Raw genomic sequence first — 416,372 nt, forward strand, 5'->3', positions numbered from 1 at the left:
TGAGGTTCTCAGCCACTGAGGTTGGAAAGGAAAGGTGATTCATACTTTGAGCCAAATGTTTTCTGAACTGAACTTATGAAAATCAAATATCCTTGCTGAAAATAGTCTCTTGTTGAAGACTAACTGTCTCTTACAATTCCAGGCACCTCCCAGTTTGGGGTCTGACAACAGGAAGGTTTTCTCAGATGTTCACCTAGCAACCAAGACTGACACCAGTACCATCTCGGACTCGTCCATCAGCAATGCTTCCTATCCACTCGCTCAGGCCGCCCAGAAGCAGCGGCGCCTGAGCTCGGCGAGCAACCTGTGGCGTTCCCGCTTCGCAGGGCCTTACTTTGGTCTGCTCTCTGGGACGGCGGACCCTACCAGCAAGACTAATCTCAATCCCACCCAGAGCTCCCAACCAGAGCCCAACTCTGTCTCTTCTTCCTGCATCCAGGCTGCCATTGAGAGCAACCAGGCAACAAAAAGGCGTGATTTCACAGGGGAGGGCGATCACATAAATGTACCAGTGTTTGCCATCTCTGAGGAAGAGGACCGACAACCTCTGGTCTCAGCTGAGCACCTAGGCCAAACCACTGGCACCATCATTCAGAATGGACTGGTTCAGGAAACATTTGACAGCAGAAGACCTACCGGTGTCACCTACAGCCTCAGCCCTCAGAATGAGAGGGTCAGACTGGAGTGGCGGCCATGGGGGAGTCAGGTGTCGGGTGGGGTGTATCCATTCCCTTCCAATACATCTACTACCATGACAGAACCAAACACCATCAATGACTGCCAGTTGCCACACAGCCAGCCTGCTGTGTTGTGCAGTGTGGCCAATCACATGTGACCTTGAAAATGCTGAAAAGACTGGTGGGCCAGTGAAGTATTCCTAAACCATCATTTGTGTCCTTTCTTTTGTATGTAACCTACTTTAATGAAAGAAATCAATTTGTGCAAATTGATTGCTACTTTATGGAATATATTGTTTTTTTTTCCTGAATGCTGCTCAATAGATGTTGAGGTCCTTATTAAGGTTTAAAAAAAAAAATGCTTGTTTCTAAAAATCCCAACTTTTAGGAGCACTTTTAAAAGCAGATTCCTGTCAGTTTTATGCATTTTGATGAATTATTACACCCATCACACTTCAATAGATTTCAATAACTCATTCAGTGTGGATTTTGTATTATGTAAAGTCATCGTCATAAAAGTCTTAGTCTTCCCCCTCCCCAATACTCATTTCCCAAAAATGTTCCACAAAGTATAGTTGTAAGTATTATTGCTTGCAAACATACAGTGTATGCTTTTACTGGATTATAAAAGGGAAATCAAAATACTGTAAAATACATATACATCAGTAGACAAATCTTGTGGAAAAAAATAGCAATCACTATCGTATTTATAAAACTTTCACATGTGAAAAGAATATGAAGTTTTAATAAAGGTTGTCATTCTCATGTGGAAATGTTTGGTGATAGTGTGTATTGAAGACACATATTGCAAAAATGACAGGATCAAGTCAGTTTGTCAGTATATATTTTTTAATTCTATGTTAAAAGGAAGAATTTCAACCATCTGAAAAACAATCTGAGCTATGCCAACACAGTACAACACAAGGGACTGATGCTAAAAAGTTGTCTCGTATTCTATCAGCATCTAACCGGGGCTTCACGGTACGGTAAAGTCCGACAGCTCAAATATTAAAGTTACTGAGACTCTTTTGTTATCGAGTGAAGGCATCTAAAATGCCCGTCCAGTCAAGTCATTCCTGGGCGCTGCTCTATGAGGTACAGTGAGCAATGGCTCTTCCATCTAACTACAGTAGGTAAAAAAAACTTTCTACACTGTGAGTAAACATTTTCGCTAGTTTACAATATACCTCCTGCTTTGGGGCAACTGCAAAGTACTATTCCAAAGCCTCTTTAATACCAATTCCTGATTGGAGCGGCTTGGTTGTCTTTGTTGGCTTAAGAGTGCCCAGATCACCGGTGGGGAATAATTAAAACTCAGCCCTTCTGTCAGGGGATCGACTGGACTTGTGCAGAGGGTCTGAGCTGCTATGGAATGCTCGAATGAACCATACACCATGACTAAGGGGGTAAAATAAACAAAACTAAATCTTAACGCCTTGACTAATTTAAATCCTGTGGCCGAAGAAAATGTGCATTCAAAATAAGTTCACACGCCGGATCAAGGATGTTAATATTGTCACCTGAAGGTTAAAAATGCACACCAATTATTGGTTACACCTGAATGAAAATGATGCAGGATATTATAACTGCCCAATTTATGGGTCCATGTAAGATACATTATTTAGAAAAAAAAATGTGTGCTTTTTGTATTTATGTTTGAGGACAGCGTACAAAATAAAGTTGCATGAATGAAAGAATTTGTGCAAATCTGCTCCAAGTTTCATTCTAAACACCAAATGTGACTTTTTCCTGGTCAACTAATACAAACATAAGGTGATTAAAATTGACTGGATGCCAGCTAGACTGTTTTAACAGTTTCTTCTCACTTTTCCACATGTTCACCTGGACTTTACACAAAAACAAATGTGGGAAGAAAACCACATATTTTCTTTATTCCTTAACATTTAAGGCCTTTTAAATCTATTACTTGTCCTTTCTCTAATAAGAACAACAACCTGGTGGTGACTAGTAAAGTTACAATATTCAGAAACATTTTATAATGATGATGCATTTTTTGCATAATGTGGAGCTACTTGAAACTGCCTTCTGGCTGAGAAGTATAGATAATTTGTCACAAACACGATGTATATTTTCTAGTTACTAAACAAGAAAGGCAGTATATACTTTGCAGCAGCATCATCAACCTGAGAAACAAGATAACATTTAAACTATCACAATCTTTCCCATAAACCAAACGTATCAATCTCAAACAAAACCTCTGATGAACAGAACTTGCATTATAAGCAATGTGAAGAAACTGCATCTGGTAAACAGAACATATTTCTATTTAGAATAGACATAGTTTCTGCTGATTATGCTTTTTTTGTCCAGAGAGAACCAAACTATTGTCAAAGTAATCAACTTCAGCCTAACGCCAGCCTCAGCATGATGCAGCACTCCTGGCTACTTGCAGCTTAGCCTTTATTACATGGCAACCTTGTGTGTACTTATGCAGCAACACGCTGATGCACATTAATCACTGCCCATGGCAGTTTGCGTCTTGCACAAAATAAACCCAAAGAGCAGCACTTTTACTGTCGTGTTATGTCATGAACTACACTATGATGGTAGCTGTACTCTGATAATATGCATAAAAGCTGTGTCTTACATCATTTTTGCAATGTGTGTGCAGAATTTGAAGCCAGGCCCTTCATGTGACATTTGACGGTAACGTCACAAACGATACATAATACAGTAGGTTTACATCAGGACTAGAAGATAAAACACACATTTGCCCATAATCTAAGCTAAAGTGTTTGCTGGTTTACTCCTAGATTCAAAACAAATGTACTAGCCACTAGTGACTAAAGTCGAGATATATATATTTTTTTCCATGCTTAAAATGTAATGTGCATGACACTTCTTCACATAGCTGTATGTTAGATAAGACTCCATTTTGAATGGGTAATGTTTTTTTTGTGTGCATTATAAAGGTCAAATCCAGTAGGCAGAAAGCTACCAGATGAGACGAGTCTCCATTCTGCTGCAAGTTGAATACCAGTTTGTTCGCTCAGCTCTTGAAGCGGGTCTGCTCACATATGTGGTTGAATTTCCTGAGATCAAGATAAATGATGAACATGATTATGAACATAACATGAAAATACATAATGTATTTTGGCCACAATTTCAACAGTGACTAAAAGAAGCATTTTGTCCAGGCTTGTCCATTTGGTGGGTAAGACCCACATTAATACAAGCACCCCCTCTAGTGGTACACTGGATAAAAGGCAAGGATTCGAATTAGTTCGCACATCACCCATGCAAAATGCTTAAGGTAATAATAATGCAACATGTGTCATGTCAGGGGAGCAGAAAGGACATATGTTATAAATGACTTACATTGCATGATGGGCTTTCACTTGTGTACGACAGTTACGTCCCCAGTAGCAGTTGGGACGAGACAATACAGCAGCTGGAGGGAGATTTTTCATTTCAAGAGGTTTACAATTTATATGCATCAACATAAACATACTAAAAAGCTCTCCGAAGCCCAAACCATCTAAGGTAACATTTTGTTAAGGTTCCGATGAAAATGCATTTGCATTTAGGATTATATTTGTGGTGTCCTCTTGTATGTCTGAGGATTTCAGTAATGTGTCCTCATAATGTAAACACACAAAAATCTCAGCCCATCTGACCTGGTAGTTCAGACGGAGGAATATTTTGTCTGTACTTGTACGCCAACTCCTTGAAGACCATCAGGCCGCAGCACACGCACAGGACTGTATTTGCAGAAATGTGGTGATCTAAGGAGATGGTGACATGTGGATGACTTTTCTTGACAGATCATGTCAAAAATAGAGCATAATTCAAAGGCTCACCTGAAAGGCACAATTTACCCTGTTGCAAGTCATGGAGAGCCTCTTTGAGTAGATCCTTCCATGTCTCACCTCGGGAGGACAAGTAGTTCTGGCGCAAGGATGAAGGCACACATTAGCAATTACAATTATGGATTTCATAACAAGATGTTGTAATTCACTAAGTCTTATAGCATTACATGAAGCAACTTTCTATTCATAAAATGACTCCGGTAAACTATGAACTACCATAACTCAAAAATAAACTCGAAAGGGGAACACTAGCGACCTCTTGTAACAATTTGATGCAAGTCTCCGGAGTCCACTTCAAAGTGCGTAAAAATGATTTGTGCTTCTTTCACATCGACATAAAGTTGCATTGTATTGCTCATGTAATGGTACAACAGGAAGCATTGACTCCACCCGCAGTAAGGTTTGGGAAATCAATTGACATGAGTAAATGTCACCTTTAGGATCTCTGATTCATAGTTGTTGTTGTTCAGCACACCATCCAGACATTTGTCAGTCAGATTGAGCTCTGCAAGAAACGTAAGAGTCCAATACTTCTGGTTAGTCCATACAGGTGATTGAAAGTTGTGCATTTTATTTTTCCATTATTATTATATTTTTTTTAATCAACTTTAAGCTCCCCACCTGATAATATAATCTTAATATTGTAAAAATATACAGCATGTACAATGCAGTACAATGATGTTCTAAGCAGGTGTTGTATACTGTAACATTAGACATTTAAGAAGTAAATGGACTTAAGGTTTTTTTTTTTTGCATGTTTTTATGAAAGGTCTCGGCATATGGCAAATATATGTCGTCAAAAACAAATACATACCACTGAATCGAGCCAGGCAGCCTTGACAGCCAATCCTCTGGCAACCCCAATAAATGTGACAAAAAGGACGCTGGCACCGCAAACCTGCCAACAAACAACACATCATACCTGCACGCTGGACAGAACAATAAATTTATACACAAAAAATGGCTCGCTACCATTGTATTAAACAGCATTATACGGTGATTATGGCAAAAGAAAAAAATCTTAAAATTGAAAAAAGAAAAACTGCCTGTTCTGTTGGAATCATTCACTCATTTCCTGTTCACTCAACATAGATTTTTATATAGCGGATGGCAATGAATCCCTGCATATTCTGCTCAGCATTTGCAAATTCACGTTTGCCTTTTTTTGTTTTTGGACAATTTGCTCCGTCATTCACTGAAAAACTCAACAGTTGGTTGTTTTTGTGTTCAATGCAACACAATCAATATATATTGATTTGCATCCATTTTGTGGCAACTTGGAGGGACATGATAACATTAGTCACTTACCAATTTTGCATAGACTCCCAAATATCAGACAATTCCTATTCACAAACAGCCTTGTGTAAATTTTAGTCTTCCATGCTTGAGAGCAAAAATGCTCCTGCACCACCCACACTTAAGTGACGTTATATGCAAAAGTACACAATGGCCCGTTTAATATCCAAGCCATTAAAACTCTTAGCTTTTCATGTATTGTACATACTGTTGCAATACACTACTTACATTGCTGCTGGCTGTTCAACTCGGCCCGTCTGTCTGGCATTGGCTGCAGGCAGCAGGTACAAAAAAGATGACAGCCTTGAGGTTGACAGCGGTACTCGAGAGGAGCTGCAGACCGTGACAGAGATATGACCTTTTTTTTCCCCCCCCAAAGGTTGGAGGAAATTATCTTCGCCAATACCTGCTGGGTTATCAGATGACGTTGAGGGCTCGTCTCCTATAGACTTTGCAGAAGTGTCATTTCCAGCTGGTGTGACTGGAGGTGGAAGAGATGGAGGCACAGAAGGCGGGATCGGCAGACCCGGAAGCCAGTAGTTTGAGCCTGTGGCAAACAGCATCTGACCGACCTCTTTCCTATAGCCTGGACATTGTCTGCACATTATTAGAGGCTGACTGAAAAACAAACAAGAAATCGTTGCACTCTGTCACTGTCATTTTTTTCGACTACATTTTGCGAGGATATTTACACATTTAGCGATTGTCATTTCTCCTTTGGTGTTAAAATGTAGGTGACATTTAAAGAGAATTTACAAATCAAATATAAAGCTGATGAATACCCAAAACCTATACCTAATGTCTGAGGTGTCGCTGTCATTGTCAGAGAATTCAAACAGGTAATCCGAGCTGCCCTCCTCATCAGATAAACAATGCTCAACTTTTGGCTGCAAAATGTCCTTAGTGATCTTGTTGCAGCTGTCCATGTTCTTCAGGTCCTCTTCGCTCCGACACTTTTCTGTAAAACAGATAATCACACTCTCTTTGTACTAAATTAAACTCAATGGAAAGAAAAAAAAGACACGTTCCATACATTAATCTGCATTTTGAATATATAAATAACAGACAGACACCACACAGTTGAAAAATGTGCCTTTAAAACTAAAAGGGTGGTTAAATTGCAGGTACTCATCAATGTTGTTAAAGTACTTAAGTATTCAATTTAATTCACTGCATTCCAAGACGTTGTACAACCACATTTTGATTGGGACTTTCTTTCAGCCATTGTACATTTGTGTTACTTTGAGTTCATTTTGTTGTGTGCCCTCTATATAATACTGTACTTTAAAAATAAAGGAGAAAAATAATAGAAATGTGTCATTAATATTATGTACTTTATAGGGGACCAAAAAAGAGGTTATATTTTTAAAATTAAAATTGGCCGCTTGCTCTGTAATGTGTATTCCCCCCCCTCTTCCAAATATAGGCATCAGCCTCAGAAAATTCCATATCAGTCGGGCTTTAATACGACAAGCAACTGTGCAGTATATTAGTTGTTCTTGATACTAACCTGGGTGTTGGATGAGGTAGGCCTCCACCAGGTTGTTGAGGATATGGTTCTTACGGATCCTTTCCACTGGGCAGCGGCACGTAGGACAAAGAGAAGACCGCTCCATCCAGCCAGAGTAGCAGGCAGCACAGAACGTGTGCATGCAGGGTTGCAGGCTAACGGAAGCAATTGTTTTTTCAGCACATACGGAAATATGCACAAACCGTAATTCAGGTTTTACCTGACACAGTCATAGAGAAGGTCTTGGCAAATAATACAAGTCAGAGATTCCTCCATCCTATCTGTCTTGGTCTCTTCCACTGGTGCTTGGACTGTAAGACTTCCACTTGATGACAAAGTTGTAATGGCTGAAGGTGCTATCTCTGGAAATAAAAGAAAGCAATCAATATGCAAAACATGTTGCCTTCTAAAAAAAAAAAAAAAAAAGTTATAAATGCAGCTTGTTTGTAATGGTCACCAGATCAACAAACTATACAGATATACACACACACAGTTGAATCAAGTCAGTATGCATAATTAATGAATCTATTTTTCATTGAACTGTGTGCGTGCGTGCGTGCACACTGATAAAGGCTAGCAACGAACACACCGTTTTTTCGCTTCTTGCATTTTGGCTCCAAATCGTTGAGGGCTCGCTCTTGTGTTTGGACAACATCACTAGAGTGCTTACCTGTTGAGACAGAATTTCAAAAAGATATTAACAGACTTCATCCTTGCATTAAACAGTTTTACCAGCTTGCTAAATTGTGTTTAGGGTGGATTTACACGAGACTTTTTTGAGCCCACTGAGGATACAAGACATCAGAATCAGGCGTCAGATTTCATGTGCTCTATAGGCTCACATAATCTGAGCTGCTCTCATCATAAACAGTAAAGGTAATGTACATTTGAGTGACACAATGCGTGCAATGAAAGCATGAAACACCAACATGTGGCGACAGTCAACCCCACAGCATAGAGAGGCAAACATTCACCACTATAGGCGAGGTAGTCTTCAATTAATCCAACATGGTTGTTTTAGAACACGGGAGTACGCTGAAGCAGTATTTTAGTAAAACCCACCAGAGTTAAGACACGCTCTGGCTGATGGAGGTTCGGGTGCAAAAGGTTGCTGAAAACAGAGGTGGGATGTAGAAGTGGATGGCTGAGGTTCTTCATGATTGAGATCCCGAGGCGCTTTTGTGAGCATGACAGGTTCCACGGACAGCGTCATCTCAGAAGAAGTTAGGGAAGAAGGACTCTGGGCTGACATGTCTGATGTTCAGATGCAGATCGGAAAGTTACTTCAAAGTATTCTTGGGAATGTTATAAGATACAGTATGTCACACCGGGACTTTACTTACTGTGAAGATCTTGAAAAACGACATGCTCTGTTTTGATTGTGTGATAAACATACGCAATATCTGCAAGAAGATATCAGTTTTTGATTCGTATTCATCAAAAATCGAGAATAACAAGAAAATAAGGAGAACAATGAGAAGAAAAAGAAAAAAAAAACCTTACTTTGTTCAGGCTCATTTTTCCTGTATACAAAGTAGATGACGTCACCATTTTGAAGACTGCAAGTTTGTTTTTTGACCAGTTTGGCCATGTTGATCACTGTACCATTGGTGCTAATGGGAAGGCAATATATGTATGTCATTGAACAATATAAATGTCTTACCTTTGACATGATCAAAGGTTGGTTAGTCAAACAGCTTGCTAGTTTTTCTCAGAAATTCCTTATTGGAAATATAATAATACTTACTTTTAATTGACACTGTCAGTAATATATTAATATCACTATTTATCATTGTCGTTATATATATATATTGTACTTTTCTGTATAGCTCATCTCAGTTGTTGAGGGCACGCTGGAGCCCATCTTAGCTGACTTTGCGCAACAGGCAGGGTACACCCTGAATTGAGCCAATCACAGGACATAAACAAGGACACCTTTTATGGTTATTTTATCACAAACAATTTAATTTTAGGTTACATTACCTGTCATGTTTCGGCATGTACTTTCGCCTTCATCAGAGTGTTATCGGCTGCATAACGTCCTGTTCTTTTGCGCTATGGTCTGGCTGTCTGCTATTAGCACGCTTGCTCCATTTTGCTGCTCTTATTTGTCTATTTATTTATTTATTTATTCATTTATTTATTCATTTATTCATTTATTTATTTATTTATTTATTTATTTATTTATTTATTTATTTATTTATGGTTTATTTATTTGGGTTATTTGCTTATTACTTATTCATTGCTCTTGTCTGTTCGTTTTGATTGTACGTGTTGTGTACTGTGTCTAGTCACCGTGGGGCGGTGGGAAACGTAATTTCGATCTCTTTGTGTCTTAACATGTGAAGAAATTGACAATAAAGCGGACTTTGACTTTTTGACTTCTGATGAAGGTGGAAGTACATGCCGAAACATGTCAGGTAATGTAACCTCAAATTAAATTGTTTGTGATAAAAGAACCAAAAAAGTGATTGACAAGGGAAACAAAATGAACTTAGCACAACTATAAACAAGGACAATTTAGAGTCTTCAATTAACATTAAATGCATATTTGGGAAGAAACAGGGGTACCTGCAGAAAATCCACAAAGGGATGCTGACAACAGGCAAACTTCAAAATGCATTGTATTGAAAGCAAATATTATCCGATATTAGTTAGGCAAAAAGGAAATAGGACAGGCGCCAATTTTCTTATGTTGTAAAATATGAATGCTTGACTATTCATCATACCTCATGTCTTCAAGCAACACCTGCCCTGAGTTTTCATCTTGCACAATCTTGCAGTGCTCCCCTGAGACCAGTTTATTGGTAGGAAAGGCCAGATCACATCCTGCCACAGAGACAACACATCACAAAAATACATGGAATAAAATCTATTGTAAATGGTCCCACAAAAGAGACAGTCACTATCAAAAGCTTTATAAGTTATTCTGACTGAATCTCTTTAATTAAGTACAACAAAATAATTGTGGGGTCCCCCCCCCCCCCCCCCCCAAACTTGAGCTGTCAAGTCATTGTAACTCATGTCTAGACTGGCAGGCTCTCCAATTAAGGGTAGACATTTTGCATTGCAAAAAGCACAGACCCCCCCAAACTGGTCAACAACAAAGCAATGAAATACAGGCCCATACAAAAAATGCCTACTTAAAATTCTGCACACGTGTTCTCAATGGATGCCTTTTGTTATAGCAACAACAGGCTGTCTTAAGTTTGCTTTGTTTCTTGAGATGGGGGGTCAAACACTGACAGAGATGTCTGTTTTACAGACAGTTATCTTTAGGTAACAATTGGCAAATTCAATGCAAAACACACACACACACAAAAAAAAAACACTGGAGTTGTACAGTTTTCGAAGCAAATCTGTTATTTGACATAAAGCTCGTACCCTTTTTCCGGCCTATGGTGCATTCTCTGTTGAAAAGCAGCACTTCAGATGCACTGGAATCCACTTTGACCAGCTTCCCCCATGGTGTACGCCTTCTAATGTCCATCTCCCGATACTTGGAACTAAAAAAGCGGTTACGTGGATCATTGTTAGTTTAAATCAGAGTTTAAGTTCAAGTTTAAATGCGACAATAATTCAATAACACAGTTGAATCAATTCACCGCAACAATCGAAAACATTTCTAAATACTAGTTCTATAAGTTATGCTTTCGAAACACTGCAAGTTTCCCTGAAGTGACTTTCTAATAAAAACGTTACACGACAAGATGGAGGAACAAACATGATCCCAAAACCGAAAGTCTTTGCATTTGTGTCGCAATTACAAATGCATCAGTGAGCACAAACTCCGTCCACAGAGAAAACACTACGGTGTTTGCTAACGTTAGCACCCATTTGTGTCGTTTCACATATCGGGGACCGAACGTAACGTAACGTTCGGGAGATACGTATTCTGAAACTGTTACTGTACCGTCAAAAGATGAGCTTCTTGTCCCAACAGTTTTGTCGACAATTTTAACTTGTCAAGCACTACTTCCTGTAAAACGGTGTTGACATTTGTTACCGTTATCGTTCGTGGAGGCGTGGTGCTTGGGATTTGTAGTCCAAATACTAGCTCCATTACGTTATGGAGTTTTACCAATTTCTACGCAATTTTAATTTGCGTTGTAATTTCTAGCCATAACGTTAATGTAGAAAAAGTCCACTTTTTTTGCTGACCTAACCCGTAATTCAATATTACTGAACATATGATTACATTCCATATTACAATTTTTGCATCATTGTTATCGTTATTTAGAAAACCTGATGTGCTAGAAAAAAAGACTGCAGATTGGGAATCAGCGCAGAAAAATAATCTAGAAAGGTTCGCAGTACTTGCATCTTTTCATTAAAAAAAATTACAGATTATGTATTTTTTCAGATGGTCATAATATTTCGGATGATCAGTTCAGGGTCTGGTAGCAAGTATTTCTAACCCGGGCCCGGTTATTCAAAAGTAAACTGTACTGATTTTGGACAATGGATTGGATCAGTTCTTCAAAATGTGTTGTTCAAAACCAAAAACTGATTTTGACATTGAATTATGTCACGTAATCCAAGTTTGCTTTTAATATGAATCAAACCCGCATTTTGCATTGTTCAAAACGTTTTAGTAGGAGTGGGATATCTTTGTGGCAAAAAATCACGATAATTTTTATCCCACTACTTTGTTGTACTAATTTCGGTAAAAAATTATTTTTCTTTCTTTCTTTCTTTCTTTCTTTCTTTCTTTCTTTCTTTCTTTCTTTCTTTCTTTCTTTCTTTCTTTCTTTCTTTCATTGAACCACTTATCCTAATTGAGCAAATAACATTCACAATGCAGAAAATGTCCACTTATTAATGTTTTGATTTTCAAACTATACTAATTGAAATTATAGACAACTTCATACCACTCAACCCAGATCAACTTTATTTATAGAACAATATAAAAACAACCATAGGTGCATACAAAGTGCTGTTCAAAAGTAAAAATCAGAGATATAAAAACAGACAGTTAAATCAATAAATTAAAAAAGTGATGATAAAAATATATTTTAAGAAGATTTTTAAAGATGGACAGAGAGGAAGCTTGCCTAACATTCAACAGAAAGCCATTTGCAAGTGAGGGACAGGCAACGGAAGAAGCTCACCCTCATCTGAGGCTTGCTTCTTACTTCTCGGTACTTCCAGTTGTGTCTGGTTCACTGGGCTGAGACCATTTAAAGATGAATAAAATAATCAAAATGAATGCAAAAATTAACAGGGAGCCAGTGAAGAGAAGTTGTGTGTTCTCTCACTGGATCAGCCTGATCTAGTCCAAGTTGCCTTTAGCAAACCAGATCAACGGACCTACTGTACTTGCAATCTGAACTATTTTAAGTGTCAGCATTGTTTTGCTTAGCACGAAACAAAACTTTTTAATCTTGAACTACCTCAATAATTTAAAGTTTATTGTCTTGTTTGTTATAGCATGACTAAAATACTTTAGATATAAAGCATTGTAGGATAACCAAGTTTACAATAAATCACAGACCTAGTTTTTGGGATGGTCCAGCATTTTATCATATAGCTGGCTGATCTTTCACATGAACCAACTTGCAACTAGATGTAAACAGTCCCTTAATGCAGGACTAATCAGAGCAACCACCCCTTGTCTACTTTCTGTGCAATATTTATGAACTGTGTGGTTTATAAAAGGGTCTTGCTCATTATTTGTCTAGTGGACATTCACATGCACACGCTATAAGCTCTCACACACTCGCACAGTCTCTTACATATACACAAAGACGAGCCATTTATTCAGAATGCATTCTTCAGGAAAATTATATTTTCACTTGGCATTCAGTGTTGTATAGTAAAGCCATTATTCAACCTCTGATACGGTAACCACTGCAAATTGAATGGAGATTCTTGAATCCCCACACCCAAAATGTCAATCAGCATTTCATAATTGAATCAAAGTTAGGCGGTGGTGGCTGTATAGAATATCAAACAAGTAATTAGATGGAATAATGAGGAAAATGAACCTTAATGCAGCCAAGCGGGAATGGAAGCATGCCGAGGAATCACTCTACTGTGCTCTCCGAAATGATCTTTCTCCAGTGCAGGCTAATTGCTGGAGGATGTCCTCTTAACTGAGTGTGAAAAGCTCTGTCTAATTACTGCAACATTAATCAGGCATTAGCTTGTTATCACAAGGTTAACTTAACAGGAGGGGCCCAGAAGCAGCTGGAGGTTCCATCTCCACACACTGCACTGGCCCAAAAGAGCCACAAGAGGTAGTGCTTGTACTTCCTATGAATCTTGCTGCCTCTCTGATTGAAATATGGAATGCTAAGGATCAATACACACATTTCATGCTCAATGGGAAGCCCAGAGAGCAACTTAGTCGTTGAAGGCTTCACATCTGTTAACGTCTCACTGGGAAAATGTAACCGTTAATATGTGATAGATTGTACAGAAATACATTTGAGTTGGTAATAAACTGTGAATGAATCGTTACCACATTCTTAAAAAACATCCATCCATCCATTTTCTGTACCGCTTTGTCCCCCCCCAGCCATCATCGGGGGACACCCTAAACCGGTTGCCAGCCAATCGCAGGGCACACAGAGACGAACAACTATTTGCACTTGCACTCACTCTCACACCTAGGGACAATTTGGAGTGCTCAGTTGTCGTCAACAGAATTAATTTGTGTATTTACTAATCATCCTGAACTGATGTGGACTTATTCCACAAACAACATGACTGTGAACAGAGGGGAGACAGTTTACAAAAGCAGTCAGTGTTGCCAGAGATGTCAATATGAGCAGAATTGTTTTCACATCGTTTTCCGTATGACAAAGCGAGAGGTGGGAGGTCATGACAGAGTGCATTGCGCTGAACATTACCAAAGTCAAACCCATTTATACACTGCAAAAGCAGAGATCTATCAATCTGTTTGAAACGTTCACAAGCAGCACATAAGTTCCCGAGGTTGTCTTGCGTCACATGTGCAACTGTACATAAGAAAAGTGTGTCAAAGAGCAGGAAATGCTTTATGCATGCCCTTTCAACAAAATGATAGGACATAATACTTTATAACAAAGGATTTTGCCGATTCCCAAGTTACATCTTATGGACCCCGTGTGATCCGGGGACCCTAGCTTGAGAACCACCGTTTTACACTACGTCTTAACCTATTTGGAGTCACCGACAGAGAAGCTAGACACTATATCCCAGTTAATCTGTGACTATTTGGAGCTGGGAAGGTCCAAAGAGACATAATTCAGTTCTGATTGTACTGTGGTCTGTGAAGCTCCAACACAAAGGTAGTGTTTAAAGTTTGAAACTCATTTCAGAGTTTGAATCTACGCTCTGGTTCTTCCTGTGTAGTTTTTAATAATCTCACCAGTTTTTTTCCCCACATTGCAAACAACGCATATTTTAGGCTAGTCAAACACAAAATTGCCGCTGTGAATGGTGTGACAGATATCCAGCTCAGGGTGTATACCAAATGTAGGTTGTTTGAACTAGATATGTGCAAATTGACCCTCTTTTCTGGTTACAGAATGATTGTGTGCACTGACTTCTTCACCAAGAGATGCAGTTAAGTCTCATCAGAATTCCGTAGCAGGGCAGAGAAGAAGTTCCACTTGCATTCCTGCCAAAGGCGCTCATTTGTCAGAGAGGTATAGAGATCAGAGGCTGACAAATGTCCCACATCTCCCAGACTGTCAAGCTCCGCCTGCATATCAAAGACAAAAGAACACGCAGTGCAAGAGAGCAGAGCAGCCATTCAATTTATACAAGGGCCATTTAAACCCTCCTGAGCTTGCCCTTTGAAAATGCCTATTAGCCTGGGTGAGAGAGATTACAAGCAAATAAAATTACATTCATTGTGATATTTGATTTCATAATAGCACCGGAATTATAATTACACCGCACTCATAATTTTCATTTAAAAAACATTTGATGGCAACAAAGAATCAGAGATGGGAATGAGCAGGTTATGTAGCTACTGATTGAATGCACATTATCTGGCCTGTTTCACCAGAAGTTACAATAATGGCAGAATAATAATGGCATGAATAGGAATGTAATCAGGTGAGAGTAGAGGATTTAATGATGTTGGGAAAGGAGGCTTTATTTCATCCCAATGACATTCCTTATAGTGAACCGTGTGGTGGAGAGATATTTTTTTTCTTCCGTAGTTTAGCAATTTACAGCTTCAATATGGAGGGAAATGTAATTGTAAAAAGGTTTTCCTTTGGGTTTTTAAACATCTTATACACATGACAACACTGACAACATGAACCCTGTTCACATGGACCAAAAATGGTGTAAAACGCACAATGTCAAGAGATACTGGGCGACTAAGTAACAAACATTTCACCTTTTACTTTTCCATGCATCCTTTTTGATTTATTCATAGTAACGGCCACCTTCGTGGTGCAGTTCACTGAGACGTGTTATGAAATGTTACATGAATGCTATGATAGACCTTTGCTGTTCACGTATGCTTAGATTGAACACTGGGTGTTGAAAGCACAATTTTCAGTGGTTACACAAACAAAGTCGTTTTGGGACAGTTGAACAATTACGGGCTCCAAGATGCGGTGTAAATAAATGGCCAGAATTCTGATGTATTTTCCCTTTGAGAATAGTGTTACATAAACAGCCCTTAGCTACAATCTTCTGTATCTGTAAGGGTGAAACAAAAAGCACAATGGTGCATCACGTGGGGAAATAGCGCATATGCCTTAGGGCCTAAAGTGACAAGCAGAAGGGAAGCGATAAGAGACATTCTCACAAACGAGTTTTGAGAAGGGCCAGCTTGATAGCAGTACTTGTTGTTCTCATGTGTTAAATAGCTGGTCTTCAACACCCTCGATCAATCGCTGAGTGAGCCACTGTGTAGCGAAAGGTTGTGCTAGATAGCCAGATGGCTCAAGTTTATGGAACTCTGCCTACTCTCATGCGTCTGTCACAAACGTCATGATCATGAATGTGGACACACTTAACTGCACGTTCCTCTCAGGATGTTTTCCCAATTTGATTTGTTGGAATAAATGTTTCCGGAATGAAACGCTGATTAAAGTTCTGTGCTAAACAGCAACAAATTATAGTTAGCCTCAGGTTGTTTTTGTTTTGGCTTGTACAACAGGATGACGTGACAAGAACTACTGTCGACCATACCGTGCACAATGTTGCATACCAACCAGTGTATGATAATTTTTTGACTTGAAGCAGGCAATTCACCAATGTATGCAACAAAACAGCAAGGCTAGAATTTCCTGAGGCTGATGTTGACTAATCTGCAAACAATCCGCTCCGCAAGCTCCCATTGCAAGTGGAAGAACAAGCCCCCAAAGCTCTGATATTAACAAACACAACAAGATAAGACGGGGATTGTTATCTCGGAGCATGGAACTTAGCTGCGATAGGAGATAAGCCTTTCAAAGCATGTTTGCTGTCAGACACGTTTCCAAAGGAGCTTGGGAGGTAGTCCAAGCCTGGAATGGAATGCTGAGAAGCCAGTCAGGATATGATCTTCCTGACCTTTACCATCTTATTATAGCCACCTTTGGCGCATAATGTTTACAAATGCGATGATAAGGATCCACCTAAAGCCAGACTCTGGAACATATGGAACCTCCGGTACCATAATTACTTCTACAAATACAATATTCATCTGTATAAATAAATAATGCCAAATACATATATGCCATGTCTATATCCTCCAGAGTCGGTGACTCTTTTAATGATATTATGGACTGTGATGGAGTTCTTACATTTCTTGCAATTGTGCACAGACACACATTTTTAAAAGGTTGCATATGTTCCCAAAATGGTGAACCTCATCCAATCCTTGCTCTTGAACACGAGCCTCTGGGGCATACTCTTGATATTTATGTATGTTTGCTGTACCTAACTCGAGTATTCCATATGGCCTCTGTTTTCCACATTGCAAACTTGTTTCAAGCACGTAAGAGCTTCCTTTAACATCACATGCCATCTACTCTCTCTCTCATTTCTATAGAATGGGAGAGTGTAAGGCTCCATCAAAAGGTCGAAAAATGATAATGGTAAATGTACTGCGACAATAGAAAACTCCTGGTTTTCCATCTCTAAACCTTTTTGTTCCATATTAGGCCTTTGAGGTGATGACATAAGACAGTCAGGGTATTTGTCATACATCCAAAGGTGCAAAGACATTACACAGTCACAGTACTTTGTCACCACTCACTAGGGTTTGAAATTCAAACCATTTGACGCTTTCCAAGTCTGCTCCTTAACTGCTGACTGGTCTGGTTTCTGTCAGCTGCCTTGATGTTGACGATGCGGTCTAAAAAAAGGTGGCAATATGGGTGCGTGAACACTGATGGCCTTTTTAGGTTGTCCGATCGATGAGAGTGTTGTGACAGGGATATGCTGCCAAGGCCCTTGACTTAGTCCTCACTCCCTTGGTTCCCAGTTGAGATATAGTTTAGTGCTTTGGATTAGCTTTTATCGGCGACTGTGAAGCCCCGCAATGACATGGACGTCAACTCAAGCAGCGCCACCAATTTCCCTAATCACCAACCCCAGAAGAGTATCCTAATGTGATCTTTGCATCTTATTATCAATCTGCATTTGAAAACAGCCCTCATGTGGGAACTAATACACTGGCAGCTGTTTGGGATGCACTACATTGCAGTACAGGAGGCTTTCATCTGCTGGGAGAAAGTGAGAGGAGGGAGTGGAAAAAGAGCTTGGACTCAACCATTCATTTACTGCCCATTTTATTAGCTTGGCATTGTGTTATTAGCTGCTATTGTGCACCACAAAAGCTCCTTAGGCCTGTTCCGCTGTTTGCTGAATCTGAGCTTTGTGCCAAGAGCTTTTTGAAGGTATTTGAGAGCATAAAAATTCAATCCTCAACCAAAAGCATTGAGGTTTCTGACAGATAAATGAAAAGGATTAGTAAGACAATAAGACAATGTCTTAACTGATTTATAGTTTATATTGCACAGCTGTTTCATAAAATCCACCAGCACAATCGAGACTAAATACATCATCAAGAAAAAAATACATAGTCATAGCGGACTATCACGGATGCCGTATTGAGTATCCGCTCCAATTGATTTTATTTGAAGTCTCTGGCATTGGTCGCAATGCTTGTACCTCTGAAATCATCATTTTTCAGCCGACCCCAAAAACTTTGTCCATCCATTGTCATTGCCTCATCAAAGAGAGCATTCTCAACACTTTAGATTGGTGAATAATTTGTATAACTAACACCCACAAGGATAGACTGACCAGTATAGATTTGTGAACGGACACACGGACTTGTGCTATAGAAGGTTTTGGCCAGAGGCCAGCAAAATGTTGAATGTACCATCTTTGACAATATAGGAAAAAATACCTTTTGCACCATTGTAAAGAATACTCATAACTGCCGAACCATACCAAACAATGTAGAGCCAAGATACGTATCAATGTTACATATCCCGTGACACCAAAAGTTCTAAAAATTCACTTAAAGAAATATATCAAATGAGGAAGTTGTGGAGGAAAGCAGGATTTAGATCTTCAAGCCCCGACACAAGGAAGAAACTAAAGAGCTACAATAAGGGCTGACAGCTGCCGACGGCGCAATAACCCGTCTGGGTTTGGACATCCTAGGTAATGTGTGGATTGATTCCCTTCTGATGATGGACTGTGTGCTGAAATAAATTGACCTTGCCAGATGATGAATGAAACTGATGGAGCTTTTCATCTCCAGAGGGTCTAATCCACACTGTGAAACGGATAGAGCACAAGATAGTGATTGAGGCAGCCCAAATGGAAGGTGCGTCTTTTTTGTGTCCACCAGCGCGCTTGGTAAATAATGCTTACAGGAAAAATCAGTAAGCAGTAACAAGTACGAGGGTTAAGTGCCCGATTCTGACGAGATGATTAGGACCAGAAGCACATAGTAGTAAAGTGAAGCTGTCTGCGGACAGATGCTACCCATCTAAGCAATACATGGCTCGATTTCTGGAAGCCTAAATTGAAAGCAATAGTCATTTAAGCCTCCCCAATACACTGGCCCAATCCTTTCATTGTGGTTGCAACAAGCCTTTTAAAAAAAAAAACTCAGCTCAAGTGTGTGGAACACAGAGGTGCCATGGATTTTCAATAACATCCCCTAATGACCTGGCCCCAGTTTGATCCCACGCTGTCATTATGTGCTGATACCATGGGATAGGATCGCTGGATCTCACGGCACACAGCAGTGAGATGAGTAGCGGGGGCATTATCGGGATGAATTGGCTGTCCCCGGACAGGAGGCGAGTGTAGCCAAGGTCTTGTCGATAAAAAGACAGGGCACCTCGGGGCTCCCTTCGCAGCCACTCCACTGCATCTTGGGGCCTCATTAGAAAGGCAGATGAGAGGTTGCGCATTAGGAGAGAGCCTCTCACCCACCAATAGCCTGCCTCGAAGGCATTGTTCCTTTTAATGAGCCCAGACTGTGGGTCAATATGCTGCTGGGCTGCCAGTCAATACTGGTTACCTGAAACACAAACACTCAAAACCTGCTTTCATACAAAATCAATGACCTATTTTTCCCCACCAGATTGCCAGGCCACTATCTCATCGATCCCACTGAACAGCTCCGCATCAAATGTTTGACAAATTATGGTCAGACGATCGGATGGTGAGGCTTCTCGGTAAAAATACGGTATCATTAAGGTTGCAAAGTAATAAACCGATGAGCAAATACTGATCTCCCAAAAGCCACCGATTAATGGTAAAAACTACAAATATCACATTAACATTGCGCAGGTGCAGTTCACAGTATGTGATAAAAGGACAGGCAGAAAACATGTGACATTAGGTCCAAACTTTATTTCATACATTTTAAACCATGAATGTTCATTTTTTTTTTTTTTTACTTTGCACGCCTAAAACTCTACTGCTTTTGTATACAAGAATCTAAGAAAAACAACTGCACATAACCACAAGTTTGACAGAGAAAGTCTTTTTTGTTGCCCACTTTAAAGTGTCCTTCTTTTCTGTCTGGCTCGGGCCCAGTTTATGACATGGAAGTCTTTAAATAATACCATTGTTCTATCATTGGCATAGTTTACCCAAGACTCTTGGTGTCACCAGTACAGTACGCTGCCTCCAGGAGATCTAGCTAGGGTGCCATTGCTGCTTTGCATAGATAGCAGATGATCCTCCTAGGCTCCCTTCCGGCACCTAAAGTCACTTTACATCCATTGGCATGGCTTGTCTGTTGTCTTGATATTCAAGCAGGATGAATTCCACATATTGGACTCAATTGTGTTTTTTTTCCTTTTCTTTTTTTTTTTTTTTTTTAAAGAAATGGTTAAAAAGCCTAGTAAATTTACACCGTCGTTTTGCAGCAAAGGAATATTAACAGGTTATATACATCAGCTTTCTGTACAGAGACTGAACAAAGACCTCATTATATATATTTGTCTGCATATCTCAGAGGCAAAACAAATTGGTTATATAACACTGTACATTGCCATTTTGAGGATATCCTGGTACCATGAGGTTAAATTACCCAAGGGTAATCCAAATCTAGTCTTTTCAGTCATAATGGATAGAACACACAATCAATGGGGATAAATATTGTAAAAGGTGTGACAAACACACAAATTACATCAAATTAATAGAAATGATATTTATACATTAAACAAGGATAGCAAATATACAAACCACTTCGGAGCCTAGTTTTCCACTTACAGCTGAAAAAAGTCATTTGATTAATATATTAATAATTATCAAATATTTAAGGTGGCTATAAACATAGTACGTGTATTTGTGTTGTCTTGACTCAAACCCTCATTCATCAAAAAAGAGTCATGGCATGTGCTCAATCAGATACTGTACAATCATACTTTCCCTCGGGGAAGTCTGCTCTTCTCTGTGGAAGAGGAGTGCGTTTTGTTCAAAGGGACAATTTCTGATTGGGAAAGTGGAGCTTGTGAGTGCATTTTTTTCATCCAAGAAGCTACCGTGCCTCAACCTCTTTGGGGTTGCGAGATGGGGAATAGTCCCGTGGGTCCTGGGTGGTCGTGAGGGGTGTAGTCCTCCTGGGGGAGGCTGGCCTGGCACTGCCAGCTGGCACAAGTGGCGGGGGGGCGCTGAGAGCAGCAGTAGGGGGGGTTCTGTTCAGAAGGCCGTTGTGCCCAGTGGAGGGGCTGAGTCTGGGGTAGGGCATTCCACCAAGGTGGGGCATAAACGAAGGCATGTGCGGTAGGTGGCCTTCCATGGGCGATTGGTGCAGCTGATGGAGCCGCGCTCGGTCCAGCTCTTCCCGCAGGTGGAGGCGCTCTCGCTCCTCCGCCTGCTGCCGCATCCTCTCGTGCTCCCTGCGTACTTCCAAAAGGTGCTCGTGGTGAGCGTAGTCGTGAGCTTCTCGCTCACGGTAGGCTCGCTCCTGTTCGTACACGCTGGGGAAGCGATGCCCTTGTTCGGCCCTGAGTTGGAAGTCCATGCGCCTCTGCAGGTCCAGGTTGCGGTAGGCCTCTCGAAGAGGGTCCCAAGGAAATGCCGGGTGGGGGAGACGTTCTCTTCCTGCCAGCGGGCTGACTCCCATGAAAGGAGCCATGCGTGCCCGGTCCAGAACATTTAGGCTGCCCATTTGGGGCATGGCACTCATGGAAAGGGGTAGTGAGTGTGCCATGGGGACAGCATGCAAACCCGCTCCTGGAATGTCACTGCCACGCGGGGAGGGAAGATGAGGATGCTGAGACAGCGGAGGGTGGTGGTGGTGTGGATTTCCAGGCTGACTAATAAGAGCTGGCTGCACTTGTGCAGGTGGCTGGTTAGCTGGCTCAGAACTCACCACCATAACTTCCTGCTCCTCTTTCCTCTCCTCCTTGATCTTCATGTCATCATTTTTTACCTTGTGGAACTGCTCCCCGCATGGAGGCTCTTTCCTCTCACTGTCTTTGAGTATAGGCCCACCCGCCATCTTCATGCTCTGCTCATTGGTCACTGCCTTGGAGTACGGAGAAGGAGAACGCTGAACTGGCTTGATAGAGTCTTCTGAAGATCTTCTCTCAAGCATCTCCTTGCCAGGAGAACGGCTTTCCTTTATCTTAATGTCGACTAGGGCGGAGGAGTCTCTATGGCGCTCTAGTAGCTCTTTGTCTGTTTCGCGCACCCGATCCACGCTGCCGCTGTGATGCCGGACTGGATCGCTATTCTGGCTGGTGGAGCGTATCAAGTTGCTGATCTGGTAGCTGACTGGTGCAGAAGCTGGAGATGACCGGTTGGAGTGGCGGTTGCGTTCTACCGAATCTCTGTGATGATAAGAAAATCAGGTTGGTTGTTTTGGCTATGTGTGACCTGCAAATGGCATGCAGCTTGAATAAGCACAAGACCCAAATAAGGGTAAATGCTTTTAGAAAATGGGTGGATGGATAAACCTCCTACCCTGACTATGTACTATCCAGTCCAAAACTATCCTATTTGTTTTTTTACCATTATTGAGGATAAAGTATGCACCAAAAAGTGGGTGTAAAAAGTTGAAAAGAAAAAAAAAACACCCAGGTGGAGTAATTTATACAGTATTTTTCGGACGATAAGCCATTTTGAACTGTCTAGTACGGCTTATCTATGGATTTGTATGATATTTGAAACTGTTTATTCTTGGACCTTGCTTGTTGATTATACTGTAAATAATTGCACTTGAGTGAATGCCTGTCTACTAGTAATCAAAGAACAAAAAAAAGCTCACCGGTCTTTATCCTTTTCTTCTTTTCCGATAGATGAGTCTCTCTTCTCTCTTTCTCTCTCCCGTTCTCGCTCATGGCTGTTGGCGGAGCTGCTCCTCTCGGCATCTGCAGTTTTAGGCCACTGCGGCGGGGTAGGGAAATATGGCGGCGTGCGTCGCAGCCTGTTCCAGGTGTCATGTTGTGGGCTACTAAAAGGGGGCAGTCCTCCGGGTCCCTCCTTGGGGCCAAACATACTGTTGGACCCTGGAAGGAAGGCGGAGACAGACATTTGACCTGCTGTGAGCTCATTTTACACACTTTGGGGGACCAACAAAATAGAAACGACTCAGCATTAAAAGTTTTCTTTTCCATTTTCTCTGGATGCTCACTCAGGCATTAATGGCATTCCCCCAGGATACAAATAATAATAACTTTCCGTTGGATTAAAGGGTGTGCTTTCTGACGATTCATTTACCCCCCTGTAGCTGAGGGCTGTGAACATTCAGGGGGATACTTAAGCATTCCAAAGCATGTCTATTCCAGTCACATCCATTTTCTCAACAGAACGACTAATTTGGCAGTTAAAAAATGGAACGATGAAAGGAAAGACAGCCAAAACTCCATGATGGTGCAGAAGGGGCTTGTCAAATAATTAATATTTGAATCGCCACCAACAGAGGACCTGGGAGAATCCGTTGGCAGTGACTTCTCGAGATTAAACCCCAGCTGTTGGGGGGGGCAGTTGGTAGATGAAATGGCAGCAAGAAGGTCTGCTGCGGTGTGTTGCACAGCCCCATTGAGCTTCCCCTGGCCAGGGCTGCTTTGACACGGAAACTAGAGCTAAGTGTCTTGAATTTTCTCCTCCCCCTGCTGACTCTCCCTGTGGTCTAATGCTTTCCCTACTCTGTTATGTTACTGGCCACAGGGGCCAGATTTAAGAGGGAAGCGTTGGAGGAGCAGAGGGGGCCAGCGCTTACCAAGCGAGGGGTTGCCTAATCCTCCGAAGGCACTGCTTGAAAGGTTGCCGAGGCCGCCAAAGGAACTGGAGCGACTGAAAGGATCTGCAAAATGCCAAACAGGGATTAGCAAAAACGGGGGGTAGGGTGGGGCACTGGCGAACAGTGATCACCACCACACCGACCCGTTCCACTCGGCTTTTTTCTTACAAGCGAGCTGTTTTGTTTAGCGCTGACACCCTAGCTCAAGGCCTCAGGATACTGCTGTGGCCAGCACTCCTAACTGGAGTGGCTTGTCACTCTTGGATTAGGACAACAACACCACTTTATGCAAAAGAGGTCTTGGGAATGAACAGAAAGTGCCTGTAGAAAGGCTGAGGGAACATGGAGTTGAAGGGTGTGTTCATTTTCCTGGACCAAATCTGAACAAGATTTGATGCAGGCACACCTTAACCATCAAATCAAGTTTCCCTCCAAAAAGCATTTTGGAGTTGGGGAATTATTAACGCTTAGATGGAGATAGTTGATACTATTTATCAACAAACATACAAGGAACATATATGGGTAACAAAGGGCCCTTTGTCACCTCCAGTTGTTTTCCTTTTCAATGATCCAAACACCCAAATAAGGGTTGACTTGAGGTTACTTGGTCAATACAGGATATGATACCAGGTAGGATGCACCATGTGAGAGTGATGGAAAAGAAGGCAATTATAACATGGAGTTACTTACACTTACCTGCCAAATGGCTAGGAGGCAGGAAACCACTGGGGTGGGGAGCTGGACCATATGGAGAGGGAGCTGGGTGGCCTGAGCCTAGCAGAGAAGAGGACATGGGGATTATTAGTTTCCAATCAGACACTCCATGGCTTGATAATTACTTCAGGTAGTGGTGCACAAATTAAAGTTCAAGTTTTCAAAGTGGATTTTTGCTTTAATCAATGACTGTATAGCAAATCCATGAAATGGTATCTCTCATTCCACTGCATGATTAACAGAGAGTTTCCCCCTCGGTGTAGGACAAAACACAATTACTTAAATGAAATCTGATGTTGGACACAGAGCCGGCCCATGCCCCGAAGCAAAATTCCATATTGACACTCACATTTTCTGCCAATAATAAAAATGAATGATCATTCATACACCTACTAGGAACTCATTGCTTCTCACCGCCGTGCAGACAGGTTGTTACGCATACATGTTTTGGATAAGGACAAATACGAACACCCTGGACTTAAATTCTTCTTGAACTTCATCGTGCAACTTACAGATGACATTTTTTGTTAATTTTGTAAATTTCTTTTGTTAATTATTGCATTGATTTTTTTATGTATGTGGTCTTTTGTCTCTCTTTTTTTGTTTGCTTTGTGTACAGTGGTTGTGTTTTGTTTTATTTTGGATTTTTAATTGTAAGGATGTTGTTCTTGATTTTTGTTGTAACATGTTAATGTTTGTAATAAAAAAAAGGAAAGGAAGAAAGGAACAAACAAAACAAAAGAAAAACAAGAACAATGACTATGAGATATCTATTCAGTAATGCAATTTTCAAGTTTCTGAATGATCCAAGTCCTCCAGAGTCATGTCATATCAAATACTCCAAAACTCCTTTCAACTCTACATTTCTGTCTCTACAGGTTTTCTGGTTTTGCATCGATAAAACATGTTTGAGACACAGGCTTGTAAAAGTTTCAAGTGAAGGCGAGATAGAACTGCTCGCTGTACCTGGAGCAGAAGAGGATTGAATTGCTATGAAACTCTGGACCAGTTCAGTCAAACAAAACCTAGCTTTTATGTGACTGCAGGCTTCCCAAAAACGGATTCATTTATTTTCTGTCACTTAGTAATATGTTTGCTTGCCTCTTTCACAAACACTTTCAAATCCATCCCTTCACATCACAAACTTTATTTTGCAATTGCAAACCAAAAAATTGTTTGGACATACAAGCTCTGTCTGTACCAGAAGCAACAAAGCTATTCATGGATGTCAGTCACAATTTTTCAAATGATGTCTCTTGATAGATATTATTCCTCCATGTATTTTGCTCCTGAGGGACCCCACTGACCTGAAGAGAAGAGAGGTCGGGCCAGGTCGTGAGGATATGGGAATCCTGGGAAGACACCTGGGACGGGGGGTCGGCTGAACAGATCCAGCTTCCCATTCATGTCTAGTTTGTGGGGGTCCAGCTGCATTTGCTAGATTAGAGCAAAGCACAAACAGAGAGAGGAGAAAATGTGGTTGCTAGGCAACAAATAACTACATCGCCAATGATGAAGCATCATCTTACAACAAAGGTTTTGACACGTCACCAGCAGCGCAGGGGTCTTAATGATCCCACATATTTCAGTGACGTCCCTAATTTGTTAGATTTATTCAATATTGTGATGGTTACTGATGATTTCTCTTCAGAGCATAAAAGCACCTGCATTTGGTTTCAATATTCAATAACATAATTCCAGATTTTAACATCGAGACTTAACTGTATGACCTTTTTTGTGTGTGATTTGTTTCATTTACACGTCTAGTTTTTGTGACAGCAAAAACTGTTTCCATCTCACGCACCTTCATTTTCTGCTGGTGGTGGTAGATCTGCCACGCGATCTGGACATGCACCGCACACCACTTGCCAGGTTTCTACATATTTAAAGAGAAACCAATGTTAGCCAGCTGGCCTTTATAGGCAAAGTTAAAATTGGATGTCGGTATTGAGAATTTCTGGCCAAACTACAAAGTGGGAAGTCATCGTGGCTTTCAACAAAGCAATGACTAACACAATCTAACCCCCGACGACAATAACCCAGAGCGACCTCAATGCTATCCTTAAATGCAGCAGCTTGTATTTTCTAGGTCAACCACTATTGTGGAATGTTTGACTTTGTGGCCTGGCCAGAGACATGAAACTTTATAACGGGAAGAGACGAGAAAGTTGCAACTTACTCGAACATTGGTCCTGAATGGGTCCGTTATCTGTGTGGAGAAGCAGACAATACTTGTCATCTAAGCTTTATGAAGAACAAATAAGTGGAGCTGTTGAACACCTCGTGGTATTAATGTTAGTTTCATATGGATACATGTCCGGTGGGTTAGAAGTAGCCTTAACCCTAAATACAAAGACATTTCTTAAACACACGTGGATCTCATTTGCTTCATTCAACATTTCCATTCTATCCGTCCGTCCATCCATCTCTATATGGTGTATCCTCGCTGAACTGGTTGCCAGGCAATAATAGTGTCCATTGACACAAGCAACCATTCAAGCTCACATTCACAGAATTTAGAGCCTTAAATTAACCTTAGTTGACCGTATTTGTTGACCGTTTGTGGGAAGGAGCCAGAGAACCAGGGGAAAACACATACAAGCACAAGGAGAACATTCAAACGCCACTCTGTAAGGCTAGAGTGCAAATTTGAACCCAAAACTTCATAACTATGCACCAGCTTTGCCAACTACTCGTCCTTCCATGGATGGCTTGATGCTTACCCGTGGATCTTTCTGAAGAAGTGCGTGAGGTACCGCTCCGGGACGTGCTGCTACATCGATGGGATTGGATGCCTGAGAATGAGAGAGATCACACATTAGCAGTAAAAGTTGACCGGAAAAGCGTACTAGTGAAGGGTAAGAAACAACAATCAAAGGTGCAGTATGTTTTTTTTGACTGTATGTACTGTTAGTATGTCTGCAAAAAGTAAGTGCACAAACGCATTCTATTTCCAATCGAATGGAAAACGATTCCATTTATCATTTTCAACTCTCTAATCTTTAGCTACTGCTGTGTCAAAGCTGATGATGGTGAGTACAAGTGCAATGAAGCTGTTGACCCACGGCAAGGCTAACACATCTCGGATCTTTCTGATCTTCTTTTCATGTCATCAGAGTGCCTGGATCAGCCGTATTAATCCACCCTTAAATCACGGATGGGGAAATTCCTGCAGGTTGACCTAAGTCATCGGTTTTCCCCAGCACGCAAACATCCAAACACACACACGTATTCCAACCCCGAGCTCCTCACGCAGAATGCTTCTCAGAGGATTTCCACATATAAAAGTGTTCCGTGACCCATCTGGAGGGGCCTTTCACAAAAGGGCCTCTTTCATGACAGAACCCACCGGGAATAAGGCCAGGGGATTTGGGCCAGCTTTGATTGGTGCTTACACTGGGTCAGAGCCTTTGGGCATCTGCCAGACACAACCACACCCTCCTCCCACATCTTCTTACCCCCCCCCCCCCCCCTGCAGCCTTTGGAGGCTTGTCTCGCCTAGACAGACAGATGTTATCTTATGCTCTCAGCTGTTGCCTGTCATGGCTCAGGTCAATGCTCAGCTCTGGCTGCCGTATACTCAGACAACACATTTTGCATCGACTGTAACTAATAAATGAATAGAATATTACAAATTTCATGTGAAATATGATCATTTCATCATTTTCTCCCACAAAATTTATTTTGGTGGTTTTGAATACACAACTCTTTTGACTGCACAATAGCTGGTGGTTGCAGGTTATTTTGTGTGGAAATTATTATTTTTTTTTCAGATCATGGATGCGATTTGACTAAAAGACTGACCTTAGGTTGGAAGGCTCCTTGCAGTGAGCTAAAGGGTCCTGAGTGAGGGAGCAGCGGGGGCATACCTGGCATGGTAGGGGGGTAGGAGGGGAAGAACTGAGGGGGAAAGGGGAGGGAGAAAACAAAATGATCCTCGGACGACACAACAAACAGGTCAAATATTGACCCTTCAAAATGCCAATAAGTGATTCAAAATACAATGACTTACATTTGAATGATGTCTGATGAACGGATTATCCAGTTTTGGAGTATATTTGTCAAACTGAAAGAGAAAAACAACAGAAAACACAAAACTGGATTAGACGTGATCAATTTAACTCAGTCCAACATATTGTATAACACTTTCATCATTACATCTTGTGATATTTAAGGAAGAAAACAAGACATATGATCAACATCTGCAAAACAGCAAAGAGCAGGATTTGATTCAGACTATTAAATCCTAAAGTGAAGCAGCTGGCTTTCACCAGTCATGGGGTTATTTAGATTGAATTGTCAGATAAGGCAGTAAAATTATTATTAACAGGACAAAATCAAATTATCCAACTGAGCATACAAGGCGAGGGTGGCGGTGGTTGGGTGGAGTGGGGCGTGTTCATCATGGGAATTATATCATTATATACCAAACCACTGGAGAATTTATGTGAAACGAATAGTTTTTACTAAGGATTTTCAAAAGAGGCCCTGCAGCTTGCAGCATGAAAACAAAGTTGTTTGTCAGCAACCCAGACTTTAAAAACGGTGATTTAAGCCAGGGAAAAATCCAATCTTTGTGAATAATAGAAAAAAAAAGAAAAGAAAGACAAGAGTCTACCGTCTGTCTTTTAGGATTTGATGCGAGTGGAGCAGACAGCGTTAGCAATGGTTAGGAGCTGATTCAGGACAGATCAGCATGTAACTGATACACCGAAAAAACACTCTATAAACGCTAAAGTGATGTGGTGAAAGCTTTTTAGCAGGGGAGCTCTGGTCTAGGGGAATAGCCACATCAGTAATTTGCCATTCAACAACTGTGTTGTTGTTTTTGATCATGCCCTCGACGCACAAGGAACTTATCACGAAGCTGAGACGAACGGGGAGAAGACAGCGAAAACGTTCTCGAGCCAATACAGGCTCGAAAATTTTAAACACACTAATTACAAGTGACAGTTACTTATTCCCCTCCACAAATACACAAACCATTTGCAGGTGCTTTTGGCGAGTGTTTTTATAAACTCTGGGCACTATTTTAGTTTACGTAAAACTTAGTGGGTAGTCGGGACATATATTGCAATGTGTGCTGCAAGGCGGGTGGGTGGTTGAGCTGTTGGCTAAACTCCTTGTGAGGACACAGCTTTGGACTTGGAAGCCCTCTGGTGTGGCAGGGACATTCACATCTGCACAAAAATAGCAGCAGCGGCGGCAGTGTTCGTTCGTGGGTCCTAATGAGCCCAAATCAAAGACAGACAGCCAACTGAGAGGAAACCTCGAGCCAGCTTTCGAGCTCATTAAATGCCTCCTCTGCATTACTGAAGTGCCGGCCTGCTTAATTCTTAACGCTAGAAGTGTCGCTTTATGGCCTTGTAAAGGGAAAAGGGGGGAAATTCACCCCTGGAATTTACGGTGCCTGTCGATTTTATTCCAAACAGCTTATCTTTCATCGATATTTCTTGCTCACATACGTTGCAAGGAGGGGGGGGAGTGGCAGTGTGGGTCAATGCTGCCATTTGGTAAGCCACCTGCTTGAGGCCACTGAACAATAAACAAATATTGATGCTGTGTAATTTCATTAATTACTGTCATTAGCCAAGGAGTGTAACTGCTGAAATTATACAAGAGCCAACAGGAGGAGTGTGGAGAAGACAGGAGAGGGAAGCTGAGCTAAACCACCTGACAACACAGCAACAACAACTACATCATTAATCCCGCGGCTCTCGGCATGCATCCAAAGAGAAGAATCATTGTTAGGAACATGGAGGGGTGAGGAAAACACATTAAGATGAAAGACAGAAAAAAGAAAAAACTGAAGATGTTGGACTGTGAGCAAGTCTCTTCATCATGAAAGCAGAGACTGTGTACTGTATGGAATTCCTGACATGTCACAGATAACCAACATACCAAATGGCAAATAATTGAACTGAAAATCACTCAGTAATTATCTGAGACCATGCCGGAGCTTTGATTTTTAAGCCACAGGATAGAGGGAATTTTAAAGTGAGCTACTAATGGGACCAGCATGCTCTTAATCAGAGGTCGGGAGATGACGGATGACATCTATTACACTTGTGCCATGAGAGGAAAATTGTGATTCCCGGCATAAATTGCTGGATGTGAGGAATGATGAATGAATAGTGATCAACTCTCTTCCTCAGTACTAGTCTGGGAAATACAGATTAACCCTCCCCTATAAACTGCCATGCTAAACTTAATGGCAATCTGTTAGCAGCAGCAACAGCAGCAATCCGACCACAGGATCAAAATAGCATCTAAACTGTCTTTCATCGCCAATGACGGCATTCTATAAACTGTGACGTCCGGATTGTGCCTCTGTGTACACCTATCTGATAATTTGTTATTACTTTGAACATGCCAATGAGAGCTTCCACAATTTCAAAACAGAATCATGTCAACACAAAGTCTACCTTAATATAATGTACATTATTGGACTGACATTTCATATCAAACTTGGGGTCCTGTTTAGCCGACCCAACACTTTGAAACGCAACGCATGGTAAATAATGTGATGAAAATGAACAAAAGCAAGCGTAACACAAATTTGTATACACACATTTGACCTCCAATGTATTCTTGTGCATGGTTGCGTGTGTGAATCAAATAAGAGGGAAGCAGTGTGGATTTGATCACAAATCTAAACTGATCATTTTAGGGGATTATTTTATTGGAGGGAGGGATTCCTACCGCAACGGGACGTAATGGGTCAATTATGGGGTGAATAAATAGCAGGAGCTAATTAAGAAGGGGACTGGGACTGGTGGCAAGGGAAGTAACTTTTAAATTTGATTTAATTATTTTTGTTTTTTACTTATCCTCACATTTCTGGCTTGGTTACGCACCATGGGAGGTGCGGTGGGCGGGGTGAGGATGGCGGCCGGGGGCAGACTGGTGGGGAAGGGCGTGAAGGTGTGCTGGTGGGTGTGTTGGTGCTGGTGCATGTGCTGATGTTGGTGAAACTCTGCCCTCAGGAGCGACACGGGGGCCAGCGGCGAGGCGGGTGGCCCCCGGCCTCGCTCTGAACTCTGAACCAGGAATCGGTTGTTCAGCTCCTGCCGCAGTAGATCATGCTCTGCAAGAAAGGAGAGCGAGGAAAACCCCCCCAAAAAAAGGACAGAAAAGGGGGGCAGGGAGAGGGGGAAAGGTGGGAACACAAGAAAAAAAAAAGGCACGGGCGCCCAGTCAGTCTTCACAACAAGGGTAGAAGAGAAAGAAAATAGTCACCTGGCATTCTCTGTTTCTCCAGCTCATGCTGTGAGGATTTTCTACGTGGGGACTCATTGGTGGTGGTAACAGAGTTGCCTGTGACAATGTGCCAATCAGAATCCCCGAATGAGGCTGGCAATACATGATAGGTTGGTTGAATGATATCAACAGGCTGGTATCTAAAGACAGGAAAGAACCAAGAGTCATCCCAGCAGAAAGCACACACACTCGCCGTCGAATGGAATGCACGGTGAGGCAGAATTTACGGACAAGCATCGTCGCTGGAGACGACTGTCTCTGTCCTTGCTTTCTTCAAAGCATTTAAGGAAAGAATTACAACCACCAATCACTAGCGAGATTAAATATTGTGGTTGCATTAGGTTGCTGATAGAGCGCAGCATTTTCAGCATGTGTGTTTTAAGCGCTGTTTTTCTCCAGCTTGGATGATTGTCCAGTTTCAGTGATAATTTTGCACCCTGGAAATGTGCCATTACCACCCATATAAAATGCCCTTTGCATATAACACAGTGTGTGATTTTGAATGTTGTGATCCACAGCATATTTTTAACAACTCAACGGGTATTAGAGCTGTCCACAAAATTAGATTGGTACAGCTATATTTTTTACATACTTTTCCATCTGTGTAAAGTAGTAGACTACTTTCCTACTTATTATGACTTGGTTATCAGCACAGCAGCTACATAAAACATATTATTCAAAGTAGTACATTTATAAACGAGAAGAACCAAATAATTTACTGAATTAACCACTGTGTGATACACAGCAGTAGTACAGTAATCCCTCGTTTATCGCAAATCATTGGTTCCAAGACCACCTGTAATATGTGAAAATCCGCAAAGTAGTATCATCCTTTTTTTAAACATACATACATTTTGTGTGTGTCACTAAGTGTATGTTAAACCATATATGTGCATATATTATCATTTGATTATTATTTATTTATGAAATAATGGTTTCAAACATGTAAATATTATATTAATATGTAGTATAAATGACATACAGAAAATAATGTTTAAATAATATAAATATGATACGTGTGTGTGTGTGTGTAACATATGTGGATGTAGCTAACGTATACATACTGTAAATATGTTTTTGGAACGCTTTTATTACGACTTTTATATAACAAGGCACAAGTGTACATACTGTAAATATGTTTTTAGAACTATTTTATTATTACAACAGTTTTTTTTACAACAAGGTACAATACTGTAAATATGTTTTTAGAACTCTCATTATTATAACAACTTTTTTTAAATAAAAAGGTAGAAGTGTACGTACTGCAATTGTGTGGGCACTCCCTGCCTTCTGCTTGCGTGTGGTCAACTTTCGTGCCATAATTCCTCAATTTAGAAATTTATTTTGATTTTTTGGAATTTTTGATTTTTTTCTTAATTTGGAAAAAAAAATCCGTAATGTACTGATAAATGAACCGCGATGTAGCGAGGGATGACTGTATTTGTTTTGTTTTACTTTTTTCCTGATAGTCATCATCACACCAACTGTTACAGCTTTCACACTTCTGAGAAGACTGGAGATGATGTCAGAGTACGTCTGTAGGCCAATGTTTCCATTCATCCACAAAGGCATTTTCAGATGTTTTCGCTCATCTTGAATATGTTTGATGAGTTTATGGTAAGGGTTCTTTCACTACATCCACTCATACGTTATGAATATGTTTACGCGCTGGAGCAAAAAAAGAGCCATAAATTATTTCTCCAAAGTTGAAATCATATAAATCAAATGTCTTGGTAGATCGAGGCTCTAAATCCATTTCACATTACTTTTTTGTTTATATATATTTTTGTCTTTTTCATGAGTTAGAATTAATTTGGATTTTTTTGCTACTTACTTTGCAACTCACCTCCAACTAATCCAAGTCATGGATAATAGAATAGCATAGAGACATTGTTCAACTTTATTGTCCAGGTATTTATAGAACTTGTGTTTATGCTTAGGCCTGACAAAGAAAGGCTGTGGTTGTTACACGTAAAAGAATAAATCTTGATGATTTTTGATGAGAACTACTCTCCTACCTTAAACTTAAATTAGGAATTTGTCTAAATGCTGAAGGTTTTAGGAGCCATGTTAGCCATGGAGCCTAAAACAGTAATCCACAAACTGGATGGTGGTAATTGACTTACGACTGATTGGTCAGAATGACATTTAGGCATACTGTACTGTAACCACCCACCTTCCATTTTCAGTGGCGTTTTTGTTGTTGCTAAATGTACTTTTTTTTTTCTTCCTTTTACAATTTGATGAAGATTGCCGAAAAATTGCAATCAAAATCTACACATGCATTATTCGATTTTATTTTAGAAATATTTGCATGGCCTCAAAGCCCCAAAAAGTCAAAGTCATAACTTAACAGGGCACTGTTGTCAGTATTCAATGTAGTGGGATTATGTTGAAATATACTAACTAACACCCCAAAGTAAACAGTATTTTTATCTGTTGTGAGGCGTTTGCAATATTACCTGGGTAGGGGGTACCCGCAGGGTGCCCGGGCACCACTAAACTGTTGGTAGGTAAGGTTGGTGGTGGAGGCAGTGTGGCTGGGGTTGCAAACATGGCCGAATGGCGATGTGCCGGGCTCCGTAGGGAGGAATAGTGTGAGGTAGAGAGGTTGGCTATGGACAGAGGCAAGGTGGGGGCCGAGGAGGGCAGCCCACTGAGTGGGTGATGTTGAGATGGAGTGAGGTGGTGTTTAGGCAGAACAGGACTGCTCTGGTGGCTGAAGATAAAGATGACAGAATACAAAGATTCAAGTTCAAGTGTTTGATTAAATGACTTTACATTCAAATTAGTGGCATGATGCACTTGTGTGGAAATCGATAACATTTTCAATCAAATGATAATAGTGAGTTGACAAGAAAGCTAATGCAATAAAGTCTCTTCCAGAGGTGAGGGAAGACGGCGCTGACATTTAAAAGGAGGAAACGGTTAAATGAAAAACAGTAAATCTTGCACGGGTGGCTGAAAATCAATTTTGATGTGAAAAGTCAATATTGTGTGGTGAATGTGATTTTACAGTATCTCGCCGCTACAATACACGACTTTGGAAAATGTTATGGTTTTACTGCATTGCATGTAGCATTTACGAGGACAAAGAGAGAAAATGAGGCTGTAATGCACAGGAAGTATAATGGAATAAGCTCATGTTTCATACTGAGGGTGAAGAACTCCACTAAATACATGTTGCAGTTATTGTGTAATAATTTTCTCAGGTCATAAATGGAGGATAAGAGCTTCTTGTCTTTGACACAGCTCTGTAACCAATTTACACCTCATTAACACCTACCTGATGTCGTGGAGGTTGTACTGCAGCGGATGGTGCACTTGATGGCTTATGATTGGCCGGGCGTGGTGGGGATGTGGGGGTGGATGGACGCAGGGCTCCTGCTGTGAGTGTAGGTGAGGAGGGTAGAACTGGGGTGGTGCCCTCAGCAGGCAAGGGGAAGGGACAGGGGGTGGACCTTGCGGCTCCCTCTTGACGCCGAGAGGAGACGAGGTCAGGAGGCGAGATCGAGGAGGTTCCGGGGGCGCCGCAGCTGCAGCGGGGGCCGGAGAGCCCGTTGGCGCTGACGCCGGGGTAGGGCTGGGCAGCGGGGGTGCAAACGGCACCTCAATATTGTTCTTTTCCCGATTGCGCTGAAGACCAGACGCTTTGGTTGAGCTACAACTCTTAGACTCAAGACTCTCATTCGCTGGCACACCTGAGAAGAGACACAAAACCACTGTGAGAATAAAATGCATGACAAAAATGTAGACACATACTCGACTGATTATGGGCCAAAGGGCTGCAGCTGATGATGGTTTGGAGATATTTGCCAAGTCAGAGGTCAACAATGTACAATGAGAACTAACTCTGATTGTTGCTAGACGTTTTTGTTACAATGTGGATGCAGAGAACCACACTGACGATGAGCAAAACTTAGTAATTTTGCTGATGCCCTAATGTCTCCTTTTCCAGATTCCTCATGACTCCCTCCTCTTTGGTTCTGTTAAGTGTTTAATCAGGTCATTTTCATGCTTGACTATAATCAGATGATCCAATTTCTCCTTGCTATCCAGTCAGCATGAATAAATCACAGCTAATTAAAGTTAAATGTCGGCCCCCTATTCGTAGCTTTGCTGAGCACACAATCAGGCATGAAATTATTATGTTTCGATTGCGCTGTAAAGAGACACCGTGGCTTCACTGTCCACGTTTCTTCGTGCACCCGGATATGATCTTTCAGAAGATTTTGGAAATGCCATTAGAGGACTATGGGAACTGCCTGAGAACTACTCCAACGTGTTTTCACTCTTCACTACTGGCTCTTCAGCGAGCCTTTATAATTAGCACTCCAACAAATTATCTTTCTTAAAAAAAAACAATCGAACATTGGAATTATCTACAATTCCAGCATGGGAAACATCCCATGTCTATACACCTTTCACTTTCTTATCATTACTAAGCCCTTGAATCATAATGAAACATATGTGGCAGTCTGATTAACCCAAAACAGAAGCCAAGTTTGAGACCGTAACATCAAAATTCAAATTTGAATTTGTTTTAAGCACAGGAACAAACTTGTTTCTTTGAAAAACACAGCAAAACATCACGAGAAACAGACACGGATAGAGAATACGACTTTTCGCCTTGCTTATCCTCAGAAATGCTGCAGTTCTTTTCTCATTAAGGGACTCGATTAAAATACTGCGCAAGTACTTTCAGTGAGTATAACGGCGCTAAATAGATAATTACAAAGGCAGTTCAGTACTTAGATTTTTTTTATTAAGTCATTCCACCCCCTCTCTTGCTCCTTACTATTAAAATAATGCAGAACTAAGACGACCTAAATTGTGACCATCTCAATATAAATTCCTAGATCCAGGCTTACATTGACCCGCATGTTGAATAGGATATGGGGTTTGGAATAAAAGTAAGCAAAAAAAAAAAAAAAGAGAGACATAATATGGCACATAAGAGGCAAAAAAGCAATTATTCTTGGTCAAAATGTCTTCATTGGGAGATGTTGCCATGGCAATGTGATCTTTCAGACACAATGCAACAAGGCGAGTATTAGAAAAGTAAGTCTCACCAGAAAGAAAGAGCTCTAATACGAATGTGAAGCCACAATGAGCAATGCAATATCGTAACGATGATTCTAATAGGGTCTAATAGGGGGAAGGAGGTACGTATCTACTTCGACCAATATAACCCTCATTAAAATCACTCTGCAAGTCAAGACACCCATAAATAGGCGGAGACAAAATTGAGTACAGACAAAAATGAGGCTACAATTGTAACTTTGCTCAACAATGCTCATGCGCATTGGCATAGAGCTTATAGGCACCGTAAGCTACATTATTACTGTTAATATCAAGCATCATTTCAAATATGGATAAAATTGTCATGGAACAAATTAACTGTTACATTTTCTAATAACTCACTGCTAAACCATCTGTCAAATAGCACTCATAGGCTTTCACCAAAGTAGTAAATTTGGCATTGTTCCGTTTATCTGTTTCTCTGGACAAGCACCTTCCTTGAGGTCATGTACTGATAAAACAGCAAGCGTATTGCAGCCGACAGTTGTGCGTTACAAATGCTGAATGAATTCTCTGTAAACCTAAGCAGCTAGCAGCTGGTAGGAGTGGCTAAAACAGAATGCCCCCGTCACAGTCACCTAAAGCCCTCCAGTGAACTGGGCTAACGCATTGAGGGGACAACGAAAAGTCCCTTGGGGAATGTTGCAAGCCTGCCCACCAGATGACTTTTCATGCTAGTATTGATCTTTTCATAGTTTTGCCAGGGCTGTGCACTTGGGAATTGGGCCTTTGCCCTATGTGCACGTGCCTTTTTTTGGAAGAGTACAGCATAGGGGGTTGAAAGGGTGGGAAGATTAGGGGGACAAATGAAAGGAGCAGACGGACAACAGGGCATTGAGCTTCCCTAGAAATGACTAATGTGTCCAGCGGGAGACGTGAGCCCCGTGTTGCTTCACAGCTGTTCCAGCCTTCCACACCCTTCACTTGTGACCCTCTCTTATCCCTGCGGTACAGATGCACAAGCTTGCACAAATACAGAACAATGTTGTCTTTGCCAAAGAAAATTTTCTATCTCGAACGATTGCGAAAGTCCTGCGCCTCAGTTAGACTACAATAAGCCAGTAGCCATCATCAAGACTAGATCAATTTAAAGGCGTGCTGCCACATTCCATTTCAAGAACAAAAGGTCAAAGCCCCGAAGGGCAGTACTACATACGAATATTCACCTGGCTTTGAATACAAAAATGGTTGCCTTTGAAAAGCATTCCTTTTGAAGCAATTTTCAATTTATTTCTAACACACGCATTACTAACTACAAAATGGACCCAACAACCTTATGAATAAAGCTGCAGGAGAATAATTATGTACCTCTGAATGAAAACTTTTACAAACAAAGCTGAGCATGCAAATAAGTGTATTCCATAAATCACTTGTCCACGGTTGAGACCACGTTGTCTCATACAAAAGACAGGGAAACACAACCTATATGCAAATAGCTTCCCCCCCATCCCCGATTAGAAACGGCCATATGGAAATTATTCCTTTTGAAAAGAGAGGGTGAGAACACCGAGAGTCAAAAGAGGCTTAAGGCCACCGGGCGCTCTCATTTAGTAGGCAAACAGGTGGTTGACTCCATTCATGGCAGCACTGATGAGACGAGGCCATGAGCGGACAGATATTTAAATAAACAGGGATATCGGCTTAAAGATGTTGCTGAATAGTATGTGAGAACTCATGCTGCCTTGATCCCTACCCTGCCTGCTCTGGTTGGCAGAATATTTCAATGCTCCTTGATGGAGGAGCGCTTGATGACTTGGTTTATGCTCCTCTCTTGGCAAGGAAACTTCACAGAGCTCAGTTCCTAGAGTAGAAAAAGGCACGGAACTTCCCAGTCAACGCTAAATGCTAAAAGACAGTCATATGAAAGATGTGAGTGTGTTCAACCAAAGAATTTAACATTACACGAACAGAAGGGCTGAGCAAAATTGAATGGCCATAATGCCAATATTAATATCATTAGAGAACTGTGTAATGGCCTGCTTTCCTTCACACTATTTAATCTTCCTAAAGTGTCCCCAGGCTGATAACAAGTTGCACCAAGACAATGTTTTTTTTTTTTTTTCAAATTACATTAATAGGACAATGGACAAGGAGGACTCTGGCCAAGATAGCTAAAGACAAGGGACAGCTGGGACATTTCAATTATTCCGCTGTCTTTCCACAGCAACTGACAAAAGGATACACTCCTTTTGTCATTTGGCAGCAGAATGGAGATGGGTGTTAAGCTGTAACACGTTTACAGTCAAAGCCCAGGCATACATTAAGAATCCAATGTTCATTTTAGTGAGCTGGCAGCACAAGCTGGGCTGAATCCACTTCTCAGGCTCATATCAGATCCCAGTTCTAACTGTGACCATATGGTGTGCAACACAGATGCCATCCACCTCTCATAGTGCATTCGTGGGAGAGGGCGGGGAATAGAGAGAGAGCGAGAGAGAGCGAGAGAAACAAGAAGAGGGGCGGAGATGTTAACCGTCCAAATCATTTTAGATCATACACAGTCCAGTGGGTTTAAAAGCAAAGTTAAACCTTCATTAACCCTTGCTATGAAGTGTTACAGACAAGCAATAAACCTTCACACTCCACTTGCCGGCTCAACCCTTAATCGCTGTCTTCCCCTCCCCCCGAAGGACAGTTTCAAGCAATGTTCACGTGTTCCAGGGACATCGGCATCAGTTTCAGCTTCCTATGAACATAGTCAGGTCGTCTGAGGTCAGTGGCACTATGCTCGCCTAAATAATAGGGGTACATCCTCCAACTTTTAACAGAAAAGCACGGTTGGATGGTTGTTCAGCATGGCCCACCCTGCCAGCAAGGAATTTGACCCTATTGACTGTCACTGACCCCAGTGATCCCTCTTACCTAGAGGCTTCTGTGGGTTAATCGCCAAAGGCCAGGGAGAGTGATGCCTGCTGAACCTTGGGGATAGGTTTGTTTTGAAAAGAAGGGGAGTTTTCAGGAGTTATTTGTTAAATGCTAAAAACACTAGCTTATCATTTGATTAATTTGCATGACACGGCAGCCCAGTAGACTTGAACGCCGTGGCGACAGCTGTCTGAATTGATTATGACAATGGACATGGTGCTACAATTATGAAGGTGACTGGAGACAGCGCATGCCGCTTCTGATAAAGGACTTAACTAGAGCCTCCTGTGTCATGGGACACCGGTGGGAGGACAGTGGCAGTCTCCCTGTGTCTCCTATTCATTTAAAGACCTTTTCAGAATCTCTCCACAGGCTATTGCGGAGCACCGTGTGGGCTGTAGTTCTTCAGCAACGTGTCAGCTTTGCTTAAGCTTTCATAACGCCTTAGCAGGATCACTTTGGTCCTCCACAGGAAAGCATCCACTATTAGCCCACCAACCGGCTCACAATCTGCAAAACGCAGTAGGAAAAATGATAGCAAGGACAGGAAGAAGAAAGAATGACACGTAAAAGCTACAAAAAAGGGAGTGTTTACCTACAAGTCCAAGCAAAGGTGGAGAGGATGAGTGCTCAGCTATGTAAACAAATGTTGCTTTTCAGTCTTCCTTCGTGTATGAACATGTATAAAGCCTATATGGCACTAAGTGGATATAATATTATCTTTCAGTGCCATACTGATTACTTATCAATGGAAGGGAAATGGTTGGCTGAAAATCCATCAACAAATCCTAAGTGGCATGACAGTGGGCTGAAAGAGCCTGCATGTTTTTCTTTTCCTCCTCCCACGTCTCCATTTTCACTCCATAGTCTGAAAGCAACGCAACAATTGGGAGCTGACAGCTCCGCACCATTCACTATATCTCGCTCATTGTTTTGACATAAGCAGGCATTGCAATTTAGTGCCAAAAGGAAGAGTGGAGCAGGATAAATAGCGTTACGGACTTAGTGTTGAGTATCACAAGCTGTGCCTGGGCTACTTCTGTTTTTTGATGACTTTTGAAAGCGAGGAATGTAGACGTTACCATCGTTTTCAATAGCGTGTTTTTTTTCGTGGGTATTAACTAATTGAAGAAGGCAGCTAGTACTCGTGATGACTGATGTCTATTGCACAATACATTGACCATGGACATAACCTAAGGTACGTATGTCACAGTATATTTCAATTCGGTGCAAAAACAGGCTCACAATGAGCGGGACTCTCTTATCACACTGATGATTTTATATATATATATATATACAGCTCTGCGTTATCCCACATAACCGCCACTTTGGGATTTTAATGTTTTAGTGGGGTGCAAAATATGAATTTGGACTCACAAATTGAGATGCGAAAGTGCTTATTTCAAGGCTTGCTGCATAATGTGTCAGGGTTGTAGAAATTTGTAAGGCGCCATTCTCCAGCTTGATTGGCAAAAGAGAGAATGACAGAAACACTGTAAAGGAGAAAGAGCTACAGGGACATGAATTAATCCAGCGAAATGGTGGGGCAGAGGGTGGTGTCAGGTAAATGAACAGAAACAAGAGCCAAACGTTCAACTCTGAAAACCAAGTCACATCAGTTGATTAATTTCAAGGGCACCGTATTTCACTGTGATGTTCCAAGTGTGAATCTAAGTGAAGAATTGATTTGTGTGTTGGCATGCCAGTATGAAGAAATGTGTGAACATACGTGTGAGTATGGTCAAAGAGGGCAGGGTGCAAAGAAAAACAGAAGAACCCATTTCTGTGCAAGATGAAACATGATGCCAAAAGAAAAAAAAAAACACTCACACACGAACACATAGTGTTTCTGACAAATGTCAAACCAGGCAAAACGATGCCAAAACAAAAATAAAAAAACAAGACAAAACAAATTCGCTTGACATATTTCAGACAGCAGGAGACAAAACAACACTGAAAGCATTAGAGGGATTCAAATGAAACCCTAGAGCGTGTGACTCACTTCATGAAACTGTGTCGAAGCGGAGATGCCACACCACATCAAACCTTGTAAACTCTTGTCAAAGCCACCATTCTCTGTTTTGCTGCCAGCTCTTAGATTATTGTGAAGGTACGTGATGGGAGTGTCACACTTGAGAGTGTGTTTTAAGTACCATAAACTATCGAGACCCAGGTGGCCCATTCTGTCTGAAAAACAACACTGCACTTCTGAGACTCCAGTGACACCTGCTACTGGGATTAGGTCAGCAATAGGCCAACCTGCCAGCAAATGATGCGGTAAGGAACCTATGGACTCTTTGGCAGTTGCTGAGGGGTCAACATCCATACATGGGAGATGTGATACCTTAAATGTTTTTGGAAAGTCCAGGATATTATGGTTTTCATGGTTTAACTTCATGGTACACCTGGAAATACAAGCTAGGAGCAATGAAAGAAAATATGGCATCGGCCATCCTTTGCAGAAACAATTACTTTCTCTCCTCTGGGAAGTTGATGCACATGATTTCAAGTGTCTACTCAGCCAGAAGAACATTTGTATGGTCAGAGGTCACTGATGTTGGATGAGAGGCCCTGGCTTTCAATATCCAATGTACACATTCACTGCATTTAGAGTTTGTTCCCCAAATTGTTCCCTCGAAGAGAGTCATCTTGACTGAATAACAGATTAATATACAAAGCTACATGCACAAAGTAAGAAAGAGGGAAGACGAAAGGAAACTGAGAGAGTGGGAGCCATTTTGGATCAAACCCTCTGCTTCTGATTTCCGTGATTCCTCTTTGCTTCCCAAAGCAAACAGCCTTATAATCACACTCTTGCAGCACAAATCCGACCCCCATGGAGGTTGGACCCTATGCTCTGTTGACTGGGGTATTACAGTTAGTCCGAAGCCATAAGGGGCCCCTCCACCAAGGCCCAGAGCGGGGAATTTAACGGTAGCCAAAAACAACACTAAAACAGATGACTGTTTGATTATTGTAGGAGACCACACGGTGCATGCTTTTTGAAAGCCTTCCCTGAACTGGCCAAAATGGAGGCCCCTGTGTCTGAACGAATTACAACCTAACCTACTTAACAAACACAAGGATGATTAATTATGCATTTGCCAAGTGAAATATGGACGTAATATAAGCTCTTTCTCCACGAGTTAAGTTCAGGCCTCTGGCTGGGCTCTGCAATAGTAAACCTTCCCTAACCTCCCCCCGCTCCCAAACATACAGTTTAAGTCCAAGCCTGTGGTATTGCTTTCAGACTGAGTGGCTCTGATAGCCTACTGACAGAAACGTGAATGTTAATGTTACAACTGTAAAGGTGTAATGCTAGGCGCTAGGGAATACTAAATAAACAGTGAACAACAACCATCCATCTGGAGGTACTTGGAAAGTAAATTATGGACAGGCTGGTGGTATGTCTTTTTGATTAGGGATCTGCTCGCTGGGTTCCACTCCTTTTCTGACGCCTCTTTGTCACTGACTTCTAACGTATGGGTTTCGTCATAAAATCGAAAGAAATGTATACCCTCTCTGTTCAAACCAATGCTTTTCTAATCTGAGAATAGCGGATTAACATTTTCATATCACCACAAGTATGTCTTGGCTGACACCCGTCCCTTTTCCAATGATTGAACATCATCCAAGCACTGTGTTTGGCCACCATTTCCCACCATCTGTCTACATAAATGGGTGTTGAGGCTTCATCTGCAAATAACAGTGGTTCTGTACCACTTAACAAAACTGATTTTAAAATGTGCACAGCAGAAAATACGAGGTGAAAGTAATGTGTAGGGAAATCCCCATTTTATGGAGTGGAGTTGTATAATCAAGACAAAACACTAAAGCGATCACAGGCAACAATTTACATGTAATGCCTGACAGCAGTGATAAGACAGATACTGGTCATGTATTCTTCCAAGTAAACAATGAATGCTTTCTCTACTGTAGTTGGCTGAGTTTCAACTGAGGAGTAGAAGGAGAAAGAGGATTAAGATGTGAAAGATGATGTGCAGAGAGCTTGTGCTCTCTGCAGCTATCTTTTCTCAATTCTCCTCTATCTTTGCATACAATCCTCCAAAAGAAGCAGTGTTCTATTCATTTTAGAAGGAGGCACTTGTGTGTTTACATGAAGTCCTTTCTTTCATAGCAATGGAGCATCAACTCCATGAACAAGCCTGATGTCTCTGCATGGATGGATTTAAGCAGCGGGGAAACAAATAGAAAAAATACATATATTGTTTTTTTTTGTTGTTGCAACAATTCATTGTTGCTTCACACAAGTTAATCAGTTTCAATCCCGAGTTTCATTAAACAACCAGAAGAGGTAATAACCTGGACTGATCACCTGTTAATCAAAAATCAGATACAGTGGCGCCTTGACAGGAATGAGCCCATCTATGATTTTTTCAAGAAACAATGCTGCTGTTTTTTTTTATGCACGAGCATAAAGCAAGACTAGAGATAAGTGAGCTCGTTTCCTTCCGAGACGCAAAAAGTCTAAAGATTTGCACAATGTTATGTTAAGACAATTACAGGTAACGACTTCTCAATTTCAAAACCTGTCGATAAATTTGATAATCAATTAGTTGTCGATGAATTAATTGTTCCACCACTAATCTCAAGGCACCGTTGTTCTGTATGTAGAGCAATGTAGCTAGATTATTTTCTTCACACTGGTCACAACCGCTACAAGTTTGCCTAAATATGTTCATGGCTCGTTAATGTGTAATTGCGCTTTCTCCACAGCTAAATGTGGATCTATATAACAATCGATAAACACACCGCCACACAGAGGCCTAATCATTTTCCCTTTTTGTCACCCATTTCTGTCACAACAGCTGATCACAGGTTTAGATGGAGGACAAAGACTGATAGGAGTAACTGACGGATGTCAAGTATTCTGACGTGTAATACCTAACAGCCACTGAAATAGATTGACCTGACCCAGTATACTGAGCAGGGGTTAAGTTAATAACTCATGCACACAACTGCAACGTCTCTAGTACAGTATATCAGAATAGGATAAGTAAGTAAGTAAGTAAGTAAGTAAGTAAGTAAGTAAGTAAGTAAGTAAGTAAGTAAGTAAGTAAGTAAGTAAGTAAGTAAGTAAGTAAGTAAGTAAGTAAGTAAGTAAATAAATCAATAAATACATTAATTAATTAATAAGGAGAATGCATTTGAATAATGTACTGTCGCCAACCTGCTGGTGGATTTTTGCAAGACTGCGACAGCTTTTTTACTTTGTGACCCTGAAGGTATTCGTGACTGATTAGATGAGTGCATCGGGAGGTTCAGGAAGAAGAGTATTGCCGTGTACCTGCTGGAGGCAGCTTGACGGTAGAGAGAAATGCAAGTCGGATATTTTTGTTCTGTTCTGACAATAGGAAGAAGAACTATTCCACCCTTTTCTAGGAAGATTTGATTTGAAGGTTTTTGAATGACACTCGTAAATCCCTAAGATATTGTGGGTTGACCTAGAGTCTAAAGCCACTGTGGTGAGGAATCCATAGAGGAGGGTGAGCCCATAGATTAGCTTTAAGCACTTGCCTTCAACTGAGTTTAACTTTGGACACCTCACCTCCTCTACCAGTTCATGCTGGAAGATGAAACACCAAAGCCTGCATTACAACGCCAGTTTTGAGCTGGCAAAAGGAGATGGACAGCCATTTAAAAATGGCCAATGGAGCAAATACTACCAATGACCTCTTCCTGATAAATTATTATCAGTTTTCAGAATGCATCAGTTTGTCTATGTTAAAACACTGGTGAGTTTGTTTGCCCAACATGTCTGCTCTGAAGTAATCTTGCCCATCGGCCCACACTTTCTATCTACCTTTGCTCTATTCTAACTGGATGAGGCAATATAAAAATGGATTAGTTGGTCAAGAGGTCATCTTCCATTCAGTCTTTAATAGATGAGAGGCAGCAAAAGGTGAATCATGACCACTGAGGTTAGTGAAACATTACACTGACCTGGCCAGGGGAGAGCTGCTCCTACGAATACAAACATGCTCTCTCATCTACTTCAATATGCCTGAGTTGCTCTCAATCCCCCTGCACCTGACCTTGCTGCTCCCTTTTTACTATCCCTACTCTGTTCACTGACATTCACAATCCAGACGGTGCAAATGGCGTTTCATTTTCCTGAAAGCTTGAGCTGCAAAGAAAGGAGGAAACAGATGAGTGGGGGAGACCATAACACTTTTATTGACATGCAGCAAACGTTTATGTTCGAACAAAGGCCATATACCTGCCGATAGGCAGTAGATTCGATACAGAGACTATGGATTTGCCTTTTTTTTCTCCGTTGTAAATACAGAAGAAAATAAAAGCTTTGCCAGTTTTCAGAACCAACTGGTTTTCATTTTTAAAACTGTTCTTAGAAGTACCCTACCCTCCTCTCTAAAAATGTTATTTTCTCTCCATAGTCTTTGGTCTATGAGACAAAGTGACGTCTTCCTATGTGCACGTAAATAATAGGCTACGTGAGGAAGAAAAGAATGCCTTGCACAATTTTTTGAATCGAGGTATGTCAGTTAAACAAATGGACATCTGTCACACTGACAAGCATGAAATCTGAAATGAGTCCTCATACACAGCAGTTACTCAGCTTTCAACTCTCATGTGCCCTCTGGAAGATGTCAGCTGAGTCAGATGTGCATGATGGCATTTGTGTGCATCTCCCTCACCTCTCTCTTCTTTGTCCCATTCTTCTAATCCAGTATGTGTGGGCCGGTAAGTTTAATGGAAACAATTTATTAAGTCCGGCTTAAAATGCCATCTGCAGTTAAGCCTCCCAAAGCCGCTAAGCTCCCGGTTTCACCCCAGAGCTTGCTGTGTTCACGCTTACTGTAATGCTCTGTTTAAAATGAGCACAACGGGTCAAAATTAATCAGGATTACAAGGCCACAAATCCACTTCAGAGATAAGTTTTCTACCAATCTTTCTCCACCACTATCCCAAGATGCCCTCGGTTTTATTGTTGTCGTGACCATGTGTAGCATGTGCAATAACGGATACATGCGAGCGTTAACATTATCACTGATGCTATTCCCCGATGTTTCTCAGGACGTCTGCTGGTGATGAAGACATGGTTTAAAAAAAACAAAAAAACAAAAAAACATCACAAGATTCCATGAATCCCACAAAAAACGGCACTTAGCCTCATTGTTAGCAAAGCATTTCGTGGGGCCCGCGAAGCTGCTGCTTCTCATTTATGTTCCACCACCAAAGCAAACAACATTCAACATGGTCAGAAAAAATTCCAAGTGTTCCTTTCAAATTTTTGGCCACTATATGGTAGGTGATAACTTCCTATCACTTCCAAAGGCACACCCTTGCAAAATGTTAGGTCTTGAAGTGAAGTGCATACTGTATGTATGTATGTATGTACGTATGTATGTATGTATGTATGTATGTATGTATGTATGTATGTATGTATGTACGTACGTACGTACGTACGTACGTACGTACGTACGTACGTACGTACGTACGTATGTATGTATGTATGTATGTATGTATGTATGTATGTACGTACGTATGTATGGAGCCTTGTACTTACTCTCAAGTACGTTTTGCTTCTCATTCACCTTCGAGCAAGTGAAAACAGTCAATTGAAATACAATACAATAACAATAGCCCCTTGTTCCATTAGACTTTAAGTATAGCTTACTCCTAAAATCCATATTTGACCATCAGTTAAAGACAGGAAGGTAAAGAAAAACACCAGTTAATTGTACTTGGCTTCTGCGTCACCATAATGAAGAGACAAAATCTAGAAGATAATGTGTAAGCCTTTGGGTAACAACACTCCCAGAGAATGGTTTGCTTGTTCTATTAGTTTTCCACTGCAGCATGTTGTCAAAAGACTAACAGCAGAAATGATAAAAAGTCAATAATATGAGAGACTGAAGGCTATGATGTCCGGCCCCCAAACCAGCATCTTTGAGCGTAAATACGGGGTTTTGCGGCCAATGATTACAATGTTGGTCTGTCTCATTAGTCAAACAGAATATGGACTTTGGAACAGTTCAGGTTGATCCCTGTTGTTTGCACGCATTGCTCGGAACAAAAATAAAGTTCACACAATTCAGAGAAACAAGCAAAGCAAAGCAAAGCAAGTCATTACCTTGGAAACTGTTAGATAAACATCACATCATTAAATATGCATTTACTGTATGCCATGTTTAGGATATATATATATGTACGTACACACGTGTGTGCATGTAGTTCTCAGCAACAAATACTCGCTTAAGCAAATACATTTCTCATTTGTGTTTTCATTGTGAAAGCTTGGGTCACAAAGAAAAAAGTTGCAGTGAATCATCTAAATTAAAATTACAGTATGTTTTACCTTTTGATAAGGAGTTTGACTTGCCTGCTGTTAATAAAAACAAACAGTGACATGCAAATGAAATCGGTTTCTCGTGGAGCCATTTCATTGCTTCAGACGAGAAACCAACATCTCTCGTGGAAAACAATGACTTTCATTGTTAATGGGCTTTTTGGAGCCAAGGTATGAACGTTCTCCATAACATTACATTACAAGGATGGTGCTAACAAAGCTGTGAGTGCGCTCCGGCACTTTTATCAATGTACAGTTTAAATAGAGTTTTGCTCAAGGTTAAGATGCAAAAAATGACAATATATTATTTTGTTTGGTTTATTATGACCTCGCCTCACAATGTAGGTTTGCTCAAGTGTAACAAGACACAAGTAATCCTTTTAATCCAGATATGATTCCTTAAGGTTGAAGGAAAAGAAAAAAATAGGGATCATTATTGCAAAGAACACGCCTTACTAACATCAGATCGAAAATCCAAACATTTTGATCAGACATCCCTAGTCTTTAACTATTTAAAACCTCACTCAAACTTGATATCTACGATTGAAATTTGTATTTTGTGCATTGCAGTGGCAAAGCACGTACTGGCAAATACACACAGCCTGAGCGTCTGACAGAGCTCTCGTTTCCTTTGGCATCCATTATGGCTCAGGCCTGCTGTCGGAGAGCTTGTATTGCCTGAGGGGAAGTTCCCATTTGAGGGAGCATGTGGCAGAGAGGCTCTAAATCCCCTCTAATGAACCAATATGTAAGAGGGCTAAGCCTCTGGCAGTGTCAGCAAGGAAACACCACTCCTCACCCTGGCAAAAAAACCAAGGCATTTGCATTTGCTCAGCTCTGTTTATGCTCCTATTTAAATCTGAATGTTAGCTGTGGGATTTCATAGGGGAGAAGGATTTACATGATTTAGACAGTGACGTAAACCCAGGAGGGGGAACAGACAAAGGAGTGGGCTCCTACCTTTGGGTGTGGTGGGAGAAAAGAGCTTCTCTGATCCTACGTCAGACACCTGCAAAAAGAAGAGGCAAGTGCTTTAGCAGATTAGTTCACTCAGATGAATCAGTGGCAAACCTCAGTCAACCCTCACTTCGATAATTAGTTTATTCATCAAAACCCTAATCCTGAGTCTTATTCAGGCACAAATATGGTTTAAGTGGTCAGAATTTTCCAAAGAATCCTCCCTGTGTACCTGAGGGTCCCTGACTTGCTTTTGGTGAGGTAACATTAGGTGGCACTGTTGAGCCACCTGGAAAAAAAGTAATGCTATAGTCAGATAGGCAGCTATGCTGCATCATGATGGTTGAAATGCAGGAAGCTGCTCATAAATCTTTCGTTTTGCACATGACTGGATATATCCAGTAATTAAATTTTATGCAACAGATCATGCAATCCAATATCAATCACAACATCCCGGACTATCACACAATCTGTTAGCATATCTTCACGTTGCAGTCAGTCAAATGCATGGTGTCAAAAAAAAAGCAAAATCATCTAACTATGACTTAATATTCAAAGTGTGAAGACAATATTCATCTCAAGTTGACATTGAACTACAATGTTTCATAAACGGTCCTGTGCATCAAATAAATTGATTATACAAAATTCAGACACATCTTCCATGCCAATTTAACAAATAAACAAAAATAAATAAAACAAAACAAAGTAAATAAAAAAAATATATCCCAGCTGATTTTGTCATTATATTCATTGACTTTGTTTGACTCTCTTTACACAAACACTCCTCTCAAATCGCTGCATATGTAAAAGGTAGCATATGTTCCACTCATCGGTTGCAAGTGTCCTCAACTGCTGTGCTTGTATTTTACATACTAGCACAAAGGGAAACATATGTAACAAATGAGCAGTGAATCAGAGTACTAGAGGGACAGACACAGAGAGGGGAAGCTAATAATTTTGTAAACACAGATGGCTGGCTGTCCTTGGCATCCCTGTTAGTTTTTCACAAATGTTTTGAGGGTGTCCTCTTCTCTTCAACAATTCCCAATTTCTCCTACACTGTCACTTGTGTTGCGTTTCTCCACAGTGTTTGTCTCTGTATGTGTTTTGTCTCAGTGCTAACCACCACAGTACCCAAAATAAAGCTGTGTGAAAGCAACACTTTGTTTTGCTCCATTTAACAGGAAATGTTAACAGAGGGCGACAACACAGTTTTCAGTTAAATTACTGCCTTACTTAGTCATATCACAAAGCCAAGTTTAAATATTTCCAACTGGAAGAAAAGGGAAACAAAAATAAATTACAATGGCGACAATGACATTTACAATTTTCATGATTTGAGGGCGCGTGTCTAAAATTTGACATTCAAACCTGTTTCTCAGTGTGGTCAGAGACTACGGAGGGAAAAAAAAAAAATGTTACGCATTGCCTGCTTTCATTCTTCCAGAACCAGGGTGCCAGGTTACAACACAAGCTCTTTGTTAACTTTGGATGACGTTAAACATACCAGTACTGAGGATCAGCACTAAAGTAGCAACTTCAACCCTGAATCATGGACCCGGAGGATCCTGGCAGGAAAAATATGGGCTCAGATTGGAATGAAGGTTGTCAAATGGACAAAGGTTGTCAAATGGACAAAGGGGCTGGCCAAGAGACATGCTAAAGGTAGGGGAATGCCAGAATTGACAAGAGTTAAAACAAATGTTTTGACTGCAGCGGCTATCTTGAGAGCACTACAGACATGACAAGTAACTGTGACAAAGTTAACCGTACTGTGCACGAGTTTGCAGTTACTTGTTTTTTTAACTGTAAATAGATTGTAAACAACATCATCAACCACCACTTTGACTTTATTACTTTGCTTTGAACTTGCCAAGACTACATGAGTCACTTGTACTATAATTCACAATTACAAGGTCGGCTTACAAAAGCGTGTTTAAAAAGGCATGTCAAAACACAGCCTTCATTTGGCCCGCTGCTGTTTTTGGAAATATCTGCGTGTCAAGTTGACTTTTTCTCCAAGCTGATAATTGAAGCAGCTTGCGGTTGTGGTGAACAGGGTTAATGTATAACAAATTCTTCTCACTCTCTTTGTTGCCATTAAAAACACAGAGGGTTGGGGTAGATGGCAGATTTTGGTATTGGGAAAAGGAGACATAAATAGTTCAGCTTTTTTTTTTGGGGTAGGGAAGGTAATTTACCCATTTAAAAACACTAATGGGGAATATTTAAGTCACATTGCCTGGGAGCCAAAAGTCTTTGGAGTTGGCTGTGGGAAGCCTGACCTTTTTGTAGGCCGTCTGCTATTTAGGCCCGGGGCTTCAGGGGTCTGGCCTCCTCTCTCGAGGGCCGTCAGCAGGCTTCAGCTTTCCTTCCCCGTTCTATTCATTAGCTGTGCTTTATGATTCAGCTTCCTCTGAGCCACACAAGAGCTCCCTGAGGAAAGAGACTGCTGGAGAGGGATGAAGCTGAGGGAGGGGAGCAAAAAAGCAAGAAGGAGGTCATAGGGCCCAGCCGAGGCCCAGCTCTCAGCAGCTGTGAAAGCCTCCTGTTTCCTCAGCAGGCGTGAAAGGAAAAAAAGTTGGGGGGGCAGCAGCACGGGAACTGGGCCAGAAAAGCGAGCATAAGAGCGCTAACTTGTCTAAGTGCCACATGCTGAACTATAATTCCAAGATTTAGTGATTGCCAAATTACATTGCCGCTTGTTTCTAAAAATCCCCCAACTTCTCAGAATACCTCTGACTTATTGACAGCATAAATGTCTTGATAATAGCAGTTAACAGAGGTTACATTTTACTAGCCATCTGCTGACAAGAAGCAAGTGGTGGTACGAGTGGAGGGGCTGGAGGGGGGGGTGGGTGACTTGATAACGTGTATTGAAAAACATTGCAAGCTAATCAATTTCGACAATCTGACACATGCCTAATTGCTTTTTGGAAGTATTAAACCACTTCCATTCAGCATTATTGCGCAGAGAGCTGACTGAGCCAGGCAAGGCAGACATTGAGGGAAGGCGGTATAATCACTTGAATGACCTTCAAGGCATGAATTTATGAAAGACATTGATCAGTTAAGCCTGTGATTTCTCCAAGACAGGAAGGTCAGCAATTACCCAGATTCAATTAACCCCATTTCATAAACACTGCTGAGAGACTCATTTCTCTCTACACCGAAACCCCATCTTGCTTTATATTACATGATACTGAGGATTTCCATCTATTTTGCAAGCACAGCATGTATTGGAGCTGTGATTATTACCTCCAAAAGGAAGCTACTGTGCAGCCAGAGTTTGGATAAAAGTAGACTAAATAAAACCAAGCATGTACACCTTTTGCCCTCCCTCTCAACTCAAGACACAATTTGTACTCGCAATCTGGCAGAGTGATAGCCACAGCTGGCATGGAAAACAAAGAAACGTCTTTGGTTTAGTCGTGTTAATGCCTACAGTGACCATAGTTTACACTCATTTGACACATGTAGAGTATCCCTGACTTCAATAAAGTCCGATTGATCTGATTAAAGTGTGAGTTCTTGTTGGGAAAAGGGAGCAATGGTGTGTAGTTTGGTCGATATCTGGTGTCCCCGTTTTAGTGTCTAGTCTTATATTTGCCAAAATAACCTCCCTCTCTACTGTTTAATACTATGTTGGAACGGGTGTGGTCATGATGTTGACAGGGACGTCACTTTCACCCACCACCTAATATTGAGTGGATTGCTTTCCTAAGGGTGGAAATCTTTTTTTTTTTTTTCCACTCTGTGACTTTAATAAGCCGCCATATGAGAGAAAAAGTCCACTGTATGCCAGGCAACGCTGCCGCAGCACCTGCTGCCTCATTCGGCTCGAGATGTACCCAAAATCCACACGGCCCGGGCAGTAGACAACAGTTGTTCTCCCAATTTTGCAGCGTCTGTCTGGAATGCCGAGTTTGATTACAAGTATATACGTCTGTCTGTTCTATCTGTTAGTGACCGTTCTAGCGACTGATAGTAAAAGCACATACTATCAGTAAAAGTAGCAGAGGCCTTATTTTCTGTGTTCTTGTGGGTATATATCAGTGTTTCAGTAAACACTTATCAGCACCCACTCAGAGCACCCTGTCATCTTTAATCCCAGACATTCACTATATATATATATATATATATTTTTTTTTAGCAATAAACACCTCATTAGCCCACAGCTCCAGGGCAGCAATGGAAGACACCAAATTAATTATCTCGCTTGCATTTGTCCTCTCCACTGCTCCAGAAAACTGAATGACCTCCCAAGCGATTGTTTATTATACATTTCAGCAGGTCTTTACATTCCCAGGGTAGGGCAGCGAGCATCGGCCTTACATGCAATTTCAAGCCGGCATCAACAATTTCATCACGGTTGCCTGTGTGCCAGAGCAGATGTGGGCTAGCAAGACGGCAACCCCCCAGCAAGTAGGATAGGATGTAGAACATAAAGAGCAAAAAGACAAGAATCTCCCACGCAACTGTCAGCCAATGGATACTCGCCTCAAGTGTAGCATCATTAAGATGATAATGAATTCCATAGTGATCATGGACAATACACTGGTTTCCCTCTGCAGACATAAACGTCTTTACGCTTAGCTAAAGGTGGCATTTTTACAGCCACCTATTATAGTGTGTGCAGAACAGCAGAGCAGACAAATAGTCTTCGCTTTTGCCCTAGCAACAGACTGAGTAAAATGAATGGTGTGAAAGAAGCTGGTAGTCAGGGGGCAGGGGCTTGGTTTTTTTTTTGTAAAATACTACACAGCCTCTTGCTCACCTTCTTCTCTCCCCGGGCCTTGCAGTAGTTGCTAGCGCTTATCAAGGTCGCCTGTCGGTTTTGTATACAAATTAGCGGTCTATCAGGGGAACACAGAGGCCTGTTTCATCTTGCTGCGCTGGACAGAGAGGGTCACAAATCAAAACTGCAGAAGGCCCACAGCCAGCACTAACCAGATAAGAAATGAAGGAAATAGGACAAGATCTATTACACTGAAGAGGATCCCGACCAGGGGAAACTATGTGCAAACGTGTCTGCATGCACACACATGCAAGTGTGCTGCTGTTGGGCAGATAAATATATGATTTTTATTGCATGTTGTACAGTCATGAAAAACATGAAATTAGGAGACACAAATACAGTCAAACCTCTACATACAAATTTAATTTGTTCCGGGACCTACTTCTTATGCTGAAATAGTCGTGTGTTGGATCAAATATTCCCATAAGAATAAACTATAATTCATTTAATTTGTTCCACAGCCCCCAAAAAAATGAGAACTCCTTAATAATTATAATTACAGAGAGCAATAAAACAAATTACATCAGAGATGTAAAAAACAAAAATACAAAGAAATAATCAATAAAAGGTTTTTTATTGTCACTGTACCTTAGAGACGCTGAGAGGTTTGACTGTATTAACATGAAAAGTGGACTTTTTGTTTTTCCTGCTACATAGTACTATTGGACTGTAGTAGGTTAGAGCTGTGCGATACCTGAGATTTTGGTATCGATAGACACCAAGTGAATACTGACACCTTTAAATATCATGCTTTGCGCAAATTAAACTTTCTCTTCTTTCTTGAGTTCTTAACCATGCGTGCCATACTATCTTCAATGTTGTTTGAAGTTCCAATGTAGAAAGTAGTAGTAATCTGCATATTCTTAGTCCCCCACTTTCTTAAAATTCCTATTGTCCAGACAACACCTCCTAGCTTGTTTAGATTCCATTCGTTAAATAAGCTAATCAGTGCAACCTTATTTAGCATTGTTTTGGTTTTATTTCTGCTGGCCTTGGACTGCCAATCAGAGATAACACGAGGAGAAATTGTGCACTGTGCAGTTGCGTTTAACTTCAAGCTATTCTCACTCTGTCAGTATATTTTATGTTTTGCCACAATAATAAACACCTGGTAGATGGAAAAGCTCAAACATAGCATAAAATGACTATTAACATTTAGAATACACCCTGTAAAAATAATTATTTGAAAATAACTGAAATTATACAAATGAATGTAAAGGTTCGATACTAGCTGTTTAGTTCAATGCGATACTGATTCTCACATTAGTATCGATTCGATTCTATGGATATTTGGATCGATCTGCACAACCCCAGTGTAGGTCGTACATCTTACATTATTGACATTTCAGTTTTACGCTGGCCAGTATTTCTACTACTTATTTGTACGTTCTTTGCAAAAAAAAAATCTTAAGTAGGACAACAACAATTTGTAATATCTCATGAACATAATGAAAATTTTTATTTAATTTATATACTGGATTGACATTGTCATTAGATCTCCAACACTCTTAATTGAGTCATCGGGTTGACTGACTAACACAATCTGAACCTTGCCCTCAGTTACTAACAACTAAGGTTTGCAAGATTTTAAGGCCAGCAAGCTCCCACTGTCCTGGAAAGTGAACCTGATCATGTTAATGAACAATCTTAGTATTACATGAAAATGTATACAAGTTTTAACGCACCAAAACAAGTGTCATGTTGACCTGTAACCATCAGGCAGCTTCATCCAATTGGAAGTCCTTCCCGGGAATTGAAAAAATATACATTATATAAAGTTTATCAAAGACCACAACTTACATATTTTTATCAATATTGCGCCTCTTGGCATACCAGAGTTCTCTGTGGAATGTGTGTGTCTTTTCTTTCTAATATCGTAAATATGTGCAAGCAATGATAAGAACCACAGGATATCTCCCTAGGGAATCAAGGAACCGTCTGGCATCATTCTCAGGCTCTGAAAAAAAAAAAAAAAGAAGCGATAGCTTGCCTGGCTTGCCAGTCCAGGTTTCTCAGCAGCTGAGATAGCAGATAGCGCATCACCGGTCCTGACTGGCTGGTAAAACAGCTCCACCACCAAATCACGGCTCAATTGGGGCAGCTGCAGGGAGCTGGGATTGCATAGGTCACACTGTCCTAATATCCAAATCATCCACTTGTTGTAAAACCTTTCCCCTCCGTTGTCAGTGTGGTTGACAGACAAGCCTTTTTGGGTGGTTATTGTCTGAGAAGCAGGATAACAATACGGGGAAAATTATTTACAAAGCCAGCTTTCTTTGGTGCACTTACAGTGGAGCCAGTGTTGTTGCTCCGGAGAGGATTACGGAGGAGATAATATTTCCAGTCGGAGCCATAGCCACAGTAGAGCTGCCTTTTAACAGAGAGATACACATCATTCTGACTCGCCCACTGTGACATAATCACCCTGCGGAGAGCTGCAGGCAAGCTTGGTAGGCAAACCACCTCTCACTGCAGCTTGTTAAGAGAAAGGTGTCTTTAAGCAGCGCTCAATAGAAACTCTCAACTATTTTTCTCCCACTCCATGTGAACAATGTCGAGGTGAGTCATCGACCACCTTGGGCGATGTAAGTTACATTTTCCTTTTCTTGCTCTCTTTTTTTTTTAAATCACTCTGCACTTTTGACTTGGATGAATTTGCCATCAGGGCAAAGAAAACAAACTCAGCGGGATGTTAAATAATGCAAGGATAAAAAGCGGTGACCCTTTCCCTTACCTCGGCCCACACACAGTCAAATTGCCTACAGTACAACAGCGCAAAAAAAAAAAAAGGCAAAGCCAGCGTTGCATAGAATTGTGCCATGTACCACAAATAGAGTTTTCTCGGCTGGGCATGGACATCTCAAATGAGAGAAAAATAGTTAGGTGGAAGCAGATCCTTCCTGTAGCATGCCGGCAATTTGAGCGATATGACTCACATAAATACATAAATACTATAAAAATGATACCAGGCAGCACAAGATTGATTTAATGTCCGAGACAGTCCTTCTCCCAACACTGTGCACGCAGACATCTGATCTCTCGACTTGGCTCACGAGTGAGGTTACAGTTAGCTAGTGCAGCGTGAAACTGTTGATGCTGGTTTAGAGCCATCGTCTCTCTTTAACCACAAGAGCAGCTGGAATGAATCTTTGGGGATTTAGGAATTCTCCTGCTCATATGTCAGTTGCGAGCATGAACCTCCACCAAGCAGGAGGATCAATACAGCCACTTGTCCTGTGGGGGAATGAAGGGAGGGCAGGGAGTGCAAGTGGGGGAGTGGAAAACTGGAAATGGGGCAGGATAAGACTGGCATCCAAAGCCAAATGTCCTCTTCATTTAACACCCCCCTCCCCCCCAAAGGCACATGATGCACAAACAAACAAATTATGTACTATATAAAGGAGACTGAAACCTCCAAAGCCTCGGGGTCATATTTGAAAGGGATGTGGCACGTTAAGTGGAATTTACTTTTGATGTACACATCAGGCTTCAGGTTTCTGGTGAGTGTAACCCAAGCTGCTCCCTGCAGGATTGAACTGAACTTCTATCGCAGAGCCAGTCTCGACTAGAAATACGTACCTTCACAGCTCAGTTGCCTATCCAAGGGTCCATTTTCAGTTTAAGCACCTCTTTTACACTGACTGGAATTCCTTTACATACATCCTTATATATCGACAAAGTTTTAAAATGGGCCATTCATTGAAGGTGCGCCTTATAAGCCGTTGCGCCTTATAGTGCAGAAAATACGGTACTTGTGAGAGAGTTTGTGGCTTTGGACTTTATACTTAATACTCAGCAACACCCAGACTACAACAATACTGTAACAATTACAATACTGTCATGGGTTTCAATTACATAAAATATTTACTTTACATTTTAAATGTGCAAGTGCTAAGACATGCTCAATGGACTCTGTAGCACTCAGGTATAGTGATATAAACAGACATTCAAACTTGTGGATAATGTTTCTACCAGACATGATTAAACAGTGACCTACTTTTACTGAATTTGCGTGTAAAAATAACTGGACATATGTTGTACGCTGCGATTGGCTGGCGTCCAGTTCAGGGTTACCTCGCTTACCACCCAAAGACTGCTGGGATAGGCTCCAGCAACCCTCGTGAGGGTTTTGCAGTTTGTAAGATGAATGAATATGTTGTACGCTTACTTGGAGGTACCTTAGCTTTATCAATACAACATAACCCCGCCGATTGTGTCATCGCAACCATGTCGCACCAGTACACGAATTTCTAAACACTTAGGAGGGAAGGACAAGTAACATTCAGCAATCATGGCAAGGACAACAAGGGAAATGTTGCCGTCCTTGCCAAAAGTATGCAGAGCATCAATTGCTTATTATATTGAAATGAAATTATAATGAAGTAAGTGAACGCAACTTTGTCTTACACACAACTCATTGAATTATGCAAGTGAAAGAAAAAACAACAACAAGCAAAGGATATTCCCTGGAGCAATTATACGCTTTTCGAGGGCTTGTCTGTGTTAGCAAGAATGAATATCTTAGCACTTTGTGATTGTTTGCAGTATCTGCATACGAGCACACTACGTGAACAAAAAGGATGTCAAGCCATATACAGTACTGAGAAGAGTTGTTTCCTTTTCTGGTTTGCCGGTTCCAGTGAAGTTACCGAAGTGTGTATGCATAATGCATTGCATGAGATTTTAATAGAGTGAGGGAAAAGCATAGTTAAACTCTTAATTGCCACTGTTCAGCAAAACAAACCAGTCCTCTGTTAATAAAGCACCCTCAAAAATGACAATTACAAGCTGCGTAGTCTGTTTGCATTGTTTCACATGCTCTCGCAGTGTGTTTAAGCCAGGCAGGAAAATGGTTTTAATTACCTCTAATGTGAAAAATCTAGTTTGTTTTTGTATAGTGATTCTATGGCAGGGGGCCAACTTAATTCTAATGTCTGCACATTGAGGAATAGTCAGCATAGCTCAGATAGTTCCTGTCTATATTTGAATAAGAGTTGTGCAAACATTTGAAGTCAAGGCAGCAGCTTGTGTGCTCAAGAAGTCTTTTCTCATATTTAAGAGAATCCTTGGATTAGTAGTTGTTTTAGGCCCCAGGGCCTCAAATCTGTAGAGCATGTGACTCATTCAGAACAGAGAGAAGCAGTGTGTTTGCATTTTATATCTGCCAGTGTTAAAGAAGCATATGGAAGGATGAAGGAAGTCTTTGAAAACATACGGTAAGTTCCACATGATAAGATTGACCGTCCCAGCCAAAAGGACCGTATAGACTCATTTTCCACTGGAAAATGAATTTTCTGTTTCCACGCCTTGTATGTGAGAAGACATCTCATGAACAAATATATTGCAATTGTAGAGTAGGACGGTGAAGGGGGTTAACTCTACTTACACCTTACTCAAAGAGTTCTTGTTTATCCATAACACAGACAATGAGCGACGAGATAATTTTCCAGCTTCATTTAAGACTTTAGCTCTAAGTGTTTTATACACACGCTTGAGTGGATTCCAGCTTGGATCGCCCTGTTGATATTGTGAATCTGTGTGGCATTCACCCCAAGCCACCCATTTGCATGAACTGAAAACAGTATGCTTTGCTCCAGACCTAAAATGACTAAGTATTCAGATCTCTGGCCATGCTGTCAGCCGTGATGACAGAAGCCTGGTGGGATGCCAGTGTCAGGCAGCAGACTTAGTACAATCCAGCTACTCTCATACATATTAAGGGTGGAATCAGTTTTGAGAAGTGTCAAAACCGTTAAGTTCGACAGTTTCAGTTCGGTTCGTCTGCGTTCTGTTTGGTCCGCTTGCATATCTCTTGTAAAAATGAAGACATAGAATTACAACTTGCTAAAAATGTTCATGATGTTCATGACTGAGGTGTTTTGATCATCACAGATACTTAGTTTAACCTGTGTATTATGGTCGTATCACACTGACTGGCGAATGCTTGCATGTGTTTGCACACGTAGTGGAAAAAAAAATCCGCTAATGTTACTCAGTGTGAAATCTGGTCTCGTTTAGTTGAACACAAAGCTGATATGATTGGAGTGAGCCATGACTTATTCTACGGGATGAATGTAACTACCTACCGGCCTGCCTAACTACCTACCTACCGACCTACCTACCTTACTACTAGTACGTAGCCTGCTAGGAACAGTAATGATGTTTCTGCTTTGTAAAGCAGTAGTTGCAAACTGGTTGACGTTTTTCTGTATTAGTAGACTTCCTGTATTTGACTTCCGATATTCAGACTAAAAAGAAAGCTTTTGTGGGAATGAAGGAAAGCCAAGGGAAGAAGCAGAGAACTAATTTCATGAAAATGCTCATGTAAGCACAAATGACAAGTGTTGTTTAGGGTCATCGCTGCTTGGGGCTTGAGAGGCTAAAAGTAATGCATCTCCTGAATGATGTTTTTCACCAACATGGCTGGGTGAAATGGGGATGTGTCTGATTTGTGTCATAGTCAAGAGTGAGAGCAGCCCAATTATATACCCTGTGCCTCCAGAAGCGTCCACCCCCCACCCATAGAAGAAGGCCTTTGCTATCTCTCCTTACTGACAGCCCTGTAGAGCCTTGGTCCAATTCTCTGGTATACGTTGCAGAGCTTTACTACCCACCTATTCATTTGTCTTTACTTGGCAATACAGCACATGGACATTTTTCACATTGTTACCATCACATCATCCTAATTTCCCTGTACAGTCAATGAATTGCGGTTGATGATGGCAGCCAAGCTCTCGAATGTGATTTGAGGGGCAAGAAAAAAAAAAAAAGAATGTCTTGTCACAGTCAGCACATCCTAGGTTAGCAGAAATTTAACAAGTTCCCTGGGCTCTTTACATTGATGGAGCAAGACATGGCCTGCAGACACCTCTGCGTATGTCACTGTCACTGACACTTGGTGGGCCAGAAGGAGAAGCAAACAAGGCTCAATACTGAAAGACCCAGGGAGTGACACTGGCCCATAAGCTTCTTTTTCCTCAAAGCCCTACCTTATAATACAGCATAGACACATATCCACATGAACATGTCTCTGCCTGATAGATATAGCCAAAACCGCAAGGATAAAAATGGCCAAATAAATGCCATGGAACACATTAAGCATAATCAAGTCAAGTTTACGTATTTGTATAGCCCTAAATCACAAGCAGTCTCAAAGGGCTTCACATAGACAAACAATTGACATAATCATAAAGAAGCAAAAACAATTGAATGCTTAATTTATTTGCCACATTTAATTTGGCAAGTCAAATGCCGCCTACTTAAACTACAGGCAATGGCTTCGAACGGCTTGGTCAGTTCCTCCCAAATGACTGTAAATGTTGCATGAATAGACCAACATACTGTTCATTTAGTTCAAAGCTGTGGTTTATATTCAAGCATAGTCATGATATTCTATTTCTAAGATATTCAAAAACAACATTTTGTCATGTATATTTTCAGATGCTGTATTGCACACACAGCATTCATTTGTGTTGGATATCGTCAATGATTTTGTCCTGCTATTCTGCAAAGTAATTGGGGCTATGTTTGGCCACTGGAGAGAAGTTGAATAAGGTCTGAGCGAGGTTCTCTATGAATCACCCGCGTAGTCGTGCACCACTCGCAGAGTCTCTTTTGACTCGCCGCTGTTGCCACAGTGCTAAATTGCACAGCTGTTCGACAATCTGTGGCGGTGTTAATTACCCAAATGTGAGCAGCGGCTCTTGAGTTCCTTACTAACGAAGGGGACTGCTTTCCAGCGAGAGTGCCGTATGTTTGGTATGTAGGCCCATTTCCACCTAACGCTCCCCAGGCAGCATACGGACCATCACACACATCGGCATCCTGGAAAAGATGCATCTAATTAAAGCCCCTGACTCAAATCTGCTTACTAAGGGGGAAAATAACACGAGAGCCAGATTAAAAGCCGATGAAGGAGGTAGGGTAGGATGGAAGGCTTTAATGTGCCGCGGGTGAAAGAGCTTAGAAGGAAATATGAGAGCTCTCAATAGTAAGATCCCAGGCAAGGCTGGAAAGAAACGCTGAACGTGAGACGATCCGTCAGCGTTTGTCAGTGTGATCCTTTAGGTCTTTCAAAGCCTTCAAGCAGTGACAGACAGACAAGGCAGGTTGGTTTCTGGAAAAGTGGCTTCTTAGTTCTCTGGCTTGTAGTACATCACTTTTCCACTACTGCTGGATGTGATTCTATCCAAAAGCGATTCAAGCTAAATTGAAAACAAACCATGATGTGTAACTTTGCCTAATGATTTGCAGCAGCTCCAGAGAAGAGTGCCTTTTATCCCTCTAACAGTACAACGTAAACGGCAATGAAGCCTCTCCAGTGAGACACTGTAAACTGTTAATGCACTCCATTACGCAGTACATCACCCCACTTCTTGCATGCAATGCTGAAAACAAAGATGTTAAGAACTCCCCTCATGAATCATACTTGATGGCTAAAAGCCTCGCTGCTGTGCACCACCCACCTCCGCTTACACATGAACAACACGGCCTGAAGTAGCTCTGGGAGATTATATAATGAATGCATGAAGCTCTGTGTCACCGGGCCTTGTACGGTGCACAAAACGATGGGGCAATTAGGCCCACACGACACCTCGGGATGGCGTGATGAAGGACTCCCGGGCTTGTCTCCTCCGCCTCTGTTCCTCTATCATTAAGGTCTGAGCAGACACATCTGGCTAATGGCACGTCTGGGGTTCCAGCTCAAACACTGTGCCATGCCGCGCACATTTAATTACGCCTCATAAAGGTAACAAAAGACATGGACCGCTCCTGGGGAAGCACCGTTTGGAAATCGGAAGGGGAGACAGCAACAAGACAAAGGCAAGGAGCCGGAGAGCTGCCAGGTTTACAGGTTGACCTCTGCGAGGAGCTTCAAAAGAGGCCAAATTTGTCAACACATGTCCTTGAGACCGGGGCCAATGAGCAAGGAGCAGCTCTGTACCTGAGAATCAAAGGACCTCGAGTTGTCTTCTATTATACCGCAAAGGGCCGACTGCCGATAATGGCGAACAGCAGAAGCGCTGGCAGGATAAAAGGCATAGCTGTTTTCAAGCAAGTACCAGATTGTTTGAAGAAAAGAAGGACTTTGTTACGGGGACAGCAACAACAACGACAACAACAGCAGCACAGGAAAAGGATTGTAAAGTTGCCTGGCGGTGCGACTTGCTCCACTTCCTCTGTGCCTCAAAGCAGCCAATGCAGCGAGCTCATCACACTCAGCCAAGAGCATGAAACACACATTACCCACCGACTGAGTGAGCGGCTGACCTATGACATCAGTAGCACCTGGAGGTATTCAAAAGACCTTGGACGGTTGACATTTTCAGCTGAGGGAAAATTAAGAAAAAACACGGGCCTATGGGGACGATACACATGTTTAGGAAATACCAATGCACGAGTAGAGATGACAGACGAAAGAACTGTGTTTCATTGTCACGGTATGTCCCATTGTCTGACGGTTTGGGGGCTGCCAAATGCAGCAGAAAATACTGCTGGTCACTTCCATTTGGACCATCACATGAATCCCCTGCTGTCCGGTCCAGTTGATAACGCAGTCAGGTTGGAGGGAACTGTCATGCAATATAAAAAGTGAGGGTGGGGGGAAAAAAGTATTTTGTTTCGCCAACACCTCCATTTCCCTTTACAGCTGCTTGCCTTGAGCATCTCTTTGCGTTATTTATAACCTTAAATGTTAAAAACAGAGACGTCTCTGCAGTGTGCGTTAAAAGAAAGCCTGCCAAATGCTTCCTCCTCTCCTTCTGGGTGTAGGGGGAGTGTTTTATGGCAAGTCCCTTGTCAGGCCTGAGATGTAGATCCAAGTGCCACAGGGACGAGCATAAATTCTCCATCTCCCGCTGTGGACCACAAAATGGTGGAGCTCAGGGAGTGTCCTTGAAGTATCACATCACTTGCTTGGTGTCATCTGTTATATCGTAATGACATGTCCTCTGAAGAATCCATGTCTCTCGTGGCCCATTAAAGTCTTTCTGAATGACAAAACGAATGGCCTCCCTGTCAGATGATTGTGTAAAAAAAAAAGTATAAATAACAAACTTATAGAGTTAATGGTTTGTTCTAGTTTTAGGAACAATCTGCTGGAACCAACAACTTCAAGTTGAATGTAAAGCGCATTGTGAAAGGTTGGATCAAAATCAGATTGTGAAGAAGCCAATCTAGTGTGAGAAACAATGTGAAGATGTTCCAGTAGCCTACTCCTGGCCCCAAAAGACCTGCAGAATGTTAGGAGTGTTGTTTTTCAGTTCTCAAGCACAACCCCCCTTTCATAATTCTTGAAACCTCTCTCACAGGGCATCTTAAGTCTCAGCGTTTAAGCCAATTTGGCTTAAGCTCCACATTTTAAACAGGTCCAATTGGGATTTACAATATATTTGGGCTGTCACAACCTATGCAAAGTTTGAACGACATTTTTAACAAAATACATTTTGTTTCAATGTATTTTATCACGACTGTAATCCTTGCGGCTCGCAAGTGCAGTGTTTTTTTAACCTCTCTTGTTTATTCCTGGCTTGCAGTCACGCACAAAATAAATCTCCATTTCTTCCTCTATCTGGTAACCAGACTTGAGGTGGCACAAGGTATTAGTCTCATGATGCTGGGTTTGTCATGTCTTCCCCAGCTGTGATCTGCCCCAACTCTTCCCTTACAAATAGCTGGAGGATTTTTCACCCTCTTATCACATTTGCCAAGCAGGCCTGTTTCTTATCAGCTTTTCCCTACAGATAAATGGCTTTTTGAAGACGGGAATAAGAGAGGTTTTTGCAAACTAATTCCAGAGTCCCATCTGTGAAAGATTACAGATAGGTGCTGGAAGGCAGAGAAATATATAAATCTTTTAATATGTAGGTGCTAGGAGTATCAGGTTAATGAATATTTCAGTGTAACAATGTCATTTCCTCGTAATGCCTAAGAGCTAACAGGTAATAAGAAGTGTTAATGGAGTGAGAACATTACATATGTGGTGACTTTTGTTATTGACCACATCGGTTACACTTTCTCTTTTACGCAGGTCCGCATGATCGAAATTGACATCGACAACATAACTAGCGAGTGAAACTCTCACAAAAAAGTCATTCTTTATGCATGGAAAATAAACATCTGGAAAGGATAATTCTGAATGAAAAAATGAAAGCAAAGTTTAACAGCGTACAATAGCAATGTTTTTAACAAAAAAAATCACAAAGCAAATACATTTTCTAAAGTAATAGCGCCATTCAGACACACACGCACACGCACACACACACACGCACGCACGCACACACGCACACACACACACACACACACACACACACACACACACACACACCCCCACACACACACAAAAACCCTTTAACACAAATGGTGTTCAATGAAATGCATTTGTTGAAATATTTCAATTCCTTTTTTTTTCCAATTTTTTTGGGGGATGGCTAAAAAACAAGCAATTTTGTCAGTGGACCAAAACCATGCTCTTTTAATATTAAAATTCTACATGCTTATATGGGGAGATAAAAAGCTGATATAATGTCATATAATATAATAGACAAAAACCTGCATGACTGGAGGCAAATATGAGCATTTAAAAAAGTAAACCTATGAGGTTGTGATTCACAAATAAAGCAGTTATGGTTTGCATTTTAGGTGTATAACGCATCATTATAATCTGCATTATATGATGAACTCTGATGATGGTTTAAAATATAACACAATACGTAATGAAACTGCTAAAGTGATGTTAAAAACCAAGAAGAAACAAAAACGCACAAAGCATTTTTTTTTAGTATTTCATTTTACGCAAACGGTAAGTTGCAACTTATTTACATGTCCTTGATGTACGGCCAAGAGTGCTGAAGAGCAGCCCTCTTGAGGATGAATTAAAATTATTTATTTACAACCAGAAACGGAACAGGAAAATCATTTATTGAAAAAAAAAAAACAGGAGAGTGAAGCTCCCGTAAGTGATTTTTGCGAATATATCCTATCAGCACATATTTTTGCTCGCCTTGAAAAGCAGCGTTGACTAAAATGTGCGCCCGCCACCAACGGAGACAGCGTAAAAAGGACAACAATCACCACTATGTACAAATCATGAAGATTAATTTATGGGAGCGAAAAAATACCTCGGCAGTCTATTAGATATTTACAACGTCGGACGGTTTGTTAACAAATAATACAAAACCTTACCGAGTCTCGTGCGCTGAGAGTGGTAGTGAAGGATATCCAAACCCAGACTGCAGGCAACACGAACGCGCAGACATGAAGAGATTCACGCAAACAGATGCATTAATCCAATTTGGACCAAAATAGGATGACTAATTGAAGGTCGGACGATGCAGAAAACTATCACATGAATAAAGTGATGGCAGCGCTTTCGTCCGTCTCTCAAAAACTGAAAGAGATCGTTGACAATAGAAAAATCACAATTCCTTTTTTTTTCTTTTTTACTTGACGAAAGTTCTGCTAGACTATGGTCTGAGAAAACACCGTGGATCTGGTCCTGCTTCTTGATCTTCTGTGTAGGACTATCCAGTCGGGATAGGCAAACACGCCGATGACAGATAGTCCGCAAATAGACTCCCCAAGTCGGTCTCAATCAGACATTATGACGCAGTGTACATCCAATAGCCAAATAAATGCCATTATGGTCATAGCGAGTGTCATTGGACCGGTATCCAGAAGGTCCAGCCGCCATGGAACACACATGAAGTCCCGAAAATTTTGCAGACTGCGCTCGCCCACCAAATTCAGCTCAACGACGGTGAAAGACTGACTACGGACGGCTGAGCGTCAGAACTGACGCTGTTTGCGCGTGACCGCGCGCTGGCTGGAGCTAGAGAGCGAGAGCGGCAGAGAGAGCGAGAGAGCGACAGAGCAAGAGAGAGAGAGAGAGAGAGAAAGAGAGAAAGAGCGAAAGAGAGAGAAAGAGAGAGAGAGAAGCAGCTGTTGCACGACAAGACCAGAGCAACCAATGCCTGAGCACTTGATCACAAATATGGAGGCTTTTTTTAATTTCTAAAAATCTAGGTATCCAGTCATGTAACAATTTTGTTTGACTGAATTATTTTCACTATTCTTTAGTCTTGTTAACAATGAAATAACATGAGTTTTATTATATACTATGCGTGCAGCATAAGTATGTGTGTAGTTTGCATGTTCTCCCCGTCCTGCGTGGGTTTCTTCCCACATTCCAAAAATATGGATGGTAGGACCATTGACCTCTCCAAATTGTCCATAGGTGTGATTTGTGAGCGTGGATGGTTTGTCTATGTGTGCCCTGCAATTGGCTGGTAACCAGTTAAGTGCGTACTCCGCCTGCAGCCTTATGACAGCTGGGATAGGCTCCGGCATGCCCACGACCCTCTTGAGGATAAAACAGAAGCGACGCGCTACGGTTGCGCGTTCGGCGGTGCGCTGCAGTTGAGCGATCAGACAAAATTAAACTTCCTGAGCACTGTCTACTTAAATTTTGGAACGTACATCAGGACTTTGAAAATATTTTCTAAATTTCAGCGGCCGCTCTGTCACAATAATGCGACCAGCGCGGTGCAGTTGTGCGGTCGGCGACGCGCTACGGTTGCACGTTCGGCAGTGCGCTGTAGTTGCGCGATCGGACAAAATTAAGCTCCCTGCGCACTGAGATCCGTTTAAATTTTGTAAAGTACATCAGGACTTTCAAAATATTTTCTAAATTTCAGCGACGGCTCTGTCACAATAATGCGACCAGCGCGGTGCAGTTGCGCGGTCGGCGACGCGCTAGGGTTGCGCGTTCGGCGGCGCGCTGCAGTTGCGCGATCGGACAAAATTAAGCTCCCCGCCCACTGAGGTCCGTTTAAATTTTGTAAAGTACATCAGGACTTAAAAAATATTTTCTAAATTTCAGCGACGGCTCTGTCACAATAATGCGACCAGCGCGGTGCAGTTGCGCGGTCGGCGACGCGCTACGGTTGCGCGTTCGGCGGTGTGCTGCAGTTGCGCGACCGGACCAAATTAAACTTCCTGCGCACTGAGGTCTACTTAAATTTTGGACCGTACATCAGGACTTTAAAACTATTTTCTAAATTTCAGCAGCCGCTCTGTCACAATAATGCGACCAGCGCAACTGCGGTCGGCGATGCGCTATGCTTGTGCGTTCGGCGGTGCGCTGCAGTTGCGCGATCGGACAAAAATGTGCAAATGAAAAAATGACGTTTTTTTTTTTTTGCTTGGAACGGATTAAGTTTTTTTTCCATTATTTGTCATTGGAAAACATGACTCGGAATTCGAACAATTCACTTCTCGAACAGTCTACTGGAACGTATTGTGTTCGAAAACCGAGGCTCCACTGTATACATATGTATGTACTCGCGTGAATTCCTGATTGGTTTAATGTTATGCTCATTGAAAAAAATGGTGATTCTATTTAAAAAAATAAGGACATTTCTAAGTGACCCCAAACTTTTGAATGGTAGTGTATATTTAAGTTATTTGACAGCTGATGGCATGGAAAAAATGTTATAGCAAGTCTAAAGCTAAGTTGAGAATGAAAACAAAATTTTGCTTCTCCCCACAGTTCTCACGTGGATTTGATCGCAGGATACAAAAGTAGCTTCTTTATATGCAAACTTCATTAGTCAATCAGGTGGCCAGTGACTGTTATAAAATCTTGTCTGACGCCAAATAGGCTATTATTTCTATCTTGGTTAACGGTACGGCATCTGTTTATTATGAGTAACTCCTATGGTGAAAGCTCATCCAGTACCTCTATACCCAGCTGGGGTTAGGGCTTGAGTGTATTTTGTGTCCCAGCTTTCCGCTTCACATCCATTCAGTATTGACACTGATGCTACCGTTCTCATTCAGGAGAACACCTAATCTCACATAAGACTGTGCTTACTGAGTTGATCTTGAGGCCTGATCCAAATATGAGCCTTGTGGAAATAGCATCTGCCATAGTACACCTCCTTTCCTCAGCAGTGTCCGAAAATAGAAGCCTGAACACTAGCAAGTGGAGACAAGTATCTCAACCCAAATGAATGATAATAGGAAACGTTAAATTATATCAATATTATTTGCAGTGTGTAGCTGTTACTACTTACAGCAATCAAACTGTCCCATCAAATGTTAAGAGTATTGCCCCATATTGCTTCAGATAATATTATGACAAGTTCAACTTACTTTAAAGTAAAGCTTCGGCCTTCCAGTGGAGAGCTTGCACGTTCTCCCCGAGCCTGCATGGGTTTCCTCTGGGTACTCCCAAATTCCAAAAACACGCATGGCATGCCGATTGATCACGACAAATTGTTGCTGTGAGTGGGAAAGGCTGTTTGTCTATGTGTGCCCTTTGATTGCCCGATGACCAGTTCAGGGTGTGTACCCCACCTACTGCCCTACGATAGGCTCCAGCATGCCTGCAAACCTTGTGAGGATAAGCGGTTTGGAAAATGAATGAATGAATAAGAGTAAAAATTGCCTTGGAGACTTTACAATGGCTCAAAGAAAAAGTAAGACTTGACAAATCTTAGAAAAGTTCTAATCTGACCAGTTTTGTGTACACTATATATATTTTTTAAGGCCAGGCAAGATACATATTTTATCATTCCATCCAACGGGGCATTCAAGTGCTAGAAACCTTACATTTTAACCCCCGCTATTTCCCCTTTCAACCCTAACTATTTTAAGTAATGAGGGTGGAGAGGAACAACATAGATGTCACTACGGGAACCAAACAGTCATGTTTTATTCCATTTCACCAGCTGTATGTTGTAAATTCTATCTGGAAAGGGCCTTCCAGAATCCATGATTTATTCATTACAGGGGCTCAAGTAGCCTCGTCCAATGATGTGAGAATGAGCACCTTTTCAATGAATACCATTCTCCAATATGGACAATACTGTATTTGAAGGCCATCCATTGACGCGCTGGCATACTTCAGAATACAAGTAGTGCCACTGCGAACAAAGACCAAGGATTTCAGACACTGTGGCAGACTCAAGAGATGAAAGCGAAATTTCCGATACTTTCTGAAAACATTGCAGTGGCTGGGTGAATAAGTAGGTTTTCTTTTATTCTGCAGGCATATTTCCAAACACATTGCATATAAAAGGTACCGAGGCAGGTCGTTCAGAACCTTTGTGGAAGTAGTGCTCATCAAAGCCCTCCCAACAAATGTTTCTGAAGGTTCCTGTTCGACATGAAAAGTCGTCCTGATTGATCGAGGCTATGTAGAACAAAAAACACCCTCCGCCAGGCACATTAAAAATGAATTTTCTCAGCGATTCAAAGGGCTGCACTGCTGGGGCAGAGGGAGATGAGAGCTGCTAACATGCTAGTTTGCCTCAGGAGCGCCTCTAGCATCGCGTCCCAGATGATCCATCCATCAGCCTTCAAGCTTGCAGAGGTGAGTGACTGTTTGAAGGCTCTCCTGGCTACTTTATCCAGAGGCTCACCAATCCAATATTGGTTGTTGCCGAAGATAATTACTCTCCATTGATGCTAGGGCTACCCTGGGCTAGCTGCAAACATTTGCATCGCCCAACGCCACTGATCGATGAGGGACGAAAAGCAGTCGGGAGCTGATAACAGTGTATAAATTGACCAGCATTTGTAGGAGGGATGTTATGCTTTCTCTGGCTTTTATTCTCAGACCCCCTCATCCACACCTGCCTTCCCCTCACCCATCCCTTACATTCAGTGAACAAGCTAAAGAATGGCTTCCACTGATAGAATCAGCAAGGACATTGCTGTCTTTATTCTTCCACCAAAAGCATGGATGTGTCACCTTGACATTCTTTATCTTGCTCGCAGCAAAGACGAGACAAAATGTGCAAACGAGATCCTGCATTTGATACACAATTATTTATGGACCTATGGATTTTATTTCATGTTTAGCAGATTGACAGAAGCAAAAGCTACAGTTTGCCATTCTTGTGGAGTAAACATACAAACAGATACCACATCCTTGCTTGGCATTTTATCTGATGTGTATCCATAGGGGTGTAATTTACACAGAGATATAAAAAGATGTAAATTGGAGATTGGGATGTAAAAAGGTGGATCTTAGAGTAATTTATGGGCACTTAGCAGCGTGCCTGTAATAACAAGCTGATATGCCTCATTGTAAGGTTGCTTTCATCAGGGACGGACTTGTCACTTGCATCAAAGTTCCGGAGATATGCAGGTCAAACAAAGCATGGCGATAAATAAGAGAAAACTCCAAGCAATATTCTGAGCCATCTCGCATCTCACTCCCTGCTTAAGATGTGAAACATAAAATGAAAAACAAGTGACATTTTCCCCCTGTAATAAAATTCCCATTCCTTTAACAAGATAAAAGTGAATTGTGCTGGTACTCAGAGAGTGTGAAAGACGTTTGGAGATGAATTTTTCATGCACATTGATAATTCAGTACAGACTGGCACCGGTTTATTAACATTCTATGACTTGCTCTCTGAGAATAATAACTCTATAATCTGAGGCTCTTTGGAAGAAATCGCTGTAACTGTCAGGGTGTTTAAGTTCATAAAAAAGCCCATTAGGATACGGAAATTTCTGATGAAAATAAAGATAAACTGGGCACATGGTAGAAACGGTTAATGTCTGAACCTGTAGTAAGCCACCAGAAAATGAACAATGCTAACCATAAGATAGCTGTAAATGAGAGCAACTGCTAACATCTAACAAGTCCTAAATATCAAGATGACAACTCCTAGGAAATCCCTCGATTCTTCTTGTATGACAGAGAAAAGTATGATCAAGAGAAAACAAATGCACTTCAGTAGCAAAGGTTGAACCATGGTCTTAATATTTCCTGCCAAGAGAAAAGACGGTGTTTCTAGCAGAGTGAGCTCGGGGTTATCACCACAAAGACTTAATCCGCTAAGAGACACATGCAGGGTCTCCAAAGTGCATTTGTTGCACGGCCCGAGGTTTAACAACTGACATTATAACTCCATATCTCATCATTACCCCACAGTATGACAACACTGCTAAAAAAAGGGTCAGCTTAGGAGGGTATAGTGCTGAAAGGAAGCGCAACGGTTGAACGCATACATGCTACATGCAATCGACGAGTATTTCCTAGTTGTGCTTATGGCATGAAAACAGCAATTTATAATCTGCTGTGAAGGTCTGAATGTGAATACAAGAGCTCACAGGAGTACGTCAGACTAGAGTCAGGCATGGAAATGCACCTGCGTTCATGAATGGTACAAGGTTTGCTCTTTAGCCCCAGTCATCACAGTATATATAAGAATGCAAGAGGCAGATGCTTTGATAGATTTATCGTAGCTGGGGGAGGGGCTCTTGGTTCCCCACTGCATTGTACGCTAACTCTCTCCCGTGTTAGGGAAGAGTATAATAAGACCTCTTGAGAAAAAGTGTTGGAGGGGGGGGAAGAACCAACCAGGCTTGAAAAAATGACAAAAACAACGACATCTGATTGCACCGGTACCTTATTAACATATCTATTCAGCAGCAGAGGATGCCACTGGTTCCAATTCAGCCAGACACAGCTGCTGGGATTTTCATTATGACTTTATGATTCAATCAATTATGGCTCTAAAAACTATAGCTTAATTAACTGCATGCACCAGTGGTGGCTTTTCACAGAATCCATTCAGGAGTACCAGACAAACAAAATGGCTGCTGTCTCACAGTTAAAATACACGTGGGATGGTGGTGGATAGATTAACCATGCCCTATGCAATTTTATTGATTCATGTTAGTCTCCTAAGGGATTTAGAACAGATATATTGTGCTCTTTGTTGTTTGTGTGTATATGGCATTTATTTCTCGTTGAAATGCTGCAGCTGTCTCTGGACCTGGTTTGACATTCGCCCATTTTGAAACCAAATGAATTAAGTTAAGTAATAAGTAATGTAAGTAATGGATTAAGCAAGGGTTTTAAACTTTAAATTTACATAGACTGTCGTGAGGAAAGTGAGTAATTATGCTTTTGAGCTCCAGGGTTGGGCTCCAGTTGCTAAATGTGACACACAACACAAATAGAAATTAGGTAATCTAATAGTATCAAGTCAGGAGTGGAATCAAGACATCATTTGGCATTCGTTGAAAAATACAAATCCAAAATCAAATGAGTTGAAACTGAATTAAGAATGCAATATTACCATCTTCAAATACAATTTTCACCAGTTAGATTTTTTAAAATGTAATTATGTGAAAGACGCCAGGCTGGTACCACAGTCACATGGTCTATCAGGAAAATTAGAGGAAAACAACCTACATGTCTGTAACTGTAAATGCAGTCAGTTGAAGTAAGAAGCCTGCGAAGCCAAGTGTCAAAGATAAAATGAATACACGCCATAGTTGGCAGGCTGGAATTTCATGGTGATTAAATAAGCAATGAGCGTCAAAAACCGCCCAATGAAGTTATTCACTGTAGTCAACGTATAAGCGGAATTTTGTGAATCACTCTTTTCATTCCGTCACTTTATGAGCACCCACGTTTGGTATATTACTGAAGAAATCTTCATTCATGCTAAATGCATCAAATACAAAATTTTATATATTCAGAGACCAAAATGGCAAAGACAATATTTACGTGTCAACATGCAATTGCCAGTATTTATTATCCCCATAATATTTCTGTGTATTTGGACACCAAGCATATACTGTAGATCTATATAGACTGCATAAACAGTGAATTTAACGAAATAATCCAATTAATTCCACTTTTAAAACGAAGCATGTGGTGAACCATGATGTGGCGGACCATTTCAGCATGACATGTTTAAAAGATTTTTTTTTTTTTTTTTACATGAAATGCACAAACTACAATGAACTACTTCTACTATTATATATTTGTATTTTGTTTCTTGCAAATTATTTCAGGAAATAACAGCAAGGGACATCATGTTTAACTTCCAGCCTAGTTATTAAACAAAGTCTGGAAAGAGTCACCTAAAATTAGTTACGACATTAACACCAGTCACATGGTTTCCATTTTAGCCCATAGCAGTGTGTGTCGCTTCCTTAAATCCAATATTCTTAGCCAGAGGACCCTTGCCCCCTAAACTAATGGCTTCAACACAAGGGGTTACGGTTCTCCTCACCCTGCATATATTAACCTACAAAGAACCTGAAAAGAAAATGTTCACTCAGCATATTCTTCTAAAACTCCACTTTTTTTGTAGACTCTTAAATTTTCATGAATTTGAATTAATTTTGATCGTGACGTCTGCTTATCTTTAGAGTCTTTGTGCACGTCATACGGATTAGGTACTTTAGCTCAGGCAGCCCATCCATGATGCCCGGAAAAGCTTATTCTCATCACATTCATCTGGCCACAAGCCTGCCATGACTTCTGACCCCGTCCTCTCATGGGATATCAACATCACTCCTCCCATTACCCAAAGTGGTCTGCCCCGACCCTCCATTTCCAGAGCCAGGAAAGATTTGTGTATCCTCAATGCTAATCATAACAGTATATCCCAGAGACAGAAGCTGACTCTCTTAAACATTACTTATACAGTGGAGCCTCGGTTTTCGAACGTCCCGGTTCTCGAACAAATCGGTATTCAAACAAAAAATTCGAGATTTGCGCAAATGAAAAAAGCTTAAAAAAGCCTTTTTTTTTTCTTGTAACGGATAAATTTTTTGCCATTCTTTATAATGGGAAAACATGATTCGGAATTCGAACAATTCACTTCTCGAATAGCCTACTGGAACGGATTGTGGTCGAAAACCGAGGCTCCACTGGAGATTGATAATGTCTTCTGTCATCGAATTTCACTTCTCTGGGCCCTGTACACTGAATATAGAGTCACTTAGCTTTATTTGATGGACTAAAAAGATTGTGACGCAAACAGTCCTAAACTTAGAATAAGACAATATGGCCCGTGTGTTCAAATGTGAGATGATTGTAATCCAATTGAGTTTATTACTTGTTTCCCTCTCCTCAAAGACAAAATGGCACAAAGCGCTCTCCCCATTAGAAAATTATCTAAATTAAATAACGCAGAAATGGCTGAATTTAGTGCATGCTGCATTGCATTAGACTTAAGTGGAACAGAAAAGGAGGGGAAATACAGACAAACATGATATGCTGTAAAAGAAGAAGAACATATTTGGCCCAATATGGAAAACATAGCAATTGCATTCCACTGTAAACATTCACGGACTAATCAGTAAAAGTGTAGGCGAGGATATTTTGAATTGTAATTAAAAATGAGTGAAATCGTTCCATGGTGAGATTTGGTTGGACCTTGGTTGAAAAGGTATTGAGAATATGTGAGACTGCTTACTTCCTGACTTTCTCAGTGATTAGAAGTCTACAGTAACTTCGAGACACAGAATGGGAAGCAGGGTTAAGGTTGACTAAGGAAAGGAGAAACATCAACAAACACTACTGGATCCCTGACTTTCATAAGTACCTCTGTGATTTCCCCTTCAGCGGGGCTCTGGAAACAGTAAATCCACTGTCAAGGAATGGGCTCTCTATAGCTGTGGCGACCCACCAACTGGTTGTCCTCATTGAGCCTCTCCATCTGTGATCTTTACCAATCGAGCTCAAGAGGCTATGCTCCCCTGGCCCCGAGCTGCCACCAAGGCGAGCCTCTCGGCTAATGCCTTCAACGCTAATCGGCCTGGAAGCCCCCTGTCAACCATTCAGTCTTCAGGTCACATATGGAAGTGACTAGACCTGTTCTAAATCACCAGGGGAGCTTCATAAATCTTTTGGCTATTTCCTAAGATAGTGATTCGGGAAAACCATCTCTCATTCCATGTTGCGTCTGACACTAGTGACACCAATTTTCTCTGTTTCCCTCTCCCTGCCTAACGGGAAGTAGATATCCTTGATAATAGTGGTAACAAAATTGCTCTCTAAACAGCCCCAGGCTTTGGTCCCGGGGAGATTTCATTGAGGGAAACGTTGCTACTGAGTTCTAGAAAAGGTCGACCAACACTGCATGCAGCGGTTCAGCGGTGGATGTCAAAACAGAGCTCCTTGCACTACGCTTGACTTGACAGACAACATAAACATACCAGTGGTCAAACTTTATGTACATTAACTGAATCTCTCCCAAGTGTCTTGCCTGTTTTTATCGGTTGAGGGTGGAATCCAGGAGACAGATTGTGAAGACAGTAAATCCGATATGTTCCTACAAAAGAACAAACATCCCTTTATACGGACGGTTTACAAGTCCATATGTATTTTCGATTCAGAATTTATTTAGTGAGGAGGTCCATAACACTCCAGAGGGAACCGTATGCCTCGGTTCCCCCTCTCCACCTCTAAGACTAGATTTATGTTGGACAAAACCAGATACGAAACTCATGTTTATCCCACAGGACCCTGGCCGTGAATCTTACAAGATTCAATCCAAGTGCATGATGTGAAACTGAAAGATGGGAAGGGAAAAACAAGATAACCAAAATCACACTGCCAAAGACAATATAACCGAAGTGCTAAAATCTGTGAGCAATTACAGAATTTGCGGCAAGGCTTTTGGCAGTGACACATGTAAGACAGTCCATAATCTTCAGGAGAAGAAACACAATTGAGGGGCTAAGGCCAAGGGAGGCCAAGAGGAATTGATGGTGCAAAGCTTAGGCACTTGTCCAGGCTGAAGACACATGGAGCTCCACAGTGAATACTGAGCTCCAGCCCGGGCTCACATACGACATGATCTGGGCTTAACATAGTCAATACATTCCATCCATTCTGAAATTGTCTTGTCTGACATGTTGAGGGATGTGAGGAAGTTGGGTGCAGACAAAGGCCTCTCCCGGCTGACCCATTAGCTGAGGAGAGCGATGTCCAGAGCATTGGAGCATGTCCCCTGCTCTGGGGTTGGGGCTGTTTTATTAATGAGCCAATCCAATGAGTGCAAGCCTGGGCTGCTAGGGAGCACCTTGGGCGGCAAGCCCGGTGAGTGAATGTGGCTGGGAGTCATTCTTGCTGGGACCGCAGTCAGTGCTGTACTCCCTGGTGAGCCATGGTGGAGGCATTTTTGACAAATGGACTACTTTAGCAGGGCTGTGCCTGGGGATCTGGGCTCACGTGTTAGCTCATGGATGGTTTACCTGCTCACTTATTCATCTACGTACACTGCCTCCTCTGTGCACAGACAGCGACTGATAATGAGGCCCCGTACAGATGAATTGATGGACCAGGCACCCAAAGACACACAAATGTGCAAGCACTGTGCCTAAGACGGGTGATGCTGGGGGGCTGAGGCGGATGGTAGATGGAATTGTGCCATTGGAATCGCTATTGTGATAGATTAGAAGGGCAACATTGGCAAGGCTCAACCTTCACAATCTTCTCCTGTGCAAACGGTGACATGTAGATTTCTTAAAAGATATAAGCTTCGGTCATGTGGGTGAATTTTATTCAGCACATCAAAACAAGACAGAAATTCAACAAGAAACATTGGCTTCCTCTCGTATAGCCTGTGTTTCTAGCTGAATTTTTTAAACTTCAAAATGTCAAATATTTCTTTTCTGAAGGACCACAAATCCTTTATTATAGTGAGGTGGCAAATACCAAGGTAAGAGACAAGCTTTGCAACAAATCTGTGAGTGTACACAGGGAGCTGAGTGCATTTATGTTTTTATTTTTATTTTTTTACGTGATGCAGGATTGTGACAAATTCCAAAGCAAGTCTCTCACGAGTGGCACTGCTTTGGTGTCAACACCGAGCGGCTGTCTACATGTGATGGAGCCAAGTTTTGCTGAGCACCACAGCCTCCCGTGGGACATGTGCTGAACAAGATGTTGCCTGTCAAGCGGAGAACATTTGAAAATAAATAACATCAATGATGATTTCAGTTTACTTCTCTGGAACAAGTGTGCTTTGAGAAGTGATGCCATCACTCTGCTGGGACGCAATTGCTCCTCTTCACCCCCCTTTCTGTTTTCGTGGTGGTGGGGGGATGGGGGGGGGGCATAGGGAGCCGCTACTCTGTTTTCGCTTGAAATCCGACATCAAAGGCTTTGAATATCTATCCTAATAGATTGCTCAGTGAGACTTGCCCGTTAAGGTCAACGTAATAATGGTAGATTATTCAGTCTCATGCTAACATTAACAAATTCTGTATCTGCTCTAAAATGCCACTTTACTGGCAGCATAATGGAAAACAAAGGCCAAAATAGAACTGCAATGATGGTGAAACAACTTAAAAAAAATAATCTAAAATTATAGAGCAAAGGTAAGCTTCTCACATGTTTTGGGGATTACGTAGTGAAACACTTTTCTTTTGCGCAAATTGTACCCAGCCTCTTGCCCAAAGCCAGCAGGGATAGGCTCTAGCATGTTTAGCGAATGAATGAAATATGTTTCTGATTTCTATTTGTCATGGGGAACATTAGTTTGACAATCCGAAAAAGAGAGATAATTTATGATCCAACAATCTCCCAGAAGGAATTGTGCTTGAGTTCTAAGGTCCCACTATAAGTCTACTTCAGGCTCAATCCTCTTTAAAGTTATTTTATTGGATTTTATAGTCCTAAGGCAGCAATATGAGATGTCAAACAGCAATACTTCAACAAGAACAATTTGTCAGCTTGACCTGGAACTAAAAAAAAAAAAAACCTCAAGCACGAAGACAGGTAAAAGCATTAATCAGCTATGCGTGCATGCATGCCAATGCCGTTATTTTGGCCCCAACCAGCCTGAACTGATCAAATAGGTCCAAAGAGCATTTGTTACACAAAGAGTTTCATCTTTGCTCCTTAAGAAGAAACATCTGTTCTATCTGACCACATCTCCAGTCAATCTTAGGTCAAGAGTCGAGAACAAATGTGTGGTGAGCACATGTGTCTGTCTGCCATTAATCCTGCCAGAGATTACATATCAGAATGTTCTTTTGGCAGTACCCCAAAAAGAAAAAGGGAAGGCGTAAGGAAAAAAACATCTTCCAAGTATGGAGGCTTGATCCAAGGCATCATAAATTGCTTGCAGTGTATTCATCTCTTGAAGACTGAGGGCAATCTCAAGTGTATGGAAGTTGTGATTAGGCGCAAGAAGTGTATTAAATACAGTGAGTGCTTGATATGATGATGTGTTGATGTGTGGAAAGGGATTGGGCTTGGTGATTGTGTAGATGCAACCTGTTTGAAAGCATAATAGTAATAATAATAGATCGGTTTTATATAGCGCTTTTCTAGGTACTCAAACCCGCTTTACATAGAAAGTTTCATGCATAATTCCGCGCACACGCACACGCGCACACACACACACACACACACACACACACACACACACACACACACACACACACACACACACACACACGATGAATTAGGTGTCATATGCAGAGTTGGAAGAGGTGGGTCTTGAGATGACATTTGAATGAGTGCAGAGGGATATTGTTGAGGGATCGTGTGTTGAAGAGGGCGATTTTCAGGGGCTTTTGTTTTGAAGCCGTTGGGGAGGTGGTTGGGATTGTCAGGAGGTTGAAAAGGTTTACAGAGGACGAGTTCTGATGATGTAGGGAGGAAGTGTGGGAGCTGTGGTCAGTCCATAGTGTTGGAATACAGTTTTTGGTGTTTAAAGTCCAGATGAATTTTCGGCGAGATCCGCAATGGATGTAGTGTGGTCGGCATAGAAGGACAAAAGTGTGTTGACCAGCTCGCCGAAAGGAGGAAGTGTGGGAACGAGCCAGCGAAGCTCGGCCGGCGTGTGATGGAGAACCATGACAGATGCTGAGAAGTGGCAGATCCCAGAGATGAGTGGAGGCATTTGCCGCAGCCGAAGGTCAGATGGTGAAGAAGGGTGAGCAGCAACAGCGGTGTGCCGGGTCCAGCCCCGGGAGCACGCAGCCGCGGAAGGGCCGGCAATGCAGGGCCGCCAAGGCGCCCACCCGCGTCCAGGTAGCGCTGTTAGCTCCCATGCCGAACCCCACGACACCGGCAAAGTCCAGCCAGCACACGCAGAACACGTAAGGGTTTCTGAAGCTGTAGCCTAGGTGGGTGAAGGTCGGAGCAGCGGCAGCCAAGGTGCGCCAGCGTCCTCACGCATGTTCCATAAAGTATGGCCTGCTATAATCTATTTATCTTGGAACACTAGGGCAAGACAAATGTATAAATTCATTTACGGTATACCTGTGAGCATGATTGTTTGTGCCACAGCCTTTAACCATCCCAAGACATCCTTTCCATTTTTATACTATTCCCCAGCCGTCCATCTTATGGCGAATCAACCTCTTGCTGTGCACTACACAGCCACATGCTGTCAATGCCTCCATGCTTCCTTCTCACTCACTCGTAGCGGATCTGGCTTTGATTGGAGACTAGTCTGCAGGACAATCGATGGCCATTTAAAGGCCCCTAATCAAGGGCAGAGTGTATGAAGGAAAACATCTCCATAATGGCTTTTGGCTACTGTCTTGCAAGTTTATCCCTCTTATTCTGCCTTTGCCCTCTCACTCAAAAGATCAGGTTTCATTAAAACACATAATAAGGATCTTTGTGGGTCACCTATTGGCCAGCGAGACAATCCTCTAATATGGGACCTATATATATATATTAAAAAAAAACAACAGTTCAGCTGCTGCTTTACAGAACTTCCCAATTCACAACAATCACAGAACACCCCAGATCTGAGAAAACCAACCTTGAAGTACAATACATGACAGAGTAAAGTGGGTAAGGGCGTGTATTACATTATCCTGAGTATCAACGCCAGAAAGCAAAGCACCCTCGCGTCATTTATAGCTGGGCTAAGCTTTTTATAATATGCCCTCTCCGTTGGAGTCATGTCGTGAGAAGGTGGGTTAATGAGCGCCAGTGACTGCTATCGTCCCCAACGGTGCCCAGGCCCCCGGCCTTTATAAAAGAATCATATCCTTTCCTCCTAATTAAAAGGCAATGCTTTTACCTGGCGGTTGACCCTTCTGAACCTGCTTCCCAGCTCCTTCTAACAATCAAGCCACTACTCATCAATTCACATTCTGTCCGTCTGATGACTTCTTTCCTCTCACTTGAGCTCCCAAAAGATATTGGGCAAAGAAAACCCCTAAAAGCCATGTCCGCTTCAGAAATTAGGAAATATTCTGTCATAAGACACAAGGTAAACTAGTGACATCCTTTCTTATCTCTCTTATGGCTATGTTCAATTGATTTATTTTCACTGAATGAGATATTCATTGTTCTGCTAGGTTCACTATTAATATGGACGCTTTACTTGCATGATGACAGCAGCCCCCCCACCACCACCACCACCACGGAGTGTGCCTCCATCCCTTGCATTACCTTCCCTTTGAAGGAAGATACACCAGAATAGCCACAGCAAACATTATTAATGAATTTGTGAAGGGCTATTTTTTTTATTTATGTGGAGCTCAGCAACTTTACAGTCCTATTACTGACCTCCGATTATGGCATTCCTCTCCCTTTCATTGTAAAACAGAAAAAATCTCAGTGCTTCGCTTGCATCCCAATCTTCTCGTGGCAGGATTGCAACAGGGAGGGGAATGGAGGTTTGATGATGGGAGGTGGTGCTGGTTTGTAATTTGTGCAGGGGATTTAGACATTACAGAGGAAAAAGGGCTCTCTTGGGACTAGGCAGTTGATCAGCCATGGCCCCGGTGGAGCAAGCTAGACAAATAACAAATGACAGCTCTGTGATTAAATCAAACCTTCTCCTTTAAGTGTTGAAGTATCTGCCTGTCACTAACAATCTAGGGCTTGTTAAAGCCCCCTTCCCCCTCCTCCCCCACTTAAGTGCCCTGCCTCCTCTCCCGCTGCGGTGTCCCATCAAGCTCTTGTCCCCTCCTCATCCTCGACCCTCCCTCCTCTATTTTCCTCTACTACCCCCAAAACACATCAATCAAACAGCTCCCTCTGGACAACCTCCCACCTCCTCCCTCCATACTCCTGGCTAGCCATCGATTCTCAGGAGAATTATTATAGCACACATACACAGACACGGACACATGCTCGATGCAATAAATTAAGTTGTTTTGCATAGCGTTTAGAAATTCATGCAATAATAATCTGAGACCTAATGCAGTGATACAAACGCATATATAGCAAGCTTAACTGCACCGGGGTGACATCAAATCTAAATCTAAACAGTGCTCTTGTAGTTCAAAAAACACGTATGAGCCGATCTAGTTTTTCTCCTCCTTCTGACAAACCAATAAAAATAGCAATATACCAAAGGTATGTGCTCGTTGGGGAGAAAGATCTGCTGACCTGCCACAAATTTTATTGTGTGATAGGGCAAATGGTCTATGGGTGGGTCCATATATACTCTTCACAATGAAACCAACAGTCCCAGGGATACAAGCATTTATAGCAAGCACCATGATCGTCAGAACAAATGACAAACAGGAGGAGCGAGAAGTGAGCTGACCTTATAAAATGTCTGGCTGCTCTGCTGCCTGTTGGCCAAGCTGTTGATGTCTGCACAGAGCTATGATTTAAGGCTAAATTAGTATTCATCACAGCAGTCACAAGCCATTAATCTAATATCTCCAACATGAAATGATATGCAAATTGCTGCCATTGTAATGCCACATCATGCCTCGGTGCTTCAAAATGGCCACTGCCTCAAAATGTATCTTCAAGCTTGAAGCATGGAAAATAAACGTAGGCATTATGTTACATATATATATGAAAAAATGCCTCATACGGAATACAATGTGATTTGAAAACGAGACATAGTAACTTTCCACTAGCATCAACAATGAATGGGGCTCTATCATTCTTTAATTGAGTAATTTTACTTTTTTTTGTTTAATCTAATAGTGATATAGTGTGATACATCTTGCAATGTAAGTGAGCGTGGCAGTGTATGTGCAGTCAAATGGATCAACAGAACATTGACACGGTATTGGACTGGACTGTAAGTCGTCACTCATTCTTAACTACTGGAAAAAAAATGCATGAAAGTCCACCATTGGATTTACATGCACATGAAAATAACACAACAGTAAGGGATGACTTCCTGAAATGACATGATATGCATGTACATATTAGGCTTGTCTTAGACCAAAATAATTTTAGGAGACAGAAAGAGAATAAATTATAGGCTTGACAGGATGGATATAAAATATGAACATTGCATTTTTAGCAAGGAAGAGAGGAAATTTGGGAGTTCTAAAATATCAGTAACTACAGGCCTGAATCATAATCAAGAAACAACATGCATACATAATGTATGCAAGGCACCAGAGGGCACACCTTTCTGAGGTTGAAATCAAGGTCTGCGATCGTATCAGGTGCTCAGGAGAGACGGACCACAGCGAAGGTCCAGGGAGAGCAATTAACACAAACGAAGCGGCCGTGTCATTAGCTAGTCTTTATTAGCCCCGGTGATCGGTTCAGAGGCCATTAGTCTCCTGTGATCAGACATGTCCCTGGTCGACTCGAGCCATTACTGCAGTTCATGATGTCGGCTGTCTAGTAACTCAAAGTCAATGCTCGGCTCCAATATTTATTAACATCACAATAGTAAAGTAATGAGGATTTCTACTTGATGCAGTAAAGAGGTGCAAACCTTTGCTTATTATTGTACACGTTTGCTGCCTTCATTTCCAACTTCAAAACGTGTCCTACTGGGTTTTTTTTTTGTATAATTTTACCACCCGAGAAACACAAAGAAACAAGTGACCTTGCCTAAAGTAATTAGCTTCTAAATACATTAAAACCACTTTTCGTGTTTTCTCTAATTAACTGCTAAATGAGAATGGTACCCTTTCTAATTTGTTTCTGCTTTGTGTTCTTTATCATAAGACATATTTGAAGAGCAGCGTCTACACAAATACGTCTTTTGTCCTGGGAATTGTAGTATACAATGTCTTGCTCATTGTGTAACATTTTGCGGCTGGAGGGGGTGGGGGGCATTTTGTTGTACACTTTGCTTTTGTATCCTGCGTTGCATGCTGGGAAAGAGACACCTTGCGTGTTGTTCCTTTTCCTTGCTTGGGCCCTATGAGACTTTCCTGCTAATGTTCCCCTCCTGTTTTACAGCAGTGTTTCCTGGAACAGCCCCCTACCAGTCATCAGATGCTACATTAAGGCAGCACTCTGAAGTCTTCCTTCACCACTAAGGGCCACTGATAAATAACTTATGGGAGAGAGGATTCAAAACATCTCTCCTATTACTTGTCTTGATTCATTTTTTACAGTCCCTAGAGCCCCCCCTCCATCTGTCCTGCACTTCAAACACATCTGAATGCTCTGAGATACTTTCCGTATTCTATCCTATGGGATCCATGTGAAGGCAGAGAGAGAGAGGGGGGGGGGGGGGGGGGCTGAGACGGGTATGGAGGCTGTGCAAAAGAAAAGAAATGACAGCAGCAGTAGCTTTGAGTGGCACAATGTGCCAAAAGCATGTCTCCCGTCACCTTTCTTTTTGACTATTCTCCATGGAGAGAAGAAAGGAATCAAATTATGGCAGAGAGGAAGAAGGTGGGAGGGATTGTTGGAGGGAGAAATGTGTTGTGGAGGAGTCAAGGTCCCGAGCAAAGCGGTAACCTGTCAGTCAAATTACAGCACGTCCAACAACTCTAAATTTTCTCAATCGCAATTACAAATGAGTCCATTAGGCTGCCGTCTGCCTCTGAGTGTAGTATGAGGAGAGTAAATGGGAGGGGATGTTTCTTAGGTGGGAGATGGCAGTTTTCACGTCACATAATGAGCCAAACAAACAAACCAACACTTGTAATTTGATGTGACGTCGACAGTAATTGCGTTTGATGCTGCAGGGAGGCGTGAAGGTGGAATTGGGCTGGGGCGGCTCAGCTTGGAAGTGATAGTTATGGAAACTAAATTGGCCTTGCCTATTTTCTGAAGAAAGAAAATAACACTGCCCGCTTTGGGTTAGGCCATCACAATGTGTTTAAGGCAACACCCTATGAGTTTAAATTGATTTTGAATTAGAAGTGGGAGCAGGCCGAACAACACTTCCCAGTTGGGAAGAGCACAATCTGCAAATGTGTAACGTGCATTTTGATGGCTTTCCCTGATCCATATTATTGAGATGATGTACCCTTGGCTTTGCGATTGCAACTAGTCACATTTAAAGCAAATTGAATGTGTGTATTAGGTGGCAGATGATCAATCTAGCCAAAGGTAAAACGACAGTTGGTGGGCGACGCCCTGAACTGGTTGCCAGACAATCGCAGGGCACACAGAGATGAACAATCATCCGCACTCACACCTACGGGCAATCTGGAGTGCTCAATTGGCCTACCAAGCATGTTTTTGGGATGTGGGAGGAAACCGGAGGACCTGGAGAAAACCCACACAGGCAGGGGGACAACATGCAAACTCCACACAGGGAGGGCCGGAGGTGGAATCGAACCCGCACCCTCTAAACTGTGAGGTGGATGTGCTAACCAGTGCAGCACCGTGCCTTATTATCCTAATCATTATTATTATTACTATTATTATTATTATTTAAACCTGTCCTGTTCAGCTGCCTGGTCATGCAGAATGTACTTTTGGTGGTAGTTTGTGCAACAGGGTCGTTTGAAATCTTCTCTCTGTGGTTGTTTGTATTGTGATATTTATCTGAGATGCAGTCATAAAGAACAAACAGAGGACAATAATGAACAAAAAGCAGAACAATACAAGTATATAATTATTATAACATTACACATTCATGTGTAACATTACGCAGTCATCTGTGAAGGAAAACAAAATGCATTGCCACACCCAGGAAGAAACACAACATGTATGTAGCAAGTAGGACAGACAGATGCTTAAATTCTGTAGGCTAGGGATGGGTAACCTTAAAGATGGGGGGGGGGGGGGCGGCACACTCTTTTGCCAGCACAACCAGGGGGCCACATAGGAATTGACACGAACAAAAATTTTATTTTAAATAAAACTAAAACAGTATTGTAATATTGTTCATACTAAAATCCATGTGTGAAAGATCTACTCTTCATCAACAAAGTGTGAATTAAACAAATTAACTTTTTTTTTTTTTCTAATCAGTGCAAAGGGCTCTTGTGCTTCATAATTCCCACTCAAAGCACAAAACCGCTGCATAGAAAACCAACATTAAGCACACAAACTCATTCAGTGCATTTTTTTTTCCCACAAAAATCTACTCACTCAACGGTTTCAAAAATCCTCAAATGAATAGCCCTACTCACTCACTTGCATAATACAATGCAGAACGGGGCAGTGGTTGACTCCACGTTGTTGAAGGAGTCCTGGCACGACACAGCTCCATCCATAACAACAGACGATCATATGCTTTAACAAGACTATTTATGTCTTTGAATATGTCTGTGTTTCAAGAGTACATACATTTGATTAACTCCTTCTGGACATCAATGGTTCTTGTGAAAATCAGCAGCAAGCTGTCATCTATCACGTGTACTTTCATACAAGGTTAGGGAGAATACTTCCAGTGATGAATAACCTATTTAATTTTCCCTACACGTGTCATGGTGCAGGGTTTGCTTGGTCAAATGAGGAGACAAGACAAGAGAAGCAAGGCAGGAACTCAGGTTGTAATTAGCAGAAAAAAAAAATCCCCAAATAAAAACGATATCTAGGGTCCTGGGGTCTGTTTTATAAAGCAGGTTCAACAAACTCTGAGTTGAATCCTAAACTGTGAATTGATCTTCTCTGAGAGAAAACTTTGAGTTTTCCGGGTTCAGAACAGCTGGTTTGAATCAGTTTATAAAAAAGGCAGCTTCAATGAAGCCCTGAATTGGCGATCGCCATGGCAACAGGGAAAAGGAGGGCTGCATTTTTCACCCCACTAGAACTGGAAATAATAATGCGTTCAAAGTTTGGAAAAAATTCAGAAAGAAGTGCAACACAGCTGCTAAGGACAGGGAGAACATTCCTTTTTTTAGGTTGAAATTTGGACGTTTCGAATGGCACAGCACTTTGAGTAGTATTTTTTATGTATGAAAAGTGCTATATAAATAAAATGTGATTGATTGACAGCATAGGAGAACACTGATGCTTGGGACAATGCGTAAGTTTAAATGTAGTCCTTTGAAATCACAATAATATAACGGGAAAACTGCTTGAATGGAAGTAGACATCTTATTTCATTAAGATGTAATTCCGTGGGGGAGAAGCGCACTTAGCAATAGCTGAAGACGAATTGGCATAATTTGATGGGGGTACGTCATTTTTATCACGCTTTACATTTTACGGTTAATATTAACTGGCTGTGGCCATCTCCCGACAAATATTCAATTATCTGTGCAGTAATGCCGCACCTTCATCCATGGGATCATTATCTAAAGGGTGTGTTTGTCTTTACCTATGCCTAATGGACTTCTCATATACTGACTCAGGATTCTTTTTTTTTAAATGATCGAGGGCAGAACTATGCTATGCCAAAACTTGCCTGCTGACTGAATGAATGAAGAAATGGAGTATGTAGCTCTAAAAGAGGGCGGATATAGAGAAAAACTCAAGGTTCATAAAGTCTGTTTGTGCACGCAAGCACACACACACCCAAATCCAGATGCATGAATTTGTGCATACGCATGAGTCCAAGAACATTTCTTTCATACATCTCAAATGCGGAATAGATTAAGTTCCAGATTCCTCCCTCTCTACGCCCCCATAAATATATGCAAATTGGTATAAAAAATGGCTTGCCGCTGGGAATGATCACGATGCTGATCAAGCCATAATTCACAAATGAAAAATGTTGAACTTAACAAAATTTATGAACGAGAGATACTTGTAAACAAAGTCAATTGCGTGTGTTGTGGTGTTCAGCAAGAGTTTTAGTGATTATTCATGTTGCATAGAAGTGAACATTTTCAAACTGAATTTTTTATGGAGGATGTGAGAGGTATTGGCAGTACTGGGACCAAGCCACACCCTCAATTTACAATCATTGCAGCCACTGCCCGGAGCAACAGCCAAACTCAAATCCAATCTCCCCCCCGAGACAAACAAGCACCCACCTGCCAATGGGGCCCAACCAGCACCCCAGAGGCAACTGGCAAACCAGTAACCAATGACAGCTGGAAAAGAGGACAAGTGGGGTGGGGGGCACAAGAGAGGAGACGGGCCCCGCAAGGGCTGCCACGGGGAAGGAGTTTAGGGAGCCCAAACACCTACCCAGCTGTCCAAACAGAGGGGGCCAGTCCTGCCATGTGCCCAGGAAGCTAATTAATTGTTCAATTCCTTCCATTTTCATGAACTAGTTCAATCTCTATAAAGTTTATGTAGTTCTTGTATTGTAGTAAAAGTCATTTATAAAGCCCATAGATAATATCCTAAAAGAGAACTCATTAGCATAGTATTTACAGACATTTTCTTGTGGGGCCTATTGAATAAATTAAAACTTCAACTTGGTAGTGAGTTCACACTAAGTACTGTATAACTGGGTCTCCTCTCTGGTCATTACTGGAGCAAGTTATGAAGTGTCAAGAGCCACATTGTCTTTCTTTGAATTGCTTGTACAGCACCCAAATGGAAAACAACCATTTTTTTTATTTTTTTATTAATTAGGCCAACCTCGTCTGACTTGGAGAGCAAAACTAAAAATTAATCAATGTAATTTGAAGACTAAGCTTTGATTTGAGTTGTATGGGTACCATTTTCACCCAGCTGCTCTTAAAAAGCATAAAAAACAATAGAGCAGAAAGCATTCTAAAGACAACCCTAATGTGGAGGTTTGATGAAGCCTGGGTGAACTTAACAGACATGAATCTTTGAGATTTAAAGGTGCAGATAAAAATTTATAGAGGCATGCTTGGAAGGTGGCCATAGTGAACAGCTTGGCGAGCAGAGCAATATCACAGTGGGATGCCTAATAAGCCCTGTGCAATTTTTCACCCTGTATTTTAGCAATAAAAAAAAAAACTGTTTAAACAGCCTCCCCCAGAACCACAGCCGCTGCCTTGCTTGCCATCTGGAGCCCGCTTTCATTTTATAATCCAACTGTCATTAAAATGCTTCTTGGCAGTTTACAGCTCGTTCCCCCTGTGCAGATGTGGAAACGATCTTCAGACGGGGGCCCTCTGATCAAAGTGCTCGCTGCTGTCAGGCACAACACTTACCACCCTCAGGCTACCTTCCAGTCTTACCCGGACTGAATACTCACAATATTCATTTATTTATTAATTTATTTATTTGTACACCTCTTGCCTCAAAACTCAGGTCAACTCCAAAGTTAGAAAACTTACTATGTGCACAAGGAGGTCTGGGGTTAGCAGTGTTGCCAAGCATGAAAATGATTAGTTATTTTGATTTTGGTAGCAGACAGAAAAGTAAATGGAGAATAATAATAACTAAACTGTAAGAAAGAAGCAAAAAGGCCAAGTCAAGACTGACCCAGTTTTTCTTTTATTGTCTATTCAGTTTCCTCTCAATAAACAGCACTACATTGAAGCAAATCAAGGTCCTTATCTCTTAGTTTTGAATACGGTTGGATCACTTTGGCATGTGATTGCAGCTGGATCACTAAGTTTATTGAAGTGCAGATTTTATAATTAAAGTGCACACAGCACCCATGATGTATTTCCAAAAATACAAATGTTCCCAAATAGTAATTGCAGAAGCCTTACATACAGCTTTATCTACACCATATATTGCCCAAAATGTTAAAATGCCCGACATTCAACCAGTTGAAAATGTATTAATATATTGCAAATGTGTTAATAGTTTGCTGCCATTATGTTCTAACTATGGGTTGTTGTTTTTTCAAGTCCCAAATGGCTTACCTGAAATAGAATATCACTTTGCATTGTGGCCAACGGTAGAAACACCAAATGTTAGGCTGTGCGATCGAAGATCATCAAGCTCATGGAGATGAACTATTCACTCTCACATCCACACCGTCACTGAATGGAAACTGAAGCCATACTGTCTGCACCCGGTTTTGGCGTGTGCACCATGCTCCACCATCAGTGACTCACCCATTCTAAGATGTAGAATTCAAATCCTACAACTAGCAAGAGCATCTACAAAATGACATTTCATTTTGAATGATAAGTAATAGTTCTGATCGAATATCGCACAGGCACGCAACTGCTTTACCAGACAAATTCAGTCCTTGTAACTTAATAACATAAGGGTTTCTGGCAGCAGATACAAAGGTGATGGCAGTGTCTCTGTGTCATATCACTTTGCCACATTCACTGTGTGTTGTCACATGATTTATAGTCCGTCCGTTGACCTCAGGCCTTCTCACTGATGTGTCATAGCGTGCATGGCATTAAAGCGCCGACTGCGTGTTGACTGAGCTCCCCTAAAGCCAGTGACGCATGTTCCCTTCCTTTGGCACATGTCCCAGCATAACAACTGGGGCCATATTCAGTCTGTCAGTGCCATGTGTTTGCTCTCCTCACATCACAGCGCCGGATGTCACTCAAAACATTGCATCCCTACTTCCTTCCTCCTGGCATCTCCTGTGGGCATCCCAAGCTTAGCAGGTCTGCACTAATGAAGTCAAATTAATTTAATGGCTGTCGATGCCGCCTGTGTTAGTCGTGCTGCTCTGACTGCCACTTCAGTCCTCATTGAGAAGAGTTGCAGAAGCCCAGGCTGACAAGCATATCTGCTTTGGTTACACAGATGTCCCCCTGAATGATGCAGACGTGATCAACTAGGCCTATTCCGACTAGTACTGTTAGGAGGTCAGTGGGACCTCTGTGGCATGTACCGTATTTTCCGGACTATAAGGCACATCTAAAAACCTACAATTTTCTCAAAAGCCGCCTTATAGTCAAATGCGCCTTATATATGGACCAAGTTCTGGCCCACGGGCCGGATTTGGCCGTCTAAATAACAACAGCATGCATTCTTATAAGTACACGTTTATTTAATGCTCTTTTGATTTTAATTTTTAAAGACGTAAATGCACTTGTTTTTTATTTTTAGGAATATGAACATTTCTCTTATGATCCCTGAAAAAATAGGTTTTGTCACTCCCCTACATGTGACTGAGCAAAATAGTATGACTTCAATTACAACTTGCTTAAAATAAGTAAGGACTTGACTCGTCTTGCCTGAAATCTGGAGGAGACTCGACTCTTTCTTCCTACAGTACTTTGGTGTTTGAAACTTGAAGGATACGACTTGGGCTTGCTTAAGTGTGGCACATATGTGACTTACTCCCACCTCTGCTCCCCAGTAACTTGTTCATACTTAAGGAGACATTATTTTACTAATCTTCTGAGCCATGTACTTTTTTCAAGTTGGTTCAGATCAAAGCAGCATGGTTATGCGCATAAGTGAGCGTATCGATCGAGGATTTGGGCTTAATTGAAGGCAGCTGCCTCTGAGCATGCTATCTCACTTTCTCGGATTTCCACTTTTCATAGAAGTTCAACCGCATAATATGCCCTCCAGAGTCCACTAGGCCTTGCATGATTTTAGGTCTGGCACTCATCTCTAAAGTAAACGGATATGCAGTTTGATGCGATTTGGTGCTAATTGACTCTGCACATGTGACAGTTTGGAAAGCTATTTGCTGTTTACCGCAGTCCAACATTGAAGGCATCCCAAAAAACAACATTTTCGCTGGAGACCTAACACTAGTCAACCGCAAATTTTAATCAGAGATGCATGTGTCCTTAAACATGTTTTTGATGCAGATTTAAAAGATGTACCGTATTTTCCGGACTATAAGTCGCAGTTTTTTCATATTTTGGCTGGGGGTGCGACTTATACTCAGGAGTGACTTATGTGCGAAATTATTAACACATTATGATATAATATCACATTATTTTCACACTAAACCGCAAGAGGGCACTCTAGGCCTGTGTGTCAGGATTCAGAAAGGCCGGAATAATCGGAACTGCGTCTAAGTCTGATTTATGCAACGTAGAAGAGGAAATGCCGCATCTTCTACTTCCGGAGTTAGCGGAGTTGTTTAAAGGTAACACAGAGGATGAAGATTTCATTGGATTTAGTGATTAGGAATGACACAAGACACAAATAAACATTACAAACAGCTAAAGCACAAAGAAGACCTTGTATCCATTTTAATGTGGTAGTATTGAATTCCGAACACAATTTTGGGCTACGCAGCAGTCAGTTTGTCGGAATGTTCCTAACTCCGATATTTATGAGTAGGGTACCATGCATGCAGATCGTTCTCTCTTGTACAACAAACAGGATACCCACCAGGCCGCTGTCAACCTCTGACAGTTTTTATATGGATGGGAAAAATGGGCCTTCTTAATGTTTCGACACAAGTGATCATCCGTCCTCATCTCTTTAATGAAATTAGATTAAGTTCACCTGGGAAAAAGCTGAGAAAGCAGAAAGCCTCACCACCTCCTTTAATCTAAAACCAATTTGCCAGTAATATTCCTTTGCCCGCATCTTGGGATTTGCCGGCCCTGATTCAAAATGGAGGAGGAACGAGATGAGACCCGAGCTGCCTGGTTGCATTCAGCTCCCCACAGGCTCTGAGAAATTAGAACTGACACCAGCAACACAGGCCTTAATATGGAGATGTCATTTTTTTTCTCTTCTTGATGTGAACTTTGAGGCACACTCAGCCTTTGGTCTATTTCTTCGTATTCCTTCTTTTACATTTATTAACTCAACGATAAAAAGCCAAGTAAGACAAATTACTGTATGAAAGATTAAATACACCCCCCCCCCCCCCCCCAGCCTTAAGGGTGATTTAGTCTGCTTAAGATAATGTTTGGAGTTGGGTACTTCATTAATTCGGAACAGCAAGGTCAAAAGGAGTTTGGTTACTAGTCAACTATACCTTTGGGCATGAATGAAGATTTGCATCAGGTGTTGCTCTGACATTATTCACAATAAGAATATATATTGTATATATTGTACATCTGCTATGCATTTAGAGTGTATCTAGGAAGTGAACAGAGAGGAAATGTGTTTCTGAAATCAAGATGGCAGGAATATTGCACAGCCAGTGGTGTGATGTGTGCCCGTATTTGTGGCTCTTAGTCAAAGGGCATGCTCAACAGTGAAACCTGGCCCCAAAGCAAGTCAAGAGGGGGAGGCATGATGACAGTGAAAGACTTGTAGCTTCTGTAGGGTCATGTAGCAGACAAAGCCAAGTGACATCAGCAAAGACGGCTTGTCACTAGCAATGTCTTTCATGAAGCAATACAGAGACAAGCAGCAGCACCACTGATGTGGCACCCACAGCCTGTCTGTGGAACTCGCCTGAAGGTTAGCATTATAAAGCATGTAGATTATACAAGATGTCAGCAAAAACAGTCCTAAGTGTGGCTTCTTTCCGATGCTTACACATAATCATAATATACATAACTGGTCTGCAAAGATATTATGCTGCAGCAGACATGGTACACACAACCCAGATTTGGACAACGCCTGGCCAGATATAAAGTTGGACATTTTGCCTGAGCAGTCCATGTTAGAAAATGTATGTGGAAGCAAGTCTTTCAGCTTTTGGCCCGATTGGGACGTCGTGATCGACATTGTATTTAGCATTGTGTTCACAGATCTGAAAACTAACTGAAAAGTGAGCTTCCTTCCTTGACTTGATGGTGAAGTTTAAATATAATTTACACTTTTACTGACTTTATCAGGATGTACAGTGGTTACTCGCTTTTGTTTCGAAATGTAAAATTCTGAATCAAGACTTAAAGTAACAAGGGCTTAAACCACAGTACACTTATTAATTTTCAGCGATGTCAGTATTGCCAGGTAAACAAAAATGGTGCCGAGAAAAACATTAAATATTATTGTTAAACATGTACTTCCAATAAAATGGAAAACAACAGTTGCCATTTGTATGTTGAAGCAGACTTGTCACTAGCTGCTGAAGGTAACTAAAGCAGTAACTTGTAATCTAACATAAGTACTTTTAAAATTATAACCAGTAAAGTAAGTCCCTTTTCAAATTAAATAATCGGTAAAGAGACAAAGTTACTTTCCAAGGTAACTGTGGCAACACTGCTGGGTGTGGTAACAAAATATATGTCTTTTTTTAATTCGATATGATGCAAACCTCTATGAAGCGATTGTGAATTTTGTTGTCTATATAGGCTGTCAGTAAAAACAATCACTGTAAGTTCAAGTATTAAACAAACACAACTCAAATTATCCATGTGCTACACTTGAAATCATGCAGTTTCGATTTGTCCGCAATAAAACGTTCACGCAACACGCATCCAGTGAAGCAGTGTGAGTGTGGTTAAACAAGCAACTCAACAGACAAAACTCGTGTGGTGTGCCTACAGTGTCTTAAAGTGACATGACACCATGTTCTTATTTTAAGTGGCGTATTGAATAACAACACTGTATACATTTTTCCACGTGAGTAATACAACCAAAATTGACTCAATATTGACTGCAGATGTTCTGTACCAAGTAGGGAAAAAAACACAAATGGTTTTGTGTGCATTGATGTAAGATTTGAGTGTTTCTGACCGTGCATAAACATAACACTTAAGTGGAGTTTTATTCAATAAACATGGATGGACAGTAATGACTTACACATTTCTTCTGGCTGGATATGCAAGACTCTGTGCGTGTGTGTGTGTTAAGCGCTGGCACTCCATGGCTTTTCCCGACATGACTTGGCTGAGGCGGGCTCCCTAATACAGGAGGGTTTTATTTTCCTTCACAAAATGGCATGTGCAATTGTGGCTAAATATAGAAGTCCCTGTTGTCATTAGAGTTAAAATTTCCTTGAAGAAACATTACATCCCCTTTGGCATGGAATTGATCTCAGCCTAAATCCGCTGTGGCCTTTAAATGAATATTCAGAGAGACTACATTTCTTTCTTAGACAAAGCGGCCAGTGAGCAAAGAGCTCTCTCTATAAGTCATGTTATGTAGACTGTAAGGCAGACTAGAAGTGAGGCCAAACACTGGTCGAGTGTGTCAAAAATAGGCGTCTTTGGAGTGTGCATGGCAGTGAGGTGAAGTCTAAAGGTGGACAGCTTCAGAAAATGATTTCAACTGGTTTAGCTTGAGTACTTCAAATTACAAATGAGAGGCTTTATCATCCATTGAGTGGAATCCATTGTTTCACTCTTCATTTTTTTTCCATGTGTGCTGGTCTCAGTAATGTCACCCATACCCTACATTTCATAGCAATTTTCAGTGAATGGGTCATGGTTTTCATTGCTGTTATTGTACTATAGTAATATCTGTTTTTGATGAAATGAAAAGGCCACTACTGGTTTAACCTTTACCCAGATCTTGTTTCACTTTCTTTCACACATAAACCCTGGACTGCCGTATTAATATTTGTATTAAAACTTAAAAGTCACATTAATTCTTATCACTGTACTAAAGGAATATAAGAGTTTGATCTTAAAGTAGTTCATTAGACATCTTGTGTATGAGAGTATGAATCTGTAAAGTGCTGAGTGTGTGACGATGGAGACAAAACAAGATATGTGGGCAAGGATGTGCACGAATGAAATGTTCCAGATTAAACAATGACGCAGGAGCAGCAAGGAGTACAAGATGACCCAGGGACAGCGGGGAGATAACAACTAGGGGACCCGGTGTGGAAAACTACAACCAGGAGGAGCGAGCAAATGATTCTGCAGAAGAAGAAAGACCAATAAGAGCAAGCTAAAGTTAAATGCAGTGTACACATAGCCAATAGAATAATGACAGAATGCCTTTGTTGATGTGCCATTTGCATATTGTGTAGTATAACTAATGGCTGGGCAACTCGGAAGTAGAGTACGTCTGCTGGTGGCAACAGAGGCGTACAGAGGTGTACTGAGAGGGACCCGAGACCCAGAGGATGTATTAGATTTGGTTGTTAGGAATAAATCCACTCGTGTGTGAAAATACCAGCTTCCTGATACCTTTCTATTGCAGAACGAGCGCGCATATTGTTGGATGAGTGGCAGTTGGGTAAGGTCACAAATTGGAGTCAGATTAGTAACTCGCGTTCAAGTTAAATTCCAACAATTTATGGTGACCCCGACGTGATGCAAGAGAGGTAAAAGAGTCTGGGACTCTAAGGAAGTCTGGGACTTCGGTAACCACAAGAGTCTGGGACTCGGGGTCTGGGACCCACGTCCACACCGGGTGACGACCTGATAAAGACGCCACACGTCCGACCGTCTTTCCTCTTGGGCCCACAGTGAGACAAGGTAAGCAGATTCCTTTTCAAATTCTGCATATTGACAACGCTAAATTATAAGAGGAAGGATGAGCGGAACAGTGAAAGTGTGTAGTAGGGTATAAAATCTGGGATTTACCTACTAGAATAGTTTGGAACTATTTGCGGTTACTATACGGTTTAAAATCTGGGATTTACGTATTAGTACAAGTGTGGACTTAGTAGGGTATAAAATCTGGGATTTACCTACTAGAATAGTTTGGAACTATTCGTGGTTACGATACGGTTTAAAATCTGGGATTTACGTATCAGTGTGAGTGTGAGTGTGAGTGTGGAAACTAAAATTGTTCTGTGTGAAAAGTGGTGAGAGGTAAAAGAGTCTGGGACTCTAAAGAAGTCTGGGACGTCGGTAACCACAAGAGTCTGGGACTCGGGGTCTGGGACCCATGTCCACACCAGGTGACGGCCTGATAAAGACGCCACACGTCCGACCGTCTTTCCTCTTGGGCCCACAGTGAGATAAGATAAGCAGATTCCTTTTCAAATTCTGCACATTGACAACGCTAAATTACAAGAGGAAGGATGAGCGGAACAGTGAAAGTGTGTAGTAGGGTATAAAATCTGGGATTTACCTACTAGAATAGTTTGGAACTATTTGCGGTTACTATACGGTTTAAAATCTGGGATTTACGTATCAGTACAAGTGTGGACTTAGTAGGGTATAAAATCTGGGATTTACCTACTAGAATAGTTTGGAACTATTCGTGGTTACGATACGGTTTAAAATCTGGGATTTACGTATCAGTGTGAGTGTGAGTGTGAGTGTGAGTGTGGAAACTAAAGTTGTTCTGCGTAAAAAGTGGTTGGGAGACACGCGAGTGGATTTAAAGATGGCGGATAAGAGGAAGTGGGAGAAGGGTCTCGGGTCCCTTCAAATTAAGGGTCCCTTCAAAGTAAGAAATAAGTGAAAGGCAGGATCCTGATCGAAATAAAAATCTAGATAAACGGATCAAACCCATGTAACAGAATGGGAACCTGGCTGAGAAAAAAAAAAAAAGAAGAAACGGAAATTATCTTAAATGTACAGGAGATATTCGCGTTAAAGGAAAAAGTAAGAGAGAAACACTGAAGTTAAAATTTGCAAAATAAAAGGAAAAGAATTACAAAAAGCGTCTAAAAGTAAAATAGAGAATAAATCAGACAAGTAAGATGAGCAAAAAGGTGTTCTTAGTGTGGTCTTTGTGGTCTTTTATGTTGTGCGCCAAACGTGTGTGTAGGGTGTGTGCGTGCGTGTGTATGTGTGGGTGTGTGAGATGTGTGTCCTATGGAAGAAATTAGTCATGGAGAATGTTCAGGAGCCTGTTGAGCGATAATAGGGAAGTTGAGAAGTAGACGATGAGTATGTTTAAGTTGGTTGGAGAAACTAAGATGATCGAGGTGTGGCAGTAGAGAAAATAAGATGTGTGGCAGTAGAGACTATAAAGTGTGTGACAGAAAGTGACTAGAAAGGTGGCCTGATAGGATGAGAATAATAGACAACAAATGTTGTGTAGAAGACAGTGAAAGATGTTGAATGTGAACATGATGAAGGGGAACAGTAAAGTAGGCCTGCCCTTTGAGAGGGTGAGATTGAGGAGCGTGCCTGCGCTTGCGCGTAGTCATGGGTCTGTGCTATGCTCGTGTGTGTGTGTGGTGGGCCGGCATCATGATTGTTGCAGGAAAAGGCCAGCCTGTGGGCAATCAACATTGATGCCACGTCCCCCCTCACACGGGTCACAAGTCATTTTTCAGTAAATAAGGGTTCAAGGGTTTTCTTATTCAGCTCTTCAGAAACAAAAAAGGAGAAGAGTTTTCTGGGTTACATGTTTAAACATTTGCTTGGTAAAAGCAGTGAATGAAATAATTAGGGGGTTATTTTTACACAGAGGAGTAAATGTTTCCAAACGACTTAAATAAATTAAAAATGGCAGCTGATCAATGAAAGTGCTCAAGCCAAACAATGGAATATTAAAATGTGAATTTTCCCAAATTCACGCCAGGTAAAAAAAAAAAAAAAAGCAGCTTGTTATAACATTAATATATTTATTTAGATATCTGGTGTATCATGTCCACTTTTTGCTATGGCTGCGGGTGAGGCAGAGAAAGTGTGAGTTTTTCAGAGAAGGTTTGAAGAAGAGTGATGCACATTTGCATAAAGGATAAAAGGCACTGATGAGAAAATATAACCAAAACGTCATCCTCTATGACGTTAGCGCAGCATTATTTGTTTTTATTGTTTGTGAGCTGTGTCTTTGCTGTTTTTTGTGTTGTCTGTGTGCTGTCAGTGTTATGTGTTAAAAGGATGAAATTGGCTAAAATAGGTAAATAAAAAGAATTTATTAGACTGTAGTCTATCTGATTTGCAACGCAAAACAAAAGCAATTTGGAAAGATGTGTCAAATTAAATGATAATGTAATCGTATGTAGTAATACGTTATTGCATGTTAGGTGGCCATCAGGGTTGCGGTTTTGTTAACTTTAACAATATGGTATTTGTGAGAAGAGATGAGAGATTAGTTGGCAATTTATATAGAACACTCCCAAAATTATGCTGCATTGTGTTGATTTAAAAAGATCTATTTGGCCTTTGCAGGTGAGCTACTGTGTTGCATGCATCTGGCCATGGAGAAAGTATGTTGTTTATTTGTGTACTTTGTCAACAACCAATGTAGATGTTAAAGAATGAAATTAATATCTTTAAAATGAATGTGGATTGAGACCACAGGTAAACACCCAGGCAACTACCCTGAAGCTAAGATGATGTTCAGGACGGCGATGCTGAACGGCCTCCCAAATGAGGTGCAAGCGATCATGAGAGTTGATCTGGACATTTGGTCTGTCCGGAACCGAGATTCAAGAGGCATTTGATACACCATTGCCGCATCTACATGGAAAAAGCAAATAAAGATCAAAAGGAAACTGACGCTCTGGCGACTAGTTTGGTTAAATTACAGTTGGCAAAGTTGCATGGTGAGGCAAAACAAGAAAAGGTTAAACAAAAACAGATGTATCAGACTCCAGTGGGAGCTGGACGGGGCTGAGGCCAAGGGTTCCGTGGTGGATACAGAGGGCGAGGTTAAGGCGCCCTCCCAGGACTGGGGCGGAATTGGTTCGCTCCAGGGACTTGCTTCAATTGGGGCCCCTGATCACTGGGCACGAGATTGTAATGGCAACCCACCACCACCAGGGGCGGAGCAGCAGAACCAGCAAGCAGGGCCACCACACCAAAGTGGACCACAGCAGCCCCGCCCATGGCCACAGCCGAATCCACATGGGCAGTATTACCAAGCCGACCCGTGGTACGGCCCGGACGAATAGTGGGGCCTGGGAAGCTCGGGAAGCACTGGCCAGGCAGAGCCAATGCTTTGGTTGACAGTGGCAGACACTCCGGTCCAGATGTTGATGGACACTGGAGCAACACAGTCATCGATCAACATGCAACTGCCAAGTACAGCGTTGTCGAAACGAGTTACAACGTTGGTCGGCTTCTCGGGACGTCCTCAGACTCTGCCCTTCACTCGACCATTGAAAACGGAAATCACAAACACCGGACAGAAACTATATCATTCATATGTTCATGCAATGGACACACCCATCAACTTGATGGGCAGAGACATGTCAGCATTGAGAGCCCAGATTCTGTGCGGCGAGAAGGGACTTACAGTGACATTTCCTGACGGACAGGTTCTGGAATGCTCCCAGCCTGTGACACCTCAGGGTCAGTGGTTGATGGCACCACTCCCCACAGTACCAGAAACGGCACGAATCTACTGGGCGAGATTGAATCCTGAGACTCCGTTTGGGAGAGGTGTCTACTCCACGTACCTCCTGTGGAAACCATGGATCCAGGCATTGGCACCGTACCACCCCCCAGTGGATCCATTGCATTGCACTCTATATTATGATAGAGAATCAGATGAGATATATAGAGATGCATTTGAAGAAATTGAGGGAGATGATTGGACATTACAATCACCATGCATCTTTGTGGGCCCCGAGGGGGTGGCAGCATATGTATAGTTGTCGCCGAACCAAGAGCAATGGTATCGAATGAGTAAGGAAGGTTTGCCGCACGTGTCACTGGCTGTGTCGCCAGGCCATGAGCCCCGCCAATTGGGGCCCATGGTGAAACAATTAACACAACAACATGACTGGATGATGACTGAGATTTCAGGTGTGTGGCATTCGGCCGCAACCAAAAGTTACAGAATAATGGCAAAAATGGTAGATGAGTCAGACCTTGAATTGGTCTTCCTGGCCCGCCATCATGGGCGGGAACAGACGGACCATGAGTCTGCACAGGCGATGCTGGATCAAATGCCACAGACCTTGTGGTCACAGGGTCCATTCGATGTTGGTTTTTGTCATACGGTTCAGCCGATCCAATTGGAAGTTGATTGCTCCAGTCCGGTCCGCCGTCCTCAATATCGATGGCCGAAGGAAGCAGCCAAAGGTATGGAGGACACAGGGGCACAGTGCCTGCCAATGGTGGGCTTAAAGATTGACCGCCCGAACAGGCAGGTCAAGAGAGGGAATGTGACAATGGCGAGAATTGGATCCAAGTCGGACTCGAAAGTGTCTGAACAACGACGACGACGATGCAAATGTTTAAGTTTATTGACTATTTTCAGAAGTGATGGAGCGAAAGAAGAACGAGTGATGGTGTATCAGTCCTGCAATGGAACGGTATGGTAAGAAGCAGAGCAAGATGGTGGTAAGACGCTGACACAGACACAACAACTACTGCTAAATCTGAAGTGTAAACAACTGACACAGGTGAAAGCTTGGGTGACAATTTTCAACTGGACTCAACAATGGCTTGATTTGTTAGATAAATTGGACAATTATCAACCACGGTACAAGGACTGGCCCTGGGATTGGAAATATCCAGGAGTCATGGTGTAATGAAAATGTGTCTTTGCCAGCAGGAATCCCTCTCGCTCGTGCTGATGTTTGGCTGTGGTGTGGAGCAAAAGTGTTGTACGATAGGCTTCCCTCCAATGCCTCAGGTAAGTGCGCCCTAGTAACGCTGATCATGCCAATTAGTGTGACAGCATTAGACGTGTCCAGAATAAATTGGGAAGGCGTTGGACGGTGGGGAAGAATCCCCTTCCTTGTGAGGAGGAAAAAGGACATGCAAGAATGGTTGAATGCAGGAGACCCCACGTACATAGATGCAATTGGAGTTCCGAGAGGGGTCCCTGATGAATACAAATTGGTGAATCAAGTGGCGGCAGGATGGGAGAGTATTTTCCTGCTCATTACAGTAAACAAAAATGTGGACCGGATTAATTATGTCCACTACAATGTCCAACGATTGGCGAACTTCACCACCTCGGCACTCCAGGCAGTGCATGAGCAATTAGCAGCCACGTCTCTTATGGCATTCCAAAATAGAATAGGTTTAGATATGGTGTTAGCGGAAAGAGGAGGAGTCTGTGGTATTTTTGGGGATCAGTGCTGTACTCTGATTCCCAACAATACGTCTCCTGACGGTCGGCTCACTAAGGCATTGGAGGGTCTGCGCACGCTAAGTAACAAAATGAAGGAGCACTCAGGTGTGGACACCAGTTGGTACTCTGACTGGTTAAACGTCTTTGGCAAATATAAAAGCTTGATTGCATCAGTACTGATTTCTATCGCTGTGTTTGCTGCTATTATGGTGTTATGCGGATGTTGCTGTATTCCATGTATCAGATCATTAACTGTTAAGACAATTGAACGCACGTTGGGGCCACTCCCTCCGGGTGGCCAGTACATGATGATCCCTCAGAAGGACCCCCAGGAGGCGGAGACAGCTGTGGCCCTCCGGGATGTGAGTATGTGAAGGTGGCCTCAGGGACCTGAGGCCATGAGGAGGGTATGAAATTTTGTGTTTAACAATAAAACAAGGTATTCGAGTGATGACCTCAGTGGTCTGAGGTCATGAGAGGGATTAAAGGAATATAAGAGTTTGATCTTAAAGTAGTTCATTAGACATCTTGTGTATGAGAGTATGAATCTGTAAAGTGCTGAGTGTGTGACGATGGAGACAAAACAAGATATGTGGGCAAGGATGTGCACGAATGAAATGTTCCAGATTAAACAATGACGCAGGAGCAGCAAGGAGTACAAGATGACCCAGGGACAGCGGGGAGATAACAACTAGGGGACCCGGTGTGGAAAACTACAACCAGGAGGAGCGAGCAAATGATTCTGCAGAAGAAGAAAGACCAATAAGAGCAAGCTAAAGTTAAATGCAGTGTACACATAGCCAATAGAATAATGACAGAATGCCTTTGTTGATGTGCCATTTGCATATTGTGTAGTATAACTAATGGCTGGGCAACTCGGAAGTAGAGTACGTCTGCTGGTGGCAACAGAGGCGTACAGAGGTGTACTGAGAGGGACCCGAGACCCAGAGGATGTATTAGATTTGGTTGTTAGGAATAAATCCACTCGTGTGTGAAAATACCAGCTTCCTGATACCTTTCTATTGCAGAACGAGCGCGCATATTGTTGGATGAGTGGCAGTTGGGTAAGGTCACAAATTGGAGTCAGATTAGTAACTCGCGTTCAAGTTAAATTCCAACAGTACCAACAAGTCACAGCGCTATTGATCCATGTAATCACTTAACTCTCGCAAGAAATTATTTTATAAGCTACTTTGACAATAATATTCTGGCTATTAAAGCCTACAATAAATCACTGTTCTATATTTACAGCATTTATCAAATTTATCAATCTATCTTATTCCCATTCCCAACTAGAATGCATTAAAAAAAATTTACAAGCACAAGTGAACGTGCTACATGCTTGGCGGCAGAGGTGGCCAAATATTGAACTGCATCCCAGTCTGTTTACTAAACAGAATGGGGCCCAAAAGTCAAACTTAGCTAAATGAGAGGCAATGGAGGGTATAGGCCTTTTCCACTCAGGCCACACACAAAAAATACGTGACATATGGGCAATTTTGCAGTGCTCCCCATGTCCCCAAATTTCTGTCATCTTTGAGATCAGTTGTGCTGTCCCAAGTCTGAAACACACGGCTTTTATTTGGTTATTGCCTTCCCAAGAAATATCAGAATGATTTATATATCTCAGTAAAATGCTTGTTTATCTTTCCTAACTCTTCCGATTCCATCGCTTCAAATTTCATTTTGTGCTTACGGCACACTTCCAAATGTTCCATTGTTGCAACTTAAAGCAGTCAGCAGTCTTCACCACTTTTACACTTGTTGCCAACAGCACAATCTGTTACAGCAAGCGAGCAGGCAATTTAGCACCCACCAATTGGGATCTTAGTAAAAGATCACAATCTTAGAAAGTGGTGAACACTTTCACCGACAGGGCACTGTTTGTTGGAGTGAAAACTAGGACTGTGACAAGGGACGGTATCGGTATAAACATTCTTGATGATACCGCTTATCGACGTCACATCATTAACACTGCTTTTTTTTTTTTTTTTTTTTTTTAAATCGTGCAGGTGGAAAATAAAAACGGACAAACAACAGTTTAAAGAAAAAGACATGGTTTGTCTATTATACAGCCAGCCCTGTGGCCAGCTAGCTGTCACTAGTACTTCAAAAGTTGATAATTGTATTGATTTTTCCATCAATTACTAATTGGATGAAACAATATTTCACATTAAAATGTATTATGTTCCCAATTATGCTTATGATAGTTGTTTATTTTGCATTGTTTAATGAGGAAAAAAAATCAACTGAACAACAACTCAGAAATATTACACAAGAGGGAGGGATGTAATCACCATTTTTGAAACGGAGAGCTTCTTGGACATTGATTTATGTGAAGGGCTACATGTTTGATATATGCTTCAGATTAAACTGTCTATAATTTTTTCAATAATTTCATTATGATTCATTTACTGGTTTGGCCCATAACAAGTCAGAAAACAGGGAAAAACTTTGATCATTGTTTTCTAAAGTAAAAGCAGATGTTTCATAAAATCTTGTTTTAAATAAATGCAGAAGACTACAAGTGTGCTTTCATGAAGGATTGAAAAATAAAATCAGAGAATATCAATTTATGAGAGGAGGAAATCAAAGGAATTTTAACTAATTCAAATGATGGCTCCTAATTGCTTGAGTAATTTTGACACTTGATGTAGTTCCCACTTTCTAATGATAAATAGAAGTGGCATTAGGGTAAAAACAAAACAAAACAAAACACTCAGAGCCTCCTTCTTGCATTACTTTTTTTTTGTTCAACCCCTGCAGTGATGCCAGGGAGGTGCATGATGACTGACAGGCTTGTGTTGTGACTGTGTTGCATCAGCTCTCTTACGGCCTTGCTATTTTCTTGCTTCAAAAAAGAGATAAAAGAATATTGACACACCGAACTACACATATTGTAAATTGGGCCAGCAATCAATTATTATTTATAGGGAACTCTGTAGACAGTGCTACAGAACTGGGAGCAAAGCTTACAGGAGATTAGGCATGCTATCTCATTCATTTACCCGGGAGTAATTTTCTAAATGGTAAAGGAATTAGAATGTAGTGAGCTTCCCTAAAGACATTGCATCTTGTAAACAGGTGGCTTCCACCAACCAACCATTACCGAGTCTGTGCTAAACAAATACATCAACGCTTGAGTGACTGACTACAGATGTCAAATGTCAAAGAGTTGACAATGTGACAACAGACATTTGATTGGATATTTACATAGCATACCCGAGTTTTCCCAGGTATCTGAAAATAAGGATTACTGCACTAGGGGATAAACAAATCAGATGTTGTTTTTGTTTGATGTGATTTCATCACGAGTCATTTGTATGTGTGAATGTTTGTGTCTAAATGTCAACAGTGTTTAGTAGAGCAACCTGTTACCTTTTCTTATGTGCAAGGCGCAGGTATTCGTTTTAGTTATTATAAAGTTAATGTACAATTTTGGAGAGAAGACACATTGTTGATGACATAAAACATTTTAACGAAATGCTAAATCTTGGGGCCCAAATTTGCTTTGAGTAGGAAAGGCTAAAGAATAAAAACAATGTTTCATCTAAATATTGCAGCACACTTTTGAAATCGAACATTACAACTTGCTAAGAATCTTATGTTGATGATAAAGGTTTATGCCTTGGTGATGGTCAGCACTCTTATACATACATATACTTAAAACTATATTTAAAAACTAAGTGTATACAAAATACAAAGTGTTGTACATAAAGTAAAAGACAGTTCTTTAGTAGCGTCTGGTCTGCTGACTTGAGGCACTGCAGGTATGTAGAGGTATGAGGCGCTCAGAGAGGCAAAGACAAAGAATAGTGTCATAAAAGCAACTCTTTAATTTACAGAGAGCCAGGTTAGGGAGGTCAGAATTGGAGTTACGTGCTTTCTCCTACGAGCTCCAGATTGGAGGCAAGCAGTAGCATTTTTGACCAATTGGAAATTCTCGCGCAAGAACTGGCTGACTCCAAAATAAAAAACATGACAGTAATCCAGCCAAGATGTAATGAAGGGATGGATTACTGGTTCTAAATGCTGTTGCCCAAGACTGAAAGAATTAACATAAATTTGACAACATCAATTTGCCAGTCCAATTTAAAACGCAAATTTGAGACTGTTGGCTTCAGATAAGACGCTGGGGGCCCAAGTCAACATGGTCTGACTAAAAGTCAACACCTTCTGTTTTCTTTTTGTTGAAGTTCAACAAGTTTAATGTCACCCAGGCTTTGATTTCCTCCAAACAGGACAAAGGTGGCCTTAAGGACAAATGTTCCTTTTGTTTAGCAGGACGTGGGTCTGACTGTCACCTGCATAGCACTGAAACGATATACATGCCACATCTTCCTACAATAGAACCCAGGGCCAGCAAATTCAATGAAAAACAGAAAGGGCCACACTTTGAACCTTGCGGAACACCATATCACAGTGGGCAGAAGTGTGATTTAGGTAATCACAAAATAGTCCTGCCTGTCAAATAGGGTGTAAATCATTTTAGTGCTTTCACTTGCCCACCTGGCACCACGTGTTCACCACGTGTACACAATATGTTCTTACAATAATATTAGAAGATCAAATTGAGTCATTGAATTAGGAATGAGGTTAACATCTTAAGTGAAGAAATACAAACTATTCTTCATAAGTTATTTAGGGACGTGTGACCTAAAAAGCAACAAATTCCATATTGTTCTACACACGGACATGCTAATCCCAAAAACAGCCCTGCATTTTTCACATCAGAGTCTTGTAAATTTATCAGCAGTGGTACGACTGACAGAATGCCTATTCCTTCTCATCTTTTTTTCATCAAAACTATGAATTCCTTCCTCTCTTCACTTCTAGATGACTTTTTGTCAGTTGCATAAACACAGGAAAAGCAGCCTTACCTTGCTGTCAATGTCACTCTCACCGTCACACTATAAGACAAAAGAAACAGACACAGGATATATAAGGAATTATTCATTAGGCTCCCCATGCAGCTCATAATCAATGCGGATGTTATTTTTGTGTACAACCTTTCATTTGCTGACAGCTTTCAGAACAAAAGACAGGTTGAACGGAGATAGAAAAGTGTTGTAGTCTCTGAGAGGTTTTCAAGTATCAAAAGCAACATAGCCGTACAGAGCGATTCTGATGTTTTTGTAACACATTCAATGTTGTACTGTATACATATAAAAGATAAAGAAAAGGGAATCATTCAACACAGTTCTTGTATAAAGAGCCCGTTCAATGACTTCACTTCTCACTGTGCTTTGATATTGGACGACAATATCTCAAGGACACAGAGCCTTGACTGTTGGTGTCCTTAGAGCCTATTAAATGTGGTATTTACTAATCAACCTTGCAACAAACACCAGCCTTTAAGTTGTATTCGCATCTCAAAAATGCTAAAGGAACTTAATAACAGGGCTGCTTTCAAAAATATGCATTGTCTGGCAAGGTCAAAGGACAATTTGTCTTCCATTTACTTTGTAATTGAAAGAGGTAGTCTGGCTGGTGTACCTGAGGTCTTCAGTGCAGTGATGAAAAATATTATATTTTGAAAAAAAATAGGATATTTTAGAGTGAATCTGAAATAAAGTATAAAGTGAAGTGAGGGCTTCCATTTAGAAGAGAAAAAGAGTAAAATTCTCAAGTTTAATCAAATTAAACCACTTCCTTACTTTCATTCATCATATTTGTCACTGATGGATCTTTGCTGTTTAACTCTGTGAGCCGCTTTCAAACAGCTTTGTGCGAGTAACTTGTGCAGTGAGCTGCTGGCCTGTCACACTCACAGGCTACATGAGAATCAGCACAATTTGCACAAAAAGAAGGGGGGATGTGAAAAAACACCTTCAATCTGTCAATTTAGTCCCTTTGGAAAAATATTTAAGTGGACCCTCTTTATTTTGTTTCATTGCCTTCATGAGTTGGGATCTGAAGGAGGGAGCTGGGTCAGTGGAAGCACAGCAGCCTTTTGTGGCCAATGTGGTGGGTCCAAATGTATAATTAAGTAACAAGAGTAATCAGTGCAAGGGCTCAGTGGCCAAGATCTCTCAAAAGTGGAGTGGTGAAGCAGAGAGCCTCTGTGCCTTGTGAGGCATTCAATTTTGAAAAGAAAAGGAATGGTGCTTGCTTTACTGGAATTTAGTGTATATACGTATATATACATGAAAAAATTAATACTGCGCAGGTAATTTACAACATGGGATAAAATCGCATGCTAGAATTACAGACTGACAGACTGTTTACGCGTTTTGGTGAATGCTGTTGTTTTTAGTGTACAGAGAATGTCAGAGTCACTGTTATGTTATTGAAAAAAAATCCTATTCCAAGCTCATTCTTATTTTGGTGTACGGGTTCTTACAAAAGGTTTCTACTCTGACTGAAAAGTTTTCTGTGCAAAACAAAACCCAAAAATCTTTATACTGTTGCTTTGTCAAAAGATCTTTACAAAGACGATTGAGCATCCAAGAGCATAATTGCCTCAGGTCTCTTCAATTGATTCTCCATTCAGACTAGTTTGTGGGCAAATTAATTGCCAGATTTTTCTACACAATTTAAGGGATGGAATCAGAATTATAAATCACTTTTTTTTTAAATCTCCAATTATTCGCTGGTGTTTATTCATAACTCTCTTAAGCAACACATTCAAAATTTTGTACTTGAGCAAATTTCCTTCTGAGTCCCAAGGACATAATGTACATGAGTTGATGCATCTTCCATTGCCCACTAAGTCTAAACTAACCTCCACTACTGAAGACAAGTTGAACCCTTAGTGAGGTATGTATGGTATTCACTCGGTGAAAGACCGATCCCAACAGGGGTTAGAGACATGTAGCGGGGAAACACAACACTGATAAGAACAGGCAAGGAGGGTGCAGTAGAGATGAAGGGATGATTGTGTGGAAGTGGTGTTTGAGTTGTTTTCTCATCTCTTTGTGCAATTGCCTTGTAGAGTTAACTATTTGCCATGGATGAGAACAACAGAATAAGCCCCAAACACATTTGATTGCCCCCCACTTGAGTGGCAGATGGGAAGCACAGTTTACCAAAGACATTCATAAACATGTCCAAGAGCAATGTCATGGGCAGGGTGGACATTGTTCAAATAGGCCTTTTATTGTTGGTGGCACGTTAATTGTGCAAGTGTACAATGTCACAGTGTACAGATTCATAAATACATACAATTTGCACATCCTGTGTATACTGGGACCAGATTCAGTGGATTTCTCATTAAACCATCTTGCTCACACATTCCCACAGATTCACTCTCCCATCACCCAGTACATCAGACAGATGCATTTAATATTTGCACAACTTTGAACACTTTGCAAACAGGAGATTTATTACACCACTAAGTCTGATTATAATCATTTCTTGACCTAGGCAGGCCCTGATCCCAATCTCTGGATAGTTTTTCTGCCATGTTCTGACAGACGTGTAGAGTGACGACAATAAGCGTTGCGCATCCCAGAACACATTAAAGCGACTGGTTCAAATTAATCACACAGTTCCACTTGTCACAGTCTGAGGAAAGTCAGCCATCAGCTGTGCCACAGGGACAGACAGAGAGAACTCAGGAAGAGCAACAATTTCTGAATAGTGGCAGCAACATTTGTCAGCCTGAATACTGATTGCAACACTTGTGACATGAACCCAGACCACGCCAGAGGTGTTACTGTTAAGTCAATCATAAGGATAAATAAAGGGAATATAAGTAGTGAATTCAGAAGTGTATTATTTGTTTTATGAATTAATCGTAACAGCGTCACGCCTGTCATTTTCATCAACTCCTGTTAAATCCACAAATACAAGTGTTTTGACAATGTCTTCATGAAATGCGAACTGTTTCCTCATTTCCAACTGTCTTGTATTCAGACCACTCACCAACCAACCAATCGACCCGACCTACCAACCAACCAACCAACCAACCAACCAACCAACCAACCAACCAACCAACCAACCAACCAACCAACCAACCAACCAACCAACCAACCAACCAACCAACCAACCAACCAACCAACCAACCAACCAACCAACCAACTATCAAACAAACGAATCCCATAAAATTATTCTGGCCGGAGAATGAATGCTACAAATCACAAACAAAATGTGAAGCAAAAAGAAACAAAAAGAAAAATATGCATAATAGAAAGTTAGAACTGACAGCAAATGTCTTACTGATCATTGGGTGTTGAGAATATGGTAAAAAGCCACTATTGTTCACACGAGGTAAACAGGCAAAAAACAAATGCAAATCAGCGTGATAACTGGTGCCAACGTATAATCCACAAAATGAGAGGGGACACCTCAAAACAACCCTCAAAACAAACGCAACAAAAAATTATCACGACATATTAGGGATGGGAGGCGACAACTCCCACAAGACAAGATGTCTCTAATTATTGGAGAAATCCATCTGTTTTCTTTAACTCAATAATATATTTGTTTGCCTCTTCCACTAACACTTCCAATTCCATAATTTCAAACAACGGTTGCAATGCTCTTTCAATTGTTTCATGGTTACAAAACATCAGCGCTGCTAAAGCACAAAGGCTTCTTTTAAGTATGGCAGTCTCCATCACTTTTACAGTTGTTGGCAACAATCTGCAATATGTAAAATATTTTACTCAAAGATTACAAACTTACTACATAATTACGCATCATGCACATCAACAGCAAGTTCAATATTCTGGACCAGGAATATCAAACTCATTTTTGTCACGAGCTGCTTCGTAGTCATAGTTTCCTTCGGAGGGCCACTATGACTTTCAACCCAAATAAATGTATGAACGTCTCATATTAAATACAGTATAGGCTACACCACAAACTGATGACTAACTAGTTTTGAAATCAGATACTCCTAAAAACTGTTCCCATTTTTAAAAAGATGAGTGGAAATAAAATAAACTAGCAACATCTCTATTTTTTAAAAGTGAAGACAATTTGCAATTGTAGTGTTGACACAGAATCGATGCAGAATTTGCGGCCCAAACATAATTACACACCAAATTCGCCTGTTATAGGGCAGACATGCAATTTACCACCCACTATTTGGGATCTTAGTAAATAAGGGCAAATGTCAACAATTAGAAGACATATGTCCAGGTCCATAAATAACAGTATTTCTGTTTGTAAGGGAGAGCATCCCAACAAGCCCAGACCTCCCTGAGTGACTGCAGACTGAGGAGATAATAGTCCATTTGGAGGAAGGGTCTGGTTTCGGGAGAGCAACAATTTGCTACAGCAATTTCCCACCTGTGGACACAGAAATGCAGACAACTTGGCTTTGGCCACTGAGAGGTGTCTCTGTAAAGTCCAAAAAATCTGACTGAGAAGTTGGATCCATGTGAGAGAGAATGTTTGAAAGGAATGTATTATAACAGCAATAACAGTAAGACATCTTAAAATGAGCAAAGCAACTATGATTGTCCACAGGTCACATAGTAGGTGCTCAAAGTAAAACAGAATTCAAAATCAAGTGGTTGCACTTGACTCCATTAGTTGTGAAAGCACAAGTAAGCAATGAGACTTGCAAACAGTATCAGAGCTGTCTCAGCCATTTGACCTTTGACCTCATTGGTAAACTGCATAGAAAGCAATGGTTAAAGTATAGCAGCTCCTAGATTTAGAAAATATTGATGCCGGTAAGGAGAAAAAACTGAGCAATATTTAGCACATCCTCCGCCTCACAGTTTAGAGGCGCAAAGTTTGATTCCAGATCTGGCTTTCACGTGTGAGCTAATGAAGGATAAAGACGTTTCCAATATAGACATTATTTTAAAGTGCAGAATACAACTCAGTATCCTCTTCAGAATCCATATTTGATCAGGGGACCTCAGACTGGCTCTGCAAACAGAGCAATGACTTCAAACAAAGACATATTACCCAGACACACATTGGCCTCTGATTTGAAGCTGACAAACTAAAGGCAAGTATCAGTGGGGGCCATGTAAATCAAGTCAATTGGGAATAGATATAGTCCTGACCTGGGGCCAAACAAACAGACATTAACATTACCCAGAGTCCCTGTAAACAGGTCTGAGATCTGGTAGCAATCTGCTTGACGTCCGTGCAAAATATGTGGTCAGGAGGCAGGAGAGTGTACGCATGGACTGACAAGAATAGTGGCCGAGCTAAACGTGAACGTCTTACTTTCTTTCGCTTACTCAACTTAAGTAAAACACTGTCTTTTCATTTCCAAGATAAAATCCCTGAGCACTCACTGCGGTGGAGTGGGAACACCGGCTGGGCTGCAGGTGTGATCCTTAGAGGAGTTTAACAAAAGAAAAAAACAGACTGTAATAGCAGATGTATGAGGGAGCTGGGAAAATCTTTTTCACTCAGAGACAGGGGAAAATGGCAAGAATCTCTGAAGGCAAGGGAATTCGGAAGCGTACAATGAATAAAGCTGAGGATAGAGGGAAAAGAATGCAAGTAAGAAGGAAGAAAAAGAAAATGGTGATTTATGTGTTTTGTATGTATTTGTATCTGGCTGTACGACAGCAGCTTTGTCCTCTTCAGATGTGAACGCTCTCACAGTTGCACATGTGCTAGCCTTAGCAGCTCCCACTGTTTTGACATGGCCCCAGGCCTACTGCTGTAGCCAGACACCGGGCATTGGAAATTTAAGTCGGGCATAGGAGAAATTAGGCGAGGAGGCAAGGAAATGGGATGTTGACTTGAACTGGCCCTGGGGGCAGCTGAGAGAGTGTCCCTGCGCAGCTTCGCTGGATGCCTGACAGTTTGATGGAGTGAGTGGAGGGTACCCTGCGGCCCAAGCTGCCGTCTACAGCTCAGATGTAGCCCAGCAAGAAACATATTGAGCCTCCGGGCATCGCTCTGTACTGCTACAACCCTCATTGCTCTCTTTCTCACTCTGTGCTACTTCAACCAGCTCTCTCTTTCTCAATGATTATGTGATGCCAATGTAGGCAGAGAAGTGAGCTCACAATTAAAATCACATTTTCACCAAGCAGTACACTTCAGTTAATCCCTATCCTGATATGGTTCGGTTTCCACCACAGGGTGAGTACAGGTAGTGTGATAGTTGTTTTAAGATCTATAAATAGTGTAACGTCACACCAAAACAAAAGTATAATCTTCCAATGAATTCCGTAACGATGAGGTACAGTTTTTATACCATAAAACCTGGGCATTGAATATTACAGTGGCCAGCAAAAAGAAGTGCATCCCAACAGATTTGTTGTTAACCAATTTTTGTCAAATATTACCACAAATTAGGCTCTAGCGCACCCACGATCCTCATGAGGATAAGCGGTTTGGACAATGGATGGAGATTCGGGCAAACAGGCGTCAATGGGCACTACAGTCAATGAAACTACAGAGTGGAATTTCTTTTTTTAGATCAAAATTTACAAGAATTCAACCACAGGGGACTTTTTACAAAATTGGTTTTCTATATTAGAAAGATTTTAACAAAGCTTCGTTTTTAAGGGAGGTGCACTCATTTATGGTATACATTGCACTATATGTACTCAATAAGCTTTTCTACACAATTTCTTTTGTCACAAGCAAATTATGATTTGAGTTCCAGCCTTTTGTTACTGTACCACCATCGTTGCCAATATAGTGGTTAAAGTTTTTCTGTACGCTTATCGTCAATGAAACACAGAGAAAGAGCACACTCTTAAAATGAATCAAATGGTACATGTACATGATGATAGGTAACTATCTGTACATGATGATAGGTAACTATCAATACATGCACATACAAACACTCTCTTCTGTAAAAAGTGTACAAAATCAACCATCCACATTAAACGTTTTGATCCACAAAAATGTATGCTTCTTTATTCCTCCCCTTTTTGTTCGTAAAATGATGAGCACTACAGATGCTGTGTGCTGAGCTAGGCCAGCACATGGGAGGAAAGCAAGAGGAGAGGGAGGTGTTGGGAGGCAGAAGGGGAGTCAGGCGGTTGGCAGGCTGCAGTCGTAATGAAAGGAATCTGGCGGTGGCCCACTGCGCGCTGGTCATGAGAAGCATGTGTCGCCGGGGGGGCTCTACCGCTAATTTAAGGGGGCAGCCAAGCATTTCACGCTAGGCTTGTCATCAGGCCAGAGGGGGCCTCATACTGGGCGACAGCAATTGTGAGGGTATGTAGGTAGTTTGGGGAGTTGGTTTGAGGAAACCAGCAGAAAAGTCCACTTACCAGCACCCCCTCCGTTGTACCTCCTGCCTGCACTCGGCAATGATCAAACACCATCGTGGGGATGGTGGGGAATTACAAATGAATAACCTGTGGCAATGGTGACGGACTCATCTTGCCTTCCTGTTCACTTCTCTCCAAAGATTGCTCTGTACTCATTTTCAAGCAAGACTTGATTTGAGTTAACATGGAATCACTATCGTGAATATTTGTTGATATATGTATTATCAAGTCAACTGGGCTAGGCAACAGCTTCCCGTGAACCCGCATAGTGTGTTGTATGAAGAATGGATGGATATATTCAAATAAAACCACATTTGAGCATTCTAAACTATTTGAACATCAGGAGAAATAAATGATTAGGTATAAAAACTCCCAAGTGATGCCATGAATTTTGCCACATAGCTAAATGTGGTTCCTCTAACAAGCTATGTAATAAGAATATTTAAAAAAAGGTCAATATAATATTTTGTAATTATCTGAATAACATTGTTGATACAGTTAAAAAAAAAGACATCTTAATATGGTACATATCTCATTAATTGTAAGCAGGCCCAAACATGGAATTATTATATTCAAGCATAATGTTCATAACGTGAATGATAGTGATCTACAAGCACGATTTTATCAATAAGTCCCTGGCAGCTTCTCTGAAAGGTCTTTTAAAAAAGTCAGGCACATGTATGGCCAGCACCACTGGAAATCAGACACTATTTATATTTTATTAGTTAGTAAAAAGGTGGAAATGTTCCTGGAAATCTTGTGGAAGAAGAACTGCTACTTTCTAAGAAATAGAGTTACTGTTTTGAATTAAACAGGAAACTTGAAGATGCATGTGAGACCAGACAAAGAGTGAGTGAGAGGAGGAGTTTGAGGGATGAAGGCAGTGTTGAAAAGTGAATGGTGGTTGGTAGATGAGGGGGAGATTAACACACTGTGTGAGGAGTTTGTTGCCTCTGGAACAAGCCTCCACATGACACAAACTGGAAATGATATGAAGCAGAGCGAGGAAGACAGAGAGCTCTGTAGAGCCAAAGAGGAGAGAGGCAGCCACAATGCACATCTTCAGGCTGTGAATAATTTAGAGGAGCACTGGGGAGATGAGATGAAGATGAACAGAAAACACTGGCAGCGTTTGACCTGGAGCTGGAGCTACATCAGTGCACATCACAGAGTGGAAAGCTTTCTCCGTCTTCTTCCCTTAGTGTGCATCCCTTTTTTGGGGGGTTCCTCTTCATCTGCCTTCCTTTGTGGCAGCGAGGAAACAGCTGAATGCTATTCTAGTTTCACCTCACATTCGATGAAACTCAACAGGATCGTTGACAACTCTTTCCTCAAAGTTCTCTTTTTTTTTTTCCTTCCTGCTCTGGACATGGCAAAACATTGTCCTCTTGCACAAAACATATTCAGTATATGAAGGGACAGAAAGCAGTTTAGGTAAAGATTATTCTGGCTCAAACTAATTAAAAAAATTCAAATCAAATCAAAATGTTTTGCTTTGCTGTCTGCAGCCATGTCCACTAATATTGAGACATGCAGGATCCACACTGAACACCTAATAATTTCTCAAAATCATTGAAAATGAATGAAAATGAATGAAAATGGGGAAAAAGTGCCTGTATGAAAATTGTAAAGGTTATGTTAAGGGAAATGAGTGATGTTAACGTAATTTCTTGTAGTATTACATAATTTACACAATTGGAAAACCATTTACATAATTTACCATTGGAAAACAGAAAGCAAAAAAAACGAATTAAGTTGTTTTTAGACCCAACTTCCTGGATGAGTCCAATATTTAACCCAACATTTTTAATGGTGTAATGCAAGTTCTATTGGACCACTACTATGACTGAAAACCACAACTTATTACTGTGGTTGGAGAGCTGATCACCACTTAAGGAGCGCTTTTTATTAGTGTAAAAATAATTTTAGGAATAAACATGGGATGAGCCTTAATGTCTACAGCAATGTTTCCTAACCACTGTGCCGTGAGAGATATTCAGCTGTACTGTAGGAAATTGTCCAAAATTAATTAAGGAGAGCATTGTAAATAGGATCACCAAACCACTGGTCACTTAGCGCAAGGCCTGGTCAGCCACTTGCTAATCGCGCATGCGTGGCTAATCGGAGAATCCTGACATTTCATGTTGTGTTGGTCTGATTGTGCTGCATCACTTTTGATAACAGTGACGCTCTGATGGCCGTGGTGCGTTTGCGGACTGACGGATCCCAGCATGTAGTTCAACCGGAGAACCTGGATTGTTCAATTCCACCAATTATAAAATACACAGTCAAGTCGTGACACCTTGAATGGGATCACCACTCAGCTGCTGCCAGAACAGCACAGCGTTTTCAAACATGACTTTGTTCTTATTGTCGCAATATTTATGAAGCTAGTCTAAAACAGTCATGTTGATTATTTTGGATTTTAATTACAATCACTTTCAATTGTTTATTTTGAACACTGTCTAAAGTCTTTTTAAAACACTGTCACTTTTATTAAAAAAAAATATATATATATAGAAAATTCATTTATTTCTATTCAATTATTTCACTCTCTCCATTTATGTACATACGTATGTAGGAAATACAGCACGTTCACAATGTCTTTTGATGTAATATAACACATTTTAATATAGAAGCCGGTGTAACACCAAACTGATTTTTGTTGGCGGTGTGCCTCGAGATTTTTTTCCAAGGAAAAGGTGTGCACTGGTCTACAGTAACAAATAAGCATGTTGTTTGGTAGGAAATTTGGGAAGAGCAGGTTTGTGATCAAAGTGAATCTGCCAACCCATCTTTGCTCCACCATTCTCTCACTCCTTTTGCTCAGTCTGTGTGGCTCATATTATTGGGATGTTCCTTGTTTGTAAATGTGCCAAGTTGTGTGCACCAGTGCGGGCTGTCTATTATAAGCGGGCCTTTGGGGGCAGCCTTTCCATATGGCGCCACATATGGCACTCAGCAGCATCAATTAATGTTGTTATGATAGTGAGTTTTATGAGCTATGCTTTCACTGCATTGCTGTCTTGTCCTTACTGTTTCTTCTTTTTACCACTGCAGGTTCTTCAAGCTGCTTTTCTTTCCTTTCCTCAGATGCTCAACAATTTAGCCCTTGAACAATAAGGAATGTAAAAATGCCTAAATCTGAATTTAGATTTAGAAGGCCTAGCCTTCCTTTTATAACACCAAATTCACATTCAAACAATTGTCAAACTATTGCTTTTTTATAGCTTTTCTCTGTAACACATTTTCAAGGTGTCACATGGATCTGATTTCTAAAGACTTAGTTCGCCACATTGTTTGAAGACTTTATTTGGTCATATTAGGCCAGCGCATGGTGTCGACATTAGGTGAGATAAGATTCAGAATCAGTGAGTTTTCCCCCACCGTGCCTTTGGTGGGAGATCTGACAAGAAACTTAGCAAAAAGCTCAGTTTAAAAAGCTCCCAGGCACACTAGACTTGTCAACGACACCTCAATTAGAGACCAGATCACTGGCGGTTAGCGGCGAGAAACAGTGAGCAACTCTTTCGTTTGAGGAACACACTCAAAGCAAGGTTTTAAAATGATTTCAGATTTCTCATCACTCTCAGGATAAAAGGTCTTGGTGTGTACGTTTGTATCCGCATAGGGAGTTTCCCTTGCCATTTCTCTGTTTCAGATTTTTATTGGGTTTTTTTCCCTTTTCTTTCCAGCAGGCAGGCAAGCTGGCAGGCAGCACTGTTTGAAGGTGCAGTCAGAAGCGAGTGTGGGCCTGATGCTTTGTAGTAATATTTCCAGCAGCACAATCTCATTACTCTTTGACGTGGGAGATGCATGCAGGGGCGGATTGTCATTTCATGCTGTCAAAAGTTCCGTGAGGGGAACTGGCAATGGGAATAGAACTTCAATGACCTGCATGTTTCGTGCTCATTGAGACTGAATATATTAGGCCAAATACCACACATAGAATGCAATGGACCTGATCCTTGAGAATGCTTGTAAAATTAGTATTCAGTCCCTCAAGAATGAGGGATTTCTCTCATCTGGTAACTCAGACAATGGATCTATTTCACCGCCTCCTGAACTTGTTTGTGTAGCTTTGGGCCTAATTAACACAAATGGGAGTGAGTCATACATTTGCGAGTCTCAAGTAAGTCTCAAGTTATTGAAGTTCAAGGTTGCAAATGTTTGCAATGTTTGTGATTGAAGGAAATTTCGAACACTCCTGGTGAATATTTGTGACTTTCAACGAACCCTGACGGGAACACATTTACTGCCTTCAAAACCTCACAATTGTTTGCCGCTCAGTGGGATAGCAGCCTACTTATAAACAACTGGCACATATCAAATCCAGAGTCCTAGAATTGTCGTATGACAACATCTCTTACTGACAGTCCACAGTCTAATTAGGCTTTAGGCCACAACACAGCACGTAGACAACTGTGAGTCAGGTGACTTGTTAAATCTGCACAAGCTTTAATTAGGTCAGCTAAAACTCTGCAAAGTGTCTTACCACATTTATGCAGATGACACTCAAATCTAGGTGCAATTGATGGCAGATGAACATGAGCCTGAGGAATCACTCTGTTAGTGTATCAAACAGATCAGTTTTGGGATGCAGAAAACCATTTTGTCCAGCTAAACTCAGACAAAATTGAAAAATCATTGTATGTGACCAACAGAATCAAAGCAAAAATTATATCAATTGCTTTGAAACTACTTCTCTCAAAATGGACAATTGTTAGATTAGGTCTCTTAATAATTAGATAAAGGACTTGAGGTAGGCCGTTCTGTCAGTGTGACCTTTTCTCCTGGCTTGGCATCTTATCAATTACACCCTCAGCACACTTGTTAGTTGATTTCAGTTAAGGTCGTCCGTCCGTCCGTCCGTCCGTCCGTCCGTCCGTCCGTCCGTCCGTCCATCCATTTCTTTACATAAGGTTTGAGTGATTGACAGGCTAGTCCTGTAATTATCATTGTTATTCCCAGATTGACAGGCAAATGCTCAAATCATTCCCAGCGTGCACATCATCTCTCATCGATCTCATAGGTATATATATTTTTCAACACAAACATAAAATGAACAATGACCAAGTCATGCAAGTCATTATGTCTCAAGTCAAGACTGCAGGCTTTAATTCCCAAAGTCCGATTTTAGCCTCAAGTGTTTCACTTTTTGTCAAGTCACAAGTTATCAAAACAGTGCCTGGAATTAACTTGCGTCCAAATCACAATGTCTTAAGACCACATTACAGTGTGTCAATTTTGCCTATTAACAGGGAGCAAATACAGGTAGCTATGTTTTGAGAAGCGTAAAAAAAAAAAAAAAAAACATCCACTTGGGATAACTGGTAGTCTCCCCGCCAATGAAAAAACAACTTGTGGTGTCCTTTGAGCTGGATTTCACCGAGTTTATTTAATGCAATAAAAGCTGTGCCCTGTTTAAGAAACTGCCAAGCACTAACTGAAGGGCCTGGTTACCATGCAAACCCCAGTCTGTTGCTGGGGTGACTATCCCAAAGTGCTTCCTGGGTAATTTTCAAGGTCACTGGTTTGTGCACGCCTATGTGGTGCAGATGGGTCCACCCTCATTTAGAGCCCAGCAGGAGCTCTTTCATTATACCCGGTGAATGGCCTCATTCATCCACTTCACCTCCATTGGTCACACTGAGTCTCTTTAGAGCGCCTAGGACAAACTTTTCCCTCATTCTACCTCCTGATCTTCTGCGCAACACTCACCTCAGTCATGTTTAATCTTAGTTCTCGAGCATGTGCTGGTTGAAACTTTGGCATAAACCTTTGACAGCAAACCATTATTAGTTGATGATTACATGACAGCATTTTTTAGGCAAGAATACTGCATATGTTTGGTTTTGAGGGTGAGAATTACTGTTCAGTTGGTTTGGATATAACAATAGAAAATGTTCTCAGTTAATTAATCTTATTTAATCTAAATTATCCATTTTAGTAACACATTAAAAAAAATCAAACATTATGGGAAAGGTTTTCAGCATGTTGGTTGAGAGAAAACTTGTGAGCCTTGACCTCAACCCCATCAAACATCTTTAGGATGGAGGTGAAGGCACTTTAATTCCCACAGGGAAATTAGATGTGGTTAAAAAAACAAAACTTGCAGTGTTCCTTAGAAAAAAAATCTCAATTTTGTTCTAAGAAACTTGACAACAAATATTTTGTTGGGGAGGAAACTGAGAAGCCAGAATTTTTTTTATAAAAAAACACAGTGTTACACCTAATTCACATTGACTGTGGAACGGATGTGTTGTGGCCTCCTTACAGACCCCGTGAGAGAAAGAAACCATCTTGGCTAGGCGACCGCACCTTATCTTGGAGTCATCCAGTCCTCCCTCAAGCGTCTCCAATCAAAATCTAAAATGCTGCCGCTTGCCTCCTAACTGGAGCTCGTAAGAGGGAGCACAAAAAAACCCAATTCTGGCCACACTGGCTCCCAATAAATTTTAAAGTTCATTTTAAGGTACTTCTATTTGTTTTCAAATCATTAAATGGCCTCACCTCAGGTAACCTCTCCGAGCTCCTCCACCCCTGCGCATCTAAGACAAAATACGAGTTTGGTGCAAATATCCAGACACTGCCGTCAGTGTGCATTGCTGTCCGTACGAATTCCGTATCGACACCACAACACATCTGTTGTGTAGTCAGCGTCAATTACGCGTTATGGGGAGAATATGCAAACAAACACTACGCAAAAAAAGAAACCTGGAAGTTGGGCATTCAGATGTATACCAACAAAACAGCAAAATGACAAAGAATGAGTACTTATAACAGCTGCTCTCTTGTGGCTGTTTTGCAATTAAGGACGATGAATTATTGGAAATTGAAATTGCCATTAATTTATTGCAATTTTAAGAATATTTGTTGCACCGAGATACATATGTCTTCCTTTAAAATTATGTCAAGGTTTTTTGGGGGAAGCATTTTTGTAACGAAAGTGCTAGTGTATCAGTACTTGGTATTGATTCAACTCAACAATTCAGTACAAATACTGGCAATCGGTCTGAAACAAAAAGGTATTAGACATTCCAAATTGAAAGGCTCAAACATATTTCATTAAAACGTTTCTAGGGGTCACTGATTAACCCTGAAATGTTTAGCAACATGTTTCAGTGTTATGATGAGGGTGACTAGTCCATATACTACTATGTAGTTTCTATTCAAATTATTCTCTTTGTGTCTTTGACTTGCTCTAAAGGCATCAAGCAATTATTCCAGTTGAATTGTGCATCATTCTCCCCCTAAGGTACTGTAACTGCAGCACTTAGCAAAGCCTGTGGGTCCACTACATTTTCCTTGCCTTGAAGTGAGTCCCAAGTTTGAGATGGTGCAAAGTGACTAATTGTCCTGGGTTGTTCATGTGCCAGGGATGAGAACTACTCTAACTGGTGACAGGGCTCAGAGTTTTCTCACACTCACCTCCTGGCTCACTATCTTTCTCCTCCTTGCAGGAGATTTACCCACACTGCTTCTCAAACTACTGAGCTGTAAAATTGAGTTGAGGCTAGGCAAGATTCAAAATGAAACTTGGCATTGTGGACGCACTAACCTTGAGGAGGGTCACTGCGTCTGGCGGCACCTAAAGAGATGGAAACAGAATATCAGCCATTTTGGACGGAACGGAAGGTAAAGATGAGGACGGAGGGAAGATCATAGTTGAAGAAAAAAAAAGAAAATGACAGCCTGACCAAGCCCATCTATATAAGCATGTGCACACACATCTACAAATGTGTGACCATAACAAGAAAAGTAAATCGAATCATTATGTTTTCAAATACGATCCACTCTCAAATGTAAACTCCCATTGTTATTCACTTAAAAAATTCTAGCCCAAGACTCGCAATTAAAACAAGAATTGTAATGAAATAACAAAAACTAATATTTGCTGATGAAATGTACAGTACATAGTATTTTACTAAAATGGTGTACTGTCATCACAGCACAGCCCCAATAAAACTAGCCACTGTAATGAAATAGAAGTGTGTACTGACCCTTGAATATAATGTGAACAATCAATTACTAGGAATCACAGACAGAGCTAAGGATTAGATGGTCTCAAATGGAGCATCAGTCCCACACACTATCATTTGCAGGAAAATTACTTCAGTAATGAAGAATCTAGGCCCATAAATCCTTGTGGCCTCACCTTCCTTCGCCGCCCAAGTCCCATTGGGGAGCTAGTAAAAAAAAACCTTTTAAAAAATTCATAGCGCAATTTTGCTCAAATCCCTCCCAGCAAGCACAATTATGGAACTTTCATCTCAATTGATTTATGTCCCCGGCTAGGAGCGGGAGGTGCATGGCTTAGAGACAGGTGGGGCTCGAAAAAGGGAAGGGAAAAACAAGTGGTAAATCATTGTTTTTAAAAGGGAGGGACCAAGGTATTTGTCACTTTGAATGTGTGTGTGTTGCATCCTGAATGACAGAGGTGTTTGCATGAAAGAGAAAGAGGGTAGGGAAGAGAGCGATTGGAAAGAGAGAGGGGCTGAACACCCGAGCCGAGAGGGAGATGGTAAGCGGAATTCCATTTGATTAATAACACTAATCAAATTATACAGTGTTCCTCTGTGTCCTGAAATCTGGGGCCATAATGTCCTCTAATGGCGAGGTTCATGGAGCTAAACTTCAGAGGGAAAACACGGTGCTGACTGCTGCACGCTTTAATGAAGGCAGTAAAACATCCATTTCCAGAAGCATGAAATGAAAGGCAAGATTGTAGATGTGCACCCAGTGGCTCAGCAACTGAACAAAAATGGAAAGCTGTTAACACAAAAGACAGTGTGAGACAAGGGGAGGGGAGGGGGGGGGGGGGGGCAAAGTCCTTGTAAAAAAATGAAGAAAAGAGAAAAGGGGAAAGAACGCCAACAATAAAGGATTAGAACCAGAAAAATGATAAAGTGAGGTGCAGAAGGCAAGTTTGCTAGATTTAGTCGGATAGCTGATTAAAGATGAACTGTCTGGTACACTTAGTGCAAGAGAAATGCATAACTATTTAGTCGCAGATGCACCTAACCTCAACGTTGTCCTCATACATCACAATTCCACTCCACATCCCTTTGTGTTATCCCGTCTGTCTTTCTGTTCATCCGTGCATCCAGCCATCCCTTCATCCCTCCATCCATCATCTGTCTGGCGATGGGCTGTACACAGAAGAAACCGCTGTCGGTTTTCTTTTGCTCACCCATCTATCATAATATTCAGTGAGCAAATTTGATTCTACCATGAATGAGGTGACATACAATAGTTCCCTGACCTCGGCAAATGGCAATCTGTAGCAGGTTTTCTTAACATTTCCAGGCATTACACTCAGATGCACTACGAATCCAGTAGGGCCAGGCCTGTATGTTTTTTTTTTTCATGTGTAAGGTAAGTGCCTTGGCTCCACAAGTTGGAAATCCCTGATCTAATTATCACTCTCCCAAATAAACACTTAAGTTATTAAGTGAGTCTACTATGTTGTAAGATGTGTCATATTTGTTGAATTTCTTTTGGGTATAGTTTTTTTTCTACTTCCAGCAATTCAAATTTCAATTGCAATTCTTCTCCTTATTTGTCACGGCAATTTAAAAACTAAATTGGAATGTAGAGTTCATTCTTAATTCAATTCTGAATTTTATACAACCCTGCAGGTCTAAACAAAACAAAATCATAATAATCCAACAACTGGTTCAGATTGATGCTGCTGGAGTTCTTATTCACTGGACTACATCACACTAGTCCTAAAACCCTCCCTTCATATACTATGAATACATTTTAAAATGTTACTGTTCATCTACAAATGTCTGAATGGTATTGGACCAACATGTATTCAAGGCATTTTTATTGCCTATGACTCTTCAAGGTTGTTGCATGCAGCCTTATTGAATGTTTCCAGAAGCAAAACCAACCAAAGTGAAGTAGCATTTTCTTTCTATGTTCCTCAACTTTGGAACACGCATATAAATCGATTGTTCACTGCTGGATGGTCATCATTTTAATACATCATTATTTTTTTTATCTCTATATGCAACCTACTTTCAGGTTGGGATGTTATTTTGATGTTTCTTGTTTTTAACCAACCCACACAGTAGGTTAGCCTTGCATTTGAATGTGCTCGCTATACAAAGAAAGTTGCCTTGCCTCGAATTGAAACATCTTTTGATTGTAAGCAATAAAAAAAAATGCCATTTGGGGAAAACAACAGAAAACACATTTCATCCTTATATGGGTGTCGTCCTTATTACAACTGCATGGATCAAGATCCAAACAGCCTCCATCCGAGTTGGATATAAAAGTTTTTTCACTTTTTTTTGAGTAAGAAAAACTCACATTTGGTGGGCCTACCCAAAAAAATTTAATCAGACACAATTACAGAGCCATCACAAAGAAATGTAATTGAATTGAAAGCTGACACAAGATATAACTACATTACAGCAGAGACATAGGGGGGTGGGAGGCACTCCTCTGGGACACGGCCTGTGGGGAGCTCATTACCGCCCAGCTTTGAATTATTGAGTGCTAAGGCAGTGACATTGATGAATAGAGGTAGGTGTCTAGCTGTAACACCTCAGCAAGTGTTTATCTCAACTTACAGCAACCTAAGACGTCTGAAAGAGGGATATGCCGCGGCATGAATATTGCACAGGAAGAAGTTGTAATGGTTCATAATTGAAAGGGTTCAGGCCACGGTTAAAGTCTCAAAGAGTGGATCCTTCTTGCCCCTTCCACCTTTGCATTTCACAGAGGCAAAATACAGTGCTCTCTGTTTTTTTCCATTAAAACAACACCATGTACATCTCCAAACCAGTCAGTGGAGCTTTGGTGGTTCTACCCCTGCACATTGAAAGTGTGCATCAAAAGCACACTTTTTGCGAAAATGTTTACATTCAAGCTTTGCCTTGATGAAAATGTACGCACAAATTTAGTCTGTCATCATCTCATTTTAGTCGCAGCAGCAGCAGCAGCAGCAGCAGCAGCAGCAGCAGGAAAGTGTGCGCAATTAAAAAAAACTTTGGCAAGTGAGATATTTGGCAGGCTCATATATACATCTAGTATACAAACCTTGGCATAGAATTGAAGTGCCTAGAAGTGTATCTAATGGTTCTTTTGCTCAGCTACATGCAAAGTAGAAAATGCAGTTATAAAATGGATTCAGTGTTGACAACTTGGCGACCACCTCTATTTGCAAGCAATAGACCTACAAATCTTTCCTGAAGAACAAAATGATGACAGTTTTGAGTATGAGTGTATACATTTAGTCATGTCACAGAGACCACCGTCCAAAAAGAAAATGGTAATTGCCAACTCCCGAGAAAGCTACACCTCCATAGCTTCTGCCACCAATCTCTATTATTCTTTTAACGCACTTGTCTCTTTTCACAACCCTCCTGTTCGCTTTCTCACAAAACATGAGAACTCAATTAAGTCAGGCAAAATGAGGACGTGGGGGGGGGGGGGGGGGGGTGAAGAGCTTGGAGACAAAGGGAATAGAAGCGAAGGTAGCCTGAACGAGCTGCGTCGATCAACGGCCTGGAAGCAGAGCACAGGGGTGACTGTGCAAGTGCATTCTTGACCCATTTTAATCCTGTCTGCAGTTTAAATACTGAAGATGAACGAAGGGCTCGCCATTACAGAGGGGGGTGTTGGGTAAACAGACAGGTCAGAAGTGGGGGGAAAAACAAATACAATAAAGGGAAAAGAAGTCAAGGAGAAGATAATTTAAAAACATGCTGACTCTCAGTCTTCAGCAAATTTACTACATAGACACGGGTAGGGTTTCAAACATTTGTTTTACACGGTTGGAAAAATAATCAATGATTAGTCAATTTAAAACAAACCTTATCCAGATTTACACAACTCAATCTATAAAACTGTCAGAGTTTTCCCAGACATAGACTTTAAAATCTATATAAGAATCACTGACAGAAGTGTAATCCCTGACAAAGTTCTTTTCTAAACGGTTACTGGTAGCCTGAAAAAATCCATCTGTGCTGCTTTGACCTCTGACCTTAACTCCTTTCTCAGATGTAATTCAAAATGAAATAGTTTGTTGGGCAGTTGCAGGACAATAATGCCTGGGAATTTGAATTGTGACCTCATAAGCACTCGGTTACAATGAGTTAAGTCAATGAATTACAATGAACACCGAACAAGGCCAAATTGTAGTAGCAGTCATTCGTAATGAATTGTCTCTTACGGCTAAACAGACCTAATTCAGATCAGCAAGTTTGTTTTTTTCACTGACACCCTCCTTCTTTTTTGTATTTGCATTTCAAATGCTGAAGGGAAGACGATGCTTGTATTTCCAAATCATGGTTGTGACCTCTGATGTCACATTTTGGCATGAGCGAATGTGCAGCTGAGACAACTGCCATCAGTCTTATGTGAGCTAAATCATGCTGCCTCATCCTTGCTACATTAGGTGGCGATGAGCCCACACAGCTCAGCTCAGTTTGTGATAACCTTGCAGTAAAACTGGCAGATAACCATCACTTTGCAAGGCATGCGTCACCTCGTTAGAGGTCGGCGGTTTAGACAAGCACACATTCAAAAATACGAGGTGATTTAAGGGCAGAATTGCTGTATTTCTTCAACTACGGAGGCTAAAAAGGTTACAAACACATTTCTAGTACAGCTGTTTTGTTCCAAATTTATGTTACGTTACAAAACTGCGTCACTGTGGAAAAGTGAATTCAAGAAAAAACTGCAATCCAACCCTCATTGTTTGAATAACAGTAAAACACGACATAACCCAAAGCGACATATTACTTACTCTTGATGACTTCAATAGCTAGCCTTCCAGAAGATTCAGGGGCTTTAAAAATTGGTTAACCTGTCCCTTCATCTGACTTGCCGTCTGAACCAAATCAGCCGACTAAAAGCACAAGACTGTTGAGCAAAGTACGTCAAGTCAGTCATAAGACACCCTTGGTCAATGGATGATAGTGTTCCTCGCATTAACCAAAATTAAAATTAGATCAATCTTTAACAAACTAATAAAAAACAGATGACACTTTCCCTCATTTATGCCGACTATCTTCACAAAAACCCCAGTGAAGAGTAAATTGCTCGTTATTCATGGAGTTAGCAAAAAGACGTTTTAAATGATGTGCCAGTATCTTTTTCATTTATGAAATGTGTCACAGTCAGAGATTTTATTTGTTTTTTTGCATATCTAGTATGTCCAATCGAATTTGAGTGTGAAGACAGCAGATAGTCTTGGTAATGATACTGATAAAATCTGAGGCAGTACAGGCATGGAAATGAATCAACCACACAATTTATTGCTTGATGATGAATACATGTATTTGTCTTTCTTCTACACATCAGCTGACATGATTGCCATTTAAAGCCTGGGGATAAGAAACTAATAAAAGACGTCTAAGTCTAGTGTTTGGCACAAGTTTTTTTCTAATAAAGTTTTTCTTTTTCCTGATAACAAGCCTTACATAACGGGACAACAAATATCATGGCTATTTTAGCCCCCACCCCTTGCAACTCCATGCATCTGGTCAATAATCCAAAAGAGTACGACAAGAGTACAACAAGAACAGGGATGACAATGGACATTTTTGACGTGCCTGCTATCCTGAATGCAGTCAACATTATAGCTTCAACGTTAGCTATCTGTCCTGTCTTTCGACCGACACAAATTAGTAAGCCATGAGAACCTTCAATCCTTCAGTACCTCGGTGTTCCTGATTAAATTCAAATTTGGTCAATGACAACATCCGAAATTGCACAGACAACAAAATTCATTCGTCATTATTTATGAAACTTAAATAATGACTGAAATAACTATTTGGCTCATGGTAGAATTGGAGAGCAACAGAATTGCTGTCAATCTTGATATAAAATAATCAAAATAAACATGTAAGAAATCATCCAGATTAATTAGTTTTTATTAATTAATCCAGTTGTCAATCTTATTGCTTACCGACCTCTCGAGAGTGGTCCATATTGTGGAGCTATGCTGGCCTCTTAGCATTTTGGAAAAAACGGCCCTGACCACCACTTGTGAGTAATGAAGTCTTGCTGGCAAACGGCCAAGTGGAAACGTTACTGACATCAATTTGTATTCTTCACATGTATCTTATATTATAAATATACACACCTAAATCCCCAGACTCCTGCGAGATGTATCCTTTGACCTGAACATAAACCAGAACAACTGAAAACACAAAAATGTGCCTTTCATAATTCTCCTGGGGCCTTGTGTTAGAAAATTTACCCCGGTGTTCCCTTTAATCCCTTGAGAATGAAACAGACAGACTTGTAGTTCAACCAGCATAGAAACTATATGCTATTTTGGAATTCTCTCATGGGTATGTCACATTCTCCTGATATATATCCATCTAATTACCATTACATTTAGGGCCCTACAATCATAGATTGGCGCCTGTGTGATCAGCGTAAAAATGGTGGTACTCTCATTTCTGTGCCAGCGCAAGTCTTGTCCAGGTGTTTGGGGCCGTATTGCACCTCTCTGGGCTTTCCGGTGCAAGGTGTTGCCTCATACCGGCTCAGCCTACAATTTGGTAACAGAAGCTAGTCTGCGCTTGTCCCAAAAATGGGCCTGCCATTTTTGTTCAACGTAATGATCTAGTTTGGTGTGCTTGTGAATTTGGTAGACACCCTTCGGGTCACCGGGCGTTACTTCCACACGCCTGGACATATCTCACAATCATGGTAACAAAACAAGACTACCGTATTTTCCAGACTATAAGGCGCATCTTCAATGAATGGCCCATTTTAAAACTTTGTCCTTATATAAGGTGCACCGGACTATAAGGCGCAACATTATTATTATTAATTTGAATCATTTAAATTAATCCATTGAGCAAATTATCCTTATCATCATTTAAAAAATATTTTTAGAGCACAACGGTCACTATATGGGGGCGGGAGTTGCCGGTCACATGCGGACGTAAAGTCATGCAGGTGCATCGCAGTCTCCAATTGTCCACGTCACATGGATGGCCAACTACATTATCCCCAAGGGGAGATCTTACAATTTACTGCCAATGTCATGCAGAGGCTCCAGCAAGTCTGTTTCTGTTTCCGTGAGGTCAAGCATGGCGAACGTGAGTTCACTGCACTGCAACCACCTAGATTTGAATGTAAATGAGGGATGTTGACGCAATTGTCTGGGAAAAGGCTAATTTTATCCTACGACAGCGCAAACGCCCCATTCCGCCCAATTGTACCTGTGCAAAATCTGGCAGAATACCAAAAGAGAACTCCACCCATGCGCACAGTTAGACTGCGCTCCATGCTAGACTTGCACCAGGAATGAAAATAAGGCCCTCATCATCAACTTATTCAGTTTCGCAAAGTTGCAGACTGCTTATTGGCTTTTGTAGAATAGATGGTGTATTTATAGAAGCAGAAAACAATAGTTGATTCCAACTACTAATCACGTGATTTTGTAGCTGATCCTTCTGTTTAGAAAACAAAGAAAAAAAATAAAAGCATTTGAGAACACTCTTTGGTGGACAATTACAAATGTTTTTTCTTGAATCTGCACAATAATTCAAGGATCAACATATTTAGTCACACAAATGCACAATCATCTTCAAGAAGAGATCATGCAGTTTTGAAACCTACTTTGCGCTTGCCAAATTCTTGTAAGAACCCCAGCCAATTAATTGTTGTTTTGCCAAAGTCAAGGACTACCGTATTGGCCCGAATATAAGACGACCCTGATTATAAGAACCTCGTTTGCAAGACTCACGTTTGAAAAAAGACTTTTTGAACGCAGAATTAAATTTTTATATAGAAAATAATTACAGGACATCTGAAACAAACGATTATAACAATATATATTCGAGAGAAAAAGTACGTTATTTGCCTCATTCAAATCATGCAAGAACTGTCCATCACATCTTAATATCTGATCATTTAAATATGTAAACTAAAGTGCAATCACATTTGTAAAGGAATGGCTTCTGGTTTTTGAAATGTAAATAAACCAATCTACTGTGATAAAACAACAAAATTGAAATAAGTGCATTAATCATCAAAGTGAAGTCTAACTGTAACTGTAGTCTTGAAACAAATCTGAATAAGGAAAAACATTGCAATAAAATAATGCAAACTGCTACCGCTATTTTTATTTTTATTCTTCGTGACAGGGGTTCGCTTTGGCCTGAGGAGTTAAGTTCAGTATTCGCTTTAAAGATATCTGACACCATCTAGCGTTGTGAATGGGTATCATGTCTAGACCCCGAATGTAAGACGACCGTCTTATTTCGATGCAAAAACACCGACTTATATTCGGGCCAATACGGTATTGCACGTCTTGACTTTGATTAAACATAAGTAAGCTGTTTTACATATCAGAATGGCAAAAAGAATGATGGGATGGATTATCGATCAAATTTGATTTAACCTATTGTCAATCCGATCACAATATGAAACAATATGTGAACAGTATTTAAATAACGTATTCACTGTATATCTTTATGTACTGTTTGGTAAGCATCAACAAAAGGTTTCTCAATCATTTTCAGCTTTAGTCTACTCTCATCGGTTTTCAAGGCCAAAGGACAAAAACATACTTCATTTGCACAAATTCAAATACAAAAGGCCAACTCATGATCAAGTGCAATGCGTGGCAATTAGCGGCCGGAGAGGAGAAATGTTGGATTAATTACAGCATTTTAAAGTGTTGAGGAGATAACGAGTTAGCGCCTGGTGACGGCGACAACTCTTCTTTTAATGAGCGCCATGGAAATTTATGAAACTTGAGATCAGGGACAATGAGGCGTTACGGGCTTGTCAGAAGCACTCCTGCTCACCCGCCTTTTGTCCTAATGAAGGCAGATACTTGTTTCTCTCTTTTCTTTCCTCCTTATGCAGATATTTTGTGACTCTTGTAGTGATTGATGGTCAAAGGTAAACGTAATAAAATTGGAATTCTCTAAAAATAAAAAAAAATAAAACCACATTTGCATCTATAATGCATTTACCATTCAAAATTAACATAATAAGTGATCACTTTTTAACATGTTTGGCTTTCAAATTTGAATAAGGGAGGAGTCCTTTACCTGGGAGCGATGTTAACTAGTAATACTGTAAAAAGAAAAGAAGAAACGCAAATACCTACACTAGGCTCCAATAGTCACCTAAAAGTAAGTACTACAAGAACAGTGATTCCTTGTTTTTCACGGGGAATGCGTTCTAGGACCACCCGCGAAAAACAAAAATCTGCAAAGTAGAAACGGTATATACATTGTTTAGAAATTTAAACATCATTTTGTTGAAATTTCATACATTTAGTGTTTCTTGTTGGCCGCTAGATAGCATGGGTGTATTATAAGTTAATTAGAAATAGTTACCTCGCATAGCAATGCAGTGTCCACCTTGAGAATTACCGCACTACCCTAACCCGGGGGACATGCACAGTGAAGCCAAAGTGACTCACGGTTGCACATAAATCTTCTATTGGATTGTGGTCCAGTACACAATATTAAAGCTTTTTTAATCCTCGCCAATACGTTTACGCTATATAAGTCTTTCCCATTCCCTTAATAACAATGTCCCACACTGTTCTGTGCTTGTATTGTACCTTTACAGTAAATAAAAGAACAAACCGACTCCATCTGCATCAGTCAGTGCCGCATTTTGCATTTCCTAAACAATGCTTTTTGCACGCTTGTCCGCAGTGACGCACATTACTCAGAGGCACGCCCCTTGCTATCAGCATGAATTCAAACGCCGTTCACCTGTCATTTATAAACTCATGAAGTAGCACATTTACAAAAGGTGAAGCACGAAGTGGTGAGGGATCAGTGTAAACTAGGGTTGGGAAGATTCACCTATATGCATCGGAAAATCGATACGACCTGTAAGATGCGGTTGCAGTGTATCGTATGGCACTGGATCGCATTGCTTTAAAAGTAAATCGTATTGGATTGCACCGTATCGCAGGCGATGGGAGAATCTTATCGCATCTTATCATTGGCAATTCCATGATTTGTGAATGCACCGAATCGTTGGCAGTGTATCGAGATGTGTATCATATCGCTTTGATGGTGAAGATTCCCATCCCTAGTATACACACTGTACTAGGGTTGGGAAGATTCACCGATATGCATCGGAAAATCGATACGACCTGTAAGATGCAGTTGCATCATATCGTATAAGATTCCCATCCCTAGTGTAATCGCTTAATTTTGTGACTGAATATAGAAGCCAAAACATCATGTTTTAACATGATGACCTATCACATTAAAATAAGTGCTTCATCAGTGGTGGGCACTTCCATTCTTGTCCGTCCGTCCTCTTTTTATAACAATTATCCTTCCGTCCATTTATCATTATCATTTATCATATATCCATCACTGATCCATCTGTCCATCCATCGTCAGTTGTGGAACAAAATCAAAAAGCCATCCATTCCTGCTTGCTGCGTAATCGTAGTCAGGGAACGGAGAGTAATGTTTCTCCAAGGCCAGAGTTGCCTACAGGGTTACGATTGTCGCACATCTTGAACAGGGGAAGCCCAGCGGGCCAACAACACACACCACAGGGAGACAGAGGTTACACTGCAGTCTTAGTTTATTTAGCACTCTTTCTCCTCCAGTACGTTTACTGAATTCCGGAGTAGTCATTGATATCGATACCAAGCACCAATACCACTAGTACTTTGATACATAATAATTTCCCCTCAAAAAACAATGACATCATTTTAAAGACCTACATATCCCAATATAGCAGAATACCTTAAAATCGCATGACGATACAATTTTCTATCCTTTTACTATCTTATAAAATCTTGTCTTATTAATTACATAAATTTTTGTTTTCTGATTTGAAAATGGTCACAAAAAGGTAGCAGTATTATTCTATTATATTATTTTATAACATTAATTTCTGTTACCTGATTGGAAAATGGTCACAAAAAGGTAGCACGTACTAATACCTAGAAATGAGGTTGGTATTGGCAGAGATACCTTGGTATTCAGCTTGCCCACCCCTAATTTAAAATTGGCAAAACACATTTCTTAGATAGCGTCATACGTCTGTAACATGTTCAAGCACTCTTGACCCATTTGAGTTGGATTGTTTCACAAGTAGCGTGAGTGCTCTTTATCGCACTCACAAACCGTATACTTTGAAAACCCTTGTTAATTTGGAAGGGGAGTAGTTTGGCACGGGATATTGTCACTTGTGTAACTGCATGTATACACAGTGTAGACAGTAGAGTATAATTGATCCCTCACCTCCTGCTGTCTTGTAATCTTCTTATGGATGCAGCTCAATTAAACCACCATCTGAACATAATTAAATGAAACACAGCAGACTCTATATTTGCCATAAAGTGTGAGAGTTGTTATGATGTTGCCTTCGATTCATCTCGACTATGCTGGCATCAAGACCTTGGAGACAGACGTATATTGTGTCGCATTGTGACAGAAACAAACAGTTAATCATGTTTGGGTTCAGTTGAATACAAAGCTGTGTCAGCCTATGATGGACTGAATAGGGAAGATAACCATACATTTTATTGTATAGGAAAAATAAAGAAATAAAATACAGAAAACAGATCTAAGTTAATATAATAGCAACTGACCCTAGAGTGACTGTACACTCAGTCTGACCAGAAAAGGCAATGGCCAAAATATTTGTATTATTTTAGTAGGGGTGGAACAGTTATGTGCTCACGGTTTTGGGTTAGGTCAATCAATTATGTTTGGTATAGTTAGGTTAAAAGTGAAAGTATATGTACAACATTGTTATTAATTACCATTATTTTCATGATGTTGATGATTGTTAATATTTTGTTGTTTTAGTTACGCAGGCATAAAAAATAATTGATCTTCGATGGGATGGCACAATCAACCTGTGTATCCACTTGGTGGCATTCACACAACAGAATAAAAAACATTCAACCCTGATATTTTACAATGTATTACATCAAATGTTGGCCACAGTGGGTATATCATGTCCACAATCTACAAGAATATTGTTATTCCAATTCCTGCTCACACATCTGGTCCATATTACATGCTAATCACACATCTAACAAGATATAATTTATGGAATGTTTTAAGATTCTTGAATTACAATCGAGACATAGCTCTATAATGTATGTTCAAAAGAATCTTACTTTTACCATTCCTTTAGTGGCTGTGAAAACACTTTCCTCACACTTTAAGATCTACTGTATGAGAAATAGTCTGCCATGTTTATAATTATTGTAAAGGTATTGACTAGCCCCTGAATCTCCACATCAAGGCTGCTGACCTCTTACCCATTTGTGGTGGGAAAACCAGTCATTTGTGTTGACTGCAAAAGCCTACTGGCGTGAGCAAAAGAGGATCTTAACACCAAAGAAGATGAAGCCCTTAGGATGGTGTTCTTGTCAATAAAAACAGGTGTTAACCAGCTTAGCTAAGACGTTAAGAGCTTGGATAATCCTAGCCCGAATCCAAGCAAAATTGAGCTCTTGAATACTAATGCAGAAGATGCACAGTTAAATCACCAGGTTGATTAGAAGGTTGGCTTTGAGCTGTGCTGCTCTTATAGGACATCAAAGCTCACTTTGAAATTGTGCAGAATTAAAATTTGATCAACTTGGATGTTCTGAGGGTGTTTTCCCAACTACATGTTCAGAAGGTTAAAAAGCTTTCCTAAAGTGCACAGATAACAAAAAAAGCTGACAGTAACTCACCTATGGACTAGTACCACCAATACACATCCATCCAGACTAGTACCACCAATACACATCCATCCATCCATCCATCCATCCATCCATCCATCCATCCATCCATCCATCCATCAGTCTGTCCGTTCATCCGTCTGTCCGTCCGTCCATCCATCCTCTATAGCTCCATCACTGGCGTCACTCGAATGCTGTCTTTGGGGGCAAGAGTAATGAGAACAAAAATGCTAAATAGCTCAGTCGCAAAGCACAAATGTGTAGCAGGCCCCTTGTTAATCGGACACCAATTGACGGCAAAATCACGTAGTCCAAGGAGATCACTCATAAGACTATTTATTGATATACGTCAGAGCATATCTCATCCATACCATTGTGCAATTAGATTTCTATTGACTCCTGCAGTCCTAGTGTGTCCTATATTAGATTTCCATTGGGGTGTTGTAGGGCGTGGATACATATTCACTGTTCAGTTTCCCTGCATTTAACACTAAGCGTGTAGGTGTACTGTAGCATGAAAGACCAGACATAACCTTCAAGTTCCTCGTGTCTTGCCTTTTGATGAATGTCAACAAAATAGAGAGAAAAGGAGAGAAGGGGTGGGTGGGGTGTTTGGAGGGCTGGCTGGGTGGGGAGAGAACACAATTATAAAAGCCTCATTTCTTCAGAGAACCATAAAGTCTCGTCCCGGAAGGGCAGCTGAGCACAAATCAATTTCTTTCAGTCGATTACAAGGAGTGAGGTTCTAACCTTCATTTGTGAGTCTAATACTCCAACAGTTATGTAGAACACATACCAATTAAGCAATTCTGCTAGAATAAGAGGGCCGTGAACTGATGCGATTATGGAGGACGAGCCGCTGGGGAGGTTGGGTTATGGGCTCAGGAGCAAAGAGAATGAGGGGAGCAAGGAAGGAGAGAATGGGGAGAAGGCTGTCAAAGAGAGAAGAGTGATAGAGGCAAAAGTCATTTATTAAGCCTAATACTCTGTGAAACGTTCCCTTGGTAAGAAGGAACTGTGAGTGCACTAATATCTAGGAGTCATGCAGAAAGGTCACACAATATCTGCACTGCCCATAAGGGTCATGCCAGCGGGTGTTGCTCAAACACATCAGATAATGCTCCCAGCGACATCGCATCGTGCCCGAGGTGAAGAGGATGGGAGATTGGGAGAGGATGCCATTTGTGAAGATTGCCGAGATGGACCGTCGTGGTCAGAGATAATTCCTTGACGTGCACACAGCTGCATGATGGCTAAATGCAATGAGTGTGATGACAGTCAGTCAAAGATTATCCAGCAAAAACGTAGTAGTTTTTTGTGTATTGTTTCCCACTAAGTTTGGGTTTACGACCATTCATCTCAACAGTGAAATAAATACACAGAAGAAGGAAACAGCCCGCCTCAGCCACTTTTCAGTATTTGTGAGCATGCATGAAAGGAAAACACATTAGAGCCATTTTGTTGTTTTCTATTGTCACAAGCAAAATCTGAAGGCAATTTCTGTGTCTGCAGATATTTGAAGACCAACACATTGTCATTCACTACTGAGGTGCACCTTAACCACCGCCAGAAGATTTATGGTAATTCCTGATAGCATGTGATAGGATGCAACCCATAAACACTTGTGATGTGTGCGTTTCCATGGCAACCGCTCCCACTAGTCACCAGCCTTGATGTTTGACTTTTTCCCTCCCTACATTGTACGGCGGTATTTGGATGCCAGCCGTAAGAATGAGATGCAGATTTGAGGCACAGTCGAGAGACATGTTTCTCATTGGCTTTTAATTTTGTACTCCTTCAGTGGCTGGTGAGAAAACCTTACTCTTCTGAATGATAATGTCTGTAACAAACATTTTAATAATGCAAAACGTTATGGCTATTAAGAACGTCAAATCAAACAGTCGGTGCTGTCGCTTCAATACATGTTGCGTGGCTTGAATGTTTGTAGGACGTACATGTTACTTGCAATCATGTGAAATCAAAATATGCGTTGTTGTATTGTGTAAAAATTTCTTAATTATATTGCGTATAGTATGGCATAACCCTGACATAAAGCAATAAAAAAAAGCAAACAGCAGTGAAGCCCTTGGAATGACGGATATTGTTTCCTCCTCTTTTCAACAAGTCAAACATTGACATCGACCATATATCAAGAGGTCTATGGGTTTATTGACACAAAGGGTTTATTAGGGTTATTATCGCAACGATAAATGCAGATATTTTGACTTTGTGTGATATCAGAAAAACAACTATTTGCATGACAAGGATCTCTCATATTACTCCCTGGCGAGCTTTATCACAAGAGGATATTTCAAATGCTATCAAATGCCTAACACATTTACTTTGATAATTCCATCAGATGGCACCCTGGGTTTAATAATAGAAGCAATTTTGGAGCACTGAAGCTCGAGCCTAGAGCAAAGACAGTAATGGTAGGTAGAAACATGAGAAAGTCATGAATAGATTGTCCTTGAAATGTTCATAAATAACGCACAGAAATTGTTGCCTATTTAACTATGCATGCCTCTTCATGGTTTTGTGCAAGCCTGGAAACAACCACAGCATGTATTGGGGGGGGGGGGTCAACAGGATAGCATAGGAGAACAATGTTGGGCTCAATCCCTCCACTCAGAATCGGCCACTTGCAGACTATAACGAAGAACGAAACTCTCCTAACTGTGAGGTGGACGTGCTAACCAGTGAGCTACCCTCTTATTATTATATTATTAATAGTTGTCAGAGTGGAGGGACGGGCTTGATTTTGAAGGCTCATTTTATATTCCTCATGATTTTTTTTAAACCATTAAAATAAAGCGGGCTTTTTAACCACACTTTTCTCTGTGGCGTTCTAAATTTACGTGGCATTTTTAATTTCCATTTTACAAGGACTTTAATATTACATCATTTAACAAGTTAGTCTCATGAAAGTATTACCCAAACACCATTATTTTGCCCCTGAGAAATGACCAGGATCTTAATTTTCAAATAAGTTCCTCCAAAAGTTTTTACTATGTCTGTGAAGGTAAAGTTAAAAACTTAAATTACCTTTGCCTTGTCTGGTTTGAGACTTAATAGGCCTTGGACTGTAAATCTCAGTTGAGAGTATTGAGTAGAATGGAGAAAACTATCAGGACCCTGCTCCCTTCCATCCCAGCATGACCAGAGCCCAACACATCTTGGACCAATCCGACATTCTCCCCACCATGGACTTTCCATACTAAACTCTGGCAGGAGGTTCCGTAGTCTCCGCAGCAGGACGTTTAGATTCAGTTACTTTTCCCTGGCCAAAAGAATGCTCAACACCAGTACATTATAAGTACTGTAAGAGCCACCACTTGCTATTCCCCACTCCTTCACGAGATTGCCATTGAGCTACACGTTAATAATTAGTGCTGTATTCTTGCTTAAACTGTTTATAATGCAGTACAATCAAGAATAACATGTTTTTATTTAGTTTTATCTTCTAACTCAACTAACTAAATCTCATTCTAACCATTGCATTCATTGATATTGTGCACTGACCGTGTTTGTTGAATGACAATTAAGTGAGTCTAAATTGCAGCGGTGATAAAAGACCCAAGCAGGGTCCCTATCTAAAGTGAAGCCACCAGGCTAAAGGGACAAGGTACAGAAAGGATAATGCTGGACCTGCTTGAAATCATGAAAAATCTTAATACTGTGAGGTAACACACACATGTTGATGTCCAATGTGCACCACATCAGAGAGAAGAAACAAAATGTTACTCTACATCGATGACATGATTATCATCTTTCATCTATCATTTCATATTTCACAATAGTGAGACATGTATGTACATGTAATAGTGAGACATGTACTTGTGTGCTCAGAGTTTAGTTCCATTATGCAAGAAGTAGCACAGTTTGGGCTCACACAGGCTAAACTTCTTGGACCCAAAGGACAAGACTATGACTAAGCAAGACTATCAGTTTTATCTTTCCATGTTTCTCCAAGACAGATTTGAGGCTATAGCTGGAAAATTGACAATGGGATTAGGCTCTAATCCAGGTTCGGAGCCTTCATAATGTGGTATCTGTGTGTGAGTGAGCGATTGATTCTGAGGCGCTGGGATCCCTTGAGCCTAAAACCCTCTAACTACAACCATCTGCCGTTGATCCCTAGATTGTTTGTGTCAAACACAGCAATAAAAAAATCAGTATTTCCCTCATGAAAATGCATATGGTTTGGCCGAATCACAGAGTTGAATGATTTGTACGTATATCGTGTTATTTGCTGGACTTGGATTACAAAAATATTATTTGAATACAATTTACATTGATGTCAAATGGTTCTTTAATTATTCAACCACCTGTCAAACAGGGATTACATTGAATGCTCTTCAAGTGCTCCAAAGTAGGAGCCCCTATTGTAAATGACATTTGGATTTATAGTTTTAAATGAAGCTGCATGGTACAGCTGTGTTCCATTTGAGCATGGCTGGACCAATAAAGGTCACAAAATACCTTGCAAAATTCAGCAGCTCCTGTTACTTATTACAAGTCTCCGGTGAACCAAATAACCAGAGGCTTTTTTTCTTTTTTGTTCCGCCAAACTCGTGGACAAGGCCTGGCTCTTGTTTATTTAAAAGGTGAATGGAGGAAAGATATGTAATGGTTATTGGTCATATCTTCACAGAGTTGACCTCAAATGATGATGCTCTATCTAGTTTGTACAGACAATAAATATTAGATGTTTCTACAAGATCTTATTGTCATGTAAAAACTTTTTTCCACATTTCGATGAATTCGTGCAGTAAAGCAAAGCAAACTCATTGTAGCTGTGGTGATGTCTGGCTTCACTGCGACGTTAAAAGAAGAAATGATAGAAAGGGAAACCTTGCACTATAATCAACAGAGTAAGAAGGTCAGACTCATTCTTCTGGACTCCTTTCAGGAAAAAAAGGAATTTGAGAGAGATGAGCGCTCACCATCATCCCTCATGCCCCTCTTCAACAATGTCATTTCATTTTGTTGTTGCTTTTTCATTGGGCTGTGTCAACCGTAATGAATTTCAAAATGTTAAGATTAGCATTTCAATTTGGTAACCTCCCTCTCAAAGTCCCTAACCCCGAACCAGCCTCTAAATCACATTAAGCATATGGCATATCTTTTGTAAGACCCAGCTCCAATGTCACAGCAGCTCCCCCTCCTCATCATCATTATGCCTGTTGCTTTTTACAAGCTAAATAAATAGCCGCACAAAACATCTGGAGCCACAAAAGGGACCTGAAGTGGGCCTCTTAAAAAGCAGTGACAACTGCCAACAGCTGATGATGGCCTGTTTTAACACTTCTTGCAATGCTCCAACCCAAGTAACTTCGGGTAATGTGGCTAATTTGCAGACTAAGATCATCAGAAGTGACTTTTCTCCCAATTTTTCACGTCATGTACTTGTTTACCTACTAATTTGCTGTGTTTAAGGAAACTTTATTGACAAACATCTCCCAATTTGCACAAACTTAATTCCTGAGGAGGATCTATCTTTACATAGCTATTAACTAGAATAATGTACTACTTTCTTGCAGTCCTTCATGTCAATGAAATTATTAAAGCCATGTTCAGTGCACAGTTCTGACCACATACAGTTTGAACTCCAAATCCGTACAGCTTAATGGTGCGTGGCCCATTCAGTCTCTTCATCTGAAAGGTCAAGCACCTTTATAAGGTCACGGGCCTCTGATTTACAACCAACGTTTCAGGTGACAGCAGCTGTTATTTCGGAGAGAAAAAAAACTACCCTGTAATCCTAAACATTTGCTGATCTTAAAACCAGTGGAGGTCTTTCAGAGGAATTACACAAAGTGACACACAATCGAGCAACAAAGGGAATATAATCTATACAGGAGAATTCACGCAATATTAAGGTGCTAATGTAATTTGTTAGGTCAATTCTGCTCAAAGAAGTCAGCCTAGGAGTCTTCCGGGAATGTTTATATCATTTTGTTCCCATTTTTTAAAATGAACAAACTTGTATTAGGTAGAGAATTTATTGTCAACAAAAATGTATATGTTGCCTCTCTAAGAATGTGGTGTTCACAGCTCACCTGTGACCTTGAACAGAATCAGGAAATGAATGAATGAACGCAAAATAGAACAGAATAAAAGAGAATGCATCGCCTTTTTATAAACTACAATGACAGTATGTTTGAACAAGGATTTAATGACTAAACTGAGTTAGTCTGAGTGTCTGGAGGTGAATTTCGGCAAGCTTTACTTTTTACCAGTGTTCTCATTTTGTATTTGTCTGTTTGTCACATTAAACAAATGTCTGAAACTGCAGTGAAGACTGTTGCTTTACTTGAGCGGCCAGATATCTCTGTCATAACTCAAATTTTGGCTTGTAATATGAAGCAAAACAAAGCAAGATGGCCCATATTTTGAAAAAGTCACATGTTAGGGCACTTGTGAGTAGCACTGGAAACAGGATCTTATGAATAAAATACAAAGACACCATCTTCGCCTGAAACCTGACTACATGGTTTCAAAATAGGCATGCAAATGCTTTGGAGGGTTAAAGGCAGGGACATTGTCTTTTATATCCAAAACAAAAGACCAAACTCTCAGGCAACCCGCATTTGGACTTAATAGTTAATCGCCTCATTTCTCCGACCCACAGGAAAGAATTACAGTGCCTGTTAAGTGAGCATAATGAATGCCATAAAGGGGGCCTATAAAGCAGACTTTTGAACCGCCTCTGGCAGTGAGTGGGAGCAGGTCTAAGCGTGGACATTAGTCGGCACATACCCGAGAATTGCTGATGGAGAAGCAAGGCGGGGCAGCCTCCACATCAGTAATGAGTGCTAATATTTCAAAGGAGGACGCGGGGCCTCCGCACTGACCGTTATATTAAAAATCAAACGGTGTGACCTTGTTAAGATGAATGCCTGGTTGGACTGTCCCCCGGAGCAGCTCAGCTAGACGACACTGTATTAAAGGTAGCTCTGTGCTGGTAAAGACATCGGCTATGGCTGCAGATATACAGGGTGCATCGGGAGCATTACGAGTGGCATTTAATTAAAGAAAAGTAAGCTGTGGGATTTTATAGACTGGCTGGGGATTGCTATACCCAGTAAGTGGAAATGAAGGATGCTTGAAAGGCAGCATAAATCTAATACAGTGCTAACTTAACCTTCCTATCATTGTAAAAGTCAGGGCGAGGACACTTATCTGGAGCAACAACATTATTTTCTATTCCTTCGAAATTTGCTGCGCAATTGAGTAGCGTGCGCAGGATAGCACTGGGTATCTTTTTTTCCAATTAAAAGAAATACGAAAATTGCCTTTTTAGTTTGATCTACTTTGACAGGGGTTTGTGTAACTCATGGTCAGTTTAAATTCCAGGCGTGATTTTTTTTCAAAATTTTCACTTACTACAGAATAGACATGGGAAAGCCAATAAATTTGTTACCGTATGTATAGTGAAACTGCACACATAATTACAAAAGGTATTTATTTATGGAGGTACAAAAACATCTCAATGCCTTTGTATGGCATGGTATTCTACCTCACAGTTTATTATTGACGCTAACGTTGTATAACTTTATGGTCACAAATGGACATGTGTTTAAGAGCTCTATTGAGCCTCATCTTGTAACACAACATGATGTAATGTACAATGAGTTGTCCAGCTCGGATGCAGAACCCATGCGAAAACAAGAAAAAAGGTACACACACATTACTTCCCCATTCATCACATCACTGCATCGGCAGTTAAAGTGCTGGACATCGCTTTATGTCACATTGTGTGGCACATCACATCATGAGCCCGGTTGCTTATCAAAGCATACACTTCCTCAATCAGTTGAGTCAACTCACCTTCTGTGTCACGGAGGTCAGAACCAGGTCTCCAAGTACATCTGTCACCACCCAGCCAACCATTTTTTTTTTTTTTTTACCAGCTTTGTTAAGATTTCAAATAAGTTTCCATGCAAGCACTTGTAATACATCACAGTCTTCCAGTATTTAAATGACAGGTCGTTTGCTTTCGAGGTTCTGTTCCCCCTCATAATTAAGATTCAACTAAACAATTATGGACTGCCATCAGTCAAATATTTGTTTTTCGATGGCGTTAAAATGAATTTAGAATTCAAGTGTTCAAAGTTTTGCCTTTACTTTAACACAACTAATTTAGAGTAGATTTGAAAAATGAAAGCACATTTGTATATTTTGTTGCACTTTATTTGTATGATAATTTTAATACATCTCATAGTTTCAAACCCAATTTTATCAATATCAAGTGTACAGACTTGAATACTGATCAATTTTATGACTACTTGGTCACCCACAATGGCAAATGTATATTTTATTGTAATTCAAATTCTGTATAATTTTGTCAGTAGCTAATGGTATTTTCTATCCAAAATTCTCTCGAGACATTACTTCAGTTTCACAAATAACCCAGAACTAGTAATCAGAAAGCATGTTGTTTGAGAAGCATTTAATGCAATGCCGAGTAGGAAAATGGTAATGTATGCTAATTTGTCTTGTGGAAAATCATGCATGATGCATGCTCAAATGTGTGATTGTCACAGGTAATAATATTTCTGTTTGAAAACATAACATGCAAATCTGAAACAGAAAACACTGCATAGATTTATTTGTTCATGCAATGATGTAGGCAGAAATATAGCCATTTGTTACTCAAACTGCGTGTACTGTTTTGCAAAGTGTTCATTATTCAGCCTGTCAGGAATGTTGTAATTTCTGCTGTCAAAAATACAAACTAGAGACTATTTTGATATGGAAACAATAATTAGTCAAGATGTCAATGTGATCCGTACGTAAAACTGTCTCTAGACCTCGGTTTTTACCCTGCAACGTGAAATGCATGGGGGGGGGGGGGGTTGAGGCGAACATTACCGTATTTTCCGCACCGTAAGGCGCACTTAAAAGCCTTTAATTTTCTCAAAAAAACAAGGTGCGTATTTAATAAGGTGCACCTTTTATGTGGACAGAATTCCAAAATCTGTAAAGTTGTTTTGTGTGGCTTCCGTAATATACAGGCGTAATATGAAGAGCCGATGAACCAATCAAAGTACATTACGTTTTATGTAGCTCGCGGGAAAAAAAAAACAATCAGAGGACTGTAAGTAATACGAAGAGTACGTACCTCCGCCACCCGTGATAAATGAATACTATCGTTTGTGCAAATTTCTTTTTTTTTTTTGTTTGTACCGTAAGTTATGGCATGCATGCGCCCTATAATGCGGTGCATCCTATTTTTGGATTAAGTACAGAAAAGCCCCGGAATTGCGTCTACACCTTTTAACCCGAAGTGCCTTATGATGCGGAAAATATGGTATCTCATGAACAATTTCTGACTTCAGACAGGACCCCTTCTTGCAATTTACTACACCATCCCTCAATCATCATCATAGCTTGTCACGCCAAACAGCCAACCATTCTAGGGTGTTCTTCACGATCGGAGGATATGCTCGATGCTCTGGGCGCCCTATCCACACTCACACGAATATTCATCAGTGGGCTGAGGGTTTATCCTTTTACCACCCACAAGATCGCAATTGGTTGGACTGTTTTGGCGTGTAATGTTAGGATTGGTCTCCTTACGGATAAACAGGGTCACGACGAGAACGTTCCTAACTTGACCCCTGTTCCTCAATGCCCTGCAGAAATTGTTGTGTTGTGTTTGTTTCCAGTGGAGTACAGTAGTAACATAACATTGTGCTGACTTGCTTGGTCACACTTTTTTCACAACACGTCACTCTGGTTCAGTATTTTTCCATCCAAAATAACTCAAAAATAATAATGGATGTTTTTTTTTTTTTTTTAATACAGTAAATCCATCAACATGTTTTCTGCACGCTGCTTGACTTCCGTTTCAATTCACCATGCGTGTCTCACTCGTTGCTCCCGCCCTCGGATATCTGTCATTGGCTGGCTTCAGCTGATGTGCCGCAGCAAGCATGAAATGAGTTTTGTGATTGGATGGTCTTAGCGTCGCATTCTAAGGCAAGCGTAAAAATGACTTGCATATGCAGTTTCAAGTAGGGAAATCCTATATTGTTGATTCAGAGAAACAAATAGCTTGACTGCTCAGATCCACATTCTGATACTTCTGAACAAAAAATCCTTCAGCCCCAAAGCAATCAAACAAAACCACACAATTGTTTATTTCTATTTCAAATGTCTAACTGATCAACACTAGCAACGCTAAAGGTTTTGGGCTTGATGTTTATAAAAAAGAAACTCATAATAACAGGAAACAGTTGGTGATTTGTGAGACACAGATGATGACTATTTGACACATTTTTAAACCATAACATCATAGTATTAGTATTCTCCACCAACATGAGCCTGAAATGTCAATCGGAGCTAATATCAAATACAAAAAACAATCCCGTTCTCCTTGAACAAGCTTGGCAATCGCTAATCTACTAATAATTTCAGTCTACTGTGCTTTGACACCAGAACATGTTGAGCGATAATATACAAGCAGAGAGAAAAACAGCAACAACCTGCGAGTGTTGTCACAAGTGGTCACAACAGACAGTGTGGGAGGTTGGAGCGGTTCGGGGGAAGGAAGAAGAGAGGCGAGGGGGCGGCTACAGTCTCTAACCTGCCCACTGGCAGTAGCCGAACTGTCATCGCCTAGACCTGTCATGTGGAAACTTTGCTGTTTAGAGGTGACAGCCGCCCACGGACACACACTGTGCGCATTCGGCCCTTTTAAACGCACATACACATGCAGTCGGGGTGGGGAGTGGGTACTGTTTGACACGTTCAGGTTTGACACATCCGCATCCACTGATTGTTGTGACTTCTGCAGGCTTTTCTTGCTGATGTGTCCCTCACTCCCTTTTTAGAGGACGGAGACTCTTTGTGAGATGTTATTATTGAGCTAGTCATCTTTTATTATTTATTTCTCTAGGTATGTTCAATACTGCTACAAATATGATTGACTCAACATGTTTAATATACTCAATATACTGACTATAGTGAGGCCCAGTAAAACAGTTGTAGAAAAAGAAAAAAACGTGTTTACTTTGGGGAAAAACAACAACACATAATATCAAACTAAAGTCTGCATATGTTGGAAATAATTCCAGGACCCTTGAATGAATCCCAAATGAAGATATGTATTATGCTTACAGTTCCTGCCTGAGGAGTGTGGCGGCGTGATCTCTGGAAGAATACAAGATACGAAAATATAGTGAACATATTCCCATCAGCACCTAGTCCCTACCTGACTGGCACACACACATTTTATTCACACTGCGGTAATTGCCGCGCCAGCTCATTTGAGCTTGTCATTTCTTCCGATAAGACTGCGGTATTAAAAATGACAAAAGATGGAAACACACAGTGTCATGCACATTACACACCACGTCTCCTGCAAAAGAGAGTTATTGCATTTTCACCAGGGGAGGAAAGAGCCAAAATATGACACTTTTTCCAGAAACTACTATAACTAAATGTTGGTAAATTAAAGAAATGTAACAATGCAAACAAAACATTTCTTCAGTAGCTAAAATATAATATAATATCCCAACACTCAACAACAAAGCAATAGCAACAGTAAAATATAAGCATCATCATGTCATAGATTTCCATAACCATTCAAATCTCATCCTCTGCAGAGAAAATGTAAGGAGTCATTCTGTCACTGAACATGAACAAAAGGCAAAAGGATGAGAAAACTGCAAGGACAAATGGAAACTAAAATAACGATGTCTGCTGAGCCACAACATTTTTGTTGAGCCCTGTCTTTTACAATGCAATCAGAAAGAAAAACATTTTCAACGGTTTATATTGGTAAATAAGTCTAAATCCTAAAGCATTCAACATTCTTTCACATCCTCCCACTCTCCTACCTCTCCTCTGGTACTCTCCCTGCAAATTTTAGACAGCCATGATTAGACCCTTACTTAAAAGACCCAACCTCCACCCTGGGAGTCTCTGCAATTATAGACAAGAGCTACGTCTTCCCTTTATGTCCAAGATTCTTGAAAAGAAAAATCACAGCACAACCGATTAATTATTCCATCATCTCTATAAATTTATACTATACAACTTCAGTTTGTCTTGATTCAATCACTCTACCGCAACCACCCTCACAAAAGTGGATGAAACTCTTTTAGTATGAACACCGACACAACATTATCATTAGTGTTACTACTTGATCTCAGTGCTGCCTTTGATACTGTTCCTAGAAATTTGTTTTGGTATTAAAACACTTTCCTGGTCTAGTTCTCACACTGCTCAGTAAACACACACTGACAATGTGACATCTGAGACGTATCATGGAAAATCCACTTTCGTTGATGGCCGAATAAATGTATTACGCCCTTTACATCAGCTCCGTGATGACACAATTAGCCCTCAAACTGAGAGCCTTGAGTTGTCACTTCAGTTTAACAGCAGGAGGTTCAGAAAGAACAAAACTTTTATGTCTTTCTTAGGGCCAACTCTGGTTATTAGCTGGAATCAAATGATCCAGTAAGTCCTATGCCAAAGGCAAAACCAGAGTTGAGAGGCCAATTGGATGAATGTGTGTATGGCACGTGCGAGAGAAGTGCCGCAGAATTCCATTAAAAGTATCTCCAGGCATCATAAAGGATGGATGCACCAAAACTCACAGTTGAGAGAATGTGAGTTTTTTTTAAATATTTTTTTATAGTAAAAATGTTTTTCTGGTTAAGATTGTTTGTGGAATATGAATTAAGCATGAATTAAAGAATATCATTTTCAACATTTTGCAGCTATATGAAGCAATTTAAAATATATACAAAGAGCTGTTGTTCACTGTCTAGTCAAAATTGTTCTGTGTACCAAGTGCAAATTGACAGTATGTTTTGTAGAATATTGTCAAACTATTGGAAAGTTTTTGAAAAAGTATCAAGTTTTTCTTATTTTTGGTCATATCGCCCACCCGTACCTGAGCTCTTGTGACAGCAAGTGGCAAAATGGCAGTCACCTGAGATGGATGGATTATACTGCTTAACTCATATTATATACATATAACTCAACATATATGAATCAGAATGTTGTGCCTAGACTAGGGGGTCCATCTAGTACATAATATGACCAAGAAAGTTTTTGTCTTTGACCTCCTTTTAAGTACAACTGAACAGTACAACAAAGGGCTTTGTATGAGATTCTTTTTTTCTCGTTAGGCTACATGGTCCACGACTTAAAATTTTAATAGGGGAGTGGTGTTAATTTCAATCCTATCTGAAAGAATTGGGTTGATATTAACAAATGGGTGGCGGCTCGGTGGCGCACTGGGTAGCACATCCGCCTCACAGTTAGGAGGGTGCGGATTCGATTCCACCTCCGGCCCTCCCTGTGTGGAGTTTGCATGTTCTCCCCGAGCCCGTGTGGGTTTTCTCCGGGCACTCCGGTTTCCTCCCACATCCCAAAAACATGCTTGGTAGGCCGATTGAGCACTCCAAATTGCCCCTAGGTGTGAGTGCGAGTGCGGATGGTTGTTCGTCTCTATGTGCCCTGCGATTGGCTGGCAACCAGTTCAGGGTGTCCCCGACTGGTGCCCGATGACCGCTGGGATAGGCTCCAGCACGCCTGCGACCCCCGTGGGGACAAAGCGGTTCAGAAAATAGATGGATGGATTAACAAATGGTCGGTGGAGTAATTTGCTCACAGCATTGTGCAAAACCTACAAAGCGAGTTTTAATGTAACTTGGTAGAGTGGTAGCTTGAACAATTTAAGACTTATTTCATTTTAGAGTAGGGGAACATTTTTCTATAAGAGCCGCTCACAGGTAAATCGAGGAATGCAGGGGCTACTTTGATGTTCTACTTTATTAAACACGTTAAAACCAATCTATCAACTCGTTATTGAACTGTCAGTATGAGGGCGCTGGGACCACAAATGTCAATGTCCGGCACATTGAAATTGTAATTTGTGATCACAGCATGCAAGACGTCATTCACCACAAATTTGTCTTGTTTAATCCACTCTCATTCACTTCACTCGACTTCACTTTATTGTGATTTCTCATCCCTCTGTAGCTCCTCCAGATAGCATCCCTTGCCAAGTGGATGCCGGCCAAGTCTATGTTGGTGCAAATTTCCTGACTGTTGTAGCACATAATCTGGATTTGGGATTGGCGAGCACTCAAATCTAAGTATTTCTCTCATACTCGGTATGTAAGAAAAAAAAAGTGGGATAAATATTTTGTCATTGTCGTCTTTTTGCATTGTGGCCAAGCAGTGCAGTGTCTAACCAATTCTGGCAATAGAACTGTACCTACACACCTTGACTAAAAAGACCAATTGTGAGGTTTTCTCTTTCCATTAAAATATGCACTTGGAGAACCCAGATGAATGTGATTTGACACTTACAGATATGAACAAACAAGTCCAAACGTCTTAATGTTGTCAGAAAATAAATGGAAAATGAAATGGAAAAAAACCCAAACACATTTTGCTGCATACTGTATGTAGGATGAATATTGTTGTAATATCAGGGGATCTGTGCAGGTATTTCTAATAAACACTCAGAAGATATATGTAACAAAGAATATGACATTCTTCAAGCAAACCCATACAATTTGGATTTGAAGATACTTGTACTACATGAGAGTCTACCAAAAAACAGATTAAATCAAAAGTTTCGCAAACTGAATATTGAGGTGAGAGGTTGCACTATTCATGCAAATCAAAAATTTGAATGGAGAAAAAAGACATGACACAGTTCATTTAACATTTATCCTCCAACCATTAAATTGAAAGATAGCAGGAAAACTATGGAGACACATCATTTGGATCCAACTTCTTATCAAAATGAAAAAGCATGCATTTAATCTTTAATGGAAGTAGAGAGGATGTCGGGTGATGTAAAAGAGATTGTTAATAAGTGTTAGGAGGAAAAAACATCGCCAAGTCATTAAAAGTGAAGCTTACAATGTCGGAAGGGTTCGTCCTCTCCCCAAGTGTTACCGACAAACAGAGACCCGGATAGATGGGCCATAGCCTCGATGAATTGAGCCATTAAGGTGAATGACCAAAATGACAACCTTTGCCTCTCAGGGGGAAAAAGGCAAAAACTGACCATCACAATGCTGAAAGGACTGCCTGAAAAAAAATGGGAAGAAAGGATACTTGGGCAAAACAATATGTCTTCACAGCAGCCCAGCATGGATCACAACAACAAACCCGGCTGGCAAGAGACAAGCGGAGCCTGTGGGATATATAAGCCTTCATTACCGGGCTGTCAGGTTATGGATGCAAGGCCTCGGGTGCAATATGGGAGTTTAAAGCAGTGTCTGCTTGCTAATTACAAATTTGGCAACACGCAGCCATTAAAGACACAACCCTTGGTGTCTGCTAAGCTAATTTGTCTAATTACATCTTTGTAACTTATGAAAAGATCTAACATTACCCTTAAGGCTTTCTTGTAGAGGGGGCTGTGGAGATGGTACTAAGCGTAACTGTCTTGCCGTCATCTACATATCGAGCCAGCTGCGAGGCACTGTAGACGCAGGATAGATTGTGAAGGGGAGGTGGTAGGACCCCCTGTTGGGTGATGCTGTAACTATTTATACATCCCAGAGATTCCTCTCCCATAGGACAGCCACCCACATCTTGCCAACATGCCTGCTGGTGTATTTTCCTCATTAATGTGGCACTTTTTTTTAAAGAATTTATCAGCAAAACCAATATTTGCTGCCAGTTATGAGATGTTTGGGCTCCTAGTCCGTGTAATAGATTGCTGCTGAACCGTCACAGCCGTGAGAACCTGTGGCAGGTCAGCTAACAAGCATCTTTAATGGGTGGAGAAAAGGGGGAGTTGGGGACAGCCATTCATGGTATGTCAATTTCCTGATGTTTGACAGCCTTAACAAAAATCCCAATTATCTTGATTGGAAAATGTGAAGATTTTCGAGCTACATGCAGCACTTAGGCCCAAAAGGGATTCAAAGCATTCAGGTTGTCAATCAACATGGTCACACCCGCAATCGCCTGCTTTGTGAATATTTCAAATGACGTGGTCGATATACTTTTGACAATTGGATGATATTTCAACAATTAAAGGGGAAGTCTTCACAATAATTTGTTGTGTTTGCCCCCACTAGTCTAAACACTGTTCTAATATAAAAAAATGAGATATGGATGCTGACTTGTTGCAGTGTGTTCAGTGTGTGTATTTGTGACTTTTTTGTTCACATTTAATGTTGTGACAAAATTGTTTTGTTTTGGGCATGATAATTGTGAAATGTTCAGACTGTTTTCTCACAATCACATTTCTTCTTTTTACATGATGTTGAACAGTCTATAAAAAAATTACCCACATTTTCTTGAGAATAATTTCGTCTTGATTTTTTTCGTGTAACATTCTCATGAGTTTCAAATTGTTTTCGAGGTAAAATGAATCCCTCACATTAAATCATATCCACAGCATTGAAAAACAAACAAACAAACAAACAAACAAACAAACAAACAAACAAACAAACAAACAAACAAACAAACAAACAAGGCACAACTAAATCAGAAAAAGAACAATCAGGATGATGCCATCTACCATCTTCCTTCCTCTCTTCTCTTGTCTGCAAACAACAACGGCTTGTCCATTTTGATAGCATCTCTTGGGTAAAAGAATACAAGCTCCCAGGAGCCAGACACTTGCTATTTCCAGGCCCATCAGTCTGCCTACGTGGTGCCTGGCTCATCCACCAGTTCATGTTCTTATCTACCACCACACAACTAAATAAAGTGTGATTATGTAAAACAAAGATGGGTCATTGCAAAATAAGAGTATCATGTTCCATGCATTAACCTCAACCTTATTCATCTCAAATTTGTCATCAGACAATCAAGCCACACATAAATATACCAGTATCTTTGTTGGCCCACTTTTGCAGAGTGGATTGTTTGGTGCCAACTAAAATCAAGGCAAGCCTGAGAGTCATTATGAAGCCAATACTTTTTGTCTCACTCTCTGTTTTTCAATAAAGTGAGATTTTATCCGGCCTCCTCTGTCAGTCGAAGGCTAAATGAAAGAAACCACACAATCAGTTGCACTCATCTCGCTGTGTGGTTTCTAAACAAGTCAGACAAGATTCACAAAGTGAATCTGAGGGGTTGACACTACACTGAATGACAGCACAAAAAACTTTTGTGGATCTTTTTCATCTTGTTTTGGGGTACAGCAGGACTTCTTTGGCTTGTTTTAAGATTTGCAGCAGCCAGCTAATGTTTTCTGAGAGGATCTGTTTGGAAGGATGGATTGGATGCAAGTACAGGGAAGCTGGGAGTCTTTGCTGGCCTACAAATAAGTCAGACCCGATAACGTAGAAAATGGAGCTGAATGACGGTCTTTCCCAGTGAAACTATAATATATACACTATAGTTCCATTCTGTGAAAGTTTATTCTTCTTGCAACTACTTTTACCATTGTAATCATGGCCTCCTCTTGACACTTGAATTCTAGGCTTTCCGATGAATAGGACACAACATTAGACCTCCCAGGATGAATGCACACTAAAACAGAGTAATGCCTAAATCCTACTGAGACGTGCTCTCTTCTCTCTCTCTCTCTCTCTCTCTCTCTCTCTCTCTCTCTCTCTCTCTCTCTCTCTCTCTCTCTCTCTCTCTCTCTCTCTCTCTCTCTCTCTCTCTCTCTCTCTCACTCACTCACTCACTCACTCACTCACTCACTCACTCACTCACTCAGTGAGAAAAATGATAATCCAGATGAGAGGGATGTTCATCAAAAACTGGTAAGAAGATTGAACGTGTCAGTGAAAATGTACAAAATAAAAATCACTATTCTCGCGCAATGTTGGAAATTATTGTGTGTAAATAAGCGAGTCATGTAAACTTAATTTTTGAAATTCTTAAATGCAATTTTTAGGATTATTTAACACAGCGCATGACTTTTTTATAGATATATTACTGGCCTTTACTCAACCTAGAGAAGGAACACTCACATAGATTAAAAAATAGAGATAGATAAAAACAATAGTATAATCCAATACTAAATGAACTAAAACACAAACGTGTAGTTATAATTTCCTGTCTTCAGTGTCCGTGCATCACCTTTATCTCTCGCTTCCTAATGCATTAGGAGAACGCGGCAGTGTGAGGGCATCAGTGGCAACATCAGTGCTATCATGGGCACTTTAACATGATGAAGCACACCATGGCGCTGCTGGCATGAATAATTCACATTACCTCATGGCCAGTGGGAGACAGAGGGGGTTGGCTTTGTGACTATGAGTTGTGGGAACAGATGTGTGATTTCAAAGGAACACAGGTTTCTGTTTTGGGTGAGCGAGGAATTTTATTTCTGTGTGATTGCTCCCTTTTTAAGTGAGGTAAGACTTTGAGCTGGGAAGGACAAAATAAATAAGGAGGGATCAAAAGAGGAATCAATGGTTAAGGTATGGAAGAGGAATGGGGGGCGGTCTTCTTCACCATCTATCACAATCATTGTCAAATAAGTAGCCCTGTTCAAGACCATCTTTTATCATTACCCACAAATGAATCTATCTTTGAATCACAAGGAGAACACTGGATGCCTCCAGCCTTTATACATGATAGGTCGATGATATGGAAATAGGATACATGATCACAAAATGGCTTGACTGAGGGTTTGGATTCACATCGTTGGTTGGGGATGCTTTCTGAATCTTGTCTACTCTGAAAAATAAAATAAGTATAAGTGACTGCTGCATTCACATATGTCGGTGTCTCTAAACTCAATGCAAAGCTTGAATGGATGTAGTTTATTGAACGGCACTATCAAAACACACCATTGAACACATTCCAATAAAAACGTGTGTGTCATTTTCAACACTTCAAGGCCTCTGAAGTCTAACTAAACTTTGGGTCACCAACTCTGTAATTAATGCCAAAACTTGAATGTAAATAATTTAACAAAGGTGATCTTGAACACTTAGCGTGGGATTAGGAAAAGAAAGGTTGCTCTCAATCAATTCCAAAATTGTCACAGGGTCCTTTCAGAGGCAAACCAAACCCACCTTAATCTCTTCTAATCGCGCTTAAGCATGTATGCTTCATGTCAAAAAGCCTGGTTAATATTTTTAACCTTGTAAGTACATACTACAGAGAAGATATTACACTGCGACATGAGCCTGTAAATGGGAGAAATTAGAATGCCACATTTTAGACACCCTTGTTGACTACATGAAGCACAACAGCTAATGAATTCATTCTGCTAAATTTCAAGATGCACTCCCCACCCCCCCCAAAAAAACTGCAATAAACAAGGAAAAGCAAGTCAGATAACATCAGTGATTGGTTGTGATTAGCATCAGCCTCCTTACATGTACCGCAGAAATTCAAATTGCAAGCCTGATATACAGCCAAGCTAATATTATTATTCCAGACAGTGTATAACCCAACGGCAGGATGATTACATTTGACTTGCAATGATTTCCTCCCACCCCTGCATGAGAAAACAGCTTGGAAAAACTAATAGACCTATTCCCCAAAGTCAATTTGTTGCTCCTGTCTTACTTTAAATACAGTTTATCGCTGTTGTGAAAAGTGTTTTTATTTATGGAGTATTGGGTATGTAGAGATAAAAGTAGAACACTTCTGTCCCTCAACTTTGCCGTGTGCAGTGCTGTTCAAAGAAGGATTTTGCACACGTGACACAACAAAATGCTTTTGCATCCTACACTCTGCTCCTACTCATCATCATTCTCATCACCAATCACTTCTCCAACCTAGATCTCACCAAAAGTGTTGGTAAACGTCTGGCGAGTATTTTGCAAACTTTGTGACATTTGAACAAACCCTGAGGGAAAATGAGTGAGAGAAAATGTGTGAAAAGCATGGCATCATTTTCATTTACACATGATCCTTGTTTGTGTTTCCAATCCATTCTCTTATTCCGAATGAAAAGTAATACGCATATTTTGGTAGATTTTTGAAAGTGTATAAGTAAGTGTGATATACGTACACACGTTTGAGTCTGACTGAGGTAGTTGGCAAAGTATGGTTCGTAGCATTTATGGGCATGGTACTTAGTGGAGGAGAAATTCACCTCGGAAAGCAAGTATCGCTTATCTAATTAAGAGCTGGCAAAAAATGCCATCAGGATCTAACAGATTTCATCCCTGAGCTCTTTTTCTGTCTACAGAGAGCTGTTGGAAAAAAATGAGAAAGACGGGCATGAAGAGAGGGGGATGAAGGGAGACACAGACATTCCTAATCAAGCTTCGCCTCCGACACAGCTCGATTTAACCTTGAGGAGTAATCAGATCTGACTTGCTTAAATGTTAGCATTCTTAAATCATCAGGAAGTGCCTCCAAGGAGACGATAATCACGGTGCCAAATTGCTGCGCTCGCTAATTTCATTTCTCCCAAGCATTTGCTTGTAGTTAGGGTTGATTATTCAATGACAGGCTTTTAATGCTGCCAGATCCCAGGGGTGTTGCATTAACGTGGAATAACTTGCAACATAAATGAAAACAAAGCAAAATTAAAAACATTACTTTCTAATCCATCCAAGTTTCCTCAGACCTACCAATGCCCTCCTCTCTTCCCTCTTCAATCTCTCACCTCACTCCTCTCCCATGGTGGGAGTTCAAATCTAATTCTCAGCCCATCTGGCAGGCGTAATGAAGGCGGCCCGGGCCTGTGGTGCCCTGCTGCCATGGCTCGGTGGAGCAGGAGGCTAGCTGGCAGATTGGGTTAGGATGAGTGCAAGGGAGTTGGGGAACCTGCTGAGCGAGTAAACCGGCCCAGTTAATCTCCCATGTGCCCCGGTGTGATGAGGGCCAAGGCCAACCACATACTGAGGGCACAGTGGCAGTTTACACCGCGGAAACTGCGGATGGTGGAGCACTGAAGACAGAAGGGGGAGGCCGGTTTGCTCATTTACATTGAAAACATTCAGCTGGTAACTACTAGTAAATGAAAGGTTAAATTCATTTGCTTATCAGTAGTCAAATGGGGCTGGCGGAAGGCAATTGCACGTCAAAATCTGACTCGTGGGCAATGTCTGTGCCACTGCTTGGCTTTTTACTGGCCCGCTGCGCAAGCTAAGAATAACATTTTCTCGAGCTCACATTAATCCTATGCATGGCTGCTGTGTTGTTCTCAAAACTGGATGGGATTGTTTAAAAATACAGGATCGATCACCTGAAAGAATGTGAGGTTTGGGATACAAGACTCGTGATTCGTGGCTGCTTTTTATTTTCAGCAATAAAGGGATTGCATATTAAACAGTCATAACTGTATTTTATGTACTCATGTAGTACATTTCTGGTTCATAGTGACTACTTCTGCTATTCTTCCTCCTTTGGTCTTGTCCTGCTTTTTAAGTGGGCTCTACTCAATGTCAAAAGTATAAAGTAGAACATGGCATATATGAGCTTGACATGAACCATATTAAATGTGATTTGTAGAACGTATAATGGGCTGGTCAAAAAAACATATGAACTATAGGTCAGTCTTGGGATTAATCAGCCCTATAAGAATGATCATAGAATGAATACTTAGACCATTTTTATACAATGTAGAGATTACAGGCAAAATATATGGCTGCGGTCATTAGTGTCTTGGTTTACTGAAAAGATAAAATCACAGTAGCTGTTCGAACGCCTTGCATCAAAAAGAAAACCTCATGCACAACCATGTAACAAAAAGCTACAGGAAGACAAAAACAGTAGGCCTTCTTTCGCTGTGTACCCGACTCGGGAAGAACCAAAACAGTCATTAACAGTTACTCTCTTTATAAAACACACCGGCATCAGCTGGAGGTATAATTGCTCCTGCTTCTCCTGTAATCTTATAGTTTACCTGCTGCTCCTGTCAGACACTTGTACCAGAGGGGATGCGGGCTGTGTGTGTTGCCACTGAAATATTGCTTTTGTATAGTCAGATCCAAACTTGGCAAGGGAAGAAGCGGAATATATTGAGAGAAATAAAAGCAAAAGGATATACAAGACCAAAAAAAAAATCAAATAAGTATGTGTTGTTCGCTGAAATCCCAGGAGCAAACCTCGGGGGCTCCGGTGAAGGGAAATGATGTTCTTTCTGTGAGTGATTAGAAGACAAGTGCCAGAACATGACCTACTTAGTACAAATTGTTTGTGCAGATTCCAGGAAAGGTAACAATGCTACACGAGTTAGAGGGGTGTCAAACTCTAGTCCTCAGGGGGCGCATTCCTACATGTTTTCCAAGTTTCCCTCGTTAAACACGCCTGATTCAATTCATCAGGATCATTATCAGGCTCCTGCAGAATGTGAGGATGAACTGATCATTTGAATCAGGGGTGATTATCGAGGGAAACTTTGAATACACGCAGGAATGCGGCCCCCGAGGACTCTGGAGTTTGTTTGAGAGTAATGTTGTTTTAACTCACGAATGTTGTGAAAAGTTTCATAGCAGGAATAACTGCAACGGGGTCTTGACAGTTTTGTATGCTGCTTTGTTATCTGTACTATTTTTGTATTAGCCATTAATTATATATTTGACTTGATATAGTTTAACCTACAGCACATTGCAATATACTACACAGACTGCATCTTAAATTGAACAAGCCTTTATCAGCTGACCAGCTGTTAACTTCCACCGCTGCCAATAGCAATCTATACAATCCTTTGCATCATCAATCGGGGTTTCCAACGTTGCTTTTCCCGGCATCAATGCCACAAGTCTCCCCTGACTACTCCCTTGCTAGCATGGCACTTCTAACATATCATTTCATTAAGCCCATACATTGTGCGTGAAGGATCTTAGTTCACTTAAAATGTGCTCGCCTTCATTTTTTCCAATGAGTTTCAAAGATGAACTTGTATCCTTGGATCATAAATACCTTCGTTCCAAAATTGTCACACTCTCCATTGCTTTGATGTGGTTGAATTTTGTACCAACCCAATGAAAAGCCATTTAATCCCAAAAGGTACAATCCTGTACTTTAAAACATAAGATGAAATTTAATATTTTGCACCATGAGGGAAATTAGAGTACTTTGAAGCCCAGTAATAGTATGTTTTTCTCGTAGACGGTTTACTTGTGTGTGTGTGTGTGCGTGCGTGCGTGTGTGGCATGTAGGAAAGACAAAACAGAACAAACAGATGTTCTTTTTCCTCAAAAGAGTATTTTCCTTTTGTAAGCCCCAAGTTCCCACCAGTGCACTATAAGAGACAATCCCACCTCTATGTAACCGTTATTCGCAATCCGCAGGAGGCTTTCTCTCCCTTCAATTTATCTCTGGTGGGCTGCTATGGTAGCCTGCCCCTTTCCCAGATAGATGTTTGTAATTGGAGCTCTAATTTATGTTCAAACCTTGGTGCAGGATAATGATATGGAGCATTGTAATTTGCTGATGCAAATTGTACGTATAATGGGGAGCCATAAAAGCCTCCGCAATCTCGGAGACTTGCCAAACACCCTGAGCGTTCATTACAGCCCTCATTAAAACATCCGCATCGGCATTGGGACCGCTTACAAATGGAAGAAGCATGTAATTGCTGCTTGATTGTGGTATATGTAACATATGATAAAGTGGAATTACCACTTTATTTGTCTACAGTGTCAGTGAAACTTAATGGGCAGAAAGCCTAAACAAAACAAATCCTTAGAGCATTGTTGGCCTACAACATTATGTTTTTTGGGGAGGTTGGGGATAAGTGGGCCAAATGTGAGCTAGGGGACAGTGCATCCAGGACAAACTGAGAGTGATGATATTCAAGGACTAGCTTAGGGGGTAGAACTAATGCTTTCACCCATGAGAGCCCGTGTTTCATTTGGATGAACTTCAACATAGGTATATGCTGAAATACATTAACTGGATTTAATAGAATGAAAGATTAGTATTGTTCTTTTCCATTAACAAGGTCCAAAGCCAGCACCATACATTTACTTCATAAGTAATACAATTGGATTAGAAGATAAAATACCAAAGGCACCTTTAGCAAAAAAAAATAATTTTTGCACTAATGACAATAGTTCCTCTGGATTAGCCAATCTGCTAATCATTTTTGTTTTGTTGATCTCAAATCAGTGCGAACAAAGAGGTCATGTAGAACGAACTGAATGTACCAACTCATGAGCAGCCTTAAGAGAAACACCAATTGGCAAAGGCATTAAGAGTTCATTTTGAGCAACTTGGGGTCGTATTTTCCAGAGGCTGACTCAACACAAATTCAAAATGTCACATTATATTTAAATGACCTGTCCCAGTGCCCTTTGCATGTGTGCCTTCTAAATCTCCATTAAGTCAAAACCCAAGCAGCATAACTTAAAATCGCACTTGTCTCCACACCTCTGAATGTCTGCAGAGTGCCACTACCAGAGAGCTGTGTGTGCTCAGCCACTGGAAAAGGATTTTCAGCCAAGCCATTCAGCCAGGGCCCCAGAAGCCCAAAGCCTTTATCTGCAGACCCCCTGATTGATGTGTTGTGGGCCCTGTTGCGGTTAACAGCAATTTTTATCTGTTGCTAACGGCAACAGCCCAGGTTTGTGATGTGTCGAGAGCAGCGGGGCCCAGAATCCGGAGCCGGACCACACACAGGGATAAACAAATAGGTTTTCATGGCAGACAGCCCTGATAGAGAGCCCACTGACAGGCGGTGCCCAACCCCAAGAGCAGCACGATGTCAGGCCCCCGACCCACTCCTGCTGGGCTCTTGGTTCCCTGCACTAATTTTCACCATGTGAAGAGTCGGTATGTTGGAGACACCTGAACACCTCTCTCACTGACAAGGAATGAATCAGTGACAGAGAAAGGCATTTACTATAGACAGAAAAAAAAAGAGAGCAAGAGAGAATGTCTAAAAAAGTTCCCATACAGCAAGACAGTTCCTTGAAACCTTTCTTTCATCTATCGCTGACTGGGTTTAACAACTAATCCAGTGAATATGAATTGAATACTTAATAACAGCCAAATTTGATTTACAGCATAATTTGTGGACTGCTTTGTAAAATACATCATCCCTGGAACAGCAAAGTGAATTTCAACTTCGACAAATCTGTTAAAAAAAAAAGCCACAGACACACACATACACACCTCCAAAACTGTTGGACTCATTGAGCATTAAATGTCATTATGACACCCCAAGCAGTGGAAGTGAAGCTGCGGGTAAGCTTTACTCAACTAAACTGCATAGCTAAGGTTTAAATCCATGTCTGCAAAAGATAAAGCTTGCAAAAACATTCAAGTGAGATTATATTGCATAGACAAAGATTGACGCTTTCATAGTGCATGAAAACATAAACCATAGTTTGGCCTTGGGAGGTAAAAAGAAAGGAGGCGGGAAACTAACTCAATGAATCCAAAAGGAAATGGGGGTTGTTGTTGTTTTTTTGCCGAGCTTAACTGTTTCCTCCTCTGTACTATATATCCAGCCCGGCGGCAGTGACAGAATGGGCAGATTGTTGCGGTGAGATTTTCTGACAATTTCCCTGCTTCTTGTAACTCCTATCTCGCAGACACAGAGGAGGGTGCTGGGTTCTTTATCAAAAAGCCCCTGAGAGAGTGATAAATCGCTTGAGTCCAGACCCATCCGCACTGAAACAACGAGCACGTAGCAGCGCAGGAAACAAGGCACATATATTGTCTCCCCAAAATGGCAGACACTGTAATGAAGCCTGCACAAAGCAGAGAGGATAGAGTCACCCTGATAAACAATTCCATATCCAGCCCTTCACACGGCGCGCAATAGGAGGTCAGTCCTACTGTGACATATCGCTGCTGGACTTAACAGACCCGCTATTAGCAATCAAACCTGAGACAGAGATGAAAGGTCAGGATAAGGATGACTCGGCAACATGTATGACCTCAACTCTGTGCCTAGATCTTTCTCACAACTTGCTCCACAACTTGTTTGGAGGAAAGAAGCACTGATTGTTGCATGCAATCTGCTAGGCATTAAAGCGTACAAATATGTGCAGCTTAATTCTGTATCTAGGTCTTTCTCACAACTTGCTCCACAACTTGTTGTGTGCAATCTGCTAGGCATTAAATTATAAAAGCATGTGTATTCAATATGGCAACATATATAAACCGCCAACAACTCAATTGTTGGGTGATTCTCAGAAAGTCTGGTCCAAATTGCATGGTCAAACTCTGACTCATTACTTTCTTCCTTTTACAATCAATCACCAGATTTTATTGCTAGGGATAAAATCAACAATTTGACTGAAATTTGTGCTGTTGCTTGTGTGTGAATGTATTTTGAGTGGGTACAAATAGACACTTCGCACACGTTGGCAATAGTGCCACTCACACTGGTATATTCCTGTTTGGTGGTGGTCGGAGGGGCCGAGGCGAACACTGGCAGCTACGCCTCTGTCGGCCTGCCCCAGGGAATTTACGTAATTTACCACCACCAGAGTGTGAATGTGTGAGCGCATGAATAATGTATCCATTGTAAAGCTTTGAGTGTCCACAAGACTGCTATATACATCTGATGCATTATTATTATTATTATTATTATTATATTAGTAGTAGTATTACTATTATTGTTGGTGTCATTATTATTACAGTATAAACAGTATGATACCTCATTTTTCACTGGTAGTTAACTATTTAAAAACTTGCCAAACAACAAGCTTGAAAATGTGTAAATTTTGGAAAAAACTTGCAGCACTCGACCGTCTTTTCTGTCACAATGGTTGCCCCCCCCCCGCCCCCCCACACTGTACTCGCTGGGCTGACCTTCCTACACTACCCTTCCATCTCAAACATAGCCCTCCACCCACATGCATAGCCTCTCTCTCTCCATTTTCCTCCAGTCATAACATTCAGTCCAGCCGCTGGCCTTCTCCAAGACCTTCTCCTCCTCCCATACCCACTCAGCCTTGCCTGGAAGCTCCCTGGAGCACCCCGACCCCACAACCTCTGCCCCCCCCTTTTTGAAACCATCATTCTGTAAGGCCCGAAGCACTTACAGATAAGATGCCGGCAGAAATCAAGTGGGCTCGGCAGCTGAGCAGATTGAGAGTCAGAGCTCAGTACCCAGGAGATGCCCGCAGGCTACAAACACTGCAGATAGCAATGTCGGAAAGCCAGAAAGTGGAGACAGACAACATGAGACTTCCTGCCCTCCTTACCGGTCTATCTTTTGCTTGCACAATGCCGCCTTCAAATCACCACCCACCGAGCCTTCGCCACATCCATATTCGACCCCCCTTCTCCTTTCAAATGAAGAGAAAGCCTCGCTCTATGCCGACTCAAACTGACAGTTTGAGCCAAAGGCCTCCACGTGCTTTTTTGGAAGGACATAGTTGTTTTCATCTGTGAACCGCCGGGGAAATGTGACATGCTCTATTAAAACAACATTTCAAAAAATGCATGGTGATCAATGTCTTTTGAAGTTACATTTTGTTCGAGGCTTTAATAGCAGTCCTTTGAGGCCGATTAACAATGACAAACCATGTCAACCATTGTAGTTTTGTTTGTTTGGATGGCTGCTTTCAGTTTGCAAAATGAATCGCCATATGTCACTCATCAGCTAAAAGTAGCAGGCTTTAAATAATATTCCTCGTTTGAGCTCATTTTTACGCAAAGGACAGAAAGGACGACTGCTGTCTCTGTTACCAGGAGACAACACACATCACCGAAATGAGAGCACAAATGTGTGGTCTCAAAACTCAAAGGGGCGACACAACGGATGTTTCAACGAGATAAAAATAGCCTGCTAACAAATTGTTAGTGTGACTCCTGTGAAAGAATTAGCTGAAGGTTTGTTTAGTGGCTGTTTTTTTTTTTTCTTGATGAAAAACATAACTAAGCTCAATCTCTGCGCACTATTTTAACACTGATGTTACAATGCTGTGCTATATGCAAGGGAATTATGAATTAAAAGTAAAAATAAACTGAATACAAAATTAAAACGTGGAAGGAGTCAAGAGAGATGCTAATGAAACCACACTCTTTTTGCCAAGGTATTGCAGGACACCTTGCTACGATATAATCAGTCAGACAAAATTAATGTTTCTAATATCATGATTTCTCCATTACACTATTTAATATAATTAAAATGTGGAGCGCTGGGGCCATAAAGCGGGTCGTTGAAGATTGTAATTCCGCCATAAAGCTATGAAGCATGAAAATGTCACTTACCGAGTAGTCGCGGCCTGACAGCGAGTGAGTGGAACTCTGTAGGGAGAGAGAAGAGAACAAGAATGACCTTTAAGGAGCATTTCACTCCCTGACACAGACATGATGAAGCAGTGCCGCTTTAATATCAATATTCACGTTAACCTTTTACCCAGCCTGCCATGTATGCCGCAGCAGCATACTGCTACCCTAAGTTCTGGCCTCCACAATGGCGCTAAGCTATGAGTTATATTCAGCTCATAGATGTTGGTATGTTTTGCAGACGAAATGAGTGAAACTTCAAATATTTATTTCAATTAGCAATACAAAATTGTCTGGACTTGTATATGTGTTACCATGCAGGAACAAAAAAGTAAAATAATTCAAAGCCTGTAGTATAATTAGGCAATTGAACAGGGCGGTAAAATAATTCCAACCCTTTAATATAATTAGGCACTTGACCAGGGCGGCACAGTGTAGCATTGGTTTAGCACGTCCGCCTCACAGATCAGAGGTTGCAAGTTCGATTCCGGCCTCGTTCTTTCCGTGTCTGCATGGGTTTCCTCCTGGTACTCGTGTTTCCTCCCACATTCCCAAAACATGCATGGTAGGCTGATTGAGCACTCCAAATTGCCCGTAGGTGTGAGTGCGAATGATTGTTTGTCTCTTGTGTGCTAGCGACCGGCTCAGGGTGTCCCGTCCAACTGCCCGATGGCTGCTGGGATAGATTGGATGGATGATTGTATCAGGGTTTCTTTTCCCATTGTATTCTTTTTTTTTTTCCAATTATTTTTGTTCAGTGCTTACACTAACAACATGGCTGCGAACAAAGATCTGCTTGTTAATAAAACGAGAGCCACAGTTGCCACCACTATATTTTGGGACTTTTCTGACCCCTCTGGCGACCACTTTTCAAGGACATTTCAAAAATAGAATAGACATGAGTGTGAGTCATTTTCACATTGTTTTCTGTATGACATTGAAGCAGTGAGACAGAAGGCAAACTGAAAGTCGACCGTGCTGACCATTACCAATGCACGGTGACCAGAGGTAAAGTAAAAAATTCCAAGCCACAAATATTTTGGTGAGGTCCCCTTGCCTACTGTGTGTACAACTCTACATGGGAAAAGATAGTGAAAGAACAGGCAACAAACGTGCACCTGTCACGTCATGCAGGTTGAGGCTCCATTATATGATATTAAATTGCGGTATGGAAAATGGATGGATATTTAAAATGACAAAAAGACAATAAGAATGAATTTTAAGGAAAGGTTTACAAGAGTGTATTTACAGTATATAATTTCTGTGGAAGGGAATGCTGGGAAAAAAAAATCTAAGATTGACTGGTATCAGGATTAAATAAATTCACCAAGGGGGGGTGGGGGAACATTTATTTGATGACGTCATTGTCAATAGATTTTTTTTGGAGGGGGATAATCCAGCGGACATCAGATTTTTGGGAAGAAAACAGGTCATATCACAGTCTAACCCAGAGGCAAATTTTGAATTTTAACAAATATTTGGGAGAACAATATTGTATCTCCCCCTAGCACTACGATGTCATCAGCAGTGACAAAGATAGATCGTCCATAAGGCAAACCTAAATAAAACACAATAATAGCCGAAGATTCGTGTTCCAAAGGCGTTTTTTCTTTAATTGAACATTCATTGGTGGGCTCTCCCCACAAACACCCAACAAGAAGGTGAACAAAGAAGTAGGAAAGCTAAATAACTATATAGTAATAACTATAATCAGAGCTAAACATTGCAAGGATACAATAAGCCCCATCCTGCGATTTGCTATGCAGGCCTCTAAATGCCAAGCAAGAATAGCATGTATACTGAAAAGCCTGGATATTGTTCTGTTCTCTTGCACAGTCCGCCTTTACCCAGCAGGAGCGGCAATCTTGGAATCCCTCCCTCTACTTCCACTTTTCTCTGCTTTTATTCTTCTGTCTAGATAGGCAATTTGTCCCCCTGGCCTCTGGAGGGAACTTTTCTGCTCGAGCAATTTTATCCATGGGTCTACTTTCAATCCAAACAACCTCCCCCATACCTTCACCGGGACTGTTTCCTTTCCTGGTGCCCCTCATCTATTCTTCCACACCTGTTCTAGCCTTCAGCACTCATCAACGCCTGTGTGCGTCCCTGATTTCCAGGACAGCTCCTGTGGTGATGATTAGGGAGAAGTCCCGCCGTGAACCGGAAAGCAGGCTCTGCGGGATTCAAAAGGCTATTCCATGTCCATCTCAAACTCTCTGATCCCTTCACTATCAAACCGGGAAGGGGGAGAAGAGGAAAGAATGAAGAACGAGACCCGGGGTAGATTATGTGCAAAAATAAAAACAGAAGCATTTTCTGGCGAAAATTAGATCTGCGGTGTGCCTGTGTTCATATGCCAAGTTTAAACAGGCTGTGTACATCTGTGTCAGTAAGCCTGCATATACATACATGTGTGTTTAGGACATAAGCCTTAGGTGATGGGCGGCCAAGACCATTTGGAATTAGCTGAACTATGTAGACTTCATTCAACATGGCGCATCCTGAGTAAAAAGAGAGGCTTATTTAAATGATAATGAGGGACAATCCATTGGATTTAGTACTGGGGAAGGGAGAAAAAGAGGGGTGGGAGCAGGGGGATCCATTAAAATGCCAGCGGTTCATAAGCCATAGGGTCGGCATATAGCTAAACACTCTCTCTTAAAAGCCATTATACATGGCTCTCAATGGATTTCTGCAGTGCTTAGGACTTCAAAAGGATTTAAGAACCCGCCCCAGAGAGTGAGAATTTGGGGGAGGGTGGCGGGACGTGTGTGTGTGTGTGTGTGTGCATGTGAGAGAGAGAGAGAGAGAGAGAGAGAGAGAGAGAGAGAGAGAGAGAGAGAGAGTCCATCGATGTCCGTTGATAGAAAGAGAGACAGGGCGGATGCTGGCGCCATGGAAGGGTTAACTAAGAGCTCGGGAGAAGAGATATGTTGCTAAATCCGCCCCCTAATCCTCTCCACATTTCCATGCACCCTCCTCCACCAAGAGTAAAACAAAAACAGAATGCATAAAGAATAAAATAGTGGAGAGAAGAGTGGGTGGTGTTAACATTTTCCCATCCTATACTATTGTTCCTATTGTCACAGAAAATTTTAACGGTGGGCCATCATACGTGCCAGTGAAATAACTAGGAAAGTGATGTCATCGGTGGAAATAATTCAAGTCAGGTGGATGGGTGTATTTGGAAACAGGAGTTTGTTAAGACCAGAACAGCAGCATAGCCCTCAGCATAATAACCTCCCAACCCCCCATATTTCCCTAATCCATATGTGGCTTAGTGCTGGGGCACCGCACTCTACCGCAAGCACAATTACCTCGTCAAAATAAACAGATAAAGAGCCAACCATGGTGATGAACAAACAGCATCCCTGGCATTTCTCAGCATTTCCTCCCAAATTGATGCATGACTGTTTTTAAACGCAGACAGGCGACAACATTCACGTCACATTTGTCTACGTTTTTTTTTTTTTGGGCGACGTGACAAGAGAAATCCATTTCAGTTGTCGTCGACGTGGCGCTATTCTCTAGAAGCTCTTAAAGCTGCTGAGACTTTGATCTGGTTGAGCATGTGTTATACAAATTTGTGTTCTTGGTTCAGTACCAGTGATTTTAGGTGGCTGAAAAAAATGAAGGAAAGACACAAGGTTTGTGATTCATGACCTTGGCTGAATGGATTACAATCTCCAGCTTCGCGACATGGAGGGACAGACGTGAGAAATACCAAGAGAGCCAGATGGTTGGACATGGATAGATGTGGATGGCATGGTGACAACACCAGCGTCTGTGCGCCATCTATTTGGCAGCGTATTAGAGAGATATTCCACATCTAACGGTGTCAGCAACTGCAGCGAGCAATTTCCAGTCTTCCCCTCCTTCACTGCCCCCACCATCGTTGCTTCTACCGTCACTCATTCTTGCCCCTCCTTCTCAGAGCTTGTCATAGATCCCTGTCAGAGCTGTCAACCAACGTCGTGTTTTTATCTGACAAGCTCTGCTCTTCCTTCTGACTTTTTCATTAAGAGACATCCTTTTATACCAAACAAAAGAGAGCGAGAGAGAGAGAGAGAGAGAGAGAGAGAGAGAGAGAGAGAGAGAGAGAGAGAGAGAGAGAGAGAGAGAGAGAGAGAGAGAGAGAGAGAGAGAGAGAGAGAGAAAGAGAGAGAGAGAGAGAGAGAGAGTCTCGAGACAGATGCTGCAAGACGTAGAAACAATGACTATGAGGAAGTGACAGATTAGGGATTTTAATAGGGCTGGATTTTCAACTGGAACACTGAATAGCTTAAAACAGTGTATTTAACAAGTTCATTAAACCTTTTTTCCTTCCATCAATTCACCAGCGCTGGAGAAGGAAGCCTGAATTTGCTTTCTCGCTTCCTGCTTTTGACAGATAAATGAACACTCTGATTGAGTTTAGTTTGGGGCTACTGGGGTGCTTCTTGACTGGCATTTGTTGGGATGCATATTTCTACATTCATTTAAAACGCTGCTCTGGATTTTGCATAAATTCTCATTACTTTCCCAGTACCTAAATTGCATTATTTCAAGCCTGACGTTGAACCAGTGCATGGCCTCAATTTTCCTTTGCCACCTACTCATCCTCTAAATGAGCTGGCATAATAATTCTGTCACAGTGATAATTGGAACAGTTTCTTTAACTCATTCCATGCCAAGGTCAGACCACACAAACCCTGTTAGGTCATGTCTACAATATATTTAACTGTGCCATGGTTGAAATAATGCCAGATGAACCAGATGCTGTGTGACAAGCTTCATAACTTTTTGTGGTCATCCAGTTCAATTGTGATTTCCCAAATATATATTTTAGGAGATACAAGTTGAAAATAAAACATGGGACACTAGAGAATCTGTTGTCTTAGTTCACCATTGGTTTGCTTCCTTGAGCCTATTCCTATAAAATGACAGTTTCCCTCTGGAAAATGAGAAAAACAACAGAAAAGCCTTGGAAGTGTCTCACCTCATTCATCTGCTCCTTGGTGCTGCTCCTTTGAGGTAGGCTGAAGTCTGGCACTGTTTCGTCCTTACAAAATTTGACTGGACAGAGCAATATTGGTTTGAACTGGAGGACACAAGAGAAAACAACAATTTAATTAAGATGTCTTTCCTCCCGACAATGAAGCACAGTATACAGTGGGCAACAATGCAATGGCATCAAATGTCTATTTATGGGCTGTCGTTAAAACGACACAAACTTGTTGAAATGGTGTAGTCCTTCATGTGCCTGTGTATGTTTTCTCTGTGCACTGTACTTATTTCTAGGATCCTATTGGATCAATAATGACCTGTGGCGACCAAATCTTTTGACATTACACACTTCCTTTCAGAATGCTTTAGTTTTAATGCTGCTGATTTTGAAGTTAGATACTTGAACCCGCATATTGACTGCATGTAAACGTAGTCGATGGGAAGAGAACCGTTTGAAGGTGGGAGGAGGGTCGTAACTTAAAAAACCTTAACAGTAGTAAGCCCACGCTCCGTCGTACTCGGAGGCAGACTATGCTCCTCTCACAGCCTGCAGCTTGTTATTTATTCTTCATTTAGCATTTTACGAGTTAAATGTATTAAGTGTAACAAGTTCTTAAAAGGAAGGGAAACAGTTTGGAGGTAGGAGGGGACTTGTAATGTCGTAATAGAAGCGTAAATCCCCCCAGGTATAAAATAAAATGAAAAATTATTTTTCTTCTTCTTTTTTTTCTTCTTCTTCTTATTATTATAAAATCAACCTCTACATCATGGACTTCACTTATTGTGGGCATTTTTTGGAACTTAACCCTGGTGATAATCGAGGGAACACTGTATTCTCGTAACATCAGTTATTTTAGTGACCACTGTGGATATTCCTTTTCTAATGAAAGGCAACCAGTAATTTAGCCAGTGCTGAGTGAGTCAAATCCCACCGATGTTGATACTATGGCAAACACATCTGGTTCAAAATCTCACTTTCTAACCTTTGAGGACAAATGGAAATAGCAGTGTTTAGCCACCCATATGACGGTAACCCAAACACTATTGTGGATGGCTTGTTTTATTACAGACCATTTGGACCCACATCTGGCATGAATCCAAATTTCCAACCAGATGGAAGGTTGGCAAGCTAAGCACATAAGTGTCTGGGCCACTACAGCACCAGCCAATCACAGTGTCCCGTGCTACATTGCCACCTTGGAGTTAAAGTGGCAATGGCTGCAGGGTGTATTTGATTCAACTAGCTATTTACATGGAGCACCTCCCTTGGTGACATGCTCTCCGACTGGCCTTGGTCTCCTGATCTCCACTGTAATTTAAGCAGATCACTGCTACAATTAACCTTTCCCAGTAAATATCAATTATGGCCCCCGGCTGGGATAGAATTAAAAGGGTCATCAGCTAATCTGACAGGTCCTGAACGCTGCCACCTGGCAGGTGGGGAAAGCAGCTGAGAGAGAGTGTTTGTCTACCCTTGTGCCCACAAGCTCACATGCCAAGTAGATGTGATTCCCTTTTAATTACATTACTGCTGCTGGGCAAGCATGGCGATTGGCCATAGGGCGTGAAGAGTGCTTCGAGGTCAGGAATGACATGATGGGTTTGAAATGTGAAAGGCAGAGAAAAAGCAAATCAGAGGGAAGACTAGCATCTTGCATACCTTCCATGCTAGGATTTTCCCACCTCTTTGTCCTTTGTACACGGGACTCATCGAGGATGAGGGGTTTCCCAGCTTCTGACATAGCAGGAGAGGTGTAAGAGAGGCATAACACCGGCACCCGGGATCAGAGTGTCATGTTTAACACCCGCAACACACTGGCCATATCCGCTTGTGCTGAAAGCAATTGTAGCTGTCACTCTGATGTGACTACACTTCTATATTTAAGAGATGAGAATGACAATTGGGAGAAAAAAAAAGTCTGAAAAGCATAATTGTTGACTGGGGAAAACTTGGAAGTGATTATAAATACGCGATACATTTTTTAGGAATAATAAAAATGCACAAATATTATTATGCGCTGGGCCAATTAAGTGCCATCTTATGCGAAAATTAGCGCCATCCATCGGTACCAAATGAATGCTACACATTAATTGCCACTCTCATTGACTCACTCTGGAAAAGGCGCAAAAAACTCTCCTTAAACACCAACACTTTCGACATTAGCAAATATCTTAAGAGTTCCCGCACTCTTTAACTGGTTAACAACCTGCGTGTTATATGGCTCAATCTCTCTCTCTTTTGTCACTCAACTGCAATGTTAGCAATAACCCCCACTTGTGTTGCTTGTCACCGGTCACACACTAATTAATGTGGTCTTTTCTTCACAGAGATATCTTCATGCTTTGATTGGCAGCAAATAAACTCACCTGTGATCACACCACCAACAGCGCAAACCACCCTTTTATAAATATGTTGCCTTCTGCACATTTGTGAAATTACAAACACAGATGTTCCTCTGTGATTCAGGCCACGTTTGGCACTAGATTTGAACTAGTCACAAAAAATAGAGCCCAGAGTGACAAAGTGTAGTGTGTATCACAACAGCATTACATAGAGCAGTGGATTATCTTGCTGACCCAACATCAGTGCTGCTGGCAATTTCCAAAATGTGCAAAAAGATCTTCCATCTTCACTTTGGCTAGTAGCAACAACAGCCAGTCAGCAATCAACCTGACTATTGATCAGAGCGAAGCATCTAATTAGCCATCAAAGTTAATCATGCAGACTGCATGGACCATTCCCTGAGCAATTGCTCAACGGAACACAGGAGGGCAATTGATTGTTACAGAAATTCACCAGTTCTGACAAAGGATTGGCACCTCCGGCTGCCTGTGATTAAGTCTTGGACAAATTCCATGTTTCGTGAGGTATTTATTATGCCCTGTAACATCCCAAATGGATTACTGTGATCTGTTGGTATGCACTTTACTGTAATCATTCATGTAAAAAAAGAGCTCACAAGGGAAGGGGATTTGTTGCAATGGTGATATTGTTATAGTCAAAGGCAACGCTCTTTCCTTGAGACTTAAGACAATGCTTAAAAGCCAATGATCCATTTCATTACTAAAACCTTGCTGTTTGGCATACCTGTCAAGTTCTAAGATCAGACCTGATTGTTGGTGTACCCTTTCCTAGAGTCTAGTGCATTTGTGATTGCACTGTTGGTGCTGTTCAATACGCAATGTCCCAGATTCAATGAAATTGGGGTTTTTGTACCTTAAAAACATTCATTTGTAGATACACAATATGTGTTGTATAAGTAGTGCAAGGTTTCTAAATCAAACCCTGTTTGCCCATGAGCGTTGGGCTTTTTAATCTTGATTTACAATTTGAGGATCTGTTGATGCCAAGATAATTAGTTTATGTATTTGGCATGTAGATTCTGCATGCGCACACCCCCACACACACAAACACACACACACACACCTAGCTAAGTGAGAACCTGTGTTTTACATGAATAATGTACAAGAAATTAGTACCATTAGTCTCGGTATTGAACATGCCTCCAGTCCTTCTCTGGAGGCTGCTGCTCTGTGCACTTTAATTATCTTCAAAGGACCCTCCAGCATCTTAATCCCCCACCACACCCCCAAGTTGAGTGGTGCTGACTTTGTCTGCTCATTTATACTTTAACCCTGGGTGAAGTCACAATTCCCCCCTGATTACAAAGGTCTTGTCAAGGCAATGACAGAGGCACTGGAGGTCCACGTCACTTCACGTTAGGCTTGGAAAACGTTGCGTTCCCTTTCACTGTGTCTTGGCAGTGCAAATCACTCTGAAGCCTTACAAGTAGGCTCAAGGCTGCCGGGGGTTGCTTTGTTGTCCCACCCCTTTTCTTATACAACCTCATTCACCTTGCAGGAGGTTTAACGGGACACTTGAAGACTACACAGTCTTCCAGAATCTGCCTCCCCTGGGATGAAAGAAGTTGTTACCCCAACCGGGCTTTTCCTACCAGTTCCATCTCCTCTTACTCTCTCGTCTCTCCCTTGTCAGCCATCACTTGTCAGCAGTTGTAAGGGAGGTTGTGCTTCACCCTTGTGTCGGTGTCAGTCTTCATTACCTTTAATCTAGGGCTTTCTCCCCACCCACGTGATCAACTCTAGCATGCTCTCGTCAGGCGTTTGAACGCAAAGTTCCTGTAAGGGACGAGTAAGGATAGGGGGATGGGCTGAGAAGAACAGATATGGATACTTCCTCTAATTTGTTCTGAAAAGTGTCCTGCGCAATGGACCCTCACCCCCATTAACCCAGTGACAGCCGGCTACCACTACTCAGGGAGGCATCAGATTTGTGTGTGCGAAGGGTCCCGATGGTGCGGCTGGCTGAGGCACCTTGATGCTGGGCCCAATCTATTGGCTCATTATCCCCCCCCCCCCACACACACACACCCCGCCTGGGCCGGGGTGCAGACAAGTGCACTTTAGGGCCACAGGCCAAATTGATTCATCTGCCTTCATTTTCTTCAGGCTCAGAAGTGGCAGCTGCTCAGAGGCAGGGGGAAGGAGTTATGGCGAGAGACAGACGGGAGTGTGGGAAGGAGAGAGAAAGAGAGTGAGACGAAGAAGGGGAGGCATCAAGAGAAGGCGGTATCCCTGGCTTTGTTCCTCATCCATGTCTCATTTCACTTTCCCCCTCCCTCCCCTTTTCACTTTACAGCACCACTAACACCTCCATCGCTTGAAATCGCTATCAAGGCGTACACTCACTCCCCCCACAAGTCCCAAGTTGGAAATTAGCCCAAGGACAAGCTAGTGGATTTACTACAGGGAGAGCAAATGGATTTTTGCTTTTATTTTGACGAGTCCCAGTGCATCCATTACGCCTTTTAACCATGCATTATTCATAGAGCTCGCCTTATAATAAATGTCCACGTAAAAAAATGATACACATATTATACAATGCCTAAAATGCTTCTCTAACGCTCTTCCTTTGTGAACCCAGAGCAACAATACATTTGTAAGATGATTCACAAATATGAGACATGAGAGATTGTAGTAAGTAGCAATCAGGCAACAACACCCAAATGCGACAACAGTAAAGTGAGTAGAAGTGATGTTCACAACAGAAAAGGTGGTGGATTAGGCCAGTCAAATAATGCACTTTGAAAGTCTGACTGGGTCGGCTGGTGACTATTACTATAACAACGCAGTCAACCTATAAAATGGAACCACCTTCCCCGTCTGATTCTCAGCCAGCAATGACCCCATGAGAGCCTAAAGTCCCATGGGATGCCATTTAGAACAGACGAACTGCAGCAAAGCAGCATTCCCTGCGGACCGTGGGTCGCTCTATCAACCCCGCCATATGTCTGTTGTAAGGAAGCAAGACAAGTAAGGGGGGAGACAAATGGTGTTAAGAATTCAACACATGCACACACACACACGCGCACGCAAATTAACCTCACCTAACATGCATGTTTATCAAATGCGGGAGGCAACAGCAGACATGCGGGACACATAATATACTGGACTGCAGAGTCAGAATGTTGTGGTTTTTTTTTTAAAGCTTTGTATCTATGTTGCTCTTTGTTTGTTACAATTACTACAACCGTTCTATAACCTTGTATGTTGTTTCACATATGTTAATGCTGTTCAAAACAGATAAATGTTTTGAAATGTTCAACACTAATCTCAAAATTGTGTTTTTATCAAAGTTTGATATAAGGATGGCAACATTATTTAAAATCTGAAAAACATTCTCAGCTGGTTGTGTTGGATGGGCTAATTGAAATATATTTGAACTTTTTAATACATGTAGCCATTAAATTCAATCATAAAGGTTTGAAATAGTTCTATCAAAATGTGTATCCATTTGTGTCGAGATACTTGGGAGAAAAAAATTATAAGATCACAAGACACTGTACAAGCACAATTGGAACCTGGACAGATTTAACATGTGCATCAGAACATGTTCGATTTGGTTTTCTAAGTAAAATGCAAAGTACAGTCAAATGTAGGTTCTGAATCTGATCATGTTGAAAATGACCTTCTAACTCTGCACACACATAGCAAACTGCATTCAATGATATCAAAAGTCTTAGGAAGTAATCATTATTATTTTGAATGTGCAGCTCATAAAAAACAATTCTGATTAATACCATATAAAATACTGTAGACAACAGGAACTTTGTAGAGACATATTGATGTTGGATTACATACTGAGTTGCTCCTGATGTTCAGACCAGCAACTGAACTACGCTTGGAAAAATGGCACGACACTCATGCAGTCCGTTTCACCACATTTCACAACCAGCGACATTCAGTCTCTCACACCATTAATGATTTTAACACTTGAATGTGGTCTTTTTACCAGCCAGTGATTTTTCGGAATGAAACATTCACACTCGTGACTGCTACTGCACTTTCACCTGACAACTTTGTCACCTTCACACATTTTTATGACATTTTTAATATCCTCAAATGAAATCTGAAATAATTATCGGCTGAGAATGACACACACGTAGCAAGAAAGTCCCTTCTAACAAGTCCACGAAGACAAGCTCAGACATACACACCTAGAAACTTGCAATAATTCACCCAAACACTATTAAACACTGAAGATGAGATTGTGGTGTGAAGGAAATGACTAACTACAGGATGAAGAACTCTGAAACTTCTCATCTAACTTTATACGGTGCTCTTCAATCGACACAGGACATGGCTCTTTAAAGGTACACATCTGTTTTAAACCAAACAAACATCCACATGTCACTGCATAAGTGACTTACTAAATGCATTTTAAAAGCACGACAGGAGTTATTCAAATAATTCCGAACATCCGTCTCTTGTAGTTATTTCCACGAATCCCAAAATATGGCTCCAATGAAGGATACAAGAAGAAAATATCACCTGGCACTGAAGAAGATGAAGATATCAAAGAAGAACCAGAAGCAAGATGAACATCCATCATTGCTGCCAACTTTTGTTTTGAATAACAGCAACAACATATGTTTAAATTCGTATTGTTCCACCAGGTTTTGGCTGAAATGTACTGTGGGATTCTAGTTAAGGTAAGCCTTTTTGGGATAAAAAAAAAAATAAAAATCTTTACTGAAACATTTTTACTAGATTCTACACATTTGAATGATTTGTTTTCCAGGTGATCAAATGAAAATTATTACAATTATCTAGTGTACAGTACACCGAAATGTTTCAAATAATCTACATCTTGGATTCCATAATACAGCATGAACCTGAGAGACGGTCCAATTTCAAACCGTGACGCTTCATTCATGGGCTAATTTACCAGACTTAATGAAGGCATTATGCATGTCAAGGAGAGAGGACAGATGGAGGGATTTTTATTTTATTTTTTTAAGGAATGATGATGGTCTGGGCTCAGACTCAGAAGATGGTAAGCAATCAGAAAGTGACAGAGGGAGACCGGGAGAGACAGCCAGAGTGCTTTGGGCTTTTTAACAGGAGGCAGATGCAACACGTGTAATGAATCAGCTTTGGCTTGACGCGCCTGCTGTCTGATGTCTGAGCGCTTGTACTGCCCTTGGAAAATGTCTCAGAAGTTATCGTATGCCTGCACAGCACGTACTGCCAATGGATTTTGGAAGAAGTGATGTGTTGGAGGAAATGAGGAATGTGGAAGAAGAGGGAGAAATGCGTGCATGCATTTGTGAGTGTATGCTACATTTATTTAATGGAATATTTCAATAGATATTCATGTATCATTTGAAAAACATTCAGGAATAATTACAGGAAAGGTCACAATTAAAAGTACTTTACTATAAGTCATATATGCATCATATATTACGTAGATGCAGAATACTGAATCAGAAAATATGGTAATAGGGTCGTCTCAGTCTTTGATTTATTTATTCATTTAATTATGGCGATTGTGTGGAATTAAACGAATGTGGAAGCAGTTGAGGCAAACAGTCAAGGTGTTAGTGTTTCTGCCACAACTATTCGGCAATCAAAATAAATACAGGCCAGCTATGGAAATTGCTCTGGGCAAGATCCCATTCAATGCCATGCTTGCTTTAATCCAACACATTCTAAATAATATTTACATAAAAATGCATCTTTCCATTATTAATTTTCCCCTTACAGGAACTTTTGTCTAACTCCTGACTCCTTTAGCCCCCTCTAAATTCCTTGAAGAAAGAGGGGGCTATAATTTTGAAAGGTTATCAACTTCTTTCTCTAGTATGCTTTGGATGAGAGTTGGTAAAGATTAACAGAGAAATGATTCTGGGGAGGAGAAGAGAACATTTAACTGGAAGTCTCTCCCTGTCATATGGGGATCATTTGCCTCTCGGCTGTCACTTCCATCATTCTTCCTTGGACCGGCGGTGACAGGTTGGAGGAGAGGATTGAGAAGAAAAAGTGGAGGGAAGCAGATTTGATGAGATGAGGCAAAAGTTTTATATGGAAATCGGGCCTAGTTAGAAAAAAAACATGAAAAGCAAATGGGATCTGCCGTTGACACGACAGCTTCCTCCTTGCCTAGAGAATGCAGATTTGCTATGTTTAATGACATGGCTGCGTTTGCATGAACGTGAGGGCTGAAAACATTGACGTGTGGTATTTGAACCTCGTGGTGAGTTCATCTCTTTTTGGAATGACTTTGTTACTGAAAGATGTTGTCTGTTAGAATGTACAAAGCACTACTGTGGGGTCTTATAACAGAAGCATGAAGTTTTGAGAACTTTGAAGTGTTCACTGCGTTTTTTTTTGAGAAAAGCATGGGGCCCACTTCATGGCTTTGGACAACCTTTTACAGTAAGGACCACCCACTTTTAGTACCTTCAATGTCGCTGCCCACATGAGGCTTGAGGGGTCCGACATGAGGGGTTAAAGAAAATGAACATGGCATTCAGTCACCACAAGTCTTTTTTGGCAAAGTGACTCTTCCTTGAAGCAGTAAACGTTTCGTATGAATGCATGCTGACACATTCACAACCACTGCCCAAGAAAACACGTGTCACCTTGGTCTCCTAATATGCAGAGAAGAGAATGTACAGTAGACTAAATAGACCCATGGAAGAGCAGCACCTGAAATCTTGCTGCATCTCGTACAGAAGGAAAATACATTTGTTATCCTATAAAACGAAGAACAGGGAAAGCAAGGTTGTTTTTTATGCATTGTCTGATAGAAGCTATTGTGATTCAACCAAAGTCACGCAAACCTTTATGTACTTTATGCAAAAAAATATATTCTTTAAAGAAATGCAGAATGGGGTTTTTGATTGAGTTTTTTTCTTTATCATGTACAGAATTGTGACAGACAGCAGTATGTACCTCCTGAAATATTTATGCATGCTTCATATTTGGAATGGCAGGGGGATATTGGTAATTGTTTTAAGGGGAGGCCTTAGCAACTTTGGCAGGTTGGGAATTCTGGAGCAAGATGTGCTCCAAAGGTATTGTTCTGCCGGGGTAATTGTGGCACATTCTTGACCTTGACTGCTTTAAAACACTGTCCACTCTTACTTTCTCTACGCTTTTCTATTTCTTCCCCCCAACTGACACTGATGAGAAGCTGGGAGCTGCTCTCTGCTCTAATGATGTCAGCTCCCTAGAGGAGGTGCCTGTCTGCTGAATCTCAACAGCAAGCCGTCAATGCTTGAGCCTGGAGCTGAAGCTGGAGAGAGAGCCCTGAAGGATTGAGGAGAAAGCTCTGACCGTGAGACAACAACAATAACCAAAACATCCAATGTTACATGCACCGAAAAGAAGGCCAGGTACTTTTTTTACATTTACTTTGTGTGACCACTCAGTTATTCTCTCATTTGAGCTCTGTACTGCACACTCACTCGCAGGCACGGGGAGAACATGCAAACTCCACACAGGGAGGGCCGGAGGTAATATCGAACCCGCGGACGTGCTAACCAGTGTGCCGCCCATCCATATGATGACCGTTATGGAAAATATACATCGTGTTTTACAACATTATGTGAATGTATTTAAGTGCACCAATGGATAAAATAGCAGAGTTTATTGTAAAAATTTACAAGTAGTCTTTGGTCTTTGGTTGTTTTTACCCAAATATAGTATTATTTGACAATACCTTTTGTTGTTGAGGTTTATACATAATATAGAGGTAAATGTAGAACAAAGACGACTATGGTGTGGAACATACTGTAAATGCTTTTTAAAATGCAATCTGTTATGCTGACGTAACATCACTGGGGCAAGCATGTAAATCTTTGTACTGCAATATGTTTGGGCATTTGTGTTTTGGATGCAGCATTCTGATTGATCTGCTCCAGGGCTTTTCACTTGATGTTTGAACTGGCGTTGTCTTTTATTCAAATCACAGCTCTCTACACCTGCCAAGCTAGGCTCTATCTACAGAAACCACATTTGGCCCTAAATCAATAACAAAGCAATGGAGGAATGAACCAGTGGAGCGAGCTAAGGAGCAGCAGACGAGGAAGCCTGATTCTGTTTGACATTTACTTGGACTCTGCTGTGTCAACAATAATGCCAACCTTAGATCATACACCTTTAAATCCTCATTGCTGCTCTATATTTTACTTAATATTCGTAAAGGCAATTTTTTATACTAATAGCATAATTGCCCAAGTAATTTGTAACTTGGTGACATAATATAAAAAAAGGAACAATGTGGTTGCTAAGACTTTTTTTTTGTCTTTGTAGATGCTCAGTTATTCAGGTCATGACAATCTGCACAGGTTGAATCAGGGCTTGTATCAGCTTGCATTGACAACTAAAAAAAAAAAATCATCGCACAGATGGAAAGTTTCACCAGTTTTGAAACTGTGCTATACCTTGAGAGAAAATCCAACCAGCCCTTTCTGTTCCATGTGCCGTGGAAAATGTCACTTCTGTATTGGCCTTAGCGATGCCTTACCTCACCGATGATGCTGTTCAAATCGCAGCATCACAAACTTGTTGGAATTCTAACCAAAATTTTGAAGCTTTTAAACCCTAAAAACCGAATGAAATCTGAACAGCTTTCCGAGCTGGGTCGAGGCTAGCCGACTGGGTTTTTGCGTCCCCAAGCGTTCCTGAAACAAATTAAATTATTCTGATTTTAATTATTTCTTATGGGGAAAAATTGAATCGGACTCGGACCATTTTTCTGGAACGAATAATGGTGTAAGCCAGAGGTTCTACTGTAACTATGTTGAAAGCAAAGTCTATGCTTAGTCTAGCTCTACAAATCCAAACAAACAAAAAACACCAGCTGAGCAGGGTCTTCCTTTGAATGACCTCAGAGCCAAATTTAAACAAGCGTTCCTGTGGTCCATAAATACAATGGTCCTCCAAATGTTCCCGAGATTGAAGTAGTGGGTTGTGTTACATCAACTGTGGGACTGAGGATGGCTGTTTTTCTTTCCAATCATTCAAGTTTTTTTACCCACTGCCAAAGTGAATTACAAACTGCCTTTTGTGCAAACGCATTGTTCATCCAATTTTACTGGACTGCTTGAACCAATAAATAAAACCTTTTTTTTAAAGCAAACATTTGAAATGTCCTTAAATATTGAATGATTTCAATTTAAATCCCTGAAAACCTGAGATAGTTTGTGCTACATTTTTTATGCGTGTAACGTTTTAATTTAGCCACATAGGAGAAATACACCGTCAAGCTCGCTATAATGGGCTGTCGTATTAAATGCTATGATCATATGCTATCTCTTATCCCCTGCTCGGCTTTTTGATGGTGGATGGGCTCTATATTATCTTGACTCCAACCCTATTTGCATTACTGCCATACTTGTCTGCATGTATCAGATAAGCTTTGTAATCAGCTTTAGCTGGGTGGCAGGCCTATGATTTACCATGTTAAACAAAAAACAGGACTTAGTATAAAATGAAAACATGTTGGATTGTCAGTTACAGACAAAAGAAGGATCACACCTTATGGAATTAGTAGATGGAAAATAATGACAAATATGTGGGGCTGAATATGTATTTGTCTCTAATACTGAGAGAATTTATGAGAGAACTAAGTCAGCATGGCAACGGAATGGACACTTTTGGCTTGAGTTAAAAAAAGAAAAACACCTGCTGATATAATTTTGATCATAATCCAAAAAAGTGGCAGGCCACATGGATTTTGCATAAATTCTCCAGATTTCTTAATAGTGTGTAGGGTTCATTAGCTTTAAAACAGCATACGTAAAGGCACAAATAAATGCACGCATGTTCAAGTTTCAGGTCCTTTCTCTCTTTTCCTACAAATCAAACCAAAATGTGATGCACAATATGGAAATCATACATTGGTTGAATAAGATTTGCTGTGCACAGCATGTTTGTAAGTGAAAATATGTATATAAATAGCCCACTTTGATGTTACGTAGTGTTTTAACTTTGATATGGATTTCAACTAAATTCTTTACGCAGAAGAATTCTATACAAACATGTGCAGCCAACACAGCTGTTAAACATTTAAGCTATTCAAAGGCGACCACTGTAGTTGGATCTGGACAACAGCAGGGAGCCAGACGGATAAGGTGAGAGGTCTAGCAGGCGTCATGTTAAAAGAAATCACTACATCCGGGAAAGAACTGGTATATTATGTCTTGCCACTTAGCTTTCATGCTGTTATTTTTGTAGTATTTATTGCTTCTGGCCCTCAGGTCTTACGGAAGCTGTGTTAACTGAGCTGGTTGATGTTCGCCACTAAAATTAATTTATCGATGCTGTTAAACCGTAAATCTGTTTCTTCCTTTCTTCTTTCGTTTTTACACAAATGAGAAAATAAATGGGCACAGGAAATCATTTAACACTTATGTCTTATGTGCTTCTTCTCTTTTTTCGTTTTTACACAAATGAGCAAATAAACAGGGACAGGAAATCCTTTAACACTTAGGTCCAAACTACTACTTGTAGTACAGCATCTAGATACTTCAACTACTTTGATCCAATCTTCAATTCCACTTACTGAAAGCTAGGCGTGAAATAGTTATGGGCTTCAACCATTTATTAATTTTCTGTATCGTTTGTCCACATTACATTGAGTCAGCCTTCAGCACTTGCGGAGCAAACAAAACTGCATGACGAAACAAAATACCAAACAAAACTCCACCAGCACCTCCACCACATTTCAACATGATTAATTTTACCTTTTTAATGTTTAATTTGTATCTCGTTTATTCATCTGGGCCCAACTATTTCAAAATCACCACCATAGTGGTCCTCCCTAAGAAAAACAACCTCCCCATCGTACTCACTTCTGTACAGCTGGAGTGCTTTGAGAAAGAAGTTATGACACAAATATAGAAGGCAGTCACTGAACCCCACCCAGTTTGCTCATCATCAGAACTGCCCCATGTTGGTAACACAGTCGTCCATACAGCCATCATAGAAATAAAATAAATGGAGAAATGTCTGTTCAACTGCAGCTCAGCATTCCCAGCAGGCTTACCAAGATCCTGTTTACATGAAGACTAACATTTCCTCTTCAAATGGGTGCTGGCCCCCACAAAAGACGGAGTTGGCACCCAGACACCAGGCACGAGGACAGTGAAACGGTGAGCCTTGAAGTCTTTGTGCTGAGCCTTATCCTGTAGAATCACTACTACTCCCAGGATGACACCAATATCATCTAGTTTGCTGATGACATGACAGACATTGGACTGGTCACCAGTGGAGAAGAAACAGCCTACATAAAGGAGGTGGCTCAGCTGGTGTCATGGAGCGATGAAGATAATCTCATTTAAAATTTTGTAAAGACTAAAGAGATTACTATCGACCCAAGGTGCAAGAAAGAGAACCTTGCACCGCTTGTCATCAGGTGGAGAGGGTGACGGGATCTTCAAATCTTCAAATTTAAACTCCTTGCTATCCACATCACACATCTCATCATCAGGGAGGCTCATGGGGGACTACTATACTTTGTAGGGAAACTGAGAACATTTGGAATTCCCTCCAGACTGCTCAGAAGGTTTTAAGGATGCACAGATAGTATTTAATGTATTTAAAAACAAATCACTAAAATAATTTAGTACATTGCCTTGCCCACCCCTTTTCTTTATTATTGAGCTTAAAGTAGCTCTTTTTAAAAATCATTTGCAAAAGTCATGAAAATAATTAAGTACCGTAATTTTCGGCCTAGAAGTCGCTCCGGAGTATAAGTCGCACCAGCCATAAAATGCACAATAAAGTGAAAAAAAAACATGTATAAGTCGCACCGGAGTATAAGTCGCACTTTTGGGGCAAATTTATTTGTCAAAATCCAACATCAAAAACACACATGAACCAGCAACAACAGGCTAAACGATACGATAAGTCTTCTTTCACATCTTAATTGCGGTAAGTCTGAAGTTTGAATTGGAGAATCACTGAGTCCGGTTGGTTAAAGAAGGACATTTGTCTGAACCGGACAATCAGGCCAATAGTTTCTGTCAAAAAATATGTTGCACGTTATATCACCTCTACTGTCATTGGATTCGAGCTTTCAAATGGCGCCGTATCCAGGGATGCAAAGAAACAAGGGGGACTTTCCCAAATGGAAGCATGTAGCAAGGTCGTCTCCACATTTTTTCTGCCAGTGGAAAAGTGAAGGGTCACTGCGTAGCAGGGCTATAGCTACGTGACTGCCTGACAAGCTCCTGCGGGCCGTGCAACCAATGATGGCATTCCATCTTGTGTCACTGTGGGGGTATCCAGAAGTGGCACGGTGCTGAGCAAAGTACCCCCCCCCCTGCTTTCAGTGCCTCTCTCCACCTCCCAGATGCATCCATCACATTGCTCCCTCGTAGGGCGTGGGTAACGGATCGACTTTTCTCCACCGCACTAATCAATCCGACTCTCGCTGCCTCTCCCTGGGAACATTTATGGCTTGCCATAAAGCAGGCCTTTGGGGCATTACAGCACCCAGTAATCCTGCTAAGTGAGCAATATTTCCCATCTCTGGAGCTGCAGTTAGACGAGCTTGAGCCATAAATAGCAGAGTTAATCAGTGGCCGTGACTTCTCGGCCAACCCTAGTGGTCATAAGCCAAGTGGGACCAGAAGGGGGACGCCCGCTGGACAAAATAAAACAACATTTGAGACAAACCCATAAGCTGAAGTCTTTCAGGTATGTGTTAGAGCTTTTATTTTTTTCTACCACTCACCTTATGAATACAAAAGTCTTGGTACAAACTACAATGTAGTCAAATGGAAGATTTTTGATCCATTGACATCGCTATGGACCTTCACCAGTACGTCTCTATGAAGAAACACTCTCCTGGTAATACCATATTCTCAGCGGTCCAACAAAAACCAGGAACTCCTATGGCCACCTGCTCTTCCTTGCTTTCTCCTCTGTCTTCCACACAACATCGCTGTAGAACTGGGTTGTGGTCTTCCTGATCAATGTACCACAGACTGCCAGGATCCACAACCCTCAACATTGGCTTGCCCAAGGACTATGTGCCTCACCCTTTCTTGTTCACAATACTGGCCTGTGAATGCGCAGTGAAATTCCTGAACGTGCAGTGTGCAGGTGACACAGTGGTGGTGGGACTTATCACCAAGAACAATGAGTTAGAGTCAGAGAAGGGCTAGAGCCTTTGGTGGTATGGTATAAAGATAATCCTGCTTAAATGTCAAGAAGACCAAGACGATGGTGGTGGACCTGAGAACAGTATCCTCACCACCAGCAAGGTGTGGCAGAGGAACTGCTCGGCTGAAGAAAGAAGGGCTTTAAAAACGACAGTAAAAGCTGCTGAAAAGAGTACAACCTTAACAAAATCAAAGACCTCTTCACCAGTAAATGTGGAAAATGGGTATCATCAGGGACCGAATCGACCCCACACACACTTCCATCCGCTCCCCTCAGGCAGGAGGCTACGGAGCAAGACTACAAAGCTGAGGAAAAGCTTCTTTCCAGAAGCTGTTAGTCTGCTTACTCAAAAAATATTCTGTAGCCTCAATGTCTTGTTCTGTGTAAATTAGGGGTAAAAATGGGTATAAAAATAAAATTCCTTAAATACTTGTACATTAAGTGGATTCAGTACCTACCTCTGCAACTGGCCACTGGACTTCCTCTGTCAGAGGCCTCAAGTAGTACGTGTTCGCGACAATATCTCAAGCAGCATCACACTGAGCAGACACCCCCCCCCCCCCCCCCCCCCAAGGCTGGCCCTCGACCTCCACCCAAATCAATCCTGGTTTATTTTTATAAAGACAAAGTCACTCATTGCCCAAAAACGTCTGGAGCTAAGTATAGGTGAATGTCAACAAAAATATAAGTTTTTGTTTTTATGACAGATTATACGGGTGCTACGTTACAGAGATATAGTCAAAGTCAATGACCAAAAGACAATACTAAATAAATGAGCTAAAACACAACAACGATAAAACGCTAAAGCCATAAATGCCGTTCTTTATTTTCCGACTTTTATCCAAGGCCAGTATGGTCTTCGAAGAAGAGACACTTTCCCATTTTATGCTCGACTGAGTTAAAACAGATATGTCGATGAGCTTATATTTCGGAATGTCTTAAAACAGGCAGTTTTCTCTCAAGGCACCAGAGGGAATACGTTATGGTGAAACGCGTAAGACAGAAAACAGCCTTTAGTGGAGTATCGCCAAAGGGCTGTAGCAACCACCTCCTCTTCACCAATAACTGCTGCTCTGGTTGATCCCATTTTATTGTATTTCATTCCATCCATCATGCATCAAAATGTCTCCCTAAGGTACTTTTGGCTTTGAGCAAAGGCCTCTGTCTCTTTTTGCTGCAAGGCCAAATCCCTCCATCACGTCACAGGTGCAGGAGTCAAGGTCTTCAACCCTCGGCACCCACAGCACTCAGCAGCCCTGCTCAGATCAGCCAACCTTCCCCAGGCTGTCTGCTTATCAAGCAGGAAAGGTTGGTGACTTTTTAAGTCTCTTTGTTCAGGTCAGAAACCCGACATTATTTTCACACTCTGATAGCGGCAGAAACATGACAGGTGTCCATGGTAACAACCAACAACCAAAAGGTTCTTTGTAGATGTCAGATGATTTTTTTAAGTAAGGACAAGCACATTGTTCACTTGAACAGAGAGGCCAATAAATGGATATTGCTCGGACGATGTTGATCCACTTATTGACCGTTTAATTTATAAGAATTTTTTTTTAAAATAGGGTGGCACAGTGGGGCACGTCTGCCTCAAAGTTCAGAGGTATAGGGTTCTGGCCTTCCTGTGTGGAGTTTACATGTTCTCCCCATGCTTGCGTGGTTTTCCTGTGAGTACCCCTATTTCCTCCTACGTTCTAAAAACATACATGGATGGAAAAATGAATATATTTTATAATTGTAACTATATATGCTGTGTTTGTATTGTTTTAAATAATAAAACCCTTATCTTTGGCAATCATGGGGTTGCCAGTCAGGTTCTCTGGGCTTAGAAATGATTTGTGGCCCACATGATTCTACAGAATTCACTCACCCATCAGCAGAGTAAGCAAGTGATTACTTTAAAACCTTCGAATGAATAGCACCCCTGACAGCCCTTTTCCAAGGAAATTCTACCTTATCAAATGTTGGTTTACGTTTTAATGGAAAGCTTACAATCTAAAAGTCGATGACATATTATCAGATTCCTTTATGTGGTGTTATATTATTTCCTCTTCAAATGTTATATGTATTGTAGCAGCTACCACACAGCTTCTTGTGGGTAACTAGCACTCATGAATCCTGAAATAATTTTGCTCTCCCTTCCTCTTTTGAAGTAATGTGTGAAGGCCTCTTCTCTGGTTGGATACTGTCCAAGATATTTCTGTCAGATCTGTGTGTATCCCAGCACCAGAGAGTTTGTGAAATGGCAAAGTAGCGCCAAACACTTCTGGCTGCTGCAGCTGATGATGGCTCTGGCAAAGCCAGACAATCAAGTGAGGTTTCCAAATAATTTGTGCTTGGTAAATGAATGGCCTCAGACTGGAACAGACTGGACAATGAATAAGAAATCTTGCACAAACCAGTTGGTAGTTTCCAGGTCAGGCTGAAAACTCTGGACTGTTTACTATGCTCACGCATCATGGATACATAGCTGTACTGTACCTAGAACACAAGATTGGAGTGTTCTCCTGTGAAGGGATCTTATCTACAGGGCTCAATAACAGTAAATCTCCCCGTGTGCAGTGGTTGCAACGCTCTTACAGTTAAGAGAGGAATAACTGTACAGTATACAAGAGAAGCTGCCTCTCAGGGACGTTCACTGTAAGGGAGGAAGATGAACGTAAGCGCTGAAACTGCTACAGCACACATAAAATCTTTCTTTTATCTCTCTGAACAATCAGTCTAATTATGCTCATTGGAGGCATCCAATTAATCTTCTATTGTCAGCCAGTGGCTAAGTGTTTTGCTACTCCTTAGACTGCCACACACTGACATAGTAAAATCTGCAATTAACACTAGGCAAATTTATTTACTGCCACTTGCCTGAGCTCTGACTCCCTCCAATTACGCCTGATCAATTCTGTCAGGAGTGGCTGGGGTGGCACTGGGGAGGACGTTTGTTGATGAAAAAGCGAAAAAAAAAAAAAGGAAAAACCCCATCTGAAACACCAGGAGGCATATGTGACAAACCCACCAAACGTATAAAAGATTGGCTAGAACAATGACCTCTATCTTTTATGGGATTTCTTCCGTTCTACTCTGTCATTATTTTCGCCAAACCACTTTTAAAACCGGATGACAGAAATCTCTCTTCATGGTGAGTAGAAGTCAAGCACTGCCATGAATAGTGGAAAATAAGCAACTAATTGACACTCTGTATAAAAAGGTTTATGCCAAATGACAAAGTCGAAGCACTGCCTCAATTTCTTGTGAATAAGACACTCAAATATTAAACACAACACAAAACTGTCCTTCAAAGTCATTTTTTTTTTCATGTGTTTTACTGTCCCCTGATTTGCCGGTAATTGCACTCAAAAAGTGAAGTGAATATCCAAATAGTAATTTGATAGATTGTAATATCTTGTGTTCAGACACACTTTTTGTGCAAAGAGAAGTTTTCCTACCTTGCTAACAGTTGGCTGCCATAAATAGAAACTGATACCGCTTCCTGTTGTGAGACCCTCCGCTTGTCACGTGTACCTCATAAAATCTGAGCAGAATGTGCCAGCCTTGTGCCAATGTTTGGCAGGTGTGTCTGAGGTGAGTGGCTTATGTGGCACCGCTCATAGATACGGCAAGAAAAAGGAGTTGTCAAACAATTAAGACTTCTTCTGAACAACATTCTTCTTCAAGGGGCCAATTTATGACATTATTTTTGCCCTACAGGGTCTTTAAATGAAGCCAAATATCATAAAACCCTAAAAAGTTTGAAAATAGTGAAAGATAAATCACATAACTGAACGTTGTAAAAATTAAAACTGAACACTCAATTGCTGGTTACAGGCTTCCATTTCACAAATCACAAAAACAGGATGTATTTTATTTTTTTCATTTATTTATGAGGCTTGGTTGTGCCAGAATGAGGGCAGGTGAACCCGGGCGCAGGGGAGCAGGCAAGACAGAGTGAGAGTGGGGGATTGGAGACTCACCCACCACACAGAGAATTTACACCTACAATACCCAGACATAGTTAAAAAGGGAAGTAAATAAACACACTAATGACAAACACGTGACCAGGAAACAAGGTGTAAGGGTGGGGGAGCTAAGTTAAGTCAAGTCAAATGTATTTATATAACCCTTAAACGCAGAAAAGTCTCAAAGGGCTTCACAGGCCCATGGTTGACAATTTTTACGACATCCCATAATCTTAACCCCCAGGAGGGTAAGGAAAAACGAAAAATATAAATATCTGGGGAAACATAAGAAACCTTCAGAAGGGACCGCAGTTGGGGGAAGTCTTTTTTTTTTTTTTTTTACCACAGTTAGGCAGCAATAATTAACATATTTATTATATAATAATAATGATATATATATAATATTTATATAATTAACAAATAACAATATTTACTTTTGTTTTGGAAACTATTAAATGACCAAACTTATTTTTTTGTGATTCACATCATATTCTATGTCACTTGATTATACCAAAGTAAATGAGAAAAGCTGAGACTGAAAGCGCAAGGGGATTTGTGCTCAACCGGGTGCCAGTATTGTGCCTCGAGTTAAGAACGTACCAAAATACATACGTGTTACAATGGTGCAGCAGATCCTTGTATGTGTTTCTGTGCCCAGTCATGCTTCCGTTTTAACATTGTACATGTTTGTGTGTTAACTACATGGCTGCAAGCAGACCCCCTGAAGCTACATTGGCTCCACTGCTGTGAAACCAAAGCCCCACATGGGTGCAGACACTGGGAAGACAAGCCCACTGACTGGAATAACCATGTTAGAAACCCCACTGTAAAACGTCACTAATATTTAATGCCCTGCTGTCAGGTCTGAAGGGCACAGACACATAGATGAACAGTGCAACCAAGTGTATGCTCCTCTGCAAGGCTCACTGCATCTGAGAGTGAGTGGAAAGGAAATATGAACAATGTGCCTGTGCTGTCTGATGTGTATGATTGCAACTGACACAGTTTTGTGGTAAAAGTGTTTACATCACAGAGGATATTTTTCTTGTACTATCCAGGCTACATTCACACCTCATTTCTTAATGCTCAATTTTTGGTGTATAAGCATAAACATTCTATATTTAGATACGCCCTCAGTCCATCTGCTGTGTGAACATATGCGTCCGAAAAGTGACCCGTATGCGCACAAGAAAGAGACAACGTTACTCTCAGTGTACTACTAACGGAAGTAAATGTGGGCTAACGAGCAGGAGCCACAAGCTTGTCTTTTTATTATCTCATATCCACAGAGGAGCAATTCAGGAAGAGATGGAAATACCGTATTTGCGGGAAATGAGTCAAGCCCAGACCGAATTTGAAAAAAAAAAAAGAGCCGTTCAGACTTTCTTTAAAAAAATCGGATACAGGTCCCGTAAGAGTTGGTTTGAACGTTGCCTAAGAGTGTACATACATTGTTAACCTTGAATGTAGCCATCGGAATTCTTTAGTGTGTCACGTTAAGCACACCGTATCTAAAACATGTGTACTGCAATCATCACAGACAGCAGGTGAATATTTCCACATAAAACAAGCAGGAAGTACTTTAATATTTCAAAATATCTTGTCTGTGGGGTAAAAAAAAAAAAAACAGATAAATAATTGGCAGTACTGATGCAATGCAGTGCCGGACACCTCACCTTAAACGCCCTTGATGAGAATTCTGCCACATAACTTTGCTCTGTTGTTTGTTTTTATTTTATAAACTTTGAATCAAGATAGATTCAAGAAATCAAGATTGAAGATTGGCGCTCGTTTCTTTGCTACTCAATTCGAATTACTATATATATATATATATATATATATATGGTGTATATAAAGTGTATAAGTGCATAAAGAAGAAGTATACACAAACACATGCACACAAGCTAATAACAACAACATATTAACCGTGTGAGTTTATCTGGAACCCACTGAGAGTTTCAGACTCATATGTGTTGAGAGGTCAAGCCCATGGGGAATCGCCTGCCTTCATGGCTCAGAAGACAAACTCTAACCCGCTTCCCTCGAAGGGGTCAACCACAAGAACCACACCTCCATCTGGTCCTGCACTTTAGGGATTGCCAGGGGGTATGTCAAAACCACGTCTGGCACGTCAAGCCAGCCCCACACCCCGACCCCCGCCTCAGGCTATACATGCGCTATTGTGCAAAAGCAATCATTCTTATCCCCCTTTCACACATACACCTCCTCTCTCTTTGTTTTACAAATGGCCTCTCCCACATCATTTTACATACACACTCCAACTGAGCTCTGGGGACCTTCCAGGAAGTAATTGTGGCTTTTGTGCGTGTGGTCCTCCCCACCGCATATACAAGCCACTTCTCCCTCAAAGGAGCCACACCCCCTTGTCAGCTGTCATCGTATAACTGCCTGCAGACCCAGGGGCCTAATGGAAGGATCTATACTACATGAAAACACAATTATAGACCTTGCTACAATTGCTACTGTGTGAATTGCCTTTAAAAAGTGGTGCAAGGTATCAAAAACATGCCACCACTTCACAAAGAATAAAAGTGACACTATGTGAAGGTGTACAGCAAAAGCATGCTGTTTAAACTGTTTTAAGTGAATCCTACGACATATATCATTTCATCTCCTCTTCATCTTATTAATTAGTGTCTTTAATACATGCACGTACATATATTTGACCTTGTGTAGCAACACTGCTTGATATTTAAATTTGCAAGTAAATGGTGGAAACAACACCAAGACCCACACAAGAGTCCCACGTTCCGGCGGGATTTCATTATCTCCGAAGCTGATATTTTCATGGCAATATGCTGGCTATGGTCACATTAAGCCTCCATTTCAAGACACTGCAGGAAACATGTTGATGGAACCTGCAAAAAGACCCACCCCTCCGGGGCTCAATATTGCAAATCCAGCCAGGCAGACTTCAGCACGAATGCAAAGATGGCAGAGGTGGGTGGGGGAATTGTGGCTGATATTTTCCCCTCCATGTGTTTCCGAATGGGAACAGTGACCCCCAATGGACGATATCGGGCAACTTGGTAACAGGCTAAGCGTATATATAACTTCGGCAACACATTGCATGTGCGACGTGCGGTTTACAACCAGCAGGGGTCAGTGTTGTACCACGGCAAATCTGTTCTAACAAAGAACAGTAGCTGCAAAGGATCACATCTGTCTCTGTGACACATCTAATCCCATTTAATCCATCTGAATTAATGTCCAGTTTTGCTGGTTGCAATGCCCCTCTAGACACAGGGTTACTAAAACAAGGGCAGGAGCCACAGCAGATCCAATTAATGTGAGTCAAATGGGCTGAAGTAGCAAAGATGACACTTATATGCTTAGATGCTGCCTTATATGGGATAATTTCATCACAGCAAGAAAGGCACTGGCACAGAGAAAGTGAATGTTTAAATAAACAAACACACAGTGAGTGTGAGTAAGCAATGGGCAAAGATGTTCAACAGGCACACTCGTGCAAAAACACATTTGTCAAACCAGGCGGTGATTAAAAGCTGATAATTGAAGCGCTAATTACCTTAAACTAATTGATGCAGATCTAACAAGGAGAAAATCGGGTTGCCCAAATGATGGTGGAGAGCAAAACAAAGTGTGAAACAACACATCTGTAAACAACTGCTCCTTCCGTCGTATACAAGTTTACAGTACATCTCACAACTGCCACCCACTAAATGTCGACTATAAAAACACCAGCTGTGACATTGTGACATATATTGAAATTGCCTAGTATCAAGTTTTGATTAGCTGGTTTGTCAATGTTTTTCATTTTAATAAAAGAAAAGATAGAAAAGAAAATCAAGTATGTATTGGGAGTTATGTGGCAGATTTTTTCAAATCGACATTGCTGCGATGAAAGCCAGGTCGATATCGACTCATCTCTGGTGATGTCATTGATTTTTTTTTTTTCAGACATTAGAGAATGAAAGAATGCTTGGCAATATAGTCGCTGACAATAGACATCTTATAAACAAAATTGAGAGAAAATAACAAGTATATAACACCAAACGGCAACTCAGCTGTTAACATGACACATGTCTGTTAGAATACAGGAACATGGACATGCCTGGGGTGAATACCCAGCTACTGTTGTGTCATGTTTGCACAGTTTGGCCAAACGAGGAAACCTGTCCTGGTAGCCCACCGTAGCAACGACCCTCACATGGTGGGGATTTACCCCGTTTCCAAATCATCATTAACATCTGTGAGCAGGAGAATAATTTCTTGCTTTCCTTGGAGTTAAATATTCCAGGTCAAGAAGGTTTTTTTTTTCTTCTCCTAAATCCCGCTCAAGCCTATTTTCTTCTGCTTTAATGGTCACTCTTACTTGCCAAAGCAACATATTCAGATAAAAAGGACCGTTTAAATCAATTATGGTGACAGGCTCATCTTAGTCAATCCTCTCATCTTTTGCCGTAAGCGGCTCTCTGCCTTCTCATCAAGCAGGGCAAAAACTCATGATGAGCAACTACTTGACATGAAGCTCTGAACAAATAGTGTTTCCTCGACTCGTCGAATAACCCTTAATACAGGGGTCGAGAAGCCGTGACTCCAGAGCTGCTCTTTGACCCTTCTGCTGTGGCTCTCTGTGACTTCGGGAAAGAAAATAACATGTTTAATTCAGGCCTGAGCTGTACCCTATTGTTTTTGTAAAAATGTATATTAATAGTCTTCTCCGTAAAGACTCTCATTTTGTAGGAACCAATCATGAAAGCAAACTCACCAAATTTTGTACAAATCAAATTCATATTTTAAGGTGGCCATACACAAATGCAAAAAAAAAAAAAAAAAAAAAAAGAGTCTAGCGCTTGCTTACTTGCTTGCTACCGCCTGGTGTGCTTTTTGCAGCCAACCGACACGCTGCTTTTTGAAAACTGTTATATTTGCATGTTTTTCTGCTTAAAGACATTCTCTATGAAATTGATGCTGTCATTTCCCTCAGTGCAAATCACAACATTTGGCAACCATTTTAATGATCTGTAGTGGACTTGGATGTTTTTGATAAAAACAGCTGAGAATAAAACATGAGCTCATTTGTACTGCAGCCTGAACCGTGATAACCAGCTCTTGAGAGAGCCTTTGTAGGCACCTCTGATACTTAACATTACACAACGCACATTATTCTGTGCTGGACCACAATGATCATGTAAATCATGAGGCTTGATTTTAATGAAGAGTCTCTCCCCGCTGTCTTCTCTTATTAAATGTCTACCGGGGGCAGTATACGTATCTGTTGCTATAGTTACATATTTTGCACCTGATACAAAACTGGGAGATGATGTAGCCCGGGTGGTTTCACTTTTAATAAATTAGGTAAATAAAGAAAGTAATCACAGGGACCCTGCCAGCCAAGCACAAAGAAATAATGTCTGGACACATACTACATATATTATGGCTAACACCTCCCCACTGCGGGCAAAGTCTCATAACCGCAGAAAAATATGCATCTAATGTAAGTGTAGGATTGAAATCCCGATAAAAATAATATTGGCAATCTGTTCGTCACGTATCCTGGAGGATCCTGTTTCTCAATCTAATGCCAGCATAGTGTGCTCGCTATCGAGCATGACCATGGATCTCTGCTAATTTAATGTTCCCGAGTTTATTCATCCCTTGAGCTTTTGCTCTGAGCTAGCGCTGAAATATCTCAATGATTATGGCTAGTTGTCTGTGACACTGTAGATGTGCATGTGTGCGTGTGTGTGGATCAAGTGCCTTACATGTCTTTTCATTAATCACTGCTCTCTGTTCCATGCAGTATTCATCCGAAGAAGCACAGCAGGCACAGACATTGTCTTACTTCAACAGTTTTTTTTTTCCTGCTTAATTGATGTATCTTTGTCTTTCTTCCCATCTCCCACAGTCTTGTGTCAATGCGCCTGAAGGACAATACTGTAATAAAATTCATAGACACTATTTCTGGCGTATGAATGTTATTTAGTAGAATTTCTTGTCACATTAAATTTCCAGAGGAAAAAAAATTAAAACAGGACAAGTTGGTCTCTCTTTACAGCTGTTAACAGCTTTCTCTGTTCTGTGAAGAAAGTCACTTGTAGTATTGCATGAGAGAGTCTAATGGCAAGCAGTCTATTTTTTAGTTTAACCTAAAGGATTCGAAAGGATTAATATCAGATTATATTGATGATATTGGATATAGGATTGATACAGTCACCACATATTTGGAAGCATACAAATTTCAAAAATGTCTAGGTCATAGTTAGAATTCCAGGAACTGCAGGGAGCGTCCAAGGTCAAGCATTACAAAAGTTGTTCAATGGTACTATGGTAAAACCCCCTATGATATTAGACAGAATTTTCGAGGAGTTTAAATCTCCATCATTCATGGGCATAACATCTTAAGACCTCAATGTACGTCACAAGAAGGGGAAAAAAAAAAAAAACAAGCAACAAAGAATCAACTGTGGCTGTTTCACATTTTCTTTGCCCATTGTGTAACACTTCTCTCCCAAATGAAAAAAGAAAAAAATGTGTCATTGTTGTGCACAAGGGCAGCTTGACAGTTCGAACTGTACTCTTACAACTGGCATTTGATGACGATAAAAAAGAAATTCTAAATCATATATTCAGCAAATTAACTGAGTCATACAGGTGAATTTTGAGTCACGCTTTCCCTCCAGCACAGCCTCCGTCCCAACTATTGACATGCTCTCCCCATTATTCTGTCTTCTAATAATGCTCTTAGTTAAATTGCGGTTCAATCCTTGTGCTACAAAAGTGCAGGCCTCCTTTATGAGGTTACCACTTACAGGCTTTTCAAGCCCGTAATTAAATCAAGGAGGTGAAATTTGTAGGTGATCTAATAGTAGGTGCATCGCAAGATACTGTTTTAATTCCTTTATGAGAACCGCAGGCCATTTGACCTGGAGGGGTTGAATGAAAAATAATTTATGACTTATCGGAGTCTGAAAGTCTCATACGCATGTGATAGAGGAATTAAAGCCTCTGAGCTACAACAGGCCAAATCATGTAAAAACATCCCAGGGGCAATATACACAAATCACGTCCTAAACAGTGATGCGAAAGCGCTTATTTCGAGCCTTGGGAAACTCGGTACCATTGTAAAAACACAATAATATAATCCAGGGTAATCAATAAATCTAATATTTATAGGTGGCACACAAAAATGTTGGCAAATTTACAGAAAACACGATGCTACAAAAGCGTGACAATACCCTTTGTTCAGAGAAGATTCCAAGTTTGCAGTTGGTAATAATTTGGTGTGCTACTAATCAGTCGAGTTTCTCTGAGACATTTTCTCAAGAGCAAATACTGGTACTGCACATACATACTAATAAATAAATATTGTTACATCAACTACTGCAATGAAAGTATAAATTAAAACAGGTTACTATTTTGTTTTTATATTTTTGCAAAAAAATATTGAATATTCAGTACAAAAGCATACTCAGTGAGCAAGCTTATTTCTCAGAAAATCAATAACAACAAAACATTCTGAAGAAAGCATTTCTCCTGCTGTTATATTAAACAGTACAGGAATTCTATTATCTACTGGTTATTTGACAGCAATATCTATGCTGTACGACTATGGATATAAAATATAGTTATCAAGGCTTAATGAAGTGAAAATGACTCATGGTGCAGATTGACTTAATCAACAAGTGAAATGGGCTGCAGGCAGATGAATGTGGCTAGAAATCGGCTCTGAGTATCCTGAGCTGAGCTGCATCCACTCAGGCGCCATGCCAAACAACAGCACGCCTCGCAGTATCAGTCATCCTGATCACACTCCCCAACTGCCAATGGCCACTAGTGCTCTTGCATTCATCATAGCTCTCAAGTCACCCCTTCTTGTCCACAGGCTGAACTTGTAGTGAGAGGTTTGCCCGAGGGAGGGTTGGAATAATAGAGTATGGTGTCTGGAGGGTTTTCATATGTAACATTGTTAGTGTGGGGCAGCGTGTGTGTAGCGTGGCACTAATGGACAACAGTGGTGTGTGTCTTGTGTGTGTCACTTATGCGGGTCAGCGTTATGTGTTATTCATAGCTCGATTGAAGCGTGTTGAAGGTCAAAGGCATGGCGCTGAGTATCCTGCAAGCATCTTTTTACAGCAAACATAAAACATTACCATGACATCTATTCGGTGCTGGGAACCAAATTAAGCTTTGGTCACATCTATTTACAAGACTTGCATTCAAAATGTATTATCCCTAAAAATGACTCTGATTCGATGTTAGCATGCAGGGTGCATGATGCAGCTGGCCGGCCTGAGTTAGACTGACCGTGATAATACCTACAGCAATACCCGAGTTGGATGTAGCACAAATCCGCCAAAATTAAAAATGAAAGTCTGCAATCAAAGCACATCTGTTTCCTTTCAGAAGAAATCTAGCGTGTTGGTGTTTATAGTCAAAAAGATGACAATTGTGCATGTTCATGGCCTGTGAATAACGGGTTGAGCTCATTCACACATAATTATCATGAGGTCGAGAGTAATAATACACATAATCATTCTTCTCTCCATATTAAATATGAATTATGACACATCCCAGTCTATGTGCACATCTCATTTATGGCAATAGCTGGGATGTACTGACAAGAATATTTTCTACGATTTGAAATGTACTGTACAGATAGATGTGATTTAGTCATTGCAGTTTATTTGATCTTTCCAAGAGCCACAATTCTGTCAGGTTGATTTATGTCTATTTAGTATAGGGGTGTCAAAGTCATTTTTGTCGCGGGCCCTATCATAGTTATAGTTTTCTTCGGAGGGCCATTATGACTGTCAAAGCCTTATATTTTATACAGTATAAGCTACACAACAAACTGATGAATAATTAGCTTTGAAATCAGAGTAGTAAAAACTGTTAAAATATTTTTAAAACCAAACGGAATGAAAAATTGCTAGCAATAACATACATTTTAATTAATATTAACACATGAAGTCGATGCACAATTTGTCTTTGCGGGCCACATAAAATGATGTGGCGGGCCATATCTGCCCACTGGGCCTCGAGATTGACACTTTTGACTTAGGACAAACAAAATAATGCAGCCAAATCAATTTGCAGTCATGTTAACCTCCCTAGGGACTATACGAGATATTTTTTATCTGAGGAAGAGGCCCAGAGTCTACATTATGAGTTGTTTTATTTTGTTGGCTTTTACTGCGATAATTCCCCTCCTCCTCAATAGAACATTGGTGGATAATGGTCTCAGACAGGAACTTGAAAACATCCGTCCATTTAAACAAGTTGTTAACAGTGACAGGCTATCTCTCACGGGAACAGTGACAGGGCCTTTCTGCATAAACACACTTCAGCAGTCAGTAGTGGTGGGAGAAACAATCCATTCTTAGATGAATTGCGATGCAGATTATGAATTCCATTTTACCTACGCAAGGGCTGCGGGCGTGCTGGAGCCTATACCAACTGTCTTGAAATTACAATTATGAAAACAAATGAAACTTTCAATAATTGATTCGTAAATAATGTAAGACTTACAGAAATAAAATTTAAAAAATTTCTGGGGCTTTATTCCATTCTGAAAAGGTCCCAAGTATGAGACCAGACAAACTGTTTTCCCTCGCCTAGATATAGGTCACTGGTGACCCCAACTTTGAAGTCAGTTCGAGGATTGAATTTGTGGTCGCTTAATCGGCCCATGCCGGTAAAGAAAAAGGGGCAACTGTCAACTGAACACTAAGTTGTGGTGTCTTGGCTGTGATGGGTGGGGAAGCAAGTCCGCAACCCAAGATAAGCAGAAGAGGATGTATGTATGTATGTATGTATGTATGTATGTATGTATGTATGTATGTATGTATGTATGTATGTATGTATGTATGTATGGATGTATGTATGTATGGATGGATGGATGGATGGTTGGATGGATGGATGGATGGATGGATGGATGGATGGATGGATGGATGGATGGATGGATGGATGGATGGATGGATGGATGGATGGATGGATGGATGGATGGATGGATGGATGGATGGATGGATAAAAATAAAATGTGACGGCATGTGGCAATATACTGAGTTGGTATATGAGCAGAAAAGCACATAAGCTATTCAGTTAACTTTGGGTGACTGAAAATGTGCATCCAGGTGTGTGTTCTGCTCCTCCTTGTAGATTCTCTTGCAAAAATGAATACATATTGATGTCAGTCAACTGCATCATGTGATGCAAAACCAAACCCATCCACACTACAAGTCTGACAATATTGATCTTATCTCATGTCTGGTTGGGGCTTCAATAGGTGACTTCCCTGCATATCAGAGACATTACAGCACGGGCGCCTTAGATGGTTGCGCTATGAATACAAACGCATGAACATGATGAAGCAAAGAATAACAACACTCAGTGGTGATTACCTTGCCATGCCCTGCCAAGAAAATTTATGTTTACTTGATAGTAAAATAGCCGAAAGCATGTTATCCTGACATGTGACTAAATTAAAAGGCTCCCTATAAATTTGGGAAAGGGTGGCCTCAAAGGGACAAAGCCGTGTCGTGGGGATTTGGACGTTATCTAAAGAGACTTATTAGTAGTAGCATTAACTCAGTCTGAAACAATCTGCTTTTGGGACAAGATTTGGGGAGCAGATGGTGACTAGTTCACTCAAAAAATACCTTCCCTGTTGTAACATATGTAGTGCAGAACCGCCAAGTTTTTGCGAATGCCCACATATAAATCTGAAGAAGAGGACACTGACCATTTTGTTCTTCTTGGAATATGTTTTTTTGAGCAGCCTCTCGTTCATCCTCTCCTGCTCTCGCTGTGCATGATGAAAGAATCTATTCTCCAGTGGATCTACAATAGGCTGAACATTCTCCTCTTCCTCTTCCACCTCCTCATCTTCCTTGGGCCGTTTCATGACCCTTTTCTCCTTCCACCGCTCCTTCTCTTGTGTTTTCAGAAGCCCCGTTTTCTTCTGGAAAAAAAGACGGAGAGCACATTAGTAATCTTGATAAAATAACAATGATGACCTTTAAAGAAATCATTCAGCTAGATAATGATTCGGATAATTCAAACTGAACAGAGACCACATGTTCCAATGATTATAATCGTTATCTTGGTATATCAAACTAAATATTTCATTCAAGTGTCATGCCATTGTACATTTGTAACAAAAAATGTGTCGCTCATAATCAGTCGTGTGTGATGAGTTCATCAAATTAAGTCTATTCAGCCATTACATGAATTCAATGGGAAATCAATGAACCGGAATAACTAATGCACATTTTAAGAACATTGAATAAAGACAATGTAAACAGCAGTAAGGAAGTTAACAAGTGAAAAACGGCAAGCTGCAAACAGTCCGATTTAGTATTTGCTTCAACAAAGCAAGGAAACACTTGAGCAGAAAGCTACCATAATCAGTATCTCTCTAAAGTCATGGCTAATCCTGTCAACAGCAGAACAATGCTTTACTGGAGCCATAATCACTTTATGGCTGTGATATAATGAGCTTATGATATGAACTGAACGGCTGCTTCTTACACACTACGAAAATACACTCGCGCTACACTTACACTGACTGTGACCAAGCCAGTTCCCTTAACTAATCATTTCTTTCACGCATCAGTCACGGCCTGCTTAGAAATGCCGTTTGTTTATTGGAATTCAAACACTAAATTTAACAGTCGGGTGTCTTACATGATAGTTTTCCCCTCAAACTCACCCCCTGAAATATTGTTAGTAGTGATTGGTCTAATTATCTTCATCTAGCAGGCTATGATGTGTCAAGCTGTCATTGTTGTTTTCCGTGGAGTAAAAGTGCAACGTATCATACTGAGAGTTTGCCACTCTTATTTATGACTCTTATAAATATGACTACAACAATACATACTGTCTATGTTTTAAATGTATACAATTCCAAATGGGACTGAATTTTTTTTTTTTACCCCATAGGTGGATTCTCTACCAGGAATCTAGTTCTACACAAATATTTAAACATGTGGTCACTGATGATCTGATGCATATGAAAAACATCCCTCCTCAATATCAGAGCAGCAATTCAAAAATCACTGGTTGCCATTAATGTAATTTAGCTCTTACAGAGAATTGAGTTGAGAGCAAAATGGAAACCACTTGTGACCCTCAGACTTAAGCTCATCGTGTAATGACCTACATTATTCATTCAGAAAGGCTGAGAGCAAAGTAACAAAGCTTTACCACAAGCATTTATTGTGTTTCTAAGGAAAGGCTGTCATGCATTACAGACCTATATTAATTATAAGTGATCATATGCTAATCATAACAAATGTACCTCATCTATATATATAAATACACAACATTATTACATACAAATACTGAATTATTCATGTGTACCACTCACCCCGCACACAACATTCCAGCGCACTTCTAATGCCCGCATAAGACCATAGAGAAACAGTAATGTGAGAAATGCACAATGGGTCAGTTCCTGTCTGATGTGTTCGGACAGAACATAACAGCACTTTATATGGAAAAAAGGGTGCCAGATTATGGTCAAAGAGAGTTATTATTATATGAGCAGGAGGAGGTACACTCAAGCAGCATCATCTATTCATTGTACCACTGAACTTGTTCAGGGTGACAGGGAAGCTGAAGTCTCTTCGAGCTGGCAAGGTACACCGTGAACTGATTGGCAGTCAATCACAGGACTGACACATAGAGACAGACAACCATTCACACTCAGATCCACACCGGTGGGCAATTTAGAGTTGTCAACAAACATAGTGCATATATATTTTATGACTGCAGGAAAATGTCAGAAAAATGGACAAAACACACGCACACACATACACACACGCACACACACGTACATAACATAAAAAACATAACACAACATAAAAGAAGAACATACAAACGACACAAACTTACAAGACCAGAGAAGACTTTTCGGGCCCTATTTTGCTTCCCAGGCGCAAGACTAGCGCAACGTACAGTGTAAATCTTGGCATGGGTGGCGTTTTCTTTATTTTGGTACGTTGCTGGACTTTGCACTGGTAGAATCGGCCATTTGAAACTTTGTGAAATGGATGGAAGGAAGTAGTTTTATCCCAACCAATTCATGTGGTGTGCCTCATTTTCATCAAAGTCAAGGTGTGAACTAACTAACATGGAAGAAGAAGGAGTGTGAGAAGGAGACAGCAACAAGACAAAGAGCAATAAAACAACAAGCAGAACAGGAACACTACAAGTCAGCCATTACCGACCACTGCAAACGAGAAAATCACATCATGGACTGGGAAAAGGCCAGTCATCCGCACTGAAGAAAACAAACATCAGCGTTGGATCAGGGAGGCCATTGAGATCCGTAAGCGGGGACCGAGGACCATCAACAGGGACGAGGGAGCCTACCATGCTCTCTACCACCTGGAGCAGCATTTTGGAGAGGTGAACGGACAGCAGAGGGCGTGACTCACCTGTCAAATATGACAGGTGAGTCACACCTTCATCCATCAGCTGATAAAGACGCATCACAACTACACCAGTGACACTCTGATGAAGGCGAAAGTACAAGCCGAAACATGTCAGGTAATGCAACCTAAAATACCTTGTTTGAGATAAAAGAACCAGTGAAGTGGGAGTAAATGTGGTCCAGCACAAATGTTCACTTCCGCTTCATGGTGCAAGTGGGATTAAATTAAAAATAAAATGTAAAGTCAATCCTGTTACTCAAAACAATTGTGCAGATTCATGAGCAATTGCGAATCTCCCTTAATCGATCTCAATTCAGGCGATGGCAGATTGGGTTAACACACGGATATTAAATGTAAAGTCAATACTGTTACTCAAAACAATTTTGCAGATTCATGAACAATTGTGAATCTCCCTTAGTCGATCTCAATTCAGGCGATGGCAGATTGGGTTAACACACAGATGAGGGAGACAAGAAAAAGTAGATAAGGAAAGGGTACAAAAGACCTCTCAACTACTTTGACCTAATCATGTTATTCTGGCAACAGTACAGGAGATCACTCTGGCTGAAGAAAGACAGAGTATTAAAAAAAATAATAATAATCTGCAAAGAGTCCATAAAGGCAACAAAAGGATGTACAACTATTTGTGGCTTTATTATTGCTGGTGACTTCATGTCCACAGTGCAGAACCAGCTCAGAAAAAATAAGCTTAGAGCTTTCTGCAAAGAGGAATGTCAACAGCACTGAAGTTATTTGCAAGGATTGTTCACGAGGCGTGAAAAAAGCAGCAGCCAGAAGAATCTAAAAAATGAGCCTGGTGTAAGGAAAACAAAAGTCAATATAAATTCCTGTTTTGGGAGAAATGTGTTTTACATCCATTTTTTTCACAATTCAAATTAGGTTGAATAAATAGTTAGCGTAAATTTGGGTTACGCCCCCTAAAGGCACATAATAGTGCCTGTAGAAAGCAATGCACTTTTAGCATGGAGCACATTTTCCGATGTAAGCCATTATTCAAGTCACACGCTGCAATCGGCACATCTCTCTCACATTAAAGGAGATGTGTTTTGCCAATTTTCCTCAAACTGAAACAGTGCCACATGTCTAGTAACATGTGTTTGATTCAAGAATTACATCACAATTATAATTTCAAACAGCCCTGTTTAGAGCAGTAATTCTTGGGCAGGGGAACCACTGCTCTAACCGCCCCCTCCCCCCCCGCCCCCTCTTCTATTGTCCAGCGTGAGTTTGGCTTTGCATTACCAGGATGGCTCCTGAGCCTGAATCCTGAGATAAACAGGGCTGCAGCACAGCAAAATTTGTTTGAACTGGACTTGCACTTCGAGCAAGAGGGGACTCCTGCAAATTAAACAATATCTTACTGAATGGTCAGGAAAGAACTTTACACCGTATTGGTCTATGGTTCTTTCTCACGTAGGTCAAGTTCACATGGTGACTACCGTATTTTCCGGACTATAAGTTGCTCCGCAGTACAAGTCACACCAGCCATAAAATGCATAATAAAGAACAAAAAGGCATGTATAAGTCGCACTGGAGTTGTATTTTTGGGGAAAATGTATTTGATGAAATCCAACACCAAGAACAGATGTTCTTGGCAATTTAAAATAAAAATAGAATAGAGGCAACAACAGGCTGAATAATTGCACGGTATGCTAACGTTACATGACACAAACAATGAACTGAGAACGTGTCTGGTATGTTAACATAACGTATTAAGACTTATTCAAATAACTATAGCATAAATAACATGCCAACAAGTTTACCAAACAATCCGTGTCACTCCAAATCACTAAATCCAATGAAATCTTCATCCTCTGTGTAACTCTTAAACAACTCTGCTAACACCGGAAGTAGAAGATGCGGTGCTTCCTCTTCGACGTCGCTTACGTCAGACTCATCGTCAGTTGCAGTTCCAATTATTCTGCAGGCTTAGAGTGCCCTCTTGCGGTTTAGTGTGAATATGATGTGTGTTATATTATTACATATAATATGTTAATAATTTCACATAAGTCGCTACTGAGTATAAATCGCACCCCTGGCCAAACTATGAAAAAAAAATTGACTTATAGTCCAGAATATACTGTATATGCTTGTGACTGCTACCATATGGCATTGTATAATGCATGAGATAATTATCTAAATCTAAGACTAAGAGCAAAAACTGGCTTTGGAGATGAATAGTTAAAAACTGGGGTATCTATCAACTGCACCATTTAGGGTTCGGTTAACAATGTTGCAGGAATTAGTCAAATCAATTTTCAATGTATTTAGGCTGAATGAGCTATAGGCTATATATTTTGCAACTTCTACTCCTCTGATCTTGAAATGATTGATAAAAATGATTTCTATATTATATTTGTGTAAGATTAAAATTGGCGGTTCGATCCCAACTTGGTCACAGTCACATGTTGTTGTTTGTAAATGAGAAAATGTTCTCAATTGGCTTACCTGGTAAAACATTGAAGCAAAAAAAATAATGAAAAATTCACAATTGGAGGCAAGCCATCTCACCGTCATGCACAAGAGGCACATCATAGACTTTCCTTTTTTATGATTTCAAATTTTTATATTGTTATTTTGATGTGTGGGTTGGGTATTTGGTGACTCGTGAGCCCCAACTACTCACATCACTGTCAGGATTCTCAGTGAAGGAGGAGTAGTTTATGTACACTAACGCAACGCAAGATGGTGTCCATTACATTATACTACCTCTAATGCTACACTAACGTTGCATTGGAGACCTTCACTCTCTATGCATGACTTATCGATTTACACTCAAAGCAACGTTACACTAATAAACATTTGATTATTCTTGATTTGAGTTGTCATGCCTGGGGAAGAATGGAGGGATTACGACATATTTTCCTTTGCCATCTATAATATACTTTTGGTGGGTTTAGTGTATCGGTATGTTCAGATGAATATGATGCAATTGTTTACACGTGTTGAAAAAGACAGATGGAGAACAGCAGCAGCATTTGTAATCCCAGAATTACCAGATCACTTGCCAGTATACTCAACAAAGATATTTGCAGGATGATGTCATTACACCGGATAAATCAGGTGCAAAGATATAATACCTTAAAGAAACAAATGCGTAGCAGCATCACAAAAAGGAGGCAACTCAAAAACATCTCCTCTACATGCAAAAACTTAAAAAGTGAACTTTTCCAAATACTCAACAAAATGATAGCATTTGATCTGCAATAAAGTACTGGAAATACAGTACTGAAATGGGATATATGACAGAGAGTAAGAAATGTGTTGCCAGTAGCAACAGAAAAGCAAAGCCTACTTGTGTAACTCAATTACGATACAAGGCGCATGTTGTTTCTAGTCATATGAAGGTTTTTTTTTTTTAAATTATGAGAAATCCCCACAGTGACACAACACAGCAACAGTGTCTCAAGAGACACACTTCAGCACATCAGAGTTTTAGGGAATTTAATAGCAGAGAAAATGCAACTGACTTTAGTCTTCCATCACCGCTGACACTTTTTAGATGTCTGAGGCGTAAGTACATGGATTTATTGCTCACTTGTCAGACTGATTGTGTACACATTACAGCAGCTCAGGGACTTGTCATGTTTTTAGACAGGATTGATTTTTATCATGCAGTCCCCGGCCAAGCACACAAGCACCTAGACAGCAAAGCATACTTCTACCAACGGATGCTGCTGTCAGGTCCATCAAACAACCCTTTGATTAAGACACTCATTACCCCTCCTCCCTGTCTCACTCAAAGCACATAATCAGTGGCTTACACCAGCGAGAGAGAGAGAGAGAGAGAGGGGAAAAAAAAAAAACACATTGTGTGTCAAAAGGCTTATCAGCCTGTGAACAAGAGAAGGCAGACATTTCGTCAGTGATCAATGTTGAATAATGGGCCTGCAAGAAGATTAAATGAAGTACATTCTTTTCAACTTTTGTTAATCAATGCAGTATATGTTCCTGTTCATTTGACTTTACAAGTAAGGGTGTCTGTGAGTGGATGCTTATTTATTTAATCGATAATATAGTTACTTGCAATGCATTATGCGGAAGCCACGAAAGAAGCAAGATGATTAAACTGTGTTTGACTAACATGTTATTTGATTATTTATATAACTGGTTTTAGAAACAGATAACATATTGTGGTGTCATGAACTGTTTTGCATTTTATTGTCGAGTGTTGCAGTCGACAGAGAAGTACTTCAGAGTACTGTAATGTACGAGCCCGTAAACGCTCCACTTGCTCGTGAAGTGATGTCACAACTACAGTCGCGATTTCCCCGGCTAGAACAACACATTTGAGTAAGCCTAGGTTAAAAGCGATCAGTAGCACTTGACCACAAAATAATTTGCGTGCATTACAAATATTGCATATGACACATTGGCAAAAACTCTAACTTCAAATAACAATAACATATAAGATAACACAATATTGACTTGGCTAACGTCAACTTTTACATTTCACACACAGCTCAGTAGCACACTAAATGAGCTCGCAACATTGAATCCCAGCCTGTTGCTTCTTGGCATAGCCATAGCAAACATACGACATGTACTATTAACTAGACGTGCAAATTGCTAGTTATTACATATAGTAATAAACTAAACATAAGAGTATAGAATTTGTTTGAAGTCTGAGTTGCACACTCTTGACACCACTTCATAATAAACTGATTGATCTGATTTATTCCCCCCATGCCCCGACAAAAAAAATCAGTTTTTTTTCCACAGTTTAAACAAGGCCCTCCATGGAGATAGATTGCTGTGAGTAGAAAGACATTGTGACCAATATGTCCTGTGAACCTGCCACCCACTGTCACAAGAGTGCTTGCTACTGGGCCCACACACCGCAGCCCAAAATACAGTCGGGTGTCATTTCGAACGGCTTTCTCCACACACACACGCTCTCCAGGGAGAGGAAGTGTTGCCTTGGCAACTCTTATCCCTACTGATGGTGACTAACATACATTTCAATACAAACAATCAGTTGCACATATTTCCAAACTGACTGAATTTTGTCAGGAAAATGTGACAGCAGAGACAGAAATTGAACATAGGAAGAGTGCAATTTAGATTTTTTTTTCCTTGCATTATTTAATTTTCTGTCAGTTTGGCAGACATTGTGATTTATGTTCACTGAAACACCAAGTGAATAAAATAAGATCACTTAATATTTACAAAGGATAACAGAAGTGTTTGATTTTTAGCTGGAAAAGACTAACTGACTAATTGACTCACACAACTGAAGCATTTCAGCCACTGTCAAAGAAGGGGCTGGATTACTTGGAAATGATCCTGTGTCCATCTAGAGAAAAGACCTTCTCCCCTTCACAAATCTGTGTATGATCCTGTCTAAGGAAAACAGGTCAAACATAGATACTCGAGGCCTCCCCAAATATATTGTGAAATCTGTACTCCGAAGTAAAAAAATACTACCATACACTCAACAAACATATTTCGTTTTGTAATTGTCTCAGTTACGTCTGTTTGGTCCTTTAATCCCGAAAAACTATAAATGTCATAGCATTCTTTTAGATGCCATTCATCACAGGTTTTATAGGACTAATGGTTCTAACTAGGAATATAAAAGCATTACTTGCAGTATTTGTTTCATGTTTTTTCAGTATGCATCTCTGATGGAATTTAAATAGAAAAAGAGACTCTCTGAGTAATCCAGGTATGAACCTTGAAAATATGTCATTCTACCAGCTAGTACACTCATGTACAATTTGTCATAAGAAAATCTGAGTCAGAAAACAAGGAAGAAATATGAATTTAAACATTGGTGGCATTCAATTAATCAATCCGTTTTATTGTCATTACCCATTTCCAGGTAAGACGTACTTAACAGGATCAATTTCTGCAAAAAACATGAAAACAATGACCAACATGGGGAGACAGTGGATGCAGGCCTGTCGGCATTCGTGATTATGGCTCTCTGAGATATTAAATGGAAAGAGAACACAGGGGAGGAGAAGAAAAAAATAAGTTGGGGCTCTAACTACTCTCCTTGATTTGAGTGTATAAAAAAACCTCAGCACAAACAGCATACATCACGGTAATTGCAATGGTCTGCATGTTTTTTTATCAAATTCAATTTCAGTTCAATTGGATTCACTTTTATTTACAGTATGTAATGTTGCGTCAAATAACGACGGAACTATTCTTAGGCACAAAACCTCTCTAGAATCATTTGCTGCCTTTATCAACAGATCAAGTCAAATCACACATGAGAAAACAATAGGTGAAAATCTCAAAAGAAAAAACGTCAAGCTTACCCAAACTTCAGTGCAGAGTGGCCGTCTGCCACAACTAACTGGGTTGAGATAAATAGAAAGGGAGAACGAGCAACATTTCTCATACCGCAATTGACGGAACAAAATTTTCCAACGCATTTCAAAAATTCCCGTGAGAGTTTCTCTGAGAGGCAAGAAATCTTGTAGAGGGTGGTTTATATCATAGACAGAACATCTTGTAAACCATCTGTTCCACTGCATTCCACAATTGGTGCGTACATCTTTATTGTGGTCCCAAAACTCTCCCGTTAGTCAACTATAAGAATGTTACGGAGACAATGTTGAAAATGTAGTTATATTAAATTGTTACAGCCTAAATGTAATATATCAATATAATGTGTTACTAACAGCAGTCATGTGACTTTTATTACGCGTTACCCGCAAAAGGAGAGTCGATCATATTCACCCAGTGTTTACAAAACACAAGCAGGAAAAATATTATAGTAGACATCATCTCAAATATCATCTGGCTGGTAAAGCTCCTTGACCAGAGTGCTTTTTGAAAAACAACAGGTCAAACAGTAAAACAATTACCCTGGCAACTCATCAACCAGAGGCCAACAGCAATACAATTACCGCCAGGTAGTGACATACAAGTGAGCAGAGTGTTTGGCTCTGCATGTAACAATGCTTGCAGTATAATTGTGCCCTGCCGAGTGCACTCTAATCCTGTGTTTAACAGGTACAGTAGCGGATGGGATGAGAGAGTGGGGGGAAAAAAGAGAAAGGCATTGCCAAAGGCCTTGGAATGGAGCCATTTCATCAGGCGGGAGAGAGAGAAAGATATTCAAAGGGTGTCAAGAGGAAAGAGATGTCTGCAGTCAAGGCTGGCAATGTAACCACCTGATAACTCATTCCAGAGGGATGGGCAGAGACTTAAAGCCTGATTCAGTCGCAAACTTGATCTTAGGCAGGCCGAACGAGCGGTTTCTTACAGTTAGTTACTCAATTTAGCATTTTGGGATCTTTGTCCATCCATCCATCCATCCGGAATCAAATTCGCACCCTCCGATCTGTGAGGCGGACGTACTAACCAGTGCGCCATCAATCTGCTCTTTTTGGATCTTTGTAATATATTGAATTTATACTAGTAAATCACAAATATTTGTATGGCAGGACAATTAATTGGTGAAAATGTCTCAAGGAATTAGCAATGTTACAAAAAAATAAATTGACTATGTAAATCTCACAAGTTGTTTCCTTAATGTTGTTAATGTATAATTCACTGCAAGCAAAGCATCATTTACGTTAAGTAGCCACCTATCTACATTGCATAATGCCACATTTTCATTCTCATCTATATTAAATGAACAGCTGGCAAGGTACTTTTACAAAGCTGCATATTCTCCTCATTTACATATACAAAGTGAATGAATTAATGAACATTTAAAACACCTCCAGGACAGCAAGCCCACACATTCCAGAATCACATTTGTACATACTGAATGATTAATGAAGTTTTCTTAATTTGTGATTTGAGTAACTCATTAAATAGATGCACTCTTGTTAAGTCATTTGAATTGATGGATATGTTCCAGTAACTGGATTTCCAACAAAATATAGCCTGTGGGGAAAGTGGCAAGTTTAAAGCGCTTATATATACACTGGTAAAATGTTCATATTCCATCTAGCTCCTCGGCTGATTCCTATGACACCCTTAAAGTTGCATGTGATGAAAAAAATGAAATAAGTTTCTCAAAATCAGACCTTAGTCATATTGCAACAAAACCATACAATTGAATGACTTAATGATTTAATAATAATAATAATAATAATAATAATAATAATAATAATAATAATAATAATAATAATACATCAATAATGTATGTACATGGACTTATGGCAAAGACTCTCTTTAACTTTGACAAACAACCTAGGCTAAGCTATCTGACAAATACAAGGATTTAAGTCTTTCCGTCCACTTCCTTGACACCAATTACTACTTTCACATGAGCCAGGTTAGGTGTCATCTTGCAGGATCGACAGTAGAGACAAAGCATATAAAAACCAAACAGGTGTTCAGGCATTTCCGGTTCACGGTCCTTCAATGCAACATTATCCCTGTCTCAGAAACCAAGTAGGTCTGAATAATGTCTCTGAAAGCAGATTGCAGCCTTTAATGTACTGTAACACTTCTGGTTGCTATTACCAATTTGAAAGAAGGATTTCAAGTAGTTAATAAGAGGTGCATTTTTGCTGACAGCAATTCTCTGCACAAAATGTTGCTGCATCTTGATATGTTTCACATGCTACATATACGCCTGCTTCCTCTCAGAATCACCCAGCTGCGCGCCTCCCATCTCCCAGCCTTCCCCGTAATGAGGAGTGATCCATTTCCCTCCCGTGGAGGAAAGACATGTTTATACAGCTCCTGCTCACAGGCAGCAAGAGGAGAAAAACTGATTACAGAGGCACTCTGGTCAAATGTCAACACAACGCTGCACAAGTAGAGACACACATCAGACGCTGCAGTAAGAGTGCGAATAGACGGCTAGTGCTTAGTGAAACAGCTAAAAGCAAACAAACCTTGGAGTTTACAAATAGAGGAATTTCCTCTGTTGTGAACCTTGCAAAACCCCCAGAGGACTGTGTGTGTGTTTTACTGTGGTACACTGGCCTGAGCTAAATTAACTTGTATCATGACAAAGCACCGAAAAATGGACCGCAAGAAGCAAAAGAAATGAACCGTGTGTCAAATCTCCATGTGGCCGCTTGATGAAGCCTTGAACAAGAGGGCAGCATGGTTGTTGCAGGGACAGCAATTCATTACAAGAGCCCCCCTATCTGAGAAAATTAAGAGCAGGGGGGCTAACTGTGATTCATCTTGCTGCACAGGCAGAAAACAAGCATAGACAGCAATGTGCAGTCCCTGTGAAGCCTTAACTGAGAGGTCGTGAGGAGGACTGTTTGAAAATTGCATATTGTCCCTAACAAAAGCATAATTATTTTGGATGCGAGAGCTACATTAAACATTGTGGATTGAAACAAACAAAACAAAAAATCAGCACAAAGAATCCTCTAAATTGTCAAAAGAAAATAAATGATGAGGAAAATATTTTCTATTTTTTAAAATTATCTCATTTATATGACCCAAAATAAAAATCTCACAATGTGTGAATAATAAAAGATGCATCCTTGTTCAACAGCGGAACTCAGGGCTGTTTTTTTTTTTTGCGTGCTTCTCAAAGTAATGAGGTTGATAACATCAGTCAAGTGTGCATTTACTGTGATCAGTGTAGACACATTAGTACCTCATACTTTCAACCCAAAAATAGTGTGGAATATTAAAAATACACTTAAAAGCAGCTGATGTGCATATGCAAGTGACTGTCATTTAGCCGTTAGAGTCGCAATAATTACAATAATCGGGGATTGTTTTAACATGTATGCATTAATTCAAACATCTAACATGAAAAAAGCAATGAATAAACACTCTCGGACTTGACTTGTATAAAAGTGGCCTACATTTTAAAAACATCTGGAAAAATCTCACGTTGAACATTTTATAAATCATAGTTTTCACCAATGGAGCATTACAATAAAGAAAGCAGCACATACAAGTTAAATTATTTTAAATCCAACCACTTAAGGGTGAGAATAATAATAGCAGCGAATCAACACTCCTTGGACTTACATTACATGCTCGAGGCACACTGGAGATTTGGACCACCTACTTAACTGGATAAAATGTATGTTCTTGATTTAGATTTTGTTCTGGTTGAATAGAGACTATATTTTTAACTGTGACACAAAGGCACTAATCCTAATTTACAGCAAAGCGGAAAATAATATTTACAGACAGTGGGCCAGTTAGGCCAGGCAATGAACAATAATTAACCCATTAAATGCATGAAATTTTCCCCATTGCATGATTGCCAAGTCTTTCATAAATGGAGAAGTAACAGCAGGCATTAAGTACAATAGTGATATTTTTTTTGGGGTAGACGGGCTGGTGCTGTTGAACACTAGCTCGCTTGATCTTTCTACAAAATCTAACACAAAAGGTTTTTGATGGAAGTGGCCAAAAATGTTTCAGCATCAGCTACAATTTATAAAGCCTTAGTCACAGCCAAACGTAGCTGTAGCTGTTGTGTCCAAATATCCAAACAATGTTGTCCACATTGCGCTTATACTGTATTTTGGAAATGATACGATTTGAGATAGCAAAGGGATCATTGTTTGGACAAATACTACTTCAGTCAATACAAGCTACATCTAGTGTCTCAAGAAATCCTGCTGACATCCAAGGAGGAAAAGAAAGAGAGGTATGGGGACAAAAGAAGCATGGCAGTGTCAAGGTTTGCAGGAGTCAGCCCAACTATAGCCGGTGTGATCGGATGCCAGATCACGGACAAACTAGGCGCAGTGACAGATCTATTTCCCCTGCTGCCTGCAGCCAGCTGTCACTGCAGATAAACACAATGCCTTCTCTCCTCAACAACGGGATGCTGTAATCTGAAATTGACAGCTGAGTCTTCCCCGCAGCTCCAAGGGAGCACACGCAAAAGAATATTTGAGTCAATTGACGCAGGAAAAATAAATATTTTGACGACTCATAGAAGATTAGAATAAGAGAATACATCTTGAATGTACAGTAACAAAAACCATATGAAGGCAGGTCAACAGAAAATAACAATTTCACTAAGAAAAAAAAATCTGGAAGGATGGATGGAATGATTTTTTTTATTTTTATAAAGAGCTATATTGGACAAGTTTGGAGAAGGTCATTTACTGTTCCATCATGATTGAGTTCCAGTCCAAGGTCCATAAAGGAAAGGCTGGATGACTTTGTTGTGGAAGAATTTCAGATCAAACACTAATGACTTCAGATCCAACAAATATTCTTCTGGAACATGGCACACACATTTCCACGAACACACTCCAAAATATTGTACAGAGCACTAAATCAGCACACTGAGTCATAGTTGGAGCGAGTGTTTACGTATGCACAGTGAGTGTTGAGCTGCCATGTGTCATAGCCAGCTAAAACAAGCCCAGGTCACAGCTCAACTGGTTTTGTGTCTCTTGACTCAATATATTGTGTATTTTAAAGCCACGATAAAAACACACAGACACGCACAAACAATCACATTCAATGAGCATAAAATGAGATGAAGCACACATCTTGACTAGCTCTCCGGGGGACTGCACTGAACCTCATCCATTCTGACGCGACCAGGCGTCCCCTGGAGTCCTTAATAAAAAATCAGTATGTGGACGTTAAAAGGTCTACTCCCCTTCAAACACTATATAAACCTGGAGCAGACAATTCTATTCCAATTTTCAGCCAAGTAGCATCTCTCTCTGTTTTCCCATTTTGTTTTCCACCAGAGCAATTTAAGCACACCTTCCAAACAGAAAGCCCAGATCGAAGCGAGAGAAGTCAATTCCATTCATGGCAATCTGCTTCTTACATTATTAATATCTATATAACTGACAGTCAAAAGACTGGCTCCTGGAGAGTCAAGCCACAAATCAATGGAGTACAGCTGGAAATAAATCAGACGGAGCATCATTGGAAAGACTCCTTTTTCCATATGACACTTTCCATAGCAATATTTTGAGCACAGCCTGGGTGGGCTTTGCCACACAAGGAGAAAGAGCAGGAACAAACAACTTTATTTTAGGTACTGTAGGTAGGTGCGTAGATCTTTGTTGACTTCTGTCGACACATTCTTAACGCTTCCATTTGCCAAAACATAGTGTGGCATTGTCAAATTTCCCACACTCTATCACGGTATCTGATGTCAGGCAGTGGGAGCATGGGACTGCTAAGTACCCAAAACTCAGATCACGGATGGCAGTACCTTGCTTCACAATCTGCCACATTCTGATTGTGCCCTGGTTGGGTTCACATTAGCTACCGTGGAGGAAAAAAAAACAAAATCTGCTTTCTTTGCTTATTTTTTTCTAAATACTTTTTTGCCATATTATTGAATTAGCTTTGAATGTTTCCTCAGAGGGTGTGCTCTGTATTGGGAGCTGTAATGGGCCGTGGCCATGGTTCTACCTCAGTGGTCGTGAGGGGCTTTGCGTCCATGTTCTGTGGCTACGGTCTGTGATTTGCTCCTTGTGTAGATGGCTATTTGAGATGGCTTTTCCTCATCCTTTTTTGTGCCACAGGTCATTATGTCATTTTTAACCAGTGTGAGTGTGTGTGTGTGTGTGTGTGTGTGTGTGTGTGTGTGTGTGTGTGTGTGTGTGTGTGTGTGTGTGTGTGTGTGTGTAGATGTGTGCACGCATGTGTATTAGCTTCATTTAGGCATAATTCATTGTCCTGTTATTATACCGAGTGTCATTAGATTGTGTGGGTGTACCTACTCTCTTGGCCAGTACGATTTCATTACTGGTTACCTTAACTTTATGCCTATGCCTAATGGTGCTAACAAATGACAATCAAAGCAGATAGTCTCGTCCGCTTTGAGAGCCCTATAATAATGTCTGCTCTTTTACGAGCTGACTCAGTTTATAAGTTCAGATAGACTTGACATTAGTGTAGCATTTACCTCAAATCATAATAACTTGACTGTCGTTTAAGCAAACAATCCTCTATTCTCCAGACTCTTTCTCTTCAAATGTTATCTTATTTCTGCTGGGTAAGCGATATATACATCATAGCTTTATGTCTTCCTTCAAAAAAGCCTGAATCACTGAATCTGGTGTGTCTGTGATTGCCGTGGCCTGAGTAATGGCCCAACAAAACACACAATAAATCCAGTCAGATGCCAACAAGACTCACTGAGTTTGTGAGAGAGCAATTGCCTTATAGATGGATAGACACAGACTTAAAACCTTGATTCATCTGCCAGTCACAATCAACAGTTCAAATGGATTATGGTAAAACGATAAAACATTTCTAATTATGGCAGCATCCTAAAGTTCTGTAGATGCAGGGGTGAGAGGGGTTCCTAATATGCTGCTCCTCCAATGCAGCAGTAAAATAGCAAATAAATAGAATTACTGAAACAAATCAACATGATCTGCAGTTCCATACCACTGCAAACTATGATAACAATAAACAATAGCATGTACTTCCATTACACTTTTTCTATATTTGTACGTCTCAAAAACCACCTCACCCGAGCGTAAAATGTTTTTTTTGATATTTTCCAAATTTCCGTTTCCATTTCCATAACCAGTTTGTGATTTGCATTTGCACCAAGTGGTGGTGTAAAGGAAAGTTACAGGTTAAGATGAGCCCAGATACCTTCATATGCATTTGTGGCAACGGTGTGGGTGTGTTGGGGCATTCAGTTCCCATGCATGGTTAAGATGTTTGGTATTTTCTACCCTCTTTCAAAACATCAAGTCTCAACAGAATTGCTTGTCTAATGTGCCAGAATTATCAACCTTAATTGGGACAAATATGTAGCATCCTGAACTAATGAACCAGTAAAATGTCATGTATTTTTAATATTCAAATGGAAATGATGAAATTACTGTAAGGCGTCATAAGGCGTCACAGTTTAGGTCAGGACTTCCCATTTGATACATGCGCCTAGTAATAATACGTAATGTTTTGACAGATGTGGATGATTATGTGTAACAACGTTAAAGTTAAGAGTCCATTTCAAAAACCACACTCCATTACATCAGTTTTATCCTGAACCCTGATGAAAATGACAACTTAATGGACCAATTCCCAAACTCCATTATATGTATCAGTTTACAAATGTCATGTCTATAAGGACCACTGTCACTAGCTAGAATGGAAGAAATAATACACACCTTTGAGATAACGGTGTGTATTGTTACCAAATATGTTCCCGTCTTTAAAACACATTTCTTCCACAGGCTGTTTAAAGGCAACATGATATTGTGTTAATTTATCACCCTGACTTTGTTCAAACGTCCATTGTCTTAGAAAAATAAATATTACACGTGTGCTCATGTGTGCAGAATCGTGTACATGTTTATTCATGTGTGCATTGTGTCCATGGCAGTATTCCTTCAGCCTTTTCCTTGATTGTGTCAATCTTTGCAACTTTGAAGGCCAGGTTTCAAGATGACAATGTATTGCAGGCAAGTGTCTGTCAGTAGCCGTTTTGTTTTGTTTATTTTTCCTTTTATTTTTCTGCCAAGCTGCCAGTCAGAAGAGAGACGGCATCCATCTCGGGTGAGGGACATCCCACAGAGAGCACTGAGAAGCCCATCTATCTCTGTGGGTATATATGTGATTGCTGGTGGACTGATAAAAATGCCCCTGCGGCAGCGTTCTATGCTCAGGCAGGCAGCGATCTTACATCGCACTGATGGTTACTGTCTGAAAGCTTTATCTAGGACAAAAGCGGCCTTGTTAAAGCTCAGCACCGGCGCTTAAACCAGCCGTGAAGAAACAGAAAGAGATTATTTATAGACTATGTCTCTGGGTGAATTTAATTATCTTGTTGGAATGACTGGTAAGTAGCACTTATCTTTTCTGTGATCTTCCCAACCTTTGCAATCCACCATCATAGAAATACAAGCACATTAAGGTTGGGGGGCCTTTTCACTCAACAACAACCGCTTCAGGAGCCACCGTTGGTCATAAGAAAAATATTAACGAGGGGCTTGGCTATTTGTCCACACTGCTAAATGGACCCTTGCACAACCAATCACAAATTGGCCATGCAGCCAACCTCTCCAATCAACATCCTCACAATAATCGATCAGTGTAAATAGGATACTTTAACCCATTTAAGCTAAGGGGGCATTACCACGTTTCAATTACTAGAGCCGGAAGGGTAGTTGCGCAGTTCTATGGGGAAGATGCGTCTTGTTTAGGTTTTGTCATTGGCATGTGGAATTTCCAGGATTTTTTTTTCGAGCATGACAAACGTGAGCATTTCTAAATAAGTGACGGAATATGCATTATTGACAATGTGCTCAGAGACTTTGAAACATTAGATAGGGATTTGTGGCTAAAAACAAAATTGCCTGTGTCAAACGGGGAAGAAGAAGAAAATTAAGGTTTGAGGCCTCAGAATGGAGGTCTAATTCTAATCTTTAGGTCTGTTTCAAATAAGTACCCACAGATGCAACACCATTGCAAATATTTTATTTCAATGTTTTTTTTTTTTGTTTTTTTTTTTTTACCAAAGAACTCTGGGCACACTTCATTATTAAATTGAACATTTATAGTCACTCCAAAAAACATTTGGTTTTTGGGGTGACGCTAAAGTCGGCCCTACGTTTTAACCTCAATAATAAACATGACATTAAAATTAGCTTTTGAATGACACATTATTACAATATTAGATGTGGCTGAAATTGACACAGTTTTATTAGAATGATCATGTTTAATAAACTAAACATGAAGACAGTCTAAGCAGAAGCCTTTGATTTTTCAGCCTGCAGCCCTTGCTGGAAAACTTTGGACACCCCTCGTGACACAGATGATGACATCACGCATATACGTAGGCTACAGCAAGGGATCTTGTCTACAAAGTGCTATCATTGAAACTAGCCATATTGCATCAGCAATGCAGGCTTAATCCCTGTTTTTACCACTGATTACATCACTGCAGTTGGAGAGATTACAATGTTGTTTATGTTCCCATCATTGCACTACAAATGAGAGACTCTCAGCGCTTCCAGCTGTGTATCCAATAACGCAGTCTGTTGCTCTTCTTATTCAGCCAACTGCTTATATGTTTCAACAGCTAACAGCACACTTTATATCAGGTACTTAATTGTAGTAGTGGGGGCCATATGTGGACTGATGGGAAAAACATTTTACATTGGGGTGACAAGCTTGCACAGCAGACGCCTGTTAATTGTTTTCTCTTTTGAGATAGAGGTGATTCTTTGTAGTGACCTAATCAGTACTTCACCCTGACAGCATACAATAAATACACCAGACAGCCAATATACTTTAAATGAACAAAAGCAAAGCACAATGGGACTTAAGTAACTACTCAAGACTGCATTAGCTGAAAACAGAAATTGTAGCGAGAAGGGATTGAGAAGAGAACTGTTCTTTATAAGCAATAAAAGCACAATTTTACTGAGCTCACACAAGCCTATTGAGATGTCATGTACACTGTTTTTGGGAACGTTATAATATTGTGAAATGTGGAATACTGCTGACAGCCATGCTCATACAGCAGTGCACCATAAATGCCTATTTCTGTAAGACGCTACCCCTGAGCAGTGTCGCTGATACGCTTATATGCTGTGCATTAACCTCATTTGTTGTTCATACAATCGCATCGCAAAAAAAAACAAAAAAAAACTCACGAATAAATACCCTCTTGGAGTTAATGCCTTTGGACAGTATTTATGATGACCTAATCTTTTTTTTTTAGCTGGCTCATTATTGCCATGTTATAGTCACTGTTCTATTTGCCTTATTGTGACTTGAATGTGATGCCGACAGTCGTACCGGTACTACATGGTATAGGCTACCATGTGCATCGGATGGAATGTCACATTTGATGTCCTGTTGCGGTATACTAACATATTGTACCATCAGCTATGGATTATGTGTCAAGGGTTGTGGGATATACTTATTTTCAGACCCATCCCCACAGTTTTTCTTTTCTTACACTCTGGACTGTACCACCTTTTATTGATACATACTCAAAACAAATAGCTGTGTGGTGTACTGTACGTATTGGGCATACTATATCCTCTGAGCCACACTAAGGAATATCAAAACAACACTGACCAACTTGGATGACATGATTAAGATGGAGTGATGGACCAGGAGCATTCTTTTGATCGTACCATAAGTCTGGCAGGAACTTGAGCTGTTTGTGTACAATGCACATCGTTTATCTTAATGTTTCAACAAGCTTTACTTCCCTTTCTCAAAAGAAACCTCAGTCAGGAACCTACAATGGTTACCAAAAGTTATTTCTCCCCAAACAAGATTATTCTGTCAAAGGAATTTTCTATTGCACATAGGAGACCCCCCTCCCCAGCAATTACACCTTTGTCACTTTACTACACCACCAAAGAGTCAGAAAGCGGAAGGTCTTCTTGTGCTAAAAGTCGTGCAATATCATGACTAGGTCTTGCTTAGGCTGGCAAGAGACTGCAATATTTATTACAGGAGGGAGCCAGAGTGGTTCAGTGCCAGAAAGACTGTAACTCCCAAGCATGAGAACATACTGGAGAAGAGAACATGGATAATGCAGGAGAAATCAATTCCAGCTGCTACATGTTCCCTTTCAACCTTTGAACTATTTGGATGCAGTAATAAAAGATACAGAACAGTAGATTTGAAAAAGATACCTCTATTTAATAATCAATAATCACTCCAGCTCTTGTTGCTTTTATTTACGATAGAGACAAAAAGGAGTCAGTATCCAAATTCCAGACATTGTCTAGCATTTCCTGTTTTTGTTGTAGACAGGACAACGGGGTGATGATGGAAAAATGTGCTTTGCAGAACATACTGAAGCCTCTTTAACACGCTGTACGCGCTTCATTATTATTCGCCGTTCAAATGTCTAACACTTACTACATGTACCCTTGTGTCTAACAAACTGCTGAAAGCTTCTCTCCATTCCGCCCACAGATAATTCAATCTGGTCCTAATCTGTGCAGAGTGAAGCTTCTGTCATAGCAGCAAGCCACGATGTATAAACAAACACGTTTCGTGCTGCGCTTCCAAATGTCATTTTGCATTGGTTCCATGCTCATTCCTCTCATTTAAGCATTTTGATGGCTTGCCGCTCGGAAGAGTACAACTCAAAACCAAGAGCCTAAAAATCAGAACAGAACAGAGGTATTATTGGTCACTTCCAGAATCATTCACTGGAGTACAGAAGCATGTAGCTGTGAGCCAATGGAAAAGGCACCAACTGTGAGAAAGATGTTGTGTGCTACAAAACTAAAAAGTCTGCTGAAGACATTCCTAACCGTAAATGGAGTAGTTACATATACGTATATGGCTAAAAAGTGCATATTAGGAAACAAATGAGTAAAACATACACCCATACCATCCAGATCTTCCTAGCTGGTTTGAATTATATCATCAGTACATCAAATTATACATTTCTCATGTGATAGATTTATTATAAGAAACTGACTTGAACCCAACCATCTAATCCACATCCGCCGTCTTCATTTCCACAAGCCATTCCAAAATCATATCCTATTCACGCTCAAGCTCATAACAGCCCAGCTAATGTATCTTTGCTAAAGGAGATGAAAGCCCTCCAGATGTAGGCAGTCAAGGATGAAATTTAATGTGGTGTTTTTAAAGATATAGTGAACAGTGAGAAAACCATCTCTGACTGCACATCAAACCGATATGAAGCAGAGCGTCAAGTCGATTGAGTCTAACTTTTACACTATAAAATGATTAAAACAAGTCTTGTTTGTTTGTTTTTACAGTTTTTACAGTGATGCCCTTGCACCTAAGAGAGCTTTTCCTAAGTTTCCTAAGTTATCAAATAAATGAAAAATTTTTCCCCCATTTTTTACAACAAAATTACCCCTCAAATTTAATGAACCACCTATTTTAGCACTTGCATGGTGGCAGTAAACTGTCAGTCCTGATGGTTATCATCTGAAACAAAACTGAAACTGAACACAAGATTTTATCGTAGCACAATGTTAGTGCATTTCTTATGACTGTGTGAGAGGGTCATGTATTAGTCACTTTCAATAAAATTTCAAACAAGTACGTATTGTTGGCTTTTGTATGTCTGAGAGCTAAAGACACACAAATTATCTTAATTTCCAACCGCTGTCAAAACCAAGGCTTTGCTGTGCAACAACATTTGCTGTTTGTTGTTGACATTTTTGAGCTTCCAACAGCTGCAGGATATTTCTCCATTTGTACTTGTACGATGCAGTTAAGAAAACACAATAGCCTGCAATGCAGGGAAAAAAGAGGCAGTAGCTAAAATGGAAATGAAAACTTTAAAATTGTTGCACTGAATAAAATATTAGGAAAAGTCTTGATAAAAATCTCTCCACGTGTTGACTACCCACAACAACCACAAATGATAAACTTTTTTCAACCAACATTTGTCAGTCCATTATACAGCTCTGTTGCCTCATTAATAAAGTTTGTGGATGCCTGAAAGCTGTGTATGTTCTACACAAACATGGTGAATAATTTACAAAAAACAGTCTTGGGGGAAACAAAGTGAGTTGTTGTATGCACATTTTAAAATAAATGTGAGATAGCAATTCAAATTGTAGTGTAGATGACACACAAATTATGAACCCCCGATAGCTATCGTAGGAGATGTATGTAGAGTAGTCTGCAGAGCTTCTTGAACCATGATAGATTTTACAGCTAATCCAACTGGCATGAATGTAGTATTGCCTTTTGGCTGTCTTGGATGCTTGTCCAGAGATTAGGTTCCATCTGAACATAGAATAGTGAGTAGAGTCAATTGCACACACAAGCTTAGTGTAAAAATGTAGAGAGACCGAACCATGTTGCAAATAGCGATTATCCATTGCTTGAAGACATGATGGACTGACTTAATATATTTATTGCGTTAGAGGAGCTTTGAAGAAGAGCTGCACACACCTGTCTGCCAAATGATTATGGACTCTATTTTTGTGCTTGGAGCAAGTCATCAGAGATCTGTGAGGTGGACACTTGGAGGCCGCCTTCCACACGGATTTTACGTGTCTTGTGTGAGTGACACTCCCACCCTCCACAGCTGTGCCACAGCCAGTGCGGTGATTTTAACAACATATATATATATATATATATATATATATATATATATATATATATATATATATATATATATATATATATATATATATATATATATATATATATATATATATATATATATATATATATATATATATATATATATAAAAGTAATGTCAACACATTCAATGAATTTATTCCTGCAATGATTTAGAGGAAATTTTCTTGTTTAGAAATGCACACTGTTGGCATTTGTATGAATGAAATATTATGTTATCCAGCACATACCTGTGTGTTTTCTGTCTCTGTCTCACACACTCCTTGTATCTCACGCTCATCCTTTTCACGCTCAGAATCTCCATCTCTCTTTCCTATTCTGTGTCCTGTCTAAAAAAAAAAAAAAGAACTGCAACAACAAAAAAACAGTGTCTTCCAAGTCCTCTGGCTGTCTCTGTGGTGCTCTCTACTTTCATTTCTTCATCTTTTTGGCTCTGTCTCAATGTCTGCCTCATTGTTATTCATCTTTACTGTGCAGAACTAGGACATAATGTCCTTTTTTTTCTATACATTTTAAACTATTGACAGAAAGCAATGGAGAGGAATACACAATATTTCAACAACCAAGTCTATATATAATATTTAATGCACCACTGTTGAAGGCTTCCCTGGTTTTGCATTTATGGTTTACTAACAACGTTAAGACAAGATTTGTGTCAAAATCATTCACACAAATACATTTGCGATTTTCCCATGTTTTTCAAATCCCCAAATATTTTGGAGGTATTCATGTTTTTTTTCAGATACACAAATAGCCTGATTTTCATGTGTTTTTATTGTTTATTGTGCCTCTATCATTACCAAATATTCAGTTCTGCCGGTGAATTGTCGAATGTGTATTTGTGAATCGGCAGCAACGCGCATTTATTTTTGGCACAATTGTCATGCCATTTCAAGATTTCCACTCGCACACCAATATCAGGTATGTTTGTGTTGAAAAGCCATCCCTCCGCAGTGTTGCTGTCTCTAGTGAATAAGGACGAGCAATCCTACACTTGGAAATTGAAAAACAAGCCTTGCTATGACGTTGCTAAAGTTCTTTTTCTTACAGCTCTTTTCAGTCTTCCTAATTTCAGTAGGCAAGTCTCTTGCACGATTTGTTTGACAATAACAAAACAGCCATCTAATATTTGAAATGGCGTTACTTATAAATTAAGGGCAATGTTAAATATTCAACTTCTTTCATAAGCATACATAAAGTCAATTGTCTATGGAAGAGGGTGCCATATAAAATCTCACTTGGGACTTAACTTGAAAGCTCTGAGCAGGGCCTACAAATAAGCAGCTGGTGGCCCACCAGATGCATCCCAGGGCCACCAATTGAGTATGACTGGCAGAGAGGAAAGGTTGAGGAGGAGCATCATTGAGACAGCGACCTACATGATCCAGAACCAGCTCCCTGGGGAACACTGTATCATCATACCCTAGACAATGCATGAGTGATCACAGTAATTAAATGAAGGCAATTGGTCAAAGGTCACTGAACACATCGTGCACACAAGGCATTGCCGTGGTAAATATGTTTAATCGCTCTCAATTTGTCAATGACTGTGTTGTGATTGTAGCCCTGGAAAGAAGCATTTATTTTTGCATGGTAGTTGCATTTGTTTCTCAGTAAAACAATGTTAATATAATAGGCATGTATTTAAAGACTACAAGGAAGATCAGTCATTTTAGAGTTCATTAATTTTGTCAAGTAGAGATTGGTTGGGCAATCACCGCAGGAAAAGACAGTATGCATCATGCCAAAAAAGTTATCCAAATGACAAATTACGAGAGGCGGACATGTAGGAGGTTAAATAAGCAAAGGCTTATTTTTGGTATGTAGCAGGCAGACCGTTTTCCTGTAAAGTAGACGAGCAGTCACAAATGTAGCAGTGCTTTGAGCTTCCTGGCTTGAACAAAAGACTTTGAAGTTTCACAACAAATCAACCCGTGTTCTCCAACAAAAGGCAATTGTGGAAGCCATAAACACTTGCAGATATCACCTCCAGAAAATAGATCTAGATTCTGTTTAGTACCCTACTGGAACAATATACTGTAGAAAATTCACATTCAGGAGAGCATCTTACCCTTGAATAACAGCTGTTAAATAAAACTTCATTGACTTGCCAAAACAGCAGCAAATATAATGTGACTCCAAATTTGGGGCTCTTAAAAAGAAATCCCATCATTGACTTTTATACTAGACAGCATGGGGTTTGGGACAATAAAGCGCAGTGTATTCCATTTAAACAGCAAACACAACTGCTGGCCCCTCGGTCCTAAATTGTCAGGCCGAGAAAACAAAACAACGCTTTCAGAGGGAAACTATAAAATTGATTATTGCTCTCTCTTTCAAGTCCTGCTGCAGCTTTGTGACTTGCACATGACTTGGCAGGAAGAAAACAGCTGGCCCTCTATTCTGTGATCGGTGTCCCACAAAGGAGGAAAGCTGAAGCGATGCTTGCTGGCCGGACTTTATTCGAAACACAAGCACTGCAGTAATTGGACAGTCTTAGCACAACCAAAACCCATCAAGATAAATTTCTGCAGTTAGGCCAAGACCAATACAGAGTGAAAAACCACCATCTTACTTCAATGAATTTTTACAGGAAATTCATAAAGCCAATGAATGGTTTCAGCTTTCAGGTGTTAAAGGAAGTGATCGTGACCTCACAATATTCTGAAAATAAAAGTATTATACTTCCTTTGACCACAAACGTTAGAGGAAAAAGCTTTGATGAATATATCAGGCTATATCATTTTCTCAGTGTGAGGCACAACCCACTGACATTGAACTAATACTGTCTTCACAAATGGAGCCCAATTAAAAAGAAAACAATCAGACGCCTTTCAGTGTTGAACAAGATGACTAACCGTCAACTTGTTCACATTTGAAATTGCTATTCATGCACTATTTGAAGCGGGTCCTCTTAATTATTCTCCAAATGCTTCCTGCGCTGAGCAGATGTTGGGCTGGAGGGAAAGCAACCGAGCAGCAGGGCTCCCTGACACCATTCACAGATCACAACTTGGCTTTGACTGACCTGTTTCTCTAACTGGGTGGTCCGCTCTGATTTAAAGATTACTCTTATTTATGCATAATGTATTTCACAAAAAAAAGACATTATTTACACTGATTTATTGCAGCCATTAAATGTCTACGTCGTTAGAAATTGTAATTCAATAAGCCCTATTGATTGTCAGTGAGCAATAGAAAAGCCCTAACTCTCAGAATGGTAAGATAACTAATTTGGGTTTGCTAATAATGGATTTGACCCGAGCACACAACCATTTTCTACCAAATGAATAGAATCATGCACTACATTTGAGTTTCGTGTTATGTTTCCACTCCTTGTTTCAGCGACCACAGTATAGTTTTGTAATATTGCTGAGCTAGTGTTGCAAAAATTATAGAGGCACATAATTCACCATTCTACACCTTTCCAAAAAGCTGAAAGTAGATGGTCTTACTCCGAGACCTTTTTGTGCATTACCCAAACACAAAATGAAGCAAGTGACAGCTTTGCTTCATCGAGCTTTTGAATATGTTTCTTAGTCATGAGCATCAGATGAGACAAACTGCATCCAGCACTTTAAAATGCAGCTTTGACTGAGCTGCTGCAGACTCACAATGACAAATTGAGGGATGTGTTACACCAAACCTGCTATGAATACATGACACAGTTGACGCTAGCCACTGAAAAACACCTCAAAAGCCACTGGTTTGGATAAATCTGCAAGAAAACATCATCTCAAGTGCATTACTTCAAATGTAGCAGGAAACGGCGCCAAGGACTAAAAAAAGCATGCTACTCAGTCTCAAGTGAATACACAAACTAGACAGCATGTAGAATCTGTGTGAGATTGTAAATGTAATTGTAGTTTAAAAAAAATTGCAGATGATGACACGTGGAAACAAAGGTGACACTTGTATTTGACGCCGGTTTAGACTTGTACTCTATTTGTGAGGGTGTGAGTAACCATCATCCTTCACAGCATCAGAGAGGTCCGGGAGAAGTACAGTGGCAGAGTGATTTCACACACTTAATGGGTGTTTGAGTTGTCCATTATACCCAAATGTCCGTTTTTGTGGCCTAAAACCATCCAATACAGTACAAAATTATTGTAAATAAGTATTTTTTTCAAAGCCCGCAAATGTTTGAAAAAAATGTTAAAGTTTACCCAAACTTGCTGGTTCCTGTGAGGGGATAATGGAGTGCAGATGGTCATTTTCCAAGGGGAAGCACATGTTTCTACATTGTAAAACTGTATTTCTATTACTTCCGTGGAAGTTGTTTGAGAAAAATGTTTTATACCTTCTTTGGAAACAGGAAGAATAAAGAAAAATCTTGGGAGGATTCTGTTTCTAGTATATTTGTTTGTGCTTATATTGTGACTAGTTACTACCCACATCATACACACCTTTAGTAATTACACTTGCATGTGATTTCCTGACAGAATCAGTGCTGCAGATAAAAGTGCAGTGCTGCATTGCATTGTAACACAACACTATAGTATTCACCCTGAGCTGACTGGCCTCCACAGGAAATCACCTGCCCCCAACCCTACACCGCACCACTCACATGAGCTGCTCAGTATCACAGTTGACGTATCCTGGGCTTTCTCTCCATTGCACCAAGCAGTGCTCTGCAAAACTCAAAAAGGAACATATACAATAATATGTAACCTGTAGTAGGGTTGGGCAATATATCGTTATCGTATTAAAAATTAAGAATTGAACTTAATACTCAAAATCAGGCTATCAATCACGTGAACTTTCCACGCTTGTGTTGTGTGTAAAGCTTAGCCCAACCAGCTATTGCCCTTATAGGTTTGGTATTGATAAACAACTAAAGCCATTCATCCTTCCAGCCATCCATCCAACTGTCCATCCGTCCATCCATCCATCCATCCATCCATCCATCCATCCATCCATCCATCCATCCATCCATCCATCCATCCATCCATCCATTCATCCATTCATCCATCCATCCATCGATCCATCTATCCAACCGTCCATCCAACCGTCCATCCAACCGTTCATCCAACCGTCCATCCATCCATCCATCCATCCATCCATCCATCCATCCATCCATCCATCCATCCATCCATCAACCGCTTTAGCTAAAGCCAGCCAATGACAATTATCTCTCAGAGAGGAAACCAGCGAGACACACATGCAGCCGCAGCTGAAGACTATAGACACAAGAAATCCACTTCTGATTCAGGGAGTGGTTGCGAGACAGCTGTTTACATTCAAGCCATAAAGTAAAGTACATAGTGCGTTGCTCATATATTGTGTTTTACAACAGAAGGTGACTATATTTATAATTTTACATGTAGTAGTGGATAAATTGCAAAGCTTGTGGCCAATAAAAATATATGAGCAGCCCATGCCTGTTCATTCAAGCAAGTCTTGACTTCCATAATTTCTATATGATTATTGTCCACGTCCTATTTCTGTAGCAACATGCCTCTTCCTATATATCGTCTTGTTAATTTGAATATAATGCAATGCAATGCAATCTTGTATGAAAGCCTCAAACAAACAATCCAAATTAGCACATTGACATAGGTGGGAGTCCACACATAGGGTAAGTAACCAACTGATTTTCTTTTTTTATTTCTCCATTAGTTCAATTCAGGTTCAGAAGCATTGTGCCCTGTGCAATGTTGCAGTAAATGTGAAATTTGATTCTAATACCTTCCTGAAACAAGATGTGTGGAAGTATAATTACATTAAACAGCTTAAAAATATACAAGAATAATGGATTTGAACTACATAATACAAGAAGACTGAATTAAACAAAATAATGCTGAGAATAAGTTCAGGCAAAATACGCTATTCTAGCACTTTTACCCCTCCAACCACAATTGTGTCAGTTTGTGAGTCACATTATTTATAAAGAGGGTAGATAAACTGTTGACCTTGCTTCATTTCTCTATAGCACCAGCTGACTCTGACACTGACAAGGGCGCTCAAGGATAGAATACAAGATGGTACCAAGAGAGAAGGAGGGAGGGAGCGTGTGAGTGTGTGTGTGTGTGTGTGTGTGTGTGTGTGTGTGTGTGTGTGTGTGTGTGTCCGTGTATGGTTGGGCGCACGTGTGCGTCAATGTAACGTGCAAAGGACAAGACAAGCCTCCATATATGCCTTAAATTAGGGATGTTCTATAGCACTGTTTTTCAGACAAATACCAGTATGATTACTCAACTCTTGAGTACTGCCCAATACCGATACCAAGTAATCGATACCACTCGTAGATTCGAGGCATACATTTACTATTAAACCACTGACAGAAAATTTTAAAGAAAGTCTATTATTTCTAACAAAAAGCAAGGGAGTCACTTTGAAATATAAATTACTAAAACACAATAAATTCACTCTGATCTTGGATTAATTTGTAATAAATTAACAAAAATGCTAAATGAAGCTGACTACTCCCTGAGTTTTAGGCTTTCTTCACAATAAATTGTACTGTAAATAATACAGCTTTATCTGTTTACTGTTAATCATTGCAATATGAAGATGTAAAATAAGGGAGTTGAGCTCATTATGTTGAATGACCTGCCTGTATATTATGTTTTGTCCGATTTACATGGATACTAAGAGAAAAAGTAGAACAGGAAAATCTAAAATCAGCCATCACAGACCACTGCAGAAGACACAACCATATCATCGACTGGGGAAAAATCAACACAACAGAATCCAACAAACTAAAGCGGTGGATCAAGGAGGCCAAAGAGATCAGGAAGCGAGTAAGCGGGACCATCAACACCCTATTGCACACCTGTGATTCCCTTCTCCGAAGACCACCAAAGGCGGAGGGGCCGGACTTTAATGGATTTATTAAAGTTAGCGCCCAATGGATAAATGACATGTCAGATGACGGCTTTGAAGAAAACTGTAGCAGTTGAAACTGTCAGCAAGGTAACAACTAAAAACTTTTATTGTCTGTTTGTATAGTAAGTCATGCATATCAGTTAAAAAGTAGGGAACAGATGAATGTAGCACTCTGTATGAGTAAGTGAACATACTGTCTCATTGATGGTCATTGTTTTCCAAAGTAAAAACGGATGTATTCATGTGTTTTGTTTTGATGAAACACAATGGATAAATCAGTCTGCTTCCATGAAGGACAAGAGAAATCTGCGAGTTATTACTTTTCAGAGCGCAAAATCTGAAAATTTGGATAATCTTTAAACAAACGCTTTAAACGGTTACATGATTATTATTAAAACACAAGGTGATTAATTCCATAATTGACTTTTCGATTCAGCAGTTTCAATTATGACACCTCTACTGAAGTGTTAACACATATATCCACCTTCACACAACACATACAGAAACATGTCAATAAACTCTCAAATACCCTTCAAGTTGTGAAACATGAGGCACTTCTCACAATTATAAATCTTCAATCAAGGGAGCTCATGTCATTACTTCCAAAGCATGGCAGAAGTGCGTTTATGAAGTGTGTGTAGCCTATGATTAGAGAGAGAGAGAGAGAGAGAGTCCAATTAAGTTTATTCTAGCATTAAGTTCAAATGAGGAATTTACTCATGGTCTAACTAATAAAGGCATATGCACCAATATAAAAAAATGAGCTCATTTTGTGCAACTTTGTACCAGTTACCTATTTCAGCCGTGTGTACAGCTTGGTTGCTATAAAGCAAATGTCCCTTCAGGGATGATAAGGATTTACTGCAAGCTGTTCTGCACTATCAGCACTGCACTCTATCTTTCACATATCTGAGAAAGGCAATCACGGTAGCACAAAGCAATATAAGACCAGTTACACTTCTATTACCGGTCTCTTTTGTTTTATTTATTTATTTCGTTTTTACTAGACCTCCCCTGACATTTACATTCTTTAGAGGATGATGCAGTTTACTCTTCAAACCGTGCATTTACTTTCATGTTGAATAAATACTCGTCTTGTTCCTGTCTACAACATTATCCTCTTTCCTGCAGCAGTGATGACCCAGTTTCACCACAAGGATCATTAAAAATGCATTTCGTCTAATGGACTTTTATTTTCATTTAATTCCCTGTGCTTCACAATGTGACTATATAATATGACAGCCAATTGTTGGCATACTGTTTGACAACATGTTGTAATTATGTTGAAAAGATAAGTGGTCACTCCACCTTGTCGTAATTTGCATGTTTTCCCTGGTCGTGCCTCTTAATATTGAATTCCTTGAAAACAATTACAATCTCTCAGCAAATTAGGCGGCGGACACAGTTGTTTCTTCTTTCAGTAAAAAGAAAATATGCCAATTTTCACATGTCTTGAAAGCATCCATGTGTCAACTTCCCTTTCCTTTGCTACAGTCTCCATTTTCAAAATGGGCTGAAAAAGGCCACACAAGGACAAACATGCACTGAAGGGTGCGTTCAGAAAATCACTCTCACGCCTCACCTGACTGAGTAGCGTATTCGGAGAGGCAGAGAATTTTTAGCACGTATTTCCGAAAGTATCCGAAAGCACAGACACAGGTCTGCTGCCATCTTCCGGTGAAAATTAAAATATCTTTTTTATACATGTGTATAAAAGATGACAAGAAGTGCGTACCCTATGACTTTTATACCAGAGGCTGCAGGTCGGTGGAAATTTGAACATGGGCCGCAATTGGCCCCCAGGCCCAACTTTGGTAACAATTTCCCAATCCTAATCACAATGAACAAAAGTTCAATGTCTATGTATTAGAAGTACTAGTGCCCGACTGGTTTGGATTTTTTGAGGCCGACGTTGATTCTCACATTCGGCAAAAAGAAGTTACTATAACCAACTAATCGGTCAATTCAGTGTTTTACCAGAATCTTGTGATTAGTATAAAATATTTAAGCAGATGAAAAAAGTCTTATCTTTTGACAAAGGGGAACGCATAAATCACGCTAACTGACAAGCACCCCAGATTCGAAAGAATAATTCTCTAGAATTGGCCAAAGTTTGGTAATGGATAATGTAATTAATAACATTATTCATATGCCACTTAATTTTATAATTACTGTCAGTAGATCTGCATAAACTTGCTCACCCCACTTCTTGTGGTGATATTTAGATAGAGGAGTTATCTCCCCTGATGCCAGTGTTCCCTGACTTGCATTCTAATTAGTAGCTGACTAACGGCAACACAACAAGATGTTTTGGAAGGACACTGGGGGATGTTTTTCTTTTCCTCTGGAGCAGAGGGTTACCTGATGGAGTGCGTGCACTACATGCAGATTCACATGCACATTCAGCCTTAGGTTAAAGTCACTCGTTTCCATTTCACGCAAAATGGCTGTACAAGCAGAAGAACTAGCCACTCTTGCTGCTCATCATGCAAAGGCACAATGTTCATTATATATGAAGATGATGGACTCCATAATGTGGCATTACCCTACTGCCCACACTAGGTGATTGTTTACTGTATTTAATGGTGTGTGCACTTCTGATGTACCACAATGACATCATAATTAATAGTCTATATCTGTGTTATTCTAGTGATTTATTACAATTCAATGCAGCATCGGCATATTTGGATGACATCGGGCTCACGTTGATGATGTACATTCAATATGTCTGTTTACACTGCAGATGTCTAACAAGATATCCAATGCATATCAGATTTGTTACAGATTTGAAAGAGACCTGAATTCAATCAAAGTGTATTTGCATTACACAAATACTTTTTTTTTTTGGTTGGTTGGTTGGTTGGTTGGTTGGTTGGTTGGTTGGTTGGTTGGTTGGTTGGTTGGTTGGTTGGTTGGTTGGTTGGTTGGTTGGTTGGTTGGTTGGTTATTTGACACAGTGCCATGAGATCTATCTGACCCGTTCTGCTACTTGGGAGCATAAAATCGGAATTGTGTCAACTGAACCACAGCGTAAATTCTGCGATTAAGTGCGCTGCTTTACCAATTCGTGGTGCATGTGTGATTAATTGTGGTCATAATTGGCACTGTTCTGATCTCACTGCCAAATTTATCATCATATTATTGAAGCTTCCAGTCTAAATTATTTTGCGTCATTGTTCAACTTATGAGCAGGAATGACATATATGTTACTATTTCTTGTGAGGTATGTGAAAGTTTGTACATATACTTGCATTTACAGTCAGAAAACTACCTTATATTAGAGGTGTCAAACTCAAGGCCCGGGGGCCAGATCTGTCTCACCACACTTTTCTAGACGGTAGAACATCGGATGTCAATGCTAATTTGTGCAATTTTCTCCATTAGAAATAACTGAAAATGAAATATTCCGTTCTCAGCCACCAAGTATTTACCCTTGCCTTTTTTATTACACAATTGCGGAGCAAAAATGCACATTTTATAGATGCAATATATATGGAATTAGAAAAACATCAGTAAAACTGTAAATTTGACATCTACATAGCTTGATTTACATTTCTTGATCTACCTTGATTTGGCGCTGAATCTATAAACACGAAGGGGGGATCTCCTCCAATAAGAAAAATCCAGTGGCTGCATTTTGTCTGTGTTTTCCTTTCTTTGTTTCTTCCACTGGGACCTGGCTGATAACCCCACATAACCCCCTTAGCAACACTAGCGGTTTTTATTCCTCAAAAATGAATTTATCGTCAATCTCAGCACTTGCCAAGTCCATCACACAAACCCCTCTTTCATACTTGTCTATGATCGCCTTTTTCAGCTCTATCCTTCTCGACATTTTCCTCTTGTGCTTTTCTCCCGCATCTTTCTTGGGACCCATGTTTTTTGTCTAGTACAGTGGTAGTGGTCTTCAACCCATCAAACAACAACGCCAACCAACGCCGACAAGCAGCAAGTGGAACAAACTCTATTTTGTTTATAATAGCCACGTGAGACGGGTAGGTTTCCGAATCTTTGTCCGAGAACCAGGACAAGGATTCCCTGACATTTTGCGTTGAAAAACAAATATGTTGAGTTCCGAGGCAGTTCACTTTTGGGGTTCCACTGTATTTATATATATATTGATGTTTACCGTATTTCCTGCACCATAAGACACACTCAAAATCCTTAAATTTTCTCAAAAACCAAAGATGCCTTTTAATAAGGTGCGCCTTTTGTGTGTCCCGAATTTCAAAATCTGTAAATTTGTGGCTGCCACCACACAAGGATGTAATATGTAGGCTAATATGTAGACCTGATGAACCAATCAGAGGACATTGGGTTTTACGTAGATCGGGGCGTTTAACCAATCAGATGACTGTATGCAATGCTACGATTACGTACCTGCGGCGCCATTAATTAATAAATACTTTCGTTTGTGAAAAGCAAACAGCATTAGGACCCTCTAATATGGCGTCAACAAAGAGGGATACTTACGAGGCACAATTCAAGCTTTCTGGAAAGCCGGGATCATTGGTGAAGAGCACCATGACAACGACGAGACAATGACAAGAGGGAATGTTTAATGGCGAACTTGACCAACTTTTTATTCAGATGCAGAAAATGTGGACTTTGATGGATTTGCGTCGGAGTATCAACCAACAATAATGTGAGTACAGTACAGTACATAGTTAAACAGTCGAATAAAGTACAACCAAATTCACTGTCTTGCTCCCGTGCCGTATTTTTTGTTTACCGTAAGTCATGGCATGCATGCGCCTTATAATGCGGTGCGCCCTATGTGTGAATTAGGTACAGAAAAGGCCCCGCAACTGAGTCTTTTAATCCAAAGCGCCTTATGGTGCAAAAAAAAAAATACGGTGTGTATATAAACACACACTGCATTTTCTTCACGCCTATCAATAAGTTTTAACGTGTAAGAATATACAGGGACGAATGTGGGAAGAACTTACAGTGAGAGACTTCTGGTCAAATCCTCCCATTAGTTACAATGAGTTTTGCTTAATGGAGCGGTGTATTTGAATGGTTTTCTCCACTATCAGACAGGACTATCATTGTATCTTTGCAGGTTCAGTCAATGTAATCAACCATATGCTAATGACTAGCCAGGCGGGTATTAATCTGTTCACACAGCTCTTTTTTTCCTGACTTTGTGCATGTAGTATATGAGCATCTGCATGTTTTCCAGTGTGTGTGTGTATGTGTGTGTGCATGTGCGTGCGTGTGCATGCGTATGTGTGCAGGAGGATTGCGTGCGTGTCTGCATGCATGAGAAAGAACTGCAATGCAGTCAGGATGTCTGCTTTTAGCCAACAGTCATGGGCTGATTGACTTTGACAGGCTGCCTCTCAGACCCACCACAACACAAGCAGCAGAAAAACCAGTATTTCAACCGCAGGACAGTCTGCCCATGCAAGCTTACTTCCAGGGCGATTCACTAAAATAACATTACAATATGAATAATGCTATTACCAAAGCATTTCAAGCAAAATACACCTGAACCTCGATTTTACACACTTCAAAAGTGTCTAACGCGGTTTGGTCATGGATCCCAATTTTTTTCAAGTAGTACTTTAAGTGGACGTTAGAAGGACCGTATGAAGTTAGATGACTAGCGCGTACGCTGGTGATTTGATGAATTTGCGTGACCAATTTAAAGGCGTTAGATAAATAATATGACTGTTTTATTATAGTTTTACGATCGCTAGGATTGCTTTTGATTCACACAGTCACTCACAGGTCAAAGAGCATGGCTGGACAGTAGTAGAATAAGTGGCGTCCATCCAATTCACAAAATGACTTACTCCATCCGCCTGATATTGTCATCTGCGTATTGCTTCTCTTTTAATAAAATGTTAAGAGACTTTGATGTGTGTGGAGAAATCACGGTGATGGACACCAAACAGACCTTTGGCTGTCAAACAACATGCTTGTTGTGACCCTTGACCCTTCGGCTGCCTAAAAACATACCTTTCTAAAAAAAAAAAATCTTTCTATACAACACGCTTTCAGGGTTCCCAGGATTCCCAAATTCTGGACCACAAAGTCCGTGTAAAATCGAGATTTAGGTGTACATTTTGTTTCATATAGTCACAACATACTTTGTTTTCATATTGTCATTGTTCCAAAGGTAAACTTACTTGTGGAAACACATTTCAGACCATAATTGCCTGTCGACGGTATGCACAATATACAAGAATGAATGAAACATGAGGATGCTGTTCAGCGCTCAATTTTTTTGCGAGCTAAAATATTATTCATAGCATCCAGGCAAAACATCCAGATATGTTATGTAGGTGACAAAGATTTTGATATTGAGCAGCACAGACATCTTGTTGTTATATTACATGTCATTATTCTAGTCGCAACTGCTGGTGTTTAAATGTGCTAAATAAAACTGACAAAGTAAATACTTTATTAATTTTGTAAGACAGGCGGGCGGGGTGGGTGGATGTACGGACAAATTAATAGGGTGAACCCTCATTGCCTGCACCTAAGTCGTGAACAAACTGTATTCAAATTGCTATACACTTTGCTGATATTTGCACCGTCGGCCAAAACGTTGACATTATATTTTTAGCATTGAAGCCGTATAATTTATACTTGGCATTTACATGATGTAGAATTGTTGAAAACATTGTCGTATTTATCAGCAATACAGTGTCATTTCATCACGAGGACCACTACTTTTTCTTCCTCCTAAAAAATGAGGGGCTAGTGTGCACCCAGTACATAAATATTAGACTGGAGCCCTGCACTACATCAATCAGGTAGTAAAGGCAATAGTCAGAATGGTTGGTCAAATTTGTTTGATTTCTGTGCAATCTACCAAAACCACTTTTGCGGTCAAGTGGTTGATTGTGATTGACATATTTGGTAGACCTAAACTACAACACGTTTTAACCAACCTTTTGACAGATATAGTGGCTTAGGAAAGCTTTCAGAGGTATATGACCCTGAGTTACATTTATGGGCTATAGAGCCAATAAAGGCAATGCCAAAGGCTATATAATGACTGTCAGCTACTAAAAAAGCTTGTTCTAACGGTCATAAAACATTTCATTTCATCAGTCAACACAAGAAAGGAAACTGACAGCTACAATACACGGCTGAGTCATGGTTATGTTCAAGGTTTTTTCACTTGACAGTTTTTCTTCTATTGTGAAAGTGCTTGTGCTTTTAACTGAATAGATGACGAGACACAATTGCATGGAATAATTATCAAAAATTAACCATGTTTCATGTAGTTTTGTTCAAAGAAAAACTAAAACACTATCATTGTCACAAATCTTTGACACGCCCATTTCACAGAATGATTAATGTAGTTGATATTTGTTTACCTTGCATTTGAAAGAAATAGGAAGTGATGCGTAGGCTAATGTGCTTGACCCATGAGGGACATTGCACAAATCGCACGCAAACATAAAAACATGGTCACTGATTCAGTGGAGCCTGCCAGCATGTGGAGCCGTTTTACACCATTGCATTATTGTGCAAATTGCAACGCCGGGGAAAGCAGTTCACAACACACACGCACACAAAACCTTGCCGTGTCTATGATGAGTCGGGAGAAGGAGGGAGTTCCTCCTTTTCCTCTGGATGTCTTGGCAGTCAGAGAGGGGAAATACAGTACGATTATCCAGGAGGGGAATTGTTTTATCAACTCCTGAAGCAAATGAATGAAAACAGGAGGAATTATGTACGCAGCATAAGCGTTCCTCTGCTGCCAGGAAGCAATTAAGTAGCAAGCTGGGATACTCTCCTCTTTGATTCACCATAACTAAAATGGTATTCTGGTTGCTGTCTATGTGCTCAAGAGATGTGCTCGACTCATAATGTGGTACTTGACAAAAGAGACCTGAGAAATATGACAGTGGTAACTATTTTAAGTTCAAAAACCCCAGACGTTGCACTGTATAATTTTACATTTCGTTAAATAGTGTGCCCCAAAGTTCAAATGGCATGGGACTTGAAGCGATGCCATGGGAATTGTGAATGTGCTGCAATAATTCTGGATTGTGATTTGAATGTTTTGAGTGGACATCACTAGCATCTTCAGTTATGGAGATGATCAAAAAAGCACATTTATCAAATAAATTTGCCTTTTTTAGAGTTGATCAATTTCCTCTCCCAGTGAAATCTCATAATTGTACTCACCTTTGAATAAAATAAGAAAATATGAAGGTTATTCATGAACAGACCAAATGCATCTGAAGTAATGTGAGTTAGGTTATCCGGCATGGTCCACCCCAAGGATAAAACTCACGCAACCGCTGTCCCATGGGTTGAGAGTCTATTACACTACTCGCTCAGCAAAGCTAATAGATGCAAAAAGATAGTAGCTTTATCAGAACTGGGCAAGGAGAAGGGTTAAGCAGAGTAAAAGTATCTATTGCTGATGGAAAATATTTTCTCTTGACTGACCTAAGCAAGAGACACTGGCAGCTCAGCTGTTTACCTTTCTACAAAGTACTTATTGAGCTGATTGTCTTGTAATGGATGTTTCAGACAATTATAAGTCTCATATGATGCGGCTATTGTGGGGCTTGAAAACAAAGTAGCTATTACGGGATTTTGAATGTCCAAATGTAAATACTAAGGGACAATTAGACATCCAATCAATGTCCTCCACCTGAACCTCTATAGAATCTTGCTTTGGCTCCAAGCTTGGCGTTAGTAAGCTTTTACTATTCTGATGGCACATTGAGCAGTTCAACACAACAATGTACAAAATATTAGTGCTTTTATTAACGTTTATGGCAAATGGCAGTGAAATAATCATTTTGCACATTCTGTTAATGTTACAGATTCCCACCACGAGTAAAAGCAGGCTGTTCTTACAGGTAAAAATAAACAATAGAATCAACTTCAGAAATGTCTTTCTAACTTTATTATATTCCAAAACCTAAAGCCAGAAAAGAAGAGTAAATAATATATTTCTACCAAGTCATAGAATCAAATCTCTTTAAAGCAATCTTATTTGAAGGCTTTCCTTGTTATTAACTCACTCAATTCCATAACCTGTGATCTGGTCACATTAATGAAGACCTGCAACACAAGTCATACAAATACCGACAGTGCCTTCAATATTAACTCACTCAATTCCATAACCTGTGATCTTGTCAAATTAATGAAGACCTGCAACACAAGTCATACCTACAGTGCATGTCGGTAATGCAGGGATTATTTAGTAGGTTTTGGAATTGGGATTGATAACAGTATCTTGGCACAGAATACTGTTTGTTCTCTGGCTGTTTTCTTTATTGACTCAGCGACCGGCCTTGTGTGTGTGTGCGTGTGTGCGCGTGTGCGCGTGTGCGTGTGTGTGTGTGTGTGTGTGTGTGTGTGTGTGTGTGTGTGTGTGTGTGTGTGTGTGTGTGTGTGTGTGTGTGTAATTTTGATCTCATTCCACAGCTTGGTTTAAATCCTGCTGGTGCCAGGATGTGTGCCCTCATTTCAGACACACTGACAAAGTGGCCGCTCTGAAATAAGCTGTGGCCTGTTTGCAGGAGGGAAGCAGATGTAGTTTACTCTCTTTGATATATGCATGAGCAACCAGCAGATTAAAAACAGTCATTGCTGACTGGAGAGGATAAGCAATGCAGTGAGTAAAAGGATTGACATTCCCAAAGAATGCATGATTTTACATGCTAGATTTAACCATGGATGACAGAGCTTGTCATGTCTTTGCAGATTTTATTGCAAAGGCTATTTTACATATATGTCACATCACGATATACTGTATAGTCCATTGTATTACTATCACACACTCCTGGTGAGCACACAGATGCTACATTGACTTTTAAAGACAATTGAATGATTCATGACTCACTATTAGAGCTGGCAAGCGCCCAAGCCTGTCAAAAACATATCATGTAAACACCTAACGCTTGAGTTACCTGCAGCATTTCAGAAAAATGCAATATTGAATATCATTTTAAAAGACTTTAAAAAAATAATTAAGCTGCTACAAATGTGTATTGCCACTATTTTTATCATGATTAAAAATAGTATTGACTTGTCAATTTAGTGTACCATGGCCTGAAACATTGTTTATTGTATAAGCACTTAATAACAAGGTGCTCCTCTTCCCACAACTGTACCACCCCTCTGGGTGCTGTGTAATAAGAAGATATTGGAAGATACGCCTTTAGCGGTTACACAGAGGTGTCAAATCATTAAGTTGCTACAACAGAATTTGCCTCCAACTTACAAGCACATTGGGAAAGGTAAAATGCAACATCTGACGCCTCTATTGTCAGTCCATCTGTCTTTTGTTTCTGTATGATGTCAATGTGAATTGAGATGTGAATAATTCTTCATTGCGTGACTGAAATTTCATTTGACATTGTCTTACTGGTCCAAAATCAATAAAGCATTACCCAAATGCTAAAATTTAAATAATAGGCAGTAGAGTAATAATTGACAGATAAAGAAATTTGAGTATTTTTTATTTGTGAACAAATATAAGGATGGCTATTAATTAGAATACACTTTATCAAACAAAAACACATTTTGAACCTTCTTTAAATAAAATAATTGAACCCAACACATTTGACATCTTTAAAAGGGTACTGAAAATGGTATATATTTATCCATTACTGTACAAAGGTACCGCAATGGATTGAATAGTAATACAGCTCCACTAAATCTAAACTAGTTTGAAAAAGTCAAAACTTCCAATCCAAAAAAATCTTGATTGGGACATCTCGAGTTATGAGGTTATAGTGGTTGTAAGGCAGATGTCAGACATGATCTGATATTGCCCTTTCCCAACATCCATTTAGTTTTGATGAGTAAAGCTAGGAATGGTGACAAAGCACTTCAATTCAGCAAGAAAAGTGAATGTGGCAGCTTCTCCTTGAGTTGTCAAGCAAATGTCATTGAGACAGCAAATGGAAGTGGCAATGGCAAAGGAAGAAAATCTGCATTGCATAACTACCCTCTGTGCTCCATTATCTTGGCCACAGTGTATTATACAGCTGCCAAAGCTGTCACGCAAAACACTGAAGCAATAATCCTTACTTGGCTATGATGGCGCATACACTCAGAAAGAGTGACAGACATCTCTTTAAATGTAATCACAACATCAATTAACTATGAGCTGTAATTAGCTACTGACTGACAAACTGGCATCGCTGCGAAGAGATAAAGATTCTGATTCCGACAGCTTTATTGATCCCTATGTAGGCAATTTGTTCGCAGCTTCCGGGTCCAAATGTACATTCAGCTTCAACAAACACTTAACAAAACAACTCGTAAAAATGTGACAAGGAGTGAAGTTGGTAGATACAATAGGAGACGGGAAATTGTGTTTGAAAAAAACAAGACGGTGTTGGTGGCAAGTGGTAGAAGAAAAAGGCAACAACTGTTAACACTAATTGTTTTAACAAGGAAGATGCTCAACTAAACCATGACTAAACCAGACAAGAGTCATGACTGTGTGAGTCATGCTAATAACATTGGAATAATTGTTAAAACAAGTGATAATGTCTAATAGAGGCTCATTTACAGCTTGTTACCAAATTGCAGGTGGGTTACATTTTGGTTTTCACACTGTGTATCTAGTTTTATTATTCTACCCTTTAGAAGTACAGTAAATCTAACGCATAACGTATCTTGAAATCTTGATTTTCTGTGAATTGCCTACACTGTTTGTACTATGTGTCCTCTTTGCATCCATTGCAGGCCTGGTCATCCTGGAAGAGGGATGCTCCCTCCCATCTGTGGTCTCTTCTCAAGGTTTCTCATTTCCCCTAGGTGGAGTTTAAGTTTTTCCTTGCCCTCATGGGAGTTGAAGATCAGGGGATGTTTGAGAATATTTGTCATTTTTCACATGTCCTGAGTGTTGTTAGTCACCGAAATGTTGAACAGAGGCTGTGATGTACCGAAGTCAAATTCCTTGGCGAATAAAAAAAACTCTTGAATCTTGAAAGATCAGATCTATTGTGACGGACAAAAAGGAAAATATATTGTTGCTCTTCTTTTGTAGGAATAGTGGAAAAAACGTTCTTCATTGATAAAAGTGGCTCGTTTTCAAAACTCTCAAAATTGACGCACACTTCAAAAGCACACACCACAATTAAACCAGTCGACAAATCTGCAAGGCTGGAAAAAGACGCTTGAAAGGACGCTAAATGTCAAAAAGGAACTTAAATAATTGTGAAGGTTAAACATCTCTTTTGCTATGTCAATGAAACCCTGCTGAATAGGAAACCAGACATTCCTTCATGAACAACATACAGAGTAGCCTTTCACATGAAGAATTATTTTCTACTACAAATTCTCCACTCACTTATCTGCTAGGTCATCATAAAGACTTAGAGGAATATAAAGTCAGTACATCAAAAAGCTGTAAATCACAACAGCTAAGCGACAAACGACGTAAAATAATATAAATTAATGCAATTAATCTACAGTTCTACAAATGAGCAGATGAAATGTCTATTGTCAAAATTCTTTAATACAATTTATCAAGCAGTTTAAGAGTTATAAAGAGAAAAAAAAGAGAGGCAAATCAGCAATGAACAATTACCAGGCAACCCTCAAACAGCGCAGCGCCAAAGCTGGGCTCGGAGAGAGCATCTTAATCACAGCGTAATTACATCCTGCCATTCACCGCAATGAAAACACAAGCAGGAAGATGTAAGGCAACCCGAGAGGACAAGAAGGAAATGGATATAAATATACATGCTTGCAACAAGCTGCCCACATGCTTTTATGTACCACTTAATAAGTGTCTGTTATGTTGTCGATTTTGTACTCTTTAGAAATTCCTCATATGCTAAGATGGCTGAAAACACAGTCTTATTTGGCGGGCTTGTAGTTCCCATGTAAATAAACCTCAAAATAGACAAATAGAATGGCTTAAAATATAACTCTTAAATATTTGTTCCACTGCCTTCTAAACAAACGCCACTACTTAGAAAAAAAAGTGAGAACTACCTACAAATAGATATAATTTATAAATAAATCCATATTGTATCAAGAAAAATATTAAATAGATTAGAACAAAATGTGGGTTATATTGCGTGATTAGATTTCCAAAGGACCAAGCAGTTTTTTTTTTTAACTTTACTTCTCAATGTTTCAATGTTTTTCTGTTCATGTGTTTATCTGTTTAGTCTGTTTATGTGGTAATTATTTGCTTCTGGATCTCATTAACTGTTGGGTTTGTAAATGCTTGGAGATGTTGTTTCCCCTTCTTGTGTGAAGCACATTGAGTTGCCTTGTGTATGAAATGTGATATACAAATTGAAAACACACACACAAATTAACATATTATGATATTATCAGCCTCTGGGCTCATCTTTTCACGTTGCCTATTTAATGTGCTTTCACCTTATGATTGATTTTCAAGTTTTGAAAGTTGTTTTTATGAAAGACTTCAATATGTATTTACTGGTTAACTTCCAGAGACACTCCAGGCTCTGTATTTATTGAAAAAAAAATATTGATTAATTAAACACATTAAAAAGTACCATAGTGACTTTTGGGTTTTGATTTTTTTTTTTTGCCAAGACATAACCATATGAGTTTGAGGGTACTCTTACATACTGTAATGACTGACCACAGTTTTGGAAACAATTAATATAAATGAATGCAATCACACTTCCTCTGAACTGCACACAGATGTAGTGCAAGTGGTTATGCATGTGATTAAACTCCTGTTGAGCATCTATAATGCACTGGAATCTTTGTGGTGTGTATTTAGGCCACCGTTTAATGGCTGAGCGCTGTTACACAAAAAAAAATCCTGTGTATATGATGGCGCATTTATCAGCAAGATTGTCGGACAGCTGGGGGACATCCCACTAGCACTTTCTACTTTCTGACCCAATGAAAAAGAGCATCTGGGGTGTGTGTGTGGGGGGGTGTTACCTGCTTAATTAAAGCCCAGTTGTTTATCAACGTTATCACCACTGGGAAAAGTGACAAGATCAAACAAGATTGGTGGCACTAATGTGCTGCCTGATCATGAACATCAACAGTGACTCACGAAGCTTCGAGTGTAAGTACAGTACACCATTTATCTGCACTGTAGTTCATGGAAGGTCATGGCATGTTTAAAAAGAACATCCTATTTAATCATTCAAGCCTAAGGAAGCACGCATCACGTTGGTAAACTCATTGTCTTGATTTATTTATTCAGTAAGCAGTCTGACCTCCTCTATGTTACTCAAGGTAGATCAGATAACACAAGCACAAATGCTATGCGATGCAGTGTTGAGAAAATTACAAAGAGTAATTATGTACCGTAGCACGTCCGCCTCACAGTTAGGAGGGTGCGGGTTCGATTCCACCTCCGGCCCTCCCTGTGTGGAGTTTGCATGTTCTCCCCGTGTCCGCGTGGGTTTTCTCCGGGCACTCCGGTTTCCTCCCACATCCCAAAACATGCTTGATAGGCCGATTGAGCACTCCAAATTGTCCCTAGGTGTGAGTGCGAGTGCGAATGGTTGTTCGTCTCTGTGTGCCCTGCGATTGGTTGGCAACCAGTTCAGGGTGTCCCCCGCCTACTGCCCAATGACGACTAGGATAGGCTCCAGCACGCCCGCGACCCCCGTGGGGACTAAGCGGTTCAGAAAATGAATGAATGAATGAATTATGTACCGTATTGTCTGTGAACGTCTGGCAACTGTTTGCCGAGCGTTTGCGACCTTGAACAAACCCAGACGAGAACGCAACATTTGCAAACACTCGCAAGTGTTGGTCATTCGATGTAATAGGCTTTTAAATACAATGGATTTGTAACGGAAACAGTATACACAAATATAAACAATTTCAATGCTGCTGTGGGTTTATGAGATTTTTGACACCAATTAAACTAATGTCATGTACTACTGAAAATTATATATGGATATGAAGAGTATAAATTAAAAGAGATTGTTTTATAAATTGTGAAATTTAATGTACCTCATTACGTTTCTATTTATTTCGGGACTTTTTTTACATGGCACGCCTATTCCACCACCCACTATTTGTCATAGTGCTTTGAATGAGTGGTCTCAAATTCATTATGTCCACCATATAATGACTACCAGTAATGTCTGGAATAAAATATTTAATAGTGGCAGTCCTAATTACATTCAAAGACAAACAATTATAACTACAATGCTGCTACCTTAATTTCGAGGACCAGATGGGAAACTATGGCTGCAGAAGGTGAAGCAGCAATTCACAGCTTTCCTCACCATTATTGTTAAGATCCCTGTGGGCAGAACACTTAATTTACCCATGATACTCTATAGAGTTGCATGGTGGCCAACAATGGATAATCTGTGTAAAACAGAACCTTAAGAATAAAAAGAGTAATCTCACCAAACTACTCTTATTGGAAGGATTTAAAAAAAAAAAAAAAAGCTTTATAAAAGGACAGGTTTTCGAGCAAAAAAAGAAATGACACTATAATAAAATGGTCTGCCTCACTCTCAAAAGCCTTACCTTAACACCACTACTCAAATGCAATTAAATAAACCTAACCCCTCATTAGAGTGGTTTTAACAACTCATTCTGCGGAACAAAAAAAAAACACACACAAGATAATCTACACTATAAATTTATGTTGAAAGCAGATGGACAGCGGGATTTGGGATTAACGAGAGGGGATTAGTGACTCCAACGTTACTCAGAGAGCAAACGGAGCAAATCAAAAATCTTTAATGCCGTGACATTATTTATCATCTACTCACTTGTTCAATACTCACAGCAAAGCAAAAGAAGCAGAGAGTAATTGTTTCAGAACATTGCTTTCGGGTGAAATTCATCTATCCATGGGAATTAACTGCACAGCATTTGGAAAACTTCCTCAGCACAGGTAATGGCACAATTATTTGAGATTGTTAAGAGGGAACACAGATTGAAACATCGCAGTCTCAAAGAGAGCAGATTTTTCAATTCAATTCAATGTCAAATCATGACAGTTGTTTTTGTATCATCATTTTTTCCAGGTTCAGAGACGGGAAATTCACAAAAATATAAACATGGACTTCATATCACATGTAGCCATGGCGGGAAATGGCTTTGTAGGCATGGCGGAAAATGGCTTTCAGATGTAATGAATTGGGATACAAGATCAAGCAAGGCAGGCCATGCTCGAGTCTAAGCCAACATCTAGTTTTTAAACAGCAAAGAGTGCAATAAGAAAGAGGAGAGGGGGCAAAGACATTACATTATTGAACATTTTGTAGCATCTGTGCCCGGCCGGGTCCCAGGCTAAAACAGGACAATGAGGTGATGATGGCCTTTACAAGAACATAAAACAGGTTTAATCTGAGGTACTTTAAAAAGCACCCATGGATGGCAAAAAGAGAATTTGAGGAACTATTAATGCCATGCCTCAATAAATGCTCCAGAATGTGTTACACTAACACAATCATGCTGGCAATCAATTACCTTGACTGGGTCAAAAGAAACCACACACGGTGCAAACTTTTCGGCAAATGATGCAATAGGTCATCACTATTCCAAGGTAAAATGCCGCAAGTGGCAGCCTTCTCATAACTGACGAGCAATTAGCACAGGTAGCGTAGGTCACGCACTCATTTATGAAGGTCAAAGCGAACTCAACATACATTTAATGATCAACACACATGATCAACACACATTTAATGTGCATTTGCTAACAATACTGCTGTTTATAGCTGTAAACAAATAATGATTGCTGTTTATTAAAGCATAGATATTATAAGTTATTTCAGAGGAAATCAGGAAAAAGCAAAAATCACAGCTCCGAGTCCACTTACATCGTTTTATAAACCAGAGCTGTTCGTATGAAAATCAGAACAATTACCCACAAGTAGTCAGCCATATCTTGCTTCATTTACTTAGCCTTGAAATGAAAGCTTGTTTGGAGAGTGCACTGATTTCTGTTCTCATTCAATATGCATTAGGCAGTTCAGTGAGAATAAATTATCCGACCGTTATTTCCCAGGAATCTTGGAAGAATAATAATAGTACAGCCAAAATAATACATAGTTAGATTTAAGACAAGCTCAACTCGAATGGCAAATGTGAATATAAAACCGCACCACGCAAGAGAATCGCAGAAATCAATCGCATAGAGCAGAGGAGAAGCCAGTAAAAAGCACTTAGCTGCTCTGACATCCTCAAAGAAGTACACAGCAGCTGTGAGAAGCTCAAGAGGGCAGAAATAATCACAGATATAGCACACGAGGGAATCTTCACACATCTTCATAAACATGTCACAATGTAAGCACGGCTATGACATGCGTGACACTAAATAGTAAGCTCATCCTTCTTAATGGTAATCTCACGCTCAGATTTAATGAGGTGTAATATATTTGATCTAGAGTAGATGCTTTCTTCCAGGATTTCAAAAGTGCCTCAGTAGTTGTTGGTGGTTAGAGTTCAAGCACCTTCACTTCACTCCCTTTATGCCACTCCAAGCATACTGGAATGGTTAAGTTAAATGGAAAATCAATCGAATTACCCGTGACCTGAGCAGGTTAAACTTGTTAACAGATGGTCAGCTGATGATTATCATCAGGTAAATTCTACTGAACTGTTTTTTTTCAGGTGGTGCACTCCTGTCTGATATTCCATGAGCTTATTCTGCAGCAACCCTGTGATTAACCATATCAAACTAAGTGGGAGTAAAGAGACATGACTGATTAATTATTTTGCTGAGCCTTCATGGGTGGCAGTTGCTGGAATTAGGTGCCTTGTGGTATCATCATTGGTCTTGTAAATTAGGTCATCATCTTAAAATATAGACCTCTGAGGACATGCTGTCTTTATTAAAGATTCTTCCCCAAAAAAACCTCTCAGCTCAAATGAGGCAACCCTTAATGCCATGGAAAATCAAAACAGGCACACATCAGCCTTGTCGGGAAGACTGATATCCTACTGGGACTAAAGATTTATTTTTCATTTGCCACTTAATGAGATAATAACAGAATGTCACAAGAGAATGTCTGTTATTCCTGAAAGCATTTTGCTAACATTTAAAAACACAAAGAAGTAATGGCAGAAGCAGTTATCAGTAACCTGCCCATCAGCCTGTCACAACTAACTGTTGCAAAAGGGTGTTCATCACCAAGCAAAATGTCAGGAATGCATTTCCAGCTCTGAGTGAATGAGGATACAATACCATCCAAGCCATTTGAGAAGCGACAGCACTTGTTTGTTTTCCTTAATGGCCCGTGTACTGCCAGTACAAAACGTCTCATTCACAAGGCAGCAAACTTGTAAAATTCACTGCCAAACTCAACTACCATTCACACTGATACATAAAAACTGAACTGCAGGGTGCACTGGAAGTCACTTTATACTTTTATTCAAAGACATATTTCAAGACTAACGGTAAGCACATAGTCATTGTCAATCAAAACATGTCTAACAATAAAAATACACCATAAATGACTTTCTGAGAGAGAATATTGTACTTTGAACAAAACCAAAGACAAGTGTGACATAAGGATGGATAGGGGGAAAATACAATTTGATCCAAAATAGGCCAATAAATTTGAAGTGGAATCTCTCTAGATCAGCGGTGTCCAAAGTCCAGCCCAGGGACCATTTGCAGCCAACTGCCCATTTTTGTTGGATGGAGATATATATATATAAATATATAAAAAACAACTTTCAAGTCAAACGCTTTCCTTGATTATCCATTGATTGACAACCGAGTGATATATATATATATATATATATGTGTGTGTGTTATAATATTTTCTATATATATTTATTTAAAATTATTTATTTATTTTATATATATTTATTTAAAATACATTTACATAGACATTTTCGTTAGGTGGTATGTAGTGTGATTATTCTCAAAAAAAGATTTATGGATGTTTTAGTGTATTTGATGACATACATATATATATATATATATATATATATATATATATATATATATATATATATATATAAAACTCACCCAAGCACGCCAAAAACTTGAAAACTTCAAGAGCCTGAATTCGAACACAACCTCAGAATTGTGAGAAACATTGTTCACCGTGCTACTCCACACAACTTTTGCACATTAACTTAATTAAGATATGACACTAACCCTAATAATAACCTTTGCATTTTCACTGATAGCAAGTAGACTATATAGGGGGGGATTTTAGAATGCTTTTAGTGTTGCACATCACAAGATGAAGTGACAATATTTTCTTTGCATTTTCCTAAGGCTCTCTGTGGAAAAGGTTTGGCCTTCCCTGGTCTTGCAAGATAATGCTTAAGTGTACCTCCCAAAGGAGAAATGTACTTTTTTTGTGAGCTGACAGGAGGTAATAATGTGCTTCCTGCTTACCTCCAGACTGTCCAGACTGATGAAACTGGCGATAGCAAATCCATCAATGATATCTTCTTCCTGTGAGCTGGACTCCCGTCTCTTCCGCCGGGGAGTGCGCGGTGATCTGGTGGACGCTGCGGGGTGCGACGCCCTTTTAGCGTCCCTACTCGGACTGTGTTCCTCCCTGTCAGAGTACGTGGAGTTGGGATCGGGGCTGCGGGGGTCTTTGCTCCCTGTCTCTCGCAACCTTCTCACCGTTTCCCTCTTGGGTCGGCATCTCCGACCCTTCTTCAATTTCCCATCCATGTTAAGAGGAGGGAAAGGGGGGCGGAGGAAAAGGGGGCGGGGGGGGGGGGGGGTCTTGGAGTGTCAAAAGCAATGCAAACAGAACTCCACGGGAGACGCTGTCTGTGTGCGCCGTGGAATCACAAACAAAACACAGTGAACGATCCTTGGCTACGCTGCAACGACTACAAATGATCGTGTGTGTAACTCAAGCCTTGGACGCTCAATGACCTTGGGTAAAAAACCTCGGCGATCTCCATTACGACAAGCAAACGCGCAAGTATAAACATAAGCGTGAGGAGGGGAAGGCAAAAAGCCACACGCTTTTGGTCCCGAATCTGCACCGTGTCGAGGCGCTATCTGCAAAAGCAGGTGCAAAATGGCAGATACAGTTCAAAATCCACGAATTAGACTCGCTTTGTAACTTTTGTTGCATCGGAACATTGACAGAGCGCCAACGCCGAACCTCGCTGCAGGGCGCAAACAGTGCAGAGAAATCATGTCTCTGGCCGTTGTTGTTTCCCCACCTCCCCGATTCATGATCCAATGTCAAAAAGAGATCGGGGTACTATCCGGTTGAGACCAAACGCCTGGTGGTCAACCCGAGGGCTGATGTGGTCCTTCAATAATCCCCGCGTGTTGAGTTGGAAGATATTATTCCTCGCTGTACTTCAAGTGTTGCGTGATACTTGTGCGCAATATAGCCTAACCGATCCGAAGCGTCCGAATCAGATAGCGGTCCAGTGTGAAATCAAACTCCATACGGCAGAGTAGCGGTCCGTTCCAGCTCGGATAATGTTGGCTTCCCCCACAAATCCACTCCAGTCCGTCCCTTGGTTGCTCAGTGGCTCACGTTGCTCTCTATTCGCATAATAAGCGTTTGATAAGAGTCCTTAAAGCGACAGGAGTGATTAAAATCTCTCTCGCTCGCTCGCTCTCTCTCTCTCTCTCTCTCTCTCTCGCTCTCTCTCTCTCTCTCTCTCGCCTCCCATTGCATCCTTTCATCCAAAATGAAGAGACAGTCAAGCTGAACAGAAACCAGCCACATAACCGACGTAATTCCACCACTGATGTAATTAAAAACAACATAATGGAGAACTCTCGCCCCTGCGTTATCACATGACACTATTTTAAACTGTCAGAAGTGGTGGCACGTCTGCTATTTCTTCCTGTGCTGTACACACATGCACGCACCTATCAGGTATTGACAAGCACTTTTTAATGGTTGGTTATTATCCTATCCTCGTAGCTGGTTCCCCAGCCGAAAACGAAAAGTGGCATTTTATTGTCTGTTTTTTCTGGAGGAAAAAAAAGTCAACCTGATACTCTCTCCTCCCATGTGAATAAGATTTATTTAGCTCTTGGGGGAAGGGGACAGTGTCAGGGCACAGTTCTGCAGTGTTAAGTCACTAATGCAAAAGTTTAGTTACCTTTGAGATCCATCCATTCATTATCCACATCGCTTGTCCCCACGGGGGTCACAGGCGTGCTGGAGCCTATCCCAGCAGTCATCGGGCATATTGTAAATTAATACCATCAAACATTTTGCTGACCTGTATAACATGTTTATCAAAATTTAAGTGATGTGAATTTTTTTTTAAATGTAGTGTAGTGCACAAATGTTGGGCTAAGGCAAGTTTTATGTGTCGATAACTGAATGATTGATTTAGTTCTGTTCCATTTTATGTAATAATAAAAGATTTTTTGAAGGGGAGCGGGAAATGGGGCTTAAGTCGGGTGCAATCGACTCATGCAAACTAGTATGAGTGCATTTCCTGTACAGAATTACTTCATGCTCTTATTCGTCCCTAGTTCTCTTTACCTCATCCGGGAGCATGAAGCGATAAATGTGGGAAGTCCATCCATCCATCCTTCCATCCATCCATCCATCCATCCATCCATCCATCCATCCATCCATCCATCCATCCATCCATCCATCCATCCATCCATCCATCCATCCATCAATCCATCCATCCACCCGTCCGTCCGTCCATCCATCCGTCCATCCGTCCTCACTAGGGTTGCAGGTGTGCTGGAGCTTATCCCATTGGATTTTGCGTGAAAGAAGTGTACACCCCTAATTTAATTAGGTGGTTGCCATCCAATCACAGGGCACAAATAGCCCAAAAAGTATTCAAACTGACACTTGAGCTTATCCCATTTGATTTTGGGTGAAATAAGTGTATACCCCTAATTTAATTAAGTGGTTGCCATCCAATCACAGGGCACAAATAGACAAAAAAGTATTCAAACTGACACAGGTATTATTTTTTATTTTTTTTATACACACCCACTAATTAACTGATCAATTAGTGAGCATAGGTGAGGCTGTAAACCACGGGTGACTTGATTGACAAGGCGACAAAACCTTTGTCTTGCCAAATTCTGACTCTTCTGTTTTCATTAAATGATCAATATTTCTGCAGTGAAGCAAATTTATTTTCATACATTACACCTCATTTGGGAGAGTTTCAGCTTCCATGAGTCATTTCTAAAAGCAATGGATGCATTTAAAGTAAGGATATATCTAAGCTTTTGTTTCGAGCAACAGACCTTTTGTCAAGTCAAAGTCAAAGTCTGCTTTATTGTCAATTTCTTCACATGTCAAGACACGGGACTGTTTAAGGATATGCTTGATCAGGAAATAACATTATAATACCACTTTGTTTTTATAAAGCTCCTTCTTTATATTTTCAAACGATCACTTCTACTACACTCTTGAGAAATCATTGGTGAGCTTTTTTTTTAATTATTATTTTTTTAAACAAGCTACTCATGTGGTCCTTGGGGGACCACATTGGAGACTCCTGCACCAGCATCCGACTTATTTTCAGCAAGAATACCTCTAGCTTCAAATAAGGTTCATGTTTACATTTGAGTGCAAAAAAGTAACCGTTTCACAACAAACTGTCATCTGTATTGTTTCAAACGGGAAAATGTCAGTTTACAAAAGCTCCATGTCTAACTTGAGGCACTCAAATGTCTATGCTACAGAGTTTTTCACAATCCAAAGTCAAAGTCTGCTTTATTGTCAATTTCCTCCAAGCAAAAAAAAATAAAAAATTCGCATTTTTGTCCGATCGTGCAACTGCAGGGCGCTGGTCGCATTATTGTGACAGAGCTGCAGATGAAATTTAGAAAATATTTGTAATGTACTTTCCAAAATTCAAGAGGACCTCAGTGCGCAGGAAGTTTAATTTTGTCTGATTGCGCAACTGCAGCGTACCGCCGAAAGTGCAACCATAGCACGTCACCGAACGCGCAACTGCACCGTATTGCATCTGTATTATTGTGACAGAGCCGTCGCTGAAATTTAAAAAATATTTTTAAAGTCCTGATGTACTTTCCAAAATAGAAGTGGACCTCAGTGCACAGGAAGCTTAATTTTGTCCAATCGCGCAACTGCAGCGCAGCGCCGAACGCGGAACCGTAGCGCGCCGCGGACCGCGCAACTGCACCGCGCTGGTCACATTGTGACAGAGCGGTCGCTAAAATTTAGAAAATATTTTTAAAGTCCTAATTGACTTTCCAAAATTTAAGTGGACCTCAGTGCAGGGAGCTTAATTTGGTCCGATTGCGCAACCGCAGCGGGCCGGCCGGGCGCTCACTGTCGCATTGTTTTGGGAGCGTCTTTGTGTTTTAGGATGGCTTTACTGCTCCCACTTGCATCATTTGGAGGCGTGATTAGAGTTGATGCAATCCTCAGAGTAATGAGAATGTAATAACGAACGGAGTCAGTTGGCATGCGGGTCCTCACGGCTCATCTCGCGAGGTTCGACAACCGAATTTCGTCCCACATCCAAAGCAAAAAAATCTTGAATATTTTGTTCGAATACCGAATCGTTCGAGAACTGGGACGTTCGAAAACCGAGGTTTCACTGTATTGGTCCACGGACAAACAAAACATTAAAGTAAACAACACAAAAAGTAAAAACAACAAGGCACATACAATGAATAAATAAGAGCAATGAATAATAAATAAATAAATAAATAAATAAATAAATAAATAAATAAATAAATAAGAGGAGCAAAAATGAAGCAAGTGTGCATATGGCAGACAGAATATTTTTCGGTCTGATTAAAAATCAACATCTGAAGGTACTTACCGGTTAGTACTTGAAGTTTTTTTTCACAGAATACGTATTTAATCTTACTCAAGAGGAATACTTTTGCTTGAGTTCGATTATTCTAAAATAACAGTCCTCTCGAGTTCAATTTGTTGCTACTCTTCCCACCTCTGCTTCTGAGTCATCATTAGTTGTGTGACTAGTGTGAGTTGTGAATCGTAAAGCGTTCACATCAAAAGCTTTCACTGTTAATCATCTCATTAAAAGAGTTGCAAGCAACAGGAAATAGATTGTTTTCAGTGAATTTAATTATTATTTGATCATCACAGTACTACAAGGAGAGAAGCAAAGACATATTTAGGCAGTTAGTATGCTGATTCCTGGGAGAGAACTTTCTTTTATGCCTTGAATCTTCTGTGAAACAGGAGCGAATCGCATCAAGATGCAAAACGAAAGTACTTTTATGCTAATACAGAGCGCTGTGGGGTAAATCATCTCGAGCACTGTAGGTGATTAAACTGGATTTGACAGTTAGTGAGTGAGTATGATGAAGAGGTTCTGATACACCGCTGAGTCGGGTCGCAGAGTGCACATCTCCAAATGCCAGTCTGCTGGCTTCTGTTCAAGATCTGCCATATTTATCAAAAATACCCACACACGCTGTAATCCTCCATGATGTTACTTTAAAGGACAATAGCTACATGAATAGTGCATCAATCTTTTGGCAGATGGACTTCAAGAGAAACAGATACGAGATCATTCTCATGTTAAGCGAACCTCTGTAACCACCGCGACTAAAACCCTTCCCTGAACAGCTTTGTAAAAACTAATTCAGTAAGGAGATTAAAAAAAAACAAAAAAAACAGGGGAACAGGTATGGAGAGCAAGCCATGGTGGAGAGGAAAGAGATTACCTCGGTTTTCTTCAATGCTACTATTTGCTTTGAGCTTAATCCATAGCTAGAGACTCAGAGCTCCGCACATTGCAGCCATTCAAACACTAGTCTCTTTCAAAAGCTTAGTCTCAGCCGGGCTGCAAACTGAGAAGAGGAAGCCTGTCATGCTCGTGCTGTATGATATTCGCGTACAAGAACAGCTTTTCATTGCTTCTCCCTCCGTGGTATGGGTTGTTCCCATGCTCACAGTATTTAATGCAAAAACAGTTAGCATACAAAAGGTAGTTGCAAAAATACAGCATAACGTGTTGATTATGGACTGAGTGGCGGAAATCTGAAGCTGATGAGAAAATTGTTTCAAGTACACACCAAACTATAAAAACCAGGCTTTTAAAAACTGCACACAATTCGTCAAGAAATTACAAATATGCCTAACCAAGTCATTGTTGACATAAATCATTTAGTTGGATAACATATACTGCAATTTGTCCACACCCGGAATGTAACAGATCAAGGCCAAAAATCCATGTTTCATTTCAAGTATTGTGTAAAATTGTGGATTTTGGTCGAGTGAGTTTAAGGATCGTCTGCCAACTACAGCATGGCTACGGGAAATAAATGATGAGGTTCGTCAACCAAAAATCTTCCGCAAGACTATAAAAAAATTGCAGTTTAGAAAAACATGACCGCACATTAACTCTGCAAGGCTGCATTAAAGTCAAATGTTCCACACCAGATTACATACCCAAAAATTGTCACTGTTTTTGGCCTATTGAGGCCTGGTTGAAAAAAAAAAAATGCTCTTCCATTGGATGGCAAAGGAACAATACACTTATGTTTCTATCCATTGTCATTCAGACAATAACGTGTCTTTCTGCAAATTTATGTAGCAGCCTCATGTAAAAAAAAAAAAAAGAAATCCCAGATTTCACACCAAGTCACTTTGTGAGTAAATTGAGATGAGATTGTCATTACCTGAATCAGAATCGTCTTTATTGGCCAATTATATTAAACACGCAAGGAATGTATCTCTGGTAGTTGAATCTATGGTAATACAACAGCAAACAGACCACTAGATGAAAAAGATACTTTTACATAATTAGAGTCAGCGAGCAATGTAAGGGGACCAGTTGAACGGTAATGCTAATACAATTGTGTAAATAATGCAGATCATTGTCCAGTGGTGTGGTCATACTAATAATATCACACCAGAGATGTGCATAATGGGCAAAAATGGGGAAACTCATAAGAGAATTCTAAGTCTGTTGTTTAAAAAGTTAATGGCAAAAGAGAAGAAGCTTTTGGAATGTCTGCTGTTTTTAGTTTGCATTGTTCAATGGCACCTATCTGGGGGGAAGAAACTGGACAATGTAGTGACCAGGATGTGACGGTTCCAATATAATTTTGATAGCCGTTGTCATAGTTCTTACAGAGTGCAAGTTTTCGAGAGTAGGAGGGTCGGGGATGCCAATTATCATCTCGGCAGTCCTGACTGTCCTTTGCGGTTGGATTTCAAGTTGAAGTACTTTTATGACATGTTTGATGGTGTGCTGTAAGATTTTACCCCTGAAAAATGGGTGCCTTGGCTCGATAAAGGCGAGGAAACACTGGAATAGTGGATGGACATTATCATATATTTTTTCTGCACCTAATTGCACGGCTTAGTGCCTCGGTTGTGTGTCTGTGTGTGTTAACTTCACAACTACAGCAATAAATGCAATTCCATTGGTTTTTTTTCACCACATTTTAGTTTTCGCAATGCAGTTGGACACCAGATTCTGTTGTTGTCCATTTATTGACTAACCACTTTTGAAGGCGTGGTTGACTCATTGGAGACCCGCTTACTGCATCTTGTGCAGAAAAGCTTTGTTTGTGTTTGTTTGAAATCACCTGTTGCTGTAAATTCACACTTCAAGTAGGTCTTTGATTATTGTGTGTGAAATGCACCTTTCTTTTTGTTCTTGGCCATAGGCTCCTGTGTTAAATCCTCACTGGACCTTTCCACAATTGCAAAGAAACTTCCCAAATATGTCTGTTTATTTTACACATTTTGCTAGCTTGTGGATTTACTATTACGCAACTTAACATATGGTTAATGGTAAATGGACTGCACTTTATCTACACCGTATGCCCAAAGCGCTTTACTCACATTCACACAGACATTCATACACCAAAGGGAGGCTGCTGCCGTGCAAGGCACGGCCATGCCCACTGGGAGTAAATTAGGGATGAGTATCTTGCTCAAGGACACTTCGACAAGGTCACCAGGGTTGAGGATCGAACCCACAACCTTAGAGCCACCCCATATTTCAAGAATTACAGACGGATGTACGGGAGAGAATCCAATCACTTTTCAAAATGAAATATTTTTCAGTGTCAGATAATAAATAAAGTGCAAGTACTGCAATTTATTTTCTTTCATTCGTAGTAGTAGAATTAGCCTCACTGCTCCAATGGTTTAAGAGTGTTACTTTGAGCATTTGGGATTGCCTTCATTATTCTGAATACACACATCTCAGTGCTGTGTTAGATTTAAGCACCCAAAAAAAAAAAAAAACCTCGAGTATAGCTCAACATAGGCTATCTCAGTTTGTTGAACTAGCTGTCATTGAAGAATTACTATGAGGGGGAAAGAAAATAAGTGTATGGCTTAATGCCTATAGGGCTGTTGGCTGTCTCCTTGACACATCATGGAGTAATTCACTTGTATGGTAGCAATTTATGGAGAGACCCAACAAGAAACCTGCCCGGGGGGCCTCAAACAACAAGTGCTCTCCCGAGAAACTGCAGCAAGCCATACATTTGGCCTGGTCTGGACACTGCAAACCACAGCATGAAAAATTAACCTGCTCAGTCCACAGACCCGGCCTTACATATCCTACCGACCTGACAACCTTCTGTAACACTCTGTTCTCTCCTGCTTTCTCCTTTTATCAGGCTTTCTTGCTTTTTTTTCAATCTCGTGTTCTTACAGTCAACACACTATCAGCCTGTCCAGTGTTATGTTGACTTTTTTTGTCTGTGCTTCAGATCTTTGATTCAAAACCAACAGCAGTTTGTTAAATGTTGAATGCTGGCAGTCATTTACAGATGGGCTGACTGACGATGAGCTGATCATATATTTTGTGTGTAACAGAGCAAATCCATTCTCACTCAGAGATGCTCTGCCAGTGGTTGGTACTCTTGAAGTCAACATGATTAATAGTTATTTATTAGGCTATATACGACAGTCATTTATCTTCTGTACACTCAAACCACTTCTTAACAAAGATGCATGTGATGGCTAAGTACAGACCAATATCCAACCTTCCATTTCTGTCCAAGAGTGTAAAAAATAGTTAGCAAACAGTTAAATGACTTTCTACAAAGGAAATAATTGATTTGAAGACTTTCAGTCACCAGTTTAGGGTGTACCCAGCCTACCGCCCAATGACTGCTGGGGGAGGCTCCAGCACACCCGCAACCCCCGTGAGGATAAGAGGTTCAGATAATAGATGGTTTGAATTTCAGTCATTGTTATGTTTTTTTGTGGGTGTGCTACTAAATCAGTGATTCTCAACTTTTGTCACTTTGGGACCCATGACATTTCATACGAATCCTCTGAAAATGCAAATACGGCGTCTCAGATTTCTAAACACTGTTTAAAACAAGGCACACCTGAACGACATGAATAGTCGAAGGTGATTAGTCGAAACAAGAAGCTGGACCGAGAAGAACTGTTGTCAGTTGACAGGAGAGGAACACGGGAAAAACATGAATCCAAATTGAATCCAATCAAAACAAAATCAACCAAAACAAAGATCATTACACGTTCTTGCCATTAAATTGTATCTATTGGTAATAAAGAATTTATATGTGTAGATGTCAGCCATGGCATTCCGCAGGGATTCATACATGGACCACTACGATTCAGACTAAAAATGCTTCCTTGAGAACGTATTACGTATTAGAAAGCACTTTGTTACCTTTTGATTTTTCACAGACATCAACAATGAAACTGAATTAACACTCTCAGCTACCCAAGTTCCAGGTGTATTTCAAAGACACCAGGAACTGGACAACTGCTAATATATCTTAGAACTAAACCAAGCTCAACTTGAAATCACAGTCCTTGACTCACAGCAACTCAGAGGCAAGCTCTCTAATGATATAATTGGTCTAGATTGTTTTGTAATAATCCCCAGGAGCTCCGTAAGGAATCTTGGCTCAGCATACAGCAATTTAAAAAAAAGAAAAAGTTATTTCCTCTCACTGGCTGATGCTTAAAAACTATTTTCATACATTTGTGACCCTGCTGTGCTGATTTATTGCAACTCTTTGCTAATAACTTGTCTAACTTGTAAGTCTGTAAAGACCTTCCAGCTGATCCAAAACGCTGCTGCAAGAGTCCTAAACTAAATCATGAGGAGGGATGATATTACTCCTCTTCTAGTGTCTCTGCACTGACCTCATATAAAATTTAGAATTTACATAAAAAGCACGACATACACAAGCACCATTGTACCTTCAAGAGCTCATGGTGCCTTATCAACCTAGTAGAATGCCACAGTTCAAAAGCTTACAATTAAATGTCCAAATTGTTGTTGTTTTTTTTGGTCAAGATTGAGAGGTAAAGCATTTAGCTATCAGGCTCTTCTCTAAGGACCCATCTTTCTGATTCAGTCTGGGGGTTGACACACTATTCAAAATAAACGCATAACTTTGCTTAATAATAAAGCTTACAGTCAGGGGTGGCTTGACTTGTTCTGGCTCATCTCGTTTTCATGGCATTGACAGCTCATCAGAAGTGCATGAGGAGTTAGTTTGTGTGCTCCCAAAATGTACATGTACTATAATGCATCTAAAGTGGAGACACATCCTGGACCAAATTTATTGTCGTATTCTGCAATTTTAATTGAGCTGTTCTATCACGGGGATGTGAATGACATGCGGGACAAACATATTGCAGTATAACATTAAAATTTCTCAGTGACTTGATATTCTCCCAACAACTTTGGGTTTGCTGTTCAGTTGTGTTGTGCCATCTTCGAGTGAGATTACTTTGCACAGGGGATAATAAAAATAAAGAATCAAAGTATGTTTAGTTGTTATTGTTGAGCAGTCCATCTTTCATTTATTATGCTTTTGGAAATTAGAATATATTAAAACACCCTTCTGTACAGTGATTCAATGAAACAGATGTGTACATATTTTGTGCTTATTAAAAATATAATTTCTGTCTGATTAGTAAGTGTAGTGCTGGCAGACAAAGTTTGCCTCCCCCCTCACCCTCCATTGTTTAAGTTCCCCATTTCTGGTGTGGTATATGAGTGTAGTTCTTGACCTGCTCAATATATAAAGTGCCTTCAGATAACCTCTGTTGTGATTAGCGCTACATAAATAAAATTGATTTTACTTGAGTAACATGAACATGTTGACACTGAGTAGCGCACTGAAAGTCAGTTGACAGTCATCAATTCAAAGAAGTCAGGAAGCAAGAAAAAACGAGTAAGGAAACTGGCAACTGCAAAGTAGCAAGGTGTCAATAATTGAGGACATAGGGTTGTAAATCTAAGAGCCTTTAGATATTTCTAACCGCTTGGGTGCAAAGTTTAATCAAACAGAAAGATTGGCTCCTGAGCTGTGAGGATGCAGGAGTTGAATTTATTAGAAGCCATCGAAGAAGCTGCGGGCTTTTTATTGCAGGCATCATTCAGAGTGAAATTAGTAGTGTGACCTGCTATTTTAGCGAAATAACTTCAGCACAGAAATTGATGTGGCTGAATGTCATGTTAAATGTCACGATAATAACGAAGTTGTTTCTAAGAATTGTGTTCACCACTCGGCTCTTTTCATTCGTAAGATCCTTCTCCGTCTGTCACTGTCACTGCTTAGGAAATATCCTTCGAGGTTCCATTGATTTTTATAATCTGGTGCTCTCATACATAATTTATTGTAAGGCTTGTGAAGTAATTATTAAATAATTATTAATTGATAATATATTAACGATATAATTTGGCGTTTTTGAAGATAATGATAATGATGTATTTCCTCCAGTTAGATTTGCTCTGTGCGCAGACTGTGAAGAAGATATAAATCTCGGCGCAGGCATGGGACCTTTGGTTGAGTCTGCCACAGCCACAAATTTGCTACAATAAAAAAAAAAAAATGTTCACGTTTCATCTGTAGAAAGCCTCAAGAGAATCTAAAAAAATGTGTGAGCCCTTGAGCAGAATGTGAGAAACGTGAGCGACCCCATGGAGAGTAAACCTGAGCAAACAGACAGCGAAGGAACCAATCAATGAAGAGCTGACAGGATGTTGAGGAAAAAAAAATCCACATCTTTGGAAATAAATTCTTCCAGTGCCATCAGCTGTTGGAGTTTTAATGACTGTGTGTTTCCAGTAATTTAAAACCGAGTTTAATGTTGAATGAAACAAACTACCGTCTCTCCCACGTGCCACTTTCAATGTTTTGAGGATAGACTTCCACCACCAAAGAGTGAAGATGGTCTAGGACACAGGTGTCAAACTCAAGGCCCGGGGCCAGATATGGCCCGCCACTTGATTTTATGTGGCTTGCGAACACAAATTGTGCATCAAATTCATGTGTCATTACTAAAATTGCAAATTCTCTTCCCTTTTAAAAATCATCTTTTTCAAATATTTGAACAGTTTTTACTCGTCTGATTTCAAAATGAGTTATTTGTCAGTTTGTTTTGTAGCTTATACTGTATATAATATGAGGCATTCATACATTTATTTGGGTTGATGTTATAATTGCCTTTCCAATAAAACTATCACTACGATGCGGCCTGCGACTAAAATTTAGTTTGACACCCCTGGTAGGAGGTACATTGGTGCAGGCCTAGACAGCGAAGGAACCAATCAATGATGAGCTGACAGGATGTTGAGGAAAAAAAATCCACATCTTTGGAAATAAATTCTTCCAGTGCCATCAGCTGCCCCCATCGAGCTCCACCTCCTGGTCTGAGTCCAGATTGAAGCCCCAGTGGCCTGCATCCAGGCAAGGGAAAAGCTGTATACAGTTTTTATTTATAAGAGGTCTTTGTATGGTCCCTCACCAAGAAGCCACTTGCCTTGGGTGGCCCTGCCAGACACTAAAGCCCCGAGCAAATCACTGGGACACACAAACCCTTTTATCACGATAATGTGAGGGCTCAGGGTGGATTTAATTCAACTAATTATGTCTTGAATTTACCCAAGAAGCATTTTTTTTGGAGTCTGGGAGTAGGCCAGAGCATCTGGAGAAGACCCATGCTAGCACATGAAGAATATGCAAATTCTACATTGGAAGGAGCCCAGCTCCCCAACCTGAGAAGTGAAGGTAGCTGCGCTAAAAACTCAGTTACCATGCCACCTTCTTCAAGTCACGTTCATTAATTCTTACTGTCAGGCATGCTGAAAGTTTTCAACAGAATGTGTGTCACAGTTGCTTTGCAAAGAAAAAACTAAAATGCACTTTTGATACAATGCACCTCACTCTGCTCTTTCCCTTTGTTCATTGCTATAGCACACAATCTCATTGAGTCTGGGCAAACAACTGAGAGAGGCTTTGAGAATAACAAACAAGTGAGTAGAGAATCAACAATGTGCAGATTGAAAGTTAAAATACTATAAACATGAGTGTGTATTGTAATAGAGCGAGAGGCAATGAGAAGGACCATTATGCTGAGCTTCTTAGAGAGCTCCCTTGGCTTTCACAAGGCTTTTGATGAGCAAACAGCAGCCCAGAGATAAAACACACTCATAGGCACGGCTGGATTTGCATGTAAAGAGACTCGGCTTTTCACATACTGTAAGCTATCTACTCCAGGCAAATAAAGAAACATGTTTTCAATGCCACTTTTTCAATGCTCCTTAATTGTTTGATTTTTCCTGATGAGTCAACTAATTAATCCAAGATATTTATTGATGACGAAGAAGACTCTTGTGATGGTACAGCAGGGATAGTCACTGTTTACAGCAGCAAACAAAGAGAACAATTTGCACACTTCACAAATTGTGTCAATTATACATTGACTAAAATTGAACAATTACACTATTTCCCAACATTGAATCTAGCTATCCTAAGGCTAACATTAGGGTCGGGTTTCACAACGTTAGCTGACACTGGATATGTGTCACTCACTTGGGAGACATTTTTTTTCTTTCTTTCTTGTAGTATTTCCAGCAATCCCGCACCATTCAAAGCGGCGTAACCTGTCAATCACCTGACTGCTGTATTTTGACTGAGTTGTTTCGCTTTACTTGCTAAAATTTCCTTCCACATTCCAAAAACATGCATGGTAGACCGATTAATTTGTCCAAATTGCCAATATGATGGCAATTTTCTGTGATTTTTTGGCGACCAGTTCTGGGTGTACCCCCCCTACCGCTCGAAGACTGCTGGGATAGGCTCAAGAGGGAGGGAGGGAGAGGGGAACGGATAGATTTGATTATGAAATGTCTTAAGTGAAATCCATTAATGTACTACAAGTTCATTTGCCTGGAGGCGGAATCTTTCATTGTGTTGCACTACTATAGCACTGTGTTCCTCTATGCTTAAATTATCCAGGACGATTTCTATGTTTTTGGTGCTTGCCTCATTACTTCCAACAAAATGGTCTAGATAAGGATGAATTCAGCAGCTTGGCATTGTGGCTCTGGCATCCGTGAGGGAAATTATCTGGCTTGAGAAGGTAATGAGTTTGAGAGCAATGAGAGCACAAAGCTCACTGGTTTTCTTTCATGTGATTGGGATTTGGAGAAGAGACCAAAATAAACACTATGCAAGATGAATAAAGTTGTATTTTGCTGTTTTGTCATTTTCAAGCTAATGTGTGGACCATCACTTTAATCAGCAATTGCTGTATTTTCTGTTCTTGATGTAAATATGAGCATACATTAGACATATATGTCTAATAAATAAAACCCCACCACTAAAAGACACCCAGGCCAATCTGGCCCAAAAATGTAGGCAGAAAGATACACATATTGTCCACACAGTGCAAGTAAATAAAGTGTGATTAAAGTGTGAAGCCGAGTTGTTGACAGACACGCTTCTACAATATGTCTCTGTTTATGTTCAGTGAGTTTGCTGCTTCTCATCTGATCTGTAGTTAATCTCATGGATGTCCCTTGTGGGAGGAAATGACAAGGAAAGAAACAGAAATAGAGTTACTTTCCACTGCAGCCTGACGAGCTTTTCAGAGCTAAGGCTCTCTGGGGAGCTTTTTTATGTCCAAAACCTTTCACGGGACGTCCTTGCCTCAAGCGATTATGCTTATAGTGTGTCTGTGTTTGTGTGTGTATGCATGTTCAGTCTTTACTCTTGAACTGTAAAGCACTTGAGTGACGGTTTTCTACTCTTCCTGTACCACGGAGCTCCTGGGTGTTAATAGGTTTCATTTCATTTGACTAATTCAAAGCATAGAAATGTCAACAAAACATATGTAAATGTAGAATCCACTTAAACCTCAAGACTTGCCACTATGGTAAAATGGACCTTTAAACACAAACATCCATAATGAGTTAGCTCCCTTGAAATACTTGATTTCTGGCCACTCGGATATAGAAAAAAAAAGTGCAAATAGAGAGCAGCTTTGTTGATGTCTTCATTTGGTGGTTCTGGTGTGCGCTCTGCTCACTGATAGCCTGTCTTTTGGGATCCACTTCACCTCCGTGTGTGAAAGTTCTATAACAGAAAAAGATGATGAGTCTGTCGATCTACTCTCTTAGGCATTCTGCTGGTTTCAAACTTTTATTAACTCGAGCCAAAACAGTGTTAGAGAACATGGGGTTCTATTAGGAATATACTTGCGAGTGCTGTCTCAGATATGCTTAGTTTCCAGCTGTGCTTAAAGCAGTTCTCACAATTTGTACACGTTGAAAAGCAGAGGAAGAGATAAACTGACAGAGTGAGGGAGAGAAACTGGATGAATTCCCCACCTCACTTCACTTCTGCCTAGGACCTAGAGGTTTCTTGCAAAGCTTTTAGTGTGATGGATCAAACAGCAGCTGGAACCGCTTCCCAGCCTCCACAGCCAACTACTGGCTTTGATATTTCAGTCACTATCAGCCTCTGCTTCTGTCTGTTGTCTGTCGATACTACCAGGTAAATTAATCTCTTGCTTTGGTCCTTTCACAACCTCACCTCACTGAAATTGTATCCATGCTTTATTCATTGAGAATTTCATTCCATGATAAGACCTTTCTGTTTTACACTACATGGCAGAAGGTGAATGCGTTTGTCATTATAATTACTGACAGTCCTGCAGGCAGAAAGTAAGATTGGCCTTCAGTTCAACCACAAATGAGGAAGAGAACCCACTCATTTTGTTCCAGTCTCTTCAGTGTTTAAGCAAATTTAAGACAGTGAACCTGATCACTTGTGCTTTTGTGTCGCGGGAGGTTGACAAATCTTATCTATTAGTGCCAATGGCCAGTGGTGCCCAACCGGTCGATCGCAGTCTACTGGTAGACATTCCACTGATCCCAATTCGACTGCGAGTAGTGTAAATGAAAAGGATATAAACCTTTTTTTTTTTCCCATTTATCCATCCATTATCTGAACCACTTACCCTCAATAGGATCGGGGGTGTACTGGAGCCTATCCTAGCTGACTTTGTCCAGTAGGCAAGGGGACACCCTGAACTGGTTGCCAGCGAATTGCAGGGCACACAGAGACGAACAACTATTCACACTCACACCTCAGGGCAATTTGGGGTGCTCAATCGACCTACCATGCATGCTTTATGATGTGGGAGGAAACCGGAGTACCCGGAGGAAACCCCTGCAACTCATGAGGCAAAAATGCAAACTTCAAATAGAAAAACCAGTCTGAATCAAACCCACAACCTCCACGGTGTGAGGCAAATGTGCTAACCTGTCGCCCACCGTGCCATCCCCCATGCAATTTTTAAATGGCCAATATCAACACTAAAGTGACAGATAATGAAGTCCTTGGATTGACTATGTGCTCCTAAATTATACTCGCTACGACCTTGTCCAATAATCTCAGAGTTACCGTGTATATATATACAGTGGAGCCTCGGTTTTCGACCACAATCCCTTCCAGAAGGCTGTTCTAAACAAAATCCATCCGTCCGTCCATCCGTCCGTCCGTCCGTCCATCCATCCATCCATCCATCCATCCATCCATCCATCCATCCATCCATCCATCCATCCATCCATCCATCCATCCATCCATCCATCCATCCATCCATCCATCCTCTGCACACATTATGCTTCTAATTCCTCACAGGGGCTCACATTTCATGTCAATAATATCCTAAATATATTCTTTGAAGTGGACTCGAGTAGAGTTGTGTACATAAAATCTGGTGGCGATCGGTCAATGATTTCCGCCTCTAGGCGAAAACAGAACATGAATAAGGAATGCCACAATGCTTGCCTTCTTCATTCAATGGTGTTGTCAGGCATCAGATAAATTATGTAACGTTTACATTGTCTGCTGTGGACATTCACCTCCAAGCTCCACCAGCAGAACATTTGTTTTCGCTCATAAGAATGGCAACAACGGCCATCGGTGCAAAAGGCACGTCTATAGAGATCTTTATACTGAAGTGGCCAACAGTAACAACTGACCGGTAAAAGGCAGCACTCTCTCTTTTCCTGCTGTCTTTCTTTGCTTGCTCATAGGGTGGGTTCAGGGCTGTGACTTTATCACATAAATATAGCCACAGACTCCAGGGACTGAAAGCAGAACGGAAACCTGCAGAGGCAATAAACTAGAGCTTGTATGAGAGCAATTACACAAAACATAAGCCGATGATTGTACCCATATCTCATATTAAGATTAGCAACACGATAACAATGAGAGAGTAATGACCCATTGAAATGGGGTTGTTATTGGCAGAATCACTTTTTATTGCTCTCCATGACTCACATTTTCACCTAGGGTCAGCTTTTCTGCATGCTTAATTTACAGAGAGCTAAATGAGACTTTTTTCGTGGCCTCTGCCATTCTATTGATCCTCTACGCTAGTGCTCTAAGAGCAGTTTATAATGAAATTTGATTGGTGCTAAAGGTAATTAATTACAGAGCCACCAGTGGGGGTAATGTGTCCATTGGTGCTTGATTTGAGAGCACGGGTGAGAGTAGGACCATTATGTTTATTTGCAGTGCATTATGGTACATGTCATTCTGAGTCAGCTAATACATATGCGAGTGTGTCTCATGCAAGTATAACGAAATGATGGTGAACAATAATTCAAAAGCAAAATGTGATTAACAATGAGCCAACATGCCACAGGAATATATGTCATACTGCAACAAAAGTCTTGTTATGTACGATTTGCAGACAGCTCTAACATGGATCTGGCTACTTAAGAATCAATCAACTTGATTAACAAATGCATAAAATGTTGCCAATAAAGAGATCACACAATAGTATTTCTGCTTTAGCATGTCAGTCAGTACCTTTCTCTGTTATCTCTGCTCCTGTGGGACTATACATTCAACATGCTACTGTAGAGATCATCAAAGGTGCCGTGATAAATTACCGGAGTCCACTTGGCAAAAAAATTTAGCCTATATTCGTTAATTACAAATACTTCTTTATTTTACAGAAGAAAAATCGATTTTTGAATAAATTGAAATGTGATTAGGATTATTCAAGTATTCATACTTTTCGCACCAGTTTTGGTTGGCAATGTGCCATGAAAATTTTCAAATAGAAAATTGGTGCTTTGGTTTAATACAGACTGGGAAACACTGTTGTAAACTAATGCCGAAACTAAAATAGCGGAGCAAATCTGCTCTATTAATGAATGCATGCATATTTTCAAGGGACTTTAACTCTTGGAAAGCCCATGACAGCCATTTGACTTTCACTACATGCTCAAAAAATTCACCTTATGTAAAAAAAAAAAAAGTCAAACAATAAGAACCTCATGACACTATTGATAAAAATGATAAGAAAAATGTGCCAACCCTTCAAGTTAGTGATATAGATCAGAACCCGGTGAGAAAGTTGAGCCCCAACAGCAGTCTGGTTAAAAGAGGGTGAAATGAGAGGTACAAATCCTGCAGTGTTGATCTGTCACAGTTGCTTAAGCGGCCAGACAGGATGGCATGTTCGGGGCTGAACAGGAAAACAGAGGCGTGTAACAAAGGTCCTGGAGGGAAAACTGACAGTGTTTGACAAGGGAAACATAACGTGGGCGTACTGTATATGTGAACCCAACTTTATTTCTATAGCGCTTTAAGGGAGGAAAGGAAGTGAATAAAATCCATCAGAGCACCCATTAATGGGAATATAAATTGTAATTTTAGTAAATCACGTCCACCAACAGCGCACGCAATCTCACAGAATGAACATGAAATTTAGATTCTTTAGTGGCGTGCGATGCACACTAGGTGGCCAGGGCTAATTACCACATTACAAATTGCCACATCAAATGAATCTAAAACACCACATCTTTTATGGCGGTAAATATAAACTAGAAAAAAAAACATATTTTGGCTCTGTCCCTCCCTTCCTTGTAATTGAGGCAAGCCTAAATTACAATCATTCTAAAATAAAAAATCCCTCAGATTTTTTATGGCTTTTTGATGATTCCCAATACACGTTATTCTCAAGAGAAAGGTTTATTAAAAAAAAAACATTACCCATCACCTCGCTAACACCTCGCCATAATATGATCAAGAACTATCTTGATTTCAAATAAAACTGTTTTGATAATATTGTTTTCTTGTTATTTTGTTTCTCCCCTAAGTCCTCTCAATGGAGTAATTGTAATTTAGAGCTTGTCCTCAGTGTTTTCTCAAGATTAAAATTAATGTTGCACTGAATTATTTACTGTACAGTGGACATGGGGAAATGAACCACTGGCATAAAACATCATAGCTTAAATGTATATGCCAAAGCTATAGGTTTTCAAAAAATTCCTAGAAATGAAACCACAAATGATAAACCTCGATCTTTAATTTTAATTATTGACCAAATCCATAGAACACAAATGACAAAAAGACCAGTAATCTGTATTTACAATGTGTCATGTGCAGATCATGTGTCATGATCTATAAATTGGGTCTAAAATAATAAATAGGTTAAATATTATTCAGTCAATTATTTGAATGTTTAGTAAGGGAAACATCATGAATTAAAAGAGATTAAATGTTATGCTCATTAAACTAACATTAAAAAAATGTATGCTCACGGCTGTCAGACGATTACGGATGACTGAAGCTTCAGAGGACAAGGATGATTGATTGAGATCTAGAACAGGTCTCGCTTTGGCTGACACAGACCAGGCGGAATCAAGTTTACAAGACGGACACATGAGGGACAACAAACTTGAATCTTTGTCAACAATCGCCAAACACTGACTCCATGGTATTATGAGCTTATTTCTTGAAGCGCACAGGGTAGCGTTCCCCACTTCATTGAGCCTAGGCACACATTTAAAGAAAATCCCAAGAGTTTTTTTTCTAGTTTAGTGCTTTGCGTCTTCAGTCTCTGCTGCGCTTGTAAATGATTCAGCACAATATCCCTTGATACTGGAGGGATGGGACTATTAGCAATGGGCCACCCCATTTACATGTGGATGAAATAGTTGGTACCCTTCTGTTAAAGAAACAAAACCCCTCAAAGGTCACGAAAATAAGTTGCAACCAGTGGTCGTGGAATTTGCCAAAATGTATATTGACAAGCCTGTGGGAGAAACTGCTTCAGACTGATGAGACAAAAGTGGAGCTTTCACTTCTGCTCTGTGTAAACACAGAGCAGAGGAAGCTTGGTTATGTTGTTTGCTACTCTAGCTGCAATTTGCAGTGACAAGCACGCACAAAACACACTGCCAACTCTCCCAGTTACAAAGCATATTTGGCATTTATAGCCACCAATGAAGTAAGTGTAGAGCCCCATCACTTTTGAGCAGACAAGGCCAGTTTCATTTATTTATTTATGGTATTATTCTGGTGTTCTGGTCTTTTGCAACAAAGGTACCAGCAATTGTGTGTGTGTAACAAGTGTATGAACACAATTATACAAAATTGTGGTATTAAATTAATCTCAAAGGGGATGAGCATGTTTCCTTCTGCCCATCTGGAGTGAAACTGCTGTGACAGCCCTGAGGTGTCCCTCGATCACGCACGATCATGGCATTGCAGGCACTTTCAAACGACATCCTATTCAGCAAAGAACCACACAGACACTTCAATCAGAGAGAAAGGCTATTGATGCATCAGGGACTACTGCTGTAATGGAATTCACATTGTGCAATTCTTCCCCACGCATTACATCAAGTTGAATGTGGCAAATGTTATCTGTAGAGTACTGCAGAGGTTCACTTTTGTTTAAACATTTTGTGAAATTTCACTCTAGTCTGAAAAGTGTCTTTTTATGATATGTAATTTGCTGCATGATCATCTGTAATGTATTCATGTTCTTACTGTCTCATGCTTTAATCAAAGATCATATTCAAATCTACAATCACCACTTGTGTCTCTCTTGTTTATATTAAATGTTTGGCGTAAACACTGTCAATGATAAGCCCACCAATAAGAGAGTGGATCCCCAATAATGGTGGTAGGCTATGTAAAATTGGCAACCTCCTCACACTATGATCAAGAGCAATCTTTCATTTCTGAAGAGAAAATAAACCTCTAATCCTGTCCCTGGTCTACAGGATTGCATAAACATGCAGCAGACAGAAATAAGAAAAGAACATTTTGCGGGTATTGTTATTGATATACGCATGACAAAATTTAATGAATGGCAAAATTTGATGACACTATACCCGTGGATGACCAGGATTTGTTTAGTGTCATAATCAACTAGGTTGCGTAACTCAATAAACACATTAAAAGCTATAATAAAGCTATTTAGATTCTTGTATATTATGTAGACTGAAAATAGCCATGTTTGTCATTTTTTAGCTTCTCATTTCCAAAGGTAATAAAATCTAACATAAAAATATCTATTACACTAACAGAACATTTGGTGATATATTCCAAAATGCAAAAAGGCGCACAGTGAAAACATCCTTCGACTGCATTTCTAAGTCTGTATTGCTGGCAGTGCTATAAACGGGATGCTCAATAAATCCATCAGTTTGTATTCCCATTGGCTGTGGCAGCTCCATTAGCCATCTAAGAGTGTTGGCTGATGGCTGATCCAGAGAATGTTGCTTTAGATAGCCCTGTCACTACAATGTAGTGGTTGTCTCCAAACGCAATGGGTTTGACCTTTGAACCTCCAACTCCTCAGCTGGGATAAAATGCTGACACAATACACTTTTACCCTATGAGTTTCTTGCTATATGTGCCTCTTTTTTACCAGCAGTAGAGGCAAGAGGCAATCCCCTCCAATAAAAACACACAATATGTACATATGTATAACTGTATTGGGTAATCCGTCCATCCGTCCGTCCGTCCGTCTACATCAAACATCAAAATTACTTTGGATATCATTGCCCGTACCTACTGTAGGTAGTACGTAGAATTTTGATTTCCACTTGCAGCCTTTGAGAATGCCAGCCTTCCCTTTTCTTCAATACTCAAAGAGAAGGGAAGGCAGCCTGGGCAATTTTCGTGAGTCCCTCGCGGACCGTGGTGATAAAAGTGATAACGATGACTCATGATACAGTATATCTGAGCTCTCCAACAGCTTAAATGACTGTAAGGAATTTAGCACATCTTTTATTCCAAGATATGACCACAGCAGATATCCTTGGATTTTCTCTTTAGTGGAGTGGGTTTCCGTCCATTTCATGCTCGTCTTTGATTTGGGATACTAATAATATTTGGGGCGGCTTGGTGGTGTACTGGGTACCATGTTCGCCTCACAGTTAGGAGGGTGCGGGTTCGATTCCACCTCCGGCCCTCCCTGTGTGGAGTTTGCATGTTCTCCCCGTGACCACGTGAGCTTTCTCTGGGCACTCCGGTTTCCTCCCTCATCCCCAAAACATGCTTGGTAGGCCGTTTGAAGACTCTAAATTGTCCCCAAGTATGAGTGCGAGTGCGGATGGTTGTTCGTCTCTATGTGCCCTGCGATTGGCTGGCCACCAGTTCAGGGTGTCCCCGACTGCTGCCCGATGACGGCTGGGATAGGCTCCAGCACGCCCGCGACCCCCGTGGGGACAAAGCGGTTCAGAAAATGGATGGATGGATGATATTTGGGTGCTCTTCTGGAAGTTGACCGCAGTGTAGTGAAAAAAAAGTATGAACTCATTCCAGCCATGAAGATTCAACAGATTGCCCATGAATGAGGAAGCAAACAGAAAATGTGGCAGCAGCGATGAGCTTGCTTATTACACGTGTGGGGCTGAATATTTATGTGGCGCACCCGTTTGTCTAATACTGACAGAGTGGCAGAGAGAGCACATCATCAGTGACAGATTAACGGACCTTGTGTCAATATTGACACTGCAAAATTGCAAGAATAATTCAGATACACTAGAAGCATGTGTTGTCTACTGGCCTGGTGTATGCCGGGGATATCTCATGTGGAATGAGGAAGCAGGCGACGGCGGCGCTGACCCTTGTGACTGCCTAGCAGGCAGTGGCCTTTTTTTCCCCCCATTTTATACGGCAGCTTTTCAATGACAGATTGACAAATCTTCCATCAGTATTAACGCTGCAAAAATACAAGACTGACTCAGATCCGTAAGAATGACTGAATAAGTTTTTTTTTTAGTTTTTTTCTTTTTAAAAATCATTCAGTGCGGTTGATAGACAGTTACATCAATACCATAAAACTGAGCCCCATTGAGTTAATCCCATGACATCGACCCACGCTCCCTTGGTGAGCGACTGGTCAATCGTGATCGACGTAATGGGCACCACTGGACATTAAAGGTTATTCAGAACACTGCTTCCGGCTATGACCAAAAAAGCTTGTTTGGGGGAGACTGCCCAATAAAGTGATTTCATTCCTTTTGTATAAGCAAGCTTGCTGTCTTGACAGCCGTGGAGTAATTTTAAAAAAAATTTTCCCATACTGATGCTTCATAAAACTTTGGTAGCACATTTTGAGTTGAAATGTTAACACAGGAAGAGTCTGAATGTTTTTTGGAATGTCCTTGTTCCTGCTTTGTAGGAACTCTTTCTTCCTCTTCCAGCCTCAAAGAGATTGCAATATTAATTCAAGACTTTGAATTTGCTGTAGATGTGAATTATTCCTGTTACTGAGGTCTCTCCAGGGTCTCAGAGTTGCTGAAATTGAGCACACCATGAAATGTTTAGAACATATTGTTGTCATTTACTGGATCTTAAAGTGTCAAAGTTCCAGTAGACACAAAGATGATAAATGATCTCAAAGTAATAATCCAGACAATTATTACAAAAATTACAAAAATACTATACTGTACCCTTTTCACCTTCATTATTCAGAAGCTTGATCATGATCCTAATCATTTGAATCAGGCGTGGCGTTTGAGACAGTCAAACTATGCCATAGTTTGCCCAAAACATTTTGAATAGCCAGACATTCATTCATTCATTTTCTGAACCGCTTAGTCCCCACGGGGGTCGCGGGCGTGCTGGAGCCTATCCCAGCCGTCATCGGGCAGTAGGCGGGGGACACCCTGAACTGGTTGCCAACCAATCGCAGGGCACACAGAGACAAACAACCATTCACACTCGCACTCACACCTAGGGACAATTTGGAGTGCTCAATCGGCCTATCAAGCATGTTTTTGGGATGTGGGGGGTAACCGGAGTGCCCGGAGAAAACCCACGCGGACACGGGGAGAACATGCAAACTCCACACAGGGAGGGCCGGAGGTGGAATCGAACCCGCACCCTCCTAACTGTGAGGCAGACGTGCTACCCACTGCGCCTCCGAGCCGCCAGCCAGACATTCAATTATTTGAAAATATATTCATATATATTGAAAATGTAATAATCTAATCAGCAGACCAATTGCTGTTTTTCTGTTATAGCTACACGTGGTTGTTGTCTTTTTTTTTTTTTTAGTTCCAAATTGCTTACCTGGGTCAGTTCGTAATGCACACGTTTGTGTTACAAAATAGAGATAAATGGTCCTCGCAGCTTCCATACAGAAGAAAAACAACACAACGAAGAAAATGAAGAAGAAAGCAAAGGAGAATAAGGCGGTAAAGAGGAAAACAAGCTCTGCTATTGATGCTCTTGAAAGATCAAAATGTCTATGAAATGCTGTAAAATTGTATATTTCCTTGCTCTGCGCTAGTCGAACTGTAATTGTCATCTATATTGAAAGTCTGGATGGTTTTTCTTTTAGACAATGACAAGTGAAAATACAAAGGTTAGATATATTTGTGCAGGCTTGTTATGTCATTGGTTCTGTTTCAAATATCTTGTCAGATTAAAGGCTACTTGTATCCAAGACACAATATGTGAGCCATCTTTTTAAGTGGCTCTGGCTGTCACTTTCACACACTCCAAAGAAAAACGCCTTTATAAAGCCAGAGCGCTCAGGATATAACTGTTTCACATTATGAAGCTCTACATTCAGGAAAGGAGAGGTGTGTGTGTGTGGGCTGATGAAGTTATTTTACCTTGGCTCACTTCCAGAGTCACTGCCAAAAAAACAAACTCTGCACAGCCTTACCCACTGATAATCTGTGATGGAAGACATGTCAGCAACAGTCTGTATCTATGCTGTCACATCCCATTGCTGAGAATATCCATCCATTTTCTATATCACTTCATTCAAAGCTGAATCATGCTTTGATGTGACTCAATACACCCAGTAACATATCCTCTTAAAATGGTAAGTGGGCGGATGCTTACTGTCTCTTAATCTTTATGTGCACATCATTCCTTTAGTCATTGTGTTTACAGCTCAAAATAGAGCCAGTGTTGGCCAGGACATCATAAGTATAGTTAATTTTTGTAGTGATAACATTACTACTATTACTACAATTTATAGTCGATATATTATATTCTGGTATTATATTATAGTCGATTCCTCACACCTCCAAGTGTCCTCTTTTGTATAACCAAAAATAAGATAATAAACTAAAATAGGTTTTAGTTGCTGTATGTCTAACATGATGCATGTACAGTGCAACACATGGTAAGACCATTTTCTGCCTTTTCCATTTAGCTCTGTCTTGTCATTTGCAGGCTATGTGGAGAATGAATGAAGATCTAAATGATCATAAGTATGAAATGCATTTCATGCCACATTTAGAGTATTTAGAGCAAGCCAAGTCTGCAAATAAAAAAATGTTTTATTATGCTTTCAAGAAACATTTAAGAAGGGTCATTATTGTGTGCTTTTGTTTTGCTTTCTGGTCATATGAGTACACTCAGTGTGCTTTCAGGCCTAATACCAGAGAAGGATCAATATATATTTTTTTCCCATCTTATCTTAGTCAACGCTCTGGGAAATGAAGATTGAATTAATGAGCACTACATCCAACACTCAACATTGATCACAGCTCATCAAAACTTTATTTGGAGAAAGTGTAGTTTGCTTCAAACTACGGCAACTGGCTATAGTCAATTAAACTGAGAATAAAGCTTCTTGCGGCTGACCATTCTTCTTGTTAAGAACACTCTGACGACAAGGGACATTAAATAAAAGATAACAATAAATATTGCATTGATTAAAATGTCAGCTAAAGGTGGGTAAACTACCGTACGTAATAAGCCTTTATGGGGTGGCTTGGTTTCTTCCATGATAGTGGGTTAGTGTATTAGCAGGATTATGATGTCTGTTATTCACACAGTAGATTATAATGTCTGTTAATCACAAAGTAGTTTGCTTGGTATCTGCCAAATGCGGTCTGCTAAATTCCCCCAAAATGCCACATCCACCAAATTCCTCACGGAATCCAGCCATCATCCTCAAGAGTATTTCAGCACTGAATTGAATGCCTCAAATGTGAGTTTCTCAGTTCATTTCTCTTTTGTGTATTTATCTTAATTTACTTCAGGCTGCTTCCAGGATTGTAAATTTGTGTGCATGTCTCTTGCAGTGTGAATCGCAGACAATTTTACCGGAAGTACCGTAATTGACTTGATATGAGTAAAATCTCACCAGGGAAAGTGCAATTAAATTTGTAGAGCCTGAAAGCCCTTTATTTATAATACTAATGATGAGAAACATTGCTTTCAATTTTTTTCTATAATTTAGGAGGGGTGCAAAACTGGATTTCTACTCAATGCCAGTACAGCAAAATAAATAAATACATAAATAAAAGAATAGAAGTGCTACCATTTCATCATTGGGGCCTGAACTTATTACACAACTCTACTGGTTACTTTAAAATTAACTGAGAAGAAATGCCAATAAAACAAACGTCCTTCTCTACAATGTACCCCTCAAATATACTGAAGTATGTTTACTTTTTATGTGTATTCAAACTTGTCTCCATTGCACAACAGAGAGAGATGCTTTTTCTCAGCAGCATAAATAGCAATAAGCATTCAACATAAAAAAAGAAAGTGAATCAGAAGGTGAACAGGAAGCCTTCTCTGCTCCAAGAATACTGCTAGATTTGTCTTCAACCAAACCAATAAAACAAGCCAGCAGTATTTCCTCCTTCAGTTGAATCAATAAACAAGGAGACACAAAGAGAAAAAAACAATACAAAAGTAGCAGGAGACTTGACTCCGACCAAACCCTGGAAGAAGTTAATCTTGATTGCCGTAGGAGTATTTTTATTAGCTTAGCTGCTCCTGTGTGAAATTGTAAGATCAGTAATATTTCATGACTAGAATTTCTGAGCCTCCGAGTCACACAGAATAAATAGTAGAAAACTTGAAACTAAAAGTTCCCCCTATGATTTAGAATGCTCAGATTTTATAAGTATCTTCAGTCGGCAGTAAAATGAACATGAAAATCAGATTTTATTGTTGAAGAATTACAATTTATACTTGTATAAATTTTCTGTAACACGACCATTGACTATATGATGTTATGATAATAACAACATTGATTTATTTATACTACCAGTGCCATACTGTACTTGTTAGTATAAATACCGTATTTACCAATTTTTTTTATTGTGCTGCAAAACCATCTTGAGTCGGATCGGACTATGAAGAGGCGTATACTCATAGTTCATAATCCCTTTAATTATCTGTAAATTTTAGGAAACTCACACACGCGCGCCCACACACACACAAACACACACATACACACACTCATCGTCGGTTGCGGTTCCAGTTATTCCACAGGCTGATATCACTACATATAAACTATATATCAAATAACTATAAAATTAATAACAAGTTTATCAAACCATCATTGTCATTACAAATTGTTAAATCCATTGAAATCTTCGTCCCCTGTGTCACTTATAAACAACTCCGCTGACTCCGGAAGTCAGTGGATGCGGCGCTGAGGTCAAACTCATCGTCAATTGCGGTTCCAATTCTTCCTTAGGCCTATATAACTATATATAAACGATATATCAAATAACTATAACATAAATAAAAATGTTATCGAACCATCCGTGTCAGTCCAAATCATTAAATCCATCGAAATCTTCGTCCTTCGTTATAAACAACGATATATTCATATTTAATTGCAGAAAAATGGCCTGTGTGAGATTAGCCTAAGTACATCTGCCTCACAATGCAGAAGTTGTGGGTTCGAAACAAGGCCCGGCCTTCATTTGTGGAGTTTGCAGGTTCTCCCTGTGCTTTCATGCCTATTTGGTTTGGTGGATGAGAAGAGCCTCACCGTTCAGTGAAAGGTGTGATATAGTGTCGGTCATATCAAGTACAGTGGAGCCTCAGTTTTCGAACGTCCCAGTTCTCGAACAATTCGGTTTTCGATAAAAATAATTCGAGATTTGTTTGCTTTGGATGTCGGACGAAATTCGGTTGTCGAACCTCGCGAGATGAGCCGAGAGGACCCGCATGCCAACTGACTCATTACATTCTCGTTACTCTGAGGATTGCATCAACTCTAATCATGCCTCCAAATGAAGCAAGTGGGAACAGTAAAGCCATTCTAAAACACAAAGACGCTCCCAAAGCGATGCGACAGTGAGCGCCCGGCCAGCGCTGCGGTTGCGCGATCGGACTAAATTAAGCTCCCTGCGCACTGAGGTTCACTTTAATTTTGGAAAGTCCATTAGGACTTAAAAAATAATTTCTAAATTATAGCGACCACTCTGTCACAATAATGCGACCAGCGCAATGCAGTTGTACAGTCCGCGGCGCGCTACGGTTCCGCGTTCGGCGGTGCGCTGAGTTGCGCGATCGGGCAAGATTAAGCTCCCTGCGCACAGAGGTCCACTTAAATTTTGGAACGTACATCAGGACTTTAAAAATATTTTCTAAATTTCAATGACGGCTCTGTCACAATAATCCGACCAGCGCGGTGCAGTTGCGCGGTCGGTGCGCGTTCGACAGTGCGCTTCAGTTGCGCGATCGGACAAAATTAAACTTTCTGCGCACTGGGGTCCACTTAAATTTTGGAAAGTACATCAGGACTTAAGAAATATTTAATTAATTTCAGCAGCCGCTCTGTCACAATAATGCGACCAGCGCGGTGCAGTTGCGCGGTCGGCGACGCGCTACTGTTGCGCGTTGAGCGGTGCACTGCAGTTGCGCGATCGGACAAAAATGCGCAAATGAAAAAATAACGTTTTTTTTTGTTTTTTTTTTGCTTGGAACAGATTGAAAAAATTTTCGATTATTTACATGATTCGGAATTCGAATGATTCACATCTCAAATAGCCTTCTGGAACGGATTGTGTTCGAAAACCGAGGCTCCACTGTACAATATAAACTACAAGTTTAGTAAGTGCAAGCTTTTTTCCCCCCGTTCATCGTGTGTGGTCTCATATTTTGAAAATCATCTTGTTAGAAATCAGTGGCCTATATCTGCACCCCACTTTTGTGAAGCTCTATGGCAGCTGAACTGTGCACACTGCGATAGAGTGGCTACCACAGGAAGGTAATTGTTAAAGTAGGCCAATCAGACTTTTGGGATTGGCTGGTCTGAGCTCGAGTGGAAAAGAGGCCAGTACATGTGATGATGAGCAGCTATTCTCTTCCACTCTACTGGCAAAGCCCGCCTGGCAGATCTGTAACATCAGAACGTCAGACCTGGAAGTTTCACCACCCCACAGAGTCCTGCTCTAGATCTGTCATTAAATAATGTGCAGTGCCTAAAAGGCCCCTTCTAATGTAATAGTTAGTTCTCAGAATGTGAAGTACCTGCCTGGGAATGAGACATCTCATCAGTAATCTCAAGGCTTTAACATTTGTTTGTACAAAGTAATTTAATCTAGGGCTGGGCAATAAATCAATAACAACATGCACACAATAGATGCAATATACAGATCAAGATAAATAAAAAATATGCCTGGTAGAATGTTTGATAGAAAAAAATAGGGAGAAAACCTGAATCAGAAAGCATTCAGGCAGAGGTTACAGTAAAAAGCATGTTGAGCACCAAAATGTGCTTTGAGAGGCAAAAATTATGTTTTTTTTTTTTTTTTGCAAGAATTCAGAATTATACTTTGTGTAAACGTGGTTTTCCCCTCAGTTCAGTCCAACCCTCGCTCATTTTCAACTTTTTATTCTCCTGCACTCTCAACTCTGCCCTTACACTTGTTCAACATGACAGAGGTACAAATGTGCCACATTGTCAGCAGATAGAGGGAAGGCAATTTACAGAGCTCATGGGGACGTAGCATGATTTGTTAGACAAAAAAAAAAAAATCTAGTCTCTGACAATACCCCGACATTGACAAGCGTGTGCTCCCTACATTTTCATACGTCAGTTAAACAAAAAGGTTATGCAGACTATTTTTTCTCATCTAGTCTAGGCTCTCATCCCAAGATATAACTATAATTTTTGAAATATAAAGTGTTATAAGGTACATCATACTGTGTGTGTATTGTGTAATTGATAGAAAGGCTGCTACATAATTGTATAAACCGTTTTTTTCCTCTTTCGAGTGATCTGATGTCAAACTTTATTCATTGAACAATTCTTTGGACTTTGCCACTCCTGTGATTGAATCGTTTATTTGCTTTCAGACATAGTTTGGCCGTGGTACAAATTAGTTAATCGAGGGTACAGATTAATAAATGTATTTAACTGTGGATTCTGATTAATAAATTGAGGGTACATATTTCCAAACTGATGGTAAAGTTTAAAGTGGTGGTAGGGGGTCAACATCAAGAAGACAGATTCCTCCCGCCTGGACAAACTGGTGAGGAAGGCAGGTTCTGTTGTGGGCGCAGAGCTGCCTGATCTGATGTCTGTGGCAGAACAACGGGTGTTGGCCAGGCCGCTGTCCATCATGGACAACCCCATCCACCCACTGTACAGCACAGTCACCGGCGGAGGAGTAGCTTCAGTGACACCATCTTGCAACACGGAAAGGCTGAGGGGTTCATTTCTCCACCATGCCGTGAGACTTTTTAACTCATTGTGGGGGTTACGGGTGCGTTCACGGTCGTGATCTTGTTTATTTATATTTTGATACTTTCTTCTACTGTTTATTTATTTAATCTTATTTATACACACGTTTGTCTGCTGTTTATTGTTTATTTATTTAATCTTGTTTATTTATATATTGACACTTTCATCTGCTTTTATTTATTTATTTAATCACAGGTATCTATTGCATCTACTGCTGATCTATTCTCCTCTCTTGTTTTATTTGTCGTGTTGGATGTTTATTTTGTCTATCTGTTTATTTATGTATTTAATTAATACTGCTGGCAATTTAATTCCCTCCCAAGGATCATTCCCTACCTACCTACCTACCTACCTACCTACCTACCTACCTACCTACCTACCTACCTACCTACCTACCTACCTACCTACCTACCTACCTACCTACCTACCTACCTACCTACCTACCTACCTACCTACCTACCTACCTAAGGACCGGGCCTCTCACCCAGCAGGCCTGCAGTTAGAGGTGTGGTGATATGTTTGTCTTTTGTAACATCATCTTGTCTTTGTTGCTTTGAAGACTTGTCTTCCATCACTGGTTGGCAGTCAGTCATGGAATAAAGATGTGTCCCTCACTTCTGCCACAATATAAGTATAATAAATCAATTGAGGTTTTCAATCTTTCTTCTGTACTCAATAGGATGATGAATACAGAAATAATAGCCACCCTCAACAAAATATAATGATTTTAATCATATTCTATGTGTGTACATGTGCAAGCGTGTGTTCCTCCCGAAGTTTAGTGAGGAAAGATGGTTGTCTGATTGCATGGCACAGGTATGTGTATATAGCGAGGCCTGGAGGTCACCATAGTAAACAATACTCCCCATGATAAATCCCCCTGTCTATTCCTTTCTGTGTGCCTCGCTCTTGTGATTTATTCCTTCAGAGAACTTGAGAGGCAAAGAGCACACACAGATAAATAATTCACGGGGCGTTAACATTAAAGAGGGCCGCAGGGAAACAAAAACATGGCCATTTGGGTCGATATGCAGTTTTGTATTAAACTTGACACAGTATGTGTAGTGCTTCATAGAGCTTAGTATATCAAAATGGAGATGGAGACTCTTGACAGATGAGAGGGGGTTTGTGTGCAAACACATACATAGTACCTGCTCATACATAGCGATGTAGTGTAGATCACTGCTGCAGATCAATGAAAGAGAGAACTAATCGATGGCATTTTATTTGAATGACTTCAGTTCCAATCGCAATCCCCTTAGAATCCTAACAATAGTTAACACAAACACAAAACTGCCAACTGTTACTGTTTTTCCATATTTTGTTACAAAAATCTCTGAACACAACCTGGTGTTACAGATAAAAGAATCTTAGGTCACATTAATCAATCTGCTGAAAAAAAAAGATGAAAAAAAATTAATTATTGCATATATTTCTGACATGTCATTTCTGATGATGGCTTGAAGGGGATTTTTGGATGTGAAGTACTTCTTCTGTGAAGTATGAAGAAAGAGCAACAGCATGTTTTTGTTAGTTTATACAAACTTATATACTTTTATACTGTTTTACTTATCATGTCAATCAATGTGTACATATTCCTATTAATTTATATATTTTATCATGTCAATCAATGTGTAAATATGCTTTATAATGTATACACACGTAGTTATTCAATCAGAACACTGACAAAGCACACACAGCTTAGTAACTTTTCCATTATACATAAGGCACAGCTCGTTAACGTCATGACACATAGATACAAAACATTCAGTAGATAACAAGACATTCAGGTGATAACAGAACAAATGTCTGCCTTATGAGGATGTGTTTTTCCTTCTTTTCCCCTCCCTTTTCTTCTCTTCCATATTCCTGCTTGTGGACACTATAAAGCCTTCTGACCGAAACTATGAGGTTGTTGTTTCATCTGCCGGTGCAGTGTACTGACTACTGTAAAACAACCCAAGGTCTTACAATTAAAGAACCAACTATTACTCCACATCTTTGTTTTCCTTGCTCTACGACAGACATCTTGAACAAAGCGCACCAAATACTACTTTGTTCTTTCAGGCTTGCTAACCACCTGTAACCAGGCCTGCTCTAATGTGGAGTGTCATGTCCATATTTGTTCTGTTCCGTTCTGTTTCCTTGCGTCGCATCTCGCTCTACTCTACTCTACTCTACTCTACTCTACTCTACTCTACTCTACTCTACTCTACTCTACTCTACTCTACTCTGCACCCTCAAGAATATAATGTATTTGTATAGAATGCATACAAATGATCCGGCAAGCAAATAGCTATTTCACATTAGGGTGTGGGATTGGTTGAGTTTAATGATGTTACGCCCCTGAGCAGTTTTGGACTTTTAATTCGTTACTCAACGGCAATTCAACAATGCTTGGGAGTCACCAGCCTAAATGTCCTTGCTTAGATTATTTTGTTACAGCAAATGTAACAAAATACATTAACAAGTACCAAGTAAAACAAATGTAGAGTGTGGAGAACAAAATGACCTGGAATATTCTTTATGGCAGTGGAGCGGAATTAATCTGTTGAAGATTTAGCAACGCTGCTGCTGCTGCTGTTGCTGCAGACTGTAATCGAGGGGATGAGAATCCTGATGACAGCCTTGGAACACATGCTCCTCCTTTGGCAGTCAAAGTTGAACAGTATTGTCTCCAGAATTCACCACATAGAATTTATTCATTTGTTCATCTTCCGAACTGCTTATCCACACGAGGGTCACGGGCGTACTTGAGCCTATCCTAGCAATCTTAGCAGCGGGGTAGGTGGGGTACACCCTGAACTAGTCACCACCCATTTGCAGGACTTATGAGACAGTAAGAGAAACATTTAAAACCTATATCACAACAGAAATTAAAGATAGGCACATGAATCCATGCAAAAATGAATTGTTTTTCTGTAGTACATAAGTAGGAAGAATAACTAACTGGGAATTTCTGAATTACTGAAAGGAAAAGCTTTAAAAGATCACGATCACTGTGCATGAATTGTCTATAATAGTCCCACCAAACCAGATTGTTTACTCAGCTCAGTTTCACTCTGCTTCACTTGATCTGTTATGTACCTAAATAAATTTGTTGTGGATTTTATATTGAGTCATCGGGATGTTTTGCAGTGTCCTGAAATGGCTTACTGCTGTTGCTCCTGTTGTTACCATGACAACCGGAAGAATGTCTGGCCCTAAATTACCCTCCACTCTTGTTCCCAAACTTGTTTCGTGAACATAATCATTAGCTGCACCTGCAGAGAGCGAGCACTGATAGTCATGATGTTTTCCGTCGAACACCTTCATGGTATTGATTGTAAAGGAATCTCTGCCTGAAGCATTTTTATAGCATTAGAAGGCACAGCTATTGATCTGCTTTTCAATATGACATTATCTGAACAACAATAACACACAACCCTGACACTTACTTTAGTTCAAGATAAATGTGAAAGTCAAGGAATACCCATGAGAAAGCGACCATGTAGTAAATTGCACTTTACATTAAAACCCACTGTAGCTTTAGAGCTGTATTTTTATCACACACCAATTTGAATAAAATATAACACAGGTGTTTTATTTTGAAGTGCAACATGTTTAAATGTGTATTTTTAAATCTAGATTTTCACTGCATGTTCGTATCAAATAGCTTTTTGTCAAGTAATCATCCATAAAGGCAAAGCAATGCAGGGCAAATGCAGTATTTCACAGATTTCATGCACAAGGCAACTTAATGCGCTTCACACCACCAAAAGCATAACAGCTGAAGATTTTTAAAGATAAAGCAATTGCTAATAGACCATATCTTGATATTTTTTGAGATTCTTTTTTAAATAAAATTGTACATTCATAATTCAAGATTGTGTCGTAGTGGCGGTCATTTGTTTAGTTGGGGTTTTTTTGTTGTGTGATTTTTTGGTCCTACATGTGGACCCTTTGTGGACTTTTCCAGTGTTTTTGGCTATGACATTCCTCAAAGGAACAATATCTGTGCTTTGATGGTTACGCCTTCTCGGCAGCATGCATGTGGCAGAACAACGGGAATGTCCGTGCTATTTGTCTGTTGCTGCTTGACGGCCATACAGTTAATATTTCTGTTTACTTTGTTTACTTTTCAAACCTTTGATCCACTTATGAAAGGTGACTTTGAATTGCTCGTCTTTCATGTAATCCTGCTTCAAACAACCAGGAAAATGGAAGCATAGTTATATTTGTATTAGTGCCACAATTTTATGTGCACTTTTCTGCTGTATTGTTGTATTCTTATTTTGTGTTTTTGTAATGCACTTTTGTTACGGCAAAAGACTTTGTGAAAGCACTATTTAAATCAAGATGTATTGTGTTAATTTGTATTTGCGTCCAAGATAACAGCTAAAATGCCACTTGTCCATGTTTGCCTTGAAACTTGGGCTCCTCTAATTGACCTGTGTTACGGCAAAAGACATTGTGAAAGCACGATTTAAATCAAGATGTATTGTGTTGTATTGTATTTGAGTCCAGGATAACAGCTAAAATGCCACTTGTCCATGTTTGCCTTGAAACCTGGGCTCCACTAATTGACCTGTGTTTGAAGACCCTATGGGGTTCATGTATATTCAATTAGCATTTCCCTAATGTATTCAGAACAATTCAGTGATTTAAAGACAAGTTGCAGAATCTTAAAATCGATTGTACAACTGACAGGGAGCAAGCGTAAAGCCTTGAAGACTGGAATAATGTTCTCCTCTCCTTGTTCTTGTCAGAACCTGAGCTGCAGCATTCTGTGAGTTGCAGCTGTTAGACACTTTTTATAGGGGGACCAGTCAGAAGACAATTGCAATAATAAAGTATATAATAAAGTCTAAATACTAGGCTTCAGTCTGGATGTGTTTTTCAGATGCCTAAGACATGGGAAACAGGAGACGGAGATTGTCGAACATACTATGCATTTTTGTTGTTATGCGTGTTGCTATAAGTTTAATTAAGGACCTGGGTGGATTTTATTAAAAAACAAAAGCAAACGTATGTTAAGTATGTTTATAATAGTTATCTATAGGCAAGACAGCCAGAGCAAAGCTGTGGTAAAGATCAATATTAATCAATTTGTCAGTCTGTTAACAGATAAAAAGCAGTGGAATCAGTGTTTGAAAAAAAAGTGGCTTCCAGGCATTCTTAATTCGTCATAATAGTGAGACAGGGGAAGCAAACGTAATTATCTTGCTTTCGGTCTCAGATTCCTACGTGTGACAATTTTAAGCCAAGCGAGGTTACTTAAGGAGGCCTGCCGCCTTCTTCTGTTTTCTGTTGTCAGCTAGATTCGATTTGGAATTTGGACCGTTGCTAATCAGTTTTACGCTAGTCAGGCTCTCAAGTGTTTGTGTCCCTGAACACCCTTAGAATAAAAACTACAAGCAAATCATCAACACCGAGCGACACTGACAATAGTATGCATTCGAAAATCCTCCTTGTCGCTCTCACAGTGTTCAATTTGTCAGAGATAGCACAAATGTAGAAATAATCATAGTCAACCATCTTGTCATAATCTAGATTGCAAGATGATATGGGAATATTAAAACTATGCCAAAGACTAATTGGGTGATTGAAGAAATCTGCCGATGGACCCAATCCCTCAGATCAGTTCTTGAATAAATCCGGCCTTTTCACTTTAAGATGAATAACTGAAATGAGGGTGAATTGCTTTGCGTATTGTTCCTTCGCCTGTCACTTCTTCCTCTCAACACACAGAAGCTTCCCGGACCTGTGCTGGAGCTACCGAGTGCTATGGCCATTCATCAAACCTAAAAGGTCAGGAGCTAAACCCAATTCACCCACATGCTCTCCTTGTTGCCCAGAAGAGTAATGAACACGTTGATAGCAGACCAGGAGAGCCCCATCTGAGAAGCAGTTCGCAGGGATTTCTTCTTGCTGATGAATGTAACAGAGTGCTCCTTGGACTGATTCATTCTCATGAAAGTATGGACTTTGTTTTGTAGTTAGCACTTCTCTTTGCTTTAGACTTTGTATCCCCACATGAAGAAGAAGAAGAAGAGATGAAAATGTTTGTAAGGCAAACAAACTCATCTGATCTGGTTTGAAGTCTGAGAAAACAAATCTGCTCTGCTTAGAGTGGCACAAATATGAATCAAAAGGAAAATGAGATAACAGCCAAGCTTGTGTATACAACAGTTAAATGTCCTTTTCGAGTAGACACTGAATTTTTTTGCCTGCGTTTCACTCATCTTTAGGAGTGAGGAGTGGGAAGCATAGACCAAATCCAGAGCTTGTTTCAACCTCTTGTTCAGTGGAATTGACTGGAAAAATAAACTTTTTTTTTTTTTTGTAGGGGAAACTCTAGCACTAGGATTAAACCCACAGCGAAATTGACATCACTATACAAACTCCACACAGAAAGGTCATGGAATTTGGTTTTTGTAATGGTTCATGTTGGAGACAAAGCAGGGATGTTCTTGTCGTCTTCTCATCCCTCATTTCACTCTGCACTTATGTATGTAAGTAAGCAATTTAGTAACGTAACCAAACAATGCATCTGGTTTAGTAGAATGGAATCAAGTTTCACCCGGTGCTCTAACCATCAATGCTGTTTGATTGAATGGTGACAAGTCCAAGTGCAGACCTACTCTGCTGTAAATCACTTGGAATAGACTCACGCCCCCTTGCTTTGACCATGACCTGGATGAGCAATATAGATGGTGGATGGATGTCATAGCAATCTGAAGATATCCTAAAAATGTAACAGGCTGCACAGGGATCACGTAGTAATTACAAAGTCCACACGTGCTATGAGCTGGGAATTTCCTGGCATTAGTCCAGCCCCATTGCTTTTCTACACAGATCTTCAAATCAGTCTTACTCAGGTTATATTACTTTTCAAAACTGTGATTGTCTTTACTCATCCAGTCTTGTCTCTGCCATCTGTAAGCTTTGTGCAATCTGTTGAGTGCCCTGACACTGTCACTTAAGTCAGCATCCTCACAGAGCACAGAGCATCAAATGACTTTCACCTCATCCATTATTGAGAGGCCATGTGAGGTGCCCAGAGAGATGAAATGAATTAGCTGAGTGTATTAATAGCTGTCTAAAAATACAGCTGCAGGTCTATTTCAGGGGCCCTTAGGGCAAGGTGTTGCTAGTGTTAGTTATGTTTGACATTGTTGGATGGTACAATTATGTGAAAGTTGGAATGTCATGTGATCTCTCAAACGAGGTGACTCTAGACCAATGCCAATTTTAAAGCGCAAAAATATTATAAGGTACGGAAGGAGTGGTTTTAGATTTGTTCTAGTATCCTGAGACAACTTCTGATGTAATATGGTGCTATATAAAAAAAACATGTAAATGGTTGTTTTCCTCTTCAACAGATTAGAATAATTTTAGGTGTTTTCATTTTATTAAGGAACCCCTCAAGTGGAACATAATGGACTACTACTAATACCACAATCTCATGGGCCATCAAACGTAACGCCACCCATACAATTGAAGGACCACTGAAAGCTTATCAGAAAGATGTGTGTATTTAACAGTCTAACAAGACAGACACATAACAAACCTTCTCTTGTGTCTGAACACCTCCGCTGACCTGCTGTAATTACACCATTTATGAGCCTGCTAAAGAGGAATAGCCTCCTGGCCCCCGTGGATTGATTGGACATCCTCAATGGTGCTGTTAACACACACTGAAGATGAAAGGACTGCATTCAGTCGCTTGAGAAGGGTGGGTACTTCAGGCTGGCTGATGATGGGGAGAGAATAATGGCACTGAAATGCACTCTGATGAACAGTGAACAATTACTGCCAACAATTGGTAAAAAGATTTGGACAGCCATTATTACAAGTAGTTGTGTACGTAGGAGCTATTTAATCTAATCTTTGGGTTTTTTTTCCCAAGGAATGCTCAAAAACTGCTCTTTATTGGCTTTTAATCATCCTAATATTTCATTTCATTACCTTCAAGGGTTTGGCCTGTCGCCAGGGTTGGGAGGGTTACTTTAGAAATATACTGGGATACAATTCTTAGTTAGCCGCAGTTAAAAATACACATATACATAAATATATATCTATGTGTATCTTCTTTGTTTTCATTCCTGATGTTTTATATATATATACTAAGTATTTATTCATAAACAAAAGAAGAGGGAAACAAACCACAGAATGTGAATGTTAACCATGAAGTGGGTGCCACTGCCCGTAAATTAAGTGGATGTGAATATAAAATTAGCCAGCTAATGAGCTTTAAATATTTATAATTCTGAATGAGGAAACTTCTGCTGTTAGCCCCTCTCTCACACCATAACACATGGCAAAAAATTAAAGCAGTTTGCACCAGAGAGCATGTCTGCTTAGGTTTAGGACACCGCTGGATAATATTTTGTACAACACCGCAACAACCGACTTTGATTCAATTCTACCCTTGGCAACATTACAGAGTAGGGTCCTAATGAAATAAAGTCATTTTAATATGAACGTTTTTGGTGTTATTGCGGGTATTGTACATACGTACACACACACACACACACACACACACACACACACACACACACACACACACACACACACACACACACACACACACATATATGTATATTATATATATATATATATATACGTATATATAAACACACTACCATATAGTTTGGGGTCCACCCAGAAAATGTGTTTTCAATGAAAACTAACATAAGTGCATAAGCCTTCTAACAAAATTAGCAAACACATTGGACCATTAGAACAATGGAGGGATGGTTGCTGGAAATAGGCCTTTAAACACGATATTGCATTAAAAAAACTGACGTTTGCAGCTAGAATACTGTATTTACGTTCTGCATAAGCTTTTGTGCATATTCTCTCATATATGTAAATTAAACCAGCTCAGTGGCCTAGTAGTAGTGTCCCCCCTGAGACTGAAAGGTTGTGGGTTCAAACCCCGGGCGGGTCATACCAAAGACTATAAAGACGGGACTCATGGCCTCCCTGCTTGGCACTCAGCATTGAGGGTTGGAATTGGGGCGTTAGATCACCAAATGATTCCCGAGCATGGCACCGCTGCTGTTCACTGCTCCCCTCTCCCCCAGCGGATGGATCAAAATCACACGGGGATGGGTTCAATGCAGAGGACAAATTTCACCTCATCCAGATGTGTGTGTGACAATGATCATTGGGACTTTGGGACTTTAAAACACCTGCGGTTTATAGTCGAGCTCATTTTATGTATGAACAAAACAGGATTTCCCCCTAATTTTAGTTGGTGCGATGTATATTTGGGTGCATCTTATAGTCCCGAAATTATTATTATAATTATTATTATTATTAAAATGTACCATATTAACAATGCATAGAGCAGGGCTCAGTGTTTTAGATGCCTCACTCATACAACACGCCTGATTAAAATGATCAGGATTGTTATCATGCTTTTACATAGCTTGCTGATGTGCTGGTCATTTGAATGAGCTGTGTTGGATGAAGGATATATCTAAAACATTGTTGATAGGAGCCCTGGAGGACCAGAGTTGGTGACCCATGGTATAGAGTGTAATGTTTTCCGTGAAGAGATAGTATAAATGCTGTATTTGTCTGGTCTTTTCTGTCTTATGAATGATTACAATGATACTATGTCAAAATTGTATTCCCTGAGACGCAATCAATAGTGTATGTAAGGTTTCTCCATGGACAACCTTTGTGGTCAGGTTCACTAAGAATGAACCATGTTGTGTTCAAATCCGTGTTTATATGATGTTCTCTTCTCCTCAGCTATTCATCTTGTACACAAACAACCCATAAAAATATATGAAAAAGCTGCACAGCCATCAGCTTCTCTCTCAGCGCTGAGCAATTCTTTATCCTGCCAAAATTCATCTGCTACGCTTTCCTTCTCCCCTAACTAAATCCGTCAGCTGCTTTACAATGTACTGACAGGTCTCATTCAGCATCATTTGATTATCAATTCTCATTGCTGTGGCTAAGCTCATTTCAGATTTGGATCCCTGACTTCAAGCAGCCATAGATCACCTGTCAGTCTAAAGAGCTGGCAGTAGACAAGGACAGTAAGCTGTCAGAGGCTTTGGGGAGTCAGCCAATGATTGAGGAATAACTTTATTTTGTGTGTTTGAATTTGGGTGTATATGACAGACTGCTGAATATTCTCAGTGTTAGTGCCCTGGGAACAAATTAAGTATTTTGCAGAATGTATCAGTGTTTGTGTGTGATCTGATTATCACTTGATTGAAGTGGGTTTAGATAATCACATCAGCGAGGAGGCAATATTTCAAATTTTGCAGTCACATTTGAGCCGCTTTGCTTGCAATCACATCTGAATCTAAGTGCAGTCTTTACCAGACATCCTTTACATGCAGACTAGGTAGAGGGTACATCTCACTTATAGGATAAGCATAGTCATACAACAGGGTATATATATTCAGTATTATCATCACTACAAAACACTAAAGGATAAGCAAAACACAGACAAACACACTTGTGCTGTCCCTTGGTGGCTTAAAAAGCACTTAAACCCTTCTTTTCTTTCTATCCAGTAATAGTGCAATTGAGGATGCATGAATGTATTCCGGTTGCAGGCTGAGAGTGAATTGAAGATCTTTTCTTATCATCTCTCACTCACTATGATGAGCATGTCACTCTTTTAGCCTCTCATTTTCCCTCTCGTCCTCAGCTGACAGACAGTTCCTCTGTTGTATTACCCCCTAACTGTAATTCAGCATGAGCTGACAGGAAGAACACCGAATTTTACTCCCCGGCTTGACATTAACGTGCAGCTGTCAACATGGAGCAAGCGTGCACAAAGAAGAAATTGGTAAACTCCGAGCAAGCTTCAAGTCTCCTGCATAAACACGAGTTATTTTTATTCCCTATTGTGTCCCTTGAATTGTGTTCATTTGCAGAAAGCACACCACATACACACCATTACACTTGTTTAAATGTAACATATGTTGAACCTTGTCTACAACACGGCAACTTCATTTTCATTTCATCTCTTTACACCGCTACAGTGTCTTACAGTGTATTTATCTGCACAGGAGGCATGCGGTAGGACATTGATTGTGTTTTCTTTCAGGGGTGTATATGAACAGGAAAACCACTTTGCCGCAGTCAAGCCCTGTTCTCCAGGGTGGGTGATTCTGGATGCACAACAGTGCTCTACTTGGACCTATTCACAGAGTGACAATCAATAATCCAGCTGCGTAATCTCATCCCCTCTGAAACTAAACGAAACATCCATAAGGCAGTGTGTTTCAGGAAGGAATTAAAACTGCTATTTCCTCCAAAAGGTTCTGGGTTGTCATTTCCACAGCATGCTTGTCGGTATTCAGAGGAAGTTGCTGGTGAGGTGAAAAGCCAGAAGAAAAACACGTCCTCCAATGGTGTATGTACTGCGATCTTAACAGAGATTTATGGTAAATAATTCAAAGTGCTGGACTCCCAAAGCAACAATCATCTTGTACGACTCAAACAAGCAGCTCAGTAGTGTTTTAGCAGCATGGAGAAAGACTGACTGCTTAGTCCACATGCATAATTACTGTAAGCAAAGGGATGGGTGGGCTTTAGGGTTGTGCCCTGCTTAAAGGCAACTCTGAGGGCATGTTCATTATCCAGCTGACTATGTTCACTAACTATTTCAGCTTTAGGGGTCCATGCACAATAATAGATGGCAACTCTGAAAGAGGCTGATTTATTCCACCATTCTGTGTCATACCAAGTGGATATTCTTTAGATTTTAACAATACTACTAAATTTGATCAATGACACTGTTCATCGAATCGCTACTTTAGCAGTATTCTTATCGGTACTTCCTGTTTAGAACACCACCAAAGCAAAATTATAAAAAAATAAAAAAATAAATCACTGCTATTACTTGTCGTGCAACTATAATTGTGTGAATGTAAAATAAAGGAAAACAACAATTTATAGAAAAACAAATGTTTTGAAGAAATTATAATGTTAAATATCATATAAACTTTTAGTCATTCATTCCACGCATCCTTAGAAGGGTCATGGTCCCAGCAGTCTTTGAGCAATAGGCAGGGTACACCCAGTCAATCGCAGGGAACATAGGCTTATAGAGAAACAGCCATTCACACTCACAATCCCCCCACCCCACCATCAATATACAGTGGACAACCGGCCCACTAATATATGTCTTTAGAATGTGGGAGGAAACTCAAGTACCCGGAGAAACCCCCCCACAGGTATGGGGAGAACTTGCAAACTCCACACAGGAAGGCCATAGTCGAAATTTAACCCTGCACCTCTGAACTGTGAGGCAAATGTGCAAATCAATGTACCATCGTGTCACCTTTGAAACAATTATTTAGTGTAAAATAAAACTAGTGGAAGGCAACAAGGCCGGAATACAAACTTGCTTGGGTTTCCCCCTGATATTTCGATAATTGATTGCATTTGTGGCAATGTGTATTGAAGACCGACATTGAGACATAAGCCATCCGCTCCTCTCCAGGAATGACCACTCAAACCATGAATCACCAAACTTCCATCCAGCCGTCCATCTTCTGAATTGCTTCTCCTAACAACGGTTGCATGCATACTGGGGCTTATCACACCAATAGTAGTATAATAGTAGTATAATAGTTGTAAATGGATTCAGCGTGCCTAGAGAGTCTAACACTTGGATGCTACGTTCATAGCAAAAGAGTTAACTGACGTGAAGGACTCCATTTTGTGCTGTGTCTGATTTTACGTTAGCAAAACCTCACGTCATGGAGCCTTCAAAGCCGCTGACTAAGCAGTCTGTGCTCTCAAGCCGATGATGTGATTATGATGTGCCTTCGAAGCCTCAGTAAGTGGGGCTTGGATGGTTGACAAGTCACCACAGCACTATGGTGGTGTGAGATAACTTGACGATTATGGACATGCATTTTACAGCCTAGATAAATGGAAACTTAAGTGAATAATTTCTGCAAGACTGTCAATAGAACAGTTAAGAGTAGAGTTTATCGACAGAGGTGGGCAGTTTGCCAAATTTTGCCGGTCCATCTTTCGTCTGTGATGTGGGAGCTCCATCCATCCTCAATCTTAATATGATCATCCATGCTTGATATTTTAAAAATGCTTCTGTCATCTTTGTTTGTCCTCAATCCGTCCTTTTTTTTTTTTCAATTTTCTCATCCCTCGTCCTTCGGCCGCAAAATGGTCGGCTGGACTCTTTCTGTCACGAGAACGCGTTGTTGCCCACATCTACTTATCAATCCTGCAGTTTTCAAAAATTCAGCCATGAGGCCAGTTTAGTAGTACAGTGCCTGGGTACCTATCCCTTATCATGCCTGACAATTTACAGTTATACATTTTGCAATAATGTACCCATACTAAATTTAAAAGCAATGTCGGAACAATGTAGGATTGGCTGTATTAGTAAATGTGCTTTGGCACACTCCCCTCTCCCTCGCTCCCCCTCCCCCTTACCTTTTCTTACTGTTGTGGACACGCAGAAATAAGATAATACAACAATTGGCTCCAAATATACAAGGCTTACACAAGGTAGAGACTGAACACAACATATCGTGTAACCCCATGCGTCTTATGCTTTTGTTAGGGAAAATACAAGAGGGTTGTGACATTTCACCATAATCCCTCCCTTATTACTTTTGCAGTATGTTTTATTTATGTTGATGAAATTAGTTTCCAGAATCATACTAACTACTGAAAAACAAAAATGGAAAAAAAACGTGCATTTTAGCTGTAAGCACCACCAACAAATCCCGATGTAGTAAGTTATAAAATTGTAGATGTTTCAAATCTTTAACAATATCCTTAAAAAAATTATGAGTATCTATACGTTAATTGCTTCTATCACTCATTGAGTAACTGTTTGCATAATTATGCTTTGAATGTGCGGTTGTTTTACCATTTATTAACTTTCTTTTCAGTTTTGTCATTTATTAGAAACAAATATACAGTCACAGTGAGTGAGCGTGAGATTTATGGCTTCATATGTTTTCCATTGGTAGACTGTTACGAATACATTAGCACAGATGGGGTTGTTTAGATCAGTATTAGTTAATCAAACAGTCTTTATTGCACTGCTCTCGTTCTGTGTTTTAATGTGCAGCCTCCCTAACAGCGCAAACACCCAACATTTAGTTGTGGAATGAGTTGATATTAATTATCTAATGCAGTTTTCTATTGTTATTTTGGACAGATTGTACGAAAATATTCAGGTTTAATTTTAAAGACCAACCGTTGATCATTTTCCTGAGGAGCTCATTGGGGTTGTGAGTTTGAAGACAAAATCTCCCCTACCACCACCATTAACTCTCCCAAAAAAAGATGGTCCATAAGGTTTTAATCCAAAGCAAAGGCAGTAGGTTGACCAGTCTGCACATGACCTTACTCCTCCTGCTTTTGACATGTCCTCATCCTCCTCACTAGGTGCAGGGACGCAGATGGCATGAGGCAGCGGTAAGCGGGGGAGATTGACAGCACCTCAGTGCTGGAGGCTCATTACAAAGCAGCATTTCAAGCAACAGCTGTAAAATCATTCATTTCATTTTTTTATTTTATCCTGATAATCACTCAGAATAAAATAATCAGCTACTATTAAAACTCTCTGCATTGTCACTTTAACTCTATACGTACATATATAATTGTATTTTCAAGTGATTAAGGTTAGCAGGTTAGTTTCAATATGATTCAGTTATTGAATGCACTCTTAGTGGAATATGTAAAAAATAAAAATCCAATTATTTAGTGTACATTTTGTACATAAACCCATCTCATGACAAAAATGCCCAGCAACAATAGAAAACAGGACGTTTATATACACAAGCCAAACACATGGACTAATTGATTTAAAATGAACCGACAAGGATGAAACTATATAATTACCATACTGGGGCCCAAAATACTAGAAATGTTCTCTCTCTGTCTATTTCTATTTAATCATAGCTTTCACTTTCTCTATAGCAGCTGTAAAATGTGAAAAATCCTTACAGCTGTGAGATCATCTCTTGAGGCATTTAACACAGTAAGAGATTACATTGCAGCAAATTAGTGCTGAGAGAAGCTATCATGTTTGAGTCCATTTCCAGGAAAGGATGAGACACCACAGTAAGATTTGAATGAAATAAATGTATCATAAAATAATGGAACTCTAACTGCTGGCACTCCATCACACTACTGCATACATTTGTACAAATGCAGGAGGAACGTTATCACTGCTGTACAAATATGCGACCAAAGATTCCAAGGGACAACAGCATGTCTGAAATAACAGAGACAGATGGTTGAGCACATATTGTGACAAGTCAAGCTACACCGCTCACCCTGAAAAAGCTGAAAATAGATTTGTCAGACCAGGAAGGCATATCTGAGTCCAAACTCTATTTGAAGACACAGCTCCACCTGTGATCGAGAACTATTAGCATCAATGGATGTCAGGATTTGAAGTCATCGTATCGTAATGTTTTTTGGGTACTAGATTCAGTAGTAGCTACAGCTATCCATCCATCCATCCATCCATTTTCTGGACCGCTTTGTCCCCACGGGGATCGCGGGCGCGCTGGAGCCTATCCCAGCTGTCATCGGCAGTTGGCTGGGGCCATCCTGAACTGTTTGCCAGCCAATCGCAGGGCACACACAGACAAACAACCATCCGCACTCGCACCCACACCTACGACTAATTTGAACTGCTCAATTGGCCTACCGAGCATGATTTTGGAATGTGGGAGGAAACCAGAGTGCCGGGAGAAAACCCACGCAGACACGGGGAGAACATGCAAACTCCATACAGGGAGGGCCGGAGGTGGAATCGAACCCACCCATCTCCTAACTGTGAGCCGCCCGTAGCTACAGTATTTATTCAGTCACCGTACAGTAATACAATACACACTATCGCAAACAACAGTTATATACTGTTTGGTGACAGAAATGGTACAGTTTGTAAGAAATTAATTACGTTATTAATTTGGGGTGTCTATGTGGTATCATGTTTAAAAGCAAAAAACATTTGTTGTCTTGATTTACACAAGCCACGGTAATTGGAATCCTCATTATTTTTGGTGTTTGGAGACTTATTCTTTGATAGATTGCTTACTTAGCCAGCTACATGCACTGCATAACTATCCCAACTCAAATTAATATTGTACCACTTTATTATCAACTCTGGTGAGGAAATTATGTCAGACTGTTACTGGTGTTGGTTTTCTCTCTGCCGGGAGGTAGTTTATTGCATTATGTCATACATCATTACAACATGTTTAGTGGCAATATATAGAAGTGGTTATGTTGAGGAAATGGAACATTATTTATTGTATTTGGAGTTAGACTATGTTATTGTGTAGAATATGTCTAATTTGAAACTCTGGTCTTCTTTCGTCATCGTAATACTCCAGTTGTTTTTGATCATTTGCTTTAGTTGCCATCACATTACAGCATGTGATAACCTTTTGACCACTGGCAAAGATCTCACAGACGGTGTCAACAATGTTTTAATTTTTTTTTTCACGGTTGGAAAGTCAACTGTTGCGGTATCTATTCTGGCATGATGGGTACTATAATTAGATCCCAAGTCTCCTTTGCTTCCAACACTGCAAGTAGTTCAAAGGGAATTTATAGTGTGTTGTAAAACAAGTCTTTTTCTGTGAATTGCTTGCAATTATCTGTTTGCCCGTGAATAGATGCTATGATCTGGCTCAAAAGCTAGAATCAATATTTATGACACCACAACAATGAATGCACTTGTCATTTTTGGTCATGTATGTCTGCACGCATCTGTGGGTTAAAGACAAAAAGCAACATACAATCTGTTGTATGGTGTTCAAATTCGAAGAGACTTGCTAAAATTTTTAACAAGTGTTTCACTATTTCATTTATTGATGCTGAAATTTAAATACAGTCAAATATTGTTGTGAAACACAATATGTGTACTGTATAAAGAGCATTTTAATGACTCGATGGAGGCTGCCTTTGTCTCTTTCGCTTAAGGTAGGAAACGGGGCATGTACCTAGACGTTTCTTGATGCATTGATTAAGGAACGCCTACATCTGTTGGCCAATCAGATAACAGTGATGTTATGGCCTTGCATTTTTGCGACATGACCAATATCAGGACATCTCTCTCATATAAATAAAAATCTATGCGTTGAAAGCAATCCAACCAGCCGCATGGAAGTCCATAACATTATTATTTTTAATGAGTACCCTGTAAAAATGTGAAAAGTTCCATCAAACATACAGTAGCTCTTTGTAAGCCACTTTTGTGAGTCAGTCACCCCAACAGAACAGTGTATTTTCTTTCAAGTCCAATGGCTCACCTTGCACCATTACAGTATGTTTCTTCCCACCTCAGCTGTCCTCCAGCTCTCTGTGGTCGCCTTAATGAGCTTCACGGTGAGCTGTGTTTGAGCTCATTAACCTTTGCGAGCTGTGAGTCCCACTAAGCGAGAAAGTAATTGATACATGTACAGCAAAAAAAATAAAAAAAATCTTCATTCACACCAGCTGCAGTTTTAAATTGAAATTCCTAAAATGTAGGGTTTCTTTAACAGCTCAGTTAAAAAGTCACATGGAAAATAATTCCATTTTCATATTTTTAACCACGTGTTTTAAAAATACTATGCCCCCATGAATTGCTACTGTACGTACTGTGCTTGTAAACAGTAAGACACACACTAGGAATGTACAACGCTTTATTTAAAAACATAATCATATAAATTCCCCCGTCCCATGCCCCACGAGAGAAAACAAAAATCCCGGCACTATGCCAGATATTGGTAGATGCATATGGTTAGTATTGAGACAACACTAACAATTCTACCACTCAAGGATAAGATAGGAGACAGACGTAGTTTAGCAGAAGATGAAATCTCAAATTGAGATGTAAGCATATCTTTTTAACAATGTATATTGGAAATGTCTCTGAAGTTAAAGCATGTTCACATCCTCCAGTGGCTCTATGAACAAAATGTATGGTTGTTTATTTTTTGCACTTATAATTAACTCATGCTGACAAACCAACATCTTTCACAAAATGTGAAAATGGCAAATGTTTCAGCCTTGGTTAAATGCCTGCACGCTGTGAGAATTTTTCTACTCTTAATGTAATTGTAACACTTAGTACAACAGACTACCAATTATGGGAAAAATAAGGCTGCCTACCTCCTTCGTGTGTTTATGACTCGTACACGTTTTTTCTGAGAACCCTTGCTTCTTTCTATCCCCATCTCACTTGCTCTGATTGTCTTTTACAGCCACTGCCCCCGAGGGAAAGAAGCTGTCATATTGTTTCTCCCTCCGGCAGAAGCTCTCCTACCATAATCTGTCAGCCACTGAGCCAGTGTTATTAGGTGTTGATTTTGTGGGGGTTGTTCATGGTTGTTGGGTGAGACGTTACAGCTCAGTACACTTATGTGGTGGCAGAAAAGGTTAAGAGCTAGTGAGACCAGGGCAGAGGATTAGTGCGGCGGGAATTGCTTTTTATTACTGTTAAGGTCACAGCCATATTTAAAATCCATAAGAGAGGAGAACTGTGGCTATGTGGCCGGATGGGAGAATTTGTCTCAGAGCGGTTGTGCAAAAATAAGCAATGAATTTGATTTAATTAGACACAACAAGGCTCCTTATGAATATGGTACTCGTGTAAGCGCAAGAGAGAATACTAAAGCTACAAGCGATGACTTGTGCCCCTACATAAATGCGGTGGGGGGGAGGCTGCCATGCACACCCATGTGGTAAAATGTCCTGAGAAGGATTACATCATTGTTTGTGTAAAAGATGGTGAAGCCCAAGATGAAGACTTGGCCTGCCACCTAGTGTGCATATTTCTAACAACAGCTGTCTGCTGCCATAAGTGGCAGCAGTCAAACAAAAAAAGACAAGTGCAGATGTCAAAGAGCTTTTTTAAGAGAAACACAAGCCACTGCGGTCTTATTGCACCAGTTTGAAACTAATGTTGAATAGAAATAAATATAATTTTAGGCAAGTGAATCTAAGGGTGATTGGGCTCAGGGGAGCAGCATAACCAATCAATGCGTGGACAACTGCAGTCAAGTGTTGGTCCGAATTATTAAATTCTGGATTGGAAACACCTCTGAAGCATCAATCTGAACCAACCGAATCATTGGAAGAACTTTCTTCGTCACATATGCATAGCATGTTCCCAGGTCATTATTATTATCCACCAGAATAAAATATCCATATGTTACTGTTATTTACTGGGTATTTAATCTCTCCCTCCCAGATTTGGTTATTTTTTTTAAGAGGGTTTTCAGAAAATATACTCACCGCAAATATGCCAAATTTAAGGTGTCAGCTTTTCTATCAAAAATCAAGCATGGTATTTTTTTTACTATAAGACACATCCGAATATAAAATGCACCAGCTAAAATTCTGGGAAAATCCTGCTTTGCTCATATGTAAACAGCACTGGACTATAAGACATAGGTGTTTCAATGTTTAACTTTCATTTATAAGAGAATATGCACAAATCGTACAATATCATAAAAGTAATGAAAAATCCATAATAAACCACACTGGACTATAAAATGGAGAGTTCAAAGCTTGTGCAAACTGTTGCAGTTTATAGTCCGGAAATGCCGGTATATTGAAATTTACCAAAGGGCTGGTAGAGTGAGCCACCGCATATTTACGGTTCATTTACATAAGCAAATTGTTGTCTGCAGCCATGTGGGAAATGTGAATGAAAATCTCTTTTTAAATGCCACGCCTGGTTAAATAAAGATTACCTAAAGAAATACATTCAACCATTTGTGGGATTTTTTTTTTTTTAGGTTTTTGTGCTCAGGCCAAACCAATAACGTATTACTTTGATGCATATCTTGTGGCATCTTGGTGCCAAGGAACTTTGTTAGGAAGTGAGTTGAGGAGTGATAAGTAGGCAAAACTAACTCTTTACTGCCAATTCGTGAACAGTAAATGTGAAAATTCAGCAATTTCCACAAATATATCATAGACATTATAGGATTGAAAGAAAAAATAAATCTGATACACAGAAAAAAAAATGAAAATGGAGAAGATTATTTATTTATTTATTTATTTATTCCAGTAGAAGGAACTGTTGTGATAAGTCACTCAAATTCATGGTATGTTTAGTTTGCTCAAGTGTGACTACACTAACTGAGCTGAGTAAAGAATCAACCGTTCTTAGAACAAAACTTTGGGCTCAACAAAAAAATGAGTGTGTTGTGTTACAAAGACCCTTGTTGTATTTATATTTATATGGTTCTATTTTTACCACCTGTGATATCACTCAATCTTGTGAAAACGTGTCACAAATGTTTTTTTTACCACTGTACCCAAATCAAGTGTTTAGGCTATTCAATTTGCCTGTTCTTTCCCTCTGGTCAATTTTTTGTTCAGGTTTCAAAGAACTGTTTCCAGGGTATGTTAAAACAGTGTCTAACCCAAATTTTGACAAAGGATGCCAGCATTTGCCGCACCACAATTGCCCACTGAACATGGAGCAGAATTGCTTGTTATAATATTACCAGTTCAAATGCATACATTGATCAGCAGTTGTTATTTCAACTTCTCTTGTTAAACAACCAAAATGAAGAGATAACATTCCCAAATAATAATAGGATGATGTGTAACAAGAAGCCAGGCCATCTTTTAATTGTTATTCAGGTCACCTAGAGTACTCTGGTGAAGACGAGCACATTTTAATAGTGTAGAATCCCAGAGGCAACTACATTTATATTCCACGCACATTATATTAATTTACTGACCTTGAAGAGTTTTTTTATGTAAATAAACAAAAAATAGCAAAGGGAAAGAGTCCAGGTTTTTGTTCATCAAATTCTCTCAAGCATCTCACAAATAATTTGAGCAATAAGTATCCATTTGAGGAGACAAGCATGATGTTTTTACTCATTTTATGACTGCTTTAGCAAGATACCCACGATAAAGGTGCATAGTTTGGTGAATGAATCATGAATCATTATTACTGGGTTGTGATCAGTGTGACTCTATGCACATAATATTTGTCAAATGACTTTACTGTCTTTTGCAAATCCATTTCTATTGACTCATTTGCAGTGTTTATGAGAAGAAAACATTTTCTGGAACGAAACATTTTTGGGAACAAAATCTTGAATTGTAGAGTTAATTTTATTTTAACTTCACCATTTAGATTAAAGTTGATAAGTAAAGCTGACTTTGAATTTGTAGTTCTGTTTTAATAGAATACTTAAAACAAGGTGAGTGAAAAACTTATGCGCTGAAAATAGAGAATTGACAGCAGCAGTAATGTCATGAGCAATTTGTGCCTGCACAATCCAGATGTTGCAAACAGCTTGTGGCCACGTTGAACAGCTAGTGTTATGTTGGAACCACTTCCTCTGTGAAATACAAGAGGAGACATTGAGCTCTTTTCCACTTTGTGATTCTATCATGCATGTGGTTTCCTGTGTGAACTTCGATTCACAGACACACAGGCTATTAAAAGCAATGCTCATACCTGCACATGCATAAATGAACATCTTGGGAAAGGCAATTTTCCATTCTGTTTGCCAAAAAAAATCCAAAGTTTTCTACATTAATGAGAGGGAGCTTAATATTTAATCCTACCAGAGATAAAACAATGAGAACAAATCTGGTCATGATTCCAAACATGCAAGTAAAAATTGTCACGGCTTTGGCTTGCATGGCTTCCTCTGGGACAGGATCTAAACTGTGATGGCAGCCAAAAAAAAAAAAAATCAGAAGTCTACAGAAACATAATGTTTCAGCTTGTCTATTTTGAATCTACTTATTTATCCCAAAATAGCATCTGCTCCAAAATGTTGGATATTATGCTAAAACAAAGTAGTGTTTGGTTACGCCATCTTCTTGACATTACTGTTTCATTTCATCTGTAAAGTTGCTGAAGACCAAGAATGGTTTGTCATTTCACGCTTGATCTCTCCATTTTAAAACAGCCAGTGCTGATTTAGCCAAAGCAACAATTGTCACTGTCACTGCTCATTATGCAAACAATAGTTGCTCAACATGAGGTAGTTCTCGATGCATTGTGCAGTTGACCTCGTCATGCCGCAGTCATGATGAGTTGCTTCTTATTTGGCAGAACCTTGGTCAATTATTTGCACTTACATCACAGTAGAAAAAAAAAAAAGGTGATCTCTGTCTTTCAGATATTGGTGTTTAACTAAGCAGAATGTGGGTCAATGTTGCATGTCTGAAAACTATTGTTGGTTAGTAATGGCAACACTATGTGGCTTTGTGTTAGCCACATGCTTTCTTTGTATTTCTGCGGGCCAGCGTGCACCATGCATTAAACTTGAACATGAAGAAAAGCCACAGCCACCGGCCACGAGAGAATAGTGTTGTTCATTCATGGTAATATAGAACAAACATTAGTCTCTTTCCAGTCAATATTTGATGAGAGCACCAGAAAGAATTCTCACATCTTCAAAAACATTTTATCTGGCACGTTACAGAATAAAGCATCCAATATGAACGTTTCCGGTTACAAACCAATTAATTGGAGGTTCCACTATATTGAAATTATTGTACATGATTACGTATTTTGTGCAAAATTGGAACAGTCAATTGTTTGTATTACTTGATTCAAATTCCCCCCAAATGTTACTGTAACCACAAGGTAAAATCGGACAAAGGAATGCCAATTCTCAGATCAGATATGATTGAGGATGAGGACAAAATTATTTCATTGCAAAACAACTTCTCTGTCAAGATATCCTCATACTTAAGTGGAATGTAAATTACTTGTGAGGTAATGCTCCCTCCCACGCACACACACACACACTTAGTTCGACAAATATTTATTAAAGGTGACAGAGAGAAATGTACGGCAGTCCTTCGATATCATTTGAAAATATCTTACTCAGATTGAAGTGTCAAATGTATTCGACTTCAACATCATTCTCCCTTTACACTTGACACTAAATAAAACATTTCAGCACTGTGATGCTTGCTTGTAAGGGAGCCAAGTTGTACCAGAAAAATTTTAATTTGGACATTCATAAAGGCGGCATGTTGCATGCAGTGTACAGCTGTCTCTTCAAGTTTTTCTCCTCGTCGTAATCAAATGCTTCTGGGGCCATAATCTTTTTCAAAAATGGTGTGTGTTTATTGATCTGAGTGTCTGTTTTGTAGTTTCTCAATACAATAGCTTTCTGGACAATAACATAGCCCCCTTTTTAAAGCATGTCATTAATAACATAAAACATCCACTTGGTACGCATCTTTAGACAAGAAATGTTTTAAGTCTTATTATTGTTGGGATTTATGCATCATTTTTGCATACCCAACTTAATTGAGTTGCTTCCATCTTGACAAGCCATAGACCATTTCATAATGAGAAGTGCAATATCTTCAAAACATTCATAGGCAGTCTGGTCGTGTCTGGTTAAGGTTTCTACCCCATCAGGTAAGTGCCAGATCTCCCAGAGAAAATTGTCAGAGAAAGCTAAAGACATTATCTTTTTATAGAAGGAAAGGCCTGCTAGTTTCTTTCTCCCTCTGTCGCGCAAAAAGAAAGACACCTCCATTTCCGACTCTTGATTAATCTCTTTTTCAGGGGGTTTGATATGCCACAAGCAGGCATCATCATCATTATCATCATCATCATCATCATCATCAAAAAACATAAATATGAAGAAATACTTGAAAATATATGATTTTTTATGTTAAATAGTATTTTATTTCAATAATTAACTAGTTGCTGGGTAAATTTTATCCAATGTTTACAAGACATTTGAAGTTGGTGTTACCTTGTAATCTAAATGTACGCATCTATAAATATAATCTGAAAGACACAGTGAATCATTTAGAAATATGTAATAAAATGATTTTGCTTCAAGTACTTTAAATACATTTATTGAGATGTGGAGGACGTCTCATTTGATAGCAATTGTATTCTTGCCAATGAGTTGGCCATTACCAAGGCAACAGTGGCCTCTGTTGGTTGTCAAATTCAGTAGTGGCTGCAGAGACGTAAACTGGTCATATTGCGAGGATCTTGTTTTTTGACCTAATTTAATTTTTAATCTCTCACTAAAATGCGTTTGATACCGTTAAAATCCCAAAAATTACATAAATGGATAACATGTGCCCCTCTGTTGTGCTTCTAAAGTACTTACAGTTACATATTAGAGCATGATTGTGCATTGCTTTGAAATTTTATATAATTTAGTTTCCACTAAAATATGATTATGCACTGGTGCACATTGAATTTAAACATTAAATCCAAATATATGATACAAATTACAAATCATACTTCCTGCAACATTGATACTATAAATACAAAATACAATCCAATATATTACAATGAGCATGCATTCAGTTCAAAAACACTACTGACCACTGCCATAATAATAATAATAATAATAATAATAATAACTGTCTTACCAAATACAATGTAGTTGCAGCAGAGGGCAGTATTTTCCTTTGCATTACATCTTATTGTTAACGTTAATCTTGTTGAGTGAGCATCCTTGCACTTTTGTTCCAGGTTCCAGGTTCAGTTTAATTTCTTCCAATAAAATACTTGATGAGCCACTGACAGTTGAAAGTTGGGATTGATCTGGAAAACATTTGAAGGCTGCACGTTAACAGTGTTTGTGTAGTGCTCCCTCATCGCAGCTTCACTTCCACTTCTCATTAATCCCTGATCTAATTATGTGCACAATTGATTAGTCGAACCGTTTTTGCTCTGTCTTCATTAATTGCTAATTGAAAGACATCTAGAAAACCAGTGAAGCTACCCTGTGGACCCCAAAGGATGGAAGCATTTTCTGCTTGCCAGAGATAAGCTGCTGCAATAGAAATGTTTAAAAAGGCCATGATCACCAGGATTATTTAATCAGTGCTGTTAACTACCATTTCAAATGTTAATTAGAAGCTTGAACTTTCAAACAAATATGTTGATCGGTGGTGGACATGACTTCCAGCGAACAACTATTTACAAGCAACTGAACCATCCATCAAATTCCTTTTTGGATAGATATTTCTGATTTATAAAACCGATTATTAGCCAACTTTGTTTACTGATACCGGCATGTTCTGATATCTGATATGCGAGAAGAAAAACAAGACTAACAAACCAAAGAAAGGTTGGTAGCAGCAAAGAAATCTTATTTCCATCTTCTCGCTTCTACCATATTGGTGTATGCTTTTGGTAACTCATGAGTTACTGCAGTATTAATAGGAAACATCATTGAGTGTGTGGAAGGGGGTATTTGTTTTGCATACGACACTCAAACACTTTAAAGGAACCGTATCATACTAACCCAGCCAACATTTCCATCTGGGCCTCATGTGGGTTTTAACATGGACAATGGGCATGGGCTTCATCTGGTTTTGCTCTTGCGGCAAGAGGCACACCTGTGTTAGCCCACATGATCTCCAACTGAGTTGTAGGTGGTTTGCAAATGGGGAATTTGTCTGTCCCACCTAAGCCCAATATGTATTTGACTATAAAGGTTGAAATGGGGATCTGAATGTTCCTTGTGTGGGTTCCCACTGGACAAATTATACACAACCCATGTGCTTGCCCATTTAGGGCTCCAAGTGATTTTGGTGGCTTCGGTGTAGTCACGTGGCTCAGACAACGGCAATGCCAGGTGACAGAAGACTTGATCCGATAAGGAAAGTACTTTTATTAAACTAAGGTGCATGTAAACAAATGTGAAAAATAAACAAAGGGTATGATGTCCAGAAGGTTAGATGGACTGACAAAATGTTATCTTAAGGCGTTACCACAAGACAAACATTGTTTTTAAAAAAAAAAAACGAGTCACGCATACTTATACTTACAGAAGCATGGAGAAGAAGAAAAAACAAAATCCATGGAACATACAAAAGTCACTGAGACACGAGAGAACTGAGCTCAAAAACGACAAGGCACTTGGAAATAAGCGATGCAAAAGCTTGGCACCAGCAAATTGCTGAAACTGTCCTTCAATAGCTGCTGATTGGGACTAGGTGTCAGGTGTGTTGACCAGCCAGTTCTAACCCATGACCACTTAGCCCATGTACTCAGCTCAAGCACATGCCCACAAATCCAAGATGTAGCCTGTGTGGAGCCCAGTACCTTTGCCTACTTTTAGCCTATATAAGACAATGTGGGTAATCCTCTTCAGTAGAAGATTAGGGCCAGTGAAGAAAAAAAAAGAGGAGTGACAGGATTTCGAATTTATTTCTCAGAATTCTGACTTTAAAGCGAGAATTCCCACATTGAAGTCAGAATTTTGACAATAAAGTCAGATTTCTGACTTTAAAGTCAGAATTCCCATTGTCTGACTTTAAAGTCAGAATTCTGACTTTATTCTCAGAATTCTGAATTTAAAGTGGGAATTCAGAAAGTGGGAATTCTCACTTTACAGTCAGTATTCTGACTTTAAAGTCAGAATTCTGAGAATAAAGTCAGAAGAATAAAGTCAGAAGAACAAAGTCAGAAAGACTTTAAAAGTAAAAATTCTGAGAATAACGTCAGAATTCTGACTTTAAAGCTTCCACTTTCTGACTTTAAAGTGAGAATTCTGGGAATAAAGTCAGAATTCTGACTTCAACCCACTTTAAAGTCAGAATTCTGACTTTAAAGTGGGTAGTCTCACTTTAAAGACAGAATTCTGAGAAAAAAAGTAAAAATCCTGTCAACCTCCTTTTCTTGTCTTCACTGGCCCTAATCCTCCTTCGTACAATGGGAATATGAAAACGATTAATAAAATTATAAAATGTTATAATAATAAATAAAAATGCAACAGGTGGAATCAAGAGGTAGAAACAAAGATGGTGCTAAGGGTGCCTCAAAACCTTGGCCTTTACATTGTTTGCACAAATTACAATAAACAAAATTCATAGCAAAAAAAAAACAAGTTTAATGACTGTGATGAATCCTGATCAATCAAATAACACAAAGAAGGAAATGCAGGGATTCTATTAAACCAGCTTCTTGAGTGAAAACTCATCAACTAGGCTATAAGTGTTACTTTATTTTTATTTCTATCAAGAAAAAAAAAGAAACAAGATCATAATGTAATTATGAACATTTAATTAATTGTGTGTTAGTCTTCAATGTTCAATTTGCTCAGATTAATACAAAACTAGCAGCAGATCTCTCTATGAAGATTTTAAGATGCCATACATGTAATGCTAGTGGAAGATAATGCAGCACAAACATTTACTCCAGGAGAACGGCAAGAATAATTACCTCTGTGCGTCTTGATGCGAAACAGTTGAATAGCGGAGAGATTACAGAGCATCCTCCAGTGTCCATTAATCAAACTCATTGGAATTACCTTTCAATTGACTTTCGTACTCTTCTGCATTAAAACTGATGCTGCGGCTGAAAAATGGAGAGAGCGAGCAATCTGCAGTTTTAACGGAGTTTGTCAAACTAGTTTAAAAAAGAAATACTTCCAGTCCCATTTTGCTTTAAAAGCAATAAGAGGCAATTTTGAGCACCAGTAGTCCTTTCATTTCGCAAGGATTCTCCACAGCGAATTGCATAACAAATGATTCAAGGGCCAGGATGATCTTAGATTTTTATTTTCGTAACCAACCATTCGCAGGTTTTAGGGTTTTGCATAATTTTTACATGTGACCTCTTGAAATGATGTCATCTGGTCAGCACAAATAATTTGGATTATGACAAAGAAGAAATGCCTTTAAGGAATTAAAGATGTGTTCGAATCGTTTTAGCCTGTGTTTTCAATACAATATATTTATATATTTATAGATGTATACATCTGTTTATATATATATACATATTTACCTGGGATAGGCTCCAGCACACCTGCGACCTCCGTGGGGACAAAGCGGTACAGAAAATGGATGGATGGATGGATGGATGGATGGATGGATGGATGGATGGATGGATGGATGGATGGATGGATGGATGGATGGATGGACGGCGTTTCGCTAAAACTGCTCTCAGGGCTCTATTTTTGTGACTGGCCTAGGGCATGGATGCGGGTTAGACCCAATGTTTCTCCACTCAGTAGCTATAATGAAAGCCTTGAATGAAGAAGAATCCTAGTCGATGTAGCTGGCTGGCTGTGCGTCTTTTCCTTCTTTTACACTGAAGAGAGCACAGACCTTATTTGGTTGAGGGATTTCTGCTTAGCTCCACTAGGCTAATTGGTTACCATTATGGATCACTATCTGGCAAGTGTTCTCATTATGCCTCGTTTCATTGACCAGTATCTTGTTATGCTGTGGGAGGAAGAAATCGATGAAAACCCAACGCCACAAATGTATTAAATTAACTTTCATGTGGGTTTTTATTGATCGCTTTAAATGATGTTTCCTGCTCACCGCCAACCATAAGGAAATAAAGCATATGAAATTCTCCTTCACAGCTGCGGCGAACAGCTCACCACCAAAACAATCATCTTTAACAACCGTACACCCTGCAGTTCTACGTCTAGCCCCTCACTGCCCTCTAATCAACCTGTGCGGCGTGTACGTGTGTGCACGTATGCGTGTATGAGTATTGTAGGATTATGAATGTAAAGCGGTACAAATGACCCGCAGTTCTCTGCACCCGCTTTGACCTCAGCCGTCACACCACCGCTGCCACCATTTCATCTCCTTCTGTGTGTGCACCTTATCCACCACACACACACCACAACATCCTCATGTACACCTTCCTTTTCTTTCTGCTTCCTCCCACATTTCCTCTTTCCCTGGCAGACCTATATAATTATTTCCTCTGCAAGACATATCTGCGTGGCCCTCTATCTTTAATTACAATCTTGCAAAAGGGGTTCTGATTCCAGGGAGAATGCAATCTACTTTGATGTTGTTTGCTCTTGGCCAGCATTATGTTTTCCCTCAGAAAATGGCAAAATGCCAATATAATGTTGACCACAGATGATTATTTATCTAGTGGTTATCAGTGTTGGCATGGGATCATTATATCTTTCTCCAAAGATTAAGAAGTTTTGGGGCTGGTTTGCGGACAGTGACATGAGGCTGACGAAGGCCAAAACCCACATTATTGGTGTGGAGGAAAAGTCATGTATTTTTGACAAAACACAGTATACAAATTTGATAAATTTACCCAGCCATTGATTTTTCATACCATTTCTTAGTGCCAAGGGTGAGCTGGATGGAACCTACCCCAGCTGATGTTGGGTAGCAGATGTTTGCCAGCCAATTACTAGTTATATAGTGTAAATATAAAAATCATTCACTCCTATGAGTTAAAGCATTCGATCAACCAATTACTTTATTTTATTTTGTCGGGGATCAAAGAAAGTCAGCACCGTCAATTACCCATGCAACTGTGGCGAGAACAATTCTTTTAACAAGGCCTGAGCCGAGGTCAGAACCCGATCATTTTGACAGCGAGGCAGATGTGCTAACCAGATGTTCCGCCTGACCCCGTTTATTATATTTTCAAAACTATTCATAATCATGACAAGGACAAGCCACAACCTTTTGCACCTTTCTAATGGAATGTGATAATAGCATGCTTTTGCCATGTCAATAAGCAACTAAAAATGATTACAGAAAATTGTTTTTAAATATATATTTGTATTTTTTATCAACTGAAAATGATGCTAACTATCTGATGTTTGCTATTATTATCAGGGCATTTTGAACAAAGCTCACTCATATCTAGTCACTTGTTCGCAAACTTGCTCCCTCATGACAGAAATTCTCAATCATCCAAATACATTACATTGTTAAACTGTATAGAATTGAAAACAGATGACGTGTTTTTCTTCCAGCAGCAGCAACATTTGGATATGTTATAGGGGAATTGATTGTAATTGGAGCTGTTTCCACTTTAAATGCATTTGTTGTCCCAGTATAGAAATCCTCTCAGAAGTTACAATGGTGGATTTAATGAGATTATTTAAATAGGGCAGCACACACTCCTTTGCACATTTGTTAGGCTACATTAGGCTATGAATGTGTTGGGTTTTTTTTGCCAATAAACTTGCTTGTTTATTTCTTTGTGGTTATATGGGTACGTCTGATCCCGTGTCTTCTCTCCAATGTAGGGGATTTAATACATTTTGATTCCTATGCCTTTTTGCAAATCCATTTTGTTTTCAAGAAAATATTGCCTCCTTTGTCACGTAAAGAAATTGGAAACACAAATTGAAAGACGGCTCACAAACCGTGGAATATCAATCTGTTTGTAAACAAGTCAGAGGTGGCAGCAGAATAATGGCTTTTGTAGGAAAAAGACTCCTTCGCGAGCCTCGTACACAGTCTTTTAAATAATCCTCCAGCTATCACAACCATAAGTAATATGGATAGTTTGTTATCTTTGATTAGTTTTTTTTATGCCAGGATACATTCCCTTGGTCCCCTCTTTCATTATTCTTCCCAATTACCTACACAGGCTCACTCATCAAGTATGGGCACACTGGCAATATGTAATTGCTTCTGTCATAAATCAAGAAACATGGACTGCTCATGCTCAATTATAATAACACAAGAAGGTACGCTTATGTTCATGTCGATTTGCAAAATCATTCATTCTGACTTGTTGGTATTTTAATTTCTTGGTTGTAGCTTGAATATTTGGCTTGCTAATTTCAGCTTCATCTATCTGTCAGATGTCTCTGGGTCATTCATTAAGGACACAATCACACTTTTATGCCAAGGTCAAGAACCCCATTCTGTCTTGGTAGGTCCTGAACCTCAATTGGCTTTTGTCCATATTTCAATAAGTAACACAGTTAAATTATGTTTGGTCCAGCACAATTTAATATATAGTGCACGGTGAAGCACATGGTTAGTACGTCACCTCACAGTGCAGGGCTGCAGGGTTAGATTCCGGTTCTGGCCTTCATTTGTGGTCTTTGCATGTTCTCCCTTTGCCTGCATGGGTACTCTGAGGCCAGTTGACCTCTCCAAAATGTCTCTAGGTGTGAGTGTGACTGTGTATGGTTATACATCTGTACATCTGTGACAAGTAAATTTCCCTGCAGTGGGATTAATAAAGTTCTATCATCATCATCATCATCATCATCATCATCATCATCATCATCATCATCATCATCATCATCATCATCATCTATATGTTCAGTGTGCCTCCTACCCAAATTCGGTTGGGATAGGTCCAGCAAGCCCTCATGAGACTAAGCGTTCAGATAATGGATGGGTGGCTGTTTACATATATACAAATGTTTACAATACAGTGATAAATCAAATGCTGAAAATTAATAAACGAACAAAGATAGAAAAAAACAAATTTCAACATTTTCCCAGAGCTGCACACGACATATTCTAGTCTGCAGGGTTATTATTCTAATTTAACCAAGGTATTAAGCAAATCTACAACTCCTGCGGCAGTGCAGTGAGGCCAAGTGGTCGAAGGAGCAAAGTGAATGAGTTAAGTTGAGGCAGACAGAACTGGGGCTTAGCTGTTAGCCTCAGGGTCAAAGTGATAATGTATGAACTTAACGCTGGCGGGCAAGGCGACAGCGCTGCATAAGTGACCGGCAAGTGTGATGGTGGCTACTATTCAGCCGGTGTGTGACAAAGCCAATCTGCACAACAGGTCATCAGGAACAAACAGGATTTATTTGATAAGATTTGTTACGTTTGTACCACTGCTGCTGGTGGCATGATTGACAGGTGCAATTTGCAGTGAGTGGTCGCACTGACCTTGATGTCACTGTGAGATAAATGAGTGTTTATTATTTATGTTTTGAATGGAAATAACATTAAAATTAATTTCCATTTTAACAATTCAATCATGGACATAGGATTGAAAAAGAAAATCAATATGATACACGGACAAAAAATGATTTATTTATTTATTTATTTATTTATTTATTTATTTATTTTTCGCTAGGCCTCCCAAAGTGTGGCTCATGTGCCACTTATAGCCTGCAGCTCATTTTGTTTTATTGGCCTGTAGTGTATTCTAGGAGTAAAATTGAAGATGACTCACAAGAGAAAGTGTGACTTTTTAAGATGCAAAGATGCCACTGCAGTACATAAAAATGCAATGTTGTAAGTCAATCCAAGAGCAGATCTTCTTGCTCAAAGCTCTAATTTAGCCTCTTTTCGCTAATGTGGAATGGAACTGAAGATGGTTTTGCCGTTTTCATGTAAAATGCGTCACTGGAATTCAAGAGGGGTTGAAGGGTCACAATCCTACCTGGTCACATTGTGAGTTCTTAAGATGGTTGTGATGCCAGGATCCAGGCTTTCCTGGGTTACCAACATAGTTAAGTTCCTATGGTGGCAATATACAGTAGCTTAAATTTGCACTCAAAATCCTAATTAAAGTAAAAACACTTCTAGGCCATAAGTACAAAGCCAGCAAATGAAAATCAGTCGGCCTTCTTATGCAGCGGTGTAATTCATATATTGCTGTGTAAACAATTTCATTGTATTCTCTTTGTAACTTTGAAACACCATGGTAAATATTTGTTTAATTCATTGGCCATAAATCAATCAGAACATAAACAAGTCGTCCAGTTCTAACCGTGCGCACGTGACGATGGATCCTTGCAATAAGTTCATTGCACACTGAATCCTCAAAATGATCAACTTTATAGCTTTATAACAACCTGCCATACTAGAGAAATCCATGAGAGCCTTATCCATGTCGTCGTCTTTCCTAATAAATGCAGACTGTGGTCCCTAATTTTTTGCTCAGCACCAAGTCAAACTCAAAGCACAGTCTAAGCATGTGGATTGTGTTTGCCCTTTTCAGCTAATGGAAGCACCCCATCTTATTCCCTTTCAAATCAGTGCAGGAGAGCTGCATGGTCTACATGGCGGTAGCATAAATGGACTTGCTCGAGTGCATGAGGAAATCAACGCATGTGAATAACCTTTAGAAAGAACTGAAAGATCTCCTCTTGCGTATGACGTTAAGTAGGCTATTCCATTGTGAAATGGGCACATGGAGACTGCCTTCTACCCCCGATCATGTGTGTGACAGCACATTCCACACCCCCACGCATGCATTTACCACAGGGGTGAGTCTAAAATGATAATAAAAATAATAATAATAATGATGTGTTCAGTTCGACAATAATTCAAGAGTATTTGATGCAGGCTGTTTTATTCATGAATGAAATATCATGACATCATCAGACTGTTTAGATATATATGTTAGGCCATTTTTAAGTAACAAGACAAAGGATGTCTATATTTCTTTACTGCTTGGAATGACATTTAAAGCAAAACATAATGTTTCTATTATATCCATGTCACATGTTTGATCAATAAATCTATGCGAAGTAGACAATTGTAAAGACGCGTTGATGCTTAGCATTAGTTTTTAATTACATAACTAACTTATATTGTGTCTTGTTTTACCTGTTTGGTGTCACAACATGTGTTCTGGTAATGGCCAGCAACCAATTTACTGATTGACATGGAGCTCTTCTGCAGTATTCAGGACAGCTATTTTCTGCTTCTCATTGCTGGTTTGACAGTGCTCCTCTGGGATAATGGTTTGTGAAAACGTACTTTTTGCGCTTCCAACTCCAGTATGCATCTCTTCTGTGCTCAATTTGAAGAGAACGATGAGAGCTGCTTTCAATGGCTAGGAAGCAAATTGGCCGTGTTCACACCCACAATTGCGCAAATGCCCATTTGTAACAGCAGCAGACTTTACGGCAGACTTGCACTGGCCACGAAAATAGGGCCCATAGGGTTTAATGTCGGGCTCACAATTTTCAATTACTATCATCTTTTGAAGCCTGGGAGGATCTGTAGATCCTTTGCTTATAGTGAAGTGACTATTTCTTTTGATGACAAATACTCTGTTCTGCTCTAAATTTGCACTACACGTGTTTAACAATGAAAAATAGATGTTCTGCATCTACCGTGGGGACAGCAAATATAGTGTGACTTTAAATGCCCACGCTAACGCGATGATGTATTTGCTACTGATGAAACCCGATTTTTGGATTCTATAATTCAAATCTAATCAAAACAGATGGAATTAATGCATGTCTATGCAGGTTTCCTGCTGTCATGCAGTGGCATATGATGCACAAAATGTTTCCTTACCACTAAATGTGGTAATTGGCTCATGTGGAATCAGCTAGGGAGATGACTAAGGGATAGCTGGCACTGACCCAGGTTAATATGGCTACAATACTTGAGTGCCAGTCCCTGCATTTTCGCAAGCAAGCAGGGTGCTGAATGCAGAAGGCTGACATCTTCAGAGTCTTTCACAGGGATCAGTGAGTATGCAGCTGCTGCCTAAGCTGCTAAGCTGAGGCCCTGCAGCTGATGTGGTTGTAACAGCTATTTCCCCTCACATTCTGATTTTTTTTTTTTTTTGCAGACCTCAAATCAAATCTGCAGCTTTTGTAGTGGAACTCATGCTGCTGGAATCCCAATTAAACACTCCACTGAGGCAAAAGTTATCAGAATATACTGCAGGTGAAAGACATGAGAGCTGCAAGGCTAGGAAGGACATGCATAAGCTACATCATTAAAACACAAAGGGTACATAATGGAATAGAAAGTGACTTCAACATTGGCTACAATAATTACTGCGACTTGGTGAAATGTAAGGACCATCGAACTCCTCACTCCTGCTGCTTAGCATGTTTAATTTTCTGTACTTTTAGTAGAGTACTCTGTACACCAGTAAACCAGTCACTTCAGCTCTCAAGCTGAAAATTAAAAATGGCTCAATATTTTTTAACCCACAATTATAAAATTTTCTTCATAGCAGTATTACTTGATTGAAATATGTGTAAATCTACAGCTTGCTGCTGCCAGATGTCCTCTAAACAGACCTGTGAGGTCACTGTGGCCTTCTTGTTGTCTTCTGATTAGATTGATGCAGCAAACAAATCAAAGGCATTACATTTGAGATCCTGGCATGGGTGGGAAATACTGTAAGATCAAAGTGCATTTTGGGCAGCCTGCAAGTTTGCTTCTACATGATTGAAAAAAAGGCTCTGCAAATATTTATACATGAATACATGATTTTCTAGACCCATAATTCATGAGGAAATGTGGATGGAAAGATTGCAAAGGCAAATGGGAGATTTAAGACGAGAAGGGAATTTGAATTGTGTGCTGACAGTTCCCATCCAAACTGCATTATGCATACTGCAACTTTTTCGTTCAAAAATTCTGTTTAGAGCGGCCAAACTTTCTGCAAACAAGTAAAGTGTGTTTGTCCGTGTGTTTGTGTGTGTGGGACGGGTAAATGCATGCATAACAAAACATAATACAATAATACATATCACATATTATTTAATATCCAAAATTCTGAATGTATGATTGGGTGTAATTCTGCACTATATGCACTTTATAATTTTCTACATTTTACCATAACATACATTCCATTTTACATGTTTACCTTCATGGACTATTAAAAGCCAAACAAATATGGAAATGAGATAAGAAATTAGCTGCCAAGAGCCAGTACTGGTGGTTTTGACAATGTTCACCTTGAGATATCAAAATAAATTGTCCCTAACCATGTTGTTTGTTGTGGGCTGGAAAACTTTTGTTTGAACAAAACGACACAATAGCCACATGGTGGTGACAAACATGACAATCAAAACAGTTGTCACAGATGTGAACATCTCAACAAAAACTTTTACACTTCTGGTCCACCCATCACTTTTCATGTCTCTCTCCTGAAGCCGTTCTCCTCGAGTCCCCTCAGCCCTCCTTCTGAGCCCCCCACACCATCATTGGTCATTGACAGTCATCCGGCTTACACTGTCCGCAAGATCTTGTCCAACTCTGCTTATGTTGTTCCTTTGAAATTTTTATAACATAAAGACTTTTCTCACTCATGTCTGCTGTCTGCTTCTGGGTCCAAGTATGTTTAAATGCTTAAACTGAGCGTGCTATTCCTTTTTGTCAGAAAAGCTCTCCAGCAACGTTTTGTTGTTGACATTTATGTGTTGAGCAGGTGGGGTTACTGGGGCAGGAAATATGTGCACATAGAAGTGGATGTGCACATTTCTCAAATGGGTGGTATAGCCTTTACTTTCAATGATGAGAGAGAGAGAGAAAGAGAGGGGGAGAGAGAGAGAGACAGAGAGAGACAGACAGAGAGAGAGAGAGAGAGAGAGAGAGAGAGAGAGAGAGAGAGAGAGAGAGAGAGAGAGAGAGAGAGAGAGAGAGAGAGAGAGAGAGAGAGAGAAGTTTCAATTGATTAATTCTAGTCTGTTAATTTTGTAAATAGAAGCGTGCGCCCGACCCCCTAAATGTCTGCACGTGCAGGATCCAAAGATAGGTAGGAAAAAGGTGAGGCGATGCAAAAAATCCACTCAAGGCGAATGAAATGAAATAAGTGACATTTTATTCACACGTGAGCAGTTAACAAGAGTAGACGTTTGCTCTGTCAAGCGGAACGACGTTGTGAAGCTTATTCTGTGCTTTAAACCCATTCCCGCTCATGACTATTCATGCTCGAGCTCCCGTGGACGTCAGGACGCAGCAAATCGAGCTGTGAAGCTGCTTGGAGGAGAGAGAGACAGCATGCCACTGGCTGACTGTATCTCTCCCACCGACACAAAACATCGTTGCGTTATTACGACGAAGCGATTCTGGATTCCGCCTCCGGTCGGAGGACAAGGACCACAACAAAGGACTGCACAAGGAAAAGGAAGATCCGCCCATGTATATTGTATATTTTATTTTGAAGCATGTGTGCACATAGCGGAGTTAAGCTGCTCGGCTTCATATTTTCCACAAACGGATAGATCTAGTAAAAGCAAGAGGATGTTATTGTGTTTCTCTCGGAAGATGGACGAGACATATTGGGGCTTGTGACGTTCCAGGTTACGGAGGGAGATGCTTTGGAACTGCCGTTGGCTGTTTGAGATGATAAACGCGTCCCATGGCATCCAATCTCTGCTGTAAAAGGCAAACCGCCCGCAACGAGAAGCAACGTCGAGCACCGCACCTTCAAGTCCTCGTTGCTCCTTTCGCGTGGTCCCGAGTGGGGCTGTCCGTGGTCCTGAACGGAGCACCACACTGACCCCCACCTGCACCCCCCCCCCTCGAGCGACATTGAATGAAAAAGACCTCGATAGCTGACCAAAGATACACATGAACACTTGGGACTCGGCGGCCACACGCAAGTCACTTTCATGGCCGTGGCACGCAAAATCAAAACTTTACTGACCGTCAACATCCTTGTGTTTGTGGGAATCATCCTGTTCTCGGTTTACTGCAGGATCCAGGACCGATCCGAGGAGTTTGTCCAAATTGGACGGGCGTCTGATCAGAGGCTGCGCGCCAGACATGGTAAAGTTACCAACTTGGTGGACAGGCAATCTATTCTCCAGCGGCTGGAGAGGCTGGAGGATGTCGTCTACAATCAACTAAACGGTAGGGAGATTACTCTAATATTAAGAATGACATAATAATAATAATCTGATAATCGTCCATTTGATGTTACAAAGTCTCCTCTCCTTGGTTGAAAAGTCAACAATGTAAAGCAATGTGCAATTGTTTTTCTCATTATGGCTTCTGAGGGCACGTTTCTTTTTTTTTATTGTAAGATACTAAAGCTGCATAATACATTCGAGTACAATACACGGTAGTAGCTCGACTTGATTCATATACTTCACGTTATTCGGCTATATAATATTAATGTAGCATCTGTAAACCTCTCAGATGCTGTCATTTGACAACCAGTCATCTTCATTCAAACTGATTTATAAATATTTAAACGCTACAATGTTTTATCAAGAAGCATTAACCAAATTGCATTCTTTTGTACTATTAGTTATCTTGTAAAATTAATTTTTGTACACAAGCTCTACTGTAAATCCTGTGCATTTTGGAAAAGTCAAGTGACTTGTCAAGTCATGTGATGTAAAGATCACTAAGGAAATGATATGCAGTGATTTTTTTCCTAGCTTGCTGGTCTCTACTTAATCATACCTTTTCAATTCATCAAAGTCAAAGTCAGCTTTATTGTCAATCATTTCACATGCCAAGACACAAAAAGAGATCGAAATTGCGCAACCCACTATCCCACGGTGACAAGACATATAACAAAACATCCAAAACAACAACACAAAAAGTAAAATCAAGAAGGCACATACAATGAATAAAAACAAGAGCGACGAATGAATATAAATAAATAAACAAATAAGAGGAACAAAAACGGAGCAAGTGTGCACACAGCAGACAGTCAGAATATAGGGCGAGAGTAGTGCAAGGCAGCCAACGCGGCTCAAAAGGTCAGGACGTTATGCAGCGGAGGGGGGAGAGAGTTCAGGATCCTAACGGCCCAGAGTATGAAGCTGTTGGTGAGTCTGGTGGTGCGGGAGCGCAGGCTCCTGTACCTCTTCCCAGAGGGCAGCAGATCAAACAAAGTGTGAGCGGGGTGACTCACATCACACACAATCGTGGTCGCCTTGCGGGTGAGACGGGAGGTGTAAATGTCCTTCAGGGAGGGGAGTGAAGCACCAATAATCCTACCGGCTGTGTTCACTATGCGCTACAGGGCCTTCATGTTGTATTCAGTGCAGCTACCACCCCACACAGCGATACAACTGGAGAGGACGCTCTCAATGGTGTCACGGTAGAATGTGGTCATGATGGCTAGTGGAGCACCTGCTCGCCTGTGTTTCCGCAGGAAGTACATCATTTCATAATCAAATAATTTGTGTGAATCCTTTTATTATTCAAACTTGAATGCCATTGGGTTGATGTAGTTCATACTGGCCACCAGTAGAGAGCACAAATATATCAAAAGCCCTTTAATTAGTGGCTCTCTTCCTGAACCCGAAATACAAATAGGGCAGTGCAATAGCATATTTTGCTGTCTGCATCCAAATGAAATATTCTGTCTTTGAATCACAGTTGGCACGGTCTGCATGTTCACCACTGTGTTTGTGTGGAATTTTAAGAACCACAATTCTTCAAACTGTGTAACATGCCATTCGCCCAAATACACCTCAGTTCCCTTGTGATGACAACGGCAAAAGAAATAAGCAACTAACCTTGCAATTATTGTGTAGAGACGATACATGGTTAAAGAGAGCACGTGGCCAACGCGATTCTGAAGTTACATTATGTTGTTTTCTACCTTGCACGGAAAACAAATACACCTAAATCTCGAATTTACGCAGGCTTTGCGGCCCAGAATTTGGGAATCATGTTAACCACGAAAGCGCGTTGTATCAAAAGTCTTGGTTTATTTAGAAAGATAGAAGATAAAATTAAGATTAAGGTGAATAAGGGAACTAAACCTCAAATGACTTTATGTCTGAATTCAGAACATGGAGTAGTATGAGCATATTCTCCCTTGCTTGTGAAAGTTTTCTTTCTAACTGAAGAATTTGAATCATCCTCATGTTGCGAACCCTTGTTCATCTCTGTGATTGGCATTTGCCAGTCCGGCATACACTTTATCTCGCCTCTTCTTATGAGGCTAAATAGTAGAGAGAATTGATGGATGGGTGAATGAACAATCTCAGTCTGAAAACATTCACTTTCTGCTCCAAATCCTACATGATTTTTCTTCATCTTATTAACAGCAAACATAATAATATTGAGTATCCACAGGTCAAACCCGTTTCAAAATTGTGATGACTCCTCATATTTGTGAAATTGCCATTGTGAGAAGGGGAACTCGGAGAGCCAGGGACAATTACCATGTCCTGCAGCGATATGAAGTAATCACCCATTCTCTCTGTTGTTTATTGCCTCCTGATGTCATGTCACGGTAGTTACACCAAGGGTCAATTAGATTTGAAGGACATAAACAAGTCTTGCAATTGTACTTTTGATCGTTTCCTGATGCTGGGCAACCAGACTCCTCACAAGAAAACAACAGTCAACAATTGTTAGCTGCCGCACTAAGCATCGACTTGAGGGTTATCGGCTGCCAAGCTTAGCTGTGAATGCCACCGCCTTTCGCTAATCAGATGAAAACGTTTTAAGCTTGTTAGCCAGCTTATAAAGCTGTGTTTTGACCTTAAGTAGTGCATTAAGCTCAACAGATACTGTATCTCCTCATCTGTACTTGTTGAGCCTCATTGTTACCGTATGCACATTTGAAAAACTATTGTTACAAAGAGTTGTATTTGAACATTGTGACATTCACACATGCCTTTTCAGCTCATTTATTCTCATTTTAACTTGTTTTAAGGTTCAGTGTATTTGATTTTTGACTTTTTTCTTTCGTTATTGGGAAATGTTTGTCATATCACATGTTAGTATGAATCTGTGTGCCAAGTCCACGCGTGCTAAGTTCTTCTAGTCTATTTCCTGCTTTCTGGTTCCGCCCTTTTCTGACCGTGTTGATTTTATGTTTAAAATTAGATATTATGAGTCGCAGACACGTGGAAAACGTATGCTTTTTATTTTTTGTTCTTTGGATAATAAACCTTTAGAAATTCCTTTTGGACAACACTTGTCAGCCAACAGCTCTAATGGAGACTGAAGGAAATTAAAATAAATGTATTCACTGTCTAAATAAGTATCAATCAAAATATCTGTTCGTAAAAGCAGTTTTCAAGCAAATAAAGCACACAAAATCTAATAAATATTAGACGGTCTTAAAAGGGGCCACATGAAATACATGGGATAGTACTTTGCTTTGGTCCATATTGTTAATGGTTATATACTGTACTCTGTTCATGCATAACTGCAACACACAGAAGTCAGTAGTCTTGACTCCCCCTGACTTGTCAAGCCCTTGGCAACACTTACCATAGAAAATATTTCCGTAATATACGTCAACATTTACGTTATGTTGTACGTCAACATTGCAGCCATATTGGATTTGGCAAAGTGATGTGATCTGTGAAGATGCCTCCTTCATTTGCTCCTTAGAGAAGAAAATCGTAGTATTGTGCGACTTTCAAAGTAGCTATATGCATGCCATGTTAGCTCTGTCGTTTGTTTAGGTATGATTAAAATGAACAAAAGAGAAAAAATAAGTTTGCAGATATATCTTATTTAATCTGTCCTGTTCAGCTGCTAGGTGATGCAGAATGGAGAATCTGTATCCTTGTCATGCCAGGACAGTTTTTCTGTAGACCATGGACTTTCATTTCTGCCACATAGTCCTTTTCATTATGATGGATATTTATTGAAAAGTGCAGTCATCCAGAACAATGTTTAAGAGGGCAGCGATACAAAAAAGAAAAGCAAAATAAAAAAATGATTTGAATATTTTTTGAAATACTACTGTGTCGAATTGGAAGACAGCAGGAGTAGGTGTCTTGGGAGTGCCTTTGAAAATTCTAAATACTTGGAGCTGCAGAGTGCAACTGAAACAGCCAAGGAAGATTACAAGGTCATGAGAGTTAGTTGTTTTTCACCTTTATTCCTTTTCTTGGAATTGCTGTGTTGGCTGGCATGATGGAGATGGAGGACCTCATCCTACTCAGTCAATGGTGGGGAGACCCCACCCTAGAAATGACAGGAAACCATCCCGTGCAAAGTGACCCAGTGCGCACCACCCACCCAACCAAATCAGCACAGAACCGCCCACCACAAGACCAACAACCACCTCCACCCACTGCCCCACGTGCCCCCCACAAGCTACCAAGTAAACATACATCCTGCCGAGGAAAAGTGTTAGACCAAAAATAACAATTTTCAAATGAGTAAAAATAGAATATCTTGAAATAAAAACATCAAATGGATTAAAATATCAAGCTGAAATATATATATTTTGCTCCGATGGCCACTCCTGAGTTTATGATAATACACACAAATCAAATGTTGTCTATATATTTTCGACTGAACCGTGATTAGGTCAAGGAGGCAGCAGCGTAGGCAGGGAAACCCAGACCTCCCTTTTACCAGCCACCTCATCCAACTCTTCCGGGGGGAATTCTGAAGTGTTCCCAGGCCAACCAAGAGACAGTCTCTCCAGCTCCCGAGGCCTCCTCCATCCACCAGGGAAGGGTCCTGGAGTTAATATGTCTGAGCCACCTCATCTGGCTCTACATTAAGCCCATTTTCTGTATGGCTTGTTCTCACTTTGTAAGCTGGAGACCGTCCCAGCTAACCTTGGGTGAAATGTGGGGTGCATCGTGAATTGGTGGCCACCCAATCATAGAGCAAATATGAACAAACAATCATATCTTTGAATAATTACAAGTCTTTGGAATGGAGGATGAAGATAACGTATCCGTAAAAAAACCCACACAAACACTCGAGAATGTGCAAACTCTAAACAACTACTATACCTCAACAACAAAACTCAAAGTATTTTGTAAACAGATAATGGCTATCAGCCAGTTAACATGCCTTCATTCTGTTTCGACCTCAGACTGGCACGGCTATCAGCCAGTTAACATGCCTTCATTCTGTTTCTACCTCAGACTGGCACTAGACGTTTAATTATGTGAGCCAAGACTTACACTAAGACTCTTTTCGTCAGCCATGGAAGTCACTCGATGGCCGTCTTCCTGTCTGAAGGTGCCGATAGGAGAGCCCAGCTGCAGAACCCGATACGCCTCTTATCTATAATGCCCAATTATAGCAAAGAAACCCATGCTGCTACTATTCCAAGAAGGCATTGCATGAGGAGAAATGTCACACTTCCATCTCCTCCACAACGATGCACACTCAAAGCTCATACTGTACCTTAATGATCAATATCGCTGCGTGCATCAGCGCAAATATGTATAACTCACCAGTGCAGGACAAGGAAGGCAGGCTGGAGGAAGCTAGAAGGAACATATATTTATATATAAATAAAGATATGTAGATGAGACTCTACTTGACAAACCGTTGTCTCAAGCAGATAAGAATCAATTCTCAGCCTTGAGAAATAGGGATAATGTATTCAGCGGCTCACCTGAAAATCAGCAGTCAGCGGCTCAGCCACTCACAGTAATGGAATATGTTCAAAAGGAGAGAGTGTTGCCCTAATAGTACGTAGAGAATGTTTGCCCAAAGTCGTACAAACTTTTTTCATCATGACAGCTCTTAGCTCAGAGGTGCAGGGTTCGATTTTGGCTCCGGCCTTCCCGTGTGGAGTTTGCATGTTCTCCTTGTATCTGTGTGGATTTCCTCCCACATTGCAAAAACTTGCATGGTAGGCTGTTTTACCACTCCAAATTGTCTGTGGGTGTAATTGTGAAGGTGAATTTGTTTTTTGTCTGTGTGTGCCCTGTGACTGGTTGGCGATCAGGTGTACCCCCGCCTACTGCTCAAATACTGTTAAACGGTCCGAAGAATGGATGGACGGACGGACGGACGGACGGAAGGATGGATGGATGGATGGATGGATGGATGGATGGATGGATGGATGGATGGATGGATGGATGGACAGACAGACAGATGGATGGACATAGGCCTGTTTGACAAAGTGGACTATTGATATTGTATGTTCAGCTCCAGCTACACTAACTCACAAAACATCACTCTTGTCATTAATTATGCCAAGGCCATTGTTGAATTTGAGTCTTAATTTTAAAAAGGTGAAACGATACACAGCTTCATTTAGAATGTACAGTATGTATGTAGTGTGTCAAACATATTCGGACAAAAGGCCTTCAAGAAATAAAGCTTTGGTTAATAGTACTGTATACATCCATATAAAGCTATGTGGGAAGGGATCACCATTGTGTAGAAAAAGTAAAAATTAAAAGTGAGGTACTATGTGGCGTAATACCTCCCTCATCTCACACTTCACAAGACATCATAAATAATATACAAAGTCATTTAGTGAAAGAAGAAGACGAGGGTTAGACAAATAATAGCATGGACAAAAACAAACAAAGCTGGCATGCAATGCTCTGCTTCCAAGTGTCATGCAGAGACAGAGAGGCCTTCCCCTCCGGAGGGTATCAGTGTTGTTTTGTGACACGGCTGTGATGCCAGATGGCTCCATAGTGACGTGAGCCCCACCCATAATTGTCAAAATGCCACCACTTTGACTGGAGCGGGCCATGTTGAATCCCTCTCATGGGAAAAGCCCATTTAGTTCAATTTGAAATTTTCACTGATAGTCCGTATTCCAACACCATCCTAATATGGCAATTGTACTGCAGCACTTGAATTGGTTTTTATATATTGCAGGTAGTCAGAATGTTGTTGCTCATAAAATTGAATGAAAAGAGAAGGATGTAGTTGCTGGATTGTAGGAGGACATATATTATTTCCTATCCCTTTTGAACAACGTCAGTGCGTCACAGTGACGTCCGTTTAAAGTTGGTGTCACGATGAGTCACCTTAATCATCGTGGCGTATATTAAGTCTGACAAGTAAAATCCTATTATTAATTCCAACAGATTGAGGAAGCATAATGTGTTGTGGGCAGCGGGTGACCAAGGGCTCAGGATCATAAGGAGACAGGAAAAAACAACTTTGACAGACTCATAGTGATTTCAGAGAACTTGGTTAGATCAAGACTTTCCCATTCAGTCTATATTCCAAAACCTAATGAAACATCCAGTACTGGATTAAAAGTGTGTGTGTGTGTGTGTGTGTGTGTGTGTGTGTGTGTGTGTGTGTGTGTGTGTGTGTGTGTGTGTGTGTGTGTGTGTGTGTGTGTGTGTGTGTGTGGTGTGTGTGTGTGTGCACGTGCGTGTGTGTTTAAATCACTAAATGGCGGCTAAATCTTAAAAGCATTATTTTATGGACCGTGTTATGACCCTTAATTAGTTTGCTGTTATGTTTTTTATAAAACAAATGACTTGCATATTTATACGGCCAGTGAATTTTGAATGGCGCCAAGTATCCACCAGTTCAAACTTTTTGATACTTTACTGTTTATGATCATCAATATGAAATTACTGTTATTTAGTTTCCACTGTTCACTATATAAAGTACGTTATACTGTATATTGGATAAGATCGTCCTCCTTTGTATATTATATGACACCCCAATAATATAGATGATGTATTTTTGTGTCATCCTCTTTGTATGTAAATATCCAAGGCAAACAGTTATAATCAGAACAATAATCCATCCGTCACAAAGTGATAATTCAGTGTTCATGTGACAACCAGTCGTCATTCATTCATTCATTCTTTCTTTCCACTATCTGTGGTGGCTTTTATACAATTGTATCTTTCAGCTTCTCTGCTGTGGAGCTCAGTCATGTCCTTGTCCAACTGAGTGTTTTGCAGCTCTGTCATTGACAGACAGTATAATGATGACCTCAGGATGGGGCCTTGCTATATCATAGCTGCTAGTGTGGTCTCTGCATGCTGCCATCAAATGTCAATCAGCTGCCATTCTACATGCTCCCTCTGCTCACCTAAATCTGCCCACTCTGTTTGCGTCCACCTCTGATGTTCTATGTCATTTTCTGGCAGGTTTAGCAAAACCGATAGGGTTGGTGGAGGGTCCCGGAGGACTTGGTCAAGGGGGAGCTGCCGCCTCACTTGGAGAAGACAGCCGTGATGTCGAGGGGAAGTATGAAGAGTATGGCTACAATGCTCAGCTCAGTGACAGGATCTCCCTGGACAGGACGATCCCAGACTACAGGCCTAAAAAGTATGCTCATTTTCAATTTATTCTCATTTTCTGGAATGCGTGTTATCTCTACATCGATAGATCAACAACTACTGGTCCGATAGGTTTTTAATTGGAGACCAGCACGACTCCAGCACCAATTAATGGGCTCCATTACTGTGAAAACACATACAAGTCTCCACAAAGTACAGTTCTCTCCTTCCATTTCTTTATAATCATTATTTTGTTTTGCAACACCTCTGTAGCACAAAGTTAAAATTGTGTTTTGTTCCATTAAAAAGATCTCATGCACAAGATGTCCGCTCATCCTGCGGGAGAGTTGCAGAATGAATGTTTGCAATGCTGCATGAATAAAACACAAAAATTCAAATTGACCCTTGTAAATGTAAAATGTAAAACGGGTCCTTTGGGACAATCTTGCACAGCGGGTGGTTTATGGCGATAATTACGTGCAGACTGCCCTCAGCTTCTCAGTGGAACTGTGTGTGTTACAAACCTGCCGGAATTGCAAATTATGCTGGAACTCAGTTGTTTACTCCAGAAATAGTTTAATTCTACATTGCTCAGCAGTTTTGTTAAGTCAAGCGTCAAGCATAGCTAATGATAGGACACCATCATGAGCACGCTCGGTGGACTGATTAGTTTGTACTCGTGCACAATAAAAACAAAAAAATGCATAAACAAATATACTTAAAGTTTGACCTGATTTGTATCATGTAGGCCAAAGCTTAAAACATTTTATTTTTATTTGCCAATACCCCATGGCACTTTGGGGAAAAAAATGCCACGTTTGTTTCAACGTACTCGTAAATACGTTTCAACATACTTACGAGTACGTTCAAACAAAAATTTGCAGTTGCACGCTTCTGTACTATAGGCGTCAAACGGCTTCATTACCCAAACAATCATACAAAGTCACTGAAGTCAAGAGATGCACTCTAGCAATCACAAACTATAGAAGTCAAACATGAGCAAAGAAAAATACAAATGGAGTTACACACCAACAAGGACTGAATAGAAATACTGTATACACAGAGCATATTTCTTTGCAAGGGCACCAAAGAAAATTACTTTAAGCACACATCCATCATATTTAAAACAACCAGACAATTATATTCCACATCCAAATGAGCCATTCAATGATTTGTACAGTTTAAGATGGTATGGGTGCGATCTTGATGCATACAGTATTACAAACTGAATAGGATTAGTATCACTGGGTGTCAGAACAATGTGAGTGGGGGATGTGATACTGCTTGGGAATCTGACAGCCACAAGAGTCTTCTGAGGACAGTAGCATTGGTAACAATGTATTTCAATCACACTGCTTTATTTAGAGGGGAAAAGTGTCAAGACTGGAAGCGGGAAAAGCGGGTGGGGCGGGAGTTTGGTAATTAGTAAAGTCAGCAGAGGGTATCTGTGGAATAGAAGAGCTTTTAGGAAATTCTTTTTAATTGACTTTACCCCCCCCCCCCCCAAAAAAAAAAAACAAGGAAAGGGTTTTCTGACACAGGGGAAGAGAGGGTTTGCAATGTTTTGAAGTGGCTGCTTCCGCTATTAAATGGGGCCTACTTTGTTCAGTTTTTAATGGTAGTTGTTTTGCTGGGATTACATTCTGCAAGCTGCTCTTCCTTTTATACTGCTTTCTATTCGAGACATTAAACAGAATTTTCAAATGGTGATATTTCAGAAACAAGCAGACTAAAATCAGGTCTGATCAACTCATACTTTTGTGTGGTTATAATAGGTACATGGCTCATTCTCCGATAAAAACAAAACTGTGATTTTTGGTTGATAATAGATTTATTTCATTCACAACCATTCTCTAGATAAATTCTACAAATGATGGTAATTTTCTTTTGAGTGTGTGTGGTAGCTACTTTTGTTCTTTAGAACTCAGTCACTCTGTGACAGCAGAGTGTACAGTGGGTTAGGGGGTCTGCTGCTTGCTGCTTTGTATGGAGGTTGCATGTTCTTCGTGTGCGTGTGTGAGTTTTATCTGGGTACTCGAGCTTCTTCCCACATTTCAAAAACATGCATGTTATGCTCATTAAAGACTCCAAATTGTCCAAGGGTGACAATATAAGCGCAAATTATTTTTTCTACACGTCTATTTGGCGAGGAGTCTGAGCTGCACCTTGCCAGTTGTCTGAGTTAGCTCTAATATGGACAAGCAGCATAGACATTGGATGGATTTTTTAAAAGGGTTGATGGAACCCTGGCTGAATAAAAATTGTGGTTTACTTTCAGAAAATTACGTAATGTCCAAATGACTGACCATGTGCCTCTTTTTCTCATTTTGTTCTTCACTTCTGGACGAGACACCAACAGGGACTTGAGTAAAGTTCTATTTGCTGTCCCTGGGCCTTGGCCTGGGTCTGATAATGGCTTTTTGGTCCGTGGGAAGAAAAACAATAAAAGCTGACAAGATGGTAGCATTACTACTGTTAATGGAACAAAAATAACGATGGAGTTACAAAAAATATACATTTCTATTACTTGCAAATATTTATATATATATATATATATATATATATATATATATTTATCACTGGAAAGAGTAAAGGCTGGATGACAGGACATTCAAACACAAATCGATTTCAAATCTTTATACAGGATTCGCTTCGCCTGTTCCCTGAGAATCAGCCATCGCCTTGAATGGTTATCAGCCTCCCACACAAAGACAACTTCACGTCCAAAAATCGTGTGAGTGGCCGACCAGCTGTGTATTAGGATTATTGAATTTCAGAAATATCAAATTATATATAATGATATATATATATATATATATACAGTATTACAAACTGTAATATTTATATATATATATATATATATATATATATATATATATATATATATATATATATATATATATATATATATATATATATATATATATATATATATAATTTGATATTTCTGAAATTCAATAATCCTAATACACAGCTGGTCGGCCACTCACACGATTTTTGGACGTGAAGTTGTCTTTGTGTGGGAGGCTGATAACCATTCAAGGCGATGGCTGATTCTCAGGGAACAGGCGAAGCGAATCCTGTATAAAGATTTGAAATTGATTTGTGTTTGAATGTCCTGTCATCCAGCCTTTACTCTTTCCAGTGATAGTGAATATCTTCTGAGTGGATTTAATAGAGGGTGAAGTAATCTAATCTGTCTTTCTCTGAGGCAATATTTATGGATTGGAATGCCACCATCATGGTAGTGCAATGATTGAGTTCAATGTTGAAATCCACAGCATGTAGCTTTGGGGAAAAAGCCAAAGCCAGCAGCTGGGACTGCAAGCTGGCGTAGGTGGAGACGAGGGCGGTATGTTCGAAATACATCTTAATCTGGCGTTCTGTTTCTGTCAAAGCTTGGTCTTGGTCAAATTATGAGTGCTGGCCATTGAGCTCAGGCCCATTTCAAGCAGATGCTTCAATCACTCACTCTTGCTGCTTTACAAGACTTCCCTACCAAGGCAGACAGGTACAAATGAAAAGGTTGACCGATGTCCTACAGTTTGATCCAATAACTAAGGAAATAGATCAATGTCATCATATGGTTTCACGACTGAAATCGAGCTTCACCTCTTCATGTCAACCAGAAAAGAGGAATCTGTGGGAAAGTCTGACATTTATATGCATTCTTAAACCAATGGCTCTCAACAAGTCAGTGAACAGAGGGGAAATGTGTGTGTATAATATTTTGGCTGGCTGCTTGCACATCTGCAATGTGGCACCAGGCTCTCCAAAGTCAAAGCGTGATGCGAAAAGATCCCGACTCAAACTCACAGCCAGATTTGGCATTGTATTTATATATCTGGCAGGGCTGATTGAGGGAGACAATAGAGAAATCTGTGAGAGCGGACAAGTAGAGTTGCTACTGTAGAAAATATAGGCATGAAAACCTGACTGAAAAAATACATTGGGGGCAGTATCAATCATGTTTCTTGGGAAGAGAAGTTGAAGGCATGGCTCGTATGGGCTGCTGTGACAAGTACATTTCCCCGCTGTGGGATGAATGAAGTTCTATCATTATCATCATCATCCAAGTGGAGCCAAATGCTGCAATCCAGAATATTTTCAACGTAGCTTCTTTGCTGGCTGGACGTGAAAACGCAACAAAAAATAACCCCCTTGATTTTGTACCAATGTGATGAATGCATTTTAATGAAATTATTTCACTGGTCTCAGAGTGATAACAATAAATGACCACTCCAAAATATATATTTTTCATTCATCACATATTGATGATTGGAGTAATGATGGTGTGAGCAGGTAAAAACCACAGACAACACAGTTGTTTGCTATTTGTGCCAATTTAAATGATCCATTACACTTCTATTATCGGCTGTATCTTTTTCGATTAGCTGAACATACTCTTTAACACTGCAATGCGTAAACAGATGCTTCTCCTCAAATGAGCTTGTTTTCCTGCCGGTTGACGAGAAGCACCTATTGCCAAACTGTGACCTGGTTTTTACATTCTGGACCTGGATTTGCCATCTCTGTTGATAGGCACGTCAAGCGTGCCCAGCTCAAATGATCCGCTGAGTATTTGAAAGCGGTGTGTTGCGAGAGGGATACATGGGAAAACAGTCAGGATGGCGGCCCTAGAGGACTGGATCTCGACATGCTTGAAATAGAGTTACTTGGAGTAACGTGGAAGTGGTATTCTAGCAAAAATATTACATTTTACCACATTCATAAAAGCACGCATCGATTTTAACTGATTTGTAGAATGCAAGTGACCCCAGACATGAAAGGAAGCCTCATTTTTTTCTGCTCTTATAATCTGCGGTGTGCTTGAAATGATCATCACAGCACATCACACAAATCGTGTGTCTGTGCTAACGATGTGGGACTGGCTTGTGAGAGGCAGCATATCTAACGTGACGAAAAAATACAAAGATCTGGTAGAAGTAGTAGAATAGCAATGCAGCTCGCTCGACTTCTTCTCGTTCCGTTTCATGTCTCAGTCACGTTATATTTACGATTGTTAGCCCTGGGCATTTTCCAAGCAGATTGGGGAAGAAACATCTCTCTCAACACACCACATGATAAATGGTCTGGATAATCTTCCACAGACATCTGAGAAATGGGCTTTGCTGACTTGGCGACAAGGAAGGGCTTGTGTGCACCCTACTTAAGCCGTTGGCAGGGGAGAAAAAAAGCAAACTCTTGTGATTTCCATAGCCTCGAATCAGTGGTTTGGTGTCAGGTATCAAATATAAATGTTTGCATCATTATATATTGACAATAGACACACTCTGGCAAAGAGGAGGAGGCTGTAGACTCAGAACCATGCTGGGATCCACCTGGTGGGTTGCCTTTCCTTCAGTTGCTTGTCGTCACACCCGTGTCCCAGTTCAACGGAGCACCTGCAGAGTTACATTGGCAAACATGCTGTCTTCGAAGAGAACACAATCACAGCAGTGGTGAAGGAACTGAATTTAGACAGTCAACTTTTACATGCTGAACTAGTATGATTACACAAATACTATCCATCACAGCCAATTTAATTTAAGCAGCAAGTGTCTATTTTGTCTCATGAGATAAAACGTTAAATATTTGTGTCTGCAACAATTTGTGACTCAAGTTTGTTATTCATATTACCTGCCAAGTCATTATTTTTAAGATTCCACTTAAAACTTACTGTCACATCTAATTTATAACGATAAAGACACTGAGGTATGAGACTGATAAATTCTGACAAATCAATATGTTAGCTGCTCATGCATGAATGGTTTCAATTGCTAATGTCACTTCAGCATATAATCTACCTTGAAGATGAAAATACCTCTGGAGCTAGTTTATTGTTGGAATAATCTCGGGGGAATTTTGGCCTACCAGACCTGGAGGCCTCATCTTTTACGAGTTGACACCTTTGTGTTAACTAAGTTCTTCCTATTTAGCTCCAGGGATGTCTTTTGATCCCTGTCAGTTTTATGTATCCTTCCTGTCCTTATTTTATCTTTGTGTATTGTTCCTGTAAGAGGCCTTCACTGACAAGGAGCAGAGCTTCTTTGCATAAGCGCAAAAGAACTTTGTTCCTTTGAGTTAACTGTAGCTTTGATTCATAGATTGCTGTTGATCGGAACTGTTTTTCTTTGTTAAATGTTATATACAGTTTGAAGTAGTTGCATAGAAGTTATCCCATATTTCTCCTAAATGCACTACGGTTGCGCGTTCGGGGGTGCGCTGCAGTTGCACGATCGGACAAATTTAATCTCCCCTCGCAGTGAGGTCCACTTAAATTTTGGTAAATACATTAAAAGTATTTTCTAAATTTCAGCGTCGGCTCTGTCACAATAATGCGACCAGCGCAGTGCAGTTGCGCTGTCGGCGCCGCGCTACGGTTGCACGTTCGGCGGTGCGCTGCAGTTGCGCGATCGGACAAAAATGAGCAAATGAAAAATGCTTAAAAATGGCGTTGTTTTTTTTTTTTTTTGCTTGAAACGGATAGATCTTTTTTCCAGTATTTGTATTGGGAAAACATGATTCGGAATTCGAACGATTCACTTCTCGAACAGCCTTCTGGAACGGATTGTGGTCGAAAACCGAGGCTCCACTGTACTAACATACAAGTAACTGCTGCACTTGTAGATGTCTTTGCCTGTGTGAAGCACATTGAGTTGTTTTTCTTATGAAATGTGCTTTATAAATAAAATTGCCTTGTGTTGCCTTAATAACTTCAGTCTTCAACTAATTTGCTGTGATAATCTGTGTTTTTGTTGACATTGGTTTGATTGGATTTAGTTTTCTCATGTTTTCCTTGAGAGCCTTTTTTTTTCAGCCTTGCCTTCGTCATCAGGTTTTTATTCCAAGCTGTCCGTATTAGCTCAGACCCGAGTCCACCAATCGGTTCCCTCAGCCACTTGTGTCTTGTCCAGGTGTTACTCAATTTCAAATCTGTCTGCTTGTATTTAGTTCCCTCGTTTTTCTCCGTTGCCTTTCTCTTGTTGTCATCCTGAGTCACATTTCTCTGAGTCATGTTTTGTTTCCTTTAATGGTGAGTTTATTTCCATTTGTGGTTGATGACTTTCAGTTTGGTTTTGATTTATTACTTCTGATTATTTCAAGGTGTCTTGTGTCATTTTTTTTTCTTTAGACGTTTTGACATTTTTGCACTCCTTGCCACCCTGCAGTTCGGTCCTCCACACGCCACCCTACAAACATTAAACCACTTGCAGAATACAATGTATTTTAAAGATTGAAGAAGCATTTCACATACATAATTGGTAATAATGTTAATTATCATTTCAGGTGCAAGCAGCTGACTTATCCAGAGGACCTTCCTCAGATCTCTGTGGTGTTTATCTTTGTGAACGAAGCTCTGTCAGTCATACTACGCTCTGTTCACAGTGTGGTCAACCACACGCCAGCTCACCTACTCAAGGAAATCATCTTAGTGGATGACAACAGCGATAGTGGTAAGCAGTTGATTGGCAACATCCTAATACTGGTCAAACTCTGTTTCATATTTTTTCTCTTTTTAAATGTGAACTAAGTCATTATAAAGGAACAAATAGAATGATTTGAAAGACTGTGGAATGTGTGACTCAAGAACTTCAATCTTGGTTACATTTTCTTTCATTTTGAACACACATTTTCTTATCTGCTCAGTTGTTAATATTCAACCTACATTTTTGTCAGCTTAGTCTGAGTACCGTATTTTCCGGACTAGAAGGCGTACCCTCAATGAATGGCCCATTTTAAAACCTCGTCCTTATATAAGGCACACCGGACTATAAGGCGCACCATTAATGCATCATGTCAGATTTTTAATCCAAATCAAATCATTCTCCATTTTATCTTTTCTATTTCAACTTCAGACGCAACAAATTACTTTATAATCACAAAATGATGATCCATAGTCTTTTTGCTTCATGATTCATAGTCTTCAGCGGGCCACTTGTGATTGATTTCATAACACAATGCTTCAGGCCAGTTTAAATTTAGGAATTTGGTCCATATATAAGGCGCACCGGACTATAAGGCGCACTGTCGGCTTTTGAGAAAATTTTGGGTTTTTACGTGCGCCTTATAGTCCGGAAAATACGGTATTCAGTTTCTTTAGGTCTGAGATTTTCTCTGGTCATTGTCTATTGTCGTGCATCAGTCCCCATGTGCTTGTTTTCTTGCCTTCTCAAGTTCTCATTTTATTTTTGACTTTTGGAATGTTTCTGCTATTTTGGCTTCCTTGTTGACCTGTGTTTAAAGCTTTGTCCCAGCACTTGGCCCTGGCTCCACCACACCCAACTGTGACACAGAAAGAGAAGTGGTTACCAATTGTAGAAGCCTTTGTGGATGGGGCAATAAGCACGTTGAGTACTGATTTTGATCTGAGAATATCTGCCTGCAGTAATTAACCAAATGGGGAAATAAATTAAAAAAAAGGCACCTGATCATCTTCCCTTTGACCGTGAACACATGAGCAGTATAGAAAATGTACGAATAGAATTGAGGTCTGACAATGTACAGTTTGTGCTATCAATATTTATACCATTCCAGAGAAACAGGATGGAGAACCCCAGGGAATGGATTCAGTCTGTATGTAAGTGCTAGAAAAAAAAATCAAAGTTGATGGGACAACTCTCATCCCGTTCCAATCTATTTAATAGTGCTGTTTCCATGGTGATGAGAACAAAGCCTTATGCTGTGTGATGCTCACATCAGGTCATGATGCTTTACTCCACATCACAAAGGGTTTAGTGTTTGGTGTAGGAAGAACAATGCACCAGAATACACTTGGCCCTCTTCACTCGACACACTCGGTCTCTTTCAGGTTGGCAGAGTATAAAGAATTCTAAAAACACAATTTTAATGAAAAGGCACACACAGAACATCCTCCATCTTCCCTAGTGGGACTCAAAGCACAAAATCAAAAAACCGCAACAGAATTCGGAACAAAAACCTTGCAATAAATATTGATTGTAGCTGTTTTCACTTGGAATACGTTACTAAAGTTTTTTTTTTTTTGTCCAAACTCGACTGATTTTCATTATATTGTTAAGTCTACTTTACTTACTGAATTTACTTTATTAAAACCTAAAATAAACTTTTTGTCTTTTTCAATTAACACAATTTCCACAGGAAATGGATCTTATTTCTTTATCCGCCGTATGTGAAACCTCGTGACCAAATTAAAAAAAATAGGTTTGCAAGCTTTCTGTCTCTGCTACAAGAACAATTGAGAATATGATGGTTTGAAATCAAACTTATCCCGCTTTATTCTTTAAATCTGTTGTGTTTGAACAAAAGTTAAATCATTTATTTGTGCATGTTTTCACCTGTCTTGCTAAATTTGGATGTTGGTGAAGCATATACAGGATATATCTTCTCTGACAAAAAACCACCTGAATGATCTGTTGGAGTTGTCAATAAAAACACAATGGGTTTAGTTTTGCGCCAAGCTGGACTAGCCATTTAGCAGACAGGAGATAAGTGATCATTTGGGGCCGATATGGTGGTGTTTAATTCTTATATTCTTCCTTAACCCAAGAGACTGGCCCCAAATTTGAAGGAAGCAGCCCATTAATCACTCCTTCACTGACAATGGCACTAAAGCAAATTTTGATTCTGATTTATATACACATGCGCACACACTCTTGGGCAGCCCTGATCTTGCAATTGGCTTGACCAGGTGTGTTCCGTATATGGCAGCTGAGACATTTACCCTATTGAAGACAATCTTTATCAAATTGGATGGATGGGTGTCTGCTAACCGTAAATGATAGTCGGATTTTGTGCGCATCATGCATTGTTAATTTGTTTCACTGAAAGTGGGGCACTCAGCAATAAGAGAACACAGCAAATCTTTTCTAAACCGCTGGATGGTTATCTGGCAAAGACAGCTGAGATGGGCTCCAGTATTTCTGTAACCTTAGTGAAGAGAAGCGGTTCAGAAAATGTATGATTGTTTTTTTACGTGGTTGTTTCACTCCATACTTTGAACAAGACATGCAGTGTGAACAAATGTTCAAAGAAGAAATGCATTCACATGTTCCATTCTTTCATTTTTTTTATAAAGAAAAGTAAAAAAAGAAAAGGAGTACAATAATCAACAATTCAACAATAGCGTAATCCCTCATTTTTTGCTGGGGTGAAGCTCCGAAAAGAACTCGTGATTGGCAAAATCCCTGAAGTAGAAACCTTTATTTCTTTTACCATTATTATACAGGCATAAATCGAAACCAAACAAAACTTGTTTTGAGGCCCAAGCATTTGTTGAACGAAATAAATGCTTTCTTACAAATAACTACAGTGAAATAATTTAAATCATCAATACGAAGTACGTACTATATACAAATTGTGACTCGTGCGTATTTCACTGCACCTCTGACTGCGCTGCTGCAGCCTGACTCCGGTCTATGTTCTCTTTTTCTTCCGAAACCATAACACAATGCACTGAAAAAAAAAAAAAGCATGTGAAGCAGCGAGGCCGTGAAGGGTGAACCACAATGCAGCAAGGGCTTACTGTAGTTCAATAGTTCAGTTCAACAATAATTCTTGACTCAAGCTTGCCAATAAAGCTACCTGAGAATGATTATTTTAAATGTTCAACAACCCTATGTTGTAGATTTTTTTTTCTTTCTTACATTTCATTTTAATGAACTGTCTAATCTGCCCTTTTACAGTGGAGCTGAAATTCAACTTGGATCAGTATGTGAACAAACGTTACCCTGGCCTGGTCAAGATAGTGAGGAACAACAAACGGGAGGGTCTGATCCGAGCCAGAATACACGGCTGGAACGCAGCCACGGCTCCTGTTGTTGGCTTCTTTGATGCCCACGTTGAGTTCAACATTGGCTGGTAAGAGGTCATGATCAACACAAGGGGGTCAAAGGTCTGCCTGACTCTATTCTCACTCGTGTACAATGTAGGTTTTCAATTCTCCAGTGAGTTTTGTTTCGAATTGGCTAAACAAGGCACTTTGAATGAAACTCATCATGGAATGGTAAGAACGGAAGATATCAAAATACACTCAGCGGAGTATGGTGATCCCTTTCGATATACTTGGCATATTGTAGATAGACTAAATGGACCTAGAAACCTCTATTTATTGAATGTACAACCTCAATTTAAAACAGGTATTGTAAGTTGATGCCTTCTATTTGTTAGGATGTTCTTTCATTATCTACAATAACCCCAGTGGCCAACCTCTTAAAGCTAGACAGACATAATTTGCCTCTGAATTTACCTCTGGGTTTTTTCCCCCCCATCAAATGACTCGTAAAACATTCACTGCACTTAGTGCATATCATTTTGTATTTTGTAGTTTCACAATATGATTTGTTTAGTGATCCTGGCTTCTTGCCTATGCTAGAACTTTTTTTTTTTGTATAGAAGTGATGTGAAATAATTTCAGTCACAATCTTCATTCACTCTGTCTAGTTCTGAAACATTCTCATGCTCCACAACAACAATGACATTTAAGTAATCAACATCAATTCCTGCTCTTGAGGATGAATATACTTTCAATGCAAGGCCATGCACTTGTGTGAAAGAGCTGTACATGACAATAATTAAGTCAGACTCGAGCCTGGAAAAAGTTCAGTTGCCAAGATGCCAAAATACACCTAGAGTAGAAGAGTGGCACATGAAATTGCAAAACATATATATCACCCAACTTCTAGTCAACAGTCCAGCCAAAACATTAGTATAACATGAATAAATGTAATCAAAAGCCAATGCTGGTAACACTGTTATCGCACACCAATATATTCTTACACAGCAGCTCAGCTTACCTTTTGCATTTGACATAAGTGTGCTCGGGTTGTCAGATCAAAGTGGTTCATTCACTATAGAACTTCGGCTGGCCTGACCGATCATGAGAAACTGGCAGTGTTTCATATCTTAATTAATCCCAGTTTAATGTAACGTCAGATGATGATGTGTACTTTCTTAAACATACAACACATACACATACAACAGATTTCAAATACTGAATGAATCTGTATTAGATTGTCAAGGTAAATTCATATACCTCCGTATACTTGCTATGCTGAAAATAGCAACTCTGGCTGCCTGTTAGGTGGAGTCTGTTTCCACAGACAACAACTGTATTTTTATCCACAGTGGGAACTGAACTCTGACTCCCTTCATTCAGACAATTCTCATTTAATGCACTGTTTAAAGTACTTGTTGCACAGTGACCACGGGTTGTATTAACCACCACCCTCCCTGGGCATTCATATGACAGAAGAGGGCAGAAAGTCTAACAGAGAGCAGCTATGTATTGAAAAGAAGTGTGAAAATAGATTCCCATCTGGATCTCGGCTCCCTCGTCAACTAACTTTTTAAGGGCCATCAGACTCACCCTAGGCAGCAAGTATGCTTCACAAGCCACTGACAGTGATGGCGCTTTTAACACAAGAAACAGGGAAGTCGATGTTGAATTTGACACTGATCACCCTGGGCCCTATTTCTGCGCCCATCTTAAATTCAGTCTTAACTGTGCACATGGGTAGAGTTTTCTTTCTTTTAGTATTTTCGCAAAGGGTGCAAACAGGAAGAGGTACCATGAAGCTCCAGATGAAGTGTTGTTCATTTTAGAGAAGGTTAGGATTGCTTGAATTAAATCAGCAGATCGTGATGAATTTCACACACCTCAGCACATGTATCCATTCTTTGATTTACTAAACTGATGTATGTCAACGCATACTGCGTTGCCAGGTACTCCTATTATTAAGTAATAAGAAGTGCTAAGTCTTTTACTCTTGATGCTGAGCATTATCAACAGAATAAATGTAAGCATTTAGCAAGAAGGACAGTGACTTTCTGACACTCTTTACGTCAAAGTCAGCTTAATTGTCAATTTCGTCACGTTAAGACACACAAAGAGATCGAAATTACGTTTCCCAACGTCCCACGGTGACTAGACACATCTAGTCTATCCTCCTGTGGAAAATAAAATAATATTCTGCTAAAGCAGTGGTCCCCGAGTTGCTTCCTGGTTATAATGGTGGTCCCTTGGAGAAAACCAGTCGAAAAACCTCTGCTTTACGTGATGGAACTGCAGCACTACAGTTTTATAGCTTCAGTACAATTAGAAGCATGTCCATGATGGTCCAGTGCTTAGGATATGGAGCTTTCACTGCCCGTGGCTGGGTTCGATTCCCGGTCAGGGGATCATATCCGGCCGTAGGAGGGCGCATGTCAGTGTCACCCCTCCCAAGCCCGGGTAAATGCAGAGGGTTGCGTCAGGAAGGGCATCCAGCGTAAAAACTGTGCCAAACGCTACTCATGTGAATCATCTGGACAAAAAAAACGGGTGTTTCGCTGTGGCGACCCCTTCGGGGCAAAGCCGAAAGAAGCCACCATTACTACAATTTAAAGCATGGAGGTCATTGAAAGGGTCCAACCAACAAAACATAACATGTAAAATGTGCTTATTTAAATAAAAGCCCGGTTATCTTTATCTGTTCTGCATCTGCTGTTGTTCCTAAAATAGATTTGCCTTTTTTACCACTACGTCGACTTGTAATCTCGTGCTGGGCCCTTGCATAAGTGTCGGTTACAATTTTTTTTCTTTTAAGAAAGTGTATCAAAAGAATCCTGTGGTTTTTTTGTTTTTTGTTTTTTTTTAAAACCAGAAGTAGATGGCTAGTGGTTGAGAGGATTCACCAAAGCTAATGGTTTTTTTTTTCATGAAATAAGCTTGTGCCGCTTTGTGTGTGCATGTAAATATGTGAATTTACATAATCTACTGTCTGTGTGCAAGCACTATTTGCACCTCCTTTATTCCCAAAGATTTGCCCTCTAGCTACACAACCTATTTGTTACAATGGAAGGCGTCAGCTATTTATCATAATATGATTATTCACCATGACACATCCAGTGATTAGTAAGATGGATGCTTCCTCTATGTTATGAGTCTCCATCAATGACCTTGTGCGTGTTGCCTGTGCATAGCGAGCCAACAAAAATGCTGCCAACATGCAGTTAGTGTTTTGATTCATTAGCATGGCATTCCCTGTGGTTTTCTGGATACTTGCAGTAGAAATGCTGCCCATTGACATTTCTGTTTCAGATGACATGACTGTATAGAGTGTATAATATAGTTTGGCACCTGTTTGTTTCCAAGTCCCTTTTACCCTCATGGTCAATGAGAAGTGGAAGTTTTGACCAGGTTGTTATATCTTTCATAAGCACTACATACTTTACAGGGATAATAATTGTTTATATTGCTGTGAATAACGTGCAATCGTTAACTGACATAAAAAAGGAATGTAGCATCATGTACGCTGTGAATTTTGTAGTCCCACTCTGAACACTGGAATACACTGTCATAAACTAACAGAGACTAAATAAAGTAAATTTTACACTGAAACAAATGTGGGGTGGTGTTTAGAGATATGTCTTATATATATTTTTTTAGATTTGTATTTTTATTATTATTATTATTATTATTTTTAGAGTTAAATATACAGAGGGTTGCGAAACAAACCTTTTAGATGGGGAGACTGCCAAATGACCACCTGAGCAGTTCTGCTCTTATTTTGTGTTGGTAAATTGCTGGTGTCGTGCCCCCCAGGCCCAAATGATTCGAGGTCTCTTTTCAGATACACCTGCAATTTACTACTTCACAGTAGGAGTTGCATGGCAGCCACCCTCCAAGCTGAAGGTCATGGGTTTGTTCCTCAAAGCTTCAGTGACTACTTTAAAAATACAAAATAAACAAGCTAATAATGTGTTATTACTTTGTGTTCATGTTGGGACCAAATGGGCATTTAGATTAAAATCTCTACGAAAATGACTGTGTTCTAAAATGATGCTATATTTACATTGTGAGGCGCCGATAACTATTTATGGCACTTTTCACATTTGTTAAATTGAAAGAGATTAAAAAAAATAATTGTTCAAGTAAACACCGACATTTTATCAATCTGGCCCCTTGACACAACTGAGCCACACATACTTCAAACTTCATTTGACAAATAAACCAGATTAATGGCAGAAAACAGGAGTGTGTTGTAATTTGGACCTTGTGTTTGTCGCTCCTGAACCCCATTACTGCAGAAGAGACACACTGAAATTATTTATCATTTATTCAAACCTCTGCACAGGTCAGACATCACGTTATTAATGATTAATCATTAGAAATGTGGCATTTGTTCCCTGCTGGGTGAATGCTGCAAATGCTATTGTGCAGTGACTGTAATATCTTTCTTCTCTTTCTGCACAAAAGACTGGTGCATGTCTCTCTCCACTAGTAAGGCAGTATAGCATTTTATAAAATACAGACCTGCATATTTACTTTGTGAAGATGCAAAAAAAGGCAAAAATGGTGATTCTTGACTACTATATCAGCCGCATCTTCAGCAAATTTAGGAAAAAATGAAATGGAATGTAACACTGCTGAAAGCCTTTCATGTGTCATCAACTCACAATAATGAGAATAATAAACTAGAGCTGCGAGCAGCTATAAAGGGCCTTCGCAAATCGCAACCCGAGCCACTTTGGGGTACTTGCATGTTCGTGGCACATGCATTTGTCTGCTGTATGTACAGTATATTATGTAGATTATTCTTGAATACCAATCAAATAAATTATTTAGGTCATGAGTAAAAGACCCAAATGATGAAATTGGATCTCTTCTTGCAAGGCTGGTTACATGTTCTCATGCATTTAGCCCACGTCAGATTTTCAAAGGTTTCTTGTAGTAGGCACTGAGGGTCCTGTAGATCTCAAGGAATAACTTGAACCACATTAATTTCTGATATTTCCTGATTTCAGAATGAGTCAATATATTGTATTATATGGTTAGCGCATTTGCGTCACTCAAGTAGTTCTGCGTTTGGATGACGGCTGACTCGGCTCCCCCCGAGTGGATCTTGCGTGTTTTCTCTGCACAAATTCATTTATGTGTTCCATTCTAAATGGATATTGATTTAAGACCATATTACTTACACATAGGCATGAATGTGAGTGTGACTGTTTGTCTATTGACCGGTGAGCAGTCCAGAATTTACAAGGCCTCTTGCCCAGTGAGCAAGGATAGGTTTCGAGCTCATCCATGATCCTGATCAGAATAAAGGATGAAAAATATCTGAGAGAATGAATAATATAGGTTTGAAATGAAATGGACAGCCGGGTTTTTACATTAATGTATAGAAAAGGTCGGTGGGCCGTGGATCTTTTCTGACAAGATATTAGAATGGTTATCCTTGTAATTTAATTGTGTCTATTTGCCTTGAAGAGACAGTAGCTAGGTCTAGTACATTAGTGTGATGTGTCGCATGAAATGGAATTGAATGGTTAGAAGAACAACAACCACAGGTGTTGGCGTATTTTCACAATCTCTGGCTCGTCATCACTGAAGGAGATTCACTTTTTGTATTATGGGTCTCTGTGTGATTTTTTTTCCTGATGTGGATGAATAAGCCTCTCATTGTTTAGCAGATGGGACAGTAGATAAAGGGAAGGGAATAACACATGCAGACTCATCTGTTCAAACTGCGCGTCCTCATTTCCAGAGCCTATCTTCCGTTCCATCTTCATGGTGTCTTGTGGTGGGGAAATTGCTTCTTTGCTCAGGGGCTCTTTTAGGTTCACAAGCACACGAGAAAATGAATAGACGTGCACTTCTGAGCCTGTAACAACAAGTCAGTAACGTGATTTAGATTATTTTAAGTCTAAAAGGTTGCTGCATTCTCAAGTTGGCACAGGGCCTCTTTCTGTTTTTGAGAATTGGAAAATGTGTCAACAATAAACACAATTACAACTGTAACTTTGACTACTAGTCATGTATATGTGTGTTGCTGTATTAAATTGTTCAGGTGCAGCAAATGTTGACCAAAATGGTCTTAATCTTTGCTGAATTCCTTGTTCCAGTAAGTTTATCCGTTCCCTCCTACAAAGTTTCAAAGTTTTCAATGATTTTATTTAATCCAGTCAGTTTCCACTTAGTGGAAGGTATTTTTTGATGGAAGAGTATTCCGTTTATTATATGTGGCAATTGTTGGTAAGAAGAAACAAATAACATATTTGTTACCATTTATCTTAACATGTATTCCAAAACCATACATCAATAATTGTTTTTATATATGTTCCCATGGTAGAGAATAATACACACTACACTTCTTGAACCATCTTCTCTGGCTTGAGCTCCACTCCTTACAACTTTTTGTATCTTCACTTCGCTCTCTCCCACGAGCTTTTCCGACTCGGGGAGCAAACAGCTTCGCAAAAACCAGGGAATGGAATGGAGTGGTTGATGAATGATAATAAATGGCCATCATTTGTAGAGGGGGAGTTGAGCCGGTTTCAAAAGCTGTCTGTCTACCGCTCTGTTCCATCGGTACTCTAAGCCTCACCTTTATGTAGCAGTTTTGCTTTGGCAAGACAAATGGGTCCCACTGAAGAGAAGTAGATGAGGCGAGAGAGCACAAGAACCAGAGTGAACTAAGGCAGTGGGCGGAAACATGCAGAGAAACCACAAGTGTGGGAGTATCCTGCAGAGACACATTTATCACGGTATAATTGCAGCCTTCTTTTATAAATTTAGAAGTATATCACATGACAAGCTTGAGTGTATTAAGACTGGCTTTGAAGATATGGCGGATATTGTCGCTGAGCATCAAAGTGTACTAATATACCACGCAGTGATTTCGCTGTTACTCTATAACATAAAGACTAGTGTTTTTCAGCCAAGGCTCAAGCACAAATTTCCCAAAATGATGAGCCCGGAGCCTCATCAAAAAATAATCTGTCAACATTATATGACTGAAATTCTTACTGAAATGTATAAGCGGCTTCATTCATTACCTTCAGTGCTGCAAAATTTGCATCAATGAGGGTAACATCCGCAATATGGATGAACGTCATTATCTCATTCAAAGCTTGGGAAGCGAACAAATTGATTCACTTAAATGTACATCTGCCCACATTTCAGCTTTATTTGTGACTTTCAGGAGTGCTATTTTGCTAATCTTTGTAATTTAGGACTCTGTGTTTAAAATGTCTATTGAAGTTGAAACGTGCCCAAAGTTGACCTGTGAAGAGCCTTCATGTATTTAATCTTTTTTTTTTTTTTTTTTTTAATCTTTTTTCTTCTTTTACAATAATCGTGTTAAGCAGGAGGGGGGGAAAAAAAACTCCCAGAATCGTGTGATGGGGCCATCTCTGGGGAAAAAAAAAGAGCAATTTGTTTTGCTAGAAGCAAACTCAGCTTCTCTTTACTCTTTATATTTTGCTTCAAAAAAACATCCTCTTACCTCTTATGAAGTCTCAAGGTGGAATAATTTGGGCATTTTTTTTCATGGCAAGGCAATTCAAAATCTAGTTTTATTTGTTGACCTGTGAAAAATACATTTTACCAGACATTCGCATTAACAACAGTCAGTGGGAATGAATCTGACAGTTGTTTGGGATGTTAAATAAGACTGTTTTGGCAATGTGTATCATTGCTGTGAACTGAGCTAAATTAATGTCAACAGAGAATGAAAAATGAGATGACATCTGCAAGTGCTTGTGTGTACATGCTCTTAGCATCATTTTGTGGATTCAGCATTACTGCTGATGACTCTTTGATGTAGACCGTAATTTATCACAGATACCAGTTATTTCACTCACAGATGTACAAGAATAAAATGGGCGCACCTCTTCTCACATGAAATTCAGTGTTTGAAATTTCTACATCTTTATCAATAAAAAAATCAAAGAACAAGGAAAATTTGAGTAACATAATGAATACTATTGGCAAAAAAATAATAAAACAACCATCTTATTACTAAAGCTTTTAAAACAAAGGTAAATTATAGCCCAAATGGAAATGTATCGGGGTTTTTTTGTTTGGGAGTGCTGAATAAATCAGAAATGATATGTAGCCTAACTAATCAGAATACACCGCAATCAAGGTCAAATGTTTAGAAAAACGTTCCCATTCTTCTGACGTAAAAAAAGTTCTGTGTTTGAATAATACGTTAACATGAACGAACCTCTAATTCTGAAGCGTCTTGAAAAAAGCGATGTTGATTTAGGAATTAATCTGTGATTCTTTTCTTCCCCTTTTCCTTCCATAGGGCTGAACCTATTCTAACTCGAATGAAAGAGGATCACACTCGGATCATTCTGCCTGCTATAGACAACATCAAATACAACACCTTTGAGGTGCAGCAGTATGCCAATGCCGCTCACGGCTACAACTGGGGGTTGTGGTGTATGTACATCATCCCGCCACAGGAATGGCTGGACAAGGGCGATGAGACAGCCCCCATCAGGTGAGCACGTCAGCAAGTGAACAACATCCATAATAGATGAGGATGTTTGATAAAATATGGATAACTGGAAGTTGTGACTTATTCATACGGGTAGCCATCAAACTTGGGTCCTCTTTTGACTGATGTGCCACCCAAACACACAAATAAATAACCTCATTGAAAGCTGTCACATTACCATGATAAACACATTTAGTTGTAAGGAGAATCTCAAGGCCACGGCAATTCTGCATCATTAATGTGTTTGGGTGACATCCAAGAATCAGCTTGGCTCACATTGCAGTACAATCCTTTAATTGATCATGTGGTCTTTGTAAAAAGAAAAAGACAAAAAAATCATAGAAAAACAGCACCTATGTTATTTTTCAAATTGTAAAACAAGCAAATCTGCAAAAATAGATACTTAAAAAAAAAAAAATCATGATTTCCTGAGAGACACACAGGCATCCAGTACCTCTGTCCTCTGTAAAGGTGGTTGCGTCTTTTTCGTACCAAAGCAAGTCTAGTTTACCATGTTTGGGACCAAGCTGTTGCTCGCTAAGTGTTCTGGCGAACATGTTCATATATTTAGGAATGAAATGCGATGACATACACCATACACATCACCAGAGCTCTCAATCATTGTTCTGGCACAAAAATCAAGAAACACCTGTTTTTATGGTAAGTGCACATGCACTATGACTGTCTGAATCTGCAGCACCACAGTTTGTTTGTTTGTTTGTCTGTTTGTTTGCCTTGGCCTATGCTCCTGCACGTCTTCTGAAAATCAGTAGCTTCTGTTTCTTCTTGCTCGGAAAGAATGTTTGATGATAACCTTCCTTTCAGAAGTCAATATGTGTACTTTTAAAGAACATCTTTTAGATAAAAAATAAGAGCATGTTTTTTCTTCTTTATATTGTGTGAGCAACAATGACGGTTGTAACTAAAATACAAGTGTTGAAACCAAGGATACTGCAAATTAAATGTGAGAAGTTCACTTTTTTTTAAAATTCACTTTTTAAAAAATCATTGTTACCACAATTGTCACGATCAAAGGTAAATGTGACAATCAACCTCAAGGGAGTGTTAAAGAAGAATGAAAGAGGTGGCCTCATCATTTTTAATATACACTACATCCATTATTGTTTAAGGTATTGTGATCTTCACTTAATTCTTATGAAGATATCTAGGTCATTCTTGTGATTTATGGACATGCATCCAACTCCCTTCCATAACAATATGGCATGACTTGGTTTCCATGGCAGCATGACAGAACCATTATCCACATGGAGCCTCAGCAGAGGTGTATGCATCCTCGAACCCAGAGATGCTGGATGTTTTCAATCATTAATAGGCGTGTATACAAATGGAACATGCTGTGTTTCAGATATATACTACCAAGTATCTTGGTCTTGTTATTAAACAGTGACACTGTTAATAATGCAAATACAGTTATTTGCAAGATCTTTCTGCATGAAGCGGATCATCATTCTCTTTATATTATTGCTATTATTTCCATAAATTAACTCTTTAACAGCAATCAGTGTTACTTCAACTGTGTTGAAGTTCATACAATATTAACGTTAATCTTTTTAGGGTAAGCTGTTGAAAAAGCGGTTCCGATGAATTGTACGTTACTAAAGCACTTTTCACTCAGTAAAATATGGCTGAGGAAGAAAATACTGCAGTTGATTAATCAAAGTGTTCAATCTGTAAGATATCACCACAGAAATGCAAAAAAAAGGAAAACATGAGTGAACCTGTTACCTTAAGAAACCTAAGTAATGAAAGAGTCAAACCTAGAGCAGATTACATCAATATATTGAGTAATTTACATTTGTAATGGAAGCTGACAATGAATGACCTCATAAATTAATTCTAAATACGAGCCTCACAAGTGCCCCAAATTTAACAAGAAGCGCTCCTAAATAAACAAATCCTGGAGGTGCCCCAAATGGAAGATGTAATGGCTGTCGTGACAGACATGTTGCATTGCATCACATTACAAAATTCCATACAAAACAAAATCATAGATTCACTTTGAAAACTGTCTAAGGCTCATGCATGATATTCGGACCATAGCTACTGTCCTGCGCATTTATTTTCAGAGAGGCAGAGATAGACTGTTCCAGATAAGACTGACAATCAATCAAACAAAATCACACCCTTGCTTCTTTGTAATTTCAAATTATTAGTGATAAACATGCCTCGCAACTATGTTTCACAACACAAAAATTGCTACTATGGTAAAATAAAATAAAATTAAATAGCAAAATTGTTTATTTTTAGAGATCCTCACCTGGGGAGGCAGAAGCATCTTGTAGGGACAGTTGGCCCACCCTTGGAGACATCTGGGGATGTTATTACAATGTTGTTTTACTTCAATATTTGTACCTGAGTCAAGCTGTGGGCGTGACAAAGGTGGTCCATGTTTCTCAATTGGCAGTTTGCTGCTTGTGGACAGATTTCCCCAAGGGTAAAGCATTTCAGCTCTGTGGCTTTCTATTGGAAATCATTCACCCTCTTATTCTGTAAGGTTTCTTCCCATCAAAAAAAGAAACTGGATGGCCAGTAAAAGCTCATTCTAAATGTCATTTCTGGCTGTTAGTAACACCACAGACAGAAAGTGGTCACACACAGTACAAAAACTGCATGCGTGCACTTATTCTGATGGTTGCGTGTAAGACATTTGGCCACAACCATGACTGGAGCAGACTAGGAGGTCCCAGAGGTTCAGATCTCTCAATTTATTTCCTTCTATTAATCATGGATTAATGTGAGATTTTGAATATTTTTTTCTATATTAATATTTAATTATATATATATTAATATATATTAATTCTATTTCTATATTATTACACAAATGTTCACAATGTGTATGTGTGAACAGCCAGCCAGAAATTTACGTGTAAATGTACGTTAATAAATGCAAATCCACAGTGTTCTAACAAATTGGCTTAAGTGTGTTGTTGTTGGTAACATTTGTTGTTTTTGCTGTGCTAAATTATTTCAGAATATTTTAAAATGCATCATGTTATCATAGGATGGGAGAGGGAGCACGGGAGCGGTTAAAGATTTTTTCATCCGTGCACTGCGTAAATGTTGTTGCACTGTTTGGGCATCAGTTACGGCTGTGTTTGTAATAATAAAATGTGAGACAAACAACTCAAGTCAGATGTCATATTTTTGAGAGACATTGCAGTATTTTCTAAATGTAGATTTTAAGTTCAGTCGGTATACTACTATATGTCAGTTAAAAGCACTTTAATTACAGAAAAATCTCAATAAGAAAAAAAAGTATTAAAATGCCATTATTCATGGTCCAAAGCATCATTTCTTTTAATAAGTATTTCATATGGCCATTTTTCACTGTGCCGGTTCAAATCAGCCTGGTTCCACCCAGTGAGGTTGCTTTTATATTACACTTTTTCAAAGCTATGCGGTTACAATCAAGCCGTTTCTCATAACCTTTTCCAAAATGGTTATGGACCACAGGCCAAGGAGGGCCGTCGTAGTCAACTGACTGGCCAACAGATGTAGCACTTCTTCAAGCGATGGGGCAAGTAAAAAAAAGACATTATATACAGGACATATATTGCGGTTTACAACAATAATAAATCAGATTTATAGTTTCATAAGTACCAGTGAATGAAAGTGAAGCTTATGGTAAAGGTTTGTGTGAGACCTACATATGTTGCCGGGTCCATTCAAGTGAATAAGAGCGGGCCCCATCTATCAATAAATCCACTTCTTTCTTGAGGGGGCCTGCACAGTGCATAATGTCAGTTAAGGATCACACGCCGTGGTTTTCAATAAAACCAAAAATGGGAATATATTGAAACATGGAATTTGCTCTTGTTTATTTGAAAGGGCCCATAGAGCACAAGGTATTGCTGTGTTGTTCTTTGAAACCACTAATTCCCGCTTTCTCGTATCGTTACACCCAATTTATGTAACTATACCAGAGTAGCAAGTGTTTTTACCTTGGTGTCCAACTCTGTTGTTCGTCAGCTCTCCAGGTTTCACTGCAATATTGACTGTGGTTATAAATATTTGGGTTAATATCGTAAGTGACGACTGAGCTGAGGTTAGACTAGCTACAATAGTGAATCTGTTATCCATCATAACAGGCTCTTTGGTATCAGGAGGTCATGTAGGGGTAATGGGTAAAACATGTGGCTAGTTAGTTGGCTGCAACCTACATATGCTATCAAGGTTGCATATGTGAGGTCCCCATCACATCAAATTATTCTTGTCTAGCTGACACACGCATCCCTTTAACAAGCACAGCCCCTCCAAGAGCTGTCGTCGAATCCATACTCACTCTATCCAGCTGAAGAGAACTGTGGCAGCGACAGACAGCCAATGAGATGAGCTGTGCTGTGACTATCATTTGTATAAATTAAATAATTTTAAAAAGTATAAAATGAATAATTGAATAAACTAAACATAAATTACAGTTTAAGATCAGGTTGTTATTGGATGGACCAATAATTTGATGGTTTATATGGGCATTTCAAACTGCAGCCAACTGTTGAACAAATAAAAGTAAAAGAATAAGTAAACAACTAAAAGACATATTTTTAGCTATTTGAGTACATTTGTGCTACAAACAGTTAATGAGTGGCTGTGTGTCAGAACTGGATTCAGATGCAGCACAGGAAGGTTTGAAGGGACCCTCTCTTAACTCTTTTCCATGTTTAGAGAGGTGGATTATTGATCATATTTAAAGTCTTGCACTGTCTTGCATTGAGCAAAAATGCCACATCATAGTCCTCTAAATGTGTGCATGTCTGTGCGTGCATGCGTGTGTGCACTTAGAATACGATTAACTTACTCAGGCCATCTTTCCATCTTTCCTCTTTGGAGAAAAAAAAATCATAACTGTTGAGTACCTTGTATGAAAAGAGTGTTTTTTATGAGTCCTTGTCCCAAAGCACTTAAGATGGGAGCTGGCAGATAATAGTGGTATAAAATTCGCCTAGGGACTGTTGCTGAGTGGGTTACCCCACTTTTGTGAAGAATACTCGCCAACATTTGCTATACATGCTGAACATGGTTGGTCAGGTTGTGCTACGTTTAAAACTATAAATATATAATACCCTTTACAGTGTTTCATAGTTGCATATTGATATTTTTTTTTTTACTTAATTTGAGAAATAGATAACAATCTGTGTTGTGACGTACACGAATATCATTTCGTAATAATAACTTACAGTATAATGGCATTATTGAAGGTAATTTAAGCGCATTTGTTATTTTGGAATTGTGTGAAAAACTGGTAGCCCAATCTCATTGATCAGTACTCAAGAAGTAGCTCTCATATTCAAAAGGTTGGTAACCCCTGTTCAATCTTACTTCAAGTTGTGTAACTTCACAGTTGCTTGTTTTACCCTCTAGTCAGCTCTCTTTTTAACTGAAACTGATTGTGCACATTTAGTGCTATTTATTGATTGAATAATGTATTGCAAAGGATGCATCTGGGTAAGAAAACACACCTATTAGTCAAATGCCGTAATTGCTAAATGAATGATTCAAATAAAATGGTCATCTATTTTATAGAGGACTGTAAAAGCCAAAAAAAAAATCAACATCACTGTTCCAGTTCTTTTGAAGGGAAGTGCATTGGAAAGTAGGACACCCTGTCTGATCATTTTAGTATAATTATATTGTCTCTGTGTTTCAGAACCCCAGCAATGATTGGCTGCTCTTTTGTGGTAAATCGTGAATACTTTGGAGAGATCGGACTGCTTGATCCTGGCATGGAGGTCTATGGAGGAGAAAATATCGAGCTTGGCATGAGGGTAATGTCCGATTTGCACCAAAACTGACTGTTAATTAATTCAATTGTGGAGGAGGTTTTGAAGAAAAAGAGAACAATCTCTACATTTGAAATGAATACAAAGTCTCAAACAAAAAGATAGATTGCGAGATAATGATTGTTTCATTTTGAGTAAAAGTGGAGAGTGAGGGCAGATCTGCAAAGCTGGAATGTGCACATTGAATTTGAATCCTTTTCATATATGTGGATATATGCATATGTTCGATTGTTCACAAGCAATGATCGAGCACGGTTAGCCACTTTGTGTACAAATGTTTGAGCAAATAGTCCAACCATTTAAGAACAACATTTCTTAGTTTATAATTGCACCAATGCTTAAAGGTTTTGTAGCAACAAATGTTGCCATCCAAGCAATGCCTTTTTCAGGGACATCAAGCAGGAATTGAAAAGAGCTTCAGCAATTAGCGTCCTAATTTCCCAAACACTCCAGTGAAGAGGAAACGTGCTCCTGGGATGTGCTGCAGGCATTAAATTCAAAATTTGGGAATATTTGCAAAAAGCATGTGTTTTCTTTGTTGTGTATTCAATTGAAAATCACTTGAAAATAATTTTAAAATAATTCTATTCTGTTTTAAATGTTTTACCCAATGTCCTAATTGGATTGAAATTGGGGTTGTTACAAGAATATCAACACATCAAATCAGAAAAGCACCTCTGCGGTGTAAAGACAAGTGACCAGATAAACTTCAACAGAAATTTAGCAACATATGGTTACAACTTTATCTGTTTTCTCAGTTTTTTTCATGATTACAACAGTAATCATCATCATATAAAATTATTGTAATAGATCAGAAACTGTAACAAGGACGGTGAACAAACTTAAATACACATAAAAAAAAGAATATATGAGACAGATTTTGACATGCCGGAATCAAAGACAAACATGTTTCTTTTAATCCTTGACTACAAATCTAATATTTTACATTGTATATTTATATAATTAATTATGGCTATCAAATCTACATATATTTATCTCAACTTTCTGAAGCAATTTCCCAGGCTTCTCAGCTGTGGGCTACGGCATAAAATAGAAAAACCCAAAGGCATCAACAGAGACCATGATTAAAATATGTAGAGTTAAAATTTCTGAACTTGAAGTGCACATGGGAAATACATTTTATGCAAATTTACAGCCACCCCAAAGGCTCTTTTGCTGCTGCTTGGAGTTGAATTTAAGGACTTGAAGAATTCTTTTGCTGGTTTGATGATTAAAATCATACAAATTCTCTCAAGCCAAGTGGAACCACTATGGTTCTTAATGCTCACCTAAGCGTGTCATATGGAAGAGATAATACTCTTACCTTTTACATCCCTTGCATCCAGATCTTAAGGTGTCATCCACATGTCCTCTTCTGCACCAGTCGTCTTTGAGGAAAAAAAAAAAGAGAGCTGGTGTATGCTTTGCTGATTAGTCCTCTCTTTAGTCAGCTTCAGTGAACCCAGTGATGTTTATGGTGGCTGATTACCATTACAGAGCTCATCACTATTCCAAATGGAGTGGAAGTTCCTTTACATCAATACCATCAACAACCGACAGCATAATCTACCAGCTTCACATGTTTAATTGGTAGTGTGCTATTATCACAGTTATAACTCAATGTGATGCATTATTTGCTAACCACCAGCGACCCTTACAGTGACCATATTTCTCATTCAGTCGAGACACTTTTATGTACCTGACAAGCTATGCATATAAATTAGAAGGGCGATCAATTCAGCTACACCTGCTAAATTAAGTTAGACTAATCTTATTGAACGGTCTGATATGCTACTGTTTTTTTTTTTTCCTCAAACTCAAACAACTATGAATTTGCACATTTGTTGGCCACTTTTGATTGGTGTAGCCAACCAAATGCAATTACCTTTTCCTCTTGTGTGTCCTGTGAGAAAATGAAACATCCACTCCTGAAATTATGCATGAACTTTATATAGGCACATGTGCACGCTTGAATACCGCTACAGGCAACCATTTGATTCAGCCGTTCATATGGCAGCTCATAGGATAAACATGGCTTTGCCTCGAGAACCAGAATGTCATTGCGGTGACAACTGAGAAGAGGTGCCATTTGTGGTAGGTTTGATTGACAACAACAAGTTAAGCAATTAGCCAGAGTAGCTCACAATAACCAAGTCTGCACAAACACTGTGATGACAGTGGGGGGGATGATGAAAGACAGGGTCTATACATCAATGTTACAAGGTATTCGTAATTCATTGTGAGATGCAGCTTTGCTGCTTGTTCTTTAAAAACAAAAGGATAAGAGAGACAGCACTGTGCTCTTTGTGAGTAGATGCATGGAGGGAGGGAGGGAGGGAGGGAGGGAGGGAGGGAGGGAGGGAGGGATGGACATACATGCATACATATACGGGCATTGGCTAGATAGATAATTTGTGTTGTAAGATGTATTTGTTAAAGAACAATATAAGGTTTGAATAATGAAATTCAATATTTTAGTCGTGCTCAGTCACAACTGCTGACTATATACAGTAGCTCTGGCCTTGAACTCGTACTATTTGTAGCTTCCTGCAGCACGAGCAGCGACCTTGTGAAGGACAAGAGTGTCGCCCTGAGGTGGCAATAAACCCCGGCCATCTGTGGACACCACCCACTCTGGCAGCTTCTAAATCACCAGCATGCCTGAGCACATCAAGAAGCAAATGATAGCGGGCACTGACCATATGCGAGTCACTTCCACCAAGGGGCAAATTAAAAAAAGATGATAACAAATCTTTGACTGTGAACAAATTTGTCAATTACCTTTCATCAAGAAGCAAGCAAGACTGAGACAAACAATTGGATCCATGCCATACATTTGTCCTGTATGAGCATGCTGAGTACATTTGACCTTTTTAAACAATACCGTCCCCCCGATTGTCAAGTCTCTTATTGAGTATGGTCTCAAGACATTGAAAATGAAAGACCAGTTAATGGTTTTATTATTTCAAGCTCTATGTGGACAGAGGCCTTAATTATGTCCAGTTGGGGTCTCAGATCGTCTTTCAAGTATCTTATTTATGATCCTCGATTGATTGTTTTTCTCACCATGCAGTTTGAGCAGCAACATTGGTTGAAGCATCTGCCCTCCACTGATGTGGGGGCGGTAGCATTAGATATTGATCCAGCCTTTGTCTTTTTCAAATCCTGCATTATTTAGAGGCCAGATCAATCTTCTCAAACTTAATGGACTCAGTTATAGTTACACCAATGTTCGTTATTGTATGTTTGAGCTCACATTTTTATCAGAAAGGTAATGCCAGTAATAAAGCTGTAAAAGCTGCCCATGCTAGAATCACTTGATAGTGTTTCTTCAGTATTTAATGACCAGCTTAATTCCAACAATCATCGGGCACCTAATTAGATAGACAGACATAATATAATTGTTGTATGAAGAACGTAACAAAAAGTGGTGCAGAGATTATTAAAAAGGCAGTCAGTTCAACAATATTAAATTTGAATTTTGGAATTTGTCTGTCCTACCGAACTGCTCTATTTGTATATAGCGCAATTTTTGTACAGCGATATGTTTCTGGATTATTTTATGTAAGGTGTTGGTTGTGTAATGGTACATAAAATTGACTCGTGCGGATAGTGAAGGTTACCCAACCGCTGCTGATGCCAAGCCTGAATTCAAAAACAAACAATGAAAGGGGCTAGCTGAGCAGCTGCAAAGTTGTTGGGTATAACTACATGAAGGTGGAAAATCTATCCTCTGTGAATGGCTCAGAATGCATTTTGGCCTGCTTTAATTTCTGCCAACGACCTGCTGAATTACAAAAGAGCAAACACAATGAAGATACGGTGGCCACAAGATCCCTAAATATTGGATATCCCAACATTCTGTTTTTTCTTATGATTTTCAATAAATTAAGGAGAACAGACACCCAATCAGACAAAAGCTTATTTATATAATGAATATTTTTTTAACATTAATGAAGAAATGGACATTTTAAAATAACAAAACAAATTCTCTTCAAACTTGATAAAAAGTTATCAAATATTAAAAAATAAATTCCCAACTTGAATGTAAAAAGTTCAGTGTAAATATTCACAAATTATTTTATTGTAAAATACAGTGTTGAAAATACGTACATATGTAAACCTGGTGGATTAAAGGAGTTGATATCCTGGAGGGAATGATGAAAGTTATAACACTCTCCTTTGACTGTTCCCATCTCAAAGTCTAAAGTCGTTGTATCATTTGGTCTTAATAACCCAAATATTTTCTTTTCCATGGACCACTAAAACTGGAACTGGAAAATTTGCTTGCGGATCCAGTCTCTGGATAGTCAGGACTTACATCTTGAATGATCTTTTATTCATCTAGTATCTCTTAGTTACACTTTAAGAGCACTGACGATGCATTTGACATGGTTTGAGAGAAATATTTTGATGTTCCCATACATCACTGTCACTGATAAAGCTCCCAGGTCAGCAGTAATTAGAGAGACCTTGTCAGCTTGCTTTTTAGTAATATAATATTCATTATAACCCTGCCAAGATACCCCTACTTAAATGTGCTGTGCAAGTAGACGTCCTCTCTGCAGGCATTATCATCATCATCAATAGAGTCACTTTTAGGAAGCTCAGCTATAGCAGTCCACCCCATACTGTCTCTTATTACTCAATGTACTCCCTCCAAGCGTCGCTTAATTAGATCGTATAATTACCACTGTCAGATGTCTTTGACTGTGGCTGAAAATGTACAATGACCTCAGCAGGCAGAGGGTATGTGAAGGGTACTTGTAGACACTGATTTTGCTCCTGCAGCAAATTAACAATCATATAAAAGACAAGGGCAGCAACTGAATGCAATTACGATCTTCCAGCAAGTACAGGACCTCTCTGAAAAGATTTAGCATATTAACCATCAACGTGCCTCGTCGATGATCTGGATTAGAAATGAGCTGCTGTATTTCTTAAGGCAATATAAGTATATCAGAAGCAAAAAGGATTGATCATACCAAGGGGGTTATTTATTATTGCAATCTACGAATATTTAAATCCACAAGTATGTGTGGGTAGACTGTACTGGACACAATTCAGCCAAAAGATATGCCAGGAAATGAAGAGACTAGATTGTTGGCAATACATTCAAACACTTTTACACATATTAGAAGTTCGGTTGTAATTGTGGGTCAGTGCTGCCCTCCTATTTCCTGTCCTGCGGATGGACCTGGTGGAAATGTGTTTACTGCTTTTAATGGCGTTTCTACTTTTTATAGCTTGTGCATTCTGTAGCCCCAAGGAGCTGATCACTCAAACAGCCTCGATTCAATCAACCAACCAACCACAAGTGCAGTGACGATTAAATTAAATCAGCAATTACATTACACTACATAAAAATCCCATGTGTTAGGCGCTTAGTTTTAATGACACAGTCTGGGATTTTATGAGAGGTCAAAACAGAATGGACTTCAAAGATGCAGTCCAAAGGACAACCTGTGTGTGGGATGTCAGAAGAGACGGGAAAATGTTTTTTTTTCATCTTTCTAAAATTCAGAACAATTTAAGGTTTCACACATCCCTTGCAGAGGACTTTTCCTGTTTTCACCTCCTCTGGATTTTCAGTAATTTGTCAAAAAAAAGAAGCTCTAAAAAAGGAGAGATTTTTTTTTTTCTACCACCCGCGGCATTTTGTGTAGTTCTGTGCAGAATAATTATAAATCCTGCAAATATTGCAGTATCACATATATCATATACAGACAGTTAGCTCTTTTTGGTTTTGTTGGAAGCAGAAATTCCCAAATATTGTCACTTCTGTAGTGTGAAACCTGCTTCATTTAACAATTTCTAGGCCACTCTAACTGTCTGGGACTGAGATAATGTAGGTAGTCACTTAGTAAGTGTCGCTAATGAGCAGTGTTGAGATGTATACAACCAATAGTTCGAGGTAGCCACCTGTTTTTAGAAGGTCTTAGAAGGTCATTTCAACATTGATCATCTTCTTTTATCATGTTTAACAGGTTTACTTTGGATGAATAAATTAAAATTAAGTGTACCTTGTCCCATTGAGCCATTTGAGGTGCTGTCATGATGGCAATATTCTTCAATGCAGAACATCATTTGTTATGCTCACTAAACACATCTCGTTCCAGTGTGATTTGCACACAAAACTATACCTGAAATCAAAACGTGAAGAACAATGTTTACTCATCATTTTCGTAACCAGAACAGATTTTGGAGGAAAATTTAAACCAAACATTTGAAACGTGTTTGGCGGACCTGTTGAGCATATCAGTAAATAAATAACGAGTTAAACGTCTCGCAACCATTTTAATATGAGTTCTTTTCACTTTTGAAAGATGACTTTATTACCTTCCGGCTCTGGTGGCAAGCAAATAATATATTATACATCAGGGCACTGTGTTAACACAATTATTGTTGTATCATGGAATGATATGCAACATTTGGTTCATTTAATAGCCCTTCAGATAAAATGATATGCCACTTTGACTTTCAGGGTTTTATTACCGCTCCTCACCAGAACCAGAAGCAAACCATCGCACATTTCAATGTGACATATTTTCTCTTTGGCCCTAACAATCACCTCTTCTAGAGTATAAAACATCAAAATAAAAAGCTGACCAAAGGTAATGAATTCACTAACTTGGCTGCCAACTAGACCAGGATGTGCTCACTTCTTGCCCAAAAAAAATCTGTGATAGGATCCCACTCATCCATGACCCTAATGAGACCGGACGATGGGATTTATGGCAGAGGTTTACAGGTCATGTTAATGTGGTTAATTTGTGCACAAATCTATCACGCGTGTTCAAAAGAAATGAAATACTATTTTCTATTCCCTGTAGTCACATACAGAAATCATTTTAAATCCTGTAATCAGTATTGACACAATCCAACCACATTTCGTAAAGAGTCATTCAGAGCAAAGGAAATCACGAGTTGTTTCACAAGGCTGTTTAGCTGTTATTTTTATGATTTCTGGAAATGCACAATAGAAATATTGGTTTCTTTTTCCTGATGGTAGGTAAAATGCTTAAAACCACAATCACACTTTTCAATCATTAACAGTGTGTGTTTGCGCTGCGTATGCGCAAACACACACCACTACACACACACATGCGCACGCGCACATCTGCAGTAGGTACTGAGACAAGCCTAGTAACACTACACTTCTTATAGTGCTGAATAAAAAAAAAAAACAGTGCAAAGAACATACCATAATTGGTTCCGCTCATACTTGTGTTGGAGCATTTGTTATAGGTGTTGCATGACTTTTTAAAGTCGAAGGTGAAGATAATCGTGTTAACCAATCGTATTCAAATACCTTCACACCCTCACAGAGCGGGAACTAAACCACTTGACCTGCATAGAAGTCAGGTTAATGTACCAATACACCATCATTAAAAACTATCCAAATGAAGTGTCACATGTCAACTAATGACAAGAAAGAGGTTCAGAGTATGAAGAAACCATAAGGCATGAATGTGCACTCAGGCTCCTAAAATCACATTTGTGACACATTTAGGCTTAAGATGGTCAACTGGGCACAGGCTACAGGCTGTGCAGCTCCAAAAAGAGTCTTGCATCAGTTTTGATACATGTCCTGCTATGCAAGGGTTCTCCTCAGGGAGAAGTGAATGGCTCATAGTGTCTGATGCTGGTGGAAGCTTTGCATGTAAGAGGGAACGTCTAATGCTATATTTACCCCTGACACATATTTGACCCTTTGCATGTGGTGCATGAATCAGAAGAACAAATGAAACACCTGACTTAGTCCTATTTGCACCACATGATTACATATAAAGCCATAGAAAAGAAATGTAATACATGTAGCGAGACTGTGCACAGGACTTTGGGAGGGACTGATTTGCCCTTGATCAACAAGTTTATTTAGTGACTTAATATGATGTTAATGTTCAATAATTTTGACACCAATCAATGACATAAAATGCTATATATGGATAAAACAAGTGTCTGTTTTCTTATTTCCAATTTTAGTCAAAAACTACCCCTCATCTTCTCAAGGTAGATGTGGTGCAAGTGATGCGAATGAACACCCACAATCAAACTCGCACAAGGCACGTGATGCCACAGTTCATTTCACGTACAGTGCAAACATAACATAAAACATGTTTCACATTCTGACAGCACAGTGTGAAAGGATTGTAATGAGAACAGCCAAGAAACTCTCCCACAGCGTGGCAGATTTCCATCGGTTCATTAATTTGCTTTCGTCCTTTTACAATTCTTATCTTGTGCTGTACTCCTGAGAGATGATTGTTGTTTACCCTGATGGCCGCTCACCTCGGTGTTCTCACCTTGTGTGTGTTGATCTGGGTGTCACAGCATCTTTCATTTTCCTATCCATCAGTTCTCTCCGTGTGGCGGATACTTTCCAAGATGACATATTATTGCCAGGATTTATTCACTTTATCAGCTCCTGTGCCAAGCACGTCGAATTCGGATATTAGGGAATTCTGGCTCGCAGGAGAACAGGAATTTTCTATCATAATAAGAAAGCCCTGAGAGTAATCGTTGACTCAGTTTTGCGTGAAGTAAAAATTTTACCATCTATCAAAGGTCCGAACAGTTTCACTTCATTTGTCATTGGAATCAAAAAGTTTCACTTCATTTTGCTTTCTTAGCACTGATATGGCATTGGGAGTGGACTAAGCTTTGTGAGTGTGCAGGGACAGCAGGAAGGGCATCGGCCCATGTGGAGCGATATTTGCTGACATTCAGAGCTGACCAGTTGTACCTCAGCACATGACTATTTTCTCTGACGCCTGTCAGTTAATAATATGTTGATGATTTTTCACACGCATTAAACCATTTACAGGAAACACATTTGTTGTTGTTCTCTAGGTGTGGCAATGCGGTGGCAGTATGGAAGTCCTGCCGTGTGCAAGAGTGGCCCACATCGAGCGCAGCAAAAAGCCCTATAACAACGACATCGATTACTATGCCAAACGCAATGCGCTGCGAGCAGCTGAGGTGTGGATGGACGAATACAAATCTCACGTCTACATGGCTTGGAACATTCCCATGAATGTAAGCATTACTGTCTCCATTTACCTTTTGCTATATTGCACATGCGGACATGCAGAGGTGGTTCCTGCCAGCTAGTTAGTACGATTTTAAAGTTCTGTATTCATTCAACGTGACCTTCACACGGGTGCCAGAGTGAAGGCAGGCAAAGACTCTCTCTCCAAACAGACAAATGAGAGGAAGCTCGTGTCTAATCATTCTATTTTCAAACACATCATTTAGCTTGATTGCTTTCAATAGTCTTTTGAGATTGCCTGTGGAAAAACAAACTGCTACTATCATTACTAAAAAAGGTTCATATTGAATGCTAATTGGTGCCATTTAGCCTTGCACAATGAGATGATAGTCTGTGAAGGACATAAGCAAATACCTCTGAGCACTGGCCAGAACAGCCGTTCGAATAGTAGGCCCAATACGTAAAGACGCCACTTCCCTTCTGCAGTGGCATTACAAACACAGTGGCATGAAACATTATTACTCATTGTTCCATAGTGTACACTACAAAGACTGAGTACTGTGATTATCCCATCTTTCCTTCCTCTTCACACAATCTTACATCGCGGTTATCGACTAAGTCGCCCGCTGCAAGCACAACTGTGGAGTTGTAGGGGGGCTTTATGAATCACGACTGTGGCTTTCCTGAAATGGAATGCATTTGTTATTGTCGCTGCATGGCTCCAAAAAAGCGATACTGTATAATTGCACTTGCTATGGATTTTGTATTCTGTGACATATGGTATATTACTCAACAAACCTAAGCAGATAGCATAGATATATACTGTGGCTAGTTCATATTCATATTTGAGCATGGACTGTGGTTTTATTTATCATTGCAAACCATATAAAGAACCACATCACAAGTATTCAAGATGTGATGTCAAGTTACGGGTCATGCCATGACCCTGAGCTGAGTTTCTAGAGCATATATGGTTGTACCTTTCTCAAGATCACTTTGACAAGAGTCATGATGCAAACAAGCATCTGTCCAACAAAAGAAAAGAATGTCACCCTTGTTTATGTACATGTGTTGACAGAACCCAGGGGTTGATTTTGGAGACGTCTCTGAGCGTTTGGCCTTGAGGAAAAGGCTGCAATGTCGAAGTTTTCGCTGGTACCTTGAACACGTCTATCCTGAGATGCGGATCTACAACAACACCATCACATACGGCGAGGTGAGAAAGATACTTAAAGACAGCTAATTAAACAATACCGCTGTTTCATCATTTGTAATTCTAACAGCAGTGAAAATTAGTCGGTGAAAACTGTGTTAGGGTGCTGATTACCGATAAATGTTTGTCCATAGCAAACCTCCACAGAGATAATTAATATCTTGGTACACATTCTGACAGCTCCAGGCTTTCCCCTCTCATTAAAAATTACATACAGAAGGCAAAGTCAGTACATGAATTATAGCGTGAACAGGTACTAGTGCCTGTATAGGATTATATGTATTCTTTTCTCCACAATTAATTTTAATCAAATTTGTGTTACAAAGCAGGATACAAACCAACAGTACACAATTGTGCGGCGTGTATTAAGAGCAGTACATATTATAATCCAGAAAAACAACCACATATCTGTCTGTATTTCACATATGTTCACAATCTAGTGTTGTCACAACGCTGCTGCAATAGAATTGAGTCTCATCTGTCAGTGCAGTGTTCTGCGATGCTAACCAAACCATTGAGCCGGAACTTTTTCGACAACTCCGTGTGATAGACGTGTCACAACCAGGAAATGAAGCCATATCATTCAAAGCACACGGAACAAAATCTCATGCTTGATGCACAGCACCATCTGGGAGCGTGGCTAACAGGCAGAGATGGGGAGTGGTCACTGCATGATAATTTCCCATCATGACCTGACAAAGAATGAGATATTGCTTGGGGATAAAAGATGCACAAAGGATTTAATAGGCAGGACATGCATAGAAAAATGATTGCCTTATAATCAGAGGCAATTAATTTGATTTATTTTTCACGGTATGCGAGTATTTTAATCAGACATGTACAGGGAATTTAGCGATACATGGATTGGGATGCGGTGACAATAATTTATAAATATTTTTTAGAATATCAAATGGAAACAATGGAGGAGCTTCATTGGGGGCTGCACAGATAAGCCCTCTCTGTCGGTAATACAAATTTAGCAGCAAAAAAAACTCAGAAGTGTCAGATACGTGCATGGTTGAGGTCTAGGACACGGAAGCAGGGAGGCAAGGCAGAAGTACAGGATCTTTGCAGGGAGTCGTAGGTGTGTGTGTTTTGTGGTAGCCTGAAAATGGGATGTTGTGTGGCGGTGGTGTGTGTGTGTGTGGGGGGGGGGGGGGGGGGGTAGTTAGAGTGTGTGACAGCTCATTTCCAACCTAAGTCTGGTTCGTACCTCAGATCGAATTTCTGCTTGCACATTAAAGACTACAGCTCTTTAACCTTGTTTACCTACTAATAAGCAAACTGAAAGAAACAACCGAAAAAGGTGTTGGTGAATCGTCGAAGTAGCACAAATTTGCATGCATGATGCAGTTATTATTAGCTAATTGTTTGCAAATATATATTAGGACTTGTTCACTTTTTTGATTCATCTGCTCCACTACTTTTACCCCCACAATAATATTCACAAATAATGCTTAGTATTTGTTTTTAACGCTTTTTGTTTTTAACGCTAAACTTGAAAATGAATTTGCCATTTTACTTCATATTGTGTCTCTCAGGTAAGGAACAGCAAAGCAAGTGGCTACTGTCTGGACCAAGGCTCTGAGGACGATGACAAAGCAATCCTCTATCCTTGCCATGGCATGTCCTCACAGGTCAGCACCACATTGAGGAATTCTGTATTTTTAAGTTAGTCATTGCATATCTCAGATCCCCTTTAAACTCACAGAACGATTATTCATCCATCCATTTTCTGAAGTCCTTCATTTATTTTTAAATGATCATTTTATTCGCTGAGCTATTTTGTGTAGACACATTACTGCCAGAAGAATCGGAATGGAACGTAATACCTGAAATGCACAAATTTTGCATTTCAAATGTGCAGAATGCATTTCAATGGCAAACCAATTGCATATGCATGGAGCTTTTGTATAGTTCTTGATCATTGAATAGAGTTTCATTCAACTGCCAGACTCAACACCGAAACACCACTTTATATACCAATGCCTGAGGTTGGCATGCAGGGGTGGTGCACAATAATTCGTAGATATTCCAGTCAGTGTGCAAACCTCTCCAGCGACCCACTCCAAAATAATGGCAGAAATTCTGCATTGAAAACGCTTCACTGTGGAGAAATCCTAATGTGGATGTGTGTGTATATGTTTTTTACATATTTCACAAATATAGATTGAAAATGCTTGTTTGAGGTAATAACGCTTTCTAAGATTTGAGGTAATACTTCCATTAAACTAATAGAATCATGAATATAATGTAGCATCGTGTAGAAAAAGAACATGCATGCTTCATTGAAACAAAAACATTTTTATGAACATGCAACCTATTTGTAAAATGCTGCTATATCTTGCATGCTGGATGTATTTCTGCCTTTGGTGCAAGGAAATAAAAGACAAAGCCTTGCAAACCATGTAAATGTTATTCATGTCTCAATCCCCCCAAAAACCCTGGGGAAATAATCAAGTAGAGAGGGATACCTTGCCTTAGTGTAATTAAATTACAACAATGAGCAGTGTGGGACAATTCAATTTTGAGGAGCACAGTGATCTTTTTTTTTTTAGTTCTCTATTGTATTTCCCTTCGCTTTACTGCCTTTAGTCGTGAAACAATAATTGCTCTACATAAATTTTCATTATCCCTTTCAAGCATTTTCTTTTTCTTGGGTGCCTCTCCCCATTGAAAGCGTTGTCATAAGTGTGAGATGCCGTGAAACATAGTTGTGCATGTTTCTCAAAAGCCTGCCTCCTTTTGCTCAAAGCAACAGTCACTCAAGAAATGCACTTTTTTTGGGGGGCTCTTCCAGTGTTTTTATCTTAAAGGTCCATGCTTTTAATGTTTAAAATGTTTGCAATACTCTGTTCCTTGAGCATATTCACAAATGGCATCAAACATCACAAACATCAAGACACCATAAATGTACAATTCTGGAGATTATAATGTACCAACACTATCTTACATCAACAACACTGTTGTGCTATTAATGAGCTAATCAAGAAACAGATTAGGTTGACCCCCAAACAGCTCGAAACCTTTCATGATCTCAGAGAGGCAATGAAGCATCGCGCATTGCAGAGACACAGGTTAATTGGCACGCTTTAATTATTTGTTATTGTCTCATGTTGAATGCAGCGGTGTATAGAAGGCTGCCGAACTGAAATGTAAAACTGTATTAAGGGAATTATATGGCATTATTTATACACCCGGCCATGGCACTAACAATTTATTATCCCATCAGGAATTTGTAGCTATGTGTAAGACAGACCTTGAGACTACCCCCCACAGACAAATTGACAACAGCTCACAGCATTATATGTCCCTAGATTATTGAGTCGTCATCATCCTTGTGTATAGCCCATAACCACCTCCAATGAATCTGGAGTGACATTAAAGTTGTTCTTTACAAATGCCCTAGCTGTCCCATTCGACCCTTCGGGGGAGAACATTTGATTGGTTTGAATGCCAATAAATATGTCATCCTCGCATACTGCAACACCTACACACACTGCTGCATCTCTACCTTCTCCGAGTAGACTCCAAATATTAACGAGGTGAATCCTGTAATACAGCTGCAATAACTATCTGATATTTTACCGTTTGAGAGAGAGCTCGCTTGCCTTTGTGTTGTTGCCATATCATTTTTCATGAGGGCTCACACCACTAAATAATAAACACAATGTCTACAGTTTCCTTGCATGATACGAACACCGCATTATCGATGACCCTTTTATAGGATGTATTAAACACTGAGGGATCATGTTTTTTTCCAGTGATGTAGCCAACATGTGGTACCGTATGTCATTCTATCTTGCATTTATCTGAGCTCCTTCAACTATACTCCATATAATAGTAGCAAAACCAACGGTCTCTGACTATTGTAAAACACAGAAGGGTGTTGGTCCTCACTTGAATGGCACTTTTGATAAGATCAACTGATGATGCAAGAATCAGCAATACAGCCACAGTGCTCTACACTTCCGTACTGGTGTTGCAAAATACAGACTTATAGATTCCTCAGAACAAATGTTTGGTGGTCTTTATACCCACGCAATTATTTCACCACATCACTCCTTGCCGTATCAAGTTAACGTAGAGTTAAAGGCATGTATTTGGAGCTCATGGTCTGTATGTAGCTCAGAGAATAGGGCAGTAACATGCATTCCATGAAGCTGCAAGCCTCATTGATTAGCATGTTGAGGTAAAACCAAAAGTAAATTATTTAGATTCTTCTCCAATGTAAAACGTAAGCACGTACTTTATGACTGCATCATAAACAGAACTGATGTTTGAGCCCACCAGCGGCTGCTTTAATTTCATACTGTTTGTTCATGTCTTTCTCACTTTTTCTTATCCACGAAAAATGTCTCAATATTCACAATTGTGTTTTGTCTCAGGAGTGACAGGCCTAACCATCCTCAAACTTAGCACTGAACACACACTTATCTTTTGGATTCCAGCTTGCTCGCTATTCAACGGATGGCGTTCTACAACTCGGACCCCTGGGGTCGACCACCTTCCTGCCTGACACAAAATGTCTTGTTGATGACGGCAGAGGACGCATTGCAAGTTTGAAAAAATGTGAAGCCGTTGCCAGGACTTCCCAGCGACTTTGGGATTTCACACAGGTAAAAAAGAAAAAAAGCAATGCATTGTGATTAATGGATGGAGTTCTGGTTATATCTGACAATAAGGAGGAGACCAACATGTCTCTTCAGTTTCATCAGCAAATAAGGTCAAAACAATTGTAATTAATTTATTCATCATTTATAGTGTTTCCAACAATGTCCTAACCACAATCACAGTATTTTTTTATTGGTCTTACTTCCATTAAGTACACGGCCCAGGTGCCTCCCACATTTCACCTCGGATAGGTTCCTGCTCTTATAAAGGGGAAGTCAACCCAAATATTTTTTTTACAATAGTATGTTTTATGTGCCCCCATTAGTCTATAAACAGCATTCTGATTAACATTGTGTTTGTGGAATAAGAGTTAAGCAGTAAACTTTACCTATTTTCATCCATCTATTGTCAACTAGAAATGACATCCCAGTTGCCAGGTCTCAGATTACAACCAATCACGGCTCAGCTTCGGAAAATTTATGAATTTTGGGTGGATTTTGCCTGTTTAATTCATATTCTACAAACGAAACGTGATTCAGAACACTGTGTTTTGACTAGTTGGGCTACACAAAACTTACTATTTCAATGAAGGTTTTGGGGTTGACTTCCCCTTTAACAGTGAACAGGGGAAACACTACACCAAATTGTGAACAAGCCTTCCTTAAACTGTGTTAATGCAAAAGCCTTTGGTCTATTTTGATAGACCGCTGGTCTATGGTTCAGCATACAATTGGACCAAAGGTGGCTCATTAAAAACATGCATAAAATCTCAAGCTGATGGAATAGCCTTTAACAAAGCTCAGAAATAATAATAAGGCCAAGGGGTAGGCTCATTATTTTCTGTGGTGCCAATTTTATTAGCTGAGATGCCACAAAAATCGACTAAAATATATCCCGATGTTGATGACCCTGCGCTCTCAGCAGTTATTTTACCAATTCCATTTCGTCGTTCCATTTGGGACTGATCTGACAGAGATTTCCGTTATAATCATATCACAACCGTTGAAACAGGTCATTTCTCTTGTTCATTGTGCATCGGGGTTCAGCGTTCACAGGTGACCAAATGAATATATTGAGAGCATATTGCGCAGGCTGTTATCTCGATGACTAGACTTTTTGGAGATATTATATTGTGGAGGCGGCACAGTGAAGCACTGGTTAGCCTCACGGTCCTGAAGTTCAGGGTTAGATTCCGGCTCCGGTGTTCCTGTGTAAAGTTTGCATGTTCTCCCCGAACCTGCGTGGGGTTTCTCCAGGTACTCGGGTTTCCTCCCACATTCCAAAAAACATGCATGGTAGGACGACTGAGCTCTCCAAAATGCCTCTCGGTGTGAGTATGAATGTTGGTCTGTATCTGCACTGTGATTGGCTGGCAACCAGTTCAGGGTGTCCTCCGTCTACCGCCCAAAGACAGCTGGGATAGGCTCCAGCACGATCGCGACCCTTATGAGGTGAAGCGATTCGGAGTGAATGTAGATTGCGGCTCTAATAATACCCAGTTGCATCACTGTGACAAACAACGAGAGACCATGTTGCCATTTTGTAATTTGGTCTATTCCGGTAGCAGTGCACGGCTGACAAATCTTGACATGATTTGGCTCCCATGTCCTGGAAATGTATGAATCCATAAATTCCCACGAATGTCACCATTAGAGTAAAATGTATTTTTTATGAACTTCCGCAATATATCTGAGGAAAACTATATGACAACCATTAAGTAGAGAATAATGTGTACGTATCTGAGTTGTCACAATGCCTATGGAAAATACCAATTGACAAATATACTATGCTGGCTTTTTGCACAATGATCTTGTCTGTAAAACATACCGGCAATCTGGTTAATAACGTTTTTTAGTCCGTCGTGTCTGATCTGACTTTTTTCCCCCTACAGAACGGTCCAATCATCAGCAGGGACACAGGTCGATGCTTAGAAGTTGAAATGTCTAAAGATGCCAACTTTGGCCTTCGTCTAGTGGTGCAGAGATGCTCAGGTCAGAAGTGGATCATACGAAACTGGATTAAGCATCCCAGACACTGAAGCCATGAGGAAAACCTCTGAGACTTTTTGGGGGTTATTTTTCAAGTCACAGTCAGGAATCGGAAGATGTGGTATGACACCACTACGCTGTTGGGCTTCCCTCAAGCCACAGAGCTTTCCATCTCCTAGACTTCTCTGACTACACTTATTAAAAAGTTTTCAGTTCTGACCTGTATAAAGAGGTGTACAGTGACACACGGGTGTGACCCGAAATTATTTTATTTCTATTGTAAAAAGCTATCTGTTTCATCGTGGTATATGAATGTGTGTGTTGTTTTGATGAGAGCATCTGAGCCATTCAAATAATATCAGAGTTGTAAATTATAATTTATCACATTAAATGATTATTTGAAGTTTCTGAAAATTATATCAGCCAGATTGCGCCGGTCTGTTTACTATATAATAGGCTTTAAAGGAGATTATTATTTTCTCAATAGATGACAGTATTTTCATCTGCAGTGGCACAAACTACAACAATACCTTGTTTTGTTTTAACAGTATTGCTCACTGTGGGCAAGTGCAATTGTGCCTTTTTTATCATTATTTGCTTCAACTGACCAGGGAATGTGAGTCCCTAAAGCATGTACAAACTATTTGGAAGGTAATAATGTAAAGCAATGTATACAACAATAAAAAGTCTAGTAATATACTGTAAGAGTGAAGGATTTAAACTGATAGGATATTAAAATCATTTTTCATGATTATGTCTCACTTCACACAACTGATTTCTTGATTTTTTATATTTCGTGTGTTTTTTTTCCTTGCATTTATATAGGGGTAGACTTATAGTCTTAAGTATGTGAATGTGTGTGTTTGTGTGCATGCATTTATGCATATAGAGAGTAAAAATCAAAAGGAATAAAACAGCTCTCAACAAAAACAGCAAATACACATTCGTAAAAAGGAGTAGGAAATATTTCAATTACAAATGATGAGTTTTCTCCTTCAAAGTAATCCCCCTGGAGCCTAACACCATTTTTTTCCAGCCTTCTCTGACACCTACATGCACTCCTGGAACGATTCTTCCAGAATCCTCCGCAGCTCTGTTATGACAGCCATCTTGAAGTGGACCGTGTCTTTAAAATTGCTACCCCTTTTCTTGAGCTTGGGAAAGGGGGTGGGGGGGGGGGACACAGATCCAGGTTGGGTGAGTAGAAGTTTAAGTATATTGAAGTGTAAGTATATTGGTGAATGAGATTTCATTCCAAAGGACAGCTTGTAACAATGACGCTGTAATTTACATGCATGTAAACCTGATGATCGGGGTTCAAATCTTGCATCTGGTCTTATTACTTGGAGTTCATGTCGGTTTTCTCCAGGTACACAGGATTTCTCTGAGATCCGGAGAAATGCAGGTTACTTGAAGACTATGAATTGTTTGTGTACCTCTCCACACCAAATGTCAGCTAAGACAGCTCACAAGATAAGTGAAAGTAATATAAAAAATTCTTTAGACCTCCCAAAGTTGACATGCTAAAATTTTTATTTTCCTGCCTTTCTGAGCCCAATACAAAAGTCTCCTGTGAGATCGGTTAGCGCTGGTTGAAATACTAAACAGTGTTTGGGATTTAAAAAAAAAAAATAATAATGCATGGAAAAAAGGATCTCCACAGACGCCAGCCCCTTGAAATAACTCTTTGCTGCTTGAATGGCTTTTTAACAGCCACCCTCTTAATACAATTCTTCACAGAAAAGGTCACCTTTACCTGAACAAACCCATTTGCTCCCATTTGGACAAACATTTGCTCACTCATATTTTTTTAACAGTACAATCATTTCAGAGATGCTGCGTTTACAGCAGGGGTCAACAATTCCAGTCCTCAAGGGCCCCTATCCATTAATATTTGAGATGTATCCCTTGTCCAACACATCTAATTCAAATGATCAACTCATCCACAAACTCTGCATAAGCATGACAACAATCCTGAGGAAAACATCTAAATTACTGTGGATAAATGACCTGGAGGACCGGAATTGGTGACCCCTGTTTTACAGTATGTTCCCGACAACGGCCACGGAAGCCCTGTACGTCGAAAATGTAGTGTGTGGTGTCATTGCGGTGTTCTCACAGTGTATGTATCACAATGTCCTTCATGGGCAAGTTGGGAAGAAGCTGCTGAAAAAGGCAAAAAGGGCTCTAACTTACTTCTACAGGTAAAACGTGAGCAATATTGGAGCAGGCAGGCAGCATTAGAACATGTTTGTTCCCCTGGTAACGTTGAATACAGGGCACATGTATACAGTAATCCCCTCTCCATCAGGGGGGATTTATATTTCATATTTTCATACTTTATATTTATACACACATAAGTAAAAAGTCACACTCTAGAAATATCGTATTTAGATACACCCTAGGCATGTTTTTATGGCATTTACAGCATATTTAAACATTGCAACAGAGCAAGAGCAATGGATAACGAAAATTTTATGCAATCAGTAGATTTTGCTAATCTATCTTTTATACCGAAACACAAAAACAGCCTGTTGGTCCGAAAACATATGAGCGCATTAGATTACATTGGATGTCTCTCTGTCCCCAAATTAAAAGGAAGAGGAGCTGCTTTGATTGGCTAAGATAGGCTTTGCTTGTGACCTCAACAACTGCAGCACAGACCTCTTACTCTCAGGTCTGCCAGGTAAGTGCTCTTCTGATAAAACATCAGGTCTAACTTGCGACCGCATAGAGTTATGCCGCGTGTTCGTGAAAATAGAGCTCTCAGTCTTTGCCTCGGCAGGCATTGTAAGCAAATAAAATTAAACACATTGCTTGGATTTAAAGGAGTTGTTGTCAGTTAATGTGAGATGTCGACATTAAAATATACTTCCTGTCCCACTAATGAATGCCTCCAAGTTCTGTAGCACCCTATTATTGGGTATACTGTTAGTTTTTGTTGTATTATTATAGCTGACTAGGCTCAACATCTACTGCTGTAGCAAATTTTGGGACAATTCAAACAGCTTGGCAAGTAGTCACAGCAATCATGGCCTGTCACATTTGCCCCAACCCCATTTTATTTTATGATTATCCCATTTTGTCCACGAGCCATAAATATGGCAGCTCTGTTCGCCAGTGACATAGAGTAAAAATACCATACATTCTTTAAATAGCCAGCATTTGCCCTGCTTTCCTAAATTTCCCTCATACTTCATGAAAACATGAATTTTTAAGATTGTCAATGAGAAACCAGTGATTTTCCTTTGTTAAGGATGAAATGGAAAACTAATTAGCAAATATATCTAAGATTGGTGTCAGTGATGTCAAAAGACAGGAGACAGAGAAAAGCCCACAATTGTATACACACAATATTTTGGAAGATAGACCGATAGATAGGCAGATAGATAGACGGGTGGACGGACGGACAAATAGATGTGTATATATGTATTTACGTAATTACATACACAGGCATTGGCAAATTGACAGACTGGCTCATTGGTTCAAATTAAAAGGTTTGATTTTTGTTCTCTGTAGCAATGACACATTTGAAATGAATATTGGAATTGACAGACAAGAAAATATGAAAAACCTACACTAGTTGCATGCATTGTCTCTTACAAATGTATAAAACCAATACCCAAAAGCAGTCTTTCCTCAGTGTTTGTCTATCTTGAGGACAATATTTTCTTTGTGTTCAATCAATTTCACCAGTCCACTCCAATCACAGGAATGCCGTCCGTTCACTCTGGATTGTCATGCTTTCCAATTTGTATGCACCCTTTTTAATGTGCAGCCTCTTAGTTGCTTTGTCTTGAATCACATCATCTAAGCAATTCATCATCTCTGTATCATTTAAATGAACCGCCGCAGGCTTCCCAGAGTACGTTAATATGTTAGTAAGACATTTGGTGAACAAACACTGTGAGTGTGGTACCTCTTAACGTTTGTATCGTGCTCTAAAACTGAAAGTTATTGTGCTTGCGATTTTGCTTTAGATAGTGTAAGTCATAAAATTCCCGAGATTTATTCTAAAATCAAGATAGACTGATATTACATAGTATATATCTTTCTAAAAAAGTGGCCATTTGCTTCTAATGTGTTGGGGGTTTTTTTTTTCATTTTTGACCCATCGTCAGTCCCCCCCAAGTGTGAAGTGTGACCCACACATTTGTACAGCCAATTTATCTTCAAGCGCCACTATTTCACTTTGTCATACTGTCCAGGTGCAGAAAACTAAGTCACAAAGCGACTGCATATGAAAGAGCCTTACTCAAATCCCAGCAATAATATGCACAGAGAAAATAATCCATCAATCTTATATAGTCCACACACCCAAATCCTGAAAATATGTACATATCTTTATATTAACCTCTGATTTAACATAAGACATGTGTTTGCACTGAGACACTGATGCCTTTTAGAAGATTTATTGCCTACTTTACAATCGCTTACGGCTATGCCAACATCGTCAGCTTCTTTCATCTGCTGGTCTTTCTTGAACTGCTGACATTCATTATGTATTTACTATTCTAAGGTGAGCACGCGTAGGAATGCAATTGTGGTAGTCCCTATACAATTGCATTCCTAGAGCGCACACTGGAAAAAAAAAACGTAACTTTCAGTTGTGAATCAATCAACAAGTTGTAAACAAACGTCATTGTCTGCGCTTTTCCTCAAAAATATGCAAATAATGTATGATAAACCCATACTCATGTGAAACCGATGTGCATGTCCGAATTAAGGAAATCCAAATGATGATGTATACTTGCTACACAAAACGGAAATTCAAGTATCAGGCTCGTGTCGAGGATATGCAGTCGTAAGCTTGTGAATCACACAATTCCTCTGAGAGCCCAACAGGGAAATGGTTTGCGTTAACAGTTTTTATTCCCCTCTGAGTGGATGACAAAGTGACAGTGAGTGATGGGATGGTACGGAAATAAGGGACTGGAGGGTGGGGAATAGTGTTGAGGCTGGGGAAAGGGTCGCATGGACAAGGACAACGCATCCGTCTCATGAGCAAGGGAGCCACGTTAGTGCTCATTGTGATGCTGACAATACTCTTTTTACGCCTGGGCCACTGCCAAGAGTTAGAGGTGACTTCATTATTCAGAACGCTGCTGGGGGTGACTGGCTGGGTAGCATCTGGGGAAGTGTTTCAAAAGGGACCAAATGTACTGTGATGCTACACCAAAGCTACTTCCCTGCATCACATTGAAAATATATCGTACACATTTCCCGATCAGAGCAAAGACTGACTGATTAGCGGTCTGTTTGAAAAGTAGGTGTCTGACGGATTAGTGACTCAGTATACTGTGCAACAGGGGTTGGTGGTACACTGAGTTACGGATGGATGGATGGATGGATGGATGGATGGATGGATGGATGGATGGATGGATGGATGGATGGATGGATGGATGGATGGATGGATGGATGGATGGATGGATGGATGGATGGATGGATGGATGGATGGATGACATGAATTAGACATAGATTACTATTACAATGATTGCTATTAAATGAATTAAGTACATCAGCTTTGCATTTAGTATGCAAAGAAACTGTTAATTTGCGTGATATTTTACATTGAATAATGTTGATGGAAAGTAAATACAATATATATTGAGGAAATTCTTCATACATTTTCATCAGTAGATACTGAATCTCCACCTGTGTAATGATTTAAACTTTAAATACAGTCTGCTGAGTGCCCTGTTGACAATAAGTAGCTAAAGAACCACAGGAAACATGTTTTATAGCCTTAAGTTTAATTATAAGGCCTCTCCATTTGCTGCCAGAAGGGTCTTGCCATTGAATAATGTTGATGGAAAAATAGAGTAAATACAATATATATTGGGGAAATTCTTCATACATTTCTATCAGGTAGATACTGAATTTCCACCTGTGTAATGATTTTGTTGACAATAAGTAGCTAAAGAACCACAGGAAACATGTGTTATACCCTCAAGTTTAATTATAAGGCCTCTCCATTTGCTGCCAGAAGGGTCCTTTGCCTCAAACCACAGCACGCTCATTCACTTTGTAGTGCTGACAAACAAAGGTATACAAAACGCTGAATAGAATCCTGTTTGACTTTGACTTTTCCATCACTGCGTTCTCATAAAGCAAATGCTAACAACCTTGGACTTCGAGTATAATGGTTTGACAATGAAAGTGTACAGTGTTTTCAAGTTTGATTGCAAGTCTAAATTGCAGGCCTCATTCTTGATGGAACTATGAATTACATTCTTCTTCCAATGTGTAACCCCGTAATTAAATAATCTCTACATTTCATGGGGATCAGATGGGCTACAAATTCAAATTACTTTGACAACATTGTGAGGTATGTGGAAATATGTTTTATAATTTATATTTAATCTCACAAGCTGAAAAGAAAACAAAGTACTCATAAATATAGGTTTGTTATGGCGAGCTTATCTGTGAGTACATTTTGAAAAAAATATTCCTTTTGCACTTCTGAATTGTTTTCACTTCAATTATAGCTAATATATTCTTTTGTTTTGACATAAAGTAGACAGTGTTCCTCTCTCTGATTGTGTAATGTCATTTAGTTGATTGTTACTGCGCGGATTTGAACAATCTACTTTGCATGCGAGTTTTTATTATTTGATGTTTATTCCAGACATGTTTTCCCCACGGAAGAGAAAATGCTGACAGTTTCAGCTGTCACTTTAGCCCTCGTCAGAGCTGTCACACTTCCCTGTGTGACTTGTCTAAGAAGAGCTGATCTGGTTAGGAAAAATCTTTATTAAATGTTATCTTGAACAATTGTATACTGTCTCCTAAAAAGTTATCATTTTTCCTTTGAAAGCTTGTGAGTATTTTTAAATAACATCCATTGTCTTGTAGCATTTTCTGTCAGATGGTTTAGAGGGGGAGCAGGGAGGCTTCTGGGGTGCCTTTTATCATGAGATTTGCAATAAAAAATAGTTTGCAATATAATTAGCTGCATAACTTTTTTTCTCTAAAATCAATTAATGGTAGTCAATTATAATATCAAATTACTATTACCATTACTATTATAAATGACTATTAATGAAATCTGATACTAGATTGTATGCTATGGAAGGGCAAACATGTTTTTCACTGAATTCTGTCCACGCACCTCTACTTGACTTGGACAAAATGATTGACTTCAAGAAAAAAAAATGTCAATACTATCCCACTGTGTCGATGCACATTGTATGGCTATTAAGAGATAAAGCAACCCATGACAAGCTGCATTTGAACAACTGACAGGCCACATGCCCATTTTACTTTGTCAGCACTTTTCAGTACAAGTTTTCATCAGACCATCTTAATGGGGCCATATATTTAGTAAGTCATAAGAAGGCATTCATCATGTTGACAGCTCACTGTTTCTTCTGACAAACTTTTTCGCCTATCTTTTTCGATGTAAGCCTAGCGAACAGACTGAGTGCTGATTCTGTATTCATCCTAGCCTAAAGGCATCTTCACACCTCTCTGCTTTACAGCAGTTATTTTCTACTCCAGAGCTGTCTCTTCCTCATTTGGGCTACAATGCCTACGTGGGACAGCTGCAGTCCAAACAAATGGTGCGGAGACCTTGCTGAGAGGCGGGTTCCTGTGAGTTTCCAAATCAGCCTGGAGCTCCATGTGATAGAAGAAGGTGATCTGACTAGCTACGGTGCACAGAGCCAAGACAAAGCTGCACAAGCTGTGACTGCCTTCAGTATTTTGGCATGGATATATTTAGTCATACAATACAAAATCAAGCTTGAAATGTAACATGCTGAAAAGCAATCAGTGGATTGTTGAGTACAGACAGTTAATTGCTTTGCTCAAATATGCACGTGCGCACATACTGTACAGTATCACCTTGGTTCTGTGTATTGTGTGATCGGGCATAAAAGCAACTCTGTAGCTAATTGTGTCTTGGAGCTGGTGTGCTCACATCTCTGGAGATCTCATTATAAGATCTACAAGCTGCTCAGACACATATCAAGTCTACTCAGTCTCACATTCCATCATCCTGTACAGCTATCAGTGCACTCCTTTGCACATCACTATGCATTCATGACAGAGTAAAGCATGTATTGTTTATCAGGAAACAGCAACGTGTAAAGAGAGAATTGCACGCAAGTGTTCTGTCGCACATGAAATCTGCTTCAATCTCTATTCCTAGCTTTGACACATACTTCATATTACATATTAATGTAGCCAGAGAATCACAAATAACATCTAAACAAATTCATCAAAAATTATTCCCCTGAGTCGAATATTGTGTGTGCTGCTTTGATATATTTTATTATACTCATTTTTTCCCAGAGGAGGATATATTTTTTCAGATATACAGTACTGTATAAACTGTAAAAATTAAAAACTCACTTCTTTAATTTGGCATTTCTGTGATTCCTGTTTTTATATCCTGGTTGTCGTCCAGTTGTTTTATACTTGTCCTTGCTTTTTACTCTTGTTTTTACTTGCCATGTAGCACTTTGAGATTCCTCCGAATATAAAGTGCGTTATAAATATAATTTATTATTATTATTATTATTACTGTGTATTTTTTCCAAGTTGTACTGCACAAAAAAAAATTCTATTCATGATACAAATAAAAGTTAATATTGCTATTTCTGTGCTTAAAATTGGCATTTTGATAGTGTGTTCCTAATATTTCTATCCTAATATGGCCCCTGAAGCCTAGAAATTTCAGTGATGATTTGCATTATCTGGTTCCTAATCATCATTTTTATTATTATTATTATTGTTGGTTGAACCACCTCTCCAAATAAGTCTCATTATATAATAATTCAAAGCAACTAATAGAGCATTGTGTCTTCCAAAACTTGATGTGGATTACTTCAATAGTTTCAATACTAAATGTTTAGTCAGTGGCGTGACCCAGGAAGGGATAACAGTGTTAGAAGCGTTTCTGTGACCAAGCTCACAACAGAACATATTTGTTTTCTGTCTCAAATCAATTATCTGAATTCAAATGCCATTTTTCCATTTCAGGCCCCAACATCACGTATCACGTAAGATTGTCTCGCATGGCTCCTAACATTGAAAGCTGCATCTTTGGAGTTTTTCCATAGTTTCACATTCCCATCATTGCTCATAGATGGTAAATTATGTCCATCAAGCTAAACTTTTTTTTGCTCTATTCTCTTTGTGCTCCCTGACTTTGAAATGCATTGCTCATTGCGATGCTTCAGATTATTTGCTACCTGCATGTACCCTCAACCAGGGCGCTCTTCTTCATATCACCCGAGGTCTACATATCAACAACACTGTCCCTACAAAATGCATGATCAGAGTGCTTGCTTATGTCATTAAAATAAACACAAATGGATAAAAGCTTTACATTTAAAACAGTCATTTTTATGTCTAAAACAGAATCTGTGATAAATTCACAAAGAACTGTTTGATACAGGCCCATAAATACATGTTAAGGGCAGACTAGTTGCTGTGAAGTGCTCCCACATGAGGGAGGAGAAGCACTGCCCGAGTCGGTAATGAAATGCAGTTCAATTTTAGTGTCAAGGATTATTCGCTTTGCTGTTCGTGTCACTGTCAAAGGCCCCTTGTGTGAGGCCCAGCGATCTGTTGTGCTTTTGCCAGACAACATTCATTGAACAGCATCCAAGTAACCTGCGTAGAAGACAATAACTGCCAAATCGCTTTGATGAGATGCTCTCAGGTAAAATACAGCAATCATGTCGTTTTCAGCACAGCTGACCTTGTGGTGACTGTTGGAGCTTCTGTATTTTTTACTGCTGTTACAGTACAAAGGACATTCAATACAACAAAAACACATCAGAAGCAATTAATCCTCGGGGATTACGATTGAATATTTGAATATATTACAATCGAGCCAATATTTGTCACGTACAGTTAAGTCAAAACTACAAATGTCAACCCAATATACTGCCTTGTCAAGCCGTTAGCAATTATCTTGGTTGTAAAGATGGCAAGAAGTGTTTTTCCTCCATTTCTTTTTTGTGTGGTGTAATCGGAAAACACGCCCGAAAGCAGGCTATAAGAAGGCAGGAAACTGAGGACCTTTTATGACTGGCTTGTGAAAGTTATTATTTATAATAGCACAGTAAAAAAGTAATACAATCTCATGCAAGTGTGTTGTCAAACAAAGCAAACAAAGAAAAGAATTGCAAACAAAAAAACAGTTGTGAGTGACATTGTCACATAAATCTTAATTTAATTAATTGAATATTGTAAATGATGTGTAATGCAGTGATATTTGTCAACGTACAGTGTATTTTACTTTTCACCTCTACCATTAAGAGCTAAATGGAATGCAATTATATTATAATAATGATCAGCAACTTGGTACAATAATATTAACTTTGCTACATCAACCTGAATGCCAAAGAGAACGAGAGTGCATTACTGCAAATGCAATCGAAATAGTCTAATTCTAGCTATCCCTATCACATGCTTGGAGAAAGAGAAATCAAATGTGACAGCGTTTCTGTCTCTCTTGAGATTAAATCTAATTTTGGGCAGCCATTAATTAGAAGTCAATCTCTGAGCAGAGCTAGTAAAAGTAACGGACTAACATCCACCACCTATTTATTCACAATTTCTTTTTGTAACAATCAGCGTGCACATTGCAGTGGTAGCTCAACTCAAAGATATCATGTCTTTGCATCACTGTTCCTTCAGCATGAAACTGCTGAGGCAGGTCATGTGAAGGTGGTGAGAAAATGGAGGAGGCTAATTGAATTCTCAGACGAGCTCTGCTTTGCCATACAATACAACGTGTTCATTGGCTGTCCTCCAGACCTTTAATAACACGGATGAATGGAATCTATCAAACCATATCATGAGGTCGTAATAGGATATCCAGACATTTGTGTTATTTTATTAAACAAGCCAAATTAAAAGGTACATTTGAACCCAAACGTTTTTCTTAGAGAGCTTTCGAAACTCTTTGTTCAGTTGTTGTTTTCAATATTTTGCTTTTGGAGGCAGTGGTTCAGATATTTTGGCTCAGGCCCTGCTGTGTGGTATTTCTTTGCTCTCTACTAATGTGGGTCTCTTTGTGATATTTCTGCAGTTGTTATATTGTTGTTTTGTTTTATGATGCCTGTGGCTGGCTGGCGACTGGTTCGGGATGTAGTTTGCCTTTCGCCCCTTGTCAGCTGGGATGGGCTCCAGAACCCCCTGTGACGCTGAACAGACCAAGCGGTGTTGAGAATGAATGGATGAATACTTTGTTTTATTTATCAAGTCCAATTGCTCTGGTATCCAGGTTGTTGGTTATTTTCTTGTTTCAGACTGGGCAGGGCAGTTCTTGGAGTTGAATCCTCCTGGAATTGCTGTTGATCAGCAATAAACTCAAGAATTTAAAACTTTTACTGATTTGCGAGAGTGCTATAACAACAGTCATTGGAAAAACGTTTATAATTTGGAGTCTTTGCTGTGCTTAACAATTTTGTTCAGCATAACCGTGCTCCCTGGCAACCCGACCTCCATACCCCCCTGGACAGCCTGGGTTCACAAAGAAAGTTACACTTCACAGACAATACCAGAAGACCCACTTGAAATATGGATTTACAGGGACAGGAGATTTCCACTCATGAAGCCCAATATGCGGTGAGAGGCTCTCCAATGAGTCAATGACACTGTCAAAATGGATTTGTCAACACACGTAAGTGCTTTGAGAGTCTCATACTTGGTGGCAAATGTCATTACTAAAGCCAAAAGATCATTTCATCTCAGTGAAGGAAAAAAAAAGTGTTTATTGGTGTAACATTGCAAGAAATGCACTGATGACCAGTACCGTATAAAATATACAACAGTTCAACACTAAAAAGTTTTATTATTACATATGTAAATAAAACAGACATTTTTATTATTATTATTGTAATGGGATAATTCATTTCTTGTATTGGCGCCAATTGTACACGTATAACTAATGTGGTCAGTGAGAGAACACTCGTTTGATCTGAGGTAATGAATATGTTCCCTTCAGTCCTTCCAGTCTCTGTGGAGAAGTCTCAAAGAAACAGTGACTCATCTCAAGGTCAAACCACCTCCACAAATGCTTTGATGACTCTCATCACTTGGGATGAACCAGCAAGTGACAAGAAGGTAAGTCGATGATCCAAAACGTTAATTGGTCTGGAATCTATTAATGCACATTTGATCTACACCACCTTTACATTGCATTGCATCAAAGATACATAAGTACTTCTGATTTAACATCCAGCTTGTTCTAGAAGTATTTCAAATTTATGACTAGGCATTTATCCACTTTTCCGGTATATGTATACAAATCTGAACGTCCCGGCACTCATTGCAAATTGGATGCCACATCCAACTTTGCATCCACTATGGCCCTATTTTTCGAATTGTGTGTGCTGAGCAGTTGATGACTCAGCGAGATGACTGAATGAAGGGACCTTTGCAGCTGCACCTATTATTCACACACGTATACAAAAGGTCTCATATACCTTTCATAATCGCTGCCTGTTATTTCATGTGAGCAGCCAGTCTATACGATTCATCGTCTCTAACAATGTCACAAATTGTTGGCAAGACTTATCTTTGTTGGATATACATACGTATTGTGGGTTGCTTGTGCTGCTAAACAGTGTTCTTCTACTTGAAATATCATATTTATGTAAGTATTTCCTGTCATCAGGTGTGCCGGTAGCATGGAATGAAAAATACCCCCGGTCTATCGGAACGCCCAGCAAGACGCAACGTGGTTTGCCTAATTCACAAGCATGGTAAATGAGACTTTCACGTTATATGGTTTGGATCATCTGCTTGTCATTTCCCTCTCCGTATTGTCTTCCTTTCTGTTTCAAGTTGGTTTGTTTGCTTTCTTGACTCTTTATATCAACAATAGTCATGTATCATTTTCATGAGGCAAGTCAAGAGTTGCAGTATACTCAATGAGGATTCACAGACTTTACTGCCATGATTAGTAGTTTAATCAATACAGTTTGGTCAGAACTAAATGCCATTAGAAGCTATAGTGTTAACAAATTGGAATAGCGCTTCGTTGTTCAACAGACATGTTGTAGAAACGTCAAGCAGATTCACTTTCAGATTATTAAAAAAAAAAAAACTTTTAAGGACTCGATCGGGGCACTCCATGCAATATGATTTATTGTTTTCACATATTAGATGAAATTTAGATCCTTGGATAGAATCCTATTGTATTTACAAGTTTTTGCTATACAGACAAATGTATCAAATATTCACATTACATTAAACAAGCAAACAATTGACATTCTTTTCAATTTGTCTGTTAAAATAAAAAAATAAAAATAAAAGTTGAAAGCACTTTACAAATGTTTTTCATGCCGAATATGCGAAAAGGCAAAGTTGCACTAATGTAGGAATTGTTTAATTGCTAACTTTACAAATACTATGCACATTACGGAGGAAATAGGAATAGCAATCCAGTTGTCTGTTTTTTGTTGACTGGGTGTCTGTTTGACACCATTTGTACGTTGACTAAAATGAAAAGTGAACAGATGTCTCATATCAGAAAAGTCATGGAAATACTCTACGCAAGTTAATTAGTTTTTCTTCAATTTTTGGAGCGTTGACACTGTTGTCGTTCATTGAGTTGTTGAAGATGAAAGTGTTGTTAAGACTATAAATGCGTTTGCCTCACTACTCTACTGTAATATTGTAGACAGGATATTGATTTGACCTAAGAGTTGCACTCATTTGCAAATATCTGTCCTGCTTGAGAGCAATAGACTTACTTGGCCCTCTTCGCACAACGATGAATACAAATGAGTGTTCTTTTATCTATCAAATAATCAGGCTTGCCTACTCAAATGCACGTAGCCGCTGATGCCCTTGATATCTGTGTGTGTGTGTGCGTGCGTGTGTATGTGCGTGCGTGCGTGCGTGCGTGTGTGTTGTGGGGGCAAACATGAGTCAGTGACAGACAAGCCCCACTTTCAAGCCTCTTGCAGTTTGTAAAATTGAATTTTCTAAGATCGGGACCATAGTTTGTCATTTTACTTCAAAACAAACTTAACAATCGGTTGCTGGATTGCAGAAGTGGGCACGTCACTTAATTTTGCCGGTTCGTCATTTGTCTGTCATCGATTATTTGTTATCACTGCAAGCCGATCCAGCTTTATTCTCCACACAGGTGGGTGTCTTGGGCATGCTGGAACCTATCCCAGCAGGTTGTTTTGTAAACTTACAACAACAACCCAGATTTGAACACCCATTCTCAGAAGTGTAAAACATGGTGCTAGATAGATGGATAGAACAGAAAACTGAAGTTTGTATTCAAAGGTAAAGGGCTTTGTGAAAGGCATTGACTCATAGGAGCTTTGTGATAAAGCCAGCGGTGGCCTCTCTACATCAGCAGTGATTTATGGTTTGTTTGCATGAGAGCGAGAAGGTTAGCCTTTGATACGCTCACACAATTGTGGCTCCAGGTGCTCTTGACTCAAATTGATTCTCTTATTTGTCTACTTGGCAAAACGCACTTGCTCAACCTTAGAGTTCAATTTAAATTTGAATCACGGCAGCAGGAAAGTAGGCATCTCTACATTATTAATATTGTTTGTCAATTTTCAATCAAAGGCCAATATTCTGGTGTCCTCCCATATTCCAAATACACACGTGTTACTAAGTGGGATACAAATTTCCCATTCGTAAAAATGAGTGTAAATAGCTGTCTGTATATGCTTCACCAGTCCAGTGTGTATGATGCCTCACATCCAAAGTCAATTGGAGAGCCTGCAGCTCACTGTTGACCTTAATGGGGAAAAGCAGCGTAGAAATGCATAGATGGAGGAATGCTTAATTCACCGCCAAATCTTATATAGGGACGGCACGGTAGCTCTGGTTAGCATGTCCGACTCACAGTTCAGAGTCCACCTCCGTCCCTCTCTGTGTAGAATTTGCATGTGCGTGGGTTTTCTCCGGACACTCCGGTTTCCTCCCACTTCCCAAAAACATGCACGATAGGTTGATTGGGCACTCTAAATTGCTCGTAGGTGTGAATGCAAGTGAGACTGGTTTTTCATCTCTGTGTGCCCTGTAGTTGGCTGCCAACCAGTTCAGGATGTCCCCTGCCGACTACCCGATGTCTGCTGGGATTAGCTCCAGCACGCCCGCGACCCCCGTGGGGACAAGTGGTACAGAAAATGGGTGGATCTTCAGATATCACTAGGTAAATAGTAAAAGGCACTTTCATAGCGCTTTTTTTATGCCTTATGATGCCGAAAGTGCTTTACATTGTTTCACCCATTCACATGGTTTAGGTTTTGATTTGAAAGACTTGCATGGTAGGTTAATTGGGCACTCTAAATTGTCCTTTGGTCTGATTGTAGGTTTGAATGTTTGTTTGTCTATGTGTGCCTTGCGATTGGCTGGTAACCAGTTCATTATTCTTCCTTCACATAATACGTACCTTTAAAAAAACTCATTGTGTCACTTACTATTGGCTGAGAATGACACACAATCAATTACGGGTCAGCTTGCTAACATCACATGACCAAACCCCTAAAAAATGTTGGTGTTGTAAGATAATTTATCAACTAGAATGTCCCAACTTATTTAAAATAAATATCTTGGTGAGTCACAATGAAGCATGTGTCATTCATTCAGAATTAATTTCTCAACTCATTCCTGAAAGTGAAATGAATATCAAATAACATTTCATAACCATGATACATCTCATAAAAGTACATTTGTCGTCATGGTGCCAATTTTGAACGTGTTTCTGTTCTGAATGGACTGCCATTTACCAAAATGGTTCCACTTTGTGCCTTCATTGACTGAATTGGAAGTCATAAGTGGCGTTTCAAAGCCAAGAGATTACCAAATGAGGGCATCTATGAGGAAAGTGTCGTGTTTTTTTTTTTATGGCAAACCTACTTTCTCCTTCTTGCCAAATGAGGCAAGAGAGAGAATGATGTCCATCATCTTCATCCTGTCTTGGCAATGTGCCTGTCTAAGCCAACCCCTGTACACCAAATACCCCCCAGCATCCTGTGAAGAGGGAGTGTACGCCTGATTGATGGAGACCTGAAACAAGCACACTCCAGTCATTCTTTTTGAAAGCGCTATCTCTGGTGAGAGACACCTCATAATTTATTCAGCTGTAAAGATGCTGTGCTATCCCAAAAGGCCTCATGACTCACAGAAAATATAGCGTTTTCCTTGTTGCTCTTTTTTTTTCCCCTCTTCCCCTTTAGGCATTCTCAAGAATAAGATTGAATGGCTTTCTTTTTACAGTTCCTTTTTGAAGAAAGCCTAACCGGAATAAGTAATGCCACTCAGCAATATTGTGGATGAAGCTCTGCTCTTTGACCTGTTGAGGAAAGCAAATGTTCTGAGTAAAATGGAGAGTATTTTTTGTGAAAAAAAGTGTTTCAACAACAATATAGCGGAACCACCAAAGGCATTTTTTTCTCTATTTGTAGATTTTAAAAAAAAGTTCGGAAAAAGGCTGATCTCCATCCAGTTGCAAATCAGAATTCTGCATAGTAAGCATCTAAAGTGCTTATCGTCTGTCCAAGCCACAAGTTAACCATCTACAGTATTTCCTGGCTGCAGTTCAACATAAATGAACACAGAATGGGGAAGTCAAGTTGCTCAACACCTGAGGCATTATCAAAGCTTGGAAAGAGCAGGGGAGAGACCCATGCATTTATTTGGCTTTTGTTGGCTAACAGCTGAAGCCTTTGAAACTTTGAAACAGGAACCAGATGATTGTAAGAAACTCGGTGGAATTTTTAACGTGAAAAGAAAATGACCTTATGAGTTAAGAATATTTGATTCATGAAGCCATTTGCATTCCCAAAGCCTCCCTCACCTCACTCACCACGTTCCGCCTGAGTCACACGTTAGGATATATCAATTTGTTTTCTCCTCCTTGCGTTTTGGGCCTGGGTTGGATGAGATTGAAGACCCCTTTTGCACTTCCTCGCCTGCTGCAGACTTGCCTAATTGACACCCACATCTCTGCTGTCTTCAAGGTTAGTCTCATTGCTAGCTCAACTTTACCTCAGCGTACGGCAAATATGCTTTGTCTCAAGCTTTTTATTTCCGAGTTATCCCATTCAAGACCCTTTTTCCTCCTCATGCCTTGCTCCATTATCAACTATCTCATTCGTCGTCTGCCTTCCTCCTTCACTTGGACAGTTTCGAATGAATATATCAATCTGTCCATGGTGCATCCCAGAATTGTTTTTATTTGATTTTTTATTTCAATTTTTTTAGCTTCTTTAGTCATATCCAGGTGTCAATTTAATAATACTTAGGTTAGAATTGCTGAGCCAGCTAATAAAGCTTTTATGATGAGGACTGTTTGAAGGTAGGATGAATTAATTCAAACACAATGTCAATGAAAACTTCCAAACTTGTTTTGACATTACAACAAAGTGGAAGTATACCAGTTTCATGGATGGATTTTGATTGAACTCCACTGTATAAATAGCTTTTAACTATTTAACTCATGTCAGGGTGAATGATAATACGTTGCCTTTTAATGAGAGGGTCCTCGGGGACATTTGTGTAATTTTTATGAGAGAATTCTCAAAGCCACCGTTTGCTTTCAACCCTTCGCTCTACATTTTCACGTGTATGCTCTTCAAAAGAGAGGCCTTCGATGCAATTCCAATAGTTGTATCATAAAACATTACCTTCATCTTTTTTTAGTCAACCTCCTGAAACAGAAATATTGTATATTATGATTTGATGTTAAATAAATGACGTTTTAATGATGAAAAGAAGGTGGAAAGATTTCGACAGCAATGGACAATGAGAACTGTTGAAAAGATCACTTGAAGACTTGCACAATGCAAGAGCTAAGACAAGAGCAGGCAAAATTCTTTCCAACCCTCGACATCCTGGGCATAACCACTACTAGCGCCTTCCCTTGGGCAAACGGTATTGAACTACATACACCAAAACCAGCAGACATCCCAATCGTATCTTTCCTATTTCTCAGAAAATCCATAAACAAGGGATGGGCAATTGACAGCCTGCAATTTTGCTTCTCACATATTTCTTTTCAATATTTAAGAAAGAAACTTTTTTTTTTGTGGGGAGAGCAAACCCATATCAAAGGTTTATCAGTGTTTTCGGAATTTTCATCAATCCCCCAATACGTTTCAATGGGTGTTAATATATGCGATTATATGCAGCTTTTTGCTCAATCCAGGCTGGGCCGGTCCATATCCCACCCCATTACTGGCGTTTCACTGTATTCTATAGTTTTGAGTTGTAATGTCACCAATGGATGGCTTAGATGTGCTGATACTGCCCTAGTACTACAACCCCTGACAAAATCACCAGTTTCGGAAGATGTTCATACAGATGTTTCATTTTTTCATAAAAAATAAAACAAACATTTTAAAAAAGCAGATCACAGACACGACACAAAACAAAGTCATGTAAAGTGACAACTTTCTGGCTTCAAGAGACATTAAAAGAAAGCAAAGGAAAACTAATGTGGTTGTCAGTATTGTTATACATTTTTAGACCAAATCTGAAAAGGAGATTTCCACATCTGTGGTGCCTTCTGAAGGCTTCTTATTTTTCCCCCAGATGTGTTTTTTTCCTTGCCCTCCTGTGAATTAATACCAGGGGATGTCATATACACATTAAAAACTGCAAGAATGTGAAGCCCTTTGAGACTTTTTTGTGATTAAGGGCTTTATAAATAAATTTGATGTGACTTGACTTGGCAGCTAAAGAGCCTTTTACAGGCAAGAGGTTGGAACTCATTATAGTGGAGGTGTGAGCTGAATGTCATTTATGTAACAATTCAAATTAATCTTAAATTAACTGTTGTTTTGATTGAGGAAATATGTTGAGAATGAAAGAAAATCACAGAACAGAGTCACAGGTTATGAAAATAAAATTTGGGCAAAAAAGCCAATGAAATAAAACTGCTACTTTTAATGAAGAATATGGCCACGCCCTCCCCCCCCTCTCTTCATGTTTTGGTGTGTCACAAGAAGGAATCATCACAATTCGTCCATTCAAAATCATTGTAAATACATTGTAAATAATATCAAAATACTGGGGATCACCAAGCCCCTTATTGTTTGTGGACCTCTACTACTAAGACCACTTCACAACATTCCAAAACAATTAGTCCTTCCAAGGCTGACTTAAAATTGCAAGAAAAGAGAAGCATATGTGCAGCTAAGGTGCCGTTTCTGTCATGTCTGTCTGTTCTCTTTCATAAGTCACCAAGATACTCAAACACAACAAATTTCGAGAGGCTTTTTATATCATCAATTTAAATCTAAGGGTTAATTTGACATACAATTCCCCTGGAGTGATACTTTTTCTGCCGCCTATCCAAAAAGGAGGTGCTTTAAGCGGCCACACTCGGAGTATTAGTTTGACCCGTATCTACAGTGTGCTCCTCCTCCTCAGTGAAAGCTCTTTGATTAAGATTGACCATTTTCAGCAGCATTCACCATGTTTAAATCTGCTGTAAAGAAAGATAAGGAGGGTTGAAGGCTGCCTGTCAGAGCGAGAGATGATCCAAAATGTTATAAAATGAAATGCCCCGTGAGACCTCTCAAAAGTGGGGGAAAAAAACAAATTGATGCCTCTAAACCTGAGTAAAACGAAAGGTGTTTATAGCCAGAGGAGAGCAATCCATCTGTCATTTGTCAGATGATGGAGCATTACAGTCACACGTTCACATACCTCATCCGACAGTTCACCTTGGCACTTGATCCACTAATGCTTCAAAGGAGAATAGCATCAAGGACACGAACAAGAACGATAACATGAGAGGGGGACTGTGGCTGCACAAAAGGCCCCTCTTCCTCTCCTTGCTGAAGTATTTTTTACTTTAAGAAAGCCTGCTGGTTCTTGACGTTATTCTGCCATTAACCAATTTGTTAAATAGATAAAGGCCAAGAAAGCTTTCTGACCATTGACCTACTACTGTTCATATCAGAACCTTCTATCCTTCATCAGTCAGATAACAACTAATAATAATAATAATAATAATAAATTAAAAAACTACAGAGACAAAACTCAAAGCTTCAATGACACATTTTTATGAAATAATGAGCGAACATTAACCATTAAAGATTTACCAAAGTGATGATAAGGCAAAGGTTTGGAGATAAAAAAAAAATGTACCTGCTTATAGTTCCATACATGGAAGCCATCTGTGAAACTCACTGGAGGTATGTCATGATTTGGCTTACATGGTTTACTGGAGCATATGTCAGCATACGTCTGGCGTATGTACACCCCGAACTGCCAAGCGCAGGGTGTATATAGACAAACACTCATAAATTCAGGATAATTTCGCAAATAAAATTAAGTTAAAGAAGGTCCTTGGTGGTTTTAGTTTGAAGTTGAGCTCCAGACAGTAGTGCTTTGAAATAGCCTTGGGTGTCCTTTAAAGTCTGGTACTGATCCCAAATGCCATCTGTTCAGTGGATTCATTTATAAATTCTGCTTAGCTTGAAACTCATTTGAAATGTATCTAAAGTTGATGAAGCCTCGGGGAATGAGCAGCTTGCGGGTTTGGAAAAGTGAACAACACACACAGTGTCTTTTCTTTGACAACGCTGGAAGTTGTCATCATCACTAAAACTGAGGACATATGAAATAATCTGTCAATTCTAAGGCAAAATGAAAACAGCCTAATCCTTAAACCCTCTACTCTCAGCAAACAACTTCCCAAATGCCCTTGATGGGTCAAAAAATATGTTTGAATTTTTGTTTTGACGTGACAGTTTTGGCTTCCATGTGAACCCAATCACTTCAGGAGCTTATGAAAGTGTACTTCCTTAATTAGATGCGTGATTACAAGCAATTGAAACCCCGTTGACCTTTTGAATGTGTAATCAAGGTCTGTATGAATGTATTCTTTACAGCTCTGCACACTTGGCCACTGGGAGATCGATCTATCTATGCAAAAGAACAAATGAGCCTGTTATACCTTCAAAAAAGTGCATCCACCAGTCCGGAATCCTTTCAATCTGAGAGGTTTGGGGAAATGGTTGTCTAGAAAATCAAACATTACTGATTCAACACCGGCATCCTTGAGCACCCAAAGGACAAGAGCAAATACTCTTGATGCTCCGTCATCATTGTTTTATAGTGTGTGTGTGTGTGTGTGTGTGTGTGTGTGTGTGTGTGTGTGTGTGTGTGTGTGTGTGTGTGTGTGTGTGTGTGTGTGTGTGTGTGTGTGTGTGTGTGTGTGTGTGTGTGTGTGTGTGTGTGTGTGTGTATAAGCTCTTTGAGGCTTTACTTTGAATGTGGAGAATGGACAAGCTCCTCAGCCGGGTGTGGCAACAGCTCAGGCCGACTTTAAATGTGACTGCATTATGTTGGTACAAATTCCAGCAAAGCCTGTTCTCACAGGAAGAGGGCTGCTCATAGAGGATGTATTTTTATTTATTTATTTTTATTATTATTTTTTTAGTTTTAGTTTTTAATAACATGCCCAAGCAATATTTTTGAGTAACATATAGGATTTATGTGGCAAAGTACTCTATAGTTGTGAATGGACATATTAAATTGGTGCTTGAAGTCAACGCAAAGCCAAATCAGTTAACAAACATGCAGAACAACGAGTTGGACAGTAATACACAGTGGAACTCCAAAGGTCAAACACAATCTTCTCCAGAAGCCTGGTCTCTGACCTTTTGCAGCAACATTCCCAAAGGGAAAAGTGGAAGTAAAAAAGATCCAACTCAATTTGTGGTCAACTCTCAGTTGTATGAGCTTGACCTTTGACCTGGTTCCTCTGTATATTTATTTGTGAGTAGAAATTCGACTGAAGCAACGAGTGTTTTAGTTGTGTGTGTAGTGGTTCTCCTGTGTGTTGCCGTTTCATACTGTATCTAGGCTTGTGCATCATCATAAAAAGAGAGATGTTGAATGTTAGGATTTAGAGCAGCCCATAATTCTTGAAAACACAGTGACACATCATGAGGAGTAAGAGGTAGAAGAGAGAGCTCATCTAGGCTGCCAGCCAACATCCCCAAGGCAACATAGAACGCTGATGGACTCAATAAGCTGGGACTTGGGGCTCACCACCCCACTGATGGAGTTCCAGTGCTTTGGAGGAAAAATAAACCGAGCTGACACCATCCAAATTCATTCTGCTCCACAAATTTGTGATATAAACCAGGATAGTTTAAAGTACGGATGACATACCCTAAATGTGTATAACTCACAATGCTTCGTATTCCATCACCAATCTAAGATAATGCAGTAGAAATGTCATCTTTAAGGTGAATATTGGTTTTAAAAAAAAACTTCAAGAAATAAATAAAAACCAATGATATGAAAAACTGTTAGTACAACAGAAAGTGACACATAATGACATGTATTTTGAAAGCACATCTTTTGTGAGCTTGCCATTCAGAATATGCGCAGTATCTATTGTATTTGCATAATACTGCTCCTCACACGGAGCGCCATAATATCAAAGCCAAAAGGTACGTAGCATAATCAAGGACGTGTCATCAGTGTTACGTTCTGATAAATGGCACATACTCAAATGTTTAAGTCCTGAGTTGTCAGTGTGTGGATGGGTGCTATTTGTGTTTGGCACTGTACACTTTACACATAGATGAAGTGTTGATGTTAATTAAGTGATATGACTCCCTCCATGAGTAAAAACACAAACAATTCATTCTTTCTTCACAATCTGGAGGACACCAGGACTTGTCAGGTCATGAAAACTGAGCTCTCGGCATTGGCTCAGCCGTACTGTGTTCATTTGCATGAGAGAAAACAAGTAGTTCAATGGGATGTAAAAAGTGGATGTTAAGTGTGCTCTTATTCTTCATTCTTTGTGTGTTTTGACATAAAAAGATGGATGCTTTGCAAAGCCTTCACTGCAGCCACCTAAGTTTTTTACTGCCTCCAGTTTTGTCATCTGTAAGTGAAAACCACTCGGATTAATTATGAGGAGAGGACGAGCTGAGAAAACCTGTTCAATCTAAATTAGCGTTTGGGAGGTAATGAAGCATTTAAAAATTATGCCACACTCAAATGTATTCTAAAAAATAAATAATGTATAATTATCGCATCATCTAATCTTATGCTTGTCTACTAACGGGTCAACATTTTTTCTTTGCTATACATGTTAGGTCTCGTGAAAATGTGAAATGATTTATCTTGGTCTCATTTTCTTATATCACCAAAAAATACAGGAACAAATGTGTGTGACTATTAATAGCCACAACTGTGAATTTATTTTCCAGATTTCATTAGGCTCCAGGTTGTTTTGTTTAAAATCTCATGTGGTGCTGTGCATCATAGGACAAATACATCTGGTCCCAACTATATATTGGACTTAAGCATAAATGTACCCTCTCCACGGAAGGAAGAGACTTTAATCAGCCAAAGCAAATGTCTCTGGATCTCTAGGGGTCCAATGAAAAGGAATGCGTGATGGCAAGGGTGGATGGGTAGGTCAGGGTCAGGCTTTCAGTCAGTGACAGTGATGGGCCTTTTTCCATTTACTAGGTTGGATTCAATAGAAGTAATCTTTGCCTGGAATGTCCTGCCACAGCCTCTAACGCACTGTCACCCAAACTGAAAGGTAATGAAGAAAACCAATAGGTGATGGTGATTGATTCAAAATAAACACGAGTGATAATCAATACCGACCTTTGCTGCCTACACCCGCCGGCTGCTTACCCCATACTGAAGTGGGTGCACTCACTCTGCCTCTGTGTAATTTATGACTAAAGTGTCACTTTAAAAATGATGCGCCATGGGTGAGGGAGTCCATTTCACAAGAAAAATAGAAATGTTCATCCTTGTAAAGAAAAACAAAATTCTTCTAGGGTTCTGTGCGATTTTCTCGACAAGTTGATTGATCTGAGGGATGGCGTAAAAGCTATGAGCAGTGTTGCATTCAAATGGCTGTGAATGATAGTTGAAATGAATAGAATCTTTTTAGGACACTATTATTGCACAGAATTGGAATGCATTATACAAAGGCATTGTTTGACAATTGGGTCGTTCATGTGCTTGTGTGCACGGCAATATTGCCCCCATAATTGGAGCTAAAACTGTAATCCAGCTTTCAGACTAATTTTGTTTTGTTTTTTCCCCTTACGCTGTTCAAATAAATGTCAGTTACAATTATCAAGTCAGGGTTCATCTGTTTTGGGGTTTTCTGTTGTCATGTTGTGATAAAACTACAGAATGTCATCCAAACTGTGCTGTAGCTGCTGGCTGTATTGTGTTTATATCCTCCAAGGTCACAAGCCCCAATTTTTTTCTGGATTTGTTGAAAATTGACAAATGTTTTATTTGCAAAAAAAATATTACGTATTCATTCACTGGATTGTTCAGCTCATGGACACATGCAAAAAAAAATTTTTTTTAAACAGTAGCATTATGTATTCAAGTAAATACATTTATTTCAACCTCAAACAGTAAAAACTTAGTTATCTAAGTGGTTACCAAGGCAACACAGCAGCAAAGAAATGTAATGATTAATAATGAATATCTGGCAGATCGTAGCTCAACAGCAAAGGAGTCATGGTGAAAGATTTCCTTCGCACTTCATGTGCATACAAATATATTTCTTTGCATTGTCAATGTCAGAAAAGAATGCGGATGTATTGTCAATATTTCAAAATCTTTCCAAGATTATCTCTTTTTAATTTATTTTACTGGGAGAGGAGCACATCCCCGCTACAGATTCTATATCAGCAAGAGGATTGTAAAAATTGACGGTGATCGAGCTTTCCAAAGTTAGAATCAGTCGTATTTGATGCTGAAGACAGCAGTAAATTGATGCATGTCGAGTTCCAATCGAAGGGGACGTCATTTTCACCAACAATGTAAGCAATCCTCTCGAATAGTAAAGCTCCAGCAGGGCCCACTTTATATGTTTACTGAATGTATTCTACTTTATTTATTCATTCATTTCCAAGTGGCCAAGTGCTGTCACTTTGATGAATGGGAGCTGGAAGTAGCCAATTGTTTCACTCGACAGGACAAGTCTCACATGCTCTGAACTCAAATGTGCTCCGTGCCAGAGCAGCTCTGTCATTCTTGTGTTTTTTTTTAGACATTCATGTCATGGAGCCATTTTTTTTTCCTACGCGCACACCATGCACACACACACACACACACACTGCGTACTGTCGACCCCCTGCCCCCCGGGACTGTTAAAATTTAACATTGGAATTGGGCACGTTCTCCACAGTTTGATGTCCATTTCTCTGACTGCTTTGTGCCAGGTAGTGATTATGGGGTTAGCGCCAATGTTTCAGGAAGAGTGGTCAGGACCTAAGGAGCGGCTCTGACTGGCACTGTTTTTGACACTTGGCTTAAAGGGTTGGTTGGCAATGTATGAAAAATAGCATTGATTGCACCATTGATTGTGATTTTTAGAATGTGGTTAGATTAAAGTAAATATGATTGGCTGGCAACCATTTTAGGGTGTACCTCACCTAAGGGGTCAAAGACTGCTGGGATAGGCTCCAGCACGCCCGCAACCCTCGTGAGGATAAGTGGTCTGGAAGATGAAGGAATGAATAAATAGATAAAAATAATTATTATAGAATGAGAATTATGATGAACAATACAAGTGAAAACTGTCAACCAACCTTAAAGTAAATGTGCTACTGCTGCCTCACTATGAATTGAAAAAAAAAAAAACGCAGGTAATATTAATATACAATAAACAACCGACCCCCTCCCCCTTCAGAGCCTTCATATTCTTGTTTGCTGATACTATTTTTTTTGTTCATTAAGAACTCAAAATGTTGCTTTTATTTTCATATGTAATTCTACTTTGAACCATTAGGTAGTGGCATGCAATCGTGTTTAACATTAAAATTGCAAAATGACAAGAAAATGGGTCGTTTTTCAGAATCACTCATTTTTGTCGAAGAGGTTTGAAAGCGATTAGTTAGAGGCTTCTTGAATGTTTCAATCTTCTATGATTCTATTGTCACATTCAATTTGTTTAGTTAAAGTACACTGTAGAAATGTACCATTCTCAAGATTTGTGTGACAGGAATTCAGTGACGAACTGTTCCATTGGTTTTAATAAAAATAGAATGGTTGTGGATTACATTTAACAAAAACGTCTGATGATGTCTTCTTGTTGTTGGTTTGAAATATTTTATGAGTTAATTATATGTATCATGATTTAGCTATTTATTCTATTTATTCACATTTGAGTACACATAAAGTATGACAAAATATTACTTGAAATTGGTCATAAGCGCATACACAACCTTAAATACAATCAAAGTCTGAACCACATTCTCTCAAATTTTTATCCACCTGAATAACATGTTTTTTCTTCACACTGCCTCTGGAATCAGGCTTATTTGTATGCATGAAATTCATAAGGGCCATTGGGAATGCAAAGCCTTCTTTCCTATCTGATGTGACCGAAGAGAAGGAAAGAACACATTCTCAGTCTTTTTCAGTATTTTCCCCCTCATGTTGCCAGTGTCTTGGTTACCATGGTGAGAGGTTAGGGCCCTAGGAGTTAAGAAAACTGCACACGCTGTCAGTCAACAGAAACAGCTGTAATCATCTTTTATTTTCTTGTGAAGTTACAGAATGAATAAAGAGAACAGAGAACCTCAGCTCCATTAAAAAAAAAATAATAATAATCTTTGTTGAGCAGTGGTGCATCACACTCAGACATTGTTTCTGTCAGTTGCTGCTGGTTTTGCCACGTTTAATCAATTTCAACATCCATCCTTGTTTGAGTATTGTAAGTTTGAAAAGGTATGCTTGGAAAATTTGACAGTTGGCACACCAATATAAAACTAATCACAATCACTAAGTTATCTATCTGCATGCGTACCAAAAGCAACCCAAGTCTACTTGCAATGGTCACCTTGCTTCTCTAAAAACATGTGAACTAAGTCTGAAATCCCTGATAATGCATTAATTACACGGCATTACATTACAATGATTTACAATTAGGGTTTAAAATGTTTTCACCAATGCTACAACAAAGCATGTCAGGCAAGCCATCAGATTTTTTTTAACCACTCCCTTGAGGATGGATGTTTAGGCATGGTGCAAGGTGTTGTGGGAATGTGGAACCCCAGCTGCACTTTGCAGATATACAAACTAGCACATTGCTTCCCGGAGCCGTCAACGTGTTGCTGCCTGTCTACTATCTCCTGAGGCATGCCGCAGTGCCATATGAGGGATTAAGGCTTTTTATGAAGCATTTTGAAAGCGGGAGGTGTGTGTACTAGTTGTGTCATTTTCTTTAGCAAGCGTGGATTTCCAGTTGCCCGAGCCTTGAAGCTCAGTCTGTGCACGATTGATATTTTACATCTTGATTGGGCTGTACAAGACACATTATGATTTCTTACAAAGAATATTATCAACCGCAAATTAATTGAAATATTTGCTCTATTGTTGAAAAGAATAATAATAAGTGTCTTAAAAGTACTGACCACTGCAGAAGCGCTTATAAGACCTAAAACAAGTATTTTATGAAGCTCTGCTTCGTTTTCAATATACCTCCATTCAGTAATCCATTAGAAATACTGATGTTTTACAATTTTAATATTGTTTTCTTCTCAGCAGCCTACATTTATTTTCCTAATGAAAATCCTGAACCAAACAGCCATCTGTTAAAGCATTTCCTCAATCGTTGCACAATCTGGAACAATTAACAATCACTTTGACCCGTGTGTGCTAAATTGAATTTGAGGGAATTTGTTAGGGCCCTATCTTTAAAGCTGCTCAAAAGACAGGCGGGATTCTCCATCATGCAGCGATGGAAATGAGTAAAATCCAAACAGAGATGAATGTTTAACAACAGTTTGTACCAATTAATTGAAAAGGGAAGACAAAATGATCTGATTGTTCGTTTCTCTCTCTCTCTCTCTCTCTCTCTCTCTCTCTCTCTCTCTCTCTCTCTCTCTCTCTCTCTCTCTCTCTCTCTCTCTCTCTCTCTCTCTCTCTCTCTCTCTCTCTCTCTCTCTCTCTCTCTCTCTCTCTCTCTCTCTCTCTCTCTCTCTCTCTCTCTCTCTCTCTCTCTGTCTCTCTTTCTCTCAACATTTACACGCCGACCTGTGCATGGACGCTGTCCTTGGTGCTGACCAGAGGAGCATTAACATCTGTGTTTTTCTGCCACCTAGTGGCCGCTTTTGTTCCAATAAAGAATGGAAGGAGACAGAGTAAAAAAAAAAAAAGGCCCGGAACGAGTTCAAGTTCACGTTTCTGCCCGACTTCCATTCGCGATGCACTCTTGGTGCCTGTGTGTTTACATCATCTAATCTTGTTTGGTAAGCTTGACATCGTTTAACTTTTTGTACCGCTTTGCATGAAAACGATTGAGCTATATTTTATCTGCTCTCGCAACGATGGCGCATATCACGGACAAGCACTCTCTGTTAGCTGCGGATGTTGATGCAAGGTTACGGTGTATCCAGTGGTGCACATGACTTTAAAATTCCTATATGTACCTTACACCGATCTACAATGATCAAATATAGAACACCACTTTTATGTATAAATCTGAAATTAACGTGTAAATTTTATTTATAATTTGTTATTAAATTCTATATACTATAATTATACGGATCTCTATTCTGTGTATGCATTGTATAAGCGTGCAAAAACAATTTGATACATGAATACATACTACTTTAGATGCAATTCATTCATTATGCTTTACAGTATGCAAGATGTGTTTCACTGCAGCAAGGGTCACTAACATACAGACTACATAAGTAACCTGCCGCCCTGTTCTAAAAAATAAAATAAAATAGCTCACCAGTGATAGGACATTGTGATTTCCTTGGAATTTTTAAGAAGTCATCGTTTGTAAATGTAAGGCAGCTATGGAACAAAAATGTTGCATTCTGATCTTAATTGTTTCTCTCCCTTGCTAAATCATTGTGATAAATCATTAGAATGATCAGTGTCTTCACAAAAATGAACTTTATTTACTTACTGATGGATCTATTTATTTATTTATTTCAAGGTAAGTTGAGCACCTGTTATTTAAATAGTGTGCCTGGTAGCCCATTGCATTGATCAGCACTCAAAAATGGGCACTGACTTAAAAAAAAATATTAGTGACCCCTGCATGAAGAAACTTTACATATCTGTTTCTGTAGTTGTGCTTCTATTTACTTCACCAAGTCCATGGACTGACATTGGCCAGCCAAGATGCTGAAAGATCTTCCTCGAGAGGCTTTGTTCCGGCCGTTGACCAGGAATGAGGTGGTGGGCATGCTGTTGCGGCTGACGATCTTTGGAGCAGCCACCTACTATAGCATCAAATGGGTTGTGGACGCAATGGACCCGACTGCTAAACAGAAAAGCCAAGCCAAGAAAAGGGTAGTTGCCTTTTATCTCATTGTTAAAACTCAAACAAAGTGTGCAGCATCTGGGCCAATATTGATTAGCCCTTGTGTTCCCAGGCCGAGCAGCTTATGAAGACGATTGGGGTTGAGGGGGTCAAACTGACTGAGTATGAGATGAACATCGCATCACAACTAGTGGATCCACAAACTATGAAGGTAATGCTTATAATCCATATATGTCCTTCTCATCAAGTACAATGACTCTTGAGACCTCAATGAAACCATAACCTCTCTGGAAGAAGTAGCAAAAAGACACATTAAAAGAAATTGCAATGGCAGTTGCAATACTGAGGAAAACAACTGCAATTTGATTGTCTTCGCAAATCGCTCAGCCCTCGTTCTGAGCAAACGCAATTAAATGGCCGGACAGTTTTACTGTATATCCTAATAGCCCTTGCATAGACAAATGCTCAACTTTTATATAGGGTAGTTCTTTTGTTCAGAGAAGAAAAATAAAATCTGCACCTGAAGAAGACACAGTCAAAACTGTCAGCAGGTAACATCTAAAAATTGTTTATTTGTCTGAACATAAGAACTAGTATACGGAGACATTATGAATCTTATCCAAATGCTAAGTTTTGAACTGGACTTTGTCCTTCTGCAGGTGTCCTGGAGAGATATAGCAGGTCTAGATGAGATCATCAATGAGCTACAAGACACAGTCATTCTGCCCTTTCAGAAAAGACACCTTTTGGCAGGATCCAGATTGTTTCAGCCACCAAAAGGTGAATCTCTTATAACACAAGATCAAATCTGTTAATTGAATTCAACACACTTATTTCCCCATTGATTGAAATGAAGGGACCCCACTTGCTGTTGTCAGCAGTTATGTCGATTGTTAAATTGCGGACTGTATTTGGACTATATTTAATTGGCCACAGTTTTACCGTTTTATAGATTCATAGCAGATGTTTTCTAATATGTTTTATGAGCTACAGCTCTTCAGTGCATTTACGCTGCTCTTATAATGGCAGATACTATATCCGACACACATCATATGCATACAATTGAAAGATGTCCAATTTCATTGAAATGTTTTCTGATTTTATGCAGTTTTGTTTCTTTTTACACTGAATGCATTATGCCAAGTCATCTGAATTATATCACTCAAATAGCATCAACTGCAAATGTTAGATCTGCTCATTTGAATGTCAAGTAAAAACAAAGAACTGTGACACTGTGGTTGCACAAGTTTACACGCCCCATTATAATTGAGGATGTGGTTAGTGTTAGAATTAACCAATCAGATTGAAGAGCATGTTAAATGGCAGTCATCACGCAATTACCACGATTTAAAGACTTCTTTGATGAGGAGTGTTGTGTTTGTGCCAAGCATACCTTTTTCCAACTGTGTTTTCATTGGTCCATACAACATTTTCCCACATGTATTTGCAAAATTTCAAATGTGTTTTTTTTTTCTTTATGAGATAAGGCTTCTGTCTTGCCGCCCTCAATCTAAAGCCCAGACATATGAAGAAGGCAGGAGATGATCGACAAATGTACTAAAGAGCCAGTATTTGCCAGATATTCCTGCAGCTTCTTTTGTCTGGCTGTTGGCCTCATGGCTGTTTCATTTTTTTCATCAATTTTGAAGGTGCATCCAGTTTTTGGTAATGTCACTGTAATATTTCTTCCATTCAATAACTGGCTCCACAATAACTGTCTTCAAAGTTGGCTAACCTCAGCGGATGTAGTGCAAACCCCATTACACTGATATTTAATGCCTTGGAAGTTCTTTTGTACCCTTCTCAGAGCTGAACCCTTTGAACAATGAGATCTTTCTGATGCACCCTGCAGAACATGGCTTGTGCTGTGACCACAAAAATGTAATCAAAGGCATATTTTTTCTTCGTTTCAATTTTTTGGGGGTACCACAAAATCCTGGCATTCGCACAAGGGTATGTCGACTTTTTATACCCACTCGTATCACTGTGTATGAATGGTTTACATTTACTTAACGCACCTATGGCAGGTTTACAATGTTACCAAAGCCATTCATTCATACAGTGATAATGGTCTGGGTTGCAATAAAAAAAGAGCTTATCTCATTCACAACAGCATTATGTGAGGGAACCTGGGCCCAAAAGCAATTTAAAAAAACACATATTTTGGAATGTGATTAAAGTAGGGCCTGACCGATTAAATAGACGTCAAATAAAATCAGGTGATAGTAGCCATTTTTAAAACAATCATAATTGGTCAGAGATTAAATGGTGATAGTTTATGATTAGGAAAGAGAAAATGCTCTTCACTGATGGAGTCAATCAGAATAATGCCCTTATGCAATTTGTTCAATCCATCTCCATTAATGAATATATTTCCTGAGACATTAACATCAGTGCCAGCATGAACACGGCCAACACAGACTGTAGACATGTCTGTCTGTCTCTCTCGCTGGTCAAATATTCTGCCTACAATTCTAATCTTTGTTCTTGTAAAACTTAAGTGACGCAACGAATGAAATGGATCATAAGGTTTTTACATTAATTGGCTGATTAATTAGTTATCAAAATTGTTTACTGCCAATTCAGAAACGGCATCAGCCTCAAAAATTCACATCAGTTGCGCCATGTAGTCAAGAAATACATATCTTTCGTGGAGTTTTTTTTTTTTTTTTTTTTTTTATGCCTGTTTGTCTCAAAGTTTTGTGTAAGAATGAGACAAACCTCTGAAATTAGCGCTTTGGGAGACTTGTTCCCTTTTTAGCCTCCAAGCTTTGTTTATCTATTCGGTGAAAGAATGCTCATGGGAGCCAAGCTACATCTTATGGGTATACAATCAATTCGGGAAAGAATATTCCCAGTGCTGCAAGTTGTTGGAAATAATGTTGCTTTCTTGAAAATCCCAGAAAGCTGTAATGTTTTGTTGTCTTTCTTTCTTGGAACAGTGCTGTGGCTTTTCTTAGTTGTATAGTATGTATTCATTGATTCTTTCATTCATCCATCCATCCATTATCTATACCGCTTGTTCCCCTCTTTCATTTATCTTTGGAATGTTTTTTTAAAGAGTGGCTCAACAAAAGAATAGTTACTATTTGAATTGACTCAGACTTTTTTTTTTTTTGCCTTTTCAGGTGTTTTATTGTTTGGTCCTCCAGGCTGTGGAAAAACCATGATTGCTAAGGCAACAGCCAAAGCGTCTGGCTGCAAATTTATCAACCTGCAGCCGTCGACGCTGACCGATATGTGGTATGGCGAATCACAAAAGCTGACAGCTGCCGTCTTTTCATTGGCGGTCAAACTACAACCATGTATCATTTTTATCGATGAAATTGGTGAGTGGATCAAACAAGAGGGCTTGCAGCACATATTCATTTGAGAAATGTGTCCTTTTTTTTTTTTCCCCTTCATTATTATAAATACTGTACATATAGTGAAGGATGTTGTCACTCGTTGTGTGCCGGATCTGATGAGGCCCCTAATATCGACTTTGGTAATGCTTACTGTGAACTTGAACACATGGGAATAGATAGCAAGATGTTGCATTTCTAGTCACCCTTCTTTCCCCAAGGACCTCATTATAGTCCCTTAACTAAATAAAAGCCTAAACTGCTGTTTTGAGTCACCACCCACACAGCATACTCCAGATTTAAAAAATAGGTCTGTCTGATGCTACCATTATTTTAGTCATCCCAGTTTGATCTTCAGGTGTATGAGTTCTTGATTTTATGTTTGCCAGACTCATTTCTCAGGAACCGCTCCAGCCTTGATCACGAGGCCACTGCCATGATGAAGGCCCAGTTCATGAGTCTGTGGGATGGCCTGGAAACCTCCTCAGCTACTCAAGTAAAGACACCAGCACTTACTCACACTGTAATGTGGATGAAGCTGCTTGGGTCTGTTTGGAGTTGCAATAGCATCAGATGTTTGTTGTCAATTCCCAACTATGTAGCTGTTAGTTTGCATGCTATATTAGCCTGGGCTCACACTATCATTGTTTCTATTACAGGTGATGGTCATGGGGGCGACAAACCGACCACAAGATGTAGATCCTGCTATCCTACGCAGAATGCCCACCACATTTCACGTTGGCTTTCCTGTATGAACTTCCTTGCAAAAGAATGTTCAATATGAGCAATATTGTATATTCTGAGGAATATTGTACTGCATAGTTACTGTCAAATATTTTTTGAAACACTTTACACTGTCCACTTTTTGAGACCAGTCATTATTTAATGATGGAATGACTACAGAAATAATTGTTGATATCACAAGCTAATCACAAGCTAATCACATAATCATCCACAAACAAATTTCAACAATAACTTTGTTAAATGACAGAACCAGACAGAACCTTAAAGGGCAATGTACTTATCATATTAAAATGTTCATTTGGATTTTGGTGATACCATGACCCCCCACACAAACCTTGTGCTTTATTTTAATTTTACCAAAAATGTTTCCCATTTTGTGCAGGACACAGGACAAAGACATGACATCCTGCGGTTGATATTAGCAGAAGAAAATGTAAGACGATTCGTGCATGCAAAAACCACAGTGGACCTCGAAAGACTGCCTTACAACGATTCTGTCATGTAACCATTCTGCTTTCTGTTGGGCAGCTGAGCAACGCTATTAATCTGAAGGAGATAGCCGAGAAGACAGAAGGCTACTCGGGCAGCGATCTGCGGGAACTGTGCCGCGATGCCGCCATGTACAGAGTTCGAGACTACGTCCGCAAGGAACAGATGAGGCAGATCGCTCAGCAGTTGGGAGAGATCCAGGAAGAGGAAATGTATGAGCCACACTATCATTTCAGCTGAGGAAAATTTGCTGTAACAGTCGCAGTCTCAAATTCAAGCTTGGCGTTAAATGAAATCATCAATCGAGAATTATTAAGTAATAAGGTTTATTATTGTAGTTCAATGCTCACACCTTGAAAAGGAAGTCAGCTCTTTGCAGCAGGGAGACGTACAAATCAGGAAACAAGCCCTTGAGGACCATGATACCTGGTCCATGTATCAGGTATCATGGTGATGTCGTTTTCAGTTGACAGCAAGTGGCAAAATGGCAATGACCTGAGATTGAGGAAAAACAGCTGGATTATGCTGCTAAATTCATATAACAGGAATGTAATATTAATCAGAATACTATGTTTGGACTAGTGAGCAAAATATCCTCTGGAAATTTGTTTACTTGCGTTTTTCTTTCAGGAGTGGATATTTGCACACAAATGCAAATTTTTTTTAATCCTCTGTGTAAGCTTATTGCCATATTTTACAACCCTTAATTCACACCTAAAATCCTTTAATTTTCTCAAAAATGCACAGTAGCTACGCCTTGTAATCCATCGCACGTTAAGTGTGGATGGATGTCGGCGTTTCAGTTTGTTCCTTTGTTTCCTTCCCATTACATCTGCGCTCGCATTCTCATATAGATCAATTGCGAACCGGCGTCCAATTTTTTTGTCTAGGTAATGCCGCTCAAAGAAACCCCCATGTAGGTGCACGGCGAACAAAAGCAAGAGAGAAATGTGGTGCTACCTGATATTTCATGTCCTGTCTGAACCTTGAGTTTACTTAATCTACTTAAGTTGTTATTACAGTTTGAGTTTTTGAAGTACAATACTGTCGGGTGTTATTTTTCTGTTTTCAAAAAAATTTATATTGGTGTTTCCATGCATTTCAATGTGGAAAGAAGATTTGAGTGTTTTGAGTGCCTCTTTTTGAGTTGAACTACGGAAATTATTAAATGAATGAAATACATCTTTCTACGCCACGTACTGTTCGTATCTCTGACTGTGTTGTTAGTAACACTTCATGTTGTGTGCTGCAGATCCATGAATGAGGATAAATTGCGTCCAATCACCCAACTCGACCTACTATTTGGCTTGGACAAGATGAGGGAGTCCAAACGGGGCACGGTGACCATGTTACCTACTGTTCCCGAGGTTCCACTGGACTGAACATCTTTCAAGCTTTTCTTTTATTGTTCTCGGTGATGTCCATCAGGTACACGCGCCTTTTCGTCTTTACCTGTTTCTTCTGTACATCGAACCGGAGGCAGCACTGGGTTTGTGGCTTTTCCTTATTGAGTTTTGAGCTATGTACAAAACCGAACAGTTGTACCTGCTGTTGCTATTTGAAATACGGCATGTTTTCTCAAACCTAAGACACACAAGCAGTAAATGAAATTATGTAGAACAATAATAGCAGAAACAGATATTGTGTTTTAGTTATATGTACTTGCTACGTCATGCATGTTTTTCACAAAAAAAAAAAGCCTCTATGTAGGCTGTTAGCACACAAAAATAAATTCTTCACACCCACATTCAATCCTAAAAGCTCAATGCAGAGAACTTGATGAACATTAATGCATATGAATGAGCCTGCTGGTTTCTAAATTGTGAGTCATGGCAACAACTAAAAGACGCCGCATTATCGCCGATCTGCCAGCGCAGTGATTTTATGTAAATGATCTCCGGGTGAACCACATTGGGAACATATCCTTGGTGATAGAAGCACGAAATTGAACAACATACTTCCTGCTGCTCTATACCAGCTGCTGCTCTATACCAGCAATACAAAGATAATATATAATCAAGTTATAAAAGCCGGATTGTGTGTGGTGGGGCAGACGTGTTTGAATGGCACTTCTCGGTCTGAAAGTATTTTGGAATTGCACACTTCTTTTGAATGTGGCAATGTGTTTCCTAGTGGTCCAAAAATCCCATTATACTTATAACGAAGACATCTAACATTGATCATCGCTTACTTTCCCATATATCGTTGTTTGTTTGTTTGTTTGTTTGTTTGTTTGTTTGTTTGTTTGTTTGTTTGTTTAAAAAAAGCTTTTGTTTTTTTATTATCTTTTATTTATATATATATATATATATATATATATATATATATATATATATATATATATGTATATATATATATGTATATATGTATGTATATATATATATATATAAATAAAATATTGTGTTTGCGCACGTGTTATATACATGATATACATATACACACACCTATACATATACACAGTCAATGACAAATTTTTTCCCCATGTGATTGATCAATATTGATACAATATTGGGTGGCTGCTCACCACTCTGCTGTGTCTTTGGATTTGGAAGGGAAATGCTTGGAATTTAAATGCAGGGTTGAAGGGGTTGACAATTCATGTTCATTTCATGTTTGCTTTTATTTTCATATTTGGTCTAAAGTAGTGGTTCTTAACGTTGTTGGAGGTACCGAACCCCACCAGTTCCACACTCTTTAGTGAAAAATAAAATTTTGTTTTTCAAACTTAAGACAAAGATGTTTTTTACTAGTGCACAAAATGAGCCGTGCATGAACATTACCTTGTTCAAAGAATAAAACCAACATAATGCAAGAACTCACAACAAATTACATACCTGCAAATCAGTGTGACTCACGCTGTTGCCTTTGCGAGACCAGTTCAGATATGCGTTTTCACAAATTTATAAATCAGGTGTGTTCAGTTCTCTGCAGTGGAGGCTCTGCCGAACCCCTGAGACCGACTCACCGAACCTCTTGGGTTCGAACGAACCCAGGTTAAGAACCACTGGTCTAAAGATTTATGAACGTGGCTCCATGAGTTTGTGTGTCTCAAAGTAAACACCCGGGGGCACTGTAGTTGCACTGATTTTCACCAAAGCAGGTTGACATTGAAAGGCTGTTTTTGTTTTTTTATCTTTCTTGTTGCATCAAGGTTATAATGTGTCCAGAATATACCTCAGATTTTTGTTTTGGGACTTATTTATTGATGATGAGGTATTTCTGTGGTTAGAATACAATAGATGATAGTTAATATGTCAACCGTGTCCATGAAAACCTGTAATTGTGTCTCACCACATCATGTTTTTATGTTGATCACAAGATGTTTAATTAAAATGTTCCCCTGTTTAGATGTTACCTTGGTCAGGCTTTATGAATGTCAAAGCTGCATTCTTATTGAGTACACAAAGTGTAAAAAATAAAAGGTTTCATTGTTGTTGTTCGTCAAAGAAACAATAATGGTTTTGCTTGACTATAGCACAATATTTTTTTTGCTTCAGTGAGTTTTCGCTGTGTTTTCAAAACTAGGAAACAAGTTGAAGTCTGAATCACCGCATTGTTCCATTAGTACTGTTCAACAAAAAAAAAACACTCACGTTGCTTGTCAGACTGTTTGACGGAATAAATACCTCAGAATTACAGTCTGAGGCACTAATAGCTGTCTGGCTAAATGGTCAGAGGTCGGGAATTACTAATTACCTGCGAATTAAAAAAAAAATCCCTTCCAGGAAGCGAAATCCTTTCACATGGCAGCAGCAATTTGCGGTGGCTGATAATGGCTCCTCATCTGCTCGCCCGATCTCTTGTGAGTGTCATGATCAAAATTTGAGCAGTATTTGTTTGATCAAAATCAGTTTTGGCACAGACAACGAGCAATGCGCTTGATTGCCCTTAAACCTCTTTCAAATAATCACCCTCCTGCTAAAATGAATTCACACAGCTATTACTTTGTTTGGTGAATCAAATTAAATTTGCAATGAGTTAATTTAATATTGATTTAATTTTAATTCTCACTATCCCTAGTGTGGGAGTTATTGCAAAAGTGCCATGCTGTAGAGATCCATAGTCCTTTAAAAAGACGACATTTTTGTTGACACTGTCAGACAGTTATTCGCTGGCGCTTTCATATGGAAGAAATAATGGGGTGTGATTAAATATATAAGCAACAAGTGATTTGCATCATCAACCAGCTCTATTCTCTCATCCATATGCAAAGAAATGTTTAATAGGAACCAAGTTTATACGGTCGATTACTTCTCTAATGGAGCATGCTAATTCCTATTGGTCATAGTGTATCAACATCATGATAATCACAAATAACCAAGGCTCCATTAGGTCTGAATGTGTTTCAATGATGAACATTTCTACCGTCTGTCTATGTAAGAACCTACGGCTAATTCACCATCCGTAATGACCTATTAATGCAGTTAATCATTTTGACAGACCAAGTGCATTCACATCCTCCCCTCCAGGCGTAATGCGTAAGCCTGTTGCATGAACAGATGGTAAGGTGTTATTTACCCTTCTGTCTTAAATGAGGCAAAGTGCAATGGTTTTCTCCACATGCCTTCTGCAACATTGTGTTTCTGATCTTAAATGAGTAACTACCTTTACTTATACATTAAGTATCATGGACCTATTTATATACAGGGAGTGACACATGTCATCCATACACTTTTCCCTGAGAGGATGGCATCCAGTCACTGATGAAAGAATCTTTCATCTGGCTTGATATCTCATGATTTCTCTGGAGTGGGAAGCTCAGATTCTGATTGATCCACTTTTTTCTGGCCATAGCGGGCTTGACAGCAGCACTCAGCCCTTGTCTTACAATCTCAACTTTTTCTTCCTATCAGATAGTCTTCTTGATCACGGTGCTCTAAAAGCTCCAGTGGTTTTAAATGTGTTTGAGCAATTCCGAAGACATCGGCAAGTGCCTGTTTCCCTGGCCACACTCTCAGCATGATATCCTGCTGCCGTCTAATAATAGGAGGAGATCCTTTGCAAAGAAATATCAAATAAGTAAGCAATGGGAAGCTTCACACTGGCAAATAAGATCCAGAGAACCAAGTTAAAAGGTGTTGGGTAGGAGGACAGTGGGTGATTTGTCCAAATTTCTTCAAAGCTCTATTTTTTATCACAGTGATTTAAAAAAAAAAAAAAAGCAACAACTAATGTGCAACAATGTATCTGTCTCTGTACAAAGAAAACTAGGGCACTGAATGCTGACATTTACAAATAAAGCCAACTCATTTGAGGGCACAATCTAAATTTATGAAATGTTTGAAGTCAATCCGCACGCTATGCTCAACACACCCTGTGGGTACTAAAGTGTCAGAACAAAACTGCATTATTGGGCACAGTGATTTGTCAGTGAATCCTCAAAGGTTGCAGTTTTGTACTTCGGACACCTACAGTACCTTCCTCTCGGCTGTGTCAATTGAAACTGAGTCAAGTCTTTCATTGCACCCTTGCATAGGACTGCTCTCATTATTAATAGAGAAACTTGTGACTCAAGGGATTAATTCATATTAACGTGAATACATCCTGGTTCATTCCGATAACTCCTTGCGCGTGGGTGCTGTATGCCACCCCCATTTAGAAATCCTGCGTCCCGAGGGCACTTGCAGCAGCAGCCTGTGCGGGTCAGAGATTTTTCAGCTGCAATGTACATTTCTTTGCACGGCACTGAGTCTTTGCCCTACATTAGCCTTCCTCAGTAATCTGTGTGGAATCTTGAAGCTAGACTTTCTTCATGCACACATATACTATATCTATCTATCTATCTATCTATCTATCTATCTATCTATCTATCTATCTGTCTGTCTGTCTGTCTGTCTGTCTGTCTATCTCTCTTCTCTCTCTCTCTCTCTCTCTCTCTCTCTCTCTCTCTCTCTCTCTCTCTCTCTCTTTCTCTTTCTCTTTCTCTTTCTCTTTCTCTCTCTCTCTCTCTCTCTCCACACACTTCACAGAGATCTACAACAAAAATCCCCTGGTAAAAACTCCCCAGGCCAGGAAAGAACAATTTCGGGAAAAAAAAGAAAAAACCTTCAGAATGGATGACTGATTGAGGAGGAGATAGCAGTTTGGCTGCTGGGTGGTTGCCTTCCTTGGCTCCCTCTCCTTGCCTAACGCACAGCCCTGTCTCCTTGTTTCTCCTACATGCACTTTGTACAGTGCTGGTAGGCTCAGGAGCTGCATGATCTGAGAAAAATATTTGATAGAAGAATGAGGGGAGAAATGGTCAGAAGAGAAGAATTGCGTCCATGCCCATATGGACCGTTTTAGAGCATCAAGATAAGTTCAAACACAACATTGTTCTTGGAACAGCCTTGAACATAAAAAATCAATTTAGGCTTTAAAAACAATAAGAAAACAAAATAATTAATGTACATACAGTTTTACCCTCTTTTTATCAGTTATCTGAGCTTCAATGAGACTCATGAACTGATACACGCCTGTGCCACAGATAACATTTTATTGCTGGGTTTTTGGAATGACAGAAAATATTTACCGTTTTGAAAATAAATGACAGTTAATACAATTATTCCACAACTAATTGATTATTGAATTAATCCAAAAACATTTTTGAGAATCATTGAACGATGTGACCTTGTGTAATTTAAAATTGTTCAAATCAGTTTCTCACTAGTAAATATTCTCTGATTCATGCAGTTCCCAGTGAATAATTATCTTTGAGTTGAATCAAAATAAGACATTTGTAAGCTTTTACCTTTTTAACTATAAGTTAGTTGCAGCCCAAAAATAAACGATTGAATGTTTCCACTGAGACCCTGCAATGAGCTCACAATCCCTGGTTGGGAAACACTATTGATTTTGCACATCATCTGCTTTAGTCCAAATAAAAAAAAACGCTGCATTAGCTGAATAAGGTAATTGAACAGAGTGTGTGTGTGTGAGATTATTTACTTTTTTTTTTGCCTATGCACAACCTTCACCACACTCTCCTCCATCCTTAATAGTACAGCTCTCAGCTGTAACTGCGTTGAGAGCAAAGTTCGAGGATAGTCTACTCTGTTTGCTGATGGGGAGTGTCATGGACATATTACGAGGATGAGCGTGCATTCAAAGTTTAGAGGTCAAATTGAGTTCCACTGTAAAGCTTATAGCACATTTGGTGTGCGTATGTGATCCCTCTGAACAGTCCCAGTGTGACTGTGCCGAGTCAGAAATGGTGTTTGACACATCAAAATTGTTGGGTTCAGTAGAACCAACCGAAGGATAAGAATTGAAAGAGGTTATGTCCTGGTTAAAATGAATCAGTAAGAATATTCTCTCGGGACTTCTTTGAGGAGTGCATGTCCTCTAAAATGTCCTTGTCACGATCGTGTCCGGTACTTTATAGTTTATTTTAGCCCTAACGTATTCTCTCCGTGTTACCTGATGCTCACCTGTGTCCCCCACAGATAGTTTGACCCTTTTAAATTTACGGCTTCTACTTGAATTGGTAGCTTTATTACATCAGCCAGTTGTTGTCTCATAAACCGCTGTTGACTGCCGAGTTCACTGCACTCGAGTCATCTGCATGGTTTGACTGAAATTGCACTTTGTGCCACCTTGATCTCATATCCAATAGCCACATCTGTGGCACCACATTTAATGGGGGACTTTGCAGTGTTCAAACTGCAAGCGAGCTCGAAATGTAGCCTCACCTCAGTAATTTACAGCCCTTCCAGCATCTCTGAACAAAATGTGCACACGCCACTGAGCCTTCATTTTCCTTGAATAGTGCAAATAGCAGTGCAATCTGACTCCCTTGAAAAAAAAAGTTGAAGTCTGAAAGATGAGAACCCCAATTTGAATCTGCATATCTACAGCTTTACAAAGCCTCAAATTCACTTGTTTTTATTTGCACCCTTAAAACTCCCAAAAGTTGTATGTTTAAATCGACTTACTCTAATCACAATCCTGCTTTTGCATTGTAGCCAAGTGTAGAATGAAATCCAAGTCTGTTATTGTGCTGCTGTACAAAATATTGGCTGCCATCCTAAAGCTGAGGAGTCATTCTTCTCTGGGGCAAACTGCTTTCATTTTTTGTCATGCTTGAAGAAGTTAATGAGAAGATAATGGAAGAGGTTTCAATAAATATAATAATAATAATAAATTTCATAATAACATTCACGTTGATTCTTTGTTTTATTTGTGTGGAATGAAATCTTTTTTTTCCCTTCCCACTTCCCCTCAGGCATATTGATTTTTGTTACTACTTTGCTCATGTGTTTGTTGTAATATGACGCTGACTGTGTTGCCTTGCTATTTCCTAAAACAAAAATAAAAATGAAATAAATGAAACTATTTTGTAAGACACAGCAGGGACACAAAATGATGACCAGATGGTAATATTTTACAAAGTTTGGCTGACTGAAACTGAAGAGAGTCTCTCTTGCACAAATCTTTTTTATGTCCCTGGGATGGTATGCCCACTTCTGGACTAATACAAAATAACACGCAATACAAACACAATCAAACAACAATGCAGTGGTTCTTAAACTTGTTGAAGGTATCGAACCGAACCAGTTTCATATGAACCTTCACCAAACCCCTTTTTAGCGAAAAAAACAATTAAAATGCAAGTGGTGCACAAAATGAGCCGTGAATGACCTTGTTCAAAGAACAAAATCAACACAATGCATGAACTCAACAAAGTACAAACCCGTGCCTTTCCGAGACCAGTTCAGATATGCGTTATCACGGATTTACACGCTAAATCAGGTGTGTTCGGACCTCCGCAGTGGTTGCTCTGCCGAACCCCTGAGACCAATTCGGGGGTTCGATCAAACCCAGGTTAAGAACCATTGCAATAATGTATACATGTAGGTTGGATACAATGCAATGATGTAAGATCCAGCAGGTGCCCAATAATGTATACATGCAGGTTGTCTACAGTGCAATGATGTAAGATCCAGCAGGTGCCCTATTGAGCAACAGAATGACACTGGCCAACAAAATATCAATATCAGTTTGTTCCGACGCGCTCTTAATGCCTCATCACTACCCATCACTACCTCTTAGTTTTGTTTTTCGAATGTTAGAGGATATAAGAGTACCCACAGAAAACTCAGGTAGGCACAGCAGAGAACATGCCAAATCCACACCGAAGCCAAGATTTGAACTCACAACCTCAACTGTCAAATGCAAACCAGTTGGCCATCAAGCCACCCATCATTATTTGTATTACCATGTTGTTATTACTATTAATATTAGGAATAGTAGAAGTAGTACATACTATTTCATAAATTATTCCATCACTATGCTTCACTCAAATTAGCAAATTAGGAAAATCCTCATTTTAAATGGCATGATTCATTTTCTACAAAACAAATTTCCTTCCTTCCCTCCCCGCTTTCACACTTCATCTTCATCACAGGAAGAAGAAACATTAGGACCATGTTGAGCCAATCAGAATCTGGGACAAGCTGTCCCGGACCACTGCAGCACAGATTCTCATATTTGTATAGAGTCTTGTCAGAAGTGGCCCTTCTTGCGGAAAAGGACAAAAGCGCAGCAGCCACTGCGAGAACGGAGATGGGATAATGATGACTAATTATTCATTCGGGGGAGGGGTCTATCATGTTGTTTGTTTCTTCTCCACCAACACAGGAGCAAGATACTATGACTCACTTCCACTTGGGGTGAGCTGATGTCAAATGAGACACGGTTATTGCAGCAAGATGTTGTTTTTCCTTAGGTCTCGGAAAATGGCTATTTATATGTCCAATCATTTGTTCATCACCTCACATACCGTATAATTAACGAGATGGCTCTCAAATTTGTCTTTCACACCATGAAATGGTCAAGTTGGAAGTAAAACAATGAATGCTGGACCATTTATTCCAGCAAGAACCAACAAATTGATTCTCAGTGACGCCTTCCAGAAAACTGTTAAATCAGAAACTTTAGACCTCATTTTAAAGTCACTGTAAATTGGAGTGCCTCGCTGAATTGTCGAGGCAAGTCGGTGAACCCTGCTTTCATGAAGAAAAGCAATGTTGCAATATATGTGGCATAGATGAAAAATATAAAGACTGCAACTCACCTTCCCCAGTATATGTGCCATAGATTTAAAAAATAAAGACTGCAACTCATCTTCCCCAATATGTTTGTGTTTAACCTTTCATTCAGATGGTACTCATACATGTTCTCCATTTTCTGGATGTGGTCGAAAGATCAGAGTGCTTTCTCAAAGTAGAGTGACGACAGCTATCAAGATATTATTGAATATTAAGATTTTTCAGTTTAATTTATTTTCCACTTCACCTACAAATGAAAATGTTGTCTTTCTATGTACAGCACATTAGCCTACACAGCCCTCAGAGTAGCGGAAATCACATGATTCTTCTCCGTTCACATTCATTTTAAGAAGGCATGCGTCACATGAGAGAAATATAATCCCTCTCATATGAAAAATGATGAGATAAATGCCAATAAGCTCAACTTGAAGGTAAATTGCAAAAACATCTCTGCAATTAGTAGACTCTTAGGCTTTAAGCAATGGGCTCATTTCCTTTCTGGCGCTTTGTATTGTATGATGAAAAGAAAAATTGAAAGACCATCTTTTATTTGTCTGTAGAAAGCTTTTCTTTTTTTTCATTACCACAGACAAAATGCAAACACGACTAAAGCGCTGTGCATGCTTCACAAAATTATCCTCCCCAGTGAGAGAAATGGGCTTCCAAAAAAAAATCAAAAATCAAAAGGCTTCACTTTGCTTCGCATTACAGAGAAAATTAATGATATTATGATAGCCATAATTGAAGCGACTTTAAATGCAGTCCAACAACGTGAGGGAAATTTTTGTCATGCAGTCTGACGTATTTATTCTCAACGGCTAGACTTATTCTTAACTACCATCCCTTCATTCAATATACCTAGTAGATTTGAAGAAAATGAATTTTGTCCTTGACCGAGGTATAAAAGAAAGTTATCACATCATGAAATGTTTGTAGCAATGTCAAGACATTTCCACTCATACCCAGCAGCTGCCTAATGTCATTGGGATTGATTCTCAAAGATCAGCTAGTGTTTGCAGCAAATGTCATGCCGCTCCATCAAACAGTTGTCGAGACAGTCCAGTCCAGAGAGACACGGGAGGTTGGCAAAGTCATGTCAATCATTCATCGGCAGGGTACGAGATGTCCTGTGAACACTCTATAGCCGATGATTACACACGTGTAAGAGATGTCTACAATGCTAAAAGTATTTTAGGTCAGTGATAACGATGGTTATTGAATTATTTCAAAAGAGTCCTTATTAATTAGCACAATTTCTTTCTTGAAGGAAATTAATCAGGACACCACATGGGGGAAACGTGTCCATGGGTCCTTTTTTGGATGAATCATGCTCATTGTCAAGGTGGCATTTTGTCAAGAGCTGAACCGAAGGCTACTGATGCAAATGAATTATTAAGCTTCCGTAGCGTTTCTTTACAGTAGGTCAACCACATCCATTTAAAATGTCATGACTATGGGACAAGAACAGGACCTACAACTTTTGTAATTAATTTCTTGCCAGTTAAATAAGCTTCCTTTCAGCCTTCTCTGCGTGAATTAAAAAAAAAGCTAATACTTTTTGAGGCTAAGCAAATGGATAGTTATGGTTCATCACTCTCAAAAATGAGTCCCTCACATTTCATTTCCTGAGTCTTTGTTCTGGCAATTTGTTATTAATTTTCTCTTGCCCCTTTGTTCGCCTTTTGGATGTTCCATATCTTGTTTTATTAGACTGCACTTTTATTCTATTTAAATCTGTGCTGCAAAATAAGCATCATTGATGTTGTTTTTATGACTTTTGTCTACCTCCCCGTGTGAGGGGACGATACTGACTGAGTGCGTCATTGATTTGACCTAGCAGTAGTCAAACCCTCGCACTATGTTGCCCATCTCTCCATGTGGAGTTTTAGCAGGCGACAGTACAAAAGTGAGATCGATGCAGGCCGCAGCTGATTGATGGAATACACTCATCAACTGATGTTGAAAGTCAGCAAAGAAGGTCACCAGAAAAAATAAACTAAATGAAACATCAAGTGTCTGGCTGAAGAACAGCCTTCACATTACCCCCCCCCCCCCCCCCCCCAGGTTGTCAAGCAAAGGCAGTACAAGCTTCTGTTGTTCTGTGCGATAAACACACACGTACATGTGTGCAACTTGTATTCTTTAAAAATGATAACTTATAAAAGAGAGAGTATAGCACCACCAAGTAATTAGGGAAACAGAAACTTAAAACAACACATATGAATGAAACAGCCTCCATGCAAACATTTTAAAAGCGATTATTGGCCATTTTTTCTGCTTTTTAAAAAAAACATTTACTGTACATTATTTGAAGATGAAGCTAAACAACCAAGATGTGGCTTACTTTTGGTGATCATAGATTTTGCCTTTTTTCAGGGTTGACCCTCTAGAAAAATTTTTTTTTTTAAAGTTTATTGAGTCTTTAATTAATAAAGCTTTCTTTTATGACACTTGCGCAACAAGGCAGTGTCAGCCTTTTGCTCAGCGTAGTTTACTCGGTTAACAGTGAACATGTCATGACCCCAAAACCTAATTATAATAACTTTTCTTTCAAAAACAAAAGACACACTAGATTAAAAGAAATACATTTTCAAATGAAAGCAGAATGACTTGTCAAGTCATGGACTTCAAGTCAAGTTGAGCCTCAATAATTCCAAGTCAAAATCAAGGCAAGCATTTCAAAATGTTTTGCCAAGCAAGTCAGAATTCATCAAGTCAGCGACTCGAATTGCCCGCCTCTAATAGATGTGTATGTATCACAGACTAGTCATGTCAGTTACACAAGCCATCTTCCCACTAATGATGCATGCTAGTATACACGGAGGGAGACATTCGACACACCTTTTGTACGGCAGCGTGGGTCTTATTCTGCATAGTTAGTTCTGTCTTTGTGTTTCTGGTGACTACTCAGTTCAGAAAGTGTTGAGACGCGCCGTCTTCAACCCCCCATATTCTTTTCACCCCGGTGACTCAGCGCAGGCTGCTGTTGACATTCAGTCAGCAGCCCACTGGTTGTTTGTATTTATCCTCTTCTTTCTCTCCCTTTGGCATTTTTATTTTCCACCTTGTTATTGCTTCCATTGGTTTAGTCTTTTATTAAACTGCAGGGGGAGAAAAAAAAAAAAGAGGACTGCTCGATACAGTATGGATTGTATTGGACTATGTTGTGCAAGGAATTTATAAACCTTTTCACACTGCACTGCTGTCAACCAACCCTTTCATTGTATCGTGTTTTTACCGTAGTGCAACAATGCCTCGGTACGCTAAGCCACACCGCCTGGTGGCACGCAAAGTCGACGTTTGCAGACAGCAGACACCCAAGTTGAAAAATATTCATAAACCAATGTTATAATATTAATTCAAATATGCACATTCAACAATATTCAAAAATCACATATCAAGGACAGAAAAACAGAGACAAGCCATAACATATTTACTACTTCCTCATTCTAGTGATACAATACAAGGTCTGTGTCAAACATGCTACCATTAGAAACAGGTTGCTTTAACAATGTGTTTGTTATTGCGATTGTAGTTTGCAGTGTAAACTTGTACTGCATAGTACTGAGAACTGTCTCTAATAAGTCGACCTTGTCGCACACAATAGCTCAAGGAACTCAGCGAAATATTACACATAACCATATTAAAATCTTTAAATTAATAACTCAACACATCAATCTGAAACTGAATATAATCATCCTCATAAAGTCCCGTTCATAGATTAAGCATAAATCTATAGCAAATTGTAGATAAATTGACTTGAAGGACAAATTAAAGAAGAGGAGAATGATGAGAGGGCAAAATAAAAGCAAAACGACAAAAAAAATTCAAAATTCCTTTTTTTATGTAGTATGTTGTTTTGAACAACAGCATGCAAAAGAGCATGCAAAATGTAGTGATCCATCTTGAAATGGCTGTGCACGCAGACTTATGTATCACGCAGCTGGTATCCAAACTTTACAGCAAAGAGACTAATCGGTTGATCTCACAGTTCATGAAGTGGAAGGAGGCATTCATTCATTTAGCTGCATGAATGTGTGAAATTGGAAGCAAGTGTCAGCAAAAGCATTGGAGGTGGCTGTTGCTGGTGTCAACTCAGTTCCGAACTCAAACTGGCAAGTGGCAGAATGTGTGATAGTGACACAAACGGTGATCGTCCAAATGACAGGAAATTATTTTCATGTCTGCAACAGACCATTTACTCTTTGGATTGCGTCGAGTTTAGTGTTTCAGTGTCATTGTTTTAGTTTCTAAACATAACGGTCCAATGATGCTAATTATGTACCTTGCAAATCTTCAGGTAAATTTTAAAAGTCCGATTGTTGCAATAGACAATAGTAGCTGATGATAATGAAAGCTAAAATGAATTGTGGCATCAAAACAGCTTTGCAATTTCCACCAGCCTGTGTCTTTGTTTTTAAATGGTTTTATATCGAGTGCAATTTTCCATCACCTACACGACGTATTAAAACTCAAAACAAGGAATGTAATAAAATGTCAGCCATAAATAGATCATTTTGCAAAATTTTGACTTGTTATGTTGATATTTGTAAAACTATGCATTTATTAAATATATTATTATTAATATTATGCTAACATTAGCATTATTATATTTTTTGTGGTTGTTTTTTGCTGTAGTGTAAAACCATATTCTAGCCTTTTCAGTTCTGCCGCCTCCACCCATATTCCGAAAGCGTGCTTGTTGGATTAATTTAATTAACTATTCGGCAAAAACCTGGAAACCTGGCAAAGAAACTTTGAGCCGATTTGCCAATGAAGCAAAAAGTCTCCGAATTTTTCACAACCCAGTTGGCAAGTATGTATTACAATGACTGTATGTAGTTGTTGTGAGTGGTGCTTTCACACAAACTCCAAATCACGAGCAGAAGTTGGCAGCTGCTCTGTCATGCAGCTGTCACCGGCGGAGCATAGAAACACCTAACCGAATCAAACCGTACAATAGGGCTGCTCGATTATGGGTAAAAATCAAAATCATTCTTTTCAATATTGAAATCACAATTATGTTTTTAAAATTGAAAAACCATTCATTGAACATGTTTAACAAAACACTCTCCTGTTTCATTTTCTACACAAACTAATTCAAAGTTCAGTTCACAAATTTTAAAATGAACTTGTACAGTTCGTAGTTCCAAATTAGAATTTTATGAACTAAGTACGTATATGGTTCCAAACATGATTGATGAAGTTCATAGTTCTTTTTTTCCACTGTCATGGCCCTCCCCTGCCTGTTGGCTGCCTGCAGGGGCGGGGCTACCTGAGTGGTTGCGCCTGTGGTGTCAAATTGTTTGGGCTGTGCTCGTTCTTTCTCTCTGCTCTCTCCCGCAACAGGTAACACTTTGGGGTTTGTCTTCAGTTCATTTTGTGTTCCAGTTGCCTTTCATGTAGACATGGCAACACCTTCACAGCCACCCAGTCATTGACATTCATGCACTGCATACAGCACTGATTCTTACTGACACTTGCATACCTGGTTTTCATTTTGGTATTGTTTGCAAAATAAACTATTTGGATTGGCTTGAACCCTTTGAGTTTTTGGATAAATGAAAAAAAGTTATAGAGCGCGTTATCCCTTGTAACACACCTGATTAGTACAGTCTCCCAAGTGCAGAAGTGGAAAAACTGCTCTGATTTGTCAGGGAGCGCCCTCATTTCAACGTCTTGCCTCCCAGGGTGCATATATTTCATCAGTAACCTGAACATTTAAATCAATGCGAGAATATGGGTCTTATTTACTTATGCCAGGCAGAGCAATTAAATGCTATTCCTCTTGATAGCAAAAGGTGCATGATTAACTTTCGCTTTGATGTTCTAATATTTAGTCAAAGTTTGAAAAGGCTGCATTTGCTTGTGCCGGATTAGCTCATGGAAAGCAGGCAAACAAAGGCAGAAAAATACGAGGTTTTCTCCCCTTCCGTGGATTCTCGCACAGTTTGCCTTGACACTAATAACAGCTTTGAGGGAGTGTGTATGCACTCGAGCGTTTTGTATAATATAGAAGTGGAAAGTGGGTCTGGCAGTTCAGATGAAGCCCCTTGTAGAGAGTTGTGTGGGTAGAACGTCATACCACTGCAGAGACGACCTTTTCAATAAAGCCACTTCCCTGTGAGGAGTCCAAGCGAGCCCATATTTATAATTTCCTGCTAAATGAATTCAAAGTGCAGGCACATTTTGTTTTCTGAAGGGAATTTGGTCACTTTATTTGATGGCTCAATTTGAATCCATTATTTTCCTCACATTTTTAAAAGCATCACAGTTGTCAATAATCTGGAACAATACACTGAACTCAAACATCTGTGTCTGGCCCTAACAAAAAAAAACAACAACTAATGATTATTTCACAGACATTTGGGTTCAAGGTTGCTTCAATTACTGCATGTAGCTAAGGATCCGAATCACTGCAGAAGACTCTTGTTATTACACATTTACCACAGCTGCTGCCTGCCACCTGGGGCTTTCGATTCAAAATTGCCATATCTTGCACACTCACTGCTGCAAAGTGAATACTTAATTCTCGTCTAACCGTGTGCTTGTGTGCAATGTATGATAAGTGTCTATCCAATTAGTTTGTGCACGGTGGCAGAGGCTTCTGATTGAGTGAATTTTTACCACCCAAGCTCAGCTGGTGCTCAGCTAACCTCACCAAGATTTTTAGTTAACACAACATACAGGAAGCAGACACCAGCTTTCATTACTTGTTTGAATGTTTTCCAGTTCTGGTTGACAAGTTCACACCAGTTGATAATTGATTTACTTTATTCACCCATTCAAACTGAAAGGTCATCAAAATATTTTTTTTCATTTATTTTGTATTGACATGAAGTTTTCATATCCATTTTTGGGTAATCCATCATTGTCTATTGGTTTTTAGCTTGTTTGTGGAGCATAGACTTATACAAATACAATTTTTGATCTCACTGGGGGGAAACCTACTGGTAACAACTTCAAAACACGGAGCAAGAGATTTTAAAAGGTGTCTGTAGGCCAAAGAGGTTGGGTTAAGAGAGAGCCTGGCAGTGCCCAAAGCTGGTCCGATTTCCGGCTACAGAAGCTGGATCCAAGGAAAGAGCCCAAGTTGGTGTACAAGACAGGTTCTGACTAGACAGTCAGACTTGTCTCCACACACAGTTTGGGCTCTGGTTCAGTCCACTCGAGAGGGGTTGAACTCTCTTCCACGGGAGGAGACGCAGAGCAGATGTGGGCATACTTATTGCCCCCAACTAAGTCTACCTCTGCATTCGAGTGGGGCGATAGGTCCTGACTTTTGTTTTGTGCATATGCATTCAACAAAAGCTCAGCGTTCTGTACCCAACCTTTTTGGAGTTCTTGGAGGGTGTGTTGGCGAGTGATACTGTTGGGTACTCCATTGTTTTGTTGGCAGACTTCAATGGTCAGGTGGGCAATAGCAGTGAGACCTGGAAGGGCATGAGGATCTTTCCCTAAGTGGAGGAGTTTAATATCTTGGTGAAGAAGGTCAGAATAGGATCCACCCCCACCCCAAGTGATATATCCTATAAGATACATAAAAAACGGCCAATGCTCCTTCGGAGAATGTGAAAATTGTTCTGTAGAATTTGGAGAAAGAATGTCATTCTGTCCTGCTAGAAGAGGGCAGAAGGATGTTTTGTGCCAAAGAAAGAGAACTCCTCAACGATAGAGCAATTGCGAACCATCTCACTGCTCGGTGTGGAAGTCAGAATCTTCTTTACTGTATTGGCCAAAAGAGTGACTTATGACTGATAAGAAATACATCAACACTGCTATCCAGAAAGGTGGAATTCCAGGGTTTTCTGGATGTCTGAAACATACGGGTGTTCTTACTCTGTTGATCCGTGAGGCCAAGACCAGGAAATGCAACCTACCTGTAGTCTGGCTGGACCTGGCCAATGCATATGAATCTATCCCTCACTCTAATCCGTACAGCTCTAGATCACTAGCATATCCCTCAACACATCAAGGAATGACTTCAGTAGAATCCAGTTACGATTCAAGGCGGCCCACTTTACAACTCGGTGGCAGAAGTTGGAAAAGGGCATTGCCACTGGCTGCACAATCTCTCCATCCTGTTTGTCATGGAACTGAATTTGCTAATAACAGCCGCAGCAAAAGGCCCAAAGATAGTCAGGCATTGAACAACCTCCAAAAAGGGGTTATATGGATGAGCTTACTGTGACAAGCACAACGCAAGATGGGTGCTAACAACTCTGGACCAAATGGCAACATGGGCCAGACTAAAGTTCAAGCTAAAAAAATCTTGAAGCATGGTGATCAGAAAGAAAATTGACCAACAAGTTCAGACTGTATATGCAAGAGGAAGTGATTCCATCATTAAAGGAGAACCCGATCAAGTGCCTTGGAAAGTGGTTTGACAACTCACTGGCCAATTGGAACGACGTTGCCAAAACAGAGAAGCAAACAGAGGAATGGCTGAGGAGAATTGAAAAGTCAAGACTTTCAGGCAAATTCAAAGCGTGGCTCTATCAACTTTAACTCCCCCTGGCATCTGTGGTAGAGGAGGTCAACATTTCCGAGTGCAGAGTCATCATGACCTACAGAGACTCCCATGAGGGACCAAGTCAAACATGCAGGGATCATGACGAGA

General features: G+C 40.0%; 5 protein-coding genes and 1 long non-coding RNA gene across 19 annotated transcripts in view; 3 read left to right on the plus strand and 3 right to left on the minus strand.

The window, feature by feature from the left end:
• The window catches only part of LOC147057791 (uncharacterized), a 19,265-nt gene extending 17,827 nt beyond the window's left edge, over positions 1 to 1,438 (plus strand). The window contains exon 7 of the mRNA XM_085910055.1: positions 143 to 1,438. Coding sequence (XP_085766181.1) covers positions 143 to 835 — 693 coding nt within the window. The 3' untranslated portion in view covers positions 836 to 1,438. The remainder of the gene's footprint in view (positions 1 to 142) is intronic.
• A 66-nt stretch (positions 1,439 to 1,504) lies between these two features.
• chfr (checkpoint with forkhead and ring finger domains, E3 ubiquitin protein ligase) lies at positions 1,505 to 11,363 on the minus strand. 3 transcript variants are annotated; one of them, XM_085910454.1, is made up of 18 exons: positions 11,227 to 11,363; positions 10,698 to 10,819; positions 10,043 to 10,142; positions 8,817 to 8,926; positions 8,657 to 8,716; positions 8,376 to 8,567; positions 7,903 to 7,983; positions 7,534 to 7,675; positions 7,314 to 7,468; positions 6,599 to 6,761; positions 6,210 to 6,421; positions 6,032 to 6,136; positions 5,322 to 5,405; positions 4,942 to 5,012; positions 4,499 to 4,586; positions 4,316 to 4,423; positions 4,017 to 4,089; positions 1,505 to 3,730 (listed from the first exon to the last, which is right to left on the minus strand). In XM_085910454.1, exons 2-18 carry the CDS (start codon positions 10,801 to 10,803, stop codon positions 3,688 to 3,690), a joined length of 1,893 nt encoding a protein of 630 aa, XP_085766580.1. In that variant the 5' UTR covers positions 10,804 to 10,819; positions 11,227 to 11,363; the 3' UTR covers positions 1,505 to 3,687. The 3 variants fall into 3 exon arrangements, with proteins under 3 accessions (XP_085766580.1, XP_085766581.1, XP_085766583.1); XM_085910455.1 differs by lacking the exon at positions 11,227 to 11,363 and having other exon boundaries at positions 10,698 to 11,213; XM_085910457.1 differs by lacking the exons at positions 10,043 to 10,142; positions 10,698 to 10,819; positions 11,227 to 11,363 and adding an exon at positions 9,061 to 10,008.
• An 8,230-nt stretch (positions 11,364 to 19,593) lies between these two features.
• On the minus strand, positions 19,594 to 247,297 carry fbrsl1 (fibrosin-like 1). Of its 9 annotated transcripts, none has more exons than XM_085910590.1 (21): positions 246,199 to 247,297; positions 220,325 to 220,423; positions 197,422 to 197,640; positions 167,252 to 167,353; positions 162,256 to 162,291; positions 121,117 to 121,146; positions 106,284 to 106,313; positions 49,190 to 49,238; positions 35,234 to 35,648; positions 34,410 to 34,666; positions 31,545 to 31,774; positions 28,700 to 28,753; positions 28,492 to 28,587; positions 27,411 to 27,482; positions 26,867 to 26,896; positions 26,492 to 26,563; positions 25,995 to 26,124; positions 24,664 to 24,747; positions 23,953 to 24,036; positions 22,999 to 23,239; positions 19,594 to 22,561 (listed from the first exon to the last, which is right to left on the minus strand). In XM_085910590.1, exons 1-21 carry the CDS (start codon positions 246,484 to 246,486, stop codon positions 21,265 to 21,267), a joined length of 3,915 nt encoding a protein of 1,304 aa, XP_085766716.1. In that variant the 5' UTR covers positions 246,487 to 247,297; the 3' UTR covers positions 19,594 to 21,264. The 9 variants fall into 9 exon arrangements, with proteins under 9 accessions (XP_085766716.1, XP_085766715.1, XP_085766714.1 ...); XM_085910589.1 differs by having other exon boundaries at positions 19,595 to 22,561; positions 24,670 to 24,747; positions 31,524 to 31,774; XM_085910588.1 differs by having other exon boundaries at positions 19,595 to 22,561; positions 31,524 to 31,774.
• A 12,930-nt stretch (positions 247,298 to 260,227) lies between these two features.
• Positions 260,228 to 302,761, minus strand: LOC147057794 (uncharacterized). Of its 3 annotated transcripts, none has more exons than XR_015065897.1 (3): positions 302,516 to 302,761; positions 301,109 to 301,283; positions 260,228 to 261,102 (listed from the first exon to the last, which is right to left on the minus strand). It is a non-coding gene; the product is annotated as an uncharacterized LOC147057794 (long non-coding RNA). The 3 variants fall into 3 exon arrangements; XR_015065898.1 differs by lacking the exon at positions 260,228 to 261,102 and adding an exon at positions 266,475 to 266,562; XR_015065896.1 differs by lacking the exon at positions 260,228 to 261,102 and adding an exon at positions 296,761 to 298,077.
• An 11,003-nt stretch (positions 302,762 to 313,764) lies between these two features.
• galnt9 (polypeptide N-acetylgalactosaminyltransferase 9) lies at positions 313,765 to 364,622 on the plus strand. Its single transcript, XM_085910689.1, has 11 exons — positions 313,765 to 314,005; positions 321,916 to 322,096; positions 329,338 to 329,504; positions 332,712 to 332,886; positions 341,100 to 341,297; positions 346,960 to 347,077; positions 355,946 to 356,131; positions 357,163 to 357,300; positions 358,839 to 358,934; positions 361,749 to 361,916; positions 363,803 to 364,622. Exons 1-11 carry the CDS (start codon positions 313,765 to 313,767, stop codon positions 363,947 to 363,949), a joined length of 1,815 nt encoding a protein of 604 aa, XP_085766815.1. The 3' UTR covers positions 363,950 to 364,622.
• A 27,403-nt stretch (positions 364,623 to 392,025) lies between these two features.
• On the plus strand, positions 392,026 to 401,158 carry atad1a (ATPase family AAA domain containing 1a). Of its 2 annotated transcripts, none has more exons than XM_085910867.1 (10): positions 392,026 to 392,116; positions 392,954 to 393,176; positions 393,260 to 393,358; positions 393,807 to 393,927; positions 396,276 to 396,476; positions 396,881 to 396,987; positions 397,151 to 397,240; positions 397,618 to 397,668; positions 397,764 to 397,936; positions 398,977 to 401,158. In XM_085910867.1, exons 2-10 carry the CDS (start codon positions 393,006 to 393,008, stop codon positions 399,104 to 399,106), a joined length of 1,143 nt encoding a protein of 380 aa, XP_085766993.1. In that variant the 5' UTR covers positions 392,026 to 392,116; positions 392,954 to 393,005; the 3' UTR covers positions 399,107 to 401,158. The 2 variants fall into 2 exon arrangements, with proteins under 2 accessions (XP_085766993.1, XP_085766994.1); XM_085910868.1 differs by having other exon boundaries at positions 392,036 to 392,116; positions 392,979 to 393,176.
• Positions 401,159 to 416,372: the final 15,214 nt, after the last annotated feature.

This window comes from Syngnathus leptorhynchus, chromosome 4 (assembly GCF_054491065.1).
Source record: "Syngnathus leptorhynchus isolate UIUO chromosome 4, UIUO_Slep, whole genome shotgun sequence".
In the NCBI taxonomy this organism is placed as follows: domain Eukaryota; kingdom Metazoa; phylum Chordata; class Actinopteri; order Syngnathiformes; family Syngnathidae; genus Syngnathus; species Syngnathus leptorhynchus.

Bases quoted from the DNA above. Each gene is read 5' to 3' on its own strand.
- chfr (XM_085910454.1), bottom strand. From the start codon at position 10,803: ATGGACATTAGAAGGCGTACACCATGGGGGAAGCTGGTCAAAGTGGAT. The intron at 6,137-6,209 runs GTATTGGCGAAG...CACGGTCTGCAG, and splicing joins GTCATCTGATAACCCAGCAG to CTCCTCTCGAGTACCGCTGT. The intron at 4,587-4,941 runs GTGACATTTACT...TCCTTGCGCCAG, and splicing joins ATGAATCAGAGATCCTAAAG to AACTACTTGTCCTCCCGAGG.
- fbrsl1 (XM_085910588.1), bottom strand. From the start codon at position 246,486: ATGGATGGGAAATTGAAGAAGGGTCGGAGATGCCGACCCAAGAGGGAA. The intron at 197,641-220,324 runs GTATGTGCTGGA...CTTTTTTTCCAG, and splicing joins CAGAGACAGAAAACACACAG to AAGAAAACGGGGCTTCTGAA. The intron at 34,667-35,233 runs GTAGGTGTTAAT...CTTTATCTTCAG, and splicing joins TACAACCTCCACGACATCAG to CCACCAGAGCAGTCCTGTTC.
- galnt9 (XM_085910689.1), top strand. From the start codon at position 313,765: ATGGCCGTGGCACGCAAAATCAAAACTTTACTGACCGTCAACATCCTT. The intron at 357,301-358,838 runs GTGAGAAAGATA...TGTGTCTCTCAG, and splicing joins ACACCATCACATACGGCGAG to GTAAGGAACAGCAAAGCAAG. The intron at 361,917-363,802 runs GTAAAAAAGAAA...TTCCCCCTACAG, and splicing joins GACTTTGGGATTTCACACAG to AACGGTCCAATCATCAGCAG.
- atad1a (XM_085910867.1), top strand. From the start codon at position 393,006: ATGCTGAAAGATCTTCCTCGAGAGGCTTTGTTCCGGCCGTTGACCAGG. The intron at 393,928-396,275 runs GTGAATCTCTTA...TTGCCTTTTCAG, and splicing joins ATTGTTTCAGCCACCAAAAG to GTGTTTTATTGTTTGGTCCT. The intron at 396,477-396,880 runs GTGAGTGGATCA...TATGTTTGCCAG, and splicing joins CATTTTTATCGATGAAATTG to ACTCATTTCTCAGGAACCGC.